Source organism: Martes martes (assembly GCF_963455335.1).
Source record: "Martes martes genome assembly, chromosome: 3".
Taxonomy (NCBI): domain Eukaryota; kingdom Metazoa; phylum Chordata; class Mammalia; order Carnivora; family Mustelidae; genus Martes; species Martes martes.
In genome coordinates, this window is record NC_137890.1 from 121,784,903 (window position 1) to 122,321,917 (window position 537,015).

General features: G+C 38.0%; 1 protein-coding gene and 1 long non-coding RNA gene across 4 annotated transcripts; one reads left to right on the forward strand and one right to left on the reverse strand.

Annotated features, from left to right (window-relative positions):
* Positions 1-140,910: 140,910 nt before the first annotated feature.
* On the forward strand, positions 140,911-443,714 carry ZNF385B (zinc finger protein 385B; the record flags this gene model as incomplete). 3 transcript variants are annotated; one of them, XM_080798477.1, is made up of 9 exons in its annotated part: positions 140,911-141,226; positions 162,102-162,239; positions 359,086-359,228; positions 386,065-386,175; positions 413,788-413,950; positions 438,839-439,084; positions 439,936-440,114; positions 440,683-440,784; positions 442,249-443,714. In XM_080798477.1, 9 exons carry the CDS (start codon positions 140,911-140,913, stop codon positions 442,465-442,467), a joined length of 1,617 nt encoding a protein of 538 aa, XP_080654603.1. In that variant the 3' UTR covers positions 442,468-443,714. The 3 variants fall into 3 exon arrangements, with proteins under 3 accessions (XP_080654603.1, XP_080654605.1, XP_080654604.1); XM_080798479.1 differs by lacking the exons at positions 140,911-141,226; positions 162,102-162,239 and adding an exon at positions 322,934-323,133; XM_080798478.1 differs by lacking the exons at positions 140,911-141,226; positions 162,102-162,239 and adding an exon at positions 343,350-343,519.
* LOC308339635 lies at positions 284,782-302,811 on the reverse strand. The gene is made up of 3 exons (XR_013966548.1): positions 302,721-302,811; positions 297,897-297,973; positions 284,782-285,311 (listed from the first exon to the last, which is right to left on the reverse strand). It is a non-coding gene; the product is annotated as an uncharacterized lncRNA (long non-coding RNA).
* Positions 443,715-537,015: the final 93,301 nt, after the last annotated feature.

Sequence of the window (537,015 nt, forward strand, 5' to 3'; positions counted from 1 at the left end):
GGTGGCTCAGTTGGTTAAGCATCTGCCTTTGGCTCAAGTCATGATCTCAGTGTTCTGGGATCAAGCCCTGGGTCAGGCTCCCTGCTCAGCATGGAGTTTGCTTCTCCCTCTCTTTCTGCCACCCTGCCCCTGCGTCTGCTCTCTCTCTCAAATAATAAAATCTTAAAAAAAAAAAAAAAAAGTTACGCTTTAGTTTTAGAAGGATTACAGAAAATATTTTTGACTAAATTCAATTTTCTCTACCCCAGGTGAGTGATATATCTATAAAGACTCTCTTCTACTCACCTCCTTCTCCCCATCCATGGTAAATGTTAAATTGCTAGTCAGTCTTATCCCTGATATTCAGTTCCATGTACTCAGATATATAGCATGTAACAATGATACATATTTCCTATTTGGTCAGTTCCTATTCACCCTATACCCAGAAGTAAAAACAAGTTTGTTAGTATCAATTGCCCTAGCCATGTCCTAATATAACAGTGTACTAGATGATAAGAATAGAGATTTTTTTTTTTAGACAATTTGGATTGAATCCCAGCCTGCCACTGGTTATCTTTGTGGCCTTGGTCGAATTATTTGATATTTCTTCCTTTTCTTCATCATAAAATGGTTATCATGAAGCTTATTTCACAGGAAGTAAATGAGGATTAAATGAGGGTAATACATGTAAATTACTTAGCATAATATTAGGACTATACAAAGTGTGCTAAATACCTTATTAATCGTCTCAATACCTATTTTACACAGTCACACTTTATTCAACTGGTATTTATTAAGTGCTTGTATTTGAGGAATTGGTTAGTAAATTGGAAGAGTATATGGCACATTTTTTGTACGTATGTATTTTTAATAAAAGTATGTATTTAAGGCATACAACATGATTTAATATATATATAATGGTGAAATGATTACTACAGTTAAGCTAATTAACACATCATCTCACCTAGTTATGTTTTGTGTGTGTATGATGAAAGCACCTGAAATCTACTCTCTAAGCAAATTTCTATTGTTTAATATAACATTATTAATTATAGTCATCACGCTGTACATTAGATCTCTAGATGTATTCATCCAATATAACTGCAACTTTGTACTCTTTGACCAACATTTCCCCATTTCCCCCACGTCCCTGCCCCACCTCCCTAACCACTGTTTTGCTCTCTGCTTCTTCTAGGTATTCAACATTTTTGGATCCTACATATTAGTGAGTATCCTGCTTATTTCACTTAGTATGATGTCTTCAGGTTCATTGCAAATGGCAGGATCTCTTCCTTTCTTAAGGCTGAATCATATTTCATCATATATATTTGGATATATATACAGATATAACATATATGTCATATTTCTATATATGACATATATGTGTATATGTGATGCATGTTATATACGAATACATGTGTATATGTATATATGACATATGCATATGTATCTATACCACAATTTCTTTATCCATTCATCCATCAACGGACACTGATGTTTCTGTATCTTGACTGCTGCAATGAACGTGGGAGTGCAGGGATCACTTTAAGGTAATTATTTCATTTCCTTTGGGGGGAAAGCAGGTTGTTGGATCATATGATAGTTCTATTTTTCATTTTTTAAGGAACCAGAAATGTGACTGAGATTGGATAGGCTTCACCTAAGAGAAAATCTATTAACTTCTTACCCTCTAAGTTTTAGATTAGTATGTATTTTGTCTACTTGGAGTGAAAATTCTTATGTAGTAAGACTTTCACAGATTCCTGTTTAAAATATTATATTATTTGTATTTATACTTGTTTCTTTAGTTGAGCTTATTTATTTAGTGTTTCTTTTTATATAGATGTGACTTTATAAAAGTGATCAGTAGTTAAGAAGCACCTTCTGCTGCTAGAGTACTGTCTTCCTTAATAGCTGCGTTCGTTTACATTCCTGCCAACAGTGTACCAGGACTTTTCGCATCCTCACCAACCTTGCTGTCTTTTGTTTTTTTGATAGTAGCATGACACATATTAGACATAAGCCAACCTTTATGAAGTTTACAGTCTAGTTGAAGAACAAATTTTATACCCTTCACACATGTACGTAACATTATATAGACCAATATTAATAACAATGTGATATACGTGGAAAAAGCTTGGGTTTAGGAAAGGGAGTGAGATTTGTGTGGGCTGGAGAAGTAAGCAAGTCTTTTGAAGGAGATTTAACAATTAATAGTACAGCGAGTAAGAACTCAGGATTTAGATTCAAAGAGATATGATTTAAATTCTCTCGCACCTTTAACTGTGATCTAGAACAAATTTTAAACTTTCTTACGCCTCAGTTGCCCCATTTGCAGCATGTTGAGTCCTTAGACATAGGGTCATCTCGAATATTAAGGAAGATTATGCATTAGAGTGATTAGTGCTGTTCTTGATTCATGGTGGGTGCTTTACAAACATAGTGGTGGTGTAGAAATTGCTATCAATGAAGACAGGGATGAGAATGAACATAGAAGCTACACTCAGATCAATTTTTAATGCACTCCTATTTTGTTATTTATGTACTTGATATGATTTTAAGGAAACTAGACAGGAGCTTAATAAATACCACTTGAAGGGTGTGATGATCATGCTTTATTTGCTATTCCTTATTGAACTTTTTAATAAAATACCAAGGATTTTTCAGGCTAAATTATTAAATTCAAGTACGTTTCAGAGCCAAAACACAGCCGTGAATCATTTTAATTCTTTGTAGGGTATACAAATTTTTTAAAACCTTCTGTACCATAATGTTAATTTTAAAATCAATTTATTTCCTAAAGCCCTGTTTCTATTACTAATGTTTACTTTATCCCATTCCTTTTAGATATAGTTTCATTTTATGTAGTTTTGTCTCTTTCTTTCATAAAATTATATTTATTGTTCTCATAATAACAAACATACATTTGAATGCAAAACACAAAAGCCTTCAACAGTGAGGCTATTAGTATACCTACAAGATAAACATGATTGAATTAGAGGTATTTTCATCTCTGATGGATAATCCAGAGGCAAATATGTTGAATAATAAAACCTGCTTTGGTGCTATATTAAATTATTGAAAATCTGAATGGTAAATGTTAGTATATTATAAGTCTTGATGTTTATTATATTCCCTCCACTTTTATATTTTCTTCTCATTTGGCAAAGTATTATCATCATTTCCATAACACTGACTATACCAAATATCAGAAAGAAGTATTTTTAAGAGTAATTTCTATCATCAGAACCTGGGCTCCTTTCTTTCAGAAAAATACCAGCTGATTCTTCTTTTAAAAGTTTGGGTAATATCAGCAATTACTCCCCAATTAATAAAGCTCATCCTTTGGAAACTGAGAAGGAATTAATTAATCACAAGTTCATAAGTGGTACTTCAGTAGATGAAATTCTTCCAGGAGACAGAAACCAATGGCTTAAGGTTATAACACAGCATGAATAAAGGAAAATGAAGAGAAGCCAGTCACAGACAGGGCTGGGGCCAAGAGCTTTAGATCCCAGAAAGTAAAGGTGACTCTTCAGGATTGTTTGCACTGAGGCAGTGTCATAAACAGAATACGTGAGACTTTTTGGTGCTCAGAGTCAGCACTGGCTACTGAGACAACAGTAGCCAGACATTGTAGGTGTTGCTTTGACAAGAATTAGTAGCAGTGTTGGAACTTTCACTGTGACAATTCATTTATTTTTTACGTAGTCTCATCACTAATATTGATTTTTATGCTCTGACTGTTCTCTGAATTAAGATGGGATATTCACTCCTCAAAAAGGATATCTTTGATTTGGGGGTAGGCATCAGGGTCAGAGGGAGTCCTTTACATCTAAGGAGTCTAGAGTTCTATGGACTGGGTACACATACATTTCTTCAGCTCATTATTATCCTTCGGGAATTATCTTTTCTCTGAGGCAGTCCCCACGCAGTGATAGCTGTGTCCTTGAGTCTGGCATTGACAATTGTTTCTAAAATCCTGGCTCTAAGACACTCTTTGGTAATCCATTAGACACACAAGGAAAAACATTACTCTTTCAGGTCACTGGGACTACATTTATTGAATTTCTGTTTTAAGAGATTAAATGCTTAGTCAGTCAACCTTTATTGAGCACACATTGAGTATCCAACACTACATTAGATGCTGTAGGAAGGCAGAAAAGGTATAATAGATGAGGTTCATTCTAATTTTGACATAGAAAAAATAAAAAGACAGAAGAGCCCTTGAAATAACATGAAAACATGTAAAAGCACATTTTGTGTTTGCATCACAGTCTATCACTGATCACACACATCATTCGTTTAGTAAATAGTTATTGCACACACATGATGTATAAGACTAGGTTACTACTATGGTGTTATGAACTGAACACAGCACAGCCTACCTTTAGATTGTTCCTAACCTAGAAAATAGTTGTGACAAATATACAAAGAATTAGAATATGTGCAATGTGTCAAGTAACTGGTACAGATCTGAGATTGTTATAACTAAGGAAAGCATTATTAGAATATGTGATATTTGTATTGTCTCTTAAGAGATGAGGAAACTGCAATGGAAGGACATATGCAAAAAGATTCCACATGGAAGAAAAACATAAAAGAAGACAAAGCATAGCCTATGTATTCGTTATCTAATGCAGCGTAACAAATTCTTTCCAAACTTACTTCCTTAAAACTATAATAATAATTCATTATCTCTCATGGTGTCTGTGGGAGGGGAATTGGGATTGGCTTGGCTGGCTGGTTCTGGCTTGAGATTTGTCATGAGTAGTCACACCCTGGTCAGGGCTGCACTTATCTACGTGTGATTAGGGCCAGAGGATTGGCTTCCAAGGTGGCTATCTTATACAACTAGTAAGCTCAGGTTTGCTCTGGCTAAGGGTCTCAATTCCTCAACAGGTAGGCTTTTCATGGGCTATGCTAGTGTTCTCATAGTAGGAGGCTGGTTGATGAGCAATCCAATAGACCAAGGTAGAGACTGTGACACTTTCATGACCTCAGGAGCCATTTCTGTTATATTTTGGTCATGCAGGCTAGCACTGATTTATGTGAGAAGGGGTCTTATAAGAGGATAAAGATCACAGGATGAGGACATTGGAGGCCATCTCACAGCTTGGATACCACTCCATTCAAAGTGAGGGTAATTTAAAAATAATATATGACACAGTTGGTTTTGGAAACATCTGCAGACCTCTATCAGGGGTTTCTTTGTCTACCCTCCCAACTAGAATGAGAACACCTTGAAGTAGAAATGGTGTCCTTTATTCCGTTTTGTTCTCAATGCCCAGAACACCCCTTGGTAAATAATAGACACTTCATGCATCTTTCTTGAAGAAGCAAATTAATAAGCATATGATGAATATGATCCAAGAGATAAAAATATCAGAAGCACAGGGTGAAGTCTTGATTCAGAAGGTGAGACGCCACGTAAATGAGCCAGGGTCTGCATGGAATCTGGAAAAGCAGGTAAGGAGGCTAGTAAGAATTGTAGATGTTAGCCAGCTTTAGCCAAGGCTTCCTCTGGCAGACATGATTATTTCAGTCACTCAAAAAGTCCATGTTAAGGGGTACAGGGGGACCTGTTGGGTAAAATAGTCCTCATAACAACCAGGGAGTTTGAATTGTCAAGACAGGTCTCTGAATCACAGCTCTGAATTAGCCATCAAATAAACCTTGCTTAATGTTATCACAGAGGTCACTGCACTGACACGTTTCCTGTACTGTGATAGATTGCTACTCTTCACCTTAAAGTTTCTTTGGTAGAAATGGTAAACAATTTGGAGTCCATTACTTGTTTTATTTGTTCTTCACAACTGTGATAGACCATGGCCAAGCCAGTTGCGCTGAAGTCCCAAGTAAACCCTGTGGCTCAAAAAGAAGCAAAGGGGGACACAGACCTTAATATAGTTGCAATGCATCAAGATATCCTAGGAGCGCCTGGGTGGCTCGGGCGGTTGAGTATCCAACTCTTGATTTCAGCTCATGTCATGATCTCAGAGTGGTAGCATCCAGTCTCCTTGTTCCTTTTCCACTCCTCACTTGTTTCTCTCTCTCTCTCTCCTCTCAAATAAAGAAATAAAATCTTTAAAAAAATAAAAGAAATCATAAACCTAGAACCTGGACCTTAGGTCTGAGTGTTGTAGGCTGCTAGGTTCCTGCAGCTCACACCAAGCCCATACCCTTTTAGAATTATAAATGTTAGGTCACATATCTACGGGATCTTTGACCTATTGGATTCCTCACTCTGCACAGCTGCCAGAACTCCAAATTTTGGAGTTCTGCAGAACAAAGGAGCCCTGGGAGCTAAATCTATTTCCACCATTGTGTGTCCTTCATCTGGCGCAGCTTAGTGGCTGGTTCTGCACTGAAACAAGGAGAACTTTGCCCTAAAAGAGCCCTAATGGGCCACTTGCCCAGCCCTGGAACGTGGACCAGACTTGATGTTCTGATCTCACTCTACTCCTGAGCACAGGACTAACTAAATTAGACCCCATCTATGTACAAACAGAACTGCAAAGTTACTAGAAACACAGAAGGCTCTGTATCATTCTTTTCTCCCCCCACCCTTCATTTATTTGAAGAAAGTGGTTACAGTTGTTCTTGACAACACCATTAAAATAGGAGAGGTAAAATAGTTTCCTTGTACACATGAGATGCTATTGGGAAGCTGACAGGGATGGCATCTGACAGGTGAAGCCCTGCTTCCCACTCATGCTTCCCTCATGAGGTGTGCTAAGGAACTACATCCTCTCCCGGATGCAGCCTAACTGAGCATAGGCGAAGTCAGAGGATGTAGGAAGGAGGTTGTTCTGCTGGGGGGGGGCCGGGGGGGAGCGGGCAGGAATGAGTCCAGGTTAGAGTAAATAAGCACAAGAGCTCAAACCCAAAGCTCTAAATGTTCTTTCATTGCTAACAAAACTGAGGAAGTCTTCTCATGTGATAGGGCTGCAGTTTGCTTTTGACAGTGGTGTTATCACTTTTTAAAAGAAGGAAGTCCAAAGGCAGTGGCAGGAGTGCACATATTGCAAGGAGAGAGCATGCCCAACCCTGGGCACAAGGTCAGAACCAGCTTCCTCTGAAACCCAAGTGAACAGAATCAGCATCTATTCATGTACGCCCTCAGCCAGCACCCACGCACCCTTGCTCAACTCTTCCCTGCAACCCACTCTGCGCTGGAAATAGATCGATAGAGTGTGCTGTCAGACTTATGCAAGGCTTCCAGGCTCTCAGCCCTCTCTCAGCCTGATGTTCACAGTGAGAGTTCCCCCACGAGGTCAAGAGTTGAGGTTTCACAGCGTTTCTCTGTAGAAGAAGAACATCTATGGAGTTGAGATGGTAATAAAACAAAGCAGATTGGAGACTGTAACAGTATCTGGGTTCTCCATTTCCCAAGTCACCTGTCTGGTGCCCTCCCCTTCTCCCTCTCCCCACAAGTTCAGTTTTGCCCCCTAGTTGGGACCAGTTTTGTCCTCTAAAGAGGGCTAGGAAGGAACTCTGGTTCAGCACCATGTCAGTGATGCTGGTGGTCCTTCTCTAACTTTGGTGACCCAGCCTTACAGTGTCTATGCACCTGCCGCGGACCCTGAACATCCCAGCGCCAGGTGAGTCCCTGTCCGGGGCCCCCCAGAGCATCCTCCCTGGCCGTGGCCAACGTGGTCTCTTCCATGATTTGCCTGACCTGCCTTTGACTCTGACCTTGGACCCTGTTTAATCCCTCTTTAACAATTCCGTTGTATATCAGCATTGCCCAAAAAGGGTTTGTGTGTGTGTATTTGTTTTTTCCCCAGTTTTTTTTTTTTTCGTTTTGAGAAATAATTGATATACATCACTGTGGAAGTAGAAGGTATACAGCATGATGGTTTGATTTATATATGTTGTGAAGTGATTACCACAGTACATGTATTAACATCCATTTTTTGTTTTTATTTATGGCAAAATATGCATATTTTAAAATTTACAATTTTAACCACTTCCAAGTGTACAGTTCAGGGGCATTAAATACATTGCTGTATAACCATCACCACCATGTATCTTTAGAACTTTTTCATGTTCTTAAACTGAAATTCTATAGCCATTAAACACTAACTCTCCTTCCCCTCCCTTCCCCAGACACTCTTTTACTGTCTTCATGGATTTGATCATTGCAGGTACCCTGTGTAAGTGGAATCACACAATATTTGTCCTTTTATGCCTAGTATCATTTCCCTTAGTATAATGTCTTCAAGGTTTATCCCTGATGTAGCCTGGGTTGGAATTTCCTTCCTCTTGAAAGCTGAATAATGTTTTATTCTATGTTTATATCATATTTTGTTTATCCACTCATCCACTGATGGACATTTGGGTTGTTTCCACCTTTTGGCTGTTGTGAATAATGCCTCTATAAACATGGGTACAGATATCTTTTTGAGTTCTTGCTTCCAGTTCTTCTGAGTGGATACTTAGAAGTGGTATCACTGGGTCATATGGTAATTCCATGTTGTTGTTTCTGTTGTTTTAAGAGGTGACAGTGTTTTTCACCAGCAATTCACAAGGGTTCCAATTTTTCCACATCCTTGCCAACACTTGCTATTTTCTGTTTTTTGATAATAGCTATGCCAATGGCTATGAAGCGGTGCCCGGGGAGTTTAAAAAATTATCAGTGCCCATGACTCAGTCCCAGAGACTCTGACTTACTTATTTGGAAGTGAGGTCCTGTCAACAATATTTTGAAAACTTCCCAGACAGTGTTAATGTGCAGCCAGTGTTGATAACCTCTAATATATTCTTGGCTTATGCTAGCTGACTCTATCCCATATTCCTAGGCTGCCTTCCTGGTTTCACACGAAGAAACAAAAGCTTAGAAGGAATTGCCAAGTCAGCAGTAATTAACAAGGGCTGTCTGACTCCAACCTGTACTCTGTCTCCTTTACCCTAGCTGTGCCCTAAAGGGCTATTTTCACAGGGTTCCCAACGCAATCTGCCAGCACAGAGCACACTAAACCCTTGGATCTGGATTGTGAGGTGTATTAGTTCCTAGGGCTGCTAAAACAAATGGCCATAACCTGGATGGTTTCAAACAATGGAAATTTAGTCCTTCACGTCTCTAGAGTCCAGACGTCTGAAATCAAGGCATTTGCAGTGTTGGTTCCTTCGGGAGACTCGGAGAATCCCTTCCTTGCCTCTCTCCGCTTCTGGTGGTAGACGGCAACCTTTGGTGTTCCTTGACTTATAGATGCACCGCTCCAGTCTCTGCCTCCATCTTCACATGGCCTTTCCTGTTTTGTGGATTCTCTCCTTCTGTCTCTTATAAGGACACTGGTCATTCATTCAATGTAGGGCCTACCCTGAATCTAAGATGATGCCCTCTTGAGATCCTTAAATTTATTTTATCTGTAAGGATCATTTTGTTTTGTTTTGTTTTGCAGTTAAGTTCACATTCACAAGTACCTAGGGTTAGGCCTTGGCAGATTTGGCAGGTGACGCATACAACCCACTACAAGGATTTTTCTGTTGGTCTTCCAAATTGTAATCAATTCCATCATGAGTCAAGAGTTCAGCATTTACCAAAGCTCAATTTCTTAGAATCAAGGCTGCAACTAGACTCACACTGGCATCAGATTACCTAACTAGCGGCATAAATCTTTACCTCATGTCAAAGAGGTTGCCTGACTTTTTAGTCCCTCTCTAAGGGGCTCTGGAGTAAGGTCTAATCCCTAAAATAGCTTTGAGACTTCCTTGGAGCCAGTGAGGCAGTGCCAAAACCCTAACTCAAACTGCAACAGAAATACCCAGACTAGAGCACACACTCCGTTTGTTCTCCCATCTTGAAAGGCTCTGATAAAGTAGGGGATGTTGAGGCTGCTCTACCATGGAAGTATCTGGGGCAAAAAGCTCCAGTCATTGGAAGAAACTCCATAGCATTTAATGCCTCCCTGGTTGAGCTCCCAGATGACCATGTTTCCATGGTGTCCTCTCTCTCCCTGTCTCCTTGCTTAAACTTATCCCATGGAGGCTTTGGTATCCACACAGCCTCCTGATGATTTCCAGGCTTCTTGGAAAGGAAACAATAACAACAAAATAAACCTTTTTCTCATGGAAAAGTCCAGGGCTGCCGGCATGCCCTGTGGTGAGATGGGAAGGCTCCTACCAGGCTATCTCCCTCTTCAGCTAATTTTACCATCCTGTTTGGATGAGAAAGGCCCATCCCTAATGGTCAGTCTCTCCAGACCCTGTATAATCTGCAGGCAGTTTAGGAGAGAGGAAATTGCATTTTGTCTCATAAATAACTCCACTGTGTGCCAGAATCAGGCCAGCCCCACTTTTCCAACTGTGCAAGCATCTGGGATGTTGGGTATAAAATCCTGAACTGAATTATTTTCAGTTTGGGAATGTTTGATAAGTTGTCTAAAGTGAGAACATTTTCTTTTTCTCAGCTTTGCACAGAACTGCATACGTGATCCTCACTCTCATTTTCTTTCAACATTTTGAATGATTTTATTACAAACCATGACTCCATTAGGAGTGAATACATCTGAGAACACCAAATGCAGTCTCCCAGTGGACTTAGCCATTTGTAAAAACATCAGAGAATCTATAGGCAAAGGTTTTAAGAAGTGAGAGAGGCAATTCATCAACTCTTCATGCATATTCTCTTGAATGACAAGGAAATTAAATTTGTTTTCAGCTACTGAAAACCACAGCACATTTTTATTATATAAATATAGTATGTGTTTAATGCTAATTTGCAATCAATTTACCCATTATGGTGAAAACCTAGTCATATGTTTCTTTTCTCATGAAAAGTTTTGTCTCAGCATGTCCGTTGGTGATCTAATTTGTGGGTCTATATTCTAATGTTTTTGTCAATTTACCACTTCTGCCAAGTTGATCATTTTTATATTTTATTTTCTCCTGTTAATATGCTTAGTTAATTATATGGAAATAGTACAATGGGTATATGCCTTATATATAACACACAAGCTTAATCTCCCCCAACATTTCATTTTCTCCATTTTATTAAAGATTTTTTAAAAATTTATTTACTTGACAGAGAGACAGAAGACAAGTAGGCAGAGCGACAGGCAGTGGGAGAGGGAGAAGCAGGCCCTCCACTGAGAAGGTGCCTGATGTGGGGCTTGATCCCAGGACCCTGGGATCATGACCTGAGCCGAAGGCAGACACTTAACCAACTGAGCCACCCAGGTGCCCCTCATTTTCTTCATTTTTAATAGTTCTACATGAGTTCTTTTATAAGTCCTCTCAAATCTTAGTAGGGTATTTTTGTTAGACATATACAAAACAACATAATTTATAAAAGTTGTAGTGTACAAAGTGTTAACTGATATATGTAAAGATGTTCTGTCTTATTAATAATAACATAAATAAATGCAAATTAAAACTGCAAGGTAACATCTCTCAGTTCGGTGCAAATGTAAAAGTTTGATAACATTTTGATCATTTTGAGCTGATGGAAGCAATCCTATACATTGTTGATGAGAACTGAATTAGTACATAATTTCAGGAATAAAAATGTTCATGTCACTTAAGAAAGCCATCAGCATTAGAAATCAAGCCTACAAAAATAATTGCCCAAGTCTGTAAACACACACATACAAAGGACTTTGTGAAAACAAATAATTTGAAATGAGTTCAGTGCCGTCTCTTAAGGCATAAATAAAGAAACTGTGGTTCGTACAATACAATATAATACAACATTTATACAGAACAAGGTCAATCTATATGGCCCAGAAAGATGACCAAGGTATATTGTTACATGAGTTATGTAACCAACATGTAGAGAAAGAACAATTCTGTTTTTTTTATTATGTATGTATGTATGTATGTATGTATATGAGAGAGAGAGAGAGAGAGAGAGAACACGCTTGCGCAAGCAGGGGAGGTGGGGGCAAGAGACAATCTTAATCAGACTCCCTGCTGAGCACAAAGCCCAATGCAGGGCTCAGTCCCAGAATACTGAGATCATGACCTGTGCCAAAATCAAGAGTCAAATGCCTAACCAACTGAGCCACCCAAGCACCCCAATTCTGTTTTTCATTAGAAAAAAGTGTTTTTATATATGCATAAGTGTGAGTGCATAGAGATATAAATCAGAAAAGTAGTGGAAGATAGGCCATGTACAACTCCTTCCAATTTTGTCTTATTAGAGTACTGTATTTCCCACCTTTTGATTTCAGTGTTAGAAGAATAGAAATAACTCAGAGCAAATAGCTAATTTGGTATAGTGATTATTAGAAAAATCATATATTTTCTTATACTTTTGATAGTTTTATTTTTATGGTAAAAAGACACATTTCTTTTTCAGTGTTCCAAGGTTCATTGTTTATGCACCATACCCAGTGTTCCATGCAATACGTGCCCTCCTTAATACCCACCACCAGGCTCACCCACCTCCCCACTCCCCTCCCCTCCAAGACCCCCAGCTGATAGGTTTTTAGTCACTTATTCTTTAAATCATCTTTAGAATCACTGAGAAGATTTGGGAGTCTGGAACTCATACAGTCATTAAGAAAGGGAGGAAAAGTGAATGTTTTGCAGGGAGCTGTACAGATTACAAAGAATATTAGAGAAAATTAGGGCTGAGGTAGAGGGACTAATAAATTACAACTCAAAGATGTTTTAAATTCGGTATCTAGTGTTAGAACTGCTCTGCTAGGGCTCAGTGACGACCAAAACCAGCACAGTCTGGCTGCTAAGTGCTGTGGAAGAGATAGGCTCCTCTCCTCTACCACTTCCTTCTGAGCACCTTCCACTCTTGACCTTGTGTGCACTGAGAATAGGTCAGGCAAGGCTGCTGCTCCTGTGAAGCTGGTGGGAGTATCTGGTGAGCAAATAAACATGGGGTGTTTCTGGTAGTGAAAGGTTAGGAAGAAAACAAAGCAGGGACAGTGAGGGAGTGAGTAGGTTTAACTGAATTTATGTAGCTACTTTCGATAGAGTGATCAGATAAGGACTTTCCAGGAAGGGCATTTGCTCTGAGATCTGAACACTGAAAAGGGGTAGCCCTGTGAAGATTGGAGAGAATGAGGTTCTGGGCAGAAGGAAAAGTACAAAAAACATACATATATAGGTAAAATCCCTAAAGTTGTTGTGGTCAGATGTGGTGGTCACTGTGGTCCTCTAAACAGAGATATTAAACCTCTAACTTTCAACATAGCTGTATTTGGAGATAGGGCCTATAAGGAGGAAATTAAGGCCATAGGGATGAGACCGTGATACACTAGGAGTGTGTCCTTATAAATGCTCTCTCATCCAGCTGTGTGAAGACACAGTGGGAGGTTGGTGTCTGTAAGCCAAGAAAAGAGCCCTCACCAGAAACCAACTGGCCGGCAACTTGATCTTGGTCTTTCCAACCACCAGAACTGTGAGAAAATAAATTTCTGTCATTTAAGCAACCTAGTCGATGGCATTTTGCTATGGCAGCCCAAGTTGACCAAGACATTAGGTTTAGGGTATATTGAAGTTAGAGCTTATAAGACTTCCTGACAGTTAAAAGTCCAGAATAGGGGAAAAAAGATTAAAGGTAACATTGAGGTTTTTGGCTTGAGTGACTACTAAGATGCATTTAATTTGATGGAAAAATGGAGTGGGAGGGGTAGTACAAGAATGGGAAGAGGCAAAATCAGGAGCTTATTGTACAATCATTAATTTTAAGATCACCACCTGTTAGACATTGTCATGGAGTCAGACATACAAGTTGGGGCCAAGTTGAATGTCATCAGCATTTAGACGGGGTTTAAAGCTGTGGTACTGGAGGAGTCCCTCTTAGCAGGATGTGTCCACAGGGAGCCCCATGGCATTCTGACAGTTTGAGGAGCACTGAAGACAGAGAAGCCAGCAAAAGTAGAAAAAATTTATGACACAGGAGAACACCAGAAACCAAGAGTGGGTAAGTATTGCTAAGAGGTTGAGTGAGATGAAAACAGAGATTGCAGCCTGGGTTGGGCAGGCAGAGGTCCTAGGGCCTTTAGATGACAGAAGTCTCAGTGGAGTAAGAGTATAGTAGAGTAGAAGCCAAAGCCTGATTGAAAAGAGTGAGAAAGGAGGTAAAGAAGTAGAGACGAGTCATGTGCGGAATTGTGCTCCAGTAGGAAGCAAAGGAATGAGGCTGTCCATGAAAAAGTTGAGGATCAAGAGACAATTTTAAAAAATATTTTTGTGATGGAAAATTTTAAATGTATAAAAAAAGTAGATCCAATAGTACAATAGACTTCACATGCATCAACAGCTTTAAGAATGAACAATCTTGTTAGTCTGTACTGCTATGCATTTACATAGTTCTGTATTATTTTGAAGCAAATCCTATATATTATTTCATCTGTACTATTTGAGAGTATATCTCTAAGAGACACGGACTCTGGCAAAGAAATATAATCACAATATCCTATGACACCTAAAAAGAACTGATAATAATCTCTTAATACCAAACATCTAGAGTGTTTAAAGTTCTAATTATCTCACAAATGTCACAGGCTTGAATGATTTGTTTGAATTAATTCCCAGATAGGATCTACACATTGCAAGTTCTTTTGGTTTGACATTGCTATGTCTTTTTTTTTTGTTGTTGTTGTTTTTGTTTTGTTTGTTTTGCTATATCTTTTAAATCTTTTAGTCTAAATATTCTCTCTCCATCTTTTGTCCCCCTTGCAATTTATTTTCAAAGAAACCAGTATGTCCTGTAGAGTTTCCTATAGTCTGGTATTCCTGATTGAACTTCTGTGATTTTGATTAACCGAGTTCTCTTCTTTTGTATTTCCCCCAAATTGCTTGGATCCAAAAGCTTGATCAGAATCAGGTTTAAATATTTTGGCATGATTAATTCAGATACGATGGTATGTTTATCCATCAAGAAGAACATAATGTCTGGTTGTCTCTCTTTTTGTGTTGTTAGCGGCCGTTGATGCTCTCTGCCCAGATACATTAATTCATTAGGGATTGCAAAATGGTGACATTCCAATTCTATCCTTACTTCTTTATTAGCTGGAATACTTCCCTTATCAATTTCTGGTTACTTACTACTACAGTTTGGTTAGGAAAGATGGAATAAATGTTTGATTCTTTCTCTTTAACAGTTCTCAAAAATAATGAGTAAATTGTTTAGTATCTTCCAACAATGAATGATCTTTTTAAAAATAATACAATGAACTCATGGATTTAAATATACTCATTGCGTTTCAATACAGCTTAGTTAGCATCCTGAAGTTCAAATTGCCCCATTGTAGACCATGAGAGCTTCTTCAATTTGGCCCCAGAATATTTTTTACATATCCTGGTAGTGCTTTACAAATTCCTTGCTATCTGGTATTCTAGGCTTATCTTGCATGATTTCTATCTTACGTGATAATCAGCTGTTTCTTCAAAGAGAAGAATTTTTATTTTAAGTATGAGATACTGAAGCATATTTGTACATTGAGGGGGATAATCCAGATGAGAGGAAATAACTACAGGAGCACAATCCTCAGTAGGTAAAGAGGATGGGACAGGTGGGAAGGTTAGCCATAGATTGGAACAGCGACAGTTAATTCATTGTAGTGATGCATGGGGCAAAGCAAAATGCTCTAGAAATATAGGAGGTGTATGGGCGACTAAAAAATAAAACTGCCAGTATAAGTCTGCATTAAGTTGCCACGTTCCCACTTATAAATTCTACACTTACAGGTATAAAACTCATCTAGTTATTTCCTCAGTCACTAACATGTTGAACACTTTTGTTGCCCTGTAAATAACTTCTACAATCAAAAATCTCAAAATAGGAGCTCCTGGGTAGCTCAGTCAATTGAGCTTCAGACTCCTGGTTTCAGCCCTGGTCATGACCTCAGGGTCATGGGATCAAGCCCCACATGGGACTCCACACTTTGTTCAGAGTATGCTTGGGATTTTCTCTCCCCCTTTCCCTCTGCCCCCCTCAACTCTCTCTCTCTTTCTAAAATAAATAAATAAAATCTTTAAAAAGAAAACCAAAAATCTCAAAATAGATGACTAGCAAACTTTTGAGATTTTTCATGGATTGTTAAGATTCCAAACTCAAAATGAAAATACTTAGCTTTCCAGATATAAGTAGTGCTTATTTAAAATTATTTTCCTAGAAAAAATGAAAACATGGGATTGGGAGGGAGACAAACCATAAAAGACTCAATCTCAAAAAACAGACTGAGGGTTGCAGGGGGGAGGGGGGACGGGAGAGGGTGGTGGGGAAATGGACATTGGGGAGGGTATGTACTATGATGAGTGCTGTGAAATGTGTAAACCTGGCGATTCACAGACCTGTACCCCTGGGGATAAAAATACATTATATGTTTATTAAAATTAAAAAAATAAAATAAAATAAAATTATTTTCCTTTTAATTTCCAAACTGAGTATTCATTTACTCTTGATATATTTGAAAAAGTGAAAAATATTGATCTTGTGGTTTCTTTGCTTTTACTGGCTTGAATCATGACAATAGGAGGGTCTCTCTGTAAGTCACAAAATTCCCAACTAATGAATGTCACTGACATACAAATGGCTATCCCATCTTCTCTGACTTGGCTAAAGAGGTATCCCCCCACCCCCTTCCTTCATACTCATTACTGCTGATAGATCTATTCCATTCCTCTCTTTACAGGGACTGTAACATCATCTCTTCTCCTTCTCATTTCCTTCTCATGTTTGTTTCACTACATTATTAATGCTTTCAAGAATGTCCAGATATTATAAAACAAAACAAAACATAAAAATGTGAACAGAAAATAGTAAGGTTTGTCTTCTTTAGGCCTGTTGTAGATGTGCTACATGAGATTGGCACTCTCTCCTCTCCCCACCAGAGTCCCTTCTCCCTTGGATTCTTGTGACCAGTTGGATGAAAGAGCAATTTGGAAGACATAGGATGGGTTTAAGTCATCTTGAAACCTGAAATATATCTCTTAATGCCATTCAAGCAAGAGACTACAAAAAGATAACCTTAGAACAAGCCCCTGACAAAAGAAGTGGATAGGAAAGAAAAAGAGAAATGTAGGGAGGAGAAGAGTAATGATGGTAAATGTTACAGTTGTGAAATATTGCTTAGAATTACCAAGCAAAGATTGAAAAAAGAAACTGCTCTCCATTCTCTTCTTTCTTTCTGTGACATCAAGTCTCCCTGGCCCCAGGATCCTGAAATTGATCTAGTTATTTATGGTACTAATGTGCCACAGGGCAGCAGCACTAGAGTTAAAAAGTATGATTTTTGACTTGGCTAAAATGATTTGAATGGAAAAATTTTATTGCAATTTTTTAGTAATCAGTTTTCAAACTATCTTTGGAGCCCAGTGTAATCATAAATTGCAAATACATGCATGAGCTGTTTATGCAAAGTCAAATTTTCAAAGTTCAAATTAGAATCTAATCACTTAGCTTTGCAGAAGTATTCACCCTAGGATTCCTTTACAACGGGAAGTTCTTTAGTGTTTGGTTCCAGACCATTAACTACTTAATAGAGAATCTATGGGTGGATTAAGCAGCCTAATGTATGAAGTTGGAAATTGTTAGACAAAGATAGAAGAAAAATGAATCTTAAATAAATTATAGGGAGATAAGAAAATAGAATTGATTTATTGATCGATTCATCTTACAAATAAATCTATTTGTGAAAGTGAGGTAGAGCCTTAATTGCTGTTCACCAGGCACATTGTATAATTTTGCTGTAGTCTGTTACAGGGAAAGAGCAAGTATTTTCTTCTTAGAGCATGAAATACTTACCGACATTTCCTTATTTCATCCTATAGATTTATCTGAGTATTATATTACACATTTAACTGAAATGTTTATATATCTGCATGCTCCTTGGGAAAGGAAGTGCAGTGTCACTGCCACATATATCCCAGAGAATTATTAAAATTTAATGAGCATCAGTTAGTGATAAATCCTAGAGCGGTAATATAAACAAGATGGTGAAGTTAGGTAGTTATCTAGGTAATCTGGGAAAATGCAGAGTTGTTTTGCTCAATTCTTCTAGATTTTTGAGAATATTACCCTAGAATTTAATATTTACAACCCTGAGTGATTTGAAGGGGGCAGAATTTTAGCAATCTGTCCACAGAGAGCCTTTGTTCTGAGCTGGCAACCGAATCACATGCATAGAAGGAAACCTCTCTCATTTTACGTGACTCTCCAGCTGAAGGTTGAAAGCCAATAAACACTTCATAATACTAATTCAATTCAACTCGACAATAGTGAGCTCCAATCAACTGTGCTAGATGCTGGGATTACTGAGTCTGGAGTCTCATGGGGTTTATGATCTAGTGAGGAACACTAAAATAATAACACATTTTAACTTAAAATATGACATGCTCTGAAAGAAGTGTCTAAACAAAATTCCACAGGTATAAAGCAAGTAGACAAATTTGTTCAGGGAAGTCTTTGTGGAAAATTCATCTTTTAAGACTGGCCTTAAAGGACATGGAAGTTTTTAATAGGCTGAGATGGTGAAAGATACTTTTCTACAAGAAAAGTACAGAGGCAGGAAAACACAAGACATCTTTAGAGAACTATGAGATGTCCTGTGGGACTGAAACTTAGGCTGTGGGAATTTGCTGTGGTATTCAGAAATACAGTTCAAGACCCGAATTATAGGTTTTGGCAAACTAAGACAAGAAGACTGCTTTCCTAATTGGCAATAGGCAGCTGGGGAAAGTTTTTGATCATAGATTGTTCTGCTTAGTGAAAGTAGCTCTTGTACCAGTTTGGAGGATTGGAAGGAAGAGAAACTGGTGTGGTGGAGATCCAATAGAAAACTTGCATTTGCCTAATGAGGAGCAAATGGGGCTCTGAATTAGTGCAGGAGCAATGGGAATGGAAAGATGGGGTGGTTTCTAGGTTTTATCAAGATAGGATTATGATAATCTAGTGATAGACTGGGAAGCATGGGAATGGGGGTGATGCAGGAGCCCCCCACATTTATGCAGAGGAAGAGAAAGGGAAAAATATGAAGATGGCATAATAAGGAGAAGACCTACCCTGTATCTCAGAAACCAAATGAGGAGAGGATTTCAAGAAGAAGGTCAACAGAAAAAAATTATTCAGAGAAACATAGTAAAACGAGGACAAAGAGGAAATACATAGATTTAACAAAGAAGAGGTTGCTGTTAAATTTTTTTAGATTTGTTTAGAAAGATTTTGTTTAGATTTGTTTAGAAAGAGAGAGAGAGGAAGAGAGAATCTTAAGCCAACTCCACGTTGAGTGCAGAGCCCGACATCTGGCTTGATCTCACAACCCTGAGACCATGACTTGAGCTGAAACCAAGAGTCAGATGCTCAAACTACTGAGCCACCAGGCACCCAAAATTTGTTGTTAATTTTTTATAATGTGATGAGATCAGAAGCTGGATTGCAATGGGTTGAGAAGTAAATGAAAAGTCATGCCTTGGAGAAAACAAAAGTAGAGAATTATTTTTGAGAAGTGGTGATGAAGTATAAATGAAAGAGGGTTGTTATTCTTTGAAGAGCATAAGATTGAAAAGAAAGTCTTACTAGGACAAAGAAAGCTGATTCTAAGGAGACATCAAAGGGGTGAGATGGCAGCCTGTTACACTGACGCCCCCCCCCCCAGTGAGCTGTGACTCCCAGTATTCGTGTCCTTGTGTCCCCTTGAATCTGGGATGGCCCGATGACCAATAGAATGTGATATTCTTGGAAATACTTCCAAGTCAAGGCATTAAGAAGACCTGACAGCTTCTACTTTTGTATTCTGGAGAAGCCAGACACCATACAAGAGCTTGAACCTGACACCATCCTACTGTGGGGGAAACCCAAGCTATCCATATGGAAATGCCACATGGAGTGAGAGAGAGATGTCCAGCCAGCTCCCAGATGGTTTAGACATTCCATCTGCGGCACCAGAGGTGAGGGGGAAAGCCAGTTTGGGCTTTCCAGCCTCAGAAGATGTTACTTGGATCACTGAGGAGCCCTGCTCTGCCCAAACTGCAGACTTGTGAGTACATGATTGCTGTTTGAAGATGCTAACATTTTTGAATGCTTGCGATGCAGCAATAGGTGCCTGGAATATGTGGTTAAAGAAAGAAAGAAAGAAACAGTGGGTGCCTGGGTGCCTCAGCTGGTTAAGTGTCTGCCTTCAGCTCAGGTCATGACCCCAGGGTCCTGGGATGGAGCCTGGGTTATTGTTGTCAGGCTCTCTGCTCAGCAGGGAGTTTGCTTCTCCCTGTCTCTCTGCTCTTCCCTCTGCTCCTTCTCTCTTTCTCTCTCTGTCTCAAATATAATCTTGGAAGGATGGAAGGAAGGATGGAAAGAAGGAAGGAAGAAGGGGAAGGAAGGGAGGAAAGGAAGGAAGGAAGGCAGGCAGGCAGGCAGATAGGCAGGAAGGGAGAGTGGAAGGAAGGTGTTAAGGAGACTGGCTGGCCCTCCAAAAGATGAGGGGAGACAGGATCAAGTGGGAAAACTGGTCTTCAAAGTGAGGACACTGCTTTTTTTGAGGCAGAAATGATTGAGAGAAGGATGGATAAAAATTAGCAGGGGAAAGAAAGTGGACCGACTCAAGCTAGACAAGGAGGCACAGTGTTGAGAATGAGGGTTGCACAAAGGAGCTGAAAGCTAAAGAGGGGCAGGAGAAAATGCCAATTCTGCATGAAACAGGGGGTTCATCCAGGAAGGAGTAAATAAAGGGCAGAGTGGCTGTAAGCACCCCCCAGGTGAGTATGGTGGCCACGAATTGGTAATGAGGCCAACCACTCTGGGATTTTCTTACCCACCCTTACTGAGATTGGCTTACCTCAAGGATCAAAACCTATTGGGTAGGTGGGTGAGTAGTCATTCCATTTGCTTTAGGAGATGTGGACTCTAATTATATAAACAAATGCGAAAAAAGGTAACCCAACTGGAATGTTCAAGTGTTTCAAAGTCTTTTAGAGACCCTTCCCACTTTTATAAAAGAATCTATGCACCTGCTACTTGCCCATTGCAATACTGGAAATGATTTCCATTAGCAGTTGCTGAATCATATACCTGAGATTACAGACAATGCTATTTATACTAAAGAAATTGAGTGCACATCTATTTTAGCTTCCTGTCCTATTTTCATACTTCCATCCATTTGGATATTTGTCCCATATGTTGTCCTCAGCACTCTGTCTTAAACTACTGTCTAGTTACAGCTCAAAAAAGCTTCTGTTCCAAATGGGACTTTATTTCAGTAGGGGGATGTACTTCCTTTCAATCTATTACTTAACTGACAGATACTGTGAAGGTTAATTAGTCAGTTTTTAAAAGCTCTCTGTGGGGGCACCTGGGTGGCTCAGTGGGTTAAAGCCTCTGCCTTTGGCTCAGGTCATGATCCCAGGGTCCTGGGATGGAGCCCCGCATCGGGCTCCCAGAGAGCCCACTTCCCTCTCTCTCTCTCTGCCTGCCTCTCTGCCTACTTGTGATCTCTGTCTGTCAAATAAATAAATAAAATCTTTTTAAAAATAAATAAATAAAAGCTCTCTGTGATAGCAAAGAGAAAAAAGTGAGTTTTATACCCTTGAATGGTACAGAATGACTTAATTTTTTTTTTAATAGCTCCTTACGTGAAAGGTAAACTACTGGAGAGGTTTGGAATATGAATAGTTGTGGAAACCCAAAGCTAAATGATCCAATGATCCAAAACTCTAATGGGAGTATATGACATGCCCATGTCACTAGTAAATAAAATCCAGTTGCTTCCACCTGGTCCCTCACCTTCTCTTGACCTCTAGGGGCTACCTGTTCCCTGACCCCTCACTTCTCTGAGCCTCAAATTCATGGCTAGTTTGATAGTTGGCTCTGAACTCCTGATCCTACTGATTTTGGGGCCAGGACCTAACTGTGTCGCTTCCTTCAGTTCTGGCTGTTCATTCTGACTCTGTGACACACTGCCATCAATACGCCTGGAGTTTCACACTTTGACGTACTTGCCACTAGGATGTGTCCCCAAAATAAGGAAAGAACTTGTGTCAAAGTGCAAAATCCATTGACCTATATCATGCAATGGCTGTTGTCATGGCTGAACACAGAGGGAGCCCAATGCCCTTCAGGTAGTTCGAGAAGCTACTAATTAGGTTGATCACCAGGAAGTTCCAACGGGTCCTTTAAAACACAAGACGGCATGGGTTGTTCCGGTGGTTACATAATGTTCCAGTTACATTCAGTGGGAAGATCTGAGTTAGAATTCATTACTGGTTCTTTCAGTCATTAGGTGGGAACTGATTTAGGACAGCTTTATGCTCATACTTACATGCCGGAAGTTATATATTAGGACAAGCATAGACTGTCAAATTAAGTGAATACCAGGCTGAAGGAAATTGAGGGTACGTATCATCGTATGTACCATGGATGAGCAAACAAAGCATTTCAACTGAAATAAAAACACATTTTTGCTATCCCAGTCAAACTACATGCTAAATAGATCGGGAAGGAGAAAATAGCATCAAACACATCTATGCTTGGAAACTGGATTGGCATCAACATAGCCGGGGAAGTTCAAGCCAGATTTGAGATGTGCTGAAAACCAAATTTCCTAAAGGCCTGGGAGACTTTGGCACGTAATACTGAGCCGTTAAATTCTAGAGCGATTTCATTTGTGCCAGCTACTTACCATCACCAACATCAAACTCGCCTAACTACATTGCAGCTTACTGAAACTGAACTTTTCTTGGCCTGAATATGTGCAGAGGGTAAACGGCAAGAAGAGATCTGATCTGCTGCGCAGAAAGCCAAGGAGTAACAGTCGTAGGAGGCTCGAGCATAAAGATCTCCTCAGACATTTGGCAGAACGATTTCCATGTACGGGATAGCCATTACCCTGTTTTCAACAACAGACAAGCAAACTCACTTCATATGAGGCCTTCTGAAACCATGATTAGGAACCAAGATGTGCCAAAGGTCCTAAAGTGAAGAGTGATGATCTCAGAGAACCACGTAAGGACAGGTAATTGCTACTTTCTGGGATGAAAAGGTCACTTTCGTTACAATGCTTGTGGTGGATGCTGTTAGAGGCCACCCAGATGCCCCTTTCAGGGCTGGAGTGTTCTTTCCCTCAGCTGCATGGGACCTTGGCTGCTATCAGCTCGCAACCAATTTCCCAGCCTTCTGCCATAGAGAGCTGCCTTTTCCAAGGTCATGCCCCCTCCTGGGACAGCCCACATCCAGTGACTGTCCAATAGGGGCTACAAAGGCCTCTCTGCCTTGTTTTGATTCAAGAACCCTGAAGGGCCATCCCATCCCAGTTAATTAGTTCCCCAGTAGGACCATGGGAGGCCTCATTTCTATCAGCCTCATGTTCCTTCTCTCTCTGCCCTACTAACTTGCTCCCCGCATGCTCCAACAGGTGCTGTTCCTGAGAGCTCTCCTCAATAAAGCTCGTGCAGGCAAATCTCTGTCCCAACTCCTTTCCCCAGGAACCCAACCCAAGGCGATGCTAATCTGATACTAACGGCACGTGGTGGGACAAAAATGATCAGCAGATGTTTGTTCCTGGCTTTCTTTTCTCCTACTCCTCTGAAGAGGAGACAGACTTTGCCTGTTTCATTTCTTGCCCACCTCCCCCAACTTCTTCCCAGCAGCATACTGCCCAGCAGAGTTTTGACAAAGGGAGAAAGAAGGTGGGGAGAAGGGTGAGAACACTATGAGAAGAGGTACAGGAGAAGCTGTGCCAAATAATGAAACTATTGGGGGTGGAAGGAGGGGGTTTAAGAAATATCGTTGTGCTCAGCCTGGCCCTTCCATGGCATTGAAACAATGGAAGCACAGAACGTGGATTGTTCAGAAATTAATTTTTGAGACTAGACTGCCATTCCTCCCTGAGTTTGGATCACAGCGGTCTCAATTTTTAAGCTTTACGTGTGAATATAGGCAACCTCATCTTTGGATGTCAATGGTGTTTCAGAAGTGTTTTAAGATGGGGCATAATTTTACTGAGTATAATCTACATTCTTTGAATGCAAGAATTTAAGTCAACAAAAATAGATTTATAGAGCCCAGGGCTTTAAACAAAAATTTTTGTAATAATAGAAAAATAATTATTGTTTCAGCCTTTATCACGAGAGACATATAAACAACTAACTATTAACATATTCTTCCAAAACATCTACACATGTCAGCCATCTGCATGTGGGAGCTGAGGACAGCCAGACCGCAGACTCTACGTTGTTGGAATTTACGTGCAGGAGATGCTCCACAACAAGCCTTTCAGATTCTGTAAGTTACAATGTTTGCTGTAAAACCCAAGACCAATGGCACATAAATGGAATTGGTGAGGAGTCTGGCCAGGCTGGAGTTCACACAAGAGTACCTGTGGGGGGGTGAAAAGCAGAGGTCCCTGTCACGATAGGCTCAGTCAGCCCAGGACCACAGCCAAACTAGACTCAAAGTGGGTTTGAGTTGGTTGTAAATCACAGCATCTTGAGTTTACAGGATGGATGTTTTTTTCTATTTTCTCCTTTTTTTCTATTGAGAATTGTCAGTGGTTTTTCTTAAGGGTAGAACATTTCCAAGAATAAGCCTTAAAATACAAATAAGTATTTTAATGATGAGCTTAAGACAAGTTTTCCAAACATACTATTTTCATTGGGGTATAGTTCCAAAAGCTGGTAGTGATCATGAGCTGTTAGCAGTCTAGGAATCAGATGCAGTGATGTTCCAAATCGACCAAGATGCTCCAATCTGTTATCCCTGGACTTGTTCTTTCAAGGCCTAAAGACAACATGTCCTCTTGAGGATCTCTGTTCTTGAGAACGGTTGCTAAATCCAGGGACAAAGGACCAATTGGGGAAACTCGGGACAAGAAGATTAAACATTCTTCAGAGAAAAGGTTGGGGTGTGGTGGGTTGCTCGTGTCCCTTCTGTGGCCTGTGCTCCTGGCCACCTTTGAGGTCAATCATCAGCAATCAATACAGATAAGCTTTGATTTTTTTTTAATAACTTTTCTTGTAATCGAAATTAAAAAAAATTAGATCAGAAGCATTGACATGTCTTTTTATAATGTTATCTGATACATGACATGTGTTTCTGTTCCAAAACAGAAATATGTAGGAATTTAGCACTTTGAATCTTACTTTAAAAAAACCTTTATAGGGCGCCTGGGTGGCTCTGTGGGTTAAGCCTCTGCCTTCGGCTCAGGTCATGATCTCAGGGTCCTGTGATTGAGTCCTGCATCGGGCTCTCTGCTTGGCAGGGAGCCTGCTTCCTCCTCCTCCTCTCTGCCTGCTTCTCTGCCTACTTGTGATCTCTCTCTGTCAAATAAATAAATAAAATCTTAAAAAAAAACCTTTATATTGAAGTGTAATATATGTGTATATATATGTATATGTACATATATATATGTGTATATATATATATATAATGGTAAGCAAACCTTTTCCTAGTGTATAGCTCAATGAATTTTCATAAATGAAGCACATCCGGTTCAAGGAACAGAACATGATCAGCATCTGGTAGCTTCCCCTTCACTCCCTTCCAGCCACTGACACTCCCAAGGGTACTCACTCTCTTGACGCTTTATTCTTTGGGTTAGTATCGCCTGTTTTTTTGTATTGTATGTAATTGGATACATAAAATCCAGACGGTCCCTGATTTAGGATGATTCAACCTAAGATTTTGCAGTTTTATAATGGTGCACAAACAATCCACATTCAGTAGAAACCATACTTCACATTGTGCACTTTGATCTTTTCCCTGGCTGGCAACATGCAGCTTGAAATTCTTTCATGATGCTGGGCAGTGGGGGCCGCTCCCAATCAGCCACACAATCACAATCATGAGAGCAAATGACAGACACACAACTGTTTTGGTTTTCACTTTCAGCACAGTTTTCAATAAATTTCATGAGATAATCAATACTTTATTATAAAGTAGGCTTTGTGTTAGAGAACTTTGTCCTACTGTAGGCTAATGTATGTGTTCTGAGCATGTTTAAGGTAGACAAGGCTAAGCTATGAAGTTCAGTAGATTAGGTGTGTTAAATGCATTTTTGATTTATGATATTTTCAATTCTTAAGTCCAGGGAAATCTATGCATACTTTTAGTATCTGGCTTCTTTCAACTGATATCATGTTTGAATGAGCCATCCTTCTGTTTCAAGTGGCTGTGTATGATTCATTTTTATTGCATAGTATTCCACTGTATGAGTAGACCATAACTTATTTATAAAACTTCCACACTTATTTATAATTTCTTCTTCTAGTAACATTACCCCTAGGACCAGATGCAAAAACCTAACCAGTTGTTTGTCTGAATCTCTGAGGCCTAACGATGCCCTCTGGAGGAAGACACTACCCTCTCCCACATTTGTAATTTTTTCAGTGTCAGAAAGCCATTCTGGTCCACTTGGATAGCCCAGAGCTGTACTGTTAATCCAGTATAGCTCCTGGCCAGACACGACTACTGAGCATTTGAAATGTGACTGGTGGGAGTTAAGATGTGCCACATGGGTAAAACACACATTGTGTTTCATAGACTTGGTGTGATGAAAGTAATGTAAAATAATCCAATAATTTTTATATCAAATGCTTACTGAAATAATTATAATTTAGGCCGAATGAAATATACCATTAGAATTAATTTCACCAGTGTGGTGTTTTTACTTCGAAAACCGTGGCTGCTAGAAAATTTGAAATTGCATAAGTGGCTTTCATTTGATATTTACAGGATAGAGCTGACTGGGAGCACGGTCTCATTTGGGTGGTTCATTTAGCTTCTGTTAGACTCAGAATGTTAGACCAGATGATCCCCAAAGTCTTTTGTTCGAAAAATCTTCTGAAAGTCCAGGTGCCCTTTGGAAGCAGTATGTGGATGCTCTCAGTCAGGGTACAATTGGTCCGTTAGCCAGTTGAAGTTGGTGCAGGTGAGAACAAGTGCACGCCTGCCTTAGGACGTGAGCGCTGCACATGCGCTTTGGGGAGCCAACAAGCGTGGGTAATACATTAAGCACCGCTACCACTTTAATTAAAAATGTGACAAGAGATGTCAGTTATAAAAGTATAGGAGACTTCACATTTCCAGCATCCATAGAGAGACCTCTTTTCGCTTCACTTAACACTGTTTATAGCTGCTGTTGGTTTATATGGAAAATGTGGCAGCTAGAGTTCTAACGATTTATATATGGCAATATAATTTATATGAAGTCATTTTGGAGGCCATGTGAATAATGAAAGTGTCAATTAATTTTAAGTTTTTGACGACGTGTTTAGGTTTTATCATCCACAGGCTGCGTTTTAGATCGATTTCAAGCATTCAGATTAAGGTGGCCCCACAAGTCCCAGAGCCATAAAGAAATTAAGATGATCCTAGTGAAATAGAAATATGATATGTAAGAATTGTTTCCAGAATGGAGATAGGATTCCTAACAACTTTACTGAATATCGTATTCTACTCATATGCGATATTTTATTCTCACTTACTGCTTTTAACCTGGAAGAATTTGGGACTGTTAAACATTTCACTGGACAGATTTTTAAATTTCTCGGTACATCTGAGTTTTCAGATTTTTTTACCCACATTTTCTATTCTTCTCCAGTGTCATTATTACTCATTGTTGGCAAATACGCCCACATACCTCTTATCTTTCAAGTCATAAGAGTTTTGAATTATTAAAAGCCTATAGAAATATGGCCTCTTGATTGTGCATTATATTATATTCCTAATCCCCAGTTGCCCTAATCCCTTAATTAAAACTGGAGCAATTTAAATCATTGCAATGATGTTTTTGTGATTCTATATTTTAATTGCATTTAAATAATGAATATTTGATGGTGTATGTTTGTCAGACAAATAGGAATAAGCACCTTAATTCCCCTGAAGAGAGTTAACTGCGATTTAAAGTTAGGAAAGCCTTGATTAAATGAATTAGGAAACTAGACATAACATGTAAATGTGTCCAAGGGGCAAATTCAAGGACTTCATTCTAAATACCTTTATGGGAAAAAGAAAAACCATGCTGATTTCAGAAAAGATTAAAAATTGAACAGGCCCAGAGTTTTCATCAGGAAATGATCTGGTTTTAGAATCTCCATTATTTTTTAAGCTACTTTGGGGACTATTTTAGAAACAGCTCAGCTTCTGTGGAATGATCCTCTGAGTAAAGCACTGACTAGAATCTGTTTTTCTATCATTGGATCCTCACATAAAAATCAGCCCATTAAAGTCCTTCTCACATAATTTTGAGGAGGAATATAAAACATTTCTTCAAAGCAAGAGCAGGAGGTGAAGAATGGATGTCTTGGGTGCTCCTCCATCCTTGTCACCCGCAGTGATGTGCCAGGGAGGTTTGCACAAGGCCACTGAAGACAGAAAGCAAAGGATGCAGCCATTTGGCATTCTTCTACAGGCACGAAAATAACCGTCTACACAGAATCCAGAAATGTTAGAGCTGGAAAAGGACCTTAGAGATGATTGTATCCAACTCGCTCTCTTTATGAGGAAGCCAAGGTCCAAAGGGGAGGTGGCACACTCATTCCTGGCAGAGCATTTCCATTTAGAAAGTACATTAAGACAAAGGCAGGAAAATGCACACACACTCTCTCACATGTACATGTGCTCGCACACACGCGCTTGCACTGTCCTTCTTACTCTCTCACTCTCTCACATGCGTGTGCTCATGCACCCTGCCCTTCTGTCCTCTGTAAATTCTCCCAGGATGATATTCTTGTGAGAAGAGGAGGCAGCTCTTCTTATGTTAAATTTTATTTTATATTTCCTACTTTATTTCTGACAAATACAAATTGTACATATTTCAGGTGTACAATGGGATGTTTTGATATATGCATACATTGGGCAGTGATTATTACAATCAAGCTAATTAACACACCCATCACCTCACATAGTTACATTTCTTTTGTGGTGAGAAACACTTAGGATGTACTCTCTTACTAGATTTCAAGTATACAATACACTGTCATTAACTATAGTCAATGTGTTACTCATTACGTTGCCAGAAGTTATAACCATCTTATAACCAAAATTTCATCTTATAACCAAAATTTCTACTCTTTGACCAACATCTCCCCATTTTCCCTACCCCCTAGCAACCACTCTTCTATTCTCTGTTTTTATGAATTCAACTTTTTTAGACTCCACATATAAATGAGATGAGGCAGTGTTTGTCTGTGTCTAGCTTATTTTACTTAGTATAATATTCTCAGGTTCACCCATGTTGTCACAAATGGCGTGATTTCCTTCTTTTTTAATGGTGAATAATATTCTATTGTTTGTATTGTATATCATATAATGTGCATATATGTATGTAAGTGTGTGTATACACATACACATATACACACCTACATGCATATGTGTAGGTACATACATATGTGTATACACACCTACATACATATATCACGTTGTTGGTGAGGATGTGGAGAGAAGGGAGCCTTTATACACTGTTGACAGGAATGTGAATTGGTGCAGCCATTATGGAAAACAATATGGAAGTTCCTCAAAAAATTTAAATGAAGCTATCATATAATCCAGCAATTCCACTTCTGGGTATATATGCAAATGAAATAAATTCCCTTGAAGAGATATTTGCCACTCCCATCCTCATTGCAGCATACCCACAGTAGTCCGGATATGGAAACATCCTAGATGTCTGTCGACAAAGAAGGGAACTCTTTAAATGGACTTGGAACTATCCTCTGAAAAGTCACTCATGAGAAATCCTTCAGAGGAAATTTTTCAGTTCCAGTGCTGCAGTCTCGAAGGGAGAAAGACACCTCATTTATCTTAAGCCCACAGTTGTCGATACAGTGTTATATGCAAAGAAGGATACGTAACCTTTCTTATCAGCATTGTCTGTGGCACAGAGGACACAGGTTGGATTCGTTTACAACTTATACACTGTCTCCTTCCAGAGGGCCCGTGTGTTTGCCTTTGTGTTGCCCCTCTCTGTACACGCACATGTGTACACAGAAAATGAAAGACTCAGTTAGAGGGTAAAGTCATTAACTACAAGCAGCCATAAGAGAATACTCATACCAGCAATTCGAGAGATTGTCCAATTCTGAAGTAAAATATTCAGTCAAAAATGCCCCACCTTATTTTGAGGTCTCCAAAGCCTCTGAGTTCGACTGAAAATGTCAAACCGCTGCCTCCTCTAAGACTCTCTGAGGTATTTGGCTCCCACACATTCTGCTCCTCCTGTCCCTCAAATCTCCACACCCTCATTCCCCTCAGCACAGGGTGTCTCAGTCTTGACACTATTGACTTGTGGGGACAGACAGATCAGCTTTTATGGGGGAAAGGGGGGCTGACCTGAGTGTTATGGATGTTTAGTAGGATTCTTGGCCTCTTTACACACTAGACGCCAGGAGCACCCATTCTTTCAATCATGACAATCGAAAATGTCTCCAGACATTGCCCCCACTTGAGAACCACTGCTCTAGCATGATTGCCTGTGGGGAGGGGTTGACTGTATGATCCCTAATGTCTGCATACCTTTACCCAGTAGTTGTGCCACACCTTGCAGGGGTCTGCAGCAGCCCCGGACCCTTTAGGTATGCCTAGGAAGGAACTTGGCGAGGTCCTTTCCTGGTCTTTGGGATCGCTGTGTTTTCCTGTAACACAAGAATTTTTGATTGAGAAATTGCCCTCATTAAGGACAAGAAGAATCTCTGTAAAGGTGGAGACCATGGAAGGAGCTGGGGTATTGGCACCTTCCTTGGAGGAGCCCCAACCCCCACCACACTTCCACCACTGACCTCACTTCTCAAACAGGCTGAGCCCTGGGGCCCCAGCAGAAGAGAGGACCTCTTTTGGTCTAAGAGCCTAGTTTCTGATTCTTCAGGGGTTGTCCAACCTCCCTCATGGTGACAGAGTTCCCTCGTAGATGGCATGGGGCAATGGCAGTGGGTGACACATTTATAAAAACACATAGTGACCCGCACCTTCAATACCATGAATTGCAAACATGTCACACAACAATGAATAAGGACTATGGATATTGGCTCGTGAAACAAGTGTTGATTTCCGCCATCCTAAACAAATTACCGTTTCCTTCCTAGCTAACTCCCTTGGTGAGAACAACCAGTTCACAAACCCAAGCAGCTAGAGAAGGTGTGTGGGAACAGGAAAAGAGTGGGAGAAGCAGTTTGCACTCTATTAAAATCCAAGTATCAGCATCTCTTTTTTGATTAAAAAAAAAAACAAAAAGCAATGCATATATTCATGTTTAAACACTTCCTTCTTCTGGACCATCTCCCAGCAGTAAAGACATATCATTTTATAGGGTTTGTGTTTCTCTCTTTCTTTCTTTCTTTCTTTCTGTTTTTTTTTTTAACCTCAGTGTTTATGCTCAGATTCACAGGGCTGTTGGTAGGTTGGCAGGTACACAGACGAAGAAAATATCAGCAGGCAGAATGTTTCTCTTCCTCTCTCCCTAAATTTCCCCTTTTCTATGATGGAATGGAGCTCAGTGCTCACAAAGAGATTCCAAAGGCTAAGCCAGGTGAGTGCAGTGAATAAGTTAGTAGGACAGAGGAACAGCCACTGATATGGAGAGGGAATAAAGCTTCTAAGACAGCTAAATCTGTTTGCATAACTCAGTACCTCTCCTGGGACCAGGACTCCTAGCAGGGTCACAGAGATGCTGCCGAAGGGGCACAGAGCCAGGACCCTGAGGGTACCTCCTGCTGCTGTTTGATGATGGCATCTCCAAAGGCAGGTGGTCTGAACTGAATGAACCCTCTCTCTGATACTGAATTCTATTGCTAGCTCCTTTCCCCAGCTTCAGCCTTGTGTCCGCCCTGGTGTCGGGAGGGAGGTTGGATTATGATTCCTCAATTGTAAACTGTAGTGCATTTATAGTTAATGGAGATAGTAGAGCTGTAACTGAAGTTTTAGGAGCTTATTTATATCTAATGAACCTCAATACAAAGAATTTTTAGCTTTTTTGAAGAAGAAAGGATTTTTTTTCCTAAGCAGATATTCTGAATCCCAAATCCACGGAGCCATCTATGGATGGGCTTCAAGGGGTTAAGAAACCCCTTGAAACTGAACGCATATGCATTTTCCTGAGGTAGATTCCATATCTTTCATCAGATTCTCTGAGGGATCTGTAGTTGATGAAAGATTAAGAATCACTGTCTCAGAGGCAGTTACAAAGGTCTCCTTTTCCATTTTGTCTAGAATTTTGGCTTGTTTCTTAGTGTGTATGGGTGAGTGTGTGTTTGGTTTTTCAATTTTTTGAGACCAGATAATTTCACTGGTGTCTCTCTGCAGAGATGCTTTCCTATGTGGTGAGGCAGTTTGGGGTTGTAAGATCTCTGGAGATTCAATTCTTAGTTACAGTTGGCTTAGGTCTTGTAGAAAGTTGTGTGCCACTAAAGTTCAAGGGTGATTTTCTGCCAAGATAATGTCAGGCTGAGAAAGGACATTGAGGAGAAAAAAAAAAAAAAAAAGAAAGGGGGAATTGGGTAGTGAGGATGCACAACCACTTTTGTACATTTTCTTCAGTCCTCCTGAGGTAATTAAGTTCCTTCTCGTTGTCTGTTAGGATTACTGCTTCCATTCATCTTCCCTCATAGAAGTGTATGCATCAAATGGTATTCCAAGACCAAGGAGTGAGGGTTGAAAGTTACAATGATGACTCCAGGCCTGGGAGACATAGCTTTACCCTCCCACATTGCCAGCCTTGATGACAACCTCACTACTTCCTTCTCCAAGCACCGTATCCTTTCCTGGAGTCTGGAAACAGCCTTGGGAAGCAAGTTCTTCTTCTCTTCTTTAAAAAGGAGCAACTTCTCACCAACCCATTCCCTGATCTCACACCACAATGGCCTTCTTACTGTTTTTAGACACACCAAGCACTTTCCTGCCACAGGACCTTTTGCATTTGCTGGGCTAGATTTGTCTAGAATGCTTTTCCCCAGATAGCTTCATGACTGACCTTGTCACATCCTTTGGATCATGATGTAGAAGTCATTGTCTCAGGGGGCTCTTCCCTGGTCACCCTAATATACTGACCACCCTCTGTGTCATATCTTTCTTGCCTTCTTTATTTCTGCCCTTCAGCACACACCTTTATCTTTCCTATTCTACATTTTACTTATTCATGTGTTATCTATTGGAATTTTGGTTCCTGCAGACTGTAAGCTCCATGAGGGCAGGAATGTTTCTCTGTTCCATTCAGTATTAAAATTATAGAACAGTGCCTGCTTAATTGTATATACTCACTAAATATTCTTTGAATGAATAATCTCAAGAGATTTGGGGATAAAGCTTGCTAAGGAAATAGAGTACTGTGTGACCTTTCAATCCAGTGATTTCCTGATCAAAGCAGCCAAACTAATAAGGCAAACTTATTTAAGGGGCCCAATAGCTTCTGTGTTTACATCTATCAAAGTGCTTATCATCCTTATACCATAACCTATAAATTAGCTGTTGTCCTCAGCAGGTTAAGTTCTGCAGAGGAATGAACTTTAACTCAAAGATGAAGTGTGGAGCACACAGACATGTTCAATAAATGTGGAGAAAAATGAGGGAGTGAAAGAAAATACAAAAACACCGAGACCAGCCTTTGAGGCAGATGTACATATCCAGTCACAGGATAAAGAATCTCTTGGTGAACATGTGGAGCTCATCCCCATTTGTTTCGATTTAACAAATCCCCTAGAAAGTTGCTAGCAAGATAAGGAAGAAGCTCTGGTGTCTGAAGAAATCTCTGGAAACAAAATTAGGCAGGGTATGTTAGCCACGTTGGATCGGGCGTAGACTGAAGAGCCCACGATGCAGAATGGGGGCAGGTGCCATTATAGGAGTCGGAGAGGTGGAGATGAAAGTTCAGGTGATTTGGTGGGTGTAGACCATCTTGGAGCAGAGTCCTGAGCTATAATAAGAGTCATAAGAAAAACAGTGGGGGTGAATACAGGTTGGTTTTATGACAGCTCCGGCTTTCTACAGTGACTTCAACCTTTTACAGAGGGGCTTGGATATTCCATCTGTATCATCCACACAGTTGTCTTCCAATGCCAGTCAAAACCACTGAGACCTGATAGGGTATAGCTGGTAGATTCACTCACACCAATGTATTTTGTGACCTCTACTATCTTCTACTTCAGCCTTACAATCAGGCTTCCAAAACTGATTTTACTTAATAGTATGCCCATTATAAAAGTACACCCATGGTTATTAGCACATTCACTTTTCCCTACTCTCTTCAGCATTCCTATTTATATCTTTGCAAATGGCATTTCCTTCAGAAAATACGAAGCTGTCTATCACTTCCCTTCTATACTGTTGTCACTTGTGTTTAAAAAACTCACACCTTTTATCCTGCTATCTTGGGAAAGAAAATATCTACCACACATAAAGGCCCCCTGATCAAGATTTAGAAATCAAAAGGTGGGTATATCAATCAAGAAGTTTCTGGGCCAATGTAGAAGGTTTTTTTTCCCCCCTTCATAGTCTTCTTCTAAGCTTTCTCTTTTCATTAAATCACAATGCCAGGCAAAGTCAGGGGCATGCTGTGCCTGTCATTGTGGTTTATAGATCAAATGAAAGCCAGTATTAATCATCTTGCTTGATTCTGGAACCTATTAATTTTCCAAGAACAGTATCTCAATGACACGAGTCCTTCATTCTGTGATCTGATGCAATGTCATTTGCCTTTCCTCCTCTCAGAGTAAATCTCAGAAAATGTTAGTTACATAAAACCATTTGAAAGTAAACCTTTATCTTTTCACTGGTCAAGTAGATGAGAGTTCCATTTAACAAATCTATACTTTGTGGGGCGCCCGGGTGGCTCAGTGGGTTAATCCTCTGCCTTCGGCTTGGGTCATGATCTCAGGGTCCTTGGATTGAGCCCCAAGTCGGGCTCTCTGCTCAGTGGGGGGCCTGCTTCCCCCCCCCCCACCCCCCAGCCTGCCTCTCTGCCTAATTGTGATCTCTCTCTCTGTGTCAAATAAATAAATAAATAAAATCTTAAAAAAAAAAAAACAAATCTATACTTTGCTTCTGTTTTCCTCAGGGCTCTTTAAAATTGAGTTGGTATTCTGGGTCTAGACCTACTAACTAGAGATAAACTTGAGTTTCTTGACCCCTTATTATCAAGGACTTTATGGAGGATGGACTGTGATCCCCTCTCAGATCTGGGCCCTCAGTTTTTTTTGTAATGACAGTATTTTTTAAAGTTCTCCCAAGTCTTGAAGTTATGGAAAGAAGGTGATGCTGTGAATAAAGTCCTCACAATATCAAAGTTCTTAGAAGAAACTTCGCATAGAGTAGACACTAAATAAATATTGTTCAGTGAATGAGTGACATTGAGGATGGGACATCCTCTCCATCCTCACCCTTGTCCCTAGCAAGTAGAGGATGGTAAAGTAGCTGGGGTAAGGCTATCTTGTAAGACCTCAGTATGCCTTCTTTGGAACCATTACGTAGTTAGATCAATATTGAATCCTTTTATTAAAGCTTAATTCCGGGTAACATATTGTCAGTGTATTCTCTGGTGAAGCATTTGCTCCCTTTGATTTGACTCTAAATAATGTCACTAAATTAAACATCCAATGGTGCAGCTCCAGAAGGTATGAGTCAAATGTTTGTTCATTACAAAGTTAGTACAAGTCTTAAGTTGCAAGAAGAATTAAGTCAGAACTGGACAAACAGAGCGGAGGTTTTCAATCAGGGGTTTTAACCTAAGGGCAATTCTGTATGCATACGATATCATAAAAAGTTCAATTTATGGAATGAAGGTCCATTTATCCTCCAGAGTTATCTATGAAAAAAAAATTACATAGCTTTGGTTGTGCAACTGTATCATCTTGTTGAGGTGACTAAGTAGTAGAAGAATAAAGTTAATCTAATAATGCATCTGGTTTTCATTTCAGCTTTTCTCTTCCTCTTCATTTACTGTTATGTTTAATGCTAGGTTCTGTTTTTAGCCTTGAAAGAGGGGGAAAGTTTAGAAGATACTTGTAACATCTGTAGCAATGGACAGAAGAATGGATAATAATAGGAAGTGTCTACATACCATCTGGTATAAACACAGATGTGTGTTTTCTTTAAAAATAAAAATCCTGCACTCTAAAAAGGGAAGATTTACAACACTCTACAGAAAGTCAAGAACCCATTCTTGAGCGACTCTTAATTAACAAGATGCAATTCTCCCTGTTCATTGCCAATTTATTTATAGAACTCCACTGGTGGGCGCTGCTCATTTTGCCTACAAATTCTGAATGCAGAGATCATGACGCTGTCCCCAATCAATGGCATTACTGGACAAGTGATTTTATATCAAGTATTACATTTCTTTACCTTTTTATGCACCTGGTACAGTAAAGTCAGAATGAGGATATTCTATATTTCCTCTAAAACCCCATCATAGAGTCTGAAGGCTTCAAGGAAAAAGGCCTAAGGTATAATTGATAAGGGAGATTAGACATATTTTATAAAGTTACATAATTTTAATTCTTTTTTTTTTAAAGATTTTATTTATTTGACAGAGAGAGATCACAAGTGGGCAGAGAGGCAGGCAGAGAGAGAGGAGGAAGCAGGCTCCCCGCTTAGCAGAGAGCCCAATGCGGGGCTCGATCCCAGGACCCTGAGATCATGACCTGAGCCGAAGGCAGAGGCTTAACCCACTGAGCCACCCAGGCGCCCCCATAATTTTAATTCTTAAGTACACAATAATTTCTACATCATAAGAGAAATCTATCTGCAAAGCAACAAGCCAGTCATAGGGAAGTTTGTCTTTTTTTTCTTTTTGTAGCATTTATACATTTAGTGCCAATAACAAACTTACCAAACCTACTTAATTTAGTTTTAAATTCATGTGTTTTTTTTTAAGATTTTATTTATTTATTTGACGGACAGAGATCACAAGTAGGCAGAGAGGCAGGCAGACAGAGAGAGGGGGAAGCAGGCTCCCTACTGAGCAGAAAGCCCGATGTGGGGCTCTATTCCACGACCCTGAGATCATGACCTGAGCCGAATGCAGAGGCTTTAACCCACTGAGCCACCCAGGCGCCCCTAAATTCATGTTTTTAATAGGCAACCCATACTTCTCAGATTTGGAGGAGTCTACAGTGTATCTTAACAGAATAAAATTTCTTTCTTTTTTTTTTTTTTTAAGATTTTATGTATTTATTTGACAGGCAGAAATCACAAGTAGGCAGAGAGGCAGGCGAGGGGGGTGGGGAAGCAGGCTCCCTACTGAGCAGAGAGCACGATGTGGGGCTCGATCCCAGGATCCTGGGATCATGCCCTGAGCCAAAGGCAGAGGTTTTAACCCACTGAGCCACCCAGGTGCCCCCAGAATAAAATTTCTGAGGATATATCCACTGAGAGAGCACCAACAGGTTAAATTATTCCTGAGACAAAAGAGTAGATGTAGTTGTAAATATTGATATGTTGAGATCATCCCAAGGGCAATCTGGAGGACTTCCATGGCCTACTCTCTTTGAAAGTCACAGTATGTTGAAATATCTGATAAACAAGGAAAACAATAAGAAAGAATTATGAAATGCCTTCTATTATGAATGTTCATAAGCTTCACTCACCAAAGGAAAGGACAGGACCAGTCTTGCATGGATAGAATATATACTTAGGAAGAGGTCTCTGTTTTTACCTTTCAAAATTTCTCTCAGTGCAGTTAATCCATTTGGCTTGGCCAAAATAAATTTGATATCATTTTAAAAGCCTCCTGGTTTCCACCTCTTTCTGTGAAAGATAAATTACTAAATTAAAGAGCATTTTCTAGTTATTCAGGTATATTAGCCTGAGTTAGAGCCATATTCCTCATACTATTTACTTTTGGCACTCTCCCGCGTAACAGATAATGGACATAATTGCAGCTTCATGTTCTGCCTGTCCCCTCTAGGTGTGGTTCCTCTGCTCACAGAGGAGCCCATGAGATCCAGTGGTACATGGAAACTCATTGAAGTCAGAAGATATTTGACAATGGTAAAAATTGGATACTCGGTCTCTAACCTTTTGGCCTACTGCTTTTTGTTGTCTCTGTGTTCTAATTCTTTGATTCTTTTCTAGGCTGTTCTTCATTCCGCAGGTACCTGCTAACTATATGCTCATTTGATGTATTCAGGACTGACCTGTAAAACTGACCTCATCTCTGTTCTTGGATTGTCTTGTTTTGCTTTCACTGCAAAAGAAAAAAAAGATACAAAAACAAATCAAAACAAAAAACAAACACATCTGGTCTCCATAGAATCTATTTATCTTGTTTCTTCAGAGATTTATTCTTTATTGTTTCAAGAACTTCTGACAAATGAGCATTAGAGGAAAAGTGCTGACAATTTCAACTTTATTAGTTCAAATGTTATTTTCTCAATTTCAAAACTTAAAAAGCTTATCTGGAAAAGAAATGATGCAAGGCGGTTGTTACAGAATAATTACAGATTTACTCTTAGAGGAAAGCATAATTGCCCATGTACTACATTAAGTGAGTATACACTCCTTCTACATCATATAGTTAAAATAAACCATACACTCTCTGAAAATTACAGTATGAGATTCCCTCATGTCTACGGGCTCACCCTGGTGTTGCTCGGCCAGGCCGGGAATGATGGAATAGGAAGGGGCCCCGGGACCCCTGCATTATTGCTGCAGAGAGTTGCTCCAAGTTGAGTAAGCCGAATGGAGATTTGAAAAATGGGACAACTTCTAAATTGATGGCAGAGCTATAAATACCTGGGAAGCTGCCACCAGCATTCCCAGCCTTGAAAGTCATTACAAGAAATGGGGAAAGTTCTTTTAAACAAAGTTTGCTTCCCAGCTGCAAAAACCGGGAAAGACAAAGCAACAAAGTATGAGCCTATCAATGAGTGGCTAGAGTCAGACCTTGAGAAATTGTCACTGTGTGCCTACAGGACAGAAAGGGCCGTTGTTCTTGTACTGGGCTTTTCAGCCAGCTGCCCAGACCCTTCTGTGGCTCAGTTTATCGTGGTTTAAAGCAGTGGTTTTCAAACATGTTCGATGACTCTACAGCAAGAAATACAGTTTACATCACAGCCCAGCACACCCCCCCACATATAAAACCATAGAAGTAATGGAAATAAAAATGTAATAAATTGACACCTATTTCCTATTTTTAGCATATGCCATGCATGACTCTCTTTTGCACTTTATGAGCCATTCTATTTTATTCTATATGGATAGTAACTAAATCTGTAAGAAAATTATCTACAAATTACAGTTAAAATTAAAGGTCTATATCTTAGAGACCTATATTGTATGAATGTAGATAACATACATCGTTTCTATTTACATGAATGTTAAGCATAACTTGCCAGGGGTCCAAGACCCCAGTTTGAAAACCAGTGAGAAGTTACAGTAAATCCTTCCACAGTAGAGAAAGCCGTAGGGAGCTCCACTGCTTCTCACCTGCCCAAGGGGCGTCTGCTGCTTTGCCTGTTTTCTTTTTTTTTTTTTTTTTTTTTTTGCCTGTTTTCTCAACACGGTTGTGCATAGTTTTAACAGAGTTAATCTACGCTTATTATTCAGAGTGTTCTGTCATTTTCTCTTTGGATCATTTTGTAGTCTCAGCTTGAATGAAAGCTAGAACAACAGGGGCATGACTGCTTGGCTCATGCGCCTCCTTTCACAGCCTCTCCCAGGATCTAGCGAAGTGTGTCCGTTCCACCGGACGGCTGATAGATACTGCTGACTGCCAACACAATTATGTGACAGTGCAGAAGCAATGTCATTGGATTAGCTGCATGGAATTGTATATGCAGATGTTTTTTCCCAATGGAAGAATGTTAGTGCATAAGACTTGTTCAGCTAAAGACTCAAATTTAAAAGTATAGACTCTGTCCATGACGCTCTCCACCATTCCGTCCTTCACTTGTTTACTCATTCATGCCTCAGATATGCATGGAGTGGCTACTGTTTGTCAGACATTCTTTTAGGTGCTGGGTATACACAGTTCATACCCTCAAAAAATGTTAGTTGTGACATGTAACAGGTGTTTCTCAAAATTTTAGTTTATTAAAAATTAATAGTTGAATTGTCTAATTTTGATTTGGCTGGTGCAGATTTCTTGTGTTTACTTTGTTTTCCTCAAGGTCATTAATGATATAATCTAAAATAATACCTGACTGAAAAAAACCTTACCTTACCAAAAAACGCACTCAGTAGTATTCCATTTACTCCCTGTTCACGGCAACCTTTGAATCTCAACTGCATAGAATTAAATTAAACATAATCCTGGGTTCATGTAAACTCTCATTGTTGGTCCACTTGAGGCTCATCCACCTATCTACTTACCTACCTACTTACCCTATGTAAACAATCTATAAATTTAAAATGGTGCAATATAACAACACATGATACAGTTATTATAATTAAGGCAGCATTTGTTTTATTTTTTCGGTGATGATCATAAGTACCATTTTATATTTATTCAGTCAAAGGACATATGAAAGATGCAAGAAGATATATTATATATATCTGGATCTCAGAAGAGACAAGGACTACGTTTTTATATAATAGTGTAGTATAAAATGATTACAGACCAGAAGAGAAATGATTATTCACTAAATGGTGCCAAGAAAATTAACAAGCAAATCTGAGAAATTTAGATACTCTCCTATGATTTCCACCAAAAATAATTTTCAGGAGGATAAAGTATTTTAGAAATACATGTTCACGTGGCACCTGGGTGGCTCAGTCAGTTAAGCATCCACCTTTGGCTCAGGTCATGATCCCAGAGTCCTGGGATCAAGCCTGCTTTGTGCTCCCCGCTCATTGGGAAGCCTGCTTCTCCCTCTTCCTCCGCCTGCTGCTCCCCACTGCTGTGCTCCCTCTCTTTCTTCCTCTCTGTCAAATAAACAAATAAAATCTTAAAAGAGAAGAAAAGAAATACGATATTCTTCAGGTATTAGAATGGAAAAGGACAAAGAATGAAACTTAGTCACAATAAAGAGTAAAACTATAAAGTCACAATTTAATACCTCCATGAAATTGGAGTCACAAAAATCATTACTTTCATGTTGTAGAATCTGTTAGGTAAAATTAAAAAAAAATTGGGGGAAATATTTGGACACGTATGATACTAAAGGAGTTAGTGTCTGCAACATATATGTGAGACTGGTAAATCAACATGACAAAACTCATATTCTAACTATGGGGATGGGGAGAAAGAACGTCTCAGCAAAAGTTCAACTTCAAACAAGAAAAAATGTGTGACAATTTTTTACCTGCCCTAAATCACTTTTTCCCTTCCACTGGTGGTTATTCCCTATCTTCTCCATTTGGAAAATGCTTCTCCTCAAATTCATGTAGTTCTTTGGAGGCTCTCTCTGCCCACTTGTGTAGCCCTGTGATTCAGACCTGGCCTGTGCGAGACCTGTCACAGAGCCAAAACAATGTTAAGGCAGCATTTCAAAGTATCAGTGGTCAGGGTTATTACTTTTTCAATGGCCAGAGGAACAAAACAGAGAGCCCAAACCAGACTCGTGTAACTGGTAGTATATGTAACTATTAAGCATATATAGTAGATCACTGGGGAAGGACAACTGAATCAGCTGAGCTAGAAAAAAATATGGACCACCAACACTGATCACAGATGGACTAAGAATTGAAATATCAAAAGCTAAACTTGAAAACTTTTAGAAGAAAATATAGGTGAAAGTCTTTCTAACCTTAAAGCAGAGAAGGTTTTCTTACAGAAGACACAGAAGTGTTAATCATAAAGAAGAAGATTGATAAATGTGACTACTCTAAAATTAAGAACTTGTGCTCATCAAGTCATCTTTAAAAAATGATAGAAGACAACCTAAGGACTGGGGGGTGCAGCACACATAACTGACAAGGATCAGAATCAAAATTACATGAAGAATTCCTACAAATTAAAAATGATAGGCTCCTCTCTTTCCTTCTACACTCACAAACTTACCCCTGTTTTCTCAATGTCCAGAGACTCCAATTCCCTTATTCATCCAACAGCAAATTAGATATCATCTGAACAAGTTGTTCTCTTCTATCTCTATGCCATATCCTCCAGATGGAATGCAGCCACTACCTGCTGGACTATTGACATCCTAAACACTTCCCTGAGTAAAGCCCATCACTCCCAAGAACCTTCTTTGATGACGCCAACCTACCATTGCTGCTTCCTTCAGAATTCATAGAGTCCATTCATACTTGCTTACTATATTTACATGTTCCTTTTTGAATTCTGATTTTTTAGATATCCTACCTACGCTGTTACATTTTAACTTTTCCTAAATTTAAAAACCCTTTTTTTGGTTTTCTTTGTTAATTTTTTTTAAATTTTTTTGTTTTTTTTGTTTTTTCCATTTTATTTTATTTTATTTCTTTTCAGGGTTCCAGCATTCATTGTTTATGCACCACACCCAGTGCTCCATGCAATATGTGCCCTCCTTAATACCCACCACCAGGCTCACCCGACCCCCCACCCCCTCCCTCTAGTATTCCGTTCTACTTCTATGGTTCTTCCTTCTGCTTGGTTTTTCCAGTCCCCAGCTTAGTACTGGGGTGCAATGTTGTAGTTGTCATGTGTACCCAGAAAGTGGTTGAATGACTGCAAACATTAAGATTTTATTCAATTTTATCATGAGCAACTTCAAAAAAGTAGGACAAAATTAAGGTGGATTTATCCAAGGAAATAAAAAGAAAAAGACAGCAGTTCACACACATAAATGCCTAACAAAGATCTTAGGCCAGTGAGAGAGACATATGGAAGAGATTTAAAAATATCCATTTACGAAGAAATTGTGAAGGAGGAAGAAAGCAATGTAAACAAGCCAAATTAAGGAAAAATTACATATTGGAGAAAGACAATAAGCAGCAAGTTTCAGAAAACATTTCAAATGGCAGTAAAAAGTTCAAATGGGATGACAACAAATAAAAGTAAATGACTGAACTAATTAGGACTATAAGCAAAAGATTGTTTAGAAGATAAAAACACAGATGTGTTTATATCTCTTACTTTAGAAAAAGCAGGCAGAGTACTACCTTTATCAGACAACAATTTTCCTGGGACAACAGATGTAGGCAGTTAAAAAAAAAGTTACCTGCAAACAAATTAGATAAGACAGAAATTCTAGATAGTCCATGTTCATGATTTTTATAAGAAAGAAAAAAAGTGACAAAGCATTGATTTAGAAATTTTTAGATGATACCAGGGTGATAAGGTTTCAGAAGGATTAGAATACAAGTAGGTAGGAATTAATCCATTGATTACAGGTTACATAGGTTGAGATATCAACAGTGAATTTAGTTTGGGCATTTAAGGTGCTCCAATTTCCTTGATTACTCAAAAACACTTGAATGAAGGTGGTTATATGTAAATTGGGACTTCACTAAAATATTACCCTCTAATAGTGAAAATATTAAAAGGGGAGTCTATCTGTTCTTCAGCCTAGAGCTGCTGGGATACTCAGGCATCAAAAAAATCCCAATTATAAAGCTCAGTCATGTCTAAGCTTCTTCGGTGACAGGAATCTTGGGGAGAGCATTTCAGTACAAGGAGGCACCATCTTCCCCATCCAGGTGCCCACGGTCAGCAAGCATTTGGTGTTGAAAGCTAGACAGCGACAGTTAATGGGTGTTAATCCCATGCTTGGTGCTGCGTGATGTGCTGTCAGATTAGGTCAGAGAAAGACAAATGCTTTCTGACATTCTGCATTCTGTCTGCATGCAGTTGATTAATATAGATGCACCCAGTCATTCCTTCAGTTAGCCATGGAAGGGAGCAGGGCAAAGTTAGAAGCGTGGAGGCTCTGGAATCTGAAACGACGAGATCAAGTCTAGGCTCTGTTGTGCATTTTCTGGGTGACCTTGGATAACTTAATCTTCCTGAGCCTTATCTGATAAATGGGAGTGGGAGTTTGGGGTTGTGGCAGGATAGCTCCTTCACAGGCTTCTTGTGAGAATAACTTTTGAGCATACATGTGAAACACTTTTGTAATCATTAACATCCTCTAAAATGAGAACAGCCAAAGAGGATGAGAACCGAGAAGGTTTGAAATCTGGGATCCAATAGACCCCTGGTTTTATTCGAAGTGGAAATTTGATTGAGTAGAGGATGGGAAAGTTCAAGCAGCAACTGGACGCAGTTTTTTCTAAGAAATTTTTTGTATATTTGCCTCCCCAAATTGATTAAGCTTTTAAATTAGAGACTGTGTTTTATTTTATTTTTTTAGATATCTAATGCCCTGGGGCGCCTGGGTGGCTCAGTGGTTTAAAGCCTCTGCCTTCAGCTCAGGTCATGATCCCAGGGTCCTCGGATCGAGCCCCGCATAGGGCTCTCTGCTCAGCGGGGAGCATGCTTCCCTTCCTCTCTCTCTGCTTACTTGTGATCTCTGTCTGTCCAAAAAAAAAACAAAAAACAAAAACAAAAACTAAAGCCCCACAACAGAGCTACATATCAGGTTATCCCATATGAATAGTTGCTTAAAATTTTAGTTAAATAACTGTTGATGACAAAAAGAGAATGAAAAGAAGACAACAGCTTAGGTGAAGCAAAATCAAAGGAAGGTTTTTCCATCTGTTTTCTTTTATTATTTTGAAAATAGGAGACCCCTGAATATATTAATTGTAAGAGAGCAGACTGAGGAAAATAGGGGAGAGTAAAGGTATTTCAGAGTTGCAGGTAAGAGGAGCCAAGCAAGAGGAAATGAGATCAAGAATAAAGAGGATCCCATTCTGAAAGAAGCAAGAGAAATTAGCACCAGGTGTGCATGGAGGTGGCCTCACCTGGGAGAGATAAAGACAGAAAAATGCCAAGGTGTTCCTTGTGATGGTGAAGAAGGTTGACGATGCTCAAGACAGGTGGCTTTCACCTTCCAGGAATGCAAGAGACGTGTTTTCCCTGTTGGATAAGATGCTGGGTTTGGGGATTTGACATGGTTGAATGTTCCACAAGAAGTTAATATGAGATAAGAAATGGATAGTTGAAAAGGACCTGGTATAGGGCTATCAGGATATCAGGAGTGATGAAAAGGAAGACTGAGTGTGAATTACAGGTTAGGAATCATGGAGAGGGAGGGCTTAGTGGCCAGATATTTAGTCATTATCTTTGGTGTATATGTGGGGCAAGAAAGGTTTGCTTGTGCCTTGTCAAATGTATACTTCAAACGGCCCAACTGGTTGGTACATTTTTTTTCTTTAAATGGAAGAGGATTCCCCTTTCTCCACATCCTCTCCAACACACGTTGTTTCCTGTCTTGCTAATTTTGGCCATTCTAACTGGTGTAAGGTGGTATCTCAATGTGGTTTTGATTTGAATCTCCCTGATGGCTAGTGATGATGAACATTTTTTCATGTGTCTGGAGAAAGGGGAACCCTCTTACACTGTTGGTGGGAATGCAAACTGGTGCAGCCACTTTGGAGAACAGTGTGGAGATTCCTCAGGAAATTAAAAATAGAGCTTCCCTATGACCCTGCAATTGCACTACTGGGTATTTACCCCAAAGATACAGATGTAGTGAAAAGAAGGGCCATCTGTACCCCAATGTTTATAGCAGCAATGGCCACGGTCGCCAAACTGTGGAAAGAACCAAGATGCCCTTCAACGGATGAATGGATAAGGAAGATGTGGTCCATATACACTATGGAGTATTATGCCTCCATCAGAAAGGACGAATACCCAACTTTTGTAGCAACATGGACAGGACTGGAAGAGATTATGCTGAGTGAAATAAGTCAAACAGAGAAAGTCAAGTATCATATGGTTTCACTTATTGGTGGAGCATAACAAATAATATAGAGGACAAGGGTAGATGGAGAGGAGAAGGGAGTTGAGGGAAATTGGAAGGGGAGGTGAACCATGAGAGACTATGGACTCTGAAAAACAACCTGAGGGTTTTGAAGGGGCGGGGTGGGAGGGTGGGGGAACCAGGTGGTGGGTATTAGGGAGGGCACGGATTGCATGGAGCACTGGGTGTGGTGAAAAAACAATGAATACTGTTACGCTGAAAATAAATAAAAAATTAAAAAAAATAAAAAATTAAAAAAAATAAAAAAAAAATGGAAGAGGAGAAGCAAGATACCTGATATGCAACTTACAAATTGCTTAGAGGAAACAAGCTTTTGAAATAGAAATGAGGAAATTAATATGTAAATTTGGAATTACGTTGAGGAGGAAACATTGAATAATTGAACCTGTCTAGAGATGGCAGGGTTGTCTTGAGAAGGGTAAACCTCCCGGCAATGGGAAGGTTCCTGTAGGCCAGAGAGTATGATGACTGGCTGGGGATTAAAACAAATGTAGTTTAATTTCATGATTCTTGGGATAAGATTAAGTGGCATCCCAGTGTCAAACTAGACAGACTATGCCTCTTCCTTCCTTCTCCAAATGGTGCCGAATATTTTTTTATTAAGGAAAAGAAATGCATAGACAGGAACTGATAAAATTTAGGTTTCAAAAACTCTGATACATCAGCAGATTTTTGAACTAATTTGAGCATCACCACACGGCTAAACCCAAGTGTATATTACTTCATCCCCTGCCCACTGCTTTTTGAAAGACACTTATTACTTTTATAATAACAGTTAATGTGTGAATACATTATGCTTATAAAATGTTTAGTTAATGTATAATAGAATAGTTCATTTTACCATTTTTCTGTTGCTGGGCACTTAGTTTGTTACCAGTTTTTTTTCTTACTCAAACTCTAATGTAATGAATATCTTTGGATCTGCTGCTTTGCTTAGACATGTGTCTCTGGGATAATGCGGGATTGCTGTGTTGAAGGATATGCACATGAAGAAGGTACCTTTCTGAGAGGTTGTATCAATTACAGTCCCATCAATAGTGCATGAGAGCATGCCTGATTGTTTAATAGTCTCATATAACATATAACTATGTCCTTAGTCTGAAGAAGAAAATAAAAAGGAAACTCTTTGCTTTCTTGGGCTTTTAAATCAGGAGAACTTAACATATGTGAAAGAAATGGATGGTATATGCCACAAAATACTAGTGAAGATATATCCAAGTGTATTTCATGTGATTATATAGTATGCTTGAAATGTAGCAATCAAAACTTTTGTAAATCGATTTATATGGATGGGTTTTACATTTCTTTCAATCTTTTCATGCATCAGTCTATTTTGCTCAGTTGTGATCATGCTATATATGTCACAGTTATTTCCTCCTTTCTTCTTTATGTTGCAATCAATAATTTCCCATGTTACTCACTACAAAGTCCTAACAAACATTATTAAAAATAACTACATACTATTCCCTTAACAGGATGTGTTTAACTATTCTTAGATCATCTTCAATTTTTCTTATCATTAGTAAAGCAATAACACTTTTCTTTGGCCCATTTTTTTTTTTACCTCTGCATTTAGCATTATTTCCATAAGATATAGCCCTATATGGAACTGACCGCGTCAACAGGAATAATCATTTTAAGAGTTTGGTAAAAAGGGCAAAATACTGCTTGTAGGAGAAGTTGCACAAAGAATAAGATAACCATTTCACCACACCTTTGCCACAATGTGTTATATAAATTTAAAAAGTCTGCTAATTTGATGTTACTGCATGCTGTTTTAAATAAATGTTTTTACTTTTTAGTGAGCATGAACACTGCATATACCTGTCTTTTGTCTACACAAGATTGTCCTTGAAACTAATCTCTCTACCTTGGCTATTATTGGATAATCTTTGTAGTGGGGGGGATGTCCTATATGTTGTCCTCCATCCTTAACTTGTAACAACCAAAAAAGTCTCCAGGCTTTGCTAATTATCTGACTGGGGACAAAATCAGACCTTCTGAACAATCTTATTTTTAGCAAACAATTTTCCTTTCTTATTTTTAAAACGAAGATTTATCTATTTATCTGAGAGAGAGAATCTCAAGCAGACTCTGCACTGAGCATGGAACCCTACCCGGGGCTTGATCTCAGGATCCTGAGAGCATGACCTCAGCCGAAACCAAGAATTAGACCTTTAACCAAATGAGTCACCCAGGCACCCTTAGCAAACAGATTTTCGATAATATAGTAAACTACCTATTTAGTTGATCTGTTTTGAAAGTTCAGATGTTTGTATCTAAAGTAAGAAACATTATGTGCGAAATAACTGCAAGTGAAGACAGGCTAAGAAGTGAAACTTTTTAAAGGTTCTTACAAAGCTAACAGAGGCTCATTGAGGTCAGTCTGGAAAGTTCTGTGATAGTACCAAAGCTGAACAGATAGGGAGACAGAAGCTCGGGGAATTTAATTCAACTGCTCAAGTTCACTGAGTAGTCCGCACTAGAATTCAAGTCTCCGAGCCCCAGGCTTTCGGTGTTTTCATTATCCCAAGCTATAGCTCAGGCCATTCTGCTCTCCATTGTAATTCAGCTGGGTCCATCTCCTTTAAAGAACTCTTTCAGAAAACCTGCCTGAGCTACAATGATTTCAATGTCTCCACTGGAATAGGCCTCCTTGATTAGCATGGAATGCTTCAGCTAATGTTTGATGTCTAAGTAATTGCTACACTTGTACTTTAGGCTTGATCCCCATAGCTTGAAAATTCCTGGAGGGTAGTTGGGTCAAGGGCTCCGACCATAAAGGGTACTCACAAAACTGTATCAGCAAGGGCCGCTTCAAACAGCATCTTGGATTATTTTGTTAGGATAATGATGGCCCTTTATAAAAAGGAGAAGAGCTTTGACAGGAGTAAGGAAGAAGAAAATGTGGACCAAAACTATTCTCAAATTGAGTAGGTTATTAGTAAATTTTATTTAATGAGAGATAGGAATAAGTATTGATGAGTTAGAAAATGAGGGGAGGGGTAGGGACTGAGAGGCGAGCTAGAAATGTTAACCTACTAAAGGGAGAACAACAGGGGGTTAGTATTGGAGGGGAAATGGTGCAGTAACCATTGCTGGGTCTATAGACAAACCATTTTATTTCTATGGATTGTAAAACTCCAAGATGCTCTCCATTGTATCCCTGGGGTCTAAAACAGACTTGCGCATCTAACACATAATATTTGGTGAAGCAATGACTGGATGACTAGATGGCCTAGGCTTCCAGAAAATCACTTCCACCTCTGCAGCTGAGGCAGGGCTGAACCTGTGCACAGCTGTAGTCCAGCTCGCCTGGATGCCAACAACCGGTTCATTTCAGTCTTAGGCACTGGGGGTGAATGCTAACAAAACCCAAAAACCTGTCTTTGGCTTTAATAATGAGACAATCTTATTGGAAAGATATGCTATGAGATAGCTATCATGTGTAGGGCTTTGTTTAGAGAGGTCCAGATGGTTGTCCAAAATAGGATCGTGCAAGGTCAAAGGCTACAACATATTTGGAATTTGTCAAGAAATCCTCAGCCCTCTCAACTCCTTTCCCCCAACCCTGCCTTAAGGGGACTAAGCTGGAGAATGGCTTCACAAGGTCTGTTGATAGGAGTTGCAGCAAGTGAAACACACACAATCAGCAACCACGTACTCTGCAAACAGATACTGAGCTGCTCTTGGTAAGGTACTGTTTATTAGGTATCATAAGGGACTAAAGAACAAGTAGGATATGAGTTTGAGTCTCAGTAGAACTTATAGTTAAATCAGTCTTTTGGATTAACATCAAACAGCAGCATATAGGAACGTTTTAAAGATAAGGTAAACTTGAGGGGCACCTGGGTGGCCCAGTCATTGGGCGTCTGCATTTGGCTCAGGTCGTGATGCCAGGGTCCTCCGCATCTGGATCCCTGCTCTGTGGGGAGCCTGCTTCTCCCACTCCCCCTGCTTGTATTCCCTCTCTTGCTGTCTCTCTCAAATAAATAAAACCTTTTAAAAAATAAAATAAACGAGTTGGAATTTTGGCTCGCCAATTTGTGACGTTGGGCATATCACTTTCCCCCTCTGTAAAATGGGATTAATTATTTCTCCCTCATAGGATTCTGTGAGAATAACACGAGACGGTGCATGTACAGTACGTGGGACACAGTGTTCCTCAGTAAAGACTACACTGTTAGCTATTCAGACACTGAAGCTTTTTAAAAAATTATTCAGCACACCCAGTTCAACATTAGTAATTTCTCTGAAATCATGACATAGGTTAAAAGGAGAAACCTTTTTAAAACTATAATTTTAAATCAAAAGATTCTCCTCATTTGGGAGCTTCCCTAGTTAGCAGGCAGTTGTGAGGTAAGTGCAAAAGGGAGAGAACTGAGCTTCAGGAGTAAATCAACGTTTGTGAAAGAAGTATTACCACATCTTCAGATTGAGAAAAAGGGAAAGGAAATCAAAATTGCAAATGTAGTTCAGAGAAGATTAATTTTTATATCTATCTCCTAGCGAAGAGCCATACAAGGGAATATGTGCTAACCAGGGTAATCACCTTGCAATCTAATCAGGAAAAGATTTGGGGAGATCTGGAGGTTGGTGTAACCACCGCTTTGGGGCCCAAGACAGTGCTGGATTAAGTTTCAAAGGGACAGAGACCTAAGAAGAGGCATAGTTATTACTGCAAAGCCCGGGTTAAGGTCTAGAAGGAATACGTTTACAATATTGATCATCTCCAGACACAAAAGATATTATTGCCTTGTGAGGGGGCACAATGTACAGAAAGGCATGAGTTCACTAGATCTCAACAACATACATTTTTATGAGGGAAGGGTGAAAGCAAGCAGATCTTGGTCACACTTGGGAAAAATACTTAAATAATTAATTTTCTAATATCAAGATAAAGAAATCATAATGTGTTCAATGCAAAAGGGGAAGACAAATATTAGTTAGCAAGGAATTCAGATGCATGACGCTTCTCTGCCGACAGTATTCAAATAAAATAGAAAGGTAAAAGGAAACAACTCAATCTCCAGCTAAAAAAATAATTGCAGACCAAGAGGGCAATTCTTTTTCACAGAATACTAGTGATTCACATAACAACAATCCCTTAAGACAGGGAGGAAAAAAACCAGCACAGCTTCTCGAGTAAGCCCGAGATTTAGCAATGGGCTTTATATCTCTTCTCCTTCCAAAAGGAGGTACTTCAGTTAGATTTAAAAGATACTATTAGGTTTAAAAATGAGACAAATGTAAATCACAAATTGATAGCTCAGAGATCACCTTACAATTTCCATTTAAAACAAGCTTCTTACACTTTTTTATATTGATTTTTTTTTAGATATAAATACCTAGGTCCAATTGGGAATTTCTACATAAAGCCAACTCATTGGCTTTAAATATCTATCTATTCCATTATTTTTTAATCAAACATGAGAAAATGATATGAAAATCACCTGATCAAAAAAACCCTCAACATTTGTGTTTCAGTTGTTATCCATCTTAAGTAAGCAGACATCCTTAAAATATTACCATGGCTTTGAAGAAATATACATATTTTGCTGAAATCAAGTTGGCGCTTTTAAGAGAAAATTTTACTACAGAGTGGATGAACCCAGAGGGTATTATGCTAAGTGAAATAAATCAGGGAAAGATGATTACCGTATGATTTCACTTATATGTGGAATCTAAAAAACAAAACAAATGAGCAAACAAAACAAATGAACAAATGAACAAAAAGGAGAAACAGATCTATAAATACAGAGAACAAACTGATGGTTGCCGAGGGAAAGGGAGTGGGGGAATGAGCAAAATGGGTGAAGTGGGGAGGGAGATACAGGCTTCCGGTTATGGAATGAATAAGTCACAGGGTTGAAATGTATAGAAAAGAGAACGTAGTCCATGGTACGGTAATAGAATTGTATGGTGACAGATGGTAGCTACACTTGTGATGAGCGTAGCATAACGCACAGAGTTGTCAAATCACTACGTAGTATACCTGAAACTAAATATAACCTTTGTCAACAATACTTCAATGAAAAAAAAAAAAAAGCAAAGAATAGGGTGTCCTTCCCACAAGTAAGGCACAATGACACAAAGAGATATAATGAGTTTAAAAAGTCAACTGAAACAACTATTCCATTAATTTCTCATAGTATGTGGAAGTTGAAATAAAAGATTTTCTGGTATTTGTAATATTCAGGTATGCATGTAAACAAATATAATTTAGTAGCCTATTAAAACAAGGTTTACTATCTTTTATCTAGTTCTAAGTTGTTCTGAAAGTCCCAGATACAATTTTGTTGTTGTTTTATTTCTAAGACACTTAAGACCTTATTGCTCAATATGGAGATAAAACTCCTATTTACTTCCCAAAGAGCTGTGGATATAAATCGCAATGGACATTTATCAGATATTGCACAGTTTGCAAAGATATTTTCCTATTTGCTTTGACCCTTGGGATAACCCTATGAAGACAGGATACTTATTTTCCCATACTACAGATGAGGACACTGAAGTTTAGAGGGAATGGGGCTGAAGCCCTGCTTCTCCAACACGAGTATGTGTGCTTTCCACATTACACCATACCCGAGCTATCTGAAAGCGTTTATAAGGAAAGATTCATGGCAGAGATAATTAAAAAAACTAAACAGGAGTTACAGGATATTCTGAGGGCAAGTTTGCAGGAGGCAAAGGTGAAAGAGCAAAATATGAGCAAGACAATTAGCGAGCAGTGGTACCTGCATTCCCATAAGGTTTCCAAAGTGTTCTATATAGCATTGCCTCCCGGGTATCACAGTGACCCCTTGAGACAAGGCTGCTCTACTTGTCCTGTCTTACAGATGAAGAAACTGAGGTCCCCAGACTTAAAGGTGACGGCTGAAATTGGAATTTGAGTTTTCTATTCTAGTTCCATTTTCTTCCACTGCAAGAATGGGTTTCAAAATGCGGCCCTCAGTTCGGAGGCCCGAGTGTTGCTGATGACTGCAAAGCATCTCATATAGCTGTAGGGCCTTGTTTTATAACGTCTTGTTGTGGAAACTCTTACCCATTTCTTATTGAGCAAAACTAAGTGATTTATGAAATCTTCTAATTGGTTAATGTTCTTATCACTGAGTTCTTTATCCAGTGGGTAGGCTGATTCTGTGGACATAGTTTAGCTTCGTTTTCTTTTTCTTTTTTAAAGTAATCTCTACACCCACCAAGGGACTTGAACTCACGACCCCAATCTCAAGAATCTCATGTTCTACTGACTGAGTCAGCCTGGTTGTCCCATATGTGGACATAGTTAAAAGGCGTTTGTCTGTTTTCAATATTTAGGAACCAAAGCACCACACACCACGTAAACACACCTAGTAGGGAAAAGGCTTAAATTAATATTTCTGCTACATTCCATCTTACTGTTTAGGGACCTCTTCTTGCTACACGTCCCTCTGTGTTGCTGCTATCCTGACAGTCCTCCCAGAGCTCCTCGCCTACAACTAATAGTTCCCCGTGTTGGTTTACACCGTCATTGCCAGGAATGAGTACTGGTGGTTCTAGGAAAATAATGGTGCAAGAGTTTGAGGACAGGAGCACCCCCCACCATATCAGACACCACCGGAAAGGTGGGCCGGCAATGCCAACATATCCAGTAAATACACACCTGCAGTCAGAAAATCTAGGGAGAAGCTGTTGTTTCTATATATTGAAATTTTGTGTATTTTTAATTCAACGTTGTTTCCCTGTTGTAGTATGTTTAGAAGGGAGGCACTGCAATTGTTTTTAGAGCTTGCCTCCAGAGACTTGACTCCTATCCTAAGGACACGAAGGCACAGTTCTTAGTGGTGGCACAGGTAAGAAATAAGGAGTTGTCTGCATGTATTTTATGCTTCTTTCAGCTGTTGTTAGGAAATGTAGCCCTCAAATAATTCTCCACCATAAGTCTCTGCTATAGGTGATTAAAAATAGAAGGGAGGAGAGAAGGATATAGTTGCAGTTTGCAGGACATAAAAAATGCACATGCTGCTAAATTGTGCAAGCCACAGAGAACACTCCTTACAGGTGTTCCACTCGGCAGAGGTTACTCATTTGCCTCCAAGTGCAATCCAAGGTGTTGACTTCAGGCTTTTAAGGGCCCCTGTCCCTTTCCCCTGTACCTTAGATAGCAGAGAGACACCAATACTTATCTGAGCTCAGTAGCAACCACACTGTTCCCAATTCTGACGTACAGGGCACTGGAAGCTGGGTGTTTTTCTCAAGGAAGGCTTTTGCCTCTGGAATTTCCTGCCTGTCCCAGGCTGCCAGAACCCCACCTTACCAGACCGTCAGGGACTCATGAAAGACTTGTTTTCAGCATAACTTTCACTGATGGGAGGATACCTCAAAGCCATAATTTTGTAGACGATAACTTCAGCAATTATCATAGCTCATGATATGTGGGTTCTAATGATTCAATTTTGGTACTTGCTTCCTGTATATAGCAATTTCAAATAGGGATAACAGACCAGTAAGTGTCTGTCCTTAGTCATGAGTGAGAATGCATAGTTGAATAGGAAGATACTTAGAATTCTAAATTCTAAAGATACTTAGAATTCTAAATATATAAAAACTATCTGTCAGATTGATGCTCCTTCTCACGCTGGTTGCTCAGGTGTGCTGGTGCTTGTAATAACCCTGAATTCCAAGGTGGGTAAAAACCACAACCTGCTCCTTCAGAGAGCTCTAAGATGTTGTGCGTGTGCCTGTCAAATCTCAAACCCATCCTGGATGTCAGCACTGGCTTTGGCTGGACCCTAAGATATTTACTCTGGACGATTATGCCAAGACATTAACAGCTGCAGGCTTAATTATTGATGGCGTTAGTGTCAATCATCTGAGAAGAAAACCAAAGTATAATATTTTAAAATCATTCTGTCAAAAAAAAGTCTCTGCTGTATAACATAGCTCTCTTGTCATTTATTACTCTTGAACTTCTCCAGCCAAAGAAGTAATCTCAGAAAACTGCTCTTCTACAATTATTTTTCCTTTCTTCTTAATTTTTTTTTTTTTCCAAGCGCTCTCCCTTTCAGAACCCAGCACCGTGGCCGTTGGCACTACTTTCAGCAGATGCTCCACATCGGGGCAACCAATGACATGTTTTAGTTTTGAAAACTTAAATAAACAAGGAAAGAAATCCAGAGGAGCAGAAGCCCCCCACCCGCAAGCCTTTCCGATCCGCGGCGTGGCTATGATGCTTCCCGCGCTGCGGGCCTTCCCGGCTCCGCCAGAAATGCCCAGGCGGCTCAGTGTGGTCTTCGAGCCGAGAGCTGGTCGAAGAGGAAAAACAAATAGTTGGCTTGACGATCTCCAAGAAGAGTTTCCCTCTGGCTTGACTAATATTTGACAGATCCGCCCCACCGCGCCTCTTGGCATCCCGGTTTTGGGACCCCGGCGGTTGCCAAGAATTCTTGCAGGGGCTGGAGCCGCGAGGCCGAGGACCGCGCGGAGCCCGGGTCCGGACGGATCCTCCTCTCCCTCGCAGTGCGCGCACGCCTGGAAAGGCGGGATTTAGAGGCGGCGATGCTGCGGGAGACTCTGCAGTGGCAACGGGCCCCCGAACGGTCCCGCCTCATTCGCCCTAGTGTGTGTGCTTCGCAAGTCCCTGCCTGGTAAACCGTCACCAGCTTCGGTGCGCGGCGGTGGCGTCGGCGGGTCCAGACCCCGGGGTAGTGAGCCGGACGGGAGGGCCGGGCCCGAGCGCAGCCCCGGGCCGGGCGCGCCCCGCGGGCTCCAGGCACACGCCCCTCACCTGGGCGAGGCAGGGCGCGCAGGCGCTCAGCGCCGGGGCCGCAGCCGGGAGCCTCAGCCCGGCGCCCGCCAGAGTTGGACAGTTCCGGGGCCGCTCCGGGCCGAGCTATCGCCGGCGCCGCCGCCGCCGCCACCGCCCCGGCTGCAGCAGATAGCGGGAGAGCGTCTGCGCGGAGCCCAGCGCAGCCCCGGCGGGACCGCCGCAGCCGCCGGAGCTCGAGCAACAGCTTCCCGGCTGGAGGAGCCACTGCCCCACGCGCCAGCGGCCCGCGCGCCGAGGTAAGCTCCGGGCGCCCAGCCTGGCGCCCCTGGCACCCGCGCCGCCTTCCCGCCCCAGCCCGCCCGCCTCCTCCCGGCGAGCCGACCCCGGGGCGCGCAGCGGGAGGGAATGGCCGGGAACCCCCTCCCACTGGAGTTTGCACTTTGTCCGGCGGTCCCACTTGTAGAGGAGGATGCCGAGCCGCCGCTTGCCCGGGCTGGGGCGTGAGGCTCCTGTGAGCCCCTGGAGTTAGGAGTAGGTCGTGGAAGCCAAAGGAGTGAAGGAGTCCCCAGTGTGTCCGGGGCTCCGATTTCCAAGGACGAGGGGAGGATGGAGAAGAGGACAAGGGGAATGCCCCTCTGTGGTTAGCCGCAGTGCCTCCGCCACCTGGGCTGGGAAGTTTGGGGCTGGGCTTCTCTCTCTTCATTACGGGGAGATGGGTAGTTTGGGGAGATGTGGGAGGAAGATAGGAGTCAAAACTTGGGGTTCTGAGAGTTTTGCAGCTGAAAGAAGGTGAAATGGGGGCGGTGAGGCAGAAAGAAGGTCCCCAAAGTTTGCACTTGCTGGGAGCATGGGGTGGGGGCAGGGGTGCCCGGTGAAGGTGTCGGTGCACGTTGGGAGGACACTGTGGGACTGCGGAAGGGACAGGGAGAAGGGAAGGGGGAGGACCATCTGTTTCGCCGCTTTTATTTGCGGGGGCCCATGGGGGAAGAAGGGAGAGCTGGCAGGACGATGTTCCCCAAATGTTTCCCCAGGCTCTGGAGGACAAACAGTTTTTATGGTGAACCTGGATGAGGGAGTGTTGTAGTCTTTCAAGGAAAATAAATTGCCATCAAGCCCTCGGCCCCCATGAGTACAAAATAAACACAGTTTTGGAATGCTCTCAGAAGTTCTTGGATAAGAAAACGTCATCTTCATTTTCTTTATTTTCGTACAGAGATGTGGTTTGCATTTCTCTTTTGGTTTTGTTGTGCTCAGGAGCATCACACCAAGGTGAATGCAAACTTTGTTAAGATGTAGCAAACGATGCTCAAATAGAAGAAATAAAACATTCGTGTTATGTAGGGTCCAGCTTCAAGCTTGGAGACTGGCAGCTTCAGAACAATGCTTGAAGCCATAGAAAATGGATTTATCAAATTAAAAACAAGGCTTTTCATAAAGTCATAAAGCTACATCTCAGATAAAGTGAAAGGTTTTGGCTTGAAAGAGCTCCCTTAAATATTTCAGGACCCTATTTCACCGGTTTTCATAGTCCTTTCATCTTATTTTGATGCCATCTGTTCATTGAGTATGTGCTGTCCCTTCCCTGTACTAGATTAATGCCCTTAGAATGCAAATGCTGCATTGGAAGTTCTGTTGTTACTTGAGGCTCTTAAGGTAGGAAAAAAAAAATGTTTATTTACTCAAAAGTGTTGGTTGTAGTTCAGATTCTCTATCCCCATAAATCAAATATTTGTGGATTTATAATTCACACTGCTACTCATTTCCAAAAGTGATTTGAGGAAGCTTGGAATGAAAACCACAAATCAAATAGCTATTCTTGTAGATCTCCTTGACCTCTCTTGGATGCATTTGTAGTAAAATGCTTTTGAGAAGGTGAGTTCTAACAAAGGAAAAATTCCTGCTGTCCCTGGAATCATCCTAGTGATGTCAATGTTTTGCAGCATAATTCCTATGTATCTAATTTGCATTATATTATTTTACATTACATAAGTCATGATGTCTTTATAGAAGTTTAACCACTAAGCAGCATCTATATTAAAGAAAAGTATGTCAATATTTTAGAGCATTTTACCAAACATACGGATTCACAGAGCAAAAAGAGAACAGTGAACTTAATGTATCTTTCTTGAACTGAGGCAGAAAGGAAACCAAGGGAGGTGTCTCCTTTGCCATCAAACCAGAGAAGGAACTGTCATTAGTACTTGTCACCCAAACATGGACAATTAGTGAGACCTGTCAGCAGTTAGAGGATAACTTTACCTCCCAAGTGTTAACTATTATATGAGGATTTATAAAGCCATATCAAGTGTTCTCAGCTTTCTTTTTCTTAGCTTAATGACCTGGCTCAGGGAGGGGGGAAAAAAAAAGCCCCAAAACACCCACCTCCAAAAGGTAAAATGTCTACGTAGAATAATGCTGTGTGGAGCTCCCACCATAGAAGAGATAAGAATCTTAAATCCCTCAACAGCCTCCCTTTAGATTTTTTTTTCTTCCAGCTGAGTTTGAAGATATCATTGCATGGTTTTTAACAGCAGCAGTTTATATTAAAAAATATGAACAAATAGTTTACTTCTCACAGGAGTAATTGCTTCATTTATGAAAATCTTTGCTCACAGAAGTAAAGAGCAAAATTGGCTTTCTGCTGTTCCTCTAAGATCCTGTATCTTCCAAGATCTAAAGAACAATGAGCATGTTTGTCCCAGTTTCCCACTGCTTTTCCCCTCTATGTTTTTATTGTAAACCCCCCACCACCATTTCACCATTTCTATTTTGCCATCTCCCCCTGTCCTGTATCTGTCCCTGTGTGTCTCAATATCACCTTTTCATCTTTCCTTTGCTTTTTTATTTTTTTCTGCAGTTTTCTCTTGATCCTCTTTGCTTTATAGGTGATCTCTTTTTTGCATGTTACTTTTTATTCAGTGATGTCCTTTTATTAGTGCTGGATTATTTTCCCAAAGTGGAATTCCTTTCTCTACTGTCCCTCCTACATTTTATATTGACAATTTGAATCGTCTGCGAGATGCCTCTGTATTCCTCTCAAGTACCTTAAATAGGTTTAAACTCTAATTGACATCTTTCTTCTTACATGAAAGGGGGTGGCTCTGTCAATTTCTGTATTTCTCTCCATCACCCAGGACCTTCCCAATATCATTGCTTTCCTATAATTTTATATATATATATATATACACATATATGTATGTGTGTATATATATATATAATGTGTGTGTGTATAAATTTTCTAATTTTCTATAAATTTCCTATAATTCACAGATAAACCCCACAGACTTGATGTCTTATGATACCTGCTTCTCCACATTTTTATTCCTATAGGGACTATCTTTCTTCAGACTCTTAACTGTTTCTAGAGACTCTCTTGATGTCTTCCTGACTAGTCTTTCAGATCCAGTCTTTCTCACTTCCAATCCATCTTATACTTGGTTTGCAGAATAAGCTTCTTAAGGCAGAGCCGAGCTCAGTCACTGGCTAATAAACTTTTCCCCAGTGCCCCACCAAATAACATATAAACCTTGTCTCTGACATTTTAAGACCCTTTGCAGTCCAGGCCAAAAATGGCTCCACATTTTTACTTTGATTTCTTTCATTCATTCATTCATTCATTCATTCAATGAATATTTGAGTGCCTGCTGCATGCCAGAAACAGCTGTAGGTAATACTTTTAGAAGTGCCTTGTGTATTAGCTCAGTAGTATGCTGCACATTTTATTTTTCAATGGTGGAATCCACTGTTAAAATATAATCTTATGGGCCCCAGGAACCCCATTGACCTCCCATCCCTACCCTTAGTAGTCTCTGAGGCATCATCACAGAGTCCTGAGTCTCCTTGAAACAGTTTGAAAGCACTGCTTTGGCGGAAGGCAGTATTCCCTCAACACACAGTAGGCTTCTGAGTTCTGCGTCTTTGCTTATGCTGTTCCTTCTTCCTAGACTGGCCCTCCCACTTCTGCAGAACCGTTTCTACCTGCGGGAGAGTCAGTGGCATGCTCTGGCATCTCCGAACTCCAGAACTCCGGTGTTTCCTCCTTCAAACCTTGTAACACTTCGGTAGGCCTCTTCTTGGAGCGCAGGTCGTTGTCTCCCTCATTTATCTGTGCCTTTTGCATTCTCCCCTAAGGGCATCCTGCCAACCATGCCTAACCTCAGGCCTTCATTTCCTGAAATACCCAGCTGAGGGCCTGGCAGGTTGTGGGACATCAACACGTACTTTAATTAGACTGAATTCTACTTAGTTCTCTAGTCCCCACTTGGGCCTGTGATAGCTACTTGTTTTCAGGACGCAGTCTGGCTCTTACAGTAGAGCCAGTGCTTCTCGAATTTGAATTTGTATCTCGGTCATGAGGAGATCTTATTAAAATGCGGAGTCTGGTTTAGCAGGTCTGGGATGGGGCCAGAGGTACTGCTTTGCTAAGGAGTTCCCAGCTTATGTTGAAATAGCAGAACCTTGAACTTGAGCAAGGTAGTAGATGTTACTTCACAGTTTGGGGAGTTTTCTGGCAGCCCCAGGTCTCTGGTGGTTTTCCTCCAGTTAGTGTTTGCTTCCATATTACTTTCTATCCTGGAAGTATTTTAGGCCTTGACATGCTTCCCAAACCGAAATGGAAGATGTGGTGATGCCCTTAAATGTTTTCCTTATTTTGCTGATCCACTGTTGCAATGGCTAGTTCTCCCTCTTGTAGTTTTCTCTGGCCAGTTTTATTTCTTTGTTGTATATTACTTCTCATTTTCCCATTATATTCAGACTGTGGTGGTTCTCCTTGCTCACTCTGCTATGATTCTTTTTCTTTCCTGTGCTCTCTTTGGTTCTTAAAATTCAGATGCCTTGGCTGACTCCCTGCCCCAACTGTTTCCCTATTGCTTCCAAAAATTTTCTGTGAAAGGAGCACTGAAATCCGGGGCAGGAGACTCCAGTTCTCACTCTGCCTTTACTGTGAGCGTGAGATATTGGGAAAATTTGTTTCTTTCTGGTCTCTTCACTTGTGGATGGATGTTGTGGATTATACAACTCCTGGCATTTCCTTCAGCACCAGGATACCCTGTGAGATCTTCGTGTGGGGCAGAAGGAGCAGGTTGGGGAGGAAAGAAGGATCATGTGGTGATGATGGTGGTGCTGGTGTGGGCCCTCATCTAATGTTTCTGTTTCAGATAAACAATTTGAACTTTTGTTCTTGCACCATTCAGGGACTCATGTTTCTTAAGAAAAAAAGAACAACAACTATACCTTGGGGTTTGCAAATCTGGTTGTTCTCAACCCTGGATTCACACTAAAATCAATTCAGGAGCTCACAGAAAATAGTGGTGTTGTTAGCTCATTTCAAGGGAATGATTTAATTTATTAGCATTTTTGAAATGTCCCCAAGTGATTCTGATTTCCAGCATGGGTGGAGAACTTCAATGTCTGGTCTGTAAAGGCAGCTTAGAATGATGGTTAAGAGTACAGCATTGTGCTGAGTCAAATCCTGGCTTTGCTACTCAACAGCTTTGAGAGCTTCTGGGGGTTACTTCACTTCTTGGGGCCTCAGTGTCTTTGTCTGTGAAATGGGTTGACTTTGTTATTGTGAGGATAGACGGGAGTCATCAGTGGAATACTGTGCATATTGTGGTTGTCGAAGAAACAGTAGTGGTTGTTTATCCTGATAGTCATACCATTACAATTTAAATCCACTGAATTACTTAAGGGTCATTTTGCCTCAGAGCTAACGCTCTCCTTACCCCCTGTTCGGTTTCTAGATATTCTGCATAGTATAATCACTTTGAGGAGAAATTTATGAGCTTATTTTTCAGAAGTCAGTGAAAAAAATACAGAAGAGGGCATATATATTAATAAAAACCAACCACCCTTGTATTTTTGATCCATTTGGTGCCACATCAACTCTATGATCTCATAAATAGCAGAGATAGATTAAAACACATATAAACTGATACACAAAGATGGCCAGGCTTTCATACCTACGTCATGAAAAATGATTTTGCTCTTTAATAAAGACAGTTCTGTCACCAACAAATAGAAAGGGTTGAAATTCATGGGTCTGAGAGAGCATTTTATTTTGGAAATAAATATAAATGGGTTAGGCATTTACATTTCTGAGTTTATAATGGGAAATGGAACTTAAAAATTAAAAAGCACACACAGAGCGATAATCTGTCCTGTACAGGCTAAATCTAAATCAACCTTTTCTTCTCTTTTTTGGCTGAGATTCCAGAACAGCCATTATGCTATAATGTTATCATCATATCAGCAAAGCAAAGACTGGGTAAATGGATATAACCCATATTAACTGAGGACCCACAGTCCTTTTTTTTTTTTTTTTTTTCCCTGTGTACATCTGAAAACAAGTAAAAGGGTGCTTAGTAATTCCAGTGGGCCTGGCCTAGGTACCTCACAGCAAACATCAGGGGTTGTCCTTACTGATGGCCTTCGTGCGTAAAAGAAAGACTCCTGGGGACAGCGTCTCACCTTTTTCTCTTAGAATGAAATGTTTCATTTCTGTATTATTTACTTTTTGATCAGGGAAAGTATTTTTCAATTAAACTGATAAAACTTTTCCAAAGTTTATTTTTCATATTGTGGTGTGTACTTTTTAAATAACACAATTAAGAAGATACTACGACATTTTAGGGGTGTCTCCGTGGCTCAGAGTGTTAAGCCTCTGCCTTCAGCTCAGGTCATGGTCTCAGGGCCCTGGGATTGAGTCCTGCATCAGGCTCTCTGCTCAGCGGGGAGCCTGCTTCCCCCTTTCTCTCTGCCTGCCTTTCTGCCTACTTGTGATTTCTTTCTCTGTGTCAAATAAATAAATAAATAAAATCTTAAAAAAAAAGATACTATGACATTTTAAAAAGAACCTTTGAGCTACAACTAAGAAAAGGTCCATTGTAAGAGATGTTTAGCTAATTCTTTTTGCAATCTTTGCTTAATATACTTGTGTTAAAATTGTGTCAAATTCTACAGAGAGCTGTGACTTTTAGTATGTATTGGTTAAAGTGGTCAGTCTGATGGTTAGTCAGCCTGATGGTTAGTCCATTATATAAGGTTTTCAGAGTCTAGAGGTCTGGATCCTTGATCAGCTTATACTGGTTGCAAACCAGGATTCAGATTCTAATTAATCTCAGTCTTAATAGATTGTTATTTTTGTGAAGTATGAGTTAAGGATATAAGTTAAGGAAATGAGTTAAGGATAGTTTAGGGTGAAAAGGGCTCTTTGTGCAAAATCCTCTTTGACAAATTGGAGAAATGAGACCAGAGAATCTAGAGGATTTAAGATTTGACCCTAAAGAAATTAGACATCACAAATAAGGAAGGAAAAGTTCTTGTGGTACTAACAGTGAAATTTAAACTTCACATAACAATTATACAGACCCTGTGATGTCCTTTGAGATGGTATGTTAGAGGTGGGAAAACTGTACCTCACAGACTTAGAGAGAGAGGTGTTACCTTATATTTTACCTAAAATATAATGCTGTAAGTAAGAATACAGAGCACAAAATGCCATTGTTTGTATATTAAAAAAAACCACACTTATATATATAAACAGGCATTTTGATCTTACATATATGAATATTTTTATTTTCATGAATTGGTCATTGTACACGGTTTTACACGATACCTGGAAATGCTGATGATTGTATTTAATCCTTACCCACATGATACATATCTCATTACCTGCATATGTTACACTATTGGAGATGGCAAGAAGTATAGCCTAATGGTTGAGTTCAGGCTCTGGAGCCAGACCTCGTGGATGCAGATTTCAGCGCTTCCACTTTTTTGCTGTCTAACTTTGACCAAGTTACTCAACTTCTCTGTGACTTAGCTTCCCAAGTGTAAGAGACAATGAGAGAAATTTTCATAGGACTGTTGTCAGAAAAAACAAGTACACATAACATACTTAGCAAAGTTCTTAGGACTTACCAAAGTCCAGTACTCCTAAAGGTAGCCATCGTTATACATTATATGGTTAAATAATGGATACCAAATACCTCAAGGATACGTTGACTTCTTTGCCAGGAGAACTTGTGCAACTCTTAAGTTTTGCACCTTGAGTCCGAAACTTACTTTGTATTTTCCAAATATATATTATTTCTCCTCTATCTTTCCTTGTTTACTTTAGGAGAACAATGAAATGAAAGAGAGAATAGAGGTGTGGAATTGTAAGCCCTATAAGGGCTCTAGGCAATTTAACCATGTGAAGCACAGATAGATTTTTAATAACAAAATATATAACTCAGGCTGTAGGGTTTAGGAAAAGATCAAGTGGCTTAAGATGTAACTTCCACATGATGTGCTTCCTGAACTTGGTACTCATGTATGAACCTGGAATGTTTGAAAGTGACCTAAATCAGAGTGACCTCGGTATAGGAGCCAGCAAATGGAACTAGGGTCTGTGACCAGAGTGGACTCATTCAAGGACAGTCTCTTGGGCATTTGAATTGTAGTTGAATCCTCCTGGGTTCACATGAATTTATTTTAGCGCCTGTGCTGGATTTTCCAAGTTGGAATTTAGACAACAAAATAATTAGCAAAACAAAACAAAACAAAAACCCCACAAAACCCACAAAAAACCAAAAAACAAAGAAACCATAATTGATAAACTATATGCAGGATTACCAAGGAGTTTAAGTCAATATATATATATTTGCTACATGTATGGTTCTTAAAGGTCAGTCTCATTTCCACAGCAATAAAATCATCAGGACTTAGAAAATCTTAGTCTTGTTTTTTGCATAAACTTCTCCTTGTGTCTCATGCTTGTGGTCCTGGGCTGATCCTAAAAATGTCTCTAGTACAGTGATTCTTGGACTTTAGCATGTAAGGGAATCCCTGGAGGGCTTACAAAAAAATGCAGATCTCTGTAATTCACCCTTGAAGTTTTCTGACTCACCAGGTCTTGAGGCAGGACCCACTAATCGAAATATTTTATGAAAATATTTTGTAAGTGTCCCAGTTGATTCACAGATCAAACAGTCTAGTTCTCTAGATGAACAGTTGTTCTCAGCTTGGGATGCCTTTCACAGTTATTGTGTTTCTTAGTAAAAGTCCAGTTGAACAGGCCAAGCTCAGTTCTTCTGTGATGCATTAACCACAGGGCACTCCTTGCTTAAGCTGCTCTGAGTCACCCATGTGAGCCTGTCATGTGCAAAATCTAGAGAACAAGGCTCTGTTCTCTCATTGACTACCTGGGGCCTTCAGCCACGGGTTTTTGTACACTGTGGTTCTCCGTAGCCGTGGGGACCACTGGCCACCTGCCTCAGTATCCCTGTGAGCTCACTCGGGATAGTCAAATTGCAGGGCCCAAACCTAACGCTACTAAACTAAAAAAAAATAAGAGTTGGGATGTGAGGTCTTAGAGCCTGGATTTTCCCTTGCTTTGCAGAGGATGACGATTGCCTTGAAGTTCTCTAGCCAGGGCTCTGTAGAGCTAGCCTTTGCCTGCACGGGTCAGGGCTTCAGATGGCTCCAGTGCTTGTGGTGACCACACCGGCTGTAGCGACCATAAGGCCGGGACAGGGACCTCCATGACTCCCGAATGTCAGCAATGTCTCTTCCTTCTCACGACTCCAGGCTTCTCCTTTTTCTGCAGCCTGCGAACAGCCATTTCTCCTGTCCTTGTGGTTTTATAATGGGAAACACAGGCTCCTTTCTCTCTGGGCTCTTCCTGTCTTCTCCTTTCCACAGCTGCCAAATAGAGACCCAAACGATGGTGCCCAACGTACGAATGTGATGGCACAAATTCCGGCTGCTGCTGGCTTGGCAGAGAGACCCCATTAAGCCTTTTCCAATCCTTGAAGGCTTTCTTGCCTCCCTGTGTATAGCTTACATAAGCAGGGTTTAAATTTGTTGAGAATTTCACAGGTTCTCAGATCTGTTGTCTTCCTCTTAAAGTGCTTTGGAAAAAGGAACAGTATAATGTACTCTTGGCTGGCATGGGGGAGAGGCAACCCGATCTTTAGAAATACTTGAATTCTTGAAATCACATTTCTGAATTATCAAGAATTGTAGCAAGAAAATTACTGTGTATGTATAACAGTTCTGTCTCCAGGCCATGTACTTCAATAGACCTATTTAAAAATGTAAATTAGAGAATGTTTTAGTGTTCCTATATAAAATAATGAACAAAAGCGACATTAAAAATGATTAAGTATTATATCGTGAACAACTTTGTCATTGATTGCTTTAAAATCGGAGCAATAGTTTTCTGTCTTGTTAAATAACCCTTTATCTATAAAACTTCAGAGATTGATTGAAAGTAAGGTGGCTTAAAAGTCAATAGTTTGACATCTCCTCATTCTGAGTTCGTGTTTTGATGGAACCCTGTTACATCTGACACAGTCCTGACACAGTCCTCCTAGATGTTAACATCTTTCTTCCACAATAAGGAAGGCTCCCTGGTAACCAAAGGAGGCAGGGGTTCGTGAGGTTGGGTGACTGGCAAAAAGGTATTACATCTACCTGGAATCCATCACCAATCAAATTAAATGCGAGAGGGAATTATGGGTCGAGGAGATAGTAGTGTCAAACTTCAAGGATCTTTTCAAGAGATGATTACTGGTGACACGGCAAGCTTATTTTTCTCACATTAGGAAAGGCATTTAAAAGACAACATCCGAACTGTTCCATAGGGCTAATAATGATGCTTGATGGAGAGGCCCTCCATAGGATGGATTTTTCATCATCTCTTGGACCTGTGCTTAGTTGAGGAGATTGTGCTACCCCAAAGGCCTCTCGGACTAGCCCACTTTTTTTGAGTCCGTGAAGCCTTGTTATGACCATAAGACAACGAGCACTAAGAACATGATTTCAGCACTGACTGAAGCCCCTTGAAGCAGCCTAGCATTAGGAAAGACACAAAGCAGAATTTTTGTGAGTCTCCCCACCACCATGCCACCATTGTTAACCTCCTTTAGCAATAGGACAAGGCACATGTTTCACCATCTGGTGCAAGATAAGAGGGCTTTGAACTGACATGGAAGCTGCCTACGAACCCTCAAAGGGATGACATGTGGACAAAGACACAGATTCATTTTTCTGAAGTTCCAGCAGGCACAATTAGATTCAGTGGGTGGGATTGGAGGGAGGCAGATTTCCATTCAATATGAGAGAGAACTTTCTAATGATTCATACTGTTCAATAGTGGCCTTGAAGTTTCACACTTGTTCCAGAGGAAAGTATGTGACACGTGAGAGGATCAGCCACCGGAAACAACATATAAGGAATTCCAAGATTGAGTGGAAGCTCAACTTGGTTGACCACTGTAATCTGTCTGCTTTTTGGATTTATTGTTTTTTTTTTAAAGATTACTTATTTATTTGTCAGAGAGAGAGAGAGAGAGAGAGAGCATAAGCAGAGAGAGAGACAGACTGAGAGAGAAGCAGGTTCCCTGCTGAGCAAGGAGCCCGATGTGGGACTTGATCCCAGAACTCCAGGATCATGACCTGAGTGAAAGGCAGCCACTTAACCAACAGCCACCCAGGCATCCCTGCTTTTTGGCATTGTTGGTAAAATAATTTGAGGAGTGACCATAGGCAGGGGAGGGGGACATATAAGAAAATAGGTAGGTGAAGAGGTAGGTGTTTCTAGACTCCTTAAAAGATGAAAAAATAATTACCTCATCTTCCCCCTAGCTTTATAAGCAAGTTACACTTGAGCACCTATCATGTCCAGAACATCATCTCATTTAACAGCCAAAAGACCAAAATCCCAGCATGTCCTATCTTAGCCAGAGTTCTGCAGTTGCTTTCCTGCATCTTCAATGACGTCACAAAAGGTGTCCTGCATACACATCCTCCCTGAGCTAAGCTCCTGGCCAACCTTTCATATCACTTCTTCTGTTTCCTCTCTGGTACCTGCAATATTAGATTGTGGTGATCAGGCTCATACTGATTGTACTGATTTTTCTCACTAGACTGTAAGCTCTTTGAGAACAGATCCCTTTGACTGATTCATCTAGTCAGTGTCTATCCCAGTATCTGGCAAATAGTAAAAGCTGATGTTTGTTAACTGAGTATTAGATTTCTCCTCCCATCATACCTCTTCCCCTTAAGAAATACCTGGGATGACTTTTATCCTCAAGGTAAGGAAATATAGCAGAATATTCTTTCTCCTCCCAACCATGCCTTTCCATTCCTAATCATACCCTAATTACCTATTCCATTTATTCTATTTCAGGGGAAAGCTAGTGAAGAGAGTGAGGTGAAAAAAATCCCCCAAATTAGAGAAGGGATAACCACCTCTTAGGCAACCCCTTCCTGAGCCCAACTGGATATGTTGCCTTTGGCAGCATTACTGGTGGGATGAGGAGGAACTCCTGCTGCTGCTGTTAACTAGTTCTGTGAGCACCTCATTGTTTCTTCTCAGTAATGTGAGGAGTTTATCCAGACCATTTATAGGGGTCATTCTGAAATACTGTAATTCCTAATCTCTTTTCCCTTCTGAAGTTTCCTGAGGTCCTTTGCCTAGTATTCTCTGCTTAGTATTCTCCTGGGTAACCAAGAATCCAGAACAATGAGGAGAAGCAATGTCAGGAGGTGACACTGGGATAAAACACTGTTCTCTGTGCTCTGACACACTTGTGTCGAGTTCAGGCTATATGGCTTTGGGAAAACTATAAACCTCTCGAGGCTAAAGACGTCTTTCCTGCAAAATGGCCAGAATATTCTAGACCTCGAGAGCTGCAAGGCCTTGGTGAGATAACATATATGAAATGCTAATCTTGCCCCAGAAACATAATGAGCCCTTAGAAAATGATAATGGTTATTTGGAAATAGTCCCCCATCTCTCTTTTTCTCCTTTTTCCTCCAACCTCTGAAAGACACCCACATGCAACTCCTGAAGAAGTTTTCTTGGCATGATTCTGTTGTGCTCAGCACATCCTTTCTCCTCCATTGAGAATTAGTAGAGGATAGTCAAGGTCCCTTCCTGCTGAGGCATTCTGCTCCAGCATGTACAATGGCCAAAAGAGCAACCCACTTCACAGTGATGAGGAATAGGTTTATTTTAACATTTGCATGGAAGACATGAATGTTATTGAGGAGTCGCAGGAAGTGGGTGTGGGGTCGTCTGTCTTAATATATAATGTATCACATCCAGCCAAGATTCTTTTATTTGAAGAAGCCTTGACTGAGCAACAATGACACAGCAGCTCCCTAGCCTGACAGTAAATAGACACCTTATAAAAATTTATGAAGTTCAGGTTGTAAAGAGCAAACTGCACATACCGAGGAGTAACACTGCTTATTAAAATAATTTCATCTTTAAGTCTGTTGTCTCTGTATCGCCTATTATAGAAGCTCACGCTATGGCTAGATACCTCAACAGCCTGTAAACTTTTATATGGGCTTTTGAAAAGGGATGATAGTTTTATGAGATGTGATTTTCTCATCTCACCAAATTAGATTATTTGAGATAGCGTCCCTGGATGTAAAATTTCAATCCTGTGTAAATCTGCACCTCAGAGACTCTGTGTAGCCTGCTAGCAGAGTGGAAATGGAGCATGATAAATCTTCCCTGAGCCCATTTCTCTCCACACAACTCCATAATTCATTCCATGCTTGGGACCCATGACCACTTTCTCGCAGCTAATCAGTCTGCGTCCAGGCTGGTTCCTTTCATGAGCAGCTCCTTCTTCGAGGTCCAGATCTTGCCTCTTGCATATGGGCTTCTTTCTAGAGCTTGTGTGCCATCATGGACCTTGCATCCAAGCTGTTCCTAATCATATGGCAAGCAGTTACCCTAGTTCTAGGGTGGCCAGTTTGTGGTGGTAGACTTCAAAAAGATCTTCTTTTGAAAGTGGATTAAAATAAATAACAGCGTCTCAGAGCATAGTCCTGGAAACCCAGGAAGTATTTTGGTGATTCTTTCCCGAGTCTCCTCTGAGGGGACAGATGGGGGAATGACCTGCTACTGGTTCCAGTCCCTTCTGCTTCGTTTATGAGGAATGCTTCTTTCTTGCTCCTGCAATTGTCTTCTCTTCCTGTGGCTCAGTATTGCTCTGGTCCAATGGCACCACCACCATCTGCTGCCAAAAAACAGAACGGCTGCAGGTAACTTTCAAGGAGCTTGGGGAGAAGGAAGAGGTTAGGAGAATGTCTCCCAATGTGGAGCAGAGGCAGTCAGACTCAAAAGGGAATTAAACACAGTGCTTCCAGGCCTGTTTCCACGCTTATTGATTCTTGTGGTAATGGGCAAAGAGTTTATTTTGACCAGGTCTAACTTTAATCACACGTAAAACAAGCAGGTAGCAATTGGTGAACTTTAGTAGACAGAACTATAAAAACTATAAATTATATAGGCATAGAACATTATCTTCTGTTCCTCCCAATGATTCAGTTTAATAACTTAGTGTCTTGAGACTGTTTTAATGGAACTCAGGACTTGGGAAGAAGAATTTCTGCTGTGCAAGGTGTAGTGTGGGGTCTGTTCAGAAATAACTTTGTGCTGAAGGCCAAGTAGTCAATGGGAGCCTGGTGCAAGGGCAGCCACTAGAACAGCAGTGTGAAGCCGAAGTAATGGCATCCAGTTGGCTGGTTTCAGGAGCAGTTATATTTATGTCCTTCTGTGATTTGAAAGTCGTTAATTGAGTAGCTCCTTAAACTTTTTTCATAATGCTTGCACCTAAAGTTATTCATCCACATTCTCTTCCACTCCCTGAAGTTGTTAAGGGCCTCTGAGTTTTGTCTGGTTTTATAGGAAAGGAAACAGAAGCACTGAGAAGCTAACTGATGTGCCCAAGGTGGTACAGCTCAGTAGTGGCAGAGCAGGACTGGGTTCTGGCCAGGGAGAGTGGAGTCCCAGCTGCCCAGGGTTGGCCCAGGGACAGGCAGTGTGGGCGTCACTTGGAAGCTTGATAAAAAATGCAGAATCTTAGTCTCCACGTCGGGCTACTGCATCCAAATCTCCGTCTGAAACCTCTCTGTGTGTCTCTTGCACATCGAAGTCTGAGGACAGGAATGGGGTGGCACCTTCTGTTTCCCCTGAAGGTTTCTCTCTGCTTCATGATTCTGACACAGGGTCCAGCCCTCTGGGTTCACGGAGAGGCCACTGTATAAAGGGAAAAACATGCCAAAGCGGTCTTGGGGCAACTTCCTTGATTTTATATGTGAAGTAAAAGGGACTGAGTTTTCTTCCCAAGCCTTTTGAAGGGTTATATAGAACCCCACAAACAGGTAAGCAGGCTATAGAGTGCTCATCTCTTTTAAAGGCTTTAATAATTTCGCTCCTGAGAAAACTCCTTCCTAATATCACCATACAGCAGCAAATTCCCACTTAAAAATATGCAAATGTAACGGGACAAGTGGGCAGCATCTCTGATTAGACATCCGAGTGATTAGGATAATTTAGATTAAATCTGAACTTTTCTGTTTCTGAGATGACTTTAGAATCCTAAGGCTGTTGGAGCCTCTTAGGTTCCAAATTTTGAAAATAAGCATGCTGGATATTTTACAAGAACACAGTCTTAAAATGTAAACATAAAAGCAACTGAGTAACACAAAATTTGGGACATAACCATGCGCAAATTACTATTTTGGATAGTCAGCCAGTCATTAACTCATCTCAGGTGAATTTCCACAACTAAAAGTCACTACCGTGTGCAAGTATATCACAGGAGAGAATATTGGCTGAGAAGAGAATCTTTGAAATGTTCCCTTTGTCTTTCATCATCTTGCAGAAGAACAAGTTGGCTTTGAAAAAGTCCTGGCAGCCACAGGACACGACAGCTGTCAACAGTGCTGAGATAGTTGAATGGGACAGACAGTAGGGACTCATTTTGTTTGAAGATGTCGAAGAGCACTGTAAACATACTTTGAATTCTAGGGCACCTGATGTCAAGTTGTAAATAGGGATCACAGATGATTGACTTCTTGCATTCCTTAGGAGGTCCCTGGGATCCTCCAAATAGGGAAACTCTTGCCAGTTTCCTAGTGTGACCATCTGAGAGGGTCATTTGTGCATGTGTGGCTTTGCACTCACAAGCCCAGAAAATAGAACCAGAGCTGCAAGTCTTCGCAAATACGATGTGAAAATATGCATGTGATCCATATAGCTCTTCTATATGAGAGGCAGCTGTGACATGCCCTTTGTATGATGAGTTTATCTTTGATTCCTGGCTCCATCAATTTCAGTGACACCTGCTTTCACCTGTATAGGCAGAATGACATTTTTGTTGTGGCTGAAGTACCCTGGGTCAACTGCCTTCACCGACCGCAGTCCATTGATTGCTGAGCTTTTGCATCTCTTGAGGGTGGCACATTATGCAGGCCCTGGTTTACTTATTTATTTTTATCTCTTACCCATCTTATATTCTGTCATCTTCTTCCATTCATTGCATCATATCCAGTCAGATCATTCACTCACCAAAGAATTGAACAGGGATAAGGCTACATAATCAACTAAATTTATGTCCTCAGTTGCTACCAGAGCATGCCAACTATACAGAGAAAAATATTCTAAAATAGCCTAGGTTCTTCTTATTTTTTTAATATTTTATTTATTCATTTGACAGAGATCACAAACAGGCAGAGAGGCAGGCAGAGAGAGAGGGGGAAGCAGGCTCCCTGCTGAGCAGAGTCTGACGCTGGGCCAGATCCCAAGACCCTGAGATCATGACCCGAGCCGAAGGCAGAGGCTTAACCTGCTGAGCCACCCAGGCGCCGCAATATTCTTCTGAGAGTATCAAACCATTACTGCCTTTAGGGGTGTTCAAGTAGTCTCTGAATTGAGAAAATCATTTGGATCTGAGATAATCCACTTTGTGTGGTGTTATAGTAGCGAGCATTACGCTCTTGATATTTGAAGGAAGGAATGGCCTTCATATACGAATATGGTACATGTCACTAAGACAAGGCCACAAAGAAAAGCAAAGGACAAATTAAGTCTTAACATGGTTCTCCAAGTTGAATAGTTGATCATTCATTGGAGAGTTATGATTGTACCCAGTGCTACTTGTATTTGGAATACCCTTTGTTATTAGATTTTTATTGAGGTTCTGAGAGTAGAGCTTGGGATCAATAGTATTACCTTCTCTTTTTTCTTAAGGTCACAATTAAACCTGTGCATTTTTATGCGCCTGGAGGGTCATACTGATTTTTTTGTCTACCCTTCCTCCACCTCTTTGAACTAATGATAAGCCAAATGGATTGCTCTTCTTAATCAAAGCATTCCTTTGACTAAAAAAAATGCTATTTTCATCTCGGCTTCCTTCTTTCCTTTCCTTCCTTTTCTTTAATTTCAAATTATGTTCCTTATAGAAATAACAACAATAACAATAGCAACCAGAGACCATAGGCTGCCTCACTGTGTGTGATAGTGTTTTAAGCACTTAACATGTATTATATCATTTAATAACGTGATAGGCATTATCGTCATTCCCGTTTTACACATGACGGAACTGATGCTTAAGAAATTGAGGCACTTTTCTAGGTCATCAGACTAGTATCTGACAAAACATAACCTTGAACCCAGGCCTCGCTGACTCTAGAACTCACCTTTATCACAAAAACCATAATGCAAGAGTAGAAAAGGAAATTTAAACATCATCTAGTTCAGGCTATTCTTTCCACAGACAAATCCGTTAAACGAGCTTAAAAGCCTTACCCTCGGTTTTATAACTAGCAAATGAAAGAGCCCATCTCGATGGGTTCCTCCTTTATGGCAGTTATGAAGGCATGTTCATTCGGTCTAACTAGCTCGCTTGGGTCGGCTGTCTTCTCTGGATCATCTGTTGATGCCACAAGGAGTGAGGGCACACCGTACAGAATCGTTCAAAATGGCTGCTCCTCCCTTGACCCTCTTGCTGCAGGTCAAGAGGAATCTTCACGGCTGGGCAAGGAACAGCTGCAAAAGCTGTTCACCGTATGGGGTTGTTCTCGCCTATGCTGGAAGCTCCGTTCTAGCCAGACTCTCACAGAGCCAGGAAGCAAGGCCCTGTTAGGGAATTTTCCATATTATTAGGACTCCTCCTCCCCGCAAAGAAGACCAAATTCAGGGCGAAATCAGTCTGCTTTCGTTGTTCTTTGCTCAGCTAGCTCTCCAGGCCCTGCCTCTTTTTTGAAGATAGATTGAGTTTGACAGATGGAAAACCAGCAGCAGTCCTGAGACTGGCTGCCAAATGGGACCGAGGAGAAGGTGATCTGATGTGTTGTGGCATTGAACTGAAAGGGTGTGGACATGGATGCATGAGTGAAGACAATGAATGGTGACCCTCTTGAGGAAAGAGGCATTTTGATCCCAGCATAAACGGCGTTGAAGATCTGGAAAAGCAGGCTGCTGCTGTGTGTCGTATACCTGTACTGCAGTTTAACTTGCGTAACGGCGCTTCAACATAAATGCGGGTCCCGATCAGACTTTTTTTTTTAGTGGTATATTCTTACCACAAAACTAAACTTATTCATGAAAATACGAAGAGGGAAGTGGTGATTCTCCTGAGATACCCATGCAGGTAGAATCGTGATTCCCCGTGAGACAGTTTGTTTTGCTCTAGGTGTGTACTTCTTTTCCCTTTCCAAGCATGGAGCCAGGCCTATGTGCTCCCCTGGCCTCAGAGGAGAAAGGTAAGCAGGGAACTAGAAAAGAAAGAGGTTGATTTCTTGGAGTTAGTGGATCCAAAGGTGGTCTGCATCTCCGGGGCACCCCAGAGCTGCCCTTGGATGTTGTGAGGGAGTGTGATACATTTGGGGAAGCGATGTATTTTATCATAGGGATCCCCAGCCTTGGCCAAAAATCCTACAGCATATGAAGCAGGGCCCCTAGCACCAGAGGAGAGGCCTCCAGTCCAGGAGTTTTTCTTTTAAAGATGCAAATCTGAGCCTATTTCTCAGCAAAAGATCCCTTCATTGATATCACATCTGTAGGGGATAGAGAAAGGTATGCCAAGCAGGTGAACTGGCATGTGCAAAACCATGAAGTTAATAGAACACGTGCTCTCTACCAGTGATTTTCTTCATCTGGATCCTGGGGTTGTGTTTATGAACAGCTGGAAGGATGGGCAAGTCTGCTCATGGGTGGGTTTGACTGCCATCTGGTGGAATCTCTGTGGGCCAATGATTTTCAAATGTTTTTTAGGAACACAGATCACTTTTTCAAATAAAATTTTACATAGAAACTCAATGAACTTTAATGCCATACCCTCCACCATAGAGCCTGGAACTCTTGGGGCATCTCTGTGTGACCACAACTGATCACATGCCTGTTACCTGATCAGATCTGAGATATAAGTGGTGATCACAATGGTGGTATGAGGATACACGGAGGGATTAGAGACAGAGGTTAGACTGGATGCAGAGAGCTGACGTAGTGAGAAGAAGTTTCTAAACACAAATTGGTAGTGTGAAAATAACTTCATTTTTTTCTAGGAATTTCAGTTTCTCTTGTGAGCCTCATTCGATTTGATGGTAGAAACTAAGCTATATGATTCAGGGTTGTACTCTCCTTCTCTGACTAAGATCTAAGTCCAGGGAGTGTTTCTATACATGTAAAAGCCACCACTTATTCAAAATTTAGTTATGTAAAGAGCAGGTCCTTTACAAATTTGAATTAATTTAGTTACTATAGTAACCCTATGTGGTATATGCTGTTATGATCTCCATCTTATAAATAAGGGAACAGGCCCAGAAGTTGAGTGATTTGCCAAAGTCAAACAGCTCTTAATGCCTAGAGCTGGGATTTGAACATGGTTAGCGTACCGACTGCTCTGCTCCGGGATCCTTCTTCTTAACCAGTGCAGATATGATTCGAGGTACCCATGGGGACTGTACCATTTTGTCCTTGGGAGTGATAGTCTTCTCTGGCATCCACAGCCATTGATTTCTTTTTCTATCCCATCTGATTCTAACATGTCATCCATGCAGGTTGCTCTAGAACCTCCAGAATGTTTTATTCAGCTATTTGCAGCCCATACTGTGCCAGGAGGAAACTTTTGAAGCTCTCTAGGACTCTCTGCGCAGGGTAGTCCTTAAAAACAAAGATTTGGGGGATCAAAATGTTAATATTACTGATACTGAGAAACCCCTATATAGACATGGATATAGTACATTTCAGCCATTTATTTACAAAGTTATAATTTATTCTCAGGGCTCCATCTTCCCAGGAAGGTACAGATTCCCAAACTTCTTAGATCCACCAAAACTCCTAGGGTTTCTGTTACCTTTCCTTCCCTCAGGGCTCAGTGAAAGGCTGGTGAGTGGGCGGGGACCTGGGCCCCCTTTCCAGGTACCCACTTACGTCAAAAGTTTCTGTGATTACTTTTTAACTATTTCCCTTTCTCTCCCTTTTATTTGGTCTGAATGTAGGAAACTTTGTTCTTACTCATCATATTCTTCCAGATCTATTGCCCATGAGTTCTCCTAGTGTTTGAAACTCAAACTGCATGAAATGATTACCTTCTTTTCTGCTTTATGCTATGTAATCTCTTTCTTGGGGACAATAAATACAGAAAAGTCAGCAGACTCAATGAAGATTTACTGAAGTACAAGAAAAACCTTAGTTTGTCCATGTCAGCATTTTGCAGTCTATATTCTGAGGTGCACCACTGACCCTGGAGATGTCCCTAGGTTTTCTATGAAAAGGGAGAACTGCTGCCTCTGGTCCCCCTCTCTAGGAACTCATAAGTCGTATAAACAAACTATTTAAATTTGTTTATCTCGGGATTTCCCCAAGGTCTTTGTCAAGAAAACAATTCTTTTTCATGGTAGCCTCAAGAACAGTTTGTACATAATTTGAGAAATGCTAGTCTCCGTGGTAAATGTGGTCTTTATCAAAGCATTGTCAGAGAGAAGAGATAGGTTCTAGAGATGCTAAAAAGTTGAACTCAACAGGAGTTGGTGAATGACTGGTGCTAGGATTAAGAAGCAAGAGAAGTCAATGAGAGGATATAGAAACTTCAAAGTTGAAAGAACAAATTTTGTATCATTCCTTACCTATCACAAAGTTTTAGGCACCAGGGATTTTTAAAAGTATAAACCACAAAATGACAATCCTGAATTTGTTTCTCTTGGATGATCGTAATGGTTTTCTGTGCAGTCTCCTACTTTCATTTGTGTCCTCTTCTAATCTCAATGCCATAATGCCATCAAAGAAATTTTTTCTAAACAAAGATACAGTCACGGCATTGCTCTGATCAAAGAACTTCTGTAGTTCAATCTGCACATAGACAATCCAGACTTCTTTGCATCATGTTCAGAGGACCTTGTCAAAATCTTCCTGAATATGGATTTAACTTGGTATGGCAAGAAATGAGCAACAGTTTCTTACTCAGCAACATTGTGCCTTGCACTGCTAGTGCTTAGGCGCTTATTTCAGGGACCCTGACCAACAAGAGCAACCACGATGGGGATCTTGCATCTGTTCCTGTCCCATGGGAATACCTTGATTCTGTATATTTTGGAAATATATCTATAATCTAATCTAATCTTAGAAAGTATTGTGTGGTCTGTTTCTGCCTGTGGATACCTTCCATTTGTCCCTCTGGATCCACGCTAGTCCTAGTCTACTTAATTCTCTGCTCTAGGAGGCTGACTTGTATGGACCACATCTATGGAATCCTTTGCCTTCTGTCTTACACTTGGGTTTGGTTAATGGAAAAATGTCGGAAGGAGATAGGAGAGAAGGAGGAGAGTGAGATCAAAGCATTTATTTCCTAGACCCTACCCTGGAAAGGTACCACAGGCTGACTGTCCTGTGTTGGTTACTGCCTCTCTCAACATGGCTTCCCTCACGGTCTTTTCTGCTCTCCAGGTTTAGGTAACTGACTTCTTCTCTGGGGGTTGTAACACCATCCCCACTCATACCCCTTGTTTTTGTGTATCTTTGTGGTTCTTTTACATCTGACTCTACACTTGTAAATGGTCCTTTAAAAATAAACTCTTTTCAGATTTTCCCTTTTTGAATATATTATTTCTTTCCTATTGGGACCCTAATGGCAATCTGAAACAGATTTTTTAGCATCTATGAAAAATCTCAATGATGAAGAATTGAACTAAGCACAGACACTTATCACAAAATGTCCATTTTTGTGTTTTACTTTATATCATATGGTATCATATCATATATCAAATGATACCATAATATTATAAAATAGAATATTATATTTAAAAGTAACTTCAGAATGAGGATAATATTCATTTTCTGGTCAAGAAAGGCCATTTCTTTTGTGATCCATTGACTGGAAAATTTTCTAGTTCACTGACTAATAAAAATTCGTGGAAGAGAGTTCTAAGTTGGTTTGGTTTTGGGTGGTAGAAAAGACTCTATCTATGCACAGTTCTCTCTGATAAAGTCCACGGGGATAGGCACGTTGGGATGTTAACAGAAGAAACAGACCAGGATTCATTGGATGGCTCAGTGGCTACAGCTTTTGCAGCTAGTCTTTAGTAAATCTCAAAATGAGGGACACCTGGGTGGCTAGTCAGTTGGACGTCTGCCTTTGACTCAGGTCATGATCCCAGGTTCCTGGGACTGAGTCCCACATCAGGATCCTTGCTCAGTGGGGAGCCTGCTTATCACTCTGCCTATACTCCACCTGCTTGTGCTCTCTTTCTCTCTGACAAATAAATGAATAAAATCTTTAAAAAAAAAAAGTCCCAAAGAGTTCTTAAGTATGAGTAAGAGGCTATATAAGCAGTTCTCTTCTAGAGTTAGGCATTAATCTTTTTCAGGAGAAGAATTCTCCAGAAAGAACCCAGGTATGAATGCCAATCCTAGATCATTTTCCTCCTCCAAATGGTTGTGTTCTTTGAATTAGTATAGAGTACATAGCACTGAAACTGAAAGGACTTTCGTGTGAGCCTTTGCTAGGAGCAGCAAAAAGTCATTTTTTTTTTGTTTATAGTAATAACTCGTATTTAACTCTTAGTCTATTATTCATATTATTTTTTCTTTTATGCAAAATTTTAAATGTAGTTTTATGTAAATTAATTTCCTCTTTCATGATTCTGGCCATGAAAACAAATGTCAAATTACTGATTCTTTTCTTAGGAAGAGTGTATAGTGCTCCAATATGAAGACTAGAGAAGCTAGTGAAGCTTCCAGTATTCTTCTTTGCTATTTTCTGCTGTAGATCAGCCATATCGATATTTATATATCTATCTATATATAGCTTTGCATCCCATAGAAGCATGTGCTTTCCTTTTCCTGAGGAAATCTACTTTTGGAAATGGCAATGCAATAAGCATTTCCTTTAGAGTTGTAGAGGGGATGGAAGCCTGTGTATTACAGCAGTAGTATTGGGGGGATGTGTAGCCAAGGATAATAAGCACACTTTCCATGGGATCAGAAGTGAGGCATTCCATGTGCATGAAAATTTGAGTATAAGGGCTAAAAAGACCACTCTCTTGTATAAGTAAGTCTTGTGCAGGTTTTCTTGGTTTGTACATACTGGAGTACTGGTGTTGTGATCAGTGGTTCAGGTTTGGGCCTTAAGATTAGGAAGGGTCCAGGCAATCTTTTGAATATGTTGTCCTCAAGCTGTGGGTTGTTCATTTTGTTGCATTTCCTATACTTGATCAGAGAGAAGTGTGTATCATGTTATGTGGAAAGAGGATTTAAAAACAGGCACAGCTTTGGAACCTTGATCCGTGTAACTCACTAATTCCCACCTTTTTCACCTCTGTCTTCACCAGAGGGAAACATTTATTTTTCTACCCTAGGATTTGAAAATATTGGAGATTTCTATTTTTAAAGAATTGATAAATAGGCTGTGGATAGATTTACTATGTAAAATTCTCATTTCCTTTAGCTGGGATTCCGAGAATATTAAATTTGATAAAATTCTAATAATTCAAGAACTCTGAAGATGTACCTTATTTTTTAGGTTATTAAATTATGGTGATGATAGAAAGTTAGTACCTTTCTTTAAAAACTGTAACCTAGTATTTATCTCTGACTGTGCTGTCTCAACATGTTAGATCTCAAGCTGTATTTTATAACTACAAGGATCTTTAAAAGAAGGAAAGTTGTCTTGATATTTATTATAGTGTCTAAGAAAGATAGTTTTTTTTCCTAACATGAAAGTTCCTCATCATGAGGAATGCAAATATAAAATGCATAAACTTGAATATCCTCAAAATACCTTTTAGATGAAGCAGTGTGTTTGGAAGAGGGAAACCACGGTGAGTCAGCTGTCTCTTCAGGTTCTGCTCTCAGAACAGTTACTGACTTGTTTAGTGACCTTGGCCATCTTGGTCTAACTCCATTTTCATTTTCCCTCTTGACAAATGGAGTTTCTTTCTACTAACCTGCTTTCCCTGAACACACTTTGGAAGAAATATGCAATGAAATGTCAATTAACAATGTTTCCTATCTCAGGAGTGAACTTCAATCTGAAATGAGAACACAATTTACTCATATTTTTTGTGACCTTGTAACTGTTAGCAAAAAAAAAAAAAAAATTAAAATCTAAGTATATTTTAATGAAGTACTCTAGGATAAATGACTGAAATTTCATTACCCTATAAGAGTTATATTCAATATAGATTCTTTTATATATGAAAATGTGACTTAGCTGGTTGGCAGCTTGAAAATTCTTGCTTTATTAGTTAACAAATGATTCTGGGTTTTATCACATTTATTGTCAATCTCAGTTTTTGGGTGCCTAGGAATTCAAAATTACATGCTCAGCTGACCCTTTAATTAGCTCTCATTCTGTCTCACATGATTTATAGCCTGGCGGCTCACATGTAAAAATGATCTATGATTTAATGAAGTGGAAAGGCAGAATAGGTTCCCACCTCCGATGGTTTGATGCTTTCTTCTGGCTGGTATGTGGGGCTTTGGGGGCAAACAAAACACCAGTTCCATCCCTTTGCTCATTTAGCCTCACGAGCAGGGGGACGTCCAGTTTGCTATGATTCATGATTGCTTGCAAATATACTTTTGTTTCACTAGAAAACCCAAGAGTGTTGATTCAGGTTATCTCGAAATGGTCTCTTAAAAGTAATATGAGAGAGGCTATTGACTCGGAGTCTCTTGTTTTGCATTTTTGTTTTACTGTTCTAAATGCAAAGATCGCAGGAGAAGCCATACAGCTTTTACTCCATTGGGTTGTGCAGTGTTTTAGCACCTGGGTCCATTGAGTCCATTAGTGTTTACAGAGTACAGTAAGCCCTGGGTTATAGCAGTGGCTGAGAGAGACAAGTGTCAAGGGATAAGAGAGAACAAACTGATAAATAAATGCATAAGTAAAATGTCTGACTTGTGGTTTGGGGTAAGTGCACGAAGAACAACTCTAAGCAAGGTGCCCTGGGAGAGGGTGTGGAAATGAAGGGCTGTTCCAAATCTGCTGGTGTTAGGGACGGACCCTCTGGCTGAGGCGGGACCCCTGGCGAGGACCTACATGATGTGGAGACTGTAGTGTACAAGGATCTGGAGGCAGAGCTCCCCAAACCAAGGGCACCGAGAACACAAGTCCAAGGTGAAAGGATCTTGATGGTTATGTGGAATAGAAAAAGGAAGAACACATAAGGGCAGGAGAGGGAGGGTTCGAGAACTGAAGTGGGTGGATAATACAGGGCTTTGAAGACCACAGTAAAGAAGGGACAAGTGTTCCAGCAAATGCCACATTCTGGAGACCTTTGCCGAGGCCCTCCCAGCTCCCTCCTGTGCCAACACCCCCTTGAGCACGGTGGTGCACCTGTTTCTATGCACCCCATTAGGTTAAGCCCCACCTGAATAACATGGACCGTAGAATTCTGGAACCAAGCACATATGAGAGTGTCCCATTACCTCAAGTGTTCCCGCCCTCCTCCAATGATTTCTTTATTTAAAAAAATTGCAAATACACAGAAAAGTTGCAAAAATTCTTCACATGTAGCCACCAATTGGTGGCTACTTTTTGCCTTATATCTTTTCTCTCTATCTAAACGTTTGATTTGTTTTGTTTTGTTTTACTAAAGCATTTCAAAGTTAGTTGCAGACATCATGACATTTCACCCTTAAATACTTCACCATCTCTCTGATCATGTCCAGAAAATTTAGCAATGTCATACTTTTATCTACTATATAGCCTATATTGAAATTTCCCAAATTGTCCCAGTTATGTACTTCGTAGATGATTTTTGATGGTCATATTTTTCTCCTCTAATTCAGAACAGTCCCCTAGCTGCTGCTGCCGCCATCTCCTCCTCCTACTTCTTCTCCTCCTCCTCCTCCTTCTCCTTCTTCTTTTTCTTCTCTTTTTTAATGGTATTGATATTTTTGAAGAGCACAAGCTGGTTACTCCAGAGGGTCTCCTGTGATTTGGATTTGTCCGATGTTCCCTCATAATTATATTTAGGTTAAATGTATTTGGCAAGAATGCTCCACTGGTGCTGTTGTGTCCTTCATAGTGCATGATATCAGATGTTATATCAGATGTTAATTTGTTCTAATATTGATGATATTAAACTAACTCATTTAAAAATTTTAAAAAATTTGTATTATGTTATATTAGTCACCATGCAGTATGTCATTACTTTTTGATGAGTGTTCCAAGATTCCTTGTTTGCTTGTAACACCCAATGCTGCATGCAATCTGTGCCCTCCCTAATACTTATCATCAGGCTCACCCTAAATTTCATCATTTGGTAAAGGTATATCTGCTATATTTCCCTATTGTAAAGGTATCTTCCCCTTTGACAATCAATAAATAATCTATGGGGAGATACTTTGAGACTCTGAATATCTAGTTTCCTAATGGCCTTTCACTTAATGGTATTAGCACCCACAGATAGAACTTTCCAGAATCAGGTATTGCTGTGGTGGTTGAGAAAATGACTTTCTATTTCTCTTGGTTTTTCCATCCTCATTAGTTGGCTTACTTTTGTAAAGAAAATTTTTCTTCCCCTTCCTCCCTTTAAAAAGATCAGTGTGAACTCAAGGATTTTTAAAGAAATTCATAATGTTTTAATCCACTCCTATCATTATACACTTTGATGCTCTAATTATCTCAAATTTGATTACTGAGAGTCCATTCAGGCTAACACTTTCAACCAGTTTTTGAGGATTTTTCCTTTTCCCTAGCATAGACAGAAGGTCCAGGCTTAGTTTGTTATTTTCCCTTCTCCAGAACAGGAATTAGTGATTTCTCCAAAATTTCATGGTTTCCTTTAGTGGAGCGTGATATTCAGAAACCAACATCTTTGAACTAGATATGTTCATTGTTACCAAGATATCATTGCTTTCAGAATGATGGTATCACTGCTTCTAGAACCATTTAGTGGACAGAGCAAGTAAACACACACACACACACACACACACACACACACACACACACACGTGCATGCTCAAGCTTTTACCGATACCTGTAATTCTAATCCAATAGCACGGCATTCTTTTTTCTTCTTCCCCCTTCTGTTTCTGAGTTTCCCTTCTCCTACAGAGGGAAGCCTATGTCCCAACAACATCAGTATATTAATAGTTACTCATTTGTAGCTAACAATAACCCTACCTAAATTTTAGAACTGTTACACCAATACCAGCATCAGACAAAGGAAGTTCAGGGTATTTTTGCTCTTCTTGTTGTTCTTAGACTGCATCTCATTGAAGATATAAATAAGTCATAAGCTGTGTTCAGAAATGACCTGTATTCTTTTTGTATTTTCTTCTGTAAAGGTTTGTTATCTATTTGAGATACAATTAGGTTTGTTTCTGTTTAAAATAAATTTGGGGGCGCCTGGGTGTCTCAGTCGTTAAGTGCCTGCCTTCAGCTCGGGTCATGATCCCCGGGTCCTGGGATCAGGCCCCACATCGGGCTCTACTAGACGGGAATCCTGCTTCTCCCTCTCCCACTCCCCCTGCTTGTGTTCCCTCTCTCGCTCTCTCTCTCTCTGTCAAATAAATAAATAAATAAATAAATCTTTAAAAAAAATTAAAAAAATAAATTTTTGTTTTCTTCATCCTTTTTTTTTTAAATTTTTATTTATTTATTTGACAGAGAGAGATCACAAGTAGGCAGAGAGGCAAGCAGAGAGAGAGGGAGGAAGCAGGCTTCTCCTGAGCAGAGAGCCCGATGCGGGGCTCGATCCCAGGACCCTGAGATCATGACCTGAGCCGAAGGCAGAGGCTCAATCCACTGAGCCACTCAGGTGCCCCTCTCCATCCTTTCTTTCTTAAATTTTTAGTTTATTAATATGTAAAACATTTACATGGTTTAAAAGCCATAGCTATATAAAAGGTATATTCATTACTTCTCAGTTTTAAAAACACCAGATACTATTTTTAACTTTAATAAGATAGCAGTGTGCGTACTGACCATTAGTAGATAGGACAGCTTTATCAAAATGGCATAATGGGTATCAATACACTTGTAAAACTTTAAAGGACCATGCAAAGAGTAATATTTCTTCTTGTTTTGATTCTGGCATTAATACTTTCCCCTCTTCATTTTAAGCCTTTTAACTTTATATCTGAGAATTGTATCCTGTTTTTTAAACCGGACACGGGGTGTGTGTGTGTGTGTGTGTGTGTGTGTGTGTTTTACACTATGTGTTTCCACTGGTTTCTTTTAGGGGCGCATCCTCTGTAGAGCAGTGTTTCTTACGGGTACTGCATCTTATTGTGAGGTCTAGAAATAGTTTCAAAGAAAAATAAAATTATCATTTTATTCATATTATTTTCCTTGGTATTCTCCTGAAATAGTAAAAGTAAGGGCACTTCTGGGGAAACAAAGGACCAGGAACTGAAAAATGCAGTCAAATATTTAATCGTGGCTATACAAATGAAAATCGCACAAAACATCTGAGTGTTTGAAAAGTACACACACACACACTCTCTCTCTCTCTCTCTCTCTCTCACACACACACACACACACACACACATTCTTCAGTGTGTCCAAGGTGGCTTAGCTAGAGAAATGTAAAATAATGGGTTGTGCAGAGTTTAGAGAAGCCATAAAATAATTTTAAAGGACTTTTTATGTAATGTCATTTTGGACCTAAACCAGAAAAAATTTAAATGAATGAAGTATTTCTAACTGGAGATAATGTCAGCTCACCTTCTGCTGTTCACACGGTGCATTTGTTCATGCAACAAAAGTTAGTTGCAGTTATATCTTGAATATTTTCTCTAAGTATATCTTACTTTAATTCTTGGGTGCCTTGATTATCAGTATGGAACGTGATAATTATTATAAAATGTATACTTGACATCATCTAGGCTGATAATTTAAGTTGTTAGCCTAAAGAACACGCATACCCAGGCATCTTGCAGGGTAGCTCAGATTTGGCTTGGCCATCTTTCAGAAATGGGGTGGTGGGTTGCATGGTGTCTGGTTTTGTTTTTCTGATTTGGTCGACTAAAGTGGGCTGGGTAATAAAGACAGGATGTCTTAGAATAGGGCTTTCCTTTACTAAAAACTAATCAAAAAAATTTAAAGTCCTCAAAACTTCCTCTTACTTTTCCAAATTCCTCCTTTGGAAGGTTTATGTATATTAACATTTTAAAAATGCAAATAAGATCTGGGAAAGATTAAGCTCCTTTCAGTCATTTATTCTGTTGTCTGGTTCATTTTATTATTTATTTATTTATATTAATTCATTTGTTTTCATTCATTCATTCATTGACTCATTCATTTGAGAGAGAGAGGGAGAAAACATGCAAGCAGGGGAAGGGGCAGAGAGGGGGCAGAGAGAGAATCCCAAGCAGGCTCCCTGCTGAGCTTGGAGCTGGGTAGATGCAGAGCTAGATCTCATGACCCTGAGATCATAACTTGAGCTAAAATCCGGTTGGCCACATAACCAACTGAGCCACCCAGATGCTCCTGATTCATCTTAATTTGTTTGCTTTCTTTCTAAATCCTAGAAGAGCTGTAGTGATGGTGCATTTTTAAAAGAAGAGGTGAATATTTTGTAGCACATAGGAAACTTCAAGGAATATCCTGGGATGAGTGCCCAGTAAAGTGGGGAAGCAAGGGAGTAGGCAGCTGAGGAGGGCATTGGTAGAAAGAGGGAGATTCCTTTGCAAATGGAGCATAAGGCCAAACTTTCCCTCTTTTTCTGTTTTACATAGGGCCTCGATTATCCAAAATCATCTGAGATATCAGATGGAACTCATCTTCCTGATGCTAATGCAGGTTGATTAATCTGACTGCTCAGCTATTCCAAGACTGGTCTATGGAAAGAGGCTCTGCTACAGAACTTCAAACCCACTGACCATGATAGGCTAAAGCAGTCTTGCCTGGGTTAAAATGAAACTCTACACTCTATTGTAATTTGTTCCTGCCTTGTGACTGAGTTATTTTTCTCTGTCCTAAGAATCAGTAATCTATAAGGTACCAAATCCATGAATCAGAGAACTGGAAGATACTTAAGAGATTTTCAGTCTCTTGAAATTGAGGTCACAGGAGACAGATGTGTTTGGCACAGGACCAGCAGAGCTGAGACTCCAGCTTTGGTCTTCTGACTCCTGGCCCAGGGCATGGACTCATGACCTTTGTGTCTATTACTTGCCGTAACCAAAGTGACCTGTCTTTTTCTCCCTTGGAGGGAGCATTTGAGCAGACTTCTGGGCCATGAAAGCATTGGGATCTGCTTGAAAGGAAGTCTGCTTTTAGAAAATTGGAGATCATGCTTTCAGTTCATACGAGTATTGCCAAGTATTTGTAGGTCACAGATAGATTTAAAAAAAATGTAATTCAGGCTATAAGTTCATTTTTACTTATTTTTTTTAAGTGAATGGATCTGATAAAGTCGGAATCCTTGAGAGATATTCATGTAATTTTATTGGATCCATACTTTGTAGTAAAATGCAATGTTGCCCTGTGGTCTGAGATGCATAGTGTGGTCAGTCAGCCTGCTTACCATGTACTAGCTAAGTGAATGGAGAAAGATCCTGCTTCCTTATTTGAAAAATAAGAATAACAATACTTACCTCATAAGGTCATGTGAGGATTAAATTAGCAAATGAGTAAAATCTGAAGCATAGTGCCTGGCACTTTTTAAATGTATAGAAACTGTTATCCATCATCATTATTATAACTAATACTGCCAGAAAAGGAAGTCTGTGTAGACCAAGCACCTTAAGTTCAGGATTCAAGTGCAATTTCCTTGTTTTCCATTTCATGAGTATTATAGTATATTTTCCAAAATGTTAACTGCCTAAAAATAAAAATCAGTTTCTTTAACTTTTTTAATTAATAGGCTTTATTTTTTGGAGCAGTTTTAGGTTTACACAAAATCAGAGGAGAAAGTATATGGTTCCCTATATTCCCTACCTCAGGTTCCCCCCTTGTTAGCATCTTGCATTGGCATGGTACATTTGTTACAACTGATGAAACAATATTGATACATTACTATTAACTGAATTCCATAGTTTACATTAGGGTTTGCCCTTTGTACTGTTCCATGAGATTTGCCGAATGCTTATTATTAACTACCATTACTGGTATCCTCCAGAATAGTTTTACTGCCCTAAAAATTCCCTGTGTTCCACTTATTTATCCCTTTCCCTTCCCTCCCCAACCACTGAAAATCACTGATCTTGTTCATTATCTCCATAGTTTTGTCTTTTCCAGAACATCATATAGTTAGAATCATGTTGTATGTAGTGCTTCAGCTTGGCTTCTTTCACTTAACAATATGCTTTTAAGGTCCTCTCTCCCCCATGGTCTTTTTGTGACTTGATAGTTCATTTATTTTTATTGCTGAGTAACATTCTTTCGTCTGGATATGAGATCATTTCTTTATCTAGTCACCTATTTGAAGGATATCTTGGTTGCTTCCACATTGGGCAATTACGATAAAGCTGTTGTAATCATTGGCATGCAGCTCTGGACACAAGTTCTCAACTCCTTTGGGTAAATACTTCAGCATGATTGCTGGGTCCAGTGGTAGGACTGTGTTTAGCTCTGTAAGAAATTGTGTGTCTTCCAAAATAGTTGTACCATTTTACATTCCTGTGAGGAATAAGTGAGCATTCCTGTTGCTCCACATCCTCTGAAGCTTTTGGTGTTGTCATTGTTTCTGCCATTATAATAGAATCACAACCATTCTCAAAGGTATGTAGTAGTATCTCTTTCTGGTTTTAGTTTGCCTTTTCGTAAAGACATATGATGTTGAGCATCTTTTCATATGTTTATTTGCCATCTGCCTATCTTTTTTGATGAGGCTTCTGCTCAGATCTTTTGCCCTTTTTAAATTGGGTTGTTTCTTTTCTTACTGTTAGGTTTTGAGATTTCTTTGTATTTTGGGGACACGTGTTCTTTGTCAGATACATGTTTTGCAAATAGTTTCTCACAGCATGTGATTAGTCTTTTCATTTTCTTAATGGTGTCTTCACGGAGCAAAAGCTTTTAATTTCAGTAAAGTTCCACTTATCAGATTTTCTTTTATAGATTATGGTTTCGGTGTTGCATCTAAAAACTTATTGCCCAGTCTAAGGTCACCAAGATTTTCTCCGATGTTATCTTCTAGAAGTTTCAGTTCTGTGTTTTACATTTATGTTTATGATCTTAAGTTACTGTTTGTGAAAAGTATAAGGTTAAGTGTCTAGATTCAATTTTTTGTATGTAAACATCCAGTTATTAATTTAATTTTTCTCTAATAAGTGAGTTGACATTTTCTTGAAGATACTTTAAAGATTTTTATTTTATAAGAAGATATTGTAATCACTGAAAACTTGGGAGAATATTTAATCCTTTTTCAGTGAATATAGTATCTTCAACTTTGTGGAGAAATATTATCAAGGACATGGAATTGTTTATGAGTGAAGCATTTTGACATTTGGTCTTTCATTATATTTTAGAATGATTTGGAAACACTGTGGGATGGTGTGTATGATTTATAGCTGGTTTATAGTGTTTCTTAACTAAACTGTAGTTACTCAATAAAATATTTTGAGTAGTTATTATTCAAACACTCCCACTCTTTTATAACTTGTTTTTAATTTATTTCATTCTTTGAGCTACTGTTTGGGGGACTGTTGAAATGCTTGATATTCTTTCTTTCTTTCTTTTTTTTTTTTTCTCTCTCTCTCCCTCTCTCTCACTGTATTTGGCTAGGAAGCCTTAACATCTGCTGACATTATTGATCCTAGGAATAAAAACATGAGATGATCTCTGGGAAAATTTCCAGGCTTAGAGCACAAGCAATCTATTAAACCCATATATTTCAAATCATTGCAGTCTTGTGAAATATTTTCAGAAATATAGTTGCCAGTGATTTGGTTACATAGGCCTGTTTGAGAGAAAACTTTTAAAGTTCTTCTTCAAATGATGTGTATTTTTCAAACTCTCAAACTTCAGGAAAACCAAGGGCCATTTCTTCTAGAAAGCCTGTTAGATTCTCTGGGTATGTTCTTTTGAGCAGTAATGTAGCCACTCACAGTATGATAGCTTGCTTAATGTTGAAGAAAATTACCTGAAAGACAAAATTGAATAAAGGATTTATTTTTTTAAAAAAATTCTACTTAATCAAGTGACAAAACAGAAATGGGTTTATGTTGTACTTTAAATAAAGAGTTGCCCAAATAAAAGGCCATTATCCCTAAATGATGTTTGATAGAAATATCACAGTGAAAGAATGCATACTTCAACAAATAATGTTTAAATTTTGGTCTAGATGTTCTCCGGAGTATGTGTTTATGCCTCTTATGTTCTTTTGTGGTTTCATACATATCCCTATCTTCTATTTGCTCCCTGTTTGAAAGTATCAATGTTACAAACAGTAAGTGACTAAGACAAACCCAGCACTTTAACAAGTATGTATATCTATGTCTGCAAAGCACAGAGTGTTTACAGCAACATCATTTGTAATAGCCCCAACTGGAAAATACTCAAATACCAATTTGCAGTAGACTGTATTCTCAATGAAGGCAACATTTAATAGGTAGCACTTAATACTAGGGGGCCAGGAAATGTGGGAAGTTCTGGTTATAAGATATGTGTTTAGGTTAGTTTTTTAAGAAGATATGTGTTTAGGTTAGTTTTTTAAGATATGTGTTTAGGTTAGTTTTTTAAGTTTTTTCAGTATTATTTAAATAGTACTATAAATTATTAATTTATATGTTGCATGTCAAAATTCAGTATTTCAAATTAATTATTTGTATTTTTAAGATATAAATATAAAATACTAATTTCCCACTGAGTCATCATTTCCTTAAAATGCTATATGTGCTGTTATGAAATCAGCTATTAAATTTTTGAAATTATGGAAGAGAGATACTTTCTTAAAAGTCTTTAATGACTTACCATTGCCCATAAGATAGAATTTTAATTTTGAGGGGAAGCATGTAAGGACCACTGTGATCTGAACTCTTCCTGAATCTCTGTTCCCCCCTCCCTCCTAATAACTTCTGTCATATTGTCTTCAAAATACCTAGCTGTTTGCAATTCTCTGAACACTATTTTCCCCCCAAATCTACAAGACTTCCCTCTAGCTTTCCTTGTACCTTCCTTGACCCCCAAGCTCCCATCATATTTATGTATTTTTAATCACTGTATCCCTGGTACTTAACATGATATGGGGTACATGGGAGTGCTGTAGTAAATTGAGGGCGCATTGAAGAGTTTGTCATTCTTTTATAGTGTGTTGTATCTTTTTATCTCTTTAAATAATTATATATCTCTCTTTAGCATCATTAAAAGTAGGATGAGCTTCTAATTTGTCTTCTGCCCACTGAAGTACTTAGAACATGGGAGGGACTTAATAAGTCCCTCATAAGGGACTTAATAAGTCCCTTCATAAGGATGAAGGGTTTGAATGTTCTGAATCCATACATAAACCAGAAGTCAACTAAATTGGTCTCTAATGTGTGCCTTACGAAATTTTAGCTTCAAACTTACCTTTCTTATTACATTATCAATGCAGGAGTCGTTGCTGTTTATTTTTAGCATATATTTTGTGGTAGGTGCTAAGCACTGAAAGGAATCTAGGCAAGAATTTTAACTTGGATGCTCTATAAGGCAAATGAAAAAGAAGCCCAACCCATTCATTTTCGGTACAGATCCATTCTGTGTATCGTGAAGAAATATTTTGCTACTGACCTCCTACTCTAAGGGAGTGTGCTAAATGCCCTCAAGGCTCCGCTGAGGAATAGTTTTGCTTTTCAGGAGAGCTATCAATAGAGCTCTTTGCTTCATAGAAATGGATGGGCATGGGGAAAGTGGTGTCTGAGTATTTTAACAGGAATGAAATGGGTCATCAAGTTAGAGTGGAAGTGTCTTTTTGTTCTTATGAACGAGCCTGGCTTTCACCTCCATCTCTGAGGAAGAAAACCCATGAGTGTGCCAAAGCCCTTGTTAGTTTTGTTGTTGTTTTATTTGTGGCTCTATGGAGTTGTGTTAAGAACGGAACATCTCAGTCTTTGTGGAAATACTCTTTCCCTTCCTGATGCCATAGCAAAATTTCTCCCTTGTTCATTTTAAACATTGAACTCCATTCCTGCTTGACAGTTTCAAACCCCAAAGTCTGATGAGTGTGTAGGTACATTCTGGATAACTGTTTTCCATACTTCAGTTACTTCTTTGTCTATCTTTTCTCTTCTAATTTTAGACTCTCATTTTCAGGTCATGAGAAAATGGCTCACAGAGACAATGTAAAATTTTAAAAGGAGGATTTCCCCAAATTCAGTCTCACCGCAGCCTGCAGAGCTGAGGAAGGAGATGGCATCAGGATACTGACAGTGAATTCTAGGGTCCTGGGAGGAAGGGGATGACAGTGAAACGGAAGTTTGGGGCTGGCAGATTGTGAAAGCCATGACTTACTTTGCCCCCACATGTCCTTGAAAATAGCACCGAATCTCAAGATTTCATGGTTAAGTAGGACTTGACAGTAATGTAAGGAAACGGCAAAAGGCGGTAAGGTCTGTTCCAGAAAGGTTCGGGGAGTCCTCTTCTGGAGACTGTGGCTTTAAAACATTATTAGGGCTTAACTGGTAACGTATAGGTGCAGCTAACTAATCTGGGTTTTAAGATAGACTCTCAAGTAATTTAGAAAATGGGAAATTAGATGCTTTTTAAGCTTCACTTTATTCTTTTAGAAAAGTGGGTGTAGTTTATTTTGTTAATCTCTATTCTTTAGGAGGAAAAGAACCCAAGAACTGTATTTTTGTAATAGCCTGTTTGAGGCTATCAAAACAGTGCTTTAGCCACAGCTCAAAACCTCTGAATATTTAGACTAAATTTAGACTGATTGAATTTAAATTTTAATTTCTGTCACTTAAAAATTTTAAAAAATGTAAATGACTAGATAGCCATCAGAGACTGGACTGGCTTTGCTTTTGTAAATGAGGGATTAGGATTTGTCTGTTCTATAAAGGACACCCCGCATTTAGATTAGACATAATCTGATTGTATTGCAATACAAAGGCCATTCAAGTCAGCTCAGTGTCCAGGGTCTGTAAACACCATATGACCACTGATTGGTCCAGGGAAGGGTATTAACAGAAAGATAATGATGATTTTTAATCCACATCCCTAAAGCACAACAGCTGTGGCTTTAAATGAGTTTTCTTTCAGACTTTAGAAGTGATGCTTTATTTCTTACAACATGATAAATTGAATTACTTTTTTTTTAACTTATGCAAAGAGTATATACTATTTGACATTATTTTGATTTGATTAGGTAGTTTTCTTGTTTCAATTTTATTTAGAACACAAAATAGATGTTTGACATTCATTCAGACTTAGAATGACTATGTAATTTATTGTACAAAGCAGTACTTTCTTGAGAGTGGAAGCATTAATAGATTCCCAGGGACAAAAGGCATAAACCAGGAATCTTTAGGATAAGCCGGTATGTATGGCCATGTTATTTAAAAGCCGTATTTTAACTTTTATTTTCATCTTCCAATAAAATTATAAAATCACAATTAAAACATTAGAGAGCCAAATGTCTTTTCCAAATGTGATTCAAAAGGCATGGTGCTTTAAGTGTAAAAAAAGAAAACAAAACAAAACATGGGTCTCTGCTCACAATGAGTTTTTTAAATGACAAGTTAGTTTAAATCATATTTCCAAATTTTATTTTCTTTGCATCTTGAGATTCTCAAATGTATTGAGTTTGTACAGCAAGCATGTCTTCAGCATTTAATCTCTGTATGTTTGTGTTCTAATATCATTATTCGTACTACACCTGCTATATAGAAAATGTTATGCTATTCTCTGTGGGATGTTGCAAGGAATAAAAAGTACAGAAGAATCACAACCTGATAAATGTCACGGATTTAGTTTTGTAGTCAACATTTGCTGGTTGACTCTCAAACATCCCTTCTCTCTTCCAAATACAGTGGCCCAAATATCCTAACCATGAAGTCTGGGTAACACTGACCTCTCCTTCAGCTCCCAAAGGGCCCTGACTGGTTTAAGTAATCCATCTTTCCCATCCCCTTAACCACAATGATATTTTTAGGGATGGCCATGAGGAACAGATGTGTACAACTACACTGGATACTGGGGTTTTAGTTGAGCTACTGGGGAAACAGACTATGAGTTTTCTACTGAAAGTAGTTGAAACTGTAACTGTAGGAGGTGCCACAGATCACCTGAAGATCCAAACAAGTCTTAGGGTACACAGGACATCTAAGGTCAGAGGGTTGGTGTAAAGCTAGTGGTGGTGGCATTATTCAGCTGCTGGATCAAGCCAAATCCTGTCACTGGAGTTCTTGGTTACATGAAACAATGACTTTCCTCACTTTTGAAAAAAAAAAACCAAAAACCTCTTATTGCAGTCACTTCTGTTAATAACTTCTATTGCTCAGGGCTTTGAGTTGTAGTTTCAGTTACTTGCAATCAAAGACTTCCTAACTAATACATGCTTTAAAAATAATTGCAAACCATTTTGATTTGAGAACCATTATTTGAGAAGAGGAATGGCATGCTCTTTCTATAATTGGTACAGGAAAGTCTTCAAGTCTGGGTATTGGATTAGGGAGATCGAGACAGGATGAAGAGTAAAAATGCAAGGAAAACTATCCAAGTCAGGATACTTCTGTACAAAGAGAAACAACGGGAACAAAGACAAAGGAGTGCTAAGGAAAATGTTTCAGACTCACTTGATAGTGGGAAAGCAAAGAAGTTGTTAAAAATGAAAGCAGGTAAAAAAAAAAAAAAAAATGAAAGCAGGTTTGTGGCCTTGGGTGTCCTGGAAAGGAGAGCTGGATATAAAAGTAAACTTGACAGGGGCGTCTGGGTGGCTCAGTCATTGGTTAAACATTTGACTTTGGCTCAGGTCATGATTTTAGGGTCCTGGGATTGAGCCCTGATGGGGCTCTGCACTCAGCGGGTAGTCTGCTTGAGGATTCTCACTCTCTCTCTCTGCCCCTCCCCCGCTCATGCACTTTCTTTCAAATAAATAGACCTTTAAAAAATTTTAAAAAGTAAACCTGCCTAATCATAGCAAGCATCTTTATCTTTTTATCCATAATTAAAACTCACCTGTTTATGAGACTTGTATACTACAGCTATGTAGCTGAACACAGCACTTGGTCTCAGTATTTTATGGTAACTGAAGAATTTGATGTGTGGGGACAAGATCCAGGCAAAAGAATAGGTCTCACTATCGTTACCTCAACTACTTTATCTCCTTTATAGAATCAAGGTTAGTAAATTAGAATATTCCTTTGGCCAAGACTTCATGACCATTATAAAGTTACCTTTTGTTTCATTATGAATTCTGAGCTCTTAAATATTAGATATTTGTATTGTTTTTTAAAATTTCCTTCTCAAATAGGGAGAACCCATCTATAGACGTTTTCCTTATATAGGCCGAAACCTGCTTTTTTCCCCCTTACAGCCTCCAATCACTAACAGAACTTTAATATCTTCATAGCCTTCTGCTCAACAAATTTTTACAAAAAAGTATGAAACTGGTCTCATGTCCTATGGGTAATTGCTGGCTTATTCCCCACAAGCTTAGAATTTCCATTTTGATGTGTTCATTTTTGTGTGTAAGAAAATAATTCTTTAGAATGGAGTGACTTAATTTTTTAAGGCTTGATGGTCTGGGATATTTGGCCTTTCAGTTCTGGGAGAGAAGTCTGGGTTTACTCTGTTCTCTCTTGATAGGCATATGGTAGTCACTTGCTAACCTCAGGTACAGATGAAAGCTCAAAAATCAGGTCACCTGGGTGGCTCAGTCAGTTAAGCATCTGCCTTTAGCTCAGGTCATGACCCCAGAGTCCTAGAATAGAATCCTGCATCAGGCTTCTTGCTCAGCGAGGAGCCTGCTTTTCCTTCTGCCCGTTGCTCCCTCTGCTTTTACTCTCTCTCATTCTCTCTCTGACAAATAAATAAATAAAATCTTAAAAAATAATGAATTTCAAAAATCTAGAGAAGTTAGAGTCAGTCTATGGAGATGACATTCAGAACTCAAATGTCCCTTATGGCTTTGGAATGGCACCTTCCATAAGTACAGGACTCAACCACACCTTCTTGACCACTCAGGTTTATGTTGTTGCTGCTGCTGCTAATTAGGATTATGCTGACTCAGACAGAATATTAAAATTTTCATCATTATTACCTTTATGCTCTTTTTGAGCTTTAAAATACTTTACTAAAGGAAATTCGTTTTATGTGTTAGTCGATTGCCTTTAGTTCAAAGTTAGTTTTGAATCAAGTGATGTACTAAGCGCCATTAGTTTAATAACTATAAATTGTGGAATGGCCTCACGCTTAGAAAATGTAGGCTTCATGGAGTGGCAGGCACTCCTCTCTGAAGAAGAGACATAAGAAACCTAGAGAAGGACAAAGTCCTATTAGCTCCCTTGTTCCCACTGTCCTTCATAAATCACTGTTTAGTAGACTTTTACTTAACTTATTACCTCAGTATAATATGTAGTTTAGAAATCTATTGTGTACTTTGTCTTTCATGAAAAATCAAGTATTTAATTACTTAATAAGAATTCTGTAGGCTTCTTTGGAGGTGACCACAGTGTGTGTGTGTGTGTGTGTGTGTGTGTGTGTGTGTGTGTATTGCTGTTACTTTTTTTTATAGGAAACCTTGTGTTATTCAGCAGAATATGGTGAATTTCAAGTGTATTTTATCACTAATGAATTATCACAGTTTTGTCTCTTAGGACATGATAGAGGTACTTTTTTTTTTTTTTTCTTGCAGCCTCTTTTGTCACTCCAGTCAGATTAATGAATTAAGAACTATACCGTTTCATTAGGGTAATAAGAACTGAGAGAAGATGTTTTCCTAGGGGACCTCTGCTTGGAATATATCATTGATCATATTCTGCAAGAACTACAGTCAAGGCTGAACTGGGAATGCTAGTTTATCTTGTTTATACCAAGTGAAGGGAGCAGGTTGTCCTGTAGTCTATCTTGGGTAAATTATGTCAGAGAAGAATGGCTAGATAAGGAATGACCTCTTAAAATTGCCTCTTATTTTGATCTCTGTCAGAGGTCTGAAGAGTTGCATGTGAAACTGTGAAGTATTCTTACAAAAAGTCGAAGTCATTTAACAAGAGTTTGTTTTTAGTTCCACGTGTGGTTTTTAAACCGAGAAATAAAAAATGTAAAAACGACTGAACTCAATGTCGGAGGTTTTACTTAGTTTCTGAGCAGCTTCTGCCCTGGTCCCAACCCCCTGAACTTCCTATTCTTCCTTTGTTGGAGGAAACCCAAATCTCTAAGAGGATATTTTAAAAGATTAACATGAGCAGTTCTGATATTGAATCATTTTAAAGAATTTAAATCATGAGGATCTTCTTAATTGCTCACAAATGACTCACTTTGTGATTACTACTTAAAAAATGGTGTAGCTAGGTGGAAATAGAAGGAGAGAATGCCAGAGGGAGAGAAAATGAGCTGAGCTCTGACAATAGGAAGTTTGTGTCCACTTAACCAGTTGCAGAGCCCAGTAACTGAAAATATTTTTTTTTTAAGATTTTATTTATTTCTTTGACAGAGAAAGACACAGCAAGAGAGGGAACATAAGCAGGGGGAGCAGGAGAGGGAGAAACAGGCTTCCCGCGGAGCAGGGAGCCCGATGTGGGACTCGATCACAGGACCCCAAGACCACAACCTGAGCTGAAGGCTGACGCTTGAGGACTGAGCCAGCCAGGCGCCCCCAAGTAACTGTAAAGATTAACAATCTTTCCTTCAATAAGTACTTTGAATAGAAAAAAGGAAAAAAAAAGTTTTGTAGAAAACTTTTGCAAAAAATTCCATTTGAAATCTTTTATTAGTTTTGATGGGTTGGACTGGTGAGCACAAATAGGAAAATTGGCAGTTGTTTCTAGGATTGAAATATATAAAAGAGGCACAGAGTTGTAAGTTGAGATTTATCAGCAGCTAATAATATTATTAGAGTTTTAATATCTCAGATGCCCCCCCATTCATAAATCTCTTTTTTAGACTTAGAATATTTATAGGAAAAAGAAAAAAGAAACATTTCCCCCAGGTCAAAGATGAAATAAAAATACAACTGTGGACTTTGAAGAAAGTAATTAAAGAACAAAATTGCATATCAAAGTTATGCTTTTCAGTCAAAGATATAGTCATAGATATATTTACAACCCTAAGATTTCTTGTTGCTTAAAAATAAAATTTGAAAATTTATGAGTGAAATGAGTGAAACATTCAACTGTGGGTATTTGGGAGGAAAAAGAATCCTGAAACAGAATAACAATAATAAACTAAACTCAAACAATAAGAATGAATTAATATTAGGAACAAAACACAGAATTTAATGTTAGAAGATGGACAAACAATAGAATTGATGAATGATGAATCTAAGATTAGTTTAAAATGAAACAATACAATAAACATTTGGTAAATAGAATAAAAAAAGAGAGACAAAAACACAAACACATTTAAGAATGAGAAAAGAACTATGGCCACAGTCAGAAGAGATTAAAAACTATACCAGTACCCTGTGTAACTTCATACAGATACGCCTGAAAATCTTGATGAAATCTGCATGTTAATTCCCATTAGTAAAACCAAAGCTGCATAGTAAACCAGAAAAGAGATTTTTTTTTCAGTAACTGTTATAGAAAAGTATCAAGCCTTCATTTACAAAGGAAAAAAAAAAGCTCTTATAGTTCAGGAAAACACATCAGTGGGACATTTTGATTGATATAAACATATCTACACACACACACACACCCTCACACACATTTACTTATATATACCTGTACACACACTCCCAGGGCATTTGGAAAGTCTGGAAACATAAGATAAACTCATTTTCAACAGTATGCTAATTGCATTATCAAAGAATATTCTCAGTACATTTTTTTTTTAACCTCTAGACACCTTTTCGGGGTAAGTACCTGAAGCAATCTGTCTAATTATTAATCTGAAAAAAAGTACTGTCCGTATATCACAGAGTTCCCAGAAAGTCTGCAAATTCAAGCAAAGCGGTATATTAGTAGAATGTCAGCCATTGTGGCTGCTGTTGACTCAAGTGTGCTTATTCCTCATTCTTCCCAGGAATAAGAGGCCATGGTTATTTTTTTTTTTTTTAAGATTTTACTTATTTATTTGACAAAGAGAGACATAGTGACAGAGGGGACACAAGCAGGGGGAGTGGGAGAGAGAGAAGTAGGCTTCCCACTGAGCAGGGAGCCCAATATGGAGCTCGATCCCAGGACCCTGGGATCATGACCTGAGCTGAAGGCAGATGTTTAATGACTGAGCCACCCAGGCCCCCTGCCCCATGGTTATTTTTTAAGAATCTGAGCATCTCACATCTCACTCCTCTCTCCAAGGGGAAAACAAAAACTTTGGGGTTTTATTCCCCGGGGTGGGGGAAACATTAAAGTGGGTTTCCCAAAAGAAAGCTGCAGTTTTAAGACTTGAAAGAGGCATAATGGCCCCATGTAGAGCTGTGGGTAATGAAAGAGTAGAGTGGCAGCCCCCCCAACTCCCAAGGGGGATCTTGGAGGTGGCAGGACCTATGAGCGATGGCCGATGGACAGATGAAATGGCTGAAGAGGAGGTGGGACCGCAAGCAGGGGAGACCACTGCATTCTAGGCACATAAAGATTTCAGAGTCTCCCACTGATGTAGATGGAAAAGTGGGGCCCCTACCTTTAACCTGTCCTTGGGTTTTTGACCCCAGAATCTCAGTGGTCATGACAGACTGAGAGCCACAGCCTATCCTCAAGTTTGCTGAATTTCTTGGTGCTCTTGTAAGACTAGGGTGGGAAGGCGTATGAATAGCAAATACTGTTGGCCGACAGATTTTGATTTAGAAAAACAAAGCAAGGTGACGTTAGATGGTGGAGCAAATTTTTATTTGTGTGTGTGTGTGTGTGTGTGTGTGTGTGTGTTTACAAATGTGCATATATTTATGCACACATGTCTCTGAGATGCTTGCAGAAAACTCTGAAATATTAGCTTGAGTTCTAAAAAGAAAGCCTACCTTTGCTACTTTCCATCTGATGAAGAGACTTTCAGAGCTGGAACTTCGGGAAAGCGCTGCTCCCCTGGATGAGTTTGATGTTCTACCTGATTTAGCTTGGGGGTTTTAAAACCTGATGAGCACTAAAGCCAGAATTGAAGATGAGAGCGTTTTATCTTTTCCATTGACCTGCATGTGGTACATCCCCTCCCAGTCAGCTCTGGGGAGGAAAGCAGAGTGAACTGACCTGAAGTGTGTTATGGGAATCAAAATTCAGTTATAATCTGGCATATGGAGCAGTACTTCATGGTACTTACTTTTGAAAGTTCAAACATTTCTGGCAAGGGTGCCTTTTATATTTTACGTGTAACACTAACATACCAGCGAAGGATTTAATCGTGACCATTCAGAGATTACTTGTTAAGCTCTAATTTAAAATAAAGTGGTGTTTAATCAAGAGACATTAATAAATACAATACTGACTTAAAGAGTCTTTTATTAAAAGGAAAATTCATTCATTATATCAGGTTATTTTAAAGTGAAAGAAAAATAGATTCTGCCGGTATATGAAGTGGTCATGTTTAAATCAACTGAAATCTACATGTCCTGCTGCTAAATCAGTTTAGGATATTTTTCACACCTAATTTCTATTGAGTTTAATTAAGACATTTGGAGGTACCTGCCCTTATATAGGAATGGCAAATTTTGATGAAACTATCTTTGCTTTCATAATTTTTAAGAAAACATTCCCATTATGCAGTATGCAAGAAAATGGAGAATCTAGTTCTTCCACACACACACACACACACACACACACTCTCACACACACACTTGCTCAGGCTAACATACCCATATGGGCATACACATACATATGAATCCATTCAAGCCAACACACTCACATGAGCTTATTCAAATTCACACACATACACACACACACACACAGCAATACCTACACATAGAGGGTTAAACTTTTTCTCTCTTTTCCTCCCCACTGTTTTGTAGCTAACTTCCGACTTTTCTGTCCTTGGTTTATGCATTTCTTTTGATCTTTGACTGGAAGTAGGTGACTCAGACCAATTATTTCATGTGATTACCTTTGGGGTGAGATTGATGATTTTGATACTGGTTCATTTTTATTATTTGCATGTCGTTGAACAGAAAGAACTTCATGAACTTACTCTGCTTTCATATGCCAAAGTAAGTGTTGAGGAGAAGATTATAAAAGTCGAAGAGAAAATTGCCTTTCACACATATTTTTTGAGTTAACAGGGTCAGATGAGAAGGTGGCAAGGAATATATCATGAAACTCAAGAAACAACTCTCTGTTTTGCCATATTGCAGATAAATGTTCTCTCTGTGTCACTTTGTGCTATGTTTTATTACTTGCTTTCCTTGATTATTATAATTTACTAATGAAGAAATAATGTGGAACAGAATAGTAATAAAACCTAGTATTTCGATAGAGGACTAAATAAAAAGGTGGGTAATCAACTTGCCTTTTTGAAATTAAGAGCTTTCTGTTTGTGAATGTATAAGGATAGATATATGTCGTTGTTCTGCTTTCAGCAGAGTTGGAAATGCCCACTGTTCTTCACAGTAAAACCTTCATTTTTGTGTGTAAAAGATTGGAAGGCACCATCTGGGACATATCGTATGTTCATGTTTCTTCAAGAGAATCTGGAAATCATACTTTTGGGATTTTGTTGCTAATGAAGAGAAAGGGGGAAAAGCTTCCTTAAATTGCACCTGGTCTATTGGTGCCTTTCTTGTAAAAATCGAAATGAAATCTAAGAATGGTAATTAGAGTATCCTATGTTATAGCCGGAAGGATACCATTAATATTTCTGAAGTTGCATATTAAAAAATTGTGGGATTTTATTTAGATAAATATTTTGTTTGGCCACTTTCCTGGTCTTGTTAATTGGATAAGGAAATTTGGGGAAATGTGCCTAGGACAAACATCCAACTTTTATTTGGGAAGCCCCTGTTTGATGTAGTCTTGAGAGAAATTGTTGGTCTCCCATATAGAAACCTAAACAGAAGGAAGATCCTCTTGTTCTCTACTTCCCTTCCCCAGCCTTACTAGAAAAGCCCCATTCACCTTGCCAATAATTCCTTTTTTTACAAAGTCTAGATTTGTTTTCTATTATTTATGATTAAGAACCCTGAGCTATGTAGAGATCATCAGAACAAACTACTTAATTTCCTCTTCCAGCACCCAAAACAATAGTTTCATACATAGTTGGTGCTGAAAAATATTTCGCTCACTTCCTCATTCAATAGATATTTACAAGCACCTACTACATAACAGGCAGATGTCCAGGTACTAGGCCTATCAGAGTAAACAAAACAGAAAAGCATCTACTGTGAGGCTTATAACTGGGTGGGAAAATAGGCAAATATATGTATATATAATATATGGGGAGGGGGTATATGCTGTGGAAAAATACATTGAAGTAGATAAAGTGTGATCAGGGAATGAGTTGCTAGTTTTTTGTATAGGTTAATCTTGGAAAGCATCTCTGGAAGGACTTCCTTTATAGATGCTGATGTAGAACGACCCCTGGGTAAATCTGGAGAAAGAGTGTGCTAAATAGAATGAAGAACAAGGGATGGGTGCCTGGGTAGCTCAGTGGGTTAAAGCCTCTGCCTTCGGCTCAGGTCATGATCTCAGGGTCCTGGGATCGAGCCCCACATCGGGTTCTCTGCTCAGCAGGGAGCCTGCTTCCTCTTCTCTCTCTGCCTGCCTCTGCCTACTTGTGATCTCTCTCTGTCAAATAAATAAATAAAATTTAAAAAAAAAAAAAGAATGAAGAACAAGGGCATGTCCTGAAACCATAAAGGAGAAAGGTGCTTGGCATGTTGAGTGAAAGCGAGAAACATGGAAATCTCAAGGCCAGACATTGCAGGGCAGCAGGCCCTTTGGGCTTTAGGGCTTTCGTAAAGAACTTGGCTTTTACTCTAACTGAAATAGGAAGTCATTGTAGAGGGGTGAGCAGAGGAGTGATGTGATCGAGCTGATGTTGTTTTTGTTTTTGTTTTTAATAGAATCCCTCTGGTTGCTATGGGGAGAAAAGACTGTGGGGGGATAAGAGATGAGGGATAAGGCCCCTGGGGGACTAAGACATCCCAGGTGAGAGATAGTACGGCTTGAACTAGAGTGAAAATGGGAAGAAGCGATCAGATCCTGGTGCATTTTGAAAATGGAATAGATAGGATTTGTAGCTCTACTAGAACAGAGAGCAAGAAGAAATGGGGACCTATTAGGGATGACTCCTAGGTTTTGAGCATGAACAACTAGTTGGATGGAGTTTCCATTTAGTTAAGTGGCTATGTAATTGAGGGGTGAGGAGTAGTCCAAGAACTGTTTGTGGACAATTTGACAGACATTTAGAGTAGGCAGTTCTTTTTTTTTTTTTTTTAAGATTTTATTTATTTATTTGACAGAGAGAGACACAGCAAGAGAGGGAACCAAGCAGGGGGAGTGGGAGGAGAAACAGGCTTCCCGCAGAGCAGGGAGCCTGATGTGGAACTCAATCCCAAGACCCTGGGATCATGACCTGAGCCGAAGGCAGACTCTTTTTTTTTTTTTTTTTTTATTTTAAAGGATTTTATTTATTTATTTGAAAGACAGAGATCACAAGTAGGCGGAGGCAGGCATAGAGAGAGAGAGAGAGGCAGAAGCAGGCTCCCCGCTGAGCAGAGAGCCCGACGCGGGGCTCGATCCCAGGACCCTGAGATCATGACCCCAGCCGAAGGCAGGGGCTTAACCCACTGAGCCACCCAGGTGCCCCACCGAAGGCAGACTCTTAATGACTGAGCCACCCAGGCGCCCCTAGTGTAGGCAGTTCTATATGAGTTTGGAGTTCAAGGGGAAGATTAAGATGGCCAGACTGTAGTCTGTGTGTAATATAATATACATGTAAGTTGTCAGTGTATAAAAGGTATTTAAAGCCAAAAGCCTGGATGAAATCACATTGTGAGTGAAGGAGTATCTGGAAGAAGCAGAAAGACTGAGCCTTGGAGCACTTTAACATTTGTAATCACATAAATGAAGGGGCATCCACCAAGGAGACTGTGAAGGGTTAACTAGTACAGTAAGAGAAATACCAAAGGAGAGCAATGTCCTAGAAGGAAATGAATTGTAATTTTCAAGAATGAGGAATTCCTAAATGTGTCAAATAATAGTAAAGTGAAAAATAACATGAAGCCTATGAATTGACTGCTGCACTTGCAAATGTGGAGGGTTTTAGTGACCTGCTTAAGGGCTTGTCACATGAGTTAAAAAGTCTGAATTGGGGCGCTTGGGTGGCTCAGTGGGTTAAAGCCTCTGCCTTCGTCTCAGGTCATGATCTCGGGGTCCTAGAATCGAGCCCCGCATCGGGCTCTCTGCTCAGCAGGGAGCCTGCTTCCCCCTCTCTCTCTGCCTGCTTCTCTGCCTACTTGTGATCTCTGTCTGTCAAATAAGTAAATAAAATCTTAAAAAATTTAAAAAAAAGTCTGAATCAAGTGATCAATCAAGATATGGCATAGATACGTTAATAGAATTTTTGGTTGATGAACAAGATAGTAACTGCACTGTTCCCCAGAATTAAACAATTTCATGATCTCAGTGTGTATTTAGGAAAGCAGAAGTACCAGGATAGTTCTTTTCACTGTTGTTGCTTGTTTTTGTTTTTTTTTTTTTTTTAAGATTTTATTTATTTATTTGACAGAGAGAGAGACACAGAGAAAGAGGGAGCACAGGCAGGGCGAGTGGGAGAGGGAGAAGCAGGCTTCCCGCTGAGCAGGGAGCCCCATGCAGGGCTGGATCCCAGGACCCTGGGATCATGACCTGAGCTGAAGGCAGTCCCTTAACCAACTGAGACACCCAGGTGCCCCCTTTCACTGTTTGTAATTGGCTCTGTCTCACTACCCTTTCATAATCTTTATCATTCTTCTCAAATTCCCCAGCCATCCCCAGCCTGTTTGTGTCAACCTCTGAGCTTGCCTCATGCTTGATTTAGATAGTAAAAGGAAACATTTGTGAGCTCCATGAATGTCCCATTCCCATTCCCATTCCCTGCTTCTAAATCTACCTGTATTTGCCCTTATTGGGTACTTCTTACTTATAAATACCAAAGGAAAGCTATTCCTCTTAAACGAGTCTCTCCACCTGTTTTGTGGTTACCTCCTCCTCTCATCATCCTTGTAGCATCCATTCCCTTCTGTTAAGCCTTTATCCTGTCCCTTTATTGCTTCTTACAGCTCATAAACATGTTTGTTCATAGTTTTCCCATCTTAAAAAGACCAGCCATTCTTAAATTTATATTCTTATCTAGCTAGATAAAAACAATAGAGACATGTTGTAAAGTATTTTGGAAATAAGGAAATGAAGAAAATAACAAACGTCCATAATCTCCTTTCGCAGAGATGATCGTACATGTGTTTACGTTCAATCCCTTTGCTATGTGTATTTTAACTGACTAGGATCCAACCATGTATTACACTGTAAGACTTCGTGCATACAATTAAACGGTTTTGGAACTATTTGACATAGCTAGAGTATTTAGTATTATTGTTATGCTATGATTTGCATATTTGCGATTTCATTGGACTTTTACCTAGTTTCTATTTTTCATATAAATAAAACTAAGGTGAATATCTTTATACATAACTCTTTTACTACATTTTAGATTATTTTCTAGGATAGAGTCTAAAGGAAAATGCTGAATCAAAGAATAGGTACTGTTTAGTGACTCTTGTTAGATACTGCCAAATTGTTTCTTAAAATGATTCTGTCAACGTATATACCTACGGAGAGGTGTAAGTATGCCTCTCTCAGATTCTTCTGAGGGCTTTTGAAAAACGATTATTTTATGAAAGTCTTTACTAATTGAACATTTTAGGGTGACCTCATTTCTTAAACTAATGTGTGATTATTAGAGAGGTGGAACTCACTTTTTAATCTTTACTGTTTTTGTTTTTCTGCTATTTAATGTTTTTCTTTTCTTACGACTTTTCCCTCATGTCCTTTGCCCATCTTCCACGCCCTCCACTGGATCTTCAGCAGTTTTTTGTTGACTTGTATGATTTATCATATTAATGTTATCAACCACTTGTCTCTCATATTCACTGCAATAATTTTTCTAATTTGTGGCCTTTTATGATTTATTGATTTAAAGTTTTAGTCAAGTGACAACTTAAAATTAATTAGTGGCAGAATGTTAAGGCCCAAAACAGACCCAAGTAGATGTAAGAATTTGGCATATGTTCAAGGTATTTAATTCGCTGGGGACAAGTGTCCAAATTTTGAAACAAACATTGTTAGAATTCTTTCTCATACCTCATATCAAAATAAATTTCAAGCAGACTGAGGTTTCAAATTTTTTTGAGAAATCATACAAAACATAACAGCATCAGAAAGTGTTTAAGTGGAAAGATGATCTTTCAAAGCATGTCAGTAAAGGTAGAAACCAGTAGAGTAAATATTAACAAATGGGACTAATTTGAAACCTTTTACCCAGCGAAAAATTAACGAAGATAAAATATTTCCCTGACAAGCAGGGAAAATGATTTATAACATATATGGAAACTATTAATTTTGTAAATATTCTAGAAAAGATCTCTTAGAAGTGGAAAAAAAATTCCACGAAGGAATTTATTTATTTATTTATTTTTAAAGATTTTATTTATTTGACACACACAGAGAGAGAGAGAGCACAAGTAGGCAGAGAGGCAGGCAGAGAGAAGGGGAAGCAGGCTCCCTGCTGAGCAGAGAGCCCGATGCGGGGCTTGATCCCAGGACCCTGAGATCATGACCTGAGCCGAAGGCAGAGGCTTTAACCCACTGAGCTACCCAGGCGCCCCCCAAGAAGGAATTTAATCAAAGAACATGAAGGGATAACTTAGAAAAGAAGAAATGACAAATAACCATTTAGAAAATCCAACCTGACTAGCTTTCAAAGAAGATAAAACAGATGTGTAGATGTAGTATTTGAAATTATAAAAATCTGCTTGACTCTCCAATGCTTCTTAGTATATGAGCAACCCTACTGAGCCAGAGTCACCCATTAACCTAAGGAATTTGTACACTATTAAAAGTAGAAGAAAAAAAAAAAACAAAGACTTCCAGGACCAGCTTTTGAAGCCATGTAGTGGAAAGAAGAAACTTCGTGCTTGTGTTTGTTTTTAATTCCAAAATGTTCCTTTTAATGGAGTAAGATATATTCTAACCAATGACAATAATGTTGATGACAATGTACATCAATATCTGCTAAATACAGAAATTGAAAACTTCAAATTACAAAGCAACTGTGATTCCATTTATGTGATAATAAAAAAGAAAAGCTCATATATATACATACTAGAAAATAAATTACTGAAAAATGTAATAAAGCTTTTCCTGGATGATGAGGAAAATCAACAATCTTTCTTATTTATTTTTGCATGCATTTAAGATTACTAAATGTCCCACATACTACTTTTATAATTATAAAAAAAAGCATTTACATTTTGAAAAAAATCTTTTTTTTTTTGTCATTTTTCTCCTTACTCCATTAAATAAATAGGTACATTTTTAAAAGTTTTTTTTTTAATTCTTCCTGTTGGAAATTTATTTAATATATGTTTTGAAATAAAATATAAATCCTCCTAAATAACCAGTATTCCAAGTAGTTGAACAAGTGTTGTAGTCCAGTTTATTAGATAATACTTACTGATTGCTGATGCTACTCTTATCAAAGATCATTAACTTTTATTTCCTACTATCTGTTTAGTGTAAGTTCTATTCCATTAGTTCACTTGTCTGTTGTTGTAACATTATCTCACTCTTTTAATTATTATTTCATTACACAGTGTTTTATTACTGATAGGACAAATTCCCTCATTACTTTTTTTTTTTTAGAACATTCTTGCCGATTTATTTTTTCAGATGAATTTCAGAATCAGAAGCTTAAAATTCACTTCCCCATGCTTCTTAATCAATGTATGCTGAATAAATATCACATTCTTTTCTTGACAATCCAGGGCCCTGACTATGGATGGACTAGAAATAGTGTAGCATTCTTGTGAGTTCTTCAAATATGATAGATCTTTGCTTGTATTATAAGTGACTTTAGGTTTAGGTTTTATGAAATTTCTGTGACAAATTATTATTTTCCCAATATCTTCCTTTGCTGATCCCTTCAGATATTATGATCTATCTATGCCTTTTAAGTCAATTTCCATTTGTATCAGTCTAGGATATCATATGATTAATTTTTTTTAACAATTTATGTAAGGTAAGAATAAATGATTGATTTTTTTTCCTCCATGCTTTGTCTATTGGTAGTTCCTGGGCCCCTAATGTATATTCTTATTTTGGCTACATAGACTGCCACTTTAACGACTCTGGTTAAGTGTGGTGTTACTATGTCTGCACATGAATAAAAAGACATGCAATTTGTATAAGCTACAAAGGGAAAGGGGACATCTCAATGGCAAGAAATACAATGATAAAAAGGGTTTTTCTGAAATCTTGAGTTTTTTTCAGGAGACTAATTTTCTTTTGAATTATGCTTCTTCATCTGGTTTTCTCTATACCTGAATCTCAGAATTTGTAACTGGATCACTGGTTATCTTGGAATTAATTTTAATGCCCTTATTTCTTTGAGAGAGAGAGAGAGAGAGAGAGAGAGCACGAGAAGGCGGAGGGTCAGCGGGAAGAACAGATTACCCACTGAGCAGGGAGCCCGATGTGGAATTCCATCCTAGGACTCAGGATCATGACCTGAGCTGAAGGCAGTCGCTTAACCAACTGAGCCACCCAAGTGCCCTGGTTATCCTGGAATTTATGTGATGGGATAGGAATGCAGAGTAATAGGCCAGTGAACTCATAGCCACAAAGTGACTTTTTTTTTTTTTTTTAAGTCTCTAAGCTTTTACCTTCCGATATTCTGGAGATATTAATCACAACTTGACAGTCACCAACCTGATTCAGAATCATTAACCCTGAATGTTTTCTCTTCTGTTTGAAAGACAAACTACCAAAGCTCTACAAAAAGGTGGTGAAAAAATATTTTTCATATTTCACTTTCCATGATCTGTCTTGTGGTATATTTTGCCAGGTGAGGACAAATATGTTGCTGATATTTTTCATAAACATTTTGTCACTAATTTTATTAAGCTGTTAATCACAATATGTATCTTGGGAGTCCTCTTACCTTGTCATTCTGTATAAAACTGTAATGTTATTGCTGTAGTAGAAGCCATTTATTTTGTTAAGTCTGTAAAGGGAAGCAGGACCCATCAAAGTTAAGGACCTAGACTCAGAGCAACAGATGCTCCTTGTAAAGCAGTGCATTTCTCAAAAAAGGACTTTGATGAAATATATGTAAATCACCTCTTTTTAAGTTTATTTTTGAAATGCTCTGTTATGCCATATTTTATTTGTTTTGTATTTTTATTATGAGATACTTTAAATGTAGAGACAAGTATACAAACTAGCTTACCACCATGCACCTGCCACCCAGTTTTATTAAATGTCAACATATTTGCCTTAGCTATTTTTTTTTTTTTAAGCCAGGACTGTATTACAGATATAGTCCTGTGTGCGTTGCCTTATCCCTTTCTCTCCGAGGCAACCATGCCTTGGAATTTAGTGTTAATCATCTGTATTCATGATTGTCTACTTCTTTATACATTCATATATCATTGAAAAATACATATGCTATTTTTTCATGTTGTTTAACTTTATAGAAATGGTAGCCAACAGCATCATTTTTTAACTTTTTAATATGATACAATTGTTTAGGATTTATTTTTCATGAACCTGGGAGTTCCAGTTTATCCTTATTAGCTGCTGAATAGTCTATACCAAATTTATACAGTTTTTCACTTATGGACATTTAAATATATTATCAAATATATATAGTTTTTACTATTACAAACATGCTTGAAATGAGCATTTCTCTACTTACCTCCTTGGCAAATATTTTCCTTCCCATGTATTTGTAGAAGTGAAATGGCTGCAGCATAGAGAACACCCGTCTTCCATTTGAGTAAAACCCTAGCAAATGCCCCTGAAATGGTTTGCACCAATTTGTAATCCTTCTAAAAGATCATAGATTGCCATTGTTTCACATCCTCATACAGTCATCGTTGTCAGACTTGTAACGTTTGCCACTCTGCATATTCTATGAAATGCTATGTTGCAAATTTACATTTCCCTGATTACTAGTAGCACCGAATATCTTTTTTGTATGTCATATGTTTAGAGGCAATAATAACATATGCCTCAGAGCCAGATATAATAATAATGTATGAATGTTGGAGCCAGATAACTTGGGTTTGAATCCTGAGTCTTTTATGTGAACTAGGGCTTGTCACCATTTAGTGGCTCATTGACAAAATGGGAATGATAATCAGATGGGCCTTGTGGAATTGTTCTAAGTTAATTTGTGAAAATTTTATAGAGCCCTGCCCAGACCTTACTAAGATGATGTTGTCAGCAACATTGCACCAAAACATGGTAAGTGAGATTCAAAAAGATTCAACAATGTAGAATGTCAGGTTACATTATTGAAAGGTTTATGGCTCTAATCAGCCTGATCTGGAAAGGTTGGGTTGGAAAAATTCTGGAAATTGGAAGACCCAGCCTTCTCATCCCCGTCTCCCTGATTCACCCACATTCTTCTCTTCCTATGCAGAAGATAACACTAGGTCAGGGCCCAAGCAGAGGATAAGAAGCCAGTTACCAAATATGCAATATCCTGTGTTTTTTTTTTTTTTTTTTTAAGTTAAAGGGCATGGTATCTTGAAGTTTTACTGAATTATATGAGTAACCATTCGCATTTCCCTCATCCAAGCTTGTTTATCATCTTTCCCATTTTGTATTGAGTTATTTGGTATTTATTATTGATTAGTAGGCATTCTTTATATATTTTGGACACTAATCCTGACAGATTTCTTTTTCCCAATCTCTGGCTTGTCCTTTAACTTTGTTTATGTTATCTGTTTGTTTGCAAAGAATTTTAAAAGTTTAGTGCGGTCAGATTTAACAACCATTTCTTAATAGTTTGTCCTTTTAATATCTGGCTTAAGATTCTGTCCCCCACCCCCACCCCGCCAACCAAACCAAGCTATTAAAGACACTCTCCTATTTTTTTTTTTTTTCTTCTAAACGTTACAAAACACAAACTTTTTGTGTTTTATAAGTAAAATTCTCTTCGGAATTTATTTTTGTTTCAAGCACAAGTTACAGAGCTAGTTGTCGAGCATTATTTACTGCCTAGTTCCAGTGGTTATTCCGTCTCTTCAGGATCTCAAATGAGAATAACTTCCTTACCTTGCCTTTATGGTAGGAGGAGGAACAGCAGTACCAGCTAGCCAGTCTTACTGAATATCAGGCGCCATTCTATGTTCATCATTTATACTGACTCATTTGATCCTGAACAGTGCCCTGTGCAGGAGGTACACTCATTATCTCCATTTTATCAGTAAAGAAACTGAGGCACAGGTAAGTTAAGTGACGTGCCACACAAATGTGTAGGGACAGTTCAAACTCAGACTATGAGGCTGAATTTAAAACCCAGTCAACCTGGCTCCAGAGTCCACATTTATAATTCCTTTATTATCCAGCCTCCAAAAAATCTTTCTGCCTAATAAAACAAGTTTCCTCCTTAGTGTTCTTCTTAAAAGATAAACGAGTAAAATAATCTTGGCTGACTTTGGTCACTTTCTCTCCTTCATTTGTTTTTATTTTCTCCCTCAGTTATCAGAAAAAGGTTGTATATAGATAGAATTTTAGGTAAAAGTTATAGTATTAAATCATCTGCTTATTGTTTTAGGGTGACAAGTCTCACCCTTTCTATAACTTCAAATCTACGAAGGGTTAGATATTGCCAAAATGATAGTTTGGAGCGACTTCTCAATTTTTCTAGTTTGTTACACCTTTGTTCTTTATAAATTTTGTTATTTTTCTTGGAATTTATTCTGAAAAAAATTTTTTCCCTTAAGTTCTAGTTACTAGTCTTGAGACTTTTAGTAGAGGAGATAGATGAAAAAAATAAATAATTATAATTCAATTTGTTAAATTACAGAATAGAATTATGAGAGCTTAACCCAAGAAATACCTATTCTGTCCAGCAGTTTCATGAATGATGTCTCTTGGTATTGCTGTAATAAACAACCTGTATTATTACTGTAATAAAACAACCAAAATAGAGTGGGTTGAAATAATTTTATTATCATTTCAAGCCACTATCATATTATTTTATTATCTCTTATGTTTCTCTGGGCTAACTAAGCTCAGCTGGGTACATGGTAAAGCCTAAGGCTGCAGTTATCTAAAGCTTGACTGGGCCGGACCATTTAAGATGGTTCATTCACATGGCTGAGGGTTGGCACAGGCATCAACTGAGAAGTAAGTTAGGACTGTCCACTGGTGTGCCTGGTTCCCCCTTATGTAACATCTCCATGTGGCATGAGTTTCTGATAGCATGGTGGCTGGGTTCTAAGAGCAGGAAGTGAAGGCCTGGATTTGAGAGTTCCAGAATGTACTTCTACCATTTTCTGGTCCAAGCTGGTCCCAAGGCCAGCCCAGATTCAATGAGAGGACATTAATGAGTTGCCCACCCTTGGTATGAGGAGTTGTGTGAGCATACATGACCAGAGGAGTTTCTGGAGTCCCCCAACTAGACTCTGAACCAGAGAGAGCGTCACTCAGAGAATCCACACATTGATACTATGTTGATTATTTTTATTATTTTTTGTTAAGATGAAAACATTATTTTGGAAGTGTTCATATTTACTAAATATGTATTACCTTAGCAGATATATTTCCTATGTCACAAAGATGAATCTTCTGAACCATCACCAGTATAAGTCTTGATTAATAATATGGACTCTGGAGCTGGATGCCCTGAATTTAAATTCAAGCCAAAACATGCATGACCTTAGGAAAGTTACTTAAAATCTCTGAGCTTCAGTTTCTTCATCTGTAACATGAAGATGATAAAAAATGTCTCCCTTACAGGAGCATCCTGAAAATGGAATGGGTTAATATAGATAATGTATTTACAATAGTACCAGTATCAGTACCAGTGTCAGTACAATCTAAGGGTTAGCTATTGTATTGCTGTTATTATTTACTATTGGTTTCTAAGGTTAAAAAGGCATTTTCATTTTAGTTCTATTTTGCCAGTAGGTTTATTTGCCAAACCTTTTGGGTAGCAGTAAATGAAAGCAGAATAACAATCCTTCTAATAAGCAGCATAGTACTGTGAACACTCTCCTGGCCTCTTTCCCTGGGACCACTTACCTCACCTCCCAGAAATAGTTCTCAGATTCGTAAGTTGTAAGCAAGGGCTATTTGAATCGATATCATTCAGCTTCAAACCAGCTCTACAGTTCTCAAGTATCACAGGGTGACATGACGGCAGAATGCTTATAGAAATACTTGAGAAATGATTTTGTTGAAGTCTAATTTGTGCTAAAAATTCATCAACACATTTCCAGGAAGGCAAATCTTCCCAAGACATATGGAAACTCTTTTAAGGTTTGTTTCATGATTCTGATTGGAGCTGTTTTAATTTTATCATTAGGCACTTCAGAACAAGGAATGAAATGTAAGGTGAATTATTATATTATCTGTCTGTTAAGATGTAGAAAGCAGAATGCCAATTCGATAGGGGAAAGACAATGTAGTATCTTGAACTAGAGACATTAACAGAAGGGGCTTGGGGAGAGGTAAAGTTAAGGAATGTAGCAAAAAAAAAGTGGATGATTTAATATGATGAATTCCATAAAGGATCATTCCCAACAGAATGCATAAGGAAGAGTGTGAAGAGAGCTGCATTATTTAAAGACTGGAATAAGCAGTGCATATTTGGAGGGTCTCTGAGTATATAAAGAGATCTGCTTAGCATGGCGGCCAGCTGCTCACCTCTCATGATGGGAAAGAAGAAATGTGCTTAAGCTGAAGTGTGAGGGATTTGGGTTCGACTTTCTAAACAATGAAGATTGTTAAACACTGATCTGAATTGTGTTATCTCAGCCTTGCTAAAACTGAAAAATGGCTTACCTGCTAATCAGCCAGAGATGTTCCTGCACAAAGACAGTTATGGATCTGTGCCCTCTAATTAACTACAATTTCATTTGCTCTGTGTTTTAGTATTTTAGAAAAATTTCTTACTTGAAAGTATAAAATTTCCCCTTGGACTCCTGCCCTCCACCACCTTTTCCCTTTGTTCCTTTCATATTCTATAATTTTATGTATTGCCACTTTTCATGCCTCAGTTCCTCTATAGAGGGCTGTGATGTTGTCGTGGATGCGTTTGAGGAAATCCTCTCAAATCAGTGATAACCTGCCACTTATACATATTCTAAGAGTGGGATGTATAATTGTTGTATGTTAGGCAGTGTGGTAAGCCCTGGAGATTTAAAGTTGAATAAGGCATAATTTTCTGTTGGAATTTACTGTATAGTGCATTGAAGATGGATATGACTACAATTAAAATGCAAGAAGTGTTGTGATAGAAATGTGACACAGCATCATAGCACAGAGAAGGGAATTAAGAACTTTGCCTTAGGAGGATATGTCTGTCAACAAATATGCCCACAATTTACCTTGCAAGGAGCATATTCGTAGGTGAGGGGAAGTTACAGGGGGCATCTGTCACTGGGAAAGGCTTTCAGCCAGCCTTGACCCACCTGCCTCAGACTCCTTGGTAAAGCCTTGGTTGGCAACTGCTTTTCAGCAAAACTCCACACCATGGGGGAGAGAGAAAGCCCAAATTTTGGTAGACAGGTACCTGTGACTGTCACATTATCTCTGAGGTTATTTTGAGGCCAAATTAGGTAATAAATGCAAAAGTATCTAGCAAGAAATAGGCACTTAAGAAATGTGTATTTTTTTTTTTTTTTTAAAGAAGGGTTTCTCTTGTCAATGGCATGGGGAGATATAGAAGCGGCACATTTCTGGATTAAAACAGGCTTTGGAGATGTACTAAATATAATGTGTAGACTTAATTTGGCTCCTAATTTGAACATACCAACCCTGAGTTGACTATTTTGAAGCAATTGGGAAATTTTGATTATGAACTGGGTAACAGATGAAATAAAGGAATAATTGGTAATAGTCTTACGGTAGAAATTACATTGTGGTTATGTAAGAAAATGCCCATCTTTTCTAGAGATGTGTGCTGATGTGTGTCTGAAGTCTGAGATTTGTTTAAAAGGCTTCCCCAAAGCAATAAAGGGAAGGTGGATTAATGTGGCAAGTTCTTGATATTGTTAAATCTGGATGATGGATATATGGAGGCACATTGACCTATTCTCATTGTTTTTGCATGTCTTTGAAATTTTTCATACTGAGATCCTCTGCCCTCCCTCCCTCAGTGAGCTGGTCATGACTGGATTGGTGGCGTAGACACATAGCTGTTGGCAGCATGCGTGATTTAAGTGGGAAGAGGAAAATAACGTGCATTGAGAGTGAAACAATGTATACATGGCATTTTTAAATTGTTACATGTAAATTTCGGTCTAACTCTTCAGTGTGTACTTCCCAAGGCAGATTTTGGGTTAAAAGTAGAGAACCATGCTCAGAATTCATTGGCAAGAATGAATAATTTCAGCAAGGTATGCTTTGTAGCAGCCAAAAAAGGGCCAATATGAGCATAGTTGATTTTTAATGCAGTGTCATAAGTCTCTTACTTATTCTGGTTGCTTTATCATTTGCTGAATCACTTTCAAAAAGTTATGTCATATAATATTCTTTCCTTAATGAAGTTTATATCTAAAAAGTTTTAAGAGAACAAGTGATTAATTTTAGGGTTTTATTTTCCCTCAACATAAAATATAGGTACATTTCCTCTCCAACTTAGATTATGTAAAAGCTTTGGAGATGAATTCTCAGAAATGAGTTTCTACCTAAAGATATGTTACTATGTTGAAGAATCAGAGTTGGAATGAAAAGTCACTTGAGATTAACAGGTTGCTCCCCCCGCCCAAAAATGTTTTATCTACTTTCAAGGAGTTTTAGCTCTTCGATGTCAGATTAAAATTCTGAAGCATGTTTGATTCGTCTCAGAATTGAATGTCAAATCCAAAGACAGATATTTATAACTGAGTTCTGTTCAGGCAAAAAGTCAGTTTCCACCCAGCAGCTTGGATGATCATAAAGCTCTCATTCACAGTCGGATGTTACCATCATTTTAAACAAACAAATTAAAGCTTTAGGATTGGATTTTATCAAACCACCCATTCTAGTCCCTGTTTATTATGCTTTGCATTTGCAGAGTGTTGTGGCGTTTATGTGTTGCATTCAAGTAATTATTTCTTTCTCAAAGCAACACTTTGGCATTAGTAGTATTATCTGCACTTGACTGGTAAGAAAATTGAAGTTCTAAAAGGTGAGGTGATTTACCCAAAGTCATGCAACTAGTTAGCAGGTTAGCTAAGATTTCTAATCAGTCCTTCTGACTCCAAACTTTTCCATTACAGAATTTCTACAAACAGAAAATGGCAAAAAGAAAAATAACATGTGCATTCTCAGACTTCTTACAAATATTTCAGGATTCTAATTGATGAGATACAAATGCCTACAGGGGGAGATGAGAATTAATATGCTAATTTTCCACAAGTGTTCCTGTAAAAGAATACAACACTGACTAACAAAAATAGCCAACTTCTGAAAGAAATAGGTTTATGAATGTTCCCTTTTAACACTGACACTTTAAATGAGGGTGTAAGATATGCTTTTTTATAACTGAGGTATAATTGATGATTTGACATATAACATTATATTAGTTTCAGTTTTTCAACATAATCATACAATATTTATATATGGTATAAAATGATCATCACAGTAAGTTGAGTTACCATCCATTGCCATATGCAGTGAAGTTTTTTCTTATGATGAGAGAATTTAAGATCTATTCTCTTAGAAATTTTCAAATATACAGTGCAGTGTTACTAACTTCAGTAACCATGCTATATATTTATCCCCAGGACTTACTTATTTATAACTGGAATTTTGTTCTTTTGACCCCGAAAGGTGGGTGAAATGGGTGAAGGGAGTCAAAAGGTATGCTTTTTTGAAAACTAATCATGACTGGTCTTTCAGCATGAGACAGGATGTCTATTTCATTTGTCTCACATGGGTGACAGTAATATCTGATAATCATTAGATTACCTTAGCCAATATAAGTAACTGTTCCAATATAATGATTGAGGAAAGTTATTTGATGCAGGAACTATTGAGTGAAATAAAGAAGATGGATAAATGTATGTCCAGGATATTACCGTTATTCTTTTAAGGAGGAGATGTATTTACTTACATTGAAAGTGTAAAATAGATAAACTATTAAAAATAAGATATAAGGGGCACCTGGGTGGCTCAGTAGGTTAAAGCTTCTGCCTTCGGCTCAGGTCATGATCCCAGGGTCCTGGGATGGAGACCCACATCGGGCTCTCTGCTCAGCAGGGAGCCTGCTTCCTCCTCTCTCTCTGCCTGTCTCTCTGCCTACTTGTGATCTCTGTATGTCAAATAAATAAATAAAATCTTAAAAAAAAATAAAAATAAGATACGAGTCTTATAGAGGATGGTGGGACAAGTAGATAAGAATTTCCTAAGTATATCTTTTTATCTTAGATATGATTTTGGAGCAATGTAAATATTTTAAATACATACAAAATAAAATTAAGTGTGAAAACAATCCCTTAAAGTCAAAAGCACAGTGAAACAAGTCACCTATGCAAAAAACTGGTGGCATAACCACATAGAAAAAACTTAATAAATGAAACAAGATGGGATCGGGAGGGAGACAAACTGTAAGAGACTCTTAATCTCGCAAAACAAACTGAGGGTTGAGGAGAGAGGATAGGGAGAGGGAGGTGGAGTTATGGACATTGGGGAAGGTATGTGCTATGGTGAGTGCTGTGAAGTGTGTAAACCTGGTGATTCACAGACCTGTATCCCTGGGGCTAATAATACATTATATGTTAATAAAAAAATTTTTAAATTAAAAAAAATTCCTTAAAACTTTAAACCACTGTAATTTGACTACCTAAACCTAGGGATATACACCCCGTGAACAAAAGAAATGCAAACAGTATTTAAATTATTTACTCTTAAGTGTATTGTTGGGGGTAGTAATCATATTGTGGTTCTGAAACTAGGATTGTGAGATAAAACAAGTGGGTTATTATGTTGGAATCCTTAAGAACTGGAATTTGGACTTTAGAGGAAGAAGATGAAGGTACAGATCCATGAAGATGAGTGGGGTTCACAGAAACCTTGTGGCACCAGATTTGAATTACAGTATTAGTAAGAACCTGTGATAAGTTTTATTTTTTAAATTTTTTAATTTTTAATTTAATTTTTTTATTATCAACTCTAATTTTTTAACTTAAATTCAATTAACCAACATATAATTCATAATTAGTTTTTGATATAATGTTCAATGATTCATTAGTTGCATATAACACCCAGTGCTCAACACATCATGTGCCCCCTTAATGCCCATCACCCAGTTTTCTTAACTGAGGTTTTTTAATTAATATTATGTTCAGTTAGCCACTGTATAGTACATCATTAGTTTTCGATGTGGTGTTCCATGATTCACTAGTTACATATAACACCCAGTGCTCATCACAACATGTACCCTCCTTAATACCCACCACCCTGTTACCACACCCCCCAGGCCCTCCCCTCTGAAACCCTCATTTTTTTCCCCAGGGTCTATGGTCTCTCATGGTTCATCTCCCTCTCTGATTTCTTCCCCTTTGGATTTCCTTCACTTCCCCTATGGTACTCTGTGCTATTGCTTATGCTCCACAAGTAAGTGAAACCATATGATAACTGTCTTTTTCTGCTTAACTTATTTCACTTAGCATAATCCCCTCCTGTTCCATCCATGTCAATGCAAATGGTGGGTATTCATCCTTTCTGATGGCTGAGTAATATTCCATTGTATATATGAACCATATCTTCTTTATCCATTCATCTGTTGAAAGGCATCTCGGCTCCTTCCACATTTTGGCTATTGTGGACATTGCTGCTATGAACACTGGGAGGCATGTGGCCCTTCTTTTCACTGCATCTGTATCTTTGGGGTAAATACCCAGTAGTGCAATTGCTGGGTCATAGCATAGTTCTATTCCTAACATCTTAAGGAACCTCTCTGCTATTTTCTAGAGTGGCTGTACCAGTTTGCATTCCCGCCAACAGTGTAAGAGGGTTTCCCTTTCTCCACAATCTTGCCAACATCTGTTGTTTCCTGCCTTGCTCATTTTTGTCATTCTAACTGGTGTAAGGTTTTTCATTGTGGTTTTGTTTTTATTTCCCTTATAGCTAATGATGTTGAGCATTTTTTCATGTCTGATAGCCATTTGTATGTCTTCTTTGGAGAAGCGTCTGTTTGTGTCTTCTGCCATTTTTTTAAACTGGGTTATTTGTTTTTTTAGTGTTGAGTTTGAGAAGTTCTTTATAGATCTTGGATATCAGCCCTTTATCTGTAGAGTCATTTACAAATATCTCCTCCCATTCCGAGGGTTGCCTCTTAGTTTTGTCAGCTGTTTCCTTTGCTGTGGAGAAGATTTTTATCTGGATGAAGTCCTAAAAGTTCATTTTTGCTTTTGTTTCCCTTGCCTTTGGAGACATGTCTTGAAAGAAGTTGTTGTAACCGAAGTAGAAAAGGTTACTGCCTATGTTCTCCTCTAGGATTTTGATGGATTCCTGTCTCACATCGAGGTCTTTCATCCATTTACAGTTTATCTTTGTGTATGGTGTGAGGGAATGGTGCAGTTTTATTCTTTTATATCTAGCTTTTCAATTTTCCTAACACCATTTATTGAAGAGACTGTCTTTTTTCCATTGGATATTTTTTCCTGATTTGTCAAAATTAGTTGACCATAGAGTTGAAGGTCTGTTTCTAGAGTCTCTTTTCTAACAATGAGGATATTAGGAGAAGGAAAGGAAAAGTGAATTGGGGGAAATCAGAGTGGGAGACGAACCATGAGAGACTATGGACTCTGAGAAACAAATTGAGGGTTTTAGAGGGGAGAGGGGTGGGGGGTTGGGTGAGCCTGGTGGTGGGTATTAAGAAGGGGACGTATTGCATGGAGCACTGGGTGTGGTACATAAGCAGTGAATCTTGGAACACTGGAGCAAAAAAAGATGGAAAAACATTCTATGCTCATGGATTGGAAGACTAAACATGTTAAAATGTCTGCCTGCCCAGAGCAATTTACACTTTCAGTGCCACCCCTATTAAAATATCATTGGCATTTTTCAAAGATCTGGTACAAAAAGTCCTAAAATTTGTATGGAACCAGAAAAGAGTCCAAATCGCCAAGGAAATGTAAATGATGTAAGTGATGTAAAGAAAAACATAGCTGGGGACATCACGTTATCTGACTTCAAGCTATGTTACAAAGCTGTGATCACCAAGACAGCATGGTATTGACATACAGACACATAGACCAGTGGAATAGAATAAAGTTTTTTTTTTTTAAGTATTTACTACCTCTGTCCACTAAAAAGGCTTATAACAATGACTAATGGCATAAAAATAAGCAGCCCAAGCTACCAGACTGTGTTATCTAAGTGCCATTTCTTCCTGCAACGAACCAAGGTCCTTGGAGAAACAGTTGATTCTCCAACCTTGGGCTCTGACAAGGAATAAAAGAGAAGATGAAAAGCAAGGTTTGCATCAAAAGGAGTCAACTTGAACAAGCTCTTATTAAGCAAAGACAGAGTAAGTTAATCATCAATTAGAATAATATCAATAATAGATTGAAACACATCAGATATGTTAAATACACAAGTTAATAATGATACTTAAGAAAAAAATGGTCCCTCAGTGGCCACCTGTGTAGGATGTTAGCAAACAAACTCAATATTTTGAGAAAAACAGAGGAAATGAAGCAATTTTCCTTCCTTTTTGGGTAATCAAGAATTGATCATCAAGACTTGATGACAGGGCTTTTTTTTTTTTTTTTTTGGTAGGACTGTATGAGCTAATAAACGTAGGATGAATGATAGAATATTTCTATTTTGCAACGGTGAGTTTAGGTAACCCCCACCAAACAGCTGCTGATGTTACAAAAAGAGAGACCAGAAGTGTCATGTGCCTTCTAATGGAAGTCCACAGTATCACCTGTGAATTACTCATGGCAAAGATTGGACCTCAAATTGACCAAGCTTTTAGATCTGATTGTCAGTTTGAGAAAGAAGAGAAAACCAGAAGAATGCATTAAAAGATACCATAGAAATGCAATGAGAGATACCTATTACATAATGCAATAACATTAGGATACCTCTATAACATGATTAACATGGTTTTCTCAATAAATACATTAAAAAAAGAAGAAGAAGGAAAAGGGGATTATGGCTTGAAAGACATACCAACAAATTTCAGTGTATGGATCTTACTCAGATCCTAATTCAACAAGCTGTTATGTAAAAATCAAAACAAACAAACAAACAAACAAAACCATACAACTGTTGAGGGAATCTGAACACTCGCCAGATATTCGATGATATTAATAATTATTATTAACTTTAAAAGTGTGGTAACAGTATTGTGGTTTTGTGGAGTTTTTTTAATCCTTATCTCTGAGAGACATACTGAAATACTTACGAATGAAATAATACTATTTCTGGGATTTGCTTCAATAATCTGGGGGGAAGAAGTGGAAGAGAGTAAGGTGAAACACAAGATCATAATTATCAAAACTGGGGAAGAACTATACTATCCTCTCTACTTTTGTTTATGCTTTAAATTTTTTATGATAAGAAAAAAAAGGGACTATCACAAGATCAATCTCAGAGATCATATTGTGGAGAAAAATAGTCGTTTATGTGAAATAATTACTAGAATAAAAGGGCTTCAGGTTAGGGTTTTTTTCACTCCATTCCCAAAAGTACATTCCTAATGAGATGCAATTAACACTTGTTAAATATTATGTGCCAGACCATTGTCATAGTCATTTTACAGGTGTTATCTTCAAATTTATCAGAATCCTATAAAGAAATTCTACTGTCTTCACTTTTCAGATCATGCTGAGATATTAAATATCTTAAACCAAGACACAGCTAGCAGAGGATAGAGGCAGGCTTGCAATGCAGCCCATTTGGTTTTTATTGCTGGCATGCTCCCCATACTCTGTACAGTCTGAACAGTTAACAGGAGCAGAGATTTTGAGTGACAGTGTCTGCTGGTATGTATATGTGTACGTACGGAAATATATATGTATGTAATACATATATATGTATGTATATTTTTGTCATTTTCTTGATCAGCATTCTTTGCCCAAATTCAAGCCTTTTGAGGGAGATTGTAATTTGCATGTTGGCTAAATACAGATTCCAAAACTAGTCAGCCTGCTCCAAGGCAATACTAGCCATTCTGAATCTTTAATGAGGCAAGCTGCTCCCCTTCCCCACAAGATGGGGTGGGGGGGGAAGAACAGTTTTATTTTAATATTCTTCTTAATCACTCGTTCCAAGGCGGTTTTCCTGGGTGTAGTGTATTTGCATGGTGCATGGCTGGCAGGAAGAGGATAGTATGTCCTAGAGTGAGACATTTTCCTTATCATGCATATACACAAAGGAGGGGGGAATCCATGGGAAATAAGAAATGGTGCCTTCAGTCTGAAGAAATGAAAACAACCCCTGGATCAAACTCTGATGTTGCTCCAGGAGGATTAAGTCCCTCATCTAAGATCTGGGGGAGTTTATAAAATCTTCTAAAAGATGAACGCTCAAGTCATCTGTGAACTTTCAGAACATCTTGAATAAGTAATTTCTAGACAAATAAAGAGCCTCAAGTCAGTAAAACCGTTTGTAAAATGACCCTCTCTGTTTCTTGAAGCAATTATAATTTGTGATAACTGAAGCTTTATTGGTAAAGTAGCAGCCCAGGAGGATGACTACAGTACGTTTTTATGCTTCTAGCAATTTGCTGACTGACCTCAAACACACAAAACTGTGGGGATTTGGGAAGCTTTGACTGATCCAGGCATCTTTAATCTCCCACTTTGTTGAAATGGAGACAATTTGGACACTGTTCCTTAAATAATATGTATAAAATATAATAAAGCAGTCCTTTAAAGAAGTTAAAAAAATACTAGAAATGCCAATTCCTAGTTAGCCAATGATTATTAGTTATTGGCTACAAATTTCCCTAAGATTGGTATGAGTACATGTCCTTCAAACTTCAGGTTAGTTGCTTCTCTGCTTTTCTATGGATCGATTTCCCTATATCTCCGGCAAGAATAACTAGTTAGACTCTTCATAGTTTCTGTCTCAGGCAGAAAAGAGAGAAATAAGTTAGTGTGCTCAATCACAGTATATTTTTTTGGTTTAGATCTAAAACTTAATATGCCCAGAGATGCTAAGAACTATGTAGTTGTTGAACACCTTCCTGATATATGAAAGGTCATAGAAAATCTCAATTAAATTAAGAATTACTTCATACTTTAAAATATGGTTACTTTTATCAAGAAGTTAATGTTAGCTCTCTGATATTAATGACTTATAAAGTTTGTATGTCACTTATTAAGCTATGCCAACCCAAGTCACAAACACCGTTTTTTCATTTGAAACATTGTGTTATAACAACCTAAATTAGCAATTTTTTTAAAAAGTTGGCTGACTCATGGAATATAAAGTATTTTAAAAGAATGAAAACTGGGATTTCCTTCTAGACCTTGAAATATATCTAGACTTTATATTATTTACACTTTATGATCTTGAGGGAGAAGCTGTAGCTATATCTTTATATAAAATATGGAATCTCTATAAGAATAATTTATATAAGATTTAACACCCAGCACAGTGTCACCATGCATGACGAAGATGGCACGGACACCCTGTAAAACTCACCACCACAGTTAACCAGACATTCTCATCTACCCCCACTTCCCTTTTGCCTTTAGGAGCTGATCTCACCTCCCACATGATGAACATGATGGAAACCAACTGGGGTGGGCTCCTTCCTTGCCTCCCACTTTTCCCAGCAGTTTTCTGATCTATATCTCCCTTCTGAGGCATTTTCTTCCCCCTGAAGCTTTCCTGGCCACTATATTTTACACCCCATCTCTAAATCCTTCTTCTGGGGACTCATGCTACTGTAACCCTTCTCTCCCTTCATTGCTACCTCTTTGTGTTGTATCTTCAAAGTCTCTTCTCTCTAGAAAACATTTTTCCGTTGTCCTCAGTAGTCTATTCCGTTATTAGCCAGGCTCCTTGGGTGTGAGATTTATAACTATTCTCTCTTATTCCTTGTTCTCTTGTTTATTTTCTTTATAAACTTCCCTCCACACTTAGTCTATCCATTACATACTTTTTATGACCAAGTCCTGTTTTCTTGTTTGGGCTGATGACACCCCTACATGGACCTCCAGCTTTCACTTCTCTCTCTGTTTTAGGCCACATTTCTTCCCCTCTCCACCCAACCAGATTCTGCCCACAAATGTTCCCATCTCATCCAAGATGACTCTTGAGGTCCTGTTGATCCCTCCTTCCTCTGTTCTGAATGTAGGTTCAGTGCAACTTGGCCTAAAACTATCAATATTGGTTTTTATTTCCTCAGTAAGATTTTAAGCTTCTTGAGACTCTGTCTCACACTTCTCACTTCCACCCCTAATCCCAACCGGATCTAGAAAAATAGCAAGAGTCTAATGGTTATTAAATATTATAAGTCTATAAATGTATTCTTTTAGGGGAGAAAACTCACTTTAATGACAAGTGAGTGATAACATTGCAGAGCTATTGCTTTACAAAGTTCTGTTTTATTTTTATTCTGTAGTAAGTGCTCATTGACCTTTTTCATAGTACATAACATTTTTCAGGTGATAGAGTTTCAGTAATTAAATTTTAGAGTATCCAGACACCTTCAGACGCTGAAAATCAGTTTACAAATCTAGCCATGATCTAGATAAATTATTAAGCCAAATAATATAGGGTGCATAAATAATACGTATGCTATACACAAAAGTGTAAGCACAAGTGAAGATTGGTTGTACATAATGGTAATTTGTCAGATATTGGAATGATATGAAGTTAACCAGAACAATTTCCCCATGGGAGATGGATTTCAAGTAGGTTCTGGCTTTAAAATATACAAATGTTAGACTGGCCCGGGAAGAACAGCTTGAGTTCAGGATTAGAGACAGAAGGCACAGAAAGGCAGAATGGGGATAAATCCAGCAATGTAGTCTTAAACTGGAAAACAGGCTCAATCCAAGATTTTTCTCTTCTCATCAAACTGTATTATTGTCATATCTATAAATATATTATGTCATTTGTTCATATAATAGCTAACATTGACATAATTGTTGTAGTTCTCATTTTGAATTTCAAACTGCAAAGTAAAATCACTGTATGTGCACAACGTTACTTGCTTTCTGCATCCTGAATTGTTCTGCCTGCCTCTTTTCTAGCATATTTTACCCTTTCTTTTCACCTGTGCATACCTCTGACATCTGTCCCAGCCTCCTGCCTTTGCAGCTGTTGACTACCACCTTTAGCTCATTTAGATTCCTTGATATGATCTGGTGTCCCTGGTACATGAGAGCAGTCACCTGACAGATGCATCCCTTGCCTTTCTCATGGAAGTCCCAGAATACAGTGGAAGTGTCTGAATTTGGAGTTTGATCTGGGTTCAATTTTGATTTTTCCACTTACTAACATGTAAGTTTCTAATTTTATTATCATCTTGGATTCTTCACCTCATATGTAGAGAAAGGGGCATTCATTCTTACCTTGAAGGTTATTTAAGGGTGGGAGATTATGAGAAGATGCGTTTCAGATATCTAACCCAGTTTCTGGCAGAATGGGTTCAGCTCATCCATGTTTCTTAGTGTGTGGTCCCTAGAACACCTGCATCAGGAATCACTTAAAATGCAGATTTTCAGAGTTACCCTAGGTCTTATTTAATTCAAACATATATGGATCAGCCTGAGAATCTACATTTTAAACAAATTTACCAGATGGGTCTATATACTTTCAGTTTGAAAAATCCCCAGGATGTGTATTCATCCTCCTCTTCTTCCCTTTCTTTCCCTCTCCTACTCTCTCTCTCTCTCCCCCTTGATCTCATTTAACAGTACAATGTACATGAGGTATGCCCCTTGTCAGGTTATTTTCACCTTTCAGAGTTTCATTTTTCTTTGATGTAAAAAGAAAATTGCCTACTTCTCCAGTCACTGCTTAGAATAAATTATTAAAATGGTATCAATCACTTAGAAAAGGCACATACACAAATGGTAACTGTAATGAAATCATTAGAGTTATTGTAGGGGACCCTGTTTATGAAGAATAGGATGCATTAATATTCGTGTATAGCTTATAACAGAAGGTAAGTTATTTCAGGGCTAGAACTTAGGTGAAGTGAAGAAAGAACTTGCCTTGGGTGCAAACTTTAAAGCTTTAAAAGGATGCCTCCAGTTTCATAATCAATATAAATAATATTTTAATATATCAAAAATATCAAATTCAATTAAATCCACTATGAGCAAAATAGTAAAATTTTAAATAAAGATAAGATCATTAATTTTTTTTTCCTTTTATGTCAGGTTCAAATATGGCTTCCCATGGTACCGTTACTGATCTAAAATATTGCTTTAATACATTTTAATTTTAATTATTGAGATTTTTAGTGCCCCCTTAAATTCCATACCTGAGACAAGTCTCCCTTGCCTTACTGTAGTCCTGGCTGACTTATCTCCATGCTGAATCATTTTAGTGTTTAATTAGTTAAGACAGAATGGTCTATTTCCTTTTTTTGCACTAGAATTTCTACTTAAGCTTTTAAGTAACATTTGTATAAATACTCCATTTTTAAAAATATTACTGGGAAATACCCACATTTTGAGACTGTCAGTATAGATATGAGGGGTTCCAGTATCAGAAAGAGACATTTTGCAAACACAGTGTCACCTTAAAATTCTATTACATAGAGGAAGAAGTAGCAAGTCTATAAATCTAATGTTGGAGGCCCATTTCTGATTATTCTCAATAAGAACTGGAAAACTAGGAGTCAACAAAAAAGGAGAAATGTTCAAGTAGATCAGAATCAGCCTGGCAAGAGAAGTGATCATGGAAGGAGATTTTTATATAATTAAATGTCAGTTTGCATTTTGAAATATTGCCTACTGCCTCCCACTCAATCACCAAGTGAGATGAGAGGGAATATTCTCTACGCAAACCTGAAACTGACAGCAGCAATTGTTGGGTTCTCTGTTAAGGATGAGCCTTAGATCAGAAGGATCAGAGTAGGCAATAAAATTTTGCCGAAAAATCAATTCAGACTTTATAATTTCCCCCTATACAAAAAGCAAATAAACAACAAACAAAAATGAAGCCGTATAAACTTCTGCAATTTTAGAACAAAGAGGAATTTTAGAGGTCATCTAGTTTATTCTCCTCCCTTTATGAAAGAAGAATTTGATGCCCAGATAGACAAGTGATTTCTTAACTATCAAGTGACTGACAGAGCTGACACTTTCTTCCACATGATGCTGGGGAATTGGTTAGGTTGAGAAGCAGGTGAGTGGTACAATTAGGAGTAGTACTGGTCTCCTGTTCCCTATAGGCAAATGACTTAGAAGTCTTTAGAACTGATGTGGTAGGACTAGGAAGTAGAGAGATATCCTTGGATAAGTGCTCAGGATCAGCTGAACACATAAGTTTCCTAGGATTCTAAGAAACATTTTACTTCCTTCTTTTCCATTCTACCTCTACGTAAATGTAAATTTACTGAATCAGAGTCTATAGAGGTAGAGCCGGGACATACAGATTTTGGTAAAAGCTCCCTGAGTGATTTTGTTGTGTGTCTCTATTAAACACGGTTGTATTGAAGGTTCATTTCTTTCTGACAAAGAGGTCTACATCAGTCAGTAACAACTTAATGTGAAATAATTTAGAGATAGGTTCAGAAGAAAGCATAGGAGACCAGAAAAGCAATTTATGAGAAGGCAAAAGAGGGACATTCTTGCAAAGCAAATAGAGTATCTTTTCAATCTTGTCTAGTCATTGTAAGGATGGGAGGAGCTTACTTAGATCCACAGTTAAGAGCTTTATAGGGAATTTTCTTTCCTTCTCAATCCTCATAACCAGACTAAGCTCTTGAATGCCCTTTTTGGATCTACTCAAGAATCTTTGATGAGCCTGTTGTCATGGGACATAATACTTCATTATTCATCATCACAGAGTAATTTCAAAACAAAAATTGTTTTTTTAACCTTTGTTCTAATCTTAGATATCGAGGGTTGAGTTAATTACTCTCCTCAAGTCATGGCATGTTAACACTCATCACTTGTTCATGACAGACTCCTTTCTTGGATTTATTTATTTTCCTTTATTCCCATTTCTTCCCCTCTCATCCCCAAGACGCAAACATTCTTGTGTGTTTGGCATGAGTCCTTCTAAAATTACCCCAATATACTTTGAATGTGTTTACTACTTCAGTACATTCCTCATCTGGGTCTTTGAGGTGAGAGGAGAGAGAAAGAAAGAACTTGGTAGGTGTTTCAATGCATTTTTTTGAACAGACAGACATTTATGATTGAAAGATGGTCCCTTTCAAATTGCTTGAGGTTCTTCCTTAATTTTTCTTGGTGATATAATCCTATATTAGTTTTTTAAAAGATTTTATTTATTTAGTTGATAGAGATCCCAAGCAGGCAGAGAGGCAGGCAGAGAGAGAGAGAGAGAGAGGAGGAACCAGGCTCCCCACTGAGCAGAGAGACCAATGCGGGGCTCGATCCCAGGACCCAGGGATCATGACCTGCGCCGAAGGCAGAGGCTTTAACCCACTGAACCACCCAGGCACCCCAATCCTATATTAATTTTTCTTGTTGAAGTAAATATAGTGTTCCAAGAGTTCAAACTAACAAATTTAGTCTAGCCCAAGTAGTTGAAACCTACCATGCATTGCCCCATCTTGCCTGTCACTTTCACCACAATCCCTACATACATAAGAGGGTTGACTGCCAGCAACTGATAAAGCAAAAACACCTTCTACCCACTTATGCATTTGAAAACGTGAAATTGGTCCAAAGTCCACTTTGGTTACCAGTAGATAAAGATTTGGGTGACTAAACAAATTACATACAGGCTGCTCTTTTTCTAAGTCTTTTCTGAACGTGAATCAGAGTGATTTTAACAAACAACTTCATAATTTTGAAATTAAGAAACTGTCTAAAAATAGTTGGGGGAATATGCTTCATGAACAGTTTATAGAGTAAATTTAGCAATTTTGCTTAGTGACAACAAATAAATTTGGTTTTCTTTATCTTTCCACTTTTCTCCTATGATAGAATTAAGTCAGAGTCAGTCATTTCCTTTGCGGGGAGAGGGGATAGTAAGAAAATAAATACTTTAAATATCATTAAATGGAACATCAGAAACAGTGCAGATATTTGTCAAAGAACATTTTTTAAGATCAATTTTAATAGGACAAAGACCATTTAAAAGAAAATCAATATGGAAAGAACAGTTAGTCAGAAGAGGCAATAAATAAAAAGATTCAACAAAATCAAGATACTTGTCATCAGACTCTTAGTCTGCACATCCCTTTCTTGGGTCACCTTCACCAGCCTTCTCTATTTCATATCAGTTCCAGCTAGCAGTGGAGTGATGACTTAATGAACGTGGACGTTCTTCTTTCTTTTGAAACCTGCAAGGCTGTTCTTACCCCCAGGAGCATCAGGACACTGATTTTCAATAGGGCATTTTATCCTTTTCTCTCTGAGAAGTTTCTGATTTTGACTTATAATCAAAATCTGACAATCTCAGTTGTTCTGATATTTGAGTCCTTGTGGCCTGTTCTCATCATTGTCTTTTATATACCTGACCTTCTCGGTAATTGGGTCATCTTCTGCCTGTGGTACCTTTGGGATTAATTTGCCCAACAGGGCTTGTGGGGTCATTGCCTGGCAACCATATCACACCCACTGAAACTGTCAGCTTCAAATCTTGACCTGGTGTTCTAAATTCTTAAAGGAGACTTGGGAATTGCTATTTTCTTCTCATATTACTCTTAAGTACAATACACTTGCTGTGTGCTTTGACCCAATAGAATACAATCCCTTGTCTATATCTATCCTTGTTCCCTATTAGTGACAGTACCTCACAATAGGATAACTACAAGGAGAAGATAAGAACCTGCCTAAAGACCAGTTAAAATTACCCATAGAAGATATTGACTTCAAAGCCACTGATGTCTCCATATTAACTGTTACCTAAGTGCATCGTTATGTGTGTGTGCCCACTAGACTGTTGCATTTTCAATTATTCCAGACCAAGTTTTAAAATACTGTAACAGAAGAAAAGAATGAAAATCACATTACTGTCAAAAGCTACACTTCCTAGTGTGAAAAAGTAATCATCAGGGCTGGAATCCTTATAGGAAACTTTTTATTCTATTATTAAATACCCACAGATGTTAAAACATTGTACATACTGCTCAACTAATATAACTCTTTTGAATTTTGAAAGGAAAAATGAGAAATGATACCTAAGCTTGGTTCCAAGAATTAATTACAGTGCCATTCCTTTATCTAACAGTTGCTCAGAGTTCCACAGGAAATTTGGATTTCAGCTTCAGAATAGTGATATAGATAAACCTCTAGTATCCACATTTTGTAGATGAAGTAAAGAGAAAAAGTTGACTGGAGAAGCTGGATTGCAGTTATTTACTGAATGTGTGTTCTGCTCCTCTAGAGTCAGAGCACAAAAAGGAAAGCTGGGTGGACTGGTCCTCCTGTCTCTGATAAGATTATACAGGAATGGTCTCCAAGATGTAGTCCCTTTCAGGAAGTTGAGGAGGAGAATGGTTCATCACCATGGCCTTTAAGACTTTTGTCTTTTGACTTCATACTGATTTTATAAGTGATTAATCTACTACCTTCAAGATATTTTGACCTTTACCAGTGAGATTTATACTTTCATGTATTTTCTTGTTACTAATTCATGCCCCTTCTTTTCCGCTTAAAGAAGTCCTTTTAACTTTTCTTTTAAGGCCAGTTTAGTGGTGATGAAATCCTTTAGTTTTTGCTTAGAAAACTCTAGAAAACTCTTCTCTCCTATAGTCCTGAGTAACATTGCTGGATGGAGTATTCTTGATTAGATTTTTTTTCTTTCATCATTTTGAAAGTGTCGTGCTACTCTCTTCTGGCCTGCAAAGTTTCTGCTGAAAAATCTGCTTAGAGTCTTAAGGAGATTCCTTTGTATAAAATAAGCTTTTTTTTTTTTTCCTTGCTACTTTTAAGATTCTCTTCTTGCCTTTAACTTTTGAAGTTTTAATTAAGTGTGTTTTGGTGTGGATGGCTTTGGATTCATCTTATTTGAAATTCTGTAGGCCTCCCAGATCTGAGTATCTGTTTCTTTTTCAGGTTAGGGAAATTTCAAGCCATTATTTCTTCAGATAAGTTTTCTGCCTCTTTATCTCTCTCTCTTCTTCTTCTTCTGGCACTCTTGTAATGCAAATGTTAGTCAGTTTGATGTTTTCCAATAAGTCTTTTAAGCTATTTTTACTTACTTTTGTTCTTTTTTTTTCTTTTTGCTTCCCTGATGGGTAAGTTCCTCTGCTCTGTCTTTGAGTTCACTGATCTTTTCTTCTGCTTCATCTAGTCTCCTGCTGAAACCATCTGGTGTATTTTTCAGTTTAGTTATTGTATTCTTTAATTTCATTTTTTTCTCTTGGAACTTTTCAATATTTTCTGACCCTTTGTTGAAGTTTTCACTGTGTTCATCTGTTCTTCTGAATTCAGTGAGTGTCTCTGTGGCCATTATTTGGAACTCTTTATCAGGTAAAATATTTATCTCTACTTCATTAAAATTTTTGGGGGGAAGTTTTTTATCTTGTTCTTTTGTTTGGAACATGTTCCTCTGTTTCTTCATTTTGCTTGACATTCTGTGTTGGTTTCTATGCATTACATAAGACAACCACTTCTTCCAGTCTTGGAAGTAGAAGCCTTGTGTAGTTGAACTTTATTATTCAGTCCTGTCCTAGCTTTTTGTTGTGTCTTGAACTTTTTTGATTGTTCAAACAGCCTATTTTATTTTTAATTGCTCCCAGTAGTTGAGGTTATAGTCCCTATTAAAGGTATTCATGTCACTGTTTCTCTTCTTTAGAACACCTTGTTATAGTTACATTTGATTCATACCAGAAGGTGAAAATTGACATCTTGTTCATCAAATTGCAGGTAAATATAATCAATTTAAGAGCTCAGAAATGATATTTTCATATAATTGAGCTCTTATCAAGTATGTATTGTTTAACCAGAATTCTGTGAGAATAGTATGTACATTTAAAAAGACTAGAAATAAACAAATGTGAGGGGCACCTGGGTGCTCAGTTGGTTAAGTGACTGCCTTCGGCTCAGGTCGTGATCCTGGAGTCCTGGGATTGAGTCCTGAATCAGGCTCCCCGCTCAGCAGGAAGTCTGTTTCTCCCTCTCCCTCTGCCCCTCCCTCCACTTATGCTTGCTCTCAAATAAATAAATAAAATCTTAAAAAAAAAAAAGAAATAAACAAAATGTGGCTAACTTTGAATAGTGGGAACATGGAGGATTTTCCTCCAATGTTTCTCTGCTCTTTATAGTTCCCCAAATTTCTAGAATGATACATTATTTTTATAATGAGTAAAAAAATCCAGTATATGTGAAAATGTATCTAGATGGTATATAAATAGACTATGACTGGAACTAAAACTAAACTGTGTGATGTGGTCTCTTTAACTATAATTTTCCATGTAACAAAAACCAAAAAATACCATTCTTGTTTGTAAACTTTTTAAGATTATCTGAGAATTCAGTGAACTGAGATCTGTCCTTGATGGATGGATCTGGCTTGGGTGGAGCCATCTACTAAAGAGCTGCATTTTCTTCCATGCCTGGGACAATGCAATAGCAGGTCCCTCAAGGAGCCAGGAGAGCTTGTTCTTGCTTCACATAATGACTCAGCTGTTGACTGCTGGAGTGGCTTCCAGGCTTGCTCAGGATAGTGTTCAAGGTCGCATTCCTGCCCTGGCAATGCTGTAGGAAGAGTCGGGCTGCAACATCTGTCCTTGCCTAGGTCTTTATGTTTTGAAGTTTTCTCCCCTGACTGCTGCTGACTTAGGCAGGGCACAGGACAAATGGACTCCAGACTTCCTCACTGTGAAGAAGACTGCATAGCTCAATAAGCATTGACCTCTCTTATGGCTAGAGGTATACCTCATGTACCTTTTTAAAGCCAAGAATTACAGTCAATAATAGCCTAAGGCTAAAACCTAATACATCAGTAAAAATAACTTTTTTTTTTAAAATTTATTTGACAGATAGAGATCACAAGTAGGCAGAGAGACAGGCAGAGAGAGGAAGCAGGCTCCCCGCTGAGCAGAGAGCCCGATGCGGGGCTTGATCCCAGGACGCTGGGATCATGACCTGACCCGAAGGCAGAGGCTTTAACCCACTGAGCCACACAGGTACACCAAAAATTACTTTTGAGATAGGGAAACAGAAAATTATATATTATGAGTTTAAGTATTATTTAATCATTTCTCTTGGAGGTAATAATTTTGAGGTAGCAAAACTAGCCTTTTGCATTTACTTCATTCTCAGAAGATGAAGAGAATTCCCAAATAGGATTTTCTTTTTTTGTAGACAGGTTCATGTCCTAATGGAATTAAGAAATAAAAGCTAAATATAGTGCTTCAAGGTTATTTGTGCAATATCATGAAAGTTAGTATACCACAGAGTTCTACAGAGATTAGAATTCTGATCTGATTTTTATCACAACGTTGTTAAACTGTTTATAAATATTTGTACCTCAAAATAAGCATGTTTCCTCTATAGCTCTATAGGTAGTGCTAGGTTTAGTTATCAGTCAGTTTCTCTATATACCTAATTGAAAATTTTTAGTATTTTTTTAATCTAATATTAATAGCTTCATAATTAACATTATGACAACATTTTGTCCTTTCAATAAGAAACATGCATTTTTCCTTCTACTGATAGAATCTCAATGTATTAAACATACAAGGATATTTTCAACCCTGGCATTATCTGAAATGCACATATATATTTGAAATTGATATTCTGACAGAAAAAAATATAATTCTTATTACTGTTATTTATTGATATGTGTATGATGGTAATTTGGACCACTCAGAACATCAAAGGTGCCAGAAAAGACATTGATCTACATAGTCTTTCAACTATTTAGCCCTCTTAAAGCCAAGATTTAGAATCTATCATAATGAGTTAGAATAAAACAACATTGTTTTATTTACATTTAGGTAACTCAAATGTCCTACCCTATTTACCCATCACATTACCTAGTTCAAAACATTTCAAATCTCTACCCTACTTGATGCAAGAATTTCAATATTTTACCAACTTGTCCTTTTTACATATTTTTTTGAATCCCTAAGATCTTGTAGCAGTAGTTATTCAACATCTTAAGTAACTGTCTCGTTCTGAGCCACAACTTTTTTTTTTTTTTTTTTTTTGCCAGTCACTAATATCCTTCAGCATTGTGCTGCAGTCTATGATGTATGGTTTTACCCCAGGTGCCATTCCAGGCTCTTGTACAATTCCCTAAAGTAGTAGAAAGATTAGCTGTGATATTTGCATGATTTTACTAATAGCTTTGGGTTAAAAAAAAAAAAAAAAGGAAAATCAGAGAATCACACCGTTGTTAGTAGATATAAAGGTTCTGTGAGTTTGTAGACTAAAGCCCTCTGTAAGCATTCTCTATTATGCAGAATCTTCTCCATCCAATCTTGGGCCTATCTATCTGTTTCAGGGATCAGTTTATCTCCTAATAGAGGGAATGCCTGAAACAAGTCTCTCATACCTGGATCACGGGTCCCTTGTGCCCCAGGCCCAGAGACAATCACAGGCTCATCCCTCTCGGTGTCTGCATCTTGCCGCTGTAAATCTTTTGGTAAGACTGACAGTGGGAATGTCTCTTCCTTTTGTGGTAACACTATACCCATCCAGAGAGGTGTGGTCTTTCTTTAGCTCCAAAGATAATTCAGAACAACAGTACTTTCCCCAAAGTTGAGTTTATTAATCTGGAATGACCCCAAATATGGGGCTTATACAGGATAATCCAATTTGAGCTTCAGCAATCCCAGACCATTCTTCTGTCTAAGGTAAGATGCATTCACATCCTTCCTGTGGCTTCCAGTCTCCACTGATCTCTGGTGGTTTTTTGCTTGAACAAGAAAACACATTTATCTCCTAGTGTCTAACCAAAACTTTCAGAGACAATACAATTTAAATCCACTTATAGGAAAGAAATATTCTGTGAAAGAAAAGATAATTTGCAGAGAAGCAGCTGTGCCACAATGAAGACAACCTTTTATATGATTATGAAAAGCAGATTAAGGTCTTTGGAGCTGTATTATCTGAAGTCTCCATTATAGAATAGAGTGCATGGTTTACCTACACATAGTCGCATACTCAGAAGATCAAAAGATCTTCCAGGATGTTTTCTCTGAAACAAAGGAGTAGTGCGCCCCCAAAACTGAATTCAAATCTTTTTCTCAAGGGAAACAAACTGCAAGAAGCATTTAAATGTCAGTTTTTCTTACTCAGTAATTAGTGTCAAAATCTCTTGGGATTCACATTAGGCCAGGACACCCCATTACAATCTGCTTCACTAGCACTCAGCAAAGTGCCAGTAGGTGATCAGAAAAAAAAAAAAAAAATCTGATACTGATGAACTGTCTAGTGAAATAGAAAACTAAGCAGTAATTTCAATCCAATGTAATAAAGCTAACGTGCTGTAGAAGTATGCTGAGTACTCTGGGAACTGTTATGCAAAGAATCTCTACAGTCATTCTCACGAACAATGAGCAGCAGAAGGATTGCTTCTTCTGGTTTATTTTAAGGTCTTTATTTTATTCATTCTTTTGGCTGCCATAGGGCCAAAAGATAGTGTGTTGTATATAGTCAATGTTTAATAAATAATTGCCTAGTTGAATTGAACTAATTATAGCCTCCCCTATCTGGATCCTATTATGAAAGAGTAAAATATTCCACAAAATGCACATTTATACTGCTGACCTCTTTTTTTTAAGATTTCATTTATTTATTTGACACAGAGAGAGAGAGATGACAAGTAGGCAGAGAGGGAGGGGGAAGCAGGCTCTCTGCTGAGCAGAGAGCCCGATGCAGGCCCGATCCCAGGACCCTGAGACCATGACCCCAGCCGAAGGCAGAGGCCCAACCCACTGAGCTACCCAGGCACCCCTACTGCTGACCTCTTAATCTTCCCTGAAACTCTGTATTTGGGGGAAGAGTATTGTTTGTAGTCTGGTGCCCAAGAACTCGGCTATTGTTTATCATCCTTTAAAATAAAAGTTTAGAAGTCAGGGACAGACATTGGCAACATAGTGAACTGGGCGAGAATCAGAGTCCTGAGTCTTCCCAATATGTGTGTTTTTATCTTGCCCAACCCTTTCCTCTATACCCAGTGCTCCATTCTCTCCAAAAGTTGAGGAGCGAGCAGAGGTCATATGGATGTTAGTACAAGTGTGCTCATGTTAGTATGTGACCTACTCCCCAGGAGAATTTGAACTTTAAATTTTTTTTTCCGTTAAAGGATGAAGGAGTTTACCCTAAATAATTGGGATTTTAGTTTGCAAATGAGTGGTTGTATTTTTTTTTCCTTTTGGGAATACATGGTTATTGCTGTTTTGGAAATCTCAAGATGTAAACAGCTATGTACCCAGCCCACCTATAAATTGAAATTATGGGAAAACATAGACCTTGGTTACTATGTTCACAACCCATGCTACATACCACACACATAAACAATGCATTCATTTATTCAAATATTTATTGAGGCCCACTTTGTACTAAACATAGTCTTAGATGATGAGAATACAAAGACAAAGCACTGTTCTTATCCTAAAGGAACCTGAAATCTAGCAAGGAAGGAAACTGTAGACTTTTCCACAGACTTTATCACATTTGGTTGTAGTTTCCTATTTTCTCTTCTGTATTTCTCATTAGACTACAGAGTCCCTTCAGGCGGACATCTCATCTACCCGGTTCACTACTGTTCCCCTAGCATCAAGTCCTCTTCCCAGATACTCAATAAACTTGAGTGAATAACTAAAGCTGTATAAATATAATAAAACTAATAATAAAAATAATTAAAATGTTGCTATAAGGGCTGGATTCCAGGCTTGCTATGCAGAGACCGTGCTTCAGGAATGCAGAGATAGAACAAACCCTGGCAGGAGGAGCATCATGAGGACTTCAAGAAAAGTGAGGAGTGAGGAGAGGACTCACTTAAATTTGGCAGTTAGGTAGTGTTTATGGTGACACTTCAAAGAGAAGTACTAAATCTGGAAAAGGGTTATCATCTGGGTTGTTATAGGTTAAGGAATGAATTAGAATTGGATAAAACTGGTTGACTTGAGTTGGGAAATGAGATAATAAATCCATGGGATGGGCAGGGTCTTTCATGCTGACGTAGAAGTTAAGAAATCTCTTCTCATATTCTCTATCTGCTGTGGCAACTTTGTGTAAAGGGATGTACGTTCCATGTGCCTAAAGGAGACATCTTTACCTCTGAGTCAGTTTTCTGATTTATCATAATTATTATAATAAATTTTCTACTTATTATGAAAAACAATCAGATAACTACACAGGTGAGAACCAGGCTTGAGAGAAAGTCAAGTATTAAAGTTTCCTGACACACCATATCCTAGTCATTTAAAAGTCACTCTTTTAGATAGTGACTGGCTGTCCTATCAGTTCTTTCCCTCAAAAGCAGCAACTCAGGGACCAGCTTTCTCATTCCTTGATCTGTTCCAAAATACCTTATTCTTTCCTGGCTGTTAAATGATTGGCCATCTAATCTGTTAAAATCATACAAAAATACCTGAACTAGCTCTGGCTTCTCTTACCCCCTGCTATGTTTGCATGGCATTCCAAAGCAGAATGCTGCCCACTGCTCAGTTTAAAATTGGATACCCCTGAAGGTCCTTCTGCCCTATGCAAGTGAAACATGTAATTTAAGATAGTCTGTTAAAAACAAAACAAAACAAAACAAAACTTCAAAATAGAAAGTGAGATTTTTCTTTCTTCTTCCACTTAAACTCACTGTTATCTTCCCCTTCGCCAGAAAATTGACATTATAAATATCACTGCCATACTTATTATAAGCCTAGAAATTATACCGTCTCAGGCCAGAATTAAATGTTGGGATTCTGATATCTTGCCTCTCTACTACCTCTAGGTCTTCTTCTCTAGACCTCTGGAATGAAATTTATTCTAGTTGAAAGTGGCTCTTAACAGGAGCTGCAGGTATTTTTCCCAAGAGGGGAAAAGTGTGAAGCCAGAGCTAGGACTAATAAATAAGGACATGGTGCCTGCAAGGCAATGCATCCTTCCTAGAGTGGCCCATGGATGTGGTGTTGGAGGCTTGGGGGAACATCTGTAAGTGAGAGTAACTCTGGGAGAAAATAAAATAGGGATAAAGATTATAAAGGATGCTGGTGTTCTAAAGAAGTTTACAGGAGAATTATAAAATGGCCATTCATTTCATTTTAAGGGTTTCTTTCTTACTAGTTAAAATATGCATAAACAATGAATTTTGGAGTGCACACACACACACAAATAAATTAAATTTAAAAAATAAAATAAATAAAATATGTATCTTTAAATAAGTCTAAAATGTAATATATTTCTAAGACAGATGGTAATTAGAAAGTTTTATCTGTTATAAGGTAATACAAAGAAGTCATTTTTTAGATTTCAAGTTTAAAATGGAACATTGTGTTGTAGGTCTTATTTCTGTGAAACATCATGTGTTAATTGACAACGTGGGCAAGGCCAGCCACCTCCAAGTTGGGTTAAATTTTCAAATGAAAGTGTTATCAGTCCTCAGCTGAGTCAAGGATTTTGGTTGCTTGAGTTGAAATATAACACTTAGATTTCAATGATTCATTGAGCTGGTATCTGACCTAGCCTTGAAGGGTTAGAAATGATTGGCTTTTCTCATGTTTTACAATGGATTAGTTTTCTAGATAGGGCATAATATATTAATGATGAGCTCATTTTAAAGTTATTTATCTCTATTGGTTCAGATAATTCTTATGATGAATTTTAATATTTTGAGAGAACATGAAGTATAGTATGTTTGAACATAACTTTCATATGTCACTGATATTTTCCAAAGTTTTATGAGAAAAATGGCTTTGTGATACCATAATATTTTAGATTTAAGGAATAAAAGCAAAAATATTAATGTATATGCAGTTAAATCACATTTTAATTATAACAGAATTATTTTCTGCAACTCAGCTATGGGACTTGCTTAAACCTGATTTATGTATAATTTGAATAAATTTAAAAATAAATTTTGTGAAATAGAGTTCCTTAAAATGGTGACATCAGGATAAAATATTTATGGGACAGATAGGATTTACATATCAAAATTAGCAATTTTTTAAAAATTTAATTTTTTTGAAAGATTTTATTTATTTATTTGAGAGAGACAGAGTGAGAGAGAGAAAGCATGAGCCTGGAGAGGGGCAGAGGGAGAAGCAGACTCCCCACTGAGCAGGAAGCCCAACACAGGGCTCGATCCCAGAACCCTGGGATCATGACTAAGACAAAAGCAGACGCTTAACTGACTGAGCCACTCAGGCACCCCAAAATTAGCATTATTCTAACAACTCACTGAAGGTTAGGATTTAGCCTACAATATAATGCACAATGGCTCTTTGCAATAGGGTGTATGGGTATAAATAAGAAGTTCTTCTTGGCACACTGTATGCATACAGTCAACCTCTATCTTTATGGTCATGCCTTGTGCTATAACTCATTTTCTGATTTTTAAACATTCAACAAGTGAACATCCCTAATGAGGAATAGTCTGTAGCTGCTCCTTACTCCTCATACAGTTCTCAGCCAACTTGAATCAACAGAACCGTTCAAAGCCAAATGTCTTTCCATCTTTTTGAGTTTTTCCCATAGGCAAGAATCCCTCACAAGCCATAATCCTTTCTTTATCTGAATTCTTATTCCCTCATGGCACAATATTGTTCACCTCAGCCAATTCTTTCTCATGCATACTCCTTTTCCCTTAGTTTTTACCCAATTATTGCATGAATACTTTTCTTTCTTGTAGGAGAGTGTCTTTTTAGTTGAGAACCAAAAGCATTGCCATAATCACACTGATAAGTATGTGTGAGGTAATAGAAAATATATTTGGTCTCTGTCCCCAGTTTATGGTACAGAGCTTTTCCTAAAACCCTTAGATTTCCTGAGTGATAAGAACACTAGGAACATCTTTTGTTCTTATATTTGGTCTCTGACCCTGGTTCCTGGCACAGGGCTCCTGAAACACTTGTAATTTCTTGAGTGTTAAGAATATCTTTTTGTCCCAATGAGGCAACTCTGGGTGGGCTCCTGGGTGGTCCTTGCAAAAGGGCTGGCCACCAAGCCATGAGTAGGAGCTTGGACTTTTCAGCCCTACCCCTGATTCTCTTGAGAAGGAGAGGGGCTGAAAATGGAGTAAATGATCAATCATGCCAACTCGACAAAACTTGCAAAAAATCCCACATGAACAGAGTTCAGAGAGCTTCTAAGTTCATGGACATGTGTAGGTGCTGGAAGAGTGACACACCCAGAGAGGGCATGGAAACTCCACGCCCTTCCCCCATCCCTTGCTCTACGCATCTCTTCCATTCCTTTTACTCATAAACTGGTAAATAATAAGTAAACTCTTTTCCTGTGTTCTATAGTCACCTTAACAAATTGATCAAACCCAAGGAGGGGGTCGTTGGAACCTCTGTGGGCTGGTCCGAAGAAGCACAGGTGACAGGCTGGGCTTGAGAGGTGTCTGAAGTGTGTGTGTGTGTGTGTGTGTGTGTGTGTGTGTGTGTGTGTGTGTGTTGGGGAGGTAGTCTTGTGGGACTGAGTCCTTAACCTGTGGGATCTGATGCTCTCTTTGGATATACAGCGTCAGAATTGAATTACAGTGAAAGACACCCAGCTGGTGTCACAGGGAATTGCTAGGCTTGGGGAAAAACACCTCCACACATATGGTGACCAGAAGTGTCAGAGGTAGAGTGTTCTGTGTGACTAAGAAAGTGACTTTCCTCCTTAGGAAGGAAAAATTTGAGTTTTTCTAATAAAGTATAAAAATGCTGGTAATAGTGGTATTAAATAAAATCTAAAATTTATGTATGTTAAAGTGGAACTGTGAAAGTAAAAAGCCAAGGCCATCTTCATCAGGTGAAGGTTCTTGAGGTACTGAAAAGTCTCCTTTAAAATCTTCAATGAGTCATGATTGAGCACCATACCCTTATCTAACTAATGAAAAATATCAGCACTTAAAAATAAACAAGATTATATCTTAGTCTGCTATACTCTTTATCTATTTTTCAATTACTAGTATACCATTTACTGTATTTCTTTTACTTTCTATTTCAGATGTTCTGCATTTCAACCTCATCAAAAATTAAATTGATATTTATGGGCTAATCTGGAAACCTAAATACAGTTTGTTTCACTACAACTATAAGAAAATATGTTCAAATTCTCATTGGCTGACTTATAAAGGGACTTCTGGACTACAACTTAATGTAAGTTGCAGACAGACTGTGTTTTGATCTTTGTTATTCACCTCCTCCCCAGGTTAAGGCATAGATCTATTGGCAAATGCTCATGTATTATATATACTTTGTGCCTACATACCCTTTTTCACAATTCTGGGTTCATAAGCTTTATTCTTTCCTTTAGTAGGTATTTCAATGCCTATTATGTAAAAAGTACAAGTCTAGGCCCCAGGGACATCTAGAAATGAGGGTACTGCCCTCATGGAGCTCATACTCTGATATCAGAGAAACTTGTAAGCCATTTCGCACAAATACATATGACTTGCTTATGGTGATGGATGCTCTGAAGGGAGTCCTAGAGCACTCTGGGAGCATGTCACCCAGGATCCGCCTTGGCTCCAGGTCAGGCGGATTGCTTGGACAGGGTAGTTACTCCAGGTGAGATCTAAAGGGTAGGCAAGAGTTAGAAAGGGCAAAAGAATCGGGAGGTAGAGGGAGGGTGGGTTGAGCATAAAGGAAGAAGTACTCTGGACAGAGGAAACATGTTTAAAGACCATATTTACTCAGGTAGTTTTGATAACTTTTTCAGAGTGTCCACTGAGTAGCTGGAAGACTTATAGTTTATCCTAAATCATGAAAATAATTTGTAATCTTACTAGAAAATCAGAAAGCATGTATTTCCCAAACACCTGTACTTTTTTTTTCTTCAGGTATGAAGTACTCATTAAGCCCTAACAATTACCCTGAAGATGGTATTATGAATATGGCAACTTTTCTACGGGGATATGAAGAAAAGGGGATAAAGAATGACAGGCCTGAGGACCAGTTGAGTAAAGAGAAAAAGAAAATTCTGTTCTCCTTCTGTGAGGTGTGCAACATCCAGCTAAACTCTGCAGCCCAGGCCCAAGTCCATTACAATGGCAAGTCCCATCGCAAGCGGGTCAAGCAGCTGAGTGATGGGCAGCCCCCGCCACCGGCTCAGGGTTCAGGACAGCTGCTGGCCAGCCCCAGCACCAACACCAGCGCAGGTAGGTGCAAGGGCCCCAGGCTCCATGAGCTGCTGGAAGAAATGCTGCTGTTCTAGAAAATGAAGAGTTTAGAAAAAGATAACTTTCACTAAAAAGCTACCACCACATTAATATGTATTCTTTTCCCTACAGTAAATTCCAAGAGCTGTTTGTTATTTCTGTGTATGTGTGTGCTTGTATAAGAAATTTATATATATTATGTTAGATTCAAACAATACACACACACACACACATACACACAACGTTGTGTATTGGATTGTAGACTTGGTCCTGTATTCCCATAGTATGTGAACATTTCCTAATGTATTTTGAAATAGATCAATGATGAAAGTTTTTTGTTCCCCTTCTCTGCAAAACTGGGCTTTCTTGGGTTTCCTTCATCTGCTTTCTATAGGGTAGTGTACTATTTGAGAGCATATAAAAAGCTACAGCTTTATTTATAACATCCCGTGATGCAGGAAAGGAGCATTAATCTTGAGTGTTAGACATGTTATAGTCTTTTAGGGAGTTGGCAGCCGCGTGCCAGTGGTGTTCTAACATTAAGAGCAGGCAATGCCAAAACCAACAAAGCTTACCTCTGAGCTCTGGCCCTATGGCAAGCACCTTCTTGCCTCCCCTCTCACCCTGTCCTGTGGGCGGGTAGAGGCAGAAGCTTGGGAATTTTCACATTTCCTGCATCTGCATCACATTTCCAAGTTCTTTATCTTCTCCTTAGACAGCCCTTCCTCCTCCACCTCGCCGGTCATTGGGTATCTTCACTAGGGCGCAATTAAAGAGAATGTGAAATTTACTGTGATCTGTGGTGAAGATTTCTACAGAAAGGGGGGCCTCCTACTCAGGTTTACGTGGGAGATCAAACTGAGCCTCCTTCTAGATGTGGTGGAAGAGCTCCAAGTTGCATCTAGCAGACTCTGGTAATGAGGCTTCACCGTGGAGGGCAATGACGCAGACCAGCCATTTCTTGGAATTTCACTCGGTGCTGTTACATGGCTTTTGGTTTTGTGAAGTTATGCCATGACCCCTATTAAGCTCCAGTGAAAATTGTGTGTGTTGTAAAGAAATAATTTTTATAGTTCAAGCTAAACCTCACTGCTTTTTACTCAGTGTGTGATTTAATTTCATTAAATTATTTTCCCCAGTCAATACTTGGCATGCTGTGAAAGAACTTACAGGAACTTTGAGGTTGTAAGATACACATTTATTATAATAGTGAAAAATTACTTCTCCATTTTTGTCTTTATTATGATGATAATGTAAATATTCACAGATGCATTAATGTATCGGTATTTATATAGTAAGACAGAGTTGGTGTCAGGTTAAAAACTGATTTATTGTCTTATATCTGAATCAGAGAGCAAATAGTCTTGGGTAAAGGTGTGAATTATGCCTGTCAGGGCCCAAATATGTATGTCTTGATTGACGTTAACCTGTGATTTCTAATTAGTGAGATTAGTAGCTAACATTAACTGATCATATTTTATGGGCCATTTTCTGGTCCTTTCTAGGTATTTTCTCCTTAAATCCTTTCATCAACCCTGAGGTAGGTACTGTGATTATCGCTAATTTACAAACTAGGAATGGAGCACAGAGAGATAAAATAATTTGTCCAGATTGTATGGCATGGAAATGGCAGATCTAGAATCCTAACCATATTTAATTAGTTAATAGTGAAGCCATTATTCTTTGTCACTACTTTGCTGCTATTTTCTGCCATGCAGTAACACTCAGGTTAAATTCAGACCTGTGTGCTGTAATGTATTTTTGGTCACAAATTGTTGCTATCATGGTGAACTATCCCACTTTGACAGGTTTTGAAAATAGACATGTAAAACTCCAACTCATGAGTTTCTCCATGCTAATGAAATTAGCTGACATAAATTTAGTCAAGACATACAGAGACTATTATGGATATATTCTACAAGTAAAATATAGCTCATCATCTAGTATAAGGCAGTATTAGTATGTGGGAAAATGGATACAAAATGAGTCAACTTTTCAAGTTGTACATTAGCTATAAAGGACAACTTTCATACACTGATAATATAGTCAATTATCCATTGTCAAAAGATGGGTTTAGCATATGATGAAGGCAAGTCACTTAATCTCTGAAAGTGGTTGACATTAATCCTCCCATTTGAAAAAAAAGTAAGTATAACAATGTCTTTTTCTTTTTTTGAAATAGAGATTAGACATAGATATATGTACAAGGATGATCATGACATGATTTATAATTCCAAAATATTAAGTGTATCCTGAATGTCCAATGGAAGAAAGATTAAATACATTAAAGTACACTTATAAGATGAATGATAGAAACCAGAGTCATTAAAAATTCTATTTCTGAAGACTAATGACAGGGGAGTCTGTCCATGATATCATGCTAAGTGAAACAGCAGGAAGTAAGGTGAAATATACCTAGTGCTATGTATACATGTGCACTTTTCTACTGTTTAGTCTCAACTCACTGAGGAGCAAGACTGACGTGGTTTTATTTTTTCCAGTCACTTTCTTCAGTTTTGATCTTTCAAATGCCTGTTTCCTGCTGGGTAGCAGTTCCCTTAACACTTTCTCAGCCCATAACTTCTCACTTTTGTATATTCAGAGGGACTTTGATTTAAATGACTCAGCTCTATTTATAAAAACATCCATGTCAGAACCAAATTAAGATTTGGCTAGATAGACTCTGGAGTTAAGCGTAGGGGATAGGATGCAGTTAGCTCTCAGCTTCCGCTGCTTCAGCTTGCCCTTCTGCCCATGGAAGGATGGAGGGGTATCTTGAAGCCTTGGCAAGGTTTCAAGGCTATTTTTGGTAGGAGGTTGCTATTCTGGTTGTCTTTGGGTCGCAAGTGCTCCTGACAGAGCCTGTGGATGAAGAACTCCACCAAAATGTCCCTCAGTCACTGGGAGTCCCTGAGATTTAGTTGTCTCTCTCAATTTACCCCACTTTGTAGCAAAGACCATTCCTCCGTTGTTATACCTCTTTATCCCACATTGTAGCAGTCCTGGCAAATTGTGTCCTCTATTTTTATCTATGTATTGATCAACTCTTAGGGCTTGAGGGAATATACAGAATACATACGACAAATAACATTCCTCTCCAAAACCTGGAGCTGCTTGAGCATGGGCAGGTAGAAGTGGAGTGGGGTGTGAGGGGCTCCTCCACATTTCTCTTCCTGCTCAGGTAGCGTGGGGGAGACTGGGAAGGTCCCTGACAAAGTAGGCACTTAATCAAAGAAAAAATGCCAATCTTCCCTTTTTGCCCATTGCTTGGCTTTAAGGAACGTGAGGGGCTGAAGTGTGCCATTCTGCCCTAGAAAGGGTTATGTTGGATTCATAATCCGCAGTACTTCAGAATATAACCCTATTTATAGATAGAGCCTTTGCAAAGTAAGTCAAGTTAAAATGAAATCATTAGAAATAGGTTGACCCTAATTCAGCATGACTGATATCCTTATAAAAAGGGGAAATTCAAACGTACAGACCCACAAAAAGAAGAGATGATGTAAAGACACACAGGAAGAAGACAGCCATTTACAAACCAAGGAGAGAGATTTGGAACCAGTCCTTCTCTCAGAGTTCCAGGAAGGAACCAACCCTGTCACACCTTGATATTGGACTGCCAGAACTTGATATTGGACTACAGAACTGTGACTGCTATATCTTTACCCAGTTTGCGGTGTTTTTGTTACAGCAGCCCTCACAGACTGACACACAGAGGAAAATGGTATCCCATCTTCCCCACAAAGGAGAAAAGATGTGGTAGTAGAGGTAACCTTCCCAAGAACTGTCAGTTTCAGAGGCAACTTTCCTTCTTCTCTGTCAGCCTTATTATAGAGTAGGGGTTGGCAAAGGTGGGAGTTGGGTCCACAGGGTGTTGGTTGGGACTTAAGCCGTTTCTCTGAATAAGAAGTGACTGACCCGTAACCAGTGGCAGTTCTTTCACTAAACTTAGAATTCAAAACCTTTAAATCTCAACTTCTGGAAGAATGGGAGGACTCTTTTATTCTATTCAGGCCTACAACTAACCAGATGAGGCCCACCCACATTAGGGAGAGCAATCTGCTTTACTCAGTCTATAAATTTAAATTCAGAATTCATCCAAAACAAACTCACAGAATCACCCAAACAGAATACAGAATAACCAAATATCTGGGGACCCCATGGCCTGGTCAAGGTTTGACACATAAAATTAATCCTTACACTGTCATTTTTCTCTTAAGTTTTATAAATCATATTTGATGATTGAAATAAAAATTATAACCATCTGATACTCAAAACGATGATATTTAAAAGTGCGGAACTTCAAGGAACCCAAATAGTAGTAAGGTATTGGTACTTCATTTGAAGTATTTAAATGGTGATGCAAGGAGATTGTGATAAGTATGTATATTTTATACCCATAGCAACTACTCTGAAAACTTTATGAAGAGATACACAAAAAGAATATATATAAATCAAGATGGAGTACTACGAAAATTTTCAAGTAACTCACAGAACAAGAAAAGATAAACATAGAGATGAGAACGAGAGGAAACAGAGAACAAATAATAAAAGGTCAGACCTAAGTAATAACATATTAATGATTATCTTACATGTAAATGATCCAAATATAATAATCATAAGACAAAAGATTTTCAAAGTAGATTTAAAAAATGACCCCATTATGTACTGCCAACAAGAAACTCACTTACTTTGAAAGTAAAAGGATGGAAAAGAATATACCATGCAAACAGTCATAAAAATAAAAAAGGCAGGAGTATCTACATTAATATTTGATAAGACAGACTACAGAACAAATAATATTATTAGAGACAAAGAAAGACATCATGTTATGATAAAAGTTCCAATCCATCAGGAAGAAGGAAGACATAATGATTCTAAATGTTCATGTATCAGTTATAGTTTAGGACTTAAGCAATTCTCTCTCAGCAATTGATAGAATTACTAGACAAAAAACTCACCAAGGATACAGAAGATCTGAACGATATAATAAGTCAACAGGATTTAACTAATTTATTTAGAACTCTATCCAACAGCAGTAGAACATACATTTTTTTTCAAATGCCCATGGAACATTCACTGAGAAGCCATATTCCAGGCCATAAGAGAAACTTTAACACATTTAAAGGAACTGTAATCATATACCATATTACATATGTCAAATACAGAATTACAGTATGTCTATGATCATAAGGAGAAAATAAGATATCTCTTAACCCATGAATCAAAGAATAAAGCCCAAAGGAAAGAAAAAATGCAAAGAACTAGATGAAAATAGAAAATAACATGTCAAAATAGGTGGGATGTAACTAAAACGGTACTGAGAAGAAAATTTATATCACTAAATGCTTGTTATCCAAATAAGAAAAAATCTCCAATAAATAAATCTCTGCACTGAGAAGACAGAAAAGAAGAGAAAAAATAAATCCAAAACCAAGCAAAAGGAAGAAAATAATAAAGTTCAAGTGCAGAAAAATCTGAGGTTGAAAATTGGAAAACAATAGAGAAAAATCAATGAAACAAAAAGCTAATTCTTTGGGGGGCGGGAATCAATGAAATTTGTAAGCCTCTAGCAAGACTGACAAAGATTAAAGAGAAAGAAGACACAAATGATATAGGTGATATCACTATAGAACTTGCCACAGTTAAAAATATAATAAGCAGGGGCACCTGGGCGGCTCAGTGGGTTGAGCCTCTGCTTTCAGCTCAGGTCATGATCTCAGGGTCCTGGGATCAAGCCCCGCATCGGGCTCTCTGCTCAGTGGGGAGCCTGCTTTCCCCTCTCTCTCTCCCTGCCTCTCTGCCTACTTGTGATCTCTGTCTCTGTCAAATAAATAAATCTTTAAAAAAATAAAAATATAATAAGCAAATATTATAAACTTATATTAAGAAACTTCATAACTTAGAGGAATGCATAATAAAGCTCCCAAAAAGAAATTTCTAGATCTACAGGGCTTTACTAGGAATTGTGCCAAGCATTTAAAGAACACCAATTTTATACATTTCTTCCAGAAAATAGAAGAGGAGAAAACACTCCCCAACTTATTTTATGAGATTACTATAACTCTGCTATCAAAATCAGACAAAGACAATATATCGAAAGAAAGCTACAAACTACTCTTTTATGAACTTAAACTTAATGTTTCTCAATAAAATATAAACAAACTGAATCCAGTAACATGTACAGAGAATTTTACACCTGAACCAGATTGGATTTAGTCCAGATTTGTAAAACTGGTTCAACATCATATCGACAGCTGAAGAAGAAAAAAATCACATGATCCTATCAATTGGTGAAGTAAAAGAATTTGAGAAATCTCAACACTCGTTTATGATAAAAAGAAAAAACAACTCTCAGCAAGTTAGAGAGAAATTACCTCAGCTTAATAAAGAGCACTACAAAAAGCCTACAGCTAACATCATACTAGATGGTAAAAGACTGTAGGCTTTACCCTAAGATCAAGAGCAAAATAAGGGTTGGACAACCTGGAAGAAATGGATGAATTCCTGGAAACATATAACCTCCCAAAATTGATTCAGGAAAAAATAGAAAATTTGAACAGACCAATTACCAGCAATGAAATTGAATCAGTAATCAAAAACACCCAACAAACAAAGGTCCAGGACCAGATGGCTTCACAGGTGGATTCTACCAAACATTTAAAGAAGAATCTGGTGGTGGGTGTTAAGGAGGGCACGTATTGCATGGATCATTGGGTGTGGTACATAAACAATGAATCTTGGAACACTGAAAAAATAAAATTTAAAAAAAATAAAGAAGAGTTAATACTTATTTTTCTCAAACTATTCCAAAAACTAGAAGAGGAAGGAAAACTTCCAAATTCATTCTACGAGATATGCATTGCCCTGATACAAAAACCGAATATAGACACTACAAAAAATGACAGCTAAGGCCAATATCTCTAATGAACATAGATGCAAAAATCCTCAACAAAATTTTAGCAAACAAAATATAACAATATATCAAAAAAATCATTCACCAAAGTCAAGAGGGATTTATTCCTGGGTTGCAAGAGTGGTTCAATATTCAGAAAGCAATCAATGTTATATATCACAACAATGAAAGGAAGGATAAAAACGATAAGATCATTCCAATAGATGCAGAAAAGCATTCCCCAATGTACAATATCCATTTATAATAAAAACCCTCAACAACATAGGTTTAAAGGGAACATACCTTGACATAATAAAGGCCATATGTCAGGATGCTAGAATGGCTCAGTCACTTCAGCATCTATCTGCCTTTGGCTCATGTCACAATCTCAGGGTCCTGGGATGGAGCCCTGTGTCAGGGCTCCCTGATCAGCGGGGAGTCTGCTTCACCATCTTCCTCTGCCCTTCCCCCCTACTCATTCTCTCTCAAATAAATAAGACTTTTTTAAAAATAAAGGCCTCATATGAAAAACCCTCGTCTATCATACGCAACTGGAAAAACTGAGAGCTTTCTTCCTAAGATCAGGAACAAGACAAGGATGTCCACTCTTACCACTTTTATTCAGCATAGAACCGGAAGTCCTAGCCTCAGCAATCAGACAAGCAAAAGAAATAAAGGTATCCAAATTTGTATATGTGCTGCCAAAGCGAGCACAATGGTATCCAAATTTGTAAAGAAAAAGTAAAACTTGTCACTATTTGCTGATGACACGATACTCTGTATAGAAAACCCTGAAGACTCCACCAAAAAACTACTAGAACTAATAAATAAATTCAGGAAGTTCACAGAATACAAAATCAATGCACAAAATACCTTACGTTTCTATACACTAATAATAAAGCAACAGAAAGCAATTAAGGAAAAAAAAATTAAAAAAGAAGTTCCATTTACAATTGCACAAAAAAGTAAGAACATATCTAGGAATAAACTTAACCATGGAGGTGAAAGGCCTTTACTCTGAAAACTATAGAACACTGATGAAAGAAATTCAAGACAACACAAGCAAATGGAAAGATATTCCATGCTCATAGGTAGGAAGAACGAATATTGTTAAAATGTCCATACTGTCCAAAGCAACCTACAGATTTAATGTAATCCCTATCAAAATACCAATAGCATTTTTCACAGAACTGGAACAAATAATCCTAAAATTCATATGAAACCACAGAAGACCCCAAATAGCCAAAACAATCTTAAAAAAGAAGAAAAGAAATTGGAAGTATTACAATTTCAGATTTCAAATTACCCTGCAAAGATACAGTAATCAAAACCATATTGTACTGGTACTAAAACTGACACATAGATCAATGGAACAGGACAGAAAGCCCAGAACAAACCTGTGATTATATGGTCAATTAGTCTTCCACAAAAGAGGCAGGAATATGCAAAGGAAAAAAGACAAATCTTCATCAGTGTTGGGAAACTGGACAGCACCATGCAGAAGAATGAAACTGGACCACTTTCTTACACCAGACACAAAAATAAACTTAAGATGGATTAAAGATGTAAATCGAGACCTGAAGCCATAAAAATCCTACAAGAAAACACAGGCAGTAATGTCTCTGACATCAGCCATAGCAACATTTTTCTAGAGAGGTCTCCTGAAGCAAGGGAAATGAAAGCAAAAATAAACTATTGGGAGCACATCAAAATAAAAAGCTTCTGCAAAGTGGAGGAAAGAGTCAACAAAACTAAAAGACAGCATAATGAATGGGAGAAGATATTTGCAGCTGACATCTCTGATATAGAGTAAGTGTCCAGAATATATAAAGAATATATACAATGTAACACCCAAACAACAACCCAATTAAAAAATGGGTAGAAGACATGAACAGACATTTCTCCAAAGAAGACATGCAGATGGCCAACAGACACATTAAAAGGTGCCCAACATCACTCTTCATCAAGGAAAAGCAAATCAAAACTACAATAAGATATCACCCTGTACCTGTCACAATGGCTAAAATAAAAAACACAAGAAACCACAAATGTTTGTGGGGATATGAAGGGAAAAAAAAGAACCCTCTTGAGCTGTTGGTGGGAATGCAAACTGGTGCAGCCACTGTGGAAAACAGTATCTCCATACTGTTCCTCAAAAAGTTAAAAGTAGAACTACCCTATGATCCAGTAATCTCACTACTATATATTTCCCCAAAGAATACAAAAACAGTACTTTAAAAGGATATATGCACCCCTGTGTTTATTGCAACATTATTTACTATAGCCATCTTATGGAAACAGCCCAAGTGTCCATTGATAGATGAATGGCTAAAGAAGATGTGGTGTATATATACAATGGAATATTATTCAGCCATAAAAAGGAGGAAGTCTTGCCATTTGCAACAACATGGATGGAGCTAGAGAGAATAATGCTAATAAGTAAAATAGGTCAGAGAAAGACAAGTACCACATGATTTCACTCATGTGGAAGTTAAGAAACAAAACAAATGAACAAAGAAAAAAGAGAGACACAAACCAAGAATCAGTTCTTAGCTATAGAGAACAAACTGATGGTTACCAGAGGTGAGGTGGGTAAAGGTGGTGGGTGAAATAGGTTGATGGGAATTAAAGAGTATACTTATCTTGATGAGCACTGAGCAATGTATAGAATTGCTGAATCAGAATATTGTACCCCTGAAACTAATATAACACTATGCTAACCATACTGGAATTAAAATTTAAAAATTAATAAAATTAAAAAATTTTAAAAGAGCAAGAGAAGGGTGTTCATTCTCACCTCTCTTATTCAACATAGTACTGGAAATTCTAATTACCATAATAAGGCAGGAATAAATAAATAAAAGGCATACAAATTGGAAAGGAAGAAAGAAGACTTTCTCACTTCACAGATCACATGCTCTGTCTATCAATCTCCAAGAATCTATGAAAGAATTCCTAAAACTAGTAAGTGGGTTTAAAATGCAGGATTTCAGGATGGAGAATCAACACAGAAAAATCAATTGCATATATACTATATATACTAAAAATAAACCTGTGGAAACTGCAATGTAAAAACAATATAATTTATAATCACATCTAATAAAACAAAACATATGCAGAATATACAGGATGTGTATGCTAAAAATTACAAAATATTGAGAAAATAAATCAAGACCTAAAGAAATGGAGAGACATACCATATTCATGGCTTGGAAAACTCAGGATAGCTAAGATGTACGTTTTAAATTAGCCTATAGGTTTTATGCAATTCCTATTAAAACCCCAGCAAGCTTTTGGTGACATAGACAAGCTTACTCTAAATGTACATGGGAGAATGCAGACTCTAGCTAAAGTATCTTGACAAAGAGAATAAATCAGGAAAAATCCCTACCCAATATCTAGGCTTACTATATAGCTAAAGATATCAAGACTATTATTTGAACAGAGATATAGGCACTTAGACCAATGGAAAAAACTACAGAACCCAGAAATCAATCTACACATTTATGCTCAATTGATTTTTGATGAAGGTACAAAAGCATTTCAATGTAGGAAAGAGTGCTTGCTTCGGCAGGACATATATCAACGTAGGAAAGATGGCCTTTTCATTATATGTTGCTGGTGCAACTGGATGTCTGTAGGCAAAAAAGCAAAAACAAAAAAAGTCAACTAGATTTATGCCATACACAAAATTTAAACCAGTGTGCCATAGATTTACATGTAATACATAAAAATATAAAACTTTTAGGGAAAAAAATGGAAAAAAATCTCTGGGACCCAAGGCAGGGCAAAGAGTTCTGTCTTAACACCAGAAACATGACCCATAAGAGAAAAATTGATAAATCGGACTTCACACAAAATTCAAAACTTTTACTTTGAAAACTACCATCTGAAGAGGATGAAAAAAGTTACAGATGGTAGAGAATATTTGTAAACCAAATATTTAACATAGGACTAGTATCTAGAATATATATAGTGCTCTCAAAACTCAACAACAACAAAAAAAATCAAACAATCCAATTATGAAATAGGTAAAAGATAGGAAGACCGATTTCACTGAAAAGGATATACAGATGACAAATAAGTGCATGAAAAGGTGTACAACATCTTTAGTCATTAGGGAAATGAAAAATAAAATCACAATGAGATTTTAATATATATTTGTCAGAATGACTAAAGGAAGAAATAGTGACAACACCGAATGTTGGCGGTGATGGAGAGTAAATGGATCACTCAAACATTTCTAATGGAAATGTAAAATGGTATAGCCACTCTAGAAAGTAGTTGGGAAGTTTCTTATAAAACTAAACCTACATTTACCATCCAACCCAGTAATTGTGCTCTTGGAAATTTATTCCAGAGAAATTAAAACATGGTATCCATGTCAACATCCAGACTGGGATATTATTCCATTGTTTTTACAAAATGTGTAATCAGTGGAGGCCAGAATGAGTTCAAGGGAACTCCTTATATTATTTTATACAACTGCCTGTGGATCTCTAATCATCTCAATAAAAATTTCAGTTAAAAAATCTTAAGGTGACCACCTACAATACCCAGTCTTCTAGTAGTATTATCAGAGATGATAATGAGCACAAATTCAGGGGTTTGGCTTTTTGAATAATTCAAGTGTCTGCAAAGATTAATAAAACACAATTTCTTTTTCTTAAGTATCCATATGGATATCTAAATGAATGACAATGTGATATGCTAAGAACAGTGATCGATTTATTTATAAGGTGGACGGCACAAAGAAAAGGAAGGATTAACTTTATAGAGGTCAGGGAAGGCTTCCCAGAAGAGGTGATATTTGTGGTAAATATTCAAAGATGAGATTCAGGTTATTCAAGGAAAAACAACATTCCAAATAGAAGTGATTGCAGTGTCAATGCATGTAGGGACAAACCATAGTTTATTATTACCAGAGTGAAATATGATTGAGTGAAAAGGAGGGAAGATCCCTCAGGCGAAATAGAAAGTAGCTAGAACAGGAGAGTTCTCTTTGTTCTCTGGGAGCATAGGAAAAACACAGTTTCTCAAACATATATAAACAAAAAAATCAGGTGCAGCTGCAGGAATTCAGAGTTCTCCTAAGTTCTTCTGTGCCACTTTGGTTTATGTCAACCAGGAGCCTCCCCATCAAGTCCACACATCTCAGCGTGGTATTTCCCTAGGATATCAGCTGGCTGTGCAGAGATTATTTTCCACAACCCACATACAACTAACTTCCCAAGTCCAGATAAAACCACATTTATTCTCTATGTAGCGTTGCTAGTAACACTCATCTTGCCCTCTGCTCTCAAAGGCTGGGACCTATTATCCTCAGTGCCTATTGCTGTGGTATTTCCCCTCGATTCTTATCCCATTTACCATTCTAATTCTCTGAGGAGTATTTGAACTTAAAAAAAAAATTAATAAAGTGATCGATGTGTGAATAACTGATCATCTAACTCAGCAGTTCTCAAATTTTAACGTGCCTGAAGGGTGGCTTAGAAGGCAGCTTGCTGGAAGCCATCCCCAAAGTTTCTGATTGAATAGGCCTGAAGTTGATCCAGAGAACTTGCATTTCTTTCTTTCTTTCTTTTTTTTTAAGATTTTATTTATTTATTTGACAGAGATCACAAGTAGGCAGAGAGGCAGGCAGAGGGAGACGGGGAAGCAGGCTGCCTGCTGAGCAGAGAGCCCGATGCGGGACTCGATCCCAGGACCCTGAGATCATGACCTGAGCCGAAGGCAGAGGCCCAACACACTGAGCCACCCAGGCGCCCCGAGAACTTTGAGAATACCAATCTAACCCATGGAGGAGGATTAATACCCAGAAAAAGAGCTTCTTATCTCAGATAAATCTATACTTAGGAATTGGTCAGGAAAGAGGAAAATGGTCTTCTTGTGTTCCTGGTCTTCTCTGGGGGCATTCACTGACCCATGAAAATAGAGGGGTGATGTCACAGAATTAGAGGAACAGAGCCACCCTTCCCCCCTCCCCAATCCCATACCTTACCTCTAGCTGGGAGCTTTATAAGCAACTCTGTGCATTCTACAGTATCATAAATACAATGAAGGTAGACCTGATGGCCATCGTTAAATGGATGAATGAGGCCTTACCTTGTGCCAGGTATTGTGCTAAGGAGGTTACTTTATTTAAATTCACACAACAGATTTATGAGAAAGGTGCTATTATTACATACAGTGAGAATGAAGAATGAAGAAGGTAGTAGCCAGAAGAGGCAAGGCTGGGATTTGGAACAAGTTGGCCTAATTCTGTGACCTGATTCTTCACCACGGTGTTCTCGCCTTCCATCTATGGATGTAAACTGGGTAGGGCAGAAATTGCCTAGTTTGTGCTTAAAGGTTACCGCTCAGACTGCGTACTTGATGTGGAAGTTGAATCAGAAAAGAGAGGCTGTAAGTTCTCTCTTTGGATGTACCAGCATTGTTGCTCAGAAAGTCAGTCAGGGATACATGATATTCTGATACCCAGAAGCAGGTAAATCACCAGATGGAGTAAAAAATGTTAACTTTACATTTGCCCCCAAGGATCATGATGGGGAGAATTAATTATATCCTGGGGTTTTGGGAATCCATATTTCCTCAAAATGGGAAGAGTTTTTTCTTAGGCTGTGACTTCTGATCCTGCCCTTGGCACTCATTTGGCACAAATAATATTTAAAGCTATGAAAGGTCAGGCCCAGATTACGAAGGCTGAGCTGAATGGTCATGAGAGGGACACATTGGTACTTGATCTGAGGTGCACTGGAGATAGGGGTTATCATGGAAAGACTGAAATAATGACGTTAGTTTTCACAACCCCACACGTTAAATATGACACTCCTCACGTTATAGATAAGAAGCTTAGAGAGATTTAAAGGCCTTTCCAAAGGCCACACAAAGATTCAAAGTCTAAGATCTTTCTCACCCTCTGCACTTCCTCTCATAACTTTTTGCAACAAATTCTTCACAAAGTAAAAATGAAAAGAATTCATGACTACTTCCTTGTTATCTAATGTTTGTTTTCCCAGTGACTACTAACTGAACTGCCTATTTTCTTTCTCACCTTCAATTAATTCCAAAAGAATGTCTAATCTCATTGAAGTTTAAGCTTTTAAGAATAAACAAGAGTTAGGCCAAGAAAGTGGAGAAATACTGATTCAAAGGGAGTAAAGAGAATGTTTAAAATCTTAAACTAAGAAACAGTTTGTCATATCCAAAAAGCTGAGATGTGGCTGAAGCTGAGTGAGAAAATCAGAAGGAGAGACAAAATTTGAGATAGCAGATAGACATTTTTAAAAAAACAATGCTTTATTTTAGCCACGATCCTCTGGGTCAGAGATTGAAGCTGGTCTCACCTAGGTGGTCTTTGTCCTGGACTCACAGGAGGTCACTCATGCCACTGCAGGTAGCCGGCGTGTCAGCTGGGTTGGATGGTCTACAATTGCCTCACACACATGCATCTGGTGGTTGGTGCCGGCTGTAGTCTGGATCATTCTCACCAGGAGACTCCTTTTCCACTGGCTTAGACAAGGCCTCCTTTTGCAGCCCCAGAGCAGCCCTGTCACGCAGCAAGAGCAGAAGCTGCAACCACTCTGGTCTTTTGGTCACAAGACCAGCTCAAACTCAAGTGCTGGGAACATTGACTCTGCCTCTTGATGTGAGAAGTGGCATCTTTTTATGAGGCCTTAGGAATTTTGTACCGAGTTTGAGTAGATTTTAAGTTGACACTTTGGGAGCCCAGAGAGGGAAGGTGAGAGTGATATAGCCAAGTGATTTTGCAGCAGGAGGTAGAAGAAATTACTTGGAGGGAAAAAGGGAGAACAAGATCAGAAAGTGGGTTTTGCGTTGGAGCGTTGTATAATGTATCCTTTCCTTTGCTGCCATATTCTGGGCTTCTCTCTGATGCCTCCAGGGTCTTCCAGGATCCTCAGCTAATTTTTTCCCCTCCCATCTAAGGATCTCCTATTTTCATTCTTTTTCTACATTCGAGAATCAGCTACAAGGGTCAGAACACTGTGATAGGTATTACAACTATTAAAATATGTCTATGTGTTTCTAAATTCATAGGCCAAATTTCTCACACTGCCTCTCCTGTATATTGAAAATAAAATTTTTCCTTTGAGATTGTTCCCTCGGTTTTGAAGTTTAAAAATTAAACTTGAAACAGTAACGCTATAGAATCGCCACAAGGTGGTGCCACAAGCATATGGGAAGTAAGATACTTTCCTCCTTTCCATCCCCACATTTTGCTGGAACTTACTAATGTGTATGGAAAGCAAAGAAATCCTCACAAAGGGGTGATCCTGAGTGTGGACATGCACGTGTGCATAGGAGCATGCTTGTTTGACAGACTCTTTCTGAAGCTCTTCTGTGACTTAGGGAAGATCTGTAAGGGAGATAGGAGGGTGGTGGTGGGTATGTGTTGCTCCTGACAAGGGGTAGGAGGGAGAAAGGATCAGGGGAGATTTTTCTTCACTTTTCAGGAATAAAAATGACTGCTTCAATATCATAATATTGCTCCGTGTCTGGAAAAAAAGTGGTAGTTCATTTTAAGAGATATTAGATATGAACATTAATGTTTGAGAACACAAACTTAGGTTTGTGTGATAGATGCAGAGATAGGGCTAGAATTCACCAATATGATGTCTTTTACTTTTGTAGTAGAAACATATGGTTTCAAACACGTGCTTTTTCCTCATTTTTGATGAATCAGGTTATCACTTAACTCAGTTATCACTTAACACAGTCATTTATCACTTAACTAAAATACTTTGCAAAATATCGGTACTATGATGAAAGTATAACAAATCATTGACAAAGTATCAGTGAGTTCCTGTTAGTAAGTGCACTAGGTAAGAAAAGCCTTTCACTATGTAAGTAGGTGGATTCAAGTATTTATAATGCACTATTTTCCTAGACATCTTAATTATAAGTCCATAGAAATCTTTTCATGGAATAATTATTATACAGCCCACTTAGTAGATAGAGTCCATATAACTTCCCATAATTTTCTATAGGAAAACCAGACTTGGAAGGGAAAAGGATCTTGGTTTAATATATATTATCTTGGATTTAAGGAGACATTTGCTTTCCTTAGTATAAATCCCTATTGATAGGGCCCAAGAATTCTCTTACTTAGAATAAGTTAGACCCAGTGATGATACAGTAGAGAAAATATTAACATACTTTTCTGGCTCTTTGTCTTGGCCAAAATTGATCATTATAAGTTTCTAAGTATTTTACAAAATCCTGAGTCTATTCTTCCAAATAATTATAGTGTTAGTACCCCACATTGGTAATCCCCAGGTAAATTCAATTGGTATTTGTATTGTATGGCTTATTGAAGTTCCTTATGAATGAAAGCGGGGCAATTTGGAAAGAGAATGAAGGCTCAAATTATAACTCCAATCCCCCAAATGCTTTGAGACAGACCCCCAGCCATTTTGGATGGTGTCAGAATTCTAGAACATTTTAAGATAGACCTGAAAAAAGTCACTATAGAACAACTCCATTCTGTACATGTGGTTAAAAACCGTAAAAAAGGTGTTCATTTTGTAAGTACAAAACTCGAAGGAATTGATATATAAAGGAGTTTTAAAGAAACTTTTTAAAGTAAAGAATTACAAGGAGTTTCTGGCCCCTTTTTTAGTGAGGACAGATAGTCTTGCTTTAAGAATGCTTTCGTGGACTTTTACGTATTATTTAGTAACAGACAAATGTTATTTTATGCAAGTCTTGGCTTTGAGATTTTAAGAACCGAATGCTGACACTTTTCAGTGTGGAACTGAATCTTAGACAATTGACAGAAAGTGTTTGGGTGGCGGAGTGATCAGAATTATCAAAGGTTAACTTAAACCTGTTACGTGGCTTTGTGTATGTATGTATGTTACCTGTTTTAAAACTAATCTGTGGAGAGAGGCTTTTGGTAGCTGGCTCAGTAGGAATTTAAAATTAAATTAGTAAGTTCAGATTCTCTTGGTGAGTTAAATGTGTTGTCATCCTGACTGACCAGCTTTCTTCACAAAGATGTTCCACTTTCATCGCCTTTACAGCATCATAGCCATTGTTGGCCATTGTTGGCTGTTGTTCCAAATTAGACACCCCTGTGAAAGGTTACAGCTGACAGTGCGGTTGGTGTTCATCCTTGCGCTTATGGTTTTTCTGGTGCTGGTTCTTTGGCCAGCTATGAAACATGTTTGCTTTTCTCTTGATTACATGAAGTCTTTGGAGGATCTGGGTGGGCTGATTACTACATCTTCCTTCCATCCATCCATCCATCCTCCCTCCCTTCCTTTCTCTCTCTCTCTCTCTCTTTCTTTTCTTTTGGCCTGAGTGTGATGGAATTCACTTTATGTGGACCCATTTCAAGAGCCTGCCCTCTAGTGAGGCAGCCTTGCAGTCCAGAGACTCTTGGTCTATAGAGGCTGGAAGTTTACTTGTTCTTATGTGGAGATGATGTAAAAGGTATAAAGAGATATTGATTTTGATGCTGGGGAGTTACATACTCAGATAGTCAGTTGCTTTTAGAAGCGGCAATAACCCCAGCAAACCTCCGGGGCACTATTTCAGTTACTAAAGAAAGAATTCACTAAATTATGTTCTACTGTCAGAAATGAATAAATGCAGTTTCTTTCTTCACATGGAAAATGACTTTGTGACCATATTCTAGATTTTAAAATTGGAGCCACATATTCTGTTACACTTTGTACAGTGAGCGAATAGGATGACCAGTATTCTCCTAAATGCCTCTGGAACGCTTCTTCACTGCACGTCTGGGCCCCAAAAGTCACTCAAGAAATGCTCTTCTTTTTAGGTGGAGTATGTAGAGTCTTTTAATTTTTTAAATAAGAATTGTATGTATTTAATGTATACAACATGACTCAGTATACATATATATAATGAAATGATTGCTGTCGTCAAGCTAATTAATATACCCATCTCCTCATATGATCACTATTTTGTGTGTGTGTGATGAGAACGACTGAAATCTCTCTTAGCAAAATTCCAGTATTCAGTATAGTATTGATAGTCATCATGCTGTACCTTAACTCTCTAGACCTAGTCGTCCTACATAAGTGCAACTTGGTACCCTTTGACCACCACTGAAGATGATGAATGTTCTATAGGCCCAAAGTCTTAAGTCCAGGGTCAATGCTATCTTAAAAATCTTTAATGTATCTACTTTAAAAAAAAAAAATTTGGGACTTATACTCACAGGACCACTCCAAGTTAACACAGCATGATATTCATATTTTGGGGGAGAAATATTCTTTTTAAAAATGGGTTTTAAAGTTAAATTGAGTATTGACGGTAAAAAAATATTACTACATTTTTTTTTCTACAAGTGATTTTGAAGAACTCTTATACCAAATAGTACAGGACATGTACCAATAAAACAGGGACCTTTACTTCATAAAGCTTATTTTTGTTAGTGACATTTCTCACACATGATGTTATACATTATGGATGTTTTGTTTTAGGGTACGATGAAAAGAGAGTGAGATACCCCAATGTCCCATGCCTCATTATGAAAGTACATTCTTCCTTTTAAAATTTTCTTTTGAAAATTATAAAGTGCATTGCTAAAAAAATGTTTTTGTCAAGTGCCTTTCACATTACTGGGTATAAAGTAGTTCATCGGTGAGCGTTTGACATCATTATCGTTATATTTTGTTTTGTTTTGTTTTTCTCGACACAGTAATTCTGAGTGGCTTCTTCTTACTTTCTGCTCTTGTGCCCTAGTTTCTTCATCCTGCATTACATCTCCATCTCTCCTCTGCTGTGTGTCTCAGCCTTAACAGCACCTTCTCTCATATTTGTCAACTTTCTGCTAAAGCAACGTTAATCTCCAAATCTCTTGTTCAAGCAAGAGAACACATGTTTAGAGCCATTTTCCAATCCAATCCCTATAACAGTTTAGGTAAACATTTCTACAGGTCTCCTCACCTGCAATTCTCGCAACCCAAGAAGCCCTGAAAATCAGAAGGTTTTTTAATTCATATTGATGGCAAAACCTGACCTGAACTGATATGAGGTTAATTATAGTCTTTATTTATCCCATCTAGTATGAATATGCACATGTTTTGCTGCAGAAATGTTAACGTGTCTGACTATAGAGTGTTGCCCCAGACCCCACTGGAGGCATTACATAATTCATGGTCTATGCAGAGTATTATCTTTCTAAAATCTGAAAACATTTGAATTCTGAAATGCATCTGGCATTAAGGTTTTAGATTAGGGATTAAGGACCGATAATCAAATATTATGGTTTCACTTTAAACTTTTATCTCATTACTAAGGAGTTGCATGTATGGTAATAATAAAAGGAGTTTTGGGCACACAGTCTCTGATGAACTATCTTCTAAGATTCAAAGAGCACACACACAGAGCCAGAGACAGAGAGAAAACACTGAGTAGTTGCTGAATCAGTGAATCATGAGGCACACAATGAATGGAAGTCAGGTAGTAGAAGTAACTGCAACAGGATAAGGGCATTTTCCTGGGACGTGGGCAAACCTACTTGTGTGTGTGACGCTCCATGTATGTCTATGCTTGTCACCAAGGAAGGGGTTCTAACCAGTGGCCTATAAGGAGTCAGATATACACACAGAGATATAATGTGGATACCTCTGTGGGTGCCATGTTTAAAGTTGTTCCAAAATGCTGTGCTATGTAAATATATGTTAGGCACAGTGCTTGTTTGTACACAGATGTTTTGGATTTAGTAGATACTATTAAATGTGGCACCTAAGAGGTAGTGGTATAAGATCCTCAAATCGAGGTTGCCTTTCTTGGATCCTGCTTTGCCCTGTCTATATAGAGTCTCACTGATAACATAAAACCCATCTTTAAAAATCTGACTAAAACCTTAACTGTGTTCTTTGTCAATGCTACTGACTAGGGATTTCTTCCAGTTACTTTTGTGATTTTTGATAAATGTTTCATGTCCTTTTTGCTTTGCACTTTGCATGTGTCAAAGCTCTATATTTTATGATCTCAAATCATTGCTGCTACTTTCTAGGATAGTCTACCTTGTACCTTTTTAAGAGTTGTCAGCTATGTCTTGCATCTTATATTTTAGTGTCAAGAGAGAAAAGATGGGGAAAGGAAAGGTGAGGGCATAAAGTTGGGGGTGGAGAGGGTAGTGATTTTCATGAGCTTTAGAGCTTTAAAAAAATAATAAGTGATCAAGAACTGTGGGGTTAAAAATATTCTTTACTTTGTATGTTGATTTTCTTGTTACACAGAGCACATTTAAATCTTTATTGTTTAAGAATTTGTCTTAGAGTAAATTGGATGGGCTTTTGCCCTGCTGTTAGCATATTCCTGCATGCTTTTACTCTTATTAATATTTTAATTTAGAGACCAGCAATTAGGGGTTAAAGTATATTTAATTTGTTCTTTACTGGATACCTACATCAAACACATGGAAATTTTTTTTTGTTATAATTGTGAGAGCCTCTAGTGATTTTATTTGTCTATAGAAAAGTCTCAGGAACCTACAGCTATTTTGAATTTTGCAGCTTTTACGATCAGTCCCTATAATATATACTCCTGATTTCTTCTCTGCATCCTGCTCATTGTTGAAAAGCCCGAGCTATTTTTAACATTTACACAATTTCAGTAGATGATTCTTCCTTCCACAAGGTTTGGTGCTAAATCTGTGGAGCCTTTCATAATCATATCCTTTTTGTGGTTTGCTTGAATTTGATCACAGTGGCTGATTTCATGCATTGATAATGAAGGCTTAGGTTGCCTGTTTCTCGGCATAAATCCACCTCAGACTTGTAGGTTGACAGTGATTCTGGTTTCAGCACGCATGGAGATATAGCATTGAAATTGCTCTGCTTTCTTTACAAATGACTCAGAGTGTGCTTGTCCTTTCCTAAAATGTTGCCAGCGTGTAAAGGATTTTCAATGAGCAGTGCAATAAGCCAGCATCTGGGAAGGTTTGGAGCTGCACCGATATAGCGCGGTACCGTCACACAGATAATCAGGGCTGGAGCCAAGTCTTGGGAGCGCCGTGCATCACACTGGTCACATACTGGAAGTTTTGTTTATTCAACTTGGTTGCTCTCAGAGCTGGTGAAAACCCAGCCAGGATGTGGAGTGGACTTCCTAGCAGAGGTGAGCATTTTTATTCTAAAACTTGGATGGGGGCTCTGGTGTGTCAGTAACAGATTTGTGTGCTGGGTTGAATCCTGTGGAGTTATCAATTGTGTTTATCGTATCACGCTGACAGATTGGAAGGGGCAGCACCGTGGAGCAAAATAGACGATTCTTTAATTTTATTGGGAAGTCACTCCTTAAATGCACGGTGTGATAGCATTCTTTTCTTTCTGTGCTAGCTGTTTGCTGAGGACATCTTAACAGTAGGTGACTTCCTTTGCATTTTAAACATTCAGAACAAGTCAGTGATATTATGAAATTTGCTGTCATTACTGAAAGTAGGTAATTAGCAGTACTATGATGTGCTTCAGGTACGTATATACATGTAAAAGACTGTGAACTAAATGTACTTTGTAGAATCTTTGACATGAAAAATAGGAGGAAACAAGTGATGGTTCTGATATAACTAAGAAAGTAAGTGAAAAGGATTACATCCTGGACTTGACACCTTGTTAAGCTTGACATTAATAATTCGAAGTTACGACCTGTCAGGCACTGGGCAACCTATAGTAATTGATTTTCGGAGGCAGTATATTGAATGAAAGAAGGAGAAAATTAGTAGCATTTCTTCATAAAGCATGTTTTAATTAGACGTGACGTTTTAAATGTAGCAGATTTTATTACTTAAATGTAAATAAAGTACCGACGCTGACCCGGAAAGTTCAATTAGTAGATCGCCATGCCTGGAAAGGTCAGATGCGATATTATAAGTATAGAGTATTTGCAAGCCAACGAGATAAGGGCAAGCTCGGAGTTAGCCCCGGAGTAGATGGGAGTCCTGTTGCTTAGGCTTTTCGAACTCCCAATTCCTACACGATGAGAAGCTGTTTCTAAAGAAGAAAGGACCGGGAGTTATGATGTATTCGCAAAGCAGTATGCTTATTAAGTGTTGGTTTAGCATGTTAGGTCTGCAGAGAAATCTATTTTTATTTAACTGGAAGCTAACATGGCACACAGGGTATGTATTTATATATGTGTATGCATTTTTCCTGCTAAATTTATTTGAGGCAGCTGTTTTATAGCTTTCAACTCTGAAGTTATAGATAAGTGTGTATTCGTTTGACAGAAGATTCGAGAACCCCGTTTACTGCCAGTACATGTGAAGCTTGGCTAAGCAGACGCATCAGGAGCAAACCATTTGTGTTCGCCAATCTGTCTCAGCAAGTCCCAGGGCCACTATCTTGCTAGAAGCCACTGTGTGCTTTTGAAAGCATGAAATTAGTTTTATACTGAGCACATGGTTTCTCATTTAGCAGCTCTTTTTATGGTAATGGTCAATTTATGGTTCACTGCCAGGATTTCGGTGTTCTGTCAAAGCTGATAGCTTCTGCTAAGGTGTCTGTGTGAGATAAATTTTTAAAAAGCAGAGGGAGGGGGGCACCTAATTAGACCCTCAAGAAGAGACTCTTCCCTTCGACCTTGTCTCTTTTTTCTGAATGCATTGTCATTTGTCCAAAGTTCCTTTATGTTTTTAATACAAAACCTACAGATTTAAAGTTACTAACATTTGTCACTTTGGACTTTCCTTGATGCGTGACATCAAAATAGCTATGTTCTGAAGTGTAAAGTATTTTTTCATCTTTTTGTAATGCATTTGGAGAAAACCGCTCTATTAGTGCTGACCATATTGTGCAGGTCATCATTGGACTTAATCTGCTTGTTTGGTAATACATCCTACAGCAATGCTGGAGAGAGGACCAGGCTTTTATATATTTTAGAGTTGATATAAAGTACCTGTGCTTTATTATACATGCATGTACTGTGGAATAAAACTAAACAGTCTGAAGATATATTAAAAATGTTGAAAATGTCTTCTTTCATATAACTGCCTCATCTTGAAAAAAGCTCTCAAATGCTAAAATTATATAAATATTAAAGACAACTTTTGTTTCCACAGAGTGATAATAGATGAAATGCACTTGTAAATATTGTAGGAATAATTTTCTTAGCCTTTTCTTTCCATCAGAAAAAAACCTTTCTTGAAAGTTTTGCTAGTCATAATGCATTTTGAAATAGAGGTGGTCAAAACTAACTACCAGGACATTTAATGAAGTATTTATTCTTGTGTTTTTTCTTTGTATGGTGGTAATGGATATTGACAGATGGATTAGGGTACACATTAGAATGGTGCTATTGTACTTTTTTTTTTTTCCAAATGGCCTTGACAATGGAAATGAAAATACTTCTGAAATCTTGAATTTCATGATTTTTTTCTTTTTAATCCATGGATTTTTGCCTACGTTAAGTGATCTCACATGACTAAGCATCCAAGATAAAATGATATTTATTGAAATGCAGACATATGATATGTGCCATTATAATTAGAAGGTTTTCTGATTTTTAGTGAGGCATAATTTTAAACAACTTATTTTTCTTCCGCTCTTTTGGGGATGTCATGTCACAAGTCATCCTCAGATTGTCAGAGGGATTTTCTTTTAGGTTTTGACTTACAAATAAATATCTCATGTTTCTCACTTCCCGAAGCCTATGAAACAAATTGGGTTTGTGGGTTGAGAATTAGAAGATTAGAAGGGATTGAGATTTTCTCTTTGGATTTCTGATGATCTAACATGTTTAGTAAATGAAACCTTGAAAGAAGTTTTAGAATGTCAGAATTCTTCTAGAACAGTAAAGCTTGTCATATTACATAGATCGTAGAAATTCACTAGTTGAAGCAAAGGATAATTTAGCATATCTTCCTAAAATTGTTAACAGCAATTTCTCTTTCACAAGAAGTAGGATTTAGAAAGTTATCATGGGGATGTGAGATTCTTATGTATCTGTGAAATTTACCTGCATCTTTTTGCGTTTGTATCAGGAGCTAGTAACTTTGAATTTCCTTCAGCAGATTTTAAAAATGATTAGTTATGAAATATAGCAGATGGTTAAGTAAGTAGTAAACCTACTTTAATTCAGAAACATTATGGCAAAATCAAAGTACTGTCCATGTTTGGTGAGCTATCCTATTGTACACATACAATTGTTAGTTTGGACTAATTATATAGTTGGTAGTTTGTTTTGACGTTTGTTGCTGTGGTGATGAATACTTTTTAGTATAAGTATGTCCCAGGCAGTATTTGGGACATACTTGTACTAAACATTATTCATTGTTTAGCTGAAACTCAAATTTGACAGGGTCTCCTGTATTGAACATGGGAACCTTATCTAGTTTCTAAATAAGAAGGAGAATCTTTATTACCTAGAAAATTGGGTCTGTCAAAGCCAAAATGGAGGCTTCACATTCCTGTAAAAGCAGTTCCTACTTTTGGAGCTTATGGCTAGAAACTCAAAAGAAAACAAAGTTTCCATTTGAGAAACTTAAAATGGTGTAAAAAATAGGATTGTAGAGCAGAAATCATGAGCAAGGATATGAAAGCCTTCTATAATTACTGAGATAAAACAGTAAAGGCAGCATATTAAGTAACAATTGTCGGTAACATTTTAGAGAATAATGAGAATTGTACAATTAATGTTCAATTGTTATCCTTTACCAACTAGAACATTTTCAGGATTGTCTTCCTTTAACAAGTTTGAGATTCTTACAAATTAACTATTTTATTGTAGTTAAGATGCCTAATGAGAGGTCTCTCACATTATTCAATGTGCCACAGCTGAGTAAAAGAGAATAAAGGTTTATTGTGTACCTACTAGGTGCCTCATACAGTATCAAAATATTTATAGACAGGTTTTTATTGAAGAACTACTTTTTAATATATTAATGTAATACCCATGTACACATGTTAAGCTATTTGTCAAAAAAAAAAGAAAGAAAGAAAAAGAAAAATCTTGTTCCCAGCCCAGAGTTACTCCAATTTTAACCTCACTGGAACAGAGCAGACCGTTCCATCCTGGTTCTGAATGTTACTTTTAAACATCTGGGCAACCTCCCCACAGAAAAATAGAGGAATAAAGATTCATTTTCCTTTATCTCATCTAAGGCTATATTTTAAAATCCTCTTTGCTCACTCAGACTTTGCATTACCTTTCTTCTCACTTTTCACTTTCTAGTATCTCCCTGCACTCCCTATTCTTTTTTTTTTTTTAAATAAATATCCCCATGGAGAGTGGCTAGACATCAGTTCATAATTTGATTCTCACGATGAAAAAAAATAGAAGTAAACTAGTTATACTTTAACAGAATTTTGTGTTAGGCTACCTTGCACTTGATTAGTAAATAATGCAGAGGAGATGTTTGGGGTAACTTCTTTAAGTTAACCTTTTTGTACCCAGTCTAAAACAGCACCTCGGTTCTCTATCCATCATGTGACGTGTCAAACCAGAAAACCAATTCTGAGTCCAAATTGATCAGTTGAATGTGGGAGCAATTAACTCAAGTTTTGGAGATGGATTAACTCTTAACTGCCCAATAAAGAACTGTTAAAAAAACCATATCTTCTTTCAGTTAAATGGTACCTTCCACACCCACAATTATCTAATTCATTTCTCAGGTTCTATTGTTCCATAGGACAAACTCTAATTTACTTTCAATTTTTTTCTGTCTTTTAACAGTATACCACTATTTCAATCTGATTATTTTGGATCTCAGAAGATATTTTTTGCCTTCTCTTATCAATCTATTTTCTACTTTCACCTAGTCATAAATGTTACCGTATTATGCATTAGTTCTTCTAATTGTTCTGGATTGTATTAGTGTTTTTTTCTGGTATTTACCTACGTTCTTTGGGAAAACTTCCTAACTCTTGTTTACTTTAATGATCAGTACGTTAGTCCCCGTGTCAGTTCCAGTGCCCCCCTACTTATGCCAATCCTGTCTGGCCGTGTGGTCTGTTTGTTATGGCAAAATACCAGTGTGAATCCATAATATGAATTTTAATAACTAAGTATCCTCAAAAAACATTTTTCCTAACTTGTCCTCAAATTCTTAGAAAAGGGAACTAGTAAGTTAAATTTGCTAGTAATTTGAGGAATTCTATTTCTTTTAATTTCCTAAAAGATAAGATTGCTGAAAGCTATATTTTCTTGACAAATGGCAATTGAATAATAAACAGGTGCCTCCCACAGGGAATGCCTATTCTGTCAGAGCGAGGAATTTTCGTCTTCTCGTTCCATCCAGGGAGTCTGCAGTACCATCAGGCTATTTAACCGAACATCTTTTTGCTGACATTTCAAATTGGTGTGTGAATTTCATTTGGTGATCTATGATCATTCTACTTCTATTTCCCCCGCTCTGATCACTCTTTGGTAGTGCTGGTTTTTTAGAAGATGATGGAGGTAATGACTTTACATCTAGAAGCCCTCTGTTTCTTCCAGCAAGTTAAGGTGGTATTTTTTTTTTTTAAAGATTTTATTTACTTATTTGAAAGAGAGAGAGAGAGAGAGCATGTGCGAGCATGTGCATCAGCAGGGTGGAGGGGCAGAGGGAGAAGGAGAAACAGACTTCTCACTGAACAGGGAGCCAGATGCAGGGCTCACTCCCAGGACCCGGGGATCATGACCCGAGCCGAAGGAAGACGTTTAACTGACTCAGTCATCCAGACACCCGAGGTGGTATTTCTTTACTCAAGTGTTTTTTCTTGGAGAACAAGAAAGAGGAGCTTGAATTTTGAAGAAATTTCAAAATATTCAGGAGTAAGCAGATTCAGAAATGAATCCACAGGGATTTTTTTCTGGCATTTGTCTACATTTTATGTACTTTTATTTTTGCACAATGGGTAATACAATATTTATGACAAATTAGTTAATTCTTGCTTAACTGAAGTTTTCAAATATTGTGCAATTTAGGTGTATAACAACTTTTATGCAAATTAGGGGAAGCAAGCCGTGGATGTCACTTTGTATACACAATAGTTAGAAATCCTTTAATGGGTTGTGAATCATGCTTAACTGGGGTAGAGAGAAAATAGGGATGGCTTAGAAATGATCTCTAACACTTATTGCTTGCGTTAGCTACAACTGATTTAACCAACATTGGACCTCTATCAGCAAGTTTTATCAATGTCCTTCTTTAATCAACTGATTGCAGTAAATAGTGCATAAAAGGGCTGCAAAACAACAGCAGTGGTAATTGACACTTGCAAACCAACTATATGCCAGAGTCTTCATCTCATTTAGTCCTTGTAACACCCTTATCAGTAAGTGCTGTTATACCTACTTTATGAGAGGAGACTCCAGAATCCATGCTTTTAAACACTGCCCTAGACTAGCCTTCTGTAAGACATTGAACCAAATCTTTGTTGGTATTATTTTGTGAGTAGAATAGAAAACTGTGGACTGAATGATAATGTAATTTGGTGGATTTGTAATTGGTTGAATCCCTACACCCAAGAGTATCTGGCCAATTATTCACTTAAAGTGAGGGTCTAGGACTCTGCAGTGACTTGGGGAGAACATTGATGACTTGGCTATTGCATTTGTAGATGACATGAAGGTGAGATAATAAATACATAGGGAAATACAACTAATATAAATCTCAAAACCTAGGCCGCATCCCATACAAATAAACCAGAATCTCTAGGAGCGGTACACGGGAAGCAATATTTTTAAAACTCCCAAGGCGATTCCAATGGCAGTCCCAATTAGAAGCACTCTTTCAAAAGATGGACCAACTCCAACATGGTCAGTTTCAACTACAGTAAATGAAGTAGGGAGAGAGAAAAGTTGTAGGAGTATTAAACCATAAACTCATGTATGAATCAAAAGCATAACATGATTACCCCTTACGATCTTCATGTAGTATCTTAGGTAGGATTAGAAGAAATTGAATACCGGGACGCCTGGGTGGCTCAGTTGGTTAAGCCGCTGCCTTCGGCTCGGGTCATGGTCCCAGGGTCCTGGGATCAAGTCCCGCATCGGGCTCCTTGCTCGGCAGGGAGCCTGCTTCTCTCACTGCCGCTGCCTGCCTCTCTGCCTGCTTCTGTGTACTCTCTCTTTCTCTCTGGCAAATAAATAAAATCTTTAAAAAAAAAAAGAAAAAAAAAGAAGAAATTGAATACCTATAACAGTGAAGTTTCCTCAGTTGGTCAGAGTATGCCTGAGGTTTGGGAGAGATGCAGAGAGCTTTAAGTGCCTTCATTTGAGGGTAACTACCATGGCCAAGGTACGCTCAGTACTTTGCCAAGAAGAGATCATTAGAGGATTTATTATAACGTTTGAAGAGATCATTAGAGGATTTATTATAACGTTTATAGTGTTTCCTTTCTTTTCTCCCCCCTTCCTTTTTATTTGAATTTTTTTTCTTTTTTTGTTTGTTTGTTTGTTTCCTAATATTTTTTATTGAAGTATAATTAACTTACAGTATTATATTAGTTTCAGGTATACAATGTAATGATTCAGTAATTCTTTTTTTTTTTTAAAGATTTTATTTATTTATTTGACAGAGAGAGACCACAAGTAGGCAGAGAGGCAGGCAGAGAGAGAGAGAGGAGGAAGCAGGCTCCCTGCCGAGCAGAAAGCCCGATGCGGGACTCGATCCCAGGACCCTGAGATCATGACCTGAGCCGAAGGCAGAGGCCCAACCCACTGAGCCATCCAGATGCCCCTGATTCAGTAATTCTATACATGACTCAATGCTCATCACAATAGGTATACTTTTAATCACCTCTATCTATTTCATCCATTTCCCCCCATCTACCTCCTTTTCAATAAAGTTTTCAGGTAATATTAAGATCAGTGGATGGGCTTTTCAGGAAGAAAGATTTTTATGTGATATAAAGAACTTCCTAAAAGAGTTGTCTGAATATGAAGAGATTCTTTTTTGGGACAAAGTGTATGTCCCTGATTGAAGCAAAAGGCAGAATGTGACTTAGGTGTGTGAAAGAGGAGAATAAGGATTGGATGGATGGTTAAAGTAGATGATTTTCCAGGGGCACCTGAGTGGCACAGTCAATTCAGCAGCTGACTTGGTTTGGGCTCAGGTCATGATCTCAGGGTCCTGTGTCAGGCTTCCTGCTCACTGCGGAGTCTGCTTCCGGTTTCTCTCTCTCCTTCTACCCCTCCCCCTACTTGTGTGTGCACTCTTTCTTTTTCTCTCTAAAATAAATAACTCTTAAAAAAAAAAAAGTAGATCTTTCAACTTCAGACTCTATAATTGCAGGAGCGTGTTAAATAAATAAGGTAATATATCAGTGAGAATTTATTCATTACATTAGTTCTGCATCTGGGAGAAGCAGCAGAGCACAGTGATTATGGGGAAGTTTCAAGCATTCAAAAGTTCAAAGCCTTGGCTCCACCACAGCTTGGCTGTATGACTGTGCAGATTACTTCACTTTCCAAGTCTCAGTCTCCTCAGCTGTAGAAGAAGAAGAATAGCTTCCATGCATGCATTTGCTGTAAAGATTAAGTGAGAATAATATATATATATAAAGTTCTTGGTGTGGCAAACTGAGGGAAAATGGCAAGAATATGTTATAATCAGAAGTTATAGTAAAAGCTGTAAGATTGTCAATGATAGCTTTATGGTTTGGCATGAGGTTAAGTATTCAATAAATGTAACCCATTATTACTTACAAATTATTCTTTCTTCTGTTATATCTGTCTTCTAGTAAAAATTAGAGCCTGAGAGATAAAACCTAAAGCAGGTGAATTTTGGTGGGAAATACAGGGCTAGAGTGTGGGAGACTCAAATAACATGGCCCACAGGGGGAAGTTTTGGGTAAGTGTAGGCCGTGTAGACTGCTGGGCGTAGATACAGAAGGGAGATTTTGAAAGGAGATTGAGGAAACTAATTGCTAATTCTCATCACCCATTTCCGTCCGTAATTTCACTTGATCCCTCCCATAACCCTGGGAAGTAAATAAAGTAGTTAAGTATTTGCTCATTACACTAATATTAAATCAGCATCTGGGGAGTGACTTGCCAAATAACAGAACTGGAAGTCAAACCTAGACTTTCTGAACCCCTGTTCAGCACCTTCCACACATCAGCTTCTTCTGCCTCTGTCTGTGGGCAGCCCAGCTCAAAGGTTTACTTTTGGAGGAGGACTTACCAGTTGGCCATAAACAATGTAATGAAGTTTGGAAATTAAGGGAAAATGTGGAAAGGGAATATGATCAGTGAATCAAATTTAGTCCAGGAATAAAAATTTTAAAGCTTTCCTGTTGATTGGAAGGCAGCCTGTAAAGAAGGTTGGAAAGATAATTAAAAGCTCAAGTAGTAACCTTACCAGTCAATGATGTTAACGTTATTATCACATTTTATGGGATCTGAATACTTAAAGGGATTTCTGTGTAATATAATTAACTATCCTTAACACACCTCATACTAAAGGGCAAGCTTCTTTAGTATGGTATAACAAATCCAATGGTTAATAAGAATCACCATATATTAAAAGTTTAATGGTTCAGTGAGTTGGGAGAGGAGGAAGGGCAGAAGACAAAAGTTTGTGTTTGGATTCTGTTAATCAAAAGAGCTTAACAATATCTGAAAAACAGTGGACAGAGTACAGGCTGTGATTTATTTTTTTCAGACAAAGCTCTAAGTCCCTAGAATAAGTATCAAGTAAGATAGTTTGATAAATTATTCTCCATATTCTTATTTCAATAAATATAAATTATAAGTATAGATGGGTCACCTAAGATAATTTTTCATTGGATCAGAATCTTTAATTCTTAGCTTTGTCATCATGCTTCTTGTAGACCAACATATATGTTTTTTTTTCCTTATCCCATTTGAATATGTTTATAAAATGTAAAAACAAATTGGTAAGGTATATTTAAGGAACAAGCTTTTTACCCAAAGTTAACCATTTCTATATCCAATTCATATTCTCTTATTATACTTATCCCTAAATATCTTTCTCTCCAAGAATGCTTGAGCTAGGAACTATGTCCTAATTCTTTTAAATATGTGAACCTCACTACAACACTAGACACATACATAGTACATGATATATTTAAAACATTGACTAAGAGAGACTACCGTTAAGTACAATATCTGTGATTACTTGTCCAGAACTCGATAAATTATTTGATATCGCCACTCATAAAAACATTCATCTAATTAAAAATACAGTGAGACTTTCTTATCAGATGGGCAAGATCAAATCTTATGATAATGCAATGAGTTAGCAAATGTAATGTCATGGAAGTACTCTTGTTCATTGCTGGGCGGAGTGTAAATTCATTTGTGTATTTGACAAGGCAATGTGGCAACAACTACCCAAACTTAGAATATGCATATCTTTTGGCCCAGCAGTTCCACTACCCCAGATTTAGTCTGTGTGTATGCTTGCATATGTATACAAAGGCACATAGAGCAACAAATTTTGTTGCAGGTGTCTATGTACAAATCCATACAGGATTTTATTCTAACATTATTTGTTGCAGGAAGATATAGAAAAAAATACCCAGCAATGGGTGATGGTAATAATCATGGTTCATCCATGCAAGGTGATATTGTCTTAGCCTGTTTGGGCTGCTGTGATAAAATACTCCAGATGGGGTAGCTTATAAACAACAGAAATGTCTTTCTCATAGTTTTAGAAGCTGGAAGTCCAAGGTCAGGGGGCAGCATGGTCAGGTGAGGGCTCTTTTCCAGGTTGTAGACTTTTTGTTGTATCTTCACATGGCAGAAGGGACACAGGATCTCTGTGGGGTCTCTTTTATAAGAACATAAATCCCATTTATGAGGACTCTACCCTTGTGACATAATCATCTTCCTAAGGCCCCACTTCCTGATGCCATCACATTAGGCATTAGGATTTCAACATATGAATTTCAGTAGCAGTAACAACTGATAAGGGATAATGTGTAAGGTATAAGTAAAACAAGAAATATGCAGAACAAAATATATGTTGTTTCCATTACAGATATGTTTGTGTGTGCATTAGGTATATACATACAAATATATGCGGAGCGAGAAGAAAGGGGAGGGAAGGAGAAGAAAGAGAAAAAGAAGGGATGAATCCATTTCATAGGGAGTCTAGAGACAGAGTTCAAAGTAGAATTACTTTTGACTATATTCCCTTTCATACTGTTTGAAGTGGACTTTTATTTAAGTATTATACCCTTTTGTACTCTTGAATTTTTTAACATACTTTTACTTTGGAGAAGTTTACTTTTGAGAATAACAGATATATTCATATAAAAAAAATGAAAGATGAAAGAGGCAGAGAGAAAATGACAGGAATGTGATATAATTAAAAGTTGTCACAGTAAAAGCTTGTAAAGTTGCCAGATGATGACTGCATGGTTTCCGGCCACGGTTAATAGATGAGGAAGGCAGAAGCCATTTTACCAGGTAATTGGATGATGATCCAGCCTATTGGCCTTTGTCCTCCTACATGTCTGTCCCAATGTGAAAAGCTGATGTTTGGTCAATTCCTGAGCAGGTGCTGTATTGACCCTCTGTGTCCAGTCCTGGTGTCCAGCCTTAGCCTACGTGATGTGTGTTTTTCCTTCCAGAACTTTCAGGAAATACACTCAAGTATTCATGCTTGAACGATATCACTTGTGGGTCTCTTCCATAAAATCCATTCAGATGTGTTAGTCTTCAGTGTCCATGTAAAACAGCAGGGACGTGAGGGACCTCAGCTTTGTGAAATGAAAACTTCCGAAGTACCTCAATGCAAGTCACACTAATATATGAAAAGGAAAAGAAGAAAGACCAAAATTACATTAAAATAATAGGAAGGCATGCCTTAAATCCACAAACATGACAGCATTCAGTAATGCACTGAGCTCACCCTTTTGTGCAGAGGGTTTGTTTTTTAATCTCATACATTTAGTTTTCTGAGAAATACATAACACCGGGTGATCTTACCTTTGGGACTGTAATACAAAGTCATGATTTGACAATGGACGTCTTATCTTGAATTCCTTTGCTTCTAGGGGTTTAATGCTGAGTGTGAATGTTAATTTAACACATTCTTTTTGTTTAATAACTCAAAATCCCAGCTGAGCTGAAGTGGGAGTGATTTTATATTATATTAAATGTTAGCTTGCAGAAACGTGGCATGAAGGACTTGGTTAACATTATGATCAGCTAACTGTTGATCAACTAGACATTTTCCTTCTCTCTTCTAATCAGTCTAAGTTGGCTACACTGCTGCTTTTTTAAAATATGCTCTTGCTTGCATTTGAAGATGACACCATTGGATTTTCACAGACACACACACACACACACACACACACACCCTTCTCTATTATGATCAGCTGCATAATTGCTGACATTTATGCATTGCCTACCCCAGATTAAAGGTGGTTTGGGTTTGTGAATCCAAACAGAGCCAACTAGACATGAAAGTCACAATATTAGCCTCATTGGCACGGTGCTCTAAGCTAACTAGATATAATCATGGTTGACCTAATGCTAATATTCTATGAATTTCCATCTCTCTTTGCCTCATAAAAATGGCAGCAGGAATAGATCAGGGAAAGATATCTTACAAGCTTTCCAGGTTACACAGTTTTAATTTCAAAGAAGTGCCCAAGAATTAGCACAGGAATTGTGATACTCAAACTGCAAAGGCTGAACCTTTGTACAAAAAGGAGATGTGAAGTTGAAAAAGTAGGACTTTTTTTCCTCTGATAGGCATTATTTCTTTGTGTAAAGTTTAGTGCTAAATGGTGGTCTGTGGCATGTCTGAGGGTGGGATGGCTGGGAAGAACTGGCAGGAAACAGTGTTTTGGCAGAGCAGACAAGCCAGTTGCAGGGGACCCCTGGATGCAAGTCTCTGGGAGACTTCCCGGCCGCAGCGACATGTTACAATCCACTGGGGAACTTTTAAATAGTGCTGATGCCTACGCTCCACCCCAATCAATTAAATCCAAACTGCTGGCATGTGGGTTTTTAAAAGCTCTTCAGCTTGTTCTAAAACCACCTTAGAGACTGGTTCAAGGGGGTTGTGCTCTACTGGGCGGGTAATGGAGAGTCTTCAAGAAGAAGCACCACAAATAAGTTGATTGTGAAGGAGCTCTTCAGAGAGAGATTACAGAGCACAGTGGCAAGGAGTTTGGGATTTGGCAGCAGGCAGCCAGAGGTTCAAATCCTGACCCTGACTTTTATCAGCTCTGTGGGAAAGTTGTCTAACGTCTCTAAACTCAGTTTTTGCATCTGTAAAACGTACCTGATTGGATAGGAGTGATGATGAAACAAAGTTGCATATGCTACAGAACCTAGCATGATACTTAGAAACACGACAATTGTGAAAAATTAAAGCAGAGGTACACTTTTCTGCATTTATAGCCTTGACTTCCTCTTTTGTACAAAAGGGGAACAATATTAGCCGGACCTGAACATTACAGGTTGAAAGCCAATGTATGCTTATTTCACTTGAAGACATAAATGCATTTCAGTCCACTGAATGTTTATTTCTAAAAACCTAATCCATTTTAACAAGTGACTTCCATGATAAAGTCTGAGTTACATTTTTACAGTAAAAAAGATAAAAACATCCCAGTAGACCAAGTTTGTAACTTTTGGTGCCTTAGGACATGCTAGTCATTGTGCAAAGCCAGTGGGTGACAGGGATTCTTTCAAACTTAATTACACTTTTGATTTTATGCTTCTTCTCCTTTATCTTGTCACCCTTCTGTCCCTTTCTCTTTGTGGCATAAGAATTCTTCTGTTTCTTCACACTAAACCTCCTGTCTATGAAGTCCATTCCTTATTATTCATTCATTGAGGTGTTTTTTCAATGGTATTTATTAACCATAAGTTTTGTCCTCAATTCTTCTTTTATCAGTACAAAAGCTGTACCCAGTTTACAAATGAACTGTACTGCAGTAATTGATTTTTAAGTTACTTAGTGGTTTTAAAACATTGTCTTATAGATTTAATATTTTCAAGTAAGTCTGTGCTTTTAAGCCAACTAAGCGCTAGGGGGTTGGAGGACTGGGGGTGGGGAATGTCAGAACAGTAATGCACAATTTCCATAGGAAGAAGCAAAATTCATACTGGTAACAAAGTGGGAAGGGACAGGAGGTAACACCTAAAAAGTCAAGCTTGTATATTGAAATTGAAAAATTTCTATTAAGAAGAAGTCAGCATTAATTTCTTTTCTAGCATTAAGTTACATGGAAGAAAGTCTTCTTAGGGACTAGGAGAGTAAGGGAAGAGGCTATTTAAAGTTCTTTATAGGTGATGGTTATATCATTTATCATCAAAATGGGACCCTTTTAAGAGTTATTTATGATTAAGCCAGGACCCAGGCATAAAGTCGGGTTGCTTTTTACTGTGATGTATGGTCACTCTAATTAGGGGTGTGGACAATCTTGGAATTTTCCCAACATTGGTATTAAATAGATCAAACAGGAATCCAGATATAGTTAGATTTAATAATTTAGAATTAACAATTAAAGCAATTCCAGCCTTGGACCACTATGGTATTCAGTCTTTCGCATTTCTGATTGTTAATAGTTCCATGACCCTTGGAAATTTTAGGAAATTGGAGACGGCAAGTATTTCATGTAAACATGATCCAACTCGAAAAATAAGAATGAAGTTAGGTAAGAAGCTATACTAGTTAATAAGATATCTCTAATTTGAAAATGCGAGGTTTACCCTCTTGATTTTTACTCACATATTACCCTGTATACTTGAAAATACTGACAGGTTTACAATGGTTTACATAGTCTGTTTCTGAAGACCATTTTGTGCCCTTAACATTCTGTTCTCATGGAATCTCCAGCAAGATTGGGTCCACCTCCAGCTGTCTCAAACTGAGTTTAATCACCAGGAAAGTTCTGCTGATTCTCAATGATGTTTGCTTGATTAATTCAGCTCTAGCTGTGGAGCCTTCTTACCTCTGTCTATCAATGTGTCCTAGAAAATTAAATGTTTCCTTCTGGGATTTTCAGGAAACTTGAACAAAAAAGAAACTTAATTTCCCATTTTTCTGAGTACAAAAAATATTTTCATTAATTTTCTTTAATCCAGTTTTTACTCCAGTGGTAAATATTTAATATGAACTAAATTTTATTTGAAGTCATGTTTTTTTTTTTAATTTTTATTTATTTATTTGACAGAGATCAGGAGTAGGCAGAGAGGCAGGCAGAGAGAGAAGGGGGAAGCAGGCTCCCTGCTAAGCAGAGAGCCTGAGGGGGGCTTGATCCCGAGACTCTGGGATCATGACTCAAGCAGAAGGCAGAGGCTTAACCCACTGAGCCACCCAGGTGCCCCTGAAGTCGTGTTTTAGCTCCACTATGTTATTAGAATTTAACCTTTTTTCTGCCAGATACTCTAGCTTAAAGTATAAATATTTGAATCTTTTTAGAAGGTGTTACTTTGGGGTTTAGATTTAAGAAAAATTTAAAAACTATTTGTGCTACCCTTGTTTTAATAATTTTTAGTAGTTTCCTGATTTAATATTTTATCAAGAATTCGTAAATGGGTTTTAAACCTATAAATACATAAAATGACAAGACTATTTGAAGTGTATTTTTCGCACTGATTTCTATCACTCATGCATTAAACTAGCCCTGATTTTTTTTTTTTTTTTTTTTGTGGTCCCAGAGTCCTCCCGACTGCGAATTTACAGATGTTGTCTTTAGCAATTAAAGACCACAGTTTGCTAACCAATATTAAGGATTTCTGATGACATCAGTCCTTTGGAAAGAAAGTGCAACATATTGAGACCAGATAATAGTAGATTTAAACTAACTAGAATTATTTTTAGAAATATTTACACATATAATAATGCTGCTTTCTTGGGGGCCAAAAAGAGGCTTCACTATGAGAAAGAAAAAAATTTTGAGATCCCAACTTCACAAATGTGGCTCTTTCACACTCCCTTCCATATGAAAGCGGTCATGGTGTGGTAGAAAGAACATGAGATGATTTGGGTTTTCTGGGTTCTTATCCTGAGGCTGTGCCCCCTGACTTTGAGAACTTGAGTAAGTCATATTAAGTCTCTGGACTTCACATTCCTTACCTCCTATGTGAGAGATTTGGACATTTTTAGTACTCTTTATGAACACCTTAAGCTGAACAATTCTAGGGTTATTTTTCATATGATTTCATTTCATAGTGGCTTTTTTTAGCATTTGTGTAGATTTTTGAAGATGGATTGCATTTGTAGTTTAAGAAAAAAAAACACACACAGAAATTTGCAGTGTGTTCTGAGTTTCTCCAGAATTAGCTGCCCTAAGAACTTGAGGAATCAAGAGAGAGATTATTATGGAGATGACTATGCTGCAGGAGTTTAGTGCATTTTGTTCAGGCAAAATTCTCACTGATTTTTGTCAGAGTCAAACCTGACGAAAGGGCAGTTGTCCTCAGAGAACAGGAACTAACTGCTTGTGTTTTAAGATTTAGGGCATTCAATGTGATTGGGGGAGGCTCTTCAGAAATATCTTGACGTGCCTATCTGGTTTGTTAACTTCAATATGCATGCATTTTACTACTAAATATCCTTTTTAGAGACTTCACAAAAATGCCCCAGTGATGTGATTAGTCACCCAATGAAAACCTGCTGCCTCCAGGCTAAGTCTAGGCATCTGCTCACAGGTAAGATTTCCTCAATGTTCAAAATAAATCTTTTCAGTCCCTTTATGGTAGCTTTGATGTGCTACATACGGCTTAAATATGTAGAATTTAGGTGTGACATGTTGTTTTTCCATGGTGGTTATTCAAAAGAGTTTTTATTTGGACGTGTTCATTGGTACATTTTTAATCAAATAATTCCCAATCCAACCTTGTTTATATATAATTCTAAGTTTTTAAAAATAAAGATTGTATCTAAGCAGAAAGACTATATTATTATAGTCTACTTAAGAAGAGTATAAATATTTTTGGGTGGAGAACATTAATGTTTTTCTCATGGTTAATCCTTAAAAGGCCAGAAGTATTCATTTATAACTGTAGCAATCATTTACTTTGAAGATACTATTTTCCCAATTACATAGAACTTTTCCTAGGTATTTCATTGTAAGATAATTCATGCTGTAGGATCCTAATATTGCTTAGCTAACACAACTCCCCTTGAAAGTTCTGTGGACCAGAAAATAACTCAGTTGTATTTTACATTGTTTTCAGTGTTATTTTTTGGAAAAATTAAACTGAAGAATATTTTTAAGTAGAATAATTTAAGTTAGAGTCCATTTTAATATATTTTCAATTTATAACAATAATAAAGTCACAGAAACTGAAATGTTATCTGATAAACTGTCTTCCTTTTGCTGTACTCAAACCAAGGTAGCTGGGATCTATTTTTTTTTTTTTTAAATTTATTTATTTGACAGACAGATCACAGGTAGGCAGAGAGGCAGGCAGAGAGAGAAGGGAGGTGAGCAGGCTCCCCGCTGAGCAGAGAGCCCGATGCGGGGCTCGATCCCAGGATGCCAGGATCATGACCCGAGCGGAAGGCAGTGGCTTTAACCCACTGAGCCACCCAGGTGCCCCTACTGGGATCTATTTTTAATGTTGAGTACTTGTTCATTTATTTGAACTGATCACGTTAGTCCAGGTGTTCCATGAAACACCCACATGAAACTCTACTTGCTGCAAAGGATTAATATTTCAAGATGGAATGCCATGCTGATTTAAATCATAGGGGAGTACTTGGGTTGAAGTGATGTGGCTTCTGGTCTCCATTTTGCATTAAATGGCCTAATGTGCAGTCAGTGTCCTTTGGGCTACTTATTCAACCTCTCTGTGGTTTAATTTCCTCATCCTTAAGATAAGAAAAGTGATATCTGCTCTACAAAACTTATAGAGATGCTATGCCTGTTACATGAAATGACATCTTTGAGAGATGTTTATAAAGCGCAAAGGCAGCATCATTACTAATATTATTTCCTCTTCCTCCTCCTCATCGTTATAAATCCCTTATTAAGAAAACAGATCTTTCGTTACTAATAGTGGACTTTGCCCTCATGAAGTAATGTAGAATAGGAGCGGTTAATGAGAAACCTGTATCTCCACCATCACAGTTCATTGAGTTCTTACTTGTGCCAGCCACTGGGCTAAGTCCTTTTTTATATAAAATCACATTTAATGTTTAAAAGATTTCTGGGCTGCCAAATAATGGTAACTAATTTATTAGGGCAATGAGTAGACAGATTTTAATGATGGGAAACACACAATACCAAAGGTGACCTTCCACACTCTTCCTTTTTTAAATTGTTATTTCAGATTTGCGGTAAGGAAATTTAAAAAGGCTGCTGCAGAGAGAGGGTTCGAAATGACCATTATCTACAAGAATGCAAAAGTGGGAACTATAGCTTAACTCTAGGGAAATAAGCAACTGCTGTGACTGTAAGATTTCATTCTTACATATCTTTCCCTCTAAGGTTGTTAGGTAGTGTGGTATTTGTCTGGATTATCCTACTGCGATTTTTTAAACATTTGTACATATAGAAGGACTCATGCATTTGGAAGAATCTGGGATTCTTTGTTTGAAACATCTCATCAAATTGGAGCATAGTCATTGCTGTCAAATATTTATTTTTCTAGTCTTTCTCAAACAATGTGCATGGTAACTTCTTGTTAAAGTTCTATGCTTCCGGTTGTTGGTTTTGCACCATTTCTTGTCAAGTTCACACTCTAGAGCATTGTGAAACTGACAGAGCTAGAGAATTGGAGAACATTATGACTACATACCAAAAATACATTGTGTAAAAACCTAACACCTTAATTTATAGCATCCAGAGAAAATCTTTAAAATGACTTTATGTACGTATTATCTCAAAAGAAAAGGGAAAACATATATACTTTTATATGTATACATATATAAACACACACACATTTACACACATGGAAATATTTATATATATGGTGGGTAATTTTAAGGTAGTCAAACCTTGTTTTTGTTATTGCCTCTACAGATCATGTCCAAAAAAGCAGTGTTTCATTTATGACTAACCTTTTCACTGAAAATTGACAATTCCTCTAGACTAATTTCACTTGACATTTCTAAATACTTAGGTGTTTAGAAATGTGATTATTTGATTGAATGTTGTATACTTTATCTTTAATCAGAGAAGCCTTTTTTCTTATTAAACTGAAGTTTTGGAAAATGTGTAGTTCTTGATCTAATGGGTGAAATTGAATATTCATTCTATGAATTTAATTAATGTTGCATAGTTTCCCATGGATATACAGTAGTAATATTAATTCATGGCAATGCTCATTTGTTTATATGCATTGTGAAAATTCCATAAAATCATAGACGAGTATATACTTACCAGTAGGGGCATAGATTTAGAATTCATTTAAAAATGCATGTTGGTCATTGAATAAGCTTTTTTTAACAGCAAAATTATTAATGTTTTAAACTACAGAAATCTAAAATTAAGAATCCTCTGTAAACAGTATTTAAATGTGCAGGCACTGTTCTGTGCATCAAGGATGGTAGATACATTCCCTTCTTCCCTAACTTCCTAGCTACAGTGTAAAGAGAAGTTATTTATTAGAATTTGGTTTAAAGGGTCAAAGTAATCATTAACCTTTTAGAAAGAACCTCAATTTCAATATTTCTATTCAGAAAGGCATTACCTTAGCCTCATCTGCTGGTCTTGAACTGAAATTATATTTGAATAGTGTTCACTAAATGTGAGTTCTTATATTATAAACACTATGCTGAATCAATTTATATGAACGGCTCTACATTATATAAACTCTTACAAATCAATTCCTAACATGTTTGTTAACTATTTTTAAGGTTTATTTCTTAGTGGGACAAATTTTAGAGTGATTCTACCATGGGAGTTACGTCTCTGGAAGAATCTACATATATACATATATTTTTTGAGTACCAATTCAGCTGAACCTTCAGACGATTTTGTGTAATTCTGTAGATTTTGCTCTTAATAAGCATGTTATCATATATCATTTATCATATATCCTTTACTTGGTTTTCTGATGCTTTTAAATTGCTTTTTAACTTTTCACTGAGACAAGATTATAATGCTATTGGATATACTATTTTTTATATGATATAGAAGCAGTAACATATGTGAGTTCTTGATTTTACTATTTTATTATTTTGACCCAAATTGATAATCAAACAAAAAAACTTAGCCCAATAAGTATGTTAAGGACATGTATTGTATTTTATTGTAAAATATAAAATATTTTCAAAGTGTGTATAAAACATAAATGTAATTTTGAAAAGATCAAACTCCCTAATAACCTAACTCAAAAATAAAACCCTACCTTAGATGCCCCTTACTTCTTTCTTATTGCCTAGAAGTAATTCTTCTCCAGAATTGTGTGTTAGGCTTTTGCTTTCCTTTATAGTTTACTACTAAGTATGAATATGTCTTTATAATATGTTTAGTTTGGGGCTGGCTCAATCAGTAGAGCATGTGACTCTTGATCTCAGGGTTGTGAGTTCAAGCCTCACATTGGGCACAGAGCCTACTTAAAAAAGATAAACAAATAAATAATAAAATATATTTAGTTTTTCTACTAACATAATTTTTCAGATTCATTTTTATATATAGCTGTAGTTTATTCATCTTCAGTGTTGTTTTATATTCTTTTGTATCCCATACTCCAATTCATTTACCCATTCCACTGACGATACACATTTTGGTTATCATCTTTCTTTGTTAATTTGACTTAGAAACAGTATTGTTTTGAACAGTCACATATGTAGATTTCTCCAGGTTATATAGCTATGTTCTGTAGGCCATATACTTTCCAGGAAGTGGAATTTTGGTCATAAAAGATGTACCTTTCAACCTGAAATGACAATTTTATCTGTTTTTCTCATGCTGTGGTCCCAGAATAGTACCAAATGTATTTTAAGTAGTTAATTAATACACACTGAATGAATGAACAAATGCCAAACTATTTTTCCAAGTTGAAGTATCACTTCATACTCCGACCAACAGCAGATAAGCTTTCCATTGTGTTACCTCCTTGGCAACACTTGACATTATCTGATTTTTTAAAATTGTTGACAATCTGGTGGTTGTGAAATACTCTCTCTCATTGGGTATTTAATTTGCATATTCCTGATAACTAATGAGGTGAAGCATCTTTTTATGTTTACTGGCCATTTGTGTTTCCTCTTCTGTGAAATTTCTATTCCTATTCAGTCACAGCCTTTGAGTCATTGATTTTTTAAAAAGTTTATTTGTAAGCAGTTATTTATATAGTACGAATACTATGCTAATCCGTTTCCTATGTTGCAGTATATTCTCAGTTTATAGCTTCAGTTTTCACTGGTTTTTAGTGTCTCTTGTTAAAGTTAATCTTTAGCTTGAACATAACCATGTTTCTATACTTTTCTATACTTTACTTTATACTACCACTTTTCTATACTTTTTGTATTCTGTTTAAGAAGTCTTTCCCTACCCTACGATCATATAGATCCTCAATGTATACATCTTCTACAAGTGCTGTAGTTTAGCTTTAAACCTTTCGTCTACCTGGAATTATCTTTATATAGTCAATTTTATGCAGTTTTCTTTCTTCTCTATAGATAACCAATTGTTCCAGAGTCATTTAGTGACATACTTTCTTCTTAACACTGGTTTTCAGTGCCCATTCTGTTAAAAATTAAGTGTCTGTATATGTCCAACTTATTTCCAGAATCTCTGTTTTGTTCCATTGGCTCATTTTTCTGTCCTTACACCAAACCCATGTTGTCCTAATGGTACAGACTTCTAAAAAGTCTTTATAACTGTTTCTGCCAAGCACTCCTTTTTGGCTTTTTACTTCAGGAATTATATCTATCTCAGTCATTTTCTCTTCCATACAAATGTTGAGTCTTCTTATCCAATAGCATGGTCTACCATGCTCAATTTATCTCTTCTTTAAAAGTCTTTGTTGTAAGGTTTTATAATTTTCTTCAAAAAAATGGCTGGAACATCTTTTGTTAGACATTTTTTTATATAATCATATCATCTTACAAATAGTATCCATTTTATTTCATCTTGTCTATTCTTTTTATCTTACTGTACTGGTTACAACCAGTAAAAATTTTTTAAGATTTTATTTATTTATTTATTTGAGAGAGAGAGAGAGAGAAGAGAGCTGGGGGAGGGGGGAAGATGTAGAGGGAGAGGAACAAGCAGCCTTCATGCTGAGCATGGAGCCTAACTTGGGGCTCAATCCCAGGACCCTGAGATCATGACCTGAGCTGAAATCCAGAGTTGGCTGCTTAACTGACTTAGCCACCCAGGCACTCCTAGAACCAGTAATTTAAACAAGCAAATTGGTAATTTAAATAGGAATGGTCAAAGTGTACATTCTATTTTATTCCTTTTTTATTGTAAATTGTGTAATACTCAATATTTTTTTAGTTTTATTGAGGTATAATTGACAAGTAAAATTGCCATATACCTTAAATATACAGTATGATGATTTGATATACATATACGTTGTGGAAGGACTCACACAATCAAGTTAATGGACATATCAATTACCTCACATGTTTATCTTTGTGTGTGTGTGTATGTGTGTGTGTAAGAACTCTCTTAGTTTCTATTCTCTTAGGGCACCTGGCTGACTCAGTAAACATCTGCTTTTGGCTTAGGTCATGATCTCAGGGTCTTGGGATTGAGTTCTGCATCAGGTTCTGCTCAGGGAACCTGCTTCTCTTGCTGTAGCCCGCCCCCCTCCTCTTGCGTGTATGTGCACAAAAATAAATAAATAAGATCTTTTTTTAAAAAAAAAGTTCTGCTCTCTTAGGAAAATAATTGTTAGACAATATAGTATTACCAACTATAGTCATCATGTTAACATTAAATCCATACTCCTGGCTGAAAATTTATACCCTTATAGCAATATCTCTTTATTTCCCCCTACATCAGCCCCTGGCAGTCACCATTCTATAATCTGTCTCTAGGAGTTTGGCTTTTATTTATTTATTTTTAAAATTTCACATATAAGTGATACCATGCAGTGTTTTCTGTCTCTGTCCAGCTTTTTTTCCTTATCATAATGCCCTAACGCCTTTCAGGATCATCCATGTGGTTACAAATAGCAGGATTTCCTTCATTTATAAGGCTGACTATATGCCTTGTATTTCTAAAATCCATATATTTCTGATAATTTCTAGAGAAGTAGAGGCAGATATGGATATAGATATATAGATATATGGATATAGAAATCCATATAGATATGGATATAGATATAGATATGGACATTGGTATGGATATAGATAGACAATCACCTTTGTGATTGTCTAAGCCACTGCCTTTTTTCTTAGTATCTCCCAGTGGTTGAGCACATGCCAAAATTTGTCAGTGTTTCAAAGAGGAGAATTGCAGTCAGCACCAAGATGCAGGCCTTTTCAATGTGGATATTTCTCAGTTGCCCTGTGTAGGAGTCACTCAGCTAGTTTCTGAATTTCTCTCAGAGGAAATTGCTCCCTGTATAGTCAGTGCATCACATGGAAGGGGGAAATTCAAGAGCCTCCTATGTCACCATTTTGGTTGAGACATCCCATTTTCTGGTAAACATAAAGAGGCAGAAGAAAACAAATGCTTTAGAAATGTTTTGCCTTTATTTCCAGTCTTAAAGAGAATATTTTTAAATTTCATCAAGAAGTATGAGATTTTTTAGGGGCGCCTGGGTGGCTAGTGGGTTAAAGCCTCTGCCTTCAGCTTGGGTCATGATTCCAGGTCCTAGGATTGAGGCCCGCTTCGGGCTCTCTGCTCAGCAGGGAGCCTGCTTCCCTTCCTCATAAATGATACTGTATCTTATTAGATGCTTTTTCTGTATTTATTAAAATGTATCATACGGTTTTACTTTTATTATATTTGTTTATGTAGTTAATCAATTTTCTAATTAAACCAACTGTGTAAATGTGTCTAGCTCATAATATTTAACTTTTAATCCATTTCTGAATTCAGTAAGCTAATAATTTTTATGATTGTTTAATCTGTCTTCATGAGTGAGACTAAATTTTTTCTTGTGTTATCCTCACATGCTTTTGTTATAGGAAATACTAGTGTCATAAAATGAATTAAGGGGTGTACTCTTCCACAACTTACAATGGGGTTACACCCTGATAAACCCATGGTAAGTTGAAAATATCATAAGTCAAAAAATGCATTTAATATGCCTAACGTATCGAACATCACAGCTCAGCCTAGCCTACCTTAAATGGGTGCAGAACACCTAAATTAGCTTAGAGTTAGGCAAAATGATCTAACACAAACCCTGTTTTATAAAAAAGTGTGCATTAGCTCACGTAATTGACTTCATACTGTACTGAAAGTCAAAGCCAGAATGGTTATATTGGTACAGAATGGTTGTAGGTGTATCAGTTGTTTATCCTGGTGATGGGTTGGGTTGCTGCCTCTGTCCAGCATCACAAGAGAGCAGCAGACTGCATATCACCAGCCCAGGAAGAGATCAAAATTTGAACCCCAGTTTCTACTCAGTTCATATTACTTTCACACCAGCCTGAAGTTCAAGTCGTAAGTTGAACAGTTTTAAGTCAGGGGCCATCTGTATCTTCCTTCTTTTCTCTTTGGAAGAATTTGTGAGATTGCTTTTATCTGTCCTTTAAATGACTGGAAAAACTTACTTTAAAACCAATATAAAATGACTCAAGTTTTCTATTTCTTCTTGAGTCATTTTTGGATGATCTATATTTTTCTAGGACTGTTCCCATTTCATTTATATTTTCCAAATTGTGGTATAAATATATAATTATAACCCTTAATAATCAGTTTGAATCTTTGACACATCTCTAATCATGTTGTTTTTATTACTATCATTAACATTTGTGTATTCCTTCATAATGTATTGAAACTCTTTTTATTGCATACTTTTTCATCTCTAGTAATTCTTTTTGTCTTAAAGTCTATTTTTTGGGATAATAATTACTACGGGAGTTTTTTAGTATTTTCTTCTATGTCTCCTTTAAAAGCCACATAGCTTAACTTTATGTTTTTATGTTTTACCCCTCATCTTTATTTTGAAACTATCTGGAGAGTTTAGTCCATTTATGTTTATAGCAATTACTGGTATACTTGGATTTCCTTTCTATCATCTTATGTGCTTTCTATTTCCTTTTTGCCTTCTCTCAATTTTTTTTTTAAGATTTTATTTATTTATTTGACAGAAATCACAAGTAGGCAAAAAGGCAGGCAGAAAGAGAGGGGGAGGCAGGCTCCCTGCGGAGCAGAAAGCCCTATGTTGGGCTCCATCCCAGGACCCTGGGATCATGACCTGAGCCGAAGGCAGAGGCTTTAACCGACTGAGCCACCCAGGTGCCCCGCCTTCTCTCAATTTTTTTCAGGCTTTTAGATGGCATGAGCTTTGCCTTTTTGTAAAGTCCCATTTCAGATTTTTACATGTTTGGAGGTTTATATTCTACTTTGCTCTTTTAGTGTTTACTCCGGATATTTTTTAACATGGTACTTAAAGTCTAAAATTAATCAGTATCTTTGCCATCATCCTGAAGTATATAGTTGGTCTGACATTTATTCTATTCTTGACCAGTATTTTCATTTTGGGCAATTTTGTCAAGCAAATTAAGTATTATTATTATGGTTTTAAATTGTCAATGTATTTTTAGGTTTACCCTCTAGAGGGTCATCAAGTCTAAACCTGTCTTGAGGGGCGCCTGAGTGGCTCAGTGGGTTAAGTCTCTTCCTTTGGCTCAGGTCATGATCCCAGGGTCCTGGGATCGAGACCCGCATCTGGCTCTCTGCTCAGCAGGGAGTTTTCTTCCCCCACCCCCACCCTTCTTCTGCCTGCCTCTCTGCCTACTTGTGATCTCTGTCTGTCAAATAAATAAATAAAATCTTAAAAAAAAAAAAAAAACAACCTGTCTTCAATTGGCATGATGGCCTTGGCTTTACCCTCTGCCAACATTGTTTCTGTTAGGTCCATTATCAAAGGAACGAGACTGAGACAAAGTGAAAGTTATGCAAAGCCTTATTCTATGCCAAGCATTGGAAGTCAGACTGACCGGCCAGGCCTCCTCCGAAGAGAGCGCCGCCCCCCTCCCCTTGGTCTTACAGGTTAGTTTTATAGGGCACAACCGCAGACCTCTACGTATGTGGCTTTGGCTGATTGGATGTCTCCTACCTGTGTGTTTTAGTAACAGTTACCTGGAACCGATACTAGTAACTGCTGAGGCATTTATTAAACAACAAAATGGCCTTGTTTTAGGTATGTGTTCTAGCAACGGTTACCCGGAACCGATATCAGTAACTGCTGAGACATTTATTAAACAACAAAATGGCTATCTAGGCAACATGGAGTCACTATGGCTAAGTAGGCCCAGGCAGGCCCTAGGGGTTCAACAGGTTTTAACGTGGAATTGGCCCCAACAGTTTCCTTGAAAACATACTTTGTTAAGATAAATATGGAATGTCAGCTATATTCAATATTGTTTATGGTGGGGTACACTCCTTATTGGGATTAAGAAGACTGTTATCTGACATACAAGCCCAAAGGTCCATATGATCACAAGCATATGAAAATCTGTCAGAGAAAACATAACATAGCCTCAGCTTCCCTGGATAGTTCCCTTATAACTTAGAATGTATCTTGTAGAGACTTATAAAATATACACAGAGGTGATTACAAGATGTGATTTCCTTCATGTCTGAGGCTTCCTTATGTCTGAGGAGCCTGCATTCACTTGTGGGATCTCATTTCTTACAACTGAGTTGAGCATATTTTTTTTTAAATTTTATTTATTTATTTGACAGAGAGAGAGAGATCACAAGTAGGCAGAGAGGCAGGCAGAGAGAGAGGGGGAAGCAGGCTTCCTGCTGAGCAGAGAGCCTGATGTGGGGCTCAACCCAGGACCCCGGGATCATGACATGAGCTGAAGGCAGAGGCTTAACCCACTGAGCCACCCAGGCACCCCCGAGTTAAGCATAATATATTTTTAAATTTTTTAAAAAGATTTTATTTATTTATTTGACAAACAGAGATCACAGTAGGCAGAGAGACAGGCAGAGAAAGAGGGGGAAGCAGGCTCCCTGCAGAGCAGAGAGCCTCACGCGGGGCTCGATTCCAGTACCCTGGAATCATGACCCAAGCCGAAGGCAGAGGCTTTAGCCCACTGATCCACCCAGGCACCCCAAGTTGAACATAATATTAATGGGATTTGGGAAGGAATTCCTGGACTGCCATAAGGACCTCCACTAAAGATGCATTTGATGCGATCATGCAGACATGCTATGTTTCCCCTGTTGTATTTTTCTAAGTTAACCTGGTGGCAATTAAAACCTTCTACATCCTCTGGGTGTGAAAATCAGTCTGAAACCAAACCACTGCTGGTTACACAAAAAGAGCATTGCAGCCCACTGCAAATAGTTTAGTTTATCCTTCTGGAAGCTCAGATGTCATTAAGCTAGGATGTCCTTGTATTTCATCTGCCATTATGACCTCTAGGGAAAACAGAATACAACTTGCCACCTCAAGGAGTGGGTGTGATGTATTTATAATGCATCTAAAATGAAAAAGGAGGTGGCAAGCCTGCCCTTTTCATTTGAGTACAGTGAAGGTTAGAAGAGACCGGAAAAGCAAGAGTTGAGAGGTTCATGAATATAATTATTGCCTCCTCAACATCTTAGCCAACTCATGGAATGGTAGCGGCAGTGTTACATGTGTTCATGGGAAAGCCAAAACAAGAGGCCGTTATCCTTGATCCCCTTGGAAACATAGGGTCAGATTATGCATGGTGGCAGGAGGAGGAAATCCCCTTGATTAGGCCATCCATAGACCCCTGATAAGAGCCTTAGAAGGTGGAAGTGGTGGGACCATGTGGGGAAGAGCAAGAGACAGGCAGGTGTTCCTGGAAGCTCCTGATAAGTTTGCTCCTGAGGAAGAGCAGATCAGTCAAATAAATAAATAAATAAATAAATAAATAAATAAATAAGGTACTCTTCTTTTTTTTAAACACATTGAGTTGCAAAGTGTGAGTAAATTTGTAACCTCTCCACATCATTTCCCAGTTCTGTTATTGTGTGACTCTATGATTGATTACCTTTAAAATGAAAACGGTGATTTGTAAAGAAACAATATACAGAAGCATTCATTTAAAAGCCAGGCATTCATGATCCTCAATGTTTATTTTGATGATTTAGTGTGCAATGAAATGTAAAAGTACCTTTAAGTATAACTCCGCAAGTGCAGATATTAGAGTTGCTCTATAATGGAAAAAATATATATTTATCTTTTGATCATAAATTGAGGAAAACACTTTTAGGACCTACTGTTCAAAACAAGTGAAGCTAAAAATCTCATTATTTTAGAGTTAACATGCTGTGGATAAATAAAATTTGATGATATATAAATGTACCCTACATTAAATAACAGTACCCTTTGTGTTAGTAAAGATCGTTCTTTAGAAATGCTTACATTTCAAATCATATTCTACTTACAATATTGCTAGAATAGTGAAGTCTCATTAAATCAGCCTTTACTAATTAAGACAGTAATGAATGTCACTGGCTCAGCATAGCATAAACATCAGGCTACCTATCAAGAAACCTATTTGCCAAGTAATTTAATAACAAAAATAAGTCTTCAGATGACAGTATTAATCTGTGGGATGAAAAGTTGCTTCCATGATTTTAATACATTTATGCAAATAATAACAAATGACAAATTAGACATTAAAAATATATCTAGTAAACCTCTTTTTAGAAGCAATATGTTAACTAGAAGTTCTGAATATTTGGGAAAGTTAAGTGTATTATTTAATATAAAGAAAGATTTTGTTGTACTGGTTTCACTTGGACATTCCCTTGGTTTGAATTAGTCTTCATCATGGTTTTATAGTAAGTACCTGTGGAAAATTTTAATTTTTGTAATTTTTTCTCTCTATGAACATCATATGTTTTTATATGTTAAGTGACTCAACTTTCACAGTTATCTCATTTCTTTTTTGGGTATGTGAAAATTAATTGAAAATGTAAGTGACTTGAAGTAAATTGGAAAATTAGTTCACATGAAAATACTTGACCATATAAAAGACAACAGAGTAATGAATTGACTCTGTTTTACCATGTCTTTCTGGGTCCTAGAGGCCTTTCATAATCGTAGAAGTTCAGTTCAGTTGGACTAGTAGCTATTAAATACTCCCATGATCTGGGCCAAGCTGTGCCCTGGGCCCTGCAGAGGTGGGCCCTTGGGTCACTGATTGTGAGGCTGGAGATGGGAGACATGTAGAGTTAGTATCAACCTAATGTGGAAAACCAGGAGCATAGTCCATACTAGCGTCCACAACCACACTGAAAAAGGTCTTACGTACATTTGATATAGTAAAATAGTTAGGTTGTAAAGATTTCCATGTGTGATTAGATTAGTTTCTAAAGCCTAGTGGGAGACAGAAACAAGTAACTAATGCCTAAGGTTTCATGGAAAGTGACAGTCTGTTTAGAATTGGGTCTTACCCTCTAAAATAAATTTTCCTTAGATTTTTTTCCCTCTAAGATTTGTCACGAGGTTTTAGGTTACATGAACATTGTTTGCTTTCTCTAATTATGAAAAGAACACATACTCAATCTTGCAAAACACAAAACACAAAGTGGTGAACAAAAAAATCACCTATAATTCTACTATCCTGATGCAGCCATTGTCAACATCTTAAAACATACATGTCTTTTCTAGTATTGGGAGGTTGGGAAACTCATCCCCTTTATCTACCGTTCTACTAGAGGACTTAACTTTTTTCTTATCCTTAACAGTTTATAAGAGTCCTTTATGTATTACCTTTATTCTGTCAGACATATTTAAAATATGATTTTCCAGCTTGTCATTTATATTCTTATTTTATATTTTGGCTTTGTGTTATTATCTAAAATTCATATTGTGATATTTTTAATTTCTTAAAGACAGATAAATCTTTTTTGACATATTGAATTCAATCTCTGGTATTCTATTTCACCATTCCATGACCACATAAATATTTATTATTTTTTACATTTGCAGTTTTAACTCACATGGAATTTAATTTCACTTTGGATATGAGTTTGGTTTCTCTTTTTTTTTTCCTTATGTAAGCACCATCGCTCAAGTAATCTTTGGTTTTCTAATTGATCTTAACTGCCACATCCATCATATAATTTTATAGGATTGATTATATTTGGGGGCTCCCAATCATTTTTCTTTGATCTTTTGTCTGATATTACACATTTAAGAAATATTATATTTTAATACCACTTTCTTTGGATTAGTTAAAGCAAATACCCTATACAAATGCCTTGGAGTTAAGATTTGTATTTTAAGTCTGCCATGTCTATTTTAGTGTGTATTATCCTTTGTTTTGTCTCAGTTAAAATTTATTAACATGAAGTTTAACACAATTACTAGTTTTTGTTTCTGTGTTTAACATTTCTCCCTCTCCCTTGTACATAATATTTCATGTTACTTGTGTTGCCAGATCTGAGAAATAATCTAAATGATGGAGATATTTATTTATTTTTTATTAAAATTTACATTTTCTGTAATTGCTACATAATAATTGGAACAAAACATTCTAATGTAGTAAAGGAAAGGCTGTAGTATTACTCAAGGCTGTTTGGGTTGTAAATTCTAAGAATTCAACTTAGTTGAAGAAAGAAGGGAATTTATTGTCTGTAATAACAGGGAGGAGTTAGAGAGGGTGCACATCTGGTTCTAGAGGTTCAAAGCTTCGAAGTCACAGTAATGCTTTTAAATGCCGGCTTTATTCTCAAACAAGGTCTTTCCATAGAGGAGAAGGTCAGTCATCAGCAGACGTGGGTTCTTTTTTTCTGTTTAGCATCCCCAGTAAAAAGATGATTTTCCTCCCTGAACAGCCATATTATCAATCCTAGGAAATTCTCATTAGCCTTTTCTGCATTATATAAACTGATAAGAACTGGGAATGGGTTAATCTGAGCAGCAAGTCTGGGTAAGATTGCCCTGTCTATGGTGATAGGCAGGTATCAATGACAGACCCAAAGACTTGACCTGGAATGGGGAACTCCTCTAAGAGACCTGAAAACTCCCCAACAGGGATATAAAATGTGTGGTCATAAGTAAGGTAGATTTACCATGAGCTTTTATGTGCATGGGCCCCTTCCAGAAATCTGGGGCAGCCTTTTAATGTATTCACAAGATCGTATATTTTGTGGATGTTTTAATCACGTTAAGAACACCCATTTTCATCTCCGACTTCCGTCCGCCATATTTTTCTGTATGACATATGACAGTGGAGTTGCTGTGGCATGCTTAAAATCTAGGTAAGGAGAAGTTGAATTGGAGACTCTTTTGTTTCAGTTTAGGGGGGTTGCTTAATATAGTTTTTAGTCACTCCCTTGCATAACTAAAGTATTATTAGCTCTCCTGGTGTAGCACTGACTTCTGGAAATATATTGTCCCCTGGCCAAATCACTGTGGATCAATATTACAATATGATGATATCTTATAGCAACAAATTGTATGTAAAGTAGAAGAGAAAGAAAGTTTTAAATGTTCAAAGCCAGAAGCTGGTTGGTAGAAAAGTTTTCAGTCATCTGAAGTGCAAAATTTTAAGAGGAGGATTTAGTTCTTACTATATTTATGTATATAGTATATACATATACACACACATGTGTGTGTCTATTCAGCAATAACGCATATATGACTTTAAACATATACAACTTTATAAACTATTAATAGTAGAAAAAACCCCAAAAAACTAGTTTCAATCAACCATGCTAGAGGAAGACAGTCTATCTATAGAAAATATTTTGTAATCATTGTTATATGAAGAAGTTATTAATCTATAAAATACAGCCAAAAGATGTGGTTAAAAAGTATTAAGATGTATGTCAGGCAGTTAATTAACACAAATATATTTTTTCCTGGATATTGTAGTATTGATAGTATTTGTCAGCTTTTAAAACTTGTGGGTTTTTTTGTTGTTGCTGCTGTGATTTCTTTTCCCTGTCTAAATAAATATTTATTTTCATAGTTAATTTTATATTTGTAATTTTAGATTCCTTTTATTTAAGAGAATCTTCAACTTTGTGTTAGCTTCTGTCTCCACAAAACTTGGATCTGTTCCCAACCATTGCTATAACACTTCACCACAGAGGGTGTGATTTGAAATGATAGAGACTTAAAATACACTACTGATAGCGCCCCAGGCTCTCCCCTTTCCTCACCCTCATAATTATTTTTGTAAGCATAACGAGAGGTAAGAAATGGCTTAATAAAAGTTGAAGCAGGCAACCTTTTTCTATCACAGTAGACACAATTCCTTTCAAATCTATGTAAAGTTTTGCCATTTCCCTATCCATTCTGTCTCTCTGTCTTACTCTCTCTCCCCATAGATCTATTTTTCTATCTTAGCAGAACAAGATAGAAATGATGTTCTTAGGCAAAGGATAATATTTAAGGAAAATCTAAAGAAAACTGGAGGTTATATCATCTGAAGTTTAAGCTTTAAGCTTTGAAAAGATTGCTTTAACTCCATTCACTTCACAGAAGCTGAAAATGGAAACTTTCCTGCTTTGAGGAAATAGGTAAAAGGCCACTTGGAAATAGTTTGTCTTGTTTTATATGAAAAATTCTACTTTTAGTCTTTTTTTAAATAAAAATTTTGAGGGCTTTAAATTTTATAGTTTGTTCCTATTATATTGCTGTATAACAAATCACCCCCAAACTCAGTAGCTTAATGTGCAGTAGTCACTTAATTATGCCTCAGAACTTCTATTAGTCAGCAATTCACGAAAAGCTTAGTCAGGATGTTTGGACTCATGGCCTTTCATGTGGTTGCAGTTAGGCAGTAGCTGGAGATGAAACAACTAGAGGCTGGCTGGTCATCTCTGTGTCTGTCAGTATAGTCTCAGGGATTCTCTGCGTGGTCTCTTCATGACTGCTAGTTTGGGCTTCCCAACTGCCTGGTGGCCTTAGGGGAATCTCACTCACTTTTCACAGATAGCTCAGGGGGCCAAGTAAAAGTATTTCAGCTCCTATCACTACTGCATCCCCTTTTATGACCTAACCTTGGGAAGATATTCACTATTACTTTTACCACATTTTGTTGGTTAAAAGCAAGTCACAAACTCTCCCAAAATCAAAAGGTAGGAAGTAGACTCTATCTTTTGATGATGGAATGTGAAGTTTTTATAAAAACATGTGGAAGTAATCACATGTAACATGTACCAAGAAGTGAGGTGCTGCTGTAACAAATACCTAAAAATGTGGAAGCAACTTTGGAGCTGGGTGATGAATGGATCGAGGCTGAAAGAGTTTTGAGGTTCATGCTAGAAAAAGCAGAAGTTGTCGTGAAGGTGCTGCTAAAGACAGTCTGGTTAAGAGCTCAGAGAGAAAGGAGAGCTAGACACAAAACCTTCGTCTTCTTAGAAAATACATAAATTATCGTAAACAAGTTGTTGGTAGAACTATGGATGACAAAGTCTGACTTCATCTTCTGATGAAATCATACATGGAGATGAGGAATGTATTACTGGACAATGAAGAAAGGGTGATACTTGTTAAAGAGTGGCAAAGAACTTGCCTGAATCCTGTTAGTGTTCTAGGGTGTTGTAGGGAAGAACCTGTCAATGATGGAATTGGGTATTTAGTTGAGGAGATTTCTAAGAAAATTTGAAGAGTAACTTGATTACTCCTGACTGCTTAAAGTAAAATACAAGAAGAGGTAAGTAATTTGAATAAGAAATCATTCAGCAAAAAGGAACCAGAACTTATAGATTTGGAAAATTCTCAGCCTGTCCATATTGCAAAAATGAGAAAATGTGTTTGGGAGAAAACACCAAGGGTATAGTTCACTGGCCATTTGATAAGGAGATTAGTGTGGCTGTGAAAAATGATTATAATCAGTCATTTCAGCAGAGCCCAGGAATGAGATGTGATTATATAGCTAAGACCCTGCCAGTTTGGACTAAAGGGAACAGAAGAAGCAGGATGAAAGGAAGGAAGGCAGTTGAACTTAGATCCTGCAGAACCAGACCATAGAGCTGTTTGGCTGTTAACTCACACTATTCTTCAAGACAAGGGGGAAAACCCCAAAGGCAAGTCAGAGATCATCAGGGCTCCCTCCTCAGTTTCAAAGGGAAAACATCACCTCAGTTAACACAAGCCAGGCAGGGGCTCCTGGCAGAGCCTCCAGAACAAGCAATTCCTACCTTCCACAGCTACAATGAACCAGGAGTGGAGGAGGCAGTTCCCATCTCAGTGAGTCCTGAAGGAGAGACTGCTGCCCCAGTAAGTCTGAAAGGCAGAGCATCAGACCGAAGAGGATTATTCTTAAGCCTTAGGATCTAATGGTATTTACCTTGTGAGGTTTGGGATTGTCCTGGACCTGGATCCATCACCCTTTCATTTACATTCCTCCCTTTGGAATGGGAATATCTATTTTCCGCCTATCCCATCATTGTATTGGAAGCCCATAACTTGTCTGGTTTCAAAGGTTCATGGCTTGAGAGAAATTTTGCCACAGAGTGAATCATACCTCTGATTTAGAAGATATTTAAATGAGACTTTGGACTTCAGATTTTGGAGTTGATGCCAGAACTAGTTAAGTCTTTGGGGGCTGTTAGGATGGAAGGAATGTATTTTGCATGCAAGAAGGACATGAATTAGGGGAGATCAGGGCAGAATGTTATGAACTGAATGTATTTCTCCAGAATTCATATGTTGAAGCTCTAACCTCTAATGTAATGGAATTTGGAGTTGAACTTTGGGAAGTATTAAGTGTATTATATCATAGCTTTATTTCTGCAAACTGATTTTATTAATCAGTATTTTATCTTTGAGGTGACTACATTTGGTACATGTAACTGCAGTTTTATTTTCTATGTGGTATTCCACATGAGCATACAACAATTTATATCTGTATTCTTTTATTGATGAACATTTAGGTTATTCCCATTTTCCATTTTTTGGTATTACAGGAAATGTGGCAATGTGAATTTTCATATGTCTCCTTTTGTACATAGACAAGTTTTTCTCAGAAAAACTCATTATTGGGTGTGAAATCAATTGAGTGGATCTTAGCCAGCATATGGGGAAAAATGAAGTATTATAGAATAGATAATATTAGAGTACATCACATATAGTACTATTTCATGAAGCTTTGGTTGGAATTATATCCATAATATATAAATACATCCACACATGAAAATATTTTTTTAACTCTGAGAAATATGAGCACATTAAAATGCTGGTGGAAATAAGCCTGTAAAGACAGAGAAGAAAGCAGACACATGGGGGTTGGAAGTGGGGAGAAGGAAACAAACCTCTTCTAATAGGGTAGAAGAAAAGGAAATATAAGTTTAGATGATGGTACATTTGTAGGTGAGGAAGAAGAATGTTTAGGGAGTTTCGTTTTGACATATTTTGTTTTCTTTTTTCTTTTTTTTTTTTAAGATTTTATTTGTTTATTTGACAGACAGAAATCTCAAGTAGGCAGAGAGGCAGGCAAGGGGGGTGGGGGGAGGAGCAAGCTCCCTGCTGAGCAGAGAGCTCCACACCGCTCCATCCCAGGACCCTGGGATCATGACCTGAGCCGAAGGCAGAGGCTTTAACCCACTGAGCCACCCAGGCACCCCTATATTTTGTTTTCTCTATGAAGTAAATGATAATGTGCTGGGAACTAAGTACTAGTAGAATAGATTTCTTGAAGAAAATGGAAGAGGTTTCAAGTTGCTACTGAAAAGAATAAAAAGGAAATGGATTAAGGAAATGTAAACATTTACCATGAAGTGTTGAAAGTTAGGAATCAATAACTAGGAATTATAGTACTATTAGTGGGGAAAAAAGATGATGTTCTCCATCAGCATTTAGCATTCCAGTCAAGAATGTAGATAGTTGGATTGGTCTAAGATTTGAGTTTTTCTGGCCAAGATAACCACAGATACTGTACCAATGGACATGCCAATGCTGATGAAAGAATGGGGTAATTAGGGACTAAAAGGAGGATTAAGGACCAATCAACAGACAGGGAGAAAATGAAATGAGAAAAGGAGGAGAATAAAGGTCTATGTCAGGGGCCAGCAACCTATGACCTGGGGCCAAACTTGACCTACTGCTTTTGTATATAAGCCTCTTGTATATAAACCGTTATTGGAACACAGATTCACCCATTTATTCATTCTTCATTACTATCTGTCCTCTGTTGTCACTTTTATGCTACAGTGACGGATTTGAATAACTGTGAGAATAGATCTGCAAAACTTAAAATATTTACTATCTGGCCCTTTATAGACAAACTTTGCTAAACCTTAGTCTATTCTATTTCCTTTATTTCTCTCACTGAAGTCTAAGAACAGACATAATGTCAAAGGGCAGGGAGGGTGGGAAGATGAGGTAAAAGGGGAGAACTACGTAGTCTCCAGAGGTTGTCAAGCCCAGAGAAGTCTTGGGGGGAGTGAATAGGTGAGGTGAAGTTGGGTCTCTGAAGTTTGTCAACTTTTTCCTCAAATAAAGGACCTGAGTGTATCGAATAGGTGAGCAGAAAGATGGTGAGCCTACATGAAAGTCCTGGACATAAATGTTTGGTAAGGCTTTGGGGGTCAGAAACAGGGATAAAAGGATATATGGCCTATTCATAGGAATTTTCAAGAAAGAGTGAGAAGTAATGGCCTGAAGTTGGAATTGGAGAGAAGAATGGCAACCTACTCCTTACCTGGAGAGAATGAACAATGATCATTGAAAGGGTTCCCAGGTAGTGATGTCTTCAAAGGAGACATTCAGGGACAAGATGTGGTAGATGATTTTAGGACAGAGATGGAGGACAGGAAGACTTGCATTCTTTCTTTTTTCTCTTTTTCTCTTTTCCTTTTTTCCCCCCACTATGCAATGGGAATTCTGGAATGAAAAATAGAACAATAGAATGATTTCAGAATGAGGATTTAGGTCAGAGAAAGGGAATAGAGGAGTACAGGAATGGAAACAAAGGGAGGAATAGGTGACAGGAGGCACTTACCTTTGGAAGGTGAGCAAGGGTTCTTTGGCCACAGGCCTTTTAAAGAATTGGCACCAGGGAATGTCTGGTGGACAGAGAGGAACAGGTGCCCCTCTGAAACCACAGCATTTGGCCATGCCAGGAGTGATGGCACCATGTGGAAATCCCAATCAGGTGAGCAGTCAGCCCACTGGTATCAGCTCATGCCAAGTATTCTAAATGTTACAAATTGGCTACAGGCCGTGGTGGATAAGAAATTTCAGGCTTCCTCAGAGTGCCCTTGGGCCCTGGCATCTGCTCACTCATGAGTCAGGGACTCTGTATTCCTGAAGGACTCTACCACAGGTTTCTTAAGCCAGAAACCTCCTGTACTTCTCCCCATTCCTGCTTCACTTCCCTCTGGATGTGCTGCCATGCAGTCTAACAGGCTCTCTCCTCAGTCTAGTCCCACCGAGTCACTTCCTTTTATACCCTCCAAAATGAAAAACAAGAACAAAAAAAAATACAAAAAACTATTTTTTATTATACAAGCCATATATGCTCTCTGTAACACTAATTCAGCTGTTACAGAAGGCATAATAAAGAATCTAAAATTTGCTATACATCTTCACAGACTTTCTCTATGTTGGATCCCCCAATAATGGGTCCGTGATTAAAGGAGCGAGACTGATACAAAGGGAAGGTCAAGCAAAGCTTTATTTTGCGCCAAGCATCAAGAATCGAACTGACCGGCCAGGGCCGCGCCTCTTATAGAGAGGGTGACCACTCTCTGCTTCACAGACTAGCTTTTAAGAGCAAAGGCCATGTGGTTGGGCCTGGCCATGCACAGGTGGCCAATGAAATTTTAACACACAGAGAGAGCTGCATAGTCATGTTAGGTCACACATAAGTGACCAATTGAATTACAATTTACCCTAGTAGATATTTGAACCAGCCTATCACCTTGGTCAGAATTGGCGCCCAAAAGGTGCCCCGAGGGGCGGGGCCCATACTCCTTGGTAACTAGGGAGACAGTATGTGCCCCCCTACTGATCGGATATCTCCACCTGGCCTGACCCACTCTTGTATTTGGGCTTTGTTACCTGGGACTGGTTTCCCGGACTTGTTTTTAAGTAAGTCCACTGGGGGAAGGAGGGCAGGGACAGTTTAAGGGTTAAACAACAAGGTTATTGTTTAACCTGGATGGAAGTGCTCTGGCTAAAATAGGTCCTTACACTCTACACAGAGATACATTTTCTTAAAATTCCGTGGGACCACATTTTATGTGCTCTCTTAAAATATATTATTTTCTACTAATACATCATGGAATTTTTCTATCAATAAATTCTTTTTTTTTTTTAAGGTTTTATTTATTTGACAGAGATCACAAGTAGGCAGAGAGACAGGCAGAGGTGGGGGGGGAAGCAGGCTCCCTGCTGTGCAGAAAGCCCGATGCGGGCCTCCATCCCAGGACCCTGAGATCATGACCTGAGCCGAAGGCAGAGGCTTAACCCACTGAGCCACCCAGGGGCCCCTATCAATAAATTCTTATCTAAATCATTTTTTAATCCTTAGCATGGATTTACCATGATTTATTATCCAACCCCTGTATTGTTGGATAGACTTCATACTTACTTGCTACTACATATAACAATATAATGAACATCCTTATATGAATGACTTTCATAAAACAAGTTTGATTATGTCATAATTTCCTGCTTGCAATTCTTCAGTGGCTCTCTAGTTCCTGACCTTCAGGATTAAATCTAGTTCCTCAGCTTGACAGAAGAGGTCATTTGCAATCTGCTTTAGACCTGTTACCTGTCCATTCTGATTTCTCAGTACAGCCCTGTCCCTGCCACTCTAGTCAGGAGCCCTACCTAGATACCCCAAAAATGCCTCCATCACAGCATATTATCCCTGTGTGTGGATCTGTTCATCTTCCCAGATGTATGACAAACTCTTCGAGGGACTGTGCCTTATCTTCTGCAAAAAGTGACATGTAGGCCCTTAATGTTTGTTTGCATGAAAGACCGAATGACTGCACGCATGCTTGTGTATTTTCTCCCTTAGTTCTCATTCCCCTTCACTGTGTTTTAATGATTATTTTCTTTTCTGTGTCACAGTTTGTTTTCTTTTGATCTTGAATGCGTTCATTCATCTATTCGTTTCATTTCACAAAACTACTACGTGCCAGTTACTGGTATAGGTACTGGGAAATAGTGAACGCAACCTCTTAGACCTTACATTCTAGTGAGGAGACGTACAGTAAATAAGGTAGATAAGTGACATGTAGACTATATTAGAGAGTGGTAAGTGCTGAGAAGAGAAAAGAAATGAAGTGTAGAAGGGGATTTTGAAGGGTCTGTATGTTGCTGGGTTTGGGGGTGTTGATAGTTTAATCAGGGTGGGAGGGAGAACCTGTCTCTCTAAGAAAGGAGGGAGCTAGTCACACAGTATCTGGGGAAGAGCATTCTAGGCTGAGGAAAGAGCCAGTGCAAAGGCCCCAAGGCGGGAACATGCTGAACATGTTTGAGAAAGAGCAAGGAGCCCCGTGTTCCTGTGTCAGGGAGTACTAGAGGGAAGATAGATAAGGTCAGAATGGGGACATCAAACCAGATGGCTGTGGCTTCATCAGAATGTTGGTATTTGCCCTGACTGAGAAGAGAAGCTACTGGGCGAAAAGGTTTCAACGCAATCTTCCTGGTTATTGTGTTGAAAAGAGGCTCCAGGTAAACGGTTAGGTGGCTACTGCAATATTTCAGACAAGAGATTGTTCTTTGTTCTGGGGTGGTGGCGGTGAGAGTAGCAGGAAACGATTGAATTGTGGATTTCTTTTGACGGCGCTTTGCTCATGGAGAAGATAGGGGATGTGAGAGAAAGAACAGAATCACAGATAACACTGAGGTTCTTTATCTCTCAAAACATAGAAACAATACAAATTCTATTCTGTGTACCCAGCAATTAACTTAGTTTTGCCCAATTGGCCTAATTTCAGACTCACACTTAACCCATCCTAGCTAGATTTAATTGGAATTGTCCCAGAGAGAATTCTCTGTATTTGAACATTTTTGTGTTTGTTTACACGGTGTTACTATAAATTACAGAGACTCATTTGTGTATGTGCGTCTTACAGAAGTCAGTCTCATTTAATAAGCATATCACGTGCAATACCCAGACCCAGTTTTAATATCTGTCATAAAATTTTTTGGACCATAGTGTTCTAGTAATAAAATTCCCCTATGTTTTGCAAGTGCATTTGCTTAACACCTGGATCATTCTGCAGTAAATATGTCCAGATGACTCTAAATGAATTAATAAATAAAGCAAGCCTGCCTTTGACTTACAAATTTTCTAGTGAATACATTAATAATAGAGTACTTACAATAATCTAATTGTTTTCTATTTGATTAAATTATTCAAAATAGTCATAGAGTTATAAATCTTAAAATATAGAACAATATTAATAGAGTTGCACAAACATGATTTTAAAATAATTTGAATATGATATATTTTGAAGTTAATAAGAATCATTTTAATACAGGAGATGCCACTTTATTTTAATGAAAATGTAAAAAGTCTCTTGAAGCAGCAGCTTGACCTCTCTGAACACTGTTAGATACAACTGCATTTTGCTCTCTTTTCCTCCTATTTATGAATGAATGATTCATCTCTGGAAGACTGACAAAGATTCAGTTGTTATTTTTTAAAAATATTTATTAATTTAGGATGCCTGGGTGGCTCAGTCGCCTGTCTGCCTTCAGCTCAGGTCATGATCCTAAGGTCTTGGGATCCAGTCCCACATGGGGCTCCCTGCTTAGCAGGAACCCTGCTTCTCCCTCTCCCACTCACCCTGTTTGTGTTCCCTCTCTCGCTATCTCTCTCTCTGTCAAATAAATAAATAAAATCTTAAAAAAAAAAAAGTCATGCAGGCAGGACTCTGACCACCAACTGTGTAAGTTAAGTGACCCTTTTCTAAAGATCAGCAGTGAGTTTCTTATAAAAACGTATGCAAAAATTTTTTGAGACACCAGTTACTGAATTGAAATGTCCAGGGTACTCAGCAAAGGCCAGTGCCCTGAGATGGCAGGAATCTCAGGCATGGCTGGCAAATGCCGGGGCTTTCAACCAAATAATATACACTGCCATTTACCTCCTTAAAATCTGTTTATAAACAGGTAGAACTGGAAAATGAAAATGAGTTACATGTGGAAAAACAATACTAATATTTAAAACTAGCGATTAAGAGTGTGATCTGGCTGTCTCTAGTGAACTTGAGTAAAGTCCAGCTGACCTTGGCTAAGTATCTTAATCTCTCTTTCACTTTCTCTGCACAGTGTGTTAAGTGGGGATAATAATTATTGATACCTGATAGGATTGCTGGGAGATTTAAATGAACAATTTAGTGTAGAACTCTTAGGGCAGTTCCTAGCATGTTGTACACCCTCAATAACTGCTAGCTCAGTATACAGTAGAACTCTTGAGTTTGCGTTTAGATCGCATATTAGAAAGAGACTGCATTAGGGTGAAGAAAAAATAATTCCAGAGGAATCCTAACTCTTGGCTATTGTTGGTGTACTGTTTTATTGTCATCAGTGGACAAGTAATATTCCTGCCAGAAGCCAGGTGGGGAGGATTTCTAAACCGCCTGTAAGATTTTCATAGTGTATGAGCCATAAGATCTATTAATATTAATAACAATATTAGGAAGTTAAGAATGTAGCCAGAATTACCATCCTTTTTAGTTTGTTCTGAAAACGAGGTGAGAACATGACGTGGTATCAGATCATGATCACCATGAAAATCAGACCATGCTTTTGAACTGGCCCAGTCCCACATTCTTCAAACTGAATCCATTCTGCTCCCCCATGAAAACCGATGGTCTTCCATTGCTATCATGTCCACTATCTACCATCATTATTGAGAGTTTCTGGATTTTGTAGGCACAGAGATCTAATCTGGAGATCAAGAGCTCACACTGGAAAAGAGCAAAATTTGCAGAGGGCAGGGATCCCAGGGCACACGGCGTATCAGGGTGTGGTTTGAATTTGAGAGTGGGGAGGCAAAGGCAAGGGTGAATGAATACGGTATGCTCCGGCATGGAAAGTTTTGGTGTAAAGGGCTCCCTAGCGTGACCACGATGGAATGTGGGTGGGGTAGAAAAAAAGGTGGCCTGGGAGGACGCAGTCAACAGAGATTTGTTCATCCTACAAGGCTACCTTTTGGAGTTCTGGGCTGCAGACCATGAGGAGTAAGTGGAAAGAGAAGAATCATTTATGACAGACAAACATGCTTCCTTCTAACCAGGTCAGGTCATCCAGATCAGGTGCTTTTTACAAGTTTCTTTGCCTAAAATGATGACTCTTTTTTGCAAGATCTGGTTTATTGTCTTATTGACATATAAAAGCCATTCTTTCTTCATCTATTTTTTAAGTCAATTTTGATGCTAATTATAGAGTTTTCCTGTTTATATGTCATATTTTATATTCATCTACTCACAAATATGTGGCATTTCCTGCCCACAGAGGATATGGTATATAAAAACATAGATGAATCCTTATAAACCTATAGCCTTCCTTAGGAAAATTACACAAAATACTTTCCTGTTCTAGTAAATCAGGGTGGTCATGTGGCCATATAAATGCAGTAACATACTATTTGATATCCATGTTCCCCATATGTATTCTGAATCTTTTGTTAAAAGCAGGATTTATTAAATCATGTTTGAACTTACTATTTTATAATATTTATAGTATTTCTGTTGATATTTTAAAATAATTGCATAGCCCAAATCTAAAATATATGACTGTCCTGTAAGTTCCATAAATATGCCTTATAAGGGCTTGTGTCACTAATGCACAGTCATTGTTTCTAAAGTACAGACTGAGGGTTTCTGCTTAAGAGTATAATTCCAACTTACAAATGTATGTGTTTGGTAAACATTATTTAAAATTGTCTCCTCCTGGGGCACCTGGGTGCATCAGTTGGTTAAGCGTCTGGCTTCGGCTCAGGTCATGATCCCGGGGTCCTGGGATCAAACGCTGCATCAGGCTCCCTGCTTAGCAGGGAGCCTGCTTCCCCCTCTACCTTTGCCTGCTGCTCCACATGCTTGTGCTCTGTCTCTCCCCAACCTCTGTCAAATAAATAAATAAAATCTTTAAAAATAAGATAAAATAAAATTGTCTCCTCCGTTGAGGCGGAGGGGAAAAAGAGTTTAATAAGTACTGAGCTTCAGTTTGGGAAGATGAAAAGGTTCTGGAGATGGATGATAGTGATGGTTGTACAACAATGGGAATGTTCTTCATGCCCCTGAAATGTACACATTAAAATGGTTAAAATGGTAAATTTATATATTTTATCACAATAAAAATTTTGTTTTAAATTGCCTCCTCTAAGCCTAAAGGGATTCCCAGCATATTTATAACATTACTTGATATTATTTTTCTCGAAAGAACTCTAAATCAGATATGAATATATAAGTGAAAAGAGCATTAACCAAAAAAAACATTGGTCCAACTTCAGTTCACTAAAATTTCTAAATAAACTCACATTGCGATTGAGGAGAAAAGCACTAAGCATCAGCTAGCAAGTATCAGAAGGATGATCTCTTGATTTTATTCCTATCTTGATGACCTTGTAGTTTAATGTAATGGTTTCTAGCTTTGCTAAAAAGTTTAGAGATGACTTTTTATTGACTTTAGTCAAAGAAAGAGAAGATTATTCAATAAAGACTATAAACATTAAACTTCTGGTATTTGGAAGTTGTATTAGATTGAATTTCAGGTATTATGTGCAGAATAAAGTGCTTTTATTATGATCACTCCTCTTTCAACTCTATATATTTCCAGTTTAATGGCATAATAATAGTATGACTGGGATTTACCAGCCACAGTTATAAATATGTAACATTCATTTCTAGGTAATATATTACCCTGTTCTTTTATGAAGAAGTAGTTGCCCTTGATGTAAAAATGGATATTTGATTTGAATAAATGATTCTGGAATTTATGTCATACTCTTAAGTTATCTTGTCCTCTCAGATACTGAAAGGCTTTTGTGAGATGTCAAAGTTGAATAAATAATAATTGCCTTCAAGAATCTTCAGTATATATGATGGTTATTTTAGAACCCAGCTAGAAACCTTTGTAATAGAAATACTTTAATTTTTACCATACCTATTGCCCTAGCCATGATTTATTGAAAGCTGTCTAATCTAATAGCAAACTATGTTTCCTTCTTAAAATACTGAGAACTCTCTTCATATATATCAGTGGTTATCTGGTTAGCAAGTTCTTAATGACTTCATTTCTTACAGAGTTCAACCATACAATTCAAACATTTACAAATATTGCTTCAGTTTACTGGAAAAGGCAAAGAGCACATAAATTCTTGGGATTAGAATCATCTTTAAACCATAGCATTGGTAGGGATTTCACATTCTAATCTCCTACTGGACTGTAAAAAGCCAAAAGGCTTAGCTCACACTCATGGCTAAATGGGTACAGGTAGTGAGGTGAGTATGAATTTTACCCCCACAAAATCAGTTGTGCAAAAAAATAGCATGTATGTTTATTTTCATAAACTAAATGAAATCTGACCCCAAGATGGTGGGATATTTAATCTCAGTTAACTGAGGGTTCCCCACCCTGAGGGTCATTTGGACATCCCAGGTTCTTTCACCAACTGGAGCAGGTGGGCTGGGAATGCTGCTTTGTCTCGGGTTCTCACGGGTCCTTGCTGTGAGCCTCCTTTCAGTGCCTGTACTAAGCTTAAACATTTCTCTTTGATTACTTCTGTCCATGTTTCTTTCTTCATAAGACTATAATAGGACCTCTAGATGGCCCCAGCACTTATAATATTACAATTCAAAATAAATTTATACTTAACTTTTAAAACTAGTCTATGAGTATCGTGTTCCATTGGATTTCAGGTATTATATGCACAAGATGCATACTAAGATGAAAAAAAGCTTCTTTGTATTTTTTTTTTTAATGTAAACTTCTTGAAAAGTTCATTGCAGCTGAACTTACTTGGAAGGAAGACCCTGGCTTAGTGGGCACCCTAAGCACATGCACAATCTACCTGTTAGACGGTCCAAAGCTTTTTGAAAAGGAGTGTAGAGGCCCTTGTGTATGAGAATATCTCTAAATGAGTCAACACTTTTTCTTCCAGTCTGAAAATTCTTTCCTAGCTACTTCATTAGGACACATTTTTTTGACTTGTGTTTTCAAACAGGGTCTGTATAAATATAGAACTGATCAAACCTTCTCAGCAGTCCTTGAAATGAGAGGTGACAGTGCATGAGAATTTTCCCAGGATATTCCCAGTTTAAATGTGTTGTCCCACCATAATTTTTTTCTCTTTTAATAGATTCAGTGAGATATGATTTATATATCATACAACTCACCCATGTGAAGTATACAATACAGTGGTTTTTAGTATATTCACAGGTTCGTTCAACCGTTACCACAGTCAGTCTTAGAACGTTTTTATAACCCCAAATTTAAAAAAAAAAAAAACCCTGTCCCCTTTAGCTACCACTTCTGATCCCCTATCTGTCCTCCCACCTCCAGCCCCAAGAAAACACTAATGTATTTACTGCCTCTATGCATTTCCCTATTCTGAACTTTAATATGAATGGAATCAGATTTTGTATCTGACTTCTTTCACTTAGCGTGTTTTCAAGATTCATCCATGTTGTAGCACGTGTCGGCACTTCATTCCTTTTTATGGTCAAATACTATCCCGTTATATAGATGTACCACATTCTGTTTATTCATTTGTATATTAATTGACATTTGGGTATTTCCTCCTATTGGTTATTATGAATAATGCTGCTGTAAACATTCATGTACATGTTTCTGTGTGGATCTCTTTTCACTTCTCTTGGGTATATATCTCAGAATGGAATTGCCGGGTTATATGGTAATTCTATATTTAATCATCAGAAGAACTGTCAGACTCTTGTCCAAAGTAGCTGCACCATTTTAGATTTGTACCAGCAATATGTGAGGTTCTAATTCTCCATATCCTTGCCAATGGTTAATGTTATTTGGCTTTTTTTCCCTGACCCTACTAGTGGGTGTGAAGTTGTAGCTTGTGGTTTGGATTTGCATTTCTCTGATGAATAACGATGTCAACATTTTTTTCATGTGCTTAGTGACTATTTGTACATTTTCTTGAAGAAATGTCTATTCATCTTTTGCCTATTTTTAAATTGATGTTTTTGTCTTCTTTATATATTCTAGACACAGGTCCCTTATCAGATATATAATTTATAAATTTTTTCTCTCATTCTGTGGGTTATCTTTTCACTTCCTTAATACTATCTTTTGAAGCACAATTTTTTAAAACAATTGATGAAGTCCAATTTATCTTTTTCTTTTGTTGCTTTTGGTGTCATATCTAAGAATCCTTTACCAAATCCAAAACCATGTGGATTTACCCCTATGTTTTCTTTTAGTAGTTTATTCGTGTTAGCTCTTTGATCCATTTTGTGTTAATTTTTACATATGATGGAAGCTGGCATTTTTAATCTTACCTTTCACTCTCAGAAATGGTGGATGATAAATGATATGGTCACTCTAGTTAGAGATGAAGTAAATGAAATAGATTAAACCTCTCTGACCCACGATAATTAACTCCGTATAAAGGCAAGAGTCATATGGCCCTGAGGAAATTTAGAGAAAACAATTAAAAAAAAAAAAAAAAAGAATGAGTCAGAGATTAAGAAGATAAGCCAAAGCTCACACATTTGCCTTCTTTCAAGTCTACAACTGTCTAATTACTTTTCCATTTCTAGAATTTTTTAAAATTCAGTTCCTGCTTTTAAAACAGTATAGCTCTATGCCATCATGCTCAGTAGGGTGTCTATTAACTTTAAAATACCAATTCATGGGCAATTTTGTATTTTCTCTTAAGAATTACATATATAGGGGCACCTGGGTAGCTCAGTGGGTTAAGCCTCTGCCTTCAGCCCGGATCATGATCTCAGGGTCCTGGGATTGAGCCCCACATCGGGCTCTCTGCTCAGTGGGGAGCCTGCTTCCCCCAGTCTCTGGCTGTCTCTCTGTCTACTTGTGATCTCTTTCCCTCAATCAAATAAATAAATGAAATCTTAAAAAAAAAAAAAAAGAATTACATATATATTTCACAAGTGAATTTCAAATCTTGCTGAAATTCGTCACTAATATTTGCATAGTTACTTCAATGATATAAATCTAGGGTTTACTTATTTTTAAAAAGATTTTATTTATTAGAGAGAGAGCATGAGAGTAGGGTGAGGGGCAGAGGGAGAAGCAGACTCCCGCTGAGCAGGGAACCCAATGTGGGATTCAATCCCGGGACTCCAAGATCACGAACTGAGCCGAAGGCAGACGCTTAACCAACTGAGCCACCCAAGTGTCCTAAATCTACGGTTTAAAAAAAAAGTTAATGCAGCTAAATTGAGGATTATTCCAAATTCCCTATAGTTTGGCAACAGACTTGTCATCTCTTTACCCATTCTAAGGATATCAATTTAATTTTCCTAATTGTATAACTCCTTCTAAATAAAGTATAGTAATGAACTTTAGAACTGATAAAAGATCTACATGGCTATGAATTGGTTATCTGCTCAGCTTAGCTATGAGCTGATAGTGATGTGTCGTAAACTCCTGTGTAGAATTAAATAATAGTAATGAATTTGGATCTTTAAGAAATATTTTCTCATTTACCTCTCTTAACAATCGGATATTTCTTTGAGTTTTAACCCTTGACTATAGTACTAAAATAGGTAAACTTCTATATTTGAATGTAAATGAATCCACTAATCATTGTGTTGATATTTTTAACCTTTATATATAGCTGAGCCATTGGTTGCTTTTTTTTGACATTGTTCTTATAGGAAAAAAGACAATGTGTTTTTGTTTTTTACTCCACAAACAGGTTATTTGAGGATTCAGTATACAGAATTCTTTTTCTGCCTTTTGGCACCTTATTATCCAAGGATTAAGATTATAGTCAGACAAAAACTGGTTTCTTCATATTTGTTTGCCCTTGTCCCTTGGAGCTAAAAGAGATATAACAACCAAATATCTGTTTACCGAGACAGGCAGTTATTGTTTTGTTGGTTCTGTCAATCTTTTTGTACCTGTGATTATTTCATAAAAAGTATTTTGAATGATGTTACATGCCTGTCAATTTCAGGAACAGCTCTGTGGAGCAGAAAACAAACGTAAAAGATTTAGCCAGTGGAACTCTGGATTGTTTTTATTAGTTACCAAGCTCTGAGAACTTTGAAATTGTAAAGTGCTTTTAAATTATTCAATAAGCATCTCGGTATCAGAAATAATTCATTATTGTATTATCCTCTCCATTTTCAAAATGAGTCAATTTATTTGGTCATATCAGACAGCAAGTACTGATGGAAAGCCATAATTCATATTTCCCTTTTGCTCATGTACTTAGGGAACAGTGTTATAGATATCAAGACTGGAGCGGATAGTTTTCCCCTTCTTAATGCTGTCATTCAGTGTCCTCGCTGATAGTAAGGAATGACTTGCAAAAAGAATATGCAGATTAGGTGGGATGAAAATCACTGCAGAGGGGAGTCTCTCTTCCTTGTGGTAGTTGATGTCATCCTGGGAGTGTATCTTGGCAGAAACAAGATTAGAAATATTGTTCTTAGGATGGTCTACTTAATATAGACCAAATGGTGCAGATCTCCTGGAAAACATGGGAAAATTGTGCCTGACTAAAGGTGTCCTAAGTCAGGCTTCTCAAACTTAAAAAGGCAAGTTCTGGTTCAGTATTCTCAGGCAGAGTCCAAGACTATAAAACACTGTATTTTCTAACCAGCTCACAGGGAATGGATTGCTGCTGGTGCAGGAACCACACTGAGTAGTATCCAGGACTGTGTGGTTCAGGCTTGCAGGGAGCCCCACAGGGTACAGGACTTGGAAGGTGATAGAAAAGGTCTTTCTTGGGAGGAGGCAGGTACTTGCTTCTGTGAACAGAAGGGGCAAGGAGGCAACCCAGTGAGCATGGAGGGAGATGGATGGATGATAGAGCCTGAATCCCTGGAAAATATTCAAAGATGAGGGCAGACTTGTTTGAATTGAGAGAGGATCTCTCAGAAGGTTGCTAATGCTCATAGAGGTAGATACAAAGGATTATGCAGTGGCACGAAAGACAACTTCAGCAAAATTTTTTGAATGGGATTGAGGAGAGAGGTTAATGTATCAAAATGCAGTAATGTATGGGAAAGCACTTTGTGAACTGTAAAGTGCTACTCAAATGTAGGGCATTGAACATTAATACTAATAGCCTTCATCAAGTCAGTCAATATGGGGCTGGGTGTCAGATCAAGATTATTACCAAGGGACACTGATAAAAGAAGAGATTGGAGCAGTAGTACCAGAAAATGGACAACCAGTCTGAAAGTTCTGAATGGAGGAGAGGGAGTAGATGAATGTGATGACATGATCTCTTGCTTAGGGAAGAACTGGAACCAGGAAGTTTAAGGAGCCGTAAGTGTGCCTTGGACCAGCAAGCTCCATTTATGTACAAGCAAACTGAGGTCCAAAAAAGCTAAATTATGTGCACAACGTCACTCAGGAGAGTAGTGACTTTTTTAGGACTGTCAGATTTAGCCAACAATAAAATAGAATCCCCAGTTAAATTTGAATTTCAGTTAAAAATAATTTTTAGAGGCAACCTAAGAAAAAGAAGAAGATATTTGCTAATGACAGAATAGATGAAGGACTGTTATTCAAGATCTATAAAGAACTCATCAAACTCAACACCCAAAAACCAAATAATCCCTTCGAGAAATGGGCAGAAGATATGAACAGACACTTCTCCAAAGAAGACATACACATGACCCACAGTCACATGAAAAAATGAGCCACGTCACTTGCCATCAGGGAAATACAAATCAAAACCACTCTGAGATACCACCTCATACTAGTTAGTATGGTTAAAATTGACAAGACAGGGAACGACAAATGTTGGCGAGGATGTGAGAAAGGGGAACCATCTTATACTGTTGGTGGGAATGCAAGCTGGTACAGCCACTCTGGAAAACAGTATGGAGTTTCTTCAGGAAGTTGAAAATAGAGCTACCCTATGACCCAGCAACTGCACTACTGATACAAATGTAGTGAAAAGATACAGATGTAGTGAAAAGAAGGGGCATATGCACCCCAATGTTCATAGCAGTGTCCACTACAGCCAAATGGTGGAAGGAGCTGAGATGTCCTTCAACAGATGAATGGATAAAGAATATGTGGTTCATATATACAAAGGAATATTACTCCACCATCAGAAAGGATGTATACCTACCATTTACATCGACATGGATGGAACTAGAGGGTATTATACTAAGTCAAATAAGTCAGCCATAGAAGGACAACTATTACACGGTTTCACTCATATGTGGAGTGTAAGTAGTGCAGAGGACAATATGAAAAGGAAGGGAAAACTGAATGGGCAGAAATCAGAGAGGGAGACAAACCATGAGATACTCTTGAATCCAGGAAACAAACTGAGGGTTGCAGATAGAGGGGTGGGTAGGGTATTGGGTACCTGGGTGATGAGTATTAAAGAGGGCATGTGATTTGATGAGCTCTGGATGTTATATGCAACTAATATATCATTAACCATTAGTTCAAAAACTAATGATATGTTGGCTAAGTGAATTTAATTTTTTAAAAATGTTAAAAAATAATTTTTAGTATAAATATGTACAATAAATACCTCTAGTCAAGCAAAATATTTGTGACATACTAAACAATATTTATTGTTGATCTGAAACTCAGATTAAACTGGACATCCTATAGTTTATTTGGAAACACTAGACTTGTTGAAAATTGAGTACTTTTTGTAAATAGAGATACAGAAAAGATAAAGAAAATACGTTAACTTTGTATTTAGAATGTAACATCCATCAGGGTGTTCATTTCTGCATTTTTTATTTTCTGGAGATTCCCCAGAATCTAGGTCTGTGACTAGCACTCAGTAAATACTTATTGTATGTGTGAAGGAAGGTATGTTAAGGTTAAAAGTATTGTGGCATGTAGGATGCTTAACATACAAAAGAACAGAAATAAGATTTAGATATTTGTTCCTAAATATATCCTATGTGTCTGATATTTTATTTCTTCAGCAGAAATGATCTTGAGCAATCTTCTCAAGAATGTTCAGTATGGAAAATAAGGTACAAAGGAAAGATAAGACTTTGAAAATGAAATTTTGAGTCATATTAGGGTTAGGAAGTTCTGCATCACTAGTTTACTAGAATTTTCAAGAGTAATTCTGAGGATTTTAACTGATCAGTAACTTGAGGATATAAGTGTAGCATGTAGCACAAAATGATATGGTTTGGAATGTATTTCTGAAAAAAATAAACACTTCAGAGATTGTTTTCAACAAAGGGTAATATGACAGAGGAGTGGATTACTGGGAGCTGGCCACAGCTTCCCTGCCAGCAAGGTTGTTGCAGATAGAGTTTATCAGAGTCTTCTTCATCTAGATCTAAAACAGTGCTGAGAGAACTGATTGGGCTCACCCCTATTTAAGCGCCCTTGATAACACCACAATCTGGTTGGATTTCTTAAACTGACACTTGGGGTAGAAGAGGATATGAAAAAGCACAGGAATGACACATACGACTGTCATTGGTTAAGGGTTTACAGTGAGCAAGCATGCATCCGGTAGGAATCCACTTAATCTCATAAGAATCCTGCAAGAAAGGTATTATGACCGCCATTTTTCAGATGGAAAAATTGAGACATACAAAGATGGAATAACTTAACACAATAAGTGGTAAAAGTGGGAATTGAACCTAAATCTCTTTTCCATTATGCAGCATTGCAAATCAACTTATTCTAATAATAGAAACCTGCAAAATATATTGCCTTGTTTTACCAAAATCATCACCATAGAAAATAATTACAAGTAGATCATATTACCATGAATCAAGCTTTGGATTTACATAAAGTTCATAAACATCTTCTAACCAAAGTCATTAGTCCAGTGATTGAGTTCTACTCTCATATTTTCTCTCATCCTCCCTTCATCGGGAGGGCAATGGATTGCCTTTGCGTTTTCTCATTGTGCAGTCATCATTGTACATGAGTCTATCTGTTGGTGTCTGGGCAGGCAGCAGATGGTACATTCAAGTAGGTAATTGAGGAGAATTTAAGGAAGGGAATATTTACAAAGGTGTGGACAGGGTTAAGAGAACAAGTGGGAGAGAGAGAAGAGACAGGAACTAGCAGCAGCTGGAATCAGTTACTGTCCCTTGACCCCAAAGCAGCAAGGAAAGCAGCAGGCTCCTTGCCTCCTGGTTGTGTCACGGGAGAGACACAACCAGCAGGCAAGGAGCTGCTCTTTCCTAGGAATGCTACGGCCAGTTTGTTGCCACCAGGAAGAAGTAAAATCAAACAAAGTCTAGGATGAAAATGAAGAAGTAAACAAATACCTGCCTTCCCTCTCTTCTTGCAGTCTAGTCTCTTGCTGGTGGCCAACATTAACTGAACTCAACCAGAAGCCAGAGGACAAGGGAGCCACTGATCTAGTCCACAAAGGTCAGTCTCCCAGGGTCAGAGCAGGGTGGAAAATGGGGCATATTGACTCTGGAAGGGCAGATGGGAAATGCCCGTTGCATAGTGCTTTCTTGCCATGGTCGCATAGCCCAATAAGCCTATGATTACTTCTCCTGCACTCTTGTTTGCCACATTCCTTTCCTTTTGTCTCCCAATTTCTCTCTCTGGCAGATGTCCTCTCTCTGCTCTGCATGGAGGGCTGCCAGTTAGCCCCACTTCTTGCATTTCAGTGACGTCAGTGCTGGGCCCCATTTCTATGGAGCTCCTGGTGTTTTTCAACCCCAACTGCAGGTCTACTGAGGGGCACATACTCTGGGGTAGGTCTCCTTGGTCACCTGATTTCTGATTTCACTTGGGAAGCCTCTCTTCCTCGTCACACCATTGGCCGTCTTCCTTCAGATCCTCCAGTGTTAATGGTTCTAAAGGTATTTCCCTCAAATGGCTACCTTCCTGGGAAATCAAGTAGCCCTGCCTTCATGGTGTGTCTGATTTCCTATGGCATTTCTGCCCTCAGGAACAGCCAAGTCCATAGTGTTTATTATCCAGTAGAAACCATGACTCATGTGGTACTGCTTTAGAGAACTGGCACTCAAAGAACATAGTCCAACAAAAGGAGGATTTTCCCTTCTCCTTTTTTTTTTCTTTTTATTTTTGTACTTACTTCCCTTGAATATTCAGAAGAGGACACATGAAACTGTATTCAGGAAATTCCCTTTCCCTCCCTTCATGAGTTTCCCGTGGAAGTCCCAGAGAATTTGCCTGACAACAGAACACCCCCATCCCACCGTCCACCCCCCAGGGCGGAGAAAGGAAAGCAACTGAGCTGGTAGAGGTAAGACCCTTCTCAGTAGATAGAGGATGAGAAAGGCTGGGTGCATTTCTGCCTGAGTAAGATTTCCTCACCAGTAGGAGGATCATGATGGAGTAAGATCAGCTGCACCGAAAGGTATCAAAAGCCTTTTAAACTTTAAACAAGTTGATAGTTATGACATATGGATTAAAGTCTCATAACCAAACTTATTTCCATCTGTAATCATTACAATGGCTGCCATTCATTGAGTGCTTGCCCTGTGCCAGGCATTTTACCAAGGATTTTAATATATTTATCTCTAAACTGCAAACCAAATCTGTAGCATAGTTGGTGCCAACCTCACTTTACAAAAGAAGAGATTGAAATGCAGAGCCATGAGTTGAAATAATTATGACTCTAAAGCATGTACCCTTGTCATTAACAGTGGCGTTAGTGTAGTCGCTCACAGCAGTTGAACAAATACTTTGATCGGTCCTCGTGCTAACTTCATGCAGGCAGCATTTTTAATCTTCCCATAAACCCAGTGAGGTAGTAGTGTTGTCTGTGGATGAGAGTCAGAAAGATGTAGGTACCCTGTTGGATGCCTAGTACTCATCAGAGTCACAACATGAACCCAGGTCTATTGGATACCAGATGTGTTCTCTTAATCACTGATCCATTCTCCCATGATGCCGGTTTTGTAATATTATATACTAGGTTTTACATTGTGGTATTATGGATATAGTAGCTTCTTATTTTGCAATTTCTAGGATAACTCTGTGTGGACAGAGGAGGGTATTTCTAAGAGTTGAGAAAGAGTTAACATGACAGGACCTGCTAAGATATTGTTTGAAGCAGTGCAGGTCAGTTTGTGAGTGCTGGGGTAGACCAGCATAGTCCATGGCAATCATTTTGAAATAGAGAAATCTGGGGTTCATGAGATGAGTCAAGAGAATAACAAACAACAACTGACCCTGTGAAACAGAAACCAAGGAACAAATTATAATACACAGGTCCTTTGGGTTGATATTTACCAGCTAGCCCATTCCTTTAAGAGCAAACCAGTAAGGGGTGCCTGAGTGGCTTAGTCAGTTAAGTGTCTGACTCTTCATTTCGGCTCAGGTCTTGATCCCAGGGTTGTGAGTTCAAGCCCCACATTGGGCTCCATGCCCACATAAGAAAAAAAAACATAATCCAGTAATAGTCATCTTTCCTCGGGAAGTCTCTGTATAGTTTGGGTCATTCCCTTTATAATTGGCTCTTATTAAGACAGGACTTAATCAAGCACTCATGTGTATTCTTGATAGCTCTCAACATGCCAATAAAATTGGAGTGGGAAGTGAGAGGAATATACTGCATCTGGTTAAAAATATGACTTGAGATCGTTTTTTAAATATTATTTATTTTTATCTAAATGTTTTTAAAATCCAGTATAGTTACCATACAGTGTTATATTAGTTTTAGGTATACAATATGATTCAACAATTCTATACATTATTCAGTGTTCATCATGATAATTGTGTTCTCTCTGTATATATGTATATTATACACACACACACACACACACACACCCTACATCTTCTTTATTCATTTATCTATTGATGGACACTTGGGTTGCTCTCATAATTTGTCTATTATAAATAATTCTGCCGTGCAAATACCTTTTTGAATTAGTGTTTTCATATTCTTTGGATAAATACCCAATAGTCGAATGTGGTAGTTTTATGGAAGACAAGTCCTGACATTGACATTAGCCTACACATGCTGAAATGAATAAAATATGGAGATGTTTTTATAAAACAGTACAAATGTTGGCTTGACTAGTCAGTTGTCTCATGAGAGAATTGGCAAAAACAGAAAGGGAAGCAGCTCTCCGAAGACCACAGATAAACTCTTCCGCAGACTTTGGGTATTTCCTAAGATGTATGTTTCTAAACAAAATTTCAATTCCGTTAGGAGAAAACCACTCACTTTTAGCAGATTAAGATAACTTTTAATGTTTAAAAATTATGTTTTGGTTGGGTGATTTCTACCATGATTTCATGAAGTTTTTTTGTTTTTTTTTTTCCCCTTTCCAGTTTTAGGGGAGGGCCAATTGAGGGGAGTGTGCTTTGGGGATCAAGGAACATTATCCTAAATCATACACTTAAAATGTTGTCCTGTCTACCAGCCTGTCATTCACATTCTTAACCTGCTTCTCCTACTGTTGAACTTTTACCCTGAAGAAGTTGAGACTCAGAGACACAAGTGTATAAAAGAGCATTTAATAGGACCAGATTCTGAGCCTTCCTTTCCCTAAGCCAATTTCTAATGTAAATCCTGCCTATTCCAGGCTTTTGGTATCATTTTTCTTGAATTCCTATCTCATTGAAGCCTTGTGCCAAGCACTCAGAATAAATAGACCACGAAGTAATCGAGAAGCTCACAGGCAGTTTTTTCCTTGAAAAGTGGCTCCCAGTGCAAATTGGTGCAGCCACTGTGGAAAACAGCATGGAGGGTCCTCCAAAAGTTAAAAATAGAACTACCTTATGATCCAACAATTGCACTACTAGGTATTTATCCAAAGGATACAAAAACTCTAATTCAAATGGATACATGCACCCTGATGTTTATAGCAGCATTATCTACAATAGCCAAATTATGGAAGCAACCAAGTGCCCAATGACTGATGAATGGATAAAGATGTGAGATACACACACACACACACACACACACTGAAGTATTACTTAGCCATCCAAAACAATGACCTCTTGCCATTTGCAACGACATGGATGGAGCTAGAGAGTATTACGCTAAGTGAAATATGCCAATCAGAAAAGACAAATACCATATGATTTCTTCATATGTGGAATTTAAGAAACAGAACACATGAGCAAAGGGGGAAAAAAAAAAGAGGCAATCCAAGAAACAGACTCTTAACTATAGAGAACAAACTGGTGGTCACCAGAGGAGAGATGGGTAGGGGGATGGGTGAAGTAGGTGATGGGGATTAAGGAGGGCACTTTTGATGAGCACCAGGTATTGTATGGAAATGTTGAATCAGTATATTGTACACTGAAAACTAATATTACACTGTATGTTAACTAACTGGAACTTAAAAACTTTAAAAAAAGTAAATTGGCTCTGGGACCACACTGCACTGACACTGTGGCTGCTTGTGAAAAATTCAGATTACTAGGTCCCTATGGAAGCCTATGGAATCCAAACCTTGGCACCTAGACAGGGAAGGGGAGAGCCTAGAGCCTTCCTAGAGCCACTGAGGGGAACAAGAACATGAACAGAACTGATGGTAACATGATGAGATGAAGGCAGCAGTCATGTGGAAAGAGTTGGGAAGAGAACGTGAGGAAGAGCTGGCCTTGACTCCTTACTGATAATTAGAAGGCAGCAAGCAACAGTTTCCTGCTGGCCTTTGATGCCAACTGAAGTAGAACATACCTGTATGTCATTGCAATGTGTGGTTTATCCTGGTTAACTACATTTGGTTTGGAATCTACTGGGCTTATTACTTGCTAAATATCGTTGGCTATCCAAAAACATGTAATGTTTAGTATCAGAGGATGAAATTAAGTGTTAGCTCTCTAGGCTAAGCCTAGCACTTTAAATTGATGCATTTATAGGTAGTATAAAATGGTGCTGTCCATACAGTCAGGATGATTGTGGCTCCTACGCTCAAATTACATAGTCCATGAATACATATTGACTTCCATTTCTCCTTTTGCAAGATTATATAACTATTGTACTTTTAATTAGGAGGGTGATGATGCTGATACCAAGAAATTCAGTGCAATGAACTTTTTATTATTAGAGATAAAAATTAATCCTCAATTCCTTTGGCCTTTTAATTGTTTAACTGTGGAATCAGTCAAATGTGGAGGCTGAAGAAGCACCAAGGGATAATGTAATTGCAACTCTTCAAACAATTGTATCTGTCTGGAGAATGAAGATTGATGATCTAGAAAATAGATCTCATTGTTTCAGTAGTAGAATTATGGGCTTTGCCAGTGGCTATTAAGAGAGGTTCTCTGGGAAACTTTTTACCAAAAGGAAAAAAAAAAAAAGATACTTGTGAGATGAAGGAAATTTAATTCAAACACTTTTCATTAAGCAAGGCCAGAAACTCCAATTCCCAAGTTCATAGTTGACGAGAGGCCCCAGAGCACTAATTATCCATTTTTCAAGTTTCCTGATAGAAAGCTCTTCAATTAGATATAGACAAGGGGGAAATTATGGTAAAAGGAAGGGTATTTTGTCCTTTCTGAAGAGCACTAGGAAAATAGAGACTATATAACAATGTTATGTTAAGAGATAATTATATTAAATGAGTTAAGCACTTTGAATTATCTTAAAAGATGTTAAATTACTTTTAGTATTGCATTTCATTTAAAGGGCTTAAAATTTTAATTCAGAAAATCAGCTTGGATTCAGTGTTCATTTGTGTTCCCTAAACTCTCAGAGATGATAGGTTGCCGTGGGCAGCCTCAGACATCTCCTGGGGAAATTGGTCATTCTGTGGATAAACTAGGTTGTGTTTTTTGTTCAAAGTGCCAATGAACATTTGAAATGTGATTCAGTGTACTTGTCATGCTGTTAGGAAGATTGATTAGTTGTCTCACTTGTTGAGTCTATATGGTCATACATATATGGGGTGGATAGGGATGTAGATGATGGACTTGGTAGGAGGCTATGAGCAATCACGGATTAATAGAAATAAGAGGAAATACCTCCCTCAGTGTTCAACAACATAATGGTAGCCCATGAATATTTTATTTTACCATTTTAAAGTGGAGGAAGCTTAGAAGGTGAGTTGAAGTGACCTCAATCTCTGGCTTTATTTATAATGTAGTGTTTCTTGTTATTTGCTGCTAAGCAGAGAGTGAAGATGTAACTGTTTACCTCAACAGGGTAAATGGAAGCAGTTCTACAACCATGGTCCACCAACCAGCTGAACTCTGAGTATGTATCTGTCCAGGAATTATTTCTAATCTGAGCACAGAGATGATACCGAACATGCATTTACAATGAAACAGTCACTGGCATTTTGCATGATTTTGTGCTGTTAATGGAGAACTCTGCTAGCGGTCAGTGAATGTAGATGCCAGGTTTCAGAAACCCAGGGCTAGAGAAACAGATTAGAGGTGCTCATTATTAGTACTGGAAGGTTTTAAGGTTCATCTTTTAGCAATGTGAAAAACTATTTCTTATATCTATAGCGTTTCTTATTTTAAAGTTAAAAAGGAGGCAGTGTCATATGAGAATGGCACTAAAAGATGATGAAGTTGGGGAATTGGGGAGAATTGAAAGCAGGTTAAAAAAACTTGGGCCTTGGGGCGCCTGGATGGCTCAGTGGGTTAAAGCCTCTGCTTTCGGTTCAGGTCGTGATCCCAGGGTCCTGGGATCAAGCCCCGCATCGGGCTCTCTGCTCGGCAGGGAGCCTGCTTCCCCCTCTCTCTCTCTGCCTGCCTCTCTGCCTACTTGTAATCTTTCTCTCTCTGTCAAATAAAATAAAAAAAAAAAAAAAAAAAAAAAAAAAAAAAACCTTGGGCCTTAACATGGTTTGTTCAGGATGTTCAAAATAAAGTAACCACAATTTAAAAACAGATGAACATTAATGTTCTGTAACGGTAATAAATGTGGTTTCTTTGTAAACCATTTCAAAACTAAAGACATGAGAAGAGAAACTAAACTCCCAACAGTTGTCCCTGCCTCCCCCCCCAGGCTTCTCTCCCACTCATAGAAAACCTAACCACACTGGTGCTTCCCATCTTAATTCTAGGCATGGCTGTGGAGGACATTTTTTTTTTTTAAAAAAACAAGAATAGGATGCTTTTGTACCTACAATTCGGAAGGTACTTCAGTCCCACTTAATTATTTGTCATTATCTGTCTGCATTATAAGTCATTAAAAGACATTCAAAAAGAGAAAATGAGAGAGAAGGAAGCTGAGATTCTGTATATGGGTTACTTCTCCACCAATAAGATGCTGTTTACGCCTTTAGGGATGACTTTCCCTTCCTGGTCAGGGTCTCTTAGCCTGCAGTAGATGAGCTCTGGTCTCAGCTGTGAACTTCAGAGAACCCAGGTATTGATTCTACCTCATGGGGGCAGTGGAGTTAATAATAATAATAATTATAATAATTATAATGGTAGTGGAGTTAATAATAATAGGATTGGGGACCTCTATCCAGTTGAGGGAGGGCTAATGTTTTCTTCTTGGGTTAAGAAGGAATAAAAACTCAGTGAAATGATCACAAACCCAAGGGCTAAGAAGATTATACATCTGTGCCATAATCAGTCCAAAGTCTAGTAAATAGGTTTGTTCAGAGATAGAGTTTAACCACAGCGAGTAGGCAAAAAGCCATTAAAATGTGGTAAATGAACAAATAAATGATTCTGGAATTTGGAATTGGAACCTAAGGGGTGGGAAGTAAGATATCAAAGAGAAAACTTCTTAAAACAAAAGGTGGTTAGCTTGTAGTTACAACAAGAGCAGTAGGAAATGTCAAGAAACCCAGAGAAGGACACACAGATGCAACACGTCATGATGGTCATGCATGTAGAAATGGGGAGCAGGGATATCATCACATGGAAGAGGGCAGGAATTCAAAAATTATGTTCAGAAACTGCTTAAAGGGAAGAGTAGGGTCACAGAAGGTGGAAGAGGGTGGGGAAGTGACCACTATAGTAAGTCAGGTCCTGCTGATGCAGAAGATATGTGTCAAAAGAACTATTTCTGCTGTCATCGAAGTATGAAAAGTCACAGGAGCCTTGGCATAGTATCTTCCTTTGTTGGACCCCGTGACAGGCATACATATCCTTCCATAGCATCGCAAGTGAAAGGTGGCGAGTTGAGGACAGAGGATGAGTAGTATTGTTCTGTCTGGCCAAATAGCATCTTACAACAATTCCTTTACAGTGCTGTTTTTAATGGCTCCAAAGTGAATATGAATATGCCATGGGTAATTTAATAATTTTTATTATTTGACATTTATGCTATAGTAAGTTTTTATATTATAAATTATGCTACAGCAAATAACCCTGTAGGCCAATCTTTGTCCTTTTTTGTTTCCTTTGAAAAACTGATGTAAATTGAGTACACAGCCTTAAAAATTGCTTATTTTACACTGTTGATACTGCTTGCCAGACTTTATTCCACAGAATTTGTACCAATGGGGACGCCTGGGTGGCCCAGTCGTTAAGCACTTGCCTTCGGCTCAGGCTCAGGTCATGATCCCAGGGTCTTGGGATGGAGCCCTGCATCGGGCTTCTCCCTCTCTCACTCCCCCCTGCTTGTATTCCCTCCCTCGCTCCCTCTCTGTCAAATAAATAAATCTTTTTAAAAAATTTGTACCAATGTACACTATCATCAACAGTGAAACAGCAACCGTTTCCCACATTCAAGGGTGAGACTCCTAGCACATCATCAGTTTTATAAACCTCTGAATTATATTTTTCTAATAATGCAGATGATGTCAATTAAGTCATATGAACTCTTTTTACTGGTACTCACTGTGATCAAAGGTATGTAATTTTAAAATACCTGGTGGAAGTTAGAGCTGTATTCTATAGTGATCAAAGAATATTTAAGCTATACAGAGTGATCATACTCATTATTTTACTAGCACAGTGTTCTAACCTATTTCTGTAACTGCAGTCTAAAATATTTCTTTTTATCCTTCTAATTGGATAACTCCTAGAAAGGAAACTAATAATTCTTCTTTTCTCTAAAACTAGAAAATTCAACTAGAGAAATTCAGGATATAAGGTCCCTGAACAGCTCAGTGATATTACTGTATTTTAGTTTTAAAAGAACACCCAAAACAGAATCCATATTTGAAATATATTACGGTAGTTAAGAAAGTATGAAACACTGTTCACACACATTATTTGATGTGGAAAAATATATATTAAAAAAGTAGAAAATGTCCTCCTGTTATTGATCTCAATAAATGCATTTATTTTTAAAACAGGTTTAGGAGAAAATTGTCATAACTCACAGTGAGTCTAGTCAGAATCAAATAAAAAACCCAGCTGTTTGAATCAAGATCATTTATTTTAAGTTACACATTATTTTAAATGGCTACATGGGTAGTATAAAGAGCAAGAAACTAGAGATCAAGAATTAAAGTCTTAAACTGAACTCTGCCACTTTCTAGATGTGCGCATTTGGGAAATAAAATCTGAGTCTCAGTTTATCTATTTATTTTAAAAAAACCTCTCATTGCCTGTTGTCTCTCAAAGAGTTGTTAACAAATATTGAGATAAATGGATGTGAAAATTTGCGAACTGCTATGTACTTGTAACACTGCCTACTACTTTTAATAATTATAACCATATATATTTTTCTCCAGACCTTTAGATCTTAGATTTTAATATTTAATACTTTAATGTGAAAAGTAGGGTGGGGGATGGATAAAAGAAGAAAATTGATAAAAGATGGATCTTTCAAATAAAATTTATTTTGAAATATAACATAGCTCAGAGCAGTTCATAAGTCATAAGTATTTGCTTTAATGAATTATAATTAATACACTAAAGTAGCTACTACCGAGGTTAAGAGATAGAACATTACAGCTGCCCAGAAAGTCTCCTTGTGCCCCATTTTAAGCTAATGACTATGGCCCTCCTTCCCAAAGATAACCAACATCCCAACTGCAAGTATTATACTTCAGTTTTACCAGTTTTTGAATTTTATAAATGAAGTCATATAATATGTATTTTTTGCATCAAATTTCTTTTGAGATGTTCCATATAGCTGTACTTGAGACATCTGTATTACCAAATAATATTCCACATTTTCAAATATACCATAATTTATCTACTGAAAAACATTTGAGTTGTTTCCAGTTTGAAGCCATTATAAATACTACCATGAATAAATACAAATATCCAATATATTATATACCTCCTATAGATATCTCCACACGTATATACACATACATACACACACACATCCTAGGTGTAGAATTACTTGATCAAAAGTTACACATATGTTCAATAATGAGATTTCTTCAAAAGTTTTTCCAAATTGGAAAATTCATAATTTGTGAGAGTTCTGGTTTTTCCATATCTTCACCAACATTTGGTACTGTTACATTGTTTTGATGTTAGTCACTCTCCTGGGTATATAGTGGCCTCTTCTTTTGGTTTTAATTTGTATTTCCCTGATTGTTAATGAGATTGAGAACCTTTTAATAATTTCATAAAAATTTGATCATCTCCTTTTGTGTCTTTTGCCCATTTTCTATTGGTTTGTCTGGGTTTTTAAATGATTTGTAGAAGTTGTTTATTCTGAAGATGAGTCCTTTGTCATATTCATGACTTGAAAATATCTCACACTCTGTGGGTTGGCTTTTTAATTTCTTAGTGGTGTTATAATAAGTAGAAGACCTTAATTTCACACACTTCAGTTTGTTAATTTCTTCTTTTGTGGTTAAGACTTTTTCTTTCTATTTAAGTTATCCTTGCTTACCACAAGGACATGAATGTATTTTCTTTTACAATGTTACAGAAATTTTGTTTTGCCTTTCACATCTAGAGCTACAGTTTATCTAGGATTAAGTTTTATTTTTTTAAAAAAAGGAGTAAGTTTTATGTGTGGTGTGAAGGGGTTTTGGGAATCAGGATTTGTTTGTTTGGTTTTTTTCCCCCACGTGCACGTACAATGGATGCAGAATTATTTATTTTAAAAATCTTTTCCTGACTGTTCTGCTACCATAAATGCAGTGTCCATATTTGTATTGGATTATCTTAACTATTTATTTCATTGATGTATTTGTTCAGCTTTACGCCAATACCATACTGTTTGAATTTCTATGACTTTATAATAAGTCTTGATCTGCACTTGAGCTCTTCTCCTCACCTTCTTTTTCTCCAAGTTTGTCTTGTCTATTCTTTGCCCTTTGTATTTCTGTATAAATTTTAGAGTAATATCTACTAAAAAAAAGAAAACTTTTGAAGTTTTTATAGGAATTGCATAAAATCTATAGGTCAATTTACAATATTGAGTTTCTCCAGTCTACAAGTGTTGTATGTCCATGTTATTTTGGTTTTCATTTTAGTAATGTTTTATGATTTTCTATACAGAAGTTTTACATATGATTCTTGAAATTTATTCCTGGGTATTTGATGTTTTATGCTGTTGTACATTGTTCAGTTTTTAAAATCTATTTTTCCAACTCTTTTATAGATGTTGAATTGATATTATTGACTTTTTATTTAACAACATTGATAAATTGCCTTTATTTGATTATTTATCTGAAATCCTTGAGATTTTCGTACATACACAAATCACATCATCAGCCAATAATTACAGCTTCATTTTTTTCTTCCCAGTCTTACAACATTTTTTTCTTTTCCTTGTCTTATTGCCTTAGCTAGAACCTTCAATATAGTATTGATTAGAAGTACAAAGTACATTTTTGACTCCTTGCCAATCTCAGAGAGAATTTTTTCAATATTTAAACTTTAATTACTATATCTACTTTAGGAACTTTGTAGATAATCTTTTTCTTTTTTTCCCACCTTTACTGAGGTGTACAGGTATTTGGCAAATAAAAATTGTGTATATTTAAGGTATATAATGTGATGGTTTGTTATACATGTATATTGTGAAATGATGACCATAATTATTAACACATCCATCACTTCACATAGTTACTTTTTTTGTTGTAGTGGTAGGGGATGAGAACAAAACATATAATATAGTATTATTAACTAGCATTATTTTAGATCCCCAAAACATATTCATCTTGTAACTAAAAGTTTATAGCCTTTGACAAATATCTCCCTATTTCCCCATATCACCTTCTCTCAATTACCACTCTATCCTCTGATTCTATCAGTTCAAGTTTTTTAGATACTACATACAAATTAGGTCATATAGTGTTTGTCTTTCTCTGCTGTATTTCACTTAACATTAATTTCTCAAGGTCTATCCATGTTGTCACAGGTGGTAGGATTTCCTCCCTTGTATAGATGAATGAAATTCCATATGTCACATTTTCTTTATCCATTCATCCATTGGCAGACACTTAAGGTTGTTTCCATAGCTTGGTTATTGTGAAAAATGTGGCAGTGAACATAATACAATTATCTCTTTGAGATATTAATTTCATTTCCTTTGGATATATCCCCAGCAGTGAGATTGCTGAATCAAAGTTTTATTTTTAATTTTCTGAGGAACCTCCATACTGTTTTCCATAATAGTTGTACCAATTTACATCCCCGCCAACAGTGTATGAAAGTTCCCCTTTCTTACACCCTTGCCACCACTTGTTATCTTTTGTCTTTTTGATAATAGCCATCCCAACAGGTGTGAGGCAATACCTCACTGTGGTTTTGATAGGCAGTTGACTAATTATTAGTGATGTTGAATTCCTTTTCATCTACCTATTGGCCATTTTTATGTTTGCTTTGGAAACATGTCTATTCAGCTCCCTTACTCATTTTTATTTTTTTAATAATTTTTTATTTTTATTTCTTTTTTTTTAGTGCTAGAAATATTCGTTTTAGTCCATGTGTAACAAACTCAAAATTACCTTTAGCAAATTATGCAACTAGCAATTATATTTAGCTAAGAAACACAATAGAAAAGCTTCTAAAATAGACTCTATTAAATATTTAAATGGGTCCAGCTATCCACAAAAAATATTCTTTTTTTCACTCCTCACCTCCAGTCTGTCAATATTTTTCTCATGCACAAATACTGAAATTCTAATGCATTATTTCTGAATCAATAGCCTGTACAGTATTTATAGTTCAATAATCCTAATTATTTGAAAAAATAGCCTTATTCATTTTTAAATCAGGTCTGGTTTTTTTGTTTTTGTTTTTGTTTTTTGCTATTGAGTTCTATGAATTCCTTATATATTTTGGATAGTTACCCCTTATCAGATACATGGTTTGCAAATATTTTCTCCCAATCCATAGGTTGTGTTTTTACTTTGTTGTTCATTTCCTTTGCTGTGTAGGAGATTTTTAGTTTGATAGAGTACCACTTGTTTATTTTTGCTTTTGGTGTCACTTAGAGAATCACTGCCAAGACCAAAGTCAAGGAGCTCTTTCTCTGTGTTTTCTTCTAGGAGTTTTGTAGTTCCAGGTCTTACATTTAAGTCTTTAAGCCATTTTGAATAGATTTTTGTATATGGTGTAAGATGGCATCCAATTTCATTCTTTTGCATGTGAACATTCAGTTTTCTTAGTACTGTTTATTGAAGATGACCCTTTTCCTGTTGTGTACCCTTGACACCTTGACATATACTTGACTGTATATGTGTGGGTCTATTTCTGTGCTCTCTGTTTTGTTTCATTGATCGAGTTGTCTGTTTTTATACAGGTACCATACTATTTTGATTAAAGATAACTTCTTTCAAATTAAGGAAATTTCATTTTATTAACAGCTTATTAAGGTGTTTTTTTTTAATGGATGTTTTATTTTTTTAAATACTTTTTCTGCATGTATTGATATGGTTGCATGCTTTTTCTCCTTCTGTTATAGTAGTAAGAATTAGGTTTATTTTAGAATCCTTAAGCATCTTTGCATTCCTAGAATAAGCACAGCTTCTTTATCAAAAGTAAATGGAATAAATCTAAAATTATTCCAAAGTAAAAAGCTTGTTTTAAAAAAAGAAAAGAAATGAGAACAGAAGTAGAGCCATTGCTTATCAGCCAGGATTATCTGTAGTCAAAATTCACTTTAAACAAAATTAAGGAAAAATAAAGAGAAATCAGTAATCGGGTATATATTTGCAGGGTAGCCAAAGCAGTAATAAGAAACATATACAGTCAAAACTATTAAGACTTAGAAGTTCAAAATCAATCAATAAGCCACGTTTAGGAAAGCTGGATGCATAAGGGAATGTAGGAACAAATTTTGTTTCCACAAACACAAGAAGATACTTCTAATCTGACAAACTCAGTAAGACTGAGTTTCTTATTCTCCGTCAGCAACAGTGAGAAACTCTGTCCTAACTTGACCCTGGCTCATAGACATCCTTGGATTGGTTTCTTGCTTTTCTTCAAACTCAGGACAAAGTTTCAGATAAGCATTCTGAGCTTCTAGCAAACTTTTAAGCCGTCTTCAGTTTACTTCTTATTAGCAGTTGTTGGCTGTTGCTACTGCTATTGTTTTAGCAAACAGAAGAACAACAGAATGGCTTAAGGAGATTCTTATTCTCTAGACTCTTAGGCAGAGTTCTCGTTTCAGGTTGAGTCATCTCCCACACGCAAAGATTTCCACTCAGTTATGCATTCACAAGTGCTATTCAGGAATGTTTAACCAATAGGTGTTTAAATTGGTCCTATAATGGCCCATTAATGCCCATGGGTATAAACATAAAGAAGTTTTTATTGGACATATTTGAAGACAAAACATTTTGCTGTCTTGCTTTGAATCATTTATTTCACTGTCCTTCTCTCTCTTTGTCCCTCTCTCTTCCTTTCTCCTTTTCTGTCCCTCCCTTCTTCACTCTATCCCTTCTTTCTTTCCTTTACTTCCCCTTTCTGTATATTAAACTACTAGCAGATAGGTGAGCATCTATTAACTCTAACAAAGTACTGGGAATACAAGGAAGTGGAAAGCACATTACCTAACCATAAGGAATTTATTGTCTAGTTGGGGAGGGCATAGCGTAAGTTCAAATTAATAAATACCCACAATATTGTCAAAGCTCAAAATTAAGTGGAAATGTGTAGACAACAAGTCCTAGTTCAATGTAAAGAAAAATTTGTGTGGAAGTTGGAAGTGGGAAGAGTTCCTAAAAATAAAACAAAACAAAACAAAAAACCCGTAACATGGGCAGCTGCCTTCGGCTAGGGTCATGATCCTGGGGTCCTGGAATCAGCCCTCGGTCAGGCTCCCTGCTCAGGGGGCAGTCTGCTTCCACCTCTCCCTCAGCCCCTCCCACCCCTTGCTCATGCTCTCTTTCTCTCAATAAATAAAATCTTTTTACTGAGAGAAACTGAGACATGTAGACTTTGTTTTAGGTATCTATGTATCTAGCTAAGAATCTATTTCTAGTCATAGGCACAGGAGTATAGGCAAGAGGAGGAGCGCAGCACAGGTGTGAAGACACAGAGCGACTGAAGCAGATATTTTTTGTATCTCATGGATCTAACACTGGAAAAGAATCTGCTGATGAGTGAAGGAATGTGTGTGTGTGTGTGTGTGTGTGTATCTATTTAAAAAAAAAACCACTAACATGACTTAATCTGACTTTAACTATGAAGCTGCTGATTTTGGTTTCCTTTTTTGTTCATGGCTTCTTGACAAAAAAACAAACACACACCCAAACTATCCTTACGGTAGGATATTAATTCTGAACTCCTTCTAGGTTCGTTCTAATGGTACATATCTACTTAGATGATTGCAGAATGCAACAACTGAGTGTACTTTACTGGAGGGAATACATCTTGAACTAAAATTTCAAAAAAATAAAGCAATTTTTAAAAATCTCATATTGCATTTAGAAGGTCCTGTGAACTGAAGTGAAAAAATGAATCTCGTTGGGTCAGTCCATCTGGGTTTTGTTTTACTAGAAGAGAGGTTTAACTGATAAAGTAAGCACTCCCCGTTTACAGTAAGAGGCCTGGCTCAGCTCTTTCCCCGTTCAACTTTTATCCAAGTCACATGTAGAAAATTAGTAGATTTTCTGTTCAAATGAAAATGTTCATTTGCTTTTCTAATTTACCATTGTGACACTGGAACTCTGATTGAAAGCATTTTAACTTTTATAGTAAACAGTAAAAAAGCCTCATAAAGCTCTCACAAAACTTCAGGAGTTAAGATATATTCCTTATGACTGTCTACATTGTGATATTTGTGTTGCCAATTATTTTATCTAGAATCATTCCCTTAACTCCATTTCCTGTTTTTTCTTGAGAGTACTTTGCAGAGGACATATTTTTAATAGGCTATAATCATCACATGGGCAACAGGGATCTTGGCAAGTAGCTATTAACAGTATAGACAGAAACTTGGAGTGTGATGGTTTTAGACTTCCTGAGCTTCTTGATGCTATTTTAATGCACTAAGAGTATAAACTAAATTTAGATCCTGCTGACTGTTACCAGAGTGAAGTGCGTGCCTCTTTTGCAGACAATGCTAGATTTAGTCACTGTGTATTTCTGTCAAGCTGGGAGTGCAGTTTACAGCTCTCATCCCTTCTCAGCATTTAGAAACTATATGTATGTATTTAATAATTGCTTGGAATTGCACCTGTTTGTTTAAATGTTGTTGTTCCTAAAGCAGGTACTGACATTGTATTGTTTTTCTTTTGGTCACTGCGTTTTATTTTGGTAAATCTGGCATTATACATAAATTTATGATTTCTGACAGGAAGTCTGTGTTACAGGTTTTCTAGTCCATGGTTCTCTAGTCTCTAGTCCACGGTTTCTCAGCCTGGGGACTCAGGCATTCTGGATCAGACAATTCTTTGTTATGGGTGGGGAGCAGCTATCCTGTACACTATAGGATGTTTGGCAGCACCTTGGACTCTGTGCATTAGAGGCTAACAGCCCGTCCCTCTAGCCCAGTCATTACAACCAGAAATGTCGACAGATATTTGAATGCTGCCTGTGGAGCCAAATCACCTCCAGTTGAGGACAACTAGTCTGATCTGCCCACTGCTCACCATCTCCTTCGTTCAGGCTCCAGTCCAGACTACTGTCATCTCTCAGCAAACCACTGTAAGAGTTTTCTGCTGGATTGTGCCGCACGTGCCCTAGCTGTTCTCCAGTTCATACTCCACATTGTAGCCAGAGCGTTTTCCCAAACCCAGATCTCATCACATTACTCCCAGTGACCTAGGACAAAGACAGAACTCTTAAAAATAGCCTCCCAGTGTTCACCTGGGAGTACCTCTTGGCTTTCTCTCATCCCAATTTTTCTTGCCAGTTGAGGGTTTTCTGTGTGCCCTTCCTCCCCCTGCCCTTACCTTGCTCTACTCCTCTCCGTCCACCTGGCCAGCTTGCACGCACTCTTGGGTTCTGGCTCTGGTTGAGCCTCATGCTGGGAGGTTATTCTTATCTGATGACTAAGGACCAAGTCAGACTGACCTGTTATAGTTAATTCTAGGCCAGTTGGACTAAAGCCAATAATCTGAAAGCCAGTTTACCAAAGGGCCAAATTACTAAACTTAGTCACCAAAATAATAGATTTTAACAAACCGTTTTATTTTGTTATTTATAGTTTAGTTTCACATGGATTGAGTTTAGAGGGCTATAAAGAATCAGTATTTGCATATTTTCATTGCATATAAAGAATCAGTATTTGCAGACTCTCTCCCCATCCCCATGAACCCTGTCCCTCAGTTCAGGTTCGCCTCTCTGGGACTAGCAGACCAGCCCACCCAATGTGCTGTGTCTCCATCTTTCCTTAAGTAGGCAGTTGGAGTCAGAATCAAATTTAACATTTCTTAAAATGCAGTTATAATAATAATACATTAAAAATGGAAATCTTCAAAATCTCTGGAAGTATCCCAAATAATCTGTATTGCTTCAAAATTTGTAGGAAACAAAATTTGGTAAAATTAATAAGTTCACCTATTTGTCATTTGGGATTATAATGAACAGTTCCTAAAATTTCCAAAAATGGGCAAGATCAATATTGACTTTAAAAGGATTAAATAGGTATCAGTATGAGGTGAATATTTCCAATAGGAAATTTGGGTTATATTTATAAGGATATATCCATAATAAGACCAAAGTAACTCATTTCCCTTTAACTTTTGACAAAGTTAATATTCCTTGAAAGGGTTTTAAGGAGCACCTGGGTGGCTCAGCCAGTTGAGCATTGGACTGGATTTCAGCTCAGGTCATCTCCTGAGTGTGGAATGGAGCCCTGTGTTAGGTTCCGGCTCAGCGTGGAGTCGGCTTGTCCCTCTCCCTCCCCTTGCATTCCTCCCCCACTCTTATCCACACACTCTCTCTCTCTAAGATAAATAAATAAAATCCTTTACACAAAGAGTTTTAAGATCAATGTATTTGTTGACTGTAATTAAGAAGAATATGTCATGATTGCCCAGTTGCAATTCTACATTTATTTGAGGATTACTCCAGTAATAACCTATGTGTCTCACTTAGTTATAGTCTCCACGAGAGCAGGAACTATTTTTGCTAGTAATTATTCACAGGGCATATCATGGTATAAATGTCCATTTAAGTGTTGTCGAATAGATAAATTATGTTAAAAATGCAGTATTAGCCACCTAATATGTAACATTGACATTGTCAGTAGTTGCTAGCCTTAAAAAAGCTGTTGGTAATTCTGGACCTAATTCTGTAAAAACATTAAAAATATAGAACAGACTTTGATATAGCATTTATTGGAACACTATGTTTTTTCTAAGACCAAGACCTTTTGCTTAATCTTTTGGTAGCACAATAAACATTTCACTTTTCAGATAGAAGTCTATATGGTTGTATAAAAAGCAAGTTTGTAAATTTTATTTACTACCATATTCAAATGAAATAGTATGGTTCTATACCAAGTTTAAGTAATATACTATAAGAGTGTTTTAAAATTAATATTATAAAACAATATCTACAAGTTAAACTAGAACATGAGTTTTACCTCTGGATTATAAAGATTCCTGTTAATTATAAGCAGTGTTGTTAATATGGTTAGGATTGGCCTTGATCTAAGGTTAGTCAGAGTAGACTGTCCAATCCCTACAAAGGGGATAGAGAAGAGGGAAGACAATGGTGAAAGGATGGTGAAAGGACAAAGGCAGCAGGGGAGCTTGAAGGAAAAATTGCCTTTTCAATTCTATTCAGGGTTTTTTTTTTTTTTTTTAAATTTCTGTTATTCCAAACACATTTTCCCAAATTCCCTCTGTATTTGACCTACATATAGAACATAAATGCCACTTATTTGAATCATTTAATGACCATTTTATGATACACAATCCACAATTTTTCTAATATTTCAGGTAGATTTTATAATTTATATTTAATAATTCTAAGAGATCCTCAAAAAGTTTAAAGTATACTGTTTGCTTCTCTTGTTTATGGTGGCTTCTTTGTGTATTTTATAATTTCTGATTGTTAGCTCATGTTTTACTGGGCTTTCTCTGAGGAAATTCTGCAAGACTTGGATTGAAGGTGTGCCCTTTCAGAAAAAAATTCGTTTAGCTTCTTCTAGGTGCTCTGGGTTGGAACCAGCCCTGGCACATATCAGTTATGTTTCTTCTTTTAGGGTTTCCTGGACCAGATATGTAAAGAATATCTAGGTCCCCAGCCATGGAAGGATAGGACTATGGTTATAAACTCTCAGAAAGTCACCCTCTCTCCCCTGTTTCTGGGTCAAAACAGACAATTTTCCTTGCAGTCCCCTTTGCTAGTGAGCAGACTTTTGCAGGGTTGCTCTTCAAAGGACTTGGCTTTGAGTTTCATTTTCAACTTCCCACCTTGCAGAGGAGCACAGCTTTGATTTCTGCTTCTATTCAGTGGTTAGAACCAAAGACACCAGAGTACCCATGCTAGCAAATGCGCTTGGGGCAGCCATGGCAATAGTATACCATCTTACAAAACTGGCTTTCCATTTTTGACCTTCGAAAACTTTCCTTGGTTTCCTTCTAAATCTTCTATGCATCTAAAAGCACTCTTAAAATAATTTATCCATTTTGCAAGAGGAGAGTTTTTTTTTTTTTTTTTAAGAATATTTGGTCGATTTATTTTATTGACGGAAATAGAATGCAACAATGATTCTATATTTAAGAAGATACTTCTTTTGGGGCACCTGGGTGGCTCAGTCTTTAAGCATCTGCTTTGGACTCAGGTCATGATCCCAGAATCCTGGGATTGAGCCTTGCACCAGGCTCCCTGCTCAGCAGCAGGAAGCCTGCTTCTCCCTCTCCTACTCCCACTGCTTGTATTCCCTCTCTCGTTGTATCTCTCTCTGTCAAATAAATAAATAAAATCTTAAAAAAAAAAAAGAGAGAGAGAGATACTTCTTTTAAGGAAACAATTTGCCTTCCTTCTCTCCTTTCCTTTTTTCTTCCTCCCTCCTTTCCTTTCTTCCTTCTTCCTTCTCTTACATCTATCTATATAAGATAATACATCATTTAAATAAAACTGCAGAGCTACTCTTGAAAGGAAAAGGAAATTTATAGTTATATAACTTCCTTTATTATGCAAATGATACTCAATTGACAGGAGACAGCAAAGCTATTTTTTCCCTAAACTTTATAGCAGCTGGAAGTAAATACAGCCAACATTTATTGATCACCTAGTACATACCTGTGTAGATACAAACAGATTGAAGTACAATGCCTTTAAGACTACCAGAAGGAGGGGCGCCTGGGTGGCTCAGATGGTTAATCATTTGCCTTTGGCTCAGGTCGTGAGTCCCAGGATCCTGGGATAGAGCCCTGCTTGGCAGGGAGCCTACTTCTTCCTCTTTCAACTGCTCCCCCTGCTTGTACTCTCTTGCTCTCTCTGTCAAATAAATAAAATTAAAAAAAAAAAAAAACCACCAGAAGGAAAATTGGGGGACAGCATAGATACTATAGAGTTATGTGTAGCCCTCAAATTTAGTAATTTTCACTTTAATACAACCTTCACTTGTGCAATGCCTAGAGGTCCCTGACCTTTATGAACCAGACTTTCATGTGCTGAATAGGTTTTTTAATATGGGTAATCCAGGAGGATTTGAGCTATCACCTGAGGAAGTTGCTCATATGGGTGCAAGTTCTGGCAAAGAGTGGTTAGTCCTTGAGGAATGACGATTCCAGGAAGCAGACCCACTCACCCTACTTCAAAATGAACATTTCTCTCTTCAGCCTTCAAATGTTTGACCTTAGAACATGTTTTCAGGAACTTCTTAACTACATATTAAGAATACATTAAATATGTTCCTACATAGGACTCTTGAATCATCCATGGTGCAAACCAGTCAGAGAAAGTTAAGAGAAATAGTATAATCTGAATTTAAGAAGCTGAACTTAAAAAGTCTTGGCAAAAGTATATCATATCAGGTGCGAGCGAGGAAGAGCGTGGGAAAAGGAAAGGATACTTGAAGTCTGTTGGTGTGTTCAGGAAACGTTAAGTAACTTTAAGTAACTATCTCAAGTATACATAGTTTACATATTTGAAGGCACTTTTTTTTTTTAAAAAATTGATAGTGATAGTTAACATTCAATGAACATTTGCATATGTCCGACATTTTATACATGCTTTACATATACTAGCATTTAATTCTGTCAACAACTCTTTGCGGTGAGGACTATTATCCTCCCATTTTACAGATGGTCAGATATTTTAAGTAACTTTCCGGAAACTATAGGGTTATAAGTGGGCAAGATAGGACTCAGTTCCAGGGGTTCTGACCCCTGAACCAACCCTCTTTAGCTACATGTTCTGTTGCTCACAGTGAAGGCTGATTTATCTTGAAGGAGTTAATCAAAAGTTTTATTCTTGAGAAATTCAACAAATGAGGAAAGATTATTTTCTCCCCTCTTACCCAATGTATGATAAAAATTGGCTTATTATTATTTACTTTATTTGAATAAGTATTGTTCTTCTCCAAGAAACATGTATGATTGAGTGGATGTCTTTTCAGTGGTATGTTGGACAGATTTGCAAGAGCTAATCATTAAATTTTCAGGAATTTTGCAGGCCAGTCATTACATATCGTATTGTTAAAAATTAAATCCTATAAATGTATGTTAAATAAATTATATTTAAAACAAAGGTGTTAAATATTCAAAACCCATCGCTTCCTAATTATTGAACTACATTTTACTATTATCTATGCTCTTGAGGTTTTTTTATGTCAACTGTATATATATATATATATATATATATATATATATATATATGGAAATACTGTGTGGTGGTGTGCTACTGAGCTCTACATTCAATAATGCCTATCGCTTTGGTATCTTGAAATCAGAATCATACTTATACTATGATTTGGTAAACACTACAAATCAGGGCTTTTCCCCAGGGAGTTGGCTGTTTAACATTTACCACAGCACCCCCTTCATTCCTTCTTGAAAGCATTTTGCCTTAAGTTGATTCTCAGGAGGGCTCTTTATTATACAGAGAGTTCAGAATGTATAGCAGAGACCTCTGGTGTCTGAATTACATAAGTGCTACAATATTTAAGAGAGGGAATTTAGAAATGTTCATCAGTTCCTCGTTAATACACTTAATTATCTCAGAAAATTGATAATCCATCTTAGTTTGAATAACCAAACTCAAGTTTGGTTTGAATAACCAAACCAAAGTTTGAAATCCTATCTTTCATGATCCTCAGTGAACCAACACTTTTTGACTTAAGAAATTCAAGTTTATACACTCCAGAGTAAAACTGTGTCCTAAAGTAGGTGCTACTCTAATGTATGGGAACAAGTCAAGATACCTGGATTCTGCTCCTGTCTCAACTACAGAACAGCAGGTACCCTAGACTTGGTGCTTTTGCCTCTCTGACTTGAAAATCACCTTAGCACTTTCTTAGATATTTTGATGACAGGTCCCACCCAAATCCATTCTATGACAATCCCTGGAGGTAGAATCCACGTGGTGGTATCCTTTGAAATATTCTTGGGATGGTCCTAACACTCAACTGATTTGAAAACTACGGGTCAGTTTATTTACAAGGAGGATGAACCGTCTGTGGTTAAGGGTTCCAGTTGCCGGACCCAAACTGTTTTCAAATCCCCACTCTTCAACCACCTAGCTGTATAACCTTCAGTTTCCCGACGTGTAATATTAGAATAATAGTACTACCTTAGTTAAGGGATGGGACTCCTGGGTGGCTCAGTCAGTTGAGTGTCTTGCCTTCTGCTCAGGTCATGATCCCAGACTCCTGGGATCATGTCTCACGTTGGGCTTCATTGCTCAGTGGTGAGCCTGCTTCTCCTTCTGCTTGCTTCTCCCATGCTGTGCTCTCTCTCTGGCAAATAAATTTTAAAAAATCTTTAAAAAACAGGGGCACTTGGGTGGATCAGTGGGATAAAGCCTCTGCCTTCGGCTCAGGTCATGATCCCAGAGTCCTGGGATAGAGACCCGCATCTGGCTATCCGCTTCAGCGGGAACCTGCTTCCCTCTCTCTCTCTCAGGAAGGATCTGGCACTGAAGCATTTGTTGTATTAGTATTATTACTACTGAGGACACTCTCTTAGTCGTACTACCTGTCGTCTCCATGCTAACATAGAACCATTTATGTACTTGAAGGCCACATCTTAATGTCCCTTTTATTATACTTTTTGTCTTTCCTACTATTTTCTAGCCTTTAATCATATTGATATTTCTCTTCTCAACTGTCCCCAATTTTTTATTTTCCTTTAATTTAGAAAAGCCCAAAGTAAAGTGCTTCGGATGGTTTAGAGCCATAGCTGAACGACATCTGCATTGTCATTGTAATAGATCTTTTGAATTAAAGCATTTGCATTGACTGAGACTGATATTTTCTTTACATTATAAATAAAAAACCTTTTTTCTTGTATATGAGGCGGCAACAATCATTTTTGTAGATTCTGTTCCCAGTAGGAACACAACAAATACAGAAGAAGCAAAATCTGTTGGGGACAGGAACTGTGTGATAAAGATAAACAAGTAGCAAAAAATACTTCAATCAAATCTTTAAAAGCAAAACAAAGGGGAAAATGCTTTCTCATCCATTCAGTTTGAGGAGGATAGATGTCTAATTAAACGAAGAATAGAGGAAAAAGTCCTCATGTACTTTAGGCACAAAATTTATTGGGAGAAATGGCCAGGAAGCACTTTGATAAAGGAGAATGTGAGAACCATGGCAAACCAGGAGACTGCTAGTTACAATAGTTTATCTGAGTGCCTGTTTTCCAACACCTCTGACAGAGAATAGGAAAGATGTGAAATAAGCAGATATTATGAGCATCACCAGAAACTATTTGAAAGTTGAAAATTGGAAAAGAAAAGAGAGATCACAAGTAGCCAGAGCAGCAGGCAGAGAGAGAGGGGGGGGGGAGGGGGGGGGAGAAGCAGGCTCCCTGCTGAGCAGAGAGCCCAATGCAGGGCTCGATCCCAGGACCCTGAGATCATTACCTGAGCTGAAGGCAGAGGCTTAACCCACTGAGCCACCCAGGTGCCCCAGTACTGTGGTCTTTAGTAACCCTTCTAGAATTTTATATTTAGAAGGTTATAAAAATTAACTTACTAAATGCCACTATGCCATTAAATATTAATGATATAGTATAGTAACTAGGGCTCCAAAACGTCCCCTGGAAACATGCTTTGTATTCTGCCTTAATTACAAAATGGAGTTGCCTAAGGCTAAAAGTTGTAGTTCATGTTCAGCACATGGTTACTGCAGAATACTAGTCTTAGAATTCTTCCTGATTAATTGTTGCACTTCTAGACTGTTATAACATCATTGGTTATTATATAGATATTTCTCTAAATCTTTCACTGAAATCATAACATGATGACTGCTGAATGTTAATGGAGGTACCTAAGATTGAATTGGGAAAGAAACAGCAAATCATTATCTCTGAAACTCAAATTTTTCCCCTCCTGGGGGACATAGAGATAAAAAAAAGAGAGAAAGAGATCTTTCCAATTATATTATGCAATTATATCCTAAATATGTTCAACTGATGTAACAAAAAACAATACAGATCTTATGTAAGTTTCTCATTAAAGTACACATAACATATAGATTGCGGGGTATTCTAATTAATATGGATAAATGTGATCACCTCCAAGGAAACCAGTATAGATGAACCTAGGCAGAAAAACACAAAAACAAAAACCAATAAGCATTTTTATCAGATATTGGAGCGCCCTCATAAATTGTATATATTAGCTCTTTTGGTGAGAGAAGTATGTGAGCAAGGAACTTAATGGTAAGAATTGAAAAACATTGTTTTTTGTTTTGTTTTTGTTTTTTAGATTCTGTGCTAATGGAGAGCAAACCTTAAAATCCCTTTGGGTTTCATCTCTCAGAGTTAGATGTACCTAAACATTTTGTTTGCAGAATATCCTTGCACTTCAGAATTGTCCAACTTGTTCAATTTTTATGGTCTCGTCCATCTTCCTCCAAATATATGCAATAAGCAAACTAAAAACAGCACATTTCTCCCAGCTGGCGATCACTCTCAGGGGATTAACAGTTGCAAAGCATTGTGCTACCCTAAGCAAACTAAGCCTCAGAGGACAAGCTGGCTTTACATTAAAATGAGAATATAGACTGAGTGCCATTTAGGTAGGTAGGTAGAGTTTTGTTTTGTTTTGTTTTGTTTTTTAATGAAAAGAACAAAATGATAGCATTTCCAATTTAACCCTATTGAAAATCTTAACACATCTGAGCATCTATCTTAAGAAAATCTGCATGGCATTATTGGAAGATCTGCTCTCCAGTGCAGGAAGGGAACAGGTGCTCTGTCTGTAGCCTCATTGATAACATAACAGTTCTTTTGATGTGTCCAGTTGTGCAGGGATCTGATGTGTCTGAACCATGTTAGTTATGTGTCATGAGGTCATCATGGAATTTTTCTGATGACAATGATAAGAAATAGTTTGATTTGGGCCATGTGATAAAAGGTTTTTGGGAGTCATATCTTTTCAGCCTATAAATTATTTCCTTTATATAATTTAAACACTTGGGTAAAAATGATAGTGCTACCATAGTGGTTAAAAAGATTTAGCGCCTTGAGAGAAATCATGCATATGAGCCTATTTGTGGCCTGGATTCCCCTCATCCCCTCCCTGCAGGTTCTCCAGGCTCATCAGTATGGATGCCCGTATTACAGGTGAAGAGGTGAACTCACTGAGGGGCTGTGGGAATTGATGGCTGAATTTCCCTATAAATATTGTATTATCATCATCCTCATTCCCTCTTACCGTGTTTATTTCACACCACTTACTGTACACTTGCACCGTGACAGTGATCAATGCGAGCCCCCTGTGTGTGTCCAGTCTGCACGCTTGCCCAGGTCCTTGCCAGTTGTAGCAGAGGATCATTGGGATCCAAAGGACACTTGAGAATTTAGCTTGTTCTCCAGATTTACCCACTGTAAGGTTTTTAAGTAAGATTATCTAATTTCACTAATCCTGCCTCCAGATTTTTATAAATTTTATATATTTTCTTTTAAAGAGCCAAGTCCCTCCCACTGCCATTTTTAAAAAATTTATTTATTTGACAGAGAGAGAGAGAAGCAGCAAAGGGAGAGAGAGAACCAACTCCCTGCTGAGCAGGGAGCTGGTGCTATGTGGAACTCCATCCTATGACCCTGGGATCATGAGCTAAGCCGAAGGTAGACGCTTAACCCTTAACCAACTGAGCCACCCAGGTGCCCCCACTGCCTTTTTTTTTTTTAAGATTTTATTTATTTATTTGACAGATAGAGATCACAAGTAGGCAGAGAGGCAGGCAGAGAGAGAGAGGAGGAAGCAGGTTCCCTGCTGAGCAGAGAGCCCAATGTGGAGCTCGATCCCAGGACCCTGGAATCATGACCGGAGCCGAAGGCAGAGGCTTTAACCCACTGAGCCACCCAGGTGCCCCGCCCCCCTGCCATTTTTAAGATGGATTTTTTTTTCAGTTTAGTACAAAAAATTGTAAGGGTACAGAAGAAAAATAAAGTAAAATTTCTTCTAAACCTGCAAAAAATGTTAACATATTTTGGAGTATTTTCTTCTAAACATGGTTCTGTAGATATGTACATATTTAAACATTCATAGGTAAGGAACATGTCTTTCTTACACATATGACTTTTACTGTATAACCAGAATTACATATTTTCCCCCACTTGTTACATTGTGAACATTTTCCTATGTCAATTAATATATTTTATAATATTTCATGATATTGACACACCCATTCCTCTGCTGTTGAGCATTTAGGATGTTTCTTTGTGTTTGCAATTATACATAATGTAATGAACATCTTCACTGATGCAGCTTAAATTCTTACTATTTGTCTTTTCTGTCCATTTTGGATTCTCAAATTCAGAACTCATATAACTCCCTAAATGTTTAATTTATTCAAATACATGGCAGCCTAGTTAATAGTAATGATCTTTCATCTACAGAGAGCTGTACTTGCAGATAATTGAAAAGCTGATTAGGCTACATTTTTTTCCTCAACATAATCGCACCAGAAATAATAGTAATCAATGCCTTCAAGTGGACTTAAGTAAAAACTAAGCACTAAGTATTAAAAATGAATGTTACTAAAAATTTTTACATATATTTGAGAAACTACAAGAATTTCTGAATTAATACATATGATGTGCTGGAACTTAATATTAAGCATGAGAGAAAAATAATAGTATAACTCAAAACAAAATGATTACTCACCAATATTTTCATTTTCCCCTGAAGGAAAACAAAAAAGGAAAAACTAGTATTTCCTCTGAATTAAAAAAAAAATCAAAGAAAAACAGGAGGACCACTTGTTTTGTTTTGTTTTTTGAAACACATTTACTTTAAAATGATTTATACTTTTCAGTGGTACCTGGGGGCTCAGGCAGTTGGGTGTCCAACTCTTGATCTCGGCTCACGTCTTGATGTCCAGGTCATGGGTTCAAAGCCCGCAGTGGGCTCCACACTGAGCATGAAGCCTACTTAAAAAAATGATTTAGATTTTTCAATTCCCCCCAAAATATGAAACATTTTACATTCCCTGGAAATCACTAGAAAAAAAAACTTGAGTTCAACCCAGCTGTCAGTTCACTGGTTTTTATAAGAAGGGAGCTTGGAAGGAGCACTGGATTGGAAGATTTGTGACCTTGAGCAATCGGTTTATACTCTTAGTCTCAGTGTCTACCTCTGTTTAATAGCTGTATGAGAACTTAATGTAAATTACCTAAAAGAGTGCCTGACGCATAACTGACTCTCAATAAATGCTAGCTCCTTTTTCTCCTGTTTTTTTTTTTTTTTTAAGATTTTATTTATTTATTTGACAGAATGAGAGAGATCACAAGTAGGCAGAGAGTCAGGCAGAGGAGGATAGGGAAGCAGGCTCCCTGCTGAGCAGAGAGCCTGATGCAATGCAGGGCTTGATCCCAAGACCCTGAGATCATGACCTGAGCTGAAGGCAGAGGCTTAACCCACTGAGCCACCCAGGCGCCCCTTTTCTCCTGTTTTTAAATGATAATGCAGAGTATTTAAAGAGATAGATTTTTAAAATAATTTCTTTCCTTGGATGAAAGTCATCAACTAAAACTATACTAGTAGGTGAATGATTGCCATTTTGCTATAAAATTATAAACCTATAGAAAATTTGAGAGACAATAATACATCAAACAGAAATGAAAGGTTAAAGCTCCAAAATTAAGCCATCCTGATGTCCCCAGGGGTACCCGGTTTCTTTATGTATAGTTAATTGGTCAAAAATAATTAAAACAATGGCTTAAATTTACGTAACAATTTATAGTATCACATATCATCATTTAGTTGGTTTGATCCTCACACAGACAACATCATAGAAGTTCATGGAAGGTGAGTGATTGGCCCAAGGCCAAACTAAATTAATACTAAAGACAAAAATAATGTTATTTCTACTCATAGTTTTATTAACCATTAAGTAAAGAGAGAAAAGGAAAATCAAAACTAAAATGACAGATTATCTAAAAGTTAATGGAAGGGAAAACTTATCAAAACTGTTCTTAGTTCTTAAAAGGTTTTTAGTGTTAAAAAACAAAAATTGAAAATAAATGACCCATGTATGTATCTTAGAAACTAGGAAAATTACTCAAAATTAATCAAGTTAGGAAGCAGACCTTAATAAAGACAAAAGCAAGTCTGAAATAAATCAACAGCTAGCATTTTGGGGAGGGAAATCTACTTGACTAGACAAATGCATGACTGATTAAGGAAAAATTAATGGCAGTACAAGTATAAAAATCTGAGTTTAACTTTCCAAACATGGCTTCCCATACTGCTTTTCAGACTTAGAGGAGAGAGTGGTTCTCTGCTCTCCAGTCTTTTTATGAAGTTAGCAGATACTTAATATCAAGCACCTGGTAAAGATGCTATATTTGTTTGCTAGGGCAAACAAATGTAACAATGCAGCACTGACTGAGCAGCTCAAACAAGAAAATTTTATTGTCTCACACTTAAGGAAGCTAGAATTCTGAATTCTCGGTGTTGGCTTCTGTTGGTGTTCCTTCTGAGGGCTGTGAGGGAAGGATCTGTTCCCAGCCTCTCTTGGTTTGTAGATGGCTGTCTTCTCCCTGTGTGCCTCCATATCATCTTCCCTCTGTACCTATCTGTATCCAGATTTCTTGGATTTATAAAGACACCAGTCATATCAGATTAGGGCCCAGTCTGATGGGCCCACAGTAGCTCAATCCACTCTATAAATACCCTACCTCCAAATAAGGTCAGACTCTGAGATACTGGGGGTTCATATCCTCAACATACGAAGTTGCGGGGGACATAATTCAAACCATCACAGATGCCCTTTGTCTTTGATTAGTTTGTCATTTGCTTTCATGAGGTTTTCCTAATAAAACTTTGGAAGAGCCCACACCATTTTATGAAAGCTTTTGGAGCTGGAATGGGCCATAGAAAGCTATTCTATGAATACCTTTATTCCATTACAGAGTAAACAGGCTTAGAGATATTGGGTGACTTTCCAGTCAATTACAACTAGCTTTCTAGTGTGACCTCTTCCAAGTTCTTCACACCCCCGGAGGGCTACATGGAGACTCCAGTTGGTACTGGGCTGGCGTTGGAGTCTCTGACTTGGCGATGTGGTGCTCCTCCTGTGTACTTGTTCTTCCTAGGATCATGCCTTCCTATTAAGCACGATTGCTTTGAGACCAGTCAGATGAGAGCCTCCACCATTGCCTCTGGAGGCTTCTCCGCCTTTACAGGTCCGTTGGAATATTTATGCAGTTGGGTGTTTGGGTTTGTAAAATTTCCCATGGGGATAAGCAGAGTTGTTCTTGTATCGTTTTAACCATCTGGGCACTATCAAGGGTTTATTGTAATTGATTTGGAATCAAAGGCAGATTTTTTAAGGAATATATTATCACCACTAACATTGAGGATTCCTTCAGTCAAGCCATTCTTATTAAATTGTTATTTACTTGAAGGTGAAATTTTCAGTTGTTCTCCAACCAAAAATACTGATTCAATAGATCTCAGGTAGTCCGAGACACCTACATTTTTAGCAGAGTGATTCTTTAGGTAATTTTCATGCCACATTTTGAACAACAACAAAGAAACCTGCTCTAAATCAACACATTGCTCATCAATTTTCAAAAGTTACTACTAGGAATGATTGTTTTATTTTCCAATAACATCATATTTTACCTAATCTAAGAATTTTGTGGGTTTTTTTTTTTAATGTAAGTCACATCATTACGTCATGTATCACTAAGAAAGAAAAAAAGTCAATAAACTATGACACAGAACCTTAAGGAGAGTTGCTCTGGACTTTTTGTGAATTATTCATACCAGCAACTCGTCGCTTTGAAATTTTTGTTCAGAGGTATCTGGCAATTTCTTTTACCTTAAGTCACATTACCAGGCCTGTGATAAGCAAAACTTTCCCATGTACCATAACTTTTTCCACTTGAGGTTACCTTTCTTATATCCTCTAGTGCAATAGAATATTACTTTTCAAGGAAATCTGAAATTGCTGTCATTCCTCCAATAATGAACATCTGCTTCACTAATAAGTAACAAAGACATACTTCACACCTATTTATGTGCCATCTTTGTATGCACCACGTTGTATGTTTAAAGCCAAATCATACTGTGGCTCTTAAAAAAAAAAAGTATAGGTTTAAAAAATAGAGAAATGGCAGTTAAACTCCACACATGATATCACTCAAAAATTCTATCACTCAGCTGAAGAGACCTTAACAGCTGTGACCAAGTCCATGCACACTCTGACATCGACCACATGCTTGTGAGGGCTGCCTTATGTGTATACTTATCATAAGATGTGATTAATTAAAGACACATCTCCATTCAAAACTGGGAAAATGTGGTGGGCTGGGGGAGAGAACTCAGAATCCACGTAATATGGTAATACAGCAGTTTACAATGGAAACTGTCCTCGTGCTGGATGCTAGGGTAACATAATGAGCTAGAGCAGCAGTTCTCAAAATGCAGTCCTGGGACTAACAGCATCAACATCAGCATCACCTGGGAATTTGTTGTAAATTCTCAGGTTCCACCCTAGAGAGTCTGAATCAGAAACTCTGGGAATTGGGCCCAGCAGTCTGTTCTAACAAGCCTTCCAGGGACCTCTGATGCACGCCCAAGTGTGCGAACCAGGTTAGAATGAATGGGAAGTCAAAGGGAAGGAGGCCTTCCTCCACATTTATAAAGAAATACTTATTGATATAAATACACACACATACACCTCTTACTAGAACTTGATTTACTCACTGTAAGAATTTATATGTGCAGTCCTTCAGATGACTACATTCAAATAGAAATATTTGAGAGGCACTGGGTGGCTCAGTTGGTTAAGCATCTACCTTCAGCTCAGGTCATGATTCCAGGGTCCTGGGATCGAGCCCCATTTCTGGCTCCCTGCTCCGCAGGAAGCCTGCTTCTCCCTCTCCCTCTGCCTGCCACTCCTTCCCTCTTGTTCTCTGTCTCTCTGTCTGGCAAATAAATAAAATCTTTAAAAAAATAAGTAGATATATTTGATATACAAAAAGCCTACATCTTATAATGGCCAAAAAAATCCTTGGTATATTTTATAATTATTATCCTTAGCTATCCCTTCCCTTTGTTCTCTTTGCTCCAAACTGTCCTATCTTCATAGTCGTTTCCCATCTTCTGTGTATCACATAGATTCAGAAGAATCTGCAGTACCAGTATAATTCAAAATTTTCCCTTTTACACTTTTGTCAGACCCCCCTCCCTCTCCTTTTCCTGTTTTTAACTTTTCACCCTTAAAAATAATAATAGCTAATCCTATGAAAGTTGAATCCCCAAATTAAGGGGTAGGGAAATACGTTTGAACAAACACCTCTAAAACGTCACTGCTCAAGTATTTGGTCTGAGGAAAGTATAGTTTAACTGCTGTCCTCTGTCATTATAATACATAAATGGTAATATGTGCAATAGGATAACTGAAAAACAGTTGCTAGAATATGTAATATTTGAATGTGTCACTTCATTTTCTATTTTAACAAATATGGTCTCAAAAATCACATTCAAGTTATTGGCTTTAGTGTTATCTGAAGTACTTTGAATTCTTCTTCTGGTTTGAGATAATAGATTTTTCTCTTTTTCAATTGTTAATACACATCTAGTAGAAAAATGAAAAGAACCGAGATGTTCCTTTGTTAAATGTTCATTGCAATATCCTTATTGGTTTAAAACTGCAAGGCTTAGTCTCTCAGGAGAAACTGATTTCAGAAATAATTACCTTTGTATTGGAGTCAAACAAGTAATCCATTGAGAAGCTGAAATCACATTGGAGGCTCAAGCTCGTATCATCAAATAATAAATATATTTGCATGCCATGATCCTTGATGAGTGATATAATTTTATTTTTTTTTAAAGATTTTATTTATTTGATAGGGAGAGACAGTGAGAAAGGGAACACAGACAGGAGGAGTGGGAAAGTCAGAAGCAGGCTTCCCGCCGAGCAGGGAGCCTGACGTGGGGCTTGATTCCAGGACTCTGGGATCATGACCGGAGCTGAAGGCAGACGCTTAACTACTGAGCCACCCAGGCGCCCCTAATTTTAATAATCAGTCTTCCCTAAAACATGCATATTATACAGAGTTTATTTTGGAGCAGAATTTCTTTTAAGTTTGTAGTGAAATGTGTTTTAAATTCTTAGAGAAAAACGAGGACAGTTAACATTTTTTAAACATGATTTTATAAGCTTATTTGCATAAGTTTACATTTTGTTTCTTTGTGAATTCAGTAGAAAATATTACTGGAATTTTAAAGAAACAGCATAATCAATTCAGAATTTACATCTCCAACCCCAGTGAAGTAACCTAGTTTTCCATCATTTTTTTTGGCTCTGTCGGCCGAGGAGGCAGCATCTACTGACAGTCACTCTACTGTTTGTTAGTTTCCACCGAGGTGCACAGTGAGTAAGCGAGTGAGCAGAGTCTGTCCAGAGCTCCAGCAGGCAGAGGGTACAAGGAAGAGTTTGTGAAAGCTCACACTATCTGTAACAAAACGGGTGGCAGGTCCACGTACTTCTCAGTTCTTCATACCTTTATTATACAGAAATTACAGACTGGCTAAATTGACTATTGCTGAGAAACATGCTTCTCGGTAAGTAACATAACTTGGAAGCAGTAGAATTGTTCTCAAGTGATAGGGAAAAAAATATATATATATATATGGATATGGAGGTATACGGGGCTTTGGCTGCAATTTTCCAGGTTTGTAAAGATTTCATACAGTGCTGGGCAACACCATGATTAGTATTATTTGTCCTACGAGGATTTTAGTTGATGAGCTGTGGTTACTTAGAAAGATCTTGGACATGTATGTGTAAATTAAAGAGGCAAGATGACTAGCATAACTGTACTTTTTTCCCTTCCATTAAGATAAGCATAACATTTCAGGGGTTAATCAGTAGTTGTTATAGATAACAGAGTTTGTGCGATCTAAATGTTAATATGACTTCTGGTTTAAAAATATGTTGGACTTCTATATGTTGTAAAATGCTATGATATGTCCTCTAAAAAAGAGCTGTTTCTGCATGATTATTTTATTAATGTTTAAAATATATGGAAATGCCTAGATTCTCAGTTTTAAAATTAGTTTCAAGTAGAAGAACATTGAAAAAGTGAAGTGGTAAGCATATTTTGATAATATTCACAATTATATCTTATACATTACAAAATATTTTTGAAGATGGAATTTGCATGCATTAGTCTTAACAGAAGTCTGGCAAAACCTTTCACAGAAGATCTGATATAGGAAGTTTTCTCACTTTATAGGAGAACATAATTTAATTAGAATTTCATTAGAAGCTACATAAACATTTTTAAAATGCTTCATAGATAAAATGCTTCATTTATTGTCAAGTTAATATTGTGAAGCACTGGCTGAATTTTATGTCTTGGATTATTTATTTGGAAAACAAACACTTTCCAACTAAAATATGTCAGTAAGTGCACAATGCATTAAGGAATTTTCCAGTTAATAAAGGCTAAACAAACATCTGAAACTTCTAGGAAATTAAGCAAAAACATTTTTATTGCAATGGTTATACTTTGACCAGTTGTACACATTACTTCCCATGTGAGAACAATTTTAGCCTTTATTTGGAGTTATTCATTATGTCACTATTTAGGGATGTTTGATAACCCATTTGGGACATAGTAAACATAACTGTGTTGGTAGTTTAAGAGATAAATTATATTTGTACTTCATTGTCAGTGTGTTTAAATAATTTAAATATTAGGTCAGTCTCCACAGAGAAAGGCTAAAATTGATGGTGTATTTTAGAAGTCATTTTTTCCTGTAATTTCAAGCCTATTTATTATTCTACTTGGTAACAGTATACTGTTAGGAAGAAAATACTGGTCTAGGAATCAGGTGACCCAAGCTTGGGTCCTAACTCCTCAACACTCCTAAACATTGGGTTAGCTCTTCTATAAATCGATTAGATTATTTCTTAGAGTTTTATTTTATTTTTGCTATTCTACTTCTGCCCTCTTTATTTTTATTGTCCTGTCATATTGGTGGTGGCATATAGGTGTATAAAACAAACAGAAAATTTTAAACAAGGGTTTTTATTTTATTTTAATTCCAGTTAGTTAACATATAGTGTTATATTAGTTTCAGGTGTACAACATAGTGATTCAGCAATTCTGTATATAACCCAGTGCTCATCACAAGTGCACTCCTTAATCCCCATGGCCTATTTCATTCATCTCTCCCTCCCTTTGGCAACCATCAACTTGTTCTCTATATTAATAATCTGTTTCTTGGTTTATATCTCTCTCCTTCTCTCTTTTTTTCCTTTGCTTATTTGTTTTGTTTCTTAAATTCCACATATGAGTGAAATCATATGGTATTTGCCTTTCTCTGACTTATTTTGCTTAGCATTATCCTCTCTGGCCCCATTCATGTTGTTGCACATGGCAAGATTTCATTCTTTTTCATTGCTGAATAATATTCCACTGTAAGTATATATCACATCTTCTTTATCCATTAGTTTATCGATGTACACTTGGGCTGTTTACATAATTTAGCCATTGCAAATAATGCTGCAGTAAACACAGGGGTGCATGCATCCCTTTGAATTATTATTTTTGTATTCGTTGGGTAAATACCAGGTAGTGCAATTACTAGATTCTGTTTTTATGTTTTGAGGAACTGCCATAGTGTTTTCCACAGTGGCTGGCATTCCCACCAACAGTGCAAGAGGATCCCTTTATATCCACATCCTCACCAATACTTGTCGTTTCTTGTATTTTTTTATTTTAGGAGAGCCATTTTTTCATATAAGGGCTCCCTTCATATTATAAGTTTCAATACCATTGATGGGGAATGAGTGATAGAAACAACTGACTCCAGTGGCCCTGACCTCTAGAAAGTACACCTATGCTTGTGTGATGTAGCCACCATTTTATTTATCATTTACCAAGGTAGTATATATGCAAATGTGCATATATACAAATGCATATTTTTCACAACCTTCAAAGTCAGAAAATCTTTGCCAATACCCATCTTGAAGACATTTATTACAAAAATGATCCTTTAATCAAAATCATCTAAACAATGGCTTCTCACGTGTAAAACCACTCCCCCCCAAAAAAGGTTTCACGCCAAATCCATTACCTCTCTATTTACCCAGGATTTCTCCATCTGATTGGAAACAAAAAGTTTACAGACTTGATCCTTTCATCTTTTCACTGAGATATTTCACTGTGGCTGAAGTGGCAAAGCATGAGTTCCCATGCAGGAGTTTGAATTCTTCTACTTGTTCTTCCACCTCTGAGCGGTTTTAGGAAAATTGCCCATCCTCTCTAAACTTAATTTCCTCTGTAAATGTGGATACAAACGTTCATCTTACAGGACTGGTGTAAGGATCGAATAGGTGATATTTATAAATGTCAGCTGTGGTACTTGAGCCTAAAATGGTGACCAATAAATGGTAGACAATTACCGTTGTTGTCTTATTAAATTATCAACTGTTGAGTTCTCTTAGAATTCACCCTACTTTCTAGGATTGCTGAAACTGTATGGGTTTTATGAAGTTATTCACTCCAGTGTTCCAACAGGATGAGTGAATTATTTTCCTGTGTGAATTTAGAGTCAACCAGCTAAATTACAGTCATGAGCTATAATTACTTCAATGGTTAAGACCATTTTGGCCTCTGGGAATGAAAAGTTATATTTTACAGTGCATGTGAAAGAAGTATTTGTGAATTCATCTCTGTCTTCTATTCATACCTGGGTTAAAATGAGCCAGGGCGTCGAGCTGTTTCTTTGGAACGGTACATAAACTTACTTGTTCTTGGCCATGTAGCAGTTGGGAATGTACAAACAGGCCTCAAAGGACCCAAAGAGCAAATTCTTCATGGGCAGGAAACCCAATATTTACACAATAATCAATAGGGTGAGGGTCACTAAGGTGGCTTATGACTAAGATTTCTTGTTCGTCATGAATGGGAGCTGGCATTTTGAAGTCCTTCGTGTTAATGCGTTCAACGAGACTAGTCTGAAGCGGGTTGTACCACAGGCATTTCAGCACCAGAGGCTCTCTGTTCTTCCTCCTCCCCTGCCCCTCTAGGGAGTGCCCACACAGTCTTCTTCTTTCCCTCTCAAATTGGTTTTCCCATCTTCTATTCATACCAAAATGTAAAAGGCTTATAGTGCCTCACCAACATTTTCTACGTATTTGCATTTTAACATACTGAAAAACTTGAAGCTAAAAATTTAAGTCCTAACCCCATACAATTTTAAGTAGTAGCCAGTGGATTGGAAGGTGTTGGAATAATAAAGAAAAACAGAGAGATATGTCCTCTAGATTTTACATTCTCATTGCCCTCTAAGGGGCAGAAATTCATTGTAGAAGGCAAAAAAAATTTTAACTCTTCCTATGTATAGAGCATGGATGTACATATACTATATAGACAGATACATGGTATAGTGGTGTTATTAAAACTTTGTGGGAGGAGTGAGTAAGAAAAAAACTTCAAGAAGGGGAAAGATAATATAAAAAGAAAGTTGAGAAATGCCACTGTAGATGAGAATTTTAAAGGACTCTGTTAAGCCTGTAGAGTACAAATTCCACTGAATTGTTGGTGAATGTTTGCAGTATGAAGTAACTTATGTCCAACTTGGTACTTACATTAAGAACCAGTATTTATGGTGCTCGCTTCGGCAGCACATATACTAAAATTGGAACGATACAGAGAAGATTAGCATGGCCCCTGCGCAAGGATGACACGCAAAGAACCAGTATTTATGTTCTAAGAAGTCAAATATGCTCACTTGTACCTTTTTAATTATAAGAGTAAATAAAGAAGAAAGACTTGAGAACAGAAGTACTTGAATTTGAATTCTACCTTCTCTCTCTCTTTTTTTTTTTTTTAAAGATTTTGTTTATTTATTTGACAGGCAGAGATCACAGAGAAGCAGGCAGAGAGAGAGGAAAGGAAGCAGGCTCCCTGCTGAGCAGAGAGCCCAATGCAGGGCTTGATCACAGGACCCTGAGATCATGACCTGAGGCTTTAACCCACTGAGCCACCCAGGCACCCCTCTACCTTTCTCTCTTGTTTTGTGACTCTTAGCAGATTGCTTACCCTCTTTAAGCCTCAGTTCTTTTGTCTTTAGTTTATTTTTGGATCATAATTGTGGAAATCTAGTATCATAAGTATTAATCAAAATAAGGTACAATAAAACCCTCTGCACATTGCCTAGTATATGATAAACGCATGCCAATTACTATAATTCTATGTGTTGTACAGTTTTGTGTCACTTACTATCTTAAAATTCTTATAGAAAAAAGATTTAAATGTGGGAGATAAGAGTTTTATTACCCATGAAATACAGAAGTCTCTCTAGGAAATATATTAATATTAGCCATGAAAGGAGAGATAGATTTCTTGTTTTCCTTTAAACCAGTGATGACACCTATTGACCTAAGTCAAAAACAGATAAAATCTATGGGGTGCCTGGCTAGCTCAGTTGAAAGAACATGTGACTCTCGATCTTGGGGTCATAGGTTTGAGCTACACGTTGGGTATAGAGATTAATAAAAAATTGAATAAATAAGCTTAAATTTGTTCAAAAAAACAGATAAAATTTAAATTAACCTTTTTTTAAAAATCAGTCAATCCTCTGCTAAATTAAACTTTTTTTTAAATTTTCTTTTCAGCGTAACAGAATTCATTGTTTTTGCACCACACCCAGTGCTCCATGCAATCTGTGCCCTCCTTAATACCCACCACCTGGCTCCCCCAACCTCCCACCCCCCACCCCTTCAAAACCCTCACGTTGTTTTTCAGAGTCCATAGTCTCTCATGGTTCACCTCCCCTTCCAATTTCCCTCAACTCCCTTCTCCTCTCCATCTCTCTGTGTCCTCCATGTTATTTGTTATGCTCCACAAATAAGTGAAACCATATGATAATTTACTCTCTCTGCTTGATTTATTTCACTCAGCATAATCTCTTCCAGTCCCGTCCATGTTGATACAAAAGTTGGGTATTCATTCTTTCTGATAGAGGCATAACACTCCATAGTGTATACGGACCACATCTTCCTTATCCATTCGTCCATTGAAGGGCATCTTGGTTCTTTCCACAGTTTGGCGACCGTGGCCATTGCTGCTATAAACATTGGGGTACAGATGGCCCTTCTTTTCACTCCATCTGTATCTTTGGGGTAAATACCCAGTAGTGCAATTGCAGGGTCATAGGGAAGCTCTATTTTTAATTTCTTAAGGAATCTCCACACTGTTCTCCAAAGTGGCTGCACCAGCATGCATTCCCACCAACAGTGTAAGAGGGTTCCCCTTTCTCCACATCCTCTCCAACACACATTGTTTTCTGTCTTGCTAATTTTGGCCATTCTAACTGGTGTAAGGTGGTATCTCAGCATGGTTTTCATTTGAATCTCCCTGATGGCTAGTGATGATGAAAATTTTTTTCATGTGTCTGATAGCCATTTGAATGTCTTCATTGGAGAAGTGTCTGTTCATATCTTCTGCCCATTTTTTGATATGATTATCTGTTTTGTGTGTGTTGAGTTTGAGAAGTTCTTTATAGATCCTGGATATCAACCTTTTGTCTGTACTGTCATTTGCAAATATCTTCTCCCATTCCGTGGGTTGCCTCTTTGTTTTGTTGACTGTTTCCTTTGCTGTGCAGAAGCTTTTGATCTTGATGAAGTCCCAAAAGTTCATTTTCACTTTTGTTTCCTCTGCCTTTGGAGACATATCTTGAAAGAAGTTGCTGTGGCTGATATCGAAGAGGTTACTGCCTATGTTCTCCTCTAGGATTCTGATGGATTCCTGTCTCACGTTGAGGTCTTTTATCCATTTCGAGTTTATCTTTGTGTACGGTGTAAGAGAATGGTCGAGTTTCATTCTTCTACATATAGCTGTCCAATTTTCTCAGCACCATTTATTGAAGAGACTGTCTTTTTTCCACTGTATATTTTTTCCTGCTTTGTTGAAGATTATTTGACCATAGAGTTGAGGGTCCATATCTGGGCTCTCTACTCTGTTCCACTGGTCTATGTGTCTGTTTTTATGCCAGCACCATGCTGTCTTGGTGATCACAGCTTTGTAGTAAAGCTTTTTTTTTTTTTTTAATATCTATAGTTGCTAATGTAGTCTGTTAAATGTAGAATGATTAGTTTTTCTGGCAGTTTTGTTGAAATATGTTTCTTTAAATACTATTCAGCTATGGGGTCATTGTTTTATTGCCCTTAGTACAGTGAGAACTGAGTATCCTTTGGAACTGAGGTATGTTTGTAACATCACTTTTGCCTGGAATGTCATCATTTCCTGTCTCTACACAGATAATATTTGCTTTTACATATTCACCAACATGTACGGAATTGTAGGCTAGAGAAGTGAATTGAAAGGAAGTAGTGAGAATCAGCCAGTATTTCAAATTTGAGAAATTCCATATTGATACAGCTCTTGAGAATTCATGTAGAATTAGGTGAATTTCAGTATTGATACAACTTTGTGGAAGATTGTATTTGTGTTCTTGAAAAAGGTGTTCATAAATCTCTCTCTCTCCCTACCCCTCCACAAATGATTGTTCTGCTTTTGTGATAACTATTAAAACTCTAACCCACTGACCTATTCCCTGGTTATTTTGATTTCTTTTACTTTGTGAGATTAATACTCTTCAGATGAAAATCCAATGGAGAAAGAAGCGTCAGTGTAATCACTTCTCGGCCTTTTGGCTAAGATCAAGTGAAGCGTCAGTGTAAGGGGATTGCAATGTGGCAAAACAGAATAAATGAAGAACTCCAAGATTCATGGGATCTCTCCTTGCCTTTTCAGCTTATCTTCTTTTGAAGTAATTTATCTTGTCAGCGATGTTTCTATTTTTCTGTGATAGAAGTCCCTTAATAACAAATAGCCATGGAGTAGTGTTCTCCATTCCAGACTCTGGCTTTGTAATTATTGGCTTTGACAGCAGACAAGAGGAGTTTGAGGAGCAGAATTAAGAGAATGCTATAGATAGGCAATACATGTATCCAGCAGAAATAGTCCTCAAATAGTGGAATTCAGAAAGCACTAAGGATACAGCTATTTAAGTCTCTTCCTAGCTATCCTGGGAGCTGAGAGAACACAATTTCACAAGGTAGACAGATATCACATTTCAAAAGCAGATGAGAAATCAAAGAACCTCATTTGGAATAAAATATATTGGCTCAGATTCTGTTTCCATATGCTTCAAAAATCATATTCCAAGAGGATTTTGGAAGAAGTTTTGACTTTAAAAAGTCATTAGGCTGCAAAGTTGGGTTAAGAATCCATACATACTAAATGAGACCATGGAAGTTCAGGGGCACACTAGGTTTTCTCTTAACCCCCACAGGATCGCCTCATGTCTACTCTCTGTCATTCCAGTGCAAGAAACTAAGAACTTTCAAGACAGTAGGTGACAAATGTTTCAGCAGAAATGGCGAGAATTTTAAGACAGCTCCTTTGAGGACTGAGAGGTGAAACAGTTTCCCCAAACCTGAAAATCGAAAAGTCTCATCCCTAAGAGATTAGAATAATCTTCACAGACTTCAGATCAGCATGATGAGGAATTAATATGGTACTTTTCATCCTCCCTATCTCACTTAAAACTGCCAAAGTGCCTTAACCAAAATGTCTCCTCTAGGAAAATTGGAATTAGAACCCAAACCACTACTTCTTTGCATTCATTCACCGTGTTTCCCTCTATTCCAGGCAGGGTGGGTAAGAGCTCTAGCCCTTGTCCCAGGTTGCTATCTACCTATACTGGGAGGTCATGTAATTTCCCCTATTCCATCCCTTAATTCTGTTTGCATCTCTAAGTCACCAAATACAAGATCTTCTTGTGTAGTCTACTTCAAAAACCTGTGACCTTTTTCTGTTAAAAATATTTTTGCCTCCTCTCACTCATGTGCATTTCTCTGAAGCTTTCTCCAGAAATCTTTCAAAATAATTTAGAGATGCATCTGCAATTACTTTTCATTACTTTTGAAAGAATAAAGTGGCCTTGACTGATGTGTGGAAGTCACTAGCCCGTCTGCATTTGCTCAACATGCCTGGATATTATTGAAACAAGAGAACGCTTGCCACTGCTGGTCATAAATTGTCTTTGTCTTTTTCTTCTTTACCACTATCTTGAGAGCCTTATAGGGCACTTTCATGTAGTAGGTGGAAATAAAGATGGGTTGGTTTGATAATTAACTTATGCCTGAAATAATTAGTTTTAAGTCTCATCCAAAGTAAGAAGGCCCTGACTGTTCTTTGGTGGATCAAATGGTTTGATTGAAAGCTAATCAGCTGGGTTTTACATAGAGAATTTAATGAAGGACCAGTTTGCTGAGGTGTGGTAAGGTGGAAGGGAGCCAGCCATACAGGTCAAGGATCCTGTTGGCCAACCATAAACGGTCCCATTCTTAAAGGAGAAGAGGGAGGCAGTTCATGAAGGTGTCTTAAGTTTGGTGAGAGCTGAAATCGGAGGCTGAAAGGGAGACTACTCAACAGAATGTGTTACCCTAAAAAGATGCCATCACCGGATGTAGGCCAGGAGGGAGACTGAAAGAAATACTCCAGCTTCTCCCTTCTTCCCATACAGAATGGGCAAAGAGGATCAGGAGCAGAGAACAACCAGAACACATCATCTCTTGAACTGTTCTCAGAACAATCTTTCCCATCCAGTATTTAATTCGAACAATAATGGATGAAAGCGTTCCTTTAGGAAAAGTGAATTGAGGGAAATTGGGGTGGGGGGGTGGAAGTGAGACAAACCATGAGAGACTGTGGACTCTGAGAAACAAACTGAGGGTTTTAGAGGGGAGGGTGGTGGGGGGATGGGTTAACCCAGTGATAGGTATGAAGGAGGGCATGTATTGCATGGGTAACTGGGTGTGGTGCATAAACAATGAATCTTGGAACACTGAAAAAATAAAATAAAATTATTTTTTTTAAAGTGTTCCTTTAGTTCCTTTTTTAAAAAATATTTTTAAAGTGTTCCTTTAGTTCTTTTTTTTAATATTCTAGACATTGATTGGCTTTTAAATATTTATTTGACTTGGAATCCCTAATGCAGATGTTAATTGTTGAACTGTGTAGCGATAATGCACAGGGTCTAGTAAGGGATTGGGATCTGCTTGCTTCTAAAAGAAATGGTTCCAACTTGTCATGCTTCTGCATTTTTGACCATGTTTTTCTATAGTCTGCTGGTATCCTATGACGTCAGCTGGTCTGTGTCACAGATGTCCATGCCTACAGTAACTCTAGCTCCTAGTTCTGAGTTCAACTATTTTCATTTCTCTGTTCATTTAGGAAAGACATAACCATCATTGTAGTCATTTATGCAACACATCTTTATTGAGCATCTATTCTGCTCAGTAAAGGCCCTAAATATATTGATGTGAGCAAAACAGAAAAACCTCTTGTCCTTAAGGAGTTTATGTCCAAGTTTTTTTCTATGCTAAATCTTTGAGACCTCAGGAACTTTCTTAAGAATCTTTAGGGGCACCTGAGTGATGCAGTTGGTTGAGCACCAGACTCTTGGTTTCGGCTCAGATCGTGGTGTCAGGGTCATGGGATCAAGCCCCAGTCAGGCTCTGCACCCAGCACAGTCTGCTTTGGACTCTCTCTCCGTCTCCCTCTGCCCCTACTCCCTCCACAAATTCTCTCTCTCAAGTAGGTAAATAAATCTTAAAAAAAAAAAAAAAAAAAAAAAAAAAAAAAAGAACCTTTAATCTTCTGATGCTTTTTTGAGGGGTAGAGGTGGGGGTGTGAAGAGGCACATTTTCTGGTGCTTAGCTGAATTCTGAACTGTCAAGGTTACCATATAAATATGTGAGGTGTTTATCATACTCTAGTGTTCTTATTGTCAATCATTCAAAAATTATTCCTGAGTATTTACTATATGCTTGTATATGTAGCGATTGAGAAGTTAATAAAATATCTCAGTGTTCAGGGACTGGTCATCTAGTTGGGAAGTAGATATGCAAATAACTACAATGGCTGAGTGTCAAGGGTAGTGGGTTTAGCAAATGATTCCATTGTTTTGGATGAGGATGACTATGAGAGTTACAGTAATAGCCATTAACTGCCCAATTTCCTGGCTGCTCAGGCGAGCAACTTAAAGCCTCACTGTTAGCTATGTGTTGCTTTTATTTAACAGGAGTCCCATAAGTACTTACTTGGAAAAGTAGCATTTCCCAGAATCTACTGGCACAAACTGTTCAGCTCTTTCAAACACACATGAAAGAGTTTTAAGCTCAGTATTAACACTGGAGATAAACCACATGATTCTCAATTAGGGGATTCTTTAGAAACTATGGTTTTAGAGATCCTTGAACATGTACTTTATACCAGTAGTGTAGACCTGGACTCTGGAAAAATACTCACCAAAACTATGAAAAATGAAACCACATTATCATGAAAAAGTTGTCCTAATAGTGGTTGGCATTATTTATATATCTGAACAGCTGTAACTGTGGACTCTGTAACTACTCACAGCCCTTGCCATATTTCCAAATCTCTGCCTTATAACACTCTGTCCGGGCCAGAGTTGGCTGATCCCTGACATGTTGAAAAGGATGCTCAACGACCCTAGTTTTAATCTAACGAAGACTGAAATTTTCTCTGGCAATACAGTTTGGGCATGCCCAATGAGGCTGTATCTTTCTAAACAATAGAAACACTCCTATGGAATATATATTTTTTTTATTTCTTCCCGACTCTCTTTTCCCTAATTTTTTTCTGAGAAGAGGTGTCCCTCATAAAGAAAAGGGAAACTAATATAGCTACTTCCCATGAGGAAGATAATCTTCGGTTCTCCAGTGTTCATAGGGATAGCTCCTACTTTAACCCCAGCCCATACATGTGGTATTGTGATGTAGGCTGAACACTCAGGACCTAGGAGGCCTCTACAGAGCAATATTCGGATCCTCCTTTACCAACTTACAGGTCATATTTGGAGTTCTGTAAAAAACTAAGTCTCAAAGACAATTATCATATGATCTCTCTAATATGAGGAATTTGAGAGGTGGAGTGGGGGGTTTGGGGGGTCGGGAAGGAGAAAATGAAACAAGATGGGATCAAGAGGGAGACAAATCATCAGAGACTCTCAATCTTACAAAACAAACTGAGGGTTGCTGTGGGGTGGGGGAGATGGAGAGGGTGGTCGGGTGATGGACATTGGGGAGGGTATGTGCTATGGTGAGTGCTGTGAAGTGTGCAAGCCTGATGATTCACAGACCTGTACCCCTGGGGCAAATAATACATTATATGTTAATAAAAATAATTTTTTAAAAAAACTTAGTCTCAGAGACTGTCTTACAAGAATTGGGGCTTTGTGTTTTTATTTATTTATTTATTGTGGTAAAAGAGGTTAAGGGTTTTTTTATTTTGGCTTTTTTTTAAGATTTTATTTTTATTTATTTGACAGAGGGAGATCACAAGTAGGCAGAGAGGCAGGCAGAGAGAGCAGGGGAAGCAGGCTTCCCACTGAGCAGAGAGCCCAATATGGGGCTCAATCCCAGGACCCTGGGATCCTGACCTGAACTGAAGGCCGAGGCTTAACCCACTGAGCCACCCAGGTGCCCCGAGGTTAAGAGGTTTATGTGCTGTATAGTACAGTGTGTCCATGAGACTGGAAAAAGTATAAACTTATTTTTATACTTATGTTAGCTGTATTTTATAATACAATGTTTGTTGCACTTTTCTTCAGCCTCCAGATATATTCTAGCTGAAGTAATTCAAAATGCAAAGCAATATGTCCAATTATTAATCTAGAAAAGGGCAACAAATATCTCCTTTTCCCCATTTTTCCAGGCTGTTTGGACACTGTTAGCATATTTGCTCAGTAACTGTTTTTTGTTCCAGACTAACCACTAAATGCATTGCTTTGCACTTAGAAGTTCTAAGTGTGAAAACACATTATGGAACATATTGTTTCAAAATGTACCTTACATACTTTAAAAATAAATTTATCTTTACAAATGCCCCATCATTATATTGTACTCCTGAAGTTAATATAATGTTGCATGTCAATTACATCTCAATAAGAAAAATAGTTTATCCTATGTTAGTTACCTAACTCTGCAGACAACTTGTATAATTTGACACTTTTGTCAGATTTTCTTCAAATGGTAAAACATCTTGGAAGCAGAAATGCACTCTGAAGATATTAAAGTCTTTCACCTATATTATTCAGCTAAATTAATGTATGTCTTTGTGGTTTCCTCCCTGAGTAATGTCAATGACAAAAGGGAATCAATAGGCATTGTTTCCAAATGTTTGATACTGATGATAACTATTATGCTGCTTTTTTTGCTTAATCAATTCTTACCTTGTATCAGGGTATGACTGTATCAATTGTCTAGTAGATTTAATGCCACTTAGCTGTCTAGCAAGACAGGGAAAGGGTTAGCTATCAGTCAGCCAGGTCTTGTGCTGTGACACATTGATTCAAAGAAAATTGATAATGTTATATAGATAACCACAAAAGACTTTTGTGTCTTGGTTTCTCACCATCTCACCTTACTGATTGGCTTTTCTTCTACTTCCGATAAAGGCAATAAATTACCCACTGTATATGGAATAAATGTGAGTTACTGATACAGCGAAACAACTGAAAAAGGCATAGTGCCACTTCAAAATGACAGTTTGTTATGGGATTCCTTTTTCAACAACAAACCCCACAGCCTGTGCACCAAGCCCAAGCATGAAGGATATTACGTTATCCTTTCAACATTTAGCAGTATCTATTACTTGGGCTCGTATTTATCTTCCAGCATGCCTTATCTTGAATAATGTATGTCACCTTCTCTCACATATGCTCATTTTTTCTGTTTGTCCCTGAATATAGAAACCCTATTTATCAAGCAAAAATTCTCCTAGACCGGTGTCCTAAACATGGGGCGTCGGTATAATGGAGCTAAATGGGAATCACAATCTATTTCTTTCTCATACTTCAAACATTCTCCTTTCTTCAAAAACATATTACAGGGGCACCTGGGTGGCTCAGTTGGTTAAGCATCTGCCTTCGGCTCAGGTCATGATCCCAGGGTCCTGGGATCGAGCCCCACATTGGGCTCTTTTCCAATTGAGATCTCTCATTCTACTTTCTTAGTCTTGTAATGTCTTCAGAGGAACTTTGTTACTTTGAATAAAGTCTATATATTACAGACATGACAATACATACAGATCTTCTTTGTTTCAAAAAGAAAACAAATAATGAAATCATATGGCTGGTAATGGTTATGTGTATGAATTACTGGTTCATGCATTTGTTTAACAATATGTGATTGTTGCCGCCTACGTACCAGGTTCCGTGCCAAGCACTGGGTCTCCAGTGGTGATATTTTTTGTTTCTGCTAGTCTGTCAAATTTTAAAGGAAGGATACTAGTATTGGGAAATACAAGTAATATTATGATCAGAATTATGCTTTAAAATTTTACTTTGTACTGATTTTATTTTATTAAGCCAAACTTTAAAATTTTAAAACTAAAACATAATGTGAGAGAACCTAATATAGAAAGATACGTAATGAAAAGTAAAATCTTTCTTTCCTCTCCCCCAAACCCCTAACCTTCGTTCCTCCAAACAAACTTTGCTAATGGATTTTGTGCTTTGTTTCAGAGTAAAACAAAACAAAAATCTAAAACAAAACACACACAAACATACATACATATATATGTTTGCAGGCACACAAATGGTATTATATGATATATTCTGTACCTTAATATTTTCATTTAGTATTTTGTTGCATATATCTTATAACTTTGCCATAGAAGGACTTACATATTTATCTCATTCTTATTTAAAAGACATTTAAAAAAATTCTTAAATACAATTGAATGCATAGAAAATGTGTAATATAATATCAACAACATTTGTTTTTCTGAGTGAGTTATCCTACTTCCTAGGAATATCTTGGTATTTATTTTTTATAAACAAGTAAGTATCCTAGAATACAATCACCAGAACTGGGAAATTTAACACAGATGTATTTCTACATCTTCTCTTCAGATACGATTCAGGTTTTAGCAGTTGTCCTAATAGTTAAAGAATCTATTTTTAGTAAAGTGATCTATTTCAAAATCTTTCATTTCATTTAAATACCATGTCTATGTAGTCTCCCATACTTGGAATAGTTTGCCAGTGGTTTTGTTGTTTTGTTTTGTTTTGTTTAATTTTCATGATCTTGACTCTTGAAAATTATAGACCAATTTGGATTTTTTAAATGTTTCATCTAATTTTAGGTTACGAATTTCGGACAGGAATAATATGGAATCAATGCTCTGTTCCTCTGATTGAATTCTGCCAGGTCTCAGGTGATGTTAATTTCTCCTATTAGTGATGATGTTCACTTTAATTTCTTTGTAATATTGATGTTGTCCCAGCTTTTCTACCACAGAGTTACTCTTTTCCTTCCCTTTTACAACTAGTAAGCATCTTGTAGGGAGGTACTTTGAAACCATAAAAATATCACATTCCTCATCAGATTCTCCATTTGTTTGTTTCTATCCATATACATCATGGTTCCCATTTTATTTATTCAGTTATAATCCTTTATCATCATCATTTATTTTGATGTGTAGAGTGTCCCAGATTAGGCTGCAAGGGCTCTTTCAAGCTGGATCCTGTGTCCTTATGACTCAGGAGATCCACAATTTTTTGATACCTCCTTGCTCTGTGGCATAGTAAGATATTTCAGGTTTATCTTGTACTTCCCTTACTGCAGTCCTGATTTCAGCCTTTTCTCCTGGAGTCCCAGTTTCTTCGGTGGATGATATTTAGAAACCAAGATCTGGGTGATAGATGTGCTCACTGCCTTTGGGGATATTGTTGGTATCAAGTCCTCAAGTGGACAGAGCATACATATGGTGGTACATGCACACACAGACAAATGTATACATATGTACATTCAAATATATTTTTGTATCTCCCTTTCACTATTTTTAACTCACTTCTCCACAGTGAGAAACTGGTTGTCAAGATTTTTTTTTTAAGATTTACTTATTTATTTGAGAGAGAGAGGGGAGCAGGAAAGAGAGTCTCAAACAGACTCCATGCTGAGCTCAGAGCCCCACTCAGGCTCGATCTCATGACCCTAAGACCACCACCCAAGCCAAAACCGAGTGGGACGCTCAACCAACTGCGCCACCCAGACTCTCCAATTATTTTTTAATATATCTACTTGGTTTATCTGTTCCTTTGTGACAAATCTCCCATTGCCACTATCATTTTTTCCCCATACACATGCTTTCTTTACCCTACCTAGGCTGTGATACACCACAGGACTGCCAGCAACCTCACCCACAGTCAGCCCCTCCATGTGGAAGTACTCTACATCCCACCCATTTCCCAAGAGCCCATTTGCAGGATGAGCCCTATGCCTCAGTGTGGAAGCCCTCCTTACCCTCCTCAGGCTGCCACACTAGGCTCTGGACTGTTCCAATGTAGGGATACCTTTGTTACCCTCCTGGAGCTCTGATTCCCCATACTGGATAGTCCTCTGCCAGTCCTTACCTGTTCTGTTCTGACATCCTCTTCTGAATCACCAAGTTTCCTCCTCATCACTCATGCAGACTATACCTTGTTCTACCTGAATTACTTAGAAAAAAAAAATTATTCAGGAAGATGAAGAGTGAATTTTTAAAAAATCTTTATCTGTCAGTATTTTAATTTGAATAACTATAGAGCAAAAATAAAACTATGATCACTAATGGTTCTAATTAAGAGCATAGCTTAGACCATTTCTCTTTCCTGAGTCTCTCTCGGCCTCACCTCCCTGCCCACCCCCAGCACCCCCACACACAGCAGCGGTGATTACCGATGCTGTTAGCTCTTGGTTTAGCTCTTTAATGTAGGTAGTCCTTAACTAATGAGATTTATATGAATACTCGGTAGACCTAAACATCCTATTCTGGTTTCCTCCATCCCTGGGATCATCTCAGTAATATACCTACCTTTTTCTGTGTCTGGTATAGCTGCTATTGAAGGAAACCTTACTTCAATACCACAATCACTAAAGCAGGAGATTATGGCTCTGTGATCACCTTTTTGCTAATTTGGACCTCAGTGATCTTGAAGTCTTAAGACTTAGCTACATGGTATGCAGACCAGGGAGCCAGGGGGCTCTAGACAGCTCTGAGTAGCTCCAGGCTGGGAGCCTCACATTGGACATGGCTTGAATTGGCTTTAAGATTAAAAGAGCTTTAGGGACCTGGATAGACATTTCTTCAAAGAAGTTATACCAAGCCAACAGGTACATGAACAGATTCTCAACATGACTACTCATTAGGGAAATATAAATTAAAACCACAGTGAGATGTCCCCCCACACGTGTTAAAATGGCCATATCAAAAAGACAAGAGATATATGCTGACACAGATGAGGAGAAAAGTGAACCCTTGTACATTGTTGCTGGGATTGTAAATTGGTGCACCCACAACGGAAAACAGTATGGAAGAGCCTCAAAAAATTAAAAATAGAACTACCATATGATCCAGCAACTTCACTTTTAATACATCCAAAGGAAATAATACATACTCCAAAAGATGTCTGCACCCTATCCCCATGTTTATAGCAACATCATTTACAGCAGCCAAAGGGTAGAAACAACCTAAGAGGTCAAAAGGTACAAAACTTCAGTTATAATGATAGAACCAGGGCTGTAATGTATGACATGACGACCAGAGCTAACATTGCTACATGATGTACAGGAAAGTTAGGAGAGTAAATCGTATGAGTTCTCATCACAAGGAGAAATTTTTCTTTTTTTCTTTTCTTTCTTTTTCTTTTTTTGTATCTCTATTTTGTATCTATATCTGTATATCTATTTTTGTATCTATATAAGGAGAAACTTTTCCTTTTTTCTTTCCTTTTTTTTTTTTTGTATCTATATAAGAAGTGAGATGTTAGTTGAACCTACTGTGGTAATCATTGCACAATATATGTAAATCAAGCCATCATGCTGTACCGTTTAAACTTATTCAGTGATGTATGTCAACTGTCTCTCAGTGAAACTGGGGAAAAAATAAGGTAACAGCATCTACAAATGGTAATATACTTGAGGGTTCTTTAAAATAAATGCATTTTGTTGAGAAAAATATACATAAAGTCACCTGGGACGAAACCAATAAATGCAGATTCTAAGAACCGAGAAAACAGAAAGATGTTTCACACATGCACACAGAAAGAAGGGAAAGAAAAGAAAAGTCCTTTGGGGCTCAGGGAACTTGAGGGTTTGAGACTATTAGAGGGACAACTTCAGCCATGGTGCAGTGTCCTGGGCTCTTTTGTGCTAACTGGGAAACGTGGGCAGTTTTTTCTGGGGGCTGTTCTGGACGATAATAGAAATTCACAGCTGCTTGGTGTTCTATTCACGTATAGATAAAATGTAACATGGGAATTTGAACTTCTGGGTGCAAGGATGAGTTTGTGTCAGCCTGACCTGGAGAATGGGCAGTCTGTTTCTGTCTGAAAGTCAAAGTTATGACATCTTATACTGGCAACTGAAAAAAAAAAATGTTTGTATGAAATTTTAATCCCTTAAAGTTTTCTGCTTCTTGATTACAACTTTGCTTCTTATCTATGGTTATATGTTAAAATAGTATATTCATTCGTGTAACCCCTCTTTGAAATCTTCTCCCCAAAGGAAGACATTCCTGGCCATTCTAAAATAAATAAACAAATAAATAAATAAGTCTTTAAAAACCATGATAATAAATTAACTCAATAGCATTTGCCTCCTAACCATGCTACTGTAATCTGTTTAAGTGTGGCACCTGGACGAGAAGCATATTTTGTAATGTATTCACTTCACAAATTGGAGATTGTGATTTTCTTTTGGCCCAGTAGCATATATCTCATTATACTTACAGTGCCAAGCCCATAAGTTCCAGGGTCTTCGGGTGTCACAGGGAGCAAGTCAAGGAGGTTTATTACTGGGTCCTCGGCTGAGGACTCAGACCATAAGCCATTTATTTATCCTTCCATTTCTTCAGTGAGTATTTACTGAGCACTTCTTGTGTTCAACACACAGAGTGTGTACCAGATCACAGACTTGAATTATAACATCAGGTTTACATGTTTAAAGGATCACTCTAGGGGCACCTGGGTGGCTCAGTGGGTTAAGCCTTTGCCTTTGGCTTAGGTCATGGTCTCAGGGTTCTGGGATAGAGCCCTCCATTGGGCTCTCTGCTCAGCTGGGAGCCTGCTTTCCTCTCTCTCTCTCTCAGTCTCTCTCTCTTCCTCTCTTCCTGCCTCTCTGCCTACTTGTGATCTCTGTCAAATAAATAAATAAAATCTTAAAAAAATAAATAAAATAGAGATCACTCTAGTAGCATTGTGGAAGATGGAATATGGTGGGGCGGGGGGCAAAGGCAGGGGAGCAGGACAGAAAACTTGCAGTGTTCAGGGGCAAGCGGCTGAGGTGAGGTGCAGGCAATGGGACAGAGCAGATGGAATAGATTAGACCTAACATGATTTGTAAACCCCAAGGGTTAGGATTCCCTTTAATGATCAGATGAAACCTATGGTTCCCTCTACAGAGAGAAAAGGCACATGGGTGAGCATGTCTATAAGTATAGTTTCACAAGGCCTTCTCGGTCTCCTTTAGGAAAGAGGGGCACAGGCCTGATCCTAGAGGTCTTCAGGGACACCTGTCCATGAGCCCTGAGCTATTAGACTTCAAGAAGGGACAGCACATGTCAAGCTGGGCTGATGAGGAGGCTCTGTAGAACCTGAGCTAGGACTTACATGAAGGAGGAGGGTTTCAACAGGTTGGGGTGGGGAAGCCTCTTCAGATGGCATAAGCAGTTCCCAGGCTTTTGGCACTGCGTGGATCTTCATGAATTGTTTGGGGAGCCATAAAGCTTGAGTCTCACGAGTAACAGTATACTACTCAGGGACTATCTTAAAACTCCTCCTCTTATTCAATGGTGCATGTGAAGCTGTTAGGGTTTTGCCTGATACTAGACCACAGTCAGTATTAGTTCTTGTATTATTAAGTACGTCAGAATCCAAAAAAGACTATGATATGTGTTACTGTTTCCCCAGATGGATAGAGGGTTTTTTGATAGTGAAGGCTTTCCTCTATCAGCAGTCCAAGAATTAGGAATGAAAACCAGGTAAGAAAGAGCCCTGAAAATTTTAACATTTCCCAGCCATGCTGTCAGAGTTTCTCCTTTGTAAGATTGGGTGTCATGACACATGTCTCCTAAAAGTGACCAAAGTTGTCCAGCTGCTGTGCTGAGCCACAGTGAAGTCAGATGGTTTTCTCATTTGCTTTGTAAATCTAATGACATGGTAAAGTGGCATGCGGCCATACGTATTTTAACGTTTTTCACCAACTTCTCTACCATTAAAACTCTGACACCTCATTCCCTAACAGGAATTACACACAAGGATCACACAAACTCCAGTGAAGCCATCCCCTTGCCAATAAATAATAATGAGAAATTATAGTTCATTCTTTACAGTTTTTAAATAGTTCATAACAAACTTTAAAAAAATCATGCGGTTCATGTAAAATGTAACAGAATATACAAAAATGGGACTTTAAGTCAGGAAGTTTGGACAGTGAGATCCTATGTTACCATTTCAAACACACTTTGATAGGAAAGATGTTAAAAGGGATGATTTTTAGGAAAATAGGGGGAGGTATAGGGTGTGATGAAGTCCAGGAATCGCGAGCAGATTTGTTTGATCACATGATGGGGTTAGACTTTCTTCATGTTTTATTTTAGTCTCCTGTCCCAATCCTATCACCCATAATCCAAGAAATGTTAGGAATATAAAGTTGCCAAATTATCTTTGGAGATTTTGACATCTTGATTTGAATTTTCACAATGAGAGTGAATCTTTGATCAAATTGTTTAGAATAGAAAATTCTCTGTAAGTGAGTTCGTTTTTTTTGTTTTGTTTTGTTTTTTTAAGATTTTCTTTATTTGACAGACAGAGATCACAAGTAGGCAGAGAGGCAGGCAGAGAGAGGAGGAAGCAGGCTCCCTGCTGACAGAGAGCCCGACTCAGGGCTTGAATCCAGGACCCTGGGATCATGACCTGAGCCAAAGGCAGAGGCTTTAACCCACTGAGCTACCCAGGTGCCCCTGAAAGTGAGTTTAAAAAGACTTGTGACTTACAGGACATAGGATAAAAGACAGTTTTCCTGTTACATCTATTTTTGGTAAATATTGGCCTTGATAACATAGAATGAGGGCTGGCTTCACACAGTGGCTACATGTATGCATTGTGTGGTCCGACTCTGATCTATGTGATCTTGGAATGATTTGACCTCACTGGTAGGATTGTCCTGAGATTTAAATGAGAGAATGGGGTATAGATAGGTATTGGCCCAAGACCTAGAGGGAGCAGTCACTCAGTAAAAGTTAACATCTAATCAGTACCTTCATCAAACGCTGATGGCACTAACAAATGGAACTTTGTGGTATTTAGGACAGTGATGATAGAATGGATTATATCTGCTTTCCTATAGTTAGAAGCAGGACTGGAGGCAAACTTCAGGATTTGAGCTTTCATATAATTTTCACAACACTAGCAGCTCCAAATGTACCTGAGCTTAAGTGTCATCAAGGGAAAAATATTGGGGGGTTTGTTTTACCTCTAAGTATAGAATCTAATAAAAGAGTCAGATTAAGTAAGTGTCTTAAAAACAGTGCTCAGGATTTTAAATGTTCTACTTATAAATATGGCTATTATTGAGTATCTTCTGTGAACTAACATTGTGCTATGAGATTTTTTATTTTTAACATAGAGTAAAATGGACTTTTTTTGTTCTAGAAATTTTAATATATATGTAGATTTATGTAAGTACAATCACAATCATAGTTCAGTTTCATCACTCTAAAAATCTCTTTTGTGCTGAACCCTTCTAGTCTCACCCTCTGTGTGTCCCTAACCCTTGGTGACCAGTGAGCTGTTCTCCATCGCTGTAGTTTGCCTTCTCCAGACTTTTATATGAGTAGAATCATATAGTACCTAGCTTTTTGAAATTGGCCTCTTTCACTCTCTCAGTGCATAAGGTCTTTGAGATTTATTCTTGTCATCCCATGCATAAATAATTCATTCCTTTTTCGTGCTGTGTGGTATTCCATTTGGTAACCATTTGAATTTGGTAAGTGGTAATTTTTCAAATATTAGTAGCCATGTTGGAGTCTGAAACCATACCAGTGAGCTTTTCATACTGTGTTATAAGAAATGCATGATCTCTCTATACTTTGAATGGATCTTTTTTTTTTTAAAGATTTTATTTATTTATTTGACAGAAAGAGATCACAAGTAGACAGAGAGGCAGGCAGAGAGAGAGGAAGGGAAGCAGGCTCCATGCTGAGCAGAGAGCCCGATGCGGGGCTCGATCCCAAGACCCTGATATCATGACCTGAGCCGAAGGCAGAGACGTAACCCACTGAGCCACCCAGGCGACCCACTTTGAATGGATCTTATAACTACTCATGATTCTGTAAGATCCTACATTAGTCACTTGAAAAATATTGGTTTGCTGATATAAGCAAATCTTTCAAATACTGATACATTTCCTTATAAAATATCCAAAATCACATTTATTAATGTTAATATCAATCTCATCAGACAAGTCTTGCAAAGCTGGCAAGCTCACAGTGGTGAATATTAGTTTTCCAGAATATTAATTTTTACCTGAAATTTTGAATTTTATTATTGACCAAAAAAATTTGTCAATTTCCTTTTGACAATTCACTTCTGCTTTTTTTTGTTAAGTCTGCCAAATTGTCAAGTCTGAAACTATAGTTTGTCTGCCAGTCACTCTCTTAAATAAAAATGGTGTTCCATGGAAAAAAGTGGCTATTTCAATTCACAGCTTAATCACACAGAGGTTGTGTTGTGTTTTGTTTTGTTTTTTGAGACAGTCATGATACTATTGTATACAGAAAATATGCTTTATGTGTACTTTGAATATTGTCACAGAGAATATTCAAAAGATGTTTATGGAAGGGTTGACTTCATGAAATTAAACACTTTTACTGCTTTTTAAAAGACAGTCTTAAGATTAAAAAATTTTTGAACTGTGCATCATAGTGGTGAAGACAAGAACTGCTGGTGTAGTGTGGTGCCAATGCCTTTACTCCTCTAAGCCATCGGCAGATTTATCCACTATTGTTCTTGCACCATCAGTGCAAAGGTCAACGAGGTGAAAAAAGCACACACAAAAATGTTTGAGGATTATGAAAATAGTTTTGACTTCATAGACCCCCTGAGGGATATCTCCTGACCCTGAGGGGTCTCCAGACCACACTCGGAGAACTGCCTGATAGATTGTGATGCATATTGATTCAAAGATGAATAAGATCATTATGGAATACAGGTCCAATGAGAAGGGAGGAAAAGTGAAGGATTGGGATGTTAAGGCATGAGAAGATAGAGGTGAAGGGGAGGAACATCACTGACCCTTAGGAGTGAGGATGTGTCTTACGCCCTAAAGATCTTCAAAACAGAATCCCACTTACTCTCTTACAACATTTACTATTACAAATGGCTGAAGGTAGAAAACCAGATCAAATAATTTCTTGATGTTCCTCTAAGTTCTAATACTATGATTTTGTAGTCCCAAAGGATTTGCGGCTTATAATATCTCTAAGTATCATTGTCTTTGTTTCAAACATTTTTTTCAGACTGGTTTTCAGTATCTCTGAAAACACACTTTCATTCTAAATCAGTCTTCAGTTTTATGTGGTTTCATAGAGCCGTGCAAGATGCTGTTTTCAGTAACTTGTAGGTTGGAATCAACTCAGATTCTTTGTCAGAGCTGCTAAGGGAGCTACATGCAGCTCACACACATGGCAAGGATGAATGAGGACAGGTAGTCATTGATGGCTTAGGCCTTCTTCCCACCTACATGGAAAGCATCTCAGGACCTGAGAGCCTCTGATCACTGTTCTAGACTGTGGCTTCTGAAATGGAAGGGCTTGACCTTCCTTTGGCTCACCAACTGTGAGGGTTGGACAAGCTTTGCCCTGGTTGGTAATATTTCTCTATAAGGATAAGCAGGTTATAAATTGATTTTTGACTCCTCTCAACCTTTATATCTGAGGATTATATTATAGAATTAAAAGTATCAGAAATAAATTCTGAATGTTTAGAAACCATGGGAGTTCAATTGTGCTGTATGTATGTGTAACATAATACCTTTAGGGGATAAAATCTAAATTATAGTTATACGATGATAATTTCCAAGAGTCCATTTCTACTTTAAGAAAAGACATTTTGTCCCTCAAAGTTCTAAACTATGTTACATTTGCAAATAAAGTTTATCTTTCGTTTAAAAAAAAATAACTCCTGGAAATCAAGGTCTCAGGAATGGAACTTAAATATTTAGAGAATTATGTTCTCTTCTAGTTGTTTTTCCTCTAGAGAATATAACTAACTCATGGGGAAGATTGAAGAAGGGCAATTAGAAGTGAATGAGGTGAGAGGCACCTGGACGTTTCAGTTGGTTGAGCGACTGACTCTTGATTTTGGCTCAGGTCATGATCTCAGGATCACGGGGTCGAGCCCTGCCTCCAGCTCCCCACACAGCAGGGAATCTGTCTAGGATTCTCTCCCTCCTCCTCCTCCCCTTTTGCCTCTCCCTTCACTCTCTCTCTCTCTCTCTCTTTCTCTCAAATAAATAAATCTTTAAAAAAGAAGTAAGTGAGGTGATATTGAAGTGGCAATAGCAAGGCCCATTTAAAAAGATTAGGACGTCATTTCTTCAAGCTGGAAACCCAAAGGAATATGATTGAAAACTATAAAATGTTTTAGCATATGTATAGTACTGAACATACTTGTTCATCAGATCCCTGAGAAGGATCACAAAGGAAATCTTTGGAGATCTAAAGAGGCAGATAATATATAATAAGGAAAAAGAATCACTTTCCCAAGCAGTAGCCACATTATAAAAATCATTGTAATAGTAGGTGGTTGAGATCTCTTAAAAAAAAAAAAATCAAAGAGGATTTAAGAAAATTCATGTTTAGTAAAGCTGTAATAAAAATATAATGATAAGGGGCGCCTGGGTGGCTCAGTCGTTAAGCATTTGCTTTCTGCTCAGGTCGGATCCAGCCCCGCATCCGGTTCCCTGCTCAGCGGGGAAGCCTGCTTCTCCCTCTCCCACTCCCTCTGCTTGTATTCCCTCTATGGCTATCTCTCTCTCTGTCAAATAAATAAATAAAATATTTTAAAAAATATATATATAATAGCAAGGTTTCCTTTAACTTCTATCTTTTGATGGGTAAAGTGCATTCATAACTTTTAAACTAGAAATTAGAGAACTTTGAACTAGATAATCTATGAGTTTGACCTAAGGTCATGGCTATCATATCACTGTGTTCAAAAAAAATAAAAATAAAAATTTAAATTCAAATCAAGCTAACATTATTTTATATTTTTTCCTCTTTCTGTTTTTCATAGTTTACAAATTATAACACTAAATAGAACCTCGTGAGTTCACTCGGTCTGTTCCACTGCTCACCTGGAGCTGTTTCAGAGACGTGGTTGTCTACTCTGCCATCCATCATCTCCTTAGCAATATATTCTCCCGCTTAGCGATTTGCTGATCTTTATTTTCAAACTGAACCTAAATATCTCTCATTGTAATATCCCCCAACTTTTTATTCTGATCAATCTCAAACCATTATCAAACTGCAAAAATAGTACAAGAAACATCCATATACCCCCTCACCTAACTTTGCTAAATATTAACTTTTCCCTCCAAGTATTAAGTCTCTTAAGTATACAGAATATGGATTTATGTTTCCTATATTTATGCTCATACATTAATATCACTAATATGCATCTATGTATATATATTCTCATGCCAAACCATTTGAGAATTATTATGGACATCAAGACTCTTCATCTCTAAATGCTTCAGCATGGATATTCTAAAAACCAGAACGTTCTCTGCAAAATATCCGGGAGTACTGACAGAGGAATCTTGATAGAGTAGTATTAAGTGACAGTCTACTTGTATTTCCCTGGTTGTCCCAATAACATTATTTTTATCATTTCCTTCTTTTTTCACTAGAGGATCCAATCCAGGATTATATGTTGTGTTATTCATCCTATTTTTTTAGTTTCCTGTAAATTAAACAGGTCTCCAGCTTTTTTTTTTATGGTGCTGCTGTTCTATATAATGTTGGTATTACTGGAAGGGCTGGTCTAGTTGTGCAGAATATCCTCCATTTGGATGTTTTTCATTGTTTCCTCATGATTAGATTTATATTAAGCATTTTTGGCAGGATATCTACAAGGTAATGCTGTGTCCTCAGGAGACATAGAATGTCAGTGTGTATCCATTACTGGTGATGTTAGGGTAAAAGGAATAACTGCATGATTTTTCCATTGTCAAGCAACTTCCCCCCTTTTTAACTCAAATATAATCTGTACAGTGATACTTTGAGATTGTATGAATTGCCAGTTCCCCACTTTTTTTTTTTTTAAAGATTTTATTCGTTTATTTGACAGACAGATTGCAAGCAGGCGGAGAGGCAGGCAGAGAGAGAGAGAGGGAAGCAGGCTCCCTGCTGAGCAGAGAGCCTGATGCGGGGCTCGATCCCAGGACACTGGGATCATGACCTGAGCCGAAGGCAGAGGCTTTAACCCACTGAGCCACCCAGGAGCCCCCTCACTTTTTTTTTAACCTAGTGGTTTTAGTACCCATTGATGACTGTTACCTGCTCTTGTTATTGCTATGCATGTGTAAATTCTGGTTTTCCATTTTATCATTACTTTTAAATTTATTTGATTTGCTTTGCTCTTTCTTCTTCCTCTCCCCTTAAGAAAAGATATTTTTAGAGTCACTATGTTCTTATGAATATACTTTTTCAATTCATTATTAGTATAATCTACTTTTTTCATTACCCATCACTGTTCGCATTGTACCAAATTTTACCAGTGGGGGCCCTTCTGAGCTGGTGTCTGTTCCTTTTTGATGTGTCCCCATCAGTTTGAGCACAGTCTCTATGGCACAACTAGATACTTCAGGGTTAACTTAGACTTTCCTGTTCAGAGAAGCCTCTGGACATTGCTTTTGGAATCAGGCCTAGTTCTAAAACTTGGACCTGGACACGAGGTTTGCTCATTGCTATTGGAGCGTCATTGGTTCTAGGCCCTTTCAAAGGATACTAGCGCAAACACACACGTACACATACATACACCCATATGTGTAGAGCACTGTTGTAGCTCTATGGTATAGTACTGCTATGCTACTACCATCAACTTTATTCTAACACCTCAGGGTCCTTCCTTCCCTACCCCTGTTCCATACTTCCATTTCCCTTCTCCCAAAGCTTGTACCCACAGTGGCAATATATTTACTTATTTCCTCAGTCCTGCAGCACACAGAAAATAGTTTTATATCTGCTACACCAATACTGTGACCAACAGCAAACTTAGAGTGTCAAATTAAAGATTTCCTACAATTCTTTTTTTTTTTTTAATAGTGGACACACTATGTTACATTAGTTTCTCCTACAATTCTTTTTGTCCTCAGAATATATGTCTCTCTAGATATAGTCAGATGGTCAGAATATTTTTAAAACAGCTTATATGTGAATTAATTCTCTTTTTATTCTTAACAGCTTCATATAGGTTTACATTTACTTGGCTTGTAATATCGATTTAAGAATTTATTTTCCGGTATTGTTGAATTAATCTACTTTTGAATATGTAAGAAGTGCTGTTTTAAAATGCTAAGAAAACTAAACATTAAAAAACTGTATGCAAAATTTGGTGCTGAAGTCATCATCATATGGAAGATCTGTTTAGAAACTAAGAGAGGGAAAGCATAAATGTTTTTCTTTCTTGTACTAATAATTTACATTTTTATTACTGTTCCAAGTTCAGGATCAAGAGAAGTTTTTGCAAGGATACCAGTGCTGCATGGCGGTATAGAGCAGACCTTAACAAATTATCTCTGGAATTGGATTGCCTGAGGGCAAACCCTGGTCCCTACCCCACCCCACACTTAACTGATTACAACCAGGTCAAGCTCACTATGCTTTTGCTGTCTTGTCCTCTTCATTTGCGAAATGAGGTTACTGTGAAGTTTAGTAGAAAGCACTTAGTTCAGGGCCTGATGAGTAGCAAGTGCAAAGTAAGTATTACCTGTGATTTTTGGAGGCACTGGTAGTGATGCTGAGGTTAAATTTGAAACAGTAATCCAGATATCCAGAGTTCCTAACACTAACTTTAACGGCTTATTTTCTTGGTGACTGGATTTTTTTGGTGGGTTTTGTTGGGGGTTTTTTTGTAATTTTTTCTTTCTCTCAGTACTTTCGAGACACAAGGCAAAGTTATGGCTTAGCTAAAAGTTCTGGCATTGAGAATGACCTTGTCCTTGTTTTGAAGCATCTGAAAAATAAAAATAAAAATTCCTCCTGTGAAACATGGGTCAGTTGCTGCTGTTGGTGCCGGGGCAGGCTGTCTGTTGGGATGCCGAGCATTACAGCCGCTGTAACCACCAAAGCATCTGTCAGAGATCTCGGGGCTGAAAACTAGGTAGGAAAGTCTGTATTATATCTAATAATAACTTTGAAAATTTTCCTGAAATGCTTGCTGGCAACTCCCAGGCTTGACAGGCACAGCATACTATAACTTTATAAGCAAGTATGTTGTTGCTACTCTTGCTGGTGAGTGCTGTGGCACGAGCCAAAATAATAGCTAGAAATCATTTGCTATGACTTCTTTATGTTTTTACTTGCAGTACTCGTGGGTTACTGCCACGAGTAGCTAGATATATTTATATAGATGTCCTATATTTTTAATCTACAAACAGCTTCTTACAAACTATAGGTTCATATAAACTATTGATTCTATGAATGTAGAGTTCCGATCAGAGAAAAATGATACCTGACATTATTACTCTTTCATTGCACATGGGGGCTGCTTTCAAGATGCAAAATTATGATGTGTTTGCGTTCACTTGGAGGGTTTGTGAATATGTGATGAACGTGAAAAGCACTGACTTCTGTCTGTGTGCACGAGGGTCCCCGGAGAATGGGACCGAAGAGTCAAAGGATGCCCCATAAATGTTCAAGGAACTGGGAAGAGGTTGCAGACAGAAAGAGTCAAATGTTTGGATTAACCATTGGGAAAGAAAAGACTGAGTGGTGAGACGATGATTCTCTCAAGATAGGGCATTACTGTGAAGTTTGCATTTCAGGGTCCCTCACTTGTATGGGCCCTTCTAAGGCCCTGGGAGGAGCCTGAACTGTGTGTCCAGGTGTTTGTAATATCTGCTAAGTTAGATATTTTAACCACAATTGGTTGGAACCTCTGTTTCCTTCCACTAAAACTTCCCCTCCATCTCTCTTTTCCTCATGTTGAGTGGAATTAGAAGTAGCTGAATGCATGGAAAACAAAGGGTTGGAGATATATTTACTTTGAGTATAGCTGGCTCTGTGTAGGGTCTGCAGTTGCTTCTGTGCATAATTAAGTTACTGCCTGCTATCCCCGCAAAAGAATGGCTTCTAGGTCCTTTCACACATACTTGGCCGATTCACCCAGCGGGGCCGAAGCTATGTTGGGTTATTAATGTGTTCTGCAGGACAGCCATGAAAGTATGTAGGCAGCGGAGGAGAAATAATGATTGAAATGTACAGAACCAAAAGCTAATCTCTGTAAAATTTCCTTCCATCACCAGACATTTAAACTTGTAACTGGATGATTGAGTTCTAATTGATCCTTAGTCACAATGTAAGTTCTCTCCTATCAAAGCTATACTAGAAAACATAATTGGTGTGTACGATTATAAATAGTCATACATTTTTCCCTCTTTTGAGGGGAATTGCTTAAGATAGGATTTATCAAAATTTCTGAGTAAGGTACAAAGCATAGTAGTGCTACAGATGAGAGAGTACCTGTTAAGTCACATGCTTTTATGCATTTCTGACTATCAAAAATAAGAAGAAAATCTGGCCAGCCACACGAAAGGGAGGATGATATCATCTTTCCAATTCCTCCATAGAATAATATCACAAAATCATTATCATATGAAAAGGTGACCAATGAGTACACAACCAAAAAATGTAGGAATAATTGAATAAAAACATTATTTTTCATATTTTGCAATTTTTTTAGCCTTTTTACACTTGTAATTTGCATTGGTATTTTTTATCAACTAAATAAATGTTCACTTTCTTGTTTAGTGTTATATTTGTAATTTCATATTCGTTTTCTAAAAGAGAGCCCCTCCCAATTGTTTAGATTTCAGGTCCCACAAAACCTGGATCTGCCCCCATTCTCTCCTAACATATAATGTGTGTGTAGTCTTGTAGACAGTCACTCATTCATATGCTTGAGGCAATCAGTAATGAGTTAGGATATGGTAAAGATTATATTGTATGCATTTAACCTGACAGATCCTGTCATAAGACAGCAGTTTTTGCTCGAAGATATAGAAGTTCAGATGCTGGCTGTAGGACGTGATACTTCATCTGTAGTCTGTGAGTCCTGAGAGTGTTCTGGTTGAGAATCTCTCATGACTCGAGACAGAATCAGTTTAAATAGTGCACAGAACAATTTCCCACTACAAGCAATCAGGCTCCTCGGAAAAAATGTCTGTTTCTAAGATGGGGGCAGGAAATGTACAAGAGCTTGGAATACACCAGAAAGTAAGGAGGCTATCAAAAACTACTGGAGTCATGTCAGAAAGACACAGGAACCCATTTGAAGGAATAAAAAGAAACTGCAATTTATTGAAGTACATCAAATATGTTAAAACCTGTGAGTACATAATACCAAAAAGTAAAACCCAAAAACTTCCTTTTTCCTAGGATATGAGGGCATAAACTCATTCTAAAAATGGGTTGATAAAGGGAAAGTAACAAAAGATATATCCTCCCTTTTCTGACAAACTGTAATTCAGGTTAATCAAAGAGTTGGTAAGAAAAACGTCTGCTTTGTAAAAAAAAAAAAAAAAATTCAAGCCAGTAATTGCAGAAGGATTGACAAAACTAAGCCATCATTATTTTTGCAACTTCTTTTGAAGTAATCTAAGAAATGATCATCAATGGCTGCCCAGACCATTTGTTGAGGAATCTCTAGGAGAGATGAGTTAAGGTAGGAACATCAACACCCATTAATTCCAAAAAAAAAAAAAAAAAAGGGGGAGCGAGAGAGAGCAAGACAATACGCAGCAGGTACACAATTCTGTCTATAAAATATACTTGCCAAAGAGTAGAACATAAATTTGTTCAAACCCTTATGTTTAACTATATAAATTAGTTATAGAAAGAAAGGAAAAGGAACATGTTATCTGGTACCATGGAATCCAGGCAACAAAATCCAAAAGTTAAGACATTCTATAAGATAGATGACTGAATTTCTTCCACAAATAAATGATGTGAGAAAAAAAAAAGGAAGAGGAGAGATAGTAAGACCATTAAACAATTAAGCTAATGAATAGATTAAGATCAATTAATGTTTAAGAGACATTTTGTCCAAGCGTAATATGTGGACTTTGGTTCTTGATTTGAGCAAAGCAGCCTTTGTAAAAGGCTTTGAGGCAATCAAGGAAAACTGAATATATAATGTTAAGGAATCACTGATAATTTTAAAGTGTAATAACGGTGGTGTTGTAATGTTTTAAAGTGAGCTTAGTGTCTATTAGGAATAACAAATAAAATGATAAAATATCTGAGATTTGTTTAAAATATTCTGGCTGGGGGAAAAATGTGGCTAGGGAGAAAAAATTGGGGAGTATAAATGAAATAAGGTTGGCTATATTTTGATAATGAGTAAGTCTGGATAATGAAGACATGGAGATTTATTATATTATTGTAACTACTGAAGATTTTCTTAACAGGTAGGCAGAAAGCATGTAGAAAATAAAAGCAGGAAGTACATACTGAGAGATAGTATGTCTATATCCTCACTATTATTTGTTTTTGAAAATGAAATAAATTCACTAATAGAAATATCCAATCATGACATTTGTAAGATATTGAATATGAATGTAGGGGTACCTGGGTCGCTCAGTCAGTTAAGCATCTGACTTTTTTTTGCTTTTGGCTCAGTTCATGATCTCATGGGTCCTGGGATCAAGCCCCACATTGGGCTCCACGCTTAGTAGGGAGTTTGCTTGAGGATTCTTTCCCTCCACCCCTCCCCCTACTCATGCACACTCTCCCACTCTATAATAAATAAATCTTTAAAAAAATATATGCGTGTTGTAGGTAATGGTGTGCTGGTAAATGACTATCTGAAGAAGAAAACCCTGATGTGTAGTATTTGCCAGCTGGCATGATCTAGATATTCCCACCATGGCAGATTTCAAGCTCCTGGTGTGACCTCACCAAATGTGGCGTTGGGGAGAGGTGTGCCCCCCTAGTTCTCACAAGTCCGTGTGGCCAGCCCTAGGCCGCGACGGAGAAACCTGACAGAGTGGTGTTAGTTTCCGCAGATTCTTAGTCGGACCCCAATTCTAACATGCACTCAATCCTTGATCAGCTTACTTAGTTTTTCTGAGCCTAACTTACCCCTCTGTAAAATGGAGATAGTAATTCCTTCTACATGAAGATATAAGGCTTAAATGAGATCATACATGTAATGAACCTAGTCTGGTTCTGGTCACACCGTGAGTGATCCTTCATGCTAATATCCTTTCTTCTCTCCAAGTTAAAATAGAAAAAAGAACACTGGCTTTGGGATGGTCTCAAAGTTTCAAAGGAAAGGAATGAAGCTGATCATCTTTTTAGAGGGCTTCCTGCCCAGAATTTCTATAATTACTTAAAATTACAGGTTTTAGGGGCTGTCACAAACCTGCCAGAAGCTCACCAAGCTCTAATTTGGTTGGATATTAATAGGTAGGCTGGGAAGTTAATGTGATATGATTGTGGCTAGAATAGAACCATCTGTTAAAGGTAGTGGTTTCTGTCCAATGTGATCTGGTACGGCAAATACACAGTTAGAATTAAGTGTTATCTTAGAGTTGACATTGTAAAAAAAAAAAAGAGAGAGAGAGAGAAAGAAAACCTATAACTTACTTAATATTTTCCTAGGGAATGTTAAAACTCAGCCAAGATGTCTCCGGCATGAATACGTCCTAAGGGTTATGTTGGCAAATTGGAAATGCTTCCATTCACAATTTTGATTGCTTGAGCAGTTTTTAATAATAGTAGCATTGTATTTTCCAAATTCTTTATTTTAAGTTGGATGATTAACCATGGTATCAGTTAATGAAAGAAGGGTTTTTTTCTGTTTGTTTTCTGAACAGTTTACTTTTTCTGTATAGGAATCTAAGATTAAGGTCATCACTGATTAATCAATAACGATGCAGTTTTCAGAATTACTGAATTATATGCATACGTAAAAGTAACTTTTAAGTTCATTAAAATCAAGGCTAGAGAAAATGGAAATTATAAGTCAAGCCCATATTTAGAATCTGGAGACAAGACACTAATACTAGAGGCATTTGAAATTTGATTTACGTGTGTGGGTTGATATGTTCCTACCGGGAACACAACTTGGGGATGTATTTTCTCTTCTCAGGAAGAGTTGCATGACTCAACTCTACATATTTTGGATTTCTGAGCAAATACTTAATGAGATAAGAAGCAGTATACTATATCATCCATCTGAAGTTGACCCAATCTCCTTTGATCTTTAAAAGAATAGTTTTCCTTCAGAAAATCAAAACATTTGCCCCTTGGAAATTGAACTTCCTATTTTCTTAAAGCAAGGTTATTTATTACAAACTTAATTCAAAGGGTCATAATAAGAATGCTTTAAGAAATGAAGTGGAACAAAATAAGTTAAAAATAGTGTGTCACAAATAGGATCAATAGTATTTTGTAAAACTAATGTTTTAGTTGTGTGTGTGTGTGTGTGTATATATATATATATATATACACACTATATATATATATATATATATACACACACACATACATACATTCTCAAGTATGAGGTAAAATTTATCTCCCACTGAGTCATGTTTAAAAAATTGAAAATTTAAAGTATTTTATTTTTTTAACATTTTTAAAGATTTTTATTTATTTTTTTTATTTGAGAGAGAGAATGCAGGAGAGGAGGTAGCAGGAGGGACAGAGGGAGAAGGAGAGGCAAACTCCAGAATGAGCAGGGAGTCCAACGCAGGCTCAACCCCAGGATCCCGGGAGCATGACCTGAGTCGAAGGCAGATGCTTAACTGACTGAGCCACCCAGGCATCCCTAAAGTGTTTTAAAATACACAATTAAAAAAAGTCCCTGAAGATAAAATAACTCTCCCTTTTGTGGTATATATCAAAATGATATCTAGATTAAGAAATCTCCTTGAAACCTTGTTTTGGGTAGAAGCATCCTGGATTTTGAGAGGATTTTAAGTTTTCCTAGGCCTCACAGGGGACAGCAGAGAGAGGGGAATTGTACTCTGGAGGGGACATGGTTGTGGAGATGTACCTTCTGTCTGTCTGAATTTCTGTGCTTTCTTAACTTCTTACCCATCATGTGCCTCCCACATAAAGTAGTATGTGCTTACCATTACTGTTAGTAGTAACGATACTACAGTTATTAGTCATTACTGTTAGTAGTGATCACAGCTAAAGTTTACCCTAATATACTATTTGGCCACATTTGTTCATATGTTTATGTATTTATTCATATACTATCTCCCACAAAAGATTTATTGCTGCTTATGATGTGAATAAGGAAGAAAATAATGGCTGAATTACAAATAAAAATGAAGAACCATAATATATATATAAATATACACATTTAAAAAACCTTTCATACACACATAGCATATATATACACATATGCCCTTACTCTGACATGAATAGCGTAAGGGTTATGTTTTTAAATTCGAAATGTTTCCATTCACAATTTTGATTGTTTAAGCAGTTCTTAATAATAGTAACATTGCACTTTTCAAATTCTTTGGAAATATAAAGATAAGTAAGATTAGGGGGAAAATACAAATAATCAAGCATTAAGTTCCTTCATAGTTCTTTCTTTGAGGCTCATTCTTGCATCTCAGCTCCTCAGTAGGCAAAGTAAAGGGGAATATATATCAGTTCCATAATTCTTACTATTAAGGAAGAGAGACACCCTCAGGAAAAGCAGAGATTTCCTTGTCTACATGAGAAATATGACTATAAGGCATTTCTCACATGAAGTTTCATGTGGGAGACAATCAGTATCTGAAACTCGAAAATATCCATACCATCACTCCTGAGGAAACTGTGGTAATGGATTTTATTTCTGTTCTTTCTGTTACTTCTTCTCTCCCATGAAGCCTGAAGGCTTTCTGACAAAACCCAGTGAAAATAAAACTGTAAGGAGACAGAAAATTATCATCCAGCAAGGTAATCTTTTGCCTGTTCTAAACTATTACCTAGAACATGCAGAAGAAATTGTTTAATCAGTCATCCCCCAAATATCACCTACCTCAACCAGATTTTTAACTACTCTGGATGACAGGGGGTCTAAGATTACATCCCCTGGCTGGGGCCTAGATGGATGGGCACTCAGGATTGTTGGTGGGAAACAATTCCATCTGCTTTAGAAAAAGTTATGATTAGAAGATCAGGTCAGTATTCTTTGGTGGCAATTGGCAACTTTACCAATGTTCATATCTGATGAGTCACTGCACCTCCTCGTCAAGATGGGCTGTTCTGTGAGAGATGTTTCCAAGTCTTGAATCCATAGTATCATTCCAGAGCAGATTCAAAATGTGTGGAGATAATTTTTACTGTACTTTGTTTTCTCTCTGTAGCACTGCTAATCACCAGCTTTTGTTCAGTCTAGTAGTACTGTTCTTATTTTGTCAGGCTTCATGTATGTCCGGGGTCCTGTTAGTTTTCGAACGAAAATCGACAAGCTATTTACAAGTGAACGGGAAAGACAGAGCACCTGGTGTTTGGGGCACCGAACAGAATCATTAGAATATTGGGGTATTTATGAGTTATCTACTTTGTGGAAGAAACACTTCCACAATTTGAAACTTCACAGGAAACACTATCCAGAGAAGAAGTGGGCCTCAGAATTAGTATAACAAAGGAGCATCTGGACAGTTCTGAGACGAAGCACTGTAAGAAGCCTGTGATTAAACACAGGTGATAGGATAGAGGGCGAGATATACTGAGGCCTCAGACTAGGGTGCAGCAGCGGAATGGCAAATACCTAGAAGAGAGGGGCAAAGGAAGGTATAGAGAAATGATCACATAAATTTTACTCCTAATTTACCCTGACAAATGAGAGGTGGGAGAGCAAGGAAGAGAAGATGAAAGAGAAGATCCTTGGGCTGCCTCTAGTAAACCAAAGGAGATTTCGTCTTGAGGAAAGCATAAAAACAACTGCAACTCTATTGTAAAATATGATTGCATATGAAAACCCATTTAGAATGAAATAGAAGTTGGGGGGCCTGTGTGGTAGCTGACTAAATGTCCAGCTCTTGATTTCAGCTCAGGTGGTGATCTCAGGGTTGTGGGATCGAGTTCTGGGTTGGGTTCCGTGCTCAGCATGGAGTCTGCCTCAGTTTTTCTGTCCCTTTCCCTCTGCCCCTCCCTGAACCTCCCCACCGCTGTGCATGTGTGCTCACGTGCTCTCTCTAAAATAAATAGATAAATCTTTTTTAAAAAGGGGGAAAGAAATAGAAGTTGTCTAATTTGGGGGACTGGTTAAGAAACAACTGTTTTTTGAGAAATAAACTTTCTTACTGTGTTTTGTAATCATCAGGGTTTTTAGTTGCTAGTCGCAAAACTAACTGGCTGTCTGCTGCAGAAATTTGTTGAAAAGGCTCTGGGGAGCCCAGAATCACCAAGAAGCCTGCTGAACCAGGTTTAGGACACTGGGAGAAGCTAGAAACAGAGCTTAGATTCGTGGCATGGAATCCATCACGTGATAAGAGCAGAGCAGCTGGTGCCAATAAGCTCTGGGCGTCACAGCTGGGTCCCACCACTGGACACGATGCTTGTCCTGCCTGCTCCTGGAGATTGTGCTACTGTCTCCAAATGGGCTTCTCCCCATTCCTGTCTTCTGACATCACTAGTTCAAGATTTGGAGGTGGAGGTTGCAGACGGAAGATGAGATATTTCTGACGGGCTAAGGCTGTTATATGTTCTGACTTTGTCTGTCTGGGCTGCTATAACAGAAATACCACAGGCTGGGTGGCTTATAAACAACAGAAATTTCTTTCTCACAGTTGTGGAGCCTGAAAGTCTGAGATCAAGGTGCAAGCATGTAGGGTTCTGGTGAGAAGCCTTTTCTGGGTTGCGGACTGCTATCTTCTTACTATAACCTCGCAGGGTAGAGAGCAGAGAGAGGAAGCAAGGCTCTCCTGTGACCCTTAAAAGGGCTTGATTCCATTCATGAGGATTCTACTCTCAGGAACTCATTGAATTCTAATTACTTCTCAGTGCCTTACCTGTTAATACCATCACTTTGAAGGATAGGGTTTTGGAGGTTCATAAATATTCAGTCCGTAACAGGTTCTTACAGTGAGGTGTGGACTTCTCCTCCCACCAAAACTAGAAAGATACAAATCCTCAGGGAGACATAAGGCTCAGATTCTGTGTACCTCCTGTCCCCCCAAACAGGCAACTGCCCACTAAAACTTTTGTTCAAAGCTCCATATATGCTTGAGTTTGGATGGTTTTTAAAGCTAAAATTTCAGGGCACCCTAGAAAGAGCTACCTAATGAGTCTTAATTTTCAGTTCCGGTTCATTTATTTATTTATTTTAACATTTTATTTATTTATTTGAGAGAGAGAGTGGAGGGAAGGGGCAGAGAGAATCCCAAGTAGACTCCACACTGAGCACAGAACCTGACACAGGGCTCAATCCCAGGACCCTGAGATCCAGACCTGAGCCAAAATCAAGAGTTGGACACTCAACTGACTGAACCACCTAGAGGTCCCATCCAGTTCCATTTTAAAAGATGAAATTCAGAACCATTGTGTTTGGAGATCTCGTTAAGCCTTGTGCATCACAACTTTTTGGTGTTGAGTGTCAACATTTTAAGTTTTGAAATCAAATTTATTCTGTTGTTGGTGCTTATATTTTAAACAGAATAATTGCAAACAAATTAAATGTTTCGGATTTTACCATGTATGCCCTCTGAAGTCTCTCAGAGAAGCCCCAACAATGACGGGAGTCTTCTTGCAGGTACCAGCCACATAGGCATGTCCCTCTCTTCACCAGGAGCTTTGCCAGCCACCAGACCCTTGCTACAGCTTCTGTTCTTCCCAAGGGCAGGCCAGTCTTCTTTCTGTCTCTTGTTAGTTGAAAATGCCAGTTGCAGAGAATCATGCCAGACCACACACCAGTGTGGCAGTTGTACAAGTGGGAAAATAGAAAGATTACCCCACTAGTTGTGATTAAAAATTCTTATTCTTATAGATGTAGCTTAAAATGAAGGTTCTGAAAAATGCAGAACAAGAACACAAATAACTTCTGTAAGATTCTAAAATATAGAGTTGGAACCAAAATAACTTTTATAACCATTCCTGGGAGGATGCCCTCCCAAGTCATTCTAGCCCACACTTAGAAAATAAGGTTTATTTTTAATTTTGGTACCTTTCTGAGTTATTCTAGGAAGATTTTCTTAGGGATTTTCCAGTGTCATCAGATGCCACAAAGTATATGTTGCAAAAAGCTAGATTTCTTCTGCATATCCTTGAAGATAAATCCAGGAGACTCCATGAGCTTACTGTTTACACCAGCCCAGGCTGGGCTGTAAGATGTCAGAGTGATGTTGCATCTGGTAGGGATGATCCTGAACAAGTTCAGGAAAGGGGCTGTTGTATCACATTTTTATTAATAGTTGCACATCTTGAGATCTGATTCATTCCTACTCGTGGGTCTTTGAGCCCTTACTAATTTGCGTAAGTGCTCAGAACCATGAGAATATTTCTTTTCATTTTATTTTAGCATATTTTGTATTAAAAGAAAAGAAGCACATAGATTTTTGATAAGCAAATGTTGGCTCAACTGATGAAGTGTAACCAGTAACTAGAAAGTTACCTGTTAGTGTAACAGTGGAGAAGATAAAAATACCAGTAATTCAGTAGTTGCAGTCTTTCTCACGTATAATTTCATAGTTTCTTTAAGATTGAGAGAAGCTAAACTCTCATCATTTTGTCAGATTGAAAGTAACATTTATTGTGAACCAAGTCTTACTAACATTTTCTTCAGTGGCCTTAAAGAAGGTCATAGTTTTCATTTTATTTCGAAAGTGATTCTTAGATGGCCAGGTCCCCTGAAAAATTGAGGTGGAGAGTGTGAATTGGAAGTGATCCATTGTCTCCGAAACACAGTCCCAAAGGGGAAACTGAGAAGCAAAACTTTACATGAAGCCCTTCTCCTTTCCCTAGACTGGCTATACTCCATTCCTCTTCCTTGGAAGAAAGTAAAGGAAGGAAGGTGAGGAGAGAGGGAACTGGCGGTAGTGTGGTGGGACCTGTGCCACTGGCTTGGGTGAGCCAACTGTGCGTACCTCTTTCCAAACTCACATTAAGTAATCTGTTGATACCTTAAAATAAGCCACGTTGGAAGTATTTATAGCATAGAAATCGGGGGTGCTACAAATCAGGAGCTCCCTTTCCCCACCCCAGAGACTAGGTTGCTAAGATTTATTAGCATTCCACTGATGATCTACTGTTGAAAGGAACCTTGTATATCACAACCTTACCATCATTATCACCTCCTGATTAAGACTCAGTATAGGTAAAATTTCTAAAGACCTTGACTATAATCTGCTTTATTCAAACCTTTGTGTAGTAAAGATGCATAGAATTGGAATAATATGCTATTTAAGTTACTTATGATGCATTTGCTTCCTATATAATTTTACCTTCTTAGATTTCTCAGTGTATTAGTTTTCTTTTCACACTCCCCTTTTCCTTTTTTTAAAATTCCATTCTCTGCGATCATTTCTTGATTACTCTAGTCTTCTCAGTGTAGACTCTGACATTTTATGAAGAATATCCATGTGCATGCTGCCTGATTAGTATGATCTAAGACACTGAACGGTATTATAGACTCATTTCAGCAAACACTAATTGAATATATCATTTGCCTAAGACATCATGCCACAGAAAATACGGCACTGTACCTAGTCTCAAGCAACATAAAATCTAGGGAGAAAACCAGACATGTACACAACTAGGAATGATGTAGAGTCTAATGTGGAAGACAGTATTGGAAGAAGCGAGGAACAATGCAAGCTGGACCACAGAGACTGGAGGTTATTTCTGACTGCAGAAATTAGAGAAGGCTTCATGAAAATGGAGCCATCCCGACTAGGTCTTCCAGAATTGGTATGCATATTAAAGTTCAACTCTATTTATAGTTTTTTATGAATAGATGACTATAAAGTTCCCATTAAAGTAGTCTGAGTTAACTCATTGCTTACTGATCTGCCAGAATTAGTTTATCATGATAGACATTGGAAAAACTTAACCAAAGTAAGATTTTAGCATCATAAATGTATGGAATTGCTGCTAGATTCAGCAGATGCCAGTGCAGAAGATGCATTCTGCTCACCTTTGTGCACTCCATCGTTTATACTGAGAGCACTGTTTATAGGCGGTCATTAATAAAAGCTTCCAAGTAATGAAGACCAATTATGGTTCAGGCACTTTTACATATATGATATCATCAAAGATGAGAACTAGAAAATAAGGAAATCTATTTTATTCATGCTATTGCCGTAGGGACAACACCCCAGATCCAGAGAACAGAACGAGTCTTTACAGAGTGGTTTTACTTTTCGTCTTTTACAGGAAGGGACAGACAAGTTACAGGTAGGAGGATTTATAGTTGGCATTTTGCAACCAGGGAAAACCTCAGTTGGTTGGGTGAAAAAGAAATGTTTATTTCTGTGTCTAGCTAGTTTTAAGGGGAAAACAGTTCTAATCTTTGCTAATTACACATGAGACACAGAACAAAAATCTGACTAGTCAGTATCTAAACCTTACAGTTACCCTGAAATATAGTCCTATCAGCACTTTTTCTTAATTTCTTATTTAAAAAATCAGGATCTGGGGCACCTGGGTGGCTCAGGGGATTAAAGCCTCTGCCTTCGGCTCAGGTCATGATCCCAGGGTCCTGGGATCTATCCCTGCATCGGGCTTTCTGCTCAGCGGGGAGCCTGCTTCCCTCTCTGTCTCTGCCTGCCTCTCTGCCTACTTGTGATCTCTCTCTCTCTCTCTCTCTCTGTCAAATAAATGGATGGAATCTTAAAAAAAAAAATAAATAAATAATCAGGATTTAACAGAAATTGAGAGATTTGCCAAGGCCACATAGTAAATAACAGAACTGGATTTTTATCTCATATCTTCCTGGCTCCAATATCTTTTATTATGTCATAATGTGTCACATTGTACTAAGTGAATGTTTAATGATAACTTTTAATGTTAGTGAAACTTTCATTTATTTTCTTTGTGTATATTTTCATACACACTACTAGTTTGAAGAGAATTGCCTTTAATGAACCAGATCTAATATTTAGAATTGGCAGAAATCTGTTTGTAGACTGTTTTACTTTGTTTTTTAAAAAACTTTATTTATTTATTTGAGAGAGAGAGAAAAAAAACATGCAGGAGACGACAGGGCAGGGCAGAGGGAGATGAAGAAGCAGACTCTCTGCTGAGTGGGGTGCCTGACACGGGGCTCAATCCCAGGACCCTGAAATCATGACCTGAGCCAAAGGCAGACACTTAACGGACTGAGCCACGCAGGCACCCCTGCAGGATGGTTTATAATAAGAATGTGCCTCCTTCCCTATAAATAAATCCACTTCTCAAGTGAACAAGTAGAGAAAAAATTGGAATTCTATCCTAGTGTCTTAATAGTGTTTGTTCATTATGGTATCGTTGTTGCCCTTTCACCTGTGTTCTGTGGAGCTGTATAGGTTTGCAGGAGATACTTTGAGATCCTCCCAGGGGTTCTTGCCTGGTTTAGGGGACAGGACAGAAATCAGGCAGAACTTGGTTACTCAGCTTCTGCCAGAACTTTTGGATATGTATTTTGAACATCAAAGTAGAAAAAGGGTCACTAAAGAAAGTAGAAAAAAGTGAAAACCATTGATCTAATAGAATAAATCATTCCTATGGAACAAATGCTGAATACATTTTGTGCCCAGAAGCCTGCGAGTCCCTGAATTTATTGGCTTTGCCGGCTTTGTGGGGACCCTTGCTGTGCTTTTGATATCCACAGCAATGCAACGTTAAGATGCACCTGAAAAGTTCATCCACGCAGCAGGGGAATCTAACCTGGCTGGTCTGAATCATTTGGCATCTATTCCACACTCAAATTATTGTGGTAATTATAGGTGTGAGGTGATAATTTGTGGTTGAGTTTTGTTCTGGGGCCCTGGTTATCCAGTTTTGTTTTTTTTTAATTATGTTTTACTTTTATAATATTGTGTTAGTAAACAGACCAGGTGCTATTTCACAATAGTTGTGTAATACATTCTCTGAGCACTGAAGCAAAAATTAAGCACAAAACAAAACCCACTAACCTTCTGGCTGAGCTCCCTTCCTAAGGATGGTAATTGTGTATGCTGTAAGGGGAAGAATGAGCAGGTTAAAATTAGGCTCTGGGGGCCACTGAAGGCAAGATATGTATGAGTGCTTTGTCATTGCTGGGCCTGGGAATGTGGACTCTTTAGAGGCAAGAAAGCCAAGTCCAGTGCCTTCCTGCTTCTCCTTGGTCTCTCATTGAGGGATATCCTGGCTTTGTCCCACCCCATGCATCATTTGCAGAAAGCTTGGGCAGTCAGAGAAGATACTATGGTTATTTTTTATTCTCTGTATCTCCCAGTTTTAGGGGAAGAGTGCTGTGGTCAGAAGATAGCAAAATTAAAAACAGGAAAACAAATCAGAGGCTCCTAGGTGACTCAGTTGGTTAAGCATCTTCCTTCTGCTCAGGTCATGATCTCAGGATCCTGGGATCTAACCCCAAGTTGGGCTCCATGTTCAGGGGGGCATCTGATTCTCCCTCTCCCTGTGCCCCTCCCCCTGCTTGTGTTCTGTCTCTCAGTCTCTCAAATAAATAAATAAATAAGATCTTAAAAAAAAAAAAGATGGTGTCAAATCAGCGAGAAGACACTAGAAAATAATAGAAAATGAAATATAAGAACTATGAACTGTGTTTGCCCACTGGAAAGCAAAACAGGTGAATTATCTGTGAGTCAGAATTTCTAAAGAAAGACATTATGGAGGTATTGAGTCTTATGAAACTGTTTTCAAAGCAGTTATGGATGTGAATAGAAAGGGGATGGAGTGACGTTCAGGGCAGGGGAACTGAGAGTGCACCAGCTTGGAGGGCACCTGTGCCTCGGGGTGCCTGAGAAGGTCTGCTGAGTGAGAAGTAGGCAAAGATACAGAGGCTCACATCTGTAAAGCTAAATTTTACATTTTGCTTTTAAAATTGAAATTATCAGTAAACTGGTGATGAGTCTATGCCAAGGGTTAGAAATTCCTTTGGTGGTTCTTTTTTTTTTTTTTTTTAAAGATTTTATTTATTTATTTGGCAGAGAGAGAGAAGGAGATCTCAAGTAGGTAGAGAGGCAGGCAGAGAGAGATGGGGAAGCAGGCTCCCTGCTGAACAGAGAGCCTGATGTGGGGCTCAATTCCAGGACCCTGAGATCATGACCTGAGCCGAAGGCAGAGGCTTAACCAACTGAGCCACCCAGGGACCCCTCTTTGGTGGTTCTTGATAAGTGTCTCTGAAATATACTGAGCATGGAAGTGGTCACTTTCTCAGGCTGAAATTAGCAGATCTGAGTACTATTCAATGAGTGGAAGGAAGAAAAGAGAGAAATGGAGTATGACTAAAAATTTCCTACCATAGCCAGTACTAACACTCCTCCCCTTTTAGGGGGACCAAGTTCTCAAGATTCTTAAGGATCGGTTCTCTTAAAGGGTAGTTCTCAGAGTGAAGTCCCCAAGTTAGCAGTGTTAGCATCACCCAGGAACTTGTTCGATCCTAGGCCTAGTAAATCAGAGACTGAGGCAGGACCAATAACCTCTGTTTTCATAAGCCCTCATCTCAGTCTATTTGGGCTGCTAAAACAGAAATACCATAATCTGGGTGGCTTACAAACAACAGAAATTTATTTCTCTCAGTTTTAGAGGCTGGGAAGTCCCAGGTCACTGGAACTGATGTCTGGTGGGGACCCACTTCCTCATAGACTTACCTCACAGCAGGGACTTGGGAGCTCTGTGAGGTCTCATTAATAAGGGTACAAATCCCATCCATGAGGGCTCCACCCTCATGACCTAATCACCTCCCCAAAGCCCCATCTCCTAATACCATCACCTGAGGGGCTAGGATTTCAAAATATGAATGTTTGGGGGACACAGCATTCCATCTATATAGCAACCCACAGATGATTCTCATGCATACCAAAATCTGAAAAACCACTGCCTGGAAGTATTTGTTTTCAATATAAAAGTGCTTCAGAAAGTAGAAAGTTGATCAGCTTCTCTCCTAAACTCCTTTCCTCTATGTTTTACACGAGTCTGATTTAATCTGGTAGGACAAAGTCCCAGCCAGGTGTCAAGACTTTGACACATAAGAGTCTCTCTTTGAAAAAGGGAAGTGTAGCTAAGTTCTGGACCTCCCAGGCAGTGGCTGTAAGTGAGACTGCATACAGGCACAGCATCCATCCCTGCCCTTGAGGCACAAACCCAGGAATGATTTTTTTTTTTTTTCCAGTCAGTTCTTAATCTGAGACTCAGAAATATTCTTCCTGACGGAGCTTCAGAAACCCGAATCATTCATTCTGTCAGGGTGGGGGAAAAAAAAAATTCTAGTGATGCTGAACTTTAATCCTAAGAGAATTTAACAAAAATTTATTAAATACATTGTAATAACCAACAGTTGCAACTTTGGAGGTAAAATAAATGTGGTGTCTGTCACCGAACAGACACCAAACTGAAAGGGGAAACATGGAAGCATGAGGGCAGTGGGCACTGGATGGGAAAAGAGCTAAGAAGTGGTTTTTTGTCAAGAGGAAGGAGTGTGAGAATCGTGGCAAGGGACCAGAGTCAGATGAGAGAATACAAGCCCAGGGTGATGCAGAAGAGTTACTATCCATAAGGAGGGACATCTTCTACTTAGAGCCATGGCCAGGGATTTGTTTTTTGTTTTATTTTGTTTTGTTTTGAGCATCATAAGAAAAATGGATTGATTAATATATGACTCATAGAAAATAGAGCTAAGAATAGCCATAAAACCTAGTGCCATAAATAATCAGGAAACATAGATGTCCTTGTACTGCTAATAGCAGACATTTGGAATTCTCATTATGTGCTAAGCACTCTACTAAGTACTCATATGATTCTCACAACAACCTTGTTAAAATGATTCTATTATTACTCTCTCTGCTTGGCTGATGAGGAAACTGAGGCTTGGGGGAGGAGATTTACATAGCTCATAAGTGCCTCCGGGATCAGGACCCAGACAGTCTTATGCCAAAATCTGAGCTTTGCACCCCTCTAATATAAATAATCATGAAAATATATCAGCCCCTCAAGTTCCCTGGGCTCCAAGATAGTTTGATGCTATTCTGTTTGCTTTTATTCTTTTAAAATAATTGCCTTGCTGTTATTTTCTGATTATAAAGGTAATGTATGATCATTGCACCCAACTCAAAAAAATGCAAAAAGTATATAAAGTAGAGATCATTCTCAGTCCCATCAGCCAGAGATAACCACTGTTAACATAAGCTATACTTTATTCTATGGTTATCACACTTGGTGCCTCAGAACTGTCTGGTGTACCCTTAAAGAGGCAATCAGCCCTGACTCAGACACTCTGATTCACTAGGTCCGAGTGGGGCCAAGGCTTACGCATTTTTAATAAGTACCTGTCCTCTGATACTATATGCAGTTCAAACCCAGTTTCTAAAAATGCTGTTCTGTACCTTAGATTTCCAAATACTCCAATGGAGAACATCTTCTTTTGGTTTATCTCTCGATTCTTGAGTACCTTAATAATTCTCATCAATACTATCAGACAGGAAGGTGTCTGAGAGAGAAGTTGATTCTCACCCATTACCACGCCTTGCAATCACCTGGAGGACTTAAATGTTAAAACAGAGACTACAGAGTTTTGATTTAACAGGCCTGGGATGGGACCTCTATTGATCAGGGTACTCCAGAGAAGAGGAACCAATGATATATATATATATATATATATATATATATATATATAGAGAGAGAGAGAGAGAGAGAGAGAGAGAAAGAGATTTATAATAGGAATTGGCTCACATGATTATGGAGGCTGAGAAGAGCCATGATCTGCGGCCAGCAAGCTGGAGAACTAGGAAGGCCAGTGATATGAGTCAGTCCAAGCCTGAAGACCTGAGAACCAGGAGCTCTGATGTCCAAGGGCAAAAGATGGACATGCCAGCTCAAGGAGAGAGAATTCACTCTTCTATCTTTTGTTCTATGTGGGTCCTCAACAGATTGGATTATGCCTCCCATGTCGGTGAGGGTACATCTGCTTTACTAAGTCTACTGATTCAAATGCTGATCTTTCCCAGAAACTCTCTCACAAATACACCCAGAAATAATCTTTTACCAGCTAACTGGGCTAAGAAACCATCACAGGGCACAATAATTTGCATTTCTAATATGTTGGTGGGTGATGCCAGTGCAACCGGTACAGGGACCAGAATTTGAGAACTACTATTACAGTAGACTATTAAGTCTTCCAAATGAGATTACCTGGTAGAAACTGTTCTTGTCTTTGAAAATTCCTTGAAATTCAAAGGTAAGAGTGTGACCTTGATGCAATTATTTAGAAACAAATTCAGTGACAGAGAGTAGCATGGATAATATCACTGCTCCATCAGGAACTCCATATGTAAAAACTCTATTCAGCTGTTTCTGTGTCTCTATGACAACAGTAAAAGTGTAACAAGAAAAGAATAGCTACTGATGTTGTCAGCAAAAAAAAAAAAAAAAAAAAAAAAAAAAAATCTTTAATGTCCAAATGGTTGTTGGTGGCAACGGAAGGGGCAGTAAGACAAGGTCAGTTACATCCAATAATAGGCATAACACCTATCACAGAAGTCTAACGTGCAACATTTCTTAAGTAGGACAAATACCAGAAGAGGATGTTGATGCTACTGGCAGTTTTAATGAATTAAACATGATGCACTATTTTAAAATTCAGCGGAAAACTGCCATTTACCCTCCATGGTACAAGGTATTCTATGAAAAGTGAAGTGCGGGGTGAGTAAATATAGGATGTTACCAATATAATGGATCTTCAGCACACTTCTCCTTGTTCCCCTGTCCCTGACAGAAGACAACCAGGCTTTAGAAAAGAAGGTTGGCCTCTGGAAATCTTGAACTTGATACCTCACTACCATCCATCCATGCTTCCAAACCAGAAACCAATCCCTAAAATGTAACTCTTATATTTAATTGGCTTTTGCTTTAACCCCTTGATGTTGGGGTAATAGAACTATATAGCTACATTTGGTATTCAACATTGTCTTAGTCTGTTTGGGCTGCTATCACAGAATTCCATAGATTGGGTACATTTTTTTTTTAAGATTCTATTTATTTATTTGACAGACAGAGATCACAAGTAGACAGAGAGGCAGGCAGAGAGAGGGAGATGGAAGCAGGCTCCCTGCTGAGCAGAGAGCCCGATGCAGGGCTCGATCCCAGGACCCTGGGATCATGACCTGAGCTGAAGGCAGAGGCTTTAACCCACTGAGCCACCCAGGCGCCCCATAGACTGGGTACCTTATAACAAATTTATTTCTCATAGTTCTGGGGGCTGGGAAGTCCAAGATCAAGGCACCAACAGATTTGGTTTCTGGTGAGAGCCTTGCTTCCTAGACAGCTCTCTTTTGGTATAACCTCACAGGGTGGAAAGAGCAAGGCATCTCTCTGGGGTCCATTTATAAGGGCACTAATCCTATTCATGAAGGCTCCATCCTCATGACCTAATCAGGTCCCTAAGGTCTCACATTCTAATAACCTTACTTTGGTATCAACATATGCATTCTGGAGAGGAAGGGACATAAACACTGAGTCCATTGCAAACATTTATGTTGTCACCAGAAATACAGAAAACCCACTACCAGACAATGCAGTTTACCCTAGAATTTTGAATGCTAAAATTAGAATTTTTTTTTTTTACCATGACTAAGTGGTCATGGTAAAGTCATTCAGAGGAATTTATTCATTCATTATTCAGTCAACAAATACCTATTGAGACTTTCCCACATTCCAAGCATTGTTGTAAATTCAAACCATAGAACTGTGAAAATTCTTTATATAGACAGAGAGACAAAGTCTTGACCCTTCAAGGAGCTTACACTGTAGTGGTGGTGAGCTTTCTTATTTTATGTCTCCTAGAACCTTGTTGTGTAAAGGAGCAACAGTGTGGATGTCACATGATTGTGGAAATGCAGATCTCAGGCTCCATCCCGGGTCCCCTGACACAGAATCTGTATTTTATTTTACAAAATCCCCACGTGATTTGTACCCACATTACGTTTTGAGAATCGTTGCTCTAAAAAACAGAGCCCAAGGTAAAGATTAAAGATCTGACTTTATTTGAGAGTGTGAATGCAGGACAGTATGAACACAGGAAAAAGGGTTCACCAGGCAAGGGAAGCCTCAAGAGCAATGAGATAGGGCACTGGCGACCTTGTCAGAATGAATGTGGTCCAGCAGCTCAGCGGGCAGGGGTGTTTGCTAGGCCTGGGGTACTGCCTCTACAGACACTGGGTGGGGGGTGGGGAGAGTCCCATCTGGCTCCCTCCAGACTCCTGCTTTCTGCTGACTGAGGTTCACACCAGTGGGAGGGGCCGCTCCTACACTTCTGAGTTACAGTATCCAAATCAGAAAGTGCAGGGGTGGGTGTAGACCGAGACAGAGCAAAAGAAGGGAGCAGTTAAGGGCTTCCATGGAGACATGCGAAGTTCATGTGTCAAAAGAATATATATGGAAAAGTCCATCCGGTAAGTCAGTAGAAGTGACTAGAAATGGCATTTATTTGTCAGTCACCGGAAACACAGACCCCTCTGCCAGACAAGGTAATTCACCCTAGAATTTTGAATGTTAAATTTTGTCATCATAACTAGGAGTTTTTAAAGTCTTTTTGAACTAGTCAGTCAGTCACCGATTTGTGACCTAGTGTTCCTTTGAGGGCACGCAGGATTTCCATATACCTATTATTCTATTAGCTCCTCCCATCCCTAGCTTCCTAGCGCTCTTCTTCACATTTACTAATACACATGGTGCTTTTGTCAATGCTCGTGAGTCTCAAGTCTTCAGGCCCCTCTCTCCTCACCCAGTATACCGGTGCACCCCACACACCTCTGCCTTAACGTCATCATGCCCATATCCTCATCCTTGGACAAGCCAGAAATGAAAATAGAACCAAACAGTCTGGTTTCTACCTAAATCTAGGTAAGCAAATTGTAAGAGATACCAAAGGAGAAACCACAGATCCCAGAGTGAGGCAGAGCCAAGACCCAGCAAACACCATCGCACCTTCTTTCCCAGAGCTATGCCTTCCCAGACTATTCGCTGTATGAGAAATTCTCATTCAAATCACCCAGATTTCACTCTGTCTAGAGTCTATGGAAATTAGGAAAATGTGGCCAATATCTAAACGTCAAAAATAGTTATCCCCAAGTGATGGAAATACAGATTTTCATTTTTATCAGATCCTGTGCTTTTCAAAATTTCTATAATAAAGCTATACTGCTTTTATAATGAGAAAGAAACTCTTCAATAATTATTTTTAAAATGGTACGTTTTGTCAAGGATTTTTTTTTAAACACAGAATAAAGAAAACTGGGATGACATGTCAGTCATTAAATTTTAACTCATTTGCCTATGTTATAGACACTCCATAGATCTACCTAAAACTCCAGTCTAGAATTTAGAAAACTCTAGATTTCCACAGCTCCCAAAACATAAAGGAGATAATCTTTTTCTCAGGGAAAAAGAGAAGAAATATTTGAAGAATCAGAAAGCAGAAATTGTGCTTTCTGAAGGCAGTACTGTACTGCCGAATGTTTAATAAGGCATTTTAAAGAATGTTTGTGACTCCCAGGTGCTGGGGAAATCCAGACACTACAGTAATGAGAGGGGCCTCTAAAATATGAGCGTGTGATATTGGTCAGCCCTAAACTTAAGACACCCTCCAAGGAGGTGCTCAGTGTTACATCCTCTTAACCTTTTTAATTTTTCTATGAACAAGGAGAGCTCTTTTCAAACTCTCCTTCAAATTCTAATCTCAATTTCCATGCTGCAGAAGTAGCAAAAACATGTTTCCTACCAGTAATCATTTGATCAACTCTGATCAGTACATCAGAGGTAATTGTGTATAAATTTTAACAGATGTGGCTATTTTAACTAATATGGTTAGTGGATTCCTACAAATGCATTGCCTGCCAACTACTACTTATACTTCTCAAGCTATTACAAAATAATAATAACCTCTAATCAGATTTACAAAACAATGGATTCTTGTTTTCCAAAAGTGGTTTACAAATCAGTTCAGAATTCATTGGTCCTGAGAAACCCTCCTCGCCTAGATAGTAATGGTCTGAACTAGTCAGAATAGTCAGAAGATTTCATAGGTTTCAGGCTAAATTACCTGTGTTGAAAGAAGGAAAGCTGTCTTTTTTATTTGCTGCCCTGATTTACTAGGACAGTGGAGGCCTCAGGCCTCTAATACCACTGATGTTTGAAGTAGGACCAGTTAACTCACTTGGGAACACCGTACTTACTGACATGAGTTAATAATGGCCATTTGGACTCCCTGTAATTATTAAGCTCTTTTGATAATGTATGAAAATAAATGCATCTTAAGGGGTAAGGATTCCTGACCATTCACTTTTCACATTGAACCAAATCACCCAATAAATATGCATATAGTTCCTGCCTGTACACACATTTTACAAGCAATGGGGTCCGTTGTCACCCTCTTTGTTAAACAGTGGTGTGTGATACTTACTTTGGTGACCCAACATGAATGACTGCTGTTAGGTTCCACCTTCATGACCCATAAATACACCATGTCTTGGTCTCTCTCTAAAAAAACAAAAAACAAAACAAAAATAAAAACACCCAAAAAAGCCTACTTACTAACAATTGATTATTCTAGTGAAATTTTCAGGGTGTTTCTTGTTTAGAAAACAGCTCCTCAGGTGGTAGATGACTTGGGTTGTTTTAAAAACCAGAGAATATGACACAGATGAAATAGCACAGGAAGCACTATGTCTTGATGTCCTATTTTATTTTATTTTTTTTTTTAAGATTTTGTTTATTTATTTGACAGACAGAGATCAGAGGTAGGCAGAGAGGCAGGCAGAGAAAGACGGAGAAGCAGGCTCCCTGCCTAGCAGAGAGCTCGATGTGGGCTCAATCCCAGGACCCTGAGATCATGACCTGAGCCAAAGGCAGAGGCTTAACCCAATGAGCCACCCAGGAGCTCTTGATGTCCTATTTTAATCAGAAAATGTTTCTGGTCAGGCTAGAATGGTAGGTAGTATGTAGTGGAACTAAAAAATACACATGTTAAAAAAAAATCATTACCTATCATTTAACATGTCAAAATACATCGCTACGTGCATTTTTAAAAATCACACTTTGTATTTTAAATGTACTTCTATTAAGTACTCAAAATCCTTGATATGTGGAAAAGGACTTTCTTATATTAAAGATAGAAGATATACCATTTCAACAGATGCGTAATCAGAAACAAAATAACATCACATGAGTACTTCTTAAAATATGCAATGTGGAAAACAAATCACTTCACAAACTGCATACCTTGTATGAAAAGAAAATACGATTCGCTTGTGTTACTGAATATAAAATGTTTTTGAATTCACTTAAAAGGTGTATGTAGGCATAGTGACATTTTACAGTTTTAAATATTATAGTACTTTTTGGAAATATAGTTTGAGAAATTCCCTCCAGAAACCACTTTGACAAAGATAGTATTTATAAGCAGGCAAGAAAGTTTCCTCCAAAACAAACTTACTGTTTTCCTTTGCAACAAATTAAAATCTGTATAGAATAAGCCCTATAATATAGTTATGAATACTTACAATATGCAAAAATATTGATTTTGGAAAAGCCTTTCCAGATATTAAGGCCTACTGGTATATCATTTGCATTTGAATTTATATGATGAGCAGAATTTAATAAAGCTTACTAACATAAATATTTTTAAATTGTGGGAAGGGTTGATGGAAGTTCCAAGTTCCAACTGCAGTTTTCTCTTGCCAGCTAACTCCGAAGTTCTAGATAATATGACCATTCTTTTAATGGGATACAGTTATTTTTATTATTATTTCTTTTCAGTTCCATCCCTTCTTGAGATCACTCCTTTTTTTCTAATCATCATTAGCCCTTTCTTAAGAATCCACTTTTGAAAATATATTTTCATCATCTTCTATAGTCCATCCTATACTTTTAGGGTTTGGGGCCTTTTTTTTTTTTTTTTAACTTTTTCACCATTCTTCCAATTGGCTTTTAAATTTATAGAGGGCAGAGTCTCTGTGAGCTCACTCTGATATCTCCCACAGTGCTAATCCTTAGAGAAGGCCTTCATTAAAAGTGTTCTAAATGGATTCAGCTTTAAAACTCATCACAGATTACCACAGAGACATTTTCTGAAAGGAGACCTGCATTCAACTTCTGATAAATATCAGTGTCTACCATAGCCTTTTTTTTTTCTTCCCCTAAAAAGAGGTTCATTATATTTTGTGTGGAAAGGGAACGTGGAGGAACTACCAAACTAGGAAGAATTAAACTTCATCACAGCTCCATTGGTGACTAACCCTGTGAGCTTTTCTAAGTAACCAAATGCTGTCAACCTGCCTTTATTAAGGGACAGCTGGAGGTACTATTGACTTGGCTTACTTCATAGAATTGCTGCTACAGTCACATGAAGTCATTCTTGTATGAGGTAGCACTCTCAGTTCTGTAAATTACCATAAAGTTCACATAAACTGAATGTTATAATATTGTTGTTTGAAGGTCCTTGGCCATTGCATGGTTGTTGGGGTTGAAAATAATTTCTTTTGAAAAATTGAGATCCTAGAAACCCTATTTTAAAAGATCTAAGCTATACCAATGCCTGTACTCAGAACTAGACCCCAATATAACCAAACTATTATTTGGGGGCTGCCTTGGAAGACTGTAGCAACACCAGCTAACATATACTGAGTGTGTGTACTTTGCTAAGCACTAGGCCCACTCTCTCATTTAACCCTCAATACTTTCCTATACAGGCCGGCAGTGTTGCGATCCTCGCTTCGTAGGTGAGAAAATTGGGGCTTATACAGGGTAAAGACTCTAAGGCCCTACAGATCAAAAGGGGCAGAGCCAGACTTGAACACACATTTGCCTTACTCCAGCACCAATGCTCATTTCTTCTGTTCTGCCCTGGCATTACTATTAGTTAAAGCCCCATTGGTTTTCTAGCGATCCAAACCTATGAGGAACAAAGTTAAATAGTAAGAATCAGATTGTTTAATCTCAAGTTGGTTCGAAGATGCTGTGGAATCACACTGATCTTTTGAGGTAGTTAAGGAAAATTTTAGCATCTTTGAACATGAAGAGTTTTTAAAATACTGATCAAGGAAAACTAAATATCAGGATACATTTCTTTAATGAGTTATTAAAGAAAGTTTAATGAGTTAAAACACGTTTGTTAGCAATGCATGAATTTTCCAAATAGGTAATTTATGTTATAATGTCAAGATTTCGTTCTCTAATGCAACATCTGAACCATGATGACTTCCACTTAAAAAAAAAAAAAAACTAATATTCTAGCTGCAAAATCATTCTAGTTTTTCAGAGTCTCATTTGTTGGCAATACGTATAACGTTTTCTCTTGAAAAATCACAGAGTGGTTACCATTAGAGAAGATTAAAAAAAAGATAATTTATAACTAGATGGACTAGTAGAGAAACAAACTCTGACATAATATTCAAAGTGGTTCCAGTTTGGCTGTCTTAGTGATTGTAGACTGTAATTATTGTAAATTTTTTTTTAAAAAGGAAAGCCTGCATGTTGTATTTTTGGTTAATAAAACTCTGAATCTATAATCATTTAGTGCCTTAAAGGACAGCTCACGAAAACAGATCCCAATTACACATTTTATTAGTGGGCAGTTTTAAGTATTGCATAAATATCTTCTCAGGGTATTTTCTAATGAAGTCTCACACAGCTTATAGAATAAAATTACCATTTCTAGAGTAAGTCTAAACAATACACCGGTGGTCAATAATCCTGCATATCCTAATACACCACACTTGTTATATTCCTTTTTTCTTTTTTGTAGAACCTACTATAGAGAGACCTTCAATTTCTTTTGATGTTACAGATTTTTCATACATCGCCTATCATTGAAATGAGAATTGTAGGTTAGTCACTAAGTAGTAAAAGTGCAGTCATTTTGATCCTGCACTTGAAATCTCTTTCTGGTTGACTCTTTGGATATTGTCAAAGTAAAAGTTTCAGCAGATCATAGTTTTAAATGGAGAAATAGATAATAAAAAAGCAAATCATCCTAATGGCATATTTGAGGGAAAAATGTTTAAACACTTGAACCTTTCCTTTTGATCATGAATTTTAATGTAACAATATCACCGGCTCTGTTGGTTTTAAGGGACCTTGTAGCTATTGATCCCAAGGATATTTGTAATCGGTGTATTATAATTAATACAGAATTTCAAGTAACTCAGGAACATGCACATGTATCATAGCTGTGTCCTAATTTCAAGTGGCAAATGTGAGTTTGAAAGTAAAAGATTCTTCAAATAACTTGGGCTCAGGTAAAATTAGTTTTTTATATCAGGTTCTATTTTTTACTTACCAGAGCTATAAAAAAAAGTAGAATCAGCAACACAAAACTGCAAAATTATTATACATGCTTAGATTTAGAAACTTTATATACTGGGCGCCTGGGTGGCTCAGTTGTTACACGTCTACCTTCAGCTCAGGTCATGATCTTGGGATCCTGGGATCAAACCCCACATTGGGCTCCCTGCTTGGCGGGAAGCCTGCTTCCCCCTCTCCCACTCCCTCTGCTTGTGTTCCCTCTCTCACCGTGTCTCTGTCAAATAAATAACTAAAATCTTAAAAAAAAAAAAAAAGAAAGGAACTTTATATACTAGTTATTGTTATGTTAAAAGTCAGAAAAATTGTTTATTCCATACCTGCTATCTAGTTTCATAAAGCATAAAAATGATAATCCTAGATTATAACCAAGAATTTTATACATGAAATGAATATTTTATTATTGCTTTGGGATATTTTCCGAATATACTTAGTGAACTTCAAAATCCCTTATTCTTGCTTCACCCAGCCCAAAACACTTACTCCTCCTCCCTTAGCATAAAGCTATCAAATGAGCTGGCAGCATCCCCAAATCTAAAAGTAGTTTCTAGTTGTTGCTGAAGAAATATACCCAGAGTCTCTAATGCTTTCAAAGGACTGTAAGAATGTGCAGTTTTGTCTTGTATATTTAAACAAAATGGTGCTGACTGGGATACAAAATGGGTTATATGCCTTCATTCATCCAAGAGTGGAATGGCCTATGCATTTATAATGCCTCTTTAATCTTGTCTTTTTTTTTTTTCTACCCACATATATTCACAAAACTTTTGAGAAACTTGGCTGCACCTCATCATTTCCTTCTCCAGTGGGAGTTTAATGTTGCTATTAGTAGGGAAGGTGGGAGTTGGAAACATTTTTTCCTAAATAGAATGTGGGTCTTTCCGTGAGAGTAATATAATTCTGGGAACTTTTGTTAGGTACTCACCATGTGCTGATTTCTGTGATGGAGGAAGAAAAATAAATATATAGGATTGGTTCTTGCCTTTAAGGATCTCACAGTGTAGTAGTCAGGATTGCTGTGTGAACAAGCAGCATTATATAGAACAAGAAATGCAAGACAATTACTTTAATTTTGTTATGCAATTTAAATGGCTATGCTCTTCTGTAGATCCAATAAAAGGAGTTACATTATTCTTTTAATATAAAGGAGTATACCTCCTCAAAGATGTGAGAGATAAAATATTTGATCCAAAAAATATAGAAATGAATACATGATAACTTTCCCGGACTTACATATTTAGATAAACGTTTTCTCATTTGGAGTAGCCACCTTAGAAAGCTATGCAGTACTCTCTTTTCATTAGAATATTATTAGATTTCCTCTGGTTGACTTGCTCGCAGAAATAATTTAATATTGTCAAACTTGTCAGTGTCCAATTTGCATTTATAGATTTTCAGTCAAAATGCTAACCCCCCTTATTTAATTGCATATTAAAATGGTATTTTAAAGAAATGCCATATAGTTTTTGAGGGGTATCTTTAGTTCCCAATATACTGGAGTTAGCTTATTTTATTAGAATTCAAATTGGATTTGTTATTCTACAACTCTTTTATTTGTAAACATTCACTAGCAATAATGGCTGGGCCTTACAGCAAGGCAGACCTCTAAATGTAGTCGGAGCTAGGAGAGTGACACAAATGAAGATAGGTTCCATTTGGAGTTGTTTTCACTTAGGTTTACTAATGAACCAACAAATAACACAACATATGTGAGATCAAGATTCTGGTTAGCGCTCACATCTCCTAATGCCTTTCTTGTTCCTCGGGCATATTCAAAGTGGTCAGTGTCATCCATGCATCATGAGCAATCCACCTGGAGAAAGCAGCCCAGAACCAGTGGCTTCATCTCATAGCCTCTTAGGCAGGGGGAAGGGTGATTATCTGTCACCATAGCAGGAATTTCTTCCCGAATCACCATTGTTTACTCTCTGTAATGTCATCAAACCTGGCTACCCCGGTCTTCTGAATGGTATTTGAACTTCCAAGAGACTGCTTTGCTCTCCCACATCTATTCTATAGAATCCCTTGGTTGATCTAATCACTATCACCACTGGTATATTTGTTTGTAGTTTAAGAAATGCCCATGAACTGGTGTTGTCATTTAAAGTATTTACTGAGTACTCACTCTGGGGCAAACACTATACTGACATGTAATGCCATAACATTTAAAGAATGTAGAATCTCCTTTAATATAAGAGTTTTTTTAACAGACATAAAGTTTAGGGAGAAAATAGTTCCATATAAAATGATGAAAAGTATTTTTGTTTTTAAATTATTTGGGAGAAATATTAAGTAAGGAAACGTGAAGAGAGTTTCTCTAAGTTTTGCCCATTAATTTAGCTGTGACAGAAATTTTGGCAGTTAGTTGAAATGAAACATTTGGCTGTTCTTTCTTTGATATGACAATATGTGATATAAGTTTATGAGATATTCTCCCTTTGTTTCTGTTAATTCTCATTGTCAAATACTTTCCATCTACATGAGTTTGGCACTAAATTGTATAATACCTCAGGTTTTTGAATCAGAAAGTCTGGGTGAATCTCAGCTTTGAAACTCAAACAGCTTAGTTTTGAGCAAGTCCCTTAGCCTTCCTAGAAGTTCAGTTTCTAAATCCATACAGTGGGTATTTGAACCAAAAACAAGTGTACCAGTAATTAGATCACTTAAGAGATTCTGTAGAATATAGAAGTATAACACCATGGCAGTCTGTTGGAAAAGTCAAACACCATCTGTTACTCAAAAAGTTCTAAATACCTATTCATTCCTGCAGAGGTGTTCTGGTATCTGTTAAAGCACATACACACACACACACAATATTTACTGATACAATTATTAGAATGTTCATTTACTCATTTATTTTCCTACCTTTTGTCAAATAGTATGCTTCCTTATATATGGATTAAACAATGATTCCTCACATATTTTGGAATTCTTTACAATAAGTGTCCTCAGGAATCATTTTCTTCTTCACACTGTATATATCTAAAACATTTAATATAAAAATCCATTGCTTATAGCAAACTGTCCCCCTAGCTAATAAAAGGAATGAGCACAAAATGCTTTTTTTAAAAAATAGTTTCCAAGTGTTATATGTAACTGATGAATCATTAAATTCTACCCCTGAAACTAATAATACAGTGTATGTTAAGATAATAAAAATAAATAATGAAATTTCCAAACCAGAAGAATTTTAGTAAACTCTTCTGAGAAGGATAAGCACTAATTCTAAGGCTAATGTTTCAAAGTGCCAAACAACTAGGTATTAGAAGATGTCAGAGTTTGTTGTTATGCAAAGTCTTAATTACAAGGAATTTATTGTAATGGTTGTTATAACTTTATGGCTTTTTCAAAATCCACATTTAAAAACTATAATAATGTATATGATTCATGTTTTTGATGCATCATGTGCACATTCCCACACACCACCACTCATATAGGTTTTGTTTTTTAATAAATACGTACTAGAATATTGCAGGGTTTCTATCTTACAAATGGACTTAATTTTTTGACATATTCAGATATATCACATGATTTATATATCAAGGATAGGCCTGCACATGTTTTGGACACTTAAAACCAAAGTACATTTGAACCATTCCATAATGGAAACAAGGAAAAATCTGTGGTGAGCTCCATGACATAAGATTGATTGGCTTCATTCATAGGAAAAGCCAATCCATACCTGACCTAAGCTAGTATCTCTCATCACAGGGAAGAAGGAGGCAGACTAAACAGCACATGAACTAAATCTCCAGAAAGAGCCATGGCAGAAGGGGCAGTTGAGTCATGTCAGGCATATCAAGAAAACAAACTCACTTTTATGGATTTTAGGTTTGACTATGTTTTTAAGATGTCTTCCTTGAAACAGTCTCAAGATTTACTAATATTTTTTTTGAGTTCTCAAAACTTTGCATTTATAGACTGTCTTTAATCCTGAAGAACCTAAGATAGAGCCACTATACTAACCACAAACTGGTTTGCAACAGGGTACACGGCAGTTACCGTGGCAACTATGTTATAAATCTTTCTTTTCACTAAGTTGGAAGTTTTTCAAGATTCTTTCTTTGGACTGACATTTTCAATGCTTGAACTCTGGTGAAGATTATTTTTACTTCTCCATATTGTGAAAAGTTGAATTAGTCTTTTCAAAGAGTTTTGTGTGTATTGAATTTTTTGTATCAGGACACTTCAACTTAGATCTTGAAGTTCAAACCAAGAAAGAAAAAGGCCTATGAAGCAAAAATATTATCCATTTTTCCCCTAACTATAAGACTTGAACATCATATATGCTTCATATCTATCTCATAAAATATTCCAGTGTTCTCAACCTACATTAAAATGCAAAATAAAATGGTATTAGGATATAACTTCTATCAACAGGACTTATGAATGATTGACACAAAGATATCTATGCATGGGTTGTGTGAGAAGCTCAGATGGAGTGACCAGATGAAAGATGGATGGAAAGAACCCAGAAGACTGATGGAAGCTTAATTTCAAGGGTAGAGATACCAACTTTTGGGAGAAAACTATGAAGGATACAGATCAGCTTTACATTTGCAGTCACTGACATCATATTAAGCTGTGTGCATATTCAAACATAGGTGCTAAGGCAGTTCATCTTATTTGTAAAACACAGTCAAAACAATATATACATCTTGGCTACTACTGAATTGTGGTAAAGTGTTGCTGTGCCTTGTAAGATGGTGCACTAAACCCACAATAAAAATATAAACACCAGATTTGTTCTGTTAAAAACAGAAGAGCCAACAAAGAATAAGAGCCAAGGGAAATGGGGTCTTTCTAAAGAGATGGATTGTGTAGCTGGAAGTGGGGTGCTGTCATAACAAATAAATAATAGCTTTGGAGAAGGGAGTGGATAGAGGCTGGAAGAATATTGAGGAGTATAATAGAAAAATCCTAGATTGCCTTGAATAAACTCTTAGAAATATGGTCATTAAAGATACTGGTGGTGGGAGTTTAGTAGGAAATGAGGAACACATTATTAGGAAATGGAAGAATGGAGACCTTTGTTACATAGTGGCAAAGTTGAGTGGAATTGTCTCTTTCAGTTATGTAGAAACCAGAACTTGGGAAAGATGAGCTGGGATATGGAGGTAAGGAGGTTTTCAAGCAAAGTGTTAAAGATGTGGCCAGCTTCTTGCTACTTAAAGTAAAATGCAAGAGGAGAGATATAAATTGAGGGAAGAAAAGGAAACAGGGCATGAAAATTTGGGAAGTTCTTGACCTATTCAGATGACAAAAGATGCTAAAACTAAGACACCTCTGAAAGAACAGAACAGAACAAGAAAGAAAAGGGGGGGTGGGCAGGAGTGGCTATAAAACTTTTTGCTGAAACATTTCAAAGATCAGATGATCACTGTTCAGTCATAAAAATTTAAGACTGTGCCTCATAGCTTTTCACCATTCAATTAGAGAACTTCAAGGAATCTGTGTTGCCCTCACCCATCTCAACAGGAGCCAAAGACAGAGAAGGAATTATCTCAGAAAAACCTGTGGATATGTCTTATAGAGAGCACTGTTGTATCATCCATAAGAGACACAAAATTTGGGGGACGCCTGGGTGGCTCAGTTGGCTAAGTGTCTGCCTTCAGCTTGGGTCACCGTCTCAGGGTCCTGGGATCAAGCCCCCTGTCAGGCCCCGCGTGGCTTGCAGAGAGCTCTGCTTCCGGCCCTGCATTCAGCAGGGAGTCTGCTTCTCTCTCTCCCTCTCCTTCTTCCCCTCCCCTGCTCATGTTGGCTCTTTCTCTCTCTCAAATAAATATAATCTTAAAAAAAAAAAAAAAGACAAAATTTTTAAGAAAATTTTATCAACAGAAACACTACCACTTAGAAATGAAAGGAACAAAAAGAGTGAAAAGTGAAAGGACACTGATGGACCCCAAAATTCTGTTTACTGGAAGTAGGCTACCAAAATGATTTGGCTGCAAACATATGCTACTGTTTGCAAAAAAAAAAAAAAAAAAGAGGAATTCTGAGGGGGCAGAACTGAGATCCTCTGGATAGGAGTTCAGCCTATTCAACACCTTAATGTCAGCCTTGTCAGACTCTCAGCAAAGAACCTAGTGAAACCCACTCAGACTTCTGACCTATAGAATGTTGCAATATTATGGGTGCTGGGCTAAGCCAGTTAGTTCATTTGGTAACTTGTAATGCAGCGATAGAAATCTAATACAGATATTAATAACTAGAGCCAATAAAAGATTCTAAAGAGTGGAGTTTATGCAATTTAAAAGAGAATAAAGTGGTTCCATTAGGTTTCCATATAAATTCACTTCTAAACTCTTACAAATGTTTGCTCTGAAAACAGTTGTTCAAATGCTATATGTTCTGTATGCTTTCTATTAAGTTACAAACACATAAATTTCTGACTCTGGGAACTCCCTGGTTATTTTCTACTTCAAATTTGTCAATGTGCACTTAGCGAAGTAGATTTTAAGCCTCCCCTTCAGAGACTTAGCTGTTCACCAGTCACTGTGGAATCTCTTACCTTTCTTGTGCACCCACTGATATCATTTCTTGAATTGTTTACTCTGTATAGAAACTTCATTTAGCAACCTGAACCTGAAGTATTACTACAAAGTAAAAGTCCAGTTGGGAAAATTTTGTTTTCATCGCACAAGAACGTAACTTTAATCTCCAAATGAAGGTAAATGGTATGGCCTACGTATGGCCTAATGACGAGATCACCACTCCAAAACATACCAACTTGATTCATCTTGTTTTCCTTAATAGCAGCAAAAGAAGGTATAGGGAGATAGGAGAGGGATTTTCATAGCGTGCCAAGAATCTGCTAAATTGTTGGAGAAAAATAAAAGAGGCCAAGGTGGGAAGATGAAAATTCTATTTCGTAGGAAAAATTTATGTTCCATATATTGTTTTTAATTTTGAGGAAGGAAATGAGCAATTTTGAGTTCTCACTTTAAGGGATAATGCATTGGTCAGGGGTCAACTGCAGGGAACAGGTTCATTTTAGCTAATTCCATAAGAAAGGGGTTTATTAGAACATATTAAATGACTTCCAGAATATTTGGGATAGTTGAAAATCACCTAGCTTGACGTTCTGGATATGACTCTCGGCCTATCACAGAACATGGCTTTGACAAGGAGCAGCTGTTACTGTCACAATGGAGAAGTTTCACCACCTTGTTCCTCTGCTGCTCTCCAAGGCATCACAACAGAAGCCTGAGGCCCTGAGTCTCTTTGCATGTGACCTAATTAAGCATTCATAGTTGGTGGAAGCAAAATCCTGTCTAGAACCCTAGCAACAAGAGCATTCAGGAAATGTAGTTTTTAAGATTTTTCTTTGGAAAGAAATAATAGGATAAGGTTGGTATAGCTGTGAAACAACCACAGAATCCCCCCTGAGGGCTTAATATTTAAATCAAGAAAGCCTAGGAAAGCCATTTCCCAGAGGAAACCAAATTCTGTGTTTTGGATGTAGTAATGAAAAGATCAGATACTTAAAGTATCATTTTTCCTTTGAATCCTTCTACGTTCAGGTTTTAGTAAAATATTTTAAATCATCGTTTTCATTTTTGACAATGTGAAGTGTCAATACTAAACGAAGATGAAAATCAGGTTATTATTTTTCACTGGCATTTATTTTATGCTTCATGAAATATACTTTATCATGTTATAGATCTCCAAAGTCTGCTAGTCATTTCTAACATATAAGAAGAGTTCGCCTACATCACCTGAGACAGTAGCTTTGTTTCATGGTTTGTATAAGATACTGTTGTCCTGAAATGAGAATCCTACTTAACAAGCTTTTTTTTTTTTTTTTTTTTTTTTTTGGGCATTATGCCTCCTCTTTATCTGAACTAGCTTCAAAAATGCTATCGTCAAAAATAACATCAGCTTACAATGGGCTTACAGCAGTGATGGTGGTTTTAGTAACTGAGTCAACCTTAGGCCAAGTGCCATAAGCTGGCTCAAGTCATATTTTAGCGTATTATTTTCTGTGACTTAGGTTCAGAACACTGGGGCTTAGATATAGGCAGACACAAAGAAGACTAGAAACCAGTAGTGGTGAATAATGTCTTCCCTGCTGTAACATACGCAAAAAAGTAGGTATTATATAGTGTTTGTGGTTGAGTTAACAATGACTTAATGAGTGTAGCTGCCATTTAGAGCACTGGACACTTTACAACAGCTTTGAGTATTATAATTCACAACTGAAACCTGACAGAATTAACTACTGCTTATTCTAGTATTTATTTAGATTTATTTGTGTGACTGCCAAATTAAGTTGAAATTAGAGCTGCTTAATAACAATAACAAATTAATTCCAACAAACTGCTAACATATTATCAGTAGGCTAAGGGCTCAGAGGAAAGCAAGACGCAAGTAACTGGAATGGCAGGGTGAAATGTTTCTCGTTGATGCCCATTTCCGGTAACTGATCTTATTATCTTTTGGTCTTTTCGTTCCTTTTGCCTGCTTTTCCTTTTCAAATTTGGAGGAACTCTGCCTGGTTGTTTTACTCCCACCCTTTCCTTTGCCATCATTACTTATGGTCCTGGAGGTAGATATTGTAGTTTGGAGAAGGTAACTACTACACGTGTGCATTTTTAACTTACTGGCAGCAGACGGGTTATGAAGGAAGATAGGTGTAAGTAAGGGGACCGTTCATCCCCATTTGCTTGGGACTGTCCCAGGCCGTGCCTATTAATAGAATCCCCTTTCATTCTCAAAACTGTTCTCCTTTTTAGATAGCAAATTACACGATCACCCTAGTTATACCTAAGATGGGCTAAAGGATGGTATAGAGAAGTGTAGGAACTCTTAGAAAACATGTTCATGGTAGTTGAAATTTGGGTAGAACCAGTTAATCTTAATATCTTGTTAAAAATAGCAAGGACAGACTTGCCTTTTCTCATATTGGGGTGTCTGTGCCTCTTCAGAACTTTGTTATCTTTTGGGAGTGCTTTCAAATGTTCCTATTTAGATGCATGAAAATTGAATTACCTAGATTCTTGTAGAATTTTAATAAGTGAGAGGGTATTTTCCATTCGGTAATCTAAAAAATATTCCTAATAAAAATTCTCATGGAATTATAGTTCAGAAATATAAATGGATGTTTAATAAAATGTATTCATGATGGATTTGTAAAAAAAATTTTCAGGGATACTATTGTTGTTGGTAATTTGGGTAAAGAGAAAGTATTTAAATGGAAAATATTTGAAATGTTCAGCAAACAGAATGAAATTAATAGAGTGGTATCTTTTTCAGATACTCTAATATTCTTTTTCATATATAATTTCTGAAGGTGATTTTCTGTTATGTTTCTATGTTTATTATATTTTAAAGAAAATATTTCTTGCCCCAAACCAGGTTTTCATTCCCATTGATAGCAAGTAATTCATTTTTATCATAATTGAAAACAATATTAATATTTTAGAGACATTTAAATGAATCCAGACAAGTTATTTCCTTTGTCTTCCCTTCTAACAATAATTTTTTATGGTAGGTTGAATAAATAAAACTCACTGCAAAGACCTCGGTTTTAGAATTCCCAAGTAGATTGTAATAGATAGTTTTCCCATATGAAAATTCAGTGTTCACTTATAATATGCTAAATATAAGGTTGTAGGGATTTTTGGGAAGCCTTTAGAGCCTGCTATCAATTAAAAAAGACACCAAGGAGTAAAATACCTAATGATCAGAGCTGCCAAAAACCCTCCATGAGCACTTTAGACATACAACTTGCAATTAGAGCAAACACATTTTCAGTTTCATATTTTGTTACCTTGTTAATAATTAACATAATGCAACAACTCCATCTGGACCATGAAATAAAAGAATGTAATTCCAAAGGAGTTTTTATAGTACATTTCTTTTTTCTGTAAGAAACATTATACAAAGATCTTATAGTGTATTTTTGTTCGGTATTCTTTTTCCCAATTACTAAATATTACCACTTATGGGTGGGGAAGTTCGCCATGGGTTTCTGCTACTGTAAAGATAACATGGGGTTAATCACAATGTCATGCTTTCATTCTCCATCTTTTAACGAGGTGTACTTATTGCCAAAGGAAAGCATTCTAAGAAAAGAGTAGAGTCCGTGTTATGATTGTAATGACTGAATTTGTGTTTTAGCCATCCAACATACTGAGACTATTAAATTACAGTGGTCAGTGCTACACTTATGAGTTAATAAAAATGGCAGTTATTTAAGGAAGCAGCTCCCCACCCCCCCGCAATAGACATTATGTTTGCCTGTATGAATACAGGAAAAAGGTGTGGAGTGCTCTTAAACTGCATTGCTGCTAGGAGATCTAAATTTTCTAGACCATGAAAAGGGAAGAAAGAACAGAGAAAAAGACCAAAATCTGTCAAGTCTCAGATCTGTCTCCTTTTTAAGCCAATTCATACCTTTATTCTTCAAAAATGGCATATATATGTATACGTATATATATATATATATACTTACCTATATGTATTTTTTAAATTTTGAGAAAGATATTGTTCCTGCCCACTTTGTAATCACAAGACACCTAGTCACAGTGCCGCTAATGCCACGACGTTTTCTGTTGGGCAGGCTCTGGGTCTTGTTTTCCACTAAGAAAAAAGAAAATAAGCTTATACTTAGAGTCACTGGAGCAGAAGAGACCTAAGGGTCCAAGTGGCCTTATAGAATGGACACTGGAGGGAGACCTGAGATTCAGCCTGTAACTCTGACCCTTGATAAACTACTGAAAGGCTCTTCCTGTGCCTCAGTCTACCTATTAATGAAGTCAACCCACATATTCCACGATAACCAATTTATGAGGACATGAAAGAGGTAGTAGACAATATTTATCTTAGGAACCTCCAAGGAGAACCCATTCTTAGTGTTAAGTACGCAGAGTAAAATATAAGCCAAAGCAAAAAGAAAAGGGCCAGTTGATTTACTTTTCACCCTAAAGCCCCACCAGGTGCTAAGGCACCATCTGGGGAGAACTGTCTTGAGATGCAGTTAGCCCTTTGTAGGGATGATTATTATGATTATTATGATTATTATGACAAGTCTTCTAAGAAAGTATATAGGCAAAGAAGTATTCGCCCAGCCAACCCCCTGCCTCCCACTGGGTTCTGACTCTGTGCTTGCGAGTCCTATTCACAAGGCATGTACTATTTATTAATAAGCGTGTAAAATTCTCAGAAGGGAAACAAAAAGGAAATGTAAAAGAGAGAAATAAAGCTGCTATTTATGATGCACTACCATAGTCTGGATGGTATAATAATTATGATAATAAAAATAACAAAACAGTCACAGGTAAAATAAGGGCAGGTAAAGTCTCAGATGCCAGCCTTGGGCTGAAACCCCATGCATACATTGTCTCATATAATCCCGTGAAACAAATTTTAACATAATCCCTATTTTACAGTGAGAAATCCGAGACACCGATAGGTTCCCTCACTTGCCCAAGGTCTACTGAGGTTGTGGAAAATGAAGTCAAACCCCACGAGGCTGTCTCTAGGATCTGCTCTCTCTCTCCCACAATTCTGATAATGCTGACAGGGGCATCATCTGTTGATGGAGATCATGGTGGCAGGAGGAGCTTAGGTGACCACTCTAGGGTCACACACAGACCCTACACAACAGCAAGGATGTTAACCCTGCCCTTTCTAAATATGTGCTTTCCTCTATACTGTGCTACATTTTTCCTTGTTTATAATTTTTGTCCTTGTGGTGACAGCTTAATGAGTGTTAAATAAAATATCTAATTATAATTAGCTACCTCACAAAAGGAAAATAAGCAGGACTAGCCATAAGTATTCACATCATAGTAACATCCTTTTCTTCATATTGGTTAGTTGCGTAGCTTTCCATAAGAATCAGTTCCTGTTACCAAAGTGGACTGGTTTCACAATTTTAAACCTGCTTGTATTCCAGTAACTAGCTAACGGTGTCTTCATAACATTCTTCCTTTTTTATTTGTGGAGCTAGTCTGGTAAGGTAAAGCTTGGTTAATTATTTCTAAATTCTCGGACCTGACAGTAAAACACCCTTCACGTATCAGATCCAGTGTTGATGGATATATACAAATAGGAAATAGATATAGAATCTGGGCTTTGACTAGGGTAGGAGAGAACTGCCTTTTCTCTTCCCCCTCTTTGGGGAGCACAAAATTGCTGTGAATTAAAGAAATGCCAGTACACCTTCCCACTTCAGAAATAAATGTATGTTCCCTCTTTCTTCAACCTCCTTTTGTTCTTTCCTTTGCTGCTCTCCTTTCCCTATGCAATGTGTGTGTTTCCGGGCAGCTCTGCCTGGTTTGGATTTGGTAGGAGAATGAACAGGAACCTGGACCATTCAGGGCAGAAATCAAGCCAGTTAGTTAGATCTGAGTTAAGCCCCCTCTTCATTTTATGCATGCCATTGAACAACTAGAGGGTAAATTATGATTTTTACTTCCTCCTGGGCATTAAGTCTGAGAGGAAAACTATAAAGTAAAAAGAAAATTCAAAATTGAAGTTGACACACCTTTCTTAATTGTTCCCAAGTTGCCTGAGTATGATTATTTTCAGAGCTTCTTTATTCCTGTAAATATATGGGGTACCAGTCAACATATGGAATTGCTCTAGATGATAGAAATCTGCCTGAAAACTAAGACAAAAATATGAAGAGTATCAGAGAGTCTGGAGGTATTGGATTGGATGGGAAGATCTGAAAGCCTAAGGTAAGATGAAGACAGAGTCTCTGTAATGCAGGGGTTTTCAAGAGTTCCTATCAATTTGTGAAATTTTCCTTCCATGTATAGCCCTCAAGCTCAGTCCTACTGGATCATCACATTTTGCTTTTCAGATTCACTACCATTGATGGTGAGTCAGGAACATCAGCCACGTATAGAAAGGACAATGCCTTATAACATTTCAAGATGGAAAAGAAAAGATTTTCAGTCACTAGGCAGGCTGACCTCAGGGCTGTCAAGCAAATTATACCAGCCCAGAGTGTCTGCTCAGAGAATCACTGTGGCATAGCAGGTGATGAATGAGTGGTTTTCATGGCCTCAGGCTCCTTCCCGAGAGAAGAGACTAGGTTGGAAGATGATTTTAGCAACTGTGGTAGGTAAGTCTGACAGAACTCAAATACCACCTCCTACCTGTCTGCTTGCATGAGGAATGATGGCAGGACTGGGTCTTGACTTGTGGGATGTTGCATATAAAGATGAGAAAAATCATCTTCCTCATTCATTCCTCCTCTTTGAAATGACAATCTGCCCAAGCAGAAGAGGATTTCTTTATATCGCAAGTTTTGCTGATCCTGAGAAAAGAGCCTGCAAAATGCTGGCCTTTCCAATAGAGGTTAGAAACCGCCATTGACAAAATGGCTCTCAGTTTTTCACCTCAACTCAGTGTGTCAAGTCTTTTTATATTCAAGTACCATCAACTCCTGAAGGAATATGAAAGACCACTTTATCTTCTGAGAAAAACTAAACATAGTGCAAGTTTGTTTTACTTCATAGATTTAGAAATGGAATTTATTATTAGAAGAAACCAAAAGTTGAATATTCATTAGCATCCTAGATCCTCTTTTGAGTAGAAGACTTGAAAGAAGCCTGGGTTTGGAGGGAATTTTTTTTTTAATCTTTTCTTTTTCTGTTCTTTTGAGGCTGATGTTAAGCTCTGCCATCTGGAGGACCTGTGCATCTTAAACCTCTTTTAGGTTTGAAACCTAAAAACCTTTTAGGTTTAAAAAAGCTTCAGCTCTTTCGGGAAATTGTTTTTGCTTATGTTATCTGAACTGCAGAAATTGGTTTCCATCTCGCATAGTCTCTGCATTATTAAAATAGAGCTTGTTGTGCAGAGTTTTATGGACTCTTCAGGGCCTTTACATATTAATGTTATATACTAAGAACTATTAAAGCATTCCAAATAAAGCATATTTACCAGTTAAATGTTCGTTTTATTTGTGAATAAATGAATGAAAAGGACAAGTTAGTTATCTCTGTGGTCATGTAGGGGGAAAAAAAAACTGTAACCTAATACAAATTTATTCTGCTCATATCTGGCAACTTAAATCACATAATTCCAAGAGACACTAGAATTTATTAGTCTCTTTTTGATTCTTATCTTTAAATAGCAAAAACAAACAAAAACAATTTCAACCTACTACTAATTATTGATGTATGAAATACGTATGGGAAATTCTTCATTCAAGACAGGTTGTTTTTTTTTTTTCCTTCTGTCAACAAGAAGAATTTGGTAGCACTTAGTTTGTCTTCAGCTGATACCTACTTACAGATTTTGAAATTTTTGAAAATATCTAACTGAATGCTAACCGGTAAAGTCAAGCAGGTTGAAGGGGCAAATAGAGAAGAAGGTGAGAATAAAATCAAATAATGCATCATTTTGAAACTATCTAGCCCACTCTTCCTCTCAATCAGAAAAAAAAAAAAAAGTGTTCTCATCAAATAGTCACTTAAATATTCAGTATCAAAACACTGTTCAACCAAGTTAGCAAACCCCAGAGTTGGGCCTTGGGGTCTCTCTTTTCAAACAGATGAAGTAGCATCTGGGACAATGCTAAGAGCCCTAGTTTAAAGTCAGTCCACAGCTTCTGTTCCCACTCTGCCACTCATTAGATGGGTGACCTTGGGTAAGTCCTTTAACTTCTCCAGGCCTTTTTCCCTCATTGGTAGTAATAGAGGCTTGGAGTGGATTCATTCAACAGATATTTACTGAGCTCCTGATAAATAGCATGTTTCAGTGAGACAGAAAATAATAATAATAAAAAGCAGCCCCTGTCTTCAAGGAGCTGAGAGTTCAATAGGAGACACACCTATAAAAACTAATGCATGCAATAAAGCAGTTTGACACTATTACAGAAATTTACAAATACAAATATAACATACATTTAGGTATACAAATATAACATACATTTGGGAGGGTACCCAAAGAGGAGTGGTCAGTCCTATTTGGGTTCAGATGAGGGAAGACTATTGACTTAGACTTCAAAGAGAAGATGTTTGAACTGAGTTTGAATATCATTCTCTAGATGAGTAGGGGATGGAGGTCTAAGAACACAGGCCCGTGGGAGCAAGTCAGTATAAAGCCTCAGGATCTAACAGATGTCCTGTACAGCTGGAATATAAGGATGAGATGAAATATGCAAAGGATGCTGGAGCAAATGGAAAAGGCTTTATCTGACATAAGGATTCTGAATTTTGTGAGAAGCCATGACACAAGTAATTCCAAGTAGAACTCAGGAACTATTCACGTATGTGTTCTAGAAAGATCACCCTAACAAGGTATGGCAAAGGCTTGGAGAGAGCAAAGATTAGAGGTGAGGGAGCCAGTCAGGAAACCATCTAGAGGCACACAGGAGAGATGGTGAAAGTGTCAGCAGGAGCTATGGAGTCAAGGGCAAGAACTGTAAGACCTGAGGAAAGTGATTCATCTTAAATCACTGAGTGGATGAGGAGTAAGGAAGGAGGTAGATGCTTTTGTTTCCCATGAGTCAGTTATTCCAAGACAGCTAGATCAAAACCTCTCAAAGGAAAGACTTTCATAAGCACACTTGATGATAAAATATTTTTAGAGATTTTATATAAAATGACGTATTGCTCTAAATTCTTGCTTTTAGACTATTGGAATATTGTGTTTTTAAAGAGAATTCTGTATAGTTAGCTCCCAGTGAGTCGGGTGTTATTCTTTGTTCAGAGGATATACCTCAGACAAGTAAAGAGCTACTGTAAAGTCACCCGGAATCATGCGGTATGTTGTGAAGAGGCAAAAACAATCCAGTTGCGGTTACATTCAGAAATTCTATGAGGTAGCTTAATGTAAATACCCAGGAGACTCCAAGAGCCAAAAACAACAGAGCCTATAAGCAATATCTATAGCTAACCTGAAGTCAGAACTCATGCTTAAGATTCTTCTTATCTGTCCCCACTCACCTTTTTGACTCTGAGTGTGTTTGTCATTTATTCTACCACGAACACTATCTTTACATGATTCCAGTGTTTTCTACAGATTTCTTGCAAGTGTCTCTTCTTGATACCCTTCCATCTACTCCAGCCCACTGTGAGCTGGCTTACCACCCAGAACATATCAATAAGATGGCTCTTGCGAAGGCTGCCGTGTCTTCCTAATCTCCAGCTCCACTGGATATGTCTCACCCTCATCTGTTTGACCTTTATGCCATGTTTATGAAACTCTCCCTATGACATCATGATCACTCTTATTTTCCCTCACCCCTGTCCATGCTGCCACTGTCAGGCCCACGGCCTCTGCGCTCTCCCTGGGTCATTTCATCTACACATATGGCTTCTATATGTAGATGGTATTCATTCTCTGGCCTGAGTCAAGCCCCTACGTTCCAAAAATGAAAATTTAACTTCCTATTGGACATCTTCACCTGGTTGTCCCTCAGGTAACTCAAATTTAACACATCCCAAACTGAATTCCTTCTCTTCCCAATGGTTGCCTGTTCTGATTACAGTCCCTTACCTTCTCCGGACTAGATCCCCTATTGTTCTGTAGGCACATGCAACTTTTCATAATTCCCTTTTATACATACCTCCCATTCCAAACATGCTAGACTAGCTTTATTCCCCCAGATGTATTGTATGCATTAAAAACTCTGAGTTTTTGCACATGCTTAGAAGGCCTTCTTGATACACATATAAACACACATATAATTATTTACTTCACCTGGCTATACTTTATGAACTTTCAAGCCACTGTTAAGTTTTCTCCAGAAAACTTTTCTGACACAGATCTCTGTTGTCAAATGCCCATTTTTGTGGTTTTGTGGTGGCTTGTACTCTATTAGAGTAGTTCTCAATGACGGAAGGGTGAGGGGAAGACATAGAAGGTGGAAGGGTGATTTTACCTCTGGGGGATATTTGACAAGTGCTATTTGACATTCCAAAGTGTTTGGAGACACTTTCAGTTATAACAAAGGGTTAGGGTGCTACTGACCTCCAGTACGTAGAGGCCAGGACGCTGCTAAACATCCAACAAGGCACAGATCTCCACACAAAGATAATCCAGTACAAAATGTCATTAGTGCTGAATTTGAAAAACCCTATTTTTTTGTAACATATAATGTATTATTTATTTCAGAGATACAGGTTGTGATTCATCAGTCTTACACAATTCCCAGCGCTCACCATAGCACATACCCTCCCCAATCCTTCCCACTCCTTTCCCCTCCAGCAATCCTCAGTTTGTTTCCTGAGATTAAGAGTCTTTTATGGTTTGTCTCCATCCCTGGTTTCACCTTGTTTCATTTTTCTCTCCCTCCCACTATGATCTTCTGTCTTGTTTCTCAAATTCCTCATATCAGTGAGAGCATGTGATAATTGTCTTCCTCTGATTGACTTATTTCGCTTAGCATAATACCCTCAAGTTCCATCCGTGTCACTGCAAATGGCAAGATTTCAGGGGTTTTGATGACTGCATAGTATTCTGTTGTATATATATACAACATCTTCTTTATGCATTCATCTCTTGATCTCTTTATGGCCATCAAGAGATGAATGGCTCTTTCCATACTTTGGCTATTGTGGACATTGCTGTTATAAACATTGGGGTGCATGTGCCCCTTCGGATCACTACATTTGTATCTTTGGGGTAAATACCCAGTAGCACAATTGCTGGGTTGTACGGTACCTGTATTTTCAACTTTTTGAGGAACCTCCATACTGTTTTCCAGAGCGGCTGCACCAGCTTGCATTCCCACCAACAGTGTAGGAGGGTTCCCCTTTCTCCGCATCCTCATCAACACCTGTTGTTTCCTGACTTGTTAATTTTAGCTGTTCTGACTGGTGTGATGTGGTATTCTCTTCCAATTGCATATTTATTTTTTTGTTTCTCCTACTGAATTACAAGCTTTTGGAGAACAGGAGCTGTGTCTTATTCAACATTGTATATGCAGGAAGTAACAGATTGTTTGGCAAATAGTAGATGCTCAGTACATATGAATGCATAAGTAGGTGGGTAGGGTGATGGGTGGTCTGAATGGCTTCCCATTCTAGCCCAGAGAGAAAAATCTATAGTTATATGTGGGTTCAGAACAATAAGTTTGAGGTTTCACTCCTGAAGTTGCCCTGATGCCATTTGTACCATTTGAGGTGCTAACCATGGAAAGAGATGAGAGGACTCAAGCTATGGATGCACGTTACTGTTTTGTTGCATACTTAAATATATGTCATTTTATTTATTTAAGTATTATCTCATATCACTTGTTGAGTGAAATAAAATAATATGTGTTCATACCCATTTCTAGTAATCAACATAGGTCTTGGTACCTATGATAAACAGGACATTTTAGCATGCTGTGATGGGAAAACACAGTTTGGCTTAAATTCCAGTTCAGTTTGTTTTTTTTTTAAGATACTATTTATGTATCTGTCAGAGAGAGAGTGTGTGAGCACAAGCAGGGGAGAACAAGTAGTGGGGAGTGGCAGAAAGAGGGAGAGAGAGAAGCAGACTCCCGGCTGAGCAGGGAGCCCGATGTGGGACTTGATTCCAGGACCCTGAGATCATGACCTGAGCCAAAGGCAGACGCTTTAGCAACTGAACCACCCAGGAGCCCAGTCCCGGTTCAGTTTTAATATTGAGCTTTGTAATCCTATGCATGAGTTTTAGTGTCATTGATCATTAATTTCTCAAATTTGTTTTGTCTTGATGATGACGTGAACTAAAGCATATAAAGCACTTGGTACGCAGTGCTCTCAACAAATCTTACTTCCTTCTGCCTCTTCTCCAAACTACCTATTAGGAGTTGCATTTGACTCTGAAACAGAGCCCTGATAATAATGGCTTAAACAGATAGTTTATTTTTTCCCACACAAAATAAGTCTGGAGGTCTGTAATCCGGGGTTTGCCTGATGCCTCCACAAAGTCATTAAGGAATGCACTGCTAAAGTATGGCCCGGATATTCCAAATGCCTGCTAGAGCACCAGTAGCCATTTCTGTGTGCCAAGCAGCAGATTTGAGGACAGAGTAAAGATGGGGATGATCTCTTTTAAGGAACCTTCCAAAATGCATTCTGATAGAGTGAGTATGCTTGTAATATGTCAGTCTTTAAGACCTAGCATCTTGAATATAAAAGATAGAAATAGAGTATTTAAGAATTCATTTTGCCATTCTATACCTAAAATTATTTTACAGCCTATAAGTCCTGTGTGTGTGTGTGTGTGTGTGTGTGTGTGTGTATGAATGAATATATTCCCAAATAAATTTACTATAGTTTAGTACAGAATTACAGAAATGGATCTTATGTAGCAAGAAGCACACCCAATGTTTTCCAACAAACAGAAACAGGAATCCTTAGAGATCAGGATTAACATCACTAGTGACAAGTCATATTGCTATCATTTATCCCTTGGTATACAGTGATGAAAAGGGCACTTCACTTTACTTAGATATTCTTAAACAAACTCCAGTTCAAGTATGAAAAAAAAAAAATGGACAACACCAAACTGAAGGACATTCACGAAATACCTCCTCAAACTTCTCAAGGCCATGATAACAAAGGAACAGCTGAGAAACGGTCACAGACTAAAAGGGATCAAGTAAGCTTGAGATGTAAATGTAATGTGGTAGTCTGGGACTGGATCCTGTACAGAGAAAGGAAATTAGTAAAACAAGGAAACAAACCAAAAACAAACTAACAAACCCCCCAAACCTGAAACCTAGTGAATCTGAATATATTCTGGATTTAGTTGATCTTACTGTGCCAATATTGGTTTCTTCATTTTCATAAATATACTCTGGTAATAAGATGTTAATTAGAGGGAACTGAGTGAGGAGTATATGGAACTCTCTTATCATCTTTGTAATTATTCTGTAAATTTGCAATTATTCCAAAACAAAGTTTATTTTAAAAATATGAATTACTGGTGCACATTGAAAGCCTGTCACGTTCATTTGTATAGGACATTACCTACAGTAGCTGCATTCGAGTAGTCTCCGTGCATGTGGGGACTTCATCTAGATTCTTTGCTTTTGTTTCCCCCAGTATCTAAAGAAGTACCTGACATAGACTAGGCACTCAGAACATGTTTATTAAGTGGTGAGTGAATGCATGGATGGTTCTTTCTGACAACAAATTTATGTGTTAACATAAGGATAACATTAGGGAAGAAAATGCATACCAGAAAAACCACTGATCTGTTTCTGAGTTATTGTGTTTTTTCAGTGTATTATTTTGTAAGTTATTTGAACATTCTGACCAGCCTTCCATGTCATAGTCCTGGAGAATCAGCATACTTTTTCTGTATAATGTTTTTCTAATGCAACATTTTTTGAGGAGTAGGCCCTAGAAAAGTTGGTAACTGTCAGGCACTTTATTAGAAAAAATAGGGGTTTGTAGCAGTGATTCTAATTCAGCGAAACTGAATACTTTTTATAATCCTATCAGATCAATAAATCGGGAATTAGAAAGCTACATAATACTGATTTTCTATAAATTAGTAATTTTCTCTCTATTAGTATTTTTTTTAAAAAGGATTTTACTTATTTGGCAGAGAGAGGTCACAAGTAGGCGGAGAGTCAGGCAGAGAGAGGGGGAAGCAGGCTCCCTGCCGAACAGAGAGCCCAATGCGGGGCTCCATCCCAGGACCCTGAGATCATGACCTGAGTCGAAGGCAGAGGCTTAACCCACTGAGCCACCCAGGTGCCCCTCTCTCTATTAGTATTAAAAAGATCTAATGGGAAAGGCATTTGATTAAAGTCCCAGCTTACCACTTTACCACCTGTGTGATTATAAAGAACTTCTTTATAAAGAACTATAAAGAAGTTCTTTAATCTCCCTAAACTGAGATAGTAATACCTCACAAGGTATATGTACGATCCTCTATTAGTGAAAATACATGATAGACTATTGTAACAAGAGCCCAAGAGCACAGTGGATTTCACACAACAGAGGCTTGTTTCCGTCTCACCTAACAATCCAGAAATGTTATAACAACTCTTTCCGAGGCCAGGCTCCTCCATTTTCTTGTTTAGCCACCTCTGGTCTGCATTCCCTTTTTTGCACGCTCAGCTTACCACCACATCCACATTCCAGGCCAGCAGAGGGAAGAAAGCTAGAGGAAACACACCTTGTCGTGTAAGGGAATGACCCGGAAGTTATCACTTCAACTCGCAGCTCATTGGCCAGAACTTAGTCATGTGGCCCCAGCTAGCTGCAAGAGAAGTTGAGAAATGCTTTCTTTATCTGGGAAGCATTTGCTAAACTAATATTCCTGGTATCCTGGCGATTGGCAAGAAAACTAGTAGAGCCTGCCCTAAGCACCTGGAATAGTGCTTCACATGGAATTAATGTTCATCTAGAATCAAATCATTTGGAAGGCGATTAGTGTGAAAGGAGCCGGTAAGTGGAAATATTTTATCAATTATGCTTTGCATTACTCAGATTTTGGGACAGATCTTCCTAGAAAGCTATGTTTTCATTTGAAAACTTGTCTGTTTCTTGTAAATTAAAACACAACTCCCAAGAAATAAGGTTTATATCATCCTAAGGAAAAGAAGCTGCAGAAGTAATATTTCAATGTCTGCTTGTTTTTATGTGTAGTGACTTCTAGCTGAGGAAACCCTGGTAGATTAATTTAGAAGTAGCTGTGCTCTGGTGAAAAAGGAAAGATACAAAGTGAACTATGTTACTTATTTTCAATGTAGAGATTCTTTCATTTGCTCAGTTGTAAATTTGTTAATCAGAATTTTCCCACTATTTTCATAGATTCAGTTTCAAGCGTTTGGCAATAATTTATACTTACAAACACGGGACCGCATCTTTGGAACTTCTCTCGTTTTTCTATTGGTTTGGTTTGATTGTTTTCCTGAGGATATTTATTATAATCTGCTAAACTTGGACAGTTTTCTTCTAGGCAAAGCAGTTTATACTGAGTCCCCTTCATGCTAAGCTTGCCTAGGACATTCTTACATTCCCTGGGTCCTAACTGCAGATTGTCAGCGGCTCATGTGATCTGTCAGACCACACTGTCATCCAGCTGGCAGCTGGACAGGGCTCAGGTGGCCCTGCTTTTTGGTGATATTGTTAACATGAGCGGTGAACACAATACTGGCTGTATTAGCTGGCTTGGGCTACCATAGCAAAATACCACAGACATAGACCAGGTCACTTAAACAACAAATACTTATTTCTCACAGTTCCAGAGACTGGGAAGTCCAATATCAATGTTCCTGACAATTCAGTTTCTGGTGAGAACTTTCTTCCTGGTTTGCAAGTAGCTGCCTTCTCTCTGTGTCCTCACATGGCAGAGAGAGAGTACTCTGGTATCTCTTCTGTCCTCTTGTAAGGGCATCAGCCCTATTGAATTAGGGCCCCACGCTTATGACCCCATTTAACTGCCACTGGAACTATCAGACCCTATCTCTAATCCATATTTACATTGGGAGTTAGGGCTTCAACATATGAATTTTGTGAGAATAAAAACATTCAGTCCTTAGCAGTGACCTCCCTTTCATTTATCATAGCACCCACAAAGGGTGAATTTTTTTTTTTCTGATTACCCTGTGCCATCCTGGACAACCTCCCTAAAATTTCTTGCAGTAGAAGATCACTCTGGGTTTCCTAAATTCTCTTTCTCTAAGGAGGTACCTGGTCTAATGTCATTGTTTAGCCCCACAAAATGCCTTGGGAATTACGAAATGTGAAGATATTACAATATAACAAAGTGATATTTATAAAGCACTCTATAGTTTTCTTGCTTACATTATCTCTTTAATCCTCATGGCAACTCCAAAGGATGATTGGGATATGTTATTGGCTCTATTTTATATATTAGAAAATTGAAGTTTGGAGAAGTTCAGTAATTTCCCTAAGGTCTCAGGGCTAATAATTGATTGACACTGAGACTCCATGCCAGATCTTACAATTTCTAATTCACAGCAGACTGTATATGAGCTGGAATTTGGCTCTGGAGTCACTAAAGTCTGGCTTCGATCCAAGTTCTGTCACTTATTAACAGTAACTGGGCAGGTTACTTAACTCACTAAAATTTCTCAATCTTCTCTATGACATGAAAAGAATAGAGTCCACCTCATAGGGTACTAATGAAAATCAAATTACGTAGTGCATAGCAATTAGTTAGCATACACCTAGTACTCAGAAAGATGTTCAGAATTTTGGTTATTATTTGAGTACACGTCAAATCCTATTCCATTGAATTTAACTGTGAAACCAAATTTATACATTTTATTGGACTGGATAAAATACTATTCAAATTACATACACTATTGGCTGACCTCAAAACACTTTACAAGTTTTTAAGTGTTATAAAATTCATAAAATGAGATACTAGCACCTTAATTGTCACCTGAATAACTGTCTCTGTATGTGTCTATTTATTCTTGCCTGCTCAAGCAGCAGATTAAAACAGTTAACAAGTAGCAGGTATTCAAACTCTACTTGAAGCACGTATTTTTTTATCTGGCTTTGGTTTGAGGTTATTTAGTGCTCGTTAATAAAGTAAACTGAATTTGGAATTGTTGTTTTTCATTTCACACCAGTAAGCCAATAAAATGTTAATAATTGTGATCAAAGGAACATTAAAGAAGCAAAGATTTAACTGCTTGAAATTTGGTATACAGAAAAGTCCAATTACGTGCAGCTGTTCTCCACATTATGCTGGTTTTAATCTTTACCAAAATACATATTCTTATATTAGTCTCATTCTAAAAGCCAAGATACATGATAATTGTCACATAGGTTATGTCAATCATAATGACTGCGAGCAACTCTCCTAATATGCCCAGATTTGTTGGGTCATCTAATGTGTATGTCAGGATAAATCAATAATACATACCTTAATTTGTTTTGCACACTAGTCCTGATTCTCATATGGAGTGGTTAATTAGAGAATTTCATACATTTCTACATTTAATATGTTTATGTTTATGTGGATATACAAGTAAGGGAATGTTCTTATTCACATAATTAGTTCTAGTTAAAGTTTCATGCAGGAGGTCAAAAAAGCTTTTCTCAGATAGGAGAAACTACACCAAACCTGGAGTTAACATACTTTGGAGCAAAGGCTATTAGCAATGTAAATGTCATTACCTCTGATTTGTGATCAGCTGAACAAATAGTGAAGGTCCAATGTGACTTTCAGGCTTCAGGAACACAGTCTAGTGACTTTGAAAGGTAAAAGCAGTGCTTCCCACCAGGTACATGTGTTAGAAAATTCTCAACTGTCTTGATTGAGAATTAATAATACTAATGACTTGAGTTGATCCTAAGTAGTTCTCAACATCTGGGCAGAGCAATTATGAATATATAGATAAGTAAGGTATATGGTATCATAAAATCATTTTCTTTCTATGCCTTATAGACAGTCTCAGTGTGACTACTCAGATGGGCAGACACCCACGCACACCCTGCAATGGTTTTGATTTGAGAAGGCAAGATAACTATACCTACCATAACAGTTGGCTTTGTTTATAATTGTCATAGTTTTACGATTTGGTTTAAGTTGTGGTATGTACTGAGAAGGGGAGTTACACTTCACCTTGCATATATAACTCATTTACTGTCTTTGTTGTGTGTTTGTTTTGTTTTCCCAATAGATTCTGGAGAGCAGGGACCATGTCTCAGTCAGGATAAACACAGGGCCTGGCTCATGATAGATCCTTAAGAGAAATACTTGAATGAATGAATAAGTGGATTTGAGCTAAAGAGTGAGTCTATAGTACTTAAATGTGCAACACATAAATACAAACATGTATGAAGAATCTATTGCTGTGTAATGAACACATGCACCAACACACATATGTACACACACACACACACACATATCCCATATTCAGAGTACTGTCACTAGTTAAGGAAAGTAATGTCTGAGGTGTCGAGCCAGCAGTAACATCACATAAATATGTAATTAAATAATTAGTAATTGCCAAAGCAGAAAAATGTAATAATTTCTTAATATGAAAAATGGACATAAGTTAGTTTATAAACATTATGAGAATTAAGTATACCAGCCCAAGAAAACTTACAGAAATTCAAGAACACTAACATTTGTTCATGGCCACGAGTTGTTTGGTGTGTGTGTATGTTTTTGTTGTTGTTTTGGGGGTTTTTTGTTTTTGGTTTCTAACAAAGGCAGTCAGTATAGGCCACGAAGCAACTATTTTATTCATCATTTCTTTACGGTGGGCATAACAAGTATTCATATTAGTAATTTACTAAAAATACTGAAATGTAATTATCTTTTGTTAAAAAGCAATTATAGTTTTTTCCTAATAAGAAGTTATACAACTTACAAGGTTTTTTTTTTTTTAAAGATTTTATTTATTTATTTGACAGACAGAAATCACAAGTAGGCAGAGAAGCAGACAGAGAGAGAGAGAGAGAGAGAGAGGAGGAAGAAGGTTCTCCGCTGAGCAGAGAGCCCGACGCAGGGCTCGATCCCAGGACCCTGGGATCATGACCTGAGCCGAAGGCAGAGGCTTTAACCCACTGAGCCACCCAGGTGCCCCACAAGGTTTTAATAAACCCTTACATTAACCTGACTTTTTTCCCTCAAGATCAGTAATTATAAAAGAGCACAGGTCTAGTTGCTACATTTTCTATTAGAAATATACTGACATATACAGGCAAGTTTTCTGGTTAAAGTAGATACCAGCTCTAGATGATTAGAGAATTATAATAAATGGTCTTAGAGATAGAAAGGATTTATATTTATGGATAATTTTGGCACTTTTTGTTAGAGAAACTTTATGTTTCACCATGAGATTTTATGTCTGATGTGTAACCAACTTTATATTATCTACTCTAGTTAAAACTAGAAGTTGCTTAAAATGGAAAAAAAGGAAATTATTCCAAGATCTCATCTGAGGAGGCAGCTTTGGCTTATTTCCCCACTAATATTGGCCTTAAAAAACAAGATCCCTCCAGTCCAGCTGGACTTAGGATAGCCTGCTTTTTGTCTCATGGAGTGTTCCGAAGGTCTCAAAGAATGTCTTAGTTTTTACTCTAGAAGCCCAATGGTATAGGACTTCTCCTCCATATCATAATTGCATATTTGCAGGTAATGATTACTCCCTACTGCCTCAATATATTTTTATATACAGTTTTCTCCTGGGTTCTTTATTCTCATATGAAGAATGCTTAACGCCATCTGTTAAGATCTTCCTCAAACTCTCTCCCCTAGCAAAAGGACCTGACTTTAACACAACACGCTTAATTATTAATACCTCATTCAGAAAGGCAAACATACTAGTGCAGCAGAGATTACCAGAACAAGACAGTCCGTTGAATTTACTCTATATTTGTTGAACTGCCTGAGTTTTTTAAATCCATCATGAATATGGAATTAGAACTGGGCTCTAAACACCTCTTACCCCTTGCCCTCTTCCCTGAATTATAACTTTGTTAATATCAGCATCTCTTTGCCACAAATTTTTTCCAATTTTATTATAGAATATATGAGTCATTGTGTTTGAATTTGGTGATGGTTAAATAAATGTTTGTCTAGAACACAAAATGAATTGTGTTCATACATGTATATAGACATTTACAACATAATGGACACAGTGGTATGGAATGCAGCTGTTATATAGGAACACGGTGAAGGAATACTTCACCCAGTCTGAGTGGGTCAGAGAGAGACTTTCTCTCAGAGATTGCGTAGAAGGAGGCAGATCAAGTGGGAGAGGAGAGAAAAGGGTCAGTAGGAGAAAATCACAAAGGTGAGAAAGAACATGGCATGTACAGGGAACTATAAACAGAAGTGTGTTGCTAATATAATGTTTGAGGCAGGGATGGTGAGAAATGAAGCTCATGGAGTAGTTAGGGGTCTCATCTTGGAGGACCATGTAAGCCATATTAGTATAAACTTGATGGTGAAGGCAAAGCTCCCAATGCTCTCATTCGTGCCGGGTTCCCAACATTGTACATTGATCTGACACACAGGCCCTGGTCCTTAGCAGATATTATTTGGGTGGATGAAATGAAATAGAATGAAAAAAAGGATTTAAGCAGAAGATGTGTGTGAATCAAATTGGATTTTTTGATAAATTGTTTTAGCAGCAGCCTGAGAGATGGATCCAAGAAGAATAAAAGTGGAGTAAAGAAGACCAATGATGATGGGAAATGATGAGGATCTGAAGTAGGGCAGCGGGATTCACAGATTCACAGGGATGAATCTGAGATGTATCAGAAGATTAAACCTGTAGGACCTGGTGTTTTTGTGGCTCTCTGGCTGTGAGAAGAAAATGAGTGGTAGGAGGCATGCGTTATGGTAGTTGCCATCATTTAATCTAAAGAACATAAGGGGAAGAGTTGTTTAGAGGAAGAATCAAGTTCAAGTGTTCCTGAAGACTTTAGAATTTAAATATCTTTCAACTTTTGTTTTAAAAATGAACCCATGGAGAAATTCTAACAGGTTTTCAATGAAAATCTTCTACAGCTTCAAATTTTCAAATATCCTGTGGGTATTATATTAGCATTAAAAATTTTTGATAACACCAAAACATTTTGCTATGATTAATTACCACATATTCTTCACACAAAAATTTTGGGTAGAGAGAGACATGTATTAATAGTTTATTCTTTCCTCCTTTTAGCTTTCCCGTTCTCCCACCCTCTTCCTCTGAGTTGAGCATTCTACAGGGAAGAGGGGCTGGAATCAGCTCCCACATGGAGCTTCACTCAGAGTGGCCTTCGAAAGCTTCTCCACTTCGCACAGGAAAGGAGCAATGCTTCGAGGCCAAGGAAAACTCCAAATAAACAGTATTTCTACTTCTGTTTCTCAATCTGGTTTTAACATTTGGTGAGGGGCTGAAAACAAATCCAACAGAACAAAGGGCCCCCCTTCATTTGAACCTGGTATTCAAATAATGTTAAATTTAATTTATATTCAGATGGTTAAAAATATTATTAAAATATGTAATTCTTGTACACTGAAGATTTATAAGAAATATGGTTAATGTTCTTTCTTTCTCACTCTTTGGCACTGCTCTCTTCCTGTTCTAAATATATCTTTTATTATCTCAGGATATTCTTTTAGAATGAGTAACTCCATTCTCACATTTCGGAGTAAAATCTTTCAGCCCAAATGAGTTTGGTTTTAGACATGATTATGGGGGATCCAGTTGGCAACTGAATACACAGAACTGAGGCTTGGGGCAGAGGCTGGGGCTCTGAGTAGTAGTCCTTAGCAGAGACAGTGCCCTGACGGGTCATCTGTGGAGAAGGTGTAGAGGACCACCAGCAGAAAACCAGTGGTGAAACCAGAACATCAACATACACATAAGAGTAAGAACAGGCTTTACAGCGACAGAGCAACTTGATCGGATAGGCCAGAGAAGGGCCTGGAGAGACCTATCTCAGGAAGCAGGGCTAAAGAGAAGTTCCAGAAGGAAGGAGGCAGAGAACAAGGGAGCAGGAAGCAAACCCACTTCTCTGGCTCCTGAACCTGCCACCTCCACGGTCTTCCCTCTCACCCAGTTCCCCTGAACTATGAGGGAAGGTGGAAGTCTACCAGATTTTCTCTACTTAGGTTAAGGTTTAATGCCGCATGAAGAGTAGAATTTTCTCTGTGTGCAAGTATGACATTAGATTAGCTTCCTTTAACATTGCTTCTATCTAGTTTGTTTATGGGCTTTGTGGCTTCTAATGGTCTTTTCCTGTAAGGAGCTACAATTAATTTGACTATAATGCGAGTGTTTCAATAGTCATTATTTTCGTGGTTACCCAGCCGATTTTACCGTTGTTTACTCGTTGTTTACTCGGGGATATTTTTTTGTTCACTGTGCTCCTTGTTCAGAATGTAACAGATAAGTACCTTGCTCAGAGCCAAAGAGAAATAGTTTAGATTCTGCTTCCATGGACTCTCTACTTTGTTGTTTGCAACAAAGTGAACTCCTAACAATTTTAAGAAGGATAAACAGAAAAGTCTGTTTTATTTTTCAGTGTTCGAAGTAAGGACAATGCTGCCTGTCTGATTCATATCGGTTCTGGTCTCTATTTTATCCACAGATGATGAGGCTCTGTTGCCCCCTGAACAGATAGTGGCTTAGACATGTTTCCCCCACTGTGAAATGCATTTTACATGCAAACCCTTAATCTTCAGAGGCATTCTCATTGTGTTAATTTTTATTTGCCCGTTTCTCCTGGGGCAGGGTGTGTTACCGATCTTAAATATCATTACAATAAAGTGATCTTAAGAGTCATTCCTTTTGGTTCATAGGGATCCAGGTCTGTATAAGGATAAAATAAGATGGATCTAATAATGCTATAGTTTTTATTAAGCACATGTCAAAATTCATTATAAACCTTCTTTCTGTGGCATTTTGGTGAGTTTGCTTTGATTTTGTTTCTTTTATTTATGAAAAAACTAAGGTATAAAGAAATAGAATTTTATCGAAAGCCACATAGGCAATAGATGTGAATAACCTTGGTAATGTTGCCGCAACAACTTGGCTTTTTCCTCTATGCTTGCTTAAAATATTGATAGAGCCCCTGAAAGCTTTCTCATCCATTTTTCTTTTTTTCCTTACATAGTATTGATTTCTGGTTTTTTTCACCTTAAAAATTCACACAGCACAATTGCTAAGAAGTTCAGAAGTAACTTTCTTAAATTTGGCTTTTCACCTAAATTTTCCATTTTTTTAAAAGACCTAACTGTACTACATATGATATGGCTAATAAATAATGCAGACGATGTTCATCAATATTGAGCAGAATGATATTACTTTTGAAAAGTTTGTTTTCAAAAAACTGAACCCATCCTTTGGGTTTTTTGCTTGTTTGTTTTTTGTTTTTGTTTTTGCTTTTTTCTAATAGCTGCTAACTTCATAAAGGATTGTTAGCATATCAGTTGATGTTTAGTCTGAAAAAATAAAAAATAAAATTGCACTTATCCTTTTATCTGAAACTAAGTACTATTTCTTAAAATTTTCTTCTGGTATAATTAATAACCCACGTGAAATTCCTGGAGATTGAGAAAAGACTACAACTCAGGTGTATGGATAAAGATTAATTTCTATCATTGATGTACTATAGAATGCATGTGTAAAGTCTGAGAAGATATGTTCAGGAAGGATGTGTATTAGCCATTCGCTAAGTAACTTTCTTCATCTTTAAAGGATCAGCGTTTTTTGGTTAACATCAAATATTTGAGAGCAAAATCTTGACATACTGACTAACTCTGAATCCTTGCTGTAATATTTGAGACACCCCCAAATCCAACATAACTGGAAATTCTGAAACATTGTCATTTATTGAATAATCCTGGTAACTTATATGATAGCAAAGTATTTTAAACAAATGATGATCTTTACAGAGGAATTATAAATGCAAGCCTCATTTAAGAATTCCCTTTCTCCTGGTTGTTGCTCATCCACCCTTCCTCCTGATGGTGGCAGGGCACAGTGGGAAGAGGAGACCCCCAAAGTCTTAACACGTAGGCCCCCACTCTCAGCCTCAATGTGTGGTATCCAAAGATGAAAATCAAAAGCTGTGACTTGCTCAGAAACCAAATTCCCCTTCAAGCTTTCACCTCCCCGTGTGTTCCTTTTCTGCGATTGATCCCTCCATCTGCCCAGGCTGGGAGCTTCACTTTAGTCCACTGGAGGTTAGCTTCATATCCCACCAGTGATCACATCCTACTGATTCTACCTCTTTCCTCAGTCTTCTCACTATAACCTGACCCGCAAGCAATTCATGCTAAAACTGTCCCTTCCCTGAGTTGCTGTAATGCCTGCTACTTGGACTTCTTTGCACCATCTGCCCTGCCCTTCCCTGCCCCCTCTCCTCCAGCAGCAACTCTGGTATATACACATAATCCATATTTCAACCATTGATGTCCTCATATAGAAGTCTCATCACGTCATGTCCCTGTTTCCAATCTGCCTTTGACTCCCCACCACATTTAGGTCAAACCTGAACACATTACCATGACTTCTAAGACCTGGGTTGGTCTTGTTCCAGTTTATCTCTCCAGGAACATTTCTCACCCCAGAAACATACTTTAGTCACTGCTGAAATTCTTTCAGTTCAGGACACGATGCTTGCTCTGGCTATAGGCTTCACCTGATGTGTAACCCCCTCTACTTAAAACAAACATGGAACCAGCTCTTCTTCATCTCCTACTTCATTCCTACCTTTTGTCCAGGTAAATCCTACTCTGGGTTTTCAGTTTAGACCTGACTTTCTCAAGGAAACCTTACTGGACACCTGGTGAAGAGTTACATTCCCTCAGCATAGCTAGTAATTCTCTGTCATCACATTTATCATGCTGTGTTTTAAGTGCATTTATTTTTAAGCAGACCTGTCACATGAGGGCAGGGACTGAGGGTTTCTTGTCCATTGTTCTATACATAGTACCTCTATGGCTTCTAATCAGCCCTCATTACATGTTAGATAATGGATTTCATAGATCATAGGTCTATAGATCATAGATCATAGATCATAGATGGGTTTGATACCAAGTCATCAGTAAAAGCGGAGTGAGGAAAATAGAAATCAAAGCAAATATGGAGCCATAGCAAAGGGATCCAAAGACCCAGAAAGCTGAGAAGGAACAGCATCAGGAGGTGGGAAAACAGTCAGGCATGTGTTGTCTTTTCCCATGATACGCGAGCCCTGAGACAAGGATAAAAATTGATGCCCATATATATCTATTATAAACTATTGTAGTTTAAAATCAAGCTATTCAGCTGCTCAGTAAAGTATATTTCATATACTTTGACAAATACATATTCATAAAAACCTGAGAAGGCTACGTATTATTTTAGAATTCCCAGACACATCCAAAGTTCTTTGCCAGAACATGGAAGCCCCAGCATGACTTCTATCCCACCTTCTTTTTTTTTTTTTTTTCCCACCCCAGCCCTGTCCTATACTACAGGCGTATGGACACCCAGTCCTGGCTGGCAAGCTCCACTTACATTCCCTAAAAACAGCCATACTGGTCCCACATGTGTATTACCTACCTCGAGGGAGAGAGATCTGGAAAAGAGACCTATGTAGGCCATGGAAGTAGTTCTAGGGCCATTTAGGAATGAACATATGAAATTCCAGAGACCCAGAATGTGGCTTAGAATGTGGGGGAGGAGAGCCTAGACTCCATGAGGACCAATCCCCTTGGCCTGCAGCCTGGGAAGAGGTCTGGTCAGAGAGAGTTGTGTCTAATGGTGATCTTGCAAGCAATCGACCTGGATATATGCTGGAGCTTCTACTCCTAGAATACTACAAATGTATAACTGTGAGGGTGTAGCATTATCTAGGACAGTCTAGTATTGTATTTTTTAAAAATCCATTCAAGTATATACCTTGAAGTTTGTAGATACATCTTTGCAAACTAACCTCTTGTTTCTACTTCAAGACCGTGTGAGTCTCTGTTCTGTTGTATTCTGGGAAGCAGCCTAAAAACACAGTCTTTCAAGGCAAAATAGGCTCTGAGTTGTGAGTTGGTGTAAGTTCTGAGTTGCCCATTTTCCGGCTGTGGAGCCCTGGGCCAAGTGCTTCATCTAATGAGTGGAGTTAATAAAATCTTCCTCTAGAGTTGTAGCAAAAGTGCATGAGGTTGAAGTCTTTAAAAGGCTCAGCTCAAGTAAATGCTCAACAGATCATAGTGCTGTCATCATCATCATAATCACTGTCATTATTTTTAGAGCTGTTATTCCTTATTGTCTGTAACTATTGCAATGACCTTGGACAAGTCATGTAACCTCTAAGAACCTCAATTTCTTCATCCATAAAATGAGGTCTTTGGAGCAGAGGATAACTTAAGATTCTGTCCAGTTAAGAGCAGGAACTTTTTGGAGTTCTTTCTTTTTCAGTTTCCATTCAACCTGAACTTGACCCCCAGACTACACTGTAAATCGTTAATGGAAGTTACTACTATGCATATAATGTCACTAAGTGTTCTAGTTTAAGCAAACCTGATATTGAAAGTCTAAATCTTTTGTAAAAACTGAAGAACTCTGGATTGAATATGCAGTTTATGAAACAGAAAGATTCGTGGGAGAGTTTTTTTGCTCACTGGTTCTTCTAGTACATTAAAAGCTAAATATGATTTACAAAAAAGATATTCACTTTGCCTACAACTTTTCAGAAACATGCACAGAGATCTTTAATCTCTGTGAATCATAGAATCCTTTGAGAATTGACTAAATCTGATTCCTCTTTCCCCAAAATGAACATGGTTGCAAATACTGCACTGAATTCTTGGATGGGAGAGTCCGTAGATCTTAATATAAGAATCCAAAACAAAACATAAAGGCAAAACAAAAATAAAGCCAGTGAAAATGGGATGCGCTGAGGATTTTGGAGGCATTTCTAAACACAGACCTCCAAACACCCGACCTTTTCAGTTTCAGAGTAAAAAAGAGAGAATTAACATTTATTGAAGCCATACTCTCTGCCAGCCACCGCACCAAGCACTTTCTGTGTGTTATGATGCTCTTCCCCTTGCAACCCTAAAAAGGGCAGGTATTTCTGATGAGAAAACTGGTTGAGAGAGTAATTCCCCCAAGTGACATCACGAGTTAATCAATAGTAGAAGCAAAATTTGAACTGGAGTCGGACTCTAATGTTACCACACCATGAGAAAATGCCCTAAATTCCTTCACATCTCTCCTCCAGCTCCCAAATATTTACCAAGGAATAATGGCAGAAATTGAGAGATGCGTCTTCCTGAATGAACTTCTTGCAAAGGAACACCCTAAGCCCGCTTTGTGCTGACAGCTGATCCTTCCCCTCACTCCTGCCCTGGGCCATCTCCCCAGAGCTGGACTGCCCTGCAGGAGGGCTGTGCTGCTCGTGGCATGGGACGGGCGGGGCAGGCAGAGAGCTGAGGGAGGAGGGATTCTCGGTGCTGGATGTGATTCAAACGTTCTGATCCCCTACGTGCCCCAGTAAGGATTTCAGCTGACATCTGTGTAAAATAGTTGTCAGCTGAGGAGCCGAGCAGTGGCCTGTCAAACTCAGAATGTCCCATTTGCCAGGTCTCACATGAGAAAAGTGAAGACAAGTCCCACTGGGAAAAGAAGACCTGCTTTCCAAAAGATTTATTACCTAAGGGTCAAGTTGCATAACATGTGTTCTGCCCAGTAGACACGACTCCTTCTTGATTCATTCATATTTCTCAGGGTGGCTAATTAATCTCCTTAAGAAGGAGGGACTAGATGGAGGGGAATAAATGAAGGACCTTATTGGAATTCTGTCTTGGTTCGGTAAGCTAATATTGAACTTCCTTCATAAACAGCCTGACCAAATACTGTGCAGAAATCACTGAGGTTTATACACTTTTAGACCTTATATATGAAGGTGAGGCCTGTATCCCCATGTTCTAACCTGTCAAAATAGAACGTTCTTGGTGAGTTGGGAATAACAATCACAAATCCATTTTTGGTTTCAAGTCATTTTAAGATAGTCTGTCTTATCACCTCAGACTTCACAGTGTGTCCTAGAAAAGCATACTGTTTTCACAGTGATATTAAAGGCACAGTGAGATTTGTATTTGATTTAGATTATCCTCATGATTTCCCACATGATATAGAGCTGCTTCATGAAGTCACATGCTGCTAAGCATTTCAGACCTTTATGTGGCATAAAGAGAAAAACAACTGCTTGAAAATGCTTAGGAGTGAAATGTGCGTATTTAGAAGTAGCTGACATTTGATATGTAATTTTTCTTATATGCTATGTATGATGCAAGACATTCTCTACCCAGTGTGAAGACGATGCCATCTTTTTCTGTCAGGAAGGCAGCATAACATAGTGGTTAAAGTATGGACTCTGGAACCAGACGATATGGCTTTGCACGCCAGCCCTGCCACTTACCTGCTTTGTGATCTTGAGCAAAATACTTAAGTTTAGTGTGCCCTGTTTTCTCATCTACAGAACGCAGGTAGTAGTGAGTTCCTCTCTTACTGTGTTAACTGGCAGGATTAGGTGAATTAATATAGGCATAAAGTGCTTAGAATATTGTCGACATGTCATAAATGTAATGCATTAGCCATTATTATATAAATGTGTGAAGATGATCAGTAAACTCTACAGTAGGTGTTAGAGGGTTTAGAGAATAAATTGGTTTATCCTTAGTTTAGGCTAAGGCTTCACCTGAGTTTATTTGTATCTCTGTATTGAGAAAGTGCTAAGTAGGACGTTTTCCATCCCTCTGTTCTCTCATATTGTCTGCATGTTACTCAGTGATCCCGTAATACCCGTGGCAAAGGATCCTCACATACCTGCAGACAGAAGTGTACACCATGTATCTGGTTGATTGAATAAATACCATGTCTCACATATCATACTCCTGCCAAATGTATGTCAGCCCTACTGTGATAATGATAGGTCTTTATTTGAAAAAATGTTCCTGACTTCATAACAGCATCATATATAATCAGTGAATACTCATGGGAAAGAAAAGAATAATAATATGAAGGAGCCCTTCAAATCCTTTGATGTGTAAGAAGTGTCTTCATATTTGAAAAGGCTGGGGAAGGAAAGTCACTCATTCCTTCAAAATCTGTACCAAGTGCCTCTCAGAATCCTAACTCTGTTCTAGAAGTGGGAAATGAGGCACCTAGAATATAGCTGTTGCTGTCATGGAGATCATATTGTAGTGACAGGAGACAGTAAACAGGTAAAAAAAAAAAAACTAGATAATTTTAGGGACAAAGAAGTAGATGGAGTAGATAAAAACAGAAGCACGTAATAGAGAAAACACGTTGTTAAAGACCTCAGCTGAGACACCTTTGAATTTAGGGATGAGAGTTCCACTCTGACGGAACAGCAAAGACAAAAGCCTTGAGATAAGAATGAATTTAACATATTCAAGAAGGAAAAGAAGCTTGGGTCTTGGAAGGGGGAGAGGTTGGCAAGTGGAGGTGATACAAAGTGTGGTTTTGGAAGTAAGCAGGGGCTTAATCATGTGATAAATGTAGGCCATGGGAAGGAATGGAATTTATTCAGGGTGCGATGGGAAGCCATTATTGTGTTATGGGAGTAACACAATGAGATTTGTTTTTAAACAGTTTGGCTGCTATGTGGAGGCCAGGTGTAGGCGAACATAAATGTTCCCAGAAAGATCCATTCAGAGCGATTAGCTGTAGTCCAGATAGACATCGGTGGCTTGGACTAAAAAGTGGCAGTGACATGGAGAGACGTAGAAAGATTTGCAATGTGTACTGGGAGTACAGACAGGACTTGCTAGTAGTCTGAGTGTAGGTGGTGAGCAAAAGGAGAAACCAAGGAATCACATATCTTAAGGTCTTACTTAAGTCCTTCCTTCCCAGTGAAATATCTCCAGTCGTTCTAACTCACTTGTCTTCCATTTTGGTGGAGCATTTGTTTTTTTGAGCTGGTAACACCTGTAAGACACAGTTCTAAGTGCTTAGGATATATTAGTAAAGAAAACAAAGATCCCTGTCCTTTTGAGGCTATATTCTCACCTCTGTACATCTCTCTCTGGGTCTATAATTCACACTCTATTTTATGTGTCTTTGTATTAGTCTCTAAGTGTTTCAGATTTACTATTTTTGCTCTCCGGATAGTCACCTTCTCAAGGACCAAGGACCCCCATTTTCAGTTTATCATAATGTCTAGCTCAATACTGGGGGGAACAAAAGTAATAGTGAAAATAAGCCTTTTTCATTGATGATTTCTTGTTTATAGGCTTGTCTGCTTTAAGTAAATTTGTGAAAATCCAAAATTGCAATTCAGATAATTGGAAAGGCAATCATTTTTCCATTAAAAAGGGATTATTTACTCACTGAAGAGTTACTTTAAAATAACAGACTCCCCTAATGAATGTAATTAAAAGTTTGTTAACGGGCCATTATGTATTTGTCAGGGGATGTGGGTAAAGGAACTGAAGCTGGAGTATCAGGGGCCACACAGTCAATTTAAAATTAATCCAAAATGAAGACAAAGGAGCTAAATATTAGAATTGTAACTAAAAAAGAAAATAATTTCTGATTTCTGGAAACTTAAACAAATCAACAACTTTATAGAAGACTTTCATTTTCTAAATTTATAATCAGCAATTATAAATTCATTCTTGAACCAGAGCACATTCATCCTGGCAAGGAAAAGTAATCATCTGAATACACAAGAAAATTGGCTTCTGGCTATAGCTCTTGGAGTATGTCTTAAAATATGAAGAAAAAAAAATTCCTGGTTTGATGTTTCATAAGGAAGTTTGAGCATTTCATAAACACTCATAGAATATCGACTCCTTTTCATGACCCCTTTTAGTAACACTGGCACTGAGATGTTAGTGTAATGTTTTAGCCATGACACCTGTCCTATGGGTTAATTACGCTTTTGAGCACCATCTCGGGAAGCCAGTGAATGTTTATGACTTTATTTATGCAGAACCTGTTTCTGAGTTCTAGAATAATTTTAAACCCAAGGTTTAAAGAAAATGCCCCATTTATAAGGGGCCTTTTAAAACTTGTTTCTGTAATTCTTATCATGTTGAAGACCCTCATAATTATCAATGGGGAAGAAAGCCTCTCACCAGGTAGCACACAGCAGCACAGTTCATGTAAGAGTGTAGATGCTGTTTCCTTTACCTCATTCATTCATTCATTCAGTACATTTGTTGAGTGCCCTCTCTGGGTGAGACACCAAGCAAAAGCAGCGAATCATGTCTGATCTCTAACCCAGAAGATCTAATAGCTTCCTAGGGGAAAAAGACACATACACAATAGAATGTCTTAAATACTGTAAAAGAGATATTAGTGAAATGTATTGCAGGTTCAAAGGAGAGCAAGATACTTTTTTGTTTTGGAAATAGAAAGGCTTCCTGGAAGAAATGGCATTTAAAATGCCACTTAAAGCTAGAATATGAGAGGTGACAGAAAGGCAAGAGCATTGAGGAAGCATAAGCAAAGCGATAGAACTAAAAAAAAAAAGTTGTATGTATAAGAACCAAGCAGTGCTTTGTGTGGTGAAAAGAATTGCCTGTGAAGCCAGAGACAGAAAGAAAACCATTTTGTCCTCATCCCTGAGAAATAGTTCAGTTGAGCATATCTTAGAAAGTTTCAGTTAGGGGCGCCTGGGTGGCTCAGTGGGTTAAAGCCTCTGCCTTCGGCTCAGGTCATGATCCCAGGGTCCTGGGATCGAGCCCCACATCGGGCTCTCTGCTCCATGGAAAGCCTGCTTTCTCCTCTCTGCCTGCCTCTCTGCCTACTTGTGATCTCTGTCTGTCAAATAAATAAATAAAATCTTTAAAAAAAAAAAAAAAGAAAGTTTCAGTTAAGTTTAAGGATGGTGATGGCTGCTGAACCAGTGTTGGAATTGTATTCTATGGCGATGGTTTTGGTGACGGTAATAATAATGCTTATCATTTGCTAAATCCTTCAGCCTTCTATGCACTTTAGTAAGAATTTCCATGTGTTAGTTCCTTCAGGTCTCCTCATGAGATTTGATTAGTTTTTATTCCTACTTGTCAGCTGAGAAAACGGGCTTAACAAGTCAATTAATTCACTTAATGTTGCCCAGCTGGTAAGTAGCAGAGTAGCGATTTGAACAGGTGCACAGCATTGGGTTTCAGAGCCTGTAACTCACTAAGGGGAGCAATGGAAGACATTTGAACAGGAAAATGATTGATTCAAGCTATCCTTCTCAGGAACTCATTTAACCACAGGGGGATTACAGTGATTAAAGAATTATGCTAGTGAACAGCTAATGAGGACCTGAATGGAGGTAACAATAACGGGTGTGAAAAAGGATAGGAGGTGAAAGGTGTCATAAAGGTAACTAACTTGATTCAGGGCAAGGAAGAGGGAAAAGTCAAATAGAGAGTCAAGTTGTAGTCTGTATAACCAAAACTCGTGGTGCCAGGCAGCTAAATAAAGACCACCAGAGGAAGTATGTCTCTTCTAGGCATTAGGGGAGCTGGGATGATCTAGTTCAATTTTGTATAAGTTCAAGTTGAGATGCCAGTGGGATAATACAGGTGAGAGGAGTCCAGGAGATGTTTAGAAATACAAAAGTTGAGCTTGGAAAAGAGGTGTTTAGACATGGGATCACATTCTATGATACAGAGATCAAGGAGAACTGATAAAGAACTTCAAAACCATAGTTTTATTAACATGGAGAAATCAGAAGCCAGATTTATTAATTGAAGGGAGAGTAAAAAAAAGTGAAAAAGGAATATAGGCTATGCTAAAAGGAATTAAAGGAAAAGACAGAGAAATTGGTAGACTAAGAAGCTGACAAAAATCAGGGAAATTTTCCTTGTTTTCCTGAAGAATGAAATGATTGAAGAACGATGGTAACTTACGGAGTAAGACCTTGGAATTGGTAGGCTGCATTAACTCAAAGGCACACAAGGTTAGCCAGGTGAGGGATGCCTAGTGCCTCTTTCATTCATTCAGTCTATTGCCACCCCTCTAGACCACCACTTAAATGCCACCCCTCTGCTAGGCCTTTAGCTCTTCCATCGTTTCCCCCATAGAAGCTTAAATGTTCCTTATCACATTCTCCTACCACTCTTGGTACATACCTGCACCATGGACCAGTGGTTCTCAACCATTAGTGTGTTTCTAATCACTTGGAGGGCTGGTTAAAACACAGATTTCTAGGTCCCACTCCTGGGGTTTATAATTCTGCAGGCCTCAGATGGAGCTTGGGAATTCGCTTTGCTAACAAGTTCTCAGGTGATGCTGATGCTTCTGGTCTAGGGACCACACTTCGTGTATTACTGAACTAAACAAAGGGCCTATGGGAGATACAAGTAAAAGCTGTGAGAGTTTGAGGATGGTCTAGTATGCCAGGCCTGGGAATGTTCTGGAAAATACTCCAGGAATCAGGCATGATTTAAAGGCAGACAAAAAAGAATAGAATAATCTGCCTAGCTGAATCCCTACTGAACACCGAGTTTTCTTAGGAGGGCTCTAGATTTTTAAATTTAGGTATAGTTTTTTTTTAAATAAGATAAAAAATAGGGGTGCCTGGGTGACTCAGTGGGTTAAAGTCTCTGCCTTCAGCTCAAGTCATGATCCCAGGGTCCTGGGATCAAGACCCGCATCGGGCTCTCTGCTCCGCGGGGAGCATGCTTCTCTTCCTCTCTCTCTGCCTGCCTTTCTGCCTACTTGTGATCTCTGTCTGTCAAATGAATAAATAAAAATCTTTAAAAACATAAAATAAAATAAGATAAAAAATAAAAGTGAAAACCACAGCAGTGACTATAAGTTTTTTGTTTTTGTTTTTGTTTTTGTTTTAGAGGGGAGGGGCAGAGAGAGAGAGACTCTTAAGCAGGTTCCACACCCAGCATGGAGTCCTATGTGGGGCTTGATCTCACGACCCTAAGACCATAACCTGAGGAGAAATCAAGAGTCTGATGCTTAACCAACTGAGCCACACAAGTTTATTTTAATCATGAACAACATGTTATATGAGCAAGAAGTGTGTAACTGCTGTTTGCGGCGGGGGGGGGGGGGGGGGGGATAAGTATGGAGGGTGCTGTGTCCCATTTAGAATGCTACTTTGTTATTATTCATGACAACTGAGATAGCGGGGCTTGGAGTTATGAACTCATTCTAAGAGCTGGTATTGTAATTACCATTTTGATTGCTGCATCTAATTATTCTCTTAGGTTTACCTGTCCCTGATAGTTACCATGCAAATCTGACATAAGCAGATAGATCTCTGAATTTGGGTGGGTACAATTTGCTCTGTATGTCACTGAAGTGTTGGCTGTGGTTGGCGAATGTTGTTAAGTTGCACAACCAAAGGTGCAAAATCCTTCCCGACATTTAAAACATCCGTCATTTCAAGTTTCTTTCATTCAGTCAAAATTCTCACCAAGCTAACTCATCAATATCAATGGCAGTCAGCCTAGCATAAGCAAAACACCATTCAGTCATAGCCATATGTGTCACATGGATCTATCAGAAACCTTCATGATCAGATGCCACTGGACAAAGTGTGAGATTAGACATATGACTGCATAATGTATCATTTCAGTTCCAAGCCTACACAACTGCTAATTTCACTATGATAATTCACCCACGTAACTGAAATTAGGCTTCTGGCACTGAAAAGCATAAACATCCCTCTTAATGTTATTAACATCAAATTGTTACCTGCTTTAGTCTTTTTTAAATTATATGCTGTGAATCTTTACTTAAACCTTAAAAATGCACAGGAAAGGAAGGAAATTCTTCAGACCTAATGGCATGCAAATAAATTATTTCAGACTAAGAGAACATAGACAAAGTTCGTATTTTGAGAACACAGTCCTTTTTGAAATAAAAAGCAGTTTTAAAATAAAAATTTAGTTGCCCACTTAGAAAAGAAAAAATAATCCCTTTAAGTCTCAGTGATACCCCAAAATTCCAAATTGTTTTAACAAGTAAGTGTTTTGAGCGAATTGCATTGTCTTGTTGGAAAGGAGAGGTGGGTGGCTGATGATTTGATTTCATTTTTGCCATGGTCGAGTAGTAGTTTCTGAGTAGCTGAAGCTACTCAGAAAAATTACATGAAAGAAAGTAATTGTCAGTCTTTTAGGATATATTTGGTCCGGTGTCGTCAGAAGGTAGTCTGCCCTCTCCCTGGAATCAAGTTGCAAACACTATCCTCAATAGTAATTAGAGCTAAGCGGCAATTACAGGACGTATGATTTGTTCAGACGCAGTGCCCGTCGGCTGTCTCCTAGCACCACATTTCACAGAAACATCAGGTTGAAATGATGGAATTATTTATCTCTCGATGTCATACTTCGCACAGAGCTTGAATGCAGAAGTGAACGTGGACTGTAATCTTAAAAACGAAGGTAAGCATTGCTGGCTGATCAGCATTTACACCTCAGGGAACTTTTTCATGAAGTATGTGACAAAAATGTCAAACAGTTAAAATCAATTTCAGAGAAAAGTAGCAGAATTAGAGCAAATAGCATTGGCTAATTTCACAACTTCCCTGCCCAATATCATCCTGGTTTTCCTAATTTGTTTTTATTTAAATTGTAATATTGGTTCATTTTGCTAAATATAATAAAGATGTGACTGATTGCCCACATTTCCTTTATCTTTTTCCTTTTGAGGTTTGTCTCAGAATAACTAGTTGGTAAAAATGAAATTCGTGTTTAATCCAAGGATTTAGAACCGTCTCTCACTTTTCTCTTTGCGAAGTATATTTAAGCTGATGATTATACCTATTTAAGAATTCACAATCAAACTGACAGAATAGTGGCTGGTAGCCTGTCACAAAATTAGGTGACATGGGTCATTTGCACTCTTGTCACATGGTTTTTCTGATAAGCATGTTTTAAGTTTTTAATGTTTCATCTAGTTTAAGTCAAAATTCAATGGCTTTAATGTTTATTTAGACCCTTGGGCATAGAAATCTCTCTGGAAACTAGGTAAGTTTAGCTCCTCAAGTGGGAGTATTGTTTGTTTTGAGGATAGATGTAGTTTGTATGTATACAATAGATGATGGTGAAATTCTCATTTCTGTTTTAATGTTATCACTTTAGTTTCCCCACGTAAAATTCCTTTTTTTTTCAGTTTTGTCATTTTTAAACATGAATAAATATTACTGTTAGGAAAGAACTTAAGAAGTCTTGGCACTAGGTAGATGTTTTTATCTCATAGTCCCCAGTAGGGTTTCAGGTGGTTCGGAAAATAGTAAAAGAGCATCGTCATCTTTTTGTCTACCTCACAGGTGAATCAGAAGTGTAAACACTGAGGATTCAGTAGACTCTTGCAAAAAATGAGTAGATTAAAGCCCATGAGCCTTAATTTTTCCAAGGTGCTAGAGACACTGTGATATGAGGCTTCTTAGCAGACACTGGTGCTCAGTGTAGTTATCACAATCAGGCTCATACCTGATTCTGGAAGAAAATTTTTTTCTAGCCCTGAGCTCATTGTTGGCTTCATTCTGTTTTCGCTTTGTCATGGAATCATTTCTCCCTGAGCACCATTTTCTTCATCAGAAAAATGTGGGATGATTCATCATAAGCCATGTAACATGTTAGAAGTCTACTTAATGTGTGTTAAAGCACCTTGTGTTCCCCAACAAGAAGCTATGTATTTGTATAACCCAGGACACTGTTGATGAATTTTATAAAAATATACCACTGAGGGGTGCCTGGGTGGCTCAGTCGGTTAAGCGTCTGCCTTCTGCTCAGGTCATGATCCCAGGAGCCTGGGATCTAGCCCTGCACTGGGCTCCCTGCTCAGCGGGAAGCCTGTTTCTCCCTCTCCCCCTGCCTTACCCCCTGCTTGTGCGCACGCTCTCTCTCTCTCTCTCTGTCTAATAAATAAATATAAATCTTTATACACACACACACACACACACACACACACACACACCACTGAATTCTGTGGTGAATTTCTTAACTTGCTCTGCTCTGTTGTGAGTATGGCAGATATTATCATGTGAGTGTATATAAGAACAGTCTTCAGTGGTTGCAACTGACATGACTACTTGAGACATAACTAGAGATGTGACCTTCATCTAATTATTTTATCTCGTCACAGGGACAAACTTGTCCTGATATTAGTAAAATCTGTCTATTTGTCTTTTGATTTATGGAAGCAACTATTGAAAACACAATGAATGCTGTGAAAGAAGGCAAATGACAGTCTGAGTACTTTCTAGTTCCTCGGCAATATTATGGAAAGAGACAGAGACAAAGAGACAAGAGAGACAGGTCCGTATGCAGAGGTGGAAAGAGAGCGAAACAGAGACCTGAGAGAGACTAGAGGGATGAGAGAAGTAGAAAAGATACACAGGTGAGAGGCGGGGATGGTAGAGAGACTGTGAGAGATAACAGAGACACAGAGAAAGAGGTGTCAGAGGATAAAAGACAGACACATAAGTCAATCAACGTTCGAAAATAGAGATTGTACAATTTTGGAACTTTGGGTTCTTTCTTGTATTTTCTTTAACTGGCAACATGCTTTGTCAAATTAAATACATTGAGCCCAGGTCTGATGCTTTTCCATTTGTGTCCTTTAAAGCAAAGGGAGCTTAAAAGGCTATTTGAAGTTCAGAAGAGACTAAGAGTCAAAACAAATGTTTTTCTGAAAAAAACTATTTCCATTCCTTTCTTGCCTTATAAAGCAAATCATTGACAAGGAAAATGATGAGTACTATGATTAAATTCTCTACGATTAAATTCCATATGGCACCTTATTAAAAAATCATTATGTCTTTGACTTTTGGTGTTCACTGGGGACGTGAGATGGAGTCATTTGAGAAGCCAAAAAGAAATTCCATAGAAGAAAAACTGGTACAAAGTCAAGATAATGGTACAAAAATAAACATTGATACACAAGGACAGGAGCGATCATTTATGATGAATCACTTCCAATGCAGAAAATCCTTGGGCATTCTCTGGAGGGCCTTATCTGATGCTGTTTTGCATATCACTAGCGCCCCCAGAAGCCACCTGAATGACTGAAGCAGGGAGCCTCAGTTTCTAGGATCAGGACAACAACAAGAGTTCCAAGAAGCTGGGTCAGGGGTCACCATTCCCTTCAATACCCACTAAAGACCCTTGGGAGTGTAAGCATCCCCTAGGTCACAAGACCCCATGTTTCTCAGCATAAGGATGATATGACACTGCCTCCCATTTGCCCAGCTCCTTTGAGGAGATTATATTCCTCCTTAACCAAGTTGTTCCTGCTTACATCGTTTTTGTTCTGCTCTACTTCATCCTATTTTGACAATCCTAGATCTAATCCTAGAGTTTGACAATACAATTAAAGATAAAAGGGGAAAAAATCATTTTAGGAGTGAGGTGTTAGGAAATTCCAAATAAGGAATTGGTGTTAATTCTAGTCTCCTCTCTTAAAGTCAGACAAACGTAGCTGCTCTTCCCTCCCTCCTCAAATCCCCCTCACCTTTTGCCCAAGTGAACCTCACTATCTCCCCAGTATTTACAATCTCTGCTCACCCCATTCCTAGCACGTCCACATTAGTCACCCCATGCCAGGTTTCCACAGGGATGAAATGGCAGCTTTCATGGTGCCTGGATGCCAAGTGGGAGCCATCTCTGTGGTTTCTGGATGAAAATGGCTTCTTGACTGTTGGAGCACCAAGAGTGGCCTTGTCTATGATGGTCGCCAGTATTATAATCTACTAGAATTTGTCCTGAATTCTCTATAGTGCACTGTAATATGGAAGCCACGGAATATGTATGCAAAAAGGGAAAAGTGTATAATAGCACAGTTGTTGGTGTCCTGTTTATTCCCGAACTGTGCTTTCTAGAAGCCTATTACTATTTTTTTTTTAAACATGGGCAACAGCTTTTGAATAGCTTTGAAATGTTAGTTAATATTTAAGCTAAGGAAATGTCTTCTCTACCAAGGTGGGAGTAGAGAACACCAGCAGAGCAAATATTAACTCTATTTCTTTAAACTGAGCAAGCTTCTGGAGGAAAAAAATATCTTTTTAAAGGACCATTAAGTAAACCACTATTCCTTTTCCCCAGTTTGGTTCTTAAATGCAAATAGCTAAGTCACCGAATATAAGAACTGAAATTCTCTGAAGCCAGAGTCTAAAACATTTTGTATCCTGGAGCTAGAATTTATAGCAGCATCTGGATGTGTTGACCTCCCGAGTTGCTGTATGCAGCCCGTTCAGCCTGGCCCTTTCGAGAGCTGCAAAAGAGAGGCCTAAAGACAGACTCAGAGGCCTCCATGGTCTTGCTGCTTTGATCTGCTCCAATGGAAGGTCAGTTGCTATAGCTTGGGAAAAATGTGTCTTTTCAGATGGCATTTTTGTTTCAATAACTGATAGTACTTAAGTATAAAAACCACCAACATATATATGTGTGCCTCCTGCCATGAAGCTATATGAATTAGTTATGTTGACATAAACAGTATGGTTGAAAGCATAGTTTTAATGGGGTTTGTTTTTCTCTTTTTTAAGTCATTGGGAATACTAAAAGAATTCTGTAAAATGAGGTATTGCAATTGATCTGTAAAATGAGGTATTGCAATTGTTCTTTAAAATAGAGATGTTGGCTCTTAACTTCACTGGCTTTTCTCTTTAATTTAAATCTCTTTCATTCATTATTCATATTAATAAAACATTAAGGGGTACCTAGGTGGCTCAGTTGGTTAAGCATCTGCCTTCCGTTCAGGTCATGATCCCAGGGCTCTGGGTTGGAGCCCTGTCAGGCTCCCTGCTCAGCGGGGACTCTGTTTCTCCTTCTCACACTCCCCTTGTGTGTGTTCTCTCTCTCATTCTCATTCTCTCTCACTCTCTGTCAAATAAATAAATAAAATCTTTAAAAACATAATAATAAAAACATAAAACATTAAGATTAAAATCTCACTGAAAAGGGAATACTCCTAAATTTCAGTCAAAACATAAAAAAAGGGGCACCTGTGTGGCTCAGTGGGTTAAGGCCTCTGCCTTCGGCTCAGGTCATGATCCCCAGGGTCCTGGGATCGAGCCCCGAATCGGGCTCTCTGCTCAGCAGGGAGCCTGCTTCCCTTCCTCTCTCTATGCCTGCCTCTCTGCCTACTTGTGATCTCTCTCTGTCAAATAAATAAATAAAATCTTTAAAAAAAAAAAAACATAAAAAGAAAACAGACCAAATATAAATCTATTTAAATTTTTAAAGAAGACCAAGACTTCAGTATATGATTCCTAAACATCTTTGATTGTATAGACGTCAATATTCAAAACAATGTCTCTGGGCAATGTCTACCATCAGTCAGGCATCATGTTGGATTAAGTTCTCTTAATCATTTATCTCATGCAAAACAAAGGGTGGATTCCTCTAAAATTTTATGAACTATAATTCCTCTAGAAGTATTCAACAGTTTGAGAAACACAGTGGTTGCTTTTCCTAGAAAAGTCTGCCTTATTTGGGAGGTTTCTAAAATAAACCATGAGTCCATGCGGCCATGAGGTCCTTCACATGCTGGGAAGGGAGTGAAAAAATTTCCTCTGATACAGACTTCAGACTCCATGAAAGCATCTTGATGCCATAGACAGGAGTCACTGGGCAAATGTAGCACAGGAGCATCTCCCTACGTCTTTTTGCCAGAAAGTTTCATCAGGCTACTGTGACCTCCCAATCTATTCTTGACCTCAGACAATTTTAGTAAAGCCCTGTCTGGAGATAATTTTGGCTTCTCTAAAGACTTGGTAATTTAGGCACTAAGCACATGACATTCCCTTTTGATAAGTCAGGTATATTAAAAACTATTTCAAAAAATGACAAAGCACTTGTCAGAATCCTGTTTTCCCTTCTTTAGTTTTCTTCCTTGCATGGTCATGCTTAATAAAATCAGGTTACAAATGGAAAAAACTATAACAAAGCAAAAATGTAATTTCAGCTGCAAAGAAGACTTGGTCCTCAAGACTTTTTTTGAGAACCACTTATTTCTTTACTTAGATTCTGAAATTTTCAGATTTTTCAATTGTTTCCAAAAGGATGACCACTAATGAAGTATGTTACGTGTTTAGTCAAACTGTATTTTGTACCACGGAGTAAAAAACAAAACAAAACAAAACAACTTACCCTTTTTTTCAGGATTTAAACATAAGAAAGTCCATACATAAGCAAAATATTCAGGTATAAATGAATCATCACTTGGCTCTAAGTATTCTATTGCCACACATTCAAAAAGCCATCCATTGCGTTCTAGTGAAAGATTCATCGTTTTGTGTAAAAAGCTGGCATATCACTACTAAACCCAACAGACACTGTAGCTTAAAATCTATCACGATGTGGCTTCTCTGCTGTTTTTTGCAGCAGCATTTCATTATTGCCCATAAACTTCAGTGTGGTACTCAGAAGGATTTATTTTTAAATGCAACATTCTGCCAGGATGCTGCTGTTGGAGCTCTTTGGGGGAAACCCTGAGGTGTCCCAAGGGACATTCAGGAGCAGAACTGCCAATTGTGAAGATTTTATAGACTCAGAGTTCTAGATGCACATTTTTCTCTTTGGCATCAGTAGATCCTGTGTCAGTCTCTTCCATCCACTTAGGAAATTCAGCAAGGAAGCATCAGCATTAAAGGGAACTTTTATTTTCTCACAAATCATTTTGAGCAAAATCAAGCTGGCAGTGGGGAAAAAACATGATATTCATCCTAAAAGTACTTGACAGTGTTTGAAGATGTTTTTCTTATTGGAAAATTTTGCCTGTATTTGCCAACAATAGTTTACTAAAATTATTATCATTGAACACATTTTAAAAGTTTCTGTTGGAGAATACACACAGAAATGTGCACACAAGTATACAGTGGATGAATGTACACAAGCATAAAAGACCTGTGTAACTGGCACCAAGATCAAGCAGAAAAATTTCCAGCACCCTCTCATGCCCCCTTTCAGTCACTCGCCGCACCCTTCCTGCAAGGAGAGCCTATCCTAACAGTATGCATTCGTTTTGGATGATTTCGTACTTTGTGTAAATTGGTATCATACAGCACGTTCATATGCTCCCGTATTTTAGTTCTTTTTCTCAGCATTACACTTGCAAGGTCTATTTGTTGTAGCATCTAATTACAAATCATTTGTTCTCATTGCTGTATTCCATAATGTGAATGTTTTATTGCATGAAGAACCAACATTATTTATTTCTACTGTTGATGGGTTAATTAGCTAATTTCTAGTTTGCAGCTGTTATAAATAGTATTGCTATAAGCATTCTAGTACATATCCTTTCTGTTGGGTAAATATCTAGAGGTGGAAGTTGCTGAGTCATAGGGCATATATATGTTCAGTTTTAGTAGATATGCTAAATGGTTTTTCAAGGTAATTGTAACAACTGATAGTGATTTGAAGGGGCACATGTACCCCAGTGTTTATATCAGCAATGTCTGTAATTGCCAGATTATGGAAAGTGTCCAGATGTCCATCGACAGATGAATGGATGAAGAAGGTATGGTATATATATGTACATCTATATAGGTATACCATATATAGATAGGTATATCATCTAAATACACACACACACACACACACACACACACACACACACACACACACAGGAATATTACTCAGCCATCAAAAAGAATGAAATCTTGCCATTTGCAAGCAAAATCAGTCAGTCAGAGAAAGACAAATATCATATGATTTCGCTCATGTGGAATTTAAGAAAAAAAAAACAAATGAAGATAGGGGAAGGGAAGGAAAAATAAAATAAGAGAAAAACAGAGAGGGAGGCAAACCATAAGAGACTCTTAACTATAGGGAACAAACAGAGGGTTGCTAGAGGGGAGGTGAGTGAGGGGATGGGGTAAGTGGGTGATGGGCAGTAAGGAGGCCACTTGAAGTAATGAGCACTAGGTATTGTATGCAAGTGATGAATCACTGAATTCTACTTCTGAGACGAATAATACAATATATGTTAATTAAATTGTATTTAAATAAAATTTTTTTAGGGGCACCTGGGTGGCTCAGTGGGTTGGGCCTCTGCCTTCGGCTTGGGTCAATATCTAGGGGTCCTGGGATCAAGTCCCACATTGGGCTCTCTGCTTGGCAGGGAGCCTATTCCCCCCTCTCTCTGCCTGTCACTCTGCCTACTTGGGATCTCTCTCTCTCTGTCGAATAAATAAATAAAAATCTTTAAAAAAATGAATTTAAAAAAAAAAAACCCACACAATTGTTGTAACAGTAATTGTAACAATTGACACTTGCCAGAGGAGTGATTGGTGGGGGGGATGGGTTAAATAGGTGACAAGGATTAAAGAGTATACTTGTTGTGATGAGTACTAGGTGATGTATGGAAGTGATGAATCACCGCATTGTAAACCTGAAACTAGCATTATGTTGTGTACTAACTAATTGGAATTTAAATAAAAACTAAAAACAAAACAAAACAAAAAACTGGGAAAAAAAAGTTCTAGTTGCTCCATATCCTTATTAACAATCTCAATCTTTCTTCATAGGAGCCATTCTTATGGGTATGTAGTGATAACTCATTGCAGTTTTAACTTGCATATCCCTTTTTTTTTTTTTTAATTGCTAAACTGTATTACTAATGAAGCTAAGTACTGGCCATTTTAGTATATATTTTTGTGAAGTGGCTAATCTTCTCCCCATTTTTTTTCCATCATGTTTTCATTTTCTTATTGATATTAAGGAGTTCTGTATTCTAGGTTAAAGTTCTTTGTCAAAGTATATATTTTAATTTCCCACTCTATGGATTGCCTTTTCATTCCTTTGATATGTTATATTCCCAAAGCTTTATTCTTTCTATATTGCCAGTTTTTTTTATGATTAACATCTTTCTTTTAAAGATTTTATTATTTAAGACAGAGAGAGAGCGAATGGGGGAGGGGCAGAAGAAGAAAGAAAATCTTCAGCAGACTCTACTGAATGCATTGCCTGTCCGCTGGGCTCCATCTCACAACTCTGATATCATGGCCAGAGCTGAAATCAAGAGCGAGACGCTTAACCAACTGAGCCACCCAGGCGCCCTTATGTTTAATATCTTTTGTTTCCTATTTAAAAAATCTTTGCTGGGCATCTGGGTGACTCAGTCAGTTGAGCATCTGACTATTGATTTTGGCTCAGGGCATGCTCTCATGGGTTGTGGGATTGAGCCTCACTTAGGGCTCCGGATTCATCAGGGAGTCAGCTTGGGATTCTGTCCCACTGCCGCCCCCACTCCCTCCACCCCCTGGTTGTGCGCGCTCTCTCTCTCTCAAATGAATAACTAAGTCTCAAAAAAAGAAAAGAAAAGAAAAGAAATCTTTGCTTACTCCAAGGTCATTTAGATATTTTGCTTTTCTCTTTCTTGTTTTACCTTCTAAACCACATATGCTTAAGAATATCTTGAATCCTTAAAGTTTTGAATTTTAATACATTCAATTTTCTCCATGTTTTTTGCTTTTGCATTTCCCTCCACCATTCTCCCATATCTACCTCTCAAAATACCAACCATTCCCCAAGGCTTATCTTAAGAGATAGCTCATCTATGAAAATATTTATGAACCCAACTCCTAACCAGATGCAATTTCTTTCTTGAAACTCTTTAGCATTTTGTTGATAATTTATGATCCCTTACATATCCTGTCTTTTGCAAGTATTAATGAACTTAAGTATTTATGCCCTGCTGGGATAGGGCGTAGTGTGAGAGGAGTAGGAATGGTTCATAACTACAGTAACCAAAACTTATTGAATACTTGCTAGGTGTCAGGTTCGGGATTAAGCATTTTGCATAGAAAAATCTCAGTTAGTACTCCTACCTGTCCTATGCTGTAGCTACTCTTATTTTTCCCAACTTATAAAAAAGAAGATAGAGGTATAAAGAAATAAAATCATTTGTCCAAGTGTTACAGGATTTCTTTCTCCTTCAGTGCCCATCGTTCTCGATGATCCCACTTCCAAGAATGAAGAGGTAGATCAGACAGAGTGGTGGGCAGCAAAGGAAGGTGTATTGAACAATAGCAAAGTGATACCACAGAGCACCTGAAGAGGGAGGGAACCTGAGACGGTTGCCGCCAGATTTTCTAAGTCTAGTGGATTCTATGGGCTCCTTTGCAGGCTCTTTTAATCTGATTAACCCTCTAGGTGCCTGTCATCCAATCAGGTTTTTGTCATCTATCCATTATGTGGGAAAGGGTGGAGGGCTCCTTCCAGGGTGATGTCAAGTCCTCCTAAGGTTGGTTTCCTCTTATGGTGGGGGTCCCTTGTCCCTGCCTGCCTTTCTTCCAACTATCCTTCATCACAAATTTGCACAACAAGAAAATGTAGACCTGAAAATCATTAGCTTACTCCTGAATTGGTACAGTTCATGTGTGTAGAACAGCATTGCCTGAAGGACATGCCAAGCATCCTAATTGTTCCAGAAGCTCTATGGAAACAAACAAACAACAACAACAAAAAAGTATTGTTTCATGCTCAAGAAATGGAAAGTAGAAATTATATCTGCCTAGACATGCACAGTGCCTGTTAGTATATTATAAGCTCCAAGATGTCTTGCAAAAAAGAGCCACTTTAAACTTGGTTAAAGCCAGCATTTTCTAAATGTATTTGAGGACAGAATCTTTTTCACTTAACAACTTTACAAATAACCTACTTTGTGGAATGATGGCTGGACTTTAGAGCTAGATAACCCAGGCCCTACCACATACTAGATGATCTCAATCTCCTTTAGGCTCACCTTTCTCATCTGTAAAATGGGGATGATAATATAAACCTCACAGAATTGTATTATAATTTAATAAAATAAGGGACACAAATTACTTAGTTATACCTCACATAAAGTAAAATCTCATTAAATAGTAATAGTTCTTATCTTCTCTTAAAAAGTAAAATAAATTTTGTCTGATTCAATTTATAATGAGTATATATGGGTATACATGTAAGAATATGTATATATTCTTATCTGTGGGTATACTTCTATACACGCATATGTAATGTGCTTAGAGTTAGTGCCAGGCACGTAGTATGAACTATAAAAATGTTATCTTTATTATTTATTATTATTATGTGGCCTTTTCAGAAACAAAACCCTTTATCAGTCACATCTCCAACTCACATAGCCACCTGCTTGTGACACACATGGTCTCTTGATAAATTTGTTTTCCTCACATGTTAGACTGATGAAAGTAGGGAAATGATGAGTGAGGGGAAGAGGAGATGCTGGGTGGTGCTGGTGGTGATTGTGGAGGTTAAGAAGGAAAGTCACTCAGGGTAAGAGGCAACAAAGCTGGGAATGCAGTGAAAAGGGAAAACTGAGTTTGGTAGGACTTCTGAAGTGTCACTCATTTTAATTTCTTCAGTGACATCTCTGGGAATTCTATAATTGGCATTGCCTCCACCTGATAGACTTTTATATGTTAAGCTTTTTTATTTCAGTATACACTAGGGCAGACATACGTAATACTGGCATAAGGAAAAAACCATTTCTCTCGGATATAGCATAGATTTGATCTCATTCTATAAATGCTTCTCCATACAGTTTTTCTATGACTTTGGCATTTCCTCCTTCTAACACTGAGTTGTTTTGTCTGCTCATGTTATGATACATAGAGAAGAGCCACTAGGAAACCTCAGAGCTATCACCTAAATCTTCAAGATTATATCTCTAAAGGTCAAAGACTAAGGCAATAATTTCACGTCTCACCAAGCCCTCAAATGGGGTTTTATTGTGATGGATTACAACATAATCCATTGACATAATAAAGCACCTATTATGTTACAGAGGCAGTTGGCTGAATAATTGTTTCATGATCATAGTGGTGAGCTGTCTCTCTCATTAGTTTCATAGTTACAGATAAATACACCTTGGATTTTACAATGAAAATGAAATTTGGGGAGAGAGTTAATTGCATTCTTATGGGAAAGTATATGAACATGTGCAATTTCCATGTGAGAGTGGTGACTGTTAGATCTTTGGGGTAGGCATGCCTGCTCATGTGTATTTCATTTTAGGTCAGGGAGTTTGATCTATCTATACAGCAAGTGGTATAAACATCTGGCTCAGTCAGCTGAGCATCCCACTCGTGATTTTGGCTCAGGTTATGATCTCAGGGTCCTGGGATCAAACCCCAAGTTCCAGCTCCACGCTCAGCAGAAAGTCTGCTCAAGATTCTCTCTCTCCCTCTCTCCTCCCAACCCCTGCTTTCTCTCTGTCTTCAAATAAATAAAATCTTTAAAATTATTAAAAATCTTGATTATCAAGTAAGGGAGCTCTATTATGACCTGACTCATTAGGATATATACAAGATTGTATCCTTTGCTTTGAAATAGAACTACATATAGGAGATGTCTTACATAATGTTGCCGAATAGTTCATACGAAGACCAAGGATGGTCCTGTCCCATGAGCATAGCAATGTAAAAGATACATTGTATCATGCTTTTATATTTTCAACTCTTTCTTTTCTCTCAGCAAGTTTGAAAGATACTAAGCATTTTCTTGCAGGGTACAATGTATTCTGGACAAATTTCTGCTTGTACTTCCTACCAACTTTTGGGCATCCCAAGGTGAGGAGAAATGTTTCCCAGCAGCAGGAGTAGCAGCAAAATCTGAAATAAGGTGACAAGAGGCATTAAAGCTTAACCTACTTTGGGGTGAGGGGGGGAGCACTTTATCGCCATTCATGTCTCATTTGCACAAACTTCCTTTGAAGCAATGAGTTTGGGTGAAATGACATGAAAAAGCAGGTTTTAAAAAGTGAAACAGCAAGGTTGAGGTGAGGGGAATTGATGAAAGCAGTTTATATTTATTCAGGAGCTCTACCAGTACTTTAAAACAATCTGTGTTTAACATGGCAAATTGTCTGTCATTAAAATGCTAATGAATGGTAAACAGCTGCTAAGTTTTTATGCTAATGAATGGTGGCAGCTAAGTAGTTCTCAAGCCTTGTCTTTATTAGCATAGATATTTGATTGGGTAAAGGGGATCATTGTGCATTCTGACCTTTGTTGATGGAGCAATCTGTTTGTCAAGTTCCATGTTGCAGTATGTTTGATTTGAGTTTGTTAGTACAAAATGAGTCTTGCCAGGCGTTCCAGTACCTTGTACTATGTGGGCTTAAAGAAAGAATTTTGCTTTTGGTCGGGGGAGACCCATGATGGCAAAAGAATTTGTCCATCAGGCTGCTTTAAGTAGAATAATTTTGTATACTTTTTGGACTTTAGACTTCTGACAATTATAGTAATTGTGAGTTGTAAAAGGCCATCGATTTAAAATTAGAATATCTTTTTTTCAATTTAGCTAAGATTTCACAGGAAAGCTTTTAAAATAAAGATTTTAATAAGTGCTTCCGCAACATCGAAATACTGACTTAATGTAAAATCTTGGATCTCCAAGCTCTGAAGTTAGCAATGAATGTAACATTACCTAATTAGAAGAAAAATGTGTAATTAAATACAGGGTGGTTATGTGAATGCCAGGCTGAGATCAGAGTATTTACTCTGGCATCAGAAAAAAACATTACTGTTTAATCTATACTTTCAGTTGATTCTATTTTTGCTAAGTCCTCCTCCATATTCCCTAATGGATGGATGGGGCTGACCTAAAGACTTGCCATTACAGATAAATGTTTTAGATGCCTTTTTCTTTTTTTTTTTTTTTTCTGTTTTGAGGATCAATGTAAATGAGGCATGAGAGTCCATTAAACACTATTACTAATAATGTTCTGGAATGATTTGAAATATAATGCAGTTTATTAAAGAAATCCATTATTCAAAAAATATATCATCGAAAGAGAAATTTTAATTACTCTGGAAAACTGTGTGAGAACAGTGGAGGAAATTTTAATAGTTGGACCATTTTCCCATACTGTTTATTTCTCCTTGAAGTCAGTGGGAGATTTTCGGCATATAATTATTTGTGGTCCTATATAGACATGCTGGGAAAATTGGAACCCTCGTACACTGCTTGGTACTATAAAATGTTTCGGCCATTTTGTAAAACAGTCTGAAAATTCTCAAAAGGTTAAACTATATGATTACCATACAACCCAACAGTCCCCAATTCTACTCTTGGGTATATCCCTAAGGGAACTGAAACTATATCTCCACACGAAAATTTACAGACAAATGTTCATAACAGCATTATCCAAAATAACACCAGCATGGTAACAACCCAAATGCCCATCAACTGATGAATGAATAAGGAAAAGTGTTTACATCTACAATGGAATATTATTCAGCCTTAAAAAGGAATGAAATTCTCATACATGCTATAACATGGATGAGCCTTGAAAGCTTTATGCCAAGTGAAAAAAACCTGTCATGAAAGAACCCATATTGTTCGACTTCATTTATTTATTTATTTATTTTAAGGATTTTATTTATTTATTTGCCAGAGAGAGCACAAGTAGGCAGAGTAGGAGGCAGAGGGAGAGGGAGAAGCAGACTCCTCACTGAGCAGGGAGCCTGATGTGGGGTTGGGTCCCAGGACCCTGGATCATGACCTGGGCCGAAGGCAGATGTTTAACTGACTGAACCACCCAGGCGCCCCTCTTTGACTTCATTTAAATGAAATTTCCATAATAGGGGCACTTGGGTGACTCATTCAGTTGAGCGGCCAACTCTTGGTTTCAGCTCAGGTCATGATCTCATGGTAGTGAGAGAGAGCCCTATGTCAGGCTCCACACCTAGCCCAGAATCTGCTTCAGATTCCCTCTCTCCCTCTCCCTCACCCCTCAGCCCCTGCTCCTGTACAGACACATGCTTTCTCTCAAGTAAATAAATAAAATCTTTAAAAACAACTTTAAAAAAAATGAAATGTCCATTATAGACAAACCCAGAAACAAAGTAGATTAGCGGTTGCCAGGAGGTGGGGGTGTTGAGAGGAAATAGGGAATGACTGTTAATGGGCGTGGAATTTCTTTTAGGGATTGTGAAAATGCTCTGAATTGATTGTGGTAACGTGCACAACTCTGTGGATATGCTAAAAACCGTGGAATTGTACACTTTAAGTGGTAGAATTGTCTGGTACATGAATTATATCTCAGTAAAGTTATTACATTTAAAAAGGCGGGGGGGCACACCAGAGCCTGTCTCCCAGAGGGCCATCTGTACCAGCAGCTACTTACTTGCAGTAGACGGAGGCTTCAGAAGAAGATGCTTGCTGCCAAGGAGGAGTGCTTTAAATCTCCCATACATGGGTTAGCCCAGATTCCTAAAGAGATGACAGCTAATATGATTGTTAAAAAGGGGTAATTGATACCCTAATACAAATTTCATTAGAATTCAAGTTGGAGACAAGTATTTGAGTTTCTGTCCTAACTTCTCCCTGTCCCCCAGTACCCTGCCCCACCTGAGCAGTAATCACTCCCTTTAGCAGTAATCACTCCTTCAAGCTACTCCCAACTACCCAATGTCTAGACTACTTATTTCCCGCAAAGTAAGGGCAACTTTCAGTTTGTTTTTTTTTTTTTTAGAGATAAAATTGTTTGAGTCATAATTTTCTTGGGAGCAGGCAGTGACTGTGAGTCCAAGGTTTTTTCCCCTTGTAAAAACCCTATAATTATCTCTGATTTGCATAAAACATGCCTACCAGCCATTCAATAACTCTGAATAGTAAAGAGCATCTGGCTGCAAGAGGCCCCTCCCCTGGGCTCTCCTACATTTTTGGCCAGTCTGAGACAATGGTTGAACAACAGGATGATCTCATTCTGCCCCACCTGCCAGCAGGATCCGTGTACTACGCACCCCCTGCCGGGTCTGAGCAGCCCCTGGCCTTGCCATCGGGAAGTATTCTGCATCACTGTCTTACATCATGAGCAAGAAGACCCTTTTTAACCGAATTTTCTCCTCCAGTGCTTTTGGCTTACTTTCAGCATAACTCCCTCGCTCTCAGGTCCTGTTTTTGCAGCTCAGCAGTCCTGTTTTTTGCAGGGTAGGTTGGGGAGGGAGATGGATATGAGCAAAAGATTGAATTCCTTTTTGTTTTGTCCTTGGCAGGCAGTACATGCCACACTACTCCACTTCCTGCTCTCGTGCGCACACCTACCCTGATGATGCAGCCTTCACTGGATATCAAACCATTTATGTCTTTTCCAGTGGACAGTAGTTCTGCTGTTGGGCTCTTTCCAAATTTTAACACAGTGAGTAAATGCACTTTTCTTTTATTTGTGTCCTCCCCAATCCCTTTCATTACAGTTGTGAATAGGTAGTAGATGTAGCCTGTTTCCAAAGTGTGTAATTTTAGACCTTATTTTGGTTACGCCGATCAGCTGTATTATGGAAGACAATCCTCCCATGGGAGTTGGTCCAAACAAGAGCAAGCATATTTATTTTACAAATATTTCCCCAAGTGACTTTTCAGCTTTGTCTTTGAGCAATTTTGTAGACTTCAGTGGCTTGAGAACCCATATTATATCTGGGGTGCTGTTCAAATGCTCAATTTAGAGATAGCAAGCCACACTGATTTTGTTTTCCCTACTTCTGGAAAAAAAGCATATTCTTTGACTACCTGGATACACTTTTATTTGGGACGTATTTTAGGTCTTATACAAACAGAATTTTTATTGGGAAGGTATTGTGGGTTATACGAATGTGACTCTCTTATTTAAAAAAAAAAAAAACTCATTTTACATCTACGTATCAATTGTGCGATATTTTGACATTCCCTTGAAAACGTACAATAAATATTGGTGCCTCACCTATAATTGCCAATGTTCTTCATTCGGGTCAGCTGAAAGACATTTGGAGGCATGCCAGGTGGAGCATGACACTTTTCACCAATAGAATTCAGTATAAAATCAGTCCACAGCCAAACGCTAAGCTTGTAGGAAGAGAAACGGTTAAACAGCTCAGGTGATTGTATGAATTATTTGTTTAGTCAATAAATGCAGTCAGTTGGGGCATGATGGTCTACAGGAGTGATACAGCATTATAGAAGCTGCCGTCATCAAGCAAAAGAATTGCATTATCCACACCACCAGACAGTGGGCTCTGAAGCACTGCCAAATGTTCCCTTTTGCCAACTTATCTTCTGTACGAAGTGAAACAGAAAGAGGATTTTTCCTCAAGGGCTGTAAATAGAATCTGCTGACAGGCCTTCTGTCATGGCTTAGTGTTGCAAGGTAATTAGGGGGTAGGGGGTCAGCCAACTTTTTAAGGAGCCCTGACTTTGACTTAATGAATAAACAGTTGAATGTCTTTGTCTTTTCTGGGTTTTTCAAAGACAAGTCAAACAGAAAAAAAGAAAGAAAAAAAAAAAAGAAAGAAAGGCATAAACAGGTGAGCACCGTTTCTAGAGCAGCGGAGCAGCTCAGTGAGAGAAGTCATGCCCGCCCTGATCACGTGAATCCATCAGGCGTGACCACCCAAAACTCATCGTGCCATTTCAGAAAACTTGAACTCAAGTGTGCCTGTTTTATCCTCTACCGAAATGTGGGTGATACATTCCAAACGCAACTGAATTAAGCTATTTGTCTTCAAACACTTACTAGGTGTTTGTATTTTGATTAATGTGTATTTGGGAGACAGCATTTTTAGCCACAGCCGGGGCCTGGGGGCCTGGCCACTGTCGGGAAGCAGCACTGATGATGTGGGAGGCATGAATGGCTCCTGCTGCAGTTCATTGTTTTTAACACAAATAATAATACATGGATGCTTATTTCAAAGATTCGAATAAAACATTAACATTCAAAGCAAAATGTGTGAGTCACCATTACCTGCCCCTGTGTACTTGTTTATTCCCTTCATTAGCAGAAAGTACCCCATATCCATGCCTCTCTCCCCCTTCTAGAAGTATGTTATGTGCATACTTAACAGGAACCTGATCACTGTTGTCTTTTTAAGCTTCGATGGGATGATCTGCACTATTCTCTAAGTTACTTTTTTCTTTTTTTTCTAAGTTACTTTTTTCAACTATCAAGATGTCATATATATATACATATATATATATATGTATATATATCTGTTTTTAAGAGCTTTAAGAAATGGAAAGAGTGTCTCATAATTTTTTTTAGGTAAAAATACAGTTTCATAATGGTTTGCTAATGTTGTATAGCTGATAGATACACTAACTGGCCTATTTGTTTATAGTAACTATATGAAATATTTGAGAAAACCCAAAGAATAATTCTAATAAAAATTAATTTTTTTCTTCTTGGAAGAAAATAAACTTGTAATTTTTACATGAAAATACTCTTGGTTAAGGAGAAGAATATAGCAAAGAACTACATGAAATAATCATTTTACTCTCTATATTACATTAGATTATATTATATCCAAGCCATTTGGTGAAGGGAGAACACATCTCGTAGTATACTAAAAATTAAATCATTGCAAGTAGGACCCTCTATCATCTGGTAAATAAATGAATTTTTAGGATCATTGGGTTACCTATGATTTTGCACTGAGTTACCATTTGGATTACTCTAAACCTTTTCCTATAGACTTTTCTATCCCAGTGTCTAAATCGTCTAGTAGATTTCCTAGGACAATTTCATTAAAGTCATTGTCCACATTTTTCTAGAAAAACATTTTTATATCACTAATAATAATTATACTAGATCATTATAGATTTGTGATGTTTTATATCCCTGAAAGAACACAAGTCTTAGAACATTTTAGTAGACCATGTCATTTCTCCTGTCTAGAGGAGGAGAGAGAGTTAGTAAAGAAAGAACTGAGACTTGAATTAGAATCTCCTACCTTAAGGGGCACCTGGCTGACTCAGGCAGTTGAGCTTCTACTGTTGATCTCAGGTTTGTAAGTTCGAGCCCCCTCCCGTTGGGTAGAGATTACTTAAAAATAAAATCTTTTTAAAAAAAAAATCTCCTAACTTTCAAACTCATGTTCTGTGTCATCCATGCCTTTGGTTCTTTTGGTCCATGTTACCTACCACATCACTCAGTATGAACAAAGCTCAATGAGAAATCTTTTGTGTTCTTTTCTGGAAGCATGGTAGGCAATTTTCAGCAGAATCGTTAAGTAGAAAGGGAAAGAATTTTTTGAATATGTAAAATGGAGCACTACAAACAGTATCTTTGAGGCAGAATATATTTTAAAAAGTTAAAATTTCTTGTTAGCAAATTTTAAAGGTATTCTCTATTCAAGAGTCCACTTATTCTTTGAAAAGCAAGGTGAATGTCATTATAATCACTTTACTTTTAACCAAGAATAATATTAGCAAATATATGAAATAAGAAGTATTTTAACTCATAATTATTATCAGAAGACTAGAAACACTATATTCCAATACCATATCTGACAGTTTGGGAATTTTGAGGTTTTGTTTTAAGTGGATTTTTAAAATACCTATAAAGTAAAAGTTTCCTCCTGTTTTTGTAGTGGAGTATGATAACGTTACATGAGAATTATAGCAAGACTGAAAAATAGGATTCTGTCATATTCCAAAACAGAATACATGCTTGTTCTATACTAAATTATACACAATGAAGAGATAAGCTTCACATTCTTCATTCAGTGGCTGTCTTGTCTTCTACTCCACAACTGACAGAATCTCTCTCACTGATTATATGTGAACCATAAGCATATAATTCAAGACACTGTCCAAGCAGACTTCCAAAGAGGGAAGTCTGGAGTTTAGGGAAGATGGAGTTTGGGTCACTGAGAATTTATGGTGGGCTCTAGGTCAAAGATGGGTATCTGAAGAACGGTGATGTGAACTCTGCCCTCCAGCAGTTTTATCTTACCAAGGGGCTGTTTTGAGACGATTACAGGTAAAAGACTCTGCAAACCAAAACCTAAGTTTTTAAAGATCTCAACTTCTGTATCCACAGCCCAATAGGGCTTCTTCACCTGACTACCCACTAAGGCTCCCTCACTCCCACCATGGCCGCCCACCTTCAACTCTTTGTCGTTCAGAGCCCAACTTAGGTATCACCTCCCGCACATAAAGTTTTCTGTGACTTTCAAGTCTGAATCAAGTGCCAGGTCTCTGTATTTCCACAGTACTCCCAGATTCCTCTGTGATGGCAGTTGTCACACCATAATCCCGTCACCTGATTACTGTATTCGCTAGAATGCCAGACCCTGGAGAGCAGGGCCTGTAGCTTGTTCGTCTTCCTATGCCTGGTGGCCCAGGACCTCAATAAAACCTTTCTGGTGGGAAGGAGAAACGGAGGGAGGAAAGAGCCCCAGTTTTTTGTTTTCAATGTACATGTTCTGCCACCGAGCAAAGGAAATACCAACATTTCTGAGCCCTTTCTAAGCACAAGGCGATAAGCCCAAGTGTTCACTTTTTTTTTATTTTCCTGAGAACTGTCATCTTTTTTTCACCTGTGGGCAATACTTATTTACAACCTTTTCTGCAGCTATAGTTCCGGCTTTCTCTGTGTGGATGGTGTGGAAGCTTTGCAAATATCTCTTACATTTCTTATCTTCGGTCCTATTCTTAAGTGCGGTTAGTTTAAAGGGAAAGTTACTCATTCCTGGATTTTATTGAAAACATACGCACTGGGGTGCCTGGGTGGCTCAGTGGGTTAAGCCGCTGCCTTCAGCTCAGGTCATGATCTCAGGGTCCTGGGATCGAGTCCCACATTGGGCTCTCTGCTCGGCAGGGAGCCTGCTTCCCTCTCTCTCTCTCTGCCTGCCTCTCTGTCTACTTGTGATCTCTCTCTGTCAAATAAATAAATAAAATCTTTAAAAAAAAAAAAGAAAATATATGCACTGAAGAGTACTGGGTTTGAGGAAGAGGATAAACAAAATAAACAAACGAAAATACTCTGGTGCCCAAGAAACTTAAAAGAAATTGAATAAAAGACTGGAAAAGGCAAGATAACAAAACCCAAGAAATATAGGCAAAGTGAAAATAGTAACTGAATTTATAGTGTTAAGGAAAAGCCAGAAAGAATGATTTTTTGGTAACCCAGTAGAGCTATTTTCACCATTTTATTTTTCACTTTATTTAGATTCACCAAATGCCTCATAGTCATCCTTTAATTACTGTACATAATGTTTTGGTAGGTACCAGATTATACACAATTGTTTCTCCTATTAGAATTAGAATTTCTCATATCCTTTAATATGGTTCCAATCTTTATCTTCATTCAATGCAGATAATACTTGGTGTTTAATATTTGGTGTTTAACAACCACAGTAGTACTTGGTGCTTAGTTAACTGTACGAAGAGACAGCTTCAGAATTGAAATAAATTGCATACTTAGCAGGGTGGATAGCATCAGCTTAGTATGATAAAATAAGGCCATGGGCGCCTGGGTGACTCATTCGGTTAAGTGTCTGCCTTTGGCTCAGGTCATGAGCTCAGCGTCTGGAAATCAAGTCCCGCATCTGGCTCTCTACTCAGAGGGGAGTCTGCTTCTCCTTCTCCCTCTGCCTGTGCTCCCCCTGCTTGTGCTCTCTCTCTCTCTCTCTAATGATTAAATAAAATCTTTAAAAATAAAATAAAGTAAGTCCCTTTAGAAGATATATCTACATACATACTGTTATGGACCAAATATTTGTGTCCTCTTTCCCAGATTCATATTTTAGAGCCCTAACACCTGCAGATAGTATTCAGAGATGGGGTCTTTGAGAGGTGTTTAGGGTTAGATGAGGTCATGAGGGTGAGGCCCTCCTAATGGGATTAGTGCACTTAGAAGGAGAGACCACAGAGAGCTTTCTGTGTCTCCATCATGTGCAGATATAGCAAGAACGCAGCCATCTGCAAGCCAGGAAGAGAGCTCTCATCAGAATCTGATGATACTGGGACGCAGATCTCAGCTGCCACAATCATGATCAAATCTATGTCTGCTGTTGAAACCACCCAGTCTATGGTATCTTGTTACGGCAGCCCGAACAGACTAAGACCGTTATCCAACCTATATATTGTATGTGACAATAAGTAGGTCAAGTTTCTTTTTAACAGCCACATATGGGGAACATGCACAGATGTATTTGCGTGACCCTCTGGAGCTATAGATATGATCCAGAGTCGCCTTGAGACCACAGTCACCTATCAATTTCTCCGCTAATCAGCAGATACTTCCCCTGCTTACTATTTCAGATGTCTTCCTGAGTCCTGCCTTATTTATGCAACTGCTCCGGACACGATAGAGGTCACTGCTGCTTTATTGTAAGAGGCTCAGCAATCTTGGTTCTGTGAAAAATAATCTGATTTTTACTACATCCCTTGAAATTAATTTCTCCTGACACATAAACAAATATGTGGAACAGAATAAAGATTATTTCTGAGTATAAAATCCAAAATCACTATATGACTCTGAATCATCCATGACAATCTGTGAAATGATCTGTATGTCTACTATTTTTCATTCTAAACTCTTTGAGATTCTGGATTATTCATAGTTTGACAATTTCAATGAATATTTAAAATGTTTCCTGTACCAAAAATAATAATATAGTTATAATATATTTATCAAGGAGGTACAAAATAAAGAAATTGAGAATCAAAATCATATTTACTTCACTAGTAACTCATACCATGTGTCTCATGAGAGGTCACTGTAAGGAAACCTGAAGTGAGCCAAAACGTTTAACTTTTTAATCTGTCTTTAATACCTTTGCTACCTAATGAAGTCTTTATTTAAACATGTGGATACATACTTCCCTTTTACTTGATTTTTTTTAAATTTGATTTAAATAAAATACTTTACTTCTGCTAATGCACCTAATTGTGAATTTTTGCTATTTGAGGCTTCTTTTTTACTCTTGTAATGATTTGCTGTCATTAAGAAGTTATATGTTCCTTGTTTCCTAGGATATTAATATGTCCAGCTACTTGAAATGATACATTTATCCAAAAGAAAAAAAAAAGTAAAATAGAGATAAAATAAAATAAATAAAAATAAAATAAAAAAGAGGATAGGGCTGAATTTTTATTTTCATGATATGCTTAAGATATATTGAAGGATCTTATTCTTCTGTATGTCCTAAAGAAATGTATATTAAAATATGCCAAGTTGAAATTTTCCATGGTTACTGAAATTTCTTTGGAGATGATGGTCTGTTATTGGATTTTAAAAAATCAACAGCAACCCCCTAGGTTATTAGAAAAAAAAAATATGTATAGGAATCCATCTTTGAAATGTGGTACAAAACTAATGAAGATTTTTGTACAGATATTTAAGCATAGATTCCTGCCTGGAAATTTTTTCATCCCTATTCAATATGACAGAGAAAAATTATGTAAACATGACCTGGGAGGAAAAAAGAAACTGTATAGTGACCATCTGTACTATTGTCTCCCTCTTCTCTTCAAACTACAAACATATCTTTTTAAAATTTGTCATGTCCTTTGCCTTATTGAAAAGTCTCAGGGTTTGCCTATTACAGACTTTGTGTTCAGCTCTCCTTTTCTCTATGTACTATTGAAATCCTTTTAGAATATGTGGATATTATTTATATGGTACGTATGTGTGTATGTGTGTGTGCATGTGTATTTATATAATGTATGGTCATACACCTTCTCTCTCCCTAAATAAATTATTTGTGCATGGCATCTAGGAAAAGGCATTCATTCACAACCTCTTACTGAATGTCCTCACATGCCAGTCATTGTGCTAAGAAAGGGGTTATAATGAATAAGACAGAATCTGCTCACTGTCTGACATTACTACTTCCTCTTGTGTAATTCACCGTAATGTAATAGAGAATACTGTTCATAATCAATAGTCAGTTCAGTTGATTAAACTGCCAAGAAACATAGATTAAGACTTTGATGGGCCCTTATGCAGTAAAGGAACACAAGGTTTGAGAAGCCTGTGAAAAGAGGCATCTATAGTCCCCCCATGCTCTGTCCTCTCGCATGTCTATTTCATTATCCCAGTCTCAACCTTGCATGGCTCTGGAGCCTCATCTTCAGTGCTAGAGTTTCAAGGATTATGTGTACTTGGAGGGCACATGAGATTTTCTGGCGAGACAGGTCTTCAGTCTTGGCACTGTCCCAGGTCAGCATTTTTCAAGAGCAGAGTCAACTTGGAAAAAGTGTCTGTGTCAGGCCATCTTCTTAAAATAATTTACCATCTTCTTAAAATAATTCTTAAAATTGTTCTTACCAGTTAATTCAAAGAAGAAACCAACAACAACCTTGTTCTTAGTTTCTCTTAGTGACCAATTCTTCATGTGCCAGTGGTCAAGTAAGGGAGCTTCATAAATATAAGAAGTAACAAAATATTATTGTGCAAAACATTCCTACAGCCCAAAAAGGTATTTCTAAATTGATCAATCAATAAACATTAATTGATGGTGCTGTTTTCTGAAAAACTTCTATCAAAAATTTGGGAATCCAGCCAATAGCACAGACTGTGTGCTTTTTCCCCTCCTATCTCTCGAGGTTCTTATATTCAGAATTAGGTTTCAAATCTTTTGGGGGAAGGAAAAACATGTTTTGGAATCTTCCAATCCCTTTTCTTTCAGAATTGTCATTGAGGGTGCTAAAGAAGAATTGGAGTGCTATTGAGCAATCTGTGAAATTTCAACATCTTTGTGGAACCACATAGGAATCTTGGAAAAATGCTTTTTTCACAGATTCAGCTGTCAATTTGATTTTTATACCTTCCTTTTTGTGTTCTGATGCTTAAAATAGGATGGGAAAAACTTAAATTATATGAACAACACCTTATTTTCATGGAATTCTAGTATCAGAAGGTTTTAGCATATTTTAAAGATTCTACAATTAATCCTTTTAACATACCCACATATGAAAATAGGCTACATGTGTCACTGTTGCACCCTTTTTGCAAAATGGAAGATTGAAGAATGTAATCCAGTCTTCACACTTCTTCCAGTAAACAGCTCTGCCACTGAAAAGGGAAAAAAGCTAAGTATCAGACAAGCAAGAGCAGTCTCCATCCTGACATATCTTGAATTGAAATGTGTCTGTTTCTAACAGGTTGTTCAAGTAGTACATATTTTTTTAAATACCCAATAAATCCTTGCAGGACCTAAAGTCAGATTGAAAAAGTCTCCTTTGCAGTGTGTTCTATTTATTTTTTTAATTTAATTTTTTAAGATTTTATTTTTAAGTAATCTGTATACCTAACATGTGGTTCGAACCCATCACCCCAAGATCAAGAGTCACATAATGTATCATTTGAGCCAGCTGGGCATCCCTGCAGTGTATTCTATTTAGAAGATAGAATTGTCTTGTCAGTCTCATCCTTTTTTCTTATTGTGAGCAGTTTCTGCAACCAAATAAAGATCTGAGTATTGTAGTAGAAAAGATAGCTGATCTCTTTCACAGGTTTATGATTTACAATAATTATAGGTGTACATAAAGTCTCCAATAATTAAAAATATGTTTCTGGGTCTAATTTAGTTGATTTTTTTTATGTAGATACCAAACATCCACAATATGTAAATTGATTCTTTGTCGTAATAGTATCAAACCCCAAAATCTTCATTTCCCAAAAATGAGCTAAAACTATTAGATGCTGATATTATTAGTAATAGCCACTATCACATGGTATATACTTAATTTTCAACTTTTGAAGTATTTAGCTTCTAAAGAGGTGGTGGCATTTACTTAGTCACTCATTCATCTGTCATATCCCACCTCCTCCCCAAAGCCACTTGGAACGTTCTTTTTGATCTCAGAGAGGTAATTCTGCTTGCATTGTTCCAAAGTAAGCCTCTAACAGTCCTACATGGTCTTGACTCTGCTTCATGCCCCCTAGAGAAGCAGGAGTCAGAATGGAGGAGGGAAGAAGGAAGAGTGATCTACTGCACTGGGAAGGGAAAGGGCACTGGACTGGGACCCATGACACCGGTATCTACATTCATTTTCTTTGATCTTGAGAAAGTCATTTAGTTCTACTTTTCCTCATTTTACAACTAGAGTTAATATATGTTCATAATCCTTATCATTATATCATGAAAATTTGGGCTTATTTTGTTTATGGAGGATTGAAGATATGACTGAATATTTAGAAAACTTCTGAAATGTGGTACGAGTTCTGTGAAAAAAATCATAACTATAAAACATATCACCGTATTATTTCTTTAAAGATTTTATTTTGAAGTAGTCTCCACTCAGTGTGGGGCTAGAACTCACAACCCCAAGATGAAGTCTTATGCTTTCTGGACTGAGCCACCAGGCATGCCAGCATATCACCATATTGTTGTCTTGAACAATTCACAATTTCCATGAATACCAAATGAGATCATGTTTAAGAAAGTACACTTAAAATAGCAAACCTCGATTTTTATAAATAAAATTAATATTCTTATTAATATGTCTATTCCCTTTATCTCATCTTCCTAGCCAATTACCTTAAATAAACCAAGTTATATTTATCACTGGGCTGGTTTTGTGCATTTGAGCAATCCTAATTCAGGTAGATGCTAAGGATATATACATGGCTAAGACCTGGTTCTTGACTTTCAGACATTTATACTGTTTAAAGTAGTTCTGCCCGCTACTAAGCAGGTACTCTATTTAAGTTAGCTGAATGAGTTAGTAGTGGGGCATGCTTAAAGATCAGAATTACCTGGCTATCTAAAAGCAATGAAAAGAGTCTACAACTGAATTTGGAGCAGGGCTGGGGAGAGGGTATAGAACGAAGGCGGGGAATAACCACACTGGTTTGGCTGAATTCCGTTTTGCCCGTTTACCTTCAATAGTATTTAGGTTATGATAAAGATATTTCAAACCTGAAAGCTGTGCACTTATGAAACATTGTCATTGACTACTAACATGTAATAGTGTTTTCTGTTATATTTTAAAATATAGTTGACTGGATGGGTCAGTCAGTTAAGAGTCTGCTTTCAACTCAGGTCATGATCCCAGGAGCTTGGCATCCAACCCTGCACTGGGCTCCCTGCTTAGCAAAGGGTCTGCTTCTCCCTTTCTGTCTCCCTCTGCCTCTCCCCCTGCTTATGTTCATACTTTCTCTCTCAAATAAATAAATAGAATCTTTTAAAAATAAAATAAAATACAGTTGACTTCCAAACATGGAACCTTTATTCTCACATTATTCTTTCTACTAGCAGTAGTTAACATAACAATTAAAAAAGATTTTAAACCCATTAATAGAAGCCAATATATTAAATTATCCTTCATGTATTGATAATGGAAATGTATTCTAAAAATTCTTTGGACTTCTGACTGCTAGAGATCTCCATTTACCCTGCCTCCCCCTTTTTTCCTGAATTTCATTTGCCAGTTGTAGAAGAAGGATCCGCTTAACCTGTGTTCTGAGCAGTGACATCTAACTGTAGATTTGATGCTTACTCAAAAAGAGATGAGTAGTTTTATATCCTACCCCAAAATATTAAATAGACATTAACAGTATGCACATATGTATGAAAACTATTTTTTTCTCAGAAAAAACAAATATCAGAACAAATAAAACCTTAAAAATTATATAAGCTGAGATAATCATAGTTACAGAGCTATTAGGAACAGCAATGAAATATATCCATCTTTAAACCTCTAGGAGGAGAAAAAAGTTTTAAAACAGATATATTTTCAATCAATTCCTTCATAAAAGAACTCTCTGGAAAAACAGCCTGTAGCATATAGCTCATCACTCCTTGTGCAATCAGACATCCCATTGTCTTCAGAGGGAGAGCTGCTGCCTTACAGGCCTGGCCCCTTTAATGGATGAGTAGCTTCTGAAGAAGCATTGTGACATCCAGAGGCACAGGTCTTTGAAGCGACAGTTCTGGGGAGCCATCAGTTCTTCACAGAGCAAGAGTTATATCAGAATTTCCTGGGAATCGGTCATCACAGGAAATTATCAGCAATTCATGGACTTTCCTTTTTGCGTTTGCTTCGGCCTCGAGGGTAATCACAAAAGATTATAGTCTCCATTTCAGCTTTCATATCACTGAAATATTCTTCTCTGCCGAGAGCATGATTGATTTCCAGAGGCCAGCTTTTAACCCCAGCTTCAGGAGGCCAGTGGCACTGCAGTGGTTAGAGAACTGCCAACAATTGTTCTCGTGATATTGTTTGTTGTGAGGCAGAAATCTGGTGACTCCTGGCTAATTATACAAAACCTTTCAAACAGAGTGACATATGAACTTCTTGTGTTGTTACATAGAGGTATTTGTCCAATTTTAGTAAAAGTGTTAAAGTTTGAGGGAGGCAGAAAGGGTGAATAAAAATTCCAAATGAGTGTTACGAAGACTGAAGGTGCCAAGCATCCCGATAGGCTGAATTTCCAAATGGGAAACAGAAACATTTAGAAACATTTCTGAAAACCTTGATAAGGAGTAGATAGATTATAAATACAAATGGTTTTTGCTTCATAACATTCGAACTTTTTATGAATGTTCCTGAGGGATTCTGTATTTCCTAACAGCTCGCTAGGTGGTGCACGTAGGTGTTTCTCCATTGCTTGACTGGGGAGTTTTGATGAGATATCCATGGCCAAAATATGAGCAAGCTAGACACATTTTTAACGTGATGATTTCATTTACTGTATTCATTTTCCTCCTTTAGATGTTGCTGTATTCAGAATATACAGAGGCAGAAAGGGTTTTATGTATATTTGAAACAAATTTGGTGGATAAAATAGTTTCACCTGCCAGTGACTGCATTTCCTTAACAAACTCAGAAAAGAAGAAAGACAGTTCAGTTCAGACTACTTTTAATTTGAACTATAGCCTCCTTGCAGTCACCTAAAAATAATTATAAATCAAATGGATAAATGTTAAATGTCAAGCTGTACTGTTAACAGAGCCTTATTCAATAAAGCAATTATCACTGCAGAGAACAGCGTGAGGCATAATACTGAAGCTCTTTATTTTACTTTACAAGTATGGTACATTTTGTATAATATAAATGCAGAGTTGAACCAAAAATCTTTTTTTGCTGGAAGAGTATACACATATACATCCATACAAAAAGGCAGCAGCAAGATAAATATATGACGTAAAATATTTTTGATGTCACTTGTCCACAAAACCATTCAGGGACTACTTTCCTAATAAAAGCCCTAAAATGTTAAGTGTGACAAAGTAAGCTTGTAAGGAGAAGGACCAGCAGAATCAATATTGATGTAGTCATGACATCCTTGGATGGCAGTCATGGAACAGGGACAGAGGGGTGCCTGGCTGGCTCAGTTGGAAGAGTGAGCAACTCTTGACCTAGGGATTGTGGGTTTGGACCCCACGCTGGGTGTAGAGATGACATCAATAAATTAATTTAAAAAAAAGGAAACAGGGAGAGATAAAATACAAGATGCCCAGTTAAAGTCAAATTTCAGATAAACAACAAATTTTTTTTAGTATAAGAATATCCTATACAATGTTTGGCACATATGTTTACTTTTAAAAAAAGATTTGTTGTTTATCTGAAATTCAGCTTTAACTGGGCATCTTATACTCTTATTTGCAAACCTGGTGACTGTACCAAGAGATCTGGGTTCTGGGCTTAGCTGAAGAGGTTCAAGCAAGTCACTAAAATTCTCCAAATCTTTTCTCATTTTCAAGTGAGGAAGCTGGACTAAAATCGGGCTGGTGGGCGTGGGGCCTGGCCTACCAGTTGTAACCAGCATCGTTTTCAGTGTTTATTGTTTTTAATCAGGATGACTTTGGAGGCTGGGGGGCAGTTTCAGAAGCTCAGACTGAAACAAATTTAAAAACCAGTTTGAAAACATAGATGATCTCTGACATTTTACCACTGTGTAATGAGAATATGCCATGGAGAGAAGGAACTCGAGATGCTTAGGACTGGAACACTGCAGATTTGTTGTCTTGCCTTGAGCCTTGTCAGTCCTCAACTGTCAGCTTTCTTCTTAGCGCAAGGGTAAGAAACGTGGTCCTGCATCTGGGGAAAAAACATTTCATTTCCACTTTGCTTTGCAGAATAAAGAATACATCCAAACAGGCCCAGGTTCCCGCTTGCACTTCTTCTTGCCTGGTGGGGTTTTCTTTTCATCTTCTACCTTTTTAATTTGTGTCACGGACCTGTTTTGCCTCACCATCAGGATATATCTGATTCGTTACCCAACAGCCTTTCAAACTCAGCTTTGACAGAATGGTTTTGAGAGGATGTCAGTTACTGCATCTGGCTGTTTGGGAGGTGTATTGATTTTTAAATCAAGAAAGCTCAGTGCTTTCCTAGTGTCTAAGGAAGCCTATGTAACTTTTTTTTAAAGACTGTTCACCAGAACACAGACAAACATATTCTTACTTACTTGTATTTAGAGACTTTGGACCAATAACTTTTAAAGCTACATCATAAGTATCCGCAAGTAGTCTTTGGTTACTGGTATGGCTTTTTTTTTTCTCCTAAAATATGGAGAATTCTTTTTTTTTTTTTTTTAAGATATTTTTCAGACTTACTTTTGGCACTGGATTTTATGTTATGGAAATTTAATCTTGAAGACAAAGTTTTGGGGACAGTTTTCCAGTCACTATTTTAAAAACAAAAGGAAAGGTCAAGAACAAAGTGCCTGTCTTCTATCTCAGATATTAGCCGGTCCTTCCAAACTGCAGGATGGATGTACTATGATGTACTACAGAATAATTGCTTCTCATGATCTTCTCATGATCTATCCTCAGCTGAATCTCTACCTTCTTGAGTATTTTGCACATCTATTGAAAAATTGTTCTTCAGTCCGTATTCCTGAAATTTTTTTTTTATTTCACCCTGAGAAGACACAATACTAAATAACACAGGTAACAGCTGACCTGTGTAGTTTAGATTTTCTTGATGAATCCAGTTCCTGTTCCCAACACTCTGAAGCATGTACTCTAGCTTTGTTAGTGGACTTTTTTGAGGAGCAGGGGATGACATAGTTCGTTGTCAACTATGCATATCTTAGGCTGTTTTTTAAATATGACTATACCTTATTGAGAAATAGAAGTACTTTGAAGGTAGTAACTTTCCCACAAGGAAAAATATATTCATAGGATTTATCATTTTATTTCTTCTTTGCTATTAAAATTCACAGTAGAGTTAAATTCTTATTAATTTCCTAAAAGATTCCATATAGTTTTCATTTTTCTTAAAAATTTTCTGAATTTTTTTGCATTCTCTCATAAGGACATCTAACATTTTCATAAGAAATTTTTTGTTACCTTGTCTTTGACAGATGTTATAGTTCTTTCATATCTGTATGCATCCATTGGCCAAAAAATATTATAGTCATAGGAAAGCAAATCTTTTTTTTAAAGATTTTATTTATTTATTTGACACACGAGAGAGAGAGAGAGGCAGAAGGAGAGGGAGAAGCAGGCTCCCCACTGAGGAGGCAGCCCCATGCAAGGCTATGATCCCAGGATGCTGGATCATGATTTGAGCTGAAGGCAGACGCTTAACCAACTGAATCACCCAGGCAACCCCGAACATCAAATCTTGAAGATAAAAGAAAAAGCTTTCAAGAACTTTCTTCCCATCCTGATGGAAAAACACCACTCTCTCTCTTAGTGGTTTCCAGTCACATCTAAACACTTGCTTGTTTAAGAATGGAAACAAACAAAGAAAAGCATTGGGTTTTCTTAGGAGATAAAATTCAGCTCATTACCTTATTTCTTTTTCCCTATGTTGAAAGCAGCAGTTGGAATTGGACTACAGAGTGGTCTAGGCTTACCTAATAAATCACATTAACTGATCAGACATTTCAAAATGCATTGTTTAACCTGAGTATGGGTAATATGCCGTTGAATTTTTTTAGCTTACTCGTCTGTTGTTTGAATAGGAACATCAACACCCAAAACTGTTGGGTGTGTGTGTGTGTGTGTGTCCATGTAGTGAGGTCTGAGTGAACCTTCAGTTAAGTCTCCTACCCACTGCAGACATAAATTGAAAGTCTTATTTGTTAAACTGAGCTTTTTGAAATGCTCTTTGATGTGGCTTCTTAAATTAGCCAACGGCATAACTACAGCGTTGCTGCATCGCTCTTAATCCCTGGTAGCATGGAAAATCACCAGGCATGTGGAGCCGCCAGGAACATTTTACATTTTACATTTGTACTGACCATATTTGTTACATACAAGGATCTACTGTCAGAATTAGACGTGCGGCTTCAGTAAGGTACACAGGTCTAATCTTGTGGCGTCTCCCATTAACAAAATAACTACTGTCTAAAAAAGACCTTAAAATTTCTTCCTTTTCCTCAGAATAGTTTTTAAATTATCTGTCAAAAGTGTTCAACTGGTTTTCCACTAAAGAGAGGGAAGTGGTGAAACCACCCATTCATTGGCTTTTTGCTTTTTTTGCTTTTACCATTTGGTAACTCTTTGAAGTTCTTAAAGTATTAAACTTGAAAAACATTATTTTCTTAGAGTATCTTCATAAGTGTTAGATCATGGACCAATTCTGTACTTATGTAAAGAACAAGAGAGGTAACTCGTACTCATTTTGCTATTCACTAACTACCAGACCAACCACACTGCATAGAAACCCTCTTGGAAGGTTTCCATGAGAGAGGACATCTAGCACGTAGCACTCCTCGTCAGACAACTTCCAAAATGCAGGTCACTTTCTCCTTGAGGTTATGACGATCATAGGAATTCTGACATCCATTTGTTATCTTGGTACTTGTCAGTTGAAGAACATCCACTGTGGAAATCTCACAGGCCACTTTGAAAGCTGAGGAACACGCCCCTTACTTGCACCAGTTGTACAATTCGGAATTTGGTATCAAATTTTCCTAAATCATGGAATAGTGTCATTGCTTTTATGTTTTTGGTATGGTTTTACATGTAGAAGTATCTGAATCACAGTTGTGTCAAGACAACCAAAATGTTTTTAGGAATTATCTGTGGTAAAATGTTGTGGGTTTTTTTTTTCCCCGTTCCCCTATCTGATTTTTTTTTAAGTACTTAAACACTCTGAAAATACCTTATTTATTACTTTAGATTTATAGGTCTCCTCAAATACAATGTTGTATTTTTTTTTGAAGGCTTGTTCTTCATTTTATGTCTAGTTTCTAAGACAGTGAATGATAGCCACTTGATAAACTTTTGTTGAATCAATGAATTTTCAAGAAAATACAGTGTTTGTGCAAATTGCAAATCATGCATTTATAAAAGTGTGATGTGTTGGGAAAGGAGCAAAAATTTCCAAGTACTGAACAGTCTAAGTTGTTATGAAACAACCTCTAAAAATGTTGCCTCCTTTATGATCAGAGTGATCTAGAAGATGGTCAATATTTTATAGCAGAAACACACATCTCTTAACATTCTATGTTTCTTTTTATTCTTCCAAAAATAAAACCAAGATGGGATTTCTCCAAAAACCACCGGAAAATGCAGTTCAGTTTTTCTTTCCAAATAGATCTCGAAAATAGATCACCGGGTGTTTTTCCTTACTTAGTCATCCTTTTTGTCAATGGAATATACAATCTTCTTTGATGAATCTCAGAACTTTTCAAAGAGGGTCTGACAATATGGAATTTGAGTGAAAGATGTCGAGCCTTCTAAATTTATTTAAACAAAACAAGGGAGGTGGATGAAAGGCTAATCTGTGCTCTACTCTGACTGGCTGCTTCAGATTCTCTGGGCTGAGGCCACTCATATTTTCTAGAGACTATTGATACCCCAAAGGAGACTCTGGAAAGAGAACCTTGGATCCCATCTCATTTCTGTAGGAATCACATACTACTAATTGTTAACCAGCCTCAAAATACTGAACAGTCTACCATATTTTGATAAAATAGTAGTAGTAATAGTAATAGCTTTATTGGGTTAGAGATAAAGATATAATGTGGCCTATTGCTTATTATTTCCCTAAGTGTGTGTTGTCTTACTTTAGCCTTTATACCAGTTTTGAATGACTGATTAAACTCCTAGTAGAGGAATGGTATCCCATCGTTATCGGGACACAGAGGATTCGATGAGCAAGTCGCAGCCAAGGTGTGGTTCTAGCACAGAGCTGGAGACCCGTGAGGGAAGCACCTTTCCAGACATATGGCTCCCGGCTGAATCAACAGCCTGTGGAGAGAGTGGCAGGTCATTTGTCTTCCTTTCAGTGACAGTGATGGCATCCATGTGGACCCCTGTCAGGGTATTCTGGGTAGGAGAAGCCATGTCGGTGTGGCAAGTCTGTGCTTGTACACTTTCCAGATGCAAAATGCAGGTCTCGAGGTAGCGTGCAATTCCAGTGTAATGTTCCATGCGGTTTACTTTTATTGAGCCTTCTGATTTGAAATCCAAAACCGTACAAAGCTGTGGTTGAGGTGCTGTTGCCAATAATATGCAATTGTTTCTATCTCTTGATCTTTGAGAAAAGAAGTGGGTCTTTGTGATAGCTGTGTCTGTTTGGTCTCTATTTCAGTTTGTGAGGATTTGAAAAAAGTAAAACAATAATGTTAAGGCATGGGGTCAGAGAGTTTAAATATGAAAAAGGCAAAACTTTTTTTTGAAGTAACTCAGAGAGATACTACTCTTCAATGATGTAGCTATCACTTTTAAATGTGTCACTTTATGAACTTTTGAAGTTTTCATGGGACACTGTTGTCACATTCCTTTCCATAAGTCTGATATTGAAAAAGGAAGAGATGAACAAATAGTCATTCTTTTTGTACTACTGTAATTTGCTAATATTGCACTTTAAAAAGTGATGCTTTGCCAAACTTCCAGAGAGCCCTGAGTCACCAGGGTTTAGTCGTCAAGGTCCTCTTTGCAGTAAATCAAGGACAGGCATAAATGATGACCGTCCCTGGCTGCGTGTAATCTCTAAGTAGTCCCTCTCTTAGGTGTTTTATTCTGTGTGCAAGCCCAGCTGTTACAATGGGGAGAGAGGACAGGACAGCCCCAATGTTTATTTCTGGCTCTCCTTAACTTGCGCAAGAAGAAATGGGCTGGTTCTAAGAGTGACGAAAATGGATCAGAAAGAGAAAAACCCAGACTCACCTCTCCAGGAAACTTACTTAAGTATTAAGTGGGCCTTACGTGTAGTTGGACTAAGCAACTCCCCTCCAGGCTGCGGAGAAGCTAGAAACATCCATCCTTTCTTCAGATCTCACCCCCCCATCCCCCTCAGCAGAGCCGCAGGCACTACCGTCATCAGGCTCAGTGCTCCGTTTGCAGGGAACAGTGGGGAGAGACTCTACCTGAGTTTGAATCCCGGCTTCAGACCTTCCGACTCAGGGGTGACAAGCTATTGAAACTCTCAAAGCCTTGGAGTCCTCATTTGTAAAAGAGGATAAAGATCATATCTGCCTCGGGTGACCGTGGAGACGACACAAAATAATCCCTTAGTATAATTCCCGGCACATGGTAAGAGCTCCGTAAATCTAAGCTGCTCTTATTATGATGTTTATTATTGTTATTCCACAGCTAAAAAAGGAATGGAAAGACCAATACCCCCCGGGAGGATAACACATTGACGTCACTGGTAAAGGGAGGGTCCTCGGTGCTTAAAATGTGAGAAAATCAGAACACGGAGAAAAAGCCCAAAGTAGAGGGGAGGCAAAGGAGACAGACCTCCAAGCGCTTTCTCAGGCCTGTTATTTTGCTTAAAGGTCACTTCTTTTCCCAGCCCCAGTTAAATACAGTTTCTATTGTCTGTTTTTTCATTGGTTAACTTTCACAATTATAAATATGTCCTTATGTTGGACTCATCCTACGCCATCTAGTCTGGAACAATATCTGACATGTTAGGCCTCCAGGAATGTCTGTGGGATGACTGTTAAACTTTAAAAGTCAGAAACCTGGTTTCTACCTCCGTTTGCTCGAAAAGCTAGTATTGCCCATTTATTGTAAAACAAGTGCTTCCCAAATGCCTTTCAGTACATCGGTTAAAATAGATGACTGAGTTTAAGATGACACTACTCTGTCTTTAAGAATAGTGCAGAAACTTAGCCATTTAGCCACAGAGAAGAAAACCTTGTATTATCCTTCTTGGGCAGTCTCTTTGTTTTTTAATTGGGCGGTGCTCCAACTTTACTCCCATTTTTCACTCCAACTTTACTCCTAACCACCCTGGCTGCATAATGAAATCATTTTAAGACTCTTACAAGGATGTAAATCAAATTTCAGGCCTCTTGAAAATTACAGAGATAGTAGGAAGTTTGTATTTCTAAGTTCTTTGCCTCGAGCCTAAAAATCATCTCGTCTAAAAGCCATTTGATCCCATAGCCACTGCATTGGTTTCTCTCCCCACCCCCAGTAGGGTGGCTCCTGCCTTTAGTGAGGTGCCTGGCGTTGTTTTTCCCAGTGGCTAGGTTTTATTTGCAGCTGCATATTTTTATGTGATTGCTTACACCGTGAAGATGTAAATTACTTCCTGGTATGCTCAATAACACTTTTTAAAAATCCACACAGATTTGTGGTTCCATAATCTTGGTGAATACACCAAGGATACCTGTTTGTTCTTATTCTGATATTGAAAATATAATAGATGGTGTGATAAGGCCAGCTTCATTAATTCATTTATAAGTACTATAATATAATAGTTAATTTGTCCATACATAGCCTCCAATTATCTCCTCAATTCCTGGTAATAGCCGCAATCCCATCTTTCATTTTTATTACCTCCCAGTTAATTGCACTAATAGGTTTTGCTTTTCATTTCTACATGATTTTCATTAGAAAAAGTGGCAAGTGTTAACTCTTGCTGCTTTTTGGTTAGTAAGCATTGCAGGCTTTTTAATCAGAGATGAACAAGGAAAATGAATTTTTTAAAACTTTCTTGTAAATGTGCTTGCAAGCCTCAAAATTCCAGATGACTACTTCTAACTTTTACTTTTTTAGAAAAGAAGAGGCTTATTTGGGACCAATAAATTCTGCCAGGTAAGGAATATTGGTAGCTAGAACCACGTGGGTTGGTTTTTTTGTTTTTTTTTTTTTAATGGAAAAAAACCCTCTCGTATGAAATTTGATTTTTTTAAGGAAAAAAAAAAGCAAAATTTCTCTAGCATTATTTGCCAATGAATCACAATTTTCTCAGTACATAGATAGCTTTCTTGTGCAATCTGAATGGACATGAGCTAAATAATGAGTATTTACAAGGCACTTGTTCGTTTAAAAGTGATATAAACATTTTAACAGAGATGTTTGAAAACACTTTTAATGATAATATATTTAATAATCAAATGTCTATGAGAAAGCCAACTGACTCTTTAAGAAAACTCTTACTGTGGTTAATTGCAGTATCTCCAATAATTTTTCCGAGTATTCTACATGTGAGATCATTATGATATGTATATATAGTTTTGACTGTATTAAATTGAGTCATATGCGTATATCACAATTTAGGATTTATGAGAATGTTTTTATTCACCCTATTTTATTTACCCTAAAAATTGGTGATTGAATAAAAGAATTACCATTGACTTAGTTCTACATATCTCATCATAATTACAGAGAACTGGCATGCATTAGTAGAAGAAAAAAATATATTTTTATAAGTTAACATCATGGTTACTATTTTCTTCTAACTTGTAGAGTATTGTAGGACTGCTAAGAAAAGTATTTAAGATTTTATCATTTAATACTTTTTTTAAAAAAGATTTTATTTGTTTATTTGAGAGAGAGAGAGCAGGAACAGGGAGGAAAGGGAGATGCAGGCTGGCCCCTGAGCACGGAGCAAAAGCAGGGCTCGATCCCAGGGCCCTGGGATCATGACCTGAGCAGAAGGTAGAGCCTTAAGCAACGGAGCCACCCAGGTGCCCCTCACTTAATATCTTAAAAAGGGAAAGGAAGAGATCTGAAAACCTTCTCTATATTCTTCCATGTCTGGATCCCACTGAAATGACTCAGGTAACTGTAGTTACTGTGTCAGATGGCAAATGCTCCAAATATCAGCTAGATGGTATCTATTTCAAGGTATCAGCTGAATTGGCAAGTGGAGCGATCTTTTTCAGACAATTTAAAGTTTTCTTTCGACTAAATTGGGTTCCCCAAAATGACATTTGAATAAGAAATGTAATTATAGAATCCTGTGATAAACAGCAGAGAAAGACAAAAGAGATTTAGACAGGGGGGAAAAAAGTGGATCTTTTCCTGAAATAGCTGTTAAAAAAAAAAAAAAGAATCAAATGGAAAACAGAGAAAAATCTATTCCAAATGAGAAACATAGGGGATAAAATTTTTACATGATTAGTGATAAGTTGTTCAAAGGATAAAAGGCAACAAGAATTAATAACAAGGAATGAAGTGAAAGGGCTGTATTTAGTTAGCTGATTTTATAAGGATGGGTGGGATTATGTTTATAAGATAGAGAAGCCAGTTCTGGTAAGAGTTTCTTGAAGGAACCTCCTCAGTTCACTTATGGGAGAGCAGAGGGCTGGGAGCTTGCCTTTGTACCTGGAGGGCTCATCCACAATTCACCTTTTGGGACAGTCTGCTCCCAGCCTTGGGGACACTAGGGGATTTTTTCAGGCTGATGTGGTGCAAATGTGAGACTTAAGTAGAATAGAGTTGAATTAGGAGCCATTTAAAAAATTATGTAAGCAGCTAACAATTTAAAAAATGTAAGAGGAATGTTTATATTCCAGGTCATGTTGGAGCTGTCAGCAGATGTCTTGGTTTACTAAAAACATGGAACTAGATTATTTTAGATATGCCTTTTGCCTATGTTCCTATATTGTGGTATGGAAACAAGAAGAATATATGCCTTTATTTTAGATAATGAAAGCTTTAATTTGTAATGTTAATTTTCAATCTTTTTTAAAATGAGTAATAGGAAAGAAGACATTAACCTATGATTTCATGAATATTATCACTCTGTTTTTAGAAAGTCGATTTAAAAAGAAACAAAAAGTCAATTTTACTTTGATTTAAAGAAAAAATAAGTAAATAATAATATATGGCTATGGCAAAAATAATGAAAGTGGCATGCAGAAAACTGGTGTTTGGGAAATATTCATATAGTTTTATTCCATGTAGTTCACACATAACCAGCAAGTATTTTTCAGAGCCTGAGAACAGAAAATATCTCAATAAAATTCTCTCATTTTTTAACTTTGCAAAACAATGTACTTTTTTTTTTTCATCCTGCTCCATATAGTTAGGCTATTTTATTTTTAGCCTGTTCAAACTGCTTTGCCATCTCTAGTAACAATCAGAAATTATAGTTTCATGTTTTGCAAAGGGATGAATGAGACCTAAGTGTATGCTTTTGTGAGTAAACTAAAAAAGTGAACTTAAGTTTTATTTTCTGCACGTCTGAGATTTTCTTTGCCTATGGAAGGTTTTTTTTTTTTAAATTTTCATTAAGTACACTTAAAACATTAGTCATGACCTTGAACCAAAGTCATCCCCAGATTTTCCAGTAAGTATATTTTTACATTTGGTAGTTTAACATCATACTCATACAATTTTTTTCTTTTTTATGTTTTAAATTATCACATATAAAATCGACTTTTTGCACGTATATATAGTTCTAAAAACGCTAACGTGTAAATTTGTGTGACCACCACTACCGTCAGGATATGGAATAGTTCTGTTACTCCAGAATATCCCCCCTCCAAATTTTTGTTCTGTATAGTGAGAATACATTGTCCTGTCATCTCTATTAAACTTGTAGCAAAAAAAATAGGTTATACTACTATTCGATAGTTCTGTAATCCACCCTCTTTTCTAATATACTTAGGTTCTAATAGCTAATTTTATACTTTGTTGATTTATACTTCTGATCGAGGATAGTATTCATTTGTCCTCTCTATCAAATCTCATCAACTAATCCAATCCTAAACTCTAACCGCAGGAGATTTCCTACATGATGGAGTCAGTGGATCTGTTCTTGTTCATGTTGCATGTGTTGATAAGTAATGCTTTGTTCATCATCCGCATTGTTCTTTGAACTGCCAGTTGTCTGATGTTAATGCTGGAGATTATTTGGAATACGCAAGAGAATCACTGCTCTGTCTCTCTTTTTATAGGCTCTACAGATAGTTCTTTCTTTTTCCAAGTATTTTCATGGCTTTGTGCCATAGTTTTTCTACTTTGATCACCATATATTTTTCTGAATATGTATGGAACATGCAAACCAAAGGAAAGAAAGTTATGGGTTATAAGTCAAACTTAACCTTTTTAAATATTTAGATTCAGTTGGCCAACATATAGTACATCATTAGTTTCAGATGTAGTGTCAGTAATTCCTCAGTTGTGTATAACACCCAGTGCTCATCACATCACATGCTCTTCTTAAAGTCCATCACCTAGTTACTCTACCCTCCTTCCACCTCCCCTCCAGCAACTTTCAGTTTGCTCCCTATAGTCAAGAGTCTCTCATGGTTTGTCTCCCTCTCTGATGACTTCCCATTCAGTTTTCCCTCCCTTCCCCTGTGATCCTCTGCGCTGTTTCTTATGTTCCACATATGAGTGAAATCATATGATAATTGTCTTTCTCTGATTGACTTATTTCACTTAGCATAATACCCTCCAGGTCCATGCACATCAATGTAAATGGTAAGTATTCATCCTTTCTGACCACTGAGTACTGTTCCATTGTGTATATGTGTGTGTGTGTGTGTGTGTGTGTGTGTGTGTGTGTGTGTATACCACATCTTTACCCATTCCTCTGTTGATGGACATCTCAGCTCTTTCCACAGTTTGGCTATTTTGGACCTTTCTGCTATGGATATTGGGGTGCAGGTGCCCCTTCAGATCACTACATTTATATCTATGGGGTAAATACCTAGTAGTACAATTGCTGGGTCATAGGGTAACTCTATTTTTAACTTCTTGAAGAACCTCCATACTGTTTCCCAGAGTGGCTGCACCAGTAGGCATTCCCACTAGCAGTATAAGAGGGTTCCTCTTTCTCTACATCCTCACCAACATTTGTTGTTTCTTGTCTTGTTAGGTGTGAGATGGTATATCATTGTGGTTTTGTAGTATTTCCCTGATGGCAAATGATGTGAAGCGTTTTTTTCATGTTCCTGTTGGCCATTTGGATGTCTTTTTGGAAAAATGTCTGTTCATATCTTCTGCCCATTTCTCGACTGGATTCTTTGTTTTTTGGGCATTGAGTCTGATAAGTTCTTTGTGGATCTTGAATACTAGTCCTTTATCTGATATGTCATTTGTATATATCTTCTCCCATTCTGTAGTTTGCCTTTTAGTTTTGTTGACTGTTTCCTTTGCTGTGCAGAAGGTTTATTCTTGATGAAGTCCCAAAAGTTTATTTTTGCTTTTGTTTCCCTTGCCTTTGGAGACGTGTCTGGCAAGAAGTTTCTGCGGCTCAGGTCTCAGAGGTTGTTACCTGCATTCTTCTCTAGGATTTCGATGGATTCCTGTCTCACATTTAGGTCTTTCATACATTTTGAGTCTTTTTGTGTGTGTGTGGTGTAAGGAAATGGTCCAGTTTCCTTCTGCATGTAGCTATCCAGTTTTCCCAGCACCATTTATTGAAGAGACTATCCTTTTTCCATTGGACATTCTTTCCTGCTTTGTTGAAGATTGGTTGACCATAGAGTTGAGGGTCCATTTCTGAGATCTCTGTTCTGTTCCATTGATCTATGTGTCTGTTTTCGTCCGGTACCGTACTGTTTTGATTACAGCTTTGTAATAGAGCTTGAAGTCTGGCATTGTGATGCCACGAGGCTTGGGGTTTTTGTTTGTTTGTTTGTTTGTTTTTTAACATTCCTCTGGCTATTCAGGGTCTTTTCTGGTTCCATACAAACTTTAGAATTATTTGTTCTAGCTCTGTGAAAATTGTCAGTGGTATTTTGATAGGGCTTACATTGAATGTGTAGATTGCTCTGGGTAGCATAGACATTTTAACAATATTTATTCTTGTTTTCTTATTTATTGTTAAACAATATTTATTAATATTGCTCTGGGTGACATAGACATTTTAACAATCCAAAAGCATGAAATGTTTTTCCATTTCTTTGTGTCTTCCTTAATTTCTTTAATAAATGTTCTATAGTTTTTAGAGTACACATCATTTACCTCTTTGGTTAGGTTTATTCCTAGGTTTCCTGTGGTTTTTGGTACAAATGGGATCAGCTCCTTAATTTCTTTCTTCTGTCTCATTGTTAGCATATAGAAATACAGCTGATTATTTTGCATTGATTTTATATCCTGCCATGTTGCTGAATTGCTGTATGAGTTCTAGCAATTTTGGGGTGGAGTCTTTTGGGTTTTCCACATAAAGTAACATGTCATCTGCAAAGAGTGAGAGTTTGAATTCTTCTTTGTCAATCTGAATGTCTTTTATTTCTTTCTGTTGTCTGATTATAAAAGAAGGGACAAGAACCATATGATCCTCTCAATTTATGCAGAAAAATCATTTAACAAAATGCAACATCCTTTCTTGATTAAAACTCTCCACAGTATAGGGATAGAGGGAACATACCTCAATATCATAAAAGCCACATATGAAAAACCCACAGCAAATTTCATTCTCTGTGGGAAAAACTGAGAGCTTTTCCCCTAAGGTCAAGAATATGACAGGGATGCCCCCTCTCACCACTGTCGTTCAACATAGTACTAGAAGTCCTAGCCTCAGCAATCAGACAACAAAAAGTTAAAACTTCACTTGATCAATATCTAGACAAAGGTTGCATGTTAATCTGCTATGGGTATTTGAGCGTATAACTATGACATGTGTTTCAAGTAAGATGGATTTCAATCTATAGTGCATGAAAAGTAATAAATTATTTTAAAATAATGATCAATAGTTTCTATATTGTGATATGAGCCTGTCATTTATAACTTTGTCATAAATCAAAAATTGAGAAACTGAAATATATGTGTAGCGATTGTGACTGATGTCGTTTCAGACCATCTTAACAATCATCATCTCATATAAGGAAAGCATTAACATGTGAATTTGAACCCTGACCTTTGGATCTTAAGTTTTCTTGTTTTATGATTCTTTTAAGGTTTTTCAAGATTCCTTATAGAGGTATAAGATTCCTTGATATGATTCTCCTGTGATTTGGTTGGGAGTGGTTATTATTTCAAACCAGTTTTTTGTTCTTGTTTTTAACTCCTGGAAACAAGTACCTTGCAATTGAAGGAGACTGTTTATTATTCCTCTTTGGGAACTAAGAAGTTAAAACCTTAGGGAATAATACAGCTGCTTTAACTTGCTCATATTTACTGTCTATCCTTTGAAGCTGTACATTGACTATTTTTTCATTTGCTCTTCAGATGGATCCTGTGCAAAAAGCAGTCATTAATCACACTTTTGGAGTATCCATTCCCCCAAAGAAGAAACAAGTTATTTCTTGCAATGTCTGTCAGCTTCGCTTTAATTCGGATGTGAGTATCACCTTTTCATTGTTCTCTGTAGTCTGTCAAGCTCAAAGTCTGATTGTTCTGAATATGTACATCTCGTCATATTTACATCACCTCTAACGGCCACTCGCCTTAGTGGCCTACTTACTTCAGTGGGCCGGATTTTCCGGGGATTCGGATTCAACATTAGAAATTTGAGTAATAGAGTGGCTAATATCAAAAACCAAGAATTCCTCCGTGTGATCAATCACACCCATACCATTTTATGCTTAATCTTGCCAATGATATTCACTTTTCAAAAATCACTAAATAGAAAATTTTTTAAGTTGAAAATGCAATGAATGCTGAAGAAAATTATTGCTATTCCCCTTTATAACAAGTGTTACATTTCATGTGTGTATGCCAAATCATATTAAATACCTGAAGGAACAATTTATTACACAATTTATATTTTCCCAGAACATGGAAATGCAGGGAAACTTTTAAAAATTATTTTAACTGGCCAGCATAACCATCATGCTAAAAAATAAAAATAATAATAATAACAAGAAAAGAGTACAAATCATTTTAAATGTAGGAGTAAGGTAACATGAAATTAAAATAAATAATATTAGAATGTTTGTAATACTCAATTACCAAGTAAAGCCAACGGCCAATGCAAATCTGAATCTGGAGCTATATATTATGTGTTATTTCCTGAGCTACTCCACCTAGAAGCCATCTTCCAAAGAACATGTTCCAGGATTCATGCTTTTTTGCAAATACTAAAATAATGAATACTCTTGTTTGTACATACCAGTAAATGTTTTGCTAATTCTGTATAGGAAACATAATAAAAATTATAGCCACTGGAAAAGAGTGTTTTTATCATGTTTAACATGATTTGTAAAAGTATATTTAATGCAATTTCCATCAAAAATCCAATAAATTTTTTTGGCACTCAATAAAATCTTTCTCAACTCCCTATTCAAGAATTAAAGTGTTTCCTTAAAAATTGAGAACTATATGGTATCAATTCATTAGAAGTCTCAACATTGTCAGCTGTCCCCAGATTCATCTACAGACCCTGTACAATCCCAGTCAAAATCCCAGAGAGCATTTTTGTGGAAAATGCCAAGCTTCTTCTTAAATTACATAGAAAAGAAAAACCCGAGACTAGACCAAGCTTTTAAAAAAAAAAAATTTTCCAGACTTCACTCCTTGATTTCAATAATTACCTTAAAACCTACAATAATCAAGACTGTAATATTGGTGGAAGGATAGGTAGTTACGTTGATCAGTGGAACAGAATAGAGTCCAGAAATTGCCCCAAAGCTGTATGATCAGTTGATCTTTAACAAAGTTGCAGTGACAATTAAGTGGAGAAAGGCTAATCTTTGTAACAAATAGTGTAATTGGATAACCACATGGAAATTTAGAAAAAGAACCTTGAAGGCCATTTCAGACAAAATTCCAAAATTAATTCAAATGAATTATATATGTAACCATGAACTGAAAAGTAAAAAACATCAAGAATAAAACATAGGAGGAAATCCACGTGAACTTGAATTAGGCAAAAGATTTCTTAGGAAACTAAAAGTGTGAACTATAGGGGCACCTGGGTGGCTCAGTCTGTTAAGCATCTGACTCTTGATTTTAGCTCAGGTCATGTTCCAGAGTTGTGGGATTGAGACCCACATTGGGCTCCAGCACAACATGAAGTCTGCCTATCCTTTCCCCCAACCCCATCAAATAAATAAATAAATAAATGTATAAGCTCTAAAAATACTGATATATTAGACATCATCAAAATTAAAAGCTTCTCTTTAAATGACAGTGTTACACTCTTAAGAAAATAAAAAGTGCTTGCTTCGGCAGCATGTATACTAAAATTGGAACGATACAGAGAAGATTAGCATGGTGCCTGCACAAGGATGACACTCAAATTCATGAAGCATTCCATATTTTTGATGGAACATTATTATGCTAAGTGAAATAAGTAAATCAGAGAAAGATAATTGCTATATGATCTCACTGATACTAAGAATTTGATAAACAAGACAGAGGATCATAGGGGAAGGGAGGGAAAAATGAAACAAGATGAAACCAGAGAGGGCGACAAACCATAAGAGACTCTCAATCTCAGGAAACAAACTAAGGGTTGCTGGAGTGGAGAGTTGGTGAGGAGATGGGGTGGCTGGGTGATGAACCCTGGGGAGAGCATATGCTATGGTGAGAACTGTGAATTGTGTAAGACTGATGAATCATAGACCAGTATCCCCAAAACAAGTAATACATTATATGTTAATTTTTAAAAACTTGCACCTCAAAAAAAGGAAAAGAAAAGTTATAGACTGAGAGAAAATAATATAAAACATGTCATTTAAATATTTAAATAAGTTGCAACTCAATAATTAATAAGAAATGGGCAAATGATTTGAACAAGCACTTTACCAAAGAAGAAAAATGAATGGCAAGTAAGTATGCAAAATAGTGTTCAATATCATTAGCCATTAAAGAAGTGCAGACCACAATTACATACCTCTCTACCTATTAATATGATGAAAATTAAACAAATTGGTAAGTGGCAAGTGGCAAGGATGGGGGCAACTGAACTCTAATTCATTGTTGGTAGAAATACAAAATGGTGCAGGGACTTTGGAAAATAGTTTAATAGTTATTTATAAGAAATTTTTAGGAAGTTATAGATAAATTTTCCATACAACCCAGCAATCCAACTTTTAGGGTTTTATCTAAGAGAAATGAAAACTTACGTTCATACATACGTGTCACTTATAGTAGCTTGATGCATAATTGCCTCAAACTGGAATTGAGCCAAATGTCTATCAACTGATGAATGGATCAACAAATAAAAGTATAGTCATACAATGGAATACTGCTTAGCAATAAAAGAAATAATATACTGATAACATCCTACAGAGTGGGAGAATCTCAAAGGCAGTATGCTAAATGAAACCAGTTGAACACAAAGACAATGTACTGTACGGTTGCGCTTATATAACTTTTGGCAAATGACAAAACTATGGGAAAAGAAATCAGATCATTAGTTAACAGGGATGGAGCAAGGCAAGGTTAGGGAATCGACTACAAAGGGTATAAGGGGTATGAGGGAGCTTTTCCAAGTGATGAAAATATTCTGTATCTCCATTTTTGTGGTGGTTACACAACTGTTTTTGTTTTTCAAATCTCATACAACTAAGTACCTAAAAAGGAATTTTACTGTATATAAAGTATACCTCAGTAACCCTGACTTGAAAAAAAAAATCAGCATTGTAGGAGCCATGAAATATTTTGTAAGTAGACTAATTAATGATAGGGACATAAATACTAACTGTATTGAGCCACAATATTACTACTCAATTTAAGGTATAATAATTAAAGAATTTTTGTAAGGAAAGACAGAATAATAAATCCTAAAATAGATCCAAGTATGTTTAATAATTTTGCATAGTCATTATCCAAATTTCTACAGTCACATCACAGGTCTTCTACTCTATATTTTGTATGAGTCCATACGCTGAGAGGCCATGCAGTATAGAACCCTGGGTTAAGAGTCCTTGAGGTGATTTAAATCCTAATTTTGAATTTGATAAATCACTTCACCACCATGGGCCTCAGTTTCCTCTTGTGTCACAACCTAAAATAGACTATGTAATTTTGAGAGGACCATTCCAGCTCTATGATTAAAAATCATTTCCATGGCTTTTCTGTTGGAAGATAGGGTATACAGCAATTGCCCTGCTGGGTATTTACCCCAGAGATACAAATGCAGTAATCCAAAGGGACACTTGCACCCCAGTGTTTATAGCAGCAATGTCCACAATAGCCAAACTATGGAAAGGGCCCAGATGCCCATTGACAAATGAATGGATAAAGAAGATGTGTGTGTATTTATATATATATGTATGCACACACACAGCGGAATACTACTCAGCCATCAAAAAAATGAAATCCTGCCATTCACAACAATGTGGATGGAACTAGAGGCCATTATGCTAAGCGAAAAAAGTCCGTCAGAGAAAGATAATTATCATATGATCTCACTCATATGTGCGATTAAAGAAACAAAACAGGATCATAGGGGAAGAGAGGAAAAAAAATAAGACAAAATCAGAGAGGGAGACAAACCGTAACAGACTCTTAATCATAGGAGACAAACTGAGAGTTGCTGGAGTCAGGGGAATGGGGTAACTGGAGGATGGACATTAAGGAGGGCGTGTGAGGTAATGAGCACTGGGTGTTGCATAAGACTGATGAATCACTGATCTCTACCTCAAACTACTAAACATTATATGTTAATTGAATTTAAATTTAAAAACTTATAAATAAGTAAATAAAGGACAGGGTATAAATACCTTCACCTTACAGGTGGAACAATTAAGACCCAAAAAGAATGACTAAGAGTTTTGTTTTTCATTGTTGTCATGGGTTGGGTTATGGGGGGGCGGCTGCCTTCTTTCTGTGCCCCAGAATTGCTCTGGGAGTAGGTTCAGCTTTGACTTGAGTTTTGTTTGATGTCAGTGATTTTCTTTGTATTTACTAATAGGGTCATGAGAAATGTACACAGGTGAGCATGTGACCACCAGCTTCCTTGTTGCCGTTCAAAAGTTCTGTCGACGGGGCGCCTGGGTGGCTCAGTGGGTTAAAGCCTCTGCTTTCGGCTCAGGTCATGATCTCAGGGTCCTGGGATCGAGCCCCGCATCGGGCTCTCTGCTTAGCGGGAAGCCTGCTTTCCCCCTCTCTCTCTGTCCGTCTCTCTGCCTACTTGTGATCTCTCTGTCAAATAAATAAAATCTTAAAAAAAAAAAAAAAAAAGTTCTGTCGATAATGGAGAAAAATTAAATTTCTGAGTCATGCTTAGACTCTGGGCAGTAAAGCTAAAAAGTCTGGGTGGCAAATTCACAAGTGTGACATATACATGTTCTCAGTGTTTAGTAATGGTGCTATAATCTGCATAACTGAGCTCTGAAACTGAGCATTTTTTATTTGGGGGAGAGTTTATTATTTTATAATTACCCTATTTACATTTTAATGTAAGAATTAAGAAGATGCTCATCCTTATTTTCTTTAATAACATTTCTAAATCAGCCTGAGACTGCATTGGCTTCACTCTTCAGTGTAGAAAATATGTTTATTGAAAAATCTGGAAGGCAGATTTGCACAGTAAACAGACTGCATTCCGCAGTTCTCCATTAGCCATGTAAAATGTACCAGGACTGGCTTCATGCATTAAAATTCAATGTGACCTAGTTTAAGTGTCCCGTAGCCCCCTTTGTCCAGCTTTTATCATCTCAGTAGAACTCCACTGTTGGAAAGCAAAAGGCTACGGCTTTATTTACACGATATACTGTTATGCAAATGAGCAAGCATTAATCACAAACATTTCCCAAATGAACCTTTACAAATTAACACCATTAACTTTGCCAGGGGCAGGCACTACAGTCCAGGAATAATACGTCTTCCCAACTGAGTCCCAGACATTTGCACAAATTTGTGCAGCACCCAAATACCTAGTTTCTTCTTGGCCACCTTCTTTTCCCTAACACGGCTTAAGCTCAGCACCAAGTGAGGCTGTCCCAAACCTGAATGCCCCTTTCTTCTCCAACAAGTGAGGGCACTCCAACTATAGTGGAGTCACAAACTGATAAGCTTAAATCTGAATCTATACCCTTTTGCTGGGAAATTCATTTCTAGAGTTAAGCCTTGCCAGGGAAATAGGTCTCTATCCTCTATGCTGTTCTGTGCTTGGCTTTAAAAAAGACTCTCAAAATTATTGGGCTTTCCATTTTCACGCGAAAAGACTAGAAACAAGAGCTAATGTAGACTTTTAAAATATTTTTTGAGGCTAATGTTTCTCTTTTTGGCTAGGTCGAAAGTTGGCAGATCCCAGATATTTTCTGATTTGCATATTAATTTCAATTCTTTGGACAATAATAGCCAAGGATAAAGGAAACTGATCCTTAAACAGATTTTACACAAAATCAGGGCAACTTGATTTAAAAATAGAGATGATCTCCTTTTATTATTATTGTCTCAGAACACAGTTAATCATAAATACCCTTAATATACTACTGGGTCCTTTATGCTTCATAGGCAAATCGAAACATGAGCATAATGATCTTTTTAATCAAGTTTTATGTACTCTAATTTAGGAATTGACCCTGAAATTTTGATACTCAGCATTAATACGACAATTGATTAAGCATGAGATGTAGTGTCCCTAATTGCTGACCCCACAGGCTTTCATTAGTCATTTGGTGCGAACCCATTTGATGTTTCAAATTTAGAGTATTACCTTTGAAGAGCACTATAAACTTTGAATCACTTGTAGTTCGCGTTTATTTTATCTTACATTGTGGTTTCTCTAGGCTTCTAATTCTGTTGGATTGTTCTTTGTCTTTGTTTCAGTTTTTGGACTTTGGTTATCCAAATAGCTCTACCCCGCATTTTGGCCCACCGTTCTTTTTGCTATGTTCTATTTCCTCATGCCTCACGGCCTAAACAAATGACCTCATGCCATCTCATCGATTTCAGTCAGACTATGTACAAATGGACAGGAAATTAAGGGTTTGCTTAGAAGTTAAAATGTCAGGTTGACCAACCATTTGAGTGGACATTTGGGTGACTCTCCTATTCCTGACTGAAAATCTGTCTGAAATTTCAGGACGTGCAGTCATTCGGGGATCCCCTCAATTCTCCCAGAACTGTACTCTGCGTGTGACCAGTGCGCCGGCTGGGCCTTCACTCAGCCTCCGCATCCTTGTCTTCTTAGCAATTTTCCTGTGAATAAGGTTATTTAAGTAAGCCCTCCTGGTTCTTTCGATCTCTCTCTCTCTCTCTTTTTTATTTTAATCTTATGCCCACTTCCTGATTTCTTCAGCAGTTCAGAGTGCAATACAAACTCTCTGTCTTGCATAAACAGACGGTCCCCATATGCCATCTGTCCCTTCGGAGGCTTTTGCGCCGTTTCTGCTAGAAACCCCGGAGTCCTCGGTCAGCCAGCAGAGATTTCAGCAGTCCTGAGATTAGGGAGAGAGCCACAACCCGGGGCCCGCATAAACGCCCCTTCCCTGTGCTCTTGGCTGACCCTCCATCCCCTTTGGCCACCAGGCCTAACTCCACCTCTCTGCCAGCTGCCGTGGGCTAGCATGTCCCTGCAGCAGCTGCCCTGCCTTCCCGGGGAAGGGCTGAGCGGCCCGGCAAACAGGAACCCGGTGGCCTCTGCATTCGACGATGTCCCTTGCAGCAAAAGCAGAAGAGGCACGTGAACCGCAAGGGCAGCTACTCTCTTTTTCTGAAGGATCAAGCCTAGGAGTCGCCATGTTAGTCCTCCAGGGGATGCCACATTTTGCTATTGGCTGCCTGGTGCTCGCCTTTAACTCTAGTAATTCTGTCCACGAGTTTTCATTGTTTCCCTTTGCCTGTCAAAACTTGTTCTCTTCTACTAAACAACTGCATTCCTCCTTCCTGTGTTCTCCGTCTTCTTTTACCACTCTTCCAACTCTTCTCTTCCTCCCCTTCTTCCTCTTTCTCGGGCACAGAAGTACAACAAATACACCGTTTTCCCCCCATGGTCCTGGGACATGCAGAACGGCTTCATGAAGCCTGAGTTTTATAACTGGATTTGTTGCTTTAAATCCAAAGGTCCTTCACTTGAAAAAATTCTCTAGAAAGTAAAAACAAAACAAAACAAACATGTTGAGCATATTATTTGAAACTCTAACCAGCAGGCTATATTAAAAAAATCGGTTTGTCCTGTATTTCCTGAATTCTCAGACATTGCATTTTGTAGTGCATTACCCCAACTGATATCTCAAGGAAAGCTTTGAACATTCTTATTTCAATATTTGACCTTCCCTACATCACCACGGTCCCATACATCCAACAACTATCTACCTGTATTGATTCTACAGATCAACTGTTAACCGTGCCCTCCTCCCATGTACGTAGACAACCATTGCCTGCCACCCATACACATCTGCTCTATTTCTCTTGAAGCCTGCCAGATAGGGACGCCTGGGAGCCTCAACTGGTTAAGCACCTGCCTTCAGCTCAGGTCCTGATCCCAGGGTCCTGGGATAGAGTCCACATCCGGCTTCTTGCTCAGCAGGGAGCCTGTTTCTCCCTTTGCCTGCCAGTCCCCCTGCTTGTGCTCTCTCTCTCACTCTCTTTCTGACAAATAAATAAACAAAATCTTTAAAAAAAAAAAAACCCTCCAGATAGCAGTTTTCTTAGTCTATTCGTTTATTGTATTTATATATAAATACAATATATATAATGATATCTATACTTTATATGTGTATATATATCTTTATATTATGTATAATTTTATATATATATATAGATTGATATGTAATTTGTTGAGTTTTTGTTTTAAAGAATTGATGCTGATAAAACATGAGGGGCAGAGTTTTAAAAGTACTGGTGCCTCGGTGGCTAGGTTTTGCCTGTGTTAGTATTGTCCTCCCATTCAGAAATGAAATAAGCCATTGGAGTTGGTCTTCACTGAGAAGTGAGTTTAGGATGAAGGGGTTTGGAGAAAACCATACATAACCTGAATTCTGCAGCCGATGAGTAAATAAAGAGATGCCAAGGGATGATAATCTTATTGCTGGTTTGGGACCCAAAAAGCTAGTTGCAGGGCTTACAACTATCTGCTATTAAGCAGTACAAATTATTAGATAAATGAATAAATTTATAAGTTTGAAAAACCAACTGATTCTATCAAGAAAAAGTCAGAAGATAGAAGGAATCAATAGCATCAAATGGAAATCTAGAAAATGATAGCCTGCTTTTGTCAAACATTTTACACATTTTTCCCATAAATAAGACTATTTATATTGATTCTTAGGTGTGGAGGGTAGCGAAGCAGATAGGAGGTAATTAAAAGCATAAATCTCAGGAGCTTAGGAAGGTAATTCTCTGCTTTGCAGACAGAACTGACAAAATGATGAACATTTTTTGCTTCAACTTGACAGAAATATAGCGAGGTTCTAGGGAAAAAGAACATGCCGAGCTCAAAGTTGTCTTCAATAACTCTGTTTAACAAAGCTCTTAACAAAGTGTGGTCAGCTTTTTTGAAGCATATAGTAGTTACTTATTAAATTTTTTTTTTAAAAACTTGCCTCCAAAGTAGGTGGATGATATTACAAAAATGCCACAGTCTTTCCCAGCACACCCTGCATTTGGATAATTTTAAATTCATCACTGAAGGAAAAACTAGGATAAAAATGAAGTTTCTTTAAAAGATGAGCATTAGGGGTGCCTGGCTGGCTTCGTCAGTTAAGTGTCCAACTCTTGATTTTGGCTCAGGTCATGATCTCAGGGTCCTGGGATCGAGCCCCATGTTAGGAGAGTTTGTTTGTACCTCTCCTCGCCCCAACTTGGGTGTCCTCTCTCTCTCTCAAACAAATAAGTAAAACATTTTTTTTTAAAGGTGAGCATTATGACTTAAAAAGACTCATCAGATCCTATATTTAACTAATGAGGAAATTATGCAACACAAATAATTCAGTATCTTCTGACTTTTCTTAAAATACATTGAGGCCTCACATGATATGCTACTTTAGGTAATCATACATTTTCAGTAATATTCAAAGTTAGGATGATCAGCCAATATGATGCTGTGAAGAATAATAGCAAGTATGAATGTTACAAGGAAAGTACCAAAAACCACACCCACGTATCAGAATACATTTTCAACAGAAACCATTCGGTATCTACAATTCACTGTCAATACTACAAGCTTTGGTACGTTTCCATTAATAGAGGTTTGCTGAGCAAGTTTTTTTTTAAAGAACTTTATACATTTTAAAGATTTTGTTTGAGAGGGGGAGGAGAGAGAGAGAGAGCGTGCATGAGTGAGTAGGGGTGGGGGGTGGAGAGAAACCAACCAGACTGCGCTGAGCAGGGAGCCTGACAAGGGGCTTGATCCCAGGACCTGAGTTCATGACCTGAGCCGAAACCAAGAGCTGGAAGCTCAAGCAGCATAACCACCCAGGCTCCCCTGCTGAGCAAATATTAATAACACCTTTTAAAAACACCGTGGGACTTCTTTCTTCCTGTGTGAAATCCCTGTGTTAGTAATTCTTGTAGGCAAGAGTAAGTTGCCTGCAAGAATTGTAAGTTCTTCAGTGAAAAACTTACTTAACATATAGTTAGAAATCAGGCAGAATTTTGAGGCTGAACACCTATAGGTTTCCGAAATAACTAGCTGCTGGTTTAAAGTTCATATTTAGGCTTTGTGTAGGACATGTTTGCTTTCCCATAGCTTGTCTTATATTCTGTATGCCTGTATGGGCAACTGGCTATAATTTTCACAACCTTAAAACAAGGAAAAAGTATCACTTATGTAAGACAAAAACAAAACAAAAAGCTGGATGCAACAAGATGTAAATCTGTCTATCCAGTGCTTTCAAGTTAATGCAATTCAAAACATCCTGCAAAGGGGAAAACTTTTAGCTACTTTCATATCTCAAGCAGAAATTTGAATAAAATGTGATGACATTTTCTCAAGAGGCCAGAGAACTTCAGATACGGTGGGTCAGCATAAAGATCATTTTGGGGGGAAAAACCTGAATTTTATGATACATGGCTCAGATTGAGGGTGGGAGAAAATAGCATCTGAGGAAGCATTGCTTTAGCCAATTACTAAAAATTTCAAGGTAGGAATCTTCGTTGGAAAAAATAATGTTGCTGGTTAATGTGACTTCTTCAAGGAAGTAAAGAAGCAGTGAACTTAGCCTGAGACAGAAGAGTGTCAAAATAGTTCCTGCCCAGAAAGGTGGATTCAAGAAACAGAGGACAGTTTCTCTATCCTCATAGACCCAATTATCTTGCTAGGGAAACAAAACAAATACACTTAGAAACACCGCTAAACTGTATAATGTTAACTGTAGAGTAGTGTACATCTAGACGAGGAGTCAGCACAGGGGCTGGAATAATCAGAAAGCTAGCATGTATGGATGCCTGTTTCTCTGCCGGGCTCTGTAGTAGATGCTCTCCACATACATTATCTCTGTATTTGCACAGAGGTTCGTGGACGAGATGAAACCATGAAAAGCTTGAGAGAGAGGAGCCTGGGTGGCTCAGTTGGTTAAGCATCTGCCTTTGGCTCAAGTCATGATCTCAGGGTCTTGGGATCCAATGCCATATGAAACCTCCCCGCCCCCGTGTTGGGCTCTCTGCTCAATGTCTGCTTCTCCCTCTGCCTCTGCCCCTCCCCGGCTTGTGCGCTTGCTCATTCACGCGCGCGCTCTCTCTCTCTCTCAAATAAATAAAATCTTTAAAAAAAAAAAAAAAGGTTGAGAAATGGTCAGGATGAGGGAAGAGAATTGAAGAATTATAAAATACTAGAACTAAAACAGATGGGGCTTCTCAAGGAGGCAATCTATGTATAGGCCACAGGGGGTCCATGAACCCTCCAAAATTATGCAAAATGTTGCCTATCTGCATACCTGAAACCAGGATTATTTAACATGATGATTAAAGTGATTGAATCTTTCATTCTTGCAGAGTGAATGATCCACAGCTTCCTTTGGCAAAATGTTCCAGGATTTAATGATTTTTAGTGGCTAGCATTTCATCTAACCTAAATCTTGAAAGAAAGAATAGGAAGGAAAGGAAGAAGAGAGAAAGGAAAAGGAATAGAAAGAAAAGGGAAAGGGAAGAGGAGGGGAGGACAAAGGAGGGGAGGGGAGGACAAGGAAAAGAAAAAAGAAAAGGAAAGGAAAGGAAAAGGAAGGGGAGGGGAGGGGAGGGAAGGCAAAGGAAGGGAAAAGAAGCGAGACCTTGGTCTTTTTTTCTCTCTCTCTCTCTTCAGCTCTGTCTTCTAGGGCACATGGAGAGAAAATGTTGTATTCACTAATTCTGAGAACTCCCAAGAATAAGCCACTCTATTAAGGTTATGACTTTTGGGAGCAGAGAATATTATTTGACTCTTACTATTTGTGTTTCCTTCAGATAGAAGTGTATTTTAACTCTTAAGAATAAGACCATGTTACTTTACCGAACACTTCTAACACCAGAAGCAGATAATTTTAACGTTGCCTCTATAAAACAGTCCCTTTCAGAAAAAAATATTTATTTACATGACTAGTAATAAAAGCCAAGTGCTCCGGGGTGGCTCAGTGGGTGAAGTGTCGGCTCAGGTCATGATATCAAGGTCCTGGGATGGAGCCCAGCATCACTGGGCTCCCTGCTCTGCGGGGAGTCTGCTTCTCCCTCTCCCTCTGCCCCTCCCCCCCTTGCTCATGTTCTCTCTTTCTCTCTCACTCACTCTCTTTCTCTTTCCCTCAAATAAATAAAACATTTAGAAATAATAATAATAAAATTTAAGAAATAAATAAAAGCCAGCAAAAAACTCAGAGACTTCTTAAAGTTTTAATATACTACTAGACCACTTAATATTATAGTATAAAAAGGGAAAAAAGTTAAGGATTGATTCTTCTTACTTATATTAATATATTTTTAAATGAGAAAAAACTTAAACCAACATATTATTCTGTCACAGTAATGAATAATATTATAGTAATAAATAAATGAATTATAATAAAATCAAAATTACACAAAAGATATAATTTACATATGTAGTGAATTATACCACTGATAGTTTATGTTCTTCTTCATTGCTTAGTTTTAAAACACATAACTTTAAAAGAAGCATAAATTTCAATTTTAAAGATAGGCGTTAATAAAATCAATAAGCTAAATTCATATTTATATGAATATAATATAAGCTAAAATTCATATTTACCAAACAAGAATAATGCACCTCACAATAGTTACTGTCTCACTCCTAAATTTTAAACACAAAAATTCTAAGCAGTCATGTAAAATGAGAGAATTGAAATATGTTAAGCTCTATTTCTTCATCTTTACAATCACTGTGCTAGCCTTGTTTATTTCAGATCAGCTAGTGAAATGCCAGGATACGAGCTGCACAGTTTTTACAAACTTGAACTACATCTGAAATGAACTTAAATGATTTTTAACCATTAAGAAATTAATTTCCAAATAATAGGTTAGCAGAGTCCTTGTGCCTTGGAAGTTCAATTCTGTAACTGCAAGTTCTCTACATTAACTTCCATGTAGTTAATTAAAAGAGAAGTGACAAAAACGTGCTGATTTTGTTTGCATATATATTATTAAAATTCATCTGTAACTGCAGCAATTGTTTAGAATGTAGACGAACAGATTTTATTTTCAGGAAGATTATTTTAAAACTATGTCTAGAATTGCCAGCATGTATTGATATTTAATCAGAAGGAGGAGGTCTTCATTTGATTACGGCCACTCTTGATAACCTACATCTTCACTGTATTAGTCACTTAGTCTGAGAGTTTTATTATTACTTTTAAATTATTTACAGACTGGACAACCCCTTATTTCCTGGATCTGAGGTAGGCAGCCTCACTCGCTGTGTACCAGTGACATTTGTTATTCAATTTATAGGAATTCTAGTTCTGCTTTAAATGCATGTTACATTCAACATGCAAGATGTGTAGTGCAGACTTAAAATCAGCAAGTAGTTTTCTTTTTATCCTTGATCCTGCCCACTGAGTGTCCTTTGATATGTAGCTTTCATTATTTCTGACCTATGAGCTTGAGGTGATTACCTGGTTTTTGCTCTGGGAAGAAATATCACAGTGTATTATTCGAGAGACGCCTATGGAATCCTTTAGGCAATGACTTATTTGTTTATGTCATGACTTTTTATTGACTTCTTTAAATATCATTCATGAGGAATGGAAAAGGATTCGCTAATTGGGCTGGTTGTTACAGTTTTGTAATTTAAATTGTTTAAGGCAACAAAATGTCCTATATGCACTTTTAAACTAAAAATACCAACAATCTCTTTTTATGATTTAATTTATACATTTACACAGATGGTCATAGAAGGGGGTATTCATTAACATCTGTAAATGCTGAGAAAATGATGAATATCTATATTTATAAAATGCCAGAGTAGAATTACTAAGTGTGCAGATGTAGATAAAGAACACAAAATTTGAATATCTGAAAGACATTCTCTTCAAGCTAGTTTTCTAAAGATCTAAACACTGAGTAATTGTATTTTGCATAAATTTCCATTTTTATAGATGTAATAAATTCTTATTAATTTGGACTACATTAATTAGGAATTTGTGATAATTCAGGTATAAGCTGAATTGTACTTTTGTTTGGTCCAAATTCGTTCTTCAAAGATAATGCAAATGAGTGTTGCAAAAGCGATTGAAGCATAGATTTAGAACACCTATGGAACCAATTTTTTCAGGCTTACTTAAGCACTTTAAGGGCACTGATTAAGATATAAACAATGATATCATTTAAAATAATCTTTTATATTTTAACAAATTACCTAAGAATCTCTAGTAGCTAATAGTTACCAACTAACAGCATTTCTTCAAAAATGTTCTACATTTCAACTTTTTTTTTACCATTTCATTATGCCCTTTACCGAAATTAGTCTGCTTTATTGAGTTTTTTCTGAAATTATGACCATTTAGTAATACCTAATACTATTCTCTTTCTTAAAGCAAATGAATGTATTTGTGACTTGATTAACATTTTTCTGAAAGTCTCTCTCTTTTTTTTTTGGAGGGAGATACAGTGTGAGATTGGTTGTGGGGTGTGAATGAGCCAGCCGAGGGGGGGCAAAAGGAGGGTACAGAAGGAAAGAATCCCAAGCAGACTCCATGCTGAACATGGAGCCTGAGGCAGTGCTTGATTCCAAGACCCTGAGATCATGACCTGAGCTGAAATCAAGAGTCAGACACCTAAGCAACTGAGGCACCCAGGCGCACCTCTCTGAAACTCTTTTGAGTCAAGTGTTTTAACTTAGATAATATCCACATTTTATGTTTCCAGCCAAAGAGACATTGCTTTGAGGGATGTTTATCCAATTTGTCTACACTGATCGAGTTAACTGAATGATCAATAAATCACTGATTCTGTGTTCTGACCTGAGGCTATCTTGATAGGCAAGGGAGGAAACCACTGTATTTAAGAATTATTTTACCAATAACTGAGTGATTAGTGTATTATGAAGTTTCTCATTCCACATTGAGACTGATCAAGAAGCCAGACCCCCGAAATCATACCAGCTGGTGACCCCCTCTTCAATCCAATGCTTTGAATCACAGGCGGCCATCAGTCAGCAAATCTGGAGGAAATATGAGGTACTCATTTCACTTTGGCGCCTTTTTACACCAAACTCTTCACTCTCTTAGTCACCTAGAATTCTTAAAATTCAGGTTTCTAACTGGTTATGCACATTTCTAGTCTAGTTCTTACCACTTGCCCCTTTGCTCGTCAGGCTGCAGCCGCAATGGATTCTCTTTATTTCTGTAAATCTACCAAGCTGCTTCTGCCCCTCCCACTTTGGTCTAGTCTATACTCCTCCTTCAGGTGTCACCTGAAGCTTTTCTAGACTCCCTGGTCTAAACTAGCCCCATTCCCAGGAATAATTTTATAGCACCCACTTATTTTTCTTTATTAAATGTATCACAGTTGGTAAAGAGGTTTTTATTTATGTGACTATTTGTTTAATAACTGTTTCTAGCGCACACACACATACACACAATTGTTGACTCCAGAAGGACAGGGAGTGGGTGTGTTTTGTGTATTGCTGTCTCCCTGGTGCCTAGCATGGAGTGTGTGTATATATTTCTTGAATTAATAAGTGGTCCTAAAGGGGATTTTTTTGTCTTTGACTTATGACACCCAAGGATTGGTTGAAAATTACTGAATCCATTCTCTACAATAAAAACTATACCTTACATTACCTTAAAGGACACAACCCCAGAACTGGGTTTGCCTCTAGATTTTCCTAAGGTAATGAAGGTCATCTTTACCAGAGTGACAAAGGGAGAAAGTCTATTCTGTTTTGGATCTTCTCCTGTGAAGGGTTTTTCCGGGTTTGCTTCAAAGATGTACTGGTTAAGAGTCTAATCTTTTAATCCTGGGTTTGAATCCAGGGTCTTTCATTCCTGGCAATGTAATATTGGACAATTACTTAACTTTTCAGAGTCTCTTGGTCTAATAATACCTGCCTCACATGGCTTTGTGAGGATTAAATGAGGTGTTGTCTGTAAAGTACTCAACACAGTGTCTGGTACACAGCAAACAATACAGGTTCACTATTTGTCACTATTTTTTTTTAAGATTTTATTTATTTATTTATTTGTCAGAGAGAGAGAGAGAGAGAACACAAGCAGTCAGAGTGGCAGGCAGAGGCAGAGAGAGAAGCAGGCTCCCTGATGAGCAAGGAGCCCAATGTGGGACTCGATCCCAGGACCCTGGGATCATGACCTGAGCCGAAGGCAGAGGCTTAACCCACTGAGCCACCCAGGCATCCCTATTTGTCACTATTTTTATTATTGACTTCAGAGTAGCTTTTGTAACTGCAAACATGTTGTGTTTGCAATCTTCAGGCTGATGTGTTCTGTCTATGGCTCTGCAGTCCTCAGTTCTTTGAAGTGGTGGGTGAAGCACTATGATTTCCTTGGGACAGTAGCTATAAATAGATCCTTTATTTCACACAAACATGGCCACCACCTTTCTGAGCAACATTATCAGATATTCTTCCAGAACACAAAGACCTCAGATTACACTATTTTCCAGTCATTTTTTGAGGTTATTGTGAAATTATAGAAAAGTATTTTAATATTTAAGATGTGGTCATACTTCAGTAAGACTGTAGTTTGTCTTTGATAGTTGTGTGTGTGTATTTTTATTTTTCCTTCGTTCTTTTAATTATCTTTCCTTTTTACTTCCCTTCACTTCTATGTTTTATTACTTTCTTGTGTATCCAGCTTTTCTGGTGCCTTTTCTGTACCTGGTGCAGACTTCTCTTCCTCATATTATCTATTAAATGGAGCTGCTTCTTAAGCTTCTTTCCTCAGATAGGTTTCTTCCTCTCTATTCTTAATTCCATGGGAATCTCATCCGTCCCCAGAGAGTTGCATCTATCATCTTACCATGTGGTTCTCAAATGGGGGCTCTCTAAGCCCCAGCCTCTCTGCTCAACTACCACTTGCATTTCCAGTTCTTTGTTGGGCCTCAGCACTTGCCTGCATTAGAAACCTAAATAGAAGATGCCCAAACTGAGTTTTCATTTTCCTTTGCACATTTCCCCATCCCACCATAACTTCATTTTTTTGTTGTTTTTAATCACTTCAACATTTTCCCAGTCATTTGGGCCTGAAACTTTTAGAGTGAACTCTAAGTACTTTTCTTCTTCAACCTTTAATTCTTTGCAAAATAATAAAGATTCTTTCTTCATTCATTCTTTCATTCATTCATTCATTCATTCATTCATCTGTCAATGTAAACAGTATCTATGAAATACCTAACGTGTCTCAGGCAGTGTGCTGAGTACAAGGGATGCAATGAAGAACAAAAATCTTGTAAGTACAAGCCTAATAAAGGTGTCTAGTTGGGGAAGATGTGTATTAATCAAATTATAAAAATTAATTATTTATTTTTAGTTGTGAGATGTGCTATGAAGAAAGGAATTTAAAGAGTTGGATATGGCCTGGTCTGGGGCATCATGGAAGGCTTCCTAGGGAAGAAATGTTTGGGCTGGCTTCTGTAGGAAAAATGGGAAATAATTAGGAAAAGAGAAAAGGGGTAGTATTTTAGGCATGTGCAAAAGGATGGAACCATAATTATTTTCCACCCACACTCCATTTCAGTTCCTCAGAGAATGACAGAGCTGCTACCAAATGAAACTCAAGGTAGGTAACAAGTAGGCCATGTAGGTCTTGCATATGATTATTTTAGATTTTAAACCACAAATAGTGAAAAGGGTATTGAGGATCTTAGGCAGAGGAATGACATGATCAGATTTGCATTTTGAAAATATCACTCTGGCTGGCTGCCATGTAGAGAACAGATTGCAAGAGAGCAAGAGGGGCTTTTGAGTGAATCACTTGTCTAGTATCACAGGAGTTTGGTTTTGAACTTATGTGTAAAGTGCTTTGAGTTATCCAAGTGAATAGTCTAGTTCTGGAGCTCAGAAGAGAGATGTAGACTGGAGAGGTAGAAACCAGGAAATTATTGCTGTAGAGGTGGTTAGGGAATAAGACTGATCTCTTGTTTGGAAGGTTTTGTGTGAGAAGACAAGAAGGCCTACAACTGAGCTTTGGAATATATCAACATTCAGTGACTAGGCGGGGCGGGGTGGGGGGGACATGCTGCGAATGCTTCTGAAAGGAAAATGGGGGAAATGCTGACTTAGGAAAGAGCCAGGGAAAGAATACCTTCCAAAGAAGAGGCAAGGGGTTAGCAGGGTCAGGTATACGCTATTGCTCAGGCAAGATGAGGAATGGAAGATGTTCTTGGTTTTAGCTTGTAGGGCACCAGTGTCTTGGCGATATCTGTTTCAGGGAATTAAAACGGACCGGATTCAAGTAGAGAAAATGAAGATGTGCACACAATTTAACAAATTAGTCTGTGAGAGGGAGCGGAGTGATAGGGTGAAAAGTTAGGGGTGAATGTGGGTTGAAAGATGATTCATTTGGGTTGGGGAGATTAGAGCTTGTTTAGACCTTGATCATAAGGATTTATTTGGGAGAGGAGGATTGAATATAAATGTTAAAAAGAAAAGGGATCATAGACTTGGGGAAAGCAAAAAGGAACAGCATCTCTGAATTGAGAGATGTACCTTAATAGGAGGAATAGGAATATATTTCTATAAAAAGCTCTGGCTTTGGGTGTATAGTGCTCCTGAAATTTGAAATCTGTGTATTTAAGAACACTATTACTCCCTGTCTTGCTTTCTAGGTCTTACTCTCCTGTCTTTTCTCTCCTTCTAGCAGGTCTTTGCTGCTATCAGATTTGACTTTGAACCCTTATTATCTCTTGCCTTAATGACTGAAACAGCCTCCTTTTAAACTCACCCTGTACACGTACACACGTACACACGTAGCTTGTCCTCCACACAAGAACCAGAGTAATCTTTTCACAAACAGAAGTCAAACAAGGTTACTTGTCTGTTCAAAACACTGTAGGAATTTTCCAGCTCCTCAGATTAAAGTCAAAATCTTACATGGCCATTTGCTGTTCACTGGACCTGAAATGCTTTTCTACCATCTATCTACCTGCTTAACTCCCTCACTTCATTTAGGTCTCTCTACAAATGTTCCCTCAGTACAGAAACATCTCAATACCTAAAATGGCACCCCATCCCATCAGAGTCTACTTGTCTTAACTTTCTGGATTGTTTCTGTAGCATGCCCTAACATATTCATAAATGTATCGCTTATCACTTAATCACTTAACTGTATCTATATATATTTATATTTTATTAGCCATCTCCCATGATAGAATGTAAGTTTTACTAGACCTGCATCCCACAACACTTAAAATTATGCTTGAAACATAATAGGTTTTCAATATGCATTTGTTGAATGAAAGACTGAATGAACACTCCGCTTTAAATTCTGCTTTTAGAAGATTTTCCCTGCTCTGTCCCATTTATATTATATTCAATTCAAAAACTTTTATTGAGTCCATACTATACAATAGGTACTTCAGAAGACTCAGAAATGAGTAAGACAGAGTCCACCTTAATGATTTTCATACATTATATGAACAACCAGTATTGTGATTATTACTGGTGAATAGAACTTTTAGACAACATTACACAGAATCAGAAACTAGAAGTCCACTTGGCTGATTATACTGAAATATTTTTATATGTATGGGTAAATCAAAGTCAAAGGCATTTTTATTTTAGTTTTATCTCCAGGAGACCAATTTCACATTTGTTAGAAGGTTGACCAGATTAACCTGCAATGAAAATTTCTAGTTTAATCTGGTACTTTAGAGTACAGACAACCTTAATATGACTCAGGTTGGCTAAGTGACTGCTAAATATGTATAGTTTCATTATTTTTTCTTAGTTTTATCTCTGTACTTTGAAAGGATATGGTATTAATCTTTACATTTACATATTCTCTTAATTTTGAATTACAAAATGTCGCTCAGTTTTAAGAATTGGTTTAAGGCTTTGGGGTATGAGTTTTAACAAACCATTCTGTAAAAGATTTTCAAATGAGTAATGATACATAAATAATATATTAAATGTACATAAGATATTGCTAAAGCCGTTCTTCAACCAATTTTCTGATCATTGAACTTTCAGAGTTACTGTGCCACTTTTGTCTACTTTAGGGATATTATATATCAAATATAAAGAGACATAATGCAAATTCTAATTTTAGATTTATTTTGTATCATTTATGTAAATTTCCTTAATATGGAAATGGAAGAAAATGTAATACCTTCTAGACTGATTAAAAATTAATGTGTGGAAGCCTGGGAGCCTAATTTAAAAGACCATCAGAAGACTTGAATTAGTTAGCTGGAGAGTCACAGCTTTGGTGCGTAGATTTAAATTATATTGCATTACTCATCACTGAGTACCAAAAATCGTTCTTATAAAGCACATAATGGCAATCTATTTCCCCACTGAAAGATAGCAGCACTCTCACACATGTTAGATACTTAGAATGTAAGTGGAAAATCACTATAAACTCTGAGATACCCTTCTTTATATTTCAAGCTAGCTGAGAATTATTAACTAAAATTTCCCAGTTTAATATAAAATGTGAAAATAATTAGGGAGAGGTAGACAATTTCCACTTGGAATACTTTGGGGAAGATCATAAAATAAATGAGTTAAGAATATTAAGTAATTATTACCAAATCCTTAATGTTTGGTAGTATATTATATAAAAATAAAAGACAGTATCCATGTGTTTCATAAAAATTCTAAGATTTAAAAGTTCTAACACATTAGGTCCCCATATGCATAATTCTTTGAAAAAATTAGATATTTTTATAAATTATAAGTGTTCTCATTATTTCATACTCAAGATCATGTTAGTGTACAGAACACTACTTTCCCATTTTCAGCGTAATAACTTGGAGAATCTGGTTTATAAATGCATTCTGTGTAGAGTTCATGATTTGCTCCCCTTAGGATTTGGGAGAGACATTAAGGGCATATTTCTCCAGGGTTTATTTAAACTTCTCTTATCTCAACTGAAATCTAGAACAAATACTAAGAGTTTACACATACATTTATCATTAAATTGACTCAGATATTAACCCTCGACCCAGAAGACAAAGTAAATATACCCTTCAAAATTGTAATATGAAATGGAGAAGTAAGCAGTCTTATTTTCTTAGGGTAAGCATTTCAGATACTTTCTGTGGAATTTCTAACTAAAGTGTGATGATGGTGAAGAAATCATGGCATTAAATAAATCTCATTTCTTATCCATTATTTATGTTGGAAAAATTCTCATAAACCTCCTTCCTGGGGCGCCTGGGTGGCTTAGTCGTTAAGCATCTGCCTTCGACTCAGGTCATGATCCCAGGGTCCTGGGATCAAGCCGGCATTGGGCTCCCTGCTCCGCAGGAAGCCTGCTTCTCCCTCTCCCACTCCCCCTCTCTGTCTCTCCCTCTGCTTGTATTCCCTCTCTCATTGTCTCTCCCTCTGTCAAATAAATAAAATCTTTTAAAAAACAAACAAATAAAGAAAAACCTCCTTCCCTTAGATTGCTGGAGGGAAAAATCTTTTTAAAAATACAATCTCTGTAATTTGTAATACTCATGAATAGAATTTGGAAATTAATATTCTGGGACAAACTTTACCTTGACACATATATATGGTTGAGTTGTTTTTTAACTATGGACTTATTTGAAAAAAAGGAGAGAACAGGAGGAGGGAGCAGAATTCAATGAAATGACATGATTTGGTTTCATCTAAAAGGATTTGGGGTCAGATCACAGCTGACATAGTCAAGCTCAAATAACTAACTGTCCCTTTAATGCCCTGCTGTACTCAATCCTAAACTAGAAACATAGGGTCTCATTGGATATTGAGGGAAAGAATCTTAGATTGCTGGGAATCTTCCAAAATTAATAATCTACCTTCACCTAATTGAGATATAAAACTCACTGGGAAAATGATGCAAAAATTTTACTCAGTGGCTACTCTGCAAGGACAATTTTATTAAAAAAAAAAACTTTTTCTTTAAAAAAAGCCACTTTTGCTGTATTCCAGATGATTTTAAACTCAGACGATAGTGTTTTTCTAATTTATTGTATAAATTCTGTCATAGTTCTTAGGTCCATTTATAGCTTCTCCATGTTTCAATGTGTAAAGTAATTCCACCAATGAATCATGCACCAGAAAAGAAACACTAGCATCGAGACTTTAGCTGCATTTGAAAAATTAACTTGATAACTTGAAGCCCACTCAGGATTTTGGCATTTTAAGAAATGAGTTAATTTGCCTACATGAGAATGTTTTGATAATGTGAACAAATATATATGTAATGCTTGTGTATTCAAATAGTGACATTTTAAAGCAGCAGCAGCAGCCAAAGAACTCCACTTCTGTCTAATGATATTGGATAGAATGTAAATTAGACCCAAAGAGAATTAGCAGTCTAGTGTGCACATCATTTCTTCCTAGACAGCCACTACTTTTCTCTTTAGTCATCTAGAAATATTTGGAGCTGATGGGGTTTTCTACATATGTAGAAATGTAAAGCCATTAAATGTGAAAGTCCATGGCCGGAACCCAGGCTCACAGGAATTCAGAGATCACATTTGCTCACTCCCAGAGTTCTGCAACGCGAAAAACTCTGGACAGGCTCCAGCAACCTGGAGTGTTGCACTTAACTATAAACTAGAAATTAGCAAAAACATCATGTCCTTCTATGCTAAAGTCTCATATCGGTTATAATTTTTGTCTAGACTTTGTTTTCAACAGATCTCAATAGATTGAGGATTGAATGAAATGAATATCAAAACTGGTAGTATGTCGTTACTGATACTGTAGGCCTTACAACGGCAAATATCAGCAGAAAGACTTACCAGCCATCTCTGGATTCAGTAAGCTGTGTTCTTGCATCTTGTGTCTTATGTTTCATATGCTATAGCTCTGTCTCTGAGTGTGTGATTTTGTCAATGCAGCAAGTATATGCGAACAGCATTTTCATAGTTAGTAATAGTCTGTGTTAAAGCAAAAATTCAAATAATTATTTAGCTAATACTCAGTAGTCTTTAGTTTGATCCTTAATATGTTTAACTGTAATATTTTTAAGTGTCATGCTTTTATCTCAAACAATTATTAAAGCTTCAATAGAAATAATTTAGTTCTTATAATACAGGATTATAGTTTGGAGCAGAGGATAAAATCTGTGATGTAAAAGCCACAGCCCACTTTATAACCATTTTCTCTATAAAATGCCTACAAAAAGAACATTTGTTTTTCTAATTGTAGAACACTTTTACACATTTTCTCTTTTACAGGGGATAATAATTTTCAGGGTAGCACAATGCAGCAGCCTTTCCTTCTTGTTCCTTATTATCTGTCTGTGTTCTAGTGATGCTGAGAAGCCGACATACCCCAGGAATACAGCATAGTTCACAGGACTTCACTACCCTAGCACATGCTGTTCCCTCTGCCTGAAATACCTCCCTCTCCCCCTTCTGCCACTTTAGAACAGTGCCCCCAAGAGCCGGCCCCAACTGTGATGCCTCTTTTTCCTGAAGCTTCCATCATCACCTCCAATCCGAAGGGATTTACCTCTCGTAACTTCTATCCTTCCTTGTTACTCTTTACATCCCATTTTATAATTCCACTCTTTGGTCTGAGTTGAGGCTATTTGCATGCATGATTTTTCCTTGCAACCATTCTTGTGAGTAGAGGTCTTTGTTTTTAATTTTTCTGGATGTCTAGCACATGGCAGGTATTAAATAATTCTTTGTGCAATAATAATAACGTTTTCCCCTTGTTAGTGTAGCCTGTGTTCATTTGACGTCTTTTTTATTTGACATTTTAGTTTATAGAGTTTCTCTGAAAATTAACTGACCTCTGTTATTTCCCATATAACACCACTTAACATCCTGAAATCTAAGGTCTCAGAAAAATAGACACCAGTAGTTCCAATGATGAACTTTCTTTAATGAGGGGAAGAGTTCTAATTACCTTTTTAAATGCAACAAGATGGGTTCTACTGGTAAATAAATGGTTGAGGGCTTTCTCTAGTAATATTGCTCTTCCCCACTTTGTAAGTTTGCGTTTTTCTTTCTAAAAAGGTGAACACAGTTTCAAGTTGTGTTTCTGGGGTGCCTGGGTGGTTCAGTGGGTTAAAGCCTCTGCCTTCGGCTCAGGTCATGATCTCAGGGTGCTGGGATGGATGGAGCTCCACACCATGCTCTCTGCTCAGCACGGAGCCTGCTTCCCCACCCCCACCCCCTCTCTACCTGCCTCTCTGCCTACTTGTGATCTCTGTCTGTCAAATAAAATAAATAAATAAATCTTTAAAAAAAATAAAGTTGTGTTTCAAGATCCTAGACATGTCTCTGAAGTCCAAGTTAGAAACAAGGTAAAAATCAGAAATGGGAGCACAGTGAATTTTAGATATTTTTAGTGTTATGTTTTTATTTTTAAACCAATACATCATCTCATTCTTTTTCGTTTTTGTTTGGACCACTGGGGTCCTGAGAGATGGAGAGGATTTGGGAAAGCAAAAGACTATAGTAACAAACATGGAGATAAACAAATGAGAAAATTCTGGGATGTCATTTTCTGTCAAATCTCTTCCTCTACCAGAAGATGGTCTGGTTGCTACTGGGGTGACATGTGAGAGAAGAGCATAGATCCTGAGGTATTCTTGTGTGGAGGTCAATATGGCGGTTTAGGCAACTCTCTAATTCTGACAATTCTTGGCAAGAGGTTTCTTTGCCCATTGCCAGTTAGGGGCACAGCAGTACTTTTGGCAGAGAAGCAGAAAGCAGGCCAGTAGAGCTAGACAAATATGTGCCTGCCATTCAGTCACTGAGGTGTAAAGCAAGTCAATTTGGTCAACCAGGTCTCTCAGAAGTGACACAAGAGCTGTTGTTGATTGGGCTTGATTTGTGTTCCCTAGTTCATGGGTTTTCTGGCTCTTGTCCTTGTTTCTTTCACTCCTCAACTAAGAAGAGTCCTAGATAATGAAGTCAGGTTAATCGTGTTACTATTAACAGTGTCTCAGTTTCACTTGAAGATTTGCCCAGGATTTGGAAGCTGTTGACACTGCCCCAGATACAGCACTGAGGAGAGCAAAGTGCTACTACCAAGAATACCACATGGCAATTGGAAAGATGCCAAATGTGAATGAGTGGTGCCTGCCACTATCTTTATTCCATGAGTCCTTCCCAAATAACATTGAGTAGAAGCTAAGCTCCCTTGCTGCACTTCTCTCCATGCCCCAGAACTCAAAAGGAAAGTGGATCGTGGCTCTGGAGAGTTCTTTCCATCTTGGCATCTAGCAAGGTGTCACTTAGCTGGATCTTTATCTCAAGTGCTAATTGATGCTGTTAACTTTCTGCAGTGATGCCAGGAAATTGTAATGAGGAAATGACACTCTGCTTATCTTGTGCTAGGAGGTTTTATTTAGAGAACCATATGTTTACTTAGCTGGAGGGCACTAAAGTAACATTGCATATTCCGTATACTTGGAAAGATGAGTTATTAGGTATCCTGATATCATGTAGAAATTGTTATATACCTAAACGACGGGACTTACTTAGCTCTTCAGGAAGGAGCAGGCCTAATGTACTATGTGAGTATATTTTCCATGAAGTAGATTTTTCCTACTCATAGAAGCTTCTGTTAAGACATAATCTTCACTGAGTCATTAAAAGCAGTGTGGCTTCCCAGTGTGTAATTTTTTCCTTTTTTTAAAAAGTTTTTCCTTTTATTACAATTATAACGTTAGCTCAGAGTGAATATGTGTATGTAAATGTGTGGGCATACAGTTAAATAGGAGTGTTCATGTAAGCATTTCAGATGGACAAAGTGGCTTCTACACCTACCTCTGTGACTTTCGATATGTTATTTAACTTCTCCGTGCCTAGTTTTCTTTCTGTAAAATGCTAATTAATAATAGTACCTACCACACAGAATATTATGAGGATTAAGTGAGCTAATACACATAATACATTTAGAACTGTGCTTGGCAGAGCCTCAATAATACTAGTCACTATTATTATCTCTTCATGTTATCAATTTTTAAATTTTTATTTGTATATTTTCTTAATTTGTATCCAATAATCCATATTAGCTGCATTTAAGCATTCTTGGTAACTAATAAGTAAATAAGTTATGTTCCACTTTTCTCCTTCCTTGGTATCATTATTTTTTCCAACCTGGCAGAGAACAGTATGAGAAGTCCTTGAGCCAACCAACTAAGAGCAATTATAAGTCAATGATGATCTACAATGAAATTTATGAAAAGATGTTGAGGAAGTTAGGTCCTGTGTGCCATCAATATAAGGCTATTGACCTCGGGTGATCAGTGTTCTGTGCTAAGGAAATCACGTACATACCGTTAGTTGAAATATAGAATTAAAACTTGGCTTGTTCTGTCCATTGTCACTTCTACCCACTGACTTACACATGTGCTCACTCACACACACGCACACACATACACATACACACACCCTGTATTCTGCTTGTTGAGGAAAGTGATGAAAGTATTAATATAATCATCTTTAAGTACATACAAGTGTATAAGGAAAATTGACATTAAAAAAAGTTATTATTTTAAAAATTCTGTAATGAAAACTCACTTTATGATAAGTTTATCACCCATTTCACCTTTATAACTAAGCTAATAGGTCGTATAATCTATGTCTTAATTTGGTTTTTTATTTTTGTCAAATGCATGTTTTTATTTTCAGGGTCTACTCAAAACGAAATTGAAGCAAATATACTTAGATTCTATTGTTAATATGTGTATTCGTGCTAGATGCCCAAAATACAAAATCCTATTTTAGACAGAGAGAAGATTTCCAAATACCAATAAATTGGTTAAATGTTTTCTTGTTTTGCTGTAATTTGTTTTTGTCTTTTAAAGGTTTTTAGTAGTCACTTGTCTTGATCTCTTTTCTTCCTTTTTATCTGGTATTGAAATCACAGTTCCACCTATGCTTTGAGTACAAGTGAATGGGACACTAACTGCTTTGACTTCAGACTCCCTTCTGAGATTAGAAACAAGGACTGTCCCTCCTTTGCAACTTAAATTATCCATTCTTGGAACTGGGATCTTCCGAAGCACATGGAGACGACTCTAAAATGTAGCTCCGTTTCCACTCACCAGCAGCTTGCTGTTACATCAGTTGAGCTCTGAGACAGCAGAGCCTAGAAGAAAGTAGATACAGGCAAACCGGCTTTTCCCTGAAGGGAAACAAAATGGAGTATTTGTAGAAGGACACTGGTAGCAGCTTGCTGCCAGCTCAGTGTTTGAAGAGGAACCCCAACGGGCAGTGGTGGGAGGGCACCAATGACAAGGGTCACCTTCATCAGAGTGTGCCCTAGCCCTGTTGTCCACTCATAATAATGTCTGGGTTTTAAAGACACAGGTCCTCTGTGCCGTGCAGAGGCTTCAATACACAAAACCCCCTTAGGAACTGGTCTACCACTTCCTTAAATGCCAAAAACCTAGTTGAGGGCTGAGTTGTAAATGTCCGTGGTGCCTATGATTGAATGTATATTTTCCTGCATGATCATCCATTGTGGTGTTTGTAAGTAGCAAAAAAATGAGCCTGATTTGTTCTCCTTTGTAGAGCCAGGCCGAGGCCCACTACAAAGGAAGTAAACATGCCAAGAAGGTCAAAGCACTAGAGGCAACGAAAAATAAGCCCAAAATGGTTTCTTCCAAGGACAGCGCAAAGGCTAATCCCAGCTGCTCCATCACTCCAATCACAGGCAACAGCTCTGACAAATCAGGTCAATGACACTTTTTGTTCTTTACATTCTTTGTGTTTCTCCGGGTCCCCTGCCCCAACCTGTTCTCCTCTCCTCAGCTGTTGCATGTTAATCTCCATGATTTGTTTTTATAATATTAATATGTTTCCTTCACAGGAAAGGTTATGTGTTTGCACGGAACCCTAGCATTTGATGTTACCATTCCATGTTGTTAAATACATACATTTAAGTATATATGTGTGTGTGTGTGTGTGAATATATATATATAATATATATGTATATATGCATGAAAGTAAGTAGAGGCTACTTGGTCATAATGTGTTTAGACAAAAATCGAGAAATGGATCTAAAATACTGAGTTTATTACCTTTTACTCATTTTATGTTTGGTTTTTGCTATAGACTTTTTCAGTGAAGGAATGCTTAAAGTTGTTTATTAATAGACATTTTTATATTCTTTTACCACAGTAAAAGGGGGTTCAAAAAGGTGATGTTTTCTGAAAATGGAATTATTAAATGAATCTGGAAATGTGTTCAGTAATAAAAGATTTTGATTTTTGAAGGTCTATGGAGAGTTCCCCTCAGAGTTACAAGTGAGCTTGAGGATTTTATGGGAGTTATTTAAAAAGTTATGAATTGACTAGCAGAAGAGCTTTACATAATTGGAAATGGGCTACTACAGGAAATGCCTCTTAAGAAGAGTCTGTATTTCATAGTCCAATGAATCAGCAGTTTTTCTAAGTAAGTTCAAACTGAATGATTCAGGAAGAAGAGAAAAAATTCATTTTCTAGCGTGTATACCATAAAATTGGATGTTTAGAAGGTTGTCACACACTCACAACTGCCCCTCAGGCCCAAGATGGATAAATAGATGAGTAATCTTGTTTCAGTAACTAACTGAGGAACTGTGTCTATGAAGGGTGACTAAGAGCATATATCCCTTTCTCAATGTTTGATTCTCTTCAAGGACCTTTCTGTTGTTGGAAGCACATGCGTGCCCTCACACACACACAGACACACACTTCTGATTCTCTTCTGTTCTTGAAATCATTGTAGATTAGGGGAAGACCTAAGAATGCTTTCTTGTGGCTCCTCAGGGCTTTGGAGGAGAGCAAACCTACTATTATCAGAGGAAGTTTCAAAAAGCCTGGTAAGATAAAAAGACTATTTGGGAAGGGACAGTTATTGATTAGGTCTCAGGAATGGTGGTTCCAACCGCCCTGCAGCGTAGGAGTGAGTTAAGCCAAATTTGATAATAAAAACGTTTATTCTTAGTTTGATAGAATCACTAAATCATATTATCTGATGAACAGATGATAAATACTAGATTATTACATCACACTTCTCCCCTTCTAAAGAACAAAGTCTTTTTATGTATATTATCTAATTAATCCTTCACGCAGGTCTATCAGATATTAAGGTTTACAAAATGGAAAACCAAGCTGGGGTCCACAGTGCAGGAGTTATTTACTGGAGGTTACCCAGTGTTTGGAAGAATCCATCATCTCCTGACTTCCTGCTTGGTTTCATTTTCTACAGGATATTGTTGCCTCTGTGAAACAACACTCTGCCAAAGGTTTTATTACCTGGATTATGCTCCTTAAGCACAGCAGAACTTATGTACAACATGATAAAACAATGGAAGTTAGTGTCACTCCATTCTTTCAGCCTATTTTCTGTCTTGAGCTAATAGCACAGTTGGTAGCTATTGTAAATGTTCCAGTATTGCTGTTGTGTGTGCTCAGTGTTCCCCTTAGTTATGAATTATTTGGGAACTGGGTTTGTCCAGGGATAGTAGTAAAAGTATTGAGCAGAGGAAAAAATGTTAAAAATAGAAATTAAGAAGAATCAATGAAAGCAGAATCAAAAGTATAGAAGACAGTTAAAGAGAGAAGGAAAGGGGCGCCTGGGTGGCTCAGTGGGTTAAAGCCTCTGCCTTTGGCTCAGGTCATGATCCCAGGGTCCTGGGATTGAGCCCTGCATCGGGCTCTCTGCTCTGTAGAGAGCCTGCTTCCTCCTCTCGCTCTGTCTGCCTCTCTGCCTACTTGTGATCTCTGTCAAATAAATGATATCTTTAAAAAAAGAGAGAGAGAGAGAAGGAAAGATGTGGAAGAGGAAAGGAAGTACAAAAAAAATCAAAGACTAGGGGATAGACCCAAGGAAAGAGCAATCTAGAAATAGAAAATCAGGGGCCTGGGCTGCAATCACAGCTTTTCTCATACCTATGAGCATATGTTAAAGTTAAAACAGTTCAAGGCATTTATTCCTACCATCAAATACTAGTTAGGTCTCAAAGAAAGAGACTTCCTAAGCACTTGTGTTTGCCTTGTAAGCAATAGGGACACACCAGGCGATGGTATAAACAAGGGAAGAGAATTGAGATCTAGAATGATCCTAGGGGATGAGAGTGGGGAGAGGGGAAAACAAATCTCAACCACAGAATCTCTTCCTCAGTAGCTCTGTGGTGGTCTCTAATCCTGCATTGTCTGCTTCCTCTGCTGCTTCTCTATCCATCCCAAAGTACTTGGTGTATTAGTATTGGCTTCACTCACTGTGTCACTGTTGAGACTCGGACCAGAAGTAATGACAACCACCTATATTTTGGGTTTGCTTCATTCTCCATGTTTCCTTACTCAAAATCTGTATAAGTGATTTGATAATTCATTGGTTGGATCATTCACATTATTTTTTCCTTTCCCCATGTTTTCCATAAATATTAATACTAATGGAATATACTATTTGTTCTATCATATCTGCAAAAGCAATACTAAAGTTGTCAAAGATGGCATCATTTAAAAATAAAATGTGTTGTGTTTGCTAAATAGATACATATATTCTTTTGTCACCTTCAAATGAATAAGAATTCCCACATATACGTAGTAGAATTTTCAAGTTGGAAAATTAGAAACCTTGCCCAGATGGGCAATCTGGCCTAAACAATGTGATATGTAACCTATTGCTGACTATCTGTTTCTAAATCCTTAAAAAGCTCCCACAGCTTTGTCAAAGTTATAGATTTTTTGGCAACTGGTTTTTATTTCATTTTAAACCCTATTTTAGAGGACTCCTAAGTGACTCAGTCAGTTAAGCATCTGATTCCTGATCTCAAATCTTGATCTCAAAGTCACGAGTTCAAGCCCAGCGTGGAGCCCACTTAAAACACACACACACACACACACACAGTCCCTGTCTTAGAAGAACAGAGGACACGAAAACCAGTCCTTTATAAATGGTCTAGGTGGAATGGAGAGACGAAGAAGGAGGAGAAGGGAAGAGGAATAGTGACTGTGGCACTTGATTGACCAAATGTTTTATTTCAGACAACACTGTTCCTAAGGAGTCAGTCAAAAATCAGAGTAACAGTCAGAGTGGAAAACCATGGTTGACTGCCAATTCTTATGAAACTGAAGTTGCCTAGCATTGGTCTTTCTCTTCTGAAAGAAGAGTTCCTATCAAGTGGTCTTAAGCAGTATTTACATGATTCTTAGACATTTAAATCAAAATGAATGTATTCGTTACTTGATGTCTCAGCCACCAGATTTCAAATACCCAGGTTCACAACATCCATATGATTGACTAATTCAGTTTCCAGTCTCATATTTTAGGAGCAGTAACCTAGCAAGAGAGGGCAAATCTTGAGGGAGTGGAAATAGCCAGATGTTAAGGGAGGGAACTTCTGGGAGAGCAGCATCCTGGGATTCACCAAATAGCAGTCAAGGAGAAGTGTTGTTTCAGAGTATCCAACAAGGAGCATGGCACCAACAGATGATCTCTGCCTGTTCCTCAAGAGCACAGATTATTTATTCTAAGAAGTGCAATTTTTTTTTTAATTTTATGATCCATTTGGAGATACCATGTGGCTCACATTGTAGCTGGATCTGTGTAATCCAGATAGATTTGTTAGAATGGAGCTATCAGATATAAACATTTCAGGGTATCGTGGCAAGCTTTCTTTTTTTTCCTCTCAGGTCAGTAAACAAAATTAGTTTAAACAATAATAGTTTGTATTTCATTTATTGTAAGAAGTTCTGACCACATGATAGAAAAAAATTAAATATGCTTCATTAAAGGCAGTTAAAAATAGTTGTCCCATTCACCTTTTAGAAGTTGGCATAGAATTAGATGTAAATCCAAAGAAATGGTTTGATGGTCTCCCAGGATCTATCCCAACTTTTAATGATGCATCAGTGGGAGTTCAAAACGTGGTAGGAGGGAGAAGAAATGTGCTTTAGGAGAATTAGGGTCAAAACACAGCAAGCCTTAAGCAGCTTCAGGAAGATGGCTGGAACATATTAGCCAGACACTCAACCCAAATTTCTCCCTGGAGTTCAAGTGTCATAATGCCATATGACAGTACACTTCCGTGTGATAATATGCCCTATACATCAAGTGGAATGCTCTTTGTGACAACATTTGACCCCTCGTAACGGGTTCAGAAAAACCCAGAGCCTTCAAAAAGCCTTATTCTTGAAAATAATAAAATATTTTTATAGTCAACCTAATGACAAAATATTGTGGTAGTCAACCTAATGGTCCATATGTCTAGTCTTAACACTAGATTTTTTTAATTAATTAGATATCAAATGAGGAAAATCCATTTCTAGTTCAAAATATGTAAAGCTATTTAGAGCTAAACAGCTTTTAATCAGTTGCTGTCTAACCAGATGAAAGCAGATGGAATGATTCAAAACACTATAGATGTATTTATAAATGCAATTAAGAGCAAAGATAATGAAACCAGCATGTTCTGCTTGAAATATGACAATAGGAACACCTTAAATTTGTTCAATTTATAAAATCCAGTCACATATGTGTTTTTATATGACCCTTTCCATACCCCTGTGACTGTTAGGGCAGAAATTAGTATCCATCTTTCATTCACTCATGCAACAAACTTTATATCCATTTATTTACTCAGGAAATATTTATTATCTATACTAAATGATGTAGTGTATTGCCAGATACTAGGATGCGACAGTGAACACAAAAACATTTTCTTGCCATCAAAGAGCTTCCAACCTATTGTGTGTGTGTTTTTTAATGTTTTGGATTAGGGCTACAAAGAAAAATAATATATGGTTACCACCTTCAAGCTGCTCCCCAAAATATCGTAATGATGAGGAACTTGGGTCTAGGAAACGTGAATTAGTTCATGTAAGGTCACACCATTCATATCCCAATAAAGTCAGGACTTCCTGACCCACACATATGTCATTACTCCCATTACTTCTAAACTTCTCTTCCTTAGGAATAAATACAAGTGTCCCAGTGGGCAAAGTCAGAAATCACAAAACCACTTTTTAAAAGAATTAGTGAGTAGGACCACACATTAGGTAGAATTCTTATTTAAATTCTAGCTGTTAACATACAGTTTAATATTAGCTTCAGGTGTAGAACCTAGCGATTCATCACCCACACACAACACCCAAGGCTCATCACAAGTGCCCCCCTTAATACCCGGCACCTGTTTAACCCAATCCTCCTGCCCACCTCCGTGTATTACTTTTAAATTACTTGGTGACTGTTGATATTTTTCATGAGAAACTACGGAACTAAAAGAAACATTAAGGCTTTGTTTTGTTAAGAATCCTTAGTTCCTATGCAGTATGTTGTCTGTAGCATTTAACTGCAACAGAACAAAGCTTTAGACATTACAGATCTTGTGCTCGCTTCGGCAGCACATATACTAGACATTACAGATCTTTTCCAGGGCAAGTTTGAATGAAAATACTCATTTTGGGCAAATGACAAATGTTCTCAAAACTCCAGTCTGACAATTATAGAGCCAAATATCCTCACTGAAATAGAGGAGGACACTAGGTAGGGCATCCCCAATATGGCAGAAACCTTGAACTGCCCTCTAAAGGGTCCAGCTGGCTTGTCCTGAAGTCTGTTCACAGCTTCAATAGCATTTGGAATCATTCCATCTAAAATATTCCCACTGGGGCGGGGGGGGGGGGAGGGGGGTGGCGGGCGGCACCTGGGTGGCTCAGTGGATTAAAGCCTCTGCCTTTGGCCCAGGTCATGATCCCAGGGTCCTGGAATCGAGCCCCGTGTTGGGCTCTCTGCTCAGCAGGGAGCCTGCTTCCCCCTCTCTCTCTGCCTGCCTCTCTGCCTACTTGTGATCTCTGTCTGTCAAATAAATAAATAAAATTTTAAAATAAAATAAAATATTCCCACTGGGGATAGGGAGATGGTTTTATGTAGCCCATCCCCATGATTGTACCGTGGGAACTTTTTGTCAGAAAAGACAAAAGAAGGAAGGAAAAGGGATAGCATACCTCAGAACAGCTCATTTTTGTTTTCAGCCGTATTGTGCTTCTGCATTGTGGCAATTCCTCGGGCATGAACCAGAAGTAGTTATCAACTAGTAGATTAGTATGATTTACCTGGAAAGGCTGTAGGTCAGCTTTTTCTGGTTACCCTATTGCTTTATGAAAGTGTATTTTCAATTTTGTCAAAGAGTCTTTCTGCCAGGGATACAAATGGAGAGGCCCTTGCCTCGTCATTTTTATGGGTTCCCCTGTGTGTTCCATAGTTTTTATGTGTTGTTACAAATGGGGCCAAGTTTTCCAAATGACAACTTCTCATTTCCACTGACTGCCACAGGACTCCATTGATTAGCCAGCAAGCTCTTTGTAACTGCCTCTTCCCCTTTCTCTCTCTGGCAACAAGACCTTGTGCTGTTGAGTTGAAGAAAATCATAGTGTTCTGCTTTGGCAGCATCTGTCATTTATAGACAAGTGCCATCATAAATTTGTCATACATCTATCCAAATCCGGGAGGCCGAGATTTAGTATCCCTCATAAAATAATAGATTAACTATATTTATGACAAACATCTTAAGTCTGAAATTCTGGGGTACAATCATGTAGAACATAAATTGAGTCCCATCTGTCTAAAAAGAACAGACCATTATACTAAGGCTCATATTTTCATGAAATGTACATATATCATTAAGACTTTCAAAGTCAATTTAAAAACGGAAACTGCTTCCATCTTTGCCCATCCACCTTGAATTTGACAACAGCATCCTGCCAGGCAAGGCTAAAGGTTCTTAGATAGTTAAGTGTTTGTCAGACTCGGGAAGCCAACTTCTGAAACTTGTGAGGATTTTATATTGCTTCAAAATAAGACTGAGCATTTATTGTTAGTTTCTCCACTTCTGAAAACTATTTCCTTAGCATCGCTCTAAGAAAATGAACCAAAAGTTGAGACTCACTTCTGACCTGCTGAGGATCTGTTAACTTATAATTTACTAGGGATATGTTATAAACCATTCCAAAAAGCAAAACCTTGACTATCTCTTCGTTAAGGCTTATAACACTATCGGAAGATTTTCTCATCTTCAGACGTATTTTAACTGGTATTCATTTCTTTTGATTACATTTATTTACAACCTTTCTGCATTGACAAGATAGGGGAATATAAGAGGATTTTGTATGCACATCGAATAATTTTGTAAATGCACCACCAAAAATGCCCCCTGATGTTTTAACAAAGGTTATTACATATATTTTATGACATCCCACTTATTTGCTTCAGGAAGAATTCTCTGACAGTGAAATATTTTTTGAGATGGGTGGATGACCAAATAGAATCACACAGTAAATATTTGTAGATTCTGTGTTCAGGGCACTAATACTAAGCATTTTGGGGAATTTCAGCCCAATTCTCACTGTACCCCACAAATTTGGCTTTATGGTATAAAACTTAATGTTTTTCATAGAAACATTTATAAAATATCTTCCCCTTCTCTGATTTCTTGCTCCGAGAATCAGGCTCACTGTTGTGGGGACTGGGCATAATTTCACACATTCATAGTTTGTGCCCTCATTTTTATAGGCCAACTCTATTCAGTAAAATACTCTGTGGTGATGAAAATGGTCTGTAATCTGTGTTATCCAACATGAGTACCATGAGCCACACATAGCTGTTCAGCACTTGATATGTGGCTTGTGCTACTGAGAAACTGAATATTTAATTTTATTGAATTTTAAGTACTACACGTGGCTACAGAATCGGACAGCACAACTGCAGACTGTGGCACTCTTTGCTCTTTTAAGTAGCCGTGACTCCAGAGAAGGCATTATGTTCTCTGAGCCTGTTTTCGCATATGTGAATTGGAAATAATGCCCTCCCTGCATCACAGTGGTGTTTTATGGATCAAATGAAAGATTTTACAAGTGCTTGGCAGAATGTAAAGCATAATAAAAATGCCCATTATTGACGTTGTTACAGTTTTGAGGTTTTTCTTTTTGTGGAGTTATCTGTTCTTGCTGCCGTCCATGCAAGGTGACAGGTGCCCCTTTTCGGGGCAGCTATCATTGTCCTCCTTTGTGCTGCACCTATTACAGTTTGTTCTAGAAAAACAGATCCAATCTTATTAGAATTAGATGCAAAAAATTATTTTAACACCCGTACTACTAATAATTAACATGTAATGATTATTATGTGCCCGAGGATAATATGCTAAATATCCTATAGATGCTAACTTACGTAACGATATAGTCCTCTGATGTATACTAGAATGTGAGGGGAAATGGTGGCTTAGAGTTGCTCAGAGAGAAGGTGGCTTCCAGCCCAGATTTTCCACCAGGCAGCCCCAATTCACTACCATGCTCTGCCACCTTTGGATGAGGGTGTATAACTTTAACCGCACTGCTTTCTTAAGGTTATTTGAGATTTTTTTCACTAAGTGACACTTCTAGATGTCTGACACCTCAGAAAGGTTGTGTGATTTCTATTCCCACCATCTTTTACAACGGGTTTTATTTTTGAGAAATCAAGTTTTGAGTGTCTTTGAATAAGGACATATTAACCAGGGTATGATTTTTGAGTGTCATTTACCTACCTTGTATGGATAACGTAGTAAAAAGAGGATGAGCTTGAAGTTTAGACATATTAGCTCCCCTTCTCACTTACCAGATAAACTTAATCAAATCACTTTCACCAACATGTTTCCCCACCTGTTAGAAAGGAGGGCTAAGACTTACCTCGCGGAATTGTCAGGATTAATGAACCAATAATGGCAACCTCGGTGCCTATCACATAACAGATACTCAATAAATGCTAGCCATAAAAAATACAACCGTTATTCAAAGAAATGTCCCAACCCTGCCCTTTTGATTCTATGATCATTCCATGCCTTGCTGCCATGCAACAGTGACCTGTACTCCATTCCTTTTTATGTACTTGTTCTTTTATCTCATAGTAATTATTTACACAGCATTTTCCTTCCAGACATTAAGGCTTGATGAGCGTGACTGTCCCAGTGAGACATGTAAAGTTGTAGAGGGACCTTCTTGATCTTCCTCACATTTCTATAAATGGAGGAAAAGTCTATTCTTTTTACCCATTCTCCCACTGGTTAATGTTTCTCATCTGCTCTGGCCTCCATAGCTCCCGGTATTTCATCCTCCATGTGGCTGTCACGTAGATAGCATATATTAAATTAATACCATTCAGAAGAATCTCATGGGGAAGCTGTAGCACCTTCTCTAGTATGTGGACAGGGCAAGGGGACACTGGTTAGCTCTTTTTCCTTTGTCTTCAGTAAGATGGCTACCCCACCTCATAGGTCAGCAGTCTGCCCTATACATAAATACGGTACTAAAAGAAAGGATATCCCAACACATCTCCATTTGTGGAGGGAGAAATCTGGGTGCTACCTATAGAGAAGCAGCCCCACCTGGAGCCAGGGTTGGCTCCTGAGCAGGAGAGGGAGAGTGTGATCAGAATAAGAAACACGCTCCTGCCTGACAAGTCCTTGGCAGCATTTATGTCAGTAAATGAGAAACTTGTCAGCTCAAACATTTTATTCCTGGCTTCTTGTAAAAAATTTTCTTAGTGTACAATTTTTTAAAATAATTTTTGTATGCTATTAACTAGTTAGCCTCTAGAAAATATGTGCTTTGTTTTCTTTCAAATATGAAATGACATAAATACTAGAATTTCTTGTCATAATAGAGATTATTTTATTCTTTGCTTGCAAATATTTGAACTTCTGTCATAGTTTTATGATTATTTTTACTCATTATTCTAACAAAATGGCCATATTTAAGTTAAAACAATTTGTCTTTCCTACAACAATATCTTTGTCTTGGTTCTCTGCTCTTAAAGAAAATATTTTTACTAAGTGGGAAATTAATTAAGGTATCACATTTTAAGTTGAGGAAAAATTACTTATTTTATTCTTTCAACAAAAATTTTATCCAGTCCTTTGGTTAATCCATAAGATTAAATATCCAATAAAAGTTTTTTTGAGGGGTGCCTGCGTGGCTCAGTTGGTTGAGTGACTGCCTTCGGCTCAGGTCATGATCCCGGACTTCCAGGATCGAGTCCTGCATCAGGCTCCCAGCTCCTTGGGGAGTCTGCTTCTCTCTCTGATCTTCTCCTCTCTCATGCTCTCTCTCACTCATTCTCTCTCAAATAAATAAATAAAATCTTTTAAAAAAAAGTTTTTTTGAGTATTTTGAAAAACCACTAGTAGATATCTGTTTATGTTACTTATGGCATTTTAAATCGAGAGAATCCTTTTAGAAAGCAATATCACAGAATAAATTTAAAGTACATAAAAATGTTCATTCCATTAGACCAGTAAATTCCTCTTCCTATAATTTATACTAATGAAATAATCCTAAATACAAAGTAAAAAAAAATAAAATGTTACATTTGAAAATGCCTACTTGTAGCAGTATTTGTTATTAATGAAAAGTAGAAACAAGATGATCAGTATCAGGGAAGTTATTTCAATAAAGTACTTACACTCACTACAATATTATGCAGCCTTAGAGTAAATGAAAGCAACATGAAAAATGCATGTAATACACTAGATCAAAAGTTAGAAAATGGTTTGTTCATGCACGTATTTATTTGCATGTATTTATTAAGCCACCACGGAATACACTGCATCATGCTAGGCACTGGGTATGTGATAGTGAATCAGGCAGACTTGGGCTGTGCCCTCCTGAGAGCAAACAGTCTGGAAGAGCAAATATTGAACAAATAATGACAAGCTAAATGAAAAGAGAGGGGCACTGACCTTGTCCAGGGAGAGGAAGTCCTAGGCAGAGGATTTAAACTCCCTCTGCCTGAAGGGAAAGAAGGTAGCCTTGCAAACAGGGGCCCCAGTTTCAGAAAGGAAAGAGGAATTCATCAGAAGGACCAGTATGCCACGGGACTAAGATGTGAAAGACAGCCTGGTTTAAATACTTGAAGCACTGAGAGGACTCTTGGGGAAAAGGAAGGGAATTTAGGGTGTTGGTAAAAAGGTGGTTGAAATGATGGCTAGGAACAGAAAGAAGGCAGCATGAAGCGATGGGCATAAACACAGAGGGTCTTAACCTCTCTGGTGCCATGGATTCCTGTGGCCTAGTCTCTTCCAATGACTTGATGAGTTTATTATATGTCTCAGGGAAGGATGGGAAAGAAATTTGTAGCTAAAAGGCCCCATGTCACAGTATTCTTAAGGGATCTAGATGATGAGAACCTCTGGATGAACCCCTTTGGTTGCCCAGGTCTCTTGAATTAACATTACTTTTAATGTTAAAAGGAGACTCTCTATGGTCAACAGACTTTCTCCTGCAACCCATAGGCCTTAAATAGAAAGCTAGCCTTGACAATTTCATAATAAAGCAGTAGATTGAATTTGGGCACAAATGCTAGATTCAAAATGTGAAATTATGATTGGCTTTTAGCAGTCAGTGTATTTTTAAAAGGACTGGTAGCTTTCTTACACTTGGGCAATCCAGCCCCTGAAAGTCAGCTGTCTCCTTAGGACAGACAGTATCCCGATAATCCATAAAGAGTGGCTGCCCACAGCCGTCTCCCTGGAGCAGCCTGAGGCAATGAGCTCATTTGAAGAAAGTAATTTTTAAAAAAATTTTTCTCTATTAAATAAAGATACATTTTTTAAGATAAAGAAAGACACAGTGTCCTCAATACCTCTCAGGCTGACCTTTCCCTTGTCTAGTCAGCCTACCTGGAGCTTCAAAGCTAACCCCTAAATTCTGCGTCTAGAGAGGGAAGAGGTGGGAGGAGCAGAATTCACATGTTTTTCCTTATACCTTGTGAACCAATGTTTCCCCTGTAAAGGGCCATTCATTTAGAAGGAAAAGAACCTGCTTCTCATTCTACCTCGAAAATTAATTTTTACTCTTAGTCCTGGCTTTTGAATCGTTACTGGACCTACTCCCTGAGGGACTTGATTTGAGTGACAGGAGTTACTTATTCTATTTTCCATAATAAAGCTGCCTCAGAAAGAGCTGTTTCACATCTCTCAGTGACAAATCGGAAAGGGGGCAATTTTTCAACCTGAAGAAGTTGAAATATGATTTCTCTATTGTACAAGTCAAATGGCTGGAAAACTACACAAAATAGGAGAAAGCTGTTCATTAGTTTCCAGCTCTAGCAAACAAGCCCTCTTTTGTGCTCCCTTAGAAAAGTGACACGTTCACCAGAATCCGTGCCAGCTCATTGATACAGAGTGTGGGCTGCCAGCTTTTAACAGGGAGATACTTGGAGATGCCACTGTTTTATCTGAGTGTGGGACTGGCAGGATCTGCTCCCCAACAAAGTGGCATGAAGGACGACAGGGCAGTTGTCATGCAGAGCTAGGCAATGACTGTCATTTCGTTGGACCACAGAATCACTGCAGGGTGCAGCCCAGCGGCCAGACCCCAACTGACACAGGCTTTCAAAAGGAAAGAGCGGGATATCCTAACTCAGGATCTCAGTCTGGCAGAAGACAGTACAGGGACAATTTTGAACTTAGAAAATTGGTCTCCTAACTTTCATAGGTCCTAAGTTACATCAAATAAATAAGCTTTTGTTTTTGTTTTTTTAAAGTAAGGACCTAGAGGGGTGCCTGTGTGGCTCAGTCAGTTAAGTGTCTGCATTTGGCTCAGGTCACGATCCCAGGGTCCTGGGATCGAGCCCCGTATGTATCTGGTGGGCTCTGCTCAGCAGGGAGACTGCTTCTCCTTCTCCCTCTGCCTGCCACTCCCCTCCCCAACTTGTGCCCTCTCTCTCTCTCTGTCAAATAAATAAATAAAATCTTAAAAAAATAATAAAGTAAGGACATATAGATTCTGATTCAATGAAGAGTCAATTTTATAGACAATTTTCCCTGATTCCAGGATTAGTCTAAAGGCCAAGATATGAAAATCAGTCATAAACGTAGTTAATTAGTAATTAGCAAGCTTCACAGTGATCCACCATGTTTGAAGAGGCAGAGTTTCCGGGCTTTAGCTGGAGGCATGGTGCTGTAGCCTTAGATGGGAAGGGCCCCACCAGCCACAGCAGACCCAGTGTATAATATTTGAGTGCTCTGAGAATTTTTAAAACTAGCTTTAGTTTCTGTGTCTTTTCTTGGCTACTTTGTCTCTGGGCTTGTAATTGATATGACAGACAGTACTCTGTTTTGTTTTCCATATCTGCAAAATGGCATAAGCCATATAGGGAATGCTTTCTGTTTCCAAAGGTTGTTTAGCTGTTCACCTTCCAAGTGAGGCATTGAGATCAGACATTTTCCAACAAAGAAGTCCTGTGACTAATAAAGCAAGTCAACCAACTTAGTAGGTGTTGTGAGATAAACCAGTCTGCACTATGCTGGGTAATGCTTGGGGACATTGGAGTTAGATCAAATCTAAATGAGGAAATCTACTTGGAAGTAGCTAAATGGTGCTAGAAGACTCCAAGTGTACTGGGTCAGTCTCAGGCCATGTGGCATAAAGGTTATGGGCCTTAGGGATCTGAGTAGGTCATGAGTGGTATCATCACTAAGATACAAACCTTGCAAAATGACACCTTCAGTAATGGACATCTATTACCTAAAAGGGTGGAAAAAATGAAATAATGGCATAAACATAGTACTTGGAATTTCTTAAAGAATATTATTGCATAAATATATCAATCATGTAACTGTTGACAATTCAGATGAATATACTAAGATGTTATTTGTTAATGACTGCTTACAACATTGCTAAAATGGGTTGTTCAGCTACAAACATAAGACTCATAGTGTTGCTATGACTGAAACCTTGCCGTGAGAACAGGATATCAGTTTAGTTGCAAAGAGGATGGGCTATACTTTGATTCTCTTTTGTTTTCACATGTGCTTTAGATTTTTCTGGCATAGGTACAGGCTTATTGTTTCTGTGTAAGCTTATGTAGGATTCCTAATAAAGAAGATAGTAAAATAGTAAAATCTATAGATTTGTTCATTTTATCAAATCAAAATATTGGACCTGACACAATGTACTTGTTGTTATGACTCTGCCCTAGTACATGTCAAGGAGACCCATTCTTAAGAGAATTATTTCAACCTCAAATGACATTAAATATTGATTGCTTATATATATTTTTTCAACAACAATGATACAAGTATTTTACGTAATCAACAGCAGAAATGTCTGTTCTCTCTATATTTATTTCACTTTATGATTTAGCCATTAACAGTGAATTTCTGGTATTTTTTATTTGTGAGGCTAAAAGGCATTGCATTGAATTGAACATTCCTTATTTCAACATACTAATTGCCCACCTATAGCCTTCTGTACATTGGGCACAAAGATGAATTAGGACATTGTTGCAGGAGTCAAGAATCTCTCTATCTTGGTAAGAACTGTAACTGTGAAAAAATTATAGTTAATGCAAGATCAAAATATAATTATATGAAGAGGATTATGAGAGCATAGGCAAGGAAAGAAGAGAGGAAATGAACTTGGGGACTAAAAGTTGCAAGATCTAGAAAGAAGTTTAATGGCAATGCACAGAGGATGAGAGCCTGAAATAAGGCAGTGGCACATAATAGATGCTAAAGAAATGCCTGCTGGATAAAGAGTGAATAAGTCTGATAGAAGAAATATTTAGAAGATAGTATCAATAAACTTAGGTCATCCGTTAAACATAGAGGGTAAGAGAAGGAAGAATTTAAGAGTCATTGCTGAGAGTTCTGATGTATAACTAGTAATGTCATTGATTGATAAGTGGACTACTTGGTATGGCCCCTCGGTGGAGATCATTCATTTAGTATCAGGCAGGTTGAGTTTGAAATACCCATGGAACATCTAAAATAGATGTCCCACAGACCCTTAGGGGAAAAGGATCTTGAACTTCCTGTGAGGAAGGTAGAAATTTCACCTACAGATTTAGGAATCTATGTCAATGTGGTAGAAGTTATTAGAGTGAATTAGATCATATGACATCTGAAAGAGGGTAAGGGCGCCATCTTGAAGAATGCCAACACTAGGCAAAAGAATAGGAGCTGGAGAAGGGGACTGTGGTAGATGTTGAAGGAGAACCAGGCAAGGCCAGTGTCTGTGGACATCTAGAGGGAAAAGCACTTCAAGAAGGAATTTGGGGCCAATACAAGAGAAAACTGAAGAGAGACCATTGGTTTTTCAGGAGGGTAAGGATAAACAGGAAGAAAGGAAGTAGAAGACCCACTTCACATGGCCACTTCAAGTTCTGCATCAAAGGGAAGACAGGTGGAAGACTACAGGAATGAACCAAGTCAGGGGATGACTTTTGGAACACGGAAATTTCAGCATTTTGTAAACAGAAAGAACCCAGTAGAAAAAACATAGCCAGAACTATAGGAAATAGAGAAAAAGTGTACAAGATAGACAGATGGAAGCATACACCTTTTCCTCAGAGATGTAAAGAAAATAGGGGCAAATGGAAGAAAAGGTAACATCAGGGACAAACTCATCCAGCTTCCTCATTTCTGTAAGAAACAAGACCCCAGACGTTTGCTAATATGGGGTTGGTGATATTGGTAGGGAACTTAAGAAGAAGGATAAATTTTCCATGGGGAGGCTGACTGACTGTGTTTATTCCCCTTATAGAATCTCTGTTTTCCTCTTTCTTTGTCTTATTTATTGACCTGTTCTTCAGCTATATAAGTTTTCACTATATATGTTTCTAATTTAAGCAAATCTAATCTGTAAGATTATACAATTTTAAAATAAGGATATGTGGTTATTGCATTGCCATGAGAGCCATGCTTTCAAAAAATTCTTTTAAAAAAAAGGAAAGAGGGAAACAAACCATAAGAGACTGTTAACAATAGAAAACAAACTTAGGGTTGCTACAGGGAGGTGGCTGGGGGATGATCTAGATGGGTGATGGGGATTAAGGAGGGCACTTGTGGTGAGCACTGGCTGTTGTTTGTAAGTAATGAATCACTGATTTCTACTCCAGAAACCAATATTGCACTGTATGTTAATTAAGTAAAATTTAAATTTGAAAAAAAAAACCTTTTAAACAGTGCATTCAAATTATTACCAAGTTTTCCAAGATCTTTTTGCACATACCTTTCAGGAAAACATTTAATAAATAAAAGGGGGGAACTGACTGTTTTTTCTGATCATTATCTGCCATGTTGGTCTTTTCTTCCTGCTCCTTTAGACAGGTGCAGACCTGTTACACTAGAAATGAATGTCCCTTTCTTTGTGTGTCTACCAACATAGTGATGCTCTAGCATCTGTACACCTCTTATTACATTTTGTTTTGCAAAGAACGCCAAGGTACCAAATTGGCTTATTCATCTTGCAGATTGTGTGCTGCTGCCTTCCCCGCCCCCCCCCCAACCACACACACACAAATCCATTAACTGTCTGAATGCAATTCCAATTCCACTTTAAACTTTTAAAATATCTGTCATCAGTTGGTGGTTTCCATCACTTTTACTGTGTCAAATGTGTAGATAAGAAAGGAACAAATGAAGCCAATGGTGAGGAAGTGTTCCACAGCACACCAGTCAACAAGCATACTGGTTTGCTGTGCTTCAGGAGTTTGGGGTTTTTTGGGTTTTTTGTTTTTGTGTTTGTTTTTGTTTTTTTGGTCTGACACAGAGCACCACAGGCTTTTTAGCTTCACTTCTCACAAGAGTGCACAACTCGTAAGGAAGTACACACTGTGACTGACACCCATTAATTTCTCATTATTCAGAAAGTGGGAAGATAAAATAGGAGAATGATTTCAGAATTCCTTATGAAAGTGAGCTAACATGATTTAATAAGTGGTAAGCAGTAATGCAGACATTGCCTTTTTTTTGGAACAATAATGAGATGTTGGACAAGGTGCTTGTGAATGCAAGAAAGAATATGACAAGCAGTCTTTTCACTGCATGCCTCTGTTGCTAATTCTTTTTAGTGAAATATTAAGTATAAAAAGGAAAATGTAATTGTACAAAGAAGTAACCAGCAGTATATTTCAGTGACTTCAGGAAGCACAAAGAACAATTCTGTTAAAGTTGTGGCCTTGGTTTCCTGAGCACTTTTCTCAGGCTAAAAAACAACAACACAAGATTTGACCAAGCATTTCACAAAAGAAGGCATATAATTGGCCAATAAAAATAGGCAAAGGTGTTTAATACCATCAGTCAGTAGAGAAATACAGATGAAAACCTCATTGAGACACCGCCACACCTCCACTTGAATGGCTAAAACCAAAAGGACTGACAGGACTGATACTATGTGCTGGGGAGGGTGTACAACAGCTGGAATTCTCACGCATTGCTGGCAGGAATATAAATCACAACCATTTTGGAAAACTGTCTCTAGAATCTACTAAGGCTCAATAGAGATAGATGGTAGGTAGATAGGAGATAGATGGCTAATGGCCCAGCAATTCCACTCCCATGTATATACATTGAACAAAAATGAGTATCTATGTCTACCAGAAACACATATAAATAGGCTTATGGTAGCATTCTTCAAAATAGCCCAAAACTGAAAACATTCCAAATGCTTATCAATAGCAAAATAGATTACTGGTGGCATAGTCATACAATGGAATACTCTTCAGCCCTTAGAAACAAAGTTCTATGTACAGCAACGTGGATGAATCTCATAGACCCGTTGAGTGAAAGAAGCCATACACTTGGCTTCTGTGAAGTTCAAAAATAGGCAAAACTGATCTAAGTTGATAGAGATGAGAATGGTGGTTACCTTAGAGGGAGAGGGAGTATCAGCTGATTGGAGGTTCAGGGGAGCCCTCTAGAAAGGTGGAAACATCTACAGCTTTATATGTTATGTATCAGTATCTTGCATCCTGTATTTCCTACAGGTCTTATATCTTCTGTTCAACAAATGTATGCATATGTATAAATTCATTAAACTTTATGTACTTTACAGTTTATAAGTTATACCTCAGTAAAAAAAAGAAATTAAATGGTACAGATAGTAACTAACAACCACATTAGTTTATGTGAAAAATAAATGAGATAATGAATAGAAGTTCTTAATGCAGCTCTTGGTCCATAGTGAGTATTCAATTCATGTCAGCCATTGACTTGGGATTATGATTGTTACTTCTGTCACTGTAAGATATAACTTCCTGGAGCAATCATTAGGCCAATTTGTTGCTTTACTTAAAAGCATATTTCCCGGGGCACCTGGGTGGCTCAGTGGGTTAGGCCTCTGCCTTCGGCTCAGGTCATGATCCCAGGGTCCTGGGATCGAGCCCCGCATTGGGCTCTCTGCTCAGCAGGGGGCCTGCTTCTGCCTGCCTCTCTGCCTACTTGTGATTTCTCTCTCTGTCAAATGAAAAAATAAATAATCTTTAAAAAAAAAAAAGCATATTTCCCTAAATAGTATTGAGGCTCAGAATTCAGCTTCTAAGGACCATGCTCCAAACAACATTACTAGTTGTGTATAAGAGAAAGCTTGTTATTATGGTAAAGTTTACTTCTTATTATGGGTAAAAATTTTTTAACTGTCAAAAATGCATTTAGTTCAAAAGTTTGCTCCCTTTCAGAATTAAGAATTTTTTTTAAAAAATCACTTTGAAACACAAATCATCATTAATCCTATGAAAAGATATTCAACCCTATTGATATAAAAATGCAAATCAAATTAATAATGAGTTATTATATTTCATCTGTCAGATTGGCAAAGGCAATGGATAATTCGGCTGATAAAGATATAGAGAAGCTGGCACACTCTTACAGACAGAGAGCTTTGAGAGTATTGTGTGACCATTCTGGGGCACAGTTTGGCAATGTGCATCACAAGTTCAAAAACATACGTGCCCTTTGTGCCAGTAATTCCCCTTCAGAGTTTAGGTCCTGAGGAAATTATTAGGCAAGTATATAGAGATGTCTATATACAATGCTATTTATAAAGCCAGTTTACTGAATTTATGAATTCAGCGGAGTAAACATGATTGCCTGTTTCCTCTGTTGACTATCCCTTTTTCATTCCTCAAAGACATCAGATATCAGAAAGTCTGGTCTTATTGAAACTTAAAGCTCTTCTCCAACTGAACACTTCCTTCTTCCTGTCTCAGCTTGGGCCATGGGAAAGGGCATTGTCTGCTCTTCCCTTCTTCCCCATCCTATAATTTCTAGTGCTTGCCCTTTCCAATTGTTACAGATAGGAGTAGGAACTAGAGAAGAAAGGACAAATGTTTTTGTACTTAATGACAGTCATTCATGCCCTCTGCATGGTAGGTGTCCAGACGCTTCCTCTCTCTGGAGGAACATGTATAAGGTCTTCATGTGGTTCTTCCAATCCTTCTGTAGGTCCTGCCACCAGAGAAGTCCACTCCTCTGCCTCTTGCTGCCAGGATCCTGATGCTCAGCCTTCTTGTCAGTTATCAGTAATAGGGCTTAAGCCTGACTGCCTTTCAAGATGTCTTATTGACCCAAAGAAAACTCATTCAACCTTGATATGCCAAAGTGAGATTATAGGTCCCTCAACTTCTGACCATTTTTGGTCCAGCTCATCTGTCCCCAACCTTCCTTTTCCCTACTTCACCTGGTATGAGGGGCAGATGACTAACATCCGAAGTTGCCAGACTGAAAAATGAAATGCCAGTGTCCTTTCTTACGTGTACTTCTGGTTTTACTACTTTGGCTAGATTGAGGAGCATCCAATCAGGACAGAAGCTCATGATGTCAGTGAGTCCTCTGATCCTTAGATAGTCTAGGAAGTGCGTGATAGGATGTTGGTAACAGGATTAGTTCTGCTACCTCATAGAAATGCTACACGTTTCTGTCTGGGTTTCCTTGGGGACTTATTCTAAGATGCTGAGATACTTGATGCCAATTGCTTTCAGTTTGGGCTTGTGTCCTTCATTCTGAGGCAACCAAACTGCCATTCGGTATCTTTTTAACATGGTAAAAGTGCAAACCAGAAATAACCCAAATATCAAAGAAGATTAGTTGAATAAATTATAGTACACCCATATAAGTAAATATCATTTGTTATAAATCATGATCCAACTCTGCATTTACTGACCTGAAAAGATATTGTTGATTTACTGCTAATTGAAAAATGTTAGTGTCCTCATGTTTCCGTCTGTTCACATGTATCTATTCACCCGTTTCTGTCTATTCACCATATATTATTGTTTAAATTGTGTGAAGTAACAGTTATCATTATAATAATCTAGGTCAAATGTTGGCAAAGTACTACCTGTGGGCTAAACATAAATAGGCAGCCTGCTGCCTATTTTTGTAAATAAAGTTATATTAGATCATAGCCATGTTGGTTGCTGCTTTCCTGCTATAATGGCAAAGCTTAATAGTTGCAACAGAAACAGTCTGACCTACAAAGCTTAACATATTTTTACCATCTGGTTCTTTACAGGAAAAGCTTATTTTAGGTGATGGAATCATGGGTGATTTTTTTTAAATGTTTGTCTGACTTTATTTTCTACACTGAACACAAATTTATTATGTAACATATGTATCTGTTATTAAACCATTGAAACCCGGTTAGAAAAAGCTTAGTAACATTAAACTGAAGAGTAAACCTTGTAAGTGGAATCATAAAACTGGTTATAGCTTCCAGAGTTCTACTTCAAAATATAAGATCTACAATGTAGTTATAGTATTACTTTGATTGTTTTTTAAATTAAGACATGTAGGTGGACATCAGTCTTCTAGTTACCAACAGGATTAGTTTCTGAAAGCTGCTTCCAGAATCCCTGGCATGTTCTCTTCATCTTCTGTGTTAGCTTATTAGTCCTCTGAAGCTGTGTTTGAGGAATATAGTGCTAAGTTTGATGAACAGATGGGTCAAACTGGGTAAAGTTTTAGAGTAAAAATTAGCTGTGACGAGTAAGTTTTGAAGACTGATTTCCTTCACCTGGTTTATTGATTAGATATGAAAACAGTTCCAAAATGGGAAGTTTTCAAAATGCTTAGAACTTTGGAAAATAAGTAAATCAATGTGGAACCTTCCAGGGCAGCTACTTTGAAGAATTAAATTCGCTTGGAGGCATAAATTACAGATATTTGTTATAAAGGGCAATTATGATATAGCTAAGCAAATTTTGCTTCAAAGTCTTGTAGGATAAAACCTAAAGGCATTTGAGTAATCAGAAAATAATGAAGGCAGTCAGAAGACCTGCTAATTAACACTAGGTGGGGGAATACTTGAAAATGGAATTCACATGAACCAGAAGTTCCGGATGACATGTATCTTTATTAAAAGAAACAGAAGTAAACAGTACATTCATTAAACTTTCAAATACACAAAATAAGGAGGCTTTTAAAAAATGCCAAAAGAAACAAAAATAACAGGATGGATTTTGATAACAATATAAAACAATTAAAATGAGAAGTAAAAAAATTTGGCTTTGAAGCTTATAAATTTGTACATCTGGAAAGAATTCCAAAATTCAAATACATTATTGCATTGGTGATTTTAGAATTTGCTTTATTGACTACCTGGTATCAATCCAATGGCAGAATTCCCCGAATATGATGGAACCATTTACACTTTTTCAAGGTCAAAATTTATCCCTGTATTCACAGAGATTTCGACTCTGGCCTATCTAGAGGATAAAAAGTAAAACATAACTTATGGAAACATACCATATGTCTTAATATTTTTAAAGGAAAATGGCCTCCGTTGTTATCCATCTTACAAGTTTTAAGATATTGTCCACCTTCTGATTCAACTCACCTTTATAATAATCTCTCTCATTACACCTGTTGCATCACCTATGCTGAGCTAGCAGGTATTCAACAAGCAACCCCCAAGCTTTCTAACACCTAAGCATTTCCACATGTTTCCACCTCCAACTGTTCACTTCCTACTACTCCTCACCTCCTCCTATGCTTCTATAAATCTGACCTTCAAAACCTGGCCAAAATATAACTTCGTTTATGAAGAATGTCTCTTTTTTCCTAGCCAGAATTAATCATTTCCTCCTCCATGCTCCCATGCCTCTTACCAGTTTCTGTCATAAATTAGAGATCTCTGAGTGACTATCTCATTTGCTATACTTCTATTTTCTTAGTCTACACCTACTTTATTCACTATTCTCTTCGGTGTCTAGCACATTGTCAGCTACTAGCATCTTGTTAATATGCATTTGTTAATGAATAAATGACCTCTTTTAAAAGGAGATATGGAAAGGAAATGTATAATTTTTCTTAAAGAAACAGGAATAGAGAGAAGAAGATAATTCTGTCCATCTTCTCTGAATCAGATGATTATTGAATAGGCTAGATACTTTCATTTAAAGCAAATATGCTTTAAAACTAAAGAAAGCAACAGCTTTACCACATCTGCAGTGACTACTCTATGCCTTTTATAATGTTAATGCCATATGAAGTCCACCCTTTGTACAGGAAGATGAATATACTACCCAGTGAACAATTAGAGAAAACATCATGCTCATTTATGCCACCTACTAATCTGCGGGACATTATTCAATTTTGAGGAGGCTGTTTTCTCATCTTTAAGATGGGAATAATTATTTTCAATCTTACCTATTTCACAAGTTTGTTTTGAGAGATAATAAGATAATGTAAGTGATCACACCTTGTAAATTGTAACATTCTCTACAAATATAAGAGGATATGAGGGAGATCAATATAAGAGACAATAAAATAAATACGAACAAGAGAGAGAAGGAGTAAATGACTAAAACAGGTCAGATTCTTTAGGTGAAATTTATTTGAAACATCTTATGAAACACCTGAAGCAAAGATTTTGCTATGCAATAACTTGAGTTCCATCACAAAAAACTAAGTAATTCCATAGGTGCAAATGTTAAGATTACTGAATTATTTCACTGCTCTGTGAGTTCTGTAATACTGTAAAATCACTCTGAAGGATCCTTATAGATGAGAGAATTCCAAGCCTTAAACCATCTTCAGTCTAATTTACTTACTGTTACCATTTAGGAAGACTGATTTTATTTCCTTCTCTCATACTACGAAGGTCAGTTTAGTAAAAGTCTAAGATTTTTTCCGTCATACTTCATGGCATCCTGAAGTTTTAATAAACTTGCTGAAAAGGAATATACATTGTGAGACCCAGGGATAAAAAAGGAACCTGAGCATTTACTTATTCCAAACACCATCCAGATCTGGAATTCATCTATAGAATCCCTGCTAGTCTTGACCTGGATGTATCCAGTGCAGGAAAAGGAATGGAAATCAACTGTTGATACTGAAATCAAACTGGTAGAAGTATGATCTCCCATTATTTTTGATGCATATCAAACCTTTGGCTTTGCCCCATCTGCAGAAAAGACACACACTATTGTGTTGCTGTTCCCCTACTCTTTCTCTCTTGGTGATCCAGGCCCATGATACACAGATCTAAATTAGCTAAGACAATTATCAAATACGTTTTCAGTTTTAATTTCCTTCCCCTCTTAATATGAGTTTATCAACAGATCAATAGACATTTTCTGAGAGCACCAGCTCTACTCAACTTAAATGTGTGATAGATTGGGCTATTGCCTAAGAAGTTCCAGTTTCTTTCCCAAAGGACCACTGCACAGAACCTGTCTTGGATAGCAAATGGACCCTGAAGAGTGAAATTCTGTTAAAGTCACTCTGAGCCTTCTTATAGCTTGCAACATGGGCCTTGAGAATTAGAAGCATTTAGGAGCTACATGATCAAAATGCCAAGATGTCTATAAATGATTTAGCTAATCCTCATATTGTGCTTATGGTTAATGTCATTACTTAAAACTTAAAATTTTAGGGGAGCCTGGCTGGTTCAACTGGTAGAGCATGTGACTCTTGATCTCAGGGTTGTGAGTTTGAGACCCATGTTGGGGGTAGAGTTTATCAAAAAACAAAACAAAATTAAAAAACACCTTAGAATTTAGATTGGCGGGCATAAATATAATGAATGAAGTCTTTGCATCTTGTATTTTAAATACATTGCTTTGCCATTCAAAGAGCAGCAAAAGTTTAACTAACCATAACCAAAATTAACCATGTTTCTTCCCTCACCTCTATCCCAAAACCCCAAAGTTAAAATGCTAACTTAGTATAAAAATTGAATTTTACGGGGGCGCCTGGGTGGCTCAGTGGGTTAAGCCACTGCCTTCGGCTCGGATCATGATCTCAGGGTCCTGGGATCGAGCCCCGCATCGGGCTCTCTGCTCAGCAAGGAGCCTGCTTCCTCCCTTCTCTCTCTGCCTGCCTCTATGCCTACTTGTGATCTGTCTGTCAAATAAATAAATAAAATCTTAAAAAAAAAAAAAAAAAAAAAAAAAAAATTGAATTTTACTTTATATTCATGTCATAATGAAAGCATGAATAGTCAAATGAAACTACCATTGATGAATGACTTATTTCACATTACCAACATATCATGTACTCGTATTGGAAAGAAGTTAGTTTTCCTCTACATTAAAAACTTCCCTGGAGCATAATTTACAACTCAAGGATCTCAGAAAATTACCTGCTACCAGTGGGAGGAAAAAAAGTCATTTTTCATAAGTCATCATAATCTTGGGGTGAGGTAGTATTGGAAACTGATGGCATGGAGTTCTTCAATCAAGTTCAATGAACTAAAATCTGTGCTGGAGATTAAAACTATATACGGAAATCCATTTTCTATCGTTAATTCCTCTATGTCAATTTTCCATGTGTTGATACGATATATGAAGCTTCAATATGATCTCTCTGCATCTCTCTTAGAAGACAAAGGGAAGCTAAAAGTCAACAGTTGCAGTCAGCCATCAGGCTCCGAAGGGGGATCCTATCTCCTCAAATCTGGCACAGCACCCTTGCCACCTGGAGCAGCCACTTCTCCCTCGAAGAGCACAAATGGAGCTCCTGGTACTGTTTCTGAATCAGAAGAAGAAAAAGCCAAAAAACTACTGTATTGTTCACTATGCAAAGTGGCTGTGAACTCCCTGTCACAGCTAGAGGCACACAACACAGGTTAGCAGCTATCACTTGAATTTAAATAGTGTTTATAACAAAACCCAACTTTTCCCAGCAGAATACCGTATCTTTTGTTGTTCAAACGTTAGGTTTGTTCATTGTCTTCTCTGCTTTTTTGATTCAAAGGAGTGATTTTAAGAAAAGTATGATATAATAATTTTGGAAGCAGCAAGGCAGAAGTTTAAAGCAAATTGGAGATAAAACTTGCTCTGTTCTTGATTTTCTCAAAAGCATCTAATATTTCCCAAAACTCATTATGATGAAGTGACAGAGATGAAGACGAATATCCATGCACAATATTCACTGCAACACACTTAGAAGAAAAGGGAAACAATTTATAATTCCCTCAGTAGGGTAATGTCGAATACACTATAGTAATCCAACAGAGAGAATTTATTACTCAGTCATTAAAGTGTAATCATTTAAAAAGGTATATGATTTGCTGTGAAATTTTCAGCATATATAACTAGTATGATCCCAATTTTGAAAATATGTATATTTTTAGTATATAGACAAAATAAAAACTGAAAAAAAAATGATAACCATGGTTATCTCTGAGTGGTGAAAATACAGGGTAATCTTTATTATGCTTCTCTATATTTTACATATTTTCTTCATAATATACTCATGTTTTCCCTTTTTACACAAAAATGTGTTGAATAATCAGCCTGATTGTTTATAATAAATAAAAAGTGTTTATAATCAGCATTAAAATGATTTTTTTTAAAGCAATGAGAAATTCAGCCTGAAGATAAACTTCTCAAGGATAAGAAAACACAGATCTATACATATATTCTATTCGATTCTTAAATAGCTATTTACTTATTATATGTTTCTTGCTGCCTTAGGTTCTAAACACAAGACCATGGTTGAAGCTCGTAACGGGGCTGGTCCAATTAAGTCCTATCCTAGGCCTGGATCAAGGTTAAAGATGCAGAATGGCAGTAAGGGCTCAGGACTTCAGAACAAGACATTTCATTGTGAGATCTGTGATGTTCATGTTAATTCAGAAATTCAACTCAAGCAGGTAATGTATCTTGAATTAGTATTCACTGTTGTTTGGGTCACCACTGGCTTGTGTATCTAATCTATATAATGGTTCCCACTATGCTCACAGATAAATTTACTAATCTTTCTACGATGTATACAATATATGATGTGCAGGTGCTATGGAAGAAAAAGTTAGTACCAAATACTTGTGCATCTTTATTACACGTCAGATCTGGGCTAGGTGAGCACAGCATTCAACCCGGAGTTTGTAGTCAGTCGAGCAGGAACTTCTGGAAGACAAGATGTTCAGCCCGTCTTTCAAAGACCAAAATCTGGTTGGGGAGACAGACTCATCAGTCACGATGGTAAAAACGGGCCAAACAGGGTAAGTACTCCAGAGAAAGGAAAGGAAGAGAAGCATTACAACTGAGTGGGGAGCAAGTCTGAATGCTGAGAGCAAGGTGGTCATACCCTCACCGCCTTTGACCTGCGGACCCAGAACTGGGAATGGAGCAACCCACTACCTCTATTTAGGAAATAATATTCCTATTATTTAGGAATAAAGCTCACATTTAGATTCAGCTAATGCATCCAACCTTTTTCAGCACATTTCTAGCCGAAGGCATAAGGATCGAGTTGCAGGGAAACCACTGAAGCCGAAATACAGCCCTTACAACAAACTCCAGCGGAGCCCAAGCATTTTAGCAGTAAGTTCACCTCACCTGCTCACCTGTTTTGTGGGTCCACCTTAAGGACTGTGGGTTAGGAGGGCCTGGGGATTAACTGGCCCTGAAAGGCTTTGAATTTCATCGCCCTGCCCTCGTAGACAGTAGTTTAGAAGGAACTGCTTAGTAGTCCCTGCTATAGGTCACCTTGAAGGAAACTGCTTTAGAGAAGAGAAACTGAACCTCTTTAAGAGTTAATACCTCATTCTTTACCAGGACATTTTCAAAAGACTACCTTCTTTAACATATAAAGAAAAAATAAAGGCTCAGGAACAAAGACAAGTAATCCTGAGGAATCCTGGAATGTGTTGAACCTGGGAAGAGGGCTTGCCTTCCTAAAACAGAACTCCATCCATTTAATACCCTCCCTTCTAGAGACTCCCTCTCCTCCCTCCTCCACTCCCCTTTCACCCCCCTTCTCCAGAAAGTAAAGTGGGTGTTTGTATTACTGTCTCTTAACCTGTCTAGCAGGCATGTTGGTATTCAGCCTGTCCTACCTGCTCTCAGTATGTGCTGTTTTCAGTTTCTTTGCAAAAATACCCAGGGGCTCCAACAGTAGATGTCATGTAAATACCCAGATGGATGGATTTTATAATCTCCCTGGGATTTAGCCCAGTGTGGCATTCTATTTGAGGTTGAAGCGGGATTGGCCAGCTGGAGGCGATGCTCCCAGCTTCTGCAAAGCCTCCATCTGATGCTGCAAGCAGGTGTTACCTGCATTAAACAAATCCAGTGTGCAAAGCGTCTCCTGATTGCAAAAGAGAGAAATTAGGGATTGATTTCTTACTTCACAGGAAGATTCCACCTTGGGATTCCTTTAAAAAGAGAACGTTTCTAGCACACTTACGATCATTCCCAACGACAGAAATTTGAGTTAGCTGCAATTTTTCAGGGAATAACTCTTTAAGTGGCCAGAGAGACAGGAGCACACTGACTTTGTTTTCGTGCCGCTTACCAGGGCCCTAACGTCCCGAACCCCAGTTACCTCACCCATCGCAGCTCTTCAGAGAGGTGGAGGTCAGGCATGCCCCGCCCCCCGCCGCCCCCCCGCCCAGAAAACCTCTCCCTGGGCTGCACTGTGGGTTAGGAGTAGTCAGAATTTTAAACTGAGCTCCATTATCTAAGCAGGAAACCCTCGGGTACTTTTGCTTTTTCTTTGTGAGAAGAAGCGGCACAAAATAGTTTTAGTAGCTCCCCCCCCGCCCCCTGCCGCGTCCTAGTCCCCAGGGGCAAAGACCCCCAGAAAAAGAGTTGAAACGGAAACAAATCAAAGCAAAGGTATGCCATGAGCCTGTGAGAACCAGCTCTGTGAAAATAATTTCTTGACTTCAGAGAGGCACGATGTTTTAAAAGCTGACTTCTGAGCGCGCGTGTCACGAAAAGATGTCCGCGGTGCTTATTCAAAACCCTCTCCCCACCCCGCCCCCGCTTCTCTCCCTCCGTCAGGCAAAACTTGCATTCCAGAAAGACATGATGAAGCCTTTGGCCCCGGCCTTCCTGTCCTCGCCCCTGGCGGCGGCGGCGGCGGTGTCGTCGGCGCTGTCGCTGCCGCCCCGGCCGTCGACGTCGCTCTTCCAGGCGCCAGCCATCCCCCCCGCGCTGCTGCGGCCCGGCCACGGGCCCATCCGCGCCACGCCCGCCTCCATCCTCTTCGCGCCCTACTGACGGCCGGCGCCCCGGGCCGCCGCCGGAGCGAGGCCCGCGGGGCGCCGTGGCGGGAGCCTTCGGTGTTGCGGCCCCCCACCCGCCCCGGCCACCAAAAGCGGCGCACCACCCCAGCCCCGACTCCAAAGACTAGCAGCTCACTAGGCTCAAGAGTGCTTTTAGGGACCGCTCCCACCGTTAGGGACCCGAGCAGCCCAGGCTTTACCCCCGCCCCTCCCCCACTCGATCTGTGTCTCTGAGATCATTGGTTTCTTGCAAATGTATCGGTCAGAAAACAAAACAAAACAATGTATCTATATACCATTCGCCGACTCCTTTTCCATGGGTGTGATCTGGCTTAGAAACGATAAGGAATATTTTCCTGACAGACTTGAAAACTAGGGTCTTCCTCACACGTCTGTAAATAACTCTGGAATCCAACGGGGCACATTCTAGTGTGGAACAAAACTAGATGAACACAAGTGCTTACTTGTGGATACCATCTTACCAACGGATCACAACGTTTTCTTTTCTGGTGTACTATTGTCGACAGGGATTGTGTACTGTTTTAGACCCAAGTACTGTTGTATCCTGTGTAGTACTAGTTCTGTATCTCCTGTCTGAATTCAACATTTTTAGTTGCTGTGTAAATGTTAGGAAGCAAAGTAGCTTTCAATTTTCTCTTTAAGAGAACAAAAGATAAAGTAATGTATTTTCTTTATTTCACGTTTTATTTGGTGATATTTAAAAGAACTAGAAAGCCATATAACATAGCTATAATTACTACCTGTTTGCTACTTTTGTTTAATTTATTTTGTAGCTTCCTCACTAGTTTGAGTTGCTAAGCAAATGTATACAACCAGAAAAAAAGAGCTCCCTCGGTTGCACATTTTGCACCTCTTGTGCATATTCTGCAAGGAGACAATGAATCCATGTATTTCTACATTATTATCTTCTTCATTTTTAACCTGTTTTCATTTGTAATGATGCTACATAATTTTGTGGCTCCCTAATGCAATAATGTACAGAAGATAAAAAAAAATTTATAATCGAACAATTTGTCTTTCTGTTCACCAAATATGTTGCAGGTCATGCTCCCATGCCCCCCTTTCTAAACTGGTATCAACAAGACTGGAATGTTTGTGGTATCAGGGGCAAGAGATATCATAAAACAAAATAGTGAACTCTTTTAGAGCATCTATATCTGCAATCTGTAAATGGTAAAACGTCTGTGTATTTTTTTAAATGTACCTTTTCAATAAAAGTACAAAAAGTAAAACTCTGTTTGTGTTTTCAAAGTTATTTTCTCCTGAGACACCTTCAATTTGAAATCATCTGATGAACGATTTTCAGTAGGTGCAGAAATTGCTCCTTACATATTTAGCATTTTCAGCTCTTATTTGAAGCATTTTCATTTGTCATGTTTATTCATTTCTGTTCACAGCATCTGCGTGAGGCAAGACTTTACTGCTCTTTTCCCTCTGAATCCCTAAGAAGTCGGACCAAGTTGTGAGTATAGCCCTAAGTCACAGTAGTAGCCTGATAAAAATTTGTGACTTTTGATTTTTTTTTTTTTAATTTGCTGTAAGTCTTCTAAATCCCTAGCCCATCTTTCTTTTGTGTCTGAGGCATTAATGATCTTCTATTCCACTCCTCCCCCTTCACCTTCTCTAATCAGCCCACCCCTTTTTTCTTCCACTTCATTCTCTTTTTAAGTGTAAAGTGTAAAGTTTAAGTTTAAGTGTAAAGATCAATACATCAATACATTCCGGTTATCTACTTAATGAACTCCTTCAAAACTTAATGGCTTAAAATAACTACCGTCTTATTCTGTCATGATTTCAGGGGTCAAGAATTCCAACCAGGCTTGGCTGGACTCTTCTATTGGAGGAGGCATCAATATGAAGTCCCTTGGTAATACTTGGTGTCTGGAGGCCCAAGATGGCTTCACTCACATGTGTGCCTGGATGGAGATGGTGGCTGGAAGGCCAAACTCTACACATGGCCTGTCCAGCTACATGGTCTTATGCAATGACACAGTAACTCAGGGCTCCCAGAGAGAGAGCATTTCAAGAGGCCTGGGTGGAAGTCAAAAAAACTTCTTATAAAATTGTCCCAGGATGTCACGTATACTGAGTTCTACTGAAAAGCAAGTTACTAAGGGCAATCCAGATTCGAGGGGAAGGAAAGTATTCACTTTTCAATGTAAAAAAGAGCAAAGAATTTGTGGCCATCTTTAATCTACCACTCTGTTACAGAACTTTGAGAGGAGTGGTAACAAAGCTATGACAGAGCCCCTTTTTCCCCACCATAAGCCCACACCATGCTAATTCTTTAAATGAGAAGAATGCAGGGGGGGACCTAAAACCTCATTTCTAAGAAGTTAAGGCCAGTGGATGGCAGTGCAGCTGTGCTCCGTGGCAATAGGCTTCCATTATCAAAGAGGTTATCCAACTATTTGAAAATTGTTGATCTTAATATTCTAGGTATATATAATCAGGTCAGTGTTAGAGTCTATTAAAATTCCAGTTTGATATTCAGAATTTGTTTGCTTGTTTTAACGTGAGTCATTCCAACTCTATACTAGTAACACTAAACCTTGGTTGAACCTTCAGACATGGCTTAGAAATACCACGCTCCGAAAGAAATGTTTCCATATAACACTTTGGAGAATTTTTTTTTATTATTATTATGAACTCCAACAGCGATTATATTTCATTTCTCTTGTATATCCTCTATCTCATTAATGTTCACTGCCATCCTCAAAAATTTTTAAATGTCAGTGTTTAAATAGACCCAGAAATCTGCTGATTAGATTTATAGTTTAAGATTTTGAAAAATCACCTCAGGGAAGAAGTACAAATGAATAGCAATTAATTAAAATGCATGCCTCCAAAAGTAGCCATGGGTAGCTTCAAGTAATGATATATACAGCACTATCAAACAGATATAGCTTGTGCACCCTCATTCTGAGGTAGCACAGTGGTTCAGTCCTAAGCAGATGTGTGTATTTGAACTAATAGCTCTTCCTGTGCCATTTTTAGTGAGGAAAGGCTACCACTCTACTTCTCCACTTACTGGGAAAGTTAAAAATGTGCTGTTTACTCTGACACAGTCCAGCTCTGGTCTCTGTAGAGTATGAAAATAGATCTCAGATAGGATTGCCAGATAAAATACAAAACACCTGAACAAATTTGAATTTCAGGTCAACAATGAATAATTTTTAATAGAATATTTTAATAATTTTAGTAAGATATGGCACATGGTATAAGTATGTCCCAGAAATGAGTATGCAATATTTGGGATGTACTTATATGAAATGTTTGTTGCTTATCTGAAATTCACATTTTAAGCCTGTATTTTTACTTGCTACATCAGGTAACCCTTGTCTCAGGAGCATTCCTCTTCATCTCAAGTACCATGATTCTTCAGGAAAGAAGTGGCCTCTTGGGTATTCACAACTAAATAACGAGATTTTAAAGGCACATTGTTAGAAGCACTCACAAATAGTCAGAGGAGGAAACTTGCAGTAAATAAAAGTCAATGATATATTGACATTGGATAGGACCAGGTATGGGGAAAATGTAGTTACAGATGCCCCTTACTGACAGCCACACTGAGAGCTGCTTAAAACTAAACTATTGTAAAAGCAAAAAGCAGAATTTTCATTTGTATTATGCACCAAACATACCACCCCTGGTTTGCTCCATCTCTGCCCTCAGAGAATTCCTATATTCTGGAGCAGAAATGGTTACATTTCTGTAGAATTTTTCTCTGAGAAAGTGCTTTCAGGAGAACTACACTACAGTGAATATAGCTGAGAAAGGGAACCATGGAAATTCTCTCTGGAAAAAACAGCTAAGGAGACAGAGCTGATAGAGCATCAGGGGGACATCCTGTTGTGCTAACACTCACTCAGGAATCGAAAGTGACTCACTGAGGATGTTGAGTTTAGGGATGTTTTGAGAAATGGGCCCCCACTGCCCGGGGTGTGATTAGAGAGAAGGATGATGGCAGGAGAGGAGAGGTGACCAGGAACCCTTTGACAGAGAAAGTTAGCATCTAGATGTACACCCTCGATAAGGATGAGCATCTTCTGGTAACAGGCAGAAGGACTTCATTTCACCTCTGTAGGCTTGGTGGGTGGATTCTGGCCTCTCTTCAGTGTTCCTTCCACCAGATCCTGATTTTGTTAATATGATGGCCCTCAGTTACCCTGAGTTGACATGGCTTCTTTGGGAAAATACCAGTTTTGATACCTCAGTGGGCTGAGGCAGAGCTGGGTAGTGTAAGAGCAAATTCCACCAGGGATGCTCATCTCTGCCTCCTTCCTTTCTCCAAGTAATTAGCTCCATGGAGGAATTCATTGGGGACCTGATGCCAGCTCTCAGCAGCAATGGGGCGTGACTGTAGGGAATTGCCCTGATTTCTTTGGCCAAAATTTCTAAAGCAAGGGTGACAATACAATATATCCTTCTACTCACTAAGTACTCAAGCTACATCAGCCTCTGGTTGTCAGACCTCTTCTGTGGATACAGTAACAATATCTTCATGCCATATTCATTTTAAGAAGTCACTTATCTACAGATGATTAGACAAGCTAGTCCTTAAACACCTCCTTTTCATTTTTATTAGAGTGAAAAAGTAAAATTCGGATGGAAGATAATTAAATAAGAACAATACACCATTTGGGGTGCCTAGGTGGCTCAGTTGGTTAAGCAGCTGCCTTCAGCTCAGATCATGATCCCAGGGTCCTGGGATCGAGCTCCACAACAAGATCTCTGCTCAGCAGGGCATCTCCTGTCTCTTCTTCTGCCTGCTTGTGTGCTCTCTGTCTAATAAATTTTTTAAAATCTTAAAAAAAAGAACAATATACAATTTGCATTCAAGAGACATGAATTCAAATCCTATCATATCATCTGTTTCTTAGTTCTATGATCTTTATGTCTGAAAATGATTTCATGTCATTTTCCCAGAGCCCCAGTTTCTCACACATATAAAACAGATACCATGGTCCCCAACTCACAGGGTGGTTCTGAGAAGGGAATGAAACAAAACATGTAAAATGTCACCACAAATCATAGCTTACTATGCAAATTTTCATCTGTGAACAAATGAAATTGTTTTCTCATTTTTAATTTTTAAATTTTAAGTAAATTCTCTCAAATTAGCCAATTTTGAGTCTTTAGCATTAATTTAGACTCAGAGAAAAATACATCTGTAATGGGAAAGAAACAGTAAATTCATTCGTTGTAAGTTTATGTTCCTACTCATAAGGATATAATTCAAATAAAAGTAATACCAAAATAATAGAACCAAAGTAAATGCAAAGTATTTGCGTATCACAAATATGTGTGAAACTTATGTCTTATATTCCATATAAGAAAAATAGAGTTTCAAGTTGTAAAACATAAAAAACTTCCTTATGTTGCAAAAAAATTACTACCATTATAAAAAATTTTTAAAAATCTTTCTGATGTGAAGAACTAAAAATCACTATTAAAGGAATTAAACATAGAAGAAAAACTAAGAAAAATATTTATAATCCACATGAGATAATATAGTTTCATATCCTTATTAAACAGAGAACTCATAAAATGGGATGAGGGAACTCTTCCAGAAAAAAAAGACAAAAAATCCAATAGGAAAATCGGCCAAACAGGCAATTCAGAAAAAAAACAAAATATATACAAATGCTTAATAAATGTGAAAAGGTGTTAGTTATCACTTACTACAAATGAAATCAACATTTTAAAAATCTAGAATGTTGACTAAATATATATAAAATTTCTAGACCTTGTATCAGTGAGAATGGGAAAATGGACACATTCAGACGTTGTTGGTAGTAAGGAAAATTGCTTCAACTTTTGTGGAAGGATGGTTGGTCAATATGTGTCATCATGTCAGTTACATATAACATTTGGCCCAAGAATGCTATGTTCAAGACTTTATCCTAAGATACTATTCCTGTAAATGTAAAAGGATTTATGCACAAGTATGTTTCAAAATAATGAAAAAATATTCATCCATAGGGAATGAGTAAATAAATTATGGAACCCATATGTGGTAGGAAATAGCACAACCATTTAAAATGATGACATGGATGGGGCGCCTGGGTGGCTCAGTGGGTTAAAGCCTCTGCCTTCATTCGGTTCGGGTCATGATCTCAGGGTCCTGGGATCTAGCCTTGCATTGGGCTCTCTGCTCAGCAGGGAGGGAGCTTGCTTCCCCTTCTCTCTCTGCCTGCCTCTCTGCCTACTTGCGATCTGTCAAAAAAATAAATAAAATCTTTAAAAAATAAATAAATAAAATGATGACATGGGGCATCTGGGTGGCTCAGTCACTTAAGCATCTAACTCTTGATTTCAGCTCAGGTCTTGATCTCAGGGTCATGAATTCAGACCTTGTGTTGGGTTCCCTAGTGGGCATGGAGCCTACTTAAAAAAATTAAAATGATGACATAATTCTGTAATTACTGACATGATGAGATGCCCATGATATGTGTCCAAGTGGGAGAAATAAAGGGTTACAGAACAACATATTAAATATGAACATACTCATAAGTTTTAAAACTACACCTGTATGTTGGCATATATACATGGAGAGATGTCTGATAAATGTGGTTATCCAGATTGATGGAAGTTACTTCTGAGTTGTAGATTTCCATATGGCTCTACATTTCATTTTTAATTTTTGGTAGAATTTGAATTTCTATAAAGAACACATGTTGCTGTTTCAGAATCATGTAACTATAATTGGTTGTCCCATTATAAGTAAACAAATGACCTCCACCACACAATGACACACAATTTTACAAGAATCCAAGAAATTATAACTGAAAAATAAATGGGTAATAAATGACAAATAAGAATAGTTAATTATAAAAACAAAAGCAGGAAAAGAGCTTTAGTGTTATTTCAGACTTTTTTCCTGCCTTGAGAAAAACTTTTTTTCTGGCATGTTGAATACTGCAATTAGGTTAGTTTGAAAAAAGAAACACTCAATCACTTAACTAATGTAAATAGCCTCTTTTTTCTTAAACATTTTATTTATTTATTTATTTGAGAGAGAGAGAGAAGTGGAGCGGTATAGGAGAAGGGAGTGGGACAAGCGGACTCCACACAGAGCCCGGCATGGGCCCTTGAGATGGGCTGATTTCATGACCCTGAGGTCATGACCTGAGCTGAAACCAAGAGTCGGACACTTAACCCAGAGAGCCACCCAGGTGTCCCAGTGAATAGTATCTTGAGGTTTATGATTCTCAATGCATCTCACACAGATTCTTACCAGCTCTCTCCCATGTTCTGGGCTCTTCTGTTGTTGCTCAACCAATTCTTTGGGAAATGTATGACCAGTGCATAGGTTCACATAGGCTCGTTTATTTTTTGACTGTGAAAGATGGTGCCTATTTATTTCAAGTAATGACATTATTATAAGATCAAAATACATTCATCTCTCACTGCTGATTGGAATTGCATTTTTACTATAGCATAAGTATTGCCCTATATATAGCATATAGAGTTTGGTGACTAGGGCACCAACTGAAAGAAAAGGCAGGCTTCCTTTTTCCCTCCATCAGAGAACCACTATCCCAGGCATATTTATCTGATGTTTTATTCTCTGCAGTGTAGGCAGTAGGGAAGAACTGCATGTGAAAAGAACACATACTATATAAGTAGGAATATTTAGGAAAATTTCCTTGAAGAGTCCCTGATAGCGTTTAACCTATACAAGGACCCAAAGTTTCAAATGATAAAGGGACAATGTAAAATGCAGCCTCCCTTTCCTGACAAAGAGTCAGAATACTATCCATACACTCTCCCTAAGAGAATTCATTATTTGGATGCCAATAACTGTTTCACTTTCCAGTAAATATAAACAGGTGGCACATGAGACAATGTTCACACAGAAGCTTAGACGATAAATAGGAAAACCCTCTAGGGAATAAACACTCTGCACTTTGATTTCTGACTCTCAGAGACAAAGATCAGTAGGCTCCTCCTTGTAGCTTCTGGTAACAGGAGGCTCTTCTGAGATGCAGTATCACTATAGATAGCTGGGAGTCAAGTTCACATCTTCGTTAAAACAAAAAGCTAGCTTCAACTCTCACGCTTACATTTCACAACATGGGTGAGCCTGTTTTCCATCAATACACTGAGCAGTTAAGCACTGAAATCAGTTTGGAAGTCGAACACTGAGCATGAGTGAAAAAATGCCACTGGTCTCAAACCAGAAAGCAAGACTTTTTAATAAGGGGGTTACTTTGCTTTGTCTACGGGCAAAAAACCTTGAACTAACTGATGAGTCTTCACTGAAGTACAAAGTACAATGCAGAATATAGTTCCAGAAAGGGTAGTGTGGAGAAGCATCACCTGGGGAGTTTGTTCAAATGTATATTACTGGGTCCCATCCCCAAAAATTATTATTTAAGAGGATGGGAGTGATGCCCAGAAACTGCATCCTAAACAGGCCCGCCCCTCCCCTAATCTCCCCATCCGGGGTCACATGGAGAAGACAGAGAACAGTCTAGCTCATAAAATCGAAGAAATCTTTACTGGCCTCAGGATGCCAATAGACTCCTGGGTCTATCCAGCACCACACATCAAGTCCACATTAAAGCAGTTAACATTCCAAAGACTACCTTGAGTAGACCAAACTCCAGGCTAAAACTCCAAGGAACTCCATCTCCAAACAACCAAATACTTTGAGGCAAACAGTAAAGATTTTCAAATGCCCTCAAAATCAATCTGCTTTCTTTTTCTCCCCTTGCAAACAAAATCCTACATCTAACTGTTACTTAAAAGCAAAACAAACAAAACCAAAACAAATCATCTGTAGTATGTGATTCTAGTGATTTGAGACAAATAGAGGAATCAAAATACCTCTAATTTAAGAAGAGAAAGAAGAGATTAGCGGCTCTGGGTATATTTGAAAGATTTAGACTAGATCTGTAGTAGCCATTCTAGAAAAGTAAGATTACTGAGGTGGCTTGCAATGTGATCTCTAAAATGTACCCATTATTATTATGGACTAGGAAAGCGTGACTTTACACAAACATAGGAGAACATTCCAGAATACCTTTCAAGGAATCTATTTCATGATTCTAAGAAGCCTACTATGATACTAAAATTTGTACTGTAATAGTTGACTTATACATCAGGAAATCGTGTCAACATAAGTTTATTTTTCACATGCATGGATCTTAATCCTTTCGGAACAAAATATCTCTTGGTTTTATTTAAATATTTAGATAGAACGCTTTCTAGAAGCTATTAGTGATTGTCCTCCCTTCTTAGAGCACGATATACTGGCTATAATCCTTTCTGGATGATTCAAGTTCACCACTAAAACTGTCCCTGGTGACACATAGGTAGAAGATGTCCTAGAGTTATGGAAAGAACAATGGGCTAAAAATCAGAATTCCCAAATAACAGGCCCCAGAGCCTATACTTATGGGGCACGTTCCCTTAAGCAAGTTTGAAACGCAGTATCCTCATCTCTAAAATGGGGGGGGGGGGTACTACTTGCCTGGCATAAACCAAAATTTACTGTAAGGATCAAGTGAAAACAATTATAGTAAGTGCTCAGTACATTTTTAGCGGTCATATTATTGGTATGACAACCATTGCAGGAACCGCACATCTGTGAGAAACAGATGAGGAACCGAGACCACAGAGATTAAGTAACAAATTCATCCCAGGCGGCCTCCTGCCGACTTCCCTGTTCGGCCTGAGTGCAGTGCAGCCAATTTCATGTCCAAGTCCTGGGAACCATTTGTAGAAACACAGAGCTTATGAACTACTTACAGAGGTTCCTGCTGAGACATGACATCTGAGTAATATCATAGGAAAGCGCTTTCAGTTTAGTCCCATTTAACAGCCACTTATGGCTGATGTTCAGACACTGGAAAGACAGTAAGTGGGTAAGAATGGTTTCTGCCTTCGGGCTGCTTAACATGTTGAGAAGGAGGGGGCGGGGGAGAGTGGAGGCCACACATAGAACAGTACTTCAATATATAGTAAGAGAAGAAAAAAAGAAATATAAATACACATCAAAATGTATATGTTGTATATCTATAATAAGAGCAAAGGAATGACAACTAGCTCAGAGGAGGTGGGCTGGGGCAGGGAAGTCCGGGGGGGGGGGGGGCGCGCACATGCGCAGAGGGAGGAGATGCCCAGGAAAACTACCTGGAGGACAGAATAGCTCAAATGGCAAGAAGAAAGAGCATTCCAGAAGAAGGAACAACATGAGCAAAAGCACAGAAGTGTGCGATACAGAGTCTGGAGGAAACTGTGAGCAGGGCCTAGCTCTAAAAATGAGAGGCAGGAAGAGTGAGAGTTGGCTGGGAGGTTACCTGAGGATCAGTGATGGAGAACCGGGTACAGACATCTGGATGAAATCCTGTAGTCTGTGGGATCGTTAGAGGATTTTAACTGGGAGTAAGATGATCAGATTTGCATTTAGGGAGCTCTTTCCAGTGGAAAATAAAAAGGAGGGATTGGAGAAGGTGATGTGGACCAGAGACAGCTTTGAGGCCGCAAAAATGACCTGAAGGAGGGCCTCAGTCATTAAAAACTATGGAGTGTTCCAGGCGGCAAAAACCACTACACAGAAGCAGAGCCGAACAGCAGCCAGTGCACTCCGGACCCCCCCCACTGCCACCGCCACCACCACCACCACCACCTTTGTGGCCACTACCAGGGCCACCTCTGCTGCCCCCGCCCCCAGCCAAGGCAGATGCTCTCTCGGGCCCTGAAAGCCCTCACCTGGGCCAGCTCCCCAGACCGTGCGTGCACGGTGACTCGCACAAGTGAGTCCGGTAGAGAAGGAATTAAGGGGCCCAGAGCCGGAGCTGCTGGGAATGGAGAACGATCTGCTCTCATCCTAGCTAGTCCCAGACGACAATATTCTCCGAGTTCCACTGTCTGCTTTTTTGGCGTGTCGTTTTCTTTAGTGTCAAGTTGCAAAGCAGCCATTCCTCACCTCCTAAGTTTCTGGGACTGGGGGACCAGAGCCGACAAAGTGTTAGAACTGTGTGCGCAGCAAGAACACAGCTCCCAGAACAGCCTGAGGGATGCTCCCGGGAAGCCCGAGACCAGAACCATTCTTAGTCTTTTGAACCTCTACTGTGACTGCTCCAGTGCAGCATTTTGTTTCCCCTTTCTTACTTTCAGGTGTTGCATAGGCTTTGTACATTGAGGATGTCATTGAAATGGCGTCTGAACATATGCTAAATCACTGTTATACCACACAAGTAAATAATCTTTAAAAAAAAAATAACCATCTTCTTGAGGCGCCCGGGTGGTGTAGTCAGTTAAGCGTCTTACTCTTGGTTTCTGCTCAGGTCGTGATCTCCTGGTCAAGAGATCAAGCTCCATGTCAGGCTCCACATTCAACAAAGAGTCTGCTTCAGACTCTCCCTCTCCCTCTGCCCTGTTCTTCTCTCAAATAAATAAATCTTTTAAAAGAATAAGATGCTTAAAATAAATAATCATCTTCTTAATTCATTTTACAAACCATGATGTGCCAGACACTATATGGAAAATACTAAAACAAAACGAGATTCCCACCTGGTACTAAAGGAGATTACTAGGACCTTCAAACAGAGCGAAGTCTCGGGTACTAGGTTTGTTTTTACACGTGTCTGTTTGTATTAACCGGAATTTAATTTCTGTTAATGCTGAGATGAGTTTAATCTAGAGGACATCATCCTGACTCAGCATCACCTGAGGATGTTTCAAAAACTACCAGAGCTGGGGCACCTGGGTGGCTCAGTCAGTTAAGTGTCTGACTTCTGCTCAGGTCTTGATCTTGGGGTCCTGGGATTGGGTCCCTGCTCAGTGGGGTGTTTGCTTCACCTTATACCCCTCCCCCACACTCATACACATGCTCTCTCCCTCTCTCAAATAAAATCTTAAAAAAATTAATTAACTAATTAATTTTAAAAACCTATCAGAGCCATGGTCTCAGCATCACATCAGCTGAATCAGGATCTCAGGTGGTGAGTCCGGGCACTGATAGGAAAATAAACAAACTATCCAGGTGATCTTAATAAGAGCCAGGCTTGAGATACAGTCATCATTTAGAGCTGAAGAGGAACTACGAATATGAAGGCAAGAGGAGTTGGGTGTCTCCTATCACTGTTATTTGAGAGCAAAATACATCTTCCAAGCCCAAGGAACAAAACCAACAAACCAGCTTTTGAGGTACATGAGTGGTGGGGGAGGAGAGGAGATTTTAGGATGTTGTTAAACAATGTCCTATTTTTCCTCTGACATGGTCTAATCCCCCCATGGGTGCACCTACAGACTGTTGGAATTGTCGTCCAGCATGATGGCACTATGAAATCTGAGGGGAAAATGTTATCAATGTGTTGTTAAACTTCTGATTGAAAAGTATAAACTCTGGAAGTAAATATCCTAAAATTACTTATCTAAATAGAAAATTCCTGAAGCAGTGCATAGTAATCTGTTGACCATTGATGCTAGAGCAAAATAATTTTACTTATAAAAACGTCCACAACCTACACAAATTCCTGTGTGGTTGACCCCAAAAATCACCATAGGAAATTGTCAGTGTATTGGATTCAGGTCAGTCAGGAAGGTTTTCATATCAAAAAGCAGTATTTGGGTACATTAGGTCACTTCTGCTATATTATGCTGATAATGAGGATGGGGAAAAATGAACCCACATACTGTTGTGGGGTTTTTTTAAGATTTTATTTACTTATTTGACAGGGAAAGAGAGAGAGCACAAAACAGGGGGGAAGCAGGCAGAGGGAGAGGCAGGAGCAGGCTCCCCGCAGAGCAGAGAGCCTCTACCCAAGCCAAAGGCTGATGCCCAACAAACTGAGCCACCCAGGTTCCCCTGAACTCACATACTTAATAAATAATAATAATAACTAAAGATACTAATTCTAAGCAGTCGTGGACGTTTCTGAATCATGACATATGTTGAACAGTCTCAAGTAGGTTATAAACGATCTTTATGTACTACTGAGTGTGAATTTTGCCAACCCCCACGTGATAATGTTATCTGATTTCTGCTCTGAGACCTCCTGTCCTTATAATCAGATCCTATAAAGTGAGCCACCTGGGGATCCTCACACAGAGCCACACATACTTGCTGGTGCTGGAGACAACAGCAGAGCTGGAGTCATATTTTATGCAACAGAGAGAGACCGCATTTTATGAGACCGGAGAAGGAGGGGGTGCTTGCCCTACTTTCTCTTTGCTTCTTTTGAATTTTGCCCCATTTTGCTTGCCAAATATAAATCCTTTGGCAAAGGGCTTTCTCCTTTAGGGGTGTCACTGATGACTGATTACCTTGTGCTCCAACCATGAGTATCTCTGAGAGAAATAAGGTGACTCCCTTTCCTGCATCCATTACAACACTAAAGCAAGGCTGAAAAACATGCATTACAGACAGAAAAGCAATCCTGTTCAGCAAGGGCTCCAAGTCTTGCCTCTCCCATCATGCAGCTCTGCCCACACGAGCCACTGAAGAGAGAGATCAACAGCCCCCTACCCCCGCATGTGTTTTCATTCTCTTCACACCTAAGAGCTAAGAACCGTCATCTGCTAGCATGCGGATGCAGAGGGGGTGAGCAGAGTTGGCACCCACAAGGAACGGCTGGGATGCTCAGGGTTGGCACCCACAAGGAACGGCTGGGATGCTCAGGGTCACAGGGCATGTGGAGCCTCAACTGTGGGGCTTTCTGGGGACCAAGCTCCCAGGGGATCTCCTGCAGGTGCCCCCCACCCTGTGTCTCATAACCACAGGCTGCTTGCCCACTCTGAGCAAGAAAAGTAGGTAAAACGCTGCTTATTACAAGCAAACCCAGGTAGTGAGCCTAACTAAGCTCTTCGGCAACACTGGAACTTGACGATTTAAAATGAGTCCGAATCCGTAGGGGCGGGAGGCATCTGGCTTTTTCTGAAGATCAGAAGTCCTTGCGGAGAAGTGGGGACAGTGCTTTAGTTAAGGTGAGTAAATGGTCTGCAGAAACCATGGATGTACTTGGTCGATTCACAATAGCTGCAGGAAATCTTCATTCAGCAACTGTTGAATGCAATGCACTTTTCATTTCCTTCTCAGGGAGGCAGATGAGAAGCATTTCAATAGTTGCCCAAAGAACAAGATAGCCTGTGGTCTTGCTGTCCCCACAAGTAAGTGGGGAGCATTTTCCTGTGGTCCCCAAAGACACCTTGAAGGAAATGGGATATTCTGGGAAAAGACAAACAGGCCATTTATCAATTAGATGAACCACTTTGGAGGAAAAAAAAAATAGGAAAAGGATGGAATTCAATAAGAATCATTGTAAATTAAAGAAGTATTAAGGATCCTACAGAGTTAATACCTCCTCCCAAATTTCCTCCTGGCCCCTTACCTCCTACTGTCACCTATCTATTATGGGGTACCCCCCAGTCAAGGACCATCTCGTGCTTCTTGCCTTACAAATGCCCCCATATCCCACTGGAGCTTGGTTTCAGAGAGAACCATAGTAGGTGTGCCTCTGAATCCTGGGACCTCAAGATCTCATTAGTATTCTTTGAACTGTCCCTTACACAGTGGTTTCCACAATTTACTAAATTCCTCCTGACTTGATTGTGGAGATCATGAAGATGAAATGTTACCATTTTATTTCGTTATTTTACCTGTTCCCAGGCGATGCAGATAGACAGTAAAATTAATTGAATCAACACTCTCCATTACCACTATTTCCCCAGAATAAGTTGTCACTCTTTCCAAGAGAGAGGATTTTTTTTCCCCCAAGGCTGTTTTAAAATGGTAATACAACCTCTGCTACAAATGCAGGAGGACTGGCAATAAAATGTGCAAACTTACCTTTTCTAAATTTAATTAAACTCATGTAGCAAAGATGTCTTTCAGGTCCACAGTCTTCTGCTGGATTCTGGAATATTTGAGCATATTCAGAGGTAGGGGGAAGAGGGCTGAAAGAAATACTTATTTGCAGAGCAGAACAAACAGCCTTCTCTCACTGACCTAAGTTGGGTGAGGGGAACAGGGAGGGAGTACAGAGTTACTGGGGTGAGGAGCTTACCTTAGGAAGTGGGGTGGAGACAGCTCATGGACCCCTTTGAGAATCTGCTGAAAGTATTAGACCCCTCCATGGAAAAATTTACATATGCATCTACAACACTCAGTTTCTTACACAATCGCAGGGATGTTCTCAGACTCCTAGAAACTTACCTGTGCCTCACCATCTATGGTTCCGTGGATTCAGCGGGCATTTTTTTTTAAGAGTTTCTACTTCTTAGAATCGAGTGAGGATGGTACCTCTACCCAGTGCCCTGGACACAAGCTTGTTCTTGGCAGAGAGGAGGCTGTTGTACCCAATCCCATAACTCACTGGCCCCCAGATGACATTGCTCTGGGATCCTGTGTCTGGACTTCACTCTGAGAAATAGATAGTCTCATCCCCTCCACCCCAGACACTTGAAGGACAGCCACCAGCCCTGGACGGCTGCCTTGCAGAGCACAGCTGTGCCCCGCAGAGCATGGATGCCAAGAAGTGTCACACATATAGAACACTCATGGGAGACCCACCAAAGTCTTGGGAGCTGGGGGATTATCCAAGCAAGGAGCCCAGCACCATGTCAGTAAAACATGGACATGAACACTTCAGGGATCTCATTTATTCCCACAGGCTGGGGAGACCCAGGGATACCCAAGTTATTCCTAATCATGACGTTCTTTAAATCATGATTTGGGATTTAGAACTGGAGTTAATCTAAGATATGGAAGCACTTCTGGAGTAAACGTCAGTTTATTGAACTAATGTTTTTAGCATCTCTCCATTTAACATTATCATGATGGTTAAAAACAAATACTGAAAGCAGTCCTTAAGGGAGACATCTCTACACACGACTCTTGGAAAGGAGGGGAGGGAGGTGGGGGTGGGAGGCAGTCTGTCAATGTGCAGGTGTTCATCCAAGCCCACACTGTCAGGAAGCCACACAGACTAGGTGATCTTAGGACTAACTCTACTCCAAGAAGCAGGCTCAGTCATGGAGAGATTGTTGTCCCTTTGCTACTGTTTATCTAACTCCTTTCTCTGGTTTGCCAATATTTTCTTTCTTTCAATGCACTGAACGATTTTATGACGGCATTGGCAGGAAAGAGAATTGCAACACAATTGTTAGAATTCATGCTCCCAGTATAATAGGGTGAGGGTGGTACAGGGTGCTGACAATATGGATGGGGCACATACAGCAAATGAGTTCACCTGTGATCTTGGGCAGGTCAGTTTACCAGTCCTGTTCCCTTAGGTGCAAGATGAAGGTTCTGATAGATTCTCTCTAATGTACCTTCTAGTCATAATCATGACCATAACACCTTGAATTTGTATGGACCTTTGATATTCATGAAACACTTTCCTTAATCTAACCTACTGGTTAAAACACAGGTTTTCAAGGGCATCTGGGTGGTTCAGTGAGTTAAGCATCTGTCTTCAGCTTGGGTCATGATCCTAGGGTCCTGGGACCCCAGGGAGCCTTATATGGGGCTCCCTTCTCAGTGGGGAGCCTACTTCTCTTTCTCCCTCTGCCTGCTGCTCCCCCTGCTTGTGTTCTCTTTCCCTCTCTTTGTCAAATAAATAAAATCTTAAAAAAAAAAAAAAGGCATAGGCTTTGGAGTCAAACTGCCTGGCTGTGTTCAACTACTGACTCTACCTCTTGCTAACCATGTGACATAGGGCAAAGCATTAATCTCTCTGTGCCTCAGTTTCCTCATCTTCCTCATGTGGTTGCTATGAAAATTGAATGAACTGTCACATATAATGAGCCTAGAACCATATCTGGTATAGCACTGACTGCTCAATAAATACAAATATTAATTGTATTGACTTTTTAATTTAATCCATATATAGGTCAGTGCCTCCTTTTAATTTTTCACTGGACTTTTCTCCCATGCTATTTTCCTATATAATTTTTGGCTCTTTTTTTATCTCTCATGGAACCATTTAATATGGTTAATAAATTTGAACTTGTGATGGCCAACTTAAATGCATCCCTTATCTGTGTATTAAGAAATAGGATTTCAAGTTCATACTCTTGCAATGTCATTTCTAAGTGTTCTCTTGTTCCATTTGTACCAGTCAAATGTCCATAATTTCTTAACTACTTTTATTTGTTCCTAAATAGAATCCAGGCAATATGTCCACATACACATGGAACAGAGCCAGTCTTCCATGGAAGCAAAATATTAGCACATATAACATACCATGTAAGGGGCACCAAGAGCTGCACCTCCACCCCCAACCCCACCCCATCTGTAACTAGTTCCCTCTGACCACCTCATCTTCCTATGATTGTCAGAATTTCCTTCTTCTGGGTGGTCTGATGTAACCCTGTGACTGTTCTGGTGACCAAGATATAAGTCACTGCTTTGGAGCCATAGGCAAGGAACTGCTTCTAGAAAGTACAGATGTCACATACACATGATAAGTTTACTTTTCAAGGCATTTCACTGTGAATATTCTCATGTGTACCTACCAATATACCTGAAAAATCAGATAATATAATCCCAGTTTTATAGATGAGGAAATAGAAAAGCCAAAGGAGTTAGCCAAACAAAGTTATAAATACATTAATCTGCTTGCTGAACAACCAATAAGTGCCCAGCATGAACCCCAGGGAGGCTTAAAATAGAAGACCTAAATTTAAAAGAGTTAACAATTTAGCTTTGCTTCCTTTGTTCCCATGGAAGTTAGGAATTATGTTTAGAATTTCTATATTTCTTGGGTTAGTCACCTTGAGAAGTAGAGAGAACAAACCACAGAAGACAGGAAACCAAAATCAGGCGAGTCTCCGAGGGAAGGTCAAATGGAAGAGAGTACCAATACATGAGTCAGACGACTGAGATAATCCACAGTGAAGGTCGTTCATATCCCAGAGCTATGAAAAATGACTGGTGGAGGGAAAAATGGACCCTGACACCAGGGTCAGATCCCCAGTAGTATGCTCAAGATAAGTAAGGCCAACAACAGACAGTCCTGGGAATAGCTCTCTACCTCACACAGCCTGTGAGGTTATAAAGGCCCATGAGGTTATAAAAGCAAGGCTCTAAGTGCTAATTTATATACAGAAACTGAAACTTTTGCCCTATTCTGACTGGCGGATCAGATGAGGGCTTAGCAATCATCAGGAAAACTGCCCCCCTGATATTATCTAATTGTGGTGGTTAATTTTATGGGTCAACTTGTCTGAGTCATGGTATCCAGGTATTCGATCAAACATTATTCTGGGGGTGCCTAGGTGGCTCAGTTGTTAAGTGAGCCTTCGGCTCAGGTCTTGATCTGGAATCGAGCCCCACATCAGGCTCCCTGCTCAGTAGGAAGCCTGATTCTCCCTTTCCCATTCTCCCTGCTTGTATTCCCTCTCTCACTATCTCTCTCTCCCTGTCAAATAAGTAAATAAGATCTTTTTAAAAATTAATTAAATTATTCTTTATTAAAAATAATTTTTAAAATTATTATTTATTAAAAATAATTTTAATTATTCTGGATGTCTCCATGAATGTGTTTTTTTATATGAGACCAATATTTAAATCAGTGGACTTTTTGTAAAGCAGACTACTCTTCATAATACAGGTGGGCCCCGCCCAATCAGGTGAAGGTCTTACTAGGACGAAGACTAACTTCCTTCAAGCAACAAGAAATTCTGCCAAGACTGGCTTTGGATTCAGACTGCAACTGTCCCCTGGATCTCCAGCCTCCCCACCTACCCTGAAGTTTTGGACTTAACAAACACCGAATGTCTCCACAATCATGTAAGCCAGTTCATTAAAATCAATCTCTCTCTCTATTTATGTATTTGTATTCACACATGTCCTGTTGGTTCTGTTTCTCTGGAGGACCGTGATTAATTCACTGATCCATAACTTTATACATGTCAGAGCAAAATGACTGCTTTCTCTAGAATCAGTAAGTTCCAATATATTTAAAGGTACAAGACTTTCTGTTATCTTGAGAGGCAATGTGAGGCAATGAGTAAGAACTTGGGTTCTGCCTAGTTTGAATCCAAGCTCCAATACTTACTATAAATTAACAGCAAATAACCTAACCTCTCTAGTCTTCAATTGTTCCATCTGATAATAAAAGCTCTACCTGTAGAATTCTCAAAGGTGTAAATGGGTTAATACATAAAAAGCATTTGGTAGAGCTATCATGTTCCTTGCTCACCATATCTGGTGAATTCAGATTAAGAATGAACAGGCTGAATGCGCAGAATCTGAAAATGTCTCTATTAAGCTACGGCACCAACTTATTGTGTGATTTCCGTGGTACCTCCATTTCTCTGCTATAAAATGGAACAAAACAGATGGGTTGCGAGTTAATGAGCATACAAAGCACTGTGAAATCCTTAGATAAAAGGTGCCCCTGAGCATTGTCATCATATGACAGGCAATTGAGTGTTATTGTAGGGCAGGTTTTATATTTTTAATATATTCTAAGTGTTGCTTTGGTCAACATGTGAGTGAAGTAAACAAAATGGTATTAGAACAGAAACTCATAAACAGTGGTATAATTACCGCTTGGCTCGCACGGCCTTATTATATTCAACTCACTGCACAAAGAGTTTGAAAGATGAAAATCCTAATTTTTCTGGGGTTTACATTTCCTGGCCCCTGATTCTGATAAACAAGGTCATGCCAAGTCTACTTCTGTGATTTGGACAAGCTCAAGCATTTGTAAATAAATCATGGACCATCCAGCTATTCATTTTTTAATAAGCAGCATGTCAGAATCAGCATCCTTTCTTAACTGGGTTGTTTTTAGAGCCTTTGAAAATGCCATCATAACTCCAAGGATACCAAAGTAACCTAACCTATGAATTGCAAAGATGATCTCTTTTCAGTCATTGAAGGGAGTATAATAAAAATAACCATAATTATGCCCAGTGCGTAATAGACATTTCCAGAGGTAGCATAGTTTAGAATTGAACTTGGATTTTAGTTTTGTTTCTAGCACTAATTAGTTCTGTGACCTTGACAAATTACTAACCTTTATTTTTTTAATAAGACAAAGTAATACATAACTTATAAACTCCTTTGTGAAACCTGTCTAACCAAATGCCTCGCACATAATAAATATTTCCTTTCTTTTGGCTCCATAATAAGAGTCTATATCTTCAATGTTATCCTAGAGCGCTCAGTTTTTCAGTCATTCTCTTTACAGTTAAACTGCGTTCACAGGATATGAGAGAATTGTGATTTTTTGCTACTGCATCCCAGTCCTCCTATCAGAATTAACAGGAAACCCTGAAACTGTTTTCTTCCTCAAATTCTCCAGCTAGGAATTCTATGCAGTTGTAAGAATCAATGGGATTGAAAATAGAACCCAGGTAACCTGCTATTCTTAAACCTTCTCCAAGGTCTGCAGGCCAGGGCCTGAGGCAAGCAAATCCACAGCCTACTCCTACACCCTGGAGGCTACCAGCACCATACCTCTTCATGCAAGGGACTCCAGTCTTTAAAGGGCCATAAAGGGAAATTCAGTGCTTCTCTGTACATGTATTAAAATTAAAATACATATATCCCAAGTTTTCACCATCAGACACCAAAATCCATTTTGATTTCCTACTATAGAGGGATTATCATTTTTTCCAATATCATTAACTTTCTATGTCTTGAGACATCTGGCTCCTCTAGAAGAAGTAATAACAAATGTTGGAAAGAAGGTCCTAAAATCCAACATACCAGGGAAATGCAAATCAAAACCACAATGAGATACTACTTCACATTGGTAGGATGGCTACTATCAAAATAACAGAAAATAACAAGTGTTAGCAAGGATGTGGTAAAACTGGAATTCTCATGCATGGCTGTTAGGAATGTAAAATGGTATCACCATTATGGAAAATAATTTGGCTGTTCCTCCAAAAGTTAAATATAAAATTACCATATGACCCAGAAATTACAATTCTGGGTGTGTCCTCAAAGAGTTGAAAGCAAGGACTTCAACAGATATTTGTATACCCATGTTCACAGCAGCATTATTTACAACAGCCAAAGGTGGGAACAACTCAAGCACCCATCAATAAATGAATGGATAAACGAAATGTGATATATATATATATATATATACACATATATATATATATACACACAATGGAATATTATTGAGCCCTAAATGAAGGAAATTCTGACACATGCTGCAACATGGATGGACCGGAAGACATTATGCTAAGCCAGTCACAAAAGAAAAAATACTACATCATTCCATTTGTATGAGATACTCAGAGTAGTCAAATTCAGAGAGGCAGAAACTAGAATGGTGGTTTAGAGGGGCTGGGTAGGGGGCACATGGGGAATTGTTGATAATGGGTACAGAATTTTGGTTTTGTAAGATGAAAAACCTCTGGAGATGGAAGGTGTTGATGGTTGCCCAGTAATGTGAATGTACTTAATGCCACTGAACTGTACATTTAAAGAGATTATAGTGGAGGGCACCTGGGTGGCTCAGTCAGTTAAGTGTCAGCTTCTGGCTCAGGTCACCATCCCAGGGTCCTGGAATGGAGACCCACAATGGACTCCCTTCTCCTGCTCCCTCTGCCTGCCACTCCCCCAGCTCGTGCTCGCTTGCTCTCTCTCTCTCCCCCCCCCATCAAATAAATAAATAAATAAATAAATAAATAAATAAATAAAATCTTTTTAAAAATGGTTACAGTGATAAATTTTTTTGTATTTTACCATAATTTCTAAAAATTAATTAGCTTAAATAATTTCTTAAAAAACCAACATACCAAGAACAGCTATGTGTCCCATTGAACTGGTATACAGAGTACTTTGTAATAACATAACAAATGTTAAACTCTTGGAGAAATGAATACTCTGTCCCATGTTGGGCAAATGTATGGCCACATGTGGAGTATAATGATATACACTGTCTTTCTATCTACTTTACTCTTTTTCATTTTAAGAAGAGGACCAGGAGCAGTCCCCCACAACTAAACTGTAGTTAGGGAATGACCATCTTTAGCAGCTCCCTTCACAATCTAAGATATCCTCTTCCTCTTTTTTTCCACCTAAACAAGTTCTCTGGAAAGATATAAAACCCAACCATATTTCAGTGAATAACTCATCATAGCTTAAAGAGATACTCTTGCCCCAGGAATGGAGAGTTCTATTTGGGCTAGCCTCAAAGCTCTTCACTAAAGGAATAGCATACTTAATTGAAATCTGAGATTCTAGCCAAAAGATGAGAAAGAATTCTAGAGGTTTTATTTCATAAGGCACTTGAAATCACACCATGTCACTATTTAGCTATGGGTGCCAAAATCTTGAGTCATGGAAAATCTATTTGAACAATGTATCAATTGTATACCTTCAGTAAACTGAGATTAGGAACAATGTGGTTGACATGTTTTTTCCAAAATAGACCACATTAAGTTCATTCAATCTATGCCAGCTATGTGCCCAAAACCACACTAGGCCATGGACATTCAAAAATGATGAGACATAGTCACTTGTCTAAAAGAAACAGGAGAATTAGTCAAACAAAAATTATGAATAACTAACTCTCTGTGACTGATGCCTTTTGCTCCTTCCCCAGGGCTGGTTTGGGTGCCCTCATGGCATTGTTTGTATGCTTTTATTACAGTATTTATTAGATCATATTTAAATTATATATGTTCATGTCTGTTTTTTCTACTATACCATGGGTATGATATGCAGCAGAGACAATATATTAGATTTGCATGTGAGAAAGACCTTTTATGTTTTCTGGCAGGTAGTCCTTATCTGTTGTTGTGAAACAAATCACCTTAGAATGTAAAGGCTTAAAGCAACAATTTATTACTTCTCATGATCTTGTCAGTTAAGAATTTAACATAGCTCAACTGGTTCATTCCTCTTCACATGACGTCAGTTAGCGTTACTAATGTACCTTCATTTAGCTGAGACCTGGGCCAGGGTTGTTATGTCCAAAGATGCCCTCTCGTCCCCCAGGGCTTCTCTCCCTGCGGGCACTAATCAGTCTTTAGTCTAGCCTACATTTTCTTATAGCAGAGTGGCCAGGCTCCAAGGGAAAGAAAGCAGAAGTTGATGGAACTCTTAAGATCCTGGCTCAGAAGTCCCAGAATATTATTCCCACCACATCCTATTGGTAAAATTCAGAAGGAGGCAAAACAGATTCAGCTTATTATTGGAAGGAGCAGTGTAAGCATTTAAAAATGGGAGGAATCGTTGACTGCTATATTTAGAGGTTATATACCATAATAACCTTTTTCTAAACCCTTCTAATTACTACGAACACTTAGAAAAATAGAGTAAGACGTAATAAATATCTATTTAAATGCAGACCTGTGCTCTCAACAAAATATTAAAAACCCCAGAGCGCAAAAATGAAGAAGGAATTGAAATCTAGTGTAATGATTATGCCATAGGAGACAGGGAATAATAAATCCCAGCAATATGGAACTTGGATCTAATGATGACAGGGACATAGGAGAGGATGTCCCATCAAGGTAGGGAGCTGCAAGTGAGATCCCACATACCGCTGTGATTCTGGAAGGACTTCAACCTCAGAGGGATAGACTGGATAGCACCAATCCAGAAAGATGACAAAGCAGGTTTACTGTCTCTTCCTAGGCTCTGCAAGGAATAAAATCTCTCTCTCAAGAATTTTTAACTTTACAGCAGCCCTAATGTGAGTATGGAGTCAAACATATACTCTCTGTAATGTCCAAAGACCCCAGGGCAGGGAACAAAAGCCAAAAAAATGTCCCTACCAGTGACATCCTTGGGAATCTAGCATAAAAATTATGAAACCTTTATGAAAGCAAAAGTAAACAAACCAAGCTATACAGAATTCCTACAGATAAGGTTTTGCTCATGTTGAGATCAAGATCCAAGTTTATAAACAGAGAAATAATGGACTCTAAGTAAGATTCGGCAAAAGAAAACAAATGTAAGGATAGATAGAGACTTAACAAATGCACTTTAAAAAGGTAAATTGTAAAATGGAAAAAGTCAGAGGTGAAGGAGTCAAAACAAGAGAAAATTGTTAAACAACAAATTAGACACAGTTGAATTTTTAAAAATAGGAAGAAGGAAAATAGATCTCAGGGCATTTCCTGGAATGCAATAATGAGGTATAAGAAGTTGGAAAATGTGAAAGAACAGTAATATATGTGAAAGAGAATGAAAATTTTTAACATACATCTAGTAGGAGTTCTAAAGGAAACCTATGGAAAATGGGAAAGAAGCACTATTTCAAGAGCTAATGATAGAATTTGCAGAATTGATGAAAAACTTGTTTTCAGATTGGAAAAGCACAGCAAATTCTAGGTGGAATAAAATAAATATGAAATCCCACTTAATCAAAACTCCTAGAATGGTTCAAATTTAAAAGATTGATAATATCAAATGTTGGCAAGGATGTGGATCAACTCAAAGTCTCATGTATTGTTGGTAGAATGTAAAATGGTGTGACATCTTTGGAAAAAAAGTCTAGAAATGTCATTAGGAATTAAAAATGTCAGGCTCCTGGGTGGCTCAGTGGGTTAAGCCTCTACCGTCAGCTCAGGTTATGGTCTCACGGTCCTGGGATGGAGGCCCACATTGGGCTCTCTGCTTCATGGGGAGCCTGCTTCCTCCTCTCTCTCTGCCTGTCTCTTGTGATCTCTGTCAAATAAATAAAAAACAAGAACAACAACGACAAAAAACTTCCTTAAAAAAAAAAAAAAAAACATGTCTACCCTTTGGCCCATCAATCCCATTTCAGGGTACTTAATAAAGAGAAATAAAAGAACATGTCCACATGTCCACAAAATGTCTTTACACGAATGTCTATAGAAATTTTATTTATAAGAATTAGAAACTGGAGAAGCCCAGTTTCACCAATAGGACAATAAATAAACAAATTGTGGTATACCCATACAATAGAATTGCACTAAGCAATAAGAAGAAACAAACTACTGATTCTCTCAATAACATAGATGAATACCAAAAACATTATCCTTTGTGAAAGGAACTAGACACAAAAGAGTAAATATGACATGATTCTCTTTTTAAGAAGTTCCAGAATCAGCAAAACTAATCCATGCTGATAAAAATGTCAGGATGGGGTTGCCTTTACAGGTTAATGTCAGAATTGATTGGGAAGGGACACAACAGAACTTTCTGGGAGTGATGATGATGTTTTATATTTTGGTGAAGGTTTGGGGAAAAAGACTTAAACATTTGTCAAAACTCATCAGACAATTTTTTTTCATTTCACTGTGTATTAATTGTACCTTAAAAACATAAATAAATACAGTCTAGTTAATGATATATACACCAAAATACAGATAATCATTATTACTAGAACTATTCCCAATTCTCCTGATTCACTTTTGAGATTAGTCACAGCTAGGTGATTGCTTTGACCAATAAATTATGAGCAAAAGTTAAAAGTGTCATTTCCAGTAGTTTTATGAGCCTGTGTACAACTCTTTCTCTTGCCACCATAATCGTGGACGAGCATGTGAGATGGAGCCTTTGTCTTTGAATGACTACAGTGAGCAGAGCTCCCTTCCAACTCCTGTGGAATATGGCGGTGATCAAGAAATAAAGTTTTGTTCTACTAAGTTCATGTGGGAATTACTTCATCATAACCTCACCTTGCCGACCCCACTGGACCCATGAGTCTTCACTGGCTTACTTCAATAAAGAAGACAAAGAATCCAAAAGAAAAGAATAAGATACAAAAAGGAATAGTTTCTCTTTTTGGAGGCGTGAAGGTTGGATTAGAAAAACTCATTCTACAGAATATTGAATTCTAAGGGACATCTAAATCCAAATGTCTCTCTATACTCTCCCAAAAAATCAACAAGGGAAGGAAATAAAAACACTCATAACCCAAGCCTACAGCATAATTATGAGTTGGAATATTGCAATCATTAATGCATATGTAATTAGGAAATAATACCCAAACCTACCAAAACCAACTCCAGAAGCCCAGACCATGATGGAGAACCAGGTAAAGACTGCAGAGGAAAGAAGCCTAGAGGAGGCAGAACACAAATTATATCTCCAACCAGAAAGCCTCTGACCCTCTGCAGGGAAATAAAAAGAATGGGTCTGTGTCTTCGTGGATCACATCATTGAGATGAATGGATGGTTGGGTGGATGGATAGAAGGAATAATAAATAGACTGATGGAGAGATAGAAAAACACGCCATGAATGATATGAGGTGATTTTCATATTGACTGGATATTTAGTCATATTGGGAAGTTACTCCTTCTTAGTGATAATGATATCTGCATGGAAAGAATAAAATCATATTCCTATACCTTGCATTCACGAAAAATGTTCCAGGTGGATTAAGTTTTTATCTAAATGTAAAAAGCAAAAGTTTTGCATTTTTCAGCAGAAAATACAGGAGAATTTTCTAACACTATGGAATAAAAAAGGAGTGCTTCAATAACAAAGAGACACAACAATATCAAGAATCATAAAGAAAATTGATACATTTTGTTACATTACATCTACGTCTTAAAAGACACTATAAACAAAATGAGAAGACAAATCATAGGGGGAAGAAATTTGCAATGCACATAGCCAACAGAAGCTTAAGTAAAAAGCAAACAATGCAACAACAACAACCAGAAAAGTGAGTAGGTGATACGAACAGGCAATTCAGAGGAAATAACACTTGGCTGGCCAATAAGCATACGAGTAGGTAATATATATTTCCTAATAATTAGAGAAAACAATTAAGATGACAAGAGTATACTATTACAGGCCCAACACTGTGACAAAAAGAAATGTAAACACTGACAGTTCCAAGTGTAAACAGAGCTGTTGAACAAGAGAGTGAAAATTGCTGGACAAAACGTGTATCAGAGCAACCACTTTACAGAACAGTGAGACAACATGTGGTTAAGGGAGATGTGCCCCACCAATCCCATTTTTCAGAGCTATATTCTAGAAAAACTTTTAATTTGTACCAGGAAGTATGGGTCAGAATATTAATTGTCATATCATTTTTAATAGTGAAAGGTGAAAAGCTCAAAATGATCACAAAAGTCTGGACAAGCAAATTAGGTACATTCAAATAATGAAATACTAAATGACTAAACTAAAACAGAAAGATTGAAATAAATTACTGAAATGGCAAGTTTTGCCATAATTAAACTCCAAAAATACAGTGTTCAGTTAAGTAAGAAAGTTGCAGAATAAGTACAGTATGATACCACTTATGTGAAAATTTTTAAATTCATAAGAACACATGTGTTACATATAAAAATTCACATATAGTAAGCATATAATAACCAAAATAGGAAGGATAAACACCAAATATAGTCCTCTCTGGGAAAAAAGGGAGGGCAATGGGACAGAGGGATATAAACCAGTGCTTCTCGCTATATTTGTAATGTTTTATTTCTTTTTAAAAAATAATAAGGGTGGCTTAGTCAATTAAGCATCTGTCTTCAGCTCAGGTCATGATCCCAGGGTCCTGGGATCGAGTCTCGCATTGGGCTCCCTGCTCAGGGGAGAATCTGCTTCTCCTCTCCCACTGCCCCTCCCTCCCACTCTTGTTCTCTCTCTCTCAAATAAATAAATAATATCTTTTTAAAAAATAAAGCAAATTTGACAAATTAAGACTTAGCAAAGCTTGGTGGTAGGTATACAGGTTTTACTATAAACTAGTTTAGACTTCAATGCTTGAAATATTTTATAAGTTTTGTATTTTTCAAGATAAAAAAAGTTAGCCTACTGGCAGTCTGGGGACATTTGGGAAAGGAGGAGTCTGGAGACAGGGAATAAGTACAGGAGAGAGCTAGCAAAGAACTGAATTATGCTGGGACAGTGGGAAGGAAGAGAGGGGCCTGGATTCAAGACATGGTTAAAAGCTGGTCTCTCTACCCTTGGTTTCCAACTGAGGAGGAATGATGTAAAGACGAAGAGGAGACTGGGGCAGTGTAAGTTGCCCACCAGCTTACGCTGAAGAAGGGAAATTCCTGAAGAAAGAACAGAGGACTATTTGGGGAATAATGCAATGAGTTCAGAGTTGGATGTTTTGAATTTGAGGTGTGAATGAAGTATTCTGGTGGAGGGTCATGTGGTTGGGTAGAATTGTGGTTTGAAGTTCAAAGAAAATGTCTCTGTGTTAGAGATGCAGAATTAGGAGTCATCATAAAAGCGATAGTGAGGCCATGGAAGTTCCAGACCTTTGATAAGACTTGTATGAATTCCAGCAGAGTTCAGTGTTTTCTCACTGAAAGACAGTCCCTAATTATGTGAGGGATGTCAACTATGCAGGGGTGTGTGTCAACTGTGACATTCCAGGTCACCTACAAGACCTCATCTGGGCCTCAGACTTTTTTCTGGTCTGAGAGAAGACAAGTCATCCCAAAGAGAATCATCTTCCAAATCCCAGACAGAATCTGTTCCACTGTTGCTTCTACTTCTGTGTTCACCCTAAGCAGGTCAATGCCAAGAGCAGCTCAATCTTTAGCAGCCCAGATAGTAAGTAATAGCCAGGCTGGAATCTGGAAGCGCGAGCAGGAAAGACAATGTCAGGGCCAGCTTCATGGGCAGGCAAGAAGTACAGGGACACGAAGTCCCACTCTCAGAAGCACCCTACAGTTGGTCAAAAACTCTGCTGTTGCCACCTCTAATTCTCAAAATTTCATCTTTGAACTTACATTTTGTAAGTGAAGTTCAATGAGCCTGTGGAATGGAGAAGACGCATGTGAGCATGTCCTTTGTACCTTGCCAATATTTACATAGAGGACCAGTAACTGCTATGTAGTTTCCAAAACAAATTTAACATGTACAAGCTTGGATCTCTCTGAACTCCCATACATTGTGAATCTGCCAGAATTATTTGCTCATTCTATATCAGCATATTTCAGACTAAATAAGTGGGGATGCTGACAGCTCCTAGAGGTCATGCTTTTCATTTGAACCAGAACTCACTTCAAATGATGAATGAAAGTAATGGTATTCTCAGAAACACAAAATCAGATTCTTTCTCATTCATACCATTTGGCTAAAATTTATGACATAAAAGAAAAAGGAATGATAGGATGAGCCACAGTCCTTCCTTTTAGTTCTTTCTCATTCTTCAGTAAGCCAAAGGGAGAGTACTGGCAGAATGTGTGAGTGACAAGGAATGAATCAGTTTTGTAATCTCAGTTGCTTAGGTAAGAATGAAATGCATATGATCATATGAACTGTGAAATACTGGTGATGCCACATATGAGTTAAATAATTATTGAACTTGACACAGTAGAATATAAAGATGAATGGTAAAATTCAAATTTTTAGTTTTTCTTTACTGAAAATGATGATTATGTCTATTGTATCTTTTAAGTAATGAAATAGTTTTTTAAATTAACATATAACATATTATTAGTTTCAGAGGTAGAGGTCAGTGATTCATCAGTCTTATATAATACCCAGTGTTCATTATAACACATACCCCAACGTCCTTCACCCATTTACCACATCCCTCCACCCTCCTCTGCTCCAGCAACCCTGAGTTTGTTTCCTATTATTAAGAGTTTCTCGGGACGCCTGGGTGGCTCAGTTGGTTAAGCAGCTGCCTTCGGCTCAGGTCATGATCCCAGCGTCCTGGGATCGAGTCCCGCATCGGGCTCCTTGCTCGGCAGGGAGCCTGCTTCTCCCTCTGCCTGCCACTCTGTCTGCTTGTGCTCACTCTTGCTCCTCTCTCTCTCTCTCTGACAAATAAATAAATAAATAAATCTTAAAAAAAAAAAAAAAAAAAAAAAAAAGAGTTTCTCATGGTTTGTCTCCCTCTCTAGATTCAGCTCGTTTCGGTTTTTTTTCCTCTTTTCTCCTGTGATCCTCTGTTTTGTTTCTTAAATACCTCATATCAGTGAGATCATATGATAATTGTCTTTCTCTGATGGACTTATTTCACTTAGCATATTACTCTCTAGTTCCATCCATGTCACTGCAAATGGCAAGATTTCATTTTTGATGGCTATGTAATATTCCTGTGTGTGTGTGTGTGTGTGTGTGTGTGTGTGTGTGTGTGTGTGTGTGTACACATCATCTTTTTTATCTATTCATCTGTCAGTGGACATCTGGGCTCCTTCCACAGTTTGGCTATTGTGGATTGCTGCTGTAAACATTGGGGTGCAAGTGCCCCTTTGGATCACTACAGTTATGAAATAGTTTTTTTTTCAAGATTTTATTTATTTATTTAACAGAGAGAGAGAGAGAGAAATCACAAGGAGGCAGAGAAGCACGCAGAGAGAAAGGGGGAAGCAGGCTCCCTGCAGAGCAGAGAGCCCGATGCGGGGCTCGATCCCAGGACCCTGAGACCATGACCTGAGCTGAAAGCAGAGGCTTAACCCACTGAGCCACCCAGGCATCCTGGTAATGAAATAGTTTTAAAAGGAAAAGCTTTATATATTAGTACTCTAACAGCAATTTTTCCTGTTTTTTGTTTCTTTTTTTTAATGAGAACCCTGCATTTTCATGTGGCACTAAGCCTCACAAATCACGTCATTTCTTATCTATCCAATTGCAACAAAAGTTTGTTCCTTATTTATTTACCAACCTAGAGCTTTTTAAAAAATCCTTTCACAATTGTCAAGTTTCAACTTGTTACTGAGGAATTGGAAAAGGTAGAAGGAGAAACAACCGAGAGAGATGGGTAAGTATTAGAACACACAATTAATGCTGAAATGCTAAAGTAATTGACTGTTTTTAAAGCATAAGTAGACTAAATGCCTTTACATTTCAGGATTATTTGATCAATGATGTGAACAGACCCTCTGATCTCTTACCCACCATGCTCTCGCAAAGGAAACAAAATACTCATGGTGCTTCTGTTTCAGCACATTGGAATACTCCATTTCAACCCGTCTCTATCTTCCTGTTCTGCTTCACACATTTTGTATGGATTAACGGAGCCAACCTTCACTCCTAGCCTAAAACTCTAACATCTACTCAATTAAATGCTCTGTGTCCCAGTTAAAGCTTTCTGTTTCTTTTCCTGGAAGAAAGTTCACATATCTGTTCATTTTCCTCTCATTCCTGTCATTTCCTCTCATTCTACTTCTTTTGGGGGAGCAGAACTCTTCTCAGGTACACCCACCCTACTCACAAACTTTGGAGCTGGAAGTAGGGGAACTCCCCAGAAAGCAATCATGAGGATCCATGCTGTGCCCTACAACTCTAGAAAGTGACTTGGTTGTTCCCTTACAATTGCAGGCTATGCTTCTCTTCACAATTGAGACCAGTTTGGGATTGTTTCTGTGCAGCCTGACTGATTAATGAGTCTGTTTACCCCCAGACAAGAGTTAGAAAGATGACCAGTAAAGAGTAGTGATGAAATGTATGGTCCCTTTGTAACACACCCTGTCCCTGATCAGGACTGACCCTCTTACCTGGGAGCCCCAGGTCAAGGCTCCCTTACTTGAGCTCCAAGGGGGCACTCTTGCCTGGATCCCTGTTCAACTCTTCAGCCCTGGCATGCAGGAACTTGAGGGCTCCATACACCACACCATTGCCCCCTGGTGGATGACATGATGTAATCGTTTTTTCATGCTCCACACCTAGGTGGAGTATTTCTCCAATCCTGATTATTAATTTGATATATGAATCCTGGTAACTGATCACTCTAATATATGTCTTCTCTAGAACAGTGAAACATTTTGCCATAGACTGGACAGTTAAGATTCTCATTTAATTGACAATATTTCTAAATCATCAGCATTTTACACACTATGTTTTTTATTACCATTTCTATTGCCCACTGAAAGTCCATTTCTCCAGTCCCTGGCATGCTGCTTATTAAAAAAAATTCTGGACAGCAATTATTCAGCCACTACGCATCTAGTAGATCTGGTCCCTAGCAGGAGAGCTGGTCAGAAACTTCAAATTATAAAAGCAGTTCAGTCACTGACCTCCTTTTTGCTTCATGGAATCACACCTATTTCTAAGAACTAGACAAGTGCGGTGTTTGGGGAGAAAAAGAAAGAAAGAAAGACATGAAGGAAGGAAGAAATGGAATGTCCAAGCATTTTGGCTAAAACCTCTCCCCCTAACACCTCTTCCCCCAGGCTAGAATTCAACTAGATACTGGAAAATTCATGTCAAAAAATTCTACTTCCTTATCTGATAAAAGGTATCTAGCAAAAGCTACTGCAGTATTATTTTTAATGGAGGAATTTTAGAAATTTTTCATTTAAAAATCAGTATTGAGAAAAGAACTACTAACCACTTGTATCCAACATGGTACTTCTGTTCTTGCACACTGGGATACCCCATTCTGACCCACCTAAATTTCCCATTCTTGTCAGTACATTAAGGGAAGAAAATAAATTTTAAAAGCTCTCAAGACTGGAAAGGAGGATACCAAATTCTATTTATTCATAGATATTAAGATGCAAAAGTTTTTTAAATCATTGAGTTAATTAGAGAATATAGCAAAGTGACTGGCTATAGAATCAATATTTAAAATTCAATTGTATTTCTGAATACTAGCAAAAACCAAAAAGTTAGAAAGCATACTTTTTAAGAAGAGTCCAATTTCCATAGCAACAAAAACATTAAGTACCTGGGAATTAATCTAATAAAATATGTTTGAACCTTTTATGGAGAAAATTGTGAAACTTTATGGCAAGCCATTAAAGGATATCTAAAAAAATAAAAAGAATATCTTAGTAGATAGGAAAACTCAAATTTTAAAAGTCCCGACTTTTAAGTTTCTAAGTTAATGTGTGGATTGCATGCATTACAACTCGAATTTCCGTAAGGATTTTTCTAGGAAATTTACAAATGTTAAAATTCCCATGGAAAGGCTAAAGCCAAGGATTGCCAAGATGTTCCAAGAGATGGGGATGAGGAGGGAGAGAGGAAGTAGATGAAGACTTGTTTTATTAAGATTTATTACAGAGCTAAAGGGTGATTGGTGAATTGGCAATGGAACAGAGAAGAGAGCTCAGAAACAAACCTATAATATATTTAGAAATGATGTGACAGCTTTGTATTGCAGATAGTTGGGAAAAGAATAAGCCATTCAGTAAATGGTACTGGGATGATGGGATATTCATTTTAAAATAACAGACATTTTCTCTCTATCTCACAATGCACACAAAAATCCATTAAAATGAATTAAAGGCTTGAATGCAAAAGGTAATTAAAATAGACATGGTGAAATATTATTCTTGGTTTGGGACTAGATGATGGTTTTAATCCAAAGGACAGCTCTAAATCCAAAATCTCAGATGAGACCTTGTAAACTATAATACAAATAAATCAAGAAGACAAATGAAAAGCAGCCATGATGCAATGTCTCACTCAAATAACTAATCAGCAAATACATAGTAATTAAATATAATAAATCTTCATTAAGTCTGTGAAAATTATCCCAAAGTGGAGAGGTAGTCTTGGGTGCATATAGTCTTAGACATCTTATAACTTCCTATCAAAATGTTTCTTTTATCATTGAAGAATAACCCTTGTTAGTAGATCTTAGTTGTGCTCACCATACACACACAAATGGTAATCACGTGAGGTAAGGATGTTGCTGAGATTTCAGACCCTGAGGCCTCAATCCATCCTGTCCAAATGATGTCCCTGGAGGCTCTCGGTCTCCCCACAAGAAAGAATTTAAGGACAGACACAACACAGTGGACAAACAGTACAAGCAGGAAAGTTTATTAAAGTGAAAAGCACACTCCCAAGATGTGAGAGCAGGTAAACTCAAGGGAGAGAGCTGTGCCCACTGGGGTTTGTGTTTCTGTCTTTCATTGACAGTTGTTAACAAAGGAGTGGAATATTCGTTACTTGAGGCAGGATTTTTTGGAAGCAGGTGGTCTCTTCCAGGAACGTGGGTTACCTGGCTTTTCTTCCTTATTTAGTCAGAGGTTTCCTGTCCTAGTACCCTTAGGGAGAAGATTTTAAAATATTAATGTGGTATAATAGAATAATGTGAACTTCAGCCTACTTGGCCAGCCATCTTGGGCCTGTTTCCATCCCATTTCTTGTGGTTTTGTTTTGGAGCCACAGCCTGGACCAGCCTCAGACTTCCTCCTAGCTGGCCACAGCTTCCCGGTTACTGGCCACCAGGCATCCTGGTAGAACCTAACTGACTGCCTACTCCAACAATAAAAGTGTTAATTAACTTGATTGTAGTGATCATTTCACAAAGTACAGGTATATTAAATCATCATAAATAAACAAGTAAATAAATTAATTTTAAAAACTAATGACCCTTTTTACCCTAATAAAGCCTTTGTTCTTAAAGTCTACTTAGTGGGATATTAACATTACTACCGTCATTGAAATTTGATGTACCTTTCCTTTTACTTTCAACTTCTATGCTATACTTTTTCTTAGAAATATTCTTTTTTCTTTTTAGATTTTATCTATTTATTTGACACAGAGAGAGAGAGAAGGACTCAAGCAGGGGGAACAGCAAAGGGAGAGGAAGAAGCAGGCTCCCTGCTGAGCAAGGAGCCTGATGCAGGGCTCGATCCCAGGACCCCAGGGTCATGACCTGAGCTGAAGGCAGACGCTTAACCAACTGAGCCATCCAAGCACCCCTAGAAACATTCTTATAAGAACAAATTGCTAGAATTTAAAACTGAGTAAGGAGCTCTGTTTTTTAAAGGCATGTTCTACATTTCTTGCCTTAACATAGATAAACTTATTTCTACCATCTTATTTTTTTCTGTTAATCATGTATTTTCTTCATATCTTTCTATTGAATTTATGATGTTTTATTTCTATTTTTTACTTTACTGGCTTAGAAGGAATATATATTATGTCTATGCTTTTTGTTTCTGTTTTGTTTGAGGTTTTTTTGGTTAACAAGTTCAAGGTTCATCAAAACATCTGTCTTCCTTCCAAACAGTGCAAGGACCTTGGATAACTGTGACACTGACAGTTTCCCCTTTATTATTGTTATCTAGGATTTTAGCCCAAGTTATTCATTTTTATTATTATTTTTTAACATGTGTATTGACTTTTTTCCTATTTTTTTACTGTGTTATGTTAGTCACCATATAGTACATCATTAGTTTTTGATGTAGTGTTCCATGATTCATTGTTTGTGTATAACACCCAGTGCTCCATGCAATATGTCTCCTCCTTAATACCCAGGACCAGGCTCACCCATCCCCTCACCCCCATTCCCTCTGAAACCCTCAGTTTGTTTCCCAGAGTCCATAGTCTCTCATGTTTCACCTCCCAATCTGATTTCTCCCCCTTCTTTTTTCCCTTCTCTTAATGTCCTCCATGCTATTCCTTATGTGCTACAAATAAGTGAAATCATATAGTAATGGACTTTCTCTGTTTGACTTATTTCACTCAGCATAATCTCCTCCAGTCCCATTCATGTTGATGCAAAGGTTGGGTATTCATCCTTTCTAATGGCTGAGTAATATTTCATTGTATATATGGACCACATCTTCTTTATCCATTTGTCTGTTGAAGGGCATCTCAGCTCTTTCCACATTTTGACTATTGTGGACATTGCTGCTATGAACATTGGGGTGCATATGGCCGTTTTCACTACATCTGTATCTTTGGAGTAAATATCCAGTAGTGTAATTTTGGGGTCATAGGGTAGCTCTATTTTTAATTTTTTGAGAAACCTCTACACTGTTTTCCAAAGTGGCTGTACCAACTTGCATACCCACCAACAGTGTAAGAGGGTTCCCCTTTCTCCACAACTTCTTCAATATTTGTTGTTTATTGCCTTATCGATTTTTGCCATTCTAACTAGTGTAAGGTGGTATCTCAATGTGGTTTGGTTTGAATTTCCCTGATGGTTAATGATGATGAACATTGTTTCATTTTTATTGTTTATTATTAGCTGAAGCTCCTTTAGACTTAGCACTGCAATTGCTGACTACTGCTTCTTTACTTCACTCCTTCCTTTTGAGTTTAATTTCTTTCTTCATGAAATATATTTTCTATGTATTTATTTATCTTGTTTGAGAGTTTAGCTGAGTACACAGTTCTAGGCTGACTGAAAATTTTACTAAAAACTTTGAGACGATTGTGCCATCTTCTTTTAGCATCTTTTGATGAGAAGACTTCTATCACATTTTTATCCCTTTATATATAATCTGTGTTTTCTCTGAGATTAATTTTCTTTCCATATTCTATATTTTCACCATGTGTCTAGGTGAATTTGTTCTATTTACTTTGGTCACAACTTGGGTTAATTCAACTCTGAATTCATGTGTTTTTATCACTTCAGGAAAATTCTCACTATTTAATGTGTTGTATTATTTATCTTTTTTAAAGATTTTATTTATTTATTGGGCAGAGAGAGAGATCACAAGTAGGCAGAGGGGCAGGCAAAAGGCTCCCTGCTGAGCACAGAGCCCGATATGGGACTCAATCCCAGGACCCTGAGACCATAACCTGAGCTGAAGGCAGAGGCTTAACCCACTGAGCCACTCAGGCGCCCCTGTGTTGTACTTTTTAAATAATATTCTCCATTTCTCTTACTTTCCATTTAGTGTTTTTCTTCTATTGTGCTGCATTTAAATAATTTCCTTGTTTTTCATCTCCAGATTATTATCTCTTCACTTGTGTCTAATCTGCTGTTTAATCTACATTTTTAATTTTTCATTTGTGTGATTATATTTTTAATTTCTAGGTGTCCTTGGTTCTCTTTAAAAAAATCAATTGCTTTTCTTCTTGTATGGTATCCATTTTCATAATAATTCCTATTCCTTTTCTTAAAAAAACTTTCTTTTTCTTTGTTTTTTTTTAGAGGGGGAGAGAGAGAGAGCAGGGGGGAGGGGCAAAGGAAGAGGGAGACAGAATCCCAAGCACACTCCACACCCAATAAGGGAGCCCAAGGTGAGGCTAGATCTCATAGCCCTGAGATCACAACCAGAACTGAAATCAAGAGTCAGTCACTTAACCAACTGAGCCATCAGGCACCCCTAAAAAAATCTTTTTAAACAATTTGAGCAATCCTATTCTAATTTTTTTCATTGTTTTATTATCTGCAATTCTCAAGATAATTATTTTGTTTGTTGCATTTGTTCATGTTGAGTGTGTTTGTGTGCATAATATGTATTTGTTATTGTGAGTTCATATCCAGACTAAATTATTATTATTATTATTTTTATTATTGAGCTTCTTTTCTGATGAAATTGTCTTAGCTGGTGAATTCCTGAGCCATGAAGTATTACAAATTTATATGTTGTATCTGGGTATAGTACAAGCTTAGAATTATAATTCTTTTTTTAAAAAATATTTTATTTATTTGACAGAGTGAGAGAGATCACAAGTAGGCAGAGACAGGCAGAGAAGGGGAGAGGCAGGCTCCCTGGTGAGCAGAGAGCCTGATGCAGGGCTCAATCCCAGGACCCTGAGATCATGACCTGAGCCGAAGGCAGAGGCTTAACCCACTGAGCCACCCAGGTGCCCCTAGAATTGTAATTCTTAATGTATGCCTTTCTTTTCAACACAAGGCACAGGACAAATAAAAACATCTTCACTATTTCTCCTCAGTCAATGGGCAAGATTAACAAATGGGGCAATTCACCGAAGATCCAGTCTTTATCCAGTGATTTCCATTCCATTTTCTGCATCTCCTCAGGACTTAGCCCACTTTACCTATTCTAGTGGATCACTAGATCTCAGCCAGCAGCTCTAGTCTGACTTCAGCCTTTGTCCATTGCTTTAGCTTTGATTTTTCTTTTCATGTCTGGCACCAGAAGATTTCACTTTCTTTTTTTTTTGAGCTTGATTAGATATTTGCAATTTCTTAAGAATATTTCTTATCTAAGATTTTTATGCATTACATGATGGAGTCCAAACCGTCTACAATATTAGTAGAAGTTTCATCTTATTATTTTTTTACATTTTAATTATTCAGCCTAATGGGTACTGCTAGTTTATATTTAACTTTCATTATAAAATAATTAATGCATAAAAGAACAAAGACTAATTAAGCAAACACATATGTACCCACTATTCATCTTAAGAAAAAAGTACTTAACAAACACCTCAGGCAAGGGCAAAAAAAGCTAAAATAAACAAATGGGACTATATCAAACTAAAAAGCTTTTGCACAGTGAAGGAAACAATCAGCAAAATGAAAAGGCAACTTACTGAATTGGAGAAGATATTTGCACATCATACATCCACAAAGTGGTCAATATCCGAAGTACATAAAGAACTTATACAACTTAATATAAAAAACAGACAAATAACTGGTTTCAAAAATGGGCTGAGGATTTGTATTTTTCCAAAGAAGACACACAGATGGCCAGCAGGCACTTGAAAAGATGCTCTACATCACTAACCATCAGGGAAATACAAATCAAAACCACAGTAAGATACCACCTCACACTGCTCAGATTGGCTATTATCCAAAAGACAAAAAATAACAAGAGCTGTCGAGGATGTGGAGAAAAAGGACCCTCATCTGTTGTTGGTGGGAATGTGAACTGGTGCATCCACTATGTGAAACAGTATGGAGTTTCCTCAAAGAATTAAAAATAGAGGGACACCTTCATGGCTCAGTGGGTGAAGCATCTGACTCTTGGTTTTCAGCCCAGGTCATGATCTCTTGGTCATGCCATCAAGCCCCGAGTCAGGCTCTGTGCTGAGTGCAGGGTCTACTTCAGATTTTTGTTTCCTCCTCTTCTGCTTCTTCTCCTCTTCTCTCGTGCTCTCTTTCTCAAATAAATAAATAAAATCTTTAAAAATATATTAAGAATGGGGCGCCTGGGTGGCTCAGTGGCTTAAAGCCTCTGCCTTCTGCTCAGGTCATGATCTCAGGGTCCTAGGATCAAGCCCCGCATTGGGCTCTCTGCTTAGCAGGGAGTCTGCTTCTCCCTCTCTCTCTCTGCCTGCCTCTCTGCCTACTTGTGATCTCTGTCAAATAAATAAATAAAATCTTTAAAAATATATATATATTTATATATATATATATATATATATATATATATATATATATATATATCGGGATGCCTGGGTGGCTCAGTTGGTTAAGCACCTGCCTTTGGCTCAGGTCATGATCTTGGGGTCATGGGATCGAGTCCAGCATTGGTTTCTTGGTTGGAGGGGAGCCTGCTTCTCCCTCTGCCTGCCACTCCCCCTGTTTGTGCCCTCTTTCTCGCTCTCTGACAGATAAATAAATAAAATCTTTTAAAATAAAGAAGAAATACCATATAATCCAGCAATTTCACTAGTGAGTATTTATCTGAAGTGAAACACCAATCCAAAGAGATATGTATGCCCCTATATTCATTGCAGCATTATTTTTTAAAGATTTTTTTTTTATTTGACAGACAGAGATCACAAGTATGCAGAGAGACAGGCAGCGGCAGGGGAAGCAGGCTCCCCACTGAGCACAGCGCCTGATGCGGGACTCGATTCAAGGGCCCTGAGATATGACCTGAGCCGAAGACAGAGGCTTAACACACTGGGCCACCCAGGCGCCCACATTGCAGATTATTTACAACAACCAAGATATGGAAACAATCTAACTGTCCATCTACAGATGAATAGATAAAGAATATGTGGTGTGTGTGTGTGTGTATGTGTATAATGAAATATTACTCGGCCATAAAAAAGAATGAAATCTTACCATTTTCAACAACATGGATGGGCCTATAGGGTATCATGCTAAGCAAAATAAGTGAGATAGAGAAAGATAAATACCATATGATTTCAGTTACATGTGGATCTAAAAAGCAAAACAAGTGAACAAACAAAACAGAAACAGACTTCTAAGTACAGGAAACAAACTGATGGTTACCAGAAAAGAAGGACTGTGGGGAGGAGGGCATGAAATAGGTGAAGAGAATTAAGAGGCACAAATTTCCAGTTATAAGTAAGTTGTAGGTTTGTAATATACAGTATAGGGAATGTAGTTAATAATGTAATAACTTTGCATAGTGGCAGTAACTAGACTTACCATAGGGATCATCTGTACTGTATAAAAATATCAAATCACTACCTGAATGTGTACCAGAATCTAACAGGATATTGTAGGTCATTTATACCTCAATAAAAATAATAAGTTGTATACACTATGTATATAAGAATATTTTACTGGGAGGGGAGGTCTATAATGTCCATCAGATTTGCAAAGAAGTCCATCACCCTATCATAATGTATAACCAATTTTTTACTTACAGAATGAATTTGAGGTCTCTATGAATGAGGTCAGGCCCACTGGAGCCTGAGGAGCAAAAGGGGCACCTCTCCCTCACTGTAGGCAGCTCCTTTGCACAGTCTGCGTGTATGTCTTCTAGGAAACAACTACAGACTACAGACTACAATTAAATTATCTTTCTGGTCTATAATTTTTTAAATATAAGTTATAAATCAATAATCTTATCTCCCTTTGTAAGAGTCTCCAAGTTAAAACCACAGATACATAAAACATCTAATGGACGCTTGTATATATTTGTTCCAGTCAACTGAAATGAGAGTAAATGGTGAAACATTAACTCTTTTAAATATAATATCCTAGAACGTCTTTAAATATTAATTTAATATATATCTTTATAGAACTTCAAAAAATTATTGTTCATTAGTATAAAAAAGAAGAAGGAATCATTTTTTTTTCTTCAGCAGATTGTTAAGGATATGCCCTTCTTAATTTACTACAGAAAATGCATTTATGAAGGTCAAGCTAATATATTCATGGAATATGAGGCATGTAGCCACCCAAATTCACGGCTAAATCTCTCAATTGGTGGAATAAATTGCTGACAACAGAAACGTTTGTATTGGCCAAGCACTGTGGTTTGATTAAGTTTGCTCATTTATTTTATAAATCTGTTGTAAAGCCATTAGAAGAGTTTTATTACTCAAATTATGAGGCTGAGTCAGAGTGGCCTTTTAAATCTATAAATTAATCAGGACTTTATTTCCAGAGCAGTGAAAATATTCACCCCTTTCTTTTAATGAATATATTTTCCATCTCTATTACAAATAAATTGTGATTTAGTTCACAATTTCTGCAGTTGGCCATTATTCACAGGCATGCTTCTTGGATAGATCAGCAAATGTATAAATTTCCTTCACTGTCCATTTCTGGGTAGATGAGAGAAGCACCTTCTAGAAGAAATTAACCTCAATCAAAACACTGTCTACATTCAACATATGGTCTCAACATATGTCCAAGAAAGGATAGCCAATCTTTACAACACAAAATTCGTTTTGCTTTCTTTACAACTTCAACATGGGAGGTGCCTCAGCTCAGCATTTGTGCTTTCCCCTATTTTTTTTCTTTTTGCCATTACTTTGTTCATTCTACTACTTTATCATTACTTTCTTGATATCCTTTCTATAAGGTCACTTACTAGTTTATCTTTATTAAGATTTTTTTTCCCCACATCTAATCCTCTTATGCCAGATTTGACTTGTGCTTATTTCTAACTCCATTCAAAATCAGATGGGACTGTGTCCTTGTGGTGAGCCCAGGGCTGACTCCACCACCACCCCTCATCCAGGTCCCAGCATTTGGATCAGGAATGGGTATAAGATCCCGGCTGAGTAAACCCAGAAAGAGTTCTCTTTCTTTCAGGGCTTTTTCGGCTGATAGGTTTTAAGATTAGAGGTGATAGAATCTTAACACGTCAAGGAGGAGATTGCCTAAGGACAATGCAGCCATAGAGGAAAGGACAGAGTGAGACAGAGTCTAAAGACATTTTTTGTTGAACACCTAGGTCCAGTTGCACCTGATTAATCCCTTAACTTTTTATTTCTATGAAAGTAATGATTTCTTTGACCAATATGAATCATGTTTGTTTTGTATAAAAATAAAAGTTCCAATAACTTATTTTGTTTTAAAGTATTTTATTTCCATTTAGAAAAAGGCAAGCTATTGCTACCCAAATCTACATATATCCCATAGAACAACAATGCATTTATTGGGACACATTAGATTATAAGGAATGGAAACCAATTTCAACCTTGTCTAAGTTAGAGAGGACTTTCTCATTATTTTCTCATCTCTATAAAGTTTCAAAGGTGAAGCAGATTTAGGCATGACTGGATCCCAGAACTCAAACACAATTTTTACCACTCTCGTTCCCCACTAATCCCTCATCTCAGTTTGACCTAATTTTCTCTTGACTCAGAAAGTTTTTCTGCCTAAAATTAATAACTTGAAGAAATAGTAACACATGTTTGTCATTTAGAAATACAAACGTAGGAATAGAAGACAGGAGCATCTGGCTGGTTCAGCTGGTAGAGCATGTGATTCTTGATCTCAGTGTTGTGAGTTCAAGCCCCACATTGGGTGTAGAGATTATTTAAATACATAAAATTGCAAAAAAAAAAAAAAAGAATAGAAATAGCTTAAAATATCAAAAGATTGTATTTGAGTAACAGGAAATGAAGATTGGTCCGAGAATTATTTTTAATAAGCTTATTGGTACTTTTGGAGTTTTAGCCATCTGCATATATTATCAATTTTTGACTTCCCAAGTAAATTTTTTTTAAAGATTTATTTATTTATTTGTCAGAGAGAGTGAGCACAGGCAGAGAGGCAGGCAGAGGCAGAGGGAGAAGCAGGCTCCCCGCTGAGCAAGGAGCCCGATGTGGGACTCGATCCCAGGACCCCGGGATCATGACCTGAGCCGAAGGCAGCCGCTTAACCAACTGAGCCTCCCAGGCGTCCCTGACTTCCCAAGTAAATTTTAAAAGCAACAAAATTTAAAAACAAAATGATATCCCAGTCTTTTGATATCTATCTCACTAACTTGGGTTTTATTTACTTGTGAGAGCTTTGAAGACAAACCATGCTAAGTATTTCTAAGTAATTCTAAGTATTTAAAGACAAATACTTTTCTTGATTCCATCAGTGTAATCTATTTGAGTATGGATAGCTGATGTCTCACTTAATTTCATCTGGTCCTCTGCTGTATTTCTATGATGGGATTCGATGTGAAATTTGTACAGTTGCTTGTTCTGTTAGCAAAGCACTTGGGCACCCCACAGTGAAGAGTCTCCTCAGAATTTGTTAGCTCCTTGAAGTCCTGTGGGTTTTTAGACACACAAATCCTGAATTTAAGAAATTGTCAAAGTAATCTCCAATAGACCAAGAATTTAGGTCAGAAAATACTCCAAGTCCTTCAGACAGAAAAATCTGTAAATCCTGAGGTTTCTTTGGAGAGTCTGTAGAGAGATGATGTGTTTAAATCTGCGAATTACATGGCAAAATTAGATTAACTTGGCAAATTCCTACCATGATGTTACACTGCTAAGGAGAGTAAGTTCCCACCTCTCCATTGTATCCCTGGGAAAACATAAAATTCTGGATTCCTTTCCATTTCCCTGTCTCCTCTACCTCCCAATTCCCAGAAGCCTCTGCAGAAATATTCAGTTGTCCTTTAAGCAGAATGACCAGACCAAAAGGATTTTGCTAAAAAGTTTCTGAGACCAAAACTTTTCATCTTTTTATCCTCAACTCTGTCTAGCTATACCAACCCAGTTGCTCTCAAAAAGGAATTTTTAACTCAACATTGATTTTATTTATTTTTTATCTAAATGGCTGATTTTTCCCCTTCAATTTAATTGACTTCTTATTTGATTAAGGTAAATAAATCGATTGTTTGCTTTCATGTTTTCCTAATCTCTATAGAAAACAAATAAGACCTTAATGTAATCACCCATTTTATAAGTTTCACTAGAGCCAAAATTTTTGCCTAAGCATTTTATAACAACTGTATATAGTAGACTACTGTATTCTGTTCAGTTTCCAGGTCATGTTTGCTAATAAATTACCAGTTTTGAGTATTCCAGTTAAGTGGTTTAAATTTCCCCATTTTTAGATATGTAGAGTATAATTTTTTAAACTTATGTAATTTGTGTATATAAACGTCTCTTGGCACAAAATAACTAGCATTAAACTGGCAACATTAAGTACATACATCTCTACCTTCATCTGCTCAAGAACTTGAAGTAGGTAGATTGCTGAAGAAAAGAGATATTTTTATTATAAAATAATCTCTCTCAGATCCTTTAAATATTTATTCTCAATAGTGTTTGTCCCTTTTGTTCATCCTGACCAATCAAATTCCAAGGGACTATTTTGGAGGAAAATAATCCAGGCTCTGACAAATAGCCAATATGGAAATAAAAAATCTACATTTTCTGCCTAGAAGTCTATCTAGAAAATTTATGTTTATTCTTCAAGTCTCAGTTCAAATGCTTCCTTTATTCTGAAACCTCTAGTGCCTGGCAAATTTCTTGGGGTTGCAAGGGACGGAAATGGATTGTGGCTAAGATATGGAAACAGAAGATTTATTGGAAGGATACTGGATGCCTTCCAGAAACCTCAGGAAGGCCTGAATAACTCAGCCTTGGGGAGAAAAGAAAGCAGGATAGCTCCAAGGACCTCAGCAGCAAGAGCTTTTGGATCTCTCTAGAGCCTTACCTCATGACGATTTATGACTAATAGTTTTCTAACCATGTTCTCATTTCAAATTCCAGGCAGAAATTATGTGACTAATTAAGATGGCAGATAGATCAAGCTCAGCCACTATGAGAACAACGAACTGTTAGGTCACCCCAATTTGTGTCTCTTGTCACCTTTGATTTGCATGCAGCTTTTCCCATTTCCAAAAGTACTTTGTACCAACCCTGTGAGGCCAATGATACAGTGAAGCCAATGAAACATGCTAAGGTAGACTTTTTCTATAGACTTTTTCTATATTTGAATCCTTAGTATGGTGCACAGTGACTGGAACTTAGTAAGTGGTAAAAAATTATGGTTGCATGATTTGCATGGTTTATATTTCTTTTACTGATAGAAATTATCAAGTGCCATAAAGAGAGACTTTCTAAAGTTGTACAAAAGTCACTAGAGACTTCCTTATGAGAGTGACCATATGACCTGTTGGTGCTCTTTCTGATGCTCAAGAATGAGAAGAATCCTTAGCATGCGGTAAGCAGAAAATCAGTACAGAGGAATCAATGGTCAGTGCGGCACTGTGGCACCTGCCATCTCCCCATTCATACCATGCTGTGCCACAGTGTCTTCTTTGATCACCTAGGGCTCCTCAACATGAAACCAAGACTGTACATCTATGGGGAACAGTCTGTTAACTACCTAATAGAGTTAAAGCATGCCACTTTCCTTTCACCTCCTCAGAGCCCCCAAAGCTATGTCCCTAGCCTTTTGTTCCTTCGAATACAAAATACTTATTTAGTCCCTTTCTCCATCAGTTGTATGTCAGGACAGGTCCAGGTCTGAGAAACATAAACCCCTACTTAACTAGGGTTAGGGTTGGGTGCATGCCTTGCCATCAGTTTCCCACGGGGAAATCATTCCCACCCTTCCATGCACCCATCCTCCCTGCCCCAAGAATAAAAAGCAGAATAAAAAAGACAAACTTTATCTAGTCAGTAAGATTACTCCCACTAAATCTTTAGAACAGCACCCAGTTATGAAGCAGATAACCCGAAATGTTTATAGGAAGTAAGGACTGGTTGGTGAGCATTGAAGTGTTTTGGGGTTTTGGTTTGGTTGTTTTGCTTCTTCATGTCTGTTTCAATTGTTTTACTTCCTTTTAACAGTGAATGTGTATTATTTTATAAATGTAACTAAGCTTTTTAAAATATAAAGGAAAAGAGGGGAAGTAGCAAATGGTAAACTTAGACTCAGGTAACCCAGCTCCAGTAGTGCTAAAATGGTTTTTACTTAATAGGAAAAGTATAAAAATATAGTGACTATGATCTAGAACCCAAATTTTGGTCCCTAGTGTTAGTCTCCCTTCAAAGGAACATTTCTTGAAGAAATGGCTGATTTAACGGCTGGGGCAAGGTAGGTTCAAGAAGAGCCTGGAACATGTTGCCAGAAAATAGAAAATGATGTGGTATATCACACAGACCCAGGTACCAAATTGCAGGGTTACTGTGGGGGTAAAAGAGCCATCAAATATTTAAATAATAAATTATAAACCATTGAAGAAATAGTAATTTATTAGTTCTTACCAATATAAACGAACAGGGGAAATGAAAGCTGTTGCATCCAGTAGAAAGCAGAATATCAACTGGTAAATGCAGGAGTCCTGGAGTACAAAATCATTATTTTATAATAAAGATCGGATCAGGCAAGAATCATCAATGAGTACTAAATCTAGGAAATTTTGATAAAAAATTAAGATATTTACATTTACAGACTGCTTATTGATTGTAAGGACTAAAAAGCAGCAATTACCTATGGGAGAAATTCAACACCTTGACACAATGACCAATATAATAACCTTAGCTATGAGGGACCAATGTACATCATGTGCCTGCCTTTATGATACACAGAGACGGATGCAACCCCATCTAGGAGTAGATAATAGACTGAATCAAACAATGAGGAAATATCAGTCAACCCTCAGGATATTCCATTTAGAAAAGGTAGGTGAGGGATGACTATATATTTTTTAAATGTTAGTATCATAAAAGACAATGAAAGGATGTAGAAATGTTCCAGATAACTGAAGGCTAAAGAGACACAGCAACTAAATGCATTGCCTAACCATATATGGGATTCTATTCTGGAAGAAGAAAAAATACTATAAAGGACATTATTGAGTCAAGTGACAAAATTGGGATATGGATTCTATATTAGGTAAAAGTGTTATACCAATGCTAAATTGGCTGAATTTGTAACAGTACTGTAGTTATGGCAAAGAACATCTGCATTCTTAGGAAATACAGTCTGAAGTATTTGAAGGCAAAGGACCATGATATATGCATCTTAAACTAAAAAAAAGAAGTATGTGCACACGCGTACTCACACACAAACACACGCACACACACACAGTCCTGCCAAGTGTATAGTATCTTGAGAACATCTCACAATTTACATCATTGTTACTGTGTAAGAGCGGTAACTAACAGGCCAAATGTTTTTGCTACAGTCAGGTGATCCCATGGATTTTCTTTTTTTAATGTTATTAATACGATAATTTACAAGGATTGGTTTTTGAATGTTAAACCAAACTCACATTCCAGAGATTAAACCCCACATGGTATGGATGTATTTACCTTTTTATGTATTGATATGTTTAATTTCTAAGTATTTCTTTAGAATTTTTTACGCCTATGCTCATAAGGAATATTGGTCTGTAAATTTTTTGTGTGTAATGTCTTCATCTACTTTTGATCTCAGGACAATTTTGTCCTCACAGAATGAGTTGGAAAATATTCCCTCCTCTTCAGTTTTCTGGAACAATTTGGGTAGAGCTGATATTATATTTTCTTTAAATGTTTGGAAAAATTCACCAATGAAACTATCTTGGCCTAGAGTTTGTTTGGTTATTTTTTTAGTCAGATTTTAACTGCAAATTCAATTTCTTCAATAAATTAAAAGCTATTCAGTTTGTCTATTTCTTCTTGAATAAGTTTTGGTAGTTTGTAACTTCCAAGGAATTTTTCTATTTCACCTGAGAGGTAAAATTTATAGGTATAATGCTGTTCACAATATTCCTTTATTATCTTTTTATTATCTGTAAAATCTATAGTGATGTCACTTTCTTCATTCCTGAATATTGATCATCTGTGTCTTCTCTTTCTTCCTGATCAGTCTGGCAGGAGTTTTATCAAGTTTATTAATCTTGTCAAAGAACCAACTTTTTATTTCATTGATGTTCTCTATTGTTTTCATTTTGATCTCTCTATATCATTTATTTCCTTTCTTCTGAAAGAAGAAAGAAGTAAGATCAGATCAGATTTGTTCTTTCTCTAGGTTCTGAAGCTAGAAGCAGAAGTTGTTGATTTGTTTGTATGTATATACTGTTTTAGCACATCTTCATTCAGTTCAAATACTTTATATTTGTTCTTGATTTTTATAACTTTATCCAGGGTTGCTTGGCTGGCTCAACCAGTAGAACATCCAACTGTTGATCTCAGGTGGTGAGTTCAAGCCCCACATTGGGTGTAGAGTCTACTTAAGACAAAACAAAACAAAAAATTAATCCATGTGTCATTTCAAAGTGTTATTCAGCTGTCAATTGTTTGATAGAGTTCTGTATGTTTTTTATTTCCAATTCAATGTGGTCAAAGTGCAGACTTTGAGTCTAATAATTTTAAATTTATTGAGACTTGGTTTAGTCCCAGAATATGATCTTTCTTGGAAAATGTGTACTTGAACTTTATAATAGTATGTATTATTCTGTTGTTGGGTGATGCCTTCTATAATTTTCAGGTCAGTTTTGTACTATCGTTCAAATATTCCATGTCTTTACTGACTTTATGCCTGTGTGTTCTATCAATTATCAAGAAAGTATTGAAATCTCTGACTAAAATTGTGGATTTGACTACTTCTTCTCACCATTCTATTATGTTTTGTTTCTTGTATTTTGAAGCTGTTATTGGGTGTGTGCCCCAGTCAGTACTCACTGGATACAGGAGGGGAACATGCAGTAGATATTCTGAAGCTTTCTTTTTTCTTTTGTTTTCTTTCTTTCTTTTTTTTTTTTTAAGATTTTACTTATTTATTTCAGAGACAGAAAGAGAGAGCAGCAGGAAGGAGCAGAGGGAGAGGGAGAATCCTAAGCAGACTCAGCGCTGAGCACAAGGATCCCACAATCCTGAGATCATGACCTGAGATGAAATCAAGAATCGGCCACTCAACCAACTGAGCCACCCAGGCATCCCTGAGGTTTTCTTTCTATTCTGTGTTCTCCTCTTCAGGACTCTTGGCCTGGAAACCCTAGCTGCCTTGGTCTCCTGACTCAGATTCATCTTCTCCCCTCAAGGGAGTCTGCCAGATTCTACCTGTCTCTGCCACAGCCCAGACCTCTGAGGGCAGCAACCTAGCCCAGTGACAGATCTCTTGCCTCTCGGCAATCCTTGACTTCCTGGGCCTGATGTCCAGCATCTTGAAAGCAGAAATACATTCTGTTTGTTTCTTTTTCTTTAATTTGTTCTTTCTTCCTACTCTTCTTTCCTTTTTTTTTCCCTTTCTTTTTTGGTTGCTTCAGACAGAGGATACATCTGAATGGAAGCAGAATTCCTTCTTGTCTTTTTGTTCAGGTGTACATGTCTTGTAGTTTTCTGTGGATCAGGAATTTGAGAGCAGCTCGGCTGGGTGGGTCTGCTCTAGTTTATCCAAAGCACTCTTCTCTTTCTGACAACAGGGAACCTTGAAAGTCTTCCAGTTTAATCACTCAAATTCCCCCTGTGATAGGTATTACAAAGAGTTTATTTTTCTAAATTTAGAAGTTTATTTCAGGCAAGATATACATAAATCAGTTTTGCAAAGTTTTTATTACTAAAATAATGAGTTTGTCTAAATCCTATAATAGAAACCATTGTATTTTAGTTTATATGTTATAATATACAAAATAGTATGTATTATATAATATAGCATAATCCTGCATAGTTCATAGTATCCAGTTTTCATCTTTCTTTTATAAATGCAACTTATGTTAATGAAAAATAATGAGCTAATTGCATTAATAGTAGTTATAATTTATAACTACTGTGCCAAGGTAGGTTTTTATGTACTATCTCATTTCATTTGCCCAAGTCTACAGTGTATTTACTGTTGATAATCCTATTTCACAGGTGAGAAAACTAAGATTGAAGAAAGTTAAATGATATGAAAGTCACATGCTCAGGAAGTTGATGATCCAGGATTCCAATCCATGTCTTTCTGATGCAAAAACCTGAGTTCTTAACCACTCTGCTACGCTGGGCAAAACTGAGATAAGGGTGTGAGTAGAACAAGCACTTTTTATTCCACTTTGAATAGGATATTACTAAAGCACAAAATAGGAAGATCCCTAAGATTACATTTGAGAGGCCTCTGGAAATCTACGGATAGCAGTAAATCCTGGAGAGAAAGGACAACTATACTGTACTTTGAATCATCCATGAGGTTAAAACAAGTATGAGGTCTAACTGTAGTTAGAAATCAATTTTCTTTCTAGTCTTTCATAGCTTCTCTTTCCCACACTTTAAACTGTCCTAATCTGCTTTCCCACTGAGACTTATTTCTGGTAACATGTAGTTGGGATAACGGCATCCTCACACCTGGTGGGCTGTGTAGCTGTGTATGCTGGGAATGGTAAGGATCATGAGGAACTCTGGAAGTACAATACAAGCCACTGTCACTTCAAAAATGAAGCCATAAGCTCCGCTGATGTTGGGAACTGGCCAAAGGCAATAACATAAAACCACAGGAGCACCTTCACATGTAAAAGCAAATTCAGTCAGTAGCTGACTGGCAGAGCACATTGATGAGAAATAACCTGTTTTAGTAAAGCAGCTTCTTCCATTTGTTAAAAGGCATGCCTTCAATCATAAAATACACATTCATTCATTTACCCTACAAACATGCCTAGTCAGGCACCATGTTTGGTGTTGGGTGTGCCAAGGTAGATAGATAGATAGATAGATAGATAATGGATAGATAGATAGATAGATAGATAGTTAGATAAAAGTCCCAGATGTGTAAGTCTTTAGTGTCTAGTAGAAACATCAAATATATAAATGCTTTGATGCCCAACAGTGAAACATCACCAGGAATTCAAACCCAATTGGCTTTCTTATTTGCTGCAAGCAGGGAGACTTTATACCATGGAGAACAAAAGGGAATCTAAAAGAGTATTTGGGGGACAAGTTGTAGGATTTGGGCCCATGTTAGATAATTTGAGGAAGGTTCAAGGAAACAGGAATTTGCTTTGGGTTTGGTGTTGTCAGAAAGTTGGCAGAAATTCTATGACTGGATATTCTAATAACTTTTACCAAGGAGGGTAGAGACATGGAATTGGTGATTGGTAAAAAAAGCAACAGTCATTCACATTAGCTGGAAAAAGGGGGGACGTGTGACCATGTTTATGGTTAACACCGTGTTCTTGTTTTTGTTTGTTTTGTTTTAACCCATTAGATGAATTAGCCACAGAGTGATCTCTTATGATTTTGGTGAAAATGTTATGTTCTGCAAAAAAACAGCATGGCCTCACTGGAATCTAGGGCTATTTTTTCTTCTTCAATACTCACTTCTACTTTGCCTTGATAAATGCTGAGTTACAAGAATACACAGATGTAAGAGAGGTTAACATGTTCCTTCTGTGCCAAAAACTATCTTGCGAGGTATGAAAGTCCCATACTTATTAATTACATTTGGTGACTAAAGAGACAGAGCTAAAAAATAAAGTTCTAGGAAATAGAACTAGAATATGAACTTAAAAAATTTTGTCTTTACCGTAAATTTTTTTCAAGCTTTATTTAAGTATAATTGTCATACAATAAATTGCACATGTTAAAGCCTAAAATTTGATGATGTTGGCATACTGACATATCTCTAAATTTGTCACCACAAACAAGACAATGAGTATAGCCATCACCTGCAAAAGTTTTTTGTGTTCCTTTGTTCCTTTTGAAATCCCCTCTCCATCCCTTCATTGCTCTATTCCCCCAAATCCAGTCCCTAGGCAATCACTGATCTATTTTCTCTAGATAGCTTAGTGTGCTAGTGTGCAGTTTTTAGCAGTTTATATAAGTGAAATCCTACAGTACCTCTTCTTTTGTGTCCACCTTCTATCACTTAGCACAATTATTTTGACATTCATCCACATTGTTACATGTTTCAAAACTCCATTCTTTTTATTGCAGAGTAGTATTCCACTGTGTGATACACAGAGAAATTCTTTAGGGATTCTCCTGTTGGTGGACATTTAGGTTGTATGATGGTTTTAAAATAAATCCACAAATTCTTTGCTACTACCCTCTTCAGGAAGTGGAGTCTAATTTCCCTCTCCTTGCCAATATGGACTGGACTTAGCAACTCAATTTTAATGAATAGAATAAAGCAGAAGTGAAGTGATAGCATGCAACTTCTGAAACCAGTCATGTAAGGATTTTAGACTTCCTCCTTATTCTCTATTAGATCATCTTCTCTGGCGGAGGCCAGCTGCCATGCTGTGAGGAAACTCAAACAGCCCTATGGAGAAGGCCATGTAATGAGAAACTGTAGTCTCCTTTTAGCAGCCATTCGAGAGAGCCATGTTGGAAACAAATCCTCCAATTTGAATCCAGACTTCAGATGACCATAGCCCCTTTATAGTTTCACTACAACCTTATGGGAGACCCAGAGCCCAAACCACCCAGCTTAAGTGGCTCTCAAATTCCTGATCCACAGAAACTATGAAATAACAAACGTTTGTTGTTTTAAGTCACTAAATTTTGGAGAAATGTGTTACAGGGCAATCGGTAACTAACATAGGTTGTTCTAGGTTTGGGGCTATTCCAAGTAAAGGAGCTATGAACTTAGGATGCAAGTATTTGTATAGATACACACGTTCATCTCTTTTGGTTTACTGTGTATTGGGGCACAATTTTTAATTTGCTTTATATTGTTTTCCATTCAAGTGTCAAATTGACCCAACAAGGTTATAGACTTCAAGTACTTATTTAATATTCCACACAATGCTCAGCCCATGCTAATTGCTTAGTAAATGATCAATATTTTGAATTGAGATAAATTGAGAACAATAATAAGTACTCAAATGGCTTTCTTTTGGTTACCAGAGAATGGAGAAGGTGATTCAGTGTTGGGTAGAGACTTTGTCCGCCAAACATAAAGTGGCAAAAACAGTAGCCAAAAAAACTACTAAAAAAATAATTCCTAGGTTTGGAATGCTTCTCGTGATCGGGTCAAACAATGGCCCTGCATTTGTGAGTTCAGTCTCACAGACATTGGCCAAGGCCATAGACGCTAATTGAAAACTACACTGTGCCTACTGGCCCCAGAGTTCCGAACAAGGAGAAAAAATAAACCGGACTCTTAAAGAGACCTTGACAAAGTTAATTCTGGAAACTGGTGGTGGATGGGTAGATCTCCTTCCCTTCGCCCTCCTTAGGGCACAATGTACACCCTACTTAAACAAGGTTACCCCATTTAAAATAATGTTTGGGAGACCCCCTCCACTCTGCCCATGGCTACAAGAGGTTGCCCCAGCGGAAATGACTGATCAATCTGTACTCCAGTCACTGCAGGCACTAGAGTCCGTCTTTTAAAAAAAAAAAAAAAAAAAAAAGCCCACGCAGGGATCCGAGCTGCATACACTGAGACGGAGATGGAGATGGAACCACATCCTTACCAACCCGGAAACTTGGTTAGGATACGCTGCCACCCAATAAAAACCAGCAGCAGCCAGGAAGCACCTCATCAGCCTAAAACAGCCCAATGGACCATAATACTCCCTACTGTCTTCACTAACTTCCTTAAGGCCCCCACCGGAGCCTGGTTTGCTTGCAGTTCAGAAAGAGTCAAAGAATTGACTAATTTCCAAAGAAAAGGGGGGAATGTTGGGGCCAATTCCATGTTAAAACATGTTAAACCCCTAGGGCCTGCCTGGGCCTACTTAGCCATAGTGACTCCATGTTGCCTAGGTAGACATTTTGTTGTTTAATAAATGCCTCAGCAGTTACTGATATCACTTCCAGGTAACTGTTGCTAAAACAAGGCCATTTTGTTTAATAAACGCCTCAACAGTTATTGATATCGGTTCCAGGTAACTGTTACTAAAACACGCAGGTAGGAGACATCCAATCAGCCAAAGCCACATATGTAGAGGTCTGCAGTTGTGCCCTATAAAACTAACCTGTAAAACCAAGTGGGGGTCGCTCTCTTTGGAGGCAGCCCTGGCTGGTCAGTCTGACTTCTAATGCTTGGCATAGAATAAAGCTTTACATAACTTTCACTTTGTCTCAGTCTCGTTCCCCTGGCCAGTCAGTCTAACTTCTAATGCTTGCATAGAATAAGGCTTTGCATAACTTTCACTTTGTTTCAGTCTCGTTCCTTTGATAACGGACCCAGCAATATGATCTCCCTGATATGAGGAAGTGGAGATGCAATGTGGGGGGCTTGGGGGGTAGGAAAAGAATAAATGAAACAAGATGGGATCAGGAGGGAGACAAAACATGAGAGACTCTTAGTGTCACAAAACAAACTGAAGGTGGCGGGGGTGGGGGGGGAAGGAGAGGGTAGTGGAGTTATGGACATTGGGGAGGGTATGTGATATGGTGAGTGCTGTGAAGTGTGTAACCCTGGCGATTCACAGACCTGTACCCCTGGGGCTAATAATATATTATATGTTTATAAAAAATTAAAAAATTATTTTAAAAAATTCATAAGATTTTTCTGTTTTATACTTCCTTATACTAATCTTTCTCTCATTCTGCCAGTGAGTTTGCCTAAGGGAGATTTAGAATTGTTCAAATGAGAATGCAAAGAGGAAAAACAGAGTGTTAGCATTCAGCTTTTGACACCAAAATTTAGCAACATTTTTGGAGAAGAAGAGAGCAAAAGGATTCTCTAAATTCCTTTATATCTCCTTTAGAGAGATTAGGTTGGTAATCCTCACCATAATGTTTTATATAAGGGAGATCCCATCAACAAAGGAGGTGGAAGCCTAAGAAAACTGACCCCACTCTATGTCTGGTTGATCAGAAAGTGCAAGAGACAAGAGTAGAGGGAGCAGAGTGAGTGGGAGAAACATCAAGACTCTGCTAACTCCCTCCCTGTCTTAGGATTCAACCTCAAAGCATGGACATCTGGGTCAGAAACAATTCATTTGCATAAGTTCCTGAAGCCTGAATGTCCACAAGAAGGCCCCCTTACTCCTATATGAGGAGTTGAGAAACTAAGAAACTCCAAGCTTAGGAAATCTATTTTTTTTTTTTTTCAAGAGAGAGGGAGGGGGAAGGAGCAGAGGAAGAGGGAATCTTAAGCAGGTTCCACACCCAGTATGGAGCTCCATCTAACAATCCTGAGATCGTCACCTGAGCCAAAATCGAGAGTATATTTAATTCACTGAGCCACCCAGACAAAATCTGAATCCTTTTTTTTAAAGATTTATTTATTTATATATTTTAAAAGATTTATTTGTTTATTTATTTGAGAGAAAGAAAGAGAGTACAGGGGGTGGAGCAGAGGGAAATGGAGAGAGAAACTCAAGCAGACTCCACACCAGGCACAGAGCCTGATGCAGAGCTCAATCTCACAATCCTGAGATCACAACTTGAGCCAAAACCAAAAGTTGGATGCTTAACCAACTATGTCACCCAGGTGCCTCAAAATCTGAATCTTTTATAACGGACAATGAGCTTATCTAGCTTTTTCTGTGTAGGAGATAGACTTAGTCTTATTATCCTGATTAGAAATCTGCCTTCTGTCCCAAAGGGAGTCACTATCCTCCAGGTCTGTTTGCTATACAATCAATCTTCAAAAGAGAGTCTAGAAGAAAGGCAGTTAGTGCCTATAAGAGGTGCAAAAACACGGACCTGTGGAGAATTGTGTCCCAATAATCAACACCTAATAAAAACCTTCAAGACAGTCATTACTTCACTCACTTTCCAGAGAAGGAAATGAGGATGAGAGAAGTGAAGGAACTCACCACAGGCCCTATAGTGGTGCAGTTGGGATTTATAACCAGACCTGTCTCCTTTCATATCCCCTCCCTACCAAACCACTGTGGAGACCCAAGCACGTTTATGGTTAATGTTTATGACAAGCCAAAAATCATGACTAAATCCTTCTAGAAGGAAAATTTTCAGCTTACTATGCCTCCCCAGGATGAAATATGTTATTTCTTGAAAGATATCTGGAAGAACTATAACAAAACTTTATAAATGAGCAGCTTAGCATGCCTTCTCCAAAATGGAAGGTCTTTACAGTAGGACCCCAAATTCTAATTGTCAACAAAAGACAGAGAGGAAAGAAAGCTGTTGTCCAACGTGAAGGAATATCCTAGGAATCTGAATGGATTCTTTGTCTTCTCTTGTCCATTTCCAGAAATTGAGCTGCCACAAACCTGGGCAGATTTAGTAGCTTGTTTGCAAGATGGCCACCATCAATATCTTCCCTTCCTGTATATATATATATTTCATTCCCCTCAAGAGAAGTAATGTCTATTCATCCCCCTTCTCTACTCCCCTCACCTTGAATCTGGGCTGGACTTCCTGAATTCCTCAAATAATAAAATACAATAGAAGTGGCATCCCAGGGCTTTTAAGAGTAGGTCATGGGAAGCCTTATCACCAGGGTATCCTTGCTACACTAGGCCCTTGACCTCTGTCCAGGTCTCTTGAAATATATGCTCTAGGGACAATGTAAAAAGTCTGACTATCCTAAGCCTGCCATGCTGTAAGGAAGCACTGCTGGTTTCATGGAGAGATAGATGTCCAGCCAGCCCCACGCTTCCAACCACCCTGCTCCATATACATCAATCACATAAGCTAAGGAGGCATCTTGGACTTTCTAGTCCCAGCAGAAGCAACATGGAGGAAAGTGGAGAAACTCAACCAGTGGGCAGAGCCAAAGTCCCATACATATGGCTCAAGCGAGCTGTCCTAAGCATCTCTAGCCACTACTACTATGCTCTGTCCAAATCCCTAATTCATAAAATCATGTATATAACAAAACGGTTTTTGTTTTAAGCCATAAAGTTTTGAGTCGGTCTGCCTAAGAAGCAATAGACAACTACAACAATATGTATAATTGAAATATGTGTTGAAAAACTGGTTTCAAAAGATTTAAGGTAAATATTAAAGATAAATTTACGTTGTGAGCTAATTGGAAGTATAAAAGGGCAATTAAAACTTAAAACTGAAATGTTGGGGTGCCTGGGTGGCTCAGTGGGTTAAAGCCTCTGCCTTCCGCTCAGGTCGTGATTCCAGGGTCCTGGGATCGAGTCCCGCATCAGGCTCTCTGCTCAGCAGGGAGCCTGCTTCCTCCTCTCTCTCTGCCTGCCTCTCTGCCTACTTGTGATCTCTGTCTGTCAAATAAATAAATAAAATCTTTTAAAAAAAAAATAAAACTGAAATGTTTCACAGAGTTAATAGTATTACATTTCTTTTTTTTTTTTTAAAGATTTTATTTATTTATTAGTCAGAGAGAGAGAGAGAGAGAGCACGTGCACAGGCAGACAGAGTGGCAAGCAGAGGCAGAGGGTGAAGCAGGCTCCCCGCCGAGCAAGAAGCCCTATGTGGGACTCGATCCCACGACGCTGGGATCATGACCTGAGCCAAAGGCAGCTGCTTAACCCACTGAGCCACCCAGGCGTCCCTAGTATTACATTTCTAATGATGTTTGAAAACTCTTCAGGTACTGACCAATTGACCTAAAGTTGGTATAGTTATCCTTCTAGAGTAGTATATCTCAACCAAGGTGTGCATTTGGCAACGTTTAGAGACACATTTGATTATCGCAACTGGGGTTAGAAATGCTATTAGAGTCTAGTGGGTAGAGACCAGGGGTGTTGCTGAATAGCTTTGATGCAGTGGACAGCGTATCCCCCCCGCCCCAACACACACACACACATACCGAATTATCTGGCCCAAATTGTCAACAATGCTAAGGCTGAGAAACCATGTTCCAGGATACCAGAAGCAACTATATTTGAATAAAGGCTTTGGCAATCCATTTCTCAAACAAATGTATAACCTCTTACATTTGAAGAGAGGCTCTCTTTGTTCAAATGTGCTTGTCCAAAATAAAAATTTAAATGTTTATATGGATCAGAACACATGAGTTGAGTCTAATATATAAAGATATATTTCTTCACATATTTATTTGGCACTTTATTTGCAGTAAACAATGCACTAGGCACTATGGAGTTCAAAATAAGTTCCCTACCTGCTACACACTACTGTCTAATGAGGAGACAGGTCAACATTCATATTACCATGGGATAATTATAGGACTAGAGATTGAAAAATAAGACAAAGAACACCAAAGTAGGCAGGCAGTTCTCAGGAAAGTCTTCAAGAGGGAGGAGCTCTGCTCTGAAACTCTATGGATAAGAAGTATTTTAGACCAGAGGCTGGGGGAAAAAAACAAACAAACAAACAAACAAACAGATTTTATAGCAGGGACACCCTGAAAAAATGTACCTCGTATACAAGTCTAATTAGTTATATAAAATAAACGATGCTTTCCTTTAAAAGTATGTGGAGCAATTAAGAGTTAAATCAGATCTAAAATCATTAGAGGCTTCTGAAAACTTGATTGGAAAAAGTGTAATGGCTGATAATGTGAATCTCCAAGGGGAAAATCAAGAAAAATAAGCAAGTTTCCGGAATCTAACTTTCTTCATGGTCCAGAGATTTAAACTATAAAAGATAAAAAACACAAAAACAAATTTTGCCATGGCTAAGAATTTTTTTTATTTTTAATTTTTTATTAACATATAATGTATTATTAGCCCCAGGAATACAGGTCTGTGAATCTCCAGGTTTATACAAGAAGAGAAGATTTAAAGCAGAAAAAACGTTCAAAGGACCCAAGGCCGGCATTAAACATAGGGGTAAAGAATACAGGGGCATTATAACAAGCATGCAGAAAGCATTAGATGTAAAAACACAAATTAAACTTTGGAAATAAGTTTGCCTTTGTTGTTTTCTAAATTCTTTTTCAGGCTGGAACAATCATCTTTTGAAATTCTATTTAAAACCCAGAAGATTTTTATGATAAACAACCTAGAGTCTCTTATGCTATCTCATGCCTTCAATTTTCCCACATTTTCCCTTTAGAGATGCAAAAAAAATCCCCATGGGCTTCAGAATACATTAAGTACTTTAGTCATACAATATTCAATTTGAACTGGTATCACTTGTAAGTTTTTATGATTCAAAAATCATATGGTATGACATTTGAAAATAGCCCCAAAGATTACCATAGCATTTCTATAGTCATTTGTTATAATGATGTATTCTAACACCCAAGAAAAATGTACCTGATTTCAAAAGACACATTTCCCTTGGCAAACACCTGTTTCAAAGTGGAACAAAGCTTCTTACTTCACAGCGTACTCTGAGAGCATGAAATATCACTGACGCGACATATGTCAAAGGGTTAGGGACTAACAGGAAACCGACACCAGAATCCCACTGTGGGATTGCCCTGGTTATGCTTAACTAGGTAGGGCCCCGGCTCTCTCCTTAGGCACGGAGAAATCCTGTTTTCTAAAAATCAGTTGTTATATAATGATTGCAAAGTAGGTAAGTGGAACTTATGCTAGTATAACTAGTGCATGAGTGTCCCAAATAGAAAGCACATGATGTGATTATGCCTTTGCAAAAAGCAGAAACCAGATCAGCCCCAGAGGAGCTCGTCTAGATTGGTCTCGTCCATGCATAGCTGCTTCCCAAAAATGTATCTGAAAATGTAGTTCTCAGACTACTCACATCAATAAAATCTGGGGTCCTTATTAAAAGGACAGTTTTCAGGACACCTGGGTGGCTCAGTCAGTTAAGTGTCTGCCTTCGGCTCAGATCATGATCTCAGGTCGTGGGATGGAGACTCGCATCGTGCTCCCTGCTCAGGGGAAAGCCTGCTTCTCCCTCTCCCTCTGCCTCTTCCTGCTCTTTCTCTCTCTCTCCCCCCGCCAAAATAAATTAATTTTAAAAATAAATAAATAAAAATTAAAAGGCAGTTTTCTTGGTGGTCTCTCAGAACTAGTGGTTAAGAATCTTTAATTTGATTCTTGGGCATGCTAGGGTTTAAGACCTATGTCTTTATCAAGGATCCAGCAAAATTTTGCATGGGAAAATTACTTATTTTGTGTTGAACTCAGTATGTAAAATAGTACTGAAAATATAAATTTTCACTTCCTTAATTAATGGTGTTTTAAGAGTCAAGACAAACTCGGTAACAGTGATGTTAAAATGAGTTAAGTATGTTGTATTTACATGATATTTTTCAGGCATATGATATATCATATAAAAAATCAGTCTTCAAATCATGCATAGATCTTCAGAATGCCCCATGATACCTAGCAAAATATTAATACCTTGGGGTGAAGGAACTTACATATTCATGACTGAATAAATGAAGTAAATCTTCCCTCCCTGCCCAGCTGATTGTTCCTGAAGTGAATTCCCAAGGGAGCCAATCCACTGGTTACCCAGAGACCTTGGGCTCCACGGAAATACATAAGCTGGACAGAATTCCTCTCACTGCCATTTTGGAGTCACGAGAAAGATGAGTGAGCAGAGGAAACTGTGAGTAGAGAAAAACCCCAAGGGAGGAGAGATAAGACAGAGACAGAAAAAGAGACCACCAAGCCTCTGACAGAGTAACGCTGGTTTTCCATTTCTAGTTGGCACCACTTCACTGAACATCATTAGGTGTCCCTTCATTCGATGAAATCTGAATGCTTATGAGAGCCCTATTCCCCTTTGACGTGAGCGCTTTAGTGGGCCTCTGTTCTTCAGCCTTGAGAAAAAAACCCAATAGGGTTCCAAAGAGAATATGTTAAATAATTGTGTGAACTTCCATACAAAACATACAATAGGGACTCACCTCCTCACTTGGTTTCATCAGTAGCCTGGCTTCTCTGAAATAGTTTCTGTCTTTTCTCAGCACTTTGTTGCATATCATGTGGATAAAAATTACACAGAGAGGAAGGTATCTGGACTCAAGTTATCCTGTCCTGACTGAGGTAGATAGGATCTTTAATCAGCTGAATTCCCTTTAAGGGGCAGAAACTAACATTTGAGTACATTGCATAGGCAAAGATCTTTACGTCATTTAGCTCTTTAATCCTCGGGATTTTTTTTAAGGGGGTTCGAGCTCAGGGAAAGTAATTGATTTGCTCAATGATCAAAGTTAGAAAATGGTAATGTTTATGCCATAATCCAGGCTTGTACTATTAGTTCAGAACTCTTTCCACTCAGCCAGTGCCTCACGAAATATGGCACACATATCAACTTTGCTATTCAAGATTACTTTAAATAGATCATTTTTAAAAAATCTTAAAAAGTTTAAAGTTACACATTTATTTGAATACATTGTAGAGAAATCATTTGAATCAACTTTGATTTCATGAATATATATATACATATATATAGTAAATAATAGTACAGATGGCATATAGATATGGCAAAAATCCTGAAGAGAAATTACTGAGGTTTGAAACCCTCACCACAGCAAGTTCATGTGAAATTATAAACAACATATTGAAAATCTGTTTAGAAATGGTCCAGTGGCCATATTAAGTTCAAGATTTGGATGTAAATCAAAAATTTTTAGGAAAGAATATGTTGATTGTACGTAGAAGTCATTATGCCATTTCTGTTTTTCTATAATCCACATCTAGTGTCATTGCTGTTCAGTATAGTAAAATATAAAAAATGATGAATATTTTTCTATATCCAATACATGGACATTAAATTTGCTGAATAGTAATATGAGTAAACATGGGCAACTACTCTAATGCTTTAAAGAATGCTAAAGAGGGCGCCTGGGTAGCTCAGTGGGTTAAGCCTCTCCCTTCCGCTCAGGTCATGATCCCAGGGTCCTGGGATCGAGTCCAGCATCTGGCTCTCTGCTTGGCAGGGAGCCTGCTTCCCCCTCTCTCTCTGCCTGCCCCTCTGCCTACTTGTGATCTCTCTCTGTCAAATAAATAAATAAAATCTTTAAAGAAAAAAGAAAAAGGATGCTAAAGAGAGGAGCACCTGGGTGGCTCAGTTGTTAAACTTTGTTGTTAAGCCTTTGGCTTCGGTTGTGATCCCAGGGTCCTGGGATTGAGCCCCGCATAGGGCTCCTGCTCTGCGGGAAGCCAGTTCTCCCTCTCCCATTGCCTCTGCTTGTATTCCCTCTCTCACCGTCTCTCTCTCTGTGTCAAATAAATAAATAAAATCTTTAAAAAAAAATGCTGAAGAGATTGAAACATAAAAACTTTATTTATTTATTTATTTATTTATTTATTTATTTATTCATTAATTCATTTGACAGAGAGAGAGAACACAAGCAGAAAGAGTGGCAAGCAGAGGGAGAAGAAGAGTCCCTGTGGAGCAGGGAGACTGATGTGGGACCTGATCCCCGGACCCCCCGGGATCATGACCTAAGTGGAAGGGAGATGCTTAACGGACTGACTACCCAGGCGCCCCTCAACAACTTTATACATACCGAGAATGTTTTTCCGGGTAACCAATAAGACAAGACTGGGTAGTGTTGTAATGAAGGCCGAGGGACTTCAAACACTGGTGAAACACAACAACCCTTCAGTGACATACTGCCTGGGCTGTCATACCCAGGTGATGAAATGGGCCTAGGAAACTGAAAAGGCTATGAAATCCAAACTATTTATTACTGACACTCTGGACACAAACACAAGCACATTCACAGACAAGTAGAAAATTCTTCTCACATTAAGTCTAAAGTTCTTTCTGAGAAATGTAATGTAAATGTGTCATTAAGGAGATTTGACACTGAACCATTGTAGATGAATGGGGACCAGAGTTTGGCACCGACAGGACTGGATTAAAAAGCCGTCCCAAGTTCCATTCTCCCAGCACCAACCTCTTCTAACTGAGAGACATTGGTAAGGCCTTTCCCAGCCCCTAGGCTCTGTTTTGTCATTCAGAAACAGTGAATAAAAGTATCTACTTGGCTAGATCAGAAGATTATTGTAAAGGTACATTTTAAATACATTTTAAAATGTATTAAATACATTTTAAATACATTTTAAAATGCTAGGTACCAGTTAAGCAATATTATACTTAAATAGTTAGGAATGCCTGGGTGGCTCCGTAGGTTAAGCATCTGCCTTCTGCTCAGGTCATGATCTCAGGGTCCTGGGATCCAGCCCCATATTGGTCTCCTAGCTCAGCCGGGAGCCTGCTTCTCTCTCTGCCTGCCACTCCCCCTGTCTGTGTGTTCTCTCACTCTCTCTTCCTCTCTCTGACAAATGAATAAATAAAACCTTAAAAAAAATAGTTAATAAAAGAAGGCTTAAATTTTCCTCCTTATAATAAGGTAAGATTCCTTTATTTTCCCCTATATTACAAAGCTTGATGTTTTTCTCTTAAGAAGCACAGTATTCTGGAACACACAACAGTATTCAAAAGTGAAAGGCTGCGTGCATGTTTATAATGGGAAATAGGAGAAATCCTGTATTAAAGAAGTGATTTTTTTTTTTTAAGAACCATTATAGGAGATTAAGTGGTACACTGGGTGAGATGATCCAACTCTAACCAAAGAAACTGCTCTTCTTTGAATTCTAATGAGAAATGTGTTTACTTTTCACAACATGGGCTCCATGGGTCTGGAGAAGTGAGGAACTCAGAGGCTCTACATCTGGCCCCCACCACTGTCACTGGCTAGTTTGAGAATGTTGTCTCCTTCTACTGCCAACACGGATCTTTCTGAGGTTCTTAAGCTTGTGTCATCATTTTGTTTTCTAGGCCCTTGTGGAGTTTATCTTTCCAGAGTAAAATCACTCCAGGAGAAGCTTTAATCAACAGGCTTGCTGAGTGAGATGGAGTCACAGTTTCACGGAAGTCTGAAAGGCTGATTATTTTTTTTCCTGTTTAATTATTTCAGAAACACTTCTGTGTTTCTTGATAAACTCACTTTTACCCAAGACAAACACTGCCCTTGAAAACCACTTGATAGCATCTGTCCTTGGTTACATGTCAAATCTGATGAACATTTCTAAAAGCCATTTCTCTTCCAGATGACCTGTGGGGGTTGTTCCAAGTACTGTGATTCTAAATTGCCTTTTGTTTCTCTGTAATATTCTTCTGCTCAAATACCTAGAAAAAAGACTGCTTATTGTACCCTCTAGTGGTGATTGTGACACTTTTAAAAAATATATTTAGTTAATATTTTGACCTTTTGCTATAAATGCACTGTATGTTTACTCTAAAAAATATGTATTTTTATAAATACTATACTATAGCATAAATATAGTATATAGTATTGTATAAATATAGTATTATAAATATAGTATAGTATACTATATAAAATATAGTATAGTATAAATACTATATTATAGTATATAGGCTACCTACTATAAATTTTACAGTATAAAATAAATTCACTAATTTTTTTTAAAGATTTTATTTATTTATTTGACAGGTAGAGATCACAAGCAGGCAGAGAGGCAGGCAGAGAGAGGAGGAAGCAGGCTCCCTGCTGAGCAGAGAGCCTGATGCGGGGCTCGATCCCAGGACCCTGGGATCATGACCTGAGCCAAAGGCAGAGGCTTTAACCCACTGAGCCACCCAGGCGCCCCTAAATTCACTAATCTTTAAAGCGATACAGATAATAAAAGTCATTTGCATTACACTATCATCATGTTGATAAATGCATTGAAAGTATTTTCATAGGAAAGTGATTCATTTTCTTCACATTTTATTAATCCAAATTTTATTCCACTTTTTAAAAATGTTCTATTTCTTCTTTCTTCCATTTTGGAATATTGTCAGGAAGTATCTACAAGCAGGAAATAACTATAACATGCTCCATATCACAAGATATCATTTTTCTTTGAGTTGAGAACTATTTTGTACTCATGTGTAGTCATGTGTACCTCTTATTTTCTTTCTTTCTTTTTTTAAGATTTTATTTATTTATTTGACAGAGAGAGATCACAAGTAGGCAGAGAGGCAGGCAGAGAGAGGGAGGGAAGCAGACTCCCTGCTGAGCAGAGAGCCCAATGCAGGGCTCGATCCCAGGACCCAGAGATCATGACCTGAGCCAATAGCAGAGGCTCAACCCACTGAGCCACCCAGGCGCCAAACTCTCATTTTCTAAGAATTCACAGCATTTGAAATAAAATAAAGAAGACAAACACTGAAAATCTGTTTCTACAAGCACTCGGAATTTAACCCCTACTCCTTTCCTTCTTTCTTTACCTTCCCCAGACTTCATTTTCTCCCTGCCGCAAAATGTGCCCAGGTCCATCTTTAAACCAAAAGGAAGCACACACTTTGGAAGAGCCACTGCTTAAAGAATTACTGTCTCTCTGTCTCCATTCTCCTCAGGTAGAAACTTAATTCAATATTTTTATTTTAAAGTTCATACTTCCAAATTCTAATGAGTTACACTTCGTATATAGAAGAGGAGAATAAAGGCAGTTAAGAAAAACAAAGGAGATAATCAAGCAGAACAGGTGGTTCTCAACAAAACCTTGAAATTAAGACTTGTTTTCAAATGAGAGTAATCAAGAGATACCCATAAATTAAAATGACTTTAATAAATAGATGGAAATGTCTTGTTTCTGGATAAAAAGACTCAGTACTTTAAAATGTTTCCCTATCCTTAAATTCAGTGACATCCCCATAGAATTTCAATAAACTTGACCAAATGCTCTAAAGTGTTTCTGAAAGAGCATGCAAGTGAAAATGGCCAAGAACAAGAGCAACATAGAATAGGGGTAATACAGGGACAGACTAGATTTAATACATTTTTAAAGATGATGAGGATCCATAATAAATAAAACAGTATGTTATCAGCCCAGTAAAAGAGAGGTCTATTAATAGAATAAAGAGTAACATGTGGTATTTTTGTAAACACCAGTACTGGCATTTTGAATCAGTGAGGAAAAAGGGATTTGAACTGCTAACTAACCATTTGGAGAAAAAAATACAAAGTCCTTCTTCCCTCACACCAGTATTCCAGTAAGATCCATGGGTTAAGTTTGAAAAGATGGTAAAATACTGAAAATAAATAAGAATTAGTATTTTAATAAATCTTAGAGTGAGGAGAACATTCATAAATGTGAAATGAAACCCAAATCTCATAAAAATAAGTATAAATACAATACAACACATATTTAAACTTTTAAGGTATTTATAAATTCTCCCATAATTGTGGTTAGAAGACAAAAAAAGTGGGAAAATATTTATAATATTTGTAAAGACAAGTGCTAACTTTCTCCCAACCACTTAAAAAAAAAAAAAAAAAGACAACCTAAAAGAAGAATTGACAAAGAACATAAATAGGGAAACCACAGATGAAAAAATGTAAACGGGCAGGAAACGAAAAAAAAATGTTCTTCTCACTAGTAATTACAAAAACACAAATCTAAGCAAGCTTAAAAATTTCACTCATCATCTTGGCAAAGATTAAAAGATGTGATAATGCAAAATTTGTAAGAGTGTGATGAAGCAGAGGATATCAGTACTACAGATAGGAATGTAAATTAATACAATCTTCCGGAAAGTAAATTTGGCAATATTTATTAAAATGTTTTTACTCTGAAATTCCCCTTCTACACTTTAGGACTTTATCACACAGAAATACTTTATATGAATGTGCAGACATACATATATATATATATATATATATATATATATATATATATATAAAGCTCTTTTTCTGTGATTAAAAATGACCCAGATGCCATTGTAGAAAACAACATGGTGGTTCTTCAAAAACATTAAACATATTAATGTAAAAAAAAATGGTAATTCCATATGATCCAGCAATTCCACTTCTGAGCATATTCCCCAAGGAAGTGAAAGCAGGAATATGGGCAAATATCTGTATACCCTTGTTCACAGAAGCATTATTCACAATAACCAAAAGTGGAAGAAACCATAGTGTCCATCAACAGATTAATGGATCAATAATATGTGTGTGTTTTTGTGTGTATACACAATGGAATGTTATTCAGCTTGGAAAAATGAAAGAAATTCTGGTACATACTACAACATAGATGAATCTTAAAAACATGTTAAGAGAACTAAGTCAGTAACAAAAGGAAAGATATTATATGAATCCACTTACATAAGGCACCTAAAGTTATCAATATATAGAGACAGAAAGTAGAATGTTTGTTGCTGGGGACTGGGAGAAAGTGAGAATGGGGAGTTAATATTACATCGAGTTAACCAAAGGTAAGGCCATCTAACTCAGATTATGGAAAAAGCAACTTCTTTGTGGTTTTCTTTCTGGGCACACAGAGGTAGGTCTCACTTCTATATATAAGTGTTGGGTGTCCCTATGAGATGGATATTTTCTACTGTCAATCATACTAGGAAGAAATTCATCCTGGGAGAGAAAAGGAAGACTTAGGAAGGAGAAATTAAACTGAGGTAAGATGAAAATATCCCTTTTTCCTCTGGGTTTGACACTTGGAGATTGGGAAAGGCCGATAGCCCTGACCTGTGCCTGACCACATGGAGACAAGCTGATGACAAGTCAGGAAAATGGCTCAGCTCATGAGGAACTCTAGGCAGGCAGGACTTGAACTGCAACAGCAATAGATTTTTCATGTTGGACTTCCCTTTCATTAGTTCCTATCTTTCTGTAGGCTCCCAGGCTGGGGGAAATTTACTGGAGAGCCTGTGTCCATGCTGGTGGGCAGTGGCTACTGTCAGAGGGCTGCCATGTTCTCTGGACTAGAAAGTGAGTTTCATCCTTGAAACAAGAAGAAACACTTTGACAAGAAGAGGAGACAAGAGGAAAAGAGCCCCAGGGATGTGTCCCTTAGCACATATTAGGTACCAAAACCATTAAACATATCAGAGGGACGTTCTTTGTTAAGGATTCCATCTTAATCAATAAATAAGACTGGGGAAAGGTCTCATCATCATGGTTTGGATAAGAGTAATTATAACCCGGCTATTATCTGAGGTCTTTCTGACCTTTCAAGATAAAAGTGGTTCAACACCAAACCCCAATTTCAAGTCCTGTAGATTCCAAAACTTCCCCTAAGTGTTCTGTGAATTCAGGGGAAAGAGACAGCAAAGGAGGAAGGGACTTGCATCCCACAGCCTCTAGTGTGGTCTCTCTTCATACAGCTTCAACATGGCTTTGACACTCTGCCCTTGAGTGTACACACTCCCACAAGAAAAACTGACACATACCAAGCATTTTGTAGACATAACAGTCGTCACTAAACTACTGGGGTCCAGGAAAGGGGGGGCACTGTCCCGACGTAGCACATGGCATGAAGCCTGTGGGAGAGAATGCTGGTCTCCAAATGCCTCTGGCATGCTGGTACCAGGAATTCTCCTCACTTCTCCTCTGGGTAGCACCCAATCTTCCACTTGGGGTCCTCTCCCTGACCCCCATTTTTCCCCAATTATTTGTTCTTAGCTTCGCCTTCTACCCATTTGGGGGAAAGAAATAAGGAGAACTCCCCTCCTGACTCACATGGAGCAATTCTGCCTTATTCTCTCAAGTTTGGGCATCAATGTATGCCTTGGTCAACACTTTTTAATTCGAACACTTACCAAGGTGTGTCACTCCAGCCTCAATCTTCGATGAATGTTTAGGTCAGCAGTTAAGATAACAAAACTCTTTCCACCTTGTTGTCTAGTATAGATAGATTAATAGTGATCTAGATAGCCCCTTAAAAGACTAAGAGACAATTTACTGAACTGTCAACAATAAGTGATCTCTGGGCACCTGGCTGGCTCTGTAGGTAGAGCATGGGACTCTTATCTCAGGATCCGGAGTTTGAGCCCCACATTGGATGTAGAGATTACTTAAATAAATAAACTTTTAAAAATAAATAAATAAATAAATAATCTCCAAAGGAATAGATTATAGCTTTCATTTCCTCCATTGTTGGGTTTTGTTTCCCCCTAGTTATTTTTGAATTGTTACACTGATCGTATGTCTCTTTCCTCTGGGATTTTACAATGATGTAGATGCACCCCCAATACTGGGGTGCTCACAGTGAATAAAGCCCAGGTATCAAGCCTAGTGAGATCTAGCCGATCAGCGCTGCTTGTCCCCAGCCTTCATAGAACTAAGATGTCTAATTGCATTATCTGTACTTCAATTTATTTTCTATTGCTGTGAAACATTTTCGGAGTGGCAGTAGACCCACTTTTTGTCTCCCAGAGCCAGAAGAGGCCATTAGTTCCTGGTTTTAATGAATCTCCTTAATGGCTTCTTTCTAATAAAATCGGCATTTGATTTTCTCTATCATTTACACTGCAATTTATCTTTTGTTAGGTCTTAATTGAAATCATCCAAATATCTCCTCTGGAGCTATAATGCCAAAGAGCCAGATATGGTATTAGCATACTTTCCTGCTTGTCTTGATAAGAAAGTCAGGGAATTCGAATTTTACCAATTTTTCCCCTAGGTTTGAAATTTAAATTATTTCAATATATTTATGAAATGAGACAAGTTGATAGCAAGAGCAGTACTCGGTAATTGAAAAGTCAGTTACCTTTTATCTCTTGGCTAAAAAGAGGAACTAGGTCAGTTCCTTGTTGTTATTATTATTAGCAAATACTATTTATAGCATGGTATAAATTACTGGAGGAAAGACATCCTAATTTTGATTTTCAAGCAGGAGGCGATAGTTAACTCGTTCTTATTCTTAAATATATTAAGAAGGCAGTAGACCAATTTTTCAAGTATCTAAGTCCTTGCTACCTTACAAAAAAAACAAAACAAAACCGAGTCCCTAAGCCACGTTCACTACTCATATCCAGTATCTGCTAGAAAGGTTTCTTACAGATGCATGTTTCAGCCACATATCATAGGTCAATGTGACAGAGAGATAAATAGAAACTTGAGAATAAAATATTTATGACAGGGAGTTACTCATGACCCTTTATTTATAGACCCTTCTCTGTGTGTTTCTATCACAACTGTCAAACTAAAATGAGGGTAGATGCTTCTGTATTTGTATCTTCTAGTGAGGAGATAAAAATTACCCATCCACTAAATTGAGTGCAACTGAAATAATTCATGAGGTGTTTATAAATATCATCATTTCACAGGCCAGGAAATGATGTCCATGAGTTTGGCTTATTACTAAACTGAAAAGAAGGCTGCCTTGGAGGCAACAAGATTCCCAAACAGTCTCTGTGCTTGCACACATCAGAATAGATGTCAATTTGGATGCAAGATACAAAAGCAAACATTTTTTAGGTAGAAATATGATTTCCTGCTGTCCAATTCTATCTCACTCAGGGTGGAAACTTTACCAAAAATCAACTTCTCCGCCTTGCTCCTGAAAGACCTAAAAGACTGGTGACATCACGCTTTAATGTTTAGAAAAGGAGGAAACTATATTTCAACTATAAAGTCCGGAAACATTAAGACTCCTCAAACTGGAAATTTCCACACCATCTGACAATAGAACGAAAGCCGTTGGGACAAGCGTGCTCCCAAACATATTCCACTTCTAAGCTCTGTTCCTTTCTAAATGTTCCTCAGTCCCCAGCTTTGCTCCTGAAGAGTGCTGGCCAGAGTTCCAGGGAAATGGTTCCCCAGGTCATGACTGCTTCATGCTGAACTCCTGCACCACCCAGGCAGATCCTAGACACCATCCTGTGAACGCTCACTCCAGGGCAGGTTGGAAATCTAAACTTCAGGAGGAGCCTTGAGACCTGCGACGCTCCTGGCCTCCACAGAATCAGTTTTGAGCCTTTAGTTTGGGAATTAAAGCAAGAACGCTAAAACTTGATACATTGCCTTGTATCAGTTTCAAAATTTAGAACAATCTTCAAAGACATGGGAAATCAATCCTTGAGTTAAAATTTTGTCAGTAGTTCTTTGCTTGCTACTTTCACTTTTTAACACCTCTTCAAGTTCTGCAGTTTCGTAAACCCGTGGATGACTTAACTTGAATCATAATTCTATTGCTTGGTAACTGGGAAGAGTGACCAGGGATAGAATATGCTCAGTTAATGTTGAATCTCCATTTCCCCTCCCAAGGATATTTGTTTTCAGTCATTGCTAATCCTCTGGGCTCCCATTGCCCTAAATCCCCAGTCCAATATCTTCCTAAAATACTTGAGTCCTTTATATGACCTATTTCTAGAATACTTACTTCCTTCGGCCAATTAAATTTACAGTTACATATTATCTTATTGTTTCAGTTTTTAAGCGTAGGAAAGAAAATACATTTGCCATGGTTTTCTCATTTTCTCCTCCCTTTAAGACATTGTTGAGTCATATTAGAAATTCAGTTTTATTCTCTGATTGTTATCAAGGCAGTATCAAGTCTCTTTAGACTTGAAACAGTATCAGGTTTTAGCCTACAGAATTTTGCATGTCTTGTAAAATGTTCATGTAGCTAACTTAAGAGTATAATGAACACCTGAGGACTCATCAAAGAATTGCTTAATGAAGAGACAGACCATCTGAACTGTAGAATTTGAGAAAGTGGCCTTGGAGACCTCTCGGTTATCTAATCTAGGTCTTTTCCCCCACATCCACCCAGTCAACAGCTACCATGGCTCTCATAGAAAGCTCACATTGTGCACACTTGTCTTTGATGCTATGTGGGCTAGTTTAAAACTTAGAATGGGTGTGGTTCTTGTCTTTCTTAATGAAGTGGTTTTCTTCCAAAGTGTAAAGTAAAAATGAAGCTTACTTTAGAATCTGTTTTGAGTCTGTGTCCTTCCCAAAATTTATATGTTGAATGTAAGGACTTTACAGGGGTTATCAAGTTAAAAGGAGATTATTGGGATGGACCCTCATCCAATATGACTGGTGTCCTTATAAGAGTGGGGAATTTGGACAGAGACACACCTGGAAGATGAGTGCAGAGACACAGGGAGAAGACAGCTGTCTGTAAGCCAAGGAGAGAGGCTGGAAACAGACCCTTCCCTCACAGCCTTTGAAGGTACCCACCCTTCATCTTGGACTTCCAGCCTCCAGAACTGTGAGATAGTAAGTTTCTGCTCTTTCAGTTACCCAGTTTGTGGTGCTTTCTTATGGCAGCCCTAGCAAACTACACAGAATCCAAATGTATTAGATTGCTTTCCCCTTTACCTTTCCTCCAGCACCTTTATTTTTTTAAAGATTTATTTATTTATTTGAGAGAGAGAACATGAGGGGAGGGGGACAAAGGGAGAAGGAGGGAGAAACTCTAAGAAGACTCCACATTGAGTGTGGATCCCCACTCAGGGCTCGACCTCACAATCCTGAGATCATGACCTGATCAGAAATCAAGAGTTGGCATACTTAATCAACTGTACCACCCAGATGCCCCCAGCATGTTTATTTTAAATACTAATGTGTTCATTGCCATATCTGACAAAGGGTTAGTGTTCAAAATCTATAAAGGACTTAATCAAACTCAACACTGAGAAAACAAATAATCCAGTTAAGAAATGGGCAGAAGACATGAATAGGCATTTTTCCAAAGAAGACATCCAGATGGCTAACAGACACATGAAAAAATGCTCAACATCACTCATCATCAGGGAAATACAAATCAAAACTATGATGAGATACCACATCACATGCATCAGAATGGCAAAAATTAACAACACAGGAAACAGCAGATGTTGGTGAGGATGCAGAGAAAGGAGAACCTTCTTGCACTGTTGGTGGGAATGCAAACTGGTGTAACCACTCTGGAAAACAGTATGGAGGTTCCTCAAAAAGTTAAAAATAGGATTACCCTATGACCCAGCAATTGCCCTACTAGGTATTTACCCAAAGGATACAAAAATACAGATTTGAAGGGATGCATACACCCTGATGTTTGTAGCAGGATTATTAACAATAGCCAAACTATGGAAAGAGCCCAAGCATCCACCAACTGATGAATGGATAAAAAAGATGTTTATATGTATCTTGTATATGATATATATACATATATATCATATATATATATGAAACTCAGCCACCAAAAAAGATGAAATCTTGCTACTTGCAATGACATGGATGGAACTAGAGGGTATTATGCTAAGCAAAATAAATCCATCAGAGAAATACAAATACCATCTGATTTCATTCATATCTGGAATTTAAGAAACAAAACAGATGAATATAGGGGAAGAAAAGGAAAAATAAAATAAGATAAAAATAGAGAGAGAGAGGCACCTGGGTGGGTCAGTGGGTTAAGCCTCTGCCTTCAGCTCAGGTCATGATCTCAGGGTCCTGGGATTGAGCCCCGCACCAGGAGCCTGCTTCCCCCTTTCTCTCTGCCTGCCTCTCTGCCTACTTGAGATCTCTCTATCTCTGTCAAATAAATAAATAAATAAAATATTTTTTTAAAAAAAACAATAAAACAGCAAGAGAGACGAACCATAATAGACTCTTAACTCCAGAGAACAAACTGAGGGTTGCTGGAGGGAAGTTGGGTGGGAGGATGGGTGATGGGCACTAAGGAGAGCACTTGTGATGAGCACTGGATATTGTATGTGAGTGATAAATGACTAAATTCCACTCCTGAAACCATACTATATGTTAACTAACTTGAATATAAATAAGAAGTTAGGGGGGAAAAAAGAATTGTTAAATCACTGTATTATATACCTGAAGCAAATATAACACTGTATGTTAACTATACTGAAGTTAAAATTAAAAACTTAATTAAAAAAAAAAAAGAAATACTGATGTTTTCATTGTGATGGTTGTGGTGGTTGCCTCTTTCCCTGAAGCTTCAGCTATGAGATGCTAACTCTTTTAGAATTGGCTACAACGTTTGGGGTCTCATACCTAAGATCTGAACTTAGACTTTGATGTCACAACTCTGGAAAGACTCCTCTAAAAGATAAATTTGATCAGCCCTTTCTAAGTAGTATGTGACATATTATCTGTCAAAAACTCTGGGAGATAGGTACTGATATTATCCCCACTATATGGATGAAGAAACTGAGAATCAGAGAAGTTAAGCAACTTTCTCAAGGTCACACAGTGGTTGAACTGAGATTTTAACCCAAGTAGTCTGAATGCAGCAACTGTGTATCTTTGCAGAAGCCAAGTGAGGTGTAGTCCCCTGACCAGAGTGACCAAAAAAAAAAAAAAAAAAAAAAAGGAAAAGAAAAATAGAAATGCCCAAAATAGTGGAATGACTAAATAAGTGATGTTTTATCCATGCAATAAAATACCAAGGAATAATAAAACATAATAATGATTTCATAAAATTTAAGGACATAGGAAAATGCTTATAATATTAAATGAAAAAGTACTACACAGAAAAATCCCTCTTTTGTACTTAAATAAAAGAAAATGCTGACTGTAGAGATTGGATGAAAAGTGATTTAATTTTCTCCTTCATGCTTCTCTGTATTTTCTTAATTTTTTGAGATGGCCCTATTTTGCCTTTAAATTCTAAAAATTAAGACATAGTAAAACATAAGAATTCCTAAAATAAATTTCTCCTAATTTCCAGCACTGAAAAGGAAGGAGTTTGTTTTGTTTTTGTTTTTGTCTGAGACAATCAGTGCTATCCCTATGGAGAGGTAGGTAGCCTCCTATCCGTGCCTTTGTCTGGATTAGACTCCTTAGTTTTCATAAGAAAATGTCAATTCTACCACCAGTTCAACTGACTTCGATAGATGTGTCCTTCATCGTCGTCATAGATTATCTAATTCGAGCATCTCTCCAGGGAGCAAAACCTTGAACTCTGCTGTCCAAAACAGTTAAAAAGCTTGACTCTGAGATGACAAAATATTCAGGTAAAATCCCAGATGACCATAGAGTCTGTCTATTTCTCTGGCTTTTGACATTGTACCACCAAGTCTTACAGCTGTATCCTGTAACCATGTTGTTGATCTCCTTACAGAATTGGCTTTACTGAGTTGAATTTGGCTACAAAATCATAAGTTTGCATTTGAGAAACTTTATCACCACCAACTCGGTGAAACCCATTACCACAGTCAGTGTAGAAGTGCTGTTGGAAGAGTTACTCAACACATTATTACATTTTAGGAGGAAATTTCTCCCAAGTCAAAAATCACCATGATCTTTCTAAGCAACAGGTTTTTTTTTAATCTTACAGATACTATAATTTGTATTATCAACTTTAAAATTACAGGTCGCACACACCCCTCTATCTTAGCTGCTGTAAAGCTCCGGGCCAAGTCTGCAAATGTCCAGATTTGTGTTTGGTGTGCTGATGTCTAATTTTCTTCTGCACTGATTTCCTCAGTTTTTTTGGTTTTTGTTTTTTTTCATTTTTATATTCTCCTTCAAAGCATATAAAGAGGGGGAAAGGAGGAATGAATGAATGAATGAATGAATGAACAAATATACGAAAGCAATTTCCTAATGGGAACTTATGGCTATGATATCAAATTAAGACAAAAAGGAGGAGAGTTGGGGTGCCTGGGTGGCTCAGTGGGTTAAAGCCTCTGCCTTCCGCTCAGGTCATGATCTCAGCGTCCTGGGATGGAGCCCCGCATCAGGCTCTCTGCTCAGCAGGGAGCCTGCTTCCTCCTCTCTCTCTGCCTGCCTCTCTGCCTACTTGTATTCTCTGTCTGTCAAATAAATAAATAAAATCTTAAAAAAAAAAAAAAGGAGGAGAGTTTTATTGTTTCATCTGTTTTTCTAGAACAATCTACAGTGATTTAAGAGCTACTGACATGATGAAAACCTGACAAATGGAAGATTCCCAACTTACTTGTTTTCAAGAAGAATGACAGATTCCAAGTCCCAGGCTCTGAGAAGATCAACTATGACAATACAAACAACCTAAAATGGACTGTTTTCTCAGGAAACAGGCCAGCGGCTTTGGGTTCCCATGGACAAATCAGAGAGGCCAGGAAGAATGGCTTTTTTCTTTATTTCTCTGAAATTTCCCGAGTTCAGATTCGACATTGCATCCATTCTTTACACAGACTACTAACAAACTTCCAACTTCAGAAAACCGAAGACAGCCAAAAATCAGAACAAAGGTGTGTAGGCCTGTCCCCCAAGAGCAGTGTGATCACTCACTCAGGGCCCCCTTGCTCATGGTACCAGTGGATTTACAAGCAGTGCCTGCCCTGTGCATACCTAAGAGAATTCCCTTCTCCTTTACCTTGTCCTCACAGGATTTCCTTCAGCTGGTGTTTTTTCCATTCAGTGTTTGAGTTTGATGTTTCAGCTTTCCCTGTAGTCAGTATTTGATCTCATTCTTTCCTGTAACCAGCAGTGTGGCCCGCCTTAACATTACCTCCAGAACAGCGTTTCTCCCCAAGGTGCTGAGTCACTGAAGGGAGCAACACACATTCTGTGGGCAGCAGTAGTCAATGGAGAAAACAGAATCATTTCCCAGGACTTAAAATTTTACTTTCAAGAGGGGGCAAATTCAGGAAGATCAGGAGTGTGGGTGAGAATTTCCTTAGGGTAAAAGGCACAAAGTCTGTTTCCTACAGTTTGTGGAAGATCAGATTTCATGAATGAAAATGGTATGAGTGGAAATTTCCTTAATTTAGCAGCAAGGAGGTAGTGCATCACCTCTGGGCTTTGACCGCAGAGAGTTCACATCCTTTCCTACTGGTCTCTGCCTTCAGCTGTCTGATCAGTTAAACGAGAAGACCTCTGTTCTGCCTGTAATAGAAGAGTACAGAGGGGCACCTGGCTGGCTCAGTCAGAAGAGCATGTGACCGGGGCACCTGGGTGGCTCAGCGGGTTAAGCCTCTGCCTTCGGCTCAGGTCATGATCTCAGGGTCCTGGGATCGAGCCCCGCATCGGGCTCTCTGCTCAGCGGGGAGCCTTCTTCCTCTCTCTCTCTAATTGCCTCTCTGCCTACTTGTGATCTAACTCTCTCTGTCCAATAAATAAATAAAATTTAAAAAAAAAAAAAAAAAAAAAAGAAGAGCATGTGACCCTTGATCTCTGGGTCATGAGTTCGAGCCCCACCTTAGATACAGAAATAACTTAAAAAAAAATAATAATAATAACTTATTTAATATAAATATATAATATGTGTATTTTAATAATATATAAAATGTATAATATAAAGTATATAAAAATATATTTTATAGGAGAGTAGTGAGAACATGAGTGTATGAGAGTTCTGAGATTTGGCTACCTTGATTTAACTATTGATTTTCAAATATCTACTGTTTCAAATCAGAGTCTAGGTACATGTGGACTTTCCATTTTCTATTCCATTTTACAAAGGTCATTCAATTAAAGGTAAAGTGGGTTTTTTTGTAATTTTTTTTTATTTTTTTCAGTGTTCCAGGTTTCATTGTTTATGCTCCACACCCAGTGCCCCATCCAATACGTGCCCTCCTTAATTAAAGGTAAAGTTTTTAAGCTAAAGAATGATGTGCAGCAGGATACACAGGTAAAGCTTGACATCAGAAGCCTTTAAAATGGGTATTGGCAGGGGGCATCTGGGGGTTGTCAGTTAAGCGTCTAACTCTTGGTTTTGGCTCAGGCCATGATCTCAGCCCCAAGTTGGGTTCTGTGCTGAGTGCAGAGCCTGCTTAAGAGTCTCTCCCTTTCCCTCTGTCCCCCCACTTCTGAAAAATTGGTGGCAATTTCTTGTGAATCAACAATATTTCAAAACAAAAACAATTTAAAAATGGGTATCAGTTCTACCCAAACACAGATGGGCTTCCCATGAAATAACATGTAAGTGTAATTGTTAGGGCTGATTTAATGTTAAAACCTGTTTAACTATTAGGGCCTACTTAGTCAGAATGACTCCATATTACCTGGGTAGCCATATTCTTGTTTACATCTACGGACTTCATTCCGGGAATAAACTCCCCAGCAGTTCTAAACGCTCCAGCACACTTCAGCAGTTCCAAACATCCCAACAGTTCCTGGTATGGGTTCCGGGAGTAAACGCCCTAACAATAGAAGCCACTGAAGTCTGCGGTTATGTTCTATAAAACCAGCCTGTGAGATGGAGATGGGGTTGCTCTCTTCGGAGGCGGCCCTGGCCGGTCAGTCTGACTTCTAATGCTTGGCATAGAATAAAGCTTTGCATAACTTTCACTTTGCCTCAGTCTCGTTCCTTTGATAACAGACCCCAACAGTAATATTTCAACAGCCTTCTTTAAATGTTTCCCAAATCTCAATCATATGCCAGCTACTATTCAAAAGGTCTCATTATAAATATATCATCTAAAAAATACATTAGTAAGAACCATGTAAGGGAAATATAATTATCCCACATTTCAAACAAGAAAACTGAGGCTCAGAAATCAAGTAATTTATCTAAGATTATACTACAGTAAGAAGTAGGTGCCTGGCCTATCTCAAAGCCACTCTATTCCCACCGTTTGGTCAACCAATCCATTACATCAAAGTCTGCCTAACTTCCTTCTCTCAGCTGCATTATAGACAAGACATAAAATTTAGAATCACATTCTTTGTTCCCTCACTGTGTCACTGGTCATGGTACACAGTTGTCTGAATCTTAATTGCCTCAGTTCTAAAACTGGGATAACAATGTCTACCTACTCATGTGTTAAAACCATTAAGTGAGATAATGTATATAAAACATGGAGCACCATGCCTGGTTCATACTAGGTGCTTAATAAATATCAGAACATGATCACACCATCATTTACCTATACTGAAATGCTCTGATCTTTACCCTTTTCTATATGTATAGTTGTCTAGCTGGATTGAAAAGCTTATGGCTCATACTTTTGCTGTATCCTCCTTGTGTCAATTAGAGTGCTATTGATTACATATTCTGGAAACTAAATTTATACTGGGTTAAACAGGAAGGAAATCAATTATGTCACACGGGATGATGGCCAGAGCAGGCTTGAGGGGTGGTTGAGTCAGCAGTCAACAATGTCCTTAAGAACCTAGATTCTTTCTCTCTGCTCCACCATCCACAGGATCAGCTTCCCCCTAGGCCATGTTACTCTCACTGGTGAAGGAAGGCTATGGTCACACTACTGTAGCCATTATACTTCATTTATATCTGAAAGGAGAGGAAAGCTACCTCTTGCAGTTCTATTAAGGGCAAAAGCTTATCTTTTATTATCAGCTAGTCTCTCCTTACATCTCATTGGCTCATGTTGGCTTTAGCTTGCCCACCCTGAACCATTCATCGGTAAAGGGAAAGGATTTTCAAAATGAATTTGATTAATCATCTGAAGGGAAATAGAGTTTGTCTGCTACCCTCTTTAAAGCTTTATATTTCAGAGCTCAATTACGACTTCAGAAATGGAACAAGCTTAGTTATGACTATAGGTGAAGATTCTAGTAACATACAGAAAATTGGCAGTGAATTGGCATAGAAATAAACCATGTCTTTCTGGCTTCAGAGCCCACAATGCCTCCACCCCACTGGTTAGGCAGAAAGGGGTGTAAGAGTGGCCCACACAGGCATATTTTACCTTAGACCAATTCTAAGGTAACATCGATCTATAAATGTACTTCTCAAGGACAAATGACATGAAAGTGCAGGAAATAAGACTCTTACACATTATCTCAGCAAGTTTCCTAAGAAATTATTTTGATGGTGCACATCCACATTGAATTACGTAGGACTTAATCTCTACTCAGCTCCTTTTCAATCCGTGTGATACTATCAAAGCAAATGCCAGATTTAGTGCTAGGAGTCTTTAACACTCTCTAACGCTTGTTATAATATCCCTTTAACAAAGACTTAGACTTGGAGCTTTGAAGGACATCTATCTGAACTTTTAAGCATTGTTTTGTTTTGGTTTCCTTTCAATTATTTTTACAGTTACCATGTATTTGTGATAAACAATATTGGTCTTTCCATTTGAGGTGATGATATAAGTTCCCTTTGAAAACAAATCTATTTAAAGAAAAGAAAACCAATTAAAATTATTATTTTGGAGAAGAGATTGCACATGGTTATGTCAGAAATTATGAGGGGATGTGTAGTGGTATGTGAATACGGGAAAAATCTGAAAGTGTTAAAACCAAGGTTTGAAAAACGTTTACCTGGGAGAGTTACATAATGATGGCAGATCTTTGATTAGAGATAATAATGCTGGGTGGCCTGGCTGGCTCAGTCAGTAAAGCATGCCACCCTTGATCTGAGGGTTGTGAATTTGAGCCCTACATTGAGTGTAGAGATTGCTTACAAATAAAAACTTAAAAAAAAAAATGCTAGCACGGGGGGCAATTACTTCAGGAGTCATGAGAGGACAGCATATCAGTGACTACAAAGTCAATTTGATCAGAGCAAGTCTTCCTCACTTAAGACCTTGTTCCTCAAAGTGTGCACGGTCAGCATCAGAGAAAGCATGTTAGAAAGGCAGCATCTCTGGCCCCACCCCTGACTACTGAATCAGAATCCACAGTCTAACAAGATTCCCTACAGGATGCTTATGCACATTTAAGTTTGAGAAGCATTGATGTAGACTCGGAGCTCTTTGGCTACTTTTGAGGTCCTCTTTGTGAACTGGGTTGACAGTTTTGAAGAAGTATCTTTGTTCACGGATTCTACAGTCACACTGGTTAGTTTTCATTCCCAGTTCTTCCTCAAACAGTATGATGTGGGCAAGAAACTGCATTTCCAATGCTTAGAGCATTGCTTTGATAAACAGATGGAAGGATGCGTAAATGGATAAATCACTCAGACGCAGAAAATCACATTTCCTGACAATGTTCTATGTTTCCGCCATCTTCTATTTTGGTGCTCTGATGGCAGGTAAGAGTTTGTGTGTCTTGGTATCAACTGCTTTAAATCTTTTTGTAATAGAAAAATAAATGTTCCTACACATACATGTTCAGCTATTCCTGCCACATTCTGGTGAGCTTTCCCAGGGTTTCCCCCATGATCTGGTGCCTGTTCCTACCAATATAAACCCTGAGTGTGCAAAGCATGTATGGGTAGAGAGAAGTGATTTGTGCAAGCAAGCACTCACATCTGATCATTTCCTTGGTGTTATAACACCTAGGACTTAAGGAAGTTAAGGTAAGAGAGCAAAACACACTTATGTTTACTTGCCTAAAAATCAATAGGTATTCTAGACATTTATTACAAATGACTTACATACCTCAAGGAGTGGAGCTAACAGCCAAAAAGAATACTCCAATATATTCCCTTTTAAAAAGGACAAGTGCAGGAGATTGGAAAAGCAGTAGAATGCTCCAGAAGTCTTAAATGGGAGGCCTACTGCTCTGTAAGCTTTGTGTGTTTTCCAATCATTTGCCCACTACAAATCGATTTATGGTTCAATAGTTCCTCCATTTGTTCTAGTGCCAGAATATTTTGAGGAGAAAGAGAAATCTAATTGATGGGGCTTTTCCTGGACTGAGGTGAATCTCCCAGGCTCCATCTTTGCAACAAGGTAACCGGCCAGTAACTCAAGAAAGCAGGGGTTGAGGGGTGAAAGTAGCATTGAGGGAGGAGGTTCTTATAACCCCAGACATAAAACCAGTTTGTAAAGTTTTCACTATCACTAAAGACTAAGTGCTGGGATACACTTTCCTCCTTTCTAGAGATGCACTTTTGTGATTTTTCTCTCCATAATTTCATTTTTACCTCCATTCATTTGTTCATTCATTTTTTTTTTTAAATTCATTTGTCAAATACTCGTTCAGTGCCTTCTAGAGGGTAGGGATGTAGAAAGAAAAAGAATAATTAAGGTCTCTGCTTTGAGGAAACTGACTTGTAGAATGTAAGAGAGGAGACAGACGAAAACTAAATAATCAAAGATGATTTTGGGGACACCTGGGTGGCTCAGTTGGTTAAGCGGCTGCCTTCGGCTCAGGTCATGATCCCAGCATCCTGGGATCGAGTCCCACATCGGGCTCCTTGCTCAGCAGGGAGCCTGCTTCTCCCTCTGCCTCTGCCTGCCTCTCTGCCTGTGCTCACTCTCTCTGACAAATAAATAAATAAAATCTTTTTAAAAAAAAAAAAGATGATTTTGGTTAATTACTGAAAAAGAAAAAAGAGGATGAGGTGATTGTCAGTAAACTTAGAATGAATTATCAGGCAAAGGCTCTCTTGGACTGTGGTCTTTGCTCCAAGACCTGGATAGGAGTTAGCCTTGCAAGCCTTGCAGGAAGACTTCCAGGGGAGGACAGCTACAAAAAGGCCCTGAAACAAGACCAAGTTTTGTATGTTTGAGGAACAAAAAATAGCCATGTGTCTGTAACAAACTGATCAAGGTAGAGAGTGTATGTATAAAAATATGTTAGCAAAGATTCAGTGAAAGGCTATATTTGCGTTCGGTGGAGGGTTGTTAGAGATGACATGAGAGCACAATGTGCTGAGCCTGGAAGCCCCATGCTCTCCTGCAATTCCACTTGTTTGTACTGCCTGTAATTAATTAATGGCTGTAGGGAAAGGAAGATGCTCTGTATATTGGGGCTGGGTGGACCCGAGTTCTGCTGATGCTTAGAAGTAGACCTATTGGAATGATCTCCATCATGAGCAGAAATGGCATCTGAACCCCTCTCGCTTTACGTTGTATGTTGTACGTTGAATTATTTTGGAAGCTGCTTAATCATGGTGGCTCTTGAAGAGAAAATCATAATGTAAAAATACAACCCACTCATGGAAAGTTTAAGGTTTTAAAAATTCTAGATCTATCAGTAACTGTTATAATTACTGTTGGCTGAGAATTCTTTTTTATTTTTTTCAGAGCAACATTACTCTTCACAATTAGTTCTATAATTTCCCCGTAGAATATGATCCATTTTATCTGAAGTGCAAAAACCAAGCACTAGTAGTTGATCACTATCTGTCTATAGTTTATATTGCTCTTTATCCAAGAAAATATTAGTTCTTATTAGCCAGATAGAGATCTACAATGAATGTCAATGTAGCTTAATTAAACCATAATATTAATCATAACTTCCACACTCAAATACTTCCCCAATGATGTTTACTTGCCTAGAACTTCACTGATGAAATGTAAAATAAATCAAATGAAGGTGCTTTTGATGAGTAGGGAGATTTAACTAAAGCCTTTCTTAATGAAAAAAATAATGTAATAGAAAGCATAGAAAGAATTGTCTGCTAAATTATATCCAAAAGAGGATCCCAATAAAATAAGAAATTTATTTTACTGACTTCATATCTAAACAGTAAATAATATTTATTAAACCTCTGAGTATTCATTGCACTGTGCTGGAAGTTAGGCAACAAGACGTAGCTCCTACCTTCTACTACTTTCCCCAAATTTTGTTCATTATTATTTAAAATGAAGAAAGCAATTTCAGACATTATAAAAATTTCAGCCATATTCATCCTTTCTTGCCTAGTATTTTTTTTTTCTTTATGAAGCAGATTTTTTTTATCTATGTAAATTTATTTGAATCTATGGATTCTGGAAAACATTTTTGTCGGGGTGGAGTTTTGAGATAAACTTTCTTAATATTAATCCTTATTAGTAACTTAAATGTACTTGTGTTTAAAGGAAGTTTGCTCTCAAAATTTCTTATTTCTTATATAGAAGCTATTATATTCTATATGTGTTCTATAGTCTGATTTATTTATTTTTATTTTTTTATTAACACACAATGTATTATTTGTTTCAGGGATACAGGTCTGTGATTCATCAGTTTTGCCTAGTATTTGTATACGTAATCGCATAGAAAACTGAAGTGTGTTTTATATTAGTGGGGATGGTTGCAACTTCTTTGAGGAAAATTGTCCATTTCTTTGGAAAAATATTTTAACAAATTTCTGCTCAGTCAAGAAACGGCTTAAAACTTGGTGCTAGAATGGTGTTTGGGTGGAGTGGGAGAACATTCAGGCAATGAGGTGTTATGGAGAGATGATAGTTTTCTCCATAAGCAAATAAAAGTCTGCCTTCCCTAAATATAAAAGTTATTATAATCACTAATTTGGAACTTCCAGGTTGGGATTGTAGTTGTAAGAAATAGCAGAGTCATCATCCTGAAACTAAAGAGGAAAAGAGAAAGAAAACTTAGATGATGAGAGTGGCCCCACCCACAAGAAAAGGCAACAAGAGAAACACAGAAAGAATCACACCCTGGTCATCCTCAAGACAGTTGGAAAATGCATAGTACTTCTACCTGTCTCCCAGGATGAGAGCCTGAATTATGGTTTTAAGAGAAAGAATTACCCCAGAAAGCTGAAGAAATTTGTGGATACTCAGCTTAATTTATGTCAGCTGAAATTCTTTTGGATACAAGTATCAAAAAAACTCAACCCGAACTGAATTAAATAATAAATGGGAATTTTTGACTCAAAAGTTCAGCAATTGTGTGGGGGTTGAAGCAACATTCAGTCAAGGTACACACCCTGTGAGAAATGGTGCTTTGAGTCTACCTTGCCTCATATATCAGCTTTGCCCCTCAGTTGGCTTCCCAATGTGGCTCCAACATCAACTGGAGCCACCTGCTCCATGTTCACATCTAAAACTAGAAAAGAGGGACACCTGGGTGGCTCAGTTGGTTAAACGTCTGCTTTCTGCCCAGGTCATGATCCCAGGGTCCTGGAATCGAGCCCCATGTCTGGCTCCTTGCTCGGTGAGAAGCCTGCTTCTCCCTCTCCCTTTGTATGCCACTCCTCCTTCTTGTGCTCTCTGTCCCTCTCTTTCTCAAATAAATAAATAAAACCTTTAAAAAAAAATAAACCTACAGAAGAGACACACTTCCCACAACCACCACCAAGGAAAATTCCATGTGCTGATTACTTAAGCCTGAGTTACCTGCTCTAATAAAGGTGTCAAGGGTATATAATTACACTGATTGGTTTAGATATATTAAGCCCTGGACCTGGAAATGCAAGAATACTCAGAACTCGGCCTTTTGGCTAAGATCAAGTGAAGAATACTCAGAATAGTATGAGGGAGTTAGGGAAGATGTTTGGAAGACAACTCTGCTGTCCCTTATAAAATCTAACTACCTTCCTGAACTTTGACATCAGGAAAACTTTTTTTTTTTTTTAAGATTTTATTTATTTATTTGACAGAGATCACAAGTAGGCGAGAGGCAGGCAGAGAGAGAGAGAGAGAGAGAGAGAGGGAGAGGAGGAAGCAGGCTCCCTGCTGAGCAGAGAGCCCGATGCGGGACTCCATCCCAGGACCCTGAGATCATGACCCGAGCTGAAGGCAGAGGCTTAACCCACTGAGCCACCCAGGCGCCCAAGGAAAACTTTTAGGAATGAGTTTAAGGTCCACTAAAATTTCAGTTAAATGGTCAAAAAAAAATCCAATTTTAATTCTCTTTCCATAACTCCTACAAATAAAACTATTTTAAATTTAATAACATTGCCACTTTCTCAGAGTTAGACGATACCCATTTAATCCATATATATATATATATACATATACATATATATATATATATATTTTTTTTTTTTTTGTGAAACCTGCCATACTTAAGACTGAGCATTAATGAACTGGTAGCATTTGAAAGCTTTTAAGAACGAATCAACTCAAGAATTCTTCTCGTGAAGGCAGAAACTGGCAGAAGAACTTGAAGATCTGAAGACAATACAGAGGAGTTGGCTTCTCCATCCCGACAGACAGAAGGTAAGTAAGGCACGCTGCCCAAACAGAATGCCAGCTGCAAAGTCTGGAAAAGGAACCCAGCTGCGAAGCTCAAAAGGATTTTCCAGGACTCCCTCTGGGCATCCTTGCACCAGGATTCGGTGCTCTCCCAATAAATACCAAAAGTCTGAGCAGCAGGAATTCCTGCCAGCCGCACACAGTTGGAGGGATCTTTTCAGCAGCGAACAATATTTTCCAGATGTAGAGACTCGGTGAGCTAGACCGGCTTGGGAAGATAGGGTAACTCTTTATCCAGGCTGACTGAAGAGGGTGTGTGACTAGTGCCCTTCTAGACAAGAATTAAGAGATTCAGTTGTGTTTGTTATAACACAGTGAAGAAAGAACCAAAGAATAATGAAGGTGAAGGTTTTAAGACTCAGGAGACCCTGGGGCTCAGCTCCAGGCTGAAACTAAGAGTACAAATTTCACTTTCTTCCTGAAAGATTTGGCCATTAGCTTATTTCTACTGTGCCTCAATGTGGGAGGTTTGGGAACACACCAGTGAATGTTGGTTTGGCATTTTCAGAGATCTCCGAATACCTATGGAGGCGAGGGGTCATCCTCTTCATGGTCTCCTTCTGACTTACTCGGGAATTTGTCAAACGCTTCCCTTCAAAAGTTTTCATGAAGCACACCTGCTAGAGCTTGGCTAATTGTCCACTTAGCAAGATCTTCAAAGATTAAAAACATGAGTATTTGCATGTTGAAGAATGTTAACTCCCTTGATTGTGAACCCAGCCAGGAAAACAGAACAAAGCTAGGTGGCAAATACATTGTGTAAGTTTGCTTTTTAATTGATTGATTTGAATAATTTTCCTTGTGCTGGTTCAGATGGACAGAGGGCTTAGGCTGTTCTCTAGCCGCTGCCGCGGACTGTGGTGGCCTTTTCTGAAGGAGGGCCATGTTCCATCTGTGAACACTGACCTTAGACAGGAGAACAGATTGTCTGCCTGCTGTAAACTCGTTCAGCTGCTGCAGAGATTCTGCTTCAAAAATATCTGTCTTGCAGGTGCTGAAATCCCTACCCCTCTACTTCACGGCGTCACAGAGTTCATCTCAGGAGTCGCCTCCTAAAATGTAAATATTACCGGGAACAGCCTTATATTTAGCCAACACATCTGGTTCATATAGAATGTCTCCTTGAGTTAAAGTTTTTGTCTTGCACATTCCAGTTGGGGGTGGTACCTGAATTTTTTCCCCATACCATCTGAATTCTTTATGTTTGAATTATTCCTCCTTCCTTTTTTTTTCTTTCAAAGATTTTATTTATTCATTTGACAGGCAGAGATCACAAGTAGGCAGAGAGGCAGGCAGAGAGAGAGGAAGGGAAGCAGGCTCCCTGCTGAGCAGAGAGCCTGATGTGGGACTTGATCCCAGGACCCTGACGCCACGACCCGAGCCGAAGGCAAGGCCTTAACCCACTGAGCCACTCAGGACTCCCTATTCCTCCTTCCTATAGATATGACTATAAAATTATGACACACACATGCACACACACACACACACACACACACACACACAAATCTGTTTATGCCACAATCCCCTGAAGCATGTGCCACAAATCATCATTTTATATTGATGTTGCTGTGAATGTAATTATAACCTCACTGATAATAGTCAGGCATTTTAGCCCCCCTGAGCTCAGCGTTGCATCCTATTCTTGATATTCTATTTTGCCATTTTCTAACAAAAACAACAAAAAAAAAAGTTACCCTGTTGCTAGGTAACCTCGACAATACCGTCTGTAGCCCTCTACTTTCTGCATTCTTCCGCCCTCCTTCTTGTGGTCTAATTATAATTGTTTTTCTTCTGAAGACTGTCTCCCCATTCATGGCTGCCATTGTCATCAGATAACTGTCATCATATTATTGTGATTATTGAATTCAGTGATGAGAAGCCACAATTTGCTCTCCCTTCCACAGAATAGAAAATTGATGTGTTTTCATGATGCATCTGTGTGCTTTCAGAGTAGTTCCTCTCCTAGAGGTTACGTTCCCAAAGAAGGTTTTCAACATTTGGCAACCCTCCCCTCTAATTTGCCTCATCTTTCCAGCCCCCTTCTAAATCCTTTTCTTTCAAACAGTAGGCTTGTGACTAAAATATGGTCATGGTTTGTGTATGAGGATGAAATTCGGACAGAGTTAAGTTAGAGGGGCTTTGCCATGAAAGATGTTCAGTGTGTGGACAGGTAAATCTCAAAAGCAAAAAAGATGACAATAATTATGACTACATTTAGCTGCGGGTCTAGTGTGTACCAGGCACTGTTAAGTGCCTCACATACATTATCTCATTTAATCTTCGTAAACTCTAAGGTACTCTCACTCCATTTTGATAGATGAGGAAGTTGAGATAAGAATCAAGGAGCCTAGAACATATGGTCGTCGGGCAGCAGAAGCAAGGTTTCTTCACCTAAAATGCCAGTGATTATAGGGGCACCTGGGTGGTGCAGTCAGTTAAGTGGTCAGCTCTTGGTTTCAGCTCAGGTCAGGACCAGGGTCCTGGGATGGAGTCCTGCATCAGGTTGCACACTCAGCAGGGAGTCTGCTTTGGGATTCTCCCTCATCCTCTGCCCCTCCCACTGTTCGCTCGTGTGTGTGTGTGTGTGTGTGTGTGTGTGTGTGTGTGTACGTGCTCTCTCTCTAAAAAATGAGTAAATAAGTCTTTATATTTATTTGACAGACAGAGATCACAAGTAGGCAGAGAGGCAGGCAGAGAGAGGAAGGGAAGCAGGCTTCCCGCTGAGCAGAGAGCCCGATGTGGGGCTCGATCCCAGGACCCTGGGATCATGACCTGAGCCGAAGGCAGAGGCTTTAACCCACTGAGCCACTCAGGCGCCCCAGTAAGTCTTTATAAAAAAAGATGTCATTGTAGGATGCCTGGGTGGCTCAGTTGGTTAAGCATCTGCCTTCAACTCAGGTCATGATCCCAGGTTCCTGTGATCGAGTCCCTCATCAGGTTCCCTACTCTCCTTCTGCTTGCTGCTCTTTCTCTCTCTCTTACTCTCTCTGCCAAATAAATAAAATCTTTTTAAAAGATGTCATTGATTCTAAGATGTAACATCAGTTAATAACAGCTTTATATTAAATATAAATGTTAATCGTGAGATGAATCTTAAATTCAGAAATATTAAACTATTCAAAAAAATATGCCTTCGAATGACAAAATACTCTAAGTATATAGCTTACTACCACTATCTTGCTTATACATTGGAATTATTCCCTGGATGCCTTGGCTGGCTCAGTCTGAAGAGCATGCAACTCTTGATCTCAGAGTCGTGAGTTGGAGCCCCATGTTGGGGGTAAAGATAATTCAAAAATAAATAAATAAATAAATTTTTAAAAAAATATTTTAATCATTTATTTGAGAGAGAGCATGAGCAGGGGAGAGGCAGAGTGAAGGAGGAGAGAGACAAACAGACTCCCCACTGAGGACAGAGTCCATCATGGGGCTCAATCCCAGGACCCCAAAATCACGACCTGAGCCAACATCAGACACTTAACTGACTGAACTACCCAGGCGCCCCAATAAATAAACTTTAGAGTTGTTCTTTAATTATAGTTCCCAGTAAATAATGGAACTGGAATAATGTCTTCTAATTCCATTGTTGTCCTCCTCCACAGCCTAACCCTCATCTCCCCACCCCCATTTAATGGGGCTCCTTTCAGTACTAATAATGCCTAAAAAGTATTTTCTGATTTGTGAAAATGTACCTCTGAAACTGAAGACCTGGAGTCAAAGTCCACGTCCGCCTCCTGCTAGATAAATTTATCTGGAGTAAGGCAATTCTCTGACTCTACTTCTCTGGTTATATTTTGTTTACCCTAATCACATTTTTGGCAGAGAGACAGATTTATATAAATGCCTAAGTTCCCCACCAGCCCGCGGCTTCTTTGATGGAGAAGTCTGTCTTTTGTTTATCCTGGCATTCCTCTACTGTACTTAGCCTGGTACTTTAAACATATTGAGGTACATATTCAATAAATATTTATTTAATCAAATTTGTTAATACATTTTTCCTAAATGAGCTACAGTATGCTGATATTATGAGAAGTAATCAAGTAATTTGGAGAGAATTCATTTCCATTTCTTCCCTAAGAAACATCATTTCAGAGCCATGCTTTCACTTGTTCCTTGAGGCTTTCTTTGCTTCAAGAGGCTGAAATAACATACTTTCCACAACAAAACTACAACTTCTCAAAAGTTGGATGTGTGCCTTCTCCCTTCAAGAAATGAATGATGTAGGGAGAAGGTTGAGCACAGAAGTAATTTTACGAGGCTTGGAAATCTTGTCATCTTTTGTAAGTTGACTTTTTTTTAAAATTCACAGAACAAATAGAACATATTTTGTCTGGGTCTTAGAGATGATTCGAAACATTATTCATCATGCATTGCATAATGTGCATACACATTCATAATCTCCCCATCTTAAGAAAATAGCCAATTTAAGCGCATAAAGTGAGCCATAAAATATGGTAAAGGACATCTATTTCCTAAATGTTTTTACTTAGCTAGGTGTGAAATAAATAGATTAACTTAGATTGTGGCACTATTGTTTTGTAAAATACACTGAACTCCTCATAAATGCATAGGTATTAACCAACTCAGAACGTTGCCTAAAATAGATTCAGTCATTCAGAGAAATAAGCCTCTAATTTAGTTAGGTGATTAGTCATTTAATTTCATTCACCTTCTCTTTGTTTCCTATTACATCTCATCTCAGAATTGTTTTATAAAAAAAACTAAATTAAACTGAAAGAGAGAGGTAGAGAGATTTCTTGACTGGCAAGTTACAGAAAAAACTATTTGGAATCAGCATAAAAAAAAAAAAGACAAATGGGAAAAGATCTTGAGCATTAAGTACTTGTTCAAACCTTAGGCTTAAATGGTGTTTAGATTCAAAATTTTAAACCTTGGATTTAGCAAAACTAGTCAGTGATGGTTGGTTTACACATCTTTGGAAAATAGGAATGTATACTTTCTTTGTTTTGATTTAGTGTGTATCTCATTACTTATTTGATGATTAGCCTCGTGTATCATGCTATTTCAACTGCATCAAAGTTCACAAATTTCAAATATATATGTGTACATATATATATATTTTAAGGTTTTATTTATTTATTTGACAGAGAGAGATCACAAATAGGCAGAAAGGCAGGAAGAGAGAGAGGAGGAAGCAGGTTCCCTGCTGAGCAGAGCCCTACGTGGGGCTCGAACACAGGACCCTGAGATCATGACCTAAGCCGAAGGCAGAGGCTTAACCCACTGAGCCACCCAGGAGCCCCACAATTTTCAAATATTACGAGAGTGTAGAATTTCTTTCAAGAGCTATTAATTATTAATTATTTCCTATCAAGAGCTATTAATTATCTCTTCCCTCATCTTTTATTTAACCAATGTTTTACATACTTGGTGGGGGCTAAAAGATCAAGTTTTCCTTCCACTTTTAGGAATCCTATTTTCATCTCACACTCCAGATACTTTTTTAGCATGATGGTAATACCATTAGACTCAGTCGGGCAAATACACTGTGTGAGTGCTAGCACTCCCCAACTCCACACCCAAGGCAAACATCACTCATTGATCTTCCCTGTTTAGTCTGTACTTACACTTGAGATCCAATACCACACCTCAGACCTCCACTACTAAAGCTATCTCAGCATAAAACTTTTTTTTGCCAGTCTACACTAGACATTAATCTATCCCCTTCAATTTCTTGAATTATGGTAAGTACTGTGCTACTAAACTAACTTGTTCCTTTCTACCCCAATCACATGTTCTCCTATCTTAATATATTTTTCTCTTGAATTATAACATGATACTCATTCACTAGGTCAAGGAGGATCCTGCACAGAGGAAAAAGCCCTCCCAACAAGAACTCTAATCTTTTTTTTTTTTTTTTTCCTAAATAAGCTCTTGGCCCAACATGGGGCTTGAACTCACAACCCTGAGATCAAGAGTTACATGTTCTACCAAAGGAGGCAGGAGTTCTCATCTTAAGGTTTGCTTTGTACTTTATTTGACAGACATGGGCAAAAAGTCTAGGACTTTGTGTGAAGGCATGAAATTGGAATCACAAGGTAAACGTGTAATTTTAGATCTTTGGACCTTTCTTGTGTACCTGTTTCAAGCATTCTTAGAACATTTTTTTCTTAAGAGAGGGAGAGAGAGAACAGGAGAGTGGGAGAGATGGAGGAAGAGGGAGAGAGAGAAACCCAAGCAGGCTCCCTGCTAGGTATGAGACTTGATCTCACAATCCTGAGATCATGACCTGAGTGGAAATCAAGAGTCAGATGCTTAATTGACCGAGCCACACAGGTGCCCCTCTTAGAACATTTTTAAATCAATCAGATCAGAAGTGCAGGTTTTATCATTAATGTCCAGAATATACAGTTTCTCTCCCATATTTCCTAAAACAGACAGAGACTGTCAGAAGTAACCAGCTTCTACAGACCACATGTGAATTTTGGATTCCTACAACCTTGTCCCTCTGATTATTTTTTGTACTGTGCTCATTTGCCTCAATGCAGAAGCCTTTCCTGAGTTTGCTTAGCAACAATGCAGAGCATGTCAATTTTCATGCATAATAAATTCTGATAGAAAAAAGATATCTAATTAAAAGATCCATCTAATCTTTTCCTCTAGATCAACTTCATCAGAATTCTGACTAATTTTGTTAGTTGGAGCAAAGTTAAGCAGATCCTGCTGGAGTTGTTTGAAGCAGAAAATAAAGGGCCTAGCACAATGCCTGGACTATGGTAGATTCTTAATAAGCATCTGCTGATTAGTTTGATGGCAATAATTGAAAATTTATTTCTCCAGGTAAATCTCAGTAAGATGTGGTATGAAAATAGTGCTTGGGGCATCCCATCACCATGTGATAAGCAAATCTCTCCCATAACTATGGCTGGTTGGAAATATAAATATGAAATTCCGATAAAAGATGGGAGTTGAAAAAACAGGTAAGTCACCTTCACATCCCTACTGGAAATATAGATCATATCTACAGGTGCTATGCAAAGATATGGAGTGGATGGAACTCAAGAGAAAACAGATTTTCTTGAAGGAAGAAAGGGTCTACCTTATCAAAGCATTTTTTGGGTAGAATATTTCATTTATAGCAGAGTCGAGTTATGACTACAAAGAAAAGATGTATCACAGAAAGTAAAGGTAAGTTTACAGTTAGGATTGTGGGAAGTTGAGGAATTCGTTGACTATGTCATTTCTCTGTTCATGAGAAATTGAAGGTAAAGTCACTCGATAAATATAAATGAGGTGAATTATGAAAGTTTGCCACAGCTGCTGTGCAGATGGAGAAGAGAAGCAAGTAGGAAGAAGCAGATATATTTTAGAGAGCTTTGAGAACCCAGGTGAGGCTGGAAAGTACAAGTTGTAATGGCACCGATTTATGTCACTATGCAAGTTCTCCTAGCGGCCCAGGTGTTCAGAGCAGCAGGGAAACAGTAGAATGAATTCATCCTTACTTATAACACAAGGACTTTAAAAGGTTAATCAGAAACCAATGATAGCTGAAGTCATACCTGAAATCATATTCAAAAGTATCCAGGAAGGACGGAATCCATTTTAAAGCTTGAGGTAGGAGTCAAATGATGTGGGTGCTAGTCATTGGCTCTGCCACTAACTGCTATGTAACTAGTTTAAATGACCAGCTTACCTTTCCTTCACCTTTCTAGAACTCAGTCCTTCTATAAAATAAAGTGGAAACGGTTTATCTTAAAGCCTCTTAGAGTTCTCCAAACTGAAATCTAGGATTCCTTCTTTGTGATATCTGTGTATTTATTTAACAAATATTTACTGATTAACAATATGGCCCAAGCACTATTCACGACCCTGGAGTTATAGTAACAAACAGCAAGATGAGTTTCTCTTCTGCCTTCCAGAGGGAGAACCAACAATAAACAACTTAAATACAAATAGATTTTCCTCAAGTTGTAACAGGTGAGATGAAAAAAATAATGTGATGGGGAGGGACACAACGGGAGGTAGTCTTAAACGGAGGGTTAGGGAAAGAAGTCTCTTAGGAGATGACATTCAAGCTGTTCTATGAATGACAAGCAAGGGTCAGCCATGCAAAGATCTAAAGGAATAAACACAGCAGGCTGAAGAGACAGCTGGGTCAAAAGCCCTGAGGTAGGACTGAGCTTGGTATGTTTGCGGAACAAGAAGGACAGTGTGGCTGAGTCGTAATGACTAGGAGGAGAACAGTACGGGTGACAGCTCTAGGAGTAGAACAGTACGGGTGACAGCTCATGAGACAGGCTGGAACCACGTGGCGAGAGCAGACCCTCTCAGGCCATGGGAAGGAGCTTGGATTTTAAGTGTGATGGGAAGCCATTATGAGGTTTAAAGCAAGAAGTGAGTGTTTTATGTTTAGGCTGCAGTGCCAATAGTACTTCACCTCTACGGTATTCTCTCCCCCAACCCATAACTCTAGTCGAATCATGAGAAAACATGAAACAAACCCAAACTGAGGGGCATGGGACATTATTCTAAATGTCTGACCCTGGGACGCCTGGGTGGCTCATTTGGTTAAGCGGCTGCCTTCGGCTCAGGTCATGATCCCAGCGTCCTGGGATCGAGTCCCGCATCGGGCTCCTTGCTCAGCAGGGAGCCTGCTTCTCCCTCTGCCTCTACCTGCCACTCTGCCTGCCTGTGCTCGTTCGCTCTCTCTCCCTCTCTCTCTCTCTGACAAATAAATAAATAAATAAAATCTTTAAAAAAATAAATAAATAAATGTCTGACCCATACTCTTCAAAAGTGCCTGCCAGAGTCCTAAAAGATAAGGAAAGACTGAGAAAATATGGCAGATTCGAGGAGGCTAAAGAGACATGTGAGAAAGTGCAAGGTGATATTCTGGATGCGATCCTGGAACAGAAGAAAAGACACTAGTGGGAAAATTGGTGAAATGTGAATAAAGGGCACAGTTCACTTAGCAGCCCCATACCAAGGTTAATTTCTTAGTTTTGGTAATGCACTAGGTTTTTGTATAAGATGCTAACATTAGAGAAAACTGAGAGTGTATGGGAACTCTGTACTCCCCCTGCAACTCATCTGTAAATCAAAAAATATTTCAAAACAAGTATTTAAAAGATGACTTCTAACTTATTTCCTAGCAATGTGGCATAGAGAAATTAAAATACGCTGATTATGAACCACATTTTTAAAACTAATAGAAATTTGACCGTTCGTGGGGAAAAAATCACTTGGGTTGTTAAGACCAGTTAGATCAGGGGCACCTGGTGGCTCAGTTGGTTAAGTGGCTGCCTTCGGCTCAGGTCATGATCCCAGGGTCCTGGGATTGAGCCCCGCATTGGGCTCCCTGCTCAGCAGAGAGCCTGCTTCTCCCTCTCCCTCTGTCTGCCACTCTGCCTACTTATGCGATCTCTCTCTATCTCTCTGTCAAATAAATAAGTAGCAAATTTAAAAATTAAATAAATAAATAAATTTTTAAATTCTTAAAAAAAAAAAAAAAACCAAAAAGACCAGTTAGATCAGTGTCTCGTGTAAAAGATGTGGTGGCTTGAATCAGGCGATTGCACGGAAAAATGAAGTCTCAGAATTTGGAATCTATTTTGGAGGTAGAGCTGACAGGATTATCGGAAAGATCAGGTGACAGGGGCAGGGGTGAGGATGAGGGAAATGAGATAAAGAGAAATACTGAGGCATACCCAGATCTTTGAACTTCACAGCCAGAGGCTTGTGGGTACCATCTTCTAAAACAGGGAAGCCTGTGCAAAGAACAGCTTTCCTAGAGATGGTCA